General features: G+C 45.1%; 1 protein-coding gene and 1 long non-coding RNA gene across 7 annotated transcripts; one reads left to right on the top strand and one right to left on the bottom strand.

Annotated features, from left to right (window-relative positions):
• Positions 1 to 112,243: 112,243 nt before the first annotated feature.
• RASSF4 (Ras association domain family member 4) lies at positions 112,244 to 508,009 on the bottom strand. Of its 5 annotated transcripts, none has more exons than XM_068255316.1 (13): positions 507,803 to 508,009; positions 440,557 to 440,643; positions 393,061 to 393,143; positions 330,507 to 330,583; positions 272,131 to 272,206; positions 232,627 to 232,772; positions 226,124 to 226,191; positions 222,953 to 223,107; positions 209,363 to 209,464; positions 167,042 to 167,093; positions 163,540 to 163,661; positions 130,253 to 130,350; positions 112,244 to 112,401 (listed from the first exon to the last, which is right to left on the bottom strand). In XM_068255316.1, exons 3-13 carry the CDS (start codon positions 393,070 to 393,072, stop codon positions 112,332 to 112,334), a joined length of 978 nt encoding a protein of 325 aa, XP_068111417.1. In that variant the 5' UTR covers positions 393,073 to 393,143; positions 440,557 to 440,643; positions 507,803 to 508,009; the 3' UTR covers positions 112,244 to 112,331. The 5 variants fall into 5 exon arrangements, with proteins under 5 accessions (XP_068111417.1, XP_068111419.1, XP_068111418.1 ...); XM_068255318.1 differs by having other exon boundaries at positions 222,953 to 223,104; XM_068255317.1 differs by lacking the exon at positions 507,803 to 508,009 and adding an exon at positions 480,584 to 480,644.
• On the top strand, positions 362,713 to 408,950 carry LOC137533990 (uncharacterized). Of its 2 annotated transcripts, none has more exons than XR_011024267.1 (4): positions 362,713 to 362,796; positions 385,993 to 386,101; positions 398,416 to 398,493; positions 408,312 to 408,950. It is a non-coding gene; the product is annotated as an uncharacterized lncRNA (long non-coding RNA). The 2 variants fall into 2 exon arrangements; XR_011024266.1 differs by having other exon boundaries at positions 362,715 to 362,796; positions 385,990 to 386,101.
• Positions 508,010 to 527,415: the final 19,406 nt, after the last annotated feature.

Raw genomic sequence — 527,415 nt, 5'->3', positions numbered from 1 at the left:
TTTTCTTATTTTCTGTGACAGTTTGTCAAGTAAAAGCAAGAAGTTTTAAATCAGGATGATATACCAATATAAAAAGTTGTTGTCCTTATTCAAACCGTTCTGCACAGCTTTGAACCAATTTATAAATTTTGTTTCTGCTATTAATCGATCATTTGACGTTTTGAAGCCACCGTTCAGGGCAGTGACACGAAGATCATCCATGCTGTGTCCGTTGGACCGAAAGTGTGTAGCATCTGGGAGTCCAGATTTGGTATCATTAATAGTGTGCCTGTGTCCATTCATACGTTTGCGCACAGTTTGTCCAGTAAGTCTGTGTTCTCTACGACTGCTGTACAGCTGATGTTTCCCCCAAAGGCTCTGTTCCCACTAGAGTGGAGAACGGACTTTGTTGTTGTCCATTCTCTGCTCATTGCTAAGCAGAGATTGAACAGCTACTATGTTATACTTAGGAGCCATTATTATTTAGTAGTTATATAGCGCTGACATCTTCTGCAGCGCTGTACAGAGTATATTATATTTTCACTCAACGGTCCCTCAGAGGGGCTCACTATCTAATTCCTACCATAGTCATATGTCTATGTATGTATTGTGTTGTGTATGTATCATAGTCTAGGGCCAATTTTTAGGGGGAAGCCAATTAACTTATCTGTATGGGGAGAACATACAAACTCCTTGCAGATGTTGACCTGGCTGGGATTCGATCCGGGGACCCAACTCTGCAAGGTGAAAGCGCTAAACACTACACCACCATGCTGCTCACTGTGCAGCCATTCACACTCCGTGGGATCCATTGCAGTAAGTGGACCACACTTCTGTGCAGTCTGCGATAATCTAGCCTATCGGGGAGTGCATTTGCCCCAGTCTCCAGACACATCACTGTGGATCATCGAAACGGACGTTAAACTTTCCACTCCCTCTATTGTCCGTTGCAATCGTCCGCATCATTCCCTCGTGCATAGTACCCTGGGGCAGAGTGCACCGATAGGGTTATGTGCGTAGTACCACCCCCCACTCAGTGACGTACTCCCTGCTGAACAGGAAGTACGTCACTGAAGTTTTGGCACCCTGCACCTGCGTGCTGCTACCGCGATCAGGTATTCACACTTACCACGTCGCCATAGACTTGCATTGCTACATAATCCATGCTGTAGGCTTGGATAACGCAGCAATGCACTGCATAGTTTGCAGTGGCCTTGAGTCGATTTCACTACTTCCATCACACGTTAGCAGAGATGGCCCGAACGCTTCCCGGCAAACTTCCAGTGGTTCGCGTTCGCCATCTAAGGCAAACTTTTCTGGAAGTTCGGTTTGCCCCCATAGTGCACCATTAGGCTCAACTTTTTCCCTCTACATCACAGTCAGCAGGCACATTGTAGCCAATCAGGCTACACTCTCTCCTGGAGCCACTCCCCCCTTATAAAAGGCAGGCCCCGCCGGCCATTACACTCACTCGTGTGCCTGCATTAACTAGAGAAGGGACAGCTGCCTCAGACTCTCTCATAGGGAAAGATTAGTTAGGCTCTTGTAGGCTTGTTAGCTTGCTCCTTGCTGATTCTTATTGATAAAATAGCACCACACAACAGCTCTTTTGAGAGCTAATCTTGTTCTTGTGATCTATTTTTTTTTCTGTGTGTCCCACTGACACTTGTGTTGCTGTTGCATAGACAGCCTTGCTAATTCATACTGTGTGTGTGCCACTGCCAGCCAGGCCCAGCACATTCAGTGACTACCTGTGTGTGTGACAGGTGAACATTGTAATACTCAGTACTGCATATACCTACCTGTTGTGTTCAGTGAACCCACCTCACCACTGCATATACCTACCTGTTGTGTTCAGTGAACCCACCTCATCACTGCATATACCTACCTTTTGTGTTGAGTGCACCCACCTCATCACTGCATATACCTACCTGTTGTGTTCAGTGCACCCACCTACCTACGTGAGTGCACGCAGTGTGATATACCACTCCGTGCATACCTGTTAACTGCACCTGTGTGACTGCACATTGTATTAGTCAAGTCAGTGCATACCTTTCACTTCATCTCCCCCAATATGGACAAAACAAAAGGCAGATGCAGACCACCTGGCAGGTCTGTTCGAGGTCGCGCTGTCGTGATTTCGTGTGGCCCTCGACCAAAGTACAGTGTTCAGAAGAAGGCACATGCCATCAACATCCAATATTGTCAGGACGTAGTTGACTATTTAACACAGAACACCTCATCTTTCTCAGCTTCCACACGGAAGCGTGACATATGTTCCTCCTCCTGCTCTGATTCTGGCACCCCACTTAACACTGAGTCGGCCGCCACCACCAAAGTGCCATCACCCCACAGCTCAGCAGTGTGGAATTTCTTTAGTGTGTCTGCCTCAGATGAGAGCAATGCCATCTGTACTCTCTGCCACCGAAAATTGAGCCGCGGAAAGACCAAGACCCGCGTAGAGACAACTACCTTACGAACGCACATGATTAGAAAGCACAAACTGCAATGGGATGACCACCTGAGGAAAAGCAGCACACAAAAGCAAAGCCACACACCACAGTGGAAGATACCAGACACAATTTTTTCTCAAAAAAGGCGATACCTAAACTGCACCGTGATGTTGAAAGGCGAGTGGTGACATCTCTGTCACACAGCGTTGGGTCAAGGGTCCATCTGACCACGGATGCCTGGTCTGCAAAGCACGCTCAGGCCTGCCCGAAGACTAAGTCAGTCCCCACACACAGCATCTCTGCCTGCACGCCGTGTGACTGCCTGCCCCAAAACTAAGTGGCTCCTCACTCAGCATATCTGCCCGCAGGCCGCTTGACTGCCTTCTCCGCCACCACCAACAGGGTCCAGGATTTCAGGCGGATTCCTGAATTTTTAAGGCCGCTGCTAGCAGCGGCCACTATACTAATTTTTCTGGTGCGTGTACATGCCTGGCTAATTTTTCTGGCTGCACTGCAGCTGCAACAACAAAACAAAAGGCATGTACATGTGCCCATTCCCCTTCGTAAGCATTACCTTGCCGCAGTGAAGGGGCTTGCGTATCACAATGAAGCAATGACCGCTGGCTATATGAGTGTCTCAGGGGGTGGCACACCAAAGATAATAAGGTTGTTGCTTCATTGTGGACAGACCAAATTTGATCAGCTGGACAGTCACTGTTGTTCCATCATTGAGCTACCACAGCCCGGCGGCCATATGGGCTTGAAAACCGCCACGGCCTGCACTCTCGCCATGGTGCGCACCAGTCCAGCACGGCCGTCACTACACAAACAGCTATTTGCGGTGCGTTACACAGTGGGTTTGGTGTGTCAGTGTGAAGCAGTACTCTAATTACACTCCCTGATTGATGTATACACATGCAAGATGTTTTCACCACTTGAGGACCTAGGGCTTTACCCCCCTTAAGGACCGGCCACTTTTTATCCATTCAGACCACTGCAGATTTCACGGTTTATTGCTCGCTCATACAACCTACCACCTAAATGAATTTTGGCTCCTTTTCTTGAAACTAATAAAGCTTTCTTTTGGTGCTATTTGATTGCTCCTGCGATTTTTACTTTTTATTATATTCATCAAAAAAGACATGAATTTTGGCAAAAAAATTATTTTATTAACTTTCTGTGCTGACATTTTTCAAATAAAGTAAAATTTCTGCATACATGCAGCGCGAAAAATGTGGACAAACATGTTTTTGATTAAAAAAAAAAAACATTCAGTGTATATTTATTGGTTTGGGTAAAAGTTATAGTGTTTACAAACTATGGTGCAAAAAGTGAATTTTCCCATTTTCAAGCATCTATGACTTTTCTGACCACCTGACATGTTTCATGAGGGGCTAGAATTCCAGGATAGTATAAATACCCCCCAAATGACCCCATTTTGGAAAGAAGACATCCCAAAGTATTCACTGAGAGGCATAGTGAGTTCATAGAAGATATTAATTTTTGTCACAAGTAAGTGGAAAATGACACTTTGTGACAAAAAAAAAAAAAAAAAAAGTTTCCATTTCTTCTAACTTGCGACAAAAAAAAATGAAATCTGCTACGGACTCACCATGCCCCTCTCTGAATACCTTGAAGTGTCTACTTTCCAAAATGGGGTCATTTGTGGGGTGTGTTTACTGTCCTCGCATTTTGGGGGGTGCTAATTTGTAAGCACCCCTGTAAAGCCTAAAGGTGCTCATTGGACTTTGGGCCCCTTAGCGCAGTTAGGCTGCAAAAAAGTGCCACACATGTGGTATTGCCGTACTCAGGAGAAGTAGTATAATGTGTTTTGGGGTGTATTTTTACACATACCGATGCTTGGTGGGAGAAATATCTCTGTAAATGACAATTTTTTAATTTTTTTTACACACAATTGTCCATTTACAGAGATCTTTCTCCCACTCAGCATGGGTATGTGTACAAATACACCCCAAAACACATTATACTACTTCTCCTGAGTACGGCGATACCACATGTGGGGCACTTTTTTGCACCCTAACTGCGCTAAGGGGCCCAAAGTCCAATGAGTACCTTTAGGATTTCACAGATCATTTTGAGAAATTTCGTTTCAAGACTACTCCTCACGGTTTAGGGCCCCTAAAATGCCAGGACAGTATAGGAACCCCACAAATGACCCTATTTTAGAAAGAAGACACCCCAAGGTATTCAGTTAGTAGTACGGTGAGTTCATAGAAGATTTTTTTTTTGTCACAAGTTAGCGGAAAATGACACTTTGTGAAAAAAAACAATAAAAATCAATTTCCGCTAACTTGTGACAAAAAATAAAATCTTCTATGAACTCACCGTACTACTAACAGAATACCTTGGGGTGTCTTCTTTCTAAAATGGAGTCATTTGTGGGGTTCCTATACTGCCCTGGCATTTTAGGGGCCCTAAACCGTGAGGAGTAGTCTTGAAACAAAATTTCTCAAAATGACCTGTGAAATCCTAAAGGTACTCATTGGACTTTGGGCCCCTTAGCGCAGTTAGGGTGCAAAAAAGTGCCACACATGTGGTATCGCCGTACTCGGGAGAAGTAGTACAATGTGTTTTGGGGTGCATTTTTACACATACCCATGCTAAGTGGGAGAAATATCTCTGTAAATGACAATTGTTTGATTTTTTTTACACACAATTGTCCATTTACATAGAAATTTCTCCCACCCAGCATGGGTATGTGTAAAAATACACCCCAAAACACATTATACTACTTTTCCTGAGTACGGCGGTACCACATGTGTGACACTTTTTTGCAGCCTAGGTGCGCTAAGGGGCCCAACGTCCTATTCACAGGTCATTTTGAGTCATTTGTTTTCTAGACTACTCCTCGCGGTTTTAGGGCCCCTAAAATGCCAGGGCAGTATAGGAACCCCACAAGTGACCCCATTTTAGATAGAAGACACCCCAAGGTATTCCGTTAGGTGTATGGCGAGTTCATAGAAGATTTTATTTTTTGTCACAAGTTAGTGAAAAATGACACTTTGTGAAAAAAAAACCAATAAAAATCAATTTCCGCTAACTTTTGACAAAAAATAAAATCTTCTATGAACTCGTCATACACCTAACAGAATACCTTGGGGTGTCTTTTTTTCTAAAATGGGGTCACTTGTGGGGTTCCTATACCGCCCTGGCATTTTACGGGCCCAAAACCGTGAGTAGTCTGGAAACCAAATGTCTCAAAATGACTGTTCAGGGGTATAAGCATCTGCAAATTTTGATGACAGGTGGTCTATGAGGGGGCGAATTTTGTGGAACCGGTCATAAGCAGGGTGGCCTTTTAGATGACAGGTTGTATTGGGCCTGATCTGATGGATAGGAGTGCTAGGGGGGGTGACAGGAGGTGATTGATGGGTGTCTCAGGGGGTGGTTAGAGGGGAAAATAGATGCAATCAATGCACCGGGGAGGTGATCGGAAGGGGGTCTGAGGGGGATCTGAGGGTTTGGCCGAGTGATCAGGAGCCCACACGGGGGAAATTAGGGCCTGATCTGATGGGTAGGTGTGCTAGGGGGTGACAGGAGGTGATTGATGGGTGTCTCAAGGTGTGATTAGAGGGGGGAATAGATGCAAGCAATGCACTGGCGAGGTGATCAGGGCTGGGGTCTAAGGGCATTCTGAGGGTGTGGGCGGGTGATTGAGTGCCCTAGGGGCAGATAGGGGTCTAATCTAATAGGTAGCAGTGACAGGGGGTGATTGATGGGTAATTAGTGGGTGTTTAGGGTAGAGAACAGATGTAAACACTGCACTTGGGAGGTGATCGGACGTCGGATCTGCGGGTGATCTATTGGTGTGGGTGGGTGATCAGATTGCCCGCAAGGGGCAGGTTAGGGGCTGATTGATGGGTGGCAGTGACAGCGGGTGATTGATGGGTGGCAGTGACAGGGGGTGATTGATGGGAGGCAGTGACAGGGGGTGATTGATGGGTGATTGATAGGTGATTGACAGGTGATTTACAGGTAATCAGTGGGTTATTACAGGGGAGAACAGATGTAAATATTGCACTGGCGAATTGATAAGGGGGGGTCTGAGGGCAATCTGAGCGTGTAGGCGGGTGATTGGGTGCCCACAAGGGGCAGATTAGGGTCTGATCTGATGGGTAACAGTGACAGGTGGTGATAGGGGGTGATTGATGGGTAATTAGTGGGTGTTTAGGGTAGAGAATAGATGTAAACACTGCGCTTGGGAGGTGATCTGATTTTGGATCTGCGGGCGATCTATTGGTGTGGGTGGGTGATCAGTTTGCCCGCAAGGGGCAGGTTAGGGGCTGATTGATGGGTGGCAGTGACAGGGGGTGATTGATGGGTGGCAGTGACAGGGGGTGATTGATGGGTGATTGACAGGTGATTGACAGGTGATCAGTGGGTTATTACAGGGAAGGACAGATGTAAATAATGCCCTGGCGAATTGATAAGGGGGGTCTGAGGGCAATCTGAGCGTGTAGGCGGGTGATTGGGTGCCCGCAAGGGCAGATTAGGGTCTGATCTGATGGGTAACAGTGACAGGTGGTGATAGGGGGTGATTGATGGGTGATTGATGGATAATTAGTGGGTGTTTAGAGGAGAGAATAGATGTAAACACTGCGCTTGGGTGGTGATCTGATGTCGGATCTGCGGGCGATCTATTGGTGTGGGTGGGTGATCAGTTTGCCCGCAAGGGGCAGGTTAGGGGTTGATTGATGGGTGGCAGTGACAGGGGGTGATTGATGGGTGGCAGTGACAGGGGGTGATTGATGGGTGATTGACAGGTGATCAGTGGGTTATTACAGGGAAGGACAGATGTAAATAATGCCCTGGCGAATTGATAAGGGGGGGTCTGAGGGCAATCTGAGCGTGTAGGCGGGTGATTGGGTGCCCGCAAGGGGCAGATTAGGGTCTGATCTGATGGGTAACAGTGACAGGTGGTGATAGGGGGTGATTGATGGGTGATTGATGGGTAATTAGTGGGTGTTTAGAGGAGAGAATAGATGTAAACACTGTGCTTGGGTGGTGATCTGATGTCGGATCTGCGGGCAATCTATTGGTGTGGGTGGGTGATCAGATTGCCCGCAAGGGGCAGGTTAGGGGCTGATTGATGGGTGGCAGTGACAGGGGGTGATTGATGGGTGATTGATGGGTGATTGACAGGTGATTGACAGGTGATCAGGGGGGATAGATGCATACAGTACATGGGGGGGGGGGGGTCTGGGGAGAATCTGAGGGGTGGGGGGTGATCAGGAGGGAGCAGGGGGTGGGGGGGGATAAAAAAAAATAGCGTTGACAGATAGTGACAGGGAGTGATTGATGGGTGATTAGGGGGGTTATTGGGTGCAAACAGGGGTCTGGGGGGTGGGCAGGGGGGGTCTGATGGGTGCTGTGGGCGATCTGGGGCAGGGGGGGGGGGAATCAGTGTGCTTGGTGCAAACTAGGGTGGCTGCAGCCTGCCCTGGTGGTCCCTCGGACACTGGGACCACCAGAGCAGGAGGCAGCCTGTATAATACACTTTGTAAACATTACAAAGTGTATTATACACTTTTTATGCGGCGATCGTCGGGTTAACACCCCGCCGACGCTTCCGTATGGCCGGCGGGATGTTGCGGCGGGTGAGCGGCGCCAGGCGGAGGCGGAGGATCGCGTCACTGATGACGCGATCGCTCCGCCCATGCCCCTACAAGGACCGCCGCCATTTGTCAATACGGCGGTCCTTGCGGGGTCCACTTCCCGGCCGCCATTTGTCAATACGGCGGTCGGGAAGTGGTTAAAGCACTTTAGGCCTGCAATTTAGCATTCAATGTGATTTCTCCGCCATGCCCCCTCCAGGTGTTAGGCCCCTCGAAACATCTTTTCCATCACTTTTGTGGCGAGCATAATTTTTTCTAGTTTTCAAAGTTCGCCTCCCCATTGAAGTCTATTGCGGTTCACAAAAGTTCACACGAACCGAACTTTCGCGGAGGTTCACGAACCGAAAATTGGAGGTTTGGGCCATCTCTTCACGTTAGTGTGCAAGTCTCCATAGACTTACTTTGCCCTCACGACGAGCTGGGGCGGGTAGAGTACGACAGCACTACGAAATAAATTAAGTGTGAAAATAGCCTTAACCTATTAGCAGCCCTGCATCCATTATCTCAAGATAGATAATGCATGCCAGGGTGTCTTCAAATGGCATATGCTGTTTATCCACCTAATGCAGCTATGTAGAATGGCACAGGGAGCATCTTTATATTTAACTGTTCCGGGAGACTGGATCGGCTTCTCTTCTTCATCCACCGGTGGCATCGTTCTCTGGGCATCCTCTTAGGAGTTACGATCACATGATATGACATGTGATGATAACCTAGGGGATGGTGTTAGCATTGCAGTGCCACCCGGTGGTGGAGGAGGGGTGATGGAAGACCACCAGGCAGCCCTGCACCGCTGACACCATCCCGTGTTACAATCACATGTCATATCATGCGTAAAACCTTGCCGCATATGGCGGTGGAACGCCGAGACTCACGCTGAGGCGCAAGCCTCTGGCTCTCGGCGAAGCTCTGATGTCAGTGGAGCGCATGGCGCTCCTTCCCTATTGGCCAAGCGGTGGACGCGTCCTCAGTACGTAGCAGGATGCATGCCGGCGTGTCAGCTAACTTACTGACGCCGCAGAATGATTGGTTGTTTTGGATTCCGTTTCTTTTGATTGGTTAGTCCTAGTATAAGAGAAAGGTGAGCACCCTCAGTCTTCACCCGTGATAGCCTACGCTGGGCTATCACGGGCGAAGCGGAGATTGCGCTCACACCAAGTGCCTTGTCTTTCTGCAGATTTCTGTCTGTGACTTGAAGCCACTGGGCCCCCTGCGAAATTTTGAAAGGGGCCCCCCACATCCAAACCTCCCCCTCCGAACTCTTCCCCAAATCACTCCCCCCCCCCCCAAAAAAAAAATCAGGCTGGAACCCTACCTTTACTAGAAAAATAGAAATTTTGCAGGCACCCCCACTCACAAAACAGAAATCAAGCACCAACCACACCCTCACTCAAAAAATACATCAGGCAGCATAATAATAATAATAATAAATATACACATATATATACACACACACACTGAGGCTCAGGGTAACGTCCCCTGCCCAGACACACCCCCCCCCCCCCCCCCCGCGACCTCTCCTGTCCCCTGAGTGTCTCGAATCCTCAGGTACACACACACACAGCACCCAGACATATACTCACCCACAGAGCTCCCTGACATATACTCACACACACAGAGCACCCTGACACAGCATACACAGAGCAACCTGAAACAGGAGACACACAGCACTCTGATGCAGCATACACAGTGCACTCTGACACAGCATACACACAGCACTCTGACGCAGCATACACAGTGCACTCTGACGCAGCATACACAGTGCACTCTGACGCAGCATACACAGTGCACTCTGACACAGCATACACAGAGCACCTATAGCAAGTAGCCAGACAAGCCAGACAGTATCCAGAGCCAGAATATCCCCTATCTAGGAGATTATACTCCATCATGGAGGACTTGCAACAAAAAATACTGCTTCTAACAGCGGCTGTTAATGCCCTCACTGAACAAGTAACAGCTTAACAGGCTCAACTGACTCATTTGGCCATTCCACGTACTGAGGCATCTGATCAAATTCCTCCATCTGCTCCAGTAGATCTTCTATGGATCCAAAAATGCCTATACCGGAAACATTTTCTGGAACCAAACTTCAATTGAGCAATTTCATGAACAGCTGTTTAACCACTTGAGGACCTAGCCTTTACCCCCCCCCCCCCCCCTTAAGGACCAGCGCTGTTTTTTCAGATCTGTGCTGGGTGCGCTCTACAGCCCTCAGCACAGATCAAGTGACAGGCAGAGCGACCAGATCGCCCCCCTTTTTTCCCCACTAGGGGGATGATGTGCTGGGGGGGTCTGATCGCTCCTGCATGCTGTGGGTGGCGGGGGCACCTCAAAGCCCCCTCCACCGCAAGATTCCCCCTCTCCCTCTCCTCCCTCCCTGCCCGAGAGATCAGAGGCTGCACAGGAACAGATCTGTCCTGTGCAGCCTCTAACAGGCTCCCCGCTGTCATGTGATAGCGATCCCCGGCCGCTGATTGGCCGGGGATCGCTGATCTACTACAACGCTGCTACTGTAGCAGCGTTGTAAAAATGTAAACAAAGCAGATTATTTCCGCTTGTGTTTACATTTAGCCTGCGAGCCGCGATCGGCGGCCCGCAGGCTATTCACGGAGCCTCCCGCCGTGAATTGACAGGAAACAGCCGCTCGCGCGAGCGGCTGTTTCCTGATTAATTAGCTTGCAGCCGGCGACGCAGATGTGCGTTGCTGGTCCTGCAGCTGCCACTTTGCCGACGCGCGTTATGATTGCGTGGTCGGCAAGTGGTTAACTCTCCTGGCGGTCTATTAAAAACCACCAGGGGGCAGCGCAGCAGTTTTTTTTTTTTTTTTTTACTTGATAGCCGTTGTGCAGCGGCATCCCCCTACCCGCTCTGATCGCCTCAGGCGATCTGCAATCAGGAAATCCCATTCAAAGATGACGTCATCGACGTCATGATGTCATTGGGAGTCCCGATCCACCCTTCAGGGGTTACCGCCAGGAGGGTTAATATATTTCTAAGTCTGTCTCCAATCCTCTTGTAACGATTGGTGTTAGCAAGAACAAATTTCTGATTATCAGGCGATCTGCAGTATCACCTATAATACAGATATATACCTGATTATATGATGATCTGCAGAATCACCAATAATACAGATATATAGATGCTGGTGTATTAGCTAGCAATGCTAATATGTCACTAAGAAGTGACATAATCCAATTACACTTTAATGCACTAAGTGTGGTGATTGGTGTAACAGTAGTACTGGCAGTATTTGCACTACCTCACCAGAGGAGCTGGTGGGCACTACCCGTACTGAACCTCTCACCAGAGACAGGGGTCCCTGGTGAGAGTAGAATGGTCAGACAGATCAGATCGGCAACAGACAGACTGGTCAGGTACAGAATCGATAGACAGAGACAGAACGAGTATCAGGCAAGGTTGGCAACAGGATCAGATGGGCAGAGGTACAGAATCAGGAGACAGAGACAGAACGATAATCAGGCTAGGTTTGGCAACAGGATCAGATAGGCAAAGATACAGAATCACTGAGAGTAAGATTGGTCAGAACTAGCCAGAGTCATACACAGAATAATCAAGCAATAATAACAGTAGTAATAATAATTCCTAGTCGTGTGTGAAATCCCTGGATTCCTCCCAGATCAAAGCACACCGGAACTATCTAAGGTCTGAGCGCTAACACGAAGTATTCACAACAGCAGACAATTTGCAAGTGAAGCCGAGAGGCTTAAGAAGTGGAGGAGACCCCCAAGGCACGCCCACCAGCATCGGCCAATCAGGAGCGGCGAGCGTGCCCTCTGACGTCAGCCGACCAGCCGGTCAGCTGACGCGCCTCCTCCTGGTATAAAGATCCTGACGTGAGCTAATGTACCCCTGAGCACAGCGGAGACACGCGTCCTTGGCGTACTAGACGCCTGGGACGCGGAAAAATCAGCAGGCAGGGACCCAGCAATGACCGCGGTGGACCCACCGTCCACCGCAGCCGACATGCGATTACTCCCCACTCCCGTCCTCGGCGTGCTAGATGCCCGCGGCGTAGGGAGACTGGCAGGCAGAGAACCACAAGCAGCTGCGGTGGTACTGCTATCCACCGCAGCTGACATGTCACTATTCATTACACCTCTGGTTCAGATTTCCAAAAAGTGTCATTTGTCATATCTCTATTGCAAGGAGATCCGAAATCCTGGGCCTACGGTCTACCTGCTGAGCATGAAGCCTTATCTTCAGTGGAAAATTTGTTTAAAGCAATGTCTGTCTTGTACTCTGATCCTGATGTTACCTCTACTGCAGTTCAAAAGTTAAGGAACTTGCGACAAGGTCGCCGGACAGTAGAGGTGTATGTCACAGAATTTATCTACTAATTGGAATGATTCTGCTCTCATGGATCACTTTCTGTTTGGACTCTCAGATACAGTTAATGATATCCTTGTCAGTCATCCAGTACCTTTTTCTCTTGAAGATGCTATTACTTTGGCCATCCGTTTTGATAGACGTGTCAGACAACGCCGCCAGGGGCGGTCTCATATCTTTTGTTGCAGCTGCTCCTTCCAGTAACGTTATTACTACCACTGAAGAACCAATGCAATTAGGTTTTTCAAAACTTTTACTGGCAGATAGACCGAAGAAGGTGTGAGAAATTGTGCTTCTATTGTGGAGAGTCTGGGCATGTTGTCCAATCCTGTCTTAAAGTCAGGAACCTGGAAAACGCCAGTGCTTAGCTGGAGTGGAGAGAATCCAGCTAAGCAATCAGAACTTCTCTCCAGATAAAGATCTCATTATGTTACCAGTTTCTATAATCAAAGATGAAATTGTATACGATTGTCAGGCCTTAATTGACTGTAGGACTGTAGGCAACTTTATGGAGAATTCCCTAGCAGAAACATTATCCATTCAGACAACTGCCGTGTCTGAATCGATATGCCTCACTGCAGTTAATGATGCCATGTTAGAACAGAATCAAGGGTTAAGAATAACTAATGAAGTTAATTTACAGGTAGGAGCTTTACATTTTGAAATCATTAAGTTCTATTTTTTGTGATTGCCTTCGTATCCAATTATTCCTGAGTTACCGTGGTTAAGAAAACATAACCCAGTGTTTGATTGGTATTCTGGTCAACTGATTAGCTGGTCTATCCAGTGTAAAGATGAATGTTTGCAAAAAGTGGTGTTAAATTGTACTAAAATCATTGAACATAAATTGCCTAAAGCTTACTGAGTTTGCAGATGTGTTTTCTCCAAAAGCAGCTGATGTGTTACCTCCTCATAGGCCTTATGATTGTGCTATTGATTTACTCTCTGCTAGTATGCCTCCCCGAGGTCGGTTGTACAACCTGACCAGACCTGAGGAGCAGGCCATGAGAGAATACATCCAAGAAAATAGTAAAAATGGGTTCATTAGAACCTCTTCCTCACCAGCTGGTGCAGGGTTTTTTTTGCGGAGAAAAAAGATGGTGGATTAAGACCTTGTATTGATTATAGGGGTCTGAATAAGGTCGCTGTAAAAAATCGTTACCCTTTGCCTTTGATTGATGATTTGCTCTCACAGGTGGTTGGAGCCAAGATATATTCTAAGTTAGATCTAAGAGGGGCTTATAATCTTATCCGTATCAGAGAAAATGATGAATAGAAGACTGCATTTAATACCAAAGAAGGTCACTATGAGTATCTGGTTATGTCTTTTGGTTTATGTAATGCTCCAGGAGTCTTTAAGCACTTTGTTAATGATGTATTCCATGAGTTCCTGGGTAAATTTATGGTGGTATATCTTGATGATATTTTGATTTTTTCTTCCTCTTTGTCTGAGCATCATGACCATGTTAAGAGAGTATTAACAAAATTACGAGAAAACCGACTATATGCCAAGTTGGAAAAATGTTTATTTGAGGTGAATCAAGTCACATTCCTGGGTTATGTAATCTCTGATACAGGTTTGACCATGGACCAAGAAAAGGTCAAAGCTGTATTAGATTGGCCTCAGCCAAACAGCCTTAGAGCATTGCAACAATTCCTGCGTTTTGCCAATTTCTATAGGAAACTTTTCAATAATTTCTCGAGTAAAGTGGCTCCACTTACAGATCTCACTAAAAAAGGGGCTAACCCGGCAAATTGGAATACTAAGGCTGTTACAGCTTTTAACCACTTAAGCCTAACTGGTCAAACATTCTCGTCCAGTTGGGCTGTGCGCGCTCCCGCCGCCGGCTGTTAGCCCAGCGATCAATGAATGGGATTATAGATCCCATTCACTGATCGAAGCCCCCACAGAAAAACCGACAGCCTCTTAACAGAGGATGCTGTTTTTCTGATTATCAAAAAGTTTCCCGTCGTCTTAATTAGTGTTGGGCTAACAGTGTTCGCCACTGTTCGGGTTCTGCAGAACATCACCCTGTTCGGGTGATGTTCGAGTTCGGCCGAACACCTGATGGTGTTCGGCCTTTTAGTTCAGGTTCGCCCGAACTGCTCAATGCCCGGCCGAACAGGGCCCCTGTTCGGCCGAAAAGGGCCCTGTTTGGCCGAATACGGCCCCCTTATGGGGTCGCAGGCATAAGGGGGGAGCATGCCCCGATCGCGGGGGGGGTTGGAAATTCCCCCCACCCCCTCCGCTAGCGCTCCCCCCTCTGCCCGCTTCCCCATAAAAAAGTTTGCGTAAAGTTAAATAGTACCGGTGGTGGCTGCTGCAGTGGCTGGCTGGCAGTGGTGTGAGTGAGGAGGAGGAGTCCGAGTAGGATGCGTTGAGGCCGGGAAGCGGACGGTTCAGCGGTAGTACCCTTGTGTTACTTCCGCCCTTTCTCTGACCTCACGTCCTCTACGTGATGACGCGTACCCTCGTATGCGTCATCACGTAGAGGACGTGAGGTCAGAGAAAGGGCGGAAGTACCACAAGGGTACTACCGCTGAACCGCCCGCTGCCCGGCCTCAACGCGTCCTACTCGGACTCCTCCTCCTCACTCACACCACTGACAGGCCAGCCAGCCACTGCAGCAGCCACCACCGGTACTATTTAACTTTACGCAAACTTTTTTATGGGGAAGCGGGCAGAGGGGGGAGCGCTAGCGGAGGGGGTGGGGGGAATTTCCGACCCCCCCCCCCCCCGCGATCGGGGCATGCTCCCCCCTTATGCCTGCGACCCCATAAGGGGGCCGTATTGCGGCATGTTCGGGTCCCCATTGACTTGCATTGAGTTCGGGGTTCGGGCCGAACATCTGGTCCATGTTCGGCCTGTTCGGCCCGAACCCAAACATATAATCTGTCTGATAATAATCTGAACATTTGTATAGCGCTTTTCTCCTGTCGGACTCAAAGCGCTCAATAGCTGCAGCCACTGGGACGCGCTCAAGAGGCCACCCTGCAATGTTAGGGAGTCTTGCCTTGAACTCCTTACTGAATAGGTACTTGACCTAGCCAGGATTCGAACCCTGGTCTCTCATGTCAAAGACAGAGCCCTTAACCAGTACTCTATCCAGCATCCAGGTGTTCGCCCAACACTAGTCTTAATGCGCCCTGGAAGCCTGATCGTACGCTTCCAGGACTTTTTGACTGTGGCCATCCTAGTAAAACTACACTCACATCTAATTTTTTATTAAACAAATGTATTATTTTACATTTAAAATTAGCTGTTTACCTCTGACACCACAAATTACCGAAATACAATTTTTAATAAAAAAAAAAATTACAATTAAAAAAACAAACAACATAAATAGTTACCTAAGGGTCTGAACTTTTTAAATAAGCATGTCAAAAGAGTACATTAATATAATTTTTTTAAATTATGAGCTTGTAAATAGTGATGGACGCAAATTGAAAAAATGCACCTTTATTATAAAATATCGGCGCCATACATTGTTACATAGTTATTTGGGTTGAAAAAAGACATACGTCCATCGAGTTCAACCAGAGAACAAAGTACAACACCAGCCTGCTCCCTCACATATCCCTGTTGATCCAGAGGAAGGCGAAAAAACCCTTACAAGGCATGGTCCAATTAGCCCCAAAAAGGAAAAAAATTCCTTCCCGACTCCAGATGGCAATCAGATAAAATCCCTGGATCAACATCATTTGGCATTACCTAGTAATGAAAGCATCTAAGCCCCCTTTAAATGCAGGTATAGCGTTTGCCATAACGACTTCCTATGGCAATGCATTCCACATCTTAATCACTCTTACTGTAAAGAACCCTTTCCTAAATAAATGGCTAAAACGTTTTTCCTCCATGCGCAGATCATGTCCTCTAGTGCTTTGAGAAGGCCTAGGGACAAAAAGCTCATCCGCCAAGCTATTATATTGCCCTCGGATGTATTTATACATGTTAATTAGATCCCCTCTAAGGCGTCTTTTCTCTAGACTAAATAATCCCAGTTTATCTAACCTTTCTTGGTAAGTGAGACCTTCCATCCCACGTATCAATTTTGTTGCTCGTCTCTGCACTAGAGATGTCGCGAACCTACGATTTTCAGTTCGCGAACTTCCGCGGAAGGTTCGGTTCGCGGAAAAGTTCGCGAACCGCAATAGACTTCAATGGGGAGGCGAACTTTGAAAAATAGAAAAAATTTGCTGGCCACAAAAGTGATGGAAAAGATGTTTCAAGGGGTCTAACACCTGGAGGGGTGCATGGCGGAGTGGGATACATGCCAAAAGTCCCGGGGAAAAATCTGGATGTGACGCAAAGCAGCGTTTTAAGGGCAGAAATCACATTGAATGCTAAATTGCAGGCCTAACGTGCTTTAAAACATCTTGCATGTGTATACATCAATCAGGGAGTGTAATTAGAGTACTGCTTCACACTGACACACCAAACTCACTGTGTGACACACCGCAAACAGCTGTTTGTGTAGTCACAGCCATGCTGGACTACTGCGCAACATGGCGAGATTGCTCTTCCTCACTCAGTGATGTCAGGTAATGTGTGACTTCCTTCTCAACTTTCCATGGCATTGTTAAAAAGCTTACGTTTTGTTTTTAAATTATGTCCCTATAGACGTTTTTTAAATTAATAAAGAGGTTTTGTAATTTTTCATGCACCCAAGAGCCAACTCTCTTTTCTTTGTCAGTACATTTATATCATTGGCAGGTTGCATGAAATTTGAGATTATAAATTTATAGATAAGTTTATAGAATCATCTTTTCCCCATGGGAACCAACCTTTTCCACATCTGAGCTATTTGATATTTGTTTTTAAATTACATTTTCTACTTGCTGTGTACTTGTTCAGTACCGCTACAATGAGAATCCTGTGGAGGCGGGCAAGTCTGCCATTGTGACCCCGGGTAATGGCCGGGAATGAGGGGTTTGATTCCGGTGTGGAGCCTGAGCAACGACTACCACTACACATCCAAGGAGGGCAGCGGGCAGGCATGCACGCCCGCGTACGTTAAAAAGGGGCGCTGGGAAAAAAGGGCGCGGGGTTTTAAACGATAAACATGGATAACGTTTAAAAATATAATGTACTATATTTCGTTTAAAAATAATGTTTTATAAAGTTATAAATCATTAAATAATGTGCATGAAATTGGCAATTGTGAAAACGTTAATCTTCCGTTTAAAAAGTGAAACGTATAATAACGTTTAAAAAAAAATAGTAAGTAACCCTCCCTGTACCTACCCCTAACCCCTAGACCCCCGTATTGGTGCCTAAACCTAAGACCCCCCTGTTGGTGCCTAAACCTAAGACCCCCCTGGTGGTGCCTAAACCTAAGACCCCCCTGGGGGTGTCTAAACCTAAGACCCCCCTGTTGGTGCCTAAACCTAAGACCCCCCTGTTGGTGCCTAAACCTAAGACCCCCCTGGTGGTGCCTAAACCTAAGACCCCCCTGTGATAAGCATTAATAACGTGTGAAAAAAATATTGTGCTGTTTTTCGTTTAAAAATAATGTTTTAAAAAAGATTGTACTGTTTTTCGTTTAAAAATAATGTTTAAAAAATTATAAATCATAAAATAATGTGTAATCATGAGAAGCAGTTATAAAACAGTAAAAGTCTCCGGGCGCCGCTTATAAAACGTTATTTTTCTCCGGCGCCCTTTTTTCCTGTCGGGCGCCCATTAAACGATATTTATTATGGGAGTGAATGGCGGCGCCCGATTTGTCCACTTGCCTCAGGCGCCCGAATTTACTGTTACCTGCACGCCCACCCGCACCGAGGTAGCGACCAAAAATAACAATATAGGAGGAGGACTTTCGAGGCCCTGCTGTGTATTTGAAATGAATGTACTTTAAATCCTTAAACGAGAACCAGTTATGGCAGGCAAAGATGACGCCACATTCCTTTCACGAGAATCATATGGAGGCGGGCAAGTCTGCCATTTGTGACCCCGGGTAATGGCCGGGGAATGAGGGATGGAATCCGGTGTGGAGCCTGAGAAACGGCTACCACTACACATCCAAGGAGCAGGCATGCACGCCCGCCCCGAGGTAGTGACCATAAATAACAATACAGGAGGCGGACTTTCGAGGCCCTGCTGTGTATTTGAAATGAATTCACTTTAAATCCTTTAACGGGAATCCGTTATGGAGGGCAAGTCTGCCATTGTCACCGCAGGGAATGAAGGTTGGATTCCGGCCCGAAATGGGAGCCTGCTGAGACCCATGCTGTAGATGCCCTGACCGTGCTTTGCAGACCAGGCATCTGTGGTCAGATGGACCCTTGAGCCAGCGGAAGACCAACCAAGTCGAAAGCATTTGCCAAGAATGTTTTACGGAGGGCAAGTTTTTTTGCCCTTTTTTTAAAATTTTTGGAAAATGATAAATGGTTGTATTTTTAAATTGTTTAAAAGTTTAGATGGTTGTATTTTTAAATTGTTTGAAAGTTTAGATGGTTGTATTTTTAAATTGTTTAAAAGTGTATCCATTCTTCCTCCCCCCAGCCACGAACAATACCATGGGAACGTGGAGCAGCAGAAGCCCCCTGTGACGGCTGCTGCGGTTGTTCTCCGCGGCTTGTCTTTTGAGGGGTGCTGCTTTTCCTCAGGTGTTCTTGCCATAGCTGTTTGTGCCTTCTCTCCAGGTGCTTTCGTAAAGCACTTGTCCCTACGTGACAGTTGGCCTTTCCACGGCTCAATTTTTGCTGGCAGAGACAACAGATGGCTTTGCTCCGATCTGAGACACACACGTTAAAAAATGTCCAAACCGCTGAGCCCCCCCTGGGCTGATGGCGCTACGGTGGCATCAGCAGCTGATGTTGAAGGGCATGTTGGCTGTCTGGCCATAGCTGGCGATACATGGCGCCGGACACTGCCCCCAGCTATTTCTGAGGATGAGCTCCCTCTGCTTCTATCATGGAGTCGTCTCCTCCTAGTCCTCTCTGAATCCTCCTCTGAACTGTCCCCCTGGTCATCTCCTCTACCGGGAACATATGTGGTATCCGTATAATCGTCATCATAATCCTCCTGGCCAGCTGCGCTTTCCTCAGAAACCTCCTCAACTGCACCAACTTCAGGTGGTCCATCATCCACATCCACACACGTTACGTCCATACTATCGCCACCTAACTCAGACGTAGGAGGTGGTGTACCTGCGCCTTCTTCTTGTTGTTGCAGTAGTGGCTGTGAATCGGTGATTTCACCACCACCACCACCAAATAACTCCTGCGAAGTGTCAAATGCAGCAGATGTGGTGCTTGTTGTAGCGCTGGTGGCTGCGGGAGATGAGGTGTTCTGTGTTAAATACTCAATCACCTCCTCACGATTTTGGGAAGTGATGGCACGTGCCTTCTTCTGAGCACGCACGAAATCACAGCAACACCACCTCGCACAGACCTGCCGGTGCCTGGTGGCCTTCCTCTGGGTCTGCATCTACCTCTTCCTCTACCTGGTTTGTCCATTTTGTCCATCTCGGGGGGATGCTAGGTATATGCAGTGAGCTGAGTTTACTCAACACTACAGGTAGTAGGTATATGCAGTGAGCTGGGTTCACTCAACACAACAGGTAGTAGGTATATGCAGTGAGCTGGGTTCACTCAACACAACAGGTAGAAGGTATATGCAGTGAGCTGGGTTCACTCAACACAACAGGTAGTAGGTATATGCAGTGAGCTGGGTTCACTCAACACTACAGGTAGTAGGTATATGCAGTGAGCTGGGTTCACTCAACACAACAGGTAGTAGGTATATGCAGTGAGCTGGGTTCACTCAACACTACAGGTAGTTATGTGCAGTGATGAGGTGGGTTAAGTAAACACAACAGGTAGTAGTAGGATGCAGTGAGCTGGGTTCACTCAACACAAAGCTATATATGCAGTGATGAGGTGGGTTAAGTAAACACAACAGGTAGTAGGTATATGCAGTGAGCTAGGTTCACTCAACACAACAGGTAGTAGGTATATGCAGTGAGCTGGGTTCACTCAACACAACAGGTAGTTATGTGCAGTGATGAGGTGGGTTAAGTAAACACAACAGGTAGTAGGTATATGCAGTGAGCTGGGTTCACTCAACACAACAGGTAGTAGGTATATGCAGTGAGCTGGGTTCACTCAACACTACAGGTAGTTATGTGCAGTGATGAGGTGGGTTAAGTAAACACAACAGGTAGTAGGTATATGCAGTGAGCTGGGGTCACTCAACGCAACAGGTAGTAGGTATATGCAGTGAGCTGGGTTCACTCAACACAACAGGTAGTTATGTGCAGTGATGAGGTGGGTTAAGTAAACACAACAGGTAGTAGGTATATGCAGTGAGCTGGGTTCACTCAACACAACAGGTAGTAGGTATATGCAGTATATGCAGTGAGCTGGGTTCACTCAACACTACAGGTAGTAGGTATATGCAGTGAGCTGGGTTCACTCAACACAACAGGTAGTAGGTATATGCAGTGAGCTGGGTTCACTCAACACTACAGGTAGTTATGTGCAGTGATGAGGTGGGTTAAGTAAACACAACAGGTAGTAGTAGGATGCAGTGAGCTGGGTTCACTCAACACAAAGCTAGGTATATGCAGTGATGAGGTGGGTTAAGTAAACACAACAGGTAGTAGGTATATGCAGTGAGCTGGGTTCACTCAACACTACAGGTAGTAGGTATATGCAGTGAGCTGGGTTCACTCAACACAACAGGTAGTAGGTATATGCAGTGAGCTGGGTTCACTCAACACAACAGGTAGTAGGTATATGCAATGAGCAGGGTTCACTCAACACAACAGGTAGTAGGTATATGCAGTGAGCCGGGTTCACTCAACACTACAGGTAGTAGGTATATGCAGTGAGCTGGGTTCACTCAACACAACAGGTAGTAGGTATATGCAGTGAGCTGGGTTCACTCAACACTACAGGTAGTAGGTATATGCAGTGAGCTGGGTTCACTCAACACAACAGGTAGTAGGTATATGCAGTGAGCTGGGTTCACTCAACACAACAGGTAGTAGGTATATGCAATGAGCAGGGTTCACTCAACACAACAGGTAGTAGGTATATGCAGTGAGCCGGGTTCACTCAACACTACAGGTAGTAGGTATATGCAGTGAGCTGGGTTCACTCAACACAACAGGTAGTAGGTATATGCAGTGAGCTGGGTTCACTCAACACTACAGGTAGTAGGTATATGCAGTGAGCTGGGTTCACTCAACACAACAGGTAGTAGGTATATGCAGTGAGCTGGGTTCACTCAACACAACAGGTAGTAGGTATATGCAGTGAGCTGGGTTCACTCAACACTACAGGTAGTAGGTATATGCAGTGAGCTGGGTTCACTCAACACAACAGGTAGTAAGTATATGCAGTGAGCTGGGTTCACTCAACACAACAGGTAGTAGGTATATTCAGTGAGCTGGGTTCACTCAACACTACAGGTAGTAGGTATATGCAGTGAGCTGGGTTCACTCAACACAACAGGTAGTAGGTATATGCAGTGAGCTGGGTTCACTCAACACAACAGGTAGTAGGTATATGCAGTGAGCTGGGTTCACTCAACACAACAGGTAGTAGGTATATGCAGTGAGCTGGGTTCACTCAACACTACAGGTAGTTATGTGCAGTGATGAGGTGGGTTAAGTAAACACAACAGGTAGTAGTAGGATGCAGTGAGCTGGGTTCACTCAACACAAAGCTAGGTATATGCAGTGATGAGGTGGGTTAAGTAAACACAACAGGTAGTAGGTATATGCAGTGAGCTGGGTTCACTCAACACAACAGGTAGTAGGTATATGCAGTGAGCTGGGTTTACTTAACACTACAGGTAGTAGGTATATGCAGTTAGCTGGGTTCACTCAACACAACAGGTAGTAGGTATATGCAGTGAGCTGGGTTCACTCAACACAACAGGTAGTTATGTGCAGTGATGAGGTGGGTTAAGTAAACACAACAGGTAGTAGGTATATGCAGTGAGCTGGGTTCACTCAACACAACAGGTAGTAGGTATATGCAGTGAGCTGGGTACACTCAACACTACAGGTAGTAGGTATATGCAGTGAGCTGGGTTCACTCAACACAACAGGTAGTAGGTATATGCAGTGAGCTGGGTTCACTCAACACAACAGGTAGTAGGTATATGCAGTGAGCTGGGTTCACTCAACACAACAGGTAGTAGGTATATGCAGTGAGCTGGGTTCACTCAACACTACAGGTAGTAGCTATATGCAGTGAGCTGGGTTCACTCAACACAACAGGTAGTAGGTATATGCAGTGAGCTGGGTTCACTCAACACAACAGGTAGTAGGTATATGCAGTGAGCTGGGTTCACTCAACACAACAGGTAGTAATTATATGCAGTGAGCTGGGTTCACTCAACACTACAGGTAGTAGGTATATGCAGTGAGCTGGGTTCACTCAACACAACAGGTAGTAGGTATATGCAGTGAGCTGGGTTCACTCAACACAACAGGTAGTAGGTATATGCAGTGAGCTTGGTACACTCAACACTACAGGTAGTAGGTATATGCAGTGAGCTGGGTTCACTCAACACAACAGGTAGTAGGTATATGCAGTGAGCTGGGTTCACTCAACACTACAGGTAGTTATGTGCAGTGATGAGGTGGGTTAAGTAAACACAACAGGTAGTAGGTATATGCAGTGAGCTGGGTTCACTTAACACTACAGGTAGTAGGTATATGCAGTGAGCTGGGTTCACTCAACACAACAGGTAGTTGGTATATGCAGTGATCTGGGTTCACTCAACACTACAGGTAGTAGGTATATGCAGTGAGCTGGGTTCACTCAACACTACAGGTAGTAGGTATATGCAGTGAGCTGGGTTCACTCAACACTACAGGTAGTAGGTATATGCAGTGAGCTGGGTTCACTCAACACAACAGGTAGTAGGTATATGCAGTGAGCTGGGTTCACTCAACACAACAGGTAGTAGGTATATGCAGTGAGCTGGGTTCACTCAACACTACAGGTAGTAGGTATATGCAGTGAGCTGGGTTCACTCAACACAACAGGTAGTAGGTATATGCAGTGAGCTGGGTTCACTCAACACAACAGGTAGTAGGTATATGCAGTGAGCTGGGTTCACTCAACACAACAGGTAGTTATGTGCAGTGATGAGGTGGGTTAAGTAAAGACAACAGGTAGTAGGTATATGCAGTGAGCTGGGTTCACTCAACACAAAGCTAGGTATATGCAGTGATGAGGTGGGTTAAGTAAACACAACAGGTACTGGGTATATGCAGTACTGGGTAGTACAATTTGCAGCTCCCTGTCACACACACAGGCAGTCAGTCTCTGAATGTGCTGGGCTGCTGGCAGTGGCACACACACACTATCAATTAGCAAGGCTGTGCATGCAACAAAAGTGTCAGTTTGACACACAGTAAAAAAAAAAAAGTACAGGATGAGCTCTGACAAGATCTAGGGTGCTATAAAAGCAATTACAATCAGCCAGGAGCAAACTAAGCAGCCAAGAACCTAACTAATCTGTCCTTAGAAGAACAAGTCTGCAGTAGCTGTCCCTTTCCTCTCACTAGCAGGCACACGAGTGAGTGTAATGGCCGCCGGACCCTGCTTTATATAAGGGGGGGTGGGGCTCCAGGGCTTACTGTAGCCTGAATGGCTACAATGTGCCTGCTGACTGTGATGCAAAGGGTCAAAGATGACCCTCATAGTGCATTATGGGGTGAATCGAACTTCCGGAAAAATTTGCCTGGCGCAGGCGAACGCGAACCCCCAATGTTCGCCTGGAACCGTTCGTCGGCGAACCGTTCGCTACATCTCTACTCTGCACCTGCTCTAAAACTGCAATATCTTTCCTGTAATGTGGTGCCCAGAACTGAATTCCATATTCCAGATGTGGCCTTACTAGAGAATTAAACAGGGGCAATATTATGCTAGCATCTCGAGTTTTTATTTCCCTTTTAATGCATCCCAAAATTTTGTTAGCTTTAGCAAACCATATTGGAAGCTAAAGTTCCTCCTAGTTTAATAAATGTTAGTACTTGTCTAGGATGCAGGGCATGCATTTTTCAGTCTGACAGAGGCGGTGTATGCCTGTGCGATTATCCATTCAATTGCAACGTGTTTAGGGATGCGCAGCTTCCCCCCCCCCCCCCCACACCTTTTTTTAAATCTTATGGTATTTACATCTAAATCAGGTGAACGCTGTAGGAATTACAACAGTTAGCATATGTGCCTCCCACTTGTCAAGGGAGCAAAAGTAATGGGATAGAATAATACTCATAAATCAAACGTTCATTTTTTAATACTTGGTTGCAAATCCTTTGCAGTCAATTACAGCCTGAAGTCTGGAATGCATAGACATCACCAGATGCTGGGTTTCATCCCTGGTTATGCTCTGCCAGGCCTCTACTGCAACTGTCTTCAGTTCCTGCTTGTTCTTGGGGCATTCTCCCTTTAGTTTTGTCTTCACTTATTTCCCTTAAAAAAACTCTTTGGTTGCTTTTGCAGTATGCTTTGGGTTATTGTCCATCTGCACTGTGAAGCATTGTCCAATGAGTTCTGAAGTATTTGGCTGAATATAAGCAGATAATATTGCCCAAAACACTTCTGAATTCATCCTGCTGCTTTTGTCAGCAGTCACATTATCAATAAATACAAGAGAACCAGTTCCACTGGCATGCCCATGCCATGACACTGCCACCACCATGTTTAACTGATGAGGTGGTATGCTTAGGATCACGAGCAGTTCCTTTCCTTCTCCATACTCTTCGGTTCCCATCACTCTGGTACAAGTTGATCTTGGTCTCATCTGTCCATAGGATGTTTTTCCAGTAATGTGAAGGCTTTTTTAGACGCTGTTTGGCAAACGCTAATCTGGCCTTCCTGTTTTTTGAGGCTTACCAATTGTTTACATCTTGTGGTGAACCCTCTGTATTCACTCTGGTGAAGTCTTCTCTTGATTGTTGACTTAGATGCACATACACCTACCTCTTGGAGAGTGTTCTTGATCTGACCAACTGTTGTGAAGGTGTTTTCTTCACCAGAGAAAAACTTCTTTGGTCATCCATTACAGCTGTTTTCCGTGGTCTTCCGGGTCTTTTGGTGTTGCTGAGCTCAGTGCATTCCTTCTTTTTAAGAATGTTCCAAATAGTTGTTTTGGCCACGCCTAATGTTTTTGCTATCTCTCTGATGGGTCTGTTTTGTTTTTTCAGCCTAATGATGGCTTGCTTCACTGATAATGACAGCTCTTTAGATCTCATCTTGAAAGTTGACAGCAACATATTCCAAATGCAAATAGCACACTTGAAATGAACTGTGGACCTTTTATCTGCTCATTGTAATTGTTATGAGGGAATAACACACCTGGCCATGGGGCAGCTGAGAAGCCAACTGTCCCATTACTTTTGCTCTTTTAACAAGTGGGAGGCACATATGCAAACTGTTGTAATTCCTACATCGTTCACCTGATTTAGATGTAATACCCTTAAATTAAAGCTGACAGTCTGCAGTTAAAGCACATCATGTTTGTTTCATTTCAAATCCATAGTGGTTGTGTATAAAGCCAAAAATGTTAGAATTCTTTTGATTCCCCAATATTTATGGACCTGACTGTACATCTATATCTCTGGGTACATTTAACACATTTTTTTCATGATAGTGGCCCTTTCCTTTATTAGTTGTGTGTAAACTTTTTTTGAAGGTATTGTAAGGGATAATGGCCCATATGCAATTCACTTTTTCTCCATAGTTTTCTCCCAGGTGATATTTTTAGACTTGTCAATAAAATGCCTTTTAAGCCACCAGAAAGCAAGAAAAGGCTCAAAATAATTTTAATAGTATTTATTCACCTACTTTTTGGTACTTTCTTTGTTGAAAAGTGCTGGAAAGTTATTTAAAATTGAAGATGAAAAAGGATCTCCTAGGAGAAAACTCAGGTGAAAAAGAGAATTGCATATGGCCCAATATATCCACATAACCATGAAATCTAGTCCACCTTGTCTTTGGTGGGTGAAAAGGAATCTCCTATATAAAATCAATGGTGTATATAACGCCTATATAAATATGAGGGGCATTATGGATTAGTGATTGTAGCTGCAGATTAGGTAGTGAGTATAAATGGTGCTGGTCTTAAAGAGACACTGAAGTCTCCTAAAAATCAGCTTTTTATTGTAAAAGCCTCTGTAACATTATTGCCCTAACTAAAACGCTGCATCCCCGCTGCTGAAATCTAACTAAATCCCCCCTAACTCCCCCCACCTCTCCCCCACAAAATCCACGACTTTCTTGGGCGTGGATTTTGCTGCTGGAGGAGGCAGAGCTTTCAGCCACAGCTCTGCCTCCTTACGCATCAATCAGCGCGTATCTCTGCCTCTCCCCCGCCCCTCTCAGTCATGAAAGACTGAAGGAGGCGGGCGGAAGAGGCGATCTGCTCTGGTAGAAGCGTGGAGAGGGAGAGCTGCAGCTGAAAGCTCTGCCTCTCACGGAAGCGCTCCCCGCAGTGTGCCTGGGGGGGTTGGGGGGATTTAGTTAGATTTCAGCCGCGGGGATGCAGCGTTTTAGTTAGGGCAATAATGTTACAGAGGTTTTTGAAATAAAAAGATGATTTTTATGAGACTGCAGAGTCTCTTTAAATACCACTGTTTATTGGACTGGAAGATCGGTATAGACAATGAGAAGGAGGGATAGATAAAAAAAAGAAAGAGCACACACAGCAACAATGATGTGAGACCTAGCAAGCCTGCCAGGGAATGATCTCACCGCTCAAATTAACCACAACTAGTGTTGGGCGAACACCTGGATGTTCGGGTTCGGGAAAGTTCGGCGAACATGGCCGCGATGTTCGGCATGTTCGGGCCGAACCCCGAACTCCCCGAACATCCCGCTTTTGGGGGCCCTATGGGGTCGCAGGCATAAGGGGGGAGCATGCCCCGATTGCGGGGGGGTCGGAAATTCCCCCCACCCCCTCCGCTAGTACTACTACTACTACTACTACTACTGCTGAACCGCCCGCTGCCCGGCCTCCCTTAACGCGTCACTCTCCGGACTCCTCCTCCTCAGTCACTCACTTCACAGTGCCGCCCACTGCCAGCCACCCACTAGTACCACCGGTACTGTTTTACTTCCTGAAACTTTTGTATGGGGAAACGGGCAGAGGGGGGAGCGCTAGCGGAGGGGGTGGGGGGAATTTCCGAACCCCCCCCGCGATCGGGGCATGCTCCCCCCTTATGCCTGCGACCCCATAGGGGGGCAGTATTCGGCCGAACAGGGCCCTGTTCGGCCGAACAGGGGCCCTGTTCGGCCCTGTTTGGCTAGTCATTCCGCAGTTCGGGCGAACCCCGAACAGTTTGGCCGAACACCACCAGGTGTTCGGCCGAACTCGAACATCACCCGAACAGGGTGATGTTCTGCAGAACCCGAACAGTGGCGAACACTGTTCGCCCAACACTAACCACAACCACAACATTTGAGAGTTGCAACGCGTTTCAGGAGAAGCTTCCTCCTTTCATCAGGTAAAACCTTGTTGGCATCTACCTTTGAGCAATACGGCACACTCCTTGCAGGTATCCTCCAGCGCTGCTCCAGATACTGCCCCCTCAGGCCACCCCCTGTGATATCACCGCTAATCTGGCAGATGTCACAAAGCACAGTGGGTGGGACCATCTACCCGATACCACACAGGGACTGAACACCGCAGAGGAGCCTGATGGGGGCAGGTCAGCAATCTGATACGGGCAAGTCAGCAAATTTCAAAGGGGAGATCATTCCCTGGCAGGCTCGCCAGGTCTCACATGATTGTTTCTGTGTGCGCTCTCTTTACTCCACCCCCCCCCCCCCCACCCCCCCATTGTCTATACAGATTGCCTTTGGTGGGTGGGCTTACAATCTTGTTGGCCAGAATGTTTTATTTTTCTCCAGTTGAATTAACTAAAGGTCAAAGACTTTTATCGAATAAAAATTGAGTGGAATAACAACTAAACAAATACAAAGGATATACTGGGTTTTAAAACATATAAATAAAAGGCTAATTTTCGATTCTTTCTTCTGCAGTTTGTAAGGATGTAGAATTGAAGGTGGTATTTTTGAAGCATTACTACAGCCAATAGGATTACATTTCATCAGTATTACTGCTTTTATGCATCCAGATTTAACGCCTAGGGAACAGACATCAAAATCCCCCCCCCCTCCCCCCGTGAGCTTGGCTTTATTGGGTAGATTTCTAGTTTTCTAGTCCCTTGAGAATGCAATTGAGCAAGCATAGAAATAACATTAGGATGTAGAAATCCCAATATTGACACAGGTAACTTTTACTCTCTTGCTGGGAGGCATGTTGGGGAGAGTCCATTCCTCTGTAGATACTGATCTGAAAATATTGCTGCTTTGAAGATAAAGCAGATAGAAACACATATGCAATACACTGGCACCTAATGGCCTCATTGGCCTGTTCTTAACTCTGCTCCAGTGGAGTAAACAGTGTTATCCACATTCAGGCCTTGTTCACATTGCGTTCCGCTGGTGTGTACGTCTGCGGTGGGCTTATTTTGAGGCGTTTTTTGTTTCTGATTCTCGACGCTTGGTGGGCGATTCCTTTTTGTGGTTAGCGGTTTTGGTAATTCACTCCCTGACGAAAGTCAGGAAGTGAACTCTTTGATCTGGAAAATAATAAATACAATGTATTTATTCTTAAAAACGCGAACGCAATCTCTCCACAAAGCGGTTTTGTGATCGTTCTGTGTTTTTCCTATACCTTCCATTGAGGCAGAATCGCCTCAAAAATGGCTCATGCACCACTTATCCAGGGGCATAACAATAGACCCTGCAAGGGATGCCTCCGCAGGGGGGGGGGGGGCAGAAGCCACAGGGGACCTGTGGGGGGAAAAGTTTGAGAGACTAAGGGCATGGAGAGAAAAAACGTATTCTGCTCTCGTACAATTGTTATGTTGACTGCATGTGTCCACCACACAGATAAGGAGTCATACACACTTTGGAATTTGTACACTGTCCCTGCTCCCTAGGGTTCGTAAAAACATCTGTCTCTCACTGCTGCAAAGTTCTGATGACTTCATATACAACCTTACAAAAAAAGGAGTCACATTTTGAAAAAAAAAGTTGTAGACTGTTCCTTATCCAGCATTCCTAGATTCTTATCACACACACACACACACGGCAGGCATATGGTGTCTGATTACTTTTACAACACAATGGAGTGGGTAAGATAAGATTGATGTCTGACTGTCGCTGCCTCATTGAGAGCTTGTTGTCTCATACTGATTCCAAGATCCTGTAATTAACAGTATCAATCAGTGACATTCTGAATGTTTTGCCAAAGTTACAGTGAATACCATATCTTACGTTCAGCACGTCATTGTTGTTCCTCCATATAGCATGTGCGCTCATGTAGTAAAATAATATGGCTGTGTGTGTATGTATATACTGGGAGCAGAGCTGCATTGAGGGACTTGTCGGCTACAAGGGGCTGGAGGAAGCCCCGGGTAAGTAGATCTAGGGGTAGCATAGATTGCCTGATGTTTCCTTTAAGTCTAAAGTGTTTTTATCTGCATGGGGAAAACACATTGGTCCTCAGTTTTTCTGTGCAGAAAGCGACTAAGCGAGGGAGGTGGGGACCCATCCAAAGTTTCGCAGGGGGGCCCAGTGATGTCTAGTTACGCCCCTGCACTTATCTAAACGGATCGGAAACGAACCGCTTAGAAATGAACTATCTCATAGAGAATAATGGTGTAAGCACTTTCAGGGTGATTTTGAAAAATCGCCCGCGCTTAAAAAAATAAAGAAGATCAAATCTATAATATATTTTGCAAAGGTTAATAGTCAACCTTATTTTACCTTGATTATATTATTTTTATGAACATTAAAAAATACAGCCATTGATAGGATCAGATAGGTGTATAAAGATTGCTTCCAGCCAATCGATTAGTGCAGTGATGGCTAACCTTGGCATTCCAGCTGTGACACAACTACAAATCCCATCATGCCTCTGACTCCCTGAGTTATGCTTAGAGCTGTCAGAGTATTGCAATGCCTCATGGGACTTGTAGTTCCACCACAGCTGGAGTGCCAAGGTTAGCCATCACTGGATTAGTGCAAGTGTTGAAAATGAGAATCTCTTCCAGCTCTGTGCAAGCATTTGCTCCTGCAGTAAGGTGGAAACCTCTATCTCTTCTGAACAATCTGTACTCCAAACAGGATACAGTTTCCATAGTTATGAAATAGTGCCTCATATAATTACTGGAAGTCTTTAACATTCTTACCTGGCTGCAAACCTATCCCATCCCCTTCACTTACTAAAAGCTATACGCTGCATTTCTTTCGGCTACTTAAGTATGTACAGTATATTAGCACAGGGGATCAGCAGCACCATTGGCATTCTTTCGATGGCTGCATCTGGGAGGCTCCCACACCCTCAATGCAAACAAGAAACATTCCAGAATATTGCAGGAAACAACCGCTCTTTGTTTTAGCAAACAGTTTCAGGCTTCCCCACCCTTTCTAAAGTCTTGAGAAAGTGCGTGAATGCCTCCAACTGTTTGCTCAATGAGGTAGAGCAATTGTGTGCTGCAATATTCTGGGAGTTGCGTGCGGGAAGGTTTGCCAGTGGAGCTGCTGACTCCATATATATATATATATATATATATATACTAGCTGGTCGCCCGGCGTTGCCCGGGTATGTAATTGGCTAGTGTTAGCTCTGTCCACTTTTTCTAATCCTAACACACAATTACCTAGTTTGTGAGCTTTGCGGTCTTTGGCATAAATAATTGGCTGTGGCTCCACTACTTTGAAAATCAATAGGTGAATTTTGATTAGCTTTTGTAGGCTCCACCTACTTTTTTGAATATTAATCCCAGTCACCCACTGTGCAAAGTTTAACAACCCTGCCATTGACAGACAGTGTAAGAATGGCTGCAGTTTACATTCTGGCAGTTAAATTTTTATTTTTCTCCACCCACTGATGTCCTGATGTTTCCCGGGTATGTATTTGGCTGCTGTTGGCTGTGGCCACTTTTTCTAACCCTAACACACAATTGTCAATAGTCAATGACCAAGTTTGTGAGATTTGTGGTCTTTGGCATGAATAATTTTCATTGAAATGAAACACATCTGATTCGCTGTTTGTAGCCCCACCCCTTTTCTAAATATTTAACCCCAGTCACCCAATGATCAACTGTACCAGGTTTGAGGCTTGTGCCATTAACAGTGCAAAAATGGCAGCAATTAAATATTTGCCTTGAAAATCAATAGGTGAATTGTGATTGGTTTTTGTAGGCTCCACCCACTTTTCTGAATATTAATCCCAGTCACCCAGTGACCAACTGTGCAAAGTTTTAGAACCCCACAATTAATAGTGTAAGAATGGCTGCAGTTTACATTTTCCCAGTAAAATTTGTGTTTGTCTCCGCCCACTGAAGACCCGGCATTGCCCAGGTATGTATTTGGCTGGTGCTAGCTCCGCCTACTTTTTCTAACCCAAACACAAAATGACTTAATGACCAAGTTTGTGAGCTTTGAGGTCTTTGGCATCAATAATTTGCATTGAAATAAAATAAACCTGATTTGCTGTGGCTCCACCCCTTTTCTGAATTTGAACCCCAATCACCCAATGGCCAACTGTACCAGGTACAGGTGATTAACAGTGCAAGAGGCTTGTGCCATTAACAGTGCAAGAATGGCATCAATTAAATATTCCCCTTAAAGATTAATAGGTGGATTTTGATTGGCTTTTGTAGGCTCCACCCACTTTTCTGAATATTAATCTCAGTCACCCAGTGACCAACTGTGCAAAGTTTAAGAACCCTACCATTAATAGTGTAAGAATTGCTTCAGTTTACATTTTCTCAGTGAAATTTGTATTTGTCTCCACCTACTGATGACCCAGCATTGCCCGATTATGTATTTGGCTGGTGTTGGCTGCGCCCACTTTTCCTAACCCTAACACACAATTACTCAATTACTCAATGACCAAGTTTGTGAGCTTTGCGGTCTTTGGCATCAATAACCTGCATTAAAATAAAACAAATCAGATTGGCTGTTTGGGGCTCCACCCCCTTATATAAATTTAAACCCCAGTCACGCAATGATCAACTGTACCAGGTTTGAGGCTTGTGCCATTAACAGTGCAAGAATGGCAGCAATGAAATATTCCCCTGAAAAATCAATAGGTAATTTTTGATTGTTTTTTGTAGGCTCCACCCACTTTTCTGAATATTAATCCCAGTCACCCAGTAACCAACTGTGCAAAGTTTGAGAACCCTACCATTAACAGTGTAAGAATGGCTGCTGTTTACATTTTCCCAGTAAAATTTGTATTTGTCTCCACCCACTTATGACCCGGCGTTGCCCGCTTATGTATTTGGCTGGTGTTGGCTGTGCCCACTTTCCTAACCCTAACACACAATTAATCAATTACTCAATTGCCAAGTTTGTGAGCTTTGCGGTGTTTGGCAACAATAATTTGCATTGGAATGAAACAAATCTGATTGGCTATTTGTGGCTCCACCCCCTTTCTGAAATTGAACCCCAGTCACCCAATGATCAACTATACCAGGTTTGAGGCTTGTGCCATTAACAGTGCAAGAATGGCAGAAATGTAAATATTCCCCTTGAAAATCATTAGGTGAATTTTGATTGGCTTTTATAGGCTCCAACCACTTTTCTGAATAATAACCCTAGTCACCCAACGACCAACTGTGCAAAGTTTGAGAACCCTACCATTAACAGTGTAAGAAAAACAAAAGTTTGCTTTCTTAAAACAGAAAGAATTTGCGATAATTCAGGTTGGAGTGAGCTTGAGATGTCTCCCAGTGCATCACTGCTGAAAATATGCTAATTAACCATTGTTACCCTTAGAAGCTAAACACACCTCCAGAACCGCTGGAATGCAATGATGTGTCAGCTTGTTAAATTGTACAGAGCCATAATAATCCAACATGCATACAGACTGTTTTGGATTGCTTGATCCTTATCAGTGCATGGCATAGATTAATTTGGCTCTATGCAGTAGGGCTTGTAACACCGAGAGGGACATGCTACCCAGCAAGGTCATGGTGACCCAGAACTCATTGGAGTGTGTAAGGGACTACAATGGTCCTAAAAGCCCCCTTACTAAGATGTTAAGAAAAACAAACGTTTGCTTTCTTAAAACAGAAAGAATTTGCGATAATTCAGGTTGGAGTGAGCTTGAGATGTCTCCCAGTGTATCACTGCTGGATATATGCAAATTAACCATTCTACCCTTAGAAGCTAAACACACCTCCAGTGTAACAGTGTATGGCTGCAGTTTACATTTTCCAGTGAAATTTGTATTTGTCTCTTTTTGGTTATGGGAATAAAAAGTATCCTATACTTTATTCCAGGTAATGTACTATGTGTGTGCCAAATTTCATTCAAATCCGTTCAGCCGTTTTTGCGTGATCGAGTAACAAACATCCAAACATCCAAACATCCAAACATCCAAACATCCGAACTTTCCCATTTATTATATTAGTAGGATATATATATATATATATATATATATACACATATATATATATATATATATATATATACATATATACATACATACACACAGTATGTGGGTAAGGGGGCTTTAAGGGCCTGAGCGTAACGTGGGAAGGGGTTGGAGTGAAATTATGACATGCTATTACTGATTTGGGACACCAAATAGGGAGGCACACAGTGGAACTAAAACTTAATTCATAATGATGGTGTGTCTGGGACATGAATACAGATGTCCAGGACGTGTACATCAAAAAAGGGCGTCGGGAAAAAAGGGCGCGTGGTGTAAACGATAAGCAGTATTATCGTTTATAAAAATATTGTGTAGAATTTCGTTTACAAATAGTGTTTTATGGATTTATAAATCATTAAATAATGTGTATGAGACGGCAATTCTTAAAATGTTAATCTTCCCTGTTTCTAAACTGAAACTTATATTTACGTTTGTTAAAAACCCTCCCTGTACCTATCCCTAACCCCTAGACCCCCTGGTGGTGCCTAAACCTAAGACCCCCCTGTTGGTGCCTAAACCTAAGACCCCCCTGTTGGTGCCTAAACCTAAGACCCCCCTGTTGGTGCCTAAACCTAAGACCCCCCTGTTGGTGCCTAAACCTAAGACCCCCCTGGTGGTGCCTAAACCTAAGACCCCCCTGTTGGTGCCTAAACCTAAGACCCCCCTGTTGGTGCCTAAACCTAAGACCCCCCCTGTTGGTGCCTAAACCTAAGACCCCCCTGTTGGTGCCTAAACCTAAGACCCCCTATGGATAATAATGTTTTACAAACATTAACCACTTCACCACTGAGGGGTTTTACCTCCTGACCACCAGAGCAATTTTCACCTTTCAGCGCTCCTTCCATTCATTCGTCTATAACTTTATTATTACTTATCCCAATGAAATGAACTATATCTTGTTTTTTTCGCCACCAATTAGGATTTCTTTAGGTAGGACATTATGCCAAGAATTATTTTATTCTAAATGTGTTTTAATGGGGAAATAGGAAAAAATGTGGGAAAAAATTATTATTTTTCAGTTTTCGTCCATTATAGTTTTTAAATAAAGCATGCTACTGTAGTTAAAACCCATGAAATGTATTAACCCATTTGTCCTGGTTATAAAACCATTTAAATTATGTCCCTATCACAATGTTTGGCGACAATATTTTATTTGGAAATAAAGGTGCATTTTTTTTCAGTTTTGCATCCATCCCTAATTACAAGCCCGCAGTTTATAAAGTAACAGTGTTATACCCTCTTGACATAAATATTTAAAAAGTTCAGTCCCTAAGCTAACTATTTATGTTTTTTTTTATTGTATTTTTTTTTTTTAATTACAAAAAAAAAAAAAAAATTGGGGAGTGTGGGAGGTAATGAGTTAATTTATTGTGTAAATGTAATGTTTGAATATGTAAAATGCTTTTAGGGTGTAGTTTACTATTTGGCCACAAGATGGCCACAGAGTGTTTGTTTACATGCGACCTGTAAGCGTCCGGAAGGACGCTTACAGGAAGCAGTAGGAGGCTGGGAGACTCACAATGATCTCGCTGTTTCTGAAAGAAGCAGCAGATCATTGCGGGGGCTGGATCAACGAACGGGAATGGATTTTCCCGTTCATTGATCTCTGGGCGAGCGGGCGGCGGCGTGCACGAGCGGCGGGTGCGCGCGCACGAGCGGCGGGAGTGCGGACAGCGGCGGTAGCGCGGAAGGTACGGATTTCTCCGTCTCTGGTTTTTTAGGGGGGAAAAAGGGGCGGAGAAATTCGTACCGCTGGGGGTAAAGTGGTTAATAAATAAAAAATGTAAATAAAAAAATTTAAATAATTTTTTTGGGTGGATAATAATGTTTTAGAAATGTTTTAGAAATAGTGATTTAGTATCTTTATAAACGTTATTCGTCACGGGCTCATTTTGTAAAGTTAAATCATCACAAGCACAGTTCTAAAACCTTAAAAATCTCTGGGCGCCGTTTGTAAAACGTTAATAATCTCCGACGCCTTTTTTTCCCATTAAACGATATCCCGGCGCCCATTAAACGATATTTATAATGGAAGTGAATGGGGCTTCCTTTTTGTCCACTTGTCTCATGCGCCCAAATCTCCTGCTTCCGTCCAGGACATAGGCAGACACATAATGAGGAAGGCATGACAAACTAACACAGCGCTCCTACAATTAATGATTAGGCATTGACACATTTGTTGTATCTTTGGCACCATGTTTTAATTTTGTGCCACTCCTGTGGCGCCAAGTTACGCTTCTACATACTGTATATCATCTGTCCCAGATGCAGCCCAGTCCTTCTACGTCCTCCTATTTCTTCACCCCATGGCATCAACTCTAATCCCATGGTGAATGTTAACAACAAAAAAAGCATGGGTAAATATTAGGTCATTCTTATGACCTAATTATGCCTCCGTCATGTTTTACCTTTCTATCAGCCTCTCCCTTGATGCCATGTTGTTTAACTACCACACCTCCCTTATTACATGTACATGAATGGCTTGACTCTCTGTGGCAGAGGCATGGGTGAGCGGACTGCAAGACCTGTACATGAGAAATACTGCTTCATCCCCCACCAACATCTTAGTATTGGATCACCCCTCCTTCTCAAGATGCACCATCCAGTGGTGTAGCTAAGGAGCTTCGGGCCCCAGTGCAAATTTTACATTGGGCCCCCTTAAGCACTCTATACATAACAATTGATATGCTGCACCAAAACCTGCCAATGACAGCCACAGTATTAGACATGCAAGCAGGAGATGAGGGGCAGTTTAATATAGTTATATAGTTATATATAGTTATATAGTTATTTTGGTTGAAAAAAGACATACGTCCATCGAGTTCAACCAGTATAAAGTACAACACCAGCCTGCTCCCTCACATATCCCTGTTGATCCAGAGGAAGGCGAAAAAACCCTTACAAGGCATGGTCCAATTAGCCCCTAAAGGGAAAAATTCCTTCCCGACTCCAGATGGCAATCAGATAAAATCCCTGGATCAACATCATTAGGCATTACCTAGTAATTGTAGCCATGGATGTCTTTCAACGCAAGGAAAGCATCTAAGCCCCCTTTAAATGCAGGTATAGAGTTTGCCATAACGACTTCCTGTGGCAATGCATTCCACATCTTAATCACTCTTACTGTAAAGAACCCTTTCCTAAATAAATGGTTAAAACGTTTTTCCTCCATGCGCAGATCATGTCCTCTAGTCCTTTGAGAAGGCCTAGGGACAAAAAGCTCATCCGCCAAGGTATTATATTGCCCTCTGATGTATTTATACATGTTAATTAGATCCCCTCTAAGGCGTCTTTTCTCTAGACTAAATAAACCCAGTTTATCTAACCTTTCTCGATAAGTGAGACCTTCCATCCCACGCATCAATTTTGTTGCTCGTCTCTGCACCTGCTCTAAAACTGCAATATCTTTTTTGTAATGTGGTGCCCAGAACTGAATTCCATATTCCAGATGTGGCCTTACTAGAGAGTTAAACAGGGGCAATATTATGCTAGCATCTCGAGTTTTTATTTCCCTTTTAATGCATCCCAAAATTTTGTTAGCTTTAGCTGCAGCTGCTTGGCATTGAGTACGATTATTTAACTTGTTGTCAATGAGTACTCCTAAGTCCTTCTCCAAGTTTGATGTCCCCAACTGTATCCCATTTATTTTGTATGGTGCTAGACCATTAGTACGTCCAAAATGCATGACCTTACATTTGTCAACATTGAATTTCATCTGCCATGTATGTGCCCATATAGCCATCCTATCCAGATCCTGTTGCAATATGACACTATCTTCCTGAGAGTTGATGATTCTGCACAATTTTGTATCATCTGCAAAAATAGCAACATTGCTCACTACTGCATCTACTAGGTCATTAATAAATAAATTGAAGAGCACTGGACCCAGAACAGACCCCTGTGGGACCCCACTGCTAACAGTCTCCCATTTTGAGTACGATCCATTGACCACAACTCTTTGTTTTCTGTCCATTAGCCAGTTCCCTATCCATGAACACAGACTCTTCCCCAGTCCTTGCATCCTCAACTTTTGCACCAGACTTTTGTGGGGAACAGTGTCGAAGGCCTTTGCAAAGTCCAAGTATATCACATCTACAGCATTCCCAATATCCATATTAGCATTCACTACCTCATAAAAGCTGAGCATGTTAGTCAAACAGGACCTGTCTTTAGTAAACCCATGTTGATGCTGAGAAATAAGATTATTTTCTACTATGAAGTCATGTATAGTATCTCTTAGTAACCCCTCAAACAGTTTGCATACAACTGATGTTAAACTTACAGGTCTATAATTTCCTGGATCAGATTTTTTGCCCTTCTTAAATAATGGGAAAACGTGGGCTGTACGCCAATCCACTGGGACTCTGCCAGTTGCAAGAGAGTCACAAAAGATAAGATAAAGGGGTTTATCTATAACTGAACTTAATTCCCTTAGGACCCGAGGATGCATGCCATCCGGGCCAGGTGCCTTGTCTATTTTTAATTTATTTAGTCTTGCCTTCACTTCTTCCTGCGTTAAGTATTTAATATTACAGTTAGAAGATTGAGACTCTTCTGCCTCTGTAGTTTGCAACAGTGCTGTTTCTTTTGTGAAGACAGAAGCAAAGAAAGCATTTAATAACTCTGCCTTACCTTGGTCATCCACCATTGAGTTCCCATCCTCATCCTTTAGGAGTCCTATACAGTCAACCTTTCTTTTTTTAGAGTTAATGTACTTGTAAAACTTTTTTGGGTTAGATTTGATATCCTTAGCGATTTGTTTTTCAGCTTCAATCTTTGCCTGCCTAATTTCTTTTTTACAATTTTTATTGCACTCCTTATAATTGCTTAGTGCAGCCTTGGTCCCCTCCTGTTTTAAGACCTTATAGGCATTCTTTTTCCTCTTCATTTTATCTTTAACCTTTCTATTCATCCATAGAGGCCTTTTTTTATTCCTAGACATTTTGTTTCCATATGGGATATACATACTACAGTATTGATTGAGTATAAGTTTAAAAGCTTGCCATTTCCCTTCAGTGTCTTCCCCTTGTAGTACATTATCCCAGTTCACCAAACTTAGTGCCTGCCTAATTTGAGTGAACTTTGCTTTTCTAAAATTCATAGTTTTAGTGGTCCCGCTGCCCCGTGGCCTATCAGTCACCAGATCAAACGTTATCATGTTGTGATCACTATTTCCCAAATGTTCTTGAACCTGCACATTTGATACATTATCTGGTCTATTAGAAATGATCAGATCCAGTAACGCATGCCCCCTAGTTGGTTCAGTTACCATTTGAGTCAAGTAATTGTCCTGTAGTGCTGCCAGAAATCTGCTGCTTTTACCAGAATGGGTAGCCTCAATACTCCAGTCAATGTCTGGAAAGTTGAAGTCGCCCATAATTATGATTACCACTATTCAAAGCATCTATAGAATTGATAATTACCTGCACATGGCCAGTAAAGAGCTAATATTGCCATTGAGGGAGTGGTCCTTGGGGCCCCTCTGGCCCAAGGGCCCTGGTGTGGTTGCAACCTCTGTATCGCCTATTGCTACGTCGCTGGTACCATAATTACATACTGTTTCTTTGCTCGTTCCATCTCTCGATGCTAGCCCCCCAAAATAAATGTGGCTCACAAGTAATATAGACTTCCATGCCTTCTCCAAACATCACTCATCATTACAGCTCCATTGCCTGCACATTTGCTTAGTGTGTAAGCCGTGCCTTGCCCAACGGACCCATATTAGGTAGTGGATTTGGGGCCTCCTTGGGGTCTTTTTGGTAAGCTGAAGTGGAGAGAGGTCAGAGAAGGTGGCTGGTGGGTCTCTTGACACTCGCTATACCCACTAGGTTGCCTGGTGGATGATCCTGCTCTGCATCTGGGAGCATCAGACTTGTGCAGGGACTTTTGGGTGGCAAGAATTTAAACAACTAATTTAATGCCAAGTAGCAACAGCTAATGCAAATAAAAATCTGAGATGTATAAAACGATATATAAAAATCATGAGATGCTAGTATACTACTCCCTCTGTGTAAATAATTTCTCAGGCCACATCTGGAGTGTGGGAGGATACAGTTTGGGGCGCCACAATATAAGAAGAACATCAACGTTTTAGAGCAGCTGGAAAAGTAGACGGCTATCATGGGCTCTGCAGACAAATTGCTGAAATCCTGCAAAAACAAACCGATAACCTGAGGACCAGACACTGGGTAAAGTAAAATAATAATTATTTATTTAAGGTTAGTGCACTATTTACTGCACAAGTGAAAACACTACAAGTATAAACAGAAGCACAAATCCCTACAAGCCCTACACCACAACACCAGCAAAAACAATTCTAACTGATTAACTAATAAACAAGAAAACAGCAAACATAAATATGTACAGGTACAACATATTCAGGGATGTGCGGTACAGAATCAGCACATTATAACAGTCATAAGGCAAAGCAGAGTAAAAAACCAAGTAAATCAGACAAACGGTTCAGGACAGAAAACAGGAGCAGGTACAGGATGTTTCCAGATATAAGCAACACAAGCAATCAGTGTAATCTGTGCACTGGCCTGAAGCACAAAGAGGCCTTGAATAGGCAGCCCAATCTGTCATATGACATGATCTGCTTATTAAAGCAGACCTGAACTCAGAACTTCCTCTTTGCTCTAAAAGATTTGCAACAGCATAATAACCTTAGCCTTAATAATCTTTTGTTACAGCTGATACAAATCCTACAATAAATCTGCACTGTTTCTACTTCCTGCTTTCATGGAAGCAGTCATATTGTTAACATCCTGTGCTTTCAAATGAGTTTATCTGCCTTATCTGCCATGGCAGATAAGTGACACAGGGAAGAGATCAAATTACATAGTTACATAGTAATTTGGGTTGAAAAAAAGACATCCCTCCATCGAGTTCAACAAGAAAATAAAGTACAACACCAGCCTGCACCCTCACATATTCCTGTTGATCCAGATGGCAATCAGATAAAATCCCTGGATCAACACCACTGGGTATTACCGAGTAATTATAGCCATGGATGTCTTTCAACGCAAGAAAAGCATCTAAGTCTCCTTTAAATGCAGATATAGAATTTGCCATAACTACTTCCTGTGGCAATGCATTCCACATCTTAATCACTCTTACTGTAAAGAACCCTTTCCTAAATAAATGGCTAAAACGTTTTTCATCCATGCGCAGATCATGTCCTCTAGTCCTATGTGAAAGCCTAGGGACAAAAAGCTCATCTGCCAAGCTTCTATATTGCCCTCTGATGTATTTACACATGTTATTTCGATCCCCTCCAAGGCGTCTTTTCTCTAGGCTAAATAAACCCAGTTTATCTAACCTTTCTTGGTAAGTCAGACCTTCCATCCCACGTATCAATTTTGTTGCTAGTCGAGGGGGAATTAGACCGGCTTAACTCTCTAAATGCATACAGGATGCATTTCTCTCTGTTTTCCTTCTATCCTGTGCAAGAGTTCTGGTCCACTTTAATTGAGACTCTTGGTTCCACTTGAAAGTGGCCTGATTAACTGCAGCAACAATTTACACAGTTTAAGATACCACCTGCACATGGACCAAATAACTGGGCCATCTGCTGATGTGCAGTGGAATTCCACAAGTGAGGATATTTTCCTGACAGCAGCTAAATTAATCACAAGGATGGAAAGCTTCACTAAGTTTCACTAACCAGGTATAGTTTATAGAAGCTGGACTTGGAAAAAGAGACAGTTTAGAGGATACCAAATTAACATGTATAAATACATTCATAAATACTGTACATGAAAGGAATCAAAATACAAATTATAGAAAAAAAACTACTGCAAGAAACCAGATAACGATTTTTCCCAGAAATGTTCTTAAGGATCTAATAAAAATTCTACCAAGCGACCTACAATCAAAACTGAGGCAAACTGAAGTTCAATCATTGCCATTTGGTAGAATGGGTAAAATTGAGTGCAGGCATGGTGATGATGATGAGTACATTACCAGAGAATCTAGAAATCAGCAACTTTTTCAGCCTACTATAATATACAAGCAACACCAAAGGCATACTCATCTTAACAGATATGAATACTGTCACAGGACATACAGTACAATAGATCAGAACACAGAAGTAAATATTGAATTGTAGCTACTGGTGAAATTCAATGCTTTGTTCCTATAGAGTAAACGTCTTACAGTGCACCTTGCTCCAGAAAAAAGTTGTCAAACAAGACAAAATACAGAATATACAAAAAGTACATATAAACAGTACTAAGGTTTGTGTGCAGCAGTAAACAACTACTGTATATACCAGAGTATAAGCCAACCAGACAGTATAAGCAGACCCCCCTACTTTTACCTAAAAAAAAGGAGGAAAAAGTGATTGACCCGAGTATAAGCCGAGGGTAGGAAATGCAGCAGGGACCTGATAGAGTTCCGGGGGATATAAGAAGCCCCATTTAAGTAAATCTCAAGTTTTTTGGTGGTGTGGGCGGAATATAACAGAGACGGTTGTGTGCTTTTCTTGCAGCTATATAGCCATACAACACTTTTTTGTGATAAAAGTTGCTTTAATGTGGTGATGTTTCTTTTTTATCCAATAAGCAGGCTGGAGGAGGAAACATCAGAAGTAGCACATCTGTAGTACAGTATACTCTGTGCACTGTGGCAGCAGTGTGTAACTAATGAGAGACAGAAAAGAATCAATATTTAGGTACATAAAACAGCTACCGTATATTCCAGCGTATAAGACGACCGGGCGTATAAGACGACCCCCCCCCCCCCAACTTTTCCAGTTAAAATATAGAGTTTGGGATATACTCGCCATATAAGACTACTCCTCTTCCAGCGCACAGCAAATAAAAATTCCAAAAAAAAAACTTCATATACTGGTGCTATGTATGAACAGATACTGGTGCTGTACTGTATGTCGTACCCAGTATATAACAGTATGTAGACGATTGACTGGTTGGATTTGTCATCTCTCCCTAAATGGATTGGTCAGCTTTCCCTGTTTATTAGAGAGGTATGTAAGAAAAGATTGTGCTGTGCCCATAAAACACGCCTCTTTCACCCTTCTGGCCCACCCTTGTATCGTATTTACCTTCTTCTCTGCCTCTCAGATCTCGCACATCTGCGCCTGTGCCGCTTAACTACAGCCCTCAGAAGCAAGATCTGAGAGTCGGTAACAGGATAGGGTGTATCACCCGACATCAATGACACTCGGCGTATAAGACGACCCCTGACTTTTCAGAAGATTTTCAAGGGTTAAAAAGTAGTCTTATACGCAGGTATATACAGTATATGTTTTAGTAGCACATTAGCTGTCAGACTTAAATTCTGCAAACCGTTGGTTTCTTGTTATACACATGAATGCGTAATATATAACACTGTGCTTTCCTCTCCTGCCCATTCCACGTGAAGTTTGCTATTCTGGTCTCTGTTCTGTTTTCTAGGCCTGATTAATCTTGGTGTCTAGAGCAGACTGCTGCTTGATGATTCACACATCATGATAAGCTATGCTCCTGAATTTGAATGGCTGCAACCCCATAAAGAGTTCCCAGCATGAGCAGTGCACAGTGTAGCAGGCCTTTTCTACTCACTGGTCAGCGACACACACCTCGATTACTCATCCACCTCTGTCTCATGGCTATGATGCCGTGCAGTGGCGCTATGTGCGGCCATCACCTCAGCAAACCAGCAAGTGTGGGGGCCTGTCACACATGGTACTGCAGTCCACCTGCAACACTCTACTTACGCCGGAGAGAGCCACCTGCTCTGTGCACGCCGGCAAGGCACTTGGACCCAAAAAGTAGGCTAATAAGTATATATGGTAAGTTGGATTTATAGTCATCTAATATTTATATTAAGAGGCCTATTTATAAAGAAGTGGTAATCTAATTACAGATTCCCTGTGAAAGCAGGAATTATTTAAGCATGTTACAAACATGGAGAACTAAAAAATTAAATGAAAGATGTCTGAGTAGCTCTACTGTACTAGTAAACAGTAAAACGATATAAAACATTTAATTTATTCCAAATAGAGAGAGTACATACAAATGTATGCAATAAAAAAGTATAGTTGTCAGGATCCTGCTAAAAGCCCACACAGTCACCTCATACATACAGTACATTTTGCTGCAGCAAGAGAAAAATATGTTTTGCCTTTTAGCCAATAAAAATGATGTATAAAAAAAGAGAACTGAAAAATGACAAACAGCACAGATGTCATCATGAATGAGCATACTTGTACTTTACTTTGTGCACAATTGGTTCCTTTGGTTTGTAAATTCCTGACTGCTCAGGTCAGGTTTACTTTAAAGTGTACCCAACACAATGAAAGCAAAAGGAATAATACTTACCTGGGGCATCCTCCAGCGCCCTGTAATCCGTCACTTCCCTCACCGTTTTCCCATACCCCTCCTTTGTGCCACTGAGCCACTCTGGAACTACTGCACATCTGCAGTCCCAGCTAAACGCACCCCCTCCCCCAATCAAGCTCCTTTGGCCAGCAAGGACAGTTACAGTCTAAATGAACTGCGCATGTGCAAAATGATCCCAGTCACAGGGACACGATTTGGGCTCGTGCAGTCGGGACTGCAAATGCGCAGTAACCCACATGGCGTCTGGATTGGGGACTCCACAGCACCAGAATGGAGGGGACTGGAAGGAAACAGAGAAAGCTGATGGATTACAGGGGGCCGGGGGAATCCCCAGATGAGTATAAACCCTTGTGCTACCATTGTCTCAGGTTTACTTTAACTGTAAAGCAATATACAATATTTCCTGGGCGAAAGCAACAGGAATCAGTCAAAGCCAGCCTTATCAGCCTGCCAAAAGATTGTACACACGAGGACACTGTCGTCAGAATGGCCGCTCCCACGAGCGGGTCTATCGACCCATCGTTTGAAGGAATCAGGCGTGTGTACGCACCTTAATAGAGTATAGTGACCAGCACTATGATGCTAATTAGTGAATTGATTGCACTTGGGGGATACTTGGGGTATACACTGAAGGAGTTAACAGCAATACATCTCACCATTTAGGTTCTGCATGCTCAGGGTATCATTAACCAATTGTCATATCATTGCAGAAAGAAGAAAAATATGAACCCGACACTGCAGTGCAATTGTGTATTTGTTGGATCTGTGAATACGTTGTCAGGATTCCAAACTGCAATTGCATAATCACACATTAAATGCAGGACACAACAACAGCAAATTTCTGGGGCAGTGTGTTTAACAGATGCTGAACGCTTTTCTGCAACCGAGCAGTAAAGCATTTGCATTGGTTCCCTTTGTACTGTTGTGGCATTGCGTTTTGAACCTGATGTGGGTCTCAGAACCGCTTAATGCAACTGCTGCGGGATGCTACATGCAGCAGCGGAGACATTTAAATTGAATGCAACGTTCACACATGTGCCAGCAAACGATGGAAAAGACAATGAAAAGATTTCTCCCAATCTCAATACGGGCGTTGGTCGATCCCAGCGGTAAACAATGTTCCCAACTGCCGGCACTCACCCGTGTGAACCAAGCTGTTGTGTGAAATAGGAGTGATTAACAATGATTGTTTCACACAACAAATAATTGACAGTCTGTGTATAATTTTAGGGTCTTCCCTTACAAAACGATATAGGGTGTGGCATAATTTAACATGTTCAAAAACAAAATTATTGGGGCTGATTTATTAACCTTGAACAACGTTAAAATTATCCTGGAGGTCATATTTACAACTTATTTTGATCCAGTTTTCATATTTCAACAATACTGTACATTATGGCACAGACAGGATGAGATTTGGAATGTTATACTGTATGTGCATTGTGGATAAATTGCATCTTGCACTCCTGTAGCCATGCAACTGAATGTGACCGTTTATGTGTATTCTAAGCAGTTTGATAAAGTTGTTCATTACATATTTCTTAGCAAATACATTTTTGGGTCCATATGCACACTCTAGTCCTCCCTGTAGCCTCTAGGATCCGGATATTGTGGAAGCCATTCTGGTACAGCTTCTCAGCTACTCCAGTATCAACACCGATAATGAGGATTGCTGGCTCATTGAATCCCCACCCTTTCTTCCTGCACTGCACTCTGCACAACTGAGCCAAATGCCAGTTGGCCTAATAACAGAGTAATAAGGAGGGGAAAGAGCTTTTGTTCTGGCAATTGGAATGTTATACCACCTCTATACGTGACAGTCACCAAGTGTAGTAGGCTAGGCACACCTTGCTGATTGTATAATGCAGAGCTAGCAAAGGTGCTGGGTGGGTGCCAAGCAAGAAACTTGTGGATATAGAACTTTACTGTACTGTACTTTCAACTTATCTGACCTCAGGCCACCTGCATAAACTCTAGCCTGTTGTTTTCCAAAGCTTCAAGCCCAGCTCCAGGAAACATGAAAAAATGTGTTACTTCAGGATCAAGTGGAAAGGGGCAAGAACCTTTTCTTTTTCTTTCTTTTTCTTTCTAATCATTCTCTATTTCCCCATCTAGGAGAACATCTCTCACTTCATTCTTGTTATAAAGTGAGTAAATATTCAAGAAGGGAGCGAGCATGCGCGCGGCCATGGCCGAGCAGCCGCAGTCCTGTTCGTCTAGTTAGATGAATAATTACACTGGTGCTGGTGGCGGGGAATGGAGGAGGACGGCACGGGACATTCCAGCTGCAGGGGGCCGATAGAAGCCCCAGGTAAGTGGCAGTTTTTTTTTTTTTTAAAGGTGCAAGAGAACCCCTTTAAGGCTGTATAATCTGCATGGCATGTGCATGCAAATCAGTTAATTATTAACATCTTACTGATCATCTCTACAGATAGCCAACAGCTAATTCCTGAAATGTGATTACGTAAGTGCAGAAAATTAAGGGAGAAGGTCATGAACTTTGGATTTGACATTTAATCAAAATATAGTAACTGGAGAGCAATAGGCTTGAAGCCACTGCCAATCTCTATATTGATTACAGGAGCTGTCACCACCATTCATGGAAATTCAATATTCTATATGACCAATAAGGCCTTGTTCACATTTTAAATTGCAAGTGCTGAGAGCTTTTGTGAGCGGTTTTGTCAAGTGATTCCCTGCGTTTTCTGAGCGTTTTATGATTTTGTGTTAGCGTTTTGTTAAACACTTTTTTGCAATCTTGGTGGGAGACTGAAGGCTCGGCTCCGCCTACCAAGAAGGAGATGTGCGCAATCTCCTGCAAACAGAAGCCCCTGGACGTTACGCCGATCGGCGTTAGGCTAGTAGTGTACCACCCAGGATATATAAGGGGAGTAGTCCCTGCAATGCTTTGTGGGTTTGTAGAGAGAAGATAACAATGGTTCCTGAGTTGGTGGTTATGTTTGTTGAGTGTGCTTTCATGAGGAGAAGGTCCAGGCCTCGTCGGTACTGGGTGCATCCCCTGAATCAGAGCAGGATTGAAAGGGCCAATTCCAGTCTATCTATCAAGACTTGCGGGCTCATCCTGAGAATGAGAAACATAAGAGACACCAGAATGTCTATACCCAGGTAAGTCTAACTTAATGCAAGCAATTGTGTGTACAATACCTTGTTGAAGTTATCACTTTCCCCATTTAAGTGTAAATATATACAGAGGTTTTGTATAGTCCAATTTGAACATATCTTACACCAATGACCTTTGCAACAGCAATAGGAAATACATTTGCGCCCTCTGTACCCAAAGAAAATAATCTAGGCAACTATAATTTTTTACATTTTTCAAGAATGCAACCACATAAATGGTTAATGATTACTGTAAAAAGGTCAACAGACTTTTTGGAGAACATTTTTTAAATTTTTGTTGCCCTTTTTCTTATGGCAGTAAATGACTCCATAATAAATTTGTTTACAAAGTACTAAGAAGATTTTAAAAATAAATGTAAACTTTTAACACAAAATATGTCTATTACAAACATGTGTGTCATAAAACGTTTACAATTGAACATAAATTGTTTGTCCACACAGCTTTGACAATTTCCTGGCAAGGTTATGGCCAACACTTATAAGGAGAGATACTTCTTTTCGCCTGGCAATATGCCCTACTCAACAGCTTTTAATAACCGTAAGGTAATGTCTTCTATATATTAAACACACTAAAGCCTCAATCCACTAAAGGACAACTGAAGTGAGATGGATATGTAGGCTGTCATGTTTATCTCCACTAAAACAATACCAGTTGTCTGGCAGCCCTGCTGGTCTGTTTGGCTGTAATGGTGTCCGAGTCACACCAGAAACAACCATGCAGCTAATCTTGTGATATCTGACAATTTTACAAATAGAGATGGCCCAAACGGTCCGCTCGGTGGGTAGTTCGCGCAGATATCAGCTACCCGTGCCTGCGGTGGGTAGTGAATACATAGCGCATTCGCATACCTTCCCACTGCATTAGTGTGACAGCACACTATTATACCAGTGCATAGCTTTCCACTGTATCTGTGATTGAACGTACTATACCATAGCTCTCTTTGTGGGTGACACTACATACAGCTCACATAGAGACAGGGATAGTTAGATAGGCTGTTCTTTATTGCTGAAACCACCCCAAAACAACAGCCCTTTTGAGGCCTCATATACTATTCTTTGTTTTTGTGTGTCTGTGTGTGTGAGGCACTGCATACAGGCCAGGGCACAGTCATTGCTGGGCCTTGCAGTTCTACTATCCTATTCTATATATTACAAGCCAGCATACTGTCTATCATCATAAGCTGTGCTTAGCTTCCAACTGTGTCGGTTATTGATATCTGTGTGGGTTACACACTGCATACAGGCCACATTCAGTTGCTGACCCTTGTAGTTCTACTATACTCTTCTAACTATTGCAAGTAGTGTTGGGCGAACAGTGTTCGCCACTGTTCGGGTTCTGCAGAACATCACCCTGTTCGGGTGATGTTCGAGTTCGGCCGAACACCTGACGGTGCTCGGCCAAACCGTTCGGCCATATGGCCGAACTAAGAGCGCATGGCCGAACGTTCCCCGAACGTTCGGCTAGCGCTGTGATTGGCCGAACGGGTCACGTGGTTCGGACCCGAACGCGCTCTGATTGGCCGAACTGTCACGTGGTTCGGGTAAATAAATACCCGAACCACGTCATATCTCCGCCATTTGTCTGTGGGTTTAGCTTTGGGTAGGCAGGCAGGGTAGTTCGCGCTCCAGCCACGCTAGCCAGGGTCCCCCCCAGTCATTGTGTGTCACTGCTGGGAACAGTAGTACACCGCTCGTTCAGCCACACTATATAGCATTCTGTGTACTGTTCTGTGTCTGCTGGGAACAGTGGTACACCGCTCGTTCAGCCACACTATATAGCATTCTGTGTACTGTTCTGTGTCTGCTGGGAACAGTGGTACACCGCTCGTTCAGCCACACTATATAGCATTCTGTGTACTGTTCTGTGTCTGCTGGGAACAGTAGTACACCGCTCGTTCAGCCACACTATATAGCATTCTGTGTACTGTTCTGTGTCTGCTGGGAACAGTAGTACACCGCTCGTTCAGCCACACTATATAGCATTCTGTGTACTGTTCTGTGTCTGCTGGGAACAGTAGTACACCGCTCGTTCAGCCACACTATATAGCATTCTGTGTACTGTTCTGTGTCTGCTGGGAATAGTGGTACCACAAAAAAGACTTGCAGAGAGTGTTGGTCGGCGTTCCGGTCAGCTGTCCGTGACGGCCGTGTCACGTGACTAGTTTCGCTTGGCCGACCAGCGGCGTGTACTGACACACTGTGGAGTGGCGGCAGGGGAGCGCTCCGGCTCGGAGGATTATAGCACAGTGGAGCTTGGATCCGTGAACAGCCAGCTGGGCAACGAGGCAGACGGAGACAGTCCTAAGAGCGGTGGTGAGAGCCCGCAGGGCGTTGACACGTATCTGCTTACATATGTCCGCTTTGCATGGCATGCTTATTGTGGCTTTGGACGTTATTGGTGAATACAAGCTGTGAAAAATGACATCATTTAAACAAGTTGTGCATATGCTTGGCTTCTAAAAACTGTGTTCTGCCAGTGGACATCTTTGCAGTCAGTGGAGAGTGGTACAATTCAAGTTACAAGGTTATATGAATTTGAATACCAAGTACCTTCTAACCGGATGGCTGGTTCAATGACAGTTACCATTACTATACATAGTTGAGATGAATCCAACTGATTACCAACTTCATAAAGCTACTGTTTCAACAAGCTCCCTGTGTGATACATGATATATTACAGCTGAAGACCTTTCACAATTAGTGACAGGAATTTGCTCCTCAGTTGCCACCTATTAGCACCTGAATTGGCACTTTGTGATTGAAGATTCGGTATAGTGATACCACCTCGGTCTGTGCAATACTATGAGTGGTGTGGATGTGAGTGTGTGAAGTCAGCTGACCAATTGAAACACGGCCGTGTTTTTAAGGGGGGATAAGGGGTGGTTGTGGGGGGTGTTCAAGATATCCTTCAATAAAATTTTGATACTGTTTTGAAGACACTCTCTGCAAGTCTTTTTTGTGGTGCATCTAGTGTGATAGAGAGTGGCTCCCCTTAGGGGTCAGTAATTCATAACACTCGAGCGCATCCCAATTCCATTTTTGTCTAGGGAATAGTGGTACACCGCTCGTTCAGCCACACTATATAGCATTCTGTGTACTGTTCTGTGTCTGCTGGGAACAGTAGTACACCGCTCGTTCAGCCACACTATATAGCATTCTGTGTACTGTTCTGTGTCTGCTGGGAACAGTAGTACACCGCTCGTTCAGCCACACTATATAGCATTCTGTGTACTGTTCTGTGTCTGCTGGGAACAGTAGTACACCGCTCGTTCAGCCACACTATATAGCATTCTGTGTACTGTTCTGTGTCTGCTGGGAACAGTAGTACACCGCTCGTTCAGCCACACTATATAGCATTCTGTGTACTGTTCTGTGTCTGCTGGGAATAGTGGTACACCGCTCGTTCAGCCACACTATATAGCATTCTGTGTACTGTTCTGTGTCTGCTGGGAACAGTAGTACACCGCTCGTTCAGCCACACTATATAGCATTCTGTGTACTGTTCTGTGTCTGCTGGGAACAGTAGTACACCGCTCGTTCAGCCACACTATATAGCATTCTGTGTACTGTTCTGTGTCTGCTGGGAATAGTGGTACACCGCTCGTTCAGCCACACTATATAGCATTCTGTGTACTGTTCTGTGTCTGCTGGGAACAGTGGTACACCGCTCGTTCAGCCACACTATATAGCATTCTGTGTACTGTTCTGTGTCTGCTGGGAACAGTGGTACACCGCTCGTTCAGCCACACTATATAGCATTCTGTGTACTGTTCTGTGTCTGCTGGGAACAGTAGTACACCGCTCGTTCAGCCACACTATATAGCATTCTGTGTACTGTTCTGTGTCTGCTGGGAACAGTAGTACACCGCTCGTTCAGCCACACTATATAGCATTCTGTGTACTGTTCTGTGTCTGCTGGGAACAGTAGTACACCGCTCGTTCAGCCACACTATATAGCATTCTGTGTACTGTTCTGTGTCTGCTGGGAATAGTGGTACACCGCTCGTTCAGCCACACTATATAGCATTCTGTGTACTGTTCTGTCTGCTGGGAATAGTGGTACACCGCTCGTTCGCCACTGTATAGCATTGTGCTCTGTGTCGCTGCTGGGAATAGTGGTACACCGCTCACCCGTCACTGTATAGCATTGTGCTCTGTGTCGCTGCTGGGAATAGTGGTACACCGCTCACCCGTCACTGTATAGCATTGTGCTCTGTGTCGCTGCTGGGAATAGTGGTACTGTATAGCATTTCTGTACTGCCACTGTACTGCTGCCAGTCAGCGTGTACTGTAAGGATAAGTGAAATGAGGAAGAAATCCGGTGAAAGAGGGAGGGGCAAGGGAAGAGGTGTTTCCCCTGACGGTTCACGTACAGGCCACAGGGGAGCACCCAAGAAAACCCACTCAATACCGCCCATGTTGTCCAGGACAACAACCCTCACAAATCCAAAAGAACAGGACCAGATAATTACTTGGATGACCTCTCAAGCGTCCAGCAGTGGGTTAAGCAGCACCAGCACATCACGCACGAGGTCCGAGTCCTCAGCCAGTTACAAGGAGCCAGTGGGCACAAAGCTGACACAACCGGCAGCGACACCACGCACACAACTGCCAGATAACCAGTCCGATGAATTACCTCAGGACACAATGGGGTATTCGCAGGAGCTATTCCCAGCCCAACAAACTTCCACCTTTCAAAGGTCAATGGAGGAACAGCCAGAAATGTTGTGCCTGGATTCACAACCGTTAACTGTGGGAAATGCACCGCGCACTGAAATACAAGGCGAGTCCGAAGAGGACTCGGAAACCCAAATCCCAGAGCAATTTGGGCAGGAGGGGTTGCAATTGCAGGAGGTCGGCCGACAAGATCTGGAAGACGACGTTGGAGTGTGCTGCGCAGAGGTTGTTGTGGGGAGCTCTACTCCACGGCGGTGGCCCACAATGACATATGACGAGTTTGAGGAGATGGAAGAGGAGGGTATGGACAATGTGGACAGAGACCCAGATTTTGTTTGTGAACGAGAACATCGCCGTCGTAGCAGCAGCACAGATGAGTCTGTTGAAGAACACACTGCTGCACGAGTTCGCCTTGTGCCACAAGGTAGGCGGCGCGCAATTTCAGGCACCACAAGCGTGGAAGTTCAAGTGAGAGGCAAAAGAGGAGCAAACAGAAATCGCCAGCAAGGAGGCAGGTGCTCCAAAGTCTGGGCTTTCTTTGAAGACTGCACTGAGGATGTTACCATGGCGATTTGCAAGGTGTGCAAGACCCGCCTGAGCAGGGGGAAAAATATTAACAACCTCTCCACCACCAGCATGAGCCGTCACATGCTATCCAAACATCCCACTCTTTGGGCAAACGCGTCAGGACAGGGTACCAGAAACAACACTGCCTCCCTTGGGTTCACCAGACTCACCACCAGACCCGCCTCAGCAGCAGCAGTAGCCCAGCCATTGCGTGGTTCACAACATTCACAAACATCAGACGACGCTGACACTGTCACTTTCCGGAGTAGTGCTCTTGAGGTCTCCCAGTGTTCATCAAACACAACAACCAACAGCCCTTCCGTGTGCAGCGCTACGGTTCAGTTGTCTGTGTCGGAGATGTTTGAGCGCAAGAGGAAATTGCCAGCAAATGACCCCCGGGCCGTGGCAGTAACAGCCAGCATAGCCAAGCTTCTGGCCTGCGAAATGCTGCCATATCGATTGGTGGAGACAAACAGCTTCAAGGGCATGATGTCAGTGGCCATCCCACGTTACGTGGTTCCCAGCCGCTACCACTTTGCACGCTCTGCAGTGCCTGAGTTGCATGAGCACGTGGTCAGCAAAATAACCCGAAGCTTGAAGAATGCCGTTGCCTGCAAGGTTCACCTCACCACTGACACCTGGACGAGTGCGTTCGGCCAGGGTCGATACATCTCCCTTACCGCGCACTGGGTGAACCTTGTGGAGCCTGGCAGCGATTCCTCACCTGCTACGGCACGGGTGTTGCCCACGCCACAAACAGCTGCACCGCCGTCCCTCCCACTGGATAACAGCAGCACCTACCTCTCTGACTCCTTCTCCTCCAACGCATCTCAAAGCTGTACCTCATCCGGAAACGCTAACCCAGCAGCAGTAGGATCGTGGAAGCAGTGCAGCACAGCTGTTGGCATGCGTCAGCAAGCGTTGCTGAAGCTAATCTGCCTTGGGGATAAGCAGCACACAGGGGAGGAAATTTGGAGGGGAATAAAGGAACAGACGGATTTGTGGCTGGCACCGCTGGACCTGAAACCGGGCATGGTTGTGTGTGATAATGGGAGTAATCTCATTCGCGCTTTAAGGTTGGCTAAGCTGACACACATCCCTTGCCTGGCGCACGTGATGAACCTAGTAGTTCAGCGGTTCCTGAGGACATACCCAGGCGTGCCCGATCTGCTGTTGAAGGTGCGTCGAGTGTCCAAACATTGTAGAAATTCCAGTACTGCTTCGGGGGCACTCGCCAAGATGCAGGAGCGCTTCAATCTCCCCCACCATCGCTTGCTGTGTGATGTCCCTACGCGCTGGAATTCTACGCTGCACATGCTAGCCCGCTTTTGCGAGCAGAAGAGTGCAGTGGTCCAGTACATGACGGCGCAGTACCGAGGCGCATCCGGCCAGCTGCCAAGCTTCTGTGGATCCGATTGGGCCAACATGTTGGACCTCTGCCAAGTCCTCCAAAATTTTGAGCAATCCACGTTGCTTGTGAGCAGTGACAACTCTTCAGTCAGCATTACCATACCACTGCTGTGTTTACTGAAGAGGTCGATGTTAAAAATCAAGGAAACAGCTGTCATGATGCAACTGGGGGAATCTGAAGGAGAAAACGATCAGCGTGATGGTACCAACATCAGGCCATCCGCCTCAGGGAACGCTGGCCCCAGCAGCTATGACGAAGAAGAGGAGGAGGAACAGCTGGAGTTGGAGCAGGAATTTCATGCCACCACTGACGAGGGCCAGAGCGGTGCACGTTGGACTTCCACAATTCAACGCGAATGGTCAGCAGAAGCAGACCAGGAGGAAGGTGACGACTATGATGCATCACAACAACTATCACAACGCTCACAAGAGGATGATGAGGATTCTGGTAGGACTCTGGCACACATGGCTCAATTCATGCTAGACTGCATTGAACGTGACCCACGCATTGTGCGCATTCTGGACAACACCAATTACTGGGTTTATACCCTTCTGGATCCACGGTACAAACACAATGTTCCAAAACTGCTTGAAGAAAGAGTCAGACAGGTCAAAATGGAAGAATACCAGCAGGCCCTTGTGGAGACTTTAGAGAGGAGATTGACATCCTCCCCCTCCTCTAGCCAGTTGTACGCAGACAGACTGACTTCCGCAAACCCAGGACGACCAGGAGGGCAGCAAACAACGCAAGCCGCAGCTAGTACCCAAAAGGGAATGGTATCGGCAGTGTCCTTGGAGTGGGAAAATTTTCTGACACCCATGCAGCCGCAGCCCACTGAACAGCAAGCGTGCAGATCCACCTCCAACACCGATCGCCTGGAGAAGATGGTCAAGGACTACATGTCAGATGGCGTAGCTGTGTCGAACCATCCATCTGCACCCTTCAACTATTGGGTATCGAAGCTAGACACCTGGCACGAACTGGCAATGTACGCAATAGAGGTGCTGGCTTGCCCGGCAGCCAGCGTTATGTCGGAACGCTGTTTCAGTGCTGCCGGAGGCATCGTCACAGATCGGCGTATCCGCCTCTCTACAGAAAATGCAGACCGTCTGACTCAAATTAAAATGAATCAATCCTGGATTGGAAATGACTACGCAACACTCCAGGACCCCAACCAAGTAACATGACCAATGAACATCTGGGATGGTGTTGCGTTTCCGGGCCCTGTTTATTGAACCTCTCATCTGTATTACATTTATGACTGCATGGCGGCAAAAAGCATTGCTGCTATATCCGCACGCTTTTTGTCCACATGCAAGGCCTGGGTTGTTGTGTCTCACAAAGCGTGGCCTTCTCCTCCTGCGCCTGCTCCTGTTCCATCACGTCTGCTGCTGCTGGGTTAGCGTTGCCGCGTGGTCCCTGTTTATTGAACCACTTATCTTTATTACATTTATGACTGCATGGCGGTACAAAGCATGCTATCCGCACGCTTCTTGCCCTCATGCAAGGCCTGGGTTGTTGTGTCTCACAAAGCGTGGCCTTCTCCTCCTGCGCCTGCTCCTGTTCCATCACGTCTGCTGCTGCTGGGTTAGCGTTGCCGCGTGGTCCCTGTTTATTGAACCACTTATCTTTATTACATTTATGACTGCATGGCGGTACAAAGCATGCTATCCGCACGCTTCTTGCCCTCATGCAAGGCCTGGGTTGTTGTGTCTCACAAAGCGTGGCCTTCTCCTCCTGCGCCTCCTCCTGTTCCATCACGTCTGCTGCTGCTGGGTTAGCGTTGCCGCGTGGTCCCTGTTTATTGAACCACTTATCTTTATTACATTTATGACTGCATGGCGGTACAAAGCATGCTATCCGCACGCTTCTTGCCCTCATGCAAGGCCTGGGTTGTTGTGTCTCACAAAGCGTGGCCTTCTCCTCCTGCGCCTGCTCCTGTTCCATCACGTCTGCTGCTGCTGGGTTAGCGTTGCCGCGTGGTCCCTGTTTATTGAACCACTTATCTTTATTACATTTATGACTGCATGGCGGTACAAAGCATGCTATCCGCACGCTTCTTGCCCTCATGCAAGGCCGGGGTTGTTGTGTCTCACAAAGCGTGGCCTTCTCCTCCTGCGCCTCCTCCTGTTCCATCACGTCTGCTGCTGCTGGGTTAGCGTTGCCGCGTGGTCCCTGTTTATTGAACCACTTATCTTTATTACATTTATGACTGCATGGCGGTACAAAGCATGCTATCCGCACGCTTCTTGCCCTCATGCAAGGCCGGGGTTGTTGTGTCTCACAAAGCGTGGCCTTCTTCTCCTCCTGTGCCACCCTCCTCCTGTTCCATCACGTGTGCTGCTGCTGGGTTAGCGTTACCGGTCCCTTTTCCTGGAACCTCTTATATGTATTACATTTATGACTGCATGCCGACAAAAAACATGTTACCTGTGCAAAGAAAACAGACATTTCCCGCATTTAAAAGACAGTTTTCCCTTTGAAACTTTAAAATCGATTTTCTCAAAAACTATAAGCTCTTTTTGCTATTTTTTTTTTCCTCTTGTACCCACTCCCAAGGTGCACATACCCTGTAAATTTGGGGTATGTAGCATGCAAGGAGGCTTTACAAACCACAAAAGTTCGGGTCCCCATTGACTTCCATTATGTTCGGAGTTCGGGTCGAACACCCGAACATCGCGGCCATGTTCGGCCTGTTCGGCCCGAACCCGAACATCTAGATGTTCGCCCAACACTAATTGCAAGCAAGCCAGCACACTGTCTATCATAAGCAGTGCTTAGCTTGCAACTGTATTGGTGATTGAAAGTACTATATAGAATATCTGTGTGTGTGTGTTAAAGTATGCAAACACACACACACAGCTGCTGTGTATTTGACACTGAGTGTGCCTCTTTGTGATTACACACATTGTCTACTACTAGTATTCAATATTGTTAGTACTACTGTGCATACCCCCAATATGGACAAAATAACAGGCAGAGGCAGGCCACCCCGCAGGTCTTTTCAAGGTCATGCTGTCGTGATTTTGTGCGGCTCTTGATCAAAGTACAGTGTTCTGAAGGCACAGACCATCAACCCCCAAAATTGTCAGGACGTAGTTGACTTTTTAACACAGAACCCATCATCTTCCTCAGCTTCCGCATGAACCATGACTTATCAACCTCCTCCTGCTCTGATCTGGGCACACCACAAGTACTTAACACTCAGCCGGCAGTCACCACTGCTACTACTAGCACCTCATCCGCTCCATTTGAGAGCTTGCAAGAGTTATTTTGTGGGGAATTAACTGATTCACAGCCATTATTGTTACAAGATAAAGGTGCTAAGGATGTTACACCACATCGTATGTCTGAGTTAGGCGTCGCTATGGACGTAAGGTGTGAGGATGATGATGAAGTACCTGTTGTTGGTGCAGTTTTGGAGGTGTCTTATACTGTACAAGCGAAGCTCCGGATGATGATGATGATGATCATGGCATGGATGTCACGTGGCGTGGGTTCCCAGGAGAGATAATGAACAGGGGGATAGTTCAGAGGGGGAGTCAGAGAGGGGGAGGAGGAGACGAGTTGCTGTAAAAAGCAGGGGGAGCCACCTATTGCAACAGGATCTGGATAAGATGGCTATATGGGCACATAAATGGCAGATGAAATTCAATGTTGAAAAATGTAAAGTCATGCTGTGATAGAACGCAGAAAAGCCGCCGCGTGTACTGGCGGCAAGGCGGCTGATTCTGCGTCCAGCGCGGCGGTTTGTCCGCAGCAGCGTGCGCCTGGTGTGGCTGGGTCTGTTAGTTCACACTGGTTGAGGAATACGTGGCTGAGAGGCAGAACCTTTATGACAAACGAGGGATCAGCTGACCAGGTTGGTCAGCTGACCTCAAAGCAAGTGGCTATTGGTTGATCGCTGATGGGTAGCGCCAGAGAGCGCTGCTCTATCTATAGTCACTGCTGGTCACTCTCAGGTTGTCTGCCGTTGTGAACACTTACGTGGAAGCACTCAGACCTTAGTCAGATCCTACAGTGTGTTAGAACCAGGAGGACCTGGGAATTCACACTGAGCCAGATTATCTCTGTGTATTATTGTGTTATACTTCAGACTAGTTCCAGGGTGTTGAGACCACGGACCTCACATCCAAGATTAGGAACTCTGTGTTATCATTCTGTTATACTCCAGACTAGTTCCAGGGTGTCGAGACCACGGACCTCACACCCAAGTCTAGGAATACTCTGTACCATCGTATTATACTCCAGACTAGTTCACGGGTGTAGAGACCACGGACCTCACACCTAAGACTAGGCATTGTTGATATCTGTTATGACCTATTGTATTCCTGACTATCCCTCTGCTTTCTGATTCGGTACCTACGTATATCTGATTACCTGTTGCCAAACCCTGCCTGCCTTGGATACCAAATCAGTCTTCTGCCTTTGTACCTTATCTGTCTGTGTGTTGCCGACCTGGCTTGCCGGACTGGGACTCCACCCCTTTGGAGGCCTCAGGCTGCTGGAAGGTTTTTGTATTTCCCAAAAGGCGGTATCGCCCGTACTGCCAAAGACCACCTGCTCCTCGGGTGGTCTAACTCAAAGTCATTACTGTTGCACCAAACACTCACACTATAAAGGTGTGCAGAGGTTAGTTATGCTTGGATTATCAGTGATTCTGCAGATCATCAATAATCAGGTATAATCTGTATTCTTGGTGATACTGCAGATCACCAATAATCAGATTCTCTCTGTGTGCTGACACCGATCGTTACAGAACGGCAGACCAAAACCAAATGGACGCACTTAACAGCCGTCTTGATGCACTCGCCACTGCGTTGGAGAACTACACTCGGGTGCTGGACAGTCATTAGACCCAGATCAACGCTTTGTCTGGGTCTGTACAAGTCTTTCAGACGGCTGTAAACACAGTGCGATCTCCTCCAAGTACAGACTTACATATGCCTGTACCCGAAAGGTTTTCTGGTCACAGATCTGACTTTCCGAATTTTAGAAATCGAGTGTTATCGTACTTTGAGTTGAGACCTAATTCGTCGGGAACCGTGGCACAGAGAATTACGTTCATTAAGACTCTGCTGTCAGGGGATTCCCAGACCTGGGCATATGGTCTTCAGACAGGGAATAAGGCCCTAACATCGGTTGAGGAATTTTTTAAAGTGATGGCTATAATTTATGATGATCCGGACATTGCTTCTACCGCTGAGCGGAAGCTCAAGACTTTGCGGCAGGGCAGGGATCCGGTTGAAGTTTACGCAGCTGAGTTCAGAAAATGGGCAGTTTCAGCTAGATGGGGGTCATTTGCACTTTTGGACTGTTTCTTGTCCGGGTTATTAGACGCAGTATCTGATCTAATGCTGGGTCATCCTGAGCCGAAGTCTATTGATGAGGCCATTTCATTAGCAGTCAGAGTTGATCGTCGTCTACATTACCAGAAACAGACTCGGGGTAGGAACAATGTGAGATATGTTTCCTACGCCTCTCCTCCACCCGTTTCACTCCCACCGGAACCAATGCAGATTGGTCGGTCGAAATTGTCTTGAGTGGAGCAGAATCGCAGAAAAGCAGAACAGCTCTGTTTATACTGTGCAGAGGAGGGTCACAGAGTGCAGAATTGTCCCAAGAAGTCGGGAAACGCTGCTGCCTAGGTGTAGTCGGAGGTAATACCCTAGGCGCGCAGTCTTTACCTCTAGACGACAAACGTTTGCTCCTCCCTTGTACTATATCTTGGGGAGATCAAACAGTGGCCACTGAGGCCTTCTTAGATTCTGGCTCAGCAGCCAATTTTATGGATTATGAATTTGCTAAGAAATTAGGGATTCCTATTTCTCCTTTGGATCAACAGATTCTGGTCACTGCAGTGGACGACTCTCCTCTGCAGAGTGACTATCCTCTGTCTCAGACCCCAGAGTTAAGGGTTACAGTGGGGGTGTTACACAAAGAGAGTCTACAGTTTCTGGTTTTGCGAATGACAACTTCCACAATCATTCTTGGCATGCCATGGTTACAACTTCACTCTCCTCAGATCAATTGGGCTTCAGGGCAGCTAACGAGCTGGTCTACCCATTGTCATCATCATTGTTTAGCGAAAGTAACCTTGGGTAACACCAAGATTCAAGTGGAGGGTTTGCCAAGCCAGTATTCCGAATTTGCGGACGTGTTTAGTCCCAAATCAGCAGATAAACTTCCTCCTCACCGTCCTTTTGATTGTCCCATCAATCTCAGGTCTGGTTGTATGCCCCCTAGAGGTCATCTCTATAATCTGTCTGGGCCAGAGAAATTGGCCATGCAAGAATACATCTGAGAAAATTTAGCTAAAGGTTTCATCCGTCCCTCCCGGTCACCAGCAGGGGCAGGATTCTTTTTCGTGAAAAAGAAGGATGGAGGCCTCCGTCCATGCATCGATTATCGGGGCTTAAATAAGATTACAGTAAAAAATCGTTATCCTTTGCCTTTAATTGACGATTTGTTTACCCAGGTCACCAGTGCTAAGATCTTCTCGAAGCTGGATTTGAGGGGTGCATACAACCTTGTGCGTATCAGGGACGGTGATGAATGGAAGACGGCCTTTAACACACCCGACGGGCATTACGAGTACCTGGTGATGCCCTTCAGGTTGTGTAACGCTCTGGCCGTCTTCCAGGAGCTGATTAACGAGGTATTCAGAGAGGTCTTGGGCAAATTCGTCTTGGTATACTTAGACGATATACTGATTTTTTCTTCCAACCTCTCAGAACACAGGAAACATGTTGGGTTTGTGCTACGGAAGTTGAGACAGAATATGCTGTATGCTAAACTGGAAAAATGCATTTTCGAAATGACTTCTGTCGCCTTTCTGGGGTACATAATCTGGACCTCTGGCCTCTCTATGGACCCTGGAAAGGTTTCTGCTGTCTTGGAGTGGCCTCAGCCTGTGGGACTGAAGGCACTCCAAAGATTCCTGGGGTTCGCCAACTACTACAGGAGATTCATAAAGGGGTACTCTACGGTGATCTTGCCTCTCAGCAGTCTCACCAAGAAAGGGGCAGACACTCACCACTGGTCCCCAGAGGCCCATACTGCTTTCTCCACTCTGAAGAAATTGTTCTGTTCTGCACCCATATTGAGACATGTAGACGTCACCTTTCCCTTTATCGTGGAGGTTGATGCCTCAGAGGTAGGGGTAGGGGCTGTGCTGTCTCAGCGTTCTGGTTTGCAGGGGAAACTTCACCCCTGTGCCTATTTTTCCCGTAGATTTTCACCCGCAGAGAAAAACTACGATATAGGCAACCGGGAACTTCTAGCCATCAAGTTGGCCTTTGAAGAATGGCGTCATTGGCTAGAAGGGGCAGAACACACCATTGCAGTTTACACTGACCACAAAAATTTGGAGTACATTGAGGGCGCTAAGAGACTTAGCCCCCGACAGGCCCGGTGGTCATTATTCTTTTCGAGATTCAGATTTGTAATCACGTATAGCCCTGGTAGTAAGAACATCAAGGCTGATGCCTTATCCAGGTGTTTCGAGCCCGAGACAGTACAGCCCTCAGCCCCTGAGACCATTATACAGCAAAAAAAGGTCCTGGCAGCCACTGAAACCTGGAAAGACTGGACTGTCACTCTGAGTCCATGTCAACAGGAAGTTCCAGAGGGGAAGCCTGAGGGGGTCTTGTTTGTACCATTGCCTTTTCGCCTACAACTGTTGCAGCTGTTTCATTCCCACAAGAATGCTGGGCATCCTGGGGCCACCAGAACTCAGGATCTTCTTGCTAGATGTGCTTGGTGGCCGTCATTGGCAACAGACTGTAAGGAGTTTGTGAGAGAGTGTGCAGTGTGTGCTAGAAGCAAACCTTCCAGTCAGGCACCTGTTGGAACATTGCAGCCTTTACCAGTTCCAAGTGAACCTTGGACCCATTTGTGCATGGATTTTGTGGGCGAACTCCCCAGGTCTGAGGGCATGACGGTCATTTGGGTGGTAGTCGATCGATAAGATGGCTCATTTTGTCCTTGTGAAAGGACTCCCCTCGGCCCAGGAATTGGCTGATCTCTTCATCCAGCACATTTTCCGGCTGCATGGCATTCCGGAAAATGTAGTGTCAGATCGGGGAGTCCAATTTGTATCTAAATTTTGGAGGGCATTTTGCCATCAGCTAGACATGGATCTTTCATTTTCATCAGGCTACCACCCACAGACCAATGACCAGACCGAAAGAGTCAATCAATCCCTGGAACAGTTTCTGGGATGTTATGTTGCAGATGCACAAACTGACTGTTTTAAATTTTTGCCGTTTGCAGAATTTGCACACAACAATCTGAAAAGCTCCTCTTCAGGATTTTCCCCATTTCAGGTGGTGACGGGAAGGTCACCTAAGTTTGCCCCATTGCCAGTGGCTTCTACTCCAATTCCAGCCCTGGAGAATTGGCGGAGGTCCTTGAAGCAAATTTGGGGAATAGTTAAGACAAATTTGGGGAGGGCTTTTCAGAATCAGAAGAAGCAGGCTGACAAGAGACGTTCCATAGAGTGGGAATTCTCTCCGGGGACTTGGTCTGGGTGTCCACACGACATTTGGCTCTAAAGCAACTGTCACCCAAACTAGGCCCTAGATTTGTTGGTCCTTTTCCATTGACCAGAAAGATCAATAATGTCACTTATGCCATTGATCTCCCTACCAGCATGCGTGGTGTGAGATCATTCCATGTGTCCTTACTCAAGCCGGCGGTGCACGTGGATTCCGCTCCCCCCCCCCTCTGTGTTGATTGATGATCAACCTGAGTATGAGATTGAAAAGATTCTGGACTCACGGCTTGTGCAGAACTCCGTGCAGTATCTGGTTCACTGGAAGGGATATGGCATAGAGGAGAGAACTTGGGTGCCAGACTGTCGTATGCACGCAGAGGAATTAAAGAAGGAATTCCATGACCTGCACCCAGGAAAGCCTGGTGGGAAGTGTCCGGAGTGCACTCCTCAGGGGGGAGGGTACTGTGATAGAACGTGGAAAAGCCACCGCGTGTACTGGCGGAAAGGCGGCTGATTCCGCGTCCAGCGCGGCGGTTTGTCCGCAGCAGCATGCGCCTGGTGTGGCTGGGTCTGTTAGTTCACACAGGTTGAGGAATACGTGCGCGCGCACTGAGAGGCAGAACCTTTATGACAAACGAGGAGGGTTCAGCTGACCAGGTTGGCCAGCTGACCTCAAAGCAAGTGGCTATTGGTTGATCGCTGATGGGTGGCGCCGGAGAGCGCTGCTCTATATATAGTCACTGCTGGTCACTCTCAGGTTGTCTGCCATTGCGAACACTTACGTGCAAGCACTCAGACCTTAGTCAGATCCTACAGAGTGTTAGAACCAGGAGGACCTAGGAATTCACACTGAGCCAGATTATCTCTGTGTATCATTCTGTTATACTTCAGACTAGTTCCAGGGTGTCGAGACCACGGACCTCACACCCAAGATTAGGGACTCTGTGTTATCATTCTGTTATACTCCAGACTAGTTCCAGGGTGTCGAGACCACGGACCTCACACCCAAGTCTAGGAATTAATCTGTACCATCATATTATACTCCAGACTAGTTCACGGGTGTAGAGACCACGGACCTCACACCTAAGACTAGGCATTGTTGATATCTGTTATGACCTATTGTATTCCTGACTATCCCTCTGCTTTCTGATTCGGTACCTACGTATATCTGATTACCTGTTGCCAAACCCTGCCTGCCTTGGATACCGAATCAGTCTTCTGCCTTTGTACCTTATCTGTCTGTGTGTTGCCGACCTGGCTTGCCCGACCTAGAGAGCTATCTCCCTCCTTAAGAGATAGTTTCCAGACCTGCTAGTGACATCCACCTTTCAGGTGTCACTCGCTCACAGGTCCTTCCTACCTTCACCCTGGGACTCCACCCCTTTGGAGGCCTCAGGCTGCTGGAAGGTTTTTGTATTTCCCAAAAGGCGGTATCGCCCGTACTGCCAAAGACCACCTGCTCCTCGGGTGGTCTAACTCAAAGTCATTACTGTTGCACCAAACACTCACACTATAAAGGTGTCCAGAGGTAAGTTATACTTGGATTATCGGTGACTCTGCAGATCATCAATAATCAGGTATAATCTGTATTCTTGGTGATACTGCAGATCACCAATAATCAGATTCTCTCTGTGTGCTGACACCGATCGTTACACATGCATTTTGGTCGTACCAATGGTCTAGCACCATACAAAATAAATGGGATATAGTTGGGAACATCAAACTTGGAAAAGGACTTAGGCGTACTCATCGACAACAAGTTAAATAATCGTACTCAATGCCAAGCTGCTGCAGCTAAAGCTAACACAATTTTGGGATGCATTAAAAGGAAAATAATAACTCGAGATGCTAGCATAATATTGCCCCTGTTTAACTCTCTAGTAAGGCCACATCTGGAATATGGAATTCAGTTCTGGGAATCACATTACAGGAAAGATATTGCAGTTTTAGAGCAGGTGCAGAGACGAGCAACAAAATTGATATGTGGGATGGAAGGTCTCACTTACCAAGAAAGGTTAGATAAACTGGGTTTATTTAGTCTAGAGAAAAGACGTCTTAGAGGGGATCTGATTAACATGTATAAATACATCAGAGGGCAATATAAAAGCTTGGCGGGTGAGCTTTTTGTCCCTAGGCTTTCTCAAAGGACTAGAGGACATGATCTGCGCATGGAGGAAAAATGTTTTAGCCATTTATTTAGGAAAGGGTTCTTTTACAGTAAGAGTGATTAAGATGTGGAATGTATTGCCACAGGAAGTAGTTATGGAACATTCTACACCTGCATTTAAAGGGGGCTTAGATGCTTTCCTTGCGTTGAAAGATATCCATGGCTACAATTACTAGGTAATGCCCAATGATGTTGATCCAGGGATTTTATCTGATTGCCATCTGGAGTCGGGAAGGAATTTTTTCCCTTTTGGGGCTAATTGGACCATGCCTTGTAAGGGTTTTTTGCCTTCCTCTGCATCAACAGGGATATGTGAGGGAGCAGGCTGGTGTTGTACTTTGTTCCCTGGTTGAACTCGATGGACGTATGTCTTTTTTTCAACCCAAATAACTATGTAACTATGTAACCTAGGGACAGCCAGCCAACACGCCCTTCAACGTCAGCTGCTGCTGCCACCACCCAAATGCCGTCATCCCAGAGCTCACCAGTGTGGACATTTTTTTGTGTGTCTGCCTCAGATTACAGCAAAGCTATCTGTAATCTCTGCCAACAAAAATTGAGTCGTGGGAAAAGCAACCCCCACCTAGGGACATCAGCCTTACGAAGGCACTTCATACTAATGGGATGAGCACATAAGAAAAAGCAGCACGCAAACGCAAAGCCACCCTCCGCCTCCTCTTCCTCCTCCAGCTGCAGCATCTTCAGCTGCTGCTTCTGCTGCTGCCCTTACATCTTCACAGCCACCCTGTTCCACACCGCCTCTCACCAGCAGTTCCTGCTCCTCTGCCCACAGCAGTCAGGTGTCTATTAAGGAAATGTCTGCCAGTCACCCCCTTGCCCAGCGTCTGATAGCTGGCTTGGCGAAACAGTTAGCCCGCCAGCTGTTACCATACAAGCTGGCGGACTCTGAGGCCTTCTGAAAATTTGTGGCGATTGGGACACCACAGTGGAAGATACCAGGCCGCAATTATTTTCAAAATAGATGATCCCGAAACTGTACACTACTTACTCTACCTGATCCATGTATACACATGCAATATGTTTTCAAGCACTTTATGCCTCCAATTTAGGAATGCAATGTGATTTCTGCCCTTTAGGACTTAGAACCCTATTCTGCATCAAATACATCATTTTCCCAGGGACTTTTGGCATGTATCCCACTCTGGCATGCCCCCCTCCAGGTGTTAGACCCCTTGAAACAACTTTTCCATCACTTTTGTGGCCAGAAAGAGTCCCTGTAGGTTTTAAAGCTCATTTGCCCATTGAAGTCTATGACGGTTCGCCCGGGTCCGCCTGTCCATATACTTTTATGGAAGTTCATGTCCGCGGTCCCAAAATCGGAGGTTCAAGCCATCTCTATTTACAAACACCTGATATGCTGCATGCTTGTTCAGGGTCTACAGGTAAAAGTATCAGACACAGAGTCAGCAGGATAGCCAGGCAACGGGTATTGCTTAAAAGGAAAAAGTATGGCAGCCTCAATATTTCTCTTGCTTCAGTTGTCATTAAAGAGATGAGTCTTACTACTGTTTTTTTTTTTTACTGACCCGGGGCTTCCTCCAGCCCCATAAGCATGGCTGTGTCCCTCGCCATCTTCCTACGATGTCCCGTTCAGCCATGGTGAGCCCCGGTAAGCGGCTCAATGATGTCAGCGGTGGACATTCTGCGCATGCGCGGACCTTCTGCACAAGCGCAGAAGGCCCCGGCTGAGGTCACTCAGTCAGACTGAGTCGAACTGAGCCGCTTACAGGGGGTTGACTGTGGGAGAACGGTGGCGCTGAGGAGGACGTCGAGGGACACATCCATGCATATGGGGCTGGAGGAAGCCCCGTGTAGGTAAAAAACTGCAGTGAGATTCATCTCTGAGTCTCTTTCAGCTTTATCTCCTGTCTTTAATAACGATTATAAACTGTTTCTAGTGTTATCACCATGGTAATAAGCCATGTCGCAAACACTAAACAATTGTCCTCAGACAAACAAAAAATGAAGTCTTCTGACTTTAAGGTAAGGAGAGATCTTTAAAGTTAACGTTTCAATCAGTGGTGTAACAATAGGGGGTGCAGCGGTAGCGGCCGCATTGGGGCCCTTGGGCCAGAGGGGCCCTCCCTCAACCACAGAATTAGCTCTCTATTGGTCCTATGCTGGTAATAATCACTTCTATAGGTGCTTTTATTAGTAGTAATCATTAACATAGGTCCCCTCCTTGCACTTCTGACACTGTGGTTGTCCCTGGCAGGTTTTGGTGCGCCATATCAATTGTTATGTATATAGTGCTTGGGGGGGGGGGCCCAATGTAAACCTTGCACTGGGGCCCATAGCTCCTTAGCTACGCCACTGGTTTCAATCATTAAAATAAGTACAGAATAATAAAGTTAAAGACAGCTTGTTAATTAACTGCATATGTACGAAGAACTACAGAGGAGGTAACTGAAGTGATAAGATAACTCTCTCACTGTGAAAAGTTTTCTTTACACCTTAATAAGGCAAGCTTCTGCAGTGAAGTAACACTTAAAAAACTGATTGATGTGTGGTGGTAAGTTTTCTCTTGACTTATCACCAGAATAATATTAGTGAATTGAGGCCTATGTATGATATAATTTGTCAATTTTTGACTTACAAATTAAATGTCATGTAAAAACAATAACTTTGACATGCTTGTTGCTTCACTGACAGGTGGATTTTTCTCTGGTCTGGTGTGTATACTTTGTTGTCCACCTAATGGTGGCCATACATGGTACAATTTTTTCATACAATCTTACCATTTCTATGTAGTATAGCATAACTTAAGTGAATATACTGAAAGGATAATTTAGGCAGTTCCCTTATACTACATAGAATTGGTAAGATTTGATGAAAAATTGTACCATGTATGGCCACCATAAGTCTGTAAAGACTGGAGTCTCAGGAGAGTTGTCGTGTGGACTGGAAGGTCTTTTGTTCATAGGTGGTAGCATATGAGAATAGTATAGGTTAGCAGGCCTCTGAGTAGATGTAGCCCTTCCGCGATTATTGTGACCTGTTGTATTTTTATTTTAATTGTGTTTTGAAGAAAATTGCAATTTCTACAAGTGCAGTCCAAATCTATTTTATAGTAACACAAAGTAGTAACTTTAGATGACACAGGTGTTGGTGTAACACTCACACAGTTACCAGAAAAGGGGCATTGTCACAAATATCCATGAGGACTATTGGGGGATCCCCAGCTGGTGCACTACACGTAGTAGTGCACCTAGAAAGCAGCTCCACAGCACTATATTACAATACACAGCCTATCTATCACTGTCCATCTATCTGCAGCAGCAGCTCCTCTCCCAACACTGGCTACAGCACAATTAAAAATGGCAACCAGGATCATATCTTTAAAAGGGGCAAGAGAGGCCCATGTGGGGAAAATGTCTAACTGACCATCCTGTCCCACCAGGCTTCAGGGTGAAGGGCCAAAAAATGGCTCCTTAATAAAGAATAGGGAAGTAGCAAACGGCCCATATATTTGACGTTACTCGTGAACGGGAGTGCAGCGATCCATTTGCCGGGAAGCGTTCACCAGCAAATGTGTTCAAACATCCCTATTGCTGTGCCTCACTTCCTTACATCAATGCAAATCAGACTGCACCATTTATGTTAAAGGAACACTATCAATTAACACAGGCTTTCTCAACCAGGGTTCCCTGGAACCCCAGGGTTCCTTGAGTACTCTGTAAGGGTTCCTTGACATTTTCCTCTATCGTGTGGGTTGGGAGTATAATAGGGAACATTATAATAGGGGATACTGTAAAAAGATGCACTAAATTGGGGGTCAAAATAGTAATGAACAAGCACTAGGATAAGGAGACAGTATAATGAGTGGCAGTGTAATACGGGGTAGTAAAATAAACAGCATCACCTACTTTTAAAGACCATGCCACCTGCTAAATAAATGCAGGGGTTCCTCGAGATCAAAAATTTGTTTACAGGAGTTCCTTGACGGGTGCAGTGAAAAATGGTGTGGGATAAATAAGGGCGCACGGAGACGCCGATAAAGTTATTGAAAACGCTATTTACCGTTTTAATCAAAGTGCGCTGCAGCTTACCCCTGCTTCTATTGAAGCCCCGTCATAGAAGCGGCAGACTTTTGTGGATGATTGGCTCAGGCAAGTGCCTGCAGCCGCGATGATTGCAGAGGCAGGACTATGCGCTGATAGCCCCACAGTTCCGGAGCTGTTACCACTCCTCTGCCTGACCAGCTTGCACTGTGCTCCATGATTTTTGGTCAGGCAGAGGAGCGGTAACAGCTCCGGAACTGTGGGGCTATCAGCGCACAGTCCTGCCTTTGCAATCATCGCGGCTGCAGGCACTTGCTTGAGCCGATCATCCACAAAAGTCTGCTGGTGCTATGACGGGGCTTCAATAGAAGCAGGAGGGGTAAGCTGCAGCACACGTTGATTAAACCAGTAAATAGCGTTTTAACCACTTGAGGACCTAGGGCTTTACCCCCCTTAAGGACCGGCCACTTTTTTTCCATTCAGACCACTGCAGCTTTCACGGTTTATTGCTCGCTCATACAACCTACCACCTAAATGAATTTTGGCTCCTTTTCTTGGCACTAATAAAGCTTTCTTTTGGTGCTATTTGATTGCTCCTGCGATTTTTACTTTTTATTATATTTATCAAAAAAGACATGAATTTTGGCAAAAAATGATTTTTTTAACTTTCTGTGCTGACATCTTACAAATAAAGTAAAATTTCTGTATACATGCAACGCGAAAAATGTGGACAAACATGTTTTTGACCAAAAAAAACCCATTCAGTGTATATTTATTGGTTTGGGTAAAAGTTATAGCATTTACAAACTATGGTGCAAAAAGTGAATTTTCCCATTTTCAAGCATCTATGACTTTTCTGACCACCTGACATGTTTCATGAGGGGCTAGAATTCCAGGATAGTATAAATACCCCCCAAATGACCCCATTTTGGAAAGAAGACATCCCAAAGTATTCACTGAGAGGCATACTGAGTTCATAGAAGCTATTAATTTTTGTCACAAGTAAGCGGAAAATGACACTTTGTGACAAAAAAAAAAAAAGTTTCCATTTCTTCTAACTTGCGACAAAAAAAAAAATGAAATCTGCCACGGACTCACCATGCCCCTCTCTGAATACCTTGAAGTGTCTACTTTCCAAAATGGGGTCATTTGTGGGGTGTGTTTACTGTCCTCGCATTTTGGGGGGTGCTAATTTGTAAGCACCCCTGTAAAGCCTAAAGGTGCTCATTGTACATTGGGCCCCTTAGCGCAGTTAGGCTGCAAAAAAGTGCCACACATGTGGTATTGCCGTACTCAGGAGAAGTAGTATGCTGTGTTTTGGGGTGTATTTTTACACATACCCATGCTGGGTGGGAGAAATACCTCTGTAAATGACAATCTTTTGATTTTTTTTACACACAATTGTCCATTTACAGAGTTATTTCTCCCACCCAGCATGGGTATGTGTAAAAATACACCCCAAAACACATTGTACTACTTCTCCCGAGTACGGCGATACCACATGTGACACTTTTTTGCAGCCTAGGTGCGCTAAGGGGCCCAACGTCCTAATCACAGGTCATTTTGAGGCATTTGTTTTCTAGACTACTCCTCACGGTTTAGGGCCCCTAAAATGCCAGGGCAGTATAGGAACCCCACAAGTGACCCCATTTTAGAAAGAAGACACCCCAAGGTATTCCGTTAGGTGTATGGCGAGTTCATAGAAGATTTTATTTTTTGTCACAAGTTAGTGAAAAATGACACTTTGTGAAAAAAAACCAAAAATCAATTTCCGCTAACTGTTGACAAAAAATAAAATCTTCTATGAACTCGTCATACACCTAACAGAATACATTGGGGTGTCTTTTTTTCTAAAATGGGGTCAGTTTGTGGGGTTCCTATACCGCCCTGGCATTTTACGGGCCCAAAACCGTGAGTAGTCTGGAAACCAAATGTCTCAAAATGACTGTTCAGGGGTATAAGCATCTGCAAATTTTGATGACAGGTGGTCTATGAGGGGGCGAATTTTGTGGAACCGGACATAAGCAGGGTGGCCTTTTAGATGACAGGTTGTATTGGGCCTGATCTGATGGATAGGAGTGCTAGGGGGTGACAGGAGGTGATTGATGGGTGTCTCAGGGGGTGGTTAGAGGGGAAAATAGATGCAATCAATGCACTGGGGAGGTGATCGGAAGGGGGTCTGAGGGGGATCTGAGGGTTTGGCCGAGTGATCAGGAGCCCACACGGGGCAAATTAGGGCCTGATCTGATGGGTAGGTGTGCTAGGGGGTGACAGGAGGTGATTGATGGGTGTCTCAAGGTGTGATTAGAGGGGGGAATAGATGCAAGCAATGCACTGGCGACGTGATCAGGGCTGGGGCATGAGGGCATTCTGAGGGTGTGGTCGGGTGATTGAGTGCCCTAGGGGCAGATAGGGGTCTAATCTGATAGGTAGCAGTGACAGGGGGTGATTGATGGGTAATTAGTGGGCGTTTAGGGTAGAGAACAGATATAAACACTGCACTTGGGAGGTGATCTGACGTCGGATCTGCGGGCGAACTATTGGTGTGGGTGGGTGATCAGATTGCCCACAAGGGGCATGTTAGGGGCTGATTGATGAGTGGCAGTGACAGGGGGTGATTGATGGGTGGCAGTGACAGGGGGTGATTGATGGGTGATCAGTGGTTTATTACAGGGAAGGACAGATGTAAATCATGCCCTGGCGAATTGATAAGGGGGGGTCTGAGGGCAATCTGAGCGTGTAGGCGGGTGATTGGGTGCCGGCAAGGGGCAGATTAGGGTCTGATCTGATGGGTAACAGTGACAGGTGGTGATAGGGGGTGATTGATGGGTAATTAGTGGGTGTTTAGAGGAGACAATAGATGTAAACGCTGCGCTTGGGTGGTGATCTGATGTCGGATCTGCGGGCGATCTATTGGTGTGGGTGGGTGATCAGATTGCCCGCAAGGGGCAGGTTAGCGGCTGATTGATGGGTGGCAGTAACAGGGGGTGATTGATGGGTGGCAGTGACAGGGGGTGATTGATGGGTGATTGACAGGTGATTGACAGGTGATCAGTGGGTTATTACAGGTAAGCACAGCTGTAAATATTGCACTGGCGAATTGATAAGGGGGGGGTCTGAGGGCAATCTGAGCGTGTAGGCGGGTGATTGGGTGCCCGCAAGGGGCAGATTAGGGTCTGATCTGATGGGTAACAGTGACAGGTGGTGATTGATGGGTGATTGATGGGTAATTAGTGGGTGTTTAGAGGAGAGAACACTGCGCTTGGGTGGTGATCTGATGTCGGATCTGCGGGCGATCTATTGGTGTGGGTGGGTGATCAGATTGCCCGCAAGGGGCAGGTTAGGGGCTGATTGATGGGTGGCAGTGACAGGGGGTGATTGATGGGTGACAGTGACAGGGGGTGATTGATGGGTGATTGACAGGTGATTGACAGGTGATCAGTGGGTTATTACAGGGAAGGACAGATGTAAATAATGCCCTGGCGAATTGATAAGGGGGGGTCTGAGGGCAATCTGAGCGTGTAGGCGGGTGATTGGGTGCCCGCAAGGGGCAGATTAGGGTCTGATCTGATGGGTAACAGTGACAGGTGGTGATAGGGGGTGATTGATGGGTGATTGATGGGTAATTAGTGGGTGTTTAGAGGAGAGAACACTGCGCTTGGGTGGTGATCTGATGTCGGATCTGCGGGCGATCTATTGGTGTGGGTGGGTGATCAGATTGCCCGCAAGGGGCAGGTTAGGGGCTGATTGATGGGTGGCAGTGACAGGGGGTGATTGATGGGTGGCAGTGACAGGGGGTGATTGATGGGTGATTGACAGGTGATTGACAGGTGATCAGTGGGTTATTACAGGGAAGGACAGATGTAAATAATGCCCTGGCGAATTGATAAGGGGGGGTCTGAGGGCAATCTGAGCGTGTAGGCGGGTGATTGGGTGCCCGCAAGGGGCAGATTAGGGTCTGATCTGATGGGTAACAGTGACAGGTGGTGATAGGGGGTGATTGATGGGTAATTAGTGGGTGTTTAGAGGAGAGAATAGATGTAAACGCTGCGCTTGGGTGGTGATCTGATGTCGGATCTGCGGGCGATCTATCGGTGTGGGTGGGTGATCAGATTGCCCGCAAGGGGCAGGTTAGAGGCTGATTGATGGGTGGCAGTGACAGGGGGTGATTGATGGGTGATTGACAGGTGATTGACAGGTGATTGACAGGTGATCAGGGGGGATAGATGCATACAGTACACAGGGGGTGGGGGGTCTGGGGAGAATCTGAGGGGTGGGGGGGTGATCAGGTGGGGGCAGGGGGGGGATAAAAAAAAATAGCGTTGACAGATAGTGACAGGGAGTGATTGATGGGTGATTAGGGGGGTGATTGGGTGCAAACAGGGGTCTGGGGGGTGGGCAGGGGGGGGTCTGAGGGGTGCTGTGGGCGATCTGGGGCAGGGGGGGAGAAATCAGTGTGCTTGGGTGCAGACTAGGGTGGCTACAGCCTGCCCTGGTGGTCCCTCGGACACTGGGACCACCAGGGCAGGAGGCAGCCTGTATAATACACTTTGTAAACATTACAAAGTGTATTATACACTTTGTATGCGGCGATCGCGGGGTTAACATCCCGCCGGCGCTTCCGTATGGCCGGCGGGATGTTGCGGCGGGCGAGCGGTGACAGGCGCCGGCGGAGGATCGCGTCACGGATGACGCGATCGCTCCGCCCATGCCCCTACAAGGACCGCCGCCTTTGGGCATGAGCTGGTCCTTGCGGGGTCCACTTCCCGGCCGCCTCTGTGCGTTAGGCGGTCGGGAAGTGGTTAAATTACCTGCACCAATTTTTAACCGTTAAAACGCTAAATAGCGTTTTATAATGTAACTGAATGTGGCACAATTATTGTACCGGCTGTGCGCCGTTATTATCTGCTCCATTCTTGAGCTCCAAAAGTTATTTGAAGGGTTTCCCAGGGTAAAAGGATTGAAAAAGGCTGAATTAACCTGTTTTTTTTTTTTTACTGGGATGAGAATAGTTTGTCTAAGTACTGCTGTATATCTTTAGTTGCTTATCTCTTCCTTTAATGCTTTTAAATTCCTTTCACAATTCACTAACTAGGGTGATGGGCCAGGGTGAATCATGGGAAGGGGGGTTAACATCTGTTAACCCTATGTGTACTTTATATCTTTAGCAGATGACAGGTCTCACTAGCTTAAAGTGTACCAGAGCTGAGCAAATAAAAAAGGTTTTATACATACCTGGGGCCTCCTCTGTCCTCACTCTTCTCCCTCTTCGGTACTGGGTCCCGTAACTTCAGCCAGTCACGGTCAGTCTGCCCAAAAGTAGTGCGCCCTCTATGTATCTCTCCGGCGGCTGCATGGGGCTGGAGGAAGCCCCAGGTATGTATAAAAAATGTTATATTTGCTCAGCTCTGGTTTCCTTTAAACTGCAGCTACTTGTCTCTTTGAATTAGCTGTCTGAGGAGAGTAGTGCACTGAGAGCAGAGGAAATGTATCTTGTTATGTGCAGCATAAGCATTTGTAATTGTGTGCGAAACATGATGCCTAGGCAGGATTTTTGTACTAAAGGTTTAGGCCTCTTTCACATAAGGACGTTGCGTTTGATGTGATGTTAAGGTTGCACAACGTGCCCCTAACGCAACGCATTGTGCACTATAACTTGGACGTTATAGTGCATTCTTTAGCCCTGCATTTGGTGCGCCGTTTTTGTCGCACAGTGATAGAACGAAAACTGCGCATGCATTACATAAAAAAAAAACAGCCCTTAGACCAGCACTGACTGTCACATACATTTCTCACAAAGCACAGACTCCTCATTCGCTAATGATTTGTTCCAATGCAGCTACAACCTACACACAATGAATTACAGCTTTTGCCTTTTTATATACATAATGAAAAGTAGAACAAGGTTTACACAGCTACTTAGACATTATTGTCATTTTACAATTCTTGGTTATTAATAGTGTTACTTTACACTACAGTTTTTGGTTGTCATTTAGACTCTGTTGGTGAGTAATGGGGAACCTGTGTGATCTGACACACCTTGCTGGGATTTCTCTTGGTGACTTCACACTTATCCCTGCACATTTTAGTACTTTTTTTTATAATGCAATTCTGCTCAATTTTTCACATCTGATTCTCCTTTTTTGCGTTTGTACTTCTAATGCAAATTTTTGCATTCCGATTTTCTTCATGCACATCAGTAAAGTAAATTTACATGAATTTGTATTCAATTAACTTTACTTCCCTATGCAGATTTTGCATTTCCATAGACTTGCATGGTGACTCCCATGTCCGTTCAAAAAAAAAGAAAAAAAAAAGAAAAAGCATGTAGGCCACTTTTTTTTTTCTGCAGAACATTTGGATGCGAAAATTTGCATTAAAACACACAAGTGAAATGCCATTGACTTGCATTAGATGTGAAGCAAATGCAAAGTCAGGAAAATGCAATTCAAATGTGAAATTTTAAAGCTCCAAATGGTGTTGCCCCCCTCCCCCACCCGTTCCCCCTAGAGCTGTAGTCCTTTTATGTGAGTACATCTTCCAGCCAGGAACAAACCCCACCACAAAATAGTGATGTCACGAACATAAAATTTTCAGTTTGCATACACAAATCTGAAGCAAACGTTCGTGAATGGGCGAACTGACATAGACTTCAATGGCCCGGGAAATTCTAAAACCTTTAGGGGCTGTTTCTGGACACAAAACAGATGGAAATGTTGTTTAAAAGGCCCTAAGGGCCCTTTTACACTTAATCAGTTATAACTGAAAGAAAACGTATTTTCAAAGTAATGCCCATGGTTTCCTATGGCTCAGTTTCCACTATACGCGTTTTTACTGAAATCTTTTTCACAATGGACTGCTATGAAAAAAAGGGTACCAACACGCACTAACGCATACTAACGCACACTTACGCGTACCAACTGATTACGTGTAAATGGGCCCTTACACTTGGATAGTGGCATGCCAGAAGGGGATCCATGGCAAAAGTTCCACGAAAAATTAAGTAGTTTACACAGTCGTGTTTTAACCTCTAAAGGGCAGAAATCACATAGCATTCCTAAATTTGTGGAATAAAGTTCTTTAAAACGTCCGGTGTGTGTACACGTCAATCAGGTAGTGTAAGGTTTAGAGTAAAAATTATTGGTTATAAGGTGCGCTCCTTCAATAAGCAAACAACAGTAGTCTCTGATATTATTTTGCATCGCTTAGACCTGAGGTTAGGTGTCCCACCCTTCAGAATATTGTTAGTAAGTGGTCTAGCGCTCAACAAGTCATATAATTATCATATGTTTTCATTCTGAATGTAAGCAGCTCAATGATATTCAGTTCAAATCATGTAGTTCCTCTGTGTATAATATTCTCATATTACGCTCACCAGAGTCCAATGCCAATCGATAACAGATCAGCCAATGCACTTTTGGCCCAGCCAGTATACTCTTCTTGGCCTTGATCTCCTTGGTGGCTTATAATAAAGAGAAAAACACACTCATGGTGCAGTATGTCAGTTAACTGTCCTTCCCAATACCCATACACAGAGTTGCGCTCACCAGATATTTATGCCAATCGACTACAGATCAGCCAATGCACCTTTGGCCTAGCCAGTACTTTCTTGCTCACCAGGGGGTTATCTTCATTCCCTCGTAGATATATAGGGGGAATAAGGAACAATTATAGTGTAGTATGTTCATCCACCACCACCATATGGACACACACATGCAATGCGCTCACCAAACGATATTGCCAATCAATTACAGATCAGCTAGAAGGTTTTGTGGTCCAGCCAGTATACAGTGATCTCTTGCCATATCTTCAACAGTTCAAAAAACGAACACAGAACACATCTATGGTGTAGTATGTCTAATCTGATCACCCCACATGCACATCCAACCACATGCAGTACCCTCACCAGATGTCGTGGCCAATCTAAACGATTAGCAACAACGTTTATGGCCAAGCCAGCAAACACCTCCTCGATAGCAAGCACCCTCACGTTCTTATCCCGTGTAAAAAGATGTACAGTGCTTTGGTATAGTGTTGAACTAAACACCAGCCTTGTGAACCCACTCCAGATAAAACTAGAGTTTCTCACCGAGTCCCATTGCTGATCCCAATCCGGCCAGCCCAGCTCACTCTTGTATTCAGTTTCACAATATTCTCCAGACAGACTCAGCCTTAAACTCAAGAGAAAGCTCCCATAGCATAATACCGTTTATTAAACAATTTGATTAAAAGTAGTGCACTTACAATTCTAAGAAGATATGCACATTTAAAAGTCAGTTGAAGCAACGTGTGTAGCGTCTCCCGCCCTGCCAAACTCCACCCAACTAGCTTCGCACTGTAGCGTGGATCGGAGGGGTTGGCCGTAGAGCTGCGCAGCCGCACTCGCGGCCAGGCGGACTGCGCAGCCGCGGCCAATGGAAGCGGCCATATTGAGAGCGGCACGAGAGCCCGACCCGGCCTGGGGGGTCGGGGTCGGCGCGGGGGGCGATCTCAGGAAGGGGACCCGGCGGAACTGCACGGAGGGCGCGGACGGCGTCCTCCGTGCATTTAAACAGCTTACAGGTACTTTGCTTTTTTAGACATTTTGGCCTCGTAAGTCCTTTAACCGAGAGGTCTCCGTGCTTCCTGCACTGCAAATAGCTTTAGTTTATTTGCTGAAGTCACTGCAGCAGAAGCCAGAATGTTTTTATGTAGTTTCGGAAAAAAAATTGTTGCAGCCATTGTAGCAGAGGTCAGAATGATTTTGGCATGGCGTATACATTACATACAAAAATTTAGTTTATTTAAAAAAAAAGTTTTGTTGCAGCAGCTATACAACAGATGACAAGGCTCCTTCTGGTGGTGATTGCGACCACAACCCTTCCTGCTCCTGGTCATGGTGATTTACGCCCTGATCAAGCACTCCTATTTTTGAAAAAGTTAATGTCAGCATGGGCCAATATTCCTCCAACATTATCAGCATCTTGTTGAGTCCATGCAAAAAAGAATTCTGCCCATGATCAGAGCTAAAGGTGAACAAACTTATATATATATATATATATATATATATATATATATATATATATATATATATATATATATATATATATACACACACAGTGCTGCACCGTTGTTATTCATACCCCTGGCAAATTTTAACTTAAAGTTACTTTTATTCAACCAGCAAGTAATTTTTTTTTTACCGGGAAATGACATAGATATCTCCCAAAAGATGATAATACAATGTATTTGTACAAGAGGCATTATTGTGAAAAAAAAACCCCAACATTTCTCAGCTTTAATTTTCATTTGAGCAAAAAGTGTCCTGTCCAAAATTATTCATACCATTCTCAATAATCAATAGAAAAAACATTATTGGCTATTACAGCAATCAAACGCTTCTTATAATAGCAAACCAGCTTTTTGCATGTCTCCACAGGTATTTTTACCCATTCATCTTTAGCAATGAGCTCCAAATCTTTTAGGTTGGAGGGTCTTCTTGCCATCATCCTGATATTTAGCTCCCTCCATAGATTCTCAACTGGATTCAAGTCAGGACTCTGGCTGGTTAAAGTCAATTTCCTCCCAGGGATGGCATGTGTGGGTACACACTAATTAGGTTCTAATCACCTGGTGTACCTTTTACTGTCTGGTATGATGATCTGTCACGCTTTTCCTTGTGACTTTTCAAGTTTAGACCAATACAATTTGCACCAGTATAATAATAATTATATATATATATATATATATATATATATATATATATATATATATATATATATATATATATATATATTAGGGTACCCCTCCTCCTAATTTGGTAATGTAAATATTTTAGGTAGGTCTGTGGGAATTTTCTGTTGATATCAAAGTATCCCCAGAAAACCATCCACATAGAGTCTTTTATACTCCATCATTCACAACTTTATTGATATTCTCCTTATTTGAAAGTTAGAGGATCTTTATTGAATCTTTCTCAGGATATTCAAGTACCAAATTTTGGGGCAAACTTTTCCTCTCCACAGGTCTATTGTAAGACTGAGTTGCGTTGTCAGTAGACCCACTAGGTACCTTCACATATTTATATTGGTTGTTAATGGTGTAATAAGGGACTACACCCACATTAACACAACTAATTGTGACACTTGAAGGATACCCCATATTGATTGGGGACCTTTGAGGGGTTTATATGTTCTTTACTCAAGAGCCGAATACCTCATCAAATAGTGAGGCTTTCGCCATTGTGATATTTGATATAAGGATCATGTACCGATTTCCTGGTTCCATTTTATGGTATCATGTGTGTAAATGTTTTTCAGTCTTTTAACTTGTCAAAATAAAAATTGAAGGTTTTAATATATTTATAATGGCATGTGCCCTTTCTTTTTACACATTATAAATTTTGACATCCCCAGAAAACTCCCACAGACCTGCTTAAAATATTCTCTTTTCCTTGTGACAGGCATCCAAGATGGTGTGAAACAGGAAGTTCATTACTTGTGCTTCAGTTAAAACATAAACAAAAAACCACTCCCCTGCATTACCGCTGGATTTTGTTATATCTGATTAATAGAACCACTGTTAAAATGCTGCAACAGTATGTTTTCCACAACAGAAAGGAACATTTGAACTGGCCCACAGAAAATCACTGTAGTCTAGGATCTGTTTTGAGTCTGGTGTCCATGCTGTCAAAATGCAGGTCAGTGGGCATAGTGTAAACAGGGCTGAATACCACCTTTGTGGCCAGGGGTGCCTCTAGTCATTTTGTCACTCCAGGCGAGAAAACCTGTGGCGCCCCCCCCCCCCTCCCAAGCCCCTCCCCCCAGGAAAATAATCATAATGCAGCATCGTTTCACAAGAAAATAATCATAATGCGGCAGTGTTTCATCAGAAAATAATAGGAATTATCGTAACTCAGAATCGTAATTCACCAGAAAATAATCGTAATGTGGCAGTGTTTCACCAGAAAATACACTTATTGCAGCAGCAGTTCACCAGAAAATATTCGTAAGGTGGCAGCGTTTCACCAGAAAATACACTTATTGCAGCAGCATTTCACCAGAAATTAATCATAGGGCAGCAGTGTTTCACCAGAAAATAATAGTAATGGGGCAGCGTTGTCAGAAAATAATCGTAATGTGGAAGCGTTTCACCAGAAAATACACGTAATCCGAGCAGAGAGGGAAAGAGTAGAGAGAGAGAGGCAGCATAAGATGTAAGAGGGGGGTAGAGGAACAGAGAGGGGGAGAGATAGACAGCATAAGATGGAAGAGGGTGCAGAGAAACAGAGGGGAGAGGGAGAGACAGCATAAGATGGAAGAGGGGGCAGAGGAACAGAGAGGGGAGAGGGAGAGACAGCACAGCACTAAAGCACAGGTTTACAGCTTTACCAGCCTACAGCCTAACCAGCTTTCAAAGAAAACTCTAGTATCAAAAGAGCAGGGCACATTCTAGCAGTTATAACAGTACTGGGAGTCTGCACACAGGACAGGAAGTGTTCTTAGCAGCCTGCCTGCATACCTTCTCTTCTGCCTGTGCATGCAGCTTATCATCTCTGGAGCAGAAACTTCCCTTCTCCCGGGCTGTGTTGCTGTCTTGTGCGGGGGCGGGGCTCCAACACGGACACATCACATTCTACTCTGTGAGACTGCATCTGTCCCCTGGCTGTCTCGCTCCAGTGTCTGTGTGCAGCCAGTGACACAGGTGGGGGGTCAGACTGTCGGGGGCATAAGCTGGCTGGCCGCTGGCTCCTGGTTTGACTGGCGTGGGGCGGAGTTAAAGGCTGGGCCACACGAGGTAAACACTTTACCTGTGTGGCTACTAAGAAGAAGGGGCACGGCTTTAAAGAAGGAGCCTGGCAGAGAAGAGCAGTATTGATTGCTCTATTGGCTGGGGAGAAGTGGAGGTGGAGGCACTGTGGAGCACATGGTAGCGTGCCGAGCACCGGGGACTGAGTCGGGAGGTAATATAATATTAAAAAAAAACAAAAAACATGGTCACGGTAGCAGCGGCGGGGGAATGCGCCTCACCACCTCATGGCGCCTCACCACCTCATGGCGCCCCAGGCAACCGCCTATACTTGCCTGGTGGGTGAGACGCCCCTGTTTGTGGCGTTCACAATGTAATGTCCTTACCACAATCTAAGGTCAGTTTTAGAAGAAACAATTCCTGTCTTACTAACTACGCCCAGAAAAAAGCATTGGCATCGAACAAGGAAGTCTTGATGAGGTTGTATCTTCATTCATTCATAGCATCATAATAATCATGACAAATAATGATGAATGATGGAAAAGGTCTGACCAAGTGAGGTTATACAGTACAGACATATGAGGATTTGCGGTGATAACAGAAATCAGAAATAGCAACTAATTACTTTACAACTTTATCCTTTTATGTTAGCATTACCTTCTGTTTTAAGAAAGCAAATTATCATCAGCATTGCTTTTTTAGTAAAAGGACTTTCCAGTCTCTTTTTTTCACCTTATACTTTCCTAGTGGCTCTGGGTCGTCATGAACTCTCTGGGTATTTTGTAGTACTGGTCTAATCCCTATCCCATAGAGCCACATCAATCCCTGCCATGTACTGATGAGGACTAGAACGTTTGAAACAGGCTGAATACATGCTGGGTTCTGTTAAAGTTATAAGCTTTAGGTTCACTATACACCAGCAGTTCTGGATGTGAGCCTGGCTTCAGGGGCATAAAGAGATGATTTGCATATTCAGGAGTGATGCACCAGAAACTACAGTTGCTCACTTACAGCTGCATTATTGTAAATACCTTTTGTTTTAAGAAAGCATATTATACTCAGCATTGTATAAAGTATATGTGCATGCAAACAATTTCATATCTCTTCAGTTCCAGACCCAGCACTTAAAGTGGCCCAATTCGTCATTAGTGAAAGGGTGAAGAAAATCAGATACCTGTTGACCTTGCATGCAAATTAGGCCATATATTGGACAGAAGGATAATAAAATGCATATGACAAGAGCATTGACAGCTCTTATATCTATTGAAAGTACTGATCTCATGTATGCTCATTTGTACATATTTATAGAGAGCATATAACAAGTTAATGTACTAGTAATAACTTAATCATAAATTATTCATTCATAAATTGGTCATAAACTGCTAGACCACACAGAGTTTCTAAGTATGTATATAAAAGAAAATAAGGGTGTGGCAACTGACTAACAGCTTCTTAAGGCTTGGTTCAGCAACAATCCCGTTGCAAAAGCATTAGTCTGCTTTTGGTGGTGCTTCCACACTACCATGGAAGTATGGTGGTAAACGATCGTGGAAGCAACCTGTTGCCTACAGGATTGATTAAACACTGGGCAGATGACCGTAAAAGTCGGTAAACGTCAGTAAGGCATCATACCAATGGCTGTCCACTCATTTAAATGGACAGTGTTTAAAGAGACTAACAACATTTTCAGCCTTATTTCTTCTATCCTATAAGTTCCTATACCTGTTCTAATGTGGTCTGGATTACTGCAGCCTTTTCTAGTTGCACTGCCTCTATAATATATCTAATCTTCTTTTCTTTGTCAAGCTTTGTCGACCCAGAGAGGAATGCACTGCCTCTGCTGTGATAGGGAGAAGTTTTGCATGCCCCCCCCCCCCCCCCCCCCCCCATGCTCTCCTGTGTGCTGTGTGTATGAGTCACAGGCAAGGTCTTTGACATTTCAAACAGCTGTTGTTAAGCTTGGAGGTGTATTCTCCACAGTCAGCATGCAACACATAAGCTGACGTGAAGGAGGTACACACACCAGCACAAGGAATCAGGATATCCCCAGTTTAGTGGAGGAGAGGACTGACTCCAATAGGAGATTGTGGTGCACAGAGCCGGTGCAGATCCGAACAGCCACAAACAACACTTTCGTGATAACGTCTCAGCGCAAAGTAGCGCTGAGCGCATAAACCAGGACTGAAGAGATCAGGACAGGTAGACAGAATGAACGCTTGCTTAACTAGCCACTACTTAGTGACAGCAAGCGTCCACAACAAGACAGACTGGAATGAGGCAGCCAATGCGTAGCAGCGATGGCGTGCCTCACAAAGACAGGACAGGATAGTCAGGAAATAGGAGGATCAAGATAGATGAACGTAACACAGACAAATATACAATAAGTATGTTTTCCTAGTGTATTACAATTACAGCTACCAATGAAACTATTTGTAACGTCTGACTAACATATGTATATATCGGCAATGAACCGATATATGACATAAGCAGGAACACTGACTAGCATATATCAGCGACACTGATGTATCAACGTAACACGAATACAAGGAAAATAACAAAATGTGCAAGTATGCGTATATATTGGCGATGAACCAATATATGACACAAGACAAGCAGAGTAACAACTTCTAGAACAAGAGCAGAACTAGGAGGACTCACTGACCCCTTCGCAGGAGTCAGCGCAGTCCACACGGACTAGGAACGAGGTGGGGCACGAGCAGAGTAACAGACAGAATCTGAGACTATGGTAGCCCATGATGCATTGCAGGAAGCAGTTCTTTATACTGAGGTCATCCAATGGGAGCAGACCTGCAGATTCCCACACAAGTGAATGGTAATTAATCACAGGCTGACAGCAGGAAAAGGCAGACAATGATATGCAGCCTGCAGGAAAGGGATTGCCACTCCATTGCAGCAGATAATGTTTGTTTACACAAAAGCATATTAAACTGTCATTAACTTCAGAGCGACTGCAGATGGAATCAGCAACTAGTTTAAGTGCAAACCAAACTATGCAAGCAAATGCATGTAATGACATCAGAACTGCTTGGGTTGCAATACCACTGCAGCCAGCAGTAAACGCTGCAGAAGCAATCGTTACAGTACCCCCCCCTTAAACGCGGCCTCTGGACGCCTATAAAAACTGACATATTTCTCCTGAACCACCCAAACCAAAAAATCAGAAGTGGAAAATCCGGCAAACTGATCTGACTGATAATTCATGAAGGTCGGAACAGCCCGACAAAACCAAATTCCTGAATCAGTCTCACCAAAACTAGACCAATTGGAACCAGAACCTACCGAACCATGCCCGTCAGCACTACAAGCCTCAGTGTGATACCCATCAGAACCACGACTTCCCGAAAAAAGCCCCCAGAAACTCTCGATACCCACCGCCTTCCAGGGACTGTCCAAAAATGCCAAAGCCTTTGCAATGCCCACCGGAACTGTCCTTACCAACACAAAACCCACTGTTGAACCAGTCCAAGGTACCAGGACAAGTTTCCTCAGAGATCTCCCAGAACACTTGGAAGCTCCAAAGAGATCCCCACAGGTCAGAACGCCCCTTAGGCTCACATGGAGAACTATCAAGAACCCCTATGGAACCCAGGGCAACTCCAGAGTCAGGGTCACAAGGACAAACATCAAGATCAGGGCTTTTAGGGACCAGAACCATCTCCGGGCATGCAGGCCAACCGGCAACATCAGAACATGTCTCCACTAGGGAAGCATGTGAGCACGCTAACACAGGCACACTTGGGCACTCTGGCATACGAAGCACATCTGGGCACACCGGCACAAGAGAGACTTCTGGGCATGTCAAGGAACTGCGAACCTCAAAGTCAGTCAAGATAGGACCGAAACCAGGACTGGGCAACAAAAAAATCATCATGACTAGACTTCACAGTTACTGGATTCTCACTAAAAAATGCAGGATCAGACTTAGATGTCTCTGATTCCAGCAAGGTTATTAACAAATCATGTTCAGGGGCATTTACAAGACAGGACAAATCTTCTGATGTATGCACCGAACTAGACAGGGTTCCCATAACTTCTTCTGGACTAGACAGAGACTCATCAAATACACTGGATTGGAGCTCATGAAGGGCTGCAAAACAAGTCAGCATTGCAGCAATCCCCACTGAACTAGGCAAAACTGAGGAACTCACTGGACAGGAAGGGGACTCTGGAACTTCTGCCACACCGGCCAGAGAACCAGAATTTTCCAGGATACAGGGCTGGGTTTCAGAAACACTCATTAACCCGGACTGAAATTCTGAGATTTCTATTATTTTTTCCAGCGAGTCAGAATTATCCATGTTACAGGGCAATACTTCTGAAACATTCAGAGGACAGGGATGAAGTTCCCTGACTACTGTGATATCAGAGAGGGACTCAACATCTTTAGCTAAATCAGACTGTGTACAGGGCAAGGTATCAAAAACGCTTGCTGACAAAGACAATGTTTCAATAGCTTCTGCTTCACTGGGCAGAGATTCATCAAGTTTTATTAGAGCAGACTGTAATTTCAAAACAGCTGCTAAACAAGTGAATGCTACTGCAACACCCACTGAAGTAAGCAGTGTCTCAGACTCCTCTACTAGAGGATGTGAAGTATCCAAAGTACTGGGTGAAGCATAAGACTCTGCGACCACAGCTTCACTGGACAGGATCACTGAACAGGCCATATCGCAGGGCAAAACCATGGAAGCACCTGCTGGACAGCATAATGATTCTGTGACCTGAGCTTCATTGGGAAGATCTACTGCACAATTCATGGTACAGGGCAAATTTACTGGAACATTTTCTGAACAAGGTAATAATTCTACGATTTAAGGTTCACATAGCAGATGCTCTGAGCTATTCACGAAACTAGAGCGAGGTGTAGAGACAGGAAGATCAAGACACAATGTTTGTGCATCTGAATCACTATTCAATTGTAAAATTGGGAAATTCAGATGCTGGGGTTCTGAGGTTTCTAGACAGAATTGCTGGGACTCAGAAACTAATGTAGTGCATCTATTGGCATCTGCTGGATCAGACAGGAGTTGAACTTTATTAACACAGGTAAATTCTACAGAAGTGTTTGCAGAGGCAGGCAAAGATTTTCTAATGTCTGTTTCACTGAACAAAGACTCATGAGTACTGGCTAGGCTGGACTCAGAAGTCAGCAGGACCTCTGGGTCCTCCTCTGCTGAGAAATTTGTGCAGGGCAAGGAAGTATTAGTAATTTCTGTCTTACTGGGAAGTAACACTGAGTTATCTATGGTACAGGGTGGAATTACAGGAACTTCAATTTCACACAAAAGGAGCTCTGAATCACTCGCTGAATCAGCCAAAGGTGCTGAAGCAGGCGAGTCCTCAGGAACTGAGGAAGTGGAACAATCTCCAATTGACAGTGTGTCTTCCCTGGTATCAACTGATTGAATCACATAAAAATCATCCAAAATCATTCTCCACACATCGATCAATGGAGCCACAAAGTCATACCCACACACACCAGTCTTTATTAGGTTATAAGCCGACTTAATGCATGCATTCAATACTAATTCACTTTTTGCACTGTAAAACTGACAAAATGAACTTGCATCTTTCTTCCATTCATAGACCAGGGCTTCCATCTCTCCTTTCTCAAATGGAGGATCCCATGCATATTTAACAGCTGAGCATTCAGACTGATCACAGTTTGCAAATGTGTTTGTGGCAGAAACATACATTGGGTTATTTAGCAGGCGATTGGCCGATTTCTTATTCCTAAGGATCTCCAATACCTGTAGCAAGTGTTGAACTGTAGTGTATGCAAATTTCCCTTGCTGCACGAATAAATTGATCTGTTCATTACTCTGTAATAGATCTTCATAATCATATTCAGATAATTCATTTAAACAAGAACTCTTATTTTCCCTGGCTAGCAATGAAAGTTCATTAGTAGTTTCACAGGTCCATTTGACTTCCCTGAATGGTGACTGAATTTCATTATCTGCTAATGGCGGAGTCTCATTACAGATCTGATGCGCAGTCGCTAAGGGCAACGACTCCGCTGATGGTAACGCTTTTCTTTTGGAGCGTTTACGTTTGGCTTTAGACCCTGCTGCCCTAGGTGATTTATTAAAAGCAGAAGAAAAGTTATCAGAACAATTATCTGCTTGCTGATTATTCTTGCAAGCAGTAGAAGGAGCAGCTGATTGACAAGCTACCAGGAGCTCATTAAAAGGGTAAGGCAAGTTAGTTTTGCGCAGCCAGTTATGGATCACAAACGCTAGAAATTCCAGCGGTCTCTCTTTCAAATTCGTATGATCCAAGACATCGTACGCCCACTGGAACAAATTTCCCTTAAACAAAACATAAATTAGCTGGGGGGCCCACGTTGAAACAGGAGTAGCCTGGAGCTCAGGATTGGCCAGGAACCTTGTACATTCAGAAAAAAAACTCATTTTCTGTTTCAGAATTAAGTTTCTCAAATTTCTTAAAGGAACAGCAACCATAACAAACAGTGTCATTTTTGCTGGAACCCCCCCCCCCCCCCCCCCCACAATGGGGATTGGTAATGGGGCTACCATAATGTTAAGCTTGGAGGTGTATTCTCCACAGTCAGCATGCAACACATAAGCTGACGTGAAGGAGGTACACACACCAGCACAAGGAATCAGGATATCCCCAGTTTAGTGGAGGAGAGGACTGACTCCAATAGGAGATTGTGGTGCACAGAGCCGGTGCAGATCCGAACAGCCACAAACAACACTTTCGTGATAACGTCTCAGCGCAAAGTAGCGCTGAGCGCATAAACCAGGACTGAAGAGATCAGGACAGGTAGACAGAATGAACGCTTGCTTAACTAGCCACTACTTAGTGACAGCAAGCGTCCACAACAAGACAGACTGGAATGAGGCAGCCAATGCGTAGCAGCGATGGCGTGCCTCACAAAGACAGGACAGGATAGTCAGGAAATAGGAGGATCAAGATAGATGAACGTAACACAGACAAATATACAATAAGTATGTTTTCCTAGCGTATTACAATTACAGCTATCAATGAAACGATTTGTAACGTCTGACTAACATATGTATATATCGGCAATGAACCAATATATGACATAAGCAGGAACACTGACTAGCACTGGAGCAATACAGGGAACAGGACTCCGAAGGATTCGCTATCTCTTCGCAGAGATGAACGCAATCCACAAACAGAACCAGGAGCAGGATACTAACTCAGCACGGGTGATCACGATACGCGCAACCTACCAAAACGTGCTGGAAGGCTGACTAACTGAACACAGGAAATAAACAGTTCGTGTACGTATATATCAGCGACACTGATGTATCAACGTAACATGAATACAAGGAAAATAACAAAATGTGCAAGTATGCGTATATATATTGGCGATGAACCAATATATGACACAAGACAAGCAGAGTAACAACTTCTAGAACAAGAGCAGAACTAGGAGGACTCACTGACCCCTTCGCAGGAGTCAGCACAGTCCACACGGACTAGGAACGAGGTGGGGCACGAGCAGAGTAACACACAGAATCTGAGACTATGGTAGCCCATGAAGCATTGCAGGAAGCAGTTCTTTATACTGAGGTCATCCAATGGGAGCAGACCTGCAGATTCCCACACAAGTGAATGGTAATTAATCACAAGCTGACCGCAGGAAAAGGCAGACAATGATATGCAGCCTGCAGGAAAGGGATTGCCACTCCATTGCAGCAGACAATGTTTGTTTACACAAAAGCATATTAAACTGTCATTAAATTCAGAGTGACTGCAGATGGAATCAGCAATTAGTTTAAGTGCAAACCAAACTATGCAAGCAAATGCATGTAATGACATCAGAACTGCTTGGGTTGCAATACCACTGCAGCCAGCAGTAAACGCTGCAGAAGCGATCGTAACAGCTGTGAGTGCATAAAGATCAGTTCAAAGCCCAGACAAGCAGCTAATCAATGCAACAAGTGGAGTAACATTCCAGAAGTCAAGTCAGGCTTGAGAAGAGCCACTGCAAACGGGCACCTGCTCTGATGACATATATCCTGTTTGACAGCCATCTTTAGTGTTTACAAAAACAATGAATAAAACATTGATTTTATCACCAAGAAAGCAGCGGGGAGCGGCAAAAATGTCACGGAAGGGGGCTAGGAGAAGACAACAAACATGTTGGTACATTTATTTATGTAAGATTTTCACAGTACAGATTCTCTTTAAACCGAGTGCCACGGCCATTGTTTACCATCGCAGAACTGTCCATGTGAACCAGCCCTAGAGTAGAGACATGATTTCAAGTCTCCTATACAAACAGTAAACAGATTCATGTATCTATATTGTAAGAATATAGGCTTAAGGGCCGGTTCACACGGACGGCAGGCGGCGTTGGGGTGGCCAGGAAGTCGCGTCGTCCTGTGACGTCCCGTTCGGTGGCGGCGGTACAGAGATCGTCGCGATCGGCGTTTCTCGTCCCCGCAGGGGGACATATAGCCGCGCCGGCTAGCCGTCCCTGGACGTTGCATGCGGCTTCTAGGGACGGCCGAAACGATGCGTTAAATCGGGATCAGAACGCCGCGTTTATGCAATCGACGGTAATCGACGGTAACCGCGCAATGCTAAACGCTCCTATTCACTTGAATGGGAGAGTTTAGCCGATGGGTCCCGAACGCTTGACGGTAGACGCCGCCAAGCGTCCGTGTGAACCGGCCCTTACTATAATTCTTACAGGTAGAAGCCGTAGCATCCAAAGGATGTCCAGGCTAACAGAGGAAATAAGGAAAGGTACAAACATCAAAAACTCAATCCCACTTGTATTAAAGCACACCTGAACTGAACTTGTGGGTATGCATTTAAGCACAGCCACATATTATTGGGCACCCAGCCATCTGTTTCCTCCTGGTCCTCTCGGTTCCACCATGCTCAATAATGTTGCAGCAATAACTGGCTGTCAGGAAAAAAAGCAGGAAGCATTTTGTGCATTCAATGCCTCCCTTTTCCTCACCTCTTATCTCCTATTCGGCTGTGCTCCTGATCTGTGTGCATGCATGCATGCATGCACACAGCACTGCACTTCACTGGGCATGCACAGAAGGACCATTTGTGTGATCCTTTGCTCATGCACTTCATTTGCAAACCCTGCACAAGCGCTAGAGGTCTTGGGAACTTTGTGGCAAACTGCAACCTTTTTTATTTAAGATTTCAAATTCAGTTCATGTGTGCAAAAAGAAGAAAAAAAAAAAAAAAAAAGAAACAACCAAACTGTGCGCATGCACTGTTCCTATATCTGAATGTATGCAGAGATTTTTTTTTAAAGAGAACCTGTTGTGGAAAAAAGAAAAGGCTGATATGTACCTCAGTAGATGGAAGCCTCTGGATGATTCAGAGGTTTCTCTGATCCTCCTATAATCCGCCACTGTTTACCTGAACCTTCTTTTTTCCATACACCCTCCTGTCCATGTACAAGTGCTGCTGCAGTGCAGGTGCAAGTACGGCCTATGCCTGCGTAGTAGCACACAGAGGAAAAAGGCATGCATAAGCGGCTCAGTGTCTCCAACCCCGCAAGGAGAGACTGGTATCCACTTATCCACTGTGCTAATAAGGTAAAAAAAATAGGCAAAAACGACTACAAATACATTATATAACTCAAATGAACTCGTTTTCAGGCTTTATTTATAATGCTGGTTTACTTGCTCTTCAGTGATACAAAGTTATTAAAATGTTAGGTACTTTATATGAAAGTGATACTTACAATTTACAATTGTGAAACTTACAGTTATAACTTATAATAAAGCAAACATTTCCATATTTATACAACCCCTGAGCAGTTTAAAATGCAATTATATATTCTTTACACTTATTTATAACCATCTGATCCCTGTTATGCACCATTGAAAATAAACAAAAACAATTATAATAGGTCTGTAGAGTGAACACTTAAATAAAATATTAGGGAAAATACAATGCAGTCTTACCAGTTCACCTGCCACATTAGGTATGAAAAGTGTGTACAGCCATCGTTTGGTGGAAAACAATCTGTCCCAATGACTGCCAAAGTCCACAACTAAAGAAACAAGTCTAAAGAAAAGCGGATCAGGCATGCTGGGAATTTTTGGATGACATTTGTGACCCGTTGCATACATGAAATGGTAACTACATTACATCTGTGTGATAACAAGACATGGTATAAAACTAAATTTCATCAATCTAATGGTAGACCTCTAAGACTAAGGAAACTATGGACCTCGGGGCTTAAAGGACCACTATTGCGAAAATCGTAAAGTTTAACATACATGTAAATACATACAACAAAAAAGAAGTACGTTTCTTCCAGAGTAAAATGAGCCATAAATTACTTTTCTCCTATGTTGCTGTCACTTACAGTAGGTATTAGAAAATGGCAGTTGCTCAGTATAACTGCCAGAATAGTGTGCAGAGAGCAGGGAAGCTAGCCAGCATCATTGTATAAATTATTTTCATTCATAAATGCAATGTCCTTATAAAGAATAAGAGCCTTGCTGAGAATCCCCAATAATGTATGGCTCATTTTACTCTGGAAAAAAAAATACTTTTAATTTATTTATTTCTTTATTTAAAGAGAACCCGAGGTGGGTTTGAAGAATATTATCTGCATACAGCGGCTGGATCTGCCTATACAGCCCAGCCTCTGTTGCTATCCCAAACCCCCCTAAGGTCCCCCTGCACTCTGCAATCCCTCATAAATCACAGCCACGCTGCTGACAAACAGCTTGTCAGAGCTGGCTGTGTTTATCTCTATAGTGTCAGTCTGCTGCTCTCCCCGCCTCCTGCAGAACTCCGGTCCCCGCCTGCATCTCTTCCTTCTCTGCTGATTGGCGGGAAGGGACGGGGGCAGGGACCGGAGCTATGCAGGAGGCGGGGGAGCAGCTGAGACTGACACTACAGATGTAAATACAGCCTCACAGCAGGGCTGTGATTTATGAGGGATTGCAGAGTGCAGGGGGACCTTAGTGGGGTTTGGGATAGCAACAGAGGCTGGGCTGTATAGGCAGATCCAGCCTCTGTATGCAGATAACATTCTTTAAACACACCTCGGGTTCTCTTTAAGTATATATATAGCGCCGACATATTACGCAGCGCTATACAGAGTATATTGTCTTGTCACTAACTGTCCCTCAGAGGGGCTCACAATCTAGTCCCTACCATAGTCATATGTCTATGCATGTATCGTGTAGTGTATGTATCATAGTCTAGAGCCAATTTTAGGGGGAAGCCAATTAACTTATCTGTATGTTTTTGGAATGTGGGAGGAAACCGGAGTGCCCGGAGGAAACCCACGCAGACACGAGGAGAACATACAAACTCCTTGCAGATGTTGACCTTGCTGGGATTCAAACCGTGAACCCAGCGTTGCAAGGCAAGAGCGCTAACCACTATGCCACCGTGCTGCCCCAATTTGTATATGTTTACACACACTTTACATTTTTCAAGATAGTGGTCCTTTAACATCAGTAGTGTGTAACTGCTTGAAGGTTTCCTAAGGGGTCCCACACAAAATTATATTGCACAGAATAATCTTATTTCAGTTTAACAGCATAGGTTTACCAAAGACAGGCCCTGCCTCACCGACATGTTCAGCTTTTATGAAGTGGTGTTCAACAGGATTTTGACAACATGGCCATAAGGACAGGGAGATGGCAGATTACGTTTAATGTTGATGTTATCCACCTGGGAACAACAGACTTGGAGAAGGACTTTGGAATACTTGTTGTTAAGTTAATCACCCATATAACTTTGCCAGCCAAGCAGCAGGAAATAAACAAATACAACTCTGGGGAGGATTGAAAGGGGAAAAAAATAACAAGATGCTATGATACTACTACCTCTGTATAAATAACTTTCAGAGGCCATATCTGGAGTAGAACAAGTACAAAGATGGGCAGCTAAATTAATCATGGGGATAGAAGGTCTCACTCACAAAGAAAGGTTGGACAAACTGTGCTTAATTAGCTAGAAAAAAAATGATTGAGAGGTGACCTGATTACATGTATAAATATATCAGAGGGCAATACTAAAGCATGGCAGGGGAGATTTTTGTCTCTAGGCTTGTACAAAGGACAGAGGGGCCTGATCCGAATATGGAGGACATTTTTTTCTGCCACCTATTTAAAAAGGGGTTCTTTACAGTAAGAGTGTAACGATTTGTGTCAGCAAATAACAGAATTCTAATTATTAGGTGATTTGCAGTATCACCTATAATGCAGATATATACCTGATTATATGGTGATCTGCAGAATCACCTATAATACTGGTATATAAGAGGCTGATGTGAACAAATAGCAATGAGTGATTGGTGCAACAGTAGTACTGATAGGTTTGGCCATACCTCACCAGAGGAGCTGTTGGGTACTAACAGTACAGTGCCTCTCACCAGAGTCAAGGGCCCTCTGGTGAGAGTAGAGTGGTCAGACAGATCGGGTTCGGCAACAGACAGACAGATGCAGTACAAAATCGGGAGACAGAGAGAGGAAGGTATAAACAAGCAGAGTCGGCAGCAAGATCAGATGGGCAGTGGTACAGAGTCACTGAGCAGAAGAGTAGTCAGAACGAGCCAGAGTCATGCACAAATAATAACACAGTAATGTAAAATTTTTAAGGCTATCAAACAATTCCTATCTTGTGTGAAATCCCCGGTTTCCTCCCGGATCAAAGCATACCGGAACTATGTAAGGGTCTGAGCTCTAACACAGAGTATTCGCAACAGCAGACAAGTTGCGAGTGATACAGCAAGGCTTATGAAGCAGAGAAGACCCCTCTGGCACGCCCCCTCCTATCAGCCAATGAGGAGCGGCGAGCGTCTCCTCTGACGTCAGCCGACCTGCCAGTCAGCTGATGCGCCTCCTCCCCGCATAAGGGTCCTGTCTGTGCGCACACGCACGCGACAAAGCAACCCTATGTGCAACTGACAGACCCGTCCTCGGCGTGCTAGACGCCTGAGGCATAGATACATTGCTAAACAGGGAGCTGGAGGCAGCTGCAGTGGTAGCGCTATTCACCGTGGCTGCCTCTCCAACGTTTGTTACAAAGAGAGGTTAAAATATGTAATATCTTAATCTTACCACAGAAAGTCATCCACCGACACTTCCAGTTCAAACTGTCACTGGCTACAAGTTCCTGTAAGCAAAATGTAGCTACAGCTACACAGACATGCATTGGCTATCATTCATAAAGCATTACCGCATGTGGTAATGCAGAAAACAGCTGACATTACCTAGCACTTAGCAAAATGTCAATTCATAAAAGCAATTACCGCATGAAAAGCTGAAATTCCCAAGCAGTGGGGTAAATTACCGACTTGTGCGGTACAGTAATGACCTCAACACATGTCAGTAAATGTCAATTCATAAAGATTAGAGAAGGCGGTAATGGCAAAGAACATACCACCTGCTTTGAAGAGGTGATAAGAGAGTGATAAGAGCAAAGTTAACGAAGACTCACAAGCAGAAGGAGTGGGATCTCCCAGGCAGCAGCAGTGAGAGCAGAACAAACAAGGCTTCCCCTAAATCCCTTAGGCTGTGTGTTTAACCTCTTGGGTTCCTGCTTTTAGGGTGTGTATTTCACATCAGAAAGCCTGCCACGTGTAAAGTTTCTTGAAGTTCTTCTACGCTGTGGCAATTAAATAGATTGTTAAGAAAGACTAATGTACAGATACAAAGCAAATTCAGGGCAAGCAGAGGTAATATAACATAACATGCACATCTAAAGGGAAGTTGGGGATGCCTCTTTTGTTGTACTGCTGTATTACTGCTGTCTCTGCACGGAGAACAGGAATGTAACAATGTAACAAACACTCTTCTCAACAGTCGGGCTTCGGTAAAACACAGCACTTCTATTGCAGCTGTGAAAATGTTTATAAATTAGCACACACAAGTCTAAAATACCGAATGCGGTATTTTCCTGACCAGATTTTTTTTTACCCCAAAGCCTTTTATGAATGATAGCCATTGTAGCTTGTCTCAGCATTATTTCTGTGACTACTGCAAATTATTAGAAATAAAAAAATGTAACGTTTACATTAGTTACAAAGCACATGTTTATGTTTAAATGTGGTAGTTGTTTACATGCTCAGTACACTTATTGATGTCTGAGTCTTAAGAACATATTTAATATTTGAGGGAAGATAAAGTCCAATTTCCGACCCAGTTTATGTTTCAAAGGCACATTAGTTATTTAATTGAATGATTCATTAAAAGATTTTTTAAAAATGAAATTTTTGCATAATGGATAAGAAAACCTGCAACACTGAATTATAGACGCTCATCTCAACAACATCTAACTGCCTTCTCACCAAACCTACCATCAATCAGAAGATAGATGAGGCAGCTAGAAATAGCAGAGGAAGACCTGTGGATTTACTGTATGTAGGTTATTTTTATTTTGCAATATGTGCAATGATTTTCAATTTTTTTGTTATGCACAATTTAAATCAATTTTGTGTTAAAGAGATATAAAAACCTGCCTGAACTGAGGCTTTAACTGATCTTTCAGTAGGGATCATAAGAACAGGGCAAGCACAAGGGTAGGAAGCTAAGTGGTAAAAAAAAGTGTAGTGATTATAGCCCAAGCCCATCATGATGTAATCCACAAATGGAGCCTCCCCAATAATGTGTCCATTTATATCTATAAGTGCACTATATACACAAAGAAATGAGTTCACAATACTGTGCTGGGTGTTCCTTAAATAAACCTTCAAATGTCTGTATTCAGAGTGGGATATACAGAGTGGGATATATAGGTACACATACAAGAACATACAAATTTGGGGGTTTTAGAACAAAAATGTACAGTAGAACATAACTTTTAACTGGCACTATTAACCTCTTGAGGACCACAGTGTTAAACCCCCGTAAGGACCAGGCCACGTTTTGCTAAATTGGCCACTGCAGCTTTAAGGCCTCGCTGCAGGGCCACACAACTCAGCACACAAGTGATCCCCCACCCGTTTTCTCCCCACCAACAGAGCTTTCTGTTGGTGGGGACTGATCGCTCCCCCAGTGTTTATTTTTTTTAAATAAATATTTATGTTGTTTCGCTGTCTAACAGTTTCCTAGCGGCGATCCCCGCTGGGAGACTGAAGGCGGGGCGATGCTCCGCCATCCAAGCAGGGATGACACATATCGGCATGCGCATTCTCCTGCAAACCACGCCCCAAGGACCTTCCGTCGACCAGCATTAGGTGCTACTGGGGCTGCTGCCGCATCTACGCCCGTCGGCGTGATGCGGTCAGCAAGTTGTTAACACATGGGAGCCAATATGCAATTCACTTTTTCTCCTAAGTTTTCTCTTAGGTGATAGTTGTATATCTCATAAATAAAATGCCTTTTAAGTCACCAGTAAGCTAGAAAATGGCCAGAATACATTTGGAAGTCGTATTTTTTTCCTACTTTTTGGTACTTTTTCAATTACTGATTCATCTTGGACCCTCCCAATAGACCAATTATATTGAAAAACATATGAGCAAACCTTGTTAATCCTCATGATTTTCCTGTATAAATCGTTGGTTGTTACGATAAAAAATATCAGTTAAATATACCATATAGGAGACACACACAGTGATATTTGAGAAGTGAAATGAAGTTTATTGGATTTACAGAAAGTGTATAATTGTTTAAATTAAATTAGGCAGGTGCATATATGTGGGCACTGTTGTCATTTTATTGATTCCAAAACCTTTAGAACGAATTATTGGAATGCAAATTGGCTTGGTAAGCTCAGTGACCCCTGACCTACATACACAGGTGAATCTAATTATGAGAAAAAGTATTTAAGGGGTAATTTGAAAGTTTCCCTTCTCTTTTAATTTCCTCTGAAGAGTAGCAACTTGGGTGTCTCAAAACAACTCTCAAATGACCTGAAGGTAAAGATTGCTCACCATCACGGTTTAGGGGAAGGATACAGAAAGCTGTCTCAGAGATTTCAGCTGTCTGTTTCCACAGTTAGGAACATATTGAGGAAATGGAAGACCACAGGCTCAGTTCAAGTTAAGGCTCGGAGTGGCGGACCAAGAAAAATCTTGGATAGACAAAAGCGACGAATGGTGAGAATAGTCAGAGTCAACCCACAGACCAGCACCAAAGACCTACAACATCATCTTGCTGCAGATGGAGTCACTGTGCATCATTCAACACTTTACACAAGGAGATGCTGTATGCCAGAGTGATGCAGAGGAAGCCTTTTCTCCACCCACAGCACAAACAGAGCCTCTTGAGGTATGCTAAAGCACATTTGGACAAGCCAGCTTCATTTTGGAATAAGGTGCTGTGGACTGATTAAACTAAAATTGAGTTATTTGGGCATAACAAGGGGCATTATTCATGGAGGAAAAACTACACAGTATTCCAAGAAAAACACCTGCTACCTACAGTAAAATATGGTGGCGGTTCCCTCATGCTATGGGGCTGTGTGGCCAGCGCAGGGACTGGGAATCTTGTCAAAGTTGAGGGACGCATGGATTCCACTCAGTATCAGCAGATTCTGGAGACCAAAGTCCAGGGATCAGTGACAAAGCTGAAGCTGCACCAGGACTGGATCTTTCAACAAGACAACGACCCTAAAAACTGCACAAAATCCACTAAGGCATTCATGCAGAGGAACAAGTACAACATTCTGCAATGGCCATCTCAGTCCCCAGACCTGAATATAATTGAAAATCTGTGGTGGGAGTTAAAGAGAGCTGTCAAACCTGAATGAACTAGAGATGTTTTGTAAAGAGGAATGGTCCAAAATACCTTCAACCAGAATCCAGACTCTCATTGGAACCTACAGGAAGTGTTTAGAGGCTGTAATTTCTGCAAAAGGAGGATCTACTAAATATTGATTTCATTTCTTTTTTTGTGGTGCCCGAATTTATGCACCTGCCTAATTCTATTTAAACAATTATTGCACACTTTCTGTAAATCCAATAAACTTAATTTCACGTCTCAAATATCACGGTGTATATCCCCTATATGATATATTTAACTGACATTTTTTATCATAACAATCAACGATTTATACAGGAAAATCATGACAATTAACAAGGTTGCCCAAACTTTCGCATCCCACTGTATCATATATTCAGGACACTGCACACCTTTTAAACGTTTTTGAAGATTCATGTCCAATGGCACACTATTGGTATCTCTGAATGCAGAATCTCACTACACTAGTATACCACATTAACGAGATGTGGTAGGCGAGTCGCCTATTTTTTAAGATAAGGTTGGACACTTCTGAAAAGTGATTTTGTGGTTAAGCTCTTACACTTTTTACTAATGCATTATGTATTTTGTTTGGATCCCTCTAACTCCAGAAGCAGGGGGCAGTTATGTTAAACTGGGTGGCCCAAATCTTTAAATATCTTAGGGCCCGTTCACACTACACGCGTTTCCAGCCGCGTTTTGGAAACGCGTGCGGGTGGCCCGACACGCACGACATCAGACAGTGCATAGAGTGCACTGTCTGATGTTCACACTGCATGCGTTCCGGACCTGTGCGGTCCGGGAACGCATGCTGCACGCAGATTTAGCAAAAACGCGCGGCTGTCCCATTCACTTTTCAGTGATGGAATCAGCCCCGCAACGCATACAAACGCGGATGGCGTGCGTTCGTACGCGTTGCGTTCCACATGCGTGGCCATCTGCGTTTGTAATGTGAACCGTAGTCAAACCCCAGAGCAACATTTAAAATATAAAATTTGTGCTTTGGACTGGGTTCACAATTGTACAATTGGAGGGGGTGATATTAAAAGAAAAATACTATAATATGAAACCTAGTGGGTACAAAGATTTGCCACAAACACAACCCCACATCTAAATTACCATATTAGCTATGATCCATTAAATGATAATACCGTAATGATTATGCTTTGTTAATATAAACTTGGTTTCTTCAACAGTCTCTTCCTCCACAAACTTCCCTCCCACTTCCTATCCCCCCTTTATGTCGCACCTCCTTCATCTTCCCCCTTCTGACACCAATCCGCTCCTTTGCCACACACCTTCCCAACCCCCTCTCCTTGGGTAAAACCTGTAGTAAAAGAACCAACGGAATCACTGGAACTCAGCAAAAGGTAAACATTTCCAGCCATGACACATACAGAGTCATGGACAGGATGTGACGCGTGGCAAGCTAACCCGCAGGGATTCACACAGTGCCCTCCAATGGTCCTTTCACATTTAGTCTAAGCATGCCAAATTGTCTTTTGTCCCACTGCTTTTTTGGCTCGTTGTTTAGCTAAGGCTAAAGCTCACTGGAAAGGCAAGGCCATATTCAATACAAAGCAATTTATAGATTTAAGAAGTGTTTTTGGTGCTGAAATCAGGAAAATTACCATAAAAGTAGTCTGAATAATTTACAGCATTCTACTAATTTACTGCATTCTATTATACAGTATGTCATTACAGTGCCTATTTAAGATAGTGTACTTTTATGTTTTGTTCTTGCATGTACAAGGGCCATCCAGAAAATTACATCCATTTGTTTTTACTGCCATGCAAGGTATTCTTTTTGTGTAATTTAATTTGCATCTGTTAGGTAAATCTCTTCTCTCCCTGCACTGCTTGTCATGTGACTGCAGAATGCCAGTAACTGTGCCAGCATTAACATGAAGCCCCCCATCCCCAGTCACCTGATAGGTGAGGAGTACAATGCCACTATAAGAAAGATGCCACTAATAAAAAACCTTGTAAAAATATATGATAAATTGTTAAAAAAAAGGAGGTAATTATGTGGAAAAAAAGTAATATACAGGCCCAAATGCAATGAACTTTACTCCTGAGTTCTCTCCCAGAAGGTATAGTTTATCTTCTCTACAAAGCAACTTTTCAGCACTCTGCAATTGTAAAAGTGTCAAAAACGACATAAAAAATAAATGTCAAATTTATTTTAAATGTGGCTAACAGCATTTATGTGTATCACCATTACCTCCTGTTGTACAAAAATGTAAGTCTACTTGTGGCTAGCAGCATTCATGTGTATCACCATTACCTCCCATTGTACTACAATGTAAGTCTACTTGTGGCTAGCAGCATTCATGTGTATCACCATTACCTCCCATTGTACTACAATGTAAGTCTACTTGTGGCTAGCAGCATTCATGTGTATCACCATTACCTCCTGTTGTACAAAAATGGAAGTCTACTTGTGGGTTGCGGCATTCATGTGTATCACCATTACCTCCCATTGTACAAAAATGGAAGTCTACTTGTGGGTTGTGGCTAGCAGCATTCATGTGTATCCATTTGCTGCATTTGTTTTGAGTGCAAGTTATGTAATCTGTACGCGTTTTGGGCTCTGCACATCTATGCAGCTAATCAATTTGGGTCGAGCCTGCATTTGGAAGCACTGCCATTACCTCCTGTTGTACATCAAATTTATTTTGAGTGTTTTCTTGCTTTCTGACGGCTTAAAATGTTTTTTTTATTGACAAGGTGTGAAAATATCTCTTGGGACAAAAGGCAAGAGAAAAATTAATTGAATAGGGGTCACAGTCTGTCTAAAATCAAATACATGTAATGCTTTCTTCATTGATTAAATTAAAATAGCTTTTATTTTTTGGGGAAGAACTATAATGTATAAACATTCATCTGTATTAGGTTTGATAAAGAGATAAAATGGAAAAGATAATAAAGCACAATGTAATGCAGTTATGTTTATACTGGCGGGATAAACCGAGTGATGGGGTTAAAACAGTGGTACCACCAAGACACACCAGGCAGTTGTATTGGCAATACTGGGTAATATCAGGAAGTAATGCGGGGTGCACTTGTTGAGGAAACAGCACAGATCAAGGCAGGAGTATTAGACAAGAGCGGACGGTTGCTGAGAGTGACTGCAGCTCTGAGCTTCTGATAGCTGCTACAATAAGACAGGGACAAACAGGAAGGAAGATTGCTCAGAGTGACCTTAGTGGTGAACTTATAACCGCCATAACAAGGACAGAAAGGAGGGAACTTTACCAATCCAATCGGTACTGTAGCGATGGTAAACGTTCTGAGAAATACAAACAAGACAGAACAGGTATGAGTGCTACCAATAGCAACTGCAGTTTTAGTAATGTCCACACAGAAGGACTAGAAGGAGCTTCTGCAGCGAAAGCTTGTCTAGGCAAATAGATAGGAAGGTGTATCACCAATAGCAACTGAGCAGCTATGGTAATAATGTCGACACAGCAGGATAGAGGGAGCTTCTGCCAATCGCAACTGCAGCAATGGCCACACGACAAGGCTAGAGTAAACGCTGCTATTCACCACCGCAAGAATAGCACATGTTTACAAAGGTACAATGAAAGGTAACAAACATTTATTACACAAAACCCAGCAATGCAGATGCTATCACAGGCAAAGTGTTCAAGCAAGAAGAGGCTTTTATGTGGATAACCACCAATGAGCGCAAACATACAAATTCAAACACAGCTGAATGGTAATTAATCAATCCTGTGCTACTCTGATGAGCTGCAGTGCAGACTGATAGTAGATGGATAAGACACTCATTGCAAATGCATGCAATGTTCTGCAGCTGCACGTGTGCAGGGAAGTCAGAACTGCCTGGCTGCAGCTCAGCTGTAAAAAAACAGGAGATGCCACAGGTAAGATTGTGACAACATGAAGGCATTTATCTTGTATATTCTGACAGGGTTGTACAACCAACTTACTTTTTTTTAACGCTATATTCAGTTTCAATACTGTTACCTGTATAACTTTACCTGTATTGCTTACCCTATTTATAGACCAATTACAGAATCTTTTGTAATTTCATTGCATGCTAAGGTGTTTCAATTGATTCTATATTGTATATGTTTTGTGTTTATTAAAACTAGTTATTTTTTTTCCCATTACAGTACTACAAATATTTTTATCAAAATTATATTGAATTTGTGTTACCCTAGATATCATGAGCCAATATATTGTAACAATAAATTTGGAATATCTGAAGCATCTGGTAAAATGAGTTTACCTCACGGCAGTGTTGCTCGGATACCTCATTATCCTATTCGAGTTTGGTCGAATTCGGATAGTAAACTATCCGAATTCACTCGAAGTCGGATATACGATGTAATCGAATATCCGATTCGACCTCGGATATCCGACGTCACTATCCGAGTCTGTATTCGAGTAAAATATTCGAGCTGGCCTTAAATAGCTTGTAAAACTTGTATAGGAGGTCAATGATGCATGAAACCACCTTTTTTATGAAGAAAAACATCAAGTGATTATGTGGTGATGTAGTAGTTATAAAAAAGGTCTCAAAAAAAGTAAATTAACTTCATGAAAAGTGTTTGCATGAGAAGGTGTCTCCAAAATGGTTGTTGGAAGTCTTCATTTACGTCGTCTTCATCTTCTTCTTCTATATCTTCTTCTTCTTCTTCTTCTATATCTTCTTCTTCTTCTTCTATATCTTCTTCTTCTTCTTCTTCTATATCTTCTTCTTCTTCTTCTTCTATATCTTCTTCTTCTTCTTCTTCTATATCTTCTTCTTCTTCTTCTTCTATATCTTCTTCTTCTATATCTTCTTCTTCTTCTTCTTCTTCTTCTTCTTCTTCTTCTTCTTCTTCTTCTTCTTCTTCTATATCTTCTTCTTCTTCTTCTTCTTCTTCTTCTTCTTCTTCTTCTATATCTTCTTCTTCTTCTTCTTCTTCTATATCTTCTTCTTCTTCTTCTTCTTCTTCTATATCTTCTTCTTCTTCTTCTTCTTCTATATCTTCTTCTTCTTCTTCTTCTTCTATATCTTCTTCTATAACTTCTTCTTCTTCTTCTTCTATATCTTCTTCTTCTTCTTCTATATCTTCTTCTTCTTCTTCTATATCTTCTTCTTCTTCTATATCTTCTTCTTCTTCTATATCTTCTATATCTTCTTCTTCTTCTTCTTCTTCTTCTTCTTCTTCTTCTTCTTCTATATCTTCTTCTTCTTCTATATCTTCTTCTTCTTCTTCTTCTTCTATATCTTCTATATCTTCTTCTTCTTCTTCTTCTTCTATATCTTCTTCTTCTTCTTCTTCTTCTTCTTCTATATCTTCTTCTTCTTCTATATCTTCTTCTTCTATATCTTCTTCTTCTTCTTCTTCTATATCTTCTTCATCTTCTTCTATATCTTCTTCTTCTATATCTTCTTCTTCTTCATCTTCTTCTTCTTCTTCCTCTTCTTCTCTATCATTATATTATGTGTCTTGGATTTCCTTTCTTTTGTAATATTTTTTTTTACTTCATTTTTGGAAATATTTTATTGTAATAACACCATAGTTATATTTGTGTTGATGGCATAATAGGTAGGTAGTGGCACATTGCAAGCCACAGCGCCTTTTTCTGTGTACCCTGGCGGTGGTAAAACACAGACATCAGCAGGAGGAGGAAGTAGTAGTTGCAGGCTTGCAGCTATTTGTAGTGTGTGGTAATAGTCGGTCGGTACTCGGTGGGAGAGTGGGTGGGCAGGTGGCAGTAGAAAATAGTTCTTCTTCTGTTCTCCCTGGCAGTGGTAGCAGCACACAGACAGCAGAAGCTCAATGCAGCTACAGGAGGAGGAGTAATGTGTGTCAGGCAGTGTGATGTGACTGACATAATAGGCCCTGGTACCTAGCGGTGGTACCAGGGCCATAAATGAACATCATGAGGTTCCAGACAGCGGTCGTGAAGCCCACATTGTGTCCAATACACAATTGGGACAGCACAGTTTTCAACCCGGACACCTCTAAAATAATTACAATTTTTTTTTTAATTCAAAATAATGCAGCTATTGTTGAGCGTAATAGCTGGTGGCGCTTGGGCAGCAGCACCTTGTAATGTGTTCCCTGGCAGTGGAGAGGAGACACAGACAGCAGGAGGAAATATAACAGCAGGCAGCGTGAGGAGGATAAGTGTGTGTGGCAGACTGGCATTTGGCAGCAGGCAGGAGGGCAGGCAGTGAGACATAGTAGGCCCTGGGTCCTAGCGGTGGTCCCAGGGCCATAAATGAACAGCATGAGGTTCCAGACAACGGTCGTGAAACCCACATTGTGTCCAATACACAATTGGGACAGCACAGTTTTCAACCCGGACACCTCTAAAATAATTACATTTTTTTTTCAAACTAATGCAGCTATTTTTGAGCGTAATAGCTGGTGGCGCTTGGGCAGCAGCACCTTGTAATGTGTTCCCTGGCAGAGGAGAGGAGACACAGACAGCAGGAGGAAATATAACAGCAGGCAGCGTGAGGAGGATAAGTGTGTGTGGCAGACTGGCATTTGGCAGCAGGCAGGAGGGCAGGCAGTGAGACAAATTATGCCCTGGGTCCTAGCAGTGGTCCCAGGGCCGTAAATGAACAGCATGAGGTTCCAGACAGCGGTCGTGAAGCCCACATTGTGTCCAATACACAATTTGGACAGCACAGTTTTCAACCCGGACACCTCTAAAATAATTACAATTTTTTTTTTCAAATTAATGCAGCTATTTTTGAGCGTAATAGCTGGTGGCGCTTGGGCAGCAGCACCTTGTAATGTGTTCCCTGGCAGAGGAGAGGAGACACAGACAGCAGGAGGAAATATAACAGCAGGCAGCGTGAGGAGGGTAAGTGTGTGTGGCAGACTGGCATTTGGCAGCAGGCAGGAGGGCAGGCAGCGAGACAAAGTAGGCCCTGGGTCCTAGCGGTGGTCCCAGGGCCGTAAATGAACAACATGAGGTTCCAGACAGCGGTCGTGAAGCCCACATTGTGTCCAATACACAATTGGGACAGCACAGTTTTCAACCCGGACACCTCTAAAATAATTACAATTTTTTTTTCAAATTAATGCAGCTATTTTTGAGCGTAATAGCTGGTGGCGCTTGGGCAGCAGCACCTTGTAATGTGTTCCCCGGCAGAGGAGAGGAGACACAGACAGCAGGAGGAAATATAACAGCAGGCTGCGTGAGGAGGATAAGTGTGTGTGGCAGACTGGCATTTGGCAGCAGGCAGGAGGGCAGGCAGCGAGACAAAGTAGGCCCTGGGTCCTAGCGGTGGTCCCAGGGCCATAAATGAACAGCATGAGGTTCCAGACAGCGGTCGTGAAGCCCACATTGTGTCCAATACACAATTGGGACAGCATAGTTTTCAACCCGGACACCTCTAAAACAATTACAATTTTTTTTTTCAAATTAATGCAGCTATTTTTGAGCGTAATAGCTGGTGGCGCTTGGGCAGCAGCACCTTGTAATGTGTTCCCTGGCAGAGGAGAGGAGACACAGACAGCAGGAGGAAATATAACAGCAGGCAGTGTGAGGAGGGTAAGTGTGTGTGGCAGACTGGCATTTGGCAGCAGGCAGGAGGGCAGGCAGTTAGACAAAGTAGGCCCTGGGTCCTAGCGGTGGTCCCAGGGCCGTAAATGAACAGCATGAGGTTCCAGACAGCGGTCGTGAAGCCCACATTGTGTCCAATACACAATTGGGACAGCACAGTTTTCAACCCGGACACCTCTAAAATAATTACAATTTTTTTTTTCTTCAAATTAATGCAGCTATTTTTGAGCGTAATAGCTGGTGGCGCTTGGGCAGCAATGTGTTCCCTGGCAGTGGAAACACACAGACAGCAGGAGGAAATATAACAGCAGGCAGCGTGAGGAGGATAAGTGTGTGTGGCAGACTGGCATTTGGCAGCAGGCAGGAGGGCAGGCAGCGAGACATAGTAGGCCCTGGGTCCTAGCGGTGGTCCCAGGGCCGTAAATGAACAGCATGAGGTTCCAGACAGCGGTCGTGAAGCCCACATTGTGTCCAATACACAATTGGGACAGCACAGTTTTCAACCTGGACACCTCTAAAATAATTACAATTTTTTTTTTCAAATTAATGCAGCTATTTTTGAGCGTAATAGCTGGTGGCGCTTGGGCAGCAGCACCTTGTAATGTGTTCCCTGGCAGTGGAAACACACAGACAGCAGGATGAAATATAACAGCAGCTGCAGCAGGTGTATGTGTGTGTCGCAGTCGTCACTTCATGTACCCCTCTCGCCGACAACAGGGGCCATGAATTCACCTTCCACCCAAGCCTGGTTCATTTTGAGAAACGTCAGTCTGTCCACAGACTTGTGAGACAGACGAGATCGCTTCTCAGTGACGACTCCACCGGCTGCACTGAAGCAACGCTCTGACAGTACGCTGGAAGGGGGCAGGAGAGCACTTCCAGGGCGTACTGCGCAAGCTCGCTCCAGATCGGCAGGTGCTTGACCCAATACTCCATGGGATCAACAGGGGCCACGCTGTCAAGCCCGCTGAAGGACCCCATGTAGTCAGCCACCATGCGGGTGAAGCGCTGCCTGTGACTGGAGAAGGATGCTGCTGCAGGCACCTCCTCTCTAGTCCTTGGCAGCTCTACACTCATGTAGAGCTCTTGGGTCAGAGACAGCAGGTCTGTGGTGCGCGAGCGCTTGCTGCTGGTGGATGCAGCCACCTGCTGCTGCCTCTGTGCTGGCTGGACAGTGGGGGTGGATGGCTCAGGGAAGGCTTCCTGCAAGCGCTCAACAAGGGACAGCTGCAAATCCCTCATTTGTTGCGCACGGTCTCCTCCTGCAGGCAGGAACTGGCTGAGCTTCCCCTTCAGACGTGGGTCCAGCATCATGCAGATCCAGATGTCCAGGAGGGCAGGCAGTGAGACATAGTAGGCCCTGGGTCCTAGCGGTGGTCCCAGGGCCGTAAATGAACAGCATGAGGTTCCAGACAACGGTCGTGAAACCCACATTGTGTCCAATACACAATTGGGACAGCACAGTTTTCAACCCGGACACCTCTAAAATAATTACATTTTTTTTTTCAAACTAATGCAGCTATTTTTGAGCGTAATAGCTGGTGGCGCTTGGGCAGCAGCACCTTGTAATGTGTTCCCTGGCAGAGGAGAGGAGACACAGACAGCAGGAGGAAATATAACAGCAGGCAGCGTGAGGAGGATAAGTGTGTGTGGCAGACTGGCATTTGGCAGCAGGCAGGAGGGCAGGCAGCGAGACAAATTATGCCCTGGGTCCTAGCAGTGGTCCCAGGGCCGTAAATGAACATCATGAGGTTCCAGACAGCGGTCGTGAAGCCCACATTGTGTCCAATACACAATTGGGACAGCACAGTTTTCAACCCGGACACCTCTAAAATAATTACAATTTTTTTTTTCAAATTAATGCAGCTATTTTTGAGCGTAATAGCTGGTGGCGCTTGGGCAGCAGCACCTTGTAATGTGTTCCCTGGCAGAGGAGAGGAGACACAGACAGCAGGAGGAAATATAACAGCAGGTAGCGTGAGGAGGGTAAGTGTGTGTGGCAGACTGGCATTTGGCAGCAGGCAGGAGGGCAGGCAGCGAGACAAAGTAGGCCCTGGGTCCTAGCGGTGGTCCCAGGGCCGTAAATGAACAACAGATGTCCTCCCTCTGCTTCATCTGGATCACCCTTGGGTCCTTGCGCAGGCACCTCAGCATGTGCCCTGCCATTGGGAACAGTCTGGCCACGTCTGTTGGCACATCATCGGCAGCCCCAGAGCCGACATTGCTGTCCTCCTCTGCCTCTTCCACCTCATCCTCTCTCCACCCCCGCACCAGTCCAGCTGCGCTCTGCTGCTCCCCCTCATCAGCAGCAAGGTCAGGGACCTCCACCAACTCCGAGCCCTCCTCCTCAGAGGTGGCCTGTGAAGCTGCCTGCAGCTCCTGCTGGTCCAAGGCTGCTGCTCTCTCTTCCACCAGTGCATACAGGGCCCTGTCCAGCACACACACCAAGGGGACCCACTCGCACACCATTGCATGGTCCCTGCTCACCATGTTGGTGGCCTGCAGGAAGGGTGCCAGGACTGAGCACACCTGCTGCATGAGCCCCCAGTCCTCCGTGGAGATGATGGACGGGAGGTTGGTGGCGGCACGCCCAGTTGCAGTGAGGGAGGCAACTGTTGCTCGTGCAACGTACTGGCTGACAGCCTGCCTCTGTTCAACCAGACACTCCAACATCGCCAGGGCGGAGTTCCAGCGAGTTGGAACATCGAGCATGAGCCGGTGCTGCGGCAAGTGACGCACAATCTTCCTTGCCGCCTCAAGGAGTCGGTCCATCCCCTGGTAGGTCCGCAGGAACTTTTGGACTACCAGGTTCAGGATGTGCGCCAGGCAGGGGATGTGGGTCAGGTCTCCCCTGCTGATGGAAGCGACCAGGTTTGCCCCATTGTCGGACACCACCTCTCCGACTCTGAGGCCTCTGGGGGTCAGCCAATTCCTCTCCTGCTCTCGGAGTTTGGCCAGGACGTGGTTCACCGTCAGTTTGGTCTTCCCCAGGCTGACCAATTCCAGCAGCGCTTGGCAGTGGCGGGGCTTCATGCTGCTGCTGAGGCGGGGGGTTTGGGCTGGTGTGGCGGAGGATGGAAGCGGATCAGAGGAACCTGCTGCTGTTCCGCTGACCCTGCATGGTGGCACCACCCACTGCATTGTTGGTGCTGCTGCTGCTCTGGCAGTGCCGGCCGATGCTGCTCCCCCCTCCTCACCCCATTCCACCAAGCTGACCCAATGCGCGGTGAAGGACAGATAGAAGCCTGTCCCAAACCAGCTGCTCCACGAGTCCATGGTGACGTGGACCCCTTGACCCACCGCGTGCTCCAGCCCTCTCCCGACATTGGCCATCACAGAGCGGTGAAGTGCAGGGATGGCCGTGCGTGCGAAAAAATGTCGGCTGGGGATTGGCCAATCGGGGGCTGCACACATCAGGAGCGCACGCATGTCGCTCCCCTCCTGCACAAGGGAATAAGGCAGGAGTTGGGAGCACATGGCCCGTGCCAGCAAGCCGTTCAGCTGACGCACGCGACGGCTGCTGGGAGGCAGAACCCTGACCACCCCCTGGAAGGTGTCGCTGAGCAGGGTCTAGCGAGGTCTTTTGCTGGCACGGGAAGCAGTGGAGGGAGCAGAGGAGGCCACTGAGGACTGGCTGCCAGAACAGGCCTCAGTGTTGGCGGCAGGAGTTGCAGAGGGAGGAGGAGCAGTGCATTGCTGACGCACTCCTGCTGCCGACGGCTTCGCAGTGGTGGCGGGTCTGCCGCTGCCAGGTTCCTTCAACTTCACGAACTCCTCATGCTCGTGAAAGTGTTTCCCTGCAAGGTGGTTGACCAGAGAGGTGGTGCCAAACGCAGAGGGCTCCTTCCCTCTGCTGAGCTGCTTGCGGCACTGGTTGCAGGTGGCATACTTGCACTCCAAATATGGAAGGGTGAAAAAATTCCATATTGGGGAGGTGAAGTTGCCCCTTCGGCTGGAAGGTGCTGCTGCCGCTGGTCTCCCTGTGGTGGTTGGGGGGGGGGTGGGGGTTCTTAGTGCGGCTGGTGGTGGCACTGGCAGAACTCGTCTCCTGATCAGCACGCTGTGTGGCCTGCATACCACGCCCACTTGTGATCCATGCCTGCGATGCTGATCCTTCTAGCAAGGCCCGCAGACGCATCCTCCTCCTCCTCCTCAGAGCTGATGACATCTCCACTCCTAGGACCTGGTGGCAACCAGTCTTTGTCCTTCACAATGTCATCATCATCCTCCCCCTCCACAAACATGTCCTGCTGGGATCCCCCAAACTCCCCTTCTGCATGCATGGACGGATGGACAGTCACCACTGTCTGACTGTCCAAAGCATCATCCCCCAAAGTGCCCATCAGCATTCCTTCCTCTGCCAATTCTTCCGCAACAGCACTCCATACCTTCTCTGTGCCTGGGGTCCATAAGAAGGTGCTGAGTGACAGGGTGCTGGTGTCGCCCGCTGGGGCTGGAGAACTGCACTCCTCCTCCTGCTCCCCAGGCAGTGCTGGGCGGCTGCTGCTGCTCTTGCGAACAGGAGTGGTGGCGGGGGTGGAGGACTCTGTTCCAGAGCTAATGGTGGCCTGCTCATCCACCATCAGTTCCACCACAGCGTCTGCGTCCTTCTCCTCAATAGGACGGCTACGACCTGGCGGTGGGAGGAACATCTGGGCCACACGCTGCTGCTGCTGTGTCTCTGCAGCATGACTCCCAGCTGTTGGGCGGCCAAGGCGTCCACGGCCAGTGGCTAATGGCGGAATAGCCACTGGTGCAGACGCAGAACTGCGCATGGTGGTGGTGGTGCGGTTGCCACGCCCACGACCTCCTCTCTTGGCGATGCACTTGCTTGCTTCCTTCTAGCAAGGCCCGCAGACGCCTTGCTGCCCCTGCCCAGACCGCGGCTGCCAGTGCCAGACATTGTATATTTTTAATATTATACAAATGAAAAAAAAAAAACTTATGTATGTAAAGGCGGGTGGGACAAGTGGGGTACTTTAATAGGGTGGGACTGGTAGTGGTGGGTGTGTGAGGTGACGGACAGGTGTACTCTACAGCAGAGATCGGTGTAGCGCTATAGAGAGTGTGCGCACTGAGCACACAAAGACCCTAGCTGACGCTGACTGACGGTGTCAGACTACAGTACAATTCAGCTAAAACACAATAGAAGTAGTTTATATATATAAACAATAGGAGGACGGGTGTAGCACTAACTGGAGGGTGCGTGCGCACGCACACTAAGACCCTAGCTGACGCTAACTGACGGTCCCTAAACACAGACAAGAGTACAGTGAGTGAGTACACACAGTACTACTAGTACGAATTAAACAATAGAAGAATCGAGATAAATAGTACAACAGGTGTGACTAGATTACTGAGAGGCAGATACAGCCGGACAGGTATAGCAGTAAAGCTGGGCCTTGCTAACTACAAAATAGTACAATATTCTATCTAACACAGAAGTAGTAGTACAGGAGTAGAGTAGGACAGGTGAGAGCACAGGTAAGGTAGAGACTAGAGCACAGAGCAGGGCAGGCACAGGGCCTAGCTGCTGGCTGCAGGCCTGCAGCAGCAGCACCAGTGACAGTCTCCCTCCCTAGTCCCTAATCACACTAACTAAACTGCCTAAAATACAATCTATCTACAATACAAAGCAATACAGTTGAAGATCAAGTGTTGGAGTGTAAAAACGCTAGGTTTAGAGCAATGGAAATGCACTTGCACACAGACAAAAAGCACTGGAGCAGTTCTCTCAGTACTATCAGTCAGTAAGTCGCAAGCAGGACGAGTGAGGCAACATGGCGCCCGCTATTTATAGAGGGGGGCTTGGCCAGGCTCCCCCTCTGTGATTGGCTGCAGTCAGAGGGCTAGGAGCCCTCTGATTCGCTTGTGAGGACTCGAGGTGACGTCTGTCGTGACGCTATCCGAGCTCGTGACGCTATCCGAGCTCGGATAGCTAGGATATCTCCGGATAGCTGCTTGCTATCCGAGTGCGCTCGGATAGCACAGCCCGGATAGCTAATACTATTCGAGTTCGGTATTCGAGCTCGAATAGTGAAAAAGAGCTAGGATTATCCGAGTACCTCGGATATCCTAGCTCTGATGAGCACCACTGCCTCATGGTACACATATTTACATTTCTGAAAAAAGATACAAGTGTAAATACTGGAAATGGGTTGTGGGGAGGTGCCCAAGATTAAAAACGGTTATACTGTTGACAACGCATTTTTATGGGACCAAGCCAGCTTCCTCAGGTCAATAGAAAACCTTTAGTTGAGCCGTGTGACAATGTAACTGTTTTTAATAAAGACTCCCTGTTATCCATCCTAGTGAGTCTCCAATAGAGGTAAGAAACATAGTTTTTTATGTTTTAAATTCAGCTAGTACCTACATCTTGGGCGCCTCCCCACAACCCCTGTACAGTACTCTAACACCTCCTAGAAAAGGGCCGACCTCTACTACATTGGCACTCGTTCCACTGATAAGAGGATCACAGGAGGAGAGCGACCGGGAGACCGAGAGGGAACGGTCCAATTTTCCCACACACGCATACAGTGGTTGCAGGATTGCAACCCATCCTTGTGAGTATTCAAATGTCTCTAAATTGAACCTCCAGGACTTTAACTATACTGCACTAATGGGCTCCTGGTCTTCCTTCTCTCAACAGGAAAACAGGGAACTCAGTTCTAAGGAAAGGAGAACCCCGGACCTGTTACACTACAAGTGTAAATAGATTGAGCAATGATGATAAATATGTAAATAGTAATTCACATCTATTATGAGGCTCAGTATGCCTAGGTAGTCAAAGAAAAAGGCACAAGATTTTGGATGTGGTTAAATGTCAATAATAAATAGGGGTTAGGGGAGGTTATTGTTTTTCATTGGGGCCAGGTAAGTGTAGAATTAATGTTCATAATAAGTTAGTAAAATCCACATGTCAGGGTATAGGTTAATAAAAGTGACAGTTCAAAGGGTTAAAGGGAACCCAAGGTTAGAGGGATATGGAGGCTGTCATATTTATTTCCTTTTAAACAATACTAGTTGCCAGGAGGTCCTCTCAATCCTCTGCCTCTAATACTTTTAGCCAGCATGAACAAGCATGCAGCATATCAGGTACTCTGACTCAGCTGACTAAGGTTTTACTGCATTAGCTTATGCCAGAAGAGCAACGGGGCTACAAGGCAACTGGCATTGTTTACAAGGAAATAAATATGGAACCCTAGCCTATCCCTCTTACCTTAGGTTCCCTTTAAGGCCACATAAGGCTCAGGTAGAAGCCTGGGGACAGCATAAGGGTTTTGAAAGGGAAAGGAAAATGTTAAATAGCCATATATTCAATGTACAGGTCTGAGCTATTGGAGAATAACTCAGGGGTGGTGGTATTCACATGGTTACTAAGGGGTTAAAGTTAGTATTAGGGGAGAGAATCAGGGGAAGGGTAGGTTGGGAGATCAGGTCAGGTGGGGGAAGGGGACTATTTTTAGGATCTCTCATTTTTAGGTTGAACCCTGTCGGGCTGAGCCAAAAAGACCCACCAACAAATAACTGCTACAAAAGAGTTACACATCAGTTTTTAAATGAACATTCTATGGCAAGACAGAAGTAGGTGCCAACTCCCATTCAACGTCCGAGGTGCTTGAAGCTTCTTCATGCATAGCTCTCATAGTTTGTCAGCTCTTCCAGTTTTTGCAGCAGCATCAAGCGCAATCTATTGTACCTACAAAAGAAATGAGACATAAGAGAGTAATGAAAAAATCCACAATCTGTTGTACTGCTTCCACTAGACTTGTACACAGTCTGTAGGAAATATTTTTAGGTGAAGCCAATACACTTTCCATTACAATTGTTTTTTGGTAGGTGAGAAAAGAATGAAAAACCAGCCAACACAAATATGAGAATAACATAAAAACTTTACACTGATAATGTCCTTTTGTAAATTTAACACCAAAGGGCAGTAACACCGCAGTCCTAATCACATGTCCACTTACTTATGTTAACCACTTGAGGACCGCAGTGTTAAACTCCCCTAAAGACCAGGCCATTTTCCCCTAAACTGGCCACTGCAGCTTGAAGGCCTCACTGCAGGGCCGCACAACTCAGCACACAAGTGATCCTCCCCCCCTTTCTCCCCACCACCAGAGCTCTCTGTTGGTGGGGTCTGATTGCTTTTTTTTAATAAATATTTATGTTAATATTTTTAAATAAATGTACCTATTTATTTATTTATTTTCCTTGAACTCCCTCCCTCCTCCCAGCCAGCCAATGACGGCGATCGCCTGTCATAGGCTTCAGCCTATGAGAGCTGATTGCTTTCCTGTGTCCCAGGGGGACAGCCGTGGCCCTTAGTCCTCCTCCTCCTCCTCCTGCTGCCACTGATGATTTATTTAACTGCTTAAGTCTGTTTTCCCAACGCCAGGGTCCATGGATACTTACAATTTTTGGGCACAATTATCGTGCTGTGGTGCCACTAGTAAGGTGCCATGCCCTTCTGTGCTGCTGCTGAGTCCTTAGTCCTCCTCTTGCTGCTACTAATGTTGTATTTAAAGAGACTCTGAAGTCTCCCTAAAATGAGGTTTTTATTTTAAAAACCTCATTAACATTATTGTCAGACCTAAACCGCCGCAGAACCGCGGCTGAAAACCCCCTCGATCACCCCAAACTCAAGGGGGTACACGGCAGGCAAAATCCACGACTTTCTTGGTGGTGGATTTTGCTGCCGCCTCTATGCACGTCAATCAGCGCGTATCTCCGCCTCTCCCCGCCCCTTTCAGTGAAGGAAGACTGAGAGGGGTGGGGGAGAGGCGGCGATCCGCGCTGATTGATGCGCATAGATGCAGAGCTGCGCTGCCTCTACGCGGAAGTTGCCTGCCTTGTACCCCCATGAGTTTGGGGTGATCGAGGGGGTTTTCAGCCGTGGTTCTGCAGCGTTTTAGGTCAGACAATGTTAATGAGGTTTTTAAAATAAAAATCTAATTTTAGGGAGACTTCAAAGTCTCTTTAACCCATTCGCGTTCCGTCGTTTTCACTTGAGAAATGGTCACCTCTCATTCTTTAGCCTATAACTTTATCACTATTTATCTCAATGAACTGATCTATATCTTGTTTTTTCCACCACCAATTAGGCTTTTTTTGGGGGGTACTGTAAGATTCTTAGAGGGTCTTGCAAGGTATGGCCCTTATTATAGCCAAAGTGAACCTGTGTTTCAGTCAAAGATTATGTGCAGAGTTCTCTTGCTATACAGATTCTAGAAGGCCAGGCAGAGAGTGGAATAGAAGAGAGAACATTACAGGGAATAGTAAAAGGTCAGAACGCAGCATTATCTATGGGATGTGCAGACTAGCTGTCTGAGCCTGGGATGCCCAGGGCCATACAATGCCAAACAATGCCTGGTGTTTCTAAACACCAGTTTCTGAGTATTTAGGGTACAGGGCATCGGCTTCGCGCTTGCGCACTAGACGGATGTCAATCACAGAGTTCTGGATGTCAATCACAGAGTTCTATAGGCCAATAGCAAGCGTTTAATAGGGGTGACATCTGGAACTCGCCCATATCCCACCTTCGGGGGCGTGTGGTTAGTTAACACTTGTGGGTCTGGAGGTTTTTCCATTTATAAGGTATATCCGTCCAGGTCTGGAGCTAGCGCGCTCATATTAATCAGCTTTGCTCAATATCCGTATTATTACTTGCTGATGTTTGCTTTGCTTCATATGTTTTTCAATATAAGTTTGTAACCAAGATTATACCGAGTATCCCGGTTGGATACAATAAAGATTTCTCTTAACTGCTCTGGCGACCAATTCTGTGAAAGTCTGCTAACGGCTGTATATTTTCCGAAGGTGATAAGGACCAGCACTAAGGCTGTCAGGTAGTCACACACAGAGACTAAATATTTGATTATTACAGTGGTGCCGATTTAACCCGTGTTCTACAGTGAACTGAGAGACCGGTGACTAGCCTGGAAAAGCAGAATTGTCTCTTATCAAAAAGAGATAAGTGCGCAACCCTGCACCGCAGAGGGAAAGTGCGAACAGCGGCAGAAGTTGGATCGTGTCTGAGACTGTTCTGTACACACAGTCTTTGCTAAAGGATCTCGAAGAGCACTCCTTGCACTGGACCGGCAGATTCCAGAGAGGAGGAATCCATTAAGAGAGTCGAGGCAGCTCGTGGGAGCATCGTTGGGTCGCAGACCGAGATGTACTGAGATGCCTGGTGACCGTATCTACACCTAGGAGGTGTGAGTATGACAATTGCATTATAAACGTATAAGTTTGTTACTATTGCAGTGTTAACGTGTAAATTCTAGTTGAAGAGACTAGGGTTAAACTGCAGTGAAGAAACGCTGTGCAACAGCAGCGTAGTGACAGTTTATATTGTAGAATTGTGTTTTTTTTTTTCTTTTCTCTCTCCGGGGTTATCTGCTTGTTTAGTACGAGGTGTTTACAAAACATGGAGGCCTTGCATTTCTTAGGCAATAAGAGTTCTGTGGTGTTTTCGCTACGACAGAATGAAAACATTGCGAGAACGTGGGACCGGCAGAAGTTGGATCGTGTCTGAGACTGTTCTGTACACACAGTCTTTGCTAAAGGATCTCGAAGAGCACTCCTTGCACTGGACCGGCAGATTCCAGAGAGGAGGAATCCATTAAGAGAGTCGAGGCAGCTCGTGGGAGCATCGTTGGGTCGCAGACCGAGATGTACTGAGATGCCTGGTGACCGTATCTACACCTAGGAGGTGTGAGTATGACAATTGCATTATAAACGTATAAGTTTGTTACTATTGCAGTGTTAACGTGTAAATTCTAGTTGAAGAGACTAGGGTTAAACTGCAGTGAAGAAACGCTGTGCAACAGCAGCGTAGTGACAGTTTATATTGTAGAATTGTGTTTTTTTTTTCTCTTCTCTCTCCGGGGTTATCTGCTTGTTTAGTACGAGGTGTTTACAAAACATGGAGGCCTTGCATTTCTTAGGCAATAAGAGTTCTGTGGTGTTTTCGCTACGACAGAATGAAAACATTGCGAGAACGTGGGACCGGCAGAAGTTGGATCGTGTCTGAGACTGTTCTGTACACACAGTCTTTGCTAAAGGATCTCGAAGAGCACTCCTTGCACTGGACCGGCAGATTCCAGAGAGGAGGAATCCGTTAAGAGAGTCGAGGCAGCTCGTGGGAGCATCGTTGGGTCGCAGACCGAGATGTACTGAGATGCCTGGTGACCGTATCTACACCTAGGAGGTGTGAGTATGACAATTGCATTATAAACGTATAAGTTTGTTACTATTGCAGTGTTAACGTGTAAATTCTAGTTGAAGAGACTAGGGTTAAACTGCAGTGAAGAAACGCTGTGCAACAGCAGCGTAGTGACAGTTTATATTGTAGAATTGTGGTTTTTTTTTCTCTTCTCTCTCCGGGGTTATCTGCTTGTTTAGTACGAGGTGTTTACAAAACATGGAGGCCTTGCATTTCTTAGGCAATAAGAGTTCTGTGGTGTTTTCGCTACGACAGAATGAAAACATTGCGAGAACGTGGGACCGCCTTTGTTCACAGCTGTCGGAAGAATGGGAGACTTTAGAGGGCAGAGAAAGCTGTACCACGCTCGGGGCTCGATATGTGGAAAAAGTTAGATTGCTGGCTAACGCAGTCCAAACTTTTGATGCATTTGTGAGAGAAGCTGTGTACAACTGCAGGGAAATTCCGGACATAAGGGGAGCAGAGGGGTGTGATAGATGTCTGGATTTCAAAAGGCAGATTCAGCAGTTTAGAAATGCACTGGGAGGTACAGTGACAGGAGGGGTCCCCATTAAGGAAGAAGAGGAGGGGTCCCTTATGGGAATACAGGAAGAGCAGGAGGAACAGCTCTGGGGGGCAGACGGAGGGGAGGAAGACGAGTTCTCATACAGTGAGGAGGCAGAAATGGGCCCGCAGCCAAACAGTCCCACCGCGATCCCAAGAGATAGCAGAGGGGGGAGACAGCAAGGTACGGGAGCAGAGGAGGAAGATGCAGGAATGCCTGCCCCAAGGGAGGGGGGAATCCCACTCCCGGACCTCACTCCACAAAGTTTAACAGGATACTTTGGTGGTGATGAGTCTGCAATTAATTTCCAAACACCCGGGGTCCCTATAACACCTGATAGACCTCGGTCTGCCCAAAGTTTACCGCCACCTGGGCAGCCATCCGGGATCCCTAGAGCTCCTAATAAGCCTCCAAAACCGAGAGCTCCTCCAGTGCGGAATCCAGAGTTTCCAGTAAGACCTCCAGCACCCTGGGGGCATCCAATGGCGCCCCTGTATTCCCCCATCAATGCAGAACGTTTGGGGAAGATGGTTAAAACCATAACACCATATAACCCCAATTTGAGTGAATTTCAAAATTCTCAGATTTTTGAAGTGTGGGCTAAACGCTACAAATGGGGGGATGAGCAGGCATGCCTGGCAATGTCTCTCTGGGTTCCATACAATGTAGGGACTCAGCTGGAATACAGTGGTCTGAACAGAGCACGGTATCCAAGTGGTTTGTATCCCAATGAAAGTGAGCGAACAAAGCTGCTTGTGGAAGCAGTCACAGGGGCTCCACTTGTAGGTCCAAGTGCTCTGGAATCCTTCAGGTTCTCAAAGGATGACAGCCTGGAGGAGGCCTCAGCAGTTTTTGAAAAAGCCTGGCGGATGGTTACCCGCCAGGAGAACAAGCAGATGTCTCCAGGAGAGGAAGAGTTAATGGTTAAAGAATTTTTGCGATGTTTGAAACATTTGGATCGTACTTTGGTGAGCTTAGCCGCACAATCTGGTACAATGGCAGGGGCAGTGAAAGTTCTCAGAACAGCCCAATTGTACGATGGAGGCCCAAGCATGGAAAAGAAGAAGATCCATGCAATGGCCACCAGGGGGGGCCCAGCTACCAATGACAAACAGAAAGTGAAAGCTCAGCAACCTTCCTCCACTCGGAGAGGAGGAGGGGGGCTGAGGGGGATCTGTCTTCATTCCAGGCACGCAGGGCTGGTATACAATGCTACAGGTGCCATAATAAAGGACACCTAGCTAGGGAGTGCCCGAGCAAAGCAGAGAAAGGAGACGCAGATGATCCGGCTGCGGCAAAGGAAAATGGGTTTGTACAGCAGATTAAACCAAAACGTAACTTTGTCAAAGGACAGAAAGTGGAGAATTCTCCTGAATCCTCTAGCTCTTATCAGACAAGAGAGCAAGGAAAAGAGCCTCTGGTTTTAGAGGTAGGACAGAGAAGGAAGTCTCCATACACTGAGGCCATGAAGCTGATAGCTGCAATGTACCTTAACGAGCAAAGCAGTGAGGATGCAGACACAGCCTCCGATTGACGGTGTACGCCCCCCACTGCTTTGTCCTTCGTTGCACCCATTGTAATAGGGCGGGATGGACGGCCTTATCTTAAAGGGGCAGTGGAGGGGTTTGAGGAAAAAATTTTGTTAGACACAGGTGCATCAGTATCAACCACCGGTCTGCCACTAAAAGAGAAGGGTTCCACAGAAACTACTAATCTGATTAGTTTCAATGGATACCAAAGCAAAGCCAGATTGATTCCGCAAGCACGGGTAAAACTGGGCGGATTCACTATAGTTGTTCCACTGTGGAAAACGGACATCAAGGGGACACTTCTGGGGTCGGATGAAATCCGAAAACAGGGGTGGCTGATTGATATGCCAAATCAGGTCGTGTGGAGTACTGGGGTACCTGATCAGAGCATCAAATGTGTCAATCAAGAGGGTTGGCAAGATGTTTTCAAGGTGTCAAGAGAGGATCTGGAGGAAGGCTGGTCTGAACAATTTGATCCAAACCTTCGCCCGTATCTGGAAAAATATCCAAAGTTATGGGCAAAGAGCAAAACAGACATTGGGAGGATGAATGTGGTGGTCAGGATTTCTGGTCCAGACCCCCCATCCATTCGGCAGTACCGCCTTCCCCCAGAATCTGAGGAACCAGTGAGTAAAATCATTCAAGAGTTCCTAGACAAGCAGATTATCAGGCCATGTAATTCGGTATCCAATAGCCCGATTTGGCCAATCTTGAAACGAGAAACAAATCAATGGAGACTATGTGTGGATTTGAGGGCGGTGAACAAGGTAACGCCGCCTGTGACCACAATTGTGGCTTCAATGCCAGACATTTTAGCCAGAGTTGATGCAAAATGCTGTGTGTTCAGTTGCTTGGATATATGTCAAGGTTTTTTCAGCATACCATTGCATAAAGATTCCCAGTACAGGTTTGCCTTCTCCTTCCGGGGTCAGCAATTTACCTTCATGGTCTTGCCTATGGGATTGCACAGCAGTCCCTCTCTTTTTCATCAGGCGCTGGCACATGTTTTAGAACCCCTGAACCTGGGAGATGCATTGCTTTTTTATGTTGATGATCTTTTTGTCCAAAGTGTTACTGTAGATCAGCATAAAGAGATACTGGACATGGTGTTTCAAGCTCTCCAGGATTCAGGCCTAAAGCTGAATCCAGGGAAAGCACAGATCCTGAAGGATGAGGTAACGTATCTGGGAGTTCAAATCTCTGGGACGGGCAAGAAACCGATACAAAAAAGGGTAGCAGCAGTTCTGGCACTCCCAAGACCCACAACAGTGACAGGGCTCAGGAAATTCCTGGGATTGGTCAATTTCAGCAGAGAATTCATAGAAGGGTTTGCAGAAAAAGCAAAAACCTTATATGAACTGCTGAGAGATCAGGAAGAAGCATCCAAAAGCCTCCCATGGACTGACGAGTGTCAGACAGCATGGGAAGGGCTGAAACAAGGTTTGGCACAAGCGCCAGCTCTGTGCACAGTGCACCGAGACTTGCCATTTGCCATACAGGTGTTTGCTTCAGAACAGGCCATCTCGGCCGTGCTGTTGCAAAAACATCCAGATGGGCCTAGAATCCTAGGTTATTTCTCCAGAGTCTTGTCACCTGTGGAAAAGGGGATGCCAGAATGTGTAAAACAAGTGGTAGCTCTACATTGGGCAATAATTGCTACAGAGCACATTGTAGGCTTTTCTCCAATCGAGGTGCAGACACCACATACACCCCTGAGAATGAATTTGCAAGGGCAGGTCAGGGGGGTATCAGCACAGAGGTTGACACAGTGGATTGTCCCTCTTAGTGAGAAGAACATTACCATAGTACACAGTGCAAAATATGTACTTCCTCAACTGATGCAGTATGAGGGAACAGAACATGATTGTGTCCAGGAGGTGGAAAAGGAATTGACCAGTCCATACGGCCGTCTTCACGTTGAAGGAGCGGTAAAAAATTTTGTGGATGGGGCCAGGTATTGGCAAGAAGGTCAATACTGGACAGGTTTTGCAGTTTTTATCCCACAGACTGATCAAACATACCTTTTCCAGCTCCCACCAGGTTTTTCGGCACAGAGAGCCGAATTGGAAGCCGTCCAATGGGTAATCCAAAACACAGAGGTGAGAATTACCATTTACAGTGACAGTGCATATGTGGTACGTTCCCTGTGTGACTACCTTCCCATTTGGGCTAAAAGAGGAATGGTGGATGCGACAGGCAAACCCATTCAGCATTCAGAGATCCTCATGCAACTCTTTCAGACTGGCATGCGGAGCCCTGAACGGGTGTCTTTAGTTAAAGTGAAAGCACACCTTCCTCCAGGGAATGATGACATTCTCTTGGCAAATGCGAAGGTAGACACACTGGCAAAAAAGGCAGCGGTGGAGGGAGATTTTCTCTATTCAGAGGAAATGCCTTCGATCAGCAAACTTTCCAAGGTGAAGCAGCAGGTTCCGGAACCGGCACCCTGTTTCCTCCAAGAACAAAGGAAAGATCAAAACATTGTTCAGATTGTGGAACAGACCAAACTTCCGGCAGAGCTGGTTGTGATCAATGGTGTTCTGTGTAAACAAAGGCCAGAAGGGATAGTGCCATATATGCCACAACATTTAGAGAAGGAATTAGTGAGATTCAAAGACGATCTTTTGGGACACATAGGGATAGCACGGCTAGTAGAAGTGATGAAAAACAAATACTACAGCCCTACCCTTAAACAGACATGTGAGGAGTGTGTACAAGGATGTCTCATATGTGCCCAGATCAATCCCAAGCCAAAAGGGGAAAAACCGGCTTTACAGAGGGTTCCTGTGGCGGGAGGTCCCTGGGAGACCCTACAGATTGATTTCATAGGCACACTCCCTGTAGCCAGAGGGGGATTGCGATTTGCGTTGGTAATAGTCGACATTTTCACAAAATACGTGGAGGTCATACCTCTCAAGTCTGCCACAGCCCTGTGTACAGCTAAAGCCTTATGGGAACATGTTTTCAGTAGGTGGGGGTTGCCCAAATGTATTGAGTCAGATCAAGGCCCAAGTTTCGTTGGTCAGGTGATGAAAACACTTTGTGCCCTTTTGGGGATAGACCAAAAGTTCCACATACCATACAGACCCCAGTCCTCTGGGATAGTGGAACGTATGAACCGTACTCTTAAGACAGGCTTAAAAAGGATGATCCTGACCTATGGCAAAGACTGGGTTACCCACCTTCCAGCTGTAATGATGGCGTATCGAGCCACACCTGCAGCGGCCACAAAAGTGTCACCACATGAACTGATGACAGGGAGGAAAATGCATCTTGTCTTCCCAAACGAACCTTTTCTTTCAGAGATGCAAAAACAGGCCCATTAGTCATGAAAAATGGTTAAGAGCTTTGCAAGCACAACTGCAAAGGACTTTGCAGTTTGCAGCCACAAACATGTGTCACCCAGAGCCTGTACATACTGCAGATAGCGCATCTGAAAAGTATGTCCAAGGGGGGTGGGTGATGGTGAAAACTTTCAGAAAGACAGGTCCGTGGGAAGCAAATTTTGAAGGTCCTTACAAAATCATAAAGAAAGTAAGTGACACCACTTTGGTAGTGGAGAGGGATTTGTCATTCAATCCACCAAAAAGCAAGAAAAAGTTCAAACGAACTCCACAGAAACCAATCATTGTGCATATTGATCAATGTAAAGTGTATAAAGGGAAAGGCCCGACTCCAGAAGGGTCAGGCACAACCAATAATAAGGAATGATATGTTCCTATGTCGATTTCAGGTGATCGGACAAGTATGCAAGGAAGATGAATAGATGGCAACTGAGATGGCTAGCGAGATTTCATCCGTACAAACGAAAGTTTCCAGATGTCAATCCGGACATGGAAAGGAGCAGGATTTCCGAGACCGAGAAAAAGACTGAAAGACTGATGGGGCAAAACGTAACCCAAAGTGCTAATGCTTTCTCTTTTCCAGGATGTACCATCTGGGACTATTATCATTCCTATTCTGATTATTATTACTCCTATTCTGACTATGATCATTACTATGAGGACTATTATCCTTACTATGATGACTATTATCGTTACTATTATGATTATTATTATTACTACTATTCTCATTACTATTACTGGTATTATGATACAAGAAGAGTGACAACTGTTACCGGAGGGCAGACCAAGATTCCTGGGGGCCGCACGAAAAAGTTTATTTTTGCTTTTTAACATGAAGTCTACAGATACATTTATGGATATAAGTGGTCAGACCAAGTGAATCTCACAAGGGGGGAACTTACTGTGTGAGCAAAAATCCCAGATGGATCTAGTGTTGAGGTTTAACTATGTTATTCCTCAAAGTGTTAAGAGCAAAGCTCCACAGGGGGTGCCCATCTTGAGAGATAATACTCCATGGGAGTCCAGGTCATAAAATCAGCCCACATTTTTGTTTTAATTTGTTAAGATAAGTACCCACTGATCCTTAGGAGGGGTATTATAATTATGCTTGATTACACAAGTGATTTTGTGTTTGAGATTAGGCAATATGGGTAAGTTAGTGTTAGACATATCTTATAAGTCAATATTTTAGAGATAAGTTATAGTATGTTATAATATGAAAAGTTTTAGGCTCAGACATGCCATATGAGAAGTCCATTAGAAGGTATCTGTTTCCAGCATTCCCTTTAACGGCGAGTTTCACTTTTCCATGACCATGCAAGTATGGAAGTGATACGTTTGTCACATGGATGCGTCTGAGTGGAGGTGCTACATATTAGGGCCTCCCCAGTAGAGCTCAGAGGCGTAGCTCTCTCCCAGGGTGTGGCCACCTAGACAAGGGACTGTGTGTGATCATGGAGAGGTGGAACCTAAAAAGGGAAAAGTCGTGGAGACCAATATGGATTGGCTGAGCGAGGGATTAAAACAGAGGATGATGTAGGAAATCTGATAGGAGAATTCTGCATATAAGTCTTTAGCTGGGACTGTAAGATTCTTAGAGGGTCTTGCAAGGTATGGCCCTTATTATAGCCAAAGTGAACCTGTGTTTCAGTCAAAGATTATGTGCAGAGTTCTCTTGCTATACAGATTCTAGAAGGCCAGGCAGAGAGTGGAATAGAAGAGAGAACATTACAGGGAATAGTAAAAGGTCAGAACGCAGCATTATCTATGGGATGTGCAGACTAGCTGTCTGAGCCTGGGATGCCCAGGGCCATACAATGCCAAACAATGCCTGGTGTTTCTAAACACCAGTTTCTGAGTATTTAGGGTACAGGGCATCGGCTTCGCGCTTGCGCACTAGACGGATGTCAATCACAGAGTTCTGGATGTCAATCACAGAGTTCTATAGGCCAATAGCAAGCGTTTAATAGGGGTGACATCTGGAACTCGCCCATATCCCACCTTCGGGGGCGTGTGGTTAGTTAACACTTGTGGGTCTGGAGGTTTTTCCATTTATAAGGTATATCCGTCCAGGTCTGGAGCTAGCGCGCTCATATTAATCAGCTTTGCTCAATATCCGTATTATTACTTGCTGATGTTTGCTTTGCTTCATATGTTTTTCAATATAAGTTTGTAACCAAGATTATACCGAGTATCGGTACCGGTTGGATACAATAAAGATTTCTCTTAACTGCTCTGGCGACCAATTCTGTGAAAGTCTGCTAACGGCTGTATATTTTCCGAAGGTGATAAGGACCAGCACTAAGGCTGTCAGGTAGTCACACACAGAGACTAAATATTTGATTATTACAGGTACATTTTGCTAAGAGCCACTTTACTGTAAATGCATTTTAACAGGAAGAATAAGAAAAAAACTGAAAAAATTCATTATTTCTCAGTTTTCAGCCATTATAGTTTTAAAATAATACATGCCTCCATAATTAAAACTCACGTATTGTATTTGCCCATATGTCCCGGTTATTACACCATTAAAATTATGTCCCTATCGCAATGTATGGCGACAGTATTTTATTTGGAAATAAAGGTGCATTTTTTTCCATTTTGCATCTATCACTATTTACAAGTTTAAAATAAAAAAAATTATAGAAATATTTCATCTTTACATTGATATTTAAAAAGTTTAGACCCTTAGGTAAATATTTACATGTTTTTTTTTTTTATTGTAATGTTTTTTTTTTTTTATATTAAACATTTTATTTGGGTAGTTTTGGGAGGGTGGGATGTAAACAATAGGTTTATAATGTAAATGTGTGTTGATTTTTATTTTTTTTTTACTTTTACTTGTAGTATTGCTTTTTGGCCACAAGATGGCGGCCATGAGTTTGTTTACATGACGTCACTCTAAGCGTAACATACGCTTAGAGAGACGCATGGGGGAGGTAACAGCCAGAAAAGGCGCAGCTTCCAAGAGAAGCTGTCGCTTTTTCAGCGGGGGAGAGGACTCAGCGATCGGGCACCATAGCCCGATTCACTGATTGCCTGGCTAACGAACCGCGAGCCGGGAGCGCGCATGCACACGTGCGATTGGCCGCGGTAGCGCGCATGGTTCCTGGACGTAGTTTCTTCGTCCAGGAACCAAAATAGGTTAACTACTAATGTCTGTGTTCCCACCGCCAGGGTCCACGGATGCTACAATTTTTGGGCTGATTTATCGTGCTGTGGTGCCACCAGTGAGGTGCCATACTCTTCTGTGCTCCCGCAGAATGCTGCTTAGTCGTCCTGCTGCTGCCTCTGATGTCGTATTTAGCGGCAGCAGTCTGTGTACCCACCGACAGGGTCCACGGACAACTCTACTGCCATGTAATTCATTACTATTGCTGCAAAAAAAAAAAAAACCAACCAAGCAAACAAGAAAAAAGACCTCTCTGGGTGTTTTTGTGGTGTCGTTCACTCATCCTCCTCCAGTGGGACCACCCGCCGCCAAGTGCCATTAAGACTCTTCACCTGCCTGCATGGTTGTAGTTTGCTAGGGCCTCTGTGATTGCTTAAAGTGTATTTCCAAGTTTAAAACTATTTAGATTACCAATTAATAGCCACATTAAATTTAACTTTAAAATTAATTTTCTCAAAAACTAAAAGTTATTTTTGAATTATTTTTTTTTGCTTTAAGTTGTAGCCACTTCTCACCCTTATAATCCATGCAATTTTGGGGATTGTAGCATGTATGGGGGCTTTGCTATTAACACGAAAGGCAAATGCGGATCACGACCTCTGATCACGGATTCAAATGGTAATCACGGCTAAAATCCGACTTGAATTCGGAAGTCTGTTTCAAATCCGGGTCACAATCACAGCTTATCCGGATTTTGGGACTGCCGTGGCCGGATTTATTTGAATCCGTGATCAGGGGTATCGGAGCAACACTAGAAAGGAGTCTCAATATGAAGAGGTTTCCAAGTGCATCAAGACTTGGTAAACACAGATGCATCAGATGGCTGAATGTACTTCGGTGCTGCTTACGTAACTGTGCCATTATCGCAGCCAAGAGAGTGGCCGATGGGAGATGCAACTTTGGAACAGGCGAGATGAGTAACTTCTGTGAATTCCAATTCGGCATGGCTCCTGGTCAGTGCCAAGACATGTCAACTGAATCTTGATTGTGGTGGGAGCATGTGGATGCAGCCCAGGGGAATCTACACTCTGGCAGAGATAGGAAGACACAGACAGGGTGTAGATTTCAATGCTTCCAGAAGAAGTTACATTTTATTAACTTTTCTGTTTGTTTATATTTATCCCATTGGACAAAGCTAAGGTCCTTTGATTTCACTAACTAGTAAATACATTCTAAATGATTTTTACAGAGCAGGCTGTGAACTTTTGACCTGTCCTGAACTGTTCTCTGCAGAAGAAAAAGCCTGACAGCTAAGATAATAAACTTCAGATAACAGAGCTCTCTGTGACTTTGAAAGTAGTGGAGCTGAATTGCTTGTTTTGCATAGATAACAACTAGAGTGTCTTAACTCTTCCTGCACTGAAAACCATATTAGACTTATGTCTCTGCTCCCAATGTTTTATTTCTTAGCTGTACTACACATACAAATCATATCATAAATTTTTTTCCGCTTCAGTGTCTCTTTAAATAGACAAGTCACATCTAAATGACCAGTGAAAGCATATTTTTATATATTTGTAGTGACTAATGTATTTGTAGTTTTGTAATTTGTTATACCATTTTCATTTCACGCGTGCGCTTAGACTCCTATTTAATGTTCAGAATGTGATTGTGAGTGTGTGTGAAGTTGTCTTCATATGTAGTGTTTTACAATCACCAGTAAAGGGAGACAACACTCTACAAATGCAGATTTGACATGTAGCGAATATACATATTCACACTTCACACCAATAAATAGACCACAATGCACGGTTTGTAATTCTCTTTTTAGTGTGCTGAAGTATGTTAAGCACTTGTGCTGAGAATTAAACGACGGTTAGTTTACCTGACGAGGGTTCCCCTAAGCTGGATTTCTAGTTGCAGAAGAAGTCAGTCAGCGTTTAGTGCCTGGGCTGATACTACAGGGCATAGTGATATGTGAATATTTAAAGGTATATGCAAGAAAATGAAAATAATTACACACTGAAGCTTCTGTATCAGTGATGTAACTACTATGGGGGTGATTAATAACGAAGTGTTTTGTAGTAGTGGTCCTTCAAGTTTACACTGAACTGCCCTCAGCCAATCAGTGAGGAGCATGAAAGTGGGAGGGGCGATGACAAGCTTCCCTCTTTCACTGTCTTTGGTTATGGCGAGAATAGAGCCAGGCTGAGTTAAGATTTAATACAGCAGAAATATTTCTGAATAGATTAGAGAGCTTTCACTGCAGGGTGAGGTTCCAGGCTGCACAATGAACACAGAGCAGTGAGAAAATAGAATTTGATTTTGTGGCTGACAATCCCTCTTTAATGTTTGACATGTCATACACAGCTCACTGAGAGTGAAGAGACAAGAAGAAGCCCCAGTGGTGGAGAGACGACACGGGCGAGATGCAACAGGCAGCTGACAAGTGAGAATAGCTCTGCTGCTGCTTCAGCCAGCCGGAAATTGGAACTGAAATTGCCAACATGTAATGTGACATACTGAAACAGATCATGATCCACTCTCTTTGGAAACTAGGCCACAGGACAGTATTCCAACATGATAGTGACAGAAAACACATCTCCATGGCGACCACTGCCTTGCTGAAGAAACAGAGGGTCAAGGTGCTGGACTGGCGAAGCATGTCTCTAGACTTAAACCCTGTTGGGCATCTGTGGGACATCCTCAAATGGAAGGTGGAGGAGTGCAAGGTCTCTAACATTCACCAGCTTTGTGAGGTCATCACGGAGAAGTGGAAAAAGATTCCAGTGCTAACCTGTGGAGTTCTAGTGAGGATGCCCAAGAGCGTTAAGGCAGTGCTGGAAAATAATGGTGAGCACACAAAATATTGACACTTAAGACACAATTTTGACATCCTTTCCTTAGTGGTCTACTCACTTTTGTCGCAAGCAATTTAGACATTACTGGCTGAGTGTTGAGTTATTTTGATATAGCAGAAAATTTACACTGTTATACCAGCTGTACACTGACTACTTCACATTGTATCAAAGTCTAATACCTTCAGTGTTGTCAAATGAAAATACAGAATAAAATATTAACATAAATGTGAGAGGTGTACTCACTTTTGTGAAATACTGTATATACATTACCTTGAATAATCACCCCACCTCCCCTCCCACCCTTATGCTGTTTTTCATATTCTATTATGTTGAAGCCCAACGTTAAGATGGGTTCAATTGGATCAGCATCATTTGATAACTTACCCACAAATTAACAAAGGACAATTAAAAACGAAACATTTGTTGTTTGCATAGGAATTCATCCTTTTTCCAAGTCAGTGTCTGTTAAAATGTTCTTTGGCTGCAAACTCAGCTAAAAGTTGTTTAAGACAAATCCCTCCCAGGTCTTCATATTTATCATTTACTGTATTCTGAATGTTTTGCCTAGCATATTATTCAGTAACCACCTCTGCATAAACTGCCATGCCTATATACCAAAGTACACAATTCAAGTACGGTAAGACCTCTGATGTTGAAAGGTCTCCATAAAACAGCCTCATAAATTCAGCTACTTAACCTCTTGCCGACTGCTCCACGCCAATTGGCGTGAGCAGTGCGGCAGACCCAGGACCGCTTCACGCCCATTGGCGTGAACGGTCTTCTATGGGGCTAGCAGGAGATTGCGCGCGCTTCTCCTGCTCGGGGGGCGGAGCTCCACCCCACCTTCAGTCTCCGTGCGGCGATTGCCACTCGGGAGACTATTACAGGGCGGTTTCGCAGTCTAACTACTTTGTACAGCGCTGCGATCTGCAGCAGCGCTGTACCGGGGACAGCCGTGTGACACGGCTGTCCCCCTGGGGGACAAGAGAGCAATCGGCTCTCATAGGCAGAAGCCTATGACAGCCGATCCCGTGATTGGCCGGCAGGGGAGAGGGAGAGAGGGTAAAGTAAAAAAAAAAATATTGTAAAATGTATTTAAAAATAAAAGACAATTATTTATTTAAAAAAAAATAAACAATGTGGGGGCGATCAGACCCCACCAACAGAGAGCTCTGTTGGTGGGGAGAAAAGGAGGGGGGAAATGACTTGTGAGCTGAGTTGTGCGGCCCTGCAGCTTTGCCTTAAAGCTGCAGTGGCCCAATTAAGTAAAAATGGCCTGGTCACTAGGGGGGGTTAACACCGCAGTCCTCAAGTTGTTAATGGATACGACTGCCCAACACATCCAATATCCAATAGTGTATACCAAAAAGTCAATATACAAGTTGAAAATGTCCAGGTAGACACTGCACCCCACCAGCCACAGAATACACTGTAGGTGGGAAGCAACAGCAGTAGATAAAGGAAGTTGGAATTCAAGCTCTCAGATGCTGCAGAAGACTTAGGTATTTGGTATTTGGGAAAGACAGAGGGATGGAAGTGTTCTTTGCTAGGAAAGCTACATTTTAGAGGTGTTTAATAAAATCGTTTTTATACAATATATTTGCTATGTTTTGATTACCCCTTCATGTGCACCAAACAGCCACTGGGAATTTTTTGTACATTTTAAAATACTGCTTAATTGTAAGCAAATGTGCTATTATTCTGAAACAAAGGAAGGTTGAGAGTCACATCAAGGCACGCAGGAAGAAAGACAGTGTCATTTGAGAGATTGTTGGCTTAGTCCAATCCATGAAAAGTTTTGAGTAACTCTTACGGTGCCCATACACAGTACAATAAAAACGTTAAATTTTCCCATTTATTTGACCAAATTGATCGAATCAAATGAAAGTTTAAAAGAATCTTTTTTTTTCGATCAAAAAAAAAAAAAAAAGAATCAATTATCCTGTTTTTTTCAATAAAAATCCAATCAGACATGTTGGAAAAATCTTTATATTTGATCTAACGGAATAATTGAACAAAATTATATAATCATGAAAAAAATGCAAAAATTGTACCATGTATGGGCACCATTAGATATTCATAACATGAATGCTGATAGGTAACCTTGAATAACTTTTATGAAAACAGAGACAGATTAGGAGCAGACAGGTACTGATATCTTCCCCGTGGTGGTGTCCCCCGGCATTCCCGTGCGCGTGTCCTTATGCATGCGCATGAAGAATACACCGAGTCTTATGGTCCCGTCTGGTTCATTATGCCGTGCGGCATTATGATGTACGCACACTACTATCTATGTGCGCATGCGCAAACCTTTATGTGCGCAAAGTATTATGCACGCTCATGCGTAATGTGTTACGCATCTTACTGCGCATGCGTAATTCATTAATTCTGGTGCCAAATCCAGGGTCTCACCAGTATATAAGCAGCACTGCCCTCAACTGCAGTGCTGCTCGATCTGACAGCTTGGCTAACCGTTGTTAGTGTACCTTGGCGATTATTTCCTGTTTGTTTCCTGTTGTGACCCCGACCTGTGACCTCGACTATCCACTGCTCTCCGTCTGCCCTGACCCTTGGCTTGTGACCTCGACCTTCAATGTCTGCCGCCTGCCCTGATCCTTGGCTTGTTTACCTGACTGCGGCTTGCTGTACAAGTACTGGACTACTCCATTTAGCAGCGTCTCCTGTTCTCCAACCCCACTGTTAGGGTGACCTGTGGGTGCAACCTGGTGGGCACTAGACAGCTACAAGTCCAACGGCCCTTGCGGGACGCTCTGGTGAATACCTGTGGTCACTTAGATTCTGCACCCCAGGGATCCCTTACCTCAGTGGGAAGGTCAACAGAACACTTGAAGACATAACAGGTACGTATGGGTGTGGTTTACACACACACATTTCCATGCCATTCTCTTCATGCATAACTAAACATATCTTACTTTTCAGCCAGTTTCTTGATTTCCTTCTCTTCTTCTTCCTTCAGTTTCTCAACAAAGCTGTCTAGCTCTGGCATATTAAACTTGATGTACTGAGCGACCTGAGAGCAAAACAGGTGGAATTATGTGATGCAGGCATTTTACAACTGCTTAATTTTTTTCATCACAAATATATATAAGCCCTTATTCAATACACTTTTCTCCTAAATTTTTTCAGTACAGATTTTTTCACCCTATCCTCAAAATTCCCTTTTAGCACCTTTTAAAGAAAAAAGGAAGGAAAAAATTATATACTGTGCTTAAAGCCCATTCAGCTTCCCATTGAAAAAAAAAAACACATTACTGTGGAAAAAAAAAATATTACTTTGGATTTCTATAGCGACATCATCTTCCGTGGCGCTTTACAAGAGACTAAACATATTAGTAAATATGATAGTAAATGTGCAATAACTAGCAATGGGTATAGTGTTGTAGATTGCACATGTAGTTTTTTGCAATTGCTTCTGGCAGGCTGCGTCCAGGAGCTCTATATTGCCATGGGAGTGAGAGTTTTCTCAGAACGGAGCAGATTACCTGACCCAGTCCACTTTTTGTCACTGCTGAAAAAGATGAACTACAGTTCAGTAGTTCCTCCTTGATCAGTGTGTAATAAAGCATTTAACCCCCCCCCCCCCCCCCCACACACACTGAGGGCCGGTGCACACCAAAACCCGCTAGCAGATCCGCAAAATGCTAGCAGATTTTTAAACGCTTTTTTTTATTTTTATGAGGCGTTTTGCTAGCGTTTTGCGGATTGCTGCTGCGGTTTTCAGTATAGTAGATTTCATATATTGTTACAGTAAAGCTGTTACTGGACAGCTTCTGTAACAAAAACGCCTGCAAAACCGCTCTGAAGTGCCGTTTTTCAGAGCGGTTTGCGTTTTTCCTATACTTAACATTGAGGCAGAAACGCATCCGCAATCCAAAAAATGCCTCACCCAGGCATTTTTCGTTTCTGCAAAACGCCCCCCGCTCTGGTGTGCACCACCCCATTGAGATACATTGACCAAGCAGATCCGCAGCCGCAAGCGGATCTGAAAACGCCCAAAAAGCCGCTCGGTGTGCACCAGCCCTAAAGAAGGATTTCGGCACTGATACTGACACTTTACTGAATTGTAGTGCTTGCCACAATACGAATGTGTTTAAGGGTAGGTGATCTGTCCTGTGCTTACAGTGAAATACTGGATGGTGCCCCTTCCCATCATCTCCCAACCATCTCATGTGACAGGAGGAGGAATTTGGACATCTTACAGGCTGCTATTCATTCAAACCAAACAGCATCTTATGCATCACACACATGCTGAACCAAGATCGTCCTAAACAATCATTGATCACTCAATCAGGGTGGCATTTCAGAGAATGATTTCTGTACAGAGGGGGAGCACAGTTCAAAAGGGTAAAAAGGTAATAATGGGGGTACAGTGACATCTACTAACTACAATAAATATATTGTTTAACCACGCCCACTTTTAAGACAACACTCACTTTTAAGACCATGCCCTCTACATAATAACATTTTTAATTAACCTTTATTAACCCTTTTCCTAAATTTTTTCACATTCAAAATAAACAAAAAAAAGAAAAAGAACATTTTACCATGGATAAATTCATGTATACAATCAAAATAAACAGTAATGCCCAAAGCTAGAAGAACAGTAAAATAGTATACATGGTATAATAAAAAGGAGCAATAAAACATCATATCCATAAGCATTGTACTTGTCACGGAAGAGCCCTGAGAAACGAGAACGCAATCGTAATCGGTTTATTGCACCGATTGCCAGTGACGTGCTATACCTGCAGTCTTTTCTCCGCAGAGAGCTAGCATCAGCTTAACTGCAGGATGGCTCTTTTGATATGCTAATGAACAGGAACAAACCCTTGTGTTCAGGTGGCTAGTGTTTACTTTTCATTACCTCAGATAGATGTCAATAGGCTCACCAAATGGTCAGCCTATTCACAGCACTGCTTCCCCCCAGACTGGCCGGAGCCATATAGACAGAATAAGAAAGCATGGAGTTTAGGATTTTGAGCATATTTAAGCAATACCGTTCAGGTGAGAAATGTGAAAGTTATATCATTCTGCTGGTCCGGATCTTGTGAGTATTTTGATATTAAATTGGGGCCACTGGCATAACCAGAACTCGGGGGATTCCACTGTTTTTTAACCGGGCATGCAAACATGCCCAAGTTTGGTATCATATGAACTGGCCTAGTCTGAGAAATATGAATATGTGATGGTCATGTGTGTGCAGAAAGCGTAAGCCGAGATATGACAAATGTCATATTTGGTGGGCATAGAGCACCCATCCAGGGAGCTCCTAGCCACTGTCCAGGCCCTGGGCTGTACTTGAGGCTCCACCCAAAGATGGGCATTGTTCAAAAGTGTTTGCGAGGGACTCCTCCCTCATTCCTCCATTTTCCATCTTCATGAACGCACGTCCACCGTGAAGAACAAGTGGTGGCCATTTTGCTTGGACTTTACCAAGGACTTTATGATTCTTCCCACAAAAGGACATCTTTCAATGAAACTAAGTATTTTTTCTCCCTTTTTTTTATTTTTCATACTGGCTATTAATGTTTCAATAATTGTTGACTTTAATGATTGTCTGTATATATTAATTATTTATATTGCCCGTGAATAAAGACTTTATCAAAGTCATTCACTGTTCCGCTACCCTGCTATTCAGCCGCACAAACTGAACCCTGACTTTTGAAGACACGCTAATATTGTATTGTAGCTAGCTAGACAGAATACAGTGTGTTTAACCATTTTTACTTGTAGATCTAGGCTCAGCCAGTTAGTGGCAGTTATACCCTGAAATAGTGTGTAAAGTTGTAATTACCGTACCTCACAGGCTCTCTTCTGGTCGGGCTGCTGCCCAAATTTTCATCGGTTTCTGCGCAAAGATCAAGCCCACAGCTTGCATGGTCTGTGTGCTGAAACCGATTAGAAGGCAATTTGCGGTCTGACCACTAGGGCTCCTAATAGGCACTGTTAAAAATATAACTAAATTAAGATGAGGCCTTGAAGGTTCCAAAAACTCCTGTTGAATAACAGATAACCTACACTAGACAAGACACAGAAAATGTATATCGTGCTTTTCTCCCCCAGTACATTATTCAACCACTAAGTTCCATGCCTCAATTCAGGGAGAAATAAGGAAGACAAGAAAGGGAAATAGCTAAAATAAAAAAAAGATCAAAGGAGAAATAAAGAACAAGGAAAAGGGACGCCAGATTCATAAACAGTGGGACAATCACTGGGACACCAAAGTTTTGTAGTCATCAGAGTCTTTGAAGATAACACAACAGGCCCATGTCCTAACATATTGGTCAATGAAGTCTTGGGAAGTGAGAGCAATCTCTTCCATCTGGGAAACCACTGTGAAACAGTCGGATGGTCAAGATGTTTCCATAGAGCAGCAAAAGTTGCTCTGGCTGCATTCACCAGATGGACCAAGATGGTTTTCTTGTAAACATTCAGGTAGAGTGAGCTGCATTGAAGGAGGAAAAACTCAGGCATCATGGGAACCTGTATAGATGATATCACAAGGACCTATTTGTGAATTGCTTTCCAGAAATTGTATAGAGCTGTGCAGCTCCAAAAATTATATATTAGGTCAGCACCAGAGGTACCACAGCACCAATAGGTATCAGCTATTCCTACCCGAAATTTATTAAGCACTGCCGGAGTTTTGTACCAAGAAGTTAAAGGGGCGCTATGGCGAAAAAAATTGTAAAATTTAACATATGTGCAAACATAAACAAATAAGTTAATTTTTTTCCCGAGTAAAATGAGGCATAAATTACTTTTCTCTTATGTTGCTGTCACTTACAGTAGGTAGTAGAAATCTGACAGAAGTGACAGGTTTTGGACTAGTCCATCTCTTCATTAGGGGATTCTCAGGGAATTATTTATTTTCAAAAGCACTTAGTGAATGGCAGTTGCTCTGTCCGACTGCCAGAAAACTGTGTAGCGAGCAGGGAAGCTGACCAGCATAATTATTTAAATCCTTTTTAGGGAATATCTTTATAAAGAATAAAAGTATTGCTGAGAATCCCCTATGAAGAAGAGATGGACTAGTCCAAAATCTGTCGCTTCTGTCAGATTTCTACTACCTACTGTAAGTGACAGCAACATAGGAGAAAAGTAATTTATGGCTCATTTTACTCTGGATGAACCGTAGTTCTTACTTGTCGATGTTTGCAAATATTTTAAATTTTACAATTTTTCGCTATAGTGCCCCTTTAAGTTCTTAAACCCCTGTTCTTGTGTAGTGATGTCGCGAACCTCCGATTTTAGGTTCGTGAACCCTGTTCGCGCACCTCCGCGGAAAGTTCGGTTCGTGAAAAAGTTTGCGAACCGCAATAGACTTCAATGGGGATGCGAACTTCAAAATTTACAAAAATTTCTACTGGCTAAAAAAATTATAGAAAACATGTTTCATGGGTTCTAATACCTGGACCTCCCTCCACCTTCCTCCCTCCACCTTCCTCCCTCCACCTTCCTCCCTCCACCTTCCTCCCTCCACCCTCCACCCTCCACCCTCCACCCTCCACCCTTCACCCTTCACCCTCCACCCTTCACCCTCCACCCTTCACCCTCCACCCTTCACCCTCCACCCTTCACCCTCCACCCTCCACCCTCCACCCTCCACCCTCCACCCTCCACCCTCCACCCTCCACCCTTCACCCTCCACCCTTCACCCTCCACCCTTCACCCTCCACCATATTGAGTCTGCCAGGAGAAAAGCGTGATATAAATGTTATTTGTCTTGTCTAATTTTTCTCTTGACAACTGTTGAACACGAAAGGCAAGGCCATGCCTGCCTACATATCCTTAAGCAGTGGCTGGATGGTGTAATGGTTAAGGGCTCTGCCTCTGACACAGGAGACCATGGTTCGAATCTCGGCTCTGTCTGCTCAGTAAGCCAGCACCTATTCAGTAGGAGACCTTAGGCAAGTCTTCCCAACACTGCTACTCCCTATAGAGTGTGCCCTAGTGGCTGCAGCTCTGGTGCTTTGAGTCCGCCAGGAGAAAAGCATGATATAAATGTTATTTTTCTTTTGGATTGAGCATAAATTGTACATGCTAGGCTAGCTTCAGCTAGCTTCAGCTAGAAGTGTTGGTGGTATAATGGATATGTTAGTTACCTACCATACACGGAGACCTGGGTTCAATCCCCAGCCACGGTATGCAAGCTGGCTTTCGAAATACTGGAATTTCCTGGCAGATGAGACCCTTCTCCCTCCGGTAGGAGGGAATAGGTAGAAGGGTTGGAGGGTGGAGGGAGGAGGGAAGCAGCTGTCCCTCAACTAATTAGTGTAGGCAGACGAGTCAAATGGTATAAGGACCTTGCTTGGAGGAGGGAGGGGGGCCGGGCCTCCAGCAGTGAGAGCAGTGTGCTTGGCAATAATGTGCCTGCTGACTGTGATGTAGAGGGTCAAAGTTTTGCTCAATAGAGCATTATGGGGCGAATCGAACTTCCACAAAAGTTCGCTTGCTGCAGGCGAACGCGAACTACCAAAGTTCGCCTGGAACCGTTCGCCGGCGAACAGTTCGCTACATCTCTATTCTTGTGTTGACACGTTCAAAGATCCCTTGTGTGTGAGCCACCAGATGGCCTGCCACTGGTTCTATGAGAAGGTCCTAGCCATTCTGCCTCCCACTTAGTTTTTCTCCCTAATTTTTACCATTCAAAATACAAAAACCCATCTTAATATCAGACTCAAATTTTATCACCATAATTTGTGACAGGAACATAATTTAAAGGATACCAGAGCTCAAACGTTTTGGAGAAATGGGGGTAGCAGGTATATACTATCACCTGTCCTGATGCCCACCGCTCCCCCCCCCATTCTCCTCTCTGCCCCATTTATCTTACTAACAGCCCCCCAGGATCTTCTTCCAGTCGCCAGGGTTCAGGCTGTACTGCACAGGCACTGGCCGGGCTGTGCGCATCCTACAGTGAGTGCCCGTGGCCGCATGCGTATGCTGTCACTAAAACGTCATGTTTATCCAAAATGTTTGCGCTCTTGTATCCTTTAAGTTTTGAGCTAAATGGGAAAAAGAGCCAAATAAAATTTGTGGTTTTTATCTACAGTAGTACTTTTTTATTTTTAAACTGGAATTGGCAGAAAATGAAAAATAATTTTGCATAGAAAACAAAATGATTCTTAGGAAAAAATGCAGTCCAATTAAAGTCTGGGTCCCCTTCTTCTCCCCAGGAGAAATTAGTATAGGGGTACATAGTACCCCTAACCCATTTCCAAAAAGAGTTAAACAAAATAAAAACACAATCACGAAAAAAATCCTTTAATATTCTTAAATAATCAAAAATACCTGTACCTTTAAAAAAAAAGTTCCCATGCCAATATCTTTGCAAATGATCCCACGCCAATATGTTGCAACCTTGATTGACGAGCTCCGCTGGCCAACGCCACTCGCCGCTACACACCGCTGCAGCTCTCAGCTATACTAAGTATAGCTGAGAGCGCAATCCTGCCGACTCTCCACCGCCGGCTCCCGCTGTCCTCCCTGCTTCCCACACCTATCAACCCTACTCATGCTCACACCTAGTGCACCCACGGGTGAAAATGTAGTATTTCTAGTACATAAGGGGGCTTTGCTATTAACCGCTATTGTTGGAGGTCTTTGAAACATTTCCCACATGCAGAACAAGAACATTAAAATCAATTTTCTCAAACAGTATAAGGTCTTTTTGAAAAAAAAATCATCTTGTACCCACTGTCCTCCTCCCCTATGACCTATTAGATGCAGTAGTGAGCAATGTTGCTATTTTTGCAGATGATACAAAATTGTGCAGAATCATCAACTCTCAGGAAGATAGTGTCATATTGCAACAGGATCTGGATAGGATGGCTATATGGGCACATACATGGCAGATGAAATTCAATGTTGACAAATGTAAAGTCATGCATTTTGGTCGTACCAATGGTCTAGCACCATACAAAATAAATGGGATACAGTTGGGAACATCAAACTTGGAGAAGGACTTAGGAGTACTCATCGACAACAAGTTAAATAATCGTACTCAATGCCAAGCCGCTGCAGCTAAAGCGAACAAAATTTTGGGATGCATTAAAAGAGAAATAAAAACTCGAGATGCTAGCATAATATTGCCCCTGTTTAACTCTCTAGTAAGGCCACATCTGGAATATGGAATTCAGTTCTGGGCACCACATTACAAAAAAAAATATTGCAGTTTTAGAGCAGGTGCAGAGACGAGCTACAAAATTGATACGTGGGATGGAAGGTCTCGCTTACCAAGAAAGGTTAGATAAACTGGGTTTATTTAGTCTAGAGAAAAGACGCCTTAGAGGAGATCTAATTAACATGTATAAATACATCAGAGGGCAATATAATAGCTTGGCGGATGAGCTTTTTGTCCCTAGGCCTTCTCAAAGGACTAGAGGACATGATCTGCGCATGGAGGAAAAACGTTTTAGCCATTTATTTAGGAAAGGGTTCTTTACAGTAAGAGTGATTAAGATGTGGAATGCATTGCCGCAGGAAGTCGTTATGGCAAACTCTATACCTGCATTTAAAGGGGGCTTAGATGCTTTCCTTGCGTTGAAAGACATCCATGGCTACAATTACTAGGTTATGCCTAATAATGTTGATCCAGGGATTTTATCTGATTGCCATCTGGAGTCAGGAAGGAATTTTTCCCTTTTGGGGCTAATTGGACCATGCCTTGTGGGGTTTTTTTGCCTTCCTCTGGATCAACAGGGGTATGTGGGGGGCGGGCTGGAGTTGTACTTTGTACTGGTTGAACTCGATGGACGTATGTCTTTTTTCAACCAAAATAACTATGTAACTATGTAACTATGCTCTGCAAATTTGGTGTCTCTAGCATGCAAGGGGGCTTAGCTATTAACTCGCAAAGTCGGCGGCCGTTCACCTGCCAATTAAGTCTATGGAGCCCGCTGCGAACAGCCGGTTTGCAAACATTTACAGTAAATTTGCGTTCAAATTTTATATACGCTACATCACTATTTATGATGAAAAGGGGAGGAGGGAAGGCAGGTGACGTATGAGCGAGCAGTATTTTGCAGTTCAAGGATAAATAAAGATAGCTGCACACATGCTAGATTTTTGACCAAGGCAGCACAGTATAATTAATGGTTCTTGTACAATATACAAAACATTGTCCATTGCAAATTATGGTGTATTAAACATAAAATGCATTAAAACATGAATCTGTTTTAACCTGGGACAACTTGTTTTGAGCCCTTTTTGACTTGCAGTGGGCTAAAAAGGTTCTTTATTGATAAGGTGTGAAAAAAGCTCAGGAAAAAAAGTTGATTGAATCAGGGCCATTATATCCTACTAGTAAAAAAGCCTGCCCATTAAATAATGGGCGCTAGGCTACGGGCATCCCCCCCCCCCCCAGCAATGTGAGCACAGATGCGTCTCACTCGCACACCCTCCACTGCTATCTGTAGTATACAGGGAGATGTTGCTTGCGTGGCAGTTGGAAACAGCTGTTATTTCCCACAATGCAATAAGGCTGGAAGCAAGGACACACACACACACACACACACACACACACACAGCACACACAGAGGGACAGGATGCAGAGACACAGGGGTCTTAATATATAGGATTAGTAGAACCAAGCCCATTTAAAAATCAGCTCTAGGTCTATCTCAACGCCATCAGCACGCACCCCCATCCACCGTGTGCGCACATGTGCAACCTCAGCAAGCGCACCTGTCCGCCGGGCGCGCATGGGCTCACCTAACCGCCAGGCATGCACCCGTCCCCCCCTGGCCACGTCAATCCCCTGTTCCAACAGCTACACATGCGCAGTAGCCAACACACGGGACACAGGGACAGGAGGATGACGCAGGGACAGGTAGAGTTTTATTATATAGGATAGCTGCCTTGATTAATCAAACTATTTATTAACAATTTAGTAGACAGAATACAGAGTAATGTAGCCATCTCCGCAGATGATACAAAATTATGCAGAATTATCAACACTAAGCAGGATAGTGACATATTACAACAGGTCCTTCACAACATGACCATATGGGCAGGCATATGGCAGATTACATTTAATGTAAATAAATGTAAGGTCATGCACCTTTGATGTACCAGTGGTAAAACACCATATAAGATAAATGGGATACAGCTGGGAACACTTGGAAATACTGGCTGATAACAAGTTAAGTAACCATATGCGTAATGCCAAACAGTAGCTAAAGCAAATACAATTCTGGGATGTATAAAACATAAAATAATTTTCTGAGATGCTAGTAAACTACTTCATTTGTAGTTTTGTGCACCATGCTATAGAAATGACTTTAATGTTCTAGAACAGCTACAAAGGGGTGAAACTGAATTAATCAGAGGGATGGAAGGTGTCAATAACCAAGAAAGGTTGGACAAACTGGGCTTATGTAGATTTAAAAAAAAAAAGACGACTGAGAGGTGGCCTGATTAACATGTATCAATACTTCAGAGGGCAATACAAAAGATTGGCAGGCTTGTATAAAGGACCAAGGGACATAATCTGCATATGGAAGAAACATTTTTTGCCATGCATTTAGCAAGGGGTTCTTTACAGTAAGAGTAGATAAAATGTGGAATATCGTACCACAGGAAGTAGTTATGGCAAATTCCATATCTGCATTTAATGAGGGCTTTCCTTCCATTGAAGGACCTCCAAAGCTATAATTACTAGGTCATTCCTGGCCAAGTTTGATCCAGGTATTTATCGGATTTCCATCTAGAGTGGGAAAGGAATTTTTCCCCTTTTAAAATGTACATGAGATGGGCAAATAAAAATATTTTATGCTTCCTCCAGCCCCATGAGCATAGTCCCTCACCATCCTCCTGAGTTCCTTTGTTCGCCTGGTACCGTTCCCGGTAATCTGACTCATTCATGCCAGCTTCTACAGATCGGATCAAGCAGCACAGGAGATTACTTTAACATGGAATCAATACCACAGGAGAGTCTTAGATCACCTGGACTTTTGTTAACCACTGCTATCCTCGGAAATAGACGGGGCAGAAAGTGAAGCAAGAGGAAACAAAAGAGAGGTAAGCGATCAGGACTGCTAACTAGACTGAGAGCTGCTCCACATAAAACCCCTCTTCCTAGCGCACGTCTTGCAAATGTGAGATCCCTCGCAAATAAAATGGATGAGCTCCGACTGGATATCTCCACGTATAAAACTATGAGAGACTGTTGCCTTTTGATTTTTTCAGAGACATGGCTGGACCCCTCCATACCAGACGCTGCAGTTGAGCTTGCAGGTCACACGCTTCACCATGCTGATCGAACGCATGATTCTGGCAAGAAAACAGGTGGAGGTCTATGTGTTTATATCAATAATGCTTGGTGCACTAACGTAACCATAATCAACAAGTCTTGTTCACCTGATGTGGAATATCTAATGCTGAGATGTCGACCTTTTTACCTACCCAGGGAACATACAGTTATTATAATTATGGCAGTGTACATTCCACCTCATGCCAATACTAAGTCAGCAAATGAACAACTGTTTGATGTCATTAGTAAGCAACAGAACTCACACCCTGATGCAATTTTCATCATTGCTGGAGATTTTAACCAAGCAAATCTTAAGAAGGTATTTCCCAGATTTTATCAGCATGTGGACTGTAAAACCAGAGGAGAAAACACCTTGGATCATGTCTATACAACCATAAAAGGTGCCTATAAAATCACCCCACGCCCCCCACTGGGACAGTCTGACCATCTATCTTTGTTTCTTATTCCCACATACAAAGCCATTATCAACACTGCTAAACCAATTAGCAAGTCTGTTAAAGTCTGGCCTGAGACTGCGGTCTCTCAGCTCCAAGATTGCTTTGAAAATACAGATTGGGATATTTTCTTTCATGAAACAAACCTGGAGACGAGTACTTCCTCTGTATTGTCATATGTTAATTTCTGTGTGGACACCATCACTGTCAACAAAAGAATTAGGGTTTACCCAAATCATAAACCATGGATAACAAAAAAACTCAAGGAACTTCTAAAGAATAGAAACAAAGCTTTTAAAATACAGGACAAAGAAGCATATTCTTCAGCCAGAGCAAGTCTGAAAAAAGGCATACGAAATGCAAAACTTAAATACAAACAAAGGATTGAGGAAAACTTTGAAAATGACTCAAACCCAAAGAGGATGTGGCAAAGCATTCAACTATTCACAGATTACAAAAAGAAGAATAGCACTCAATATACACTGGACAATAACATCCCCAGCCTAGCAGAGAAACTTAACAACTTCTTTGCTAGATTTGAAAAAGACAACAATCGGCCTCCAGTCAACTTTGGGCCCACTACAGACTCACAGCCTTTAATCCTTCACATACATGAAGTGCAGAAAGCACTTACAAATATCAACACCAGGAAAGCTGCAGGTCCTGATGGTGTGCAAGGACGTGTGCTCCAGGCCTGTGCTGGTCAACCAGCTAAAGTTTTTACACAAATATTCAACCTCTCTCTGTTCTTGGGTGTAGTCCCATCATGCCTTAAAGCTACAACCATTGTGCCAGTCCCAAAAAATCCTAGGATAACCTGTCTTAATGATTATCGACCAGTTGCTCTAACCCCTGTCATCGCCAAGTGCTTTGAACGACTGGTAGCCACACACATCAAGGCCTCCATCCCAGCAAATGTAGATCAACACCAGTTTGCTTACCGAACAAATAGATCGACTGAGGATGCCATCTGTGTAGCTCTCCATGCTGCCCTCTCACACCTGGAAAAGCCCAACTCCTATGTTAGGATGCTCTTTGTTGACTACAGCTCAGCATTTAACACCATTGTACCTAGCCATCTGACCAACAAACTTCATGCACTAGGTCTTGCTACCTCCATATGTACTTGGTTATTGGACTTCCTTATTGGACTTCCTTACTAATCGCCCTCAAACTGTCAGACTAGGAAAACAGACATCCTCCACCCTTACCCTGAGCACTGGCGTGCCACAGAGCTGTGTATTAAGCCCTCTCCTCTATGCACTTTCCACCCATGACTGCCAGCCTATCCATACCTCAAACATAATTGTTAAGTTTACAGATGATACGACTGTCATTGGGCTTATATCAGACAATGAGGAAGCTGAATACAGAGAAGAAGTTAGGAACCTGACTGCATGGTGCGACATTAACAACCTGTTATTAAATACAAAGAAGACCAAACAAATTATTCTGCACTTTAGGACCACCAAAAAGACCACTCACCTACCGCTAATGATCAATGCAGAGGCTGTGGAGAGAGTTTCCAGCTTCACATTTTTGGGAGTCACCATCGCGGAGAACCTGTCCTGAGCTGACAATGCTTTAGCTCTAACTGGCAAAGCACAACAACGCCTCTACTTTCTGAGAAAACTAAGCAGCGCTAACCTCCCACAGAAGCTGCTGGTTAATTTCTACAGATGCACTATAGAAAGCGTTCTGACCAATTGCATGACGGCCTGGTACAACAGCTGCAGCCATTATTGGCACTGAACTACCATCACTGGAACTTTTGTATAATACTCGCAGCGTGAGAAGGGCCAAAAACATTATCAAGGACAACACTCACCCTGGAAATGCCGTTTGAGCTCCTTCCATCAGGTAAACGTTTTAGATCAATCCGCACACGCACAAACAGACTGAAAGACAGCTTTTTCCCATCCGCCATAAACTTGATGAACTCTGAATCCTCTCTGAAATAATTAACACTGTGTACAAATTGTTTAAACATCTGTAATACCTGGCATACTTGTATATTTCTTCTCTTCCTTGTTACTATCACTATGTTCCCTATATGCACCTTGGGGTTGTCATGAAAAGTAATTTTGTTGTGTTACACAATGACAATAAAGTGAATTGAATTGAATTCAATTGAACTCTTCTGTGCATGCTCGGCCCTGCGTTCAGTGCTTATGGGGCTGGAGGAAGCCCCGTGTAAGTATCAAATCTTTTTATTTACACATCTCAGGTTTACGTTAAGGCCAATTGGGCGAAACCTTGTGAGGGTTTTTTGCCTTACTCTGGGTCAACAGGGATCTGTGCAGATTCAGGACAGTGATTTTTTTTTCTGCTTGAACTTGATGGATGGATGTCTTTTTCAACCAACTATGTATGTAAGCCATCCAAACCATAAAAGAAGGGGGCATTCTCTACTGGGCCGTGATAAATATTTTAGGCTCTGTGGTTTGCACAAAAGCCCTTTAATATTTAAGGGAGTTCTGTGGAGGCTATTAAAAACTAAAAACTGACACTTACCTGGGGCTATCGGCCCCCTGCAGCTGTCATGCCCCGCACCGTCCCCTCACGATCCTCCGTTCCCCACCACCGGTCCCGGGCTAATTATGCTTCAAACTAAACTGTGGCTGCGCGGCCATGGCGGCGCGCATGCTTGCTACTGTGCACGTCATCGGGAGCTTACTGCACAGGTGCAGTTCAAGAAAACTTTGTACTGCGCCTGCGCAGTAAGCTCCTGATGACGAGCGCGGGAGCGAGCAGTATTCATCTAGACCGGACTGGCGGTGGGGAACAGAGAATCGTAGGACGACGGCGCGGGACATGACACCTGCAGGGGGCGATAGAAGCCCCAGGTAAGTGTTAGTTTTTTGTTTTTATTAGCCTCCACACAACCCCTTTAAACATACACTTGTCAGAAAACACACCATAATTATTTTAAAGCACGGCTGTCTTTAACAGCCATACTATGTAGTTTTAGTATCATGACCATGGCTAGGTGCCTAATGCATCTTACACGTAATATGTCTGGTTGCACTCAGCTCAGATACAGTCACTGTGCTTACAGTTTACTATATACAAGCTAAATGTAATAAGTTCACAGAGGAACCTCCAGAACAAGGAACATAGGATAACCAAAAGCCCATGAAGTGCAGTATGTTGTTCCCTGTAAGGGCCAATGAGGAGACTGAACCTGCCCTCACTTGGGTGTGCAGATCTCTCTTGAGTTTCAGGTTGCAGCTACAAAAAGTTAAACTATATACCATGAAATATGAGGACGCTATATAAATGAATAATAATAATAATAATAATTATTATTATCTCCCAGCAGAGGTAATAATATGAAAACTTTTGAAAAAAACACAGTAGTGATTAGTGTCAGTGTTGGCTTATCTCCAAACAGATTCCATGCTCTACTAGTCACTTTTAAGGCTTTTTTATGATCTTTAAAAAATAGGTGTAATGCTCTGTTTACACTTGCTTTAAAAAGTATCCGTGAGATAAGTTTTTAAAGCTCCTCAAAAACGCAGGATCCGCAGTGGATCCTATGTTAAAAATAGGACCTGCTTCAACTTGTTAAAAACACGGATCTGTGTACGATCTGTGTGCCGTGGAACGCTAGACGGAATGTAGAGTCTGGACTTTGCACTTTTTCCCGGAATGGACAGGAAAGCGTGCCCAATGAAAGCCTATGAGAACAGACTCTGTCCGTTCTCACTAGGCTAGTTGCCACATCTGCGTTGCCCGTTTTCCTCAAATCCACGCCACCGCTGTGACATAATACCCCGCCCCGCCGTCCATTGACACTGCTCAGTCCCTTCTCCATTGAGCTGCAGCAGACCAATGGGAATCCTCAACAGGGAGAATTCTCATTGGTTCATGTTGGACTACTGAGAATTCTCCCTGTTGCTAGGGGAGACTTGGCCTGTTGCAGCCGATGGATAGCCATGCTTCTGCTGGCCTCCAGGATGCTGAAGGGACTGAGTGCGGGACGAGTGGCGGCAAGACAGGTGAGCGGCGATGCATACAAGCCAACGTAGCAACGCTGCAGACACGGAACGGATGTGGAACGTTTGGGTATTTTGCGCAAGGCAGGTGCAGACAGGGCTGGTTTAAGGGCCCTCGGGGCCCTGAGGCAAGTTTAAGCAGGGGGACCCACTAACACCCCCCCTCCCTGCCAATAAACACAACCCCGCCACCTCCTGAGGCCCCTGCAAATTACAGTAGTTACTTATAACTTACTTGTGTCTGTAGGCAGCGGCTGCACTGTCTGTGCACTCTTTAGCCACGTTGTCTGCCTCTCTATCTGGTGCATACTATGAGTAAACACGCACCGGGTAGTGTAATAGGAGACAGGCAGCGTGACTGGAGAGCGCACAGACAGTGCAGCCGCTGCCTACCAAGTAAGTTATAAGCAGCTAATGTGCAGGGGTCTAGCAGCGGGGGAAAGAATGGTTGCTAGGGACAGGGTCTGGCGGCACAGGGGCCCCTGCAGAGGTCAGGGGTCCTGGGGCAATTGCCTCCTTTGCCTCTATGGCAGCCCCAGCCCTGGGTTCAGAATGGACAGAAAGCATCCGCCTCGCAGATGCAAGTTCCATTTTTGTTCTGCATCCGCACCAATGTGAACTGTGCCTAAAACACAAAATGCAGTGTCACAGTATATATTAATAAAATAAATTGGCTATTAGCTTGTTATGACATCTGTTTAGTGGTAAGCCAATACACACTCCTTTTTATTGCATTTTAAATATATTAATATGCTTGGTAGCCTCCTTTACTTATTATTTTTTATGTTTTATAGTATAGTTTTACTTATAGTTTTCATAATAGTCAAGAAGAGTTTGGGGGCAGAGGTGTCAATGCAGATTATAACTCAATAACCCAACAATACTCCGTTCTATAACGGAAAAAATATCCAGGAACTCTGCAGTCAGTAGCACAGTTGAAAAGGGGGCTCTTTTAACGATGCGCTTCTCACAATAAAAGAGTAAAAAAAGGGAGGGAAAGAAAGCCCCTAGAAACAAGCACCACTTAAAGATGCAAAAATAGTTTATTTAATATTCCACATAAATAAAGGACACAATGAGAAACAGCATACAACTAAAATCAAGTAAAAAACGGCAAGAAACCACCCACTGCTGCAAGTGAACAATGATATCAATTATAAATAATGATGATATGGATCTTCAAAAAAAATCACATAATGTTGTATAAACAATAAAATACACCTGATGGCTGGATATACACTATCCTCAACATATATTAGGATATGCAACAATAACAGCAGAGTGAGCATCTATTTAGAGCTCACTAATGCTTGAACCCGAGTTCAGTATAAATAAGTGTGCAGAATAGCAAATGCATACATATAGGAAAAAACACAACAACAGACCATAATCTTAAATGTGCTAAGTGATAATAGTAGTAATACACAGAACTGCAATATGTAAACCGGAGCAGCCTATAAATAAAGTGCATAAGAGTGAATGGAGTGCAAAAAAAGAAGATACTTATCCCCAGGGAACATGCATCAGGTCAGGTGTAGGCAGCAGGGTGAGGTCGGTTCCCCTCAGGACAATCCCGCTAGCTCCGCGGGCGTCACCCCGCTTTGAAAGGAGAGAGGACACCGCCTGTGCATTTTTCTTACATGCCCTGAGTGTTGAAGAACCTAGAAGGAGAGCTGCAGGGATGTGTGGATTGACACTGGCAGAGCCAGAAAACGCATTTGCCGATCGTATTAGGCTGGCCAACTGTTTCGGTGAGCGTGTATAGTTTCTCATGAGGATGCTGTGAAGAGTTTATTGGAACTGTATGGAGATTTGAGAAGATTTAGATTTAGAGACTCTCTAATGCTAATCTCAGTGGCCATTCCAGCTTTATATATAGCTTTTTTTTTACAAAACTGTGAATATTTTTTTGGGTGTAAACCAGGCTATGTAGTAGTGTGATACACTTTTTATAATACTCTATTTAGCATGAGTTGTTTAGCGCATTGCCCTTTTTTATGGTTATTAAAGTAGCACAGTTGACCAACACCTTTAAGGATATGTTCATACTTTCTTGCTGTCTGTTAAAATACTTTCCTGTTTAATAAACTTGTGATCAGGAGACAGACCACCCAGCCAATCTCAGATCGTCAAGCAGGACACTGGGCTTTCGTGAGTTGTTACACCTGTTTGCTAGGCACCTTACTTATATGGGATGAGGTCATTGGTTACTTTACCAGGGTGTGTATCTTGGCCCAATTAGTTGCATATTTGCATATTAGGGGAGTAAGTTCTCCATCAGGTCCGCCGGATGCTGCTGATCTGGGATTGGCTGGGTGGTCTGTCACCTGATTGGCAGTTTGTTGAACAGGGAAGTACTTAAACAGACAAAGTGGTCTAGTTACAGATTGATGTTTAACTGGCACTGCACGGCTTGATAAAGCACATATATCGCGAAACAATGGAGCGGTTGAAGAATATAGGCAACATCATGCTTTTTTCAATTGAATAAAGAGCTATTTATACATAATATGGTGCTGACTCAATTTGGGACTACATACTTTCTTGCTATGCATACTGAAAAAAAGAAAGTCACCATCTGAGCTCTCCTTAACTACAACAGATGTGAGAAAATAATATATTTAGCTACTAAGCAGTAATACAGATCATGACATCAATATAAAAAGCAGTCAATGTTAACACTGGGGGGAAGCAGAGGTCAAAAGTACTTCAGTCTGCCCACACAGCTGAACTTGGGAGAGGCTGGATAGCCCTTTCCACATGGGACTTATAAAAATTGGTTCTCAGCTTAGAAGGCTTGAGTCACTGAGATATGATCTGATTGGGTGTTATCCAACTTCCTGTCCAAGTGCACTGCAGAGGATATGCCATGCTTACTACACGGTTAATTATAGAGTGTTTTGTGATTTTTAACTTATTAACTTAACTTATTAGCACTATTTCCACCCTTGTCTTAATTGATATTCATAGCATTTTTTACTTTCATTTGTATTTTACATCTATTGTACATTTCTCCTTAATTATTATATTAAAAATAATGTAATATTACTTTCAGAGTCCAGCATTTCTGAAGAAAGTGGGGTGGGCTGAATATAAAAAAACAATTTTAAAGCTCATGTTTTTGCTATCCTGTGCAGTAATTATACTCAAATGTGTTTCAGATTGCAAGTGTTAAAGGGACACTTAAGTCATCCCAAAAAAATGAGTTTTACTCACCTGGGGCTTTCAATAGCCCCCTGCAGCTGTCCGGTGCCCACGCCGTCTCCCTCCGATCCTCCTGGCCCCACCAGCAGCCACTTCTGGTTTTGGCAACAGGAGCCGACAGGCTGGGAACGCGAGTGATTCTTCGCGTTCCCAGCCGCAATAGCGCCCTCTATGCTGCTATATGCTATACGATATATGCTATAGCAGCATAGAGGGCGCTATTGTGGCCGGGAACGCGAAGAATCACTTGCGTTCCCAGCCTGCCGGCTCCTGTCGCCGAAACCGGAAGTGGCTGCCGGCGGGGACAGGAGGATCGGAGGGAGACGGCGTGGGCACCGGACAGCTGCAGGGGGCTATTAGAAGCCCCAGGTGAGTAAAACTCATTTTTTTGGGATGACTTAAGTGTCCCTTTAAGCATTCTCGAAGGAACAAAAGGGGGTGTGAAAAGAAATCAAGAGTCAATATGGTGTAGCAAATGTATGACAAAGGGATTAAGACAATGTAAATAATTATACTCGCATTTGAGTGCCACAGCCGTGGCATAGCTGTAGGTTGGTGCGGAGAACAAACCTGACCCCACTCGGGTTAAAAAGTTGCTTGCTGCAGTTATGAACAAGACAACAAAGGGATATACCCTCCATAAAAGACACTATGTGTACTTGTTTCAGAGGCACGAAAGTGAAATAAAATTATATAAAGCTGTTCAAAAATATCCTCCTTGGGAAAAAATCTCAATGGTGAAGTAAAGAACTGTCATTTTATTGGTCTAAATAAACAAAACTCTCATAGATTGCAACACGTTTCTCAATCTCCAATGAGCTGTAGTAGAGCCTAGTGCCTCATGCCTTTACTGAGGAGCTAGGCTCTACTACGGATTATTGGAGATTTTTCTCTCTTTATTTGCCTGAAGTCGAGAAACGTGTTGCAATCTATGAGAGTTTTGTTCATTTGGACAAATAAAATGACAGTTCTTAAATTAAGGTAAGTTTGCCTTTATGTCCTTAACTGCTTATAATAATTTTATTTCACTTTGGCACCTATGAACTATGTATAAGAGGAACTTTAACTTCACCCCAATCATTAGCCGATACCGTCTTCCCACAAGAAATCTTTACCTTTTCTCATATCAAACATCAGGGCCATCTGTGTGGCTGATACTGTGGTAAAAACCTCCTCCATGGTGCGATGTCAGGGCCCTAGCCCTAAGGCCAGTTTCACACTGCAAACTGCAACAATAGGCTTTTGGGGGAATACCACGTTACTATGCGTTGTTCCCAATCTGGCATTTGGCCAAGCAGGAAGTGACGGGCACTTGCGGTCACAGAAGCGTATTGTAAAAATATGCTTCCGTGCATGCGTGCCGCAACGTTGCGACGGAAATCCCTGCATCGCCATAGACTAGCATGACTTCTGGGCCGACATAGATCACATTGCCACAGAAGACACGCGGTAACAAAGTTTTGGAGCCACGTCCGATCGAGCACCGCGACACAGGTAATGTGTTTTCCCCCATAGGTTCGCATTGGAGTGCGGTAATAGTGCGTCAATTTGATGCACCGCCCAATGTGAAAGGGCCCTGACAGTTCCTGGTTTGTAAAGCTCATTGCGCCGTGGGAAATAATGGTTATTTCAAACTGCTCAGTATTCTCTCTATACACACACATACATACATACTTACATATATCCTCTAGATTGTAAGCCATTGGGCAGGGTGCTCCTCCTTTTGTGTCCTACCTGATCATGCACCACCATTACTGTGCACCCATGCTATGCATCTGAGTGAACCTAACTTGCCTAATCTTCATGCTCCATCCAGTGACTGACTAAGCATTACCTGGTACTCATACTGTGCTGTGTGATCTGGTTTTCTTGTATTCCTGTATCGTCATATTGCTGTATGTCTCCCCTGAATATTGTCTGTAACCTAAATTAATGTTCAGCGCTACGTAATATGTTGGCGCTTTATAAATACAATAAATAATAACAATAATATATATATACACACACTGTACATACTGTACATACTGTATGTATGTATATATATATATATATATATATATATATATATATATATATATATATATGTCCTACTCAAAAAATTAGCATATTGTGATAAAGTTCATTATTTTCTGTAATGTACTGATAAACATTAGACTTTCATATATTTTAGATTCATTACACACAACTGAAGTAGTTCAAGCCTTTTATTGTTTTCAATCCAGTGTAAATCTCTGCCATCCAAAGTAATCCAATTGTTCTGGTTGGTTGTAGTTGAAGCCTTAGTCGTGATGGGTGGAAATTCTCTGTATTTTGGGTCCAGTTTCAGCACAAATAGGTTTAAAGGTGTGGAAATCTGAGACAGGGTCTGGAGCAGCTTAAAGGGATACTTAAGTCAAAAATAAAAAATGATTTTTACTCACCTGGGGCATCCCTCAGCCCCCTGAAGCTGTATGGTGCCCTCGCAGCCTCGCTCCGATCCTCCTGTCCCCGCCGGCGGCTACTTCCGGGTTCGGCGACAGCCGCTGACAGGCTGGGAACGCGAGTGATTCTCCGCGTTCCCAGCCGCTATATCACCCTCTATGTTGCTATAGCGTATTACATATACGCTTTTGCTGCATAGAGGGTGATATAGCGGCTGGGAACGCGGAGAATCACTCGCGTTCCCAGCCTGTCAGCGGCTGTTGCCGAACCCGGAAGTAGCCGCCGGCGGGGACAGGAGGATCGGAGCGAGGTTGCGAGGGCACCATACAGCTTCAGGGGGCTGAGGGATGCCCCAGGTAAGTAAAAATCATTTTTTATTTTTGACTTAAGTATCCCTTTAAGAGAGCTGCAGCCCGGCTGGGCGCGCTCAGTTTTAATATTGATGATTTTGGCATACAGCTCATGAAAACCCAAAATTCCTATCTCAAAAAATTTGCATATCATGAAAAGGTTCTCTAAACAAGCTATTAACCTAATCATCTGAATCAACTAATTAACTCTAAACACCTGCAAAAGATTCCTGAGGCTTTTAAAAACTCCCAGCCTGGTTCATTACTCAAAACCACAATCATGGGTAAGACTGCCGACCTGACTGCTGTCCAGAAGGCCATCATTAACTCCCTCAAGCAAGAGGGTAAGACACAGAAAGAAATTTCTGAACGAATAGGCTGTTCCCAGAGTGCTGTATCAAGGCACCTCAGTGGGAAGTCTGTGGGAAGAATAAAGTGTGTCAGAAAACGCTGCACAACGAGAAGAGGTGACCGGACCCTGAGGAAGATTGTGGAGAAGGACCGATTCCAGACCTTGGGGGACCTGCGGAAGCAGTGGACTGAGTCTGGAGTAGAAACATCCAGAGCCACCGTGTACAGGCGTGTGCAGGAAATGGGCTACAGGTGCCGCATTCCCCAGGTCAAGCCACTTTTGAACCAGAAACTGCGGCAGAAGCAGGTGACCTGGGCTACAGAGAAGCAGCACTGGACTGTTGCTCAGTGGTCCAAAGTACTTTTTATCGGATGAAAGCAACTTTTGCATGTCATTCGGAAATCAAGGTGCCAGAGTCTGGAGGAAGACTGGGGAGAAGGAAATGCCAAAATTCCTGAAGTCCAGTGTCAAGTATCCACAGTCAGTGATGGTCTGGGGTGCCATGTCAGCTGCTGGTGTTGGTCCACTGTGTTTTATCAAGGGCAGGGTCAATGCAGCTAGCTATCAGGAGATTTTGGAGCACTTCATGCTTCCATCTGCTGAAAAACTTTATGGAGATGAAGATATAATTTTTCAGCACGACCTGGCACCTGCTCACAGTGCCAAAACCACTGGTAAATGGTTTACTGACCATGGTATTACTGTGCTCAATTGGCCTGCCAACTCTCCTGACCTGAACATCATAGAGAATCTGTGGGATATTGTGAAGAGAAAGTTGAGAGACGCAAGACCCAACACTCTGGATGAACTTAATGCCGCTATCGAAGCACCCTGGGCCTCCATAACACCTGAGCAGTGCCACAGGCTGATTGCCTCCATGCCACGCCGCATTGAAGCAGTCATTTCTGCAAAAGGATTCCCGACCAAGTACTGAGTGCATAACTGAACATAATTATTTGAAGGTTGACTTTTTTTGTTTTAAAAACACTTTACTTTTATTGGTCGGATGAAATATGCTAATCTTTTGAGATAGGAATTTTGGGTTTTCATGAGCTGTATGCCAAAATCATCAATATTAAAACAATAAAAGGCTTGAACTACTTCAGTTGTGTGTAATGAATCTAAAATATATGAAAGTCTAATGTTTATCAGTAGAGTTGGGCAGAACGGTTCGCCTGCGAACGGTTCCATGCGAACTTCAGTGGTTCGCGTTCGCGTCCCGCAGGCGAAGTTTTGCGGAAGTTCGGTTCACCCCATAATGCACCATGAGGGTCAACTTTGACCCTCTACATCACAGTCAGCAGGCCCAGTGTAGCCAATTAGGCTACACTAGCCCCTGGAGCCACTCCCCCCCTAATAAAAGGCAGGCAGCGGCGGCCATTAAGCTCACTCGTGTGCCTGCGTTAGTGAGAGTAGGGCGAGCTGCTGCAGACTGTCTCTCATAGGGAAAGATTAGTTAGGCTTAGCTTGTTCCTGGCTGCATACCTGTTCTGTGAACCCACTACTGCATACCTGTTCAGTGAACCCACCACTGCATACCTGTTCTGTGAACCCACCACTGCATACCTGTTCTGTGAACCCACCACTGCATACCTGTACTGTGAACCCACCACTGCATACCTGTACTGTGAACCCACCACTGCATACCTGTTCAGTGAACCCACCACTGCATACCTGTTCTGTGAACCCACCACTGCATACCTGTACTGTGAACCCACCACTGCATACCTGTTCAGTGAACCCACCACTGCATACCTGTTCAGTGAACCTGCCACTGCATACCTGTTCTGTGAACCTGCCACTGCATACCTGTTCTGTGAACCCACCACTGCATACCTGTTCAGTGAACCCACCACTGCATACCTGTTCAGTGAACCCACCACTGCATACCTGTTCAGTGAACCTGCCACTGCATACCTGTACTGTTCAGTGAACCCGCCACTGCATACCTGTTCTGTTCAGTAAACCCGCCACTGTATACCTGTTCTGTTCAGTAAACCTGCCACTGTATACCTGTTCTGTTCAGTGAACCCGCCACTGTATACCTGTTCAGTGAACCTGCCACTGCATACCTGTTCTGTTCAGTGAACCCGCCACTGTATACCTGTTCAGTGAACCTGCCACTGCATACCTGTTCAGTGAACCCACCACTACATACCTGTTCAGTGAACCTGCCACTGCATACCTGTTATGTTCAGTGAACCCGCCACTGTATACCTGTTCTGTGAACCTGCCACTGCATACCTGTTCTGTGAACCCACCACTACATACCTGTTCTGTTCAGTGAACCCGCCACTGCATACCTGTACTGTTCAGTGAACCTGCCACTGTATACCTGTTCTGTTCAGTGAACCCGCCACTGTATACCTGTTCAGTTAACCCGCCACTGCATACCTGTTGTGTTCAGTGAACCCCCCACTGCATACCTGTTCTGTTCAGTGAACCTGCCACTGTATACCTGTTCTGTTCAGTGAACCCGCCACTGCATACCTGTTCTGTTCAGTGAACCTGCCACTGTATACCTGTTCTGTTCAGTGAACCCGCCACTGTATACCTGTTCAGTTAACTTGCCACTGCATACCTGTTGTGTTCAGTGAACCCACCACTGTATACCTGTTCTGTTCAGTGAACCTGCCACTGTATACCTGTTCTGTTCAGTGAACCCGCCACTGCATACCTGTTCTGTTCAGTGAACCCGCCACTGCATACCTGTTCTGTTCAGTCTGTTCTGTCTCTCATAGGGAAAGATTAGTTAGGCTTAGCTTGTTCCTGGCTGCATACCTGTTCTGTGAACCCACCACTGCATACCTGTTCAGTGAACCCACTACTGCATACCTGTTCTGTGAGCCCACCACTGCATACCTGTACTGTGAACCCACCACTGCATACCTGTTCAGTGAACCCACCACTGCATACCTGTTCAGTGAACCTGCCACTGCATACCTGTTCTGTGAACCTGCCACTGCATACCTGTTCTGTGAACCCACCACTGCATACCTGTTCAGTGAACCCACCACTGCATACCTGTTCAGTGAACCCACCACTGCATACCTGTTCAGTGAACCCACCACTGCATACCTGTTCAGTGAACCTGCCACTGCATACCTGTACTGTTCAGTGAACCCGCCACTGCATACCTGTTCTGTTCAGTAAACCCGCCACTGTATACCTGTTCTGTTCAGTGAACCTGCCACTGTATACCTGTTCTGTTCAGTGAACCCGCCACTGTATACCTGTTCAGTGAACCTGCCACTGCATACCTGTTCTGTTCAGTGAACCCGCCACTGTATACCTGTTCAGTGAACCTGCCACTGCATACCTGTTCAGTGAACCCACCACTGCATACCTGTTCAGTGAACCTGCCACTGCATACCTGTTCTGTTCTGTGAACCTGCCACTGTATACCTGTTCTGTTCAGTGAACCCGCCACTGTATACCTGTTCTGTGAACCTGCCACTGCATACCTGTTCTGTGAACCTGCCACTGCATACCTGTTCTGTGAACCCACCACTACATACCTGTTCTGTGAACCCACCACTACATACCTGTTCTGTTCAGTGAACCCGCCACTGCATACCTGTTCTGTTCAGTGAACCTGCCACTGTATACCTGTTCTGTTCAGTGAACCCGCCACTGTATACCTGTTCAGTTAACCCGCCACTGCATACCTGTTGTGTTCAGTGAACCCGCCACTGTATACCTGTTCTGTTCAGTGAACCTGCCACTGTATACCTGTTCTGTTCAGTGAACCCCCCACTGCATACCTGTTCTGTTCAGTGAACCTGCCACTGTATACCTGTTCTGTTCAGTGAACCCGCCACTGTATACCTGTTCAGTTAACCCGCCACTGCATACCTGTTGTGTTCAGTGAACCCGCCACTGTATACCTGTTCTGTTCAGTGAACCTGCCACTGTATACCTGTTCTGTTCAGTGAACCCGCCACTGCATACCTGTTCTGTTCAGTGAACCCGCCACTGCATACCTGTTCTGTTCAGTGAACCCGCCACTGCATACCTGTTCTATTCAGTGAACCAGCCACTGTATACCTGTTCAGTTAACCCGCCACTGCATACCTGTTGTGTTCAGTGAACCCGCCACTGCATACCTGTACAGTTCAGTGAACCTGCCACTGCATACCTGTTCTGTGAACCCGCCACTGCATACCTGTTGTGTTCAGTAAACCCGCCACTGTATACCTGTTCAGTGAACCTGCCACTGCATACCTGTTCTGTGAACCCGCCACTGCATACCTGTTGTGTTCAGTGAACCCGCCACTGTATACCTGTTCAGTGAACCTGCCACTGCATACCTGTTCTGTGAACCCGCCACTGCATACCTGTTGTGTTCAGTGAACCCGCCACTGCATACCTGTTCTGTTCAGTGAACCCGCCACTGCATACCTGTTCTGTTTAGTGAACCCACCGCATCAGTGCGCATACCTGTGCAGTTAAGTGAACCCACCTACCTATGTGAGTGCACGCAGTGTGATATACCACTCCGTGCATACCCGATATGGACAAAACAGGTAGAGGAAGAGGTAGTGCCAGAGCCAGAGGAAGGCCACTCGGCAGGTCTGTGCGAGGTCGTGTAAATGTAATTTCGTGTGGACCTGGCCCACAGTACAGTGCTCGGAAGAAGGCACGTCCCATCACCTTCCAAGATTGTCAGGACGCGGTTGAGTATTTAGCGACACAGAACACCTCATCTTGCTCAGCCACCAGCGCTACTACTAGCACCACTTCCACTGCATTTGACACTTCGCAAGAATTATTTAGTGGTGAAATCACTGATGCACAGCCATTGTTACAGCCAGATGAATTTTCACCAGCTCATATGTCTGAGTTACGCAGCAACACTATGGATGTAACGTGTAAGGAGGATGAAGGACCTACTGATGGTGCATGTTTGGATTTTTCTGAGGCAAGCGAAGCTGGGCAGGATGATTACGATGATGACGATGATACGGATCCTCTGTATGTTCCCAATAGAGGAGATAAGGAGGGGGACAGTTCAGAGGGGGAGTCAGAGAGTAGTAGGAGGAGAGAAGTTGCTGAAAGAAGCTGGGGCAGCTCTTCGTCAGAAACAGCTGGTGGCAGTGTCCGGCACCATGTATCGCCACCTATGTACAGCCAGCCAACTTGCCCTTCAGCATCAGCTGCTGAGGCCCCCATAGTGCCCACATCCCAGGGTGGCTCAGCGGTGTGGAAATTTTTTAATGTGTGTGCCTCAGATCGGAGCAAAGCCATCTGTTCCCTCTGCCAACAAAAATTGAGCCGTGGAAAGGCCAACACTCACGTAGGGACAAGTGCCTTACGAAGGCACCTGGAGAAAAGGCACAAACAGCAATGGGATGGCCACCTGAGCAAAAGCAGCAGCAGCACACAAAAGAAAAGTCACCCTCCTTCTCCTCTTCCTCCTTCAGGTGCATCATCTGCTTTTGCCGCTTTTTCCCTTGCACCTTCACAGGCACCCTCCTCCACTGCCCTTGAGCGCTTCCTGCTCCTCTGCCCACAGCAGCAGTCAGGTGTCCGTGAAGGAAATGTTTAAGCGGAAGAAGCCAATTTCGGCCAGTCATCCCCTTGCCCGGCGTCTGACAGCTGGCGTGGGGAACTGTTAGCTCGCCAGCTGTTACCATACCGGCTGGTGGACTCTGAGGCCTTCCGTAAATTTGTGGCCATCGGGACACCGCAGTGGAAGATGCCAGGCCGCACTTATTTTTCTAGAAAGGCCATACCCCAACTGCACCGTGAAGTTGAGAGGCAAGTGGTGTCATCTCTTGCGAAGAGTGTTGGGTCAAGGGTACACCTGACCACGGATGCCTGGTCTGCCAAGGACAGGCAGGGCCGCTACATTACGTACACAGCCCATTGGGTCAACCTGGTGAACGATGGCAAGCAGGGCGCAGCGGACCAAATTGTGACACCTCCACGGCTTGCAGGCAGGCCTCCTGCCACCTCCTCTCCTCCTGCTACATGCTCTTCGCTGTCCTCCTCCTCCTTGGCTGAGTGGCAGTTCTCCTCTCCAGCTACACAGCCCCAGCTCCGCAGGGCCTATGCTGCATGCCAGGTACGACGGTGTCACGCCATCTTAGACATGTCTTGCCTCAAAGCGGAGAGTCACACTGGAGCAGCTCTCCTGGCTGCTCTTAAGAAACAGGTGGATGAGTGGATGACCCCGCACCACCTGGAGATAGGCAACGTGGTGTGCGACAACGGCAGCAATCTGCTTGCCGCTTTGCATATGGGGAAGCTGACACACATACCCTGCATGGCACATGGCATGAATCTAGTTGTTCAAGATTTGTGTCAAAGTACCCTGGCTTAGCGGATGTCCTGAAGCAGGCCAGGAAGTTCTGTGGGCATTTGAGGCGGTCTTACACAGCCATGGCACGCTTTGCGGAAATTCAGCGGAAAAACAACTTGCGGGTGAGACGCCTGATTTGCGGTAGCCCGACTCGCTGGAATTCGACCCTGCTCATGTTCTCCCGCCTGCTAGAACAGAAGAAAGCCGTCACCCAGTACCTCTACAACTACAGTAGAATGAAACAGTCTGGGAAGATGGGGATGTTCTGGCCCGACAACTGGACACTGATGAGAAATGCATGCAGGCTCATGCGGCCATTTGAGGAGGTGACCAACCTGGTGAGCCGCAGTGAAGGCACCATCAGCGACTTGATTCCCTATGCTTACTTCTTGGAGCGTGCTGTGCGTAGAGTGGCGGATGAAGCTGCGAATGAGCGTGACCAGGAACAGTTACGGCAGGAACAGGCATGGGACCAATTTTCATCAGACCCAGCTGTTTCCTCAACACCTGCGGCAGCACAGAGGGGGGAGGAGGAGAAAGAAGAGAAGTCGTGTGCAGAAGACGAGTCAGACTCAGATGATGATGAGCAAGGTGTTTCTTTGGGGGAGGAGGAGGAGGGGACGGCGGCAGGAGAACAACCGCAGCAGGCGTCGCAGGGGGCTTGTGCTGCTCAACCTTCCCGTGGTATTGTTCGCGGGTGGGGGGAGGAGGTTAACTTACGTCACGTCACTGAGGAAGAGCAAGAGGAGATGCATGGTACATCTGGATCCGACTTTGTGCAGATGTCGTCTTTTATGCTGTCCTGCCTGTTGAGGGACCCCCGTATAAAAAACCTCAAGGGGAATGAGCTGTACTGGGTGGCCACACTACTAGACCCTCGGTACAGGCACAAAGTGGCGGACCTGTTACCAACTCACCTGAAGGTGGAAAGGATGCAGCACATGCAGAACAAGCTGTCAACTATGCTTTACAATGCCTTTAAGGGTGATGTGAGTGACAGCACAACGCCAGCAAGGTACCACTGCCACTAATCCTCCTCCCGTGTCCACGCAGTCAAAGACAGGACGCTCCAGCGATCTCATGGTGATGTCGGACATGCGGACGTTCTTTAGTCCAACGCCTCGCTGTAGCCCTTCCGGATCCACCCTCCACCAACGCCTGGAACGGCAGGTAGCCGACTACCTGGCCTTAAGTGTGGATGTAGACACTGCTGTGAACAGCGATGAGGAATCCTTGAACTACTGGGTGCGCAGGCTTGACCTGTGGCCAGAGCTGTCCCAATTTGCCATCCAACTTCTCTCCTGCCCTGCCACAAGCGTCCTGTCAGAAAGGACCTTCAGCGCAGCTGGAGGCATTGTCACTGAGAAGAGAAGTCGCCTAAGTCACAAAACTGTTAAGTACCTCACCTTTATCAAAATGAATGAGGCATGGATCCCGGAGGGCTGCTGCCCGCCCCAAGACTAAGTCAGTCCCCGCACACACAGCATCTCTGCCTGTACACCGTGTGACTGGCTGCCTGGCCTGCCTCAAGAAGACTAAGTCGCTCCCAGTCCCTCCACACAGCATGTCTGCCTGCAGGCCGCTTGACTACCTTCTCCGCCACCACCAACAGGGTCCGGGACTCCAGGCGGATTGCTGAATTTTTTAGGCTGCTGCTAGCAGCGGCCGCTGTAATAATTTTTCTGGTGCGTGTACATGACTGCCTAATTTTTCTGGCTGCACTGCGGGCAGCTGCAACAACAAAAGAAAAGGCATGTACATGCGCCCATTCCCCTTCGTGATCATTACCTTGCCGTGGTGAAGGGGCTTGCGTATCACAATGAAGCAATGACCGGTGCCTAGATGAGTGTCTCGGGGGGCACACCCACGATAATAAGGTTGTTGCCTCATTGTGGTCAGACCAAATTTGATCAGCTGGACAGTCACTGTTCTGTCATTCACCTACATCAGCCAGGCAACCATATGGGCTGTAAAGCCACCAAAACCTGCACTCTCGCCATGGTGCGCACCAGTCCAGCACGGCCGTCACTATACAAACAGCTGTTTGCGGTGCGTTACACGGTGAGTTTGGTGTGTCAGTGTGAAGCAGTACCTTAATTACACTACCTGATTGATGTATACACATGCAAGATGTTTTAAAGCACTTTAGGCCTGTCATTTAGCATTCAATGTGATTTCTGCCCTTAAAACGCTGCTTTGCGTCAAATCCAGATTTTTCCCGGGGACTTTTGGCATGTATCCCACTCCTCCACCTGGGGGGTCCAGGTGTTAGACCCCTTGAAACATCTTTTCCATCACTTTTGTGGCCAGCATAATTTTTTTTTTCAAAGTTTCGCATCCCCATTGAAGTCTATTGCGGTTCGCGAACTTTTACGCGAACCGAACCTTCCGCGGAAGTTCGCGAACCCGGTTCGCGAACCGAAAATCGGAGGTTTGGCCCCACTCTATTTATCAGTACTAGCAGGCATTTTTCAGAAAGCTGCGACTCAAGGAACACTACCATGATAAGGAAGCTTGTGATTCAATGGATAAAGGACCAAAACGCACCAGATCTAAAAAGAAGAAAAAAAGATGGACCCCCAAAGAAGGAAAAAACCCGGCCCTGGATAAATACATCAACAAATTCAGACGCAGAATCTCTGACAGGATCCTGAGTAAAAGAAATACACAGGCCCAGAATGTAACACCACAGAAGCGACAGGCCATCAGATCCCTTAAGGAGAATAAGGACATTATTATTAAACCAGCGGATAAAGATGGTGCCATAGTCATAATGAACACCTGTGACTACATCCAGGAGGCACAAAGACAATTATCCAACACCGCTCACTATGCCAAATTACAGGGGGACCCCACAAAAGGCTACAGGATGGCACTCAATAGGATGGTTAACAGATTGCCTGCAAACATCAGACAACATGTAAGGACCCTTATCCATGAAGAGCCTAGAACAGCCTGCTTTTACATGCTTCCCAAGATCCACAGAGAGGGAAACCCAGGCAGGCCCATAATCTCAGGGAGCGGAACTTTTACAGAGAACATCTCAGGGTGGCTGGAAAACATCTTGAAACCTCTTGTCTGTAAAAGACCCAGCTACATACAGGATACCACCCACCTCCTGAACAAACTGACAGCCATCGGCCCAGGCCAGTACCTGAGGGAACCATACTGGCCACGATGGACGTGGAGTCCCTGTACACGAACATTCCCCATGACGATGGTATTGCGGCCTGCCATAAATATCTTCAGGGTCAGGGCATACCTGTAAAGCCTATTGCTGGACTGATCAAATTCATTCTCACTCATAATTATTTCACTTTTGGACAGGACCTCTATTTACAGCAGATGGGCGTGGCAATGGGTTCGCGATTCGCACCACAGTATGCAAATCTCTTCATGGCCAAAATCGAAGAGGAATACCTAAATGCATGTGGCATAAAACCCATGGCCTACTTACGCTTTATTGATGATATTTTAATCATCTGGTCCGCAAGTGAGGATGATCTTCTCCAGTTCCACAGGAACTTCAATGCCTTCCATCCTACAATCAAATTGAAACTTACCTACTCTCACACAGAGATTAACTGTCTGGACACCACCATATACATCAGGGGTAACAACATACAAACCTGTGTGTTCGCAAACCTACAGACCGTCCTACATACCTAAGATATGACAGTTTTCATCCGAAGCACATTAAGAACTCTATAATTTACAGCCAACCTGTATGGTACAACCGGATTTGTTCTGACAGGATGGACAGAGACAAGCACCTGGATCACCTTAAGAACACTTTCATTAAACAAGGTTACAGTCCTCCCATGGCTGAGGCCCAAATCAGGAAAGCCAGCAACATCCCCAGGACTGAACTCCTGAAATATAAGCAAAACCAGAAAGAGGAACGTGTCCCTTTGGCTGTCACCTACAACCCACACCTGGAAATCTTAAGGAGGATTGCTAAGGAACTTCATCCCATTTTACACAAGGATCACAGACTGAGAACGATATTCCCTAAACCTCCACTCTTGTCATATGGGCAACCACACAATCTAAAACAGATGATTGTCAGGAGTTCTTTGAATAGGCCTCAACAAAACGGAATATCACCCTGCCGACAAAAAAATATGTGGGAACTGCAGACACATTTAATCCCCTGACAGGGTAACGATACCAGGTTCACAACTTGGAGTACAGAGTACAAGGTAAATTTTCCTGTGGTTCCACCAATCTGGTATATCTGATCATGTGTGCTAAATGCTCCAATGTTATGTACGTGGGAAAAACTGGACAAACTCTGCGCAAACGTATGAATGGACACAGGCACACTATTAATGATACCAAATCTGGACTCCTAGTTGCTACACACTTTCGGTCCAACGGACACAGCATGGATGATCTTCGTGTCACTGCCCTGAAGGGTGGCTTCAAAACGTCAAATGATCGATTAATAGAAGAAACAACATTTATAAATTGGTTCAAAGCTGTGCAGAACGGTTTGATTAAGGACAACAACTTCTTATATTGGGAGGAGGCTGATGACATTTAAACTTTCTCAGCCATTCTAGCTGAACTTGTGAACTAAGAATTTACGATACCTCTGGGTCAATCCTTATCCCAGGTCTGTGAGCACCGAGTAAACAAGGATCCTTATCTTACCTAACAACCTCTAACCCCATTGAGATGGTCTGTTTGAATTAAGGCATCATAATGACATGTATTTATGCTTGAAAAAAATATCTGTTTTCCCTTTTGATTTTGCATGTATAAAGCTGTCTGTACCACCAGCTTGAAAACTAACAGGATATAAGCCTGACAAAGGCTGCAAGGCCGAAAGCGTGCTTATTTTTATTCATTTTTAGTTAGCCAATAAATGGTAGCATCCCGATTTAAAACTTCTTGTGTTTATCAGTACATTACAGAAAATAATGAACTTTATCACAATATGCTAATTTTTTTTAGAAGGACCTGTATATGTGTGTGTATATATATATATATATATATATATATATATATATATATATATATATATATATATATATATATATATATATATATATATATATATACACCGTACACATGGGTATTAGATAGTGACAGTTGGTGCCACCTTTTTTTCTTTCCTTGTCTGCCAGTAGTAAAAATTATGTCCCACAGGCTCATTGTGGTTCAAACATGAACAAATTAGGTGGCGAGTATCATTCATTTAGGGGGAGTGGTGCACCTAATGATGTGCATACAGCTGGGCTATAAAGGAGGAGAGCAAAGAGACGAGCAGTGACCAGGAGAAGGAGCAGATGGACACAGGGCAAGGGCTATGGAGGTGAGTTATACCTACATATAGAGGCAAATGTTGTACAGGTCAAAGATAGGTGAACTATAATTTACTCATATTATATGTACTGTATGTTATGAGTGCATTTAATTTATGAACCCAAGCTGTAACTTCAAAACTTAACAAATATTGATAAAAAAGCCAGATACTTACCTAAGGAGAGGGAAGGCTCTGGGTCCAAATGAGCCTTCCCTCTCCTCTCCCGCTGCCCTCGGGAGCAGTATTTGACTAATTTGGTCAAATACTGCTCATTCCGCTGGCGAAGGTGGCTTTGGAAAGTGTTCGGGAGGCCGAGTACTCTCTCTCTCGGGCACTCGCACGTTTGCAGTATGGAGCCACCTGTCTTCAGGAGGACTTGGAGCCAGCGCCACACCGAGGGCACCGGGAGAGGAGAGTTCCCTCACCTTATGTAAGTATCTTATTTCTTTTTTTTTAAAAACAAGTCCTATTAGCTTTAAAAGTAAAAACTAAATTTAAGGCTAAGTGATCTACCGTATCTTAAATAATTGAGGATATCTCAAAACTTACATCATGTGAGACCTCTACTCCCAGATCAGTCTCCATTATGAATAATTTTGCAATTCGCTCACAAGGTCCATGCAGTATTCTGCAAATAAGTGGAAAATCTGTATCTCCTAATTTAGTTCTTTCTGTGAATAACAAAAAAAAAATCATGTAAAAAGGGTTAATTACGACAGCTGTCTAATCTTTTATTCCAGACTACAAATATGAAATTTCGTAAAAAGTTAAATGTTCTGCCTAAACAACCAATCAACATTTCTATACTACGATACACATCGCAAACTTGTGCAAGTAAAACACATGGAAATAAAAAAAGAATAATTGGAGGGTAAAATTGTTTTTTTTTGGCACAAAGATGGGGATCTACATATTAGACAGTGTGGTCCTTATGACCATATCATTATTCAGGTCTTGTTCTTCTTGTAGGATGGAAGCATTTTTCCTAAGTGATTTTCAGTGTACTTGCAGAATCCCCACTCAAATTTAACTGAATGAGGCAGAAACGCAATTGTACCAAAAATCATGCATGCAGTGTGTTTGCATTCTGTCGAGAACTGCATTGCACTAGTGGGATTAGCAACTTGCGCTGTCTATAAAAAAAAAGTGCATATCATTGTATTTCCCTAACCCTAACTTCCTGCAATCATTGCAGGAAGTTAGGAACAAGGCCCAAGTCATCATATCTATATCTAACTATATACAGTACATAAAATCGGACGTGTGCGTGTATATGTATGTATGTGCCGCCATCACTCGAAAATACCTTGACCAATTTAAATGAAACTTGGTATACAGATCACTTTCTACCTGGGAAGATATGTTATGGGGGTCCCAGGTCCTTCGCCCTTGCATGCCTAAGTGGAACCACAAATAGCCAATCAGATTTCACCTATTGACGTCAATGGGAAAATTAAAAAGGCTTCCATTCTCACAGTAATAAAGCCCAAAAGCTCAGAGTCCCCAAACTTGGCACAATTGGTCACTTGGTGAACGGAGTTAAAAATTCAGGGAAAGTGGGCGGAGCATAAAGCTGCCAATGAAATTTCAGCCATTTATTTCAAATGGGAAAATGCAAACTACAGCCATTCTAATGGTGGCCATGCATGGTACAATTTTTTCATACAATCTTACCATTTCTATGTAGTATTGTAACGATTGCGGAATCGTCTCCGTGGTCAGCGCACCAGACGTGTGCTGACGCGGCGGATTTCCTCCACAAGCGTATAATTGAGGACACCCAGGCTAGGTGCTATGCACCTGCAGAGGGAAATTCCTGTCGGCAGGTGGAGCTGTGGAGTGCAGAGGAACAGCTCCTCTGCCCTACCACACACGCCAGACAGGAATTGTACGAAGGGAAGAAACGCAATCGCAAGAGAAGCGATTGAGAGTGAGCACAGAGACAGATTGTGTGTGTGTGCATAAAACTAGTCGCCAACCCGCGACTGTGCGCACACCACAGCAGATATGAAGTAGGAACGCGATCGCGAGAGGTGCGATCGCCAGACGTGACACAAGGTTACAGCAAGGCGGAGCACGAGAGTAGCAAAGGCACAGCAAATAATACAATGAGGAGATACGGAAAACAACAAACGCTAGCTAACCGCGAACACCGCACTCATTCGCAACAGTGCACGCGGTTATGCGCGGTCTCCACGTGATAAGCACAATAGAGACAAGCACGCCTAACTAACCATCGACAGACAAACATGAAACAGAGGACGCGAACGCTTGCTAAACGGTTACCTCACCGAGCCTCCAGCAAGCGGTCGTAGCAGACAAGACAGACACACGAAAACAGGGACAAGCGAGAGATAGGATCCACAGCACTAGCGAGAAGTGAGTGCGATCCAGGTACAGAGTAGCAGAACAGAAGGATCCACAGCACTAGCGAAAAGTGGCTAGCGCGATCCCAGGAGACAGAACAGAAGGATCCACAGCGCTAGCGAAAAGTGGCTAGCGCGATCCAGAGAGGCAGAACAGAAGGATCCACAGCGCTAGCGAAAAGTGGCTAGCGCGATCCAGAGAGGCAGAACAGAAGAGATAGCTGGTAGCAACCGCTGCACCAGCTATGCTCCAAGAACAGAGATCAGAACGACTTCCTATCGACCACCGCTGGGACAGGACAATCGCAACAGACAAACAAAACAGATAAACAATCCTAACTGCACTAGGGAAATCTGCCTAGCACAGTTTCCAGTAATTACTCTAAGATAACTTCAACAAGAAGTAGCATGGCTGACACTCTCTAGGAGTGTGTACTACAAACCCTGAAGGAATGACCAGCAAAAGACTGTGGGTAATCCCAACCTTTATACTGCCAGTCATCACAGGAGGCAGGTAGGGGATTTGCATAACGAATGTATGCAAATTCCTCAGCAGCAAGCTGCAGAACTGACAGAAGGTCTCTCTTAAAGAGACCTGCAGAATGCAGACGTGAACTGTGGTCAAAACGCTGCCTGTCTGCACAGGCAGCTGAGCAGATTCTCACAAGTATAAGGGTAAATTAAGTGAATATACTGAAAGGATAATTTAGGGAGTTCCCTTATACTCCATAGAATTGGTAAGATTGGATGAAAAAATTGTACCATGTATGGCCACCATTAGACTGTTCAATCGCAAGGTTTTCAAACTTGGGACAGTTGGCTTTGGGTGACTGGGATTAATATTCAGGAAAGTGGGTGGAGCCTACAACAGCCAATCAAAATTCACTTATTGATTTTCACGGGGAATGTTTAAATTGCTGCCATTCTTACACGTTTAATGGCAGAGGACTCAAGAATGCTAACCAGGGTTCAAATTCAGAAAAGGGTGCAGAGCCACAAACAGCCAATCGGATTTGTTTGTTTGATTTCAATGGGAAAATTTAAACGCATTCTATTCTCACATCATTGAGGTCAAGGACCCCAAAGCTCATAAACTTGGTTATTGAGTGACTGTGTGTCAAGGTTAGAAAAAGTGGACGGACCCAACAACAACATACCCACAACAACGCTGGGTCTTCAGCTATTAGACTATACAAACTCTAAAAAATATAAATTGCACATGTAGCAAATTTAATGAAAAATATATTCCCAGTAAGGTCACCATAACAGAAATGAGAAGAAATTCATGGTTATTACTAGGTACCGTAATTCCCAGTGGTGTTGATCCAGGGATTTTATCTGATTGGAGTCGGGAAGGAATTTTGTCTCTTTTGGAGCTAATTGGACCATGCCTTGTAAGAGTTTTTCACCTTCCTCTGGATCAAAAGGGATATGTGAGGGTGCAGGTGTAATAAGGTGTACCTTATTTTGTGGTTATACTTATACTATGTAACTATTCTCAGGTGTAATAGTAGTGTGATAAAAAAAATACTAAAATTAAGTATTCTGATGCAAAAGTAAGTTTAATGTGAGCGGTCCAATCAGTTCCATGGCCAATCACGGTGGGGTTGGAGGGGGCGTTTCCCAGGCAGATGGATACACATGCATACAGCAAATGGCTTGGAACTTATTATTATAGATCTTACCGCCTGTCTCATGAACAAAATATAGTCCAAATTCCGAAGGGCTGTTTTCTACCTATATAGAAGAAAACATAAGCACAATTGACCTATAATTTGAAACATGTAACATAAGCAGATATTTAATGACTTGTCAGCAAAATTTGAACTGAACGTTTTGACAACTGACAAGCTCTTTATCACGATCTACAAGCAAACTGAAAGGGAAGGGAAATGGAAGAAGCAGAGTTAAATCAATATGCGTTTTGTTTAGAGGGACACTTAAGCCAGGAATAAAAAAAATCAGTTTTACTTGCCTGGGGCTTCTACCAACCCCCTGCAGCCATCCCGTGCCCTCGCAGTCACTCACAGAGCCTCCGGTCCCCCGCCCCAAGCTAGTTTCGTTTTCCCTGACAGACCTTGACGAGGAGTAGGTGGGCTTTCTGCGCCTGCGCAGGCCTGGCCACGCGTATCCTTCTTCATGTTCCCGTCCTCAAAAGCGTCCTGCACCGGCCTAGGACCCTATTGTGGCCAGTCCTGTCAGCGAAATCAAAACTAGCTGGCGGCAGGGGGCAGGAGGATCCATGACTGCGAGGGCACGGGATGGCTGGAGGGGGCTGGTAGAAGCCCAAGGAAAGTAAAGCTGATTTTTTTATTCCTGGCTTAAAGTGAACCTCCGGACTAAAAATCTACTCAGCAGAACTGAAAAGGCTTGGTGTTTCTTTAACAGTTTCACAGCAACAGAACTTTGTTTTTCTTACCAAAGCATCATTTTTAGCTGCATTTTTATCTAAGCTCCACCCATCAAAGAAAAAAAGCCCAGGCTTTTTTTCCCTGATGCTGTGCAGAGCATGATGGGATTTCCTATGTTGTTATTCACGTTGCCTAGCAACTGGGAGAGGTGATCAGGACACAGGACAGTTGGAACTGTGTCATATGCTCCCTGTCACCTCCTTTCAACCAAAAATATGGCTGCCATCATGAAATCAAACATTTGCCTGTTCTTTTAAAACAGTTTGGGTAAGAGATTATATTACCTATCTATTTTAATTAACATAACTAATGTAACTTAATGACAGTATGTTTGTTTAGGATGAGTTCCTCTAAGTGTCCCTTTAAGCATATAAGATATGCTTAACATAAGATTCATAAGATTCTTACCTTGTTTTATGTGCATACCTAATTATCTCTTGTAAAGTTTTGTAGACAGAAAATGCTAAATGGGAGTACTAGCTTGTAATAAAATACATAAAAAAAAAGAAAAAACACAAAACTTTGTGACTTACGCAGCTCGCTGTCGCTGCTAATGGTTAGGCATGCTAAGCTATCATAGGGTTAGAAGTGTTTTGTTGGGCTCCACTGTTCGGCTGGGTATTGAGTGTTGTTCTGGAAACCAGTCAACCTAGTCTGGCTGCTACTTTTTCAGCTACTGTTTGGGCTGCAGTTTCATGAACTCCTGTCTGATGTTTTTTTTTTTTATGTGTGCCCCGATTTCTTCAGGTATGGAAGCTCAGTGAGTGGCTCTTGTGAGCTCCTTACTGCAAGGTGACACCCAATCCTGGGCCTCCAGCCTACCCAAGGTAACCAGGCAATTTACTCAGTAGAAGAGTTCTTTAAAGCCATGGGGTTACTATCAGTGGTGCTCAAATACCCCTTTTTAACCACTTCCCGACCGCCCACTACACAGGGGCGGCGGGGAAGTGGAGCCCTGCAGGACGGCCTCACCCACAGAGGCGGCAGTCCATTTAAGGGCATGGGCGGAGCGATCGCGTCATCCGTGACGCGATCCTCCGCCCGGGATCGAAGCACGGGCATTTTGTCTCCGCTCGCCGGCCACTTAGCAGAGCCGGCGAGCGGAGGAATCCGCAGGATCAGCCAATCCCTGAGTATAAGGCACTTTGTTAGGTAAACAAAGTGCCTTATACGTGCTTCCTCCTCGCCTCGTGGTCTCATTGTTCCAGAGACCACCAGCGAGGAGGAAGCACTTGTAAGTCTCACTGCACGCAGCTTGATTTTGCCCACAGCCTCCCTGATCACCCACCCCAGGCCTCATACCCCCCCTGATCACCCCAGCAGACCCCTGCCCAGCACCCTTGCACCCCTGCAAAACCCCCACCCCCCCCACCTGCCACTAACTAGCGACGCTGCCCCTTAGTTTAGGTCCCTAACTGCCTCCTAGTCACCCCTGATCCCCCCTCCCTACCTTTAGATCACCCCCACACCCCATCCCAGACTACCCCCCTGTATACTGTATACATTTGTATACAGCTACATTACCCTCTGATCCCCCTCTGATCCCCCTCTGATCACCTGTCTATCACCTGTCCATCAGCCCTCAGCACCCCCACCCATCAGAGCAGACCCTAACTGCCCCGCGGGGGTAACCGATCACCTGCCCAGGCCCTCGATTGCCCTCGTACCCCCCTTCTGATTACATCCCCTGCTGTTTGTTTACATCTGTCCTCCCCAGCAATCACTAACTGATCTTTGATCAGTAACCCCCTGTGTCTGCCTCTCATCAGATCAGGACTCAGTCTGCCCCGTGCAGGCTCCTGATCAACCCCCCATCCCCTCAAATCGCCCTCAGACCCCCCCCCTAATCACCGTCCAAGTGCATTGTATTTGACTGTGCTGCGCTTGTATTCGATTGTGCTGCGCTTGTATTCAATTGTGGTGTAATTGTATTTGATTGTCCCGTGATCGGCTTCGATTGCCCCGTGATTGTTTGATTGCCTGAGACCCCACTTCCCGCCACACCCAACCCCACCCTCCCCCCACCACACCCAACCCCACCCCACCCCCCCCCCCCCCCCCCCCCACCACCACCTCCAACCACCACCTTCCGAGTGCATCAGATTTGCTTGTGCTGTGATTGGAGTCGATTGTGCTGTAATTGTATTTGATTGTCCCGTGATCGACTTCGATTGCCCCGTGATTGTTTGATTGCCTGAGACCCCACTTCCCACCACACCCAATCCCACCCTCCCCCATCACCTTCCGAGTGCATCAGATTTGATTGGGCTGTGATTGGAGTCGATTGTGCTGTAATTGTATTTGATTGTCCCGTGATCGACTTCGATTGCCCCGTGATTGTTTGATTGCCTGAGACCCCACTTCCCGCCACACCCAATCCCACCCTCCCCCATCACCTTCCGAGTGCATCAGATTTGATTGGGCTGTGATTGGAGTCGATTGTGCTGTAATTGTATTTGATTGTCCCGTGATCGGCTTCGATTGCCCCGTGATTGTTTGATTGCCTGAGACCCCACTTCCCGCCACACCCAACCCCACCCTCCCCCCCACCACACCCAACCCCACCCCCCCACCCCCCACCACCTCCAACCACCACCTTCCGAGTGCATCAGATTTGCTTGTGCTGTGATTGGAGTCGATTGTGCTGTAATTGTATTTGATTGTCCCGTGATCGGCTTCGATTGCCCCGTGATTGTTTGATTGCCTGAGACCCCACTTCCCGCCACACCCAATCCCACCCTCCCCCCATCACCTTCCGAGTGCATCAGATCTGCTTGTGCTGTGATTGGAGTCGATTGTGCTGTAATTGGATTTGATTGTCCCGTGATTGTTTGATTGCCTCTGAGACCCCACTTCCCACCAACCCCAATACCTCTCAAATACTCCCTTTTTGCTAGGTAGGTGCTCTTTTTTTCTGGGTAGTCTCGGAGGAAAACCCCATAAATTTAGCAATCCAAAATGGCAAGAAGGGGGCTTTCCGATGACGAGGTATACAGGTACATGGACCAGTCGGATGAGTTCTTTTGGGAAGAATCATCCGTCGAATCTTCCGGGTCCGATTTTGAACCTGTAGAAAGCAGTGGTTCCCTGACCGATAGTGATGACGAGGCTATGGTCCCGGCTAGAGCCAGGCGTACCAGACCCCAAGTCGTTAGACCGCAGGTGGCGCAGGATCCGCCTCAAGGGCAGCAGGGTGGTGCTAGCGCTGTTGATAGTTTTCTTGGTGAGGCAGGCACCAGCAGCGCAGCATCTCCTGGACTTAGTGCCAGTGCTTCCGTAGACCCTGACGAAGTGGTGAGCGTCAGCATGGAAGTTGAAACTGGTACGGTGGCAAGTGCAGTAGTACCCCCGTCGCAGCCACCAACAAGAAGACGGGCCCGTAGTACCCATAGACTCCCAGAGGTGCTGGCACAACCAGATTGGCAATCCCCTGATTCCGCCGCACCCGTAGTGCCCCCTTTCACCGCCCAGTCTGGAGTCCAGGTGGCGACAGCTCATCTAGGAACGGCCCTAGACTTTTTGCAGCTGTTCATCACCCAGGTTCTCTTGGACTTAATTGTGGTTGAGACCAACCGTAAAGCCACACAATTCATCACCGAGCACCCGGAGAGCATGTATGCCCAGCCTTTCGGGTGGAAACCAGTCCAAGTTTCCGACATTAAAATCTTTTTGGCCCTTATCCTTCACTTGGGACTAATGAAACAGAATGTACTGCGGTCGTATTGGTCTACGAACCCAGTAAATCATGTTCCCTTGTACCCTGCTGCCATGTCCAGGACACGATTTGAGTCCATCCTGCGCTTCCTGCACTTCAACGACGACAAAACCTGTCATGAAAAGGGCCACCCTGCTTATGACCGGCTCCACAAAATTCGGCCCCTCATAGACCACCTGTCATCAACATTTGCAGATGCTTATATCCCTGAACAGAACATCTGCGTAGACGAGTCCCTCTTACGCTTTACCGGGCGCCTTGGCATCAAACAGTACATCCCAAGCAAGCGCGCCCGGTATGGGGTGAAACTGTATAAGCTCTGTGAAAGGGCCACAGGCTATACATGTCGTTTTAGGGTCTATGAGGGAAAAGACTCAAAATTGGAGCCGGTCGGATGCCCTGACTACCTGGGGAGCAGTGGAAAGGTTGTGTGGGACTTGGTGTCACCCTTGTTCCAGAAGGGGTACCATCTTTTTGTGGACAATTATTACACAAGTGTGGCCCTCTTTCAGCACTTAAAGTTAGAAGGAATCCGATGCTGTGGCACTGCGCGGCCTAGTCGCCAGGGCTTCCCCCAACGGCTCGTTACCACCAGACTTTTACGGGGGCAGAGGGTCGCCTTGCGTACTGAAGACCTGCTCGCGGTGAAATGGAGGGACAAGAGGGACGTTTACTTTCTGTCCACCATTCACACAGACACGACAGTCCAAATTCAACGGGCAACTGCGGTCATTGAAAAGCCCCTTGTCGTCCACGAATATAATGTCAACATGGGAGGGGTGGACTTCAATGACCAGAGGTTAGCGCCCTATTTAGTTACCCGGAAAACAAGACGCTGGTATAAGAAAGTGTCTTTTTATCTGATTCAATTGGCAGTTTACAACAGCTTTGTTCTCTACAGTAAGGCTGGGAGAACTGGATCTTTCCTCCAATTTCAGGAAGAGATCATTATGGACATCCTGTATCCAGGAGGTGCCAGGCCCCCCCCCCCAGATGCAACTAGCCGACTGCATGGAAGGCATTACGCCTATCAGCTTCCGTGTGCCCCAGGTCAACGCATCCGAAGAAAACGTTGCCGTGTCTGCAGCAGGGCTGGAACAAGGAGTGACACCGTTTATTATTGTCCCCGCTGTCCTGACCAGCCTGGTCTATGCGTAGGGCCGTGTTTTGAGAGGTACCACGAGCAGGTACACTATTAGAACCTAGGGAACTCCAGACACAGGAGTAGGCACACACTCAGTGGTCTTTCGCACATTGTCGCAGGGAGAGGAGAGGTAAGCTTGAAGACCAAACGGGTAAGCATAAAAATGGGAAGAAGGATCGGTTTCCATGCTTGATATTGCTGATCTGTCCTGGGTTGGCGATATAAGACGGCATGTTTGAATTTCCCTTGAGTGTGGACACCCCCGGTTTATATGTGATTTGGGCCTATGATGATGCTTTAATGCCACACAGAGTCATCTCTATTGGCAGGCATATTGCTGTATCCTACAGGCATAATGCTGTATACTAAAGTTCTGAGGCCCAGTCACATAAGTTGGTGGCTCACCCTGAGTGCAGGGTGGCACGGGGTGTCTCTCTCCTGAGGTTATCACTGCCATTGATGTGGAGGAAGATCTGCCATTGATGTGGAGCAAGGTATGTTTGCCGTTCATTTTTCCTTTCAGCCCAGAGTGCATTACCCGTATACCCAATATAAGGAGTATAGCAGAAACTCCTAATACTGGCCATACATGTAATGATTGCAGAGACCCTAAAATGCCAGGACAGACTCCACAAATGACCCCATTTTGGAAAGAGGACACCCTAAAGTATTATGTGAGGTGCACGGTGAGTTCATAAAAGATTTTAGTTTTTGTCACAAGTTAGCAGAATTTTTTTTTTTTTTTTTTTTTAACAAAGTGTCATTTTCCGTTAACTTGTGACAAAAAATAAAATTTTCAATGACCTCACCATTCCCCTCATGGAATACCTTGTTGTGTATTCTTTCCAAAATGGAGTCATTTGTGGGGTTTGTTAACTGTCCTGGCAAGTGGGCGGGGTGCTAAATTTTGAGCACCCCTGTAAAGCCTAAAGGTACTCATTGGACTCTGGACCCCTTAGCGCAGTTAGGGTGCAAAAAGGTGCCACACATGTGGTATCGCCGTACTCGGGAGAAGTAGTACAATGTGTTTTGGGGTGTATTTTTACACATACCCATGCTGGGTGGGAGAAATACCTCTGCAAATGACAATCTTTTGATTTTTTTACACACAATTGTCCATTTACAGAGTTATTTCTCCCACCCAGCATGGGTATGTGTAAAAATACACCCCAAAACACATTGTACTACTTCTCCCGAGTACGGCGATACCACATGTGTGGCACTTTTTTGCACCCTAACTGCGCTAAAGGGCCCAAAGTCCAATGAGTACCTTTAGGATTTCACAGGTCATTTTGCGGAATTTGATTTCCAGACTCCTCCTCACGGTTTAGGGCCCCTAAAATGCCAGGGCAGTATAGGAACCCCACAAATGACCCCATTTTAGAAAGAAGACACCCCAAGGTATTCCGTTAGGAGTATGGTGAGTTCATAGAAGATTTTATTTTTTGTCACAAGTTAGCGGAAAATGACACTTTGTGAAAAAAACAATACAAATCAATTTTCCGCTAACTTTTGACAAAAAATAAAATCTTCTATGAACTCACCATACTCCTAACGGAATACCTTGGGGTGTCTTCTTTCTAAAATGGGGTCATTTGTGGGGTTCCTATACTGCCCTGGCATTTTAGGGGCCCTAAACCGTGAGGAGTAGTCTGGAAATCAAATTCCGCAAAATGACCTGTGAAAGCCTAAAGGTGCTCATTGGACTTTGGGCCCTTTAGCGCAGTTAGGGTGCAAAAAAGTGCCACACATGTGGTATTGCCGTACTCGGGAGAAGTAGTACAATGTGTTTTGGGGTGTATTTTTACACATACCCATGCTGGGTGGGAGAAATACCTCTGCAAATGACAATCTTTTGATTTTTTTACACACAATTGTCCATTTACAGAGATATTTCTCCCACCCAGCATGGGTATGTGTAAAAATACACCCCAAAACACATTGTACTACTTCTCCCGAGTACGGCGATACCACATGTGTGGCACTTTTTTGCACCCTAACTGCGCTAAAGGGCCCAAAGTCCAATGAGTACCTTTAGGATTTCACAGGTCATTTTGCGGAATTTGATTTCCAGACTCCTCCTCACGGTTTAGGGCCCCTAAAATGCCAGGGCAGTATAGGAACCCCACAAATGACCCCATTTTAGAAAGAAGACACCCCAAGGTATTCCGTTAGGAGTATGGTGAGTTCATAGAAGATTTTATTTTTTGTCAAAAGTTAGCGGAAAATTGATTTGTATTGTTTTTTTCACAAAGTGTCATTTTCCGCTAACTTGTGACAAAAAAAAAAATCTTCTATGAACTCACCATACTCCTAACGGAATACCTTGGGGTGTCTTCTTTCTAAAATGGGGTCATTTGTGGGGTTCCTATACTGCCCTGGCATTTTAGGGGCCCTAAACCGTGAGGAGTAGTCTGGAAATCAAATTCCGCAAAATGACCTGTGAAAGCCTAAAGGTGCTCATTGGACTTTGGGCCCTTTAGCGCAGTTAGGGTGCAAAAAAGTGCCACACATGTGGTATTGCCGTACTCGGGAGAAGTAGTACAATGTGTTTTGGGGTGTATTTTTACACATACCCATGCTGGGTGGGAGAAATACCTCTGCAAATGACAATCTTTTGATTTTTTTACACACAATTGTCCATTTACAGAGATATTTCTCCCACCCAGCATGGGTATGTGTAAAAATACACCCCAAAACACATTGTACTACTTCTCCCGAGTACGGCGATACCACATGTGTGGCACTTTTTTGCACCCTAACTGCGCTAAAGGGCCCAAAGTCCAATGAGCACCTTTAGGCTTTCACAGGTCATTTTGCGGAATTTGATTTCCAGACTACTCCTCACGGTTTAGGGCCCCTAAAATGCCAGGGCAGTATAGGAACCCCACAAATGACCCCATTTTAGAAAGAAGACACCCCAAGGTATTCCGTTAGGAGTATGGTGAGTTCATAGAAGATTTTATTTTTTGTCACAAGTTAGCGGAAAATGACACTTTGTGAAAAAAACAATACAAATCAATTTTCCGCTAACTTTTGACAAAAAATAAAATCTTCTATGAACTCACCATACTCCTAACGGAATACCTTGGGGTGTCTTCTTTCTAAAATGGGGTCATTTGTGGGGTTCCTATACTGCCCTGGCATTTTAGGGGCCCTAAACCGTGAGGAGTAGTCTGGAAATCAAATTCCGCAAAATGACCTGTGAAATCCTAAAGGTACTCATTGGACTTTGGGCCCTTTAGCGCAGTTAGGGTGCAAAAAAGTGCCACACATGTGGTATCGCCGTACTCAGGAGAAGTAGTACAATGTGTTTTGGGGTGTATTTTTACACATACCCATGCTGGGTGGGAGAAATAACTCTGTAAACGGACAATTGTGTGTAAAAAAAATTAACAAATTGTCATTTACAGAGATATTTCTCCCACCCAGCATGGGTATGTGTAAAAATACACCCCAAAACACATTATACTACTTCTCCTGAGTACGGCAATACCACATATGTGGCACTTTTTTGCAGCCTAACTGCGCTAAGGGGTCCAAAGTCCAATGAGCACCTTTAGGCTTTACAGGGGTGCTTACAATTTAGCACCCCCCAAAATGTCAGGACAGTAAACACACCCCACAAATGACCCCATTTTGGAAAGTAGACCCTTCAAGGTATTCAGAGAGGGGCATGGTGAGTCCGTGGCAGATTTCATTTTTTTTTGGTGCAAGTTAGAAGAAATGGAAACTTTTTTTTTTTTTTTTTTCGTGTCACAAAGTGTCATTTTCCGCTTACTTGTGACAAAAATTAATATCTTCTATGAACTCACTATGCCTCTCAGTGAATACTTTGGGATGTCTTCTTTCCAAAATGGGGTAATTTGGGGGGTATTTATACTATCCTGGAATTCTAGCCCCTCATGAAACATGACAGGGGGTCAGAAAAGTCAGAGATGCTTGAAAATGGGAAAATTCACTTTTTGCACCATAGTTTGTAAACGCTATAACTTTTACCCAAACCAATAAATATACGCTGAATGGGTTTTTTTTAATCAAAAACATGTTTGTCCACATTTTTCGCGCTGCATGTATACAGAAATTTTACTTTATTTGAAAACTGTCAGCACAGAAAGTTAAAAAAATCATTTTTTTGCCAAAATTCATGTCTTTTTTGCTGAATATAATAAAAAGTAAAAATCGCAGGAGCAATTAAATAGCACCAAAAGAAAGCTTTATTAGTGACAAGAAAAGGAGCCAAAATTCATTTAGGTGGTAGGTTGTATGAGCGAGCAATAAACCGTGAAAGCTGCAGTGGTCTGAATGGAAAAAAAGTGGCCGGTCCTTAAGGGGTAGAAAGCCCTAGGTCCTCAAGTGGTTAAAATTCGAGTTTGGTCGAATTCGAATAGTAAATTATTCGAGGTCAGTCGAATATTCGAGTCGAAAAAATTTTAGTATTCGATTCGACCTCGGACTTCGAGCTCACTATTCGAGTCGGTATTCGAGCTCATTATTCGAGCTGACTATTCGAATAGGCCTTAAATAGCTTCCCAACACTTGTTTTGAGGGTGAATGATGCAAGAAACATCTTTTTTTCCAAGTAACAACAGCAAGTGATTATGTGGGGATGTTCCTTTAAAAAAAAAAGGTGAAAAGAGAAGTTGTGTCCAGAATTTTGTTCAGTACTGTATATACTTCTTCTTCTTCTTCTTCTTCTTCTTCTTTATCTTCAATATCTTCTTCTTCTTCTTCTTCTATATCTTCTTCTATATCTTCTTCTTCTTCTTCATCTTCTTCTTCTTCATCTTCTTCATCTTCATCTTCTTCATCTTCTTCATCTTCATCTTCTTCTTCATCTTCTTCATCTTCATCTTCTTCATCTTCATCTTCTTCATCTTCTTCATCTTCTTCTTCATCTTCATCTTCATCTTCATCTTCATCTTCTTCATCTTCTTCATCTTCATCTTCTTCATCTTCTTCTTCATCTTCTTCTTCATCTTCATCTTCATCTTCTTCATCTTCTTCATCTTCTTCATCTTCTTCATCTTCTTCTTCATCTTCATCTTCATCTTCTTCATCTTCTTCATCTTCTTCATCTTCTTCTTCATCTTCTTCATCTTCATCTTCTTCTTCATCTTCATCTTCTTCATCTTCTTCTTCATCTTCTTCTTCTTCATCTTCATCTTCTTCATCTTCTTCATCTTCTTCTTCATCTTCATCTTCATCTTCTTCATCTTCTTCATCTTCATCTTCTTCATCTTCTTCTTCATCTTCATCTTCATCATCTTCTTCTATATCGTCTTCTTCTTCACTTATCTCTCTTTTCATTTTTTTTTTTTTTTAAGAAATGCAGCTATTTTTGAGCGTAACAACAAATAGCTGGTGGCGCACGCATGTTGGAAGCGCCATTGTATGTGCTCCCTGGCAGTGGAAACACACAGACAGCAGGAGGTAAGTTCAGCAGCAGGAGGAGGAGGATGAGTGTGTGGCAGCATGCAGTCAATGAGGCAGGCAGCGTGACATAATAGCCCTGGTACCTAGCGGTGATACCAGGGCTGTAAATAAACACAACAGGAGGTCCCAGACAGCGGTCGTGCAGCCCACATTGTGTCCAATACACAACTGGGACAACACAGTTTTCAACCCGGGCACCTCAGAAAAATTAAACCTTTTTTTGTAATGGTTTTGTAGTTTTGGTTTTACAACCAATTACACAGATATATAGCTATTTTTTGACGTAATAGCTGGTGGCAGAGTGGCAGCAGAAGGTAAATCTGTGTACCCTGGCGGTGGGAAACACAGACAGACAGCAGCAGCAGCAGGAGGAGGAATGGAGGAGTAATTATGTGAGCAGCTATTGTTTGACGTAATAGCTGGTGGCAGTGTGGCAGCAGAAGGTAATTCTGTGTACCCTGGCAGTGGGAAACACAGACAGACAGCAGCAGCAGGAGGAATGGAGGAGTAGTGTGAGTGTGGCAGCAGGTAGGCAGCGTGACATAATAGCCCTGGTACCTAGCGGTGATACCAGGCCGTAAATAAACACAACAGGAGGTCCCAGACAGCGGTCGTGCAGCCCACATTGTGTCCAATACACAACTGGGACAACACAGTTTTCAACCCGGGCACCTCAGAAAAATTAAACCTTTTTTTGTAATGGTTTTGTAGTTTTGGTTTTACAACCAATTACACAGATATATAGCTATTTTTTGACGTAATAGCTGGTGGCAGAGTGGCAGCAGAAGGTAAATCTGTGTACCCTGGCGGTGGGAAACACAGACAGACAGCAGCAGCAGCAGGAGGAGGAATGGAGGAGTAATTATGTGAGCAGCTATTGTTTGACGTAATAGCTGGTGGCAGTGTGGCAGCAGAAGGTAATTCTGTGTACCCTGGCAGTGGGAAACACAGACAGACAGCAGCAGCAGGAGGAATGGAGGAGTAGTGTGAGTGTGGCAGCAGGTAGGCAGCGTGACATAATAGCCCTGGAACCTAGCGGTGATACCAGGCCGTAAATAAACACAACAGGAGGTCCCAGACAGCGGTCGTGCAGCCCACATTGTGTCCAATACACAACTGGGACAACACAGTTTTCAACCCGGGCACCTCAGAAAAATTAAACCTTTTTTTTTAATGGTTTTTTGGTTTTGGTTTAACAACCAATTACACAGATATATAGCTATTGTTTGACGTAATAATAGCTGGTGGCAGAGTGGCAGCAGAAGGTAAATCTGTGTACCCTGGCGGTGGGAAACACAGACAGACAGCAGCAGCAGCAGGAGGAGGAATGGAGGAGTAATTATGTGAGCAGCTATTGTTTGACGTAATAGCTGGTGGCAGTGTGGCAGCAGAAGGTAATTCTGTGTACCCTGGCAGTGGGAAACACAGACAGACAGCAGCAGCAGGAGGAATGGAGGAGTAGTGTGAGTGTGGCAGCAGGTAGGCAGCGTGACATAATAGCCCTGGTACCTAGCGGTGATACCAGGCCGTAAATAAACACAACAGGAGGTCCCAGACAGCGGTCGTGCAGCCCACATTGTGTCCAATACACAACTGGGACAACACAGTTTTCAACCCGGGCACCTCAGAAAAATTAAACCTTTTTTTTTTAATGGTTTTTTGGTTTTGGTTTAACAACCAATTACACAGATATATAGCTATTGTTTGACGTAATAATAGCTGGTGGCAGAGTGGCAGCAGAAGGTAAATCTGTGTACCCTGGCGGTGGGAAACACAGACAGACAGCAGCAGCAGCAGGAGGAATGGAGGAGTATTGTTGTGAGCAGCTATTGTTTGACGTAATAGCTGGTGGCAGTGTGGCAGCAGAAGGTAATTCTGTGTACCCTAGCAGTGGGAAACACAGACAGAAAGCAGCAGCAGGAGGAATGGAGGAGTAGTGTGAGTGTGGCAGCAGGTAGGCAGCGTGACATAATAGCCCTGGTACCTAGCGGTGATACCAGGCCGTAAATAAACACAACAGGAGGTCCCAGACAGCGGTCGTGCAGCCCACATTGTGTCCAATACACAACTGGGACAACACAGTTTTCAACCCGGGCACCTCAGAAAAATTAAACCTTTTTTTTTTTAATGGTTTTTTGGTTTTGGTTTAACAACCAATTACACAGATATATAGCTATTGTTTGACGTAATAATAGCTGGTGGCAGAGTGGCAGCAGAAGGTAAATCTGTGTGCCCTGGCGGTGGGAAACACAGACAGACAGCAGCAGCAGCAGGAGGAGGAATGGAGGAGTAATGTTGTGAGCAGCTATTGTTTGACGTAATAGCTGGTGGCAGTGTGGCAGCAGAAGGTAATTCTGTGTACCCTGGCAGTGGGAAACACAGACAGACAGCAGCAGCAGCCCACAGCAGCCCACTGTAGGTGTAAAATGTGTGGCTGCAGGCGACGTAATAGTCAAAGAGTGAACCAGGCTGGCTTAGTGAGCAGGAGCCAGGAGGTGGTAAAGGGTGGTAAGGCACATTAACGATGGTTCTTAGCCAGTTCATGTCCCCCTCTCGCCGACAACAGGGGCCAGGAACTCGCCTTCCACCCACGCCTGGTTCATCTTGAGAAACGTCAGTCTGTCCACAGACTTGTGAGACAGACGTGAGCGTTTCTCGGTGACCACGCCACCAGCTGCACTGAAGCAGCGCTCGGACAGCACGCTGGAAGGGGGGCAGGACAGCACTTCCAGGGCGTACTGCGCCAGCTCGCTCCAGATCTCCATGCGCTTGACCCAATACTCCATGGGATCAACAGGGGCATCGCTGTCAAGCCCGCTGTAGGACCCCATGTAGTCAGCCACCATGCGGGTCAGGCGCTGGCTGTGACCGGAGGAGGATGCTGCTGCATGCACCTCCTCTCTAGTCACTGCTGCCGGAGCCTCTACAGTCCTGTAGAGCTCGTGGCTGAGAGACAGCAGGTCTGTGGGGCGCTTGCTGCTGCTGGATGCAGGCACCTGCTGCTGCCTCTGTGCTGGCTGCTGGACAGTGGGGGTGGAAGGCTGGGGGAAGGCTTCCTCCAAGCGCTCAACAAGGGCCTGCTGCAAGCTCCTTATTTGTTGCGCTGGGTCTCCTCCTGCAGGCGGCAGGAACTGGCTCAACTTCCCCTTGAGGCGTGGGTCCAACATCATGCTGATCCAGATGTCCTCCCTCTGCTTCATCTGGATCACCCTGGGGTCCCTGCGCAGGCACGTCAGCATGTGCGCTGCCATTGGGAAGAGGCGGGCCACGTCTGCTGGCACATCGACGGCAGTGCTGCTGTCCTCATCCTCCTCCTCTGCCTCGTCAGCCTCATCCTCTCTCCACCCCCGCACCAACTCAGCTGCACTGTGCTGCTCCCCCTCATCAGCAGCAAGGTCAGGGACCTCCACCAAGTCCTCCTCCTCCTCCCCCTCAGAGGTGGACTGTGCAGCTGCTTGCCGCTCCTGCTGGTCCAAGGCTGCCGCTCCCTGTTCCAGCAAAGCATCGAGGGCCCTGTTCAGCAGACAAACCAGGGGCACCCACTCGCAGACCATAGCATGGTCCCTGCTCACCATGTTGGTGGCCTGCAGAAAGGGAGCCAGCACTAAGCACACCTGCTGCATGTGCCTCCAGTCATCATCGGGGACGATGGACGGGATGTTGCTGGTCTTGTCCCTTCTCTGAGCGGCGGAAACAGTGGCCAGGGCAAGGTACTGGTTGACAGCGTGCTTCTGTTCAACCAGACGCTCCAACATCGCCAGGGTGGAGTTCCAGCGAGTCGGAACGTCAATGATCAGCCGATGGCGTGGCAGATCCAGCTCCTTTTGCACGTCTTCCAGGCTCGCACAGGCTGCAGCCGAGCGCTGGAAGTGACGCACAACGTTCCTTGCCGTTTCCAGCAGTTCGCCCATCCCCTGGTAGGTGCGCAGGAACTTCTGCACCACCAGGTTCAGCACGTGGGCAAGACAGGGGATGTGGGTCAGGCTTCCCCTGTCTATTGCGGCAACCAGATTGGCCCCATTGTCGGCCACCACCTCTCCGACTCTGAGGCCTCTGGGGGTCAGCCAAATCCTCTCCTGCTCCTGGAGTTTGGCCAACACATGGGTTGCCGTCAGCTTGGTCTTCCCAAGGCTGACCAAGTGCAGCAGCGCTTGGCAGTGGCGGGCCTTCACGCTGCTGCTGAGGCGGGGGGTTTGGCCAGGTGTGCCGGAGGATGGCAGAGGATCGGAGGAACCTGCTGCAGTTCCCCTGACCCTGCGGGGTGGCACCACCCACTGTGTTGCTGCTGCTGCTGTGCCCGCTGCTGCTCTCCCATCCTCACCCCCTTCCACCAAGCTGACCCAGTGGACAGTGAAGGACAGGTAGCGGCCTGTCCCGAAGCGGCTGCTCCAGGAGTCCATGGTGACGTGGACCCTTTCACCAACCGCGTGCTCCAGCCCTCGCTCCACATTGGCCATCACAAAGCGGTGCAGTGCAGGAATGGCCTTGCGGGCGAAGAAGTGTCTGCTGAGGAGCTGCCAGTCTGGGGCTGCGCAAGCAAGCAGCGCACGAATGTCGCTCCCCTCCTGCACGAGCGTGTACGGCAGGAGTTGGGAGCACATGGCCCGTGCCAGCAAGCCGTTCAGCTGCCGCACGCGACGGCTGCTGGGAGGCAGAGCCCTAACCACCCCCTGGAAGGACTCGCTCAAAAGGCTCTGGCGTGGCCTTTTGCTGGCACGGGAATCAGCAGACACAGCGGAGGAGGCCACTGAGGACTGGCTGCCAGAACAGGCCTCAGTGTCGGCGGCTGGAGTTGCAGAGGGGGGAGGAGCAGTGCGTTTCCGCACTCCTGCTGGTGCTGCTGGAGGAGCAGGAGGGCGGGTGGCTGCTGTTGCTGCTGCTGCTGCTGCTGAAGGCTGTGCAGTGATGGGTGTGGTGCCACTGCCAGCACCAGATGCCTTCAGCCTCTGGAACTCCTCATGCTGGTGGAAATGTTTCGCAGCAAGGTGGTTTATGAGCGAGCTGGTGCTGAACTTTAAGGGGTCTGCACCTCTGCTCAACTTCCGCTGGCAGTGGTTGCAAGTGGCGTACTTGCTGTACACAGTGGGCATCGTGAAAAATCGCCAGATTGGTGACAAAAACATCCCCCTACGGCATGGAAGCGCTGCTGCCTGTCTCCCTGTGGTGGTTGGGGGGGGGCTTGGGTGCGGCTGGTGGTGGTACTGGCAGATGCTGCTGCTGCTGCTGCTGAGCCTGAGACACCAGCAGGCTGTGGGACCTGCCTACTGCTGCCAATGCTTGCAATTATGCGCCTCCTTGCAAGGCCCACAAGCGCATCCTCCTCCTCCTCCGAGCTGCTGAGGACGACATCCCCTGGAGGTGGTGGCACCCAGTCTCTGTCTGTCACCGGGTCATCACCATCATCCTCCCCCTCCTGAAACATGTCCTGCTGGGATGATGACCCCCCAAACTCCTCTCCTGATGCATGGATGGGCTGCTTGACTGTCGCCACAGTCTTGCTGTCCAATCCCTCATCCCCCAAAGTGCCCATCAGCATCTCCTCCTCCAAATCGCCAACAACAGCAGACAATTGACTCATCATGCCTGGGGTCAAAAGAGTGCTGAATGACAGGTCGGCGACTGACGGTGAACTGGCCTCCTCTCCAGGCCCTGCTGGGCGGCTGCTGCGAACAGGGGTGGTGGTGGTGGTGGTGAGGGTGGAGGCCTCGGATGCAGAGCTGATGGCGGGCTGCTCATCCTCCGTCATGAGTTGCACCACAGTGTCTGCATCCTTTTCCTCAATGGGACGTTTCCGACCCGGCTGGAGGAAAATCGGAGCAGGTGCTACACGCTGCTGCTGCTGCTGTGTCTCTGCAGCGTGAGTTGCAGATGCTCCTGCTGGGCGGCGCCCAAGGCGTCCACGGCCAGTGGCTATGGGAGGAATGTTAGCCACTGACGCTGCTGCTGCTGCTGCGGAACTGTGCATGGTGGCGCGGCCGCGGCCTGCCACAATGCTGCTCCCTCTCCTCCTGATTCCCTTGCTGCCCTTCCCCTTGCCCAAACCGCGCTGGCTGCCACTTCCAGACATCGTTTTTTAAAAGGGCGGGTGAAAAGTGGGGTACTTTAATGGAGTGGGTTGGTGGGTGAGGTGACTGAGTGAGTGTCCCTAGTACAGTAAGTAAGTAGTAACAGTCAGGAAGTACAACTAGCAGTTACAATAATCAATCAGTAATCAGAAGGAAATAGAGTGTGTGTTGTGTGTACACAGACAGTGAGTGCACACACGCAGGAGCTAGTAGCCTATGAACAGTGACTGAGTGTCCTAGAGACTCCTAGTACAGTAAGAGTAAGTAGTAACACAGACAGTGAGTGCACACACGCAGGAGCTAGTAGCCGATGAACAGTGACTGAGTGTCCTAGACTCCTAGTACAGTAAGAGTAACAAGTAGTAACAGTAAGTAACTAACTAATTACAATAATCAATCAGTAATCAGAAGGAAATAGAGTGTGTGTAGTGTGTACTCAGACAGTGAGTGCACACACGCAGGAGCTAGTAGCCGATGAACAGTGACTGAGTGTCCTAGACTCCTAGTACAGTAAGAGTAACAAGTAGTAACAGTAAGTACAACTAACTAATTACAATAATCAATCACTAATCAGAAGGAAATAGAGTGTGTGTAGTGTGTACTCAGACAGTGAGTGCACACACGCAGGAGCTAGTAGCCGATGAACAGTGACTGAGTGTCCTAGACTCCTAGTACAGTAAGAGTAACAAGTAGTAACAGTAAGTAACTAACTAATTACAATAATCAATCACTAATCAGAAGGAAATAGAGTGTGTGTAGTGTGTACTCAGACAGTGAGTGCACACACGCAGGAGCTAGTAGCCGATGAACAGTGACTGAGTGTCCTAGACTCCTAGTACAGTAAGAGTAACAAGTAGTAACAGTAAGTAACTAACTAATTACAATAATCAATCAGTAATCAGAAGGAAATAGAGTGTGTGTAGTGTGTACTCAGACAGTGAGTGCACACACGCAGGAGCTAGTAGCCGATGAACAGTTACTGAGTGTCCTAGACTCCTAGTACAGTAAGAGTAACAAGTAGTAACAGTAAGTAACTAACTAATTACAATAATCAATCAGTAATCAGAAGGAAATAGAGTGTGTGTAGTGTGTACTCAGACAGTGAGTGCACACACGCAGGAGCTAGTAGCCGATGAACAGTGACTGAGTGTCCTAGACTCCTAGTACAGTAAGAGTAACAAGTAGTAACAGTAAGTAACTAACTAATTACAATAATCAATCAGTAATCAGAAGGAAATAGAGTGTGTGTAGTGTGTACTCAGACAGTGAGTGCACACACGCAGGAGCTAGTAGCCGATGAACAGTGACTGAGTGTCCTAGACTCCTAGTACAGTAAGAGTAACAAGTAGTAACAGTAAGTAACTAACTAATTACAATAATCAATCAGTAATCAGAAGGAAATAGAGTGTGTGTAGTGTGTACTCAGACAGTGAGTGCACACACGCAGGAGCTAGTAGCCGATGAACAGTGACTGAGTGTCCTAGACTCCTAGTACAGTAAGAGTAACAAGTAGTAACAGTAAGTAACTAACTAATTACAATAATCAATCAGTAATCAGAAGGAAATAGAGTGTGTGTAGTGTGTACTCAGACAGTGAGTGCACACACGCAGGAGCTAGTAGTAGCCGATGAACAGTGACTGAGTGTCCTAGACTCCTAGTACAGTAAGAGTATAACAAGTAGTAACAGTAAGTAACTAACTAATTACAATAATCAATCACTAATCAGAAGGAAATAGAGTGTGTGTAGTGTGTACTCAGACAGTGAGTGCACACACGCAGGAGCTAGCTAGTAGCCTTAGCCTTAGCCTATGAACACAGTGACAGTGAGTGTCCTAGCCTAACTACAATACTAAATACAGAATCAATCAGTAGTAAAGGACAGCAGCAGAAATACTGGTATAGATGAGAGAAATAAACTAACAGAGGACAGGAGAGAGAACAGCTGCCCACACAGGCAGGCCCTGAGGCCTAAAGCTGTGTAAGCCTGCAGCAGCTGTGTCTCTGTCTATGTAACACAAAAGCTACTAACTAAAATACAATGTCTATCTAACTAACAACAATATAGGTGTATATAGGAGGTGTATGTGTGCAAAAACGCTAGGTAAATGAACACAATAGAGCTCTTGCTAAGCCAAAGCACAAAGGAGCAACTCTCTCTCTGTACAAGTCTCAGCCAGGCAAGCACGGAGAAACCTAACATGGCGGCCGCTATTTATAGGGTAGGGGCTGGCCAGGGTCCCCCTCTGTGATTGGCTGCCGTCAGAGGGCCTGGGAGCCCTCTGATTGGCTCTAAGGACATCAATCTGGGCTATGACGCTATTCGAGCTCGGTACCGAGCTCGAATAGCGCCGTTTTGCTCGAATAGCTCGAATAGTGAATGGGCTATTCGAGTGTACTCGAATACCCCATTCGAATAGCTCTAGCTATTCGGAGCTCGAATACCGAGCTCGAATAGCTGAGAAAGAGCTCGAATATTCGAGCTACTCGAATATTCGAGCTCTGCTGAGCACCACTGGTTACTATATTCTGACCAAGATCTTGCTACCTTTGCTGTTCAAAAATTGTGGAATAAATGTCAGCATCAAAGACCAGCAGAAGAAGATCTGGCAGAATCAATCAGGAATCTCTTAAATTACTGGCTGAGATCTAAAACAATTTATGAAGCATTGGAGGGAGGTAGAGTCAACATGTTACAACCCAAAATGCCTACATCTTACTCTCATGCACAAGGTATGGCATAAAGTTAGGTTCCTGCAACAGGTTACTGGTTTTACAATATATACTCCGGTCTGGCAAAACTATGAGCTAACAGAACTGGCAAGGTTAGATTTTGGGCAAATTTGGGAAAAAGCGGGGGTGGATAAATTATCAATGATATGGAATGGGGAGGGTCTTGTGTCTTTCAACTCAATTGTACATAGGTGCCATCCTGTTTCCAAGGGGGCTTTTGAATTTCAATACCTAAGACTCAAGCACGCAATTAAGAAGCAGGCAGAGACGTACAGGTTTAGATCTCAATCATCCCATGTTTTAAATATGGTGGCCCAAGTAACGACCAAACAAGGCCTTATTTCCCAATGTTATCTTATGTTACTTGAGGATTTTCATCGGAAATTCCCACTGAATTGTAAAGATATGTGGACTAAGGATATTCCGACTATATCAGATCAAGATTGGCTGGAGGCCCTTCAAGCTATACCCCTGTTATCAGTAAATGCTACCCAGAAGTTTACGAAGCTTCAGATGATTCATAGGTCTCACTACACACCTAAACGATTATTTAAATTTGGCTTACTTCCCTCGCCAGCCTGTCCTAGATGCGCTAGAGATCACGGAGAGCTGTTACACATGCTATGGTATTGTCCCAAGTTAAGAAGATACTGGAATAATATTTTGATGGCTATAGAAATTTTTTTTAATATAAAGATTCCAAGTACTGAGGTGGTCTGTGTGTTTGGGGCTTTTGGGGATGGTACTATGTCTGATCATACTAGAATTGCGATATTAAGAGTATTATTTGTGGCTAGAAAATTGATTCTTCAGATGTGGAAAAATCCCAATCCCCCACTATAAATATGTGGATAGTGCAGGTAAATGCTTCTCTAAAACTGGAAAAAAACTATTTACAAACATAGGGGGGCTGTGGGTAAGTTTGAAAAAATATGGTGCAACTGGTTGGTCGCACAGGATTATGTAGATCCAGATCTTATTAGAGACCAGATCTTGGCAAATATTGGTTTATCAAGAAATTTGAATGTTAATATTAGATAAGATAGGCTCGAACTTGTTGTATCTCTATGTACTTTACTCTTGTTGTACGAAAGTTCCTACCCGTTACTGTCGTGTATGACTTGTAAGACCTCAATAAACTTTTGTTTTGTTTGTTGATAAAAAAAAAAGACCAGCAGAAGCGTCTACAGCCCTGTATTGATTATACGGGGCAAAATAAGATCATAGTCATCATAGATCCACTGCCACTTACTGATGACTTGCTATCTCAGGTAGTGGGTGCACTATTTACTAAGCTGGATTTAAGGAAAGCTTACAATTTAATGCACATCAAATGGGAGATAAGTGGAAAAGAGGCTTTAAAGGGAACCTAAACTGAGAAGGATATGGATTTTTCCTTTTAACATAATACCAGTTGCCTGACTCTCCTGCTGATCCTGTGTTGCCAATACTTTCAGCCACAGTCCCTGAACAAGCATGCAGATCAGGTGCTCTGACTGAAGTCAGACTGGATTAGCTGCATGCTTGTTTCAGGTGTGTGATTCAGCCCTACTTCAGCCAAAGGGATCAGGACTGCCAGGCAACTGGTATTGATTAAAAGGAAACATCCATATCCCTCTCAGTTTAGGTTCCCTTTAACACCAAAGAGGGACATTATGGGCTTGATTCACTATGCGGTGCTAACCTACTTAGCACGTCTAAAGTCTTTAGGCGCGCTAACCAGGGTGCTAAGTAGGTTAGCACCGGTTTTCTCAATCAGATCGCGAGCTAAGTACCGCGCGCAAAGTTTTGTGCGCGCAAAGTCCTATGCGCACGCTAAGTCCCATAGGCTTTAATGGGCACTTCGCGCATAAAGTTTTGCGCGCGTAATGTTTTGCGCACGAAAAGCTCGTTTAGACGTGCTAAGGGGTTTTTCACAGACGTGCTAACAGTTAGCACCGCTTTGTGAATCAAGCCCAATGAGTATGTAACCATTTTACACCTTCCCTGCGGGAGAAATGCCTATATGCCAAGCTGGAAAAATGTATTACTGAGTCCTCTCAGGTTTCTTTCTTGGAGTACATTATCTCTAAATCAAGCCTGGCTGTGGACCAAGCCAAGCTCTCTACAGTTTTGGAGTGGCCTCAGCCAAGTGATCTGAAATCTTTACAATCTTTCCTGGAGTTCGCTAACTTTATAGGATAGTTATCAAAAACTTAACTGACTTCTCTAAGAAGGATGCTAACCACACTGATTGGCCTCCACAGGACTTACTTTCTGGGAATTGAAGGCGGCTTTTTGTTCTGCCTCTGTTCTAGTGCATCCAGAAATGCCCCTTTATAGTTGAAGTAAATGCTTCTGACCTTGGCATGCAGAAGGAGGTCAGAGTAAGAGTCCACACTCTGCACCTTTGGGAACTCTCCTCCCTTGTTGCTCTGCCTAAATATAGAGCTTTTACAGTTGTATGGGTAGTGGCCAGGCTCGGACTGAGCCACCGAACCACCGATGGTCCCATCGGTAGGCCCTGGCTGCCCCGCCTCCTGGGGGCCCCAGAGCTGAGAGGGAGGGGGGCACAGCTTGGAAGGGGGGGAAATTGGGCACTGAGCGGCGCGGAGGGGGGGAAGCCTCCCCCCCCTCCCTCACCTAGGGCCCCCCCTTCCGCGCACCCCCCTCCTTCAGAAGTGCAGCAAGCAGCGAGCAGAAAATAGCTACAGAGCTTCAGATGATGCTAGCTCCGCATGCCGCTGCTGTCTGCTGGTCTCGGTCTCCTACAGTGACACTGTCCAATCACGCTCTCGCAGTACTTCCTGCGAGAGCGTGATTGGACAGTGTCACTACAGGAGACGAAGACCAGCAGGCGGCAGCGGCATGCGGAGCTAGCATTATCTGAAGCTCGGTAAGCTATTTTCCGCTCGCTGCTGGCTGCACTTCTGGAGGAGGGGGGTGCGCGGAAGGGGGGGCCCCTAGGTGAGGGAGGGGGGGAGGCTTCCCCGCTGATCTGTGCCCACTGCCCCCCCTTCCCAGCTGGGGGGGACTTGCATTTTGTGAGGGTATCTGCCACCAACCTGATTGCATTTTGTGGGGGTATCTGCAACCAACTTTTGTGGGGGTATCTGCCACCAACCTGATTGCATTTTGTGGAGGTATCTGCCACCAACCTGACTGCATTTTGTGGGGGTATCTGCCATCAACCTGACTGCATTTTGTGGGGGTATCTGCCGTCAACCTGACTGCATTTTGTGGGGGTATCTGCCACCAACCTGATTGCATTTTGTGGGGGTATCTGCCACCAACCTGATTGCATTTTGTGGGGGTATCTGCCACCAACCTAATTGCATTTTGTGGGGGTATCTGCAGCCAACCTGATTGCATTTTGTGGGGATATCTGCCACCAACCTGATTGCATTTTGTGGGGGTATCTGCCACCAACCTGATTGCATTTCGTGGGGGTATCTACTACCAACCTGATTGCATTTTGTGGGGGTATCTGCAGCCAACCTGATTGCATTTTGTGGGGGCATCTGCCGTCAACCTGATCGCATTTTGTGGGGGTATCTGCTGGCATTTGACTACTTGATGAATTATCATGAGGCATGTAACTACTTGAATATTTTATCTAAAATGTATCTGGTCAGACCTAATCTCTGTGAATAACACCGCTACTTATTTTGTGTTTCTTTTTTTTTTTTTTTTTAAGTCTGCCCATGACTCATCATGACCACGCCGATGTTCCAGTGCGTGGTGACACCCATTTAGCTTTGCTGCAGCGCGCTGCGCGCGCCGCATGCAGACATATCCCTTTTGGAGACTGTCCTCAGAAGTGCTCACAATCTATTCCCTACAATAAAGTCATGCAAAATTTCTAGAGTACATGTGTATGTGAGCCCAAAATTGGGGCGGAGAAGGAGGAGAGGGGGGTGGGCCCCAGGCTGAAACTTCCTTGGTGGGCCCTTAGTGTCTCAGTCCGACCCTGGTAGTGGCGGATAGATTCATTAAGATGGCACATTTTATTCCATTACCGAAGGTACCTTTAGCCCAAAGGGTGACAGAATTGTTTGTGGACATGTGGAACATGTCATTAGTTTACATGGTATTCCAGAAAATGCATTCTCTGGCAGAATAGTTCAGATTGTTCGAGAGTTTCATTCTAGTCATCCTAACACACCACAGATGGATTGTCCTGAGGCCCCTCCACATGAAGAGGCCCCAACAGCCAGCTTACTTCTAGAGTCAGTGCGACACCACCAGTGACCATGTACATGTGAACAAACTGATGTCTCCCTAGACAAGCTTGCATGGCCAAGTGCCTGTCTTATTCTCTCCAGCAGTGCTGTTTGCACCTGGAGGGGAACAGTCATTCACAGCAATTAGGTGAGTCACCAATTGACAACCCCATTTCTTGGGCAGCAGAAGGCCTGCTGGGATTTGTAGTCCAACCTGAACACCCCTGCCCTAGTAAAGTTCTGTCAGTGCCTTGTGCTCATTGGCTGTGGTAGCATTTAGCTACCGTTGTGCTACTCTGCTAGGTGTGATTATCAGAGTTTATCAGATTGCCTTGTGTATGACTTTAACATGATCCTTGGCATTGTATTAATTGCTGCCTGGACTGATGCCTGCTTGTGGACCATGACCTGTCCTTCTCTAGCCCTTGTTTACCATGAACCTCTGACCTCCCTGACCCTGGCCTGTTTTGGACTGCCTCCTGCTTTACGTTTGGTACTGTAGTTCAAGAGATTACCACTGCTGACATGGACTGCCTGACTAACCTATTTTCTGTGCCCTGCCTAGTAGGGTTCTGGTGGTACTTCTGCCTTCCAATGTTCAGTCCATATATCTTGCTTATTTAAGGTCAGAGAGTAGCTGAGTTATGGGACAACACGCTAGTCATCCCTTGGCTAAACGGGAACATGCCAGATAGGAGGAAGACTGCAGAGGAGATTGGGACATCTGAGACTGGGCATCTACTAGATGTATCAGGTGCACCAGTAATATTCATCAAATTAGCTAAATTAAACAGTACATGAAGTGACGTGACATGGGGCCAGATGCAATAACTTGTGGTAATACTGCCATGCACAGATAGCACACGGCAATGTTACACTTACTTCCACAGCAAGTATAGCGAGTTGGGCTATTAGCGTCAGTGGCGTAGCAATCAGTATAGCAACTAGGGATGGGACGAATCCACAATTTCTTCGAATCCGAATCCGAATCTAAAAAGGTTCTCGAATATCTCGAACCTTTCGAATCCCGAATCTAACGAATCCTGCACATAAAAATTGTGCGATCCGTGGTATAGTTGCCCGCAGTATAGGTACCCAGGCATAGGTAGCGAGGTAAAGGTGCCTTTAGTATAGCTAGCTAGGTATGGGTGCCTTCAATATTGGTAGCTTTTAGTATAGGTAGCAAGGTATAGGGGCCTGCAGTATAGGTAGCAAGGTATATGGGCCTTCAGTATAGGTAGCAGGGTTTATGGGCCTTCAGTATAGGTAGCAGGGTATATGGGCCTTCAGTATAGGTAGCAGGGTATATGGGCCTTCAGTATAGGTAGCAGGGTATATGGGCCTTCAGTATAGGTAGCAGGGTATATGGGCCTTCAGTATAGGTAGCAGGGTATATGGGCCTTCAGTATAGGTAGCAGAGTATATGGGCCTTCAGTATAGGTAGCAGGGTATATGGGCCTTCAGTATAGGTAGCAGGATATATGGGCCTTCAGTATAGGTAGCAGTGTATATGTGCCTTCAGTATAGGTAGGTAGCAGGGTATAGAGGCCTTCAGTATCGGTAGCAAGGTACATGTGCCTTCAGTATCGGTAGCAAGGTATAGGGGCCTTCAGTATAGGTAGCACAGTACATGTGCTTTCAGTATTGGTAGGTAACTAGGTATAGGGGCCTTCAGTATAGGTAGCAGGGTATATGTGCCTTCAGTATAGGTAGCAGGGTATATGTGCCTTCAGTATAGGTAGGTAGCTAGGTATAGGGGCCTTCAGTATAGGTAGTAAGGTACATGTGCCTTCAGTGTAGGTAGGTAGGTAAGTAAAGGGACCTTCAGTATAGGTAGCAGGGTATAGGGCCTTAAGTATAGGTAGGTATGTAGGTAGGTAGGTATAGGGGCCTTTAGGTAGGTAGGTAGGTAAAGGGACCTTCAGTATAGGTAGCAGGGTATAGGGCCTTAAGTATAGGTAGGTATGTAGGTAGGCAGGTATAGGTGCCTTTAGGTAGGTGGGTACATATAGGGGGCCTGTAGGTAGGTAGGTAGGTATTGAGGCCTGTAGGTAGGTATAGTGGCCTGTAGGTAGGTAGGTATAGGGGCCTTTAGGTAGGTAGGTAGGTATAGGGGCCTTTAGGTAGGTAGGTAGGTACGTATAGGGGGCCTTTAGGTAGGTATAGGGGGCCTTTAGGTATGTGGGTATAGCGGCCTGTAGGTAGGTAGGTAGGTAGGTAGGTATAGCGGCCTGTAGGTAGGTAGGTAAGGATAGTGGCCAGTAGGTAGGTAGGTATAGTGGCCTGTAGGTAGGTATAGTTGCCTGTAGGTAGGTAGGTATAGTGTCCGGTAGGTAGGTAGGTAGGTATAGGTGCCTTTAGGTAGGTAGGTATGTATAGGGGGCCTGTAGGTAGGTGGGTAGGTAGGTAGGTATTGAGGCCTGTAGGTAGGTATAGTGGCCTGTAGGTAGGTAGGTAGGTATAGGGGCCTTTAGGTAGGTAGGTAGGTAGGTATAGGGGCCTTTAGGTAGGTAGGTAGGTATAGGGGCCTTTAGGTAGGTAGGTTTAGGGGCCTTTAGGTAGGTAGGTAGGTATAGGGGCCTTTAGGTAGGTATAGGGGCCTTTAGATAGGTATAGGGGCCTGTAGGTAGGTATAGGGGCCTGTAGGTAAGTTGGTATAGCGGCCTGTAGGTAGGTAGGGATAGCGGCCTGTAGGTAGGTAGGGATAGCGGCCTGTAGGTAGGTAGGGATAGCGGCCTGTAGGTAGGTAGGGATAGTGTTAGGTAGGTAGGTAGATAGATAGATAAAACCCCCCTCCCCCACCAACGGCCCCCTCCGTCCCCCGTGCCTCCTCCGCTCACCCCTGCATAATAATCTACTCACCTTTCCCGTGGAGCGCAGAGCGGCAGACCTCTTCGTTACTTCCTTGTTCCCTCTAGTGGCCGGACCAGCTCTTACTGATGACGTCATTGTAAGAGCCGGTCACTAGGGGGAACCCGGAAGTCGGCGAGAGGTCTGCCGCTCTGCGCTCCGCTATGGATAGGTGAGTGGATTGTAACTATGCGGGCAGGGGGGGCGAGCGGAGGAGGCACGGGGGGGTTGAAGGAGGACGAGTGCGAGCGGCGGATGCACGGAGATGCGGCGTCGGGATTTGGCGGATTCGTATAGTGGAAATTGGCGTCGGGATTCGAATCCACGAATCTTGAATATTTCCTAATATTCGAGGGATTTGTGGATTCGCAGGATTCGTCGTCCCACCCCTAATAGCAACCATAGCGTTGCTATGGGGCCCGCGGCAGCCCTACATCACAGGGGGCCAGTAGCTGAGAGAGAGGACTTTTTAAAAAAATATAATAATTATAAATAATGCCGGCCAGGGCGCCCCCCCCTGATAATTATACCCCCCTGATAATTATAACAGAGCCACTCCCCCTGATCGTCGCTAACTGGTGGCTGGTGTGAGGAGGGGGACTACTCCCAGCAGTGCGCATTGATACTCCCTGGCGGGCGGCCCGACTATTACTCTATAGTTCCGGCCAGCCAGGGAGGAAGGAGGAGGAGGAGCGAGTGACGTCAGGACGGCCTCGTGTGGCTCACGGAGAAGGAGCACACCACGGACTGACTGACGGTGGCTGCCGAGAGACTGGAGCCGGAGGAGCGTGCCCGGGAGCCGGAGGAGCGTGCCCTGGAGCCAGAGGCCTGGACTGGAGTGTCACCCGAGGAGCGACCCGACCCCATGCCGTTGCCGCAGAGAGACAGCAGGAGGCGGGAGTGAGGCAAGCTGCAGGAGTGTAAGTATGGCTGGCTGGCTGCTGTGGACTAACCGGGGATAAGGACCCGAGGGGGGTGATGGGGACCCGAGGGGGTTGGGGGGAGAGTTGCTGACGAACCACCACCACCCATACCACCATGCTAACCTATAAAGGGGCAGTGGCCAGGGCACCATATTACTAACCTACATGGGGGGGCTGCAGTGGCACTCATATTGCTAACCTACATGGGGGGGACGCAGTGGCACCTCTATGGCTAACCTATATGGGGGGGGCGCGGTGGCACCCATATCGCTAACCTGATTGCATTTTGTGGGGAAATCTGATGACAATCTGGTTGAATTTGTGTTGAAATCTGCTGACAATCTGGTTGCATTTTGTGGGGAAATCTGCCGACAATCTGGTTGCAATTTGTGGGGGAAATCTGCCGACAATCTGGTGCAATTTGTGGGGGAAATCTGCTGACAATCTGGTTGCAATTTGTGGGGAAATCTGCCGACAATATGGCTGCATTTTGTGGGGAAATCTGCTGACAATGTGGTTGCATTTTGTGGGGAAATCTGCAGACAATCTGGTTGCATTTTGTGGCGAAATCTGCCGACAATCTGGTTGCATTTTGTGGGGAAATCTGCCGACAATCTGGTTGCATTTTGTGGGGAAATCTGCCGACAATCTGGTTGCAATTTGTGGGGAAATCTGCCGACAATCTGGTTGCATTTTGTGGGGAAATCTGCCGACAATCTGGTTGCATTTTGTGGGGAAATCTGCTGACAATCTGGTTGCATTTTGTGGGAAAATCTGCCGACAATCTAGCTGCATTTTGTGGGGAAATCTGCCGAAAATCTGGTTGCATTTTGTGGGGAAATCTGCCGACAATGTGTCGCTGTTACTCACTACCTAACCTGGGGGGCGCCTGTCACCCACTACCTAACCTGGGGGGCGCCTGTCACTCACTACCTAACCTGGGGGGCGCCTGTCACTCACTACCTAACCTGGGGGTCCCTGTCACTCACTACCTAACCTGGAGGTCCCTGCCACTCACTACCTAACCTGGAGGTCCCTGTCACTCACTTCCTAACTGGGGGTCCCTGTCACTACCTAACCTGGGGGGCACCTGTCACTCACTACCTAACCTGGGGGTCCCTGTCACTGACTACCTAACCTGGGGGCGCCTGTCACTCACTACCTAACTTGGGGGTCCCTGTCACTCACTACCTAACCTGGGGGTCCCTGTCTCTCACTACCTAACCTGGGGGTCCCTGTCACTCACTACCTAACCTGGGGGTCCCTGTCACTATCTACCTAACCTGGGGGTCCCTGTCACTCACTACCTAACCTGGGGGGCACCTGTCACTCACTACCTAACCTGGGGGTCCCTGTCACTCACTACCTAACCTGGGGGGCGCCTGTCACTCATTACCTAACTTGGGGGTCCCTGTCACTCACTACCTAACCTGGGGGTCCCTGTCACTACCTAAACTGGGGGGCGCCTGTCACTACCTAACCTGGGGGGCGCCTGTCACTACCTAACCTGGGGGGCGCCTGTCACTCACTACCTAACCTGGGGGTCCCTGTCACTCACTTCCTAACTGAGGGTCCCTGTCACTACCTAACCTGGGGGGCACCTGTCACTCACTACCTAACCTGGGGGTCCCTGTCACTGACTACCTAACCTGGGGGCTCCTGTCACTCACTAACCTGGGGGGTGCCTGTTACTCACTACATAACCTGGGGGTCCCTGTCACTCACTACCTAACCTGGGGGTCCCTGTCACTCACTTCCTAACTGGGGGTCCCTGTCACTACCTAACCTGGGGGGCACCTGTCACTCACTACCTAACCTGGGGGTCCCTGTCACTGACTACCTAACCTGGGGGCGCCTGTCACTCATTACCTAACCTGGGGGGTGCCTGTCACTCACTACCTAACCTGGGGGTCCCTGTCACTCACTACCTAACCTGGGGAGTGCCTGTCACTCACTACCTAACTGGGGATCCCTGTCACTCACTACATAACCTGGGGGGTGCCTGTCACTCACTACCTAACCTGGGGGGTCCCTGTCACTCACTAACCTGGGGGTCCCTGTTGCTCACTACCTAACCTGGGGGTCCCTCTCACTCACTACCTAACCTGGGGGTCCCTGTCACTCACTACCTAACCTGGGGGGCGCCTGTCACTACCTAAACTGGGGGCTCCTGTCACTACCTAAATTGGGGGACTCCTGGCGCTACATTAACTAGGGGGCACCTGTCACTACCTGAACTATCCAGGCCAGCCAGCCCGGCATCACCACCAGCCAACCAGCCCAGAATCACTGTCAAAAAGGCCACAGCATCACCACCAGTCAGGCCAGCATTTACTTCAACCAGCCAAGCACAGCCCAGCATTACCGGGAGCCAGGTCACAGCATCACCGCCACCCAACCCAGCCACAGCATCACCGCCAGCCAACCCGGCCACAGCATCACTGCCAGGCCTTTCAGCCCACACACCATCCCCAATCCAGCCAAAAACAGTATTGCCAGGCACAGCAGTCGGTAGAGAAGAATTCAGAAGCCAGATGAGAGGTGTCCACCATTAGTGTTGGGCGAACAGTGTTCGCCACTGTTCGGGTTCTGCAGAACATCACCCTGTTCGGGTGATGTTCGAGTTCAGCCGAACACCTGATGGTGCTCGGCCAAACCGTTCGGCCACATGGCCGAACTAAGAGCGCATGGCCGAACGTTCCCAGAACGTTCGGCTAGCGCTGTGATTGGCCGAACGAGTCACGTGGTTCGGACCCGAACGCGCTCTGATTGGCCGAACGGTCACGTGGTTCGGGTAAATAAATACCCGAACCACGTCATATCTCCGCCATTTCTCTGTGGGTTTAGCTTTGGGTAGGCAGGCAGGGTAGTTCGCTCTCCAGCCACGCTAGCCAGGGTCCCCCCCAGTCATTGTGTGTCGCTGCTGGGAACAGTAGTACACCGCTCGCTCAGCCACACTATATATAGCATTATTTACTGCCACTGTGTACCTCGCTCAGCCACACTATATATAGCATTGTTTACTGCCACTCTGTGTACACGGCTCAGCCAGACTATATAGCATTGTGTGTACTGCCACTGTGTACCTCGCTCAGCCAGACTATATAGCATTGTTTACTGCCACTCTGTGTACACCGCTCAGCCAGACTATATAGCATTGTGTGTACTGCCACTGTGTACCTCGCTCAGCCAGACTATATAGCATTGTTTACTGCCACTCTGTGTACACCGCTCAGCCAGACTATATAGCATTGTGTGTACTGCCACTCTGTGTACACCGCTCAGCCAGACTATATAGCATTGTGTGTACTGCCACTCTGTGTACACGGCTCAGCCAGACTATATAGCATTGTGTGTACTGCCACTCTGTGTACACCGCTCAGCCAGACTATATAGCATTGTTTACTGCCACTCTGTGTACACGGCTCAGCCAGACTATATAGCATTGTGTGTACTGCCACTCTGTGTACACCGCTCAGCCAGACTATATAGCATTGTTTACTGCCACTCTGTGTTCACCGCTCAGCCAGACTATATAGCATTGTTTACTGCCACTCTGTGTACACCGCTCAGCCAGACTATATAGCATTGTGTGTACTGCCACTCTGTGTACACCGCTCAGCCAGACTATATAGCATTGTGTGTACTGCCACTCTGTGTACACCGCTCAGCCAGACTATATAGCATTGTGTGTACTGCCACTCTGTGTACACCGCTCAGCCAGACTATATAGCATTGTGTGTACTGCCACTCTGTGTACACCGCTCAGCCAGACTATATAGCATTGTGTGTACTGCCACTCTGTGTACACCGCTCAGCCAGACTATATAGCATTGTGTGTACTGCCACTCTGTGTACACCGCTCAGCCAGACTATATAGCATTGTGTGTACTGCCACTCTGTGTACACGGCTCAGCCAGACTATATAGCATTGTTTACTGCCACTCTGTGTACACCGCTCAGCCAGACTATATAGCATTGTGTGTACTGCCACTCTGTGTACACGGCTCAGCCAGACTATATAGCATTGTGTGTACTGCCACTCTGTGTACACCGCTCAGCCAGACTATATAGCATTGTTTACTGCCACTCTGTGTACACCGCTCAGCCAGACTATATAGCATTGTTTACTGCCACTCTGTGTACACGGCTCAGCCAGACTATATAGCATTGTGTGTACTGCCACTCTGTGTACACCGCTCAGCCAGACTATATAGCATTGTTTACTGCCACTCTGTGTACACCGCTCAGCCAGACTATATAGCATTGTTTACTGCCACTCTGTGTACACCGCTCAGCCACACCATATAGCATTGTGTGTACTGCCACTCTATGTACACCGCTCAGCCAGACTATATAGCATTGTGTGTACTGCCACTCTGTGTACACCGCTCAGCCAGACTATATAGCATTGTGTGTACTGCCACTCTGTGTACACCGCTCAGCCAGACTATATAGCATTGTGTGTACTGCCACTCTGTGTACACCGCTCAGCCAGACTATATAGCATTGTGTGTTCTGCCACTCTGTGTACACGGCTCAGCCACACTATATAGCATTGTTTACTGCCACTCTGTGTACACCGCTCAGCCAGACTATATAGCATTGTGTGTACTGCCACTCTGTGTACACCGCTCAGCCAGACTATATAGCATTGTGTGTACTGCCACTCTGTGTACACCGCTCAGCCAGACTATATAGCATTGTTTACTGCCACTCTGTGTACACCGCTCAGCCAGACTATATAGCATTGTGTGTACTGCCACTCTGTGTACACCGCTCAGCCAGACTATATAGCATTGTGTCTACTGCCACTCTGTGTACACCGCTCAGCCAGACTATATAGCATTGTTTACTGCCACTCTGTGTACACCGCTCAGCCAGACTATATAGCATTGTGTGTACTGCCACTCTGTGTACACCGCTCAGCCAGACTATATAGCATTGTGTGTACTGCCACTCTGTGTACACCGCTCAGCCAGACTATATAGCATTGTTTACTGCCACTCTATGTACACGGCTCAGCCAGACTATATAGCATTGTTTACTGCCACTCTGTGTACACCGCTCAGCCAGACTATATAGCATTGTGTGTACTGCCACTCTGTGTACACGGCTCAGCCACACTATATAGCATTGTGTGTACTGCCACTCTGTGTACACGGCTCAGCCACACTATATAGCATTGTGTGTACTGCCACTCTGTGTACACCGCTCAGCCAGACTAAATAGCATTGTGTGTACTGCCACTCTGTGTACACCGCTCAGCCAGACTATATAGCATTGTTTACTGCCACTCTGTGTCTGCTGGGAACAGTAGTACACCGCTCACCTGCCACTGTATAGCATTGTGCTCTGTGTCGCTGCTGGCAATAGTGGTACACCGCTCACCCACCACTGTATAGCATTTCTGTACTGCCACTGTACTGCTGCCAGTCAGCGTGTACTTTAAGGATAAGTGAAATGAGGAAGAAATCCGGTGAAAGAGGGAGGGGCAAGGGAAGAGGTGTTTCCCCTGACGGTTCATGTACAGGCCACAGGGGAGCACCCAAGAAAACCCACTCAATACCGCCCATGTTGTCCAGGACAACAACCCTCACAGATCCAAAAGAACAGGACCAGATAATTACTTGGATGACCTCTCAAGCGTCCAGCAGTGGGTTAAGCAGCACCAGCACATCACGCACGAGGTCCGGGTCCTCAGCCAGTTACAAGGAGCCAGTGGGCACAAAGCTGACACAACCGGCAGCGGCACCACGCACACAACTGCCAGATAACCAGTCCGATTAATTACCTCAGGACACAATGGGGTATTCGCAGGAGCTATTCCCAGGCCAACAAACTTCCACCTTTGAAAGGTCAATGGAGGAACAGCCAAAAATGTTGTGCCCGGATTCACAACCATTAACTGTGGGAAATGCACCGGGCACTGAAATACAAGGCGAGTCCGAGGACTTTGAAACCCAAATCCCAGAGCAAGTTGGGCAGGAGGGGTTGCAATTGCAGGAGGTCGGCCGAGAAGCTCTGGAAGACGACGTTGGAGTGAGCTGCGCAGAGGTTGTTCTGGGGAGCTCTACTCCACGGCGGCGGCCCCCCACAATGACATATGACGAGTTTGAGGAGATGGAAGAGGAGGGTATGGACAATGTGGACAGAGACCCAGATTTTGTTTGTGAACGAGAACATCGCCGTCGTAGCAGCAGCACAGATGAGTCTGTTGAAGAATTCACTGCTGCACGAGTTCGCCTTGTGCCACAAGGTAGGCGGCGCGCAATTTCAGACACCACAAGCGTGGAAGTTCAAGTGAGAGGCAAAAGAGGAGCAAACAGAAATCGCCAGCAAGGCAGGTGCTCCAAAGTCTGGGCTTTCTTTGAAGACTGCACTGAGGATGTTACCATGGCGATTTGCAAGGTGTGCAAGACCCGCCTGAGCAGGGGGAAAAGTATTAACAACCTCTCCACCACCAGCATGAGCCGCCACATGCTATCCAAACATCCCACTCTTTGGGCAAACGCGGCAGGACAGGGTACCAGCAACACTGCCTCCCTTGGGTTCACCAGACTCACCACCAGACCCGCCTCAGCAGCAGTAGCCCAGCCATTGCGTGGTTCACAACATTCACAAACATCAGACGACGCTGACACTGTCACTTTCCGGAGTAGTGCTCTTGAGGTCTCCCAGTCTTCATCAAACACAACAACCAACAGCCCTTCCGTGTGCAGCGCTACGGTTCAGTTGTCTGTCTCGGAGATGTTTGAGCGCAAGAGGAAATTGCCAGCAAATGACCCCCGGGCCGTGGCAGTAACAGCCAGCATAGCCAAGCTTCTGGCCTGAGAAATGCTGCCATATCGAGTGGTGGAGACAAACAGCTTCAAGGGCATGATGTCAGTGGCCATCCCACGTTACGTGGTTCCCAGCCGCTACCACTTTGCGCGCTCTGCAGTGCCTGAGTTGCATGAGCACGTGGTCAGCAAAATAACCCGAAGCTTGAAGAATGCCGTTGCCTGCAAGGTTCACCTCACCACTGACACCTGGACGAGTGCGTTCGGCCAGGGTCGATACATCTCCCTTACCGCGCACTGGGTGAACCTTGTGGAGCCTGGCAGCGATTCCTCACCTGCTACGGCGCGGATGTTGCTCACGCCGCAAACAGCTGCACTGCCGTCCCTCCCACTGGATAACAACAGCAGCACCTACCTCTCTGACTCCTTCTCCTCCAACGCATCTCAAAGCTGTACCTCATCCGGAAACGCTAACCCAGCACCAGAAGCAGTAGGATCGTGGAAGAAGTGCAGCACAGCTGTTGGCATGCGTCAGCAAGCGTTGCTGAAGCTGATCTGCCTTGGGGATAAGCAGCACACAGGGGAGGAAATTTGGAGGGGAATAAAGGAACAGACGGATTTGTGGCTGGCACCGCTGGACCTGAAACCAGGCATGGTTGTGTGTGATAATGGGAGTAATCTCATTCGCGCTTTAAGGTTGGCTAAGCTGACACACATCCCTTGCCTGGCGCACGTGATGAACCTAGTAGTTCAGCGGTTCCTGAGGACATACCCAGGCGTGGCCGATCTTCTGTTGAAGGTGCGTCGAGTGGCCAAACATTGTAGAAATTCCAGTACTGCTTCGGGGGCACTCACCAAGATGCAGGAGCGCTTCAATCTCCCCCACCATCGCTTGCTGTGTGATGTCCCTACGCGCTGGAATTCTACGCTGCACATGCTAGCCCGCTTTTGTGAGCAGAAGAGTGCAGTGGTCCAGTACATGACGGCGCAGTACCGAGGCGCATCCGGACAGCTGCCAAGCTTCTGTGGATCCGATTGGGCCAACATGTTGGACCTCTGCCAAGTCCTCCAAAATTTTGAGCAATCCACGTTGCTTGTGAGCAGTGACAACTCTTCAGTCAGCATTACCATACCACTGCTGTGTTTACTGAAGAGGTCAATGTTGAAAATCAAGGAAACAGCTGTAATGATGCAACTGGGGGAATCTGAAGGAGAAAACGATCAGCGTGATGGTACCAACATCAGGCCATCCGCCTCAGGAAACGCTGGCCCCAGCAGCTATGACGAAGAAGAGGAGGAGGAACAGCTGGAGTTGGAGCAGGAATTTCATGCCACCACTGACGAGGGCCAGAGCGGTGCACGTTGGACTTCCACAATTCAGCGCGAATGGTCAGCAGAAGCAGACCAGGAGGAAGGTGACGACTATGATGCATCACAACAACTATCACAACGCTCACAAGAGGATGATGAGGATTCTGGTAGGACTCTGGCACACATGGCTCAATTCATGCTAGACTGCATTGAACGTGACCCACGCATTGTGCGCATTCTGGACAACACCAATTACTGGGTTTATACCCTTCTGGATCCATGGTACAAACACAATGTTCCAAAACTGCTTGAAGAAAGAGTCAGACAGGTCAAAATGGAAGAATACCAGCAGGCCCTTGTGGAGACTTTAGAGAGGAGATTGACATCCTCCCCCTCCTCTAGCTAGTTGTACACCGACAGACTGACTTCCGCAAACCCAGGACGACCAGGAGGGCAGCAAACAACGCAAGCCACAGCTAGTGCCCAAAAGGGAATGGTATCGGCAGTGTCCTTGGAGTGGGAAAATTTTCTGACACCCATGCAGCAGCAGCCCACTGAACAGCAAACGTGCAGATGCACCTCCAACACCGATCGCCTGGAGAAGATGGTCAAGGACTACATGTCAGATGACGTAGCTGTGTCTAACAATCCATCTGCACCCTTCAACTATTGGGTATCGAAGCTAGACACCTGGCACGAACTGGCAATGTACGCAATAGAGGTGCTGGCTTGCCCGGCAGCCAGCGTTATGTCGGAACGCTGTTTCAGTGCTGCCGGAGGCATCATCACAGATCGGCGTATCAGCCTCTCCACAGAAAATGCAGACCGTCTGACTCAAATTAAAATGAATCAATCCTGGATTGGAAACGACTACGCAACACTCCAGGACCCCAACCAAGTAACATGACCAATGAACATCTGGGATGGTTTAGCGTTTCCGATCCCTGTTTATTGAACCTCTCATCTATATTACATTTAAGACTGCATGGCGGCAAAAAGCATTGCTGCTATATCCGCACACTTTTTGTCCTCATGCAAGGCCTGGGTTGTTGTGTCTCAAACAGCATGGCCTTCTCCTCCTGCGCCTGCTCCTGTTCCATCACGTGTGCTGCTGCTGCTGCTGCTGGGTTAGCGTTGCCGGTCCCTGTTTATGGAACCTCTTATCTTTATTACATTTATGACTGCATGGCGGTACAAAGCATGCTATCCGCACGCTTTTTGTCCTCATGCAAGGCCTGGGTTGTTGTGTCTCAAAAAGCATGGCCTTCTCCTCCTGCGCCTGCTCCTGTTCCATCACGTCTGCTGCTGCTGGGTTAGCGTTGCCGCGTGGTCCCTGTTTATTGAAACACTTATCTTTATTACATTTATGACTGCATGGCGGTACAAAGCATGCTATCCGCGCGCTTCTTGTCCTCATGCAAGGCCTGGGTTGTTGTGTCTCAAAGCGTGGCCTTCTCCTCCTGCGCCTCCTCCTGTTCCATCACGTGTGCTGCTGCTGCTGCTGGGTTACCGTTGCCGGTCCCTGTTTATAGAACCTCTTATCTTTATTACATTTATGACTGCATGGCGGTACAAAGCATGCTATCCGCACGCTTCTTGTCCTCATGCAAGGCCTGGGTTGTTGTGTCTCACAAAGCGTGGCCTTCTCCTCCTGCGCCTCCTCCTGTTCCATCACGTCTGCTGCTGCTGGGTTAGCGTTGCCGCGTGGTCCCTGTTTATTGAACCACTTATCTTTATTACATTTATGACTGCATGGCGGTACAAAGCATGCTATCCGCACGCTTCTTGTCCTCATGCAAGGCCTGGGTTGTTGTGTCTCAAAGCGTGGCCTTCTCCTCCTGCGCCTCCTCCTGTTCCATCACGTGTGCTGCTGCTGGTGCTGGGTTAGTGTTACCGGTCCCTTTTCCTGGAACCTCTTCTCTGTATTACATTTATGACTGCATGGCGAAAAAAAGCATGTTACCTGTGCAAAGAAACATGACATTTTCCACATTTAAAAGACAGTTTTTCCTTTGAAACGTTACAATCAATTTTCTCAAAAACTATAAGCTCTTTTTCAAATATTTTTTTTCCTCTTGTACCCACTCCCAAGGTGCACATACCCTGCTAATTTGGGGTATGTAGCATGTAAGGAAGGATTACAAAGCACGAAAGTTCGGGTCCCCATTGACTTCCAATATGTTCGGAGTTCGGCGCGAACACCTGAACATCGCGGCGATGTTCGGCGAACGTTTGCGAACCCGAACATCTAGGTGTTCGCCCAACACTATCTACCATATTAAGGGGGCATTCTGCCTATTTATGCGAAATGCTGTCTATTTATGTGCCTCATGACTGCTGAATTTGTCTTGTTGGGGGCCTCATGATTGCTAAATTTGTCTTGATAGGGGCCTCATGATTGCTGACTTTGTCTTGTTGGGGGTCACATGATTGCTAACTGCAAGACTATAGGAAAAGCTGAATCATTATCATATGAGACAATAGCACTAAACTTATTTTTTTAGCTTTTTAAAACAGAAAATAGAACTGGGAGGTTCTAAAAAAAAAATAATTACATTTTTCATGAGTAGGATGGATGAAATTGTTTATCTTCACAGTTTATTTTCAACTTGGATTTTCCATAATGTTCATGTATGAGTTAAAACGTTTGTACAGTATTTAGTTTAAATTGCAGTTGCCACTTTGCGATAGATAGGGTTGCTCGGATACCCCTTTTTAAAATGCGAATTGATCCGGATCCCGATACCCAGATATCCGGATCGGATATCCGAATCCGAACGTTCAGATATCCGCGTTCATGCGGATATCCGAACGCATTATCCGGCTTATCTGGGCGGATTCAGATATCCGGATAGAAAAACCGGAAGTGCCCTTTAAATTGCTTTAAAAACGTTTTTTAGGGTAAATGAGGCATGTAGCATCACTATTTTTTAAAGGGGAACACTAATTGATGATTTGGGGACTTAACCCCCCCCCCCAAAAAAAAGGCTGTCAATTAACATTAGGCCTAGGTTCCAGACAGCGGTCGTGCAGCCCACATTGTGTTCAAAGTCCAACCGCACAACTGGGACATGACAGTTTTCAGCCAAGACACCTCCAAAAAATTACGGAGCAATTGTGTTTTGGGTTAAATACAGGTGGTATCAGTGGCACTTGGCACCCTGGCCTGGCGGTGGGAGCTGCACAGGCAGCAGGAGCAGGGCTACGCAGTAGCAGCAGGTGTAATGTGTGGCAGGAGCATACCGGACGTGGCACTTGACACTTGCCACGTGTCACGTGTGGCACTTGCCACGTTTCACGTGGCACTTGCCAAGTGCCACGTGCCAAGTGACTCGTGCCAAGTGACAAGTGCCAAGCGCCGAGTGACAGTCAGACACCAGAGGAGAAGACACTAGTGCACATGGCGGATGAGCTTTTTGTCCCTAGGCCTTCTCAAAGGACTAGAGGACATGATCTGCGCATGGAGGAAAAACGTTTTAGCCATTTATTTAGGAAAGGGTTCTTTACAGTAAGAGTGATTAAGATGTGGAATGCATTGCCACAGGAAGTAGTTATGGCATTTAAAGCTTAGATGCGTTCCTTGCGTTGAAAGACATTCATGGCTACAATTACTAGGTAATGCCTAATGATGTTGATCCAGGGATTTTATCGGATTGCCACCTGGAGTCGGGAAGGATTTTTTTCCCTTTTGGGGCTAATTGGACCATGCCTTGTAAGGGTTTTTTGTCTTCCTCTGGATCAACAGGGATATGTGAGGGAGCAGGCTGGTGTTGTACTTTGTTCTCTGGTTGAACTCGATGGACGTATGTCTTTTTTCAACCCAAATAACTAATCAACTATGTCACACTGGCACTGCTCACAGCACAGCAGTTCTGTAGAAAGCTAACACAGTAGTACTACTACTCTAACAACTACTAGCACACTGACTACAGTACTACAGTACTAACTACACAATAACACAGTAATCCTATCACCTAATCCCTAACCTATACCTAAGGCTAATAGCTGGCCAGCAGGCAGCACCTGGCCTGGTCTGTGCACAGCACACACACAGACACATAGCAGCTGCCTGCAGCACACACTCTGACTGTCATACAATGATATCAATCAAGCTAATTAACGATTTAACAATAGTGTAGTGATAGTGAAAGGGTTAATCACTGAACAGCTTATCACTGTGTACAGCCCTTGCTACTAGGCCCAGCAGCACTGGAGCACACTCTCTGACTGTTACACTATGACATCAATCAAGCTAATTAACGATTTAACAATATGTTGATGCTTTTTTAAATCAATAATAATAATAATTTAACAATAGTGTAGTGATAGTAGTGAAGGGGTTAATCACTAAACAGCTTTAGGTTTATAACTGTGTACAGCCCCCTTGCTAGGCCACCAGCACTGGAGCATGTCTCTCAGTGAGCATTCAGGAAGCTAAGACGATATGTCTCATCATGGCAGCCCTCCTTATTATACAGGGGGGCTGGCCAGTGTTCCTTTCTGTGATTGGGTGCCAGGGTTTAGGCTGGGAGCCCTCTGATTGGCTCAATGAGGTCAGGTGGGGCTGACCAGGGTTCCCCTCTGTGATTGGTTGCTAGGGCTTCTGCTGGAAGCCCTCTGATTGGCTCCAGGACGTCATCTCCTTAGTTACAGTATTTCGGAACCGGATATCCGCAATATCCGCAGATATCCAGGTTATGCGGCCAAATATCCGCAGATACTCTGGATTTGCAACCTTGCTTTCAGGGGCGTAAAGACATGATCTGCATATTCAGGAGTGATGCATCATGGAAAACCACAGTTGCTCACTTACAGCTGAATCCTCACAAATACATTCTGTTTTCAGGAGGCAAAAATACATTTCACAAGTAATTAGAAATCGTAAAAATGTGGCTGAGAAAAACACATCTCTGTGCAAGGAACAGGTAAGTATAAAACTTGTCTGTATAGAAAGAGAACAAAAAACAAACAAAAAAACTGCATCCATTTACCCGAGACAGACACAACTTTAAAAGGGTTTTTTTTATTGTTCAGAGACAAAACTATCAGATTCCAGGAAAGTAGGATTTCCACTTCAGGATTACTTTGACTACCATTCAGTTTGTCTGTGTGGCATTATATTTTGACACTCATTTATGCTAGGTTTACAGTGATCCTCCAAACATTATTTCGCGCTTTTCACATTGTGCATATATTTGCATACAACTCAGCAGATATGCTAAGGGATGCTGGTATCTTTATTATGGGTTAGAAGAATTCCTCTATTGTGTGATACATACTTATTGTGGTAACAATCTGTGTTAGGTCCGGTTCACATTAGCTTTTTTTGCGGATTGGAACCGGGACATATACTGTACAAACGGAACGGATGTGAATGGATCCAATGTTAACCTATGGATCCTTTCACATGCGTTCGTTGGTACGGATATGGTCCGGCCTGCGGATTGAAAAATTGCAGCAGGCCCTAATTTTCCAGACCGTTATGCTTAGCGGAACGGATCTGGACAAAAATGCAGCAGCATTGGGGGCAATGGGAGACAGAACGTTTCTTCACACTAGTGAAGAAATGGACCGTTCCACGGGGGATGGGGGCATGGGCCAACGCGAAGGGTGCAGCACCCGGGCGGGTGGGCTAGGGAGACTTTATACATACCTTATCTTCATAGGCAGCCGGCGGTAGAGGCTTCTGTCTTCTTCTGCGTCATGTGATTACATGACGCGTCATGTGACTAGTCACATGACACGCTGTGTAGTCACAGAGGAAGCCTCTACCGCCGGCTGCCTATGAAGATAAGGTATGTATTGCCGAGAGAAAACTGATCCCATAAATCATTGATCAGATCCGTTTTCACTAATGTGAACAGGGCCACGGACGAGCCATTCGGATCCGGTGAAGCGGAGACCGGATCCGCTCACCAGATCCTTTAGGCTCAGAAACGCAATGTGAAACGAGCCTTACTCATTTGATTTTTATTTGGGTTCCTTTGCATGAATTATTTTGTGACCTTTACATAACTTGCACAGTCTTAAAGTAAGCCTGCCTCAAAGTGTACCTGAATTGACATCATGAGATAAACATGTGTATGTTCAGTGCCAAACCATAGAAATAACTAGGCTGTATTTCTTTTTTTTCATGTGTTTACTAGGAGAGGCGATGCAACACAATGATAAGCATATTTCTTTCCCATATTTTTTGATACAGGTTGCTGGTATCAGATTCAAAATATGGTTATTTTTTAAAACATTTTCAGTTTCAACATTTGCTTTACTGTCTTTGTGCCATTCTCACTTAAAAATAGGATATACCGCACATGATTTACAAAGGGATGTATTCTGTTTTTGTTTAGGATTTTCACACGGTCAGACCTGTTTTTTTTTTTATAAAGGAGGTTATGATTTCTAAACAATCTGCTTAATAATCTTTTGCCATGCTTACCCGAAACTTTTTAAGAAGCAGACTTAAAACTTGGACTGTATCCATCATGCTGGTGATACGCACATTTGTCACAGAACCATATGCTGGAGTAAACACAGAAGTCTGAAAGGAAATAAATTAATGCAATGTGAGAGCAACACAGGGAAGTCTGTGATTTGACCTCTTCCCACTATAGTAATTGTTTATTATATACAGGATGTTAATAATTATATGTATGCATTTGTAACTTGTGTTGATGCATTTGCCAAAGTGCTTTACAGAGAACATTAAACAGGTGACATTAACACCAAGTGCTTTTTAGTGGGGCTAATAATATAATATCCCTACAATAGTCTCGGGCTTTTGGAGAATGGAGAGATAATTCCCTTACTCTAATGTTTTTAGGAAGAGGAAATAAACCAAACCGGCAACTGAGAATCAAGGCCATGCAAAGAAAACACAAAATTCATACATATAGTTACTAGCTGCATTCACACATGGAACACCAGCACTGCAAGGCAAAAGGGATGACCATCCAAGTTGTCCCTGTTGTATTGGTTCACATATTTTTTTCCAGTTTTATATTTTTCCTTATCTTCTATAACATCCTGTACTAATAATTACAAATATAACGCTACTTTATGAAACCAGTTCTCATAAGTATTTTAACACATGCGAGTAAAGAAAGCCTCAGATGCGCTGAAGAAACAATGCTCCAAAATACCCCTGGGAGGCTGTCCCTCTCAGAAATAAAGCTGCAGAGAGGCAGATGATTATGTGAAATGCTACACTTGCAGATAGTGCAACAATTTTAAAATTACTTTTTGTATACTGCAAATAATTTAGGCTAGTTCATTCATCCACAGGATATACTTCTGGACAAGGGCAAGATTAGAAGAACAGAACATTTGGCAGGTCATTTACAATATCCCAGCAAATGGAAAACATTGTTTAGGAGTAAGGGGGATACTAATGGAACTGTAGAAAATTGCTGGGGACAAACAAATTATATTCACACACCATGCCTACAGCTAAGTACCCACATGAAGATGGATCAGAATAAGCGATGGTGAACAAACGTCAGATGTAGCTAGTTGAAACCTACGCCCACTTTGTGGCCATTTTGGCGTGACAGGGGCCTAGATTATTGAGCTCCTTGCACGCTGTTTCCGATGCTCTCGCCGATCCGGCGGCAATGCTGCAGCCCACTCACAGTGACAGCAGAGCTTTGTATTCCAGTCAGGGACCAATGAGCTAATCACAGTAATCACACGTTTAAACAGTGAAAAGATAGCTCTGGTCCTAAAGGGGCCAGAAACGTCAGGTCCCTGAGAGTAGTGATGATCGTAATATGCCTATATGCAATTACGATTTTTAAATTCAAGTGATTTCGTATACACCTTCATAATTTTGCATACATTTTTGCGTAATTTTGTGCCGACTTTAGCAGTGAATAGCAAAGCCCCCATACATGCTATTGACACAACATGCAAGGAAAATGGTTTTTAACCACTTAAGCCCAACTGGACGAAAATTCTCGTTTAGTTGGGCTGCGCGCTCCTGCCGCCGGCCGTTAGCCCAGAGATCAATGAAAGGGATTATAGATCCCTTTCATTGATCGAAGCCCCCCGCAGAAAAGCCGACAGCGTCTCATCAGACGCTGCGTTTTTTCATTGTTTCAAAAAGTTCCCCCATCTTAATTCTTCTTCCTGGAAGCGTACGATCACGCTTCTAGGACTTTTTCACTGTGGCCATCTTGTGGCCAAATAGTAAAACTACACACACACATCCATTTTTTTTAATAAATACATTTTTTTTTTTACATTTATAATTAGCTGTTTACCTCCCACACCAAAAATTACTCACATACAATTTTTAACACAAAAAATAAAAAAAATTACAATAAATAAAAAACAAAACATAAATAGTTACCTAAGGGTCTGAACTTTTTAAATATGCATGTCAAAGGAGTATATTAATTTAATTTTTTTAAAATTATGGGCTTGTAAACAGTGATGGACGCAAATTGAAAAAATGCACCTTTATTTCCAAATAAAATATTGGTGCCATACATTGTGATAGGGACATAATTCAAATGGTGTAATAAGTGGGACAAATGGGCAAACACAATACATGGATTTAAATTACGGTAGCATGTATACATTTCAAACTATAATGGCCAAAAACTGAGAAACAATGATTTTTTTCCATTTCTTTCTTAATATTCCTGTTAAAATAGCTATAGAATAAAATAATTCGTAGCAAAATGTATCACCCAAAGAAAGCTTAATTGGTGGCAGAAAAAAACAAGATATAGACCAATTAATTGTGATGAGTAGTGATAAAGTTATTGGAAAATGAATGGGAGGTGAAAGCTCAGATGCAAAAAATAAATAACCCTTCGGGCTTAACCACTTAACGATCCTTGCGGTCCTTGTACGGCACGCGATCCTCCGCCGGGGATCGATGGCCGGGGATTTAGCCTCCAGTCTGCCGGCCACTTAGCAGCGCCGGCGGGCGGAGGAATACAAATCTCAATCAATGCGTATAAGGCACTTTGTTAGGTAAACAAAGTGCCTTATACATGCTTCCTCCTCGCCTCGTGGTCTCATTGTTCCAGAGACCACCAGCGAGGAGGAAGCAGAAGTGAGTATACACCACACATTGTTTTTTTTTTAAACAGCCTCCCTGATCTCCCACCCCAGCCTTTAGACCCCCCCCCCGATCACCCCAGCAGACCCCTGCCAGCACCCTTGCACCCCTCTAAAACCTGCACACCCCCCACCTGTCACTAACTATCGACGCTATCCACTACATTAGGTCCCTAACTGCCTCCTAATCACCCCTGATCCCCCCACCTTTAGATCACCCCCAGACCCCATCCCAGACTACCCCCCTGTATACTGTATACATCTGTATACAGCTAGCTTACCCCCTGATCCCCCTCTGATCACCTGTCTATCACCTGTCCATCCCCCCTCAGCACCCCCACCCATCAGAGCAGACCCTAACTGCCCCGCGGGGGCAACCGATCACCTGCCAAGACCCTCGATTGCCCTCAGACCCACCTCCTGATTACATCCCCTGCGCATTGTTTACATCTGTCCTCCCCAGCAATCACTAACTGATCTTCGATCAGTAACCCCCTGTGTCTGCCTCTCATCAGATCAGGACTCAGTCTGCCCCGTGCGGGCTCCTGATCAACCCCCCACCCCCTCAAATCGCCCTCAGACCCCCCCCCCCCTCCTAATCACCGTCCGAGTGCATTGTATTTTACTGTGCTGTGATTGTATTCGATTGTGCTGTGATTGTATTCGATTGTGCTGCAATTGTATTTGATTGTGCTGCAATTGTATTCGATTGACCCGTCATCTGCTTCGATTGTCCCGTGATTGTTTAATTGCCTCTGAGACCCCACTTCCCACCAACCCCCCCCCCCCCCCCCATCACCTTCCGAATGCATCAGATTTGATTGTGCGGTGATTGGATTCGATTGTGCTGTAATTGTATTTGATTGTCCCGTGATCTGCTTCGATTGTCCCGCGATTGTTTGATTGCCTCTGAGACCCCACTTCCTGCCGCCCCCAACCCCACCCTCCCCCCCACCACCTCCAACAACCACCTTCCGAGTGAATCAGATTTGCTTGTGCTGTGATTAGATTCAATTGTGCTGTAATTGTATTTGAGTCTCCCGTGATCGGCTTTGATTGTCCCGTGATTGTTTGATTGCCTCTGAGACCCCACTCGCCACCACCCCCATACCCCCCCCCCCACCCCAACCCCCCCAGCCCAGATCACCCCCCTGTTACTATCCTAGTGATCTAAAAACAGTGATCAGTGAAAACTGACACTTTTTTAGTATCACTAGTGTTAGCAGTTAGGCCAGTTAGCTAGGCCCCTTTGTTAGGGTCAGTTAGTGCCCAGCCCACTGCACCGTATTCACAGATTAGTCGCCGATTAGCGCCATCACTGTCGCTAATCAGCATTGGTACTATATAGTATCTAGTGATCATTCCTGATCGGACAGATCTATAGCAGTACATTAGGGTCACCTTAGTGTAGGCTCCACTAAAAACGCAGTGTTTACCCGATCAGGCCTGATCGTTTGCCTGCACTTGTGTTCAGCCACCCCACTGTAGTGACAGATTTTTTTTTTCACTGCAAAAACACTGTACACTAGCTGTGGCGCTGTAAAGATCAGTTTTGATTTTTTTTTAATCAAAACTCAGTGACCACAGTTTTCTACCTCTCAAATACTCCCTTTTGCTAGGTAGGTGCTCTTTTTTTCTGGGAAGTCTCGGAGGAAAACCCCATAAATTTAGCAGTCCACAATGGCAAGAAGGGGGCTTTCCGATGAGGAGGTATACAGGTACATGGACCAGTCGGATGAGAGCGTTTGGGAAGACTCAGCCGACGAATCATTCGGGTCCGAATTTGAACCTGTGGAAAGCAGTGGTTCTCTGACCAAAAGTGATGACGAGGTTTTGGTCCCGGCTAGAGCCAGGCGTACCAGACCCCATGTCGTTAGACCGCAGGTGGCGCAGGATCCGCCTCAAGGGCAACAGGGTGGTGCTAGCGCTGATGAGAGTTTTCTTGTTGAGGCAGGCACCAGCAGCGCAGCATCTCCTGTACTTAGTACCAGTACTTCCGTAGACCCTGGTGAAGTGGTGAGTGCCAGCATGGAAGTTGAAACTGGTACGGTGGCACGTGCAGTAGTACCCCCGTCGCAGCCACCAAGAAGAAGACGGGCCCGTAGTACCCATAGACTCCCAGAGGTGCTGGCACATCCAGATTGGCAATCCCCTGATTCCGCCGCACCCGTAGTGCCCCCTTTCACCGCCCAGTCTGGAGTCCAGGTGGCGACAGCTCATCTAGGAACGGCCCTAGACTTTTTGCAGCTGTTCATCACCCAGATTCTCTTGGACTTAATTGTGGTCGAGACCAACCGTAAAGCCACACAATTCATCACCACGCACCCGGAGAGCAGCTATGCCCAGCCTTTCCGGTGGAAACCAGTCCAAGTTTCCGAACTTAAAATCTTTTTGGCCCTTATCCTTCACTTGGGACTAATGAAACAGAATGTATTGCGGTCGAATTGGTCTACGAACCCAGTACATCATGTTCCCTTGTACCCTGCTGCCATGTCCAGGACACGATTGGAGTCCATCCTGCGCTTCCTGCACTCCAATGACGACAAAACCTGTCATAAAAAGGACCACCCTGCTTATGACCGGCTCCACAAAATTCGGCCCCTCATAGACCACCTGTCATCAGCATTTGCAGATGCTTATACCCATGAACAGAACATCTGCGTAGACGAGTCCCTCTTATGCGTTACCGGGCGCCTTGGCATCAAACAGTACATCCTAAGCAAGCGCGCCCGGTATGGGGTGAAACTGTATAAGCTCTGTGAAAGGGCCACAGGCTATACATGTCGTTTTAGGGTCTATGAGGGAAAAGACTCAAAATTGAAGCCGGTCGGATGCCCTGACTACCTGGGAAGCAGTGGAAAGGTTGTGTGGGACTTGGTGTCACCCTTGTTCCAGAAGGGGTACCATCTTTATTTGGACAACTATTACACAAGTGTGGCCCTCTATCAGCACTTAAAGTTAGAAGGAATCCGATGCTGTGGCACTGCACGGCCTAGTCGCCAGGGCTTCCCCCAGTGGCTCGTTACCACCAGACTTGAACGGGGGCAGAGGGCCGCCTTGCGTACTGACGACCTGCTCGCGGTGAAATGGAGGGACAAGTGGGACGTTTACTTTCTGTCCACCATTCACACAGACACGACAGTCCAAATTCAACGGGCAACTGAGGTCATTGAAAAGCCCCTTGTCGTCCACGAATATAATGTCAACATGGGAGGGGTGGACTTCAATGACCAGAGGTTAGCGCCCTATTTAATTTCCCGGAAAACAAGACGCTGGTATAAGAAAGCGTCTTTTTATCTGATTCAATTGGCAGTTTACAACAGCTTTGTTCTCTACAGTAAGGCTGGGAGAACTGGATCTTTCATTCAATTTCAGGACCTCCTGTATCCAGGAGGTGCCAGCCCCCCTTCCCCCCCCATGCAACTAGCCGACTGCATGAAAGGCATGACGCCTATCAGCTTCCGAGTACCCCAGGTCAATGCATCCAAAGAAAATGTTGTCGTGTCTGCAGCAGTGCTAGAAGAAGGACTGACACCAGTTTTTATTGTCCCAAATGTCCTGACCAGCCTGGCCTATGCCTAGGGGAGTGTTTTGAGAGGTACCACGAGCAGGTACACTATTAGAACCTAGGGAACTCCAGACACAGGAGTAGGCACACACTCAGTGGTATTTCGCACATTGTCACAGGGGGAGGAGAGGTAAGCTTGAAAACCAAACAAACAGGTAAGCATAAAAGTCGGAAGAAGGATCGGTTTCCATGCTTGATATTGCTGATCTGTTAATCACAACAGAGAAAGAACATGTGTGCATCAACCAAGTGAACCTGACAAATCTGGCTTTGCAAATTTGGCCTATTGGCTAATCACGAGACATTGCTCATGCAAATAAGCATTTGCTTTCGCATGCCTAAATATGCAGGGTCAAAAACCAAAAACCGCAAAACAATCGCCCTGCGGGAATTAGTTCATGCTATACAGCACTATCCAGGGGCGCCACGAGGAGGCTTCCCATTGCCCCCATACAACCGGGGGGCCGCGGGGGTCCCAGGCACTCTCACCGCCTGGAACCCACACAGCGGCAATGGGAAGCCTCCTCGTGGCGCCCCTGGATAGTGCTGTATAGCATGAACTAATTCCCGCAGGGCGATTGTTTTGCGGTTTTTGGTTTTGACCCTGCATATTTAGGCATGCGAAAGCAAATGCTTATTTGCATGAGCAATGTCTCGTGATTAGCCAATAGGCCAAATTTGCAAAGCCAGATTTGTCAGGTTCACTTGGTTGATGCACACATGTTCTTTCTCTGATTGTAGTTAATATTGCTGATCTGTGCTGGGTTGGGGATATAAGACGGCATGTTTGAATTTCCCTTGAGTGTGGACACCCCCGGTTTATATGTGATTTACTTTGGGACTATGATGATACTTTAATGCCACACAGAGTCATCTATATTGGCAGGCATATTGCTGTATACCACAGGCATAATGCTGTATACTAAAGTTCTGAGGCCCAGTCACATAAGTTGGTGGCTCACCCTGAGTGCAGGGTGGCACGGGGTGTCTCTCTCCTGAGGTTATCACTGCCATTGATGTGGAGGAAGATCTGCCATTGATGTGGAGCAAGGTATGTTTGCCGTTCATTTTTCCTTTCAGCCCAGAGTGCATTACCCGTATACCCAATATAAGGAGTATAGCAGAAACTCCTAATACTGGCCATACATGTAATGATTGCAGAGACCCTAAAATGCCAGGACAGACTCCACAAATGACCCCATTTTGGAAAGAGGACACCCTAAAGTATTATGTGAGGTGCATGGTGAGTTCATAAAAGATTTTAGTTTTTGTCACAAGTTAGCAGATTTTTTTTTTTTTTTTTTACAAAGTGTCATTTTCCGTTAACTTGTGACAAAAAATAAAATTTTCAATGACCTCACCATTCCCCTCATGGAATACCTTGTTGTGTATTCTTTCCAAAATGGGATCATTTGTGGGGTTTGTTAACTGTCCTGGCAAGTGGGTGGGGTGCTAAATTTTGAGCACCCCTGTAAAGCCTAAAGGTACTCATTGGACTCTGGGCCCCTTAGCGCAGTTAGGGTGCAAAAAAGTGCCACACATGTGGTATCGCCGTACTCGGGAGAAGTAGTACAATGTGTTTTGGGGTGTATTTTTACATATACCCATGCTGGGTGGGAGAAATACCTCTGTAAATGACAATCTTTTGATTTTTTTTACACACAATTGTCCATTTACAGTGATATTTCTCCCACCCAGCATGGGTATGTGTAAAAATACACCCCAAAACACATTGTACTACTTCTCCCGAGTACGGCGATACCACATGTGTGGCACTTTTTTGCACCCTAACTGCGCTAAAGGGCCCAAAGTTCAATGAGTCCCTTTAGGATTTCACAGGTCATTTTGCGGCATTTGGTTTCCAGACTACTCCTCACGGTTTAGGGACCCTAAAATGCCAGGGCAGTATAGGAACCCCACAAATGACCCCATTTTAGAAAGAAGACATACCAAGGTACTCTGTTAGGAGTATGGTGAGTTCATAGAAGATTTTATTTTTTGCCACAACTTAGCGGAAATTGATTTGTATTGTTTTTTTTTCACAAAGTGTCACTTTCCGCTAACTTGTGACAAAAAATAAAACCTTCTATGAACTCACCATAATCTTAACAGAATACCTTGGGGTGTCTTCTTTCTAAAATGGGGTCATTTGTGGGATTCCTATACTGCCCTGGCATTTTAGGGGCCCTAAACCGTGAGGAGTAGCCTGGAAACCAAATGCTGCAAAATGACCCTTGAAATCCTAAAGGTACTCATTGGACTTTGGGCCCCTTAGCCCAGTTAGGGTGCAAAAAAGTGCCACACATGTGGTATCGCCGTACTCGGGAGAAGTAGTACAATGTGTTTTGGGGTGTATTTTTACACATACCCATGCTGGGTGGGAGAAATATCTCTGTAAATGGACAATTGTCCATTGTAAAAAAATCAAAAGATTGTCATTTACACAGGTATTTCTCCCACCCAGCATGGGTATGTGTAAAAATACACCCCAAAACACATTATAATACTTCTCCCGAGTATGGCGATACCACATGTGTGGCACTTTTTTGCACCCTAACTGTGCTAAGGGGCCCAAAGTCCAATAAGTCCCTTTAGGATTTCACAGGTCATTTTGCGGCATTTGGTTTCCAGACTACTCCTCACGGTTTAGGGACCCTAAAATGCCAGGGCAGTATAGGAACCCCACAAATGACCCCATTTTAGAAAGAAGACATACCAAGGTACTCTGTTAGGAGTATGGTGAGTTCATAGAAGATTTTATTTTTTGCCACAACTTAGCGGAAATTGATTTGTATTGTTTTTTTTTCACAAAGTGTCACTTTCCGCTAACTTGTGACAAAAAATAAAACCTTCTATGAACTCACCATAATCTTAACAGAATACCTTGGGGTGTCTTCTTTCTAAAATGGGGTCATTTGTGGGATTCCTATACTGCCCTGGCATTTTAGGGGCCCTAAACCGTGAGGAGTAGCCTGGAAACCAAATGCTGCAAAATGACCCTTGAAATCCTAAAGGTACTCATTGGACTTTGGGCCCCTTAGCCCAGTTAGGGTGCAAAAAAGTGCCACACATGTGGTATCGCCGTACTCGGGAGAAGTAGTACAATGTGTTTTGGGGTGTATTTTTACACATACCCATGCTGGGTGGGAGAAATATCTCTGTAAATGGACAATTGTCCATTGTAAAAAAATCAAAAGATTGTCATTTACACAGGTATTTCTCCCACCCAGCATGGGTATGTGTAAAAATACACCCCAAAACACATTATAATACTTCTCCCGAGTATGGCGATACCACATGTGTGGCACTTTTTTGCACCCTAACTGTGCTAAGGGGCCCAAAGTCCAATAAGTACCTTTAGGATTTCACAGGTCATTTTGCGTCATTTGGTTTCCAGACTACTCCTCACGGTTTAGGGCCCCTAAAATGCCAGGGCAGTATAGGAACCCCACAAATGACCCCATTTTAGAAAGAAGACACCCCAAGGTATTCTGTTAGGACTATGGTGAGTTCATAGAAGATTTTATTTTTGTCACAAGTTAGCGGTAAGTGACACTTTGTGAAAAAAAACAATAAAAATCTATTTCCGCTAACTTGCGACAAAAAATAAAATCTTCTGTGATCTCACCATACTCCTAACAGAATACCTTGGGATGTCTTCTTTTTAAAATGGGGTCATTTGTGGGGTGTTCCTATACTGACCTGGCATTTTAGGGGCCCTAAACCGTGAGGAGTAGTCTTGAAACAAAAATGACCTGTGAAATCCTAAAAGTACTCATTGGACTTTGGGCCCCTTAGCGCAGTTAGGCTGCAAAAAAGTGCCACACATGTGGTATCGCCGTACTCAGGAGAAGTAGTATAATGTGTTTTGGGGTGTATTTTTACACATACCCATGCTGAGTGGGAGAAAGATCTCTGTAAATGGACAATTGTGTGTAAAAACAAATCAAAAAATTGTCATTTACAGAGATATTTCTCCCACCCAGCATCGGTATGTGTAAAAATACACCCCAAAACACATTATACTACTTCTCCTGAGTACGGCAATACCACATGTGTGGCACGTTTTTGCAGCCTAACTGCGCTAAGGGGTCCAAAGTCCAATGAGCACCTTTAGGCTTTACAGGGGTGCTTACAATTAGGCACCCCCAAAATGCCAGGACAGTAAACACACCCCACAAATGACCCCATTTTGGAAAGTAGACACTTTAAGGTATTCAGAGAGGGGCATGGTGAGTCCGTGGCAGATTTCATTTTTTTTTGTCGCAAGTTAGAAGAAATGGAAACTTTTTTTTTTTTGTCAAAAAGTGTCATTTTCCGCTTACTTGTGACAAAAAATAATATCTTCTATGAACTCACTATGCCTCTCAGTGAATACTTTGGGATGTCTTCTTTCCAAAATGGGGTCATTTGGGGGATATTTATACGATCCTGGAATTTTAGCCCCTCATGAAACATGTCAGGTGGTCAAAAAAGTCAGAGATGCTTCAAAATAGGAAAATTCACTTTTTGCACCATAGTTTGTAAACGCTATAACTTTTACCCAAACCAATAAATATAGGCTGAATGGGTTTTTTTTTAATCAAAAACATGTTTGTCCACATTTCTCGTGCTGCATGTATACAGAAATTTTACTTTATTTGAAAAATGTCAGCACAGAAAGTTAAAAAAATCATTTTTTAAAAAAAATTCATGTATTTTTTGATGAATATAATAAAAAGTAAAAATCGCAGCTGCAATCAAATAGCACCAAAAGAAAGCATTATTAGTGACAAGAAAAGGAGCCAAAATTCATTTAGGTGGTAGGTTGTATGAGTGAGCAATAAACCGTGAAAGCTGCAGTGGTCTGAATGGAAAAAAAGGGTCTGGTCCTTAAGGGGGGTAAAGCCTACGGTCCTCAAGTGGTTAAAGAGAATCTGTACTCTAAAATTCATACAATAAAAAGCATACCATTCTGGGCCCCTCTGTGCTGTTTCTGCCACTCCATGCTGCAATCCTGGCTTGTAATTGCCAGTTTACAAACAAAAGACATGGCTTCTAACCAGAGTGTAATATGCTGAGAGGAGCTCACTCTGTAACTCACACAGAGCCTGCAGGGGGCGTGGAGAGGGTGTGTATAGCTTCTATCCTATCACAAGCAGAACAGCACATTCCTGCTGAGTGCCTGAGCCCGACAAAGCCGTCAGAGGAAAGAAGATTAGATTATATAACAGAGATAATACAGCCACTGTGCAACTAGGAAAGGCTGCAGTAAGACAGACCACATTATAACAGGTATAGGAACTTATAGGATAGAAGAAATAAGGCTGAAAATGTTGTTACAGAGTCTCTTTAAGTGGTTAAACTCAGAAAATTAACAGTTTAAAAATCATGTTTTCTTTTCATTTTTAAAATCAATGTTCTAAAAAAAACTACAAGGTATTTTTGAAAAGTATTTTTTTGACTTGTTCCCAGTATTCCCCTTAACATATGTCACAATATTGGTGATGATAGCATGTATGAGGGCTTTGCAATGAACCGCCAAAATCACCACAAAATTATGTGAAATGTTGCGAAATTATGCAAAATTATGACTGGATTAAATTTACATGTGAAATGTATTACGAATTTTCCCAAAAATGTTGAATTAAAATTTTGCATCGTGCAAAATTACAACTTAACAAAATGTGTGCTCATCACTACCTGAGAGGATAAACTGTATGGTTATTCATTGTTTATAGATAAGTTTATATGTGTGGCATCGATAACCATTGTGAAATATTGTAAAATTGTAAAGTTTTAAATACATAGATATAACACTTTATAGAAAAAGAATGATCCAATTCACTGCATTACCTGATGTATAATTACAAAAATGTTTATTCAAAACTCAATACTAATAAAACCATTTAAAAATACAGATAATAGACTCTCCACAATTGGCAATACAACACAAAAATACTGGATATCATAGATCATTTGCGTGGTTCATTCAGAACCACTTCCATGTAGAACCAGGATCCAAAATTAATTAAAGAATAAATGACATACCAAGACTCCATGTGGAGATGGACTAGTCTAGAGTTATAGCTTATTATCTGTCACATATACAATGCTTGTATTCTATGCATCATCTGAGAAAAGGGTATTTTTGTTGCTTTTGTTATACCTTTAAAATTTACTCTGGTGCCAGTTAAAGAAAGGCTCGTTTGGATAGTTGTGGGACTACATTAAATTAAATCTAAAGTCAACCTAAAAAAATGATTTCAACCTAAAAAAAATGATCCCCTCTAAGCTGGCCAGGCTACTTGCTTCCTTATCATGCTCTCGCGGCTGGGAGCTTTCTGTGCATGCACAGTATGCAAAAATCGCTATCAGGGTGTTCAGTAGCTACTGATTGGTGGCCAATAAAATGAGGCTTAATTGTCTCAGGACTGTGCACGGAAGACAGGGGGTTACTTACCCAGAAGTCCGTTGGCTTCTATGCGTGTCAATTCACTCACACGCGATCTATGGGATGCGTTGCAAGACTCACTACTGCACTTCCTCCTTCCGGCTTGAAGCCCATCACTGTTGGCGGCAACTGGTCAGCTTTGCGGGAGCACCGCTGCTGGCCAGGGGGACATAGACTGGCGTTGTGGGCACAGGAAGACTCTAGGAAGCTGCAAGAAGTCCCAGGTAAGTTAAAATCATTTTTTTAGGTTGACTTAAGTCTCCCTTTAAAGTGACTCTGCTTCCATATCTGGCAGTAAGGCTGTACAGTATACAGTATATAGTGCATATCCTGCAAGTGGCAGTATGGGAACGGAGCATGTGACATGTATGTACAGTGCTCATTTCCTGAAGTGCTGCCCACAAGATATGTACTTTTGCCTGTTGCAGGTATGTTCTGTTTACAGCCTCTTAACTCTACCAAGTTGTAGATTTTAACAGCCTTACTGCATGCGCTCTCTGGGATGGTGCTTCCATTGCTGCTAAACTCAATTTTCTACTGACAACTGAGTTCCGTGCACCAGTCAATTTCATTGCCTCCTAAAACTGCAGGTCCCAGAGTGGTTAAAGCTGTATAATATACAGCCCTACTGCCAGATAAGGAAGTACACTCTTATGCTAAGTACACACCATACAATTTTCTGGCAGATTTACCGGCCAGATTGATTATTTCCAACATGTCTGATCTGAATTTCGATCAACTTTTTAATCGTTTTTTCGATAATTGTCTGTTGGGCAGGATAAGGAGGAGAACAATGCACTTGCCCAAGATGACCTGAAACTGCAAATACTTTGCTACTGTTTTTGGGCAGCTGTATACATGGCGGATTTTGGGACTGCACCAATTACAATATCCTGTCACAAATTACTAAAATATGCATCTGCGTTATATAGATTTATCAGTAAAAACTGGGAGCTTACCTTATGGTTATAGAAATGACCATTAATGGAAAATCTGTGACTTCTTAGTCTTTGTGCCTCTCCTGGACTGTGGAGCTTAGAGCGTCTCTGAACAAAGCTGGCATCGCTTCTTGTTCGCTTCAACTGAGGTGTTATTTCTTCTTCACTAGGATCTGCTGGAATATAAATCATTGTGTTTGCCCATTATAAAATCTTTCCTCTCCCTGATTTACATTCTGAAATGTATCACTGGTGACATCGTTACTGCTGGCGGGTGATGTCTGTGGACGGAGACGCTGCATTTTTGGCAGTTGGAAACAGCTGCTATTTCCCACAATGCAACAAGGCTCCCACAGTGTGATGTCAGCACCCTAGTGCTGACATCACACTGTTGGAGGGGTTTCACCACAATATCAGCCGTACAGAGCCCCCTGATGAAAAGGTAAAGATTTCTCATAGGAAAGGGAGCATCAGTTACTGATTGGGATAAAGTTCAATCCTTGGCTACAGTTCCTTTTTAAGGCCCGGATGACATCTGCATTTTTTGTTCTGCAGCCAGCTGTAAGGTTTGGATCCAGGAAACAGTCCGTTTTTACAGCCAGTGTGCTGTAAAACATCAGTTTTTCCATAGGATCCTATTGTGCTGCAAAACCTTCAGTTTCCGTTCCACGAAACGGTCCAGAAAATTGGGTCCTGCTGCATTTTTTTGTCCATTCAGCAGAACGGATCACGGAACCGTACGGCCGATTCCGTTGGCAAATGCTAATGTGAACCGAGCTGAATGCTAAATGGCCTAAGCCTGTAAACGTTTTTTACGTTCTTCTTGTATCAACTAGGATATTGTGTAGACGGAACAGAGGCGCCAAAAGAATAAAATGAGATAAAAATGTTTAAAAATCGGGGGGGGGGGGGGGGGGGGGGTGATGGGTGGATCCACCTCTCCCGTAGACAAACAAGCGTAGATGTTGATTTTTCAACATATATAGGATTTTTATTCATACACTCCAGATAATATTGCAACGCGTTTCGCGGGTTCAACCCACCTCATCAGGCCATGAGAACGGAGTATAACACTTGTGTGTAGGGTCTGTCAGCTTAGCGCCTCTAATAGAGGTGCTAAGCTGACAGACCCTACACACAAGTGTTATACTCCGTTCTCATGGCCTGATGAGGTGGGTTGAACCCGCGAAACGCGTTGCAATATTATCTGGAGTGTATGAATAAAAATCCTATATATGTTGAAAAATCAACATCTACGCTTGTTTGTCTACGGGAGAGGTGGATCCACCCATCACCCCCCTCCCCCCCCCCCCCCCCCGATTTTTAAACATTTTTATCTCATTTTATTCTTTTGGCGCCTCTGTTCCGTCTACACAAAATTTGTCCACCCTTGGTGGAGGGGTTTGGCCCCCTTCTTTCCTTACTACAGAGAGCGACTTCTTAATCCTGAGTGGGGACAGGTCTAATCTCCTCACCTGCTTATATAGTGGTTGCCCGGAAGGCAACCTATGTTTGTGGTTATAAACTTGTTATACTATCACATTTTCATTTTTACGAAACATACTGCACCATATTGGGCTCTCGGTGTTCCCCTCCCTTAATTAATCAACTAGGATATGTGTGAGTTAAAGCGGATCCGAGATGAAAAATTAACTATAACAAGTAACTTGTCTATATATCTTATCTAAAGTTTAGATAGTTTACACAACAAATCTAGCTGCAAACAGCTTTAATTTGAATATGATTCTTTCTTCCTGTGATACAATGACAGCAGCCATGTTGTTTGTAAACATTACACAGAGGCAGGCTCATCTGCATCTTGAGCAAAAAAGCCTAATCCCCCTCCTCCTTCCTCCTCCCCTCTGCCTCTGAAATCTCTGGCTAGTAATACCTCCCCCTCCTCCTGCCCAGACGGAGCTCCCATGAGCCCTTGCTACTATCTGAAAGTGCCTTGGCTCTCTGAAAACCTGTGGGCGTGGCTTGTTTAGTTTATAGGGAATTACAGTATTAAAAAAAACAAAAAAGTATTTGGCTTGAGGAATGCCCTATAAACAATAGGAAAGGAACCCAATTATGCAATGTGTAAAAGTTAATCTCGAATCCAATAAAATAATAAATACAATATTTTGGGGTACTAAACCCCTAAGCCCTAAAGATTGTAATCATTCATTTATAAGTCATTCCTCTACTGCAGTGTTGCTTGCAAATTTTCGCCAAAGGCATTTTCACATTGAAAATGGCATTTACGGTTTCCAAATGTTTGTGAAAATACATTGTATTTTTGCAATACTGCAAAAACATGAAAAAATTGTTATTTTTACTGCAAACAATTGAAATTTTACCGGAAAAAATGTGTATTTTATCTCACAAATTCATGAATTTTGGGAAAATCACAAACTTATTACAAAATGATTTACAATGACATTTTCGCTTGAAAGTCAAATTTAATTATTTTCTCGAAAATTAATGCGAAAAAGAATAATCTGCATTTTCGCTTATCACTGCTCTCCCGATCCCAGCATGTCCTCTGCACTCTGATGACTGCAGGTCTGCTAGGGCTTGCAGTCCCACGCCGAGTCTGGATGCCAGTCCTGTGAAAAAGCTGACGTATGCCAACCCACATGACACGCTTGCCGGACTCGGAGTGTAAATGGCACAAGTGCATTTGCTGACCCTGTAATATTACAATAACAACAGGGGTGAAGGTGCCCAGTACATACAACAAACTAGCTAATTGCCTAAACAGGAGGTGCAATTTCTTTCCTCTCTAGAAGAATTCAAATTCATTTTACTGGAAATAGTTTTTATTCAAGCACAAAGCAAGACAATGTGTTTTGCAGGTACAGTGACTTTTGATATGGATCATTATGAGCGTGAGCACCTCTATATGCTGACTAGTGACCTTAGCCCATTTAAAAATGGGCTAGGTCTGTCACTAATATGCCGTGCATGTGCACGCGCCCGTCCCTTCTGCCCCGTCCACCTCCGACTCTCGGCAGTGTTTCTGCGTCTAGTCCCTGCACATGCGCAGTGCAAAAAAGCACTGACACAGTGACAGACGCAGGGACACTTGCAAATTATATATAGAGATTACATTCTGCTCCAGGGGAATTTACACAGTGCCAACATTCTAATGATAGGTGAGAATCTCAAGCCACACTGTTATTTTCATTACAAAGGATTTTTACTTACTGATATCAGAAGAATTGTTATTTTCCTCTTCTTCAATGCTCTGTTGTTCTGCAATGGGCAATGCTACGCTATGGGAAAATAACACAGTGTTACTTTTTATAATGCAGATAATAATGAGGACTTCTTATAATGGAAAATAAGACATGCTGAAAAGTGCTTCGCTTGACATAATTTCTGTAAAGTGCATAGTTTCCAACAAGTTTCACTACCTAGTTGTAATGATGGTTATTACCTGCATGTAGTAGTAGTTAGCTCTTTGGGCTAGTGTCAGGAGAAAAAGACTTGTTGATTATGGTCACATTAGTGCACCAAGCATTATTGATATAGACACATAGTCCTCCACTTTGGTTTCTTGACAGAATCAGGTGTTCGATTAGTATGATAGAGAGTGCAACCTGCAAGCTCAACTGCAGCGTCTGGCACAGAGGGAACCAGCCATGTCTTCGAAAAAAATCAAAAGGCAACAGTCTTTCATAGTTTTATAAGCAAGAAGTTTTGAATCAGGATGATATACCACTTATTGGCTAACTTAGAGATAAATAAAAAGAAAGCTTTCAGCTAATAAGCCTTCATCGGACTTAGTTCCTGCATATACTGACAAGATGCTAAAACAACACAGCTTATATAAACTGGACATTCAGAGGAGAAACATTCTTTTGCAAACATAAATAAATGTAATTAAATGTCTTAAAGAGACACTGAAGCGAAAAAAAAAATATGATATTATGATTTGTATGTGTAGTACAGCTAAGAAATAAAACATTAAGATCAGATACATCAGTCTAATTGTTTCCAGTACAGGAAGAGTTAAGAAACTCCAGTTGTTATCTCTATGCAAACAAGCCATTAACTCTCTGACTAAGTCTTAGTCGTGGAGAGGGCTGTTATCTGACTTTTATTATCTCAACTGTAAGTGAATTGTTTACTTTTTCTCTGCTAGAGGAGAGGTCATTACTTCACAGACTGCTCTGAAAGACTCATTTTGAATGCTGAGTGTTGTGTAATCTGCACATAATATAGAATGATGCAATGTTAGAAAAAACACTATATACCTGAAAATAAAAGTATGAGAATATTTTCTTTGCTGCTAATCTTCTAGTAATTATTCATAGTACACAACCAATTCACTATATCATATTTTTTTTTTTTCGCTTCAGTGTCTCTTTAAAGAGAATCTGTATTCTAAAATTCTTACAACAAAAAGCATACCGTTCTATTCATTATGTTCTCATGGGCCCCTCTGTGCTGTTTCTGTCACTCTCTGCTGTAAACCTGGCTTGTAATTGCCAGTTTTAGGCAGTGTTTACAAACAAACTATCCAGCTTGTGATAGGCTCACATAAGCAGAGTGTGTGAGTCATACAGAGCCTGCAGGGGGCCTGGAGAGGGTGTGTATATTTCTATCCAATCACAAGCAGCCCTGCACATTCCAGGCTGAGTGCCTCAGCCCGACAGTGCCGACAGAGAAGAGAAGATTAGATCATATAACAGAGATAATACAGTCACTGTGCAAGTAGGAAAGGCTGCAGTAAGCCAGACCACATTAGAACAGGCATAGGAACTTATAGGAAAGAAGAAATAAGGATGAAAACTTTGTTACAGAGTCTCTTTAAGGCTAGTACACATGCACAGCAAAGCTGCCTGATTGTCGTCTGACTTTAGTCTGTTTAAGGGCCCGTTCTCACCTGAGCGGGAATCTCGCGATTCCTGCTCATGGCAAACCGCTACACAATGTAGCGAGTGGCAGTGTTCTCACTGCCGCGGTTGCGGTTTGCGATAACCGCAACCGTGCTGCATGCAGCGGTTTGCCGGCGACGAGCGTTCCGCGATTAGCGATCGTGATTAGCGTGCAAAGCATGCTAATCGCGATCGCTCCAAAACCGCAGCAGTGTCCAGTGATTTTTCCACGTTAGTCGCGGGAAAATCACTCCCGCAAAACGCCGGCGCTGATCGCCGGTGTTTTGCGATTATAAGTGTTAATGGGGCCTTAAGGTGCCCATAAATGGTACAATTTTTTTACCAAATGCAATTTTTATGATCGAATTGTATAGAAAATTTGCCTTTTATGAAGGTAATCGATCGTGAATGAATCTTTGGTCGATTGCTAAATAGGATAAAATATATCTTAAAGTTGAATTTTATGATCGCGGTAATTGCCTTGCGATTAGTTACAAGCCTTCAAATTGAATCGAAAGATTGCAGTTAGTGAAAAATTGTACCATTAATGGGCACCTTTAGACTGTTGGACAACAATCAGGCATGTGTACGCAAGCAAAAGACTTGACGAGTGACTGATAAAAGGCGTTTCAAACAATCCAACTGCTGGATTTATTCTCACGACCGTTGGTCTGATATCGTGCAGTTGATGTGTGTGTACAAGACGTTTGAACGACTTGTAAACGACTTGTACTTGTTTTCAATGTGTAGTCCGTTGTAGTCCGTTGTTCCGCTTGTGTGCGCATTATGTAAATGAGTTGGTCGTTTATCCGTCAAGACATGTGGACATACAGGTCGTGCAATACGTCAGGTTGTGCGGTTCGTCAGATCATTCAGGTGGTCATGTGCACGTTGTGCAATTGTTGGACGTGTGTATGTAGCTTTAATTGATGCTTCAGGAGGGTCTCACAGGCATGCTAGCTAAATAGATAAGATCACTAGTTCCCTAAAACATCACATATCAAAGAATCCGGGTGATGAGGAGACATTGTAAATCCAGAGTTCAAATGTGACTGGGCAGACTACATACAGTACACCATTAGTTATAAGCAATAGTTACGATAGTTTAATACATTGAGGTATCCAGTCAGAGCTCATCCAAAATATCTCCTTGGAGAAAACTCAGCAGAAAAGTTAATAGGATATGGACCAATGTGTCAAATTCCGAGTTCTGCATACACATTTTATGCATTTTAAAGCAAACCTGTAACCCAGCGCCGGGACCCTCTGAAAGTTTGCATGGATCTGCACAGGCAGACAGCTTTTTGACCATTTTGTAGCTCTAAGCGTTGCAGGTCTCTGGAAAGGAGAGCGGTCTTCACTCTGCAACTTGCTGAGCTGCTGTTCTGGTGAGGAATTTGCATCCACTTGGCATGCAAATTGCTTAGCTGCTTGCTTTGATGGCTTGCAGTATAAATACCATTTTATCCCAGGAATCCTTTGCTGGTCATGATGGTTTGTTCCTGCTAACTCACCTGGAGCCTTTGCTATTGTTTGCTAAGATTATCTTAGAGTAATTCCTTGGGACTTCACTAGGCATCCCTTCTAGCGCAGTCAGGTTGTATTATCTATTTTGCCTTGTACTGTCTATCTGTTGCGATTGTCTTGTCACCAGCGGCGGTCGACAGGAAATCATTCTGTCTGTACTCCGTCTTAGGGGTGCAAGCCAGAGCAGCAATTGCTACTGGTTGATTCATCTGTTTGTCTGTCTGGATCGCATCCGCTCTAGCGGAAGTGGCAGTGGTTCCTTCTGTGCTCTGTCTGGGAGTGTAGGCCAGAGCTGCAGTTGCTGCTGGCTACTCCTTCTCTCTGTCTGGTCTGGTACGAACGCTTGCTGTAGGCTCGGTGAGATAACCGTTTAGCAAGCGTTCGTGTTCTCTATTTCGTGTTTGTGTTACACTGGTTAGTTAGGGTGGCACACTTATCACTGGGCGCCTAATGCGCGGTGATTGTGTCTTTAAGTCATTCGCTGTTGCGAATGAGTGCGGAGTTCGCGTTTAGCTAGCGTTTGTTATTTTCTTTGACATTCTGATCATTGTTATTTGCTATGTCTTTCTTGCTACACTTGTGCTCTGTCTAACTCGGTCTTGTGTCACTATTGGCAATCGCCACTCTTGCGATTGCGTTCCCACTTCGTTTCCGCTGCTGTGTGTTCACCGTCGCTGGGTGGCGACTAGATTGGTGGACACACATACATTCTGTCTATGTGCTCTCTCTCTCAAAGGGCTATCTTGCCTTGCATTGCTTAAACTTGTACAATTCCCATCTAGCATCTGTAGCAGGGCAGAGGCTGTGTTCCTCTGCACTCCACAGCTCCATCTGCCGATAGGAATTTCCCTCTACAGGTGCATAGCACTTAGCTGGGTTCTGTTTAATTACACGCTTGTGGAGGATTTCCGCAGTGTCAGCGCGCATCTTGTGCGCTGACCACGGAAATAGTTCCACAATCGTTACAATAGATCCCTCTCTGATCAAGATTTGATCAGAGAGGGATCTATTAATGCTAAACACTGCAAATACTCACAAGATGTTAGACCAAGCACTCCGATGGAGATGGAGCATGCTATAGCTGAGAAGACCCTGATGCCCTCCAAGGTCACCAATCTAAAAAATGCCAAGGTCAGCTTGTGAAAAAGATAGCTCTTTATTGAAACATGCTCATTATGAGCTTGCAGCTTGACAAAGAAGTACTGCACTACTTCGAAACAGCAGGTTTCAATAAATCTTTTTCACGAGCTGTGCTGCTGACCTTGACTTTTTTTTTTTTAAACACTGCCAATACATTTTTAATATATTTCTCCCTCAAGCTATGATGCTCCTCTGGGACCCCTGCAGAGTAACAGTAGCGCAGCACACTCACGTGTCCAGTTGGCATGCTCCCTGCTATGTGTTTCCATATTTGATACCCCATCGGTGTTACGCTAGTGTGTACATGCTACCGGGTCAGAGATGATAAAAGCACACAGAAGGGAGCTCCAGCCGGACAGGTGAGTGCACTCTGTTGCTACTACTCTGCAGGGGACCCAGGGAAACATTTTTAGCTGAGGGGAAACCTGGGGGGGCCCATCATTGGCTCTAGGCCCCAGCACAGATTCTGTCACACTCACGTTCTGCTACCTTTTGACCACAAAATTACCATCTTGTTCAGTCAATTGTTTTAAATAGCAGGCTTAAAGTGTAACTGACACCGGAAATTTATATATATATATATATATATATATATATATATATATATATATATATATATATATATATATATATATATATATATATATATATATAGGTTGTTGGGGGGTTCAGGACCTGGAGTTTTTTACCGCCTTGCGCTGCCTGGGTCCGTTGTCTGTGCAGGTATAGGCCGTGTGGAGTCCACCGCTGTTACCCAGGAGGACGGGGCACCACTGAGGTTGTAAGACACCACGCCAATCGGGACACCTTTGGCCTCACTGGATACCAGCTCCATCCATCCATCACCTGCTGCTGCTCCACCGTAACAGGGACACCTTTGGTTCAGCCCTTCCATGATGCCAGCCACTAATCCCCTCAATGATGAGGAGCCGCGGCGATTGGCTCCTGTCCTGATCATGAGATCACTATGAATGGCGCAGATCGTAGTGATCACTGAAGTGCAGCGGCTGAAAAGGAAAAAGAGCATACACTCACCTTCCTGACGCTCCCCCCGCAATTGTCGCTCCCCCTCTGCTCTGCCCGGCATCCTTCCTCGCTCTGACACTAAGTTCATGGTCCCGGCTTGATGATGTCATCAAGCCAGTACCCAGAAGTTAGCAGCAGTGCAAGGCTGCATGTCGGGGAGAGAGGAGGCAGGAAGAGCTTCTCATACCAGGATCCAGGGAGGCGAGTAATGACCGTTGCCCGCACTGGGGACACCTATCAATGCGGAGGACACTGATGCCTAGCTATCTACACTGGTAATACTGGCTATCTAAACTAGAAGGACCTGAGCCAGGCAAACTGCTCTGGTCCCCGAGGGGGATTAAGTGGCTGGTCCCCAAGTGGTTAAGAGCAGCTTTAAAGTGAATTAACACTGATACATGATGAAATCTGCCATCTCTGACATTTTTCTAAAGAAAAAATTTATTTGGCTGTCATTCTAATCACCGGTCTTTAGAGTCACTGACACAAACAGTAATTAGCTAAGGAGTTAAGTTGTGAATGTGTAGCAGAACTTATAGAGCATACAAAGCGTTTGATTAGGAGGAAAAATTGCAAGTATCTGATTTGCTGTTATCACCTCCAGTGTGTTAGCCTACACAGAAATCAGAAATAACACATGATTGTGACTAGCAAATCAGAGGCTTACAAGTCTTTAACATGATCAAAGTGATCATGTGGTTCTCCTCCATGAATTCTACTACACATGAGCAACACTAATCACATGTTCTAACAACAAGCATTTTTGTTAAATAATTCAGTAATGACAGCATTCACCATCTTTCAGTAGGTTTGCGAGTGAGAAAAGAAACTTCCTGTGTATCTGCATTAAGGCGAGAAATGTGTTTACTATTTTAATGGGAATAAGCAAGCTATGAATCTGAGATGCATGGTTCTATTATTATTATTATTTTTTATTTATATAGCACCAACATATTCCGCAGCGCTTTACAAAGCACAATAAGACGACAAGGGAAACATAGGTACAACCATAAAATGTACAGCAGAGTTTCAAGCAGCACATATATTGTGATAAAAACAGTAAACATTAGGAGGACGACTAGGATTACTTTACTATGATTACTTCTATGATTACTTTACCATAGTTAGGTTTACCTGTGTTGTCCTTGTGACTCCCACCTCCAGGAATCTGAAGAGCTGAAGCATATCCGCTCATTGATATCTTGTACCTGTAGCCTTATTGGTCGCCGTAGACCCCAAAATATGTTCAGAAGACCCTCCACCACCAATTCTCCACACTCCTGACAGCAGCAAATATGTAAAAAAACAGAAAATACACATCATGTCAACATGAACCGAGCACAAATATTCTATCAATCTACATTCTTACTCTCACAGTGTCTTCGTATGTTTACTCTCTTGCCTAACATACATATATAATTTTTCTTTTCTTTTTGTATGTAGTGACCTCTATCTGTACAGTTTATTTAATATAATCGACTTTTGTTTTGAAAGCTAATTTGAACCCTAAAACAAAACTTCTTGCCAGGGTATACACATTGCAAAGTCATCCTAGCGCTCATGACCCTAGTAGAGAACCATTTAAGGCTTAACTTAATCCCAATTGACTATGACTAGCATTAGTTTGCGAATGCAATCAAGCCTCAACTTCTACTAATAAAGCGATACTGATGGTAAGACTGCATAGAAGTTTGTTTTATACTCTTAGCACTGCAAACTGCAAGACCCTCGTGGGTAGGGCTGGCATGAATCTAGCTCTAGAGCTTGGGGGTATTTTCATGATTGTTGGGACCCAACACATGATCATGTTCAGAAAAGCTACATTGTTAATATGGAACAGAAGTTAGAACGGAACTGAGCTCTACAACTTTGGACAGGAACGACATTTCCAAAGCTGCTCCTCACAAAGCTCCTCCAAGCAAATATAGCTTTAAATAAAGGTGTAGCTGAAGTAAAGGAGGATATTTTATTGATCTATCTGGGTTTAACAAAAACAGTTTTTAAAGAGAAAATAAATGTAAGTGCATTTTTTATTTTTTAACAGATAATAAAATGATTTACATAATTAGAGCTCTCTCACATCAAATTGAGAATTGTGCATGAGAAGGCGGAGGAGTGGGGCAACTAGTAAAAAGATTGGCAGAAGGACTGCTTGGGCGGTGACCAAATGATATATATGTCTGGTTTGCTGTCCTGTAATTAAAGCAGCAAAGGAGAGAACATCGCTAAATCCACTCAAAAGCTGTTGTCTGTGTAAAGTGATGTTGGTGTCATTGGAGAGAACATGGACTAGAGGGGTTGTGCTGTTTTACCCTTTTTTTTTAAATTTTCTCTCATCAAGAAAGATTGGACAAACTAGGCTTATTTTTAGCTTACAAAAAGATGACTGAGAAGTGACCTGATTAACATGTACAATTGCAAATAAAAGTTTGGCAAATGCTTTACACCTCTCTGATGCTGCAGCTGTCCTGTTTTAAGGCTTCATATCAATAGAAATCATGGGGCTCCATGTAAAACTCATACTGGGGCCCAAACCATTTTAGTTATGCCACTGCTTGTAAGGTTTTTTTTTTCTTGCCTTCCTCTGGATCAACTTGGATATACATAGTAACATAGTTAGTTACATAGTTAGTTTAGTTGAAAAAAGACATTGGTCCATCGAGTCCAACGGAATAAAAAATAAAATAAATAAATTATTGAGTATATTTTATGTACCTTTCTCTCCTGCACCTTCACATCTCCCAGTTGATTCAGTGGAAAGTAAAAAAAAAACCCTTACAAGGCTTAGGTCAATTAACCCTTAAAGGGAAAAAGATGTGGCCTCACAAGTGATTTATACAGAAGGAGTAGTATACTAGCATCTCTTGATTTTATTTCCCATTTTATGCATCTAAGATTTTTATTTGCTTTATCTGCTGCTGTGTGGCATTGAATACGGGTGTTTAACTTGTTATCAATCAGCATTCCCAACAGCAAGGTGGATGGGGATCCAGAATGTGCTGTTACAACAGCCTCTCTGGATGTTATATAACATGGTTTATATTTTATTGCAATAGGATATTACAGTTCCCCTGAAAAATGTAGCTAGTTAGCATGCCCCAATGTCCCTCCTGGCACAGCAGCCATTTTGTAAATTATTCAGTTACTAGGCATTAAGACCACCCATTTAAAATGGGCTCTAGGGCTCAGCCGCAACCCCCCTCACCACCACTTTGCTTGGCATGCAAGCTGTGCTCTCTGCTGTGTGCCCACACTCCCGGGTGCACTCCCCCTGCACCCATCCTCCTGCTCTCCATCATCAGCCCGCATGCCACACATGCACAATAGTGCAAACACACGGACAGGTGACTACGCATGGACAGAGGGAGTTTATTATATAGCATAGATTTGAGTCAGTTGGTGAGGTAATCCTGTTATACCTTATAGACAAATGGTCTTTTTCCTATGGAATAGCTCTAAAAACATCCTTGTATGCTTTTTATTCAAGTAAAGTCTTCTTTCATCGAGTAAACCTGCCTGTGGAGATTTCTGAGCAGACATATTGCTATACAGACTGAGTCTTCTGACATAAACATCACACATAAAGCAGGAATAAAGACAGGACAGAGAGGCTTCTCTCTACTGTCATAATTACCCATTCAGGGCACTTTTTTCCCTACAGCAACACTTAAAGTGTCTCGTGGTGACACCTATGAAATATACAGGGATGTCTACCTTTTTCTCAGAAAGCTGATGCCAAAGTTAACATGTGGATTGTCAGGGTCCCTCCTGTAGCGTGTTCTGTCCGTTGCAGTGGAGCTGCAAACGGACAGTTCTGGCTTATCTGCTTGCATTCGGTTGTGCATTTGCAATAAGTCTCATTGTCATTTGAAATCACTCTGCAGTTCTGGGCAGCTCAGGATGCTGTCATCATTCCACCAATTGCTTGCTACAGCTGAGCTGCGGCCAGATAGCCTTGGATTTCCTTCATGCGTATTGTTACATAATACTGCATGTATTTCTTATGGGAGTCCTTTGCAATCACAGCCATTCAGCTGTGTGGAAATTTGCATGCTTGCATCCATTGGTTGATGCCGGCATAAAAGTCTGCCTCCCATTTTAGACTTTGCCTGACATAGCGGTCAGTATGCTGGTCTGCTGGGCATTTTGTCACTCTGTAAAAGATCTGTTATTGTAGTTCAATGCGACCTTATTACTTGTGCCTTTGCTAGTTTCTTGATAAATATATATGCAGACTTGCTAATATATATTTATCCGTTAGTTAAGCCGTTTGTTATTTTTCTGTATTATTGTGTATTGCCTTGTTTCCATGCCTGATGGACATTCGCTGCATCCGTGGTGGGTCAGTGAAGTCCACCATCCTGATAGCTTGGATTCTGCCATTACCACGTTGGTGACTGGTAGTATTCCTGCTACTCTAGTTCTGAGAACGTAACTATAGGCTGCAGTTGCTTTTAGTTACATTCTTTCCTGTAGTCTTGCCTGTGTGGATGCTTGCTGGTGACTGTTGTTAGCCTGCTTGCTCTGCTTCTGTGGACATGACTGTGAGCTGCGGTTGCTACTAGTTACGCTCCAATCTATAGTCCTGTCATGTACCTGTCTGAATGCTTGCTATCGCTAAGGTAGCGCAACATCGCACTGCGCTGCCGTTGTGTCTTATTTGTAGCGATATCGGATGCCCAGAGCTGCAGTTGTTCTGGGCAACCTGTGTAGGCTCTTCCATTATTCAGCTACCAGCCTTGTTGCTCTGGGTGGTCAAAGTATAGGCCCCAGGCATTACATGGATATTGGGATATGCAGGAAGTTAAGGTTGTTGCCTATATTAGCCTAACCTCTAAGAAGAGGAGCTTGTCTCTGGGAGGATCAGCTGATGGCTGAGGGAGGATCAGCTGATGGCTGAGTGAGAGGACGGAAGATACTGTTCCTCCACGCTGGATCCTGGTCTGCTATTCAAGGGCTGCAATCTTAGCCTGCAATCTTAACCTGATACTATGACAGTATGACAGCACCAGCACTGCAACATAGCACAGCGTGATGGTCTCAGTAGCTCTATTCACTCTATTGTAATAGGAGACGTGTAATAGGAGACGGCTTGGAGAGGAAGTGGAAAGTGGAAAGTCCTGTGAAGTCCTGTGGAGGGGAAGTGGCTGCTGAGGGAGATGTGTATGAGCTGCAGCTGGTGAAGGGGATCCCGTGAGAGGTGAGAGGACACTGTGAAACGGTTCCCCTGTGTTGGATCTTGGACCTGCCACCCTGCTTCTCCCGTCCAGCAGTACCAGCTGCCGCAACTGCTCAGCAAACTTAGCACACTCCTGGTGCAGTGCAGTATAGCGTGGTGTAGCGCTCGATATAGCCCCTGGCTTGAATTCAGCTGGAGAGGTATGCCCCCTAAAATCCCAAAGGCTCGTCAGACACAGATACAACACACAAGTGCACAGATACAACACACAAGTGCAGGCTCTGTCACTCAGCCTGACTCTCGGCCAGAGACCCGGCTGTTTACAGCGCAGCAGTCTCAGTCTCAAGTTTCAGGAGCAGTATAAAGTACTTCAGGTTGCCCAAATAAATCAAACAATGGCTGCACAAGTTGATCAAACAATGGCTACACAGCATACTGCGCAAGTTACCACTGAGGGCACTGTCTCTGATAAAAATACTGTTGTTGATAACATTGTTAAAAATAAAGAGACAGTTGCTGAGACAGTGAAGGACACTGGAAATGAGACATCTGGGTATGAGGCATTGCTACTGGCCTTTCAGAGCTGCAGAGATCATCTTACTGTTAAAATCGACCATATTCAAGCTGGTGTCGGTCTGATCAGGCAGGACTTGGATAAAATCCGTGAGAGGCTGAGTACAGGTGAACAGCGGATATCGGTGGTGGAGGATGCTTCTTTAAAAAATACTAAAAATGTACAAGATCTGCAGCGGCGGGTAGCTAAATTGGAGTTCAGAGCAGAGGATGCTGAAAACCGGAACCGCCGCTGTAACATCTGCATCATTGGATTACCAGAGGGTGAGGAGGGACGGGCGCCAGCAGAGTTTACAGAAGGTTTTATTAAAAAAGTTCTGCCGCATGCTACTCTATCAGCTTTCTTTGCTATAGAGAGAGCTCATCGTATCCCTGGTCGTCCCCTACCGGCAGGATCTCCACCACGAACACTCATCTTGAAGGTTCTGAACTTTCGCGACCGGGATGCAATATTGGCGGAGGCAAGAAAGGTCGGCCCTATTCCCTATAGCAACTCAAAGATTTCGTTCTATCCAGATTATACTGTTGAGACGCAACGCCTCAGGAAGTCTTTTGATGAGGTTAGAGCCCGCCTTCGAGGAAAAAATATCAAATATTCTACCATTTTCCCCGCAAAGTTACGAGTACAGGATGGTGAGACTGTCCGCTTTTTCACCAAACCAGATGATGTATCAGACTGGCTGGACTCCATACATTGAGATCTGTTGGAACCTATTATCTGGAGGCGGTAACGTATGAACTTATTAATTCGTTACTGTGATAATGTGACTGCTGTTGCTTTATTGAACTTTCGTTCAATACTGCTTCGATGCTTGCACTACTGCTTTTCCAGAACTATATGACGCTAGGAACTGTGATACACATATTTACATGTTAATGAATTACTTCTACATGCTTGCCTTAATCGCCAGCTCTATATGTTGGCTATGAGAGGCTAAGATGCGCTGGCTATGATGCTGGACTTGCTTGCTTGTACTATTGTTGCTCTGAATTTTGCAGCATATAGACCCTCCAAGCCCTTTTGCTCGCCTTGTTTGTTACTATTTGCTGTGCTGTGCGTGCTGCTGTACTAGGCATGTTCATTTGTATATTATGTCTGATGCAAGATATAACTTGTTAACTTGTTAGGATATGAGCTGTCGGGATAATTTTTGTTTATTATATGTACACTATGCAGCCTACTTAATGCACCCTGCAGTCCTATTACAGGATGTTTATAATTTTTTATACTCTAGGATATTTAGGTATTGGGGAATAAAGTTTATGTTTGGGGTTACTGTATCAGATGCAGCATTTGTTAGATGTTTTCAAGTGGAGGAAGTACTGGTAAGGGGTACTATTGCGTTTAGTTAATGGGTTGTGGGAAGGAATGTAGGTTGCTTCATGCTGGGGAAGTAACAGGGGGGGGGTTAGGGAGGGGATGGGATTTGGGTTCAGTGCACTACAGAGCTTAGCCATGTCTTCCGCAAGGGTCCATGGGTGGATGATCTGGGAGAGGACTAGAATTTTGATTTCTTCATTAAAGTATGTCACATAGGGGACAATCAATATTAATAGTATCGTGGAATGTTAGAGGCCTTAATGATAAAATCAAGCATTCCCTGATTCTTAACTATCTTAAGCAGCGTCGACCACATGTGTGCCTCCTTCAGGAGACACACTTACAAGGTGGACGAACAGTAGCAGTTAAAAAGCCCTGGGTATCTTCACATTACCATTCAACCTATTCATCCTATTCTCGGGGGGTCTGTGTTTAGATAAACAAACCTTTAAATTTTGAACTAATGGCTCTCAAATCGGACCCTTGCGGGAGATATATTATAATGCATGCCAAAATACAGCAATTGGAATATGTTATCGTGACCGTATACCTTCCACCTCCAGGGGATTTAAAGGGACTCCGAGCAGTGCAGAAAGGGCGACGATTTAGGTGTCGCCAGAAAGAGGAGAAAGAGAGCTTTAAAATGATATCCATCTTTCCATAGTTGCTTGTATTACACAGGACGACACTTTCCCCAGCAGCTCCATTCAGCAGAAAAAGTCGCCTTGTGTAATACAATGTAACTATGGAAAGATGGATATCATTTTAAAGCTCTCTTTCTCCTCTTTCTGGCGACACCTAAATCGTCGCCCTACGCCTTTTAGTTTTCTCTATTTTCGTGATTGAAATCGCGGTCGTGGCAATTTCAATCGCGAAAATAGCGAAAACTAAAAGGAGTAGGGCGGCGGTTTATATATCATTGGAAAGAGAAGAAAGAGAGCTTTAAAATGATATGCATCTTTCCATAGTTTCTGCACTGCTCGGAGTCCCTTTAACTTTATTACAGGAGATTGTTGGTATAGTGGGGCAATTTCCTGCTACTAGAGTGATATTAGCAGGGGATCTGAATTCAACCATGTATGCGGAAGATAGAATCCCCAATGTGGGAAGATATACTGGTGAACTTAAGAGGTGGGCGGAACCTCTTGACATGACGGATGTGTGGCGTTGGAAAAACATGGAGATGCCGGGATTTACGTGCCAATCCTCCACGCATCGTACCATATCAAGAATCGACTACTTTTTCTGCTCCAGGGAAGATCTTTCTAGTATTTCATCCATTGATCGCCTTCCATGGGCAGTCTCTGACCATGCTCCTTTGCAGCTTACTTTGAACATTGCTGGTAGGTCCGGGACTGCCATATGGAGGCCATCAGGGGCATGGGTTCAGGACAATGATGTCCAAAAGGAAATTGCTGTGGATCTATCCACTTATTGGAATACGAACCCTGGGTCTGCCACTAAATGGGATGCTTTTAAGGCCTTTGCAAGAGGCTCGTATAATTCAGCTATTAACCTCCTTGGCGGTCTGATTCTTTCCAGATTATAGGGTCTAAAAGCGGTGCAATTTTTTTTTCACTCTTTCAGACCCTAAAACCTGAGAAAAATCATTCTGGCAGGGAGATCTGCAGCAAAATAAAAAAAAAAATTACCTTCCTGGGCTCCTGGGCTGCAGTTTTCTCTTTGCCCACAAGATGGCGCTAATATACATATAAACGAACTTCTCTATATTTCTCTTATATAGAGAAGTTCGTTTTCAATGTTAGCCCCGCCCCCGATGACGTCACGCTGCCACCACCGCTCTGCTGCCACCACCACGGCTGCGCTGCTCCAACTGGCTGCCGGGTCCCCGGAAGAATAGCGGGGACATGGGGGATCCCGGCGGCCAGGGAAAGACCCCACACTGCCGGGGAGAGAGGCTGGAGTCCCGCTGCGCAGCGAGATCGCGCGCGGGACTCCACAACTAAAGGTAAAGCTCTGCAATGCCTACCCCGACCTGAGCTCGGGATCACCGATAGCAGCTGCTTTTTTCAACCCCGAGCTCAGGTCGGGAAAACCGGCAAGGAGGTTAATAGGGTTAGAAAACAAAGGAAGTCTCGGCTAGTGCTAGCAGTGAATGAGGCAGGGGAGAGAGAACTGGAATTTTGTAAAGATCACTCAAATAGCTCATTTAATAGATGGAGAGTATCACAAGTCAAGGTAAATTTAATTGAAACTGAACTAACTAAAAAATACCTTCTTGAGGAAAGACATAAGACTTTTGATCAGGGGGAACATTGTGGGAGTCTTCTGGCACGACTGGCTAGAGAACAACAACCCAAAACAAACATTTCACGCATTGAAAATCGAGGAGGGGTTGAGACTGGGGAGCCTATTGAAATTAAGCAAGCCTTTAAAGAATAATATAAGTTACTATATTCGACTAGAGCAAAATATGATCTTTCGGAATTACGACTATATATGGATGGGGTTAGAGTTGAGCTGAAATTTTCGTAATTTCGCATTACTATAATTACGCATGCGAAATTTGCGATTACGATGCGAAATTAGCGTAGCGAAATTGCCATTAAAATCGTAATTGAAAATACCGTAAGCGTAATTTTCAACGCGAAATTTCGCGTTTCGTTCATGCCGTAATTTCGCATTAAACGCTACCGTAATTTCGCGTTAAACCGTAACGCTCCGTATAATATAAAAAAGCCGCCGACTTTAAGGGTTAATAGCAAAGCCCCCTTAAATGCTAAGAGCCTCAAATTTGGAGAATATATTAAGGAGATCAGGAGGAATAAGAGGAAAAATTTTTTTTTCAAAAAGACCTTATAGTTTTTGAGAAAATCGATGTTAAAGTTTCAAAGGAAAAATGTAAACATTTAAAAACCCGCCGACTTTAACGGTTAATAGCAAAGCCTGCTTAAAGTTTAGGAACACCAAATTCCCAGGGTATATTAAGGGGATCAGTGGGAATAAGAGGAAAATTTTTTTTTTTCAAAAAGACCTTATAGTTTTTGAGAAAATCGATTTTTAAGTTTCAAGGGCGAAAATGTCTTTTAAATGCGGAAAATGTCAGTTTTTTTTGCACAGGTAACAATAGTGTATTATTTTCATAGATTCCCCCAAGTGGGAAGAGTTTTACTTACTTCGTTCTGAGTGTGGGAAATATAAAAAAAAAACGACGTGGGGTCCCCCCTCCCAGACCTCTTTAACCCCTTGTCCCCCATGCAGGCTGGGATAGCCAGAATGCGGAGCACCGGCCGCGTGGGGCTCCGCACCCTGACTATACCAGCCTGCATGGTCCATGGATTGGGGGGTCTCGGAAGGGGAGGGGCAGCCAAGCTTTCCCCTCCCCCTCCGAGCCCTTGTCCAATCCAAGGACAAGGGGCTCTTCTCCACCTCCGATGGGCGGTGGAGGTGGAGGCCGCGATTTCCTGGGTGGGGGGTTCATGGTGGAATCTGGGAGTCCCCTTTAAAAAGGGGTCCCCCAGATGCCCACCCCCCTCCCAGGAGAAATGAGTATAGAGGTACTTGTAGTACCCCTTACCCATTTCCTTTAAGAGTTAAAAGTAAATAAACACACAAACACATAGAAAAAGTATTTTAATTGAACAAAAAACATAACCACGAAAAAAGTCCTTTGATATTCTTAATTAACCATTAATACTTACCTGTCCCTTTAAATAAATGATCCCACGCAATATCCTCGGAAATGTTCTATCAGTTACAATGTAACAAAGTTATTATGTAACAACTTTGTTACATTGTAACTACGCCGCACCCGGGTCATTACGCTCATCTCTAGATGGGGTCCCTCTTCCACGACTGACAGCGGCACAGACAGAATCACTTAATTTAGATATCACGCCTGATGAAGTTGAAATTGCTATTGCAACCCTACAGAATGGCAAAACACCGGAATTAGATGGTATTCCGGCAGAATACTACAAGGTTTATAAGGAAGACGTTAGCAAGACGTTAGCCGAATTGTACAATTATATGCGTATTCACCAGACAATCCCTGATTCCATGAGACAGGCTCTCATTGTTATACCTAAAAAGGATCGGGACTCTATACAGTGTATACTGCCCTATTTCCCTCTTAAACACAGACATAAAAATCCTTGCCAAAGTACTGTCCCGGAGACTATCTCAGGTGATAGAGACCCTTGTTCATCAAGATCAGACGGGGTTTATGCCGGCTAGGGGAACAGACGTCAATTTAAGAAGACTCTATACCAATCTCCAAATTAAACATGGCAATGCAGGGACTAGAATAATTGCGACACTTGACGTCGAAAAGGCGTTCGATTCTATTGAATGGCCATATCTATGGGAGGTCTTGGGAAGGTTTGGAATTGGGGAGAAATTTACAACCTGGATCAAACTTTTATATCAGTCACCAGTAGCACGGGTCCACACGAACGATTAAATTTCAGAACCATTCTTACTTACACGGGGAACTCGGCAGGGGTGCCCGTTGTCCCCTCTCTTGTTTGCACTGGCGATAGAGCCAGTGGCTGTTATGATCAGGAAGGATGAGGAGATCCGGGGACTTCTGAGGGGAGGACTGGAGGAAAAAGTTGCACTTTATGCAGATGATATGCTATTGTTCCTTCAGGATCCGGGCTCCTCCCTTCAGAGGTCCCTTAGGGTCCTGGAGGAATTTGGTAGATTCTCTGGAGTAACTATTAATTGGGATAAATCCCTTTTGTATGCAATTGATACATCTGCATTGTCCTCTGCAATCCCCGTGGGTATGAAATGGACAACAAACTTTAAATATCTTGGGATTCAAATTGACAAAAATCTACATAATTTTATTCCCCTTAATTTACAGCCTATTATTGATCACTACTCTCGGCGGTGTCAGGTGGGGAGAAAGCTGCCGCTGTCAGTCGTGGGACGGGTGAACCTGTTCAAAATGATTTTTCTTCCTAGATTCAACTACATATTTAGGCAATCCTCTGTCTGGATCCCTAAGCCCATTTTTTTAAAAATTGACTCTATAACATCCGACTTTTTATGGTCGGGAGGGCCCGTTAGGATGTCCCTTTCTATACTGCAGCTTCCAGTGGACGCTGGGGGTTTAGCGCTACCCAATCTGTTTAACTATTTCCTATCAATCTTAGTTACTATTAGATGGTGGTTCGCCCAGGATCAGCGAAATACAGCGACTACACTGGAGGCTGCAGTGGTTGGTTCATATGAATCTCTGACAAATTTGCCATTCAGGGGGGTTATTAGATATTCAGAGATTACTATATCAATGTGTACCACCATTAAAGCATGGGATACAGTAAGGGCTAAATTACATAAACCTGGTACAATGTCACCATATACACCACTCTGGGGTAATCCGAGATTGAAAGGATAGAAAAACAATGTAATCCGAGATTGAGTCATTTTACGGTTATCCCAGACCCTCAACTCTGGGCAGGATTCGGAATTAGGCAGGTAGAGCACTTGGCTCCTCAGGGAGTGTTGCAGTCCTTTAATGTACTTAAGTCCCTGTTTAAGTTACCAAACCATATGTATTTTCGGTATATACAAATACGGCATGCCTGGAGTGTCCAGTTCCCGGGTGTTTGGGTATGGGAGTCAGACACTCTAGAACGCCTTCTGATTCGGCAGAGGGTGGAAAGGCCTCTTTCAGAGATATATTCTATTCTGATGCCTGTATCTTGTACAAGATTGGATGGTGCACGTGAAAAATGGTCCCTGGATGTCGGCCCACTCTCAGATGTGGAGTGGATGGATGTATTAAGGGCAATGCATGGTATTTTGATTTCTGCGGTGGATAGATTTGTACATTTAAAACTTATCTATCGGGCATATTATACCCCCCAACAGCTACATGGTTATTATCCAGAAAGGTCAGATAGGTGCCCTAAGTGTAAGGTGGCAGAGGGAAACTTCTTTCATATGATTTGGAACTGCCCGGTTATTACAAACTATTGGTCCGATCTGGCCCATATTATGACAGGGGTAATGGGAGAGAGGGTGGTGGTTGACCCTAGATCTCTTTTGTTGGGTTTATATATAGACTCTAATATTTCTCCCCAAGGCATTGCCATGGTACAGTTGATGAGCTTCTATGGAAGACGGGAGGTTTTTTATAGATGGGGCAGTGATACTCCTCCTTCTGTCTCTTCATGGGTTAAGAGAATAAATGGGGCCATGGTGTTGTACAAACTTACATTTCTCAAGCGTAAATGCCCTGAAAAATTTGAGAAGATGTGGCAATGTTGGATTGAATATATCAACAACAACGTTTTAGACAACCCTACTTAATTGAAGGCTCTGGGTGTATGTTGCAATAAGTTACTATTCTAATATACAGAGTTGTTGTTACGAGTTCTTCGTTGCTCTAAGTTGCACTGAACCCAGGGAGGGTGGGATGGGAAGGGATTGATTGATGTTAATATATAATACTGTAATGTTTATTGCTGGTCTTTTTTTTTTTTTCTTCCTCTCAAAATTTCAATAAATTTCAACTTTAAAAAAAAAAAAAGAAGAGGAGCTTGATTGCTTTGGAGGCACATAGAGCTAAAATATTGCATTTCACATTGATACATTTCAGGACCTTAGTGAGGGACTCAAAAAAGGGTACTCCATATGTCATTTAACTGGTTCTCAGTTCAGTTATAAATCTCCTTATATTCCATCACTATCTGGGTCATTTCAAGCTATGGAATTATTTTTACAAGAGCATGACCTATAAGCCCACAGGGCATAATGAGTTAGTTTGCTGAGCAATGGATTTTGTTTTGAACAATAACTGTTTTGGGGAGATCCATGGGGACACTGTGTGCTCCTGCTTATTAATCTTGGCATCTTGTTCTCTGGGAAAGACAATTGTCTATCTGGACCCAGAATTCTGGATCCGCGTCACCATCTGGATTTATTACATACAGCTGAAGTGCTAATGATGTGTCGCAGAAATTATATTGAAATGAACAATTTCATTGAACACTTACATTAAAACTATCACAGCATAAAAATGAATGTTCACATACAGTGAAGAAGCCATTGTGTCTCTGGATCTATATTTAGGGACTGAAGGTAATGACATAATTACGTCATCTAACTGTAAATCCAGGGCATATAATGGTCACCTCTATGCTTCCATCTAAAAGGAGGATACCTGCAAAAAAAACTGCATGGCGAAACAAAAGTTCTAGAGATAAAGTATATTGTAGGTTGCTATAGAAATATACAAATTGAAAATTTACTTGCATCTTTGCTTCACTCCTTTCCATGTCTCAAGCATCTCTACTTGCCCTTAATTTGATAAATGGCTTTATTGGTCAATAAAGTAGCTCTGATGCTCAACTCACTTTAATTATGAGATTCCAGCAGCTTAAATCTGTGGAATTATTCAGTTCTAGAAATAAACCTGTCCATTAAAAAGCGGGCGCTAGTGTTCTGCCGTGACCTCCCTCACCCCCTTCTCCCACCTTACCCAAGCAAAACTGACGCAACCGCTGGGCTCCTGCTCGTGCATTGATTCACTCCCCGACACGTGCGCATTTCTGTGCTCCCCAACACGTGAGCATGGCTGCGCTCCCTGAAGCGCACACACAGCTGCGCTTCACCAACGCATGCACTTCTGCCTGCACCCGTCCGCCAGCGGTCCCAAGTCCGCACATGCGCAGTGGCACAAATGCATGGATACAGGGACATGAAAAATGTAGAGTCACAGGGGTTTTATTATATAGGATTTACATATAGTTTTAACATAATTTTTAAAGACGTTATCCCCTTGACATGAATTTTTAAACATATATTTATTTTCAACTGACTAGGTTTGTAGCAGGATTACTTTTACAAGTATTGTTATATTTTTGATCCTGCAAAAAAATCTTTAGTACACACTTTGTACATTGTATTATTATTATTTATTGGATTTATATAATGCCAACATATTCTGCAGCGCTGTACAATACATAGGGTTACAGACAATGATAACAGGGGTGACCGACCGCACAATACAGGTAATAGACAATAGCTACAACAATACAGGTAATAAGCAATAAGATACACAATACAGTGCCAGATCAGACACTAGAGTGTTAGTGCTAATAATACAAGTTTACATATTCTGGGCATGATACACAAGGGGAGAGGTCCCTGCCAAAGGTTTACAATCTAGAGAGAGGGGTTGTAGTGGCTGTTGTGTAGCCAGAATTAGAAAGCCAATTATGTGAAAGAAATGTCAAACACCATATAGAACAAAATTTCCTGTAACGTGTGACATTCAAGGTTATCAGTAATGTCTAGTCCAGAGTCCTGGGATATGTGTGAAAGTGATTTTTTTCACAATTTAGTGACATTGAAAGCAAAACTAACCAGTGTTCAGAACAATACACATCCTTCCCTTGATCAATATGAATAGGAAAATTACCAGAGCGTGCTGGACAAAAGCCACATCTCACTTGTCTGCAATGAATAATTCTCCTTGCGGAAAATATCTGATTGTTTAGCTATCAGTGACAATGCATTTTGTTTCAGAAGAATTCTGAGAAAACCCTTTGCAAGGCTGATTCAATTGATTAATTGTACAAAAGTACAAACTGTAATAAATTGGTAGTTCTGCACCACAAATACAAACAAACGAGAAACGGGGCTTTCTTAGAATCAATATTTTCTTATTATTATTTATTCTTAATTTGTAATGTCTTCAAACTGCGGTGGATACAAAACCAGACCTTCACTTCATATAAAAAGACTGCCTGACACGTGTTTCATGGCCAAAAGCCGCTTCCTCAGAGGAAAACTGTATACAAACAGCTGTTAAAAAACATATAAATCAAAATGCATACCATTAGAGACCTATGTGCATATCGGGATAAGAGACCAATCCACAAAAATCAAATGTGTAATATCTATCTTACCCGTGGGCCTACGATCAATGGTACCACAATCTAGAAAATGTACTTTTCAATGTGCTTTTCAATGACTATATGCTACACTGTATGCAAAGCAACAAGTGGGTACCATGAGGTGCCGCTCTTCCCATCTGTTGCGTTATTGTAACAGGCCAATGTGAACATAGTCTAAACCTTACCTCACCCCCTATTCTGTGCCTAGCCTCACCTTGTTGACATTTTTGTTGTTAACAGAACCATTAACCCCTTTATTACCACTATACATTTGATAACCTTAACTTAGACCTAAGGCTAAATTCACACTACGCTGGATGAACAAAGGTGCATTCAGTGTATCCTGGTCAGATATGCTATGCCCAGTCTGTGTCCCAGTGCTCGGAGACTACTTCACATTATGCACCATTGTAGATTCTGTCCACTACTGCCATTTGAGTCTACTGCTGCTGCCACCATTCTGGTCCACCACCACTCAGCTCCACTGCTCTACATAAGCAGTGGTATAGAGATAGGAGACTCAGCAGAAGAATCAGACTTCCACTGGATTGCAATAGACCAATAGGAATCCTCTCTTACCAGGGAGGATTCTCATTGGTCCACCACTCACGGAACTTATGAGAATCCTCCATAGGAATAAGCATTCTGATTCAGAACAAAACAACAATTTCAAGCTCAGTAGATGACGGCAGGGGGTTAACTCAGTGATCTGCAAACTTGGCTCCCCAGCTGTCAAGGAACTACAAGACCCACAATGCATTTGCCTTTATGAATCATGACTGTGGCTGTCAGACTCCTGCAATGCATTGTGGGACTTGCAGTTGCTTAACAGCTGGAGAGCCAAGTATGCAGATCACTGGGTTAACTTATCCTTGATGTCACCCTCCGCAGTGCATTCCAGCTATCCAGCTACTTCCCCTGTATGGGAGAAGTTAGTATACAAATCAGAGCCCTGGCAGAAGCATTAGGCTCCCATTGGATTGCAGCAGACCAATGGGAATCCCTCCCCAGTGTGGACTAAGCATGAGCGTTCCGTATCAGAGCACTGTTCTAAATGTTTCAGAATAGAACAAGAATTTCAATTCTAGTGGATCACTGCAGGGGGGGGGGGGGGGGGTTAACTCATTCTTGATGCCACCTCTGTGCGCTACCATCCAAGGTGCATTCCAGCTCTCCAGCTACTTCCTCCTTCCAGCTGGAGGGGTGGAGTGACAGGAGGGGCAGTGGAACTGAAGGCAGAATATGATGAAAGACAAGGTGACGTAAGACAGGTAAATAATGAAACTTCAGGAATGTTTGCAGAAAACAGCCTAGTGAGAATGGACACTGTCCATTCCATAGGCTTTCATTGATTCAGCTGGCATCTGCAACATCTGCGGTGTACAGAAAAATCTTGCAGGTCAGGACTTTGCACTCTGATTCTCTAGTGTGAACGGATCCTATACTTAACATAGAATCTGTGAACAGGTCCACCGCCTGTCAGCTATTCTCCTGCACTGGCCAGGCACTTGCTAGCACTCAGGACCAGCAATGGACATGTGCCCCCCATGGAGACAAATCTGAGTGCGGCCGCAGTTCTCTGTCACCGGGTAATGCCACCGCATGTCAGTGCTCGAAACTCATGATGTTACAAGCACTGAATGAGGCTTAAACACAAATTGCAATGGCAAGCGACAGACGGAAAGCTGATCTGCTCAGCAAGTGTGCAGCTCAATCTCCCATCTGAAAGAGGCCTAATGGACCCAGTATCGATATATATGACACATAGGTAATGAAAGATGTTGTTCATTGAACTGACACTTGTTCAATTTATTTTTTTACTTATTTTTTTTACAAGAGCAATATATCCTAAAATCTAAGTTTGTGTTGCACTCTCCTGAAAACCTACCTACCGTACTTCATCTCTTGTTCTTCCACTTAAGGTGCCCATCAACGCAGTGGCGAAAAGATCACCATGGCAGCCATAGCATCTGCTATGGGGCCCATAGCCAAGGGGGACCCAGAGGCAATGATCAGCTGTGATTTTTACTCGGGGACTACCTAATACTGGGGGTACCTCTGGCTACCAATACTGGGGGGTTGTCTAGTTCTAAGGGGCACCACAGGCTACCAGAAATTGGTATGTGTGGGAGGGCGGAAAAAGGTACCGTGTGTATGTATGTGTGTGTGTGTGTGTGTGTGTGTGTGTGTGTGTGTGTGTGTGTGTGTGTGTGTGTGTGTGTGTGTGTGTGTGTGTGTGTGTGTGTGTGTGTGTGTGTGTGTGTGTGTGTTGCTATGGGGCCCCATGGTTTCTACTCTAGCTACACCCCAGCATCAACGGTAAGGTTTTTAGTGAACAATCATATTATTGAATGAAAACAGAGAAGCTGGTGGGTCCAATAGATCCTGAAAGATTGTATTTCAAATGATTTTATCAAAAAACTGGTCAATCTGCATGGCTAAAAATTTCACAGATATGAATTGCAACTGATTTTGGTAGATGGATTCTGCATGCAGCCTCTGATGTGTGCTCAGAGGTACTTTTGCAGCTGCTCAGTGTGTTTCCACAGAAAGGTTGGCAAGTGGTTATCATACCACTTTCCGAACAGGTGTTTGAACTGGCCATTAGACATTCGTTTTTCAGTACTTTTTAAACAGCTTGGCTGCGTTCAGTGCATATTTGTAGGTTACTGCAGTAGAAAAGAGAGGTTCCAGGTTAATCAAGCTCTTGCTATGTGCAAATAGTGCAAAAAAGAGAAGAACTAGGCAGTTTGCCCATTTTGTAATAGTTTCCCCACTTCTCCTCCACTGTTTCTATTAGTTTATGTCAAACAAAATGAATAGGAGTTATGAGTGTTAAAGAGACTCTGTAACAAAATGTTGAGCCTTATTTCTTCTATCCTATATGTTCCTATAGCTGTTCTAATGTGCTCTGTCTTACTGCAGCCTTTCCTATTTGCACAGTGGCTGTATTATCTCTGTTATATGATCTAATCTTCTCCAGGCCCCCTGCACACTCTGTATGGCACACACTAAGCTACTCTCAGTGTATCACTTGCTATGTCTTTTGTTTGTAAACACTGCATAAAAATGGCAATTACAAGCCAGGATCGCAGCAGGGAGAGGCAGAAACAGCACAGATGGGCCCAGGAGAACATAATTAATAGAATGGTATGCTTTTTATTGTAAGAATTTTACAGTACAGATTCTCTTTAAGAAGGATAGAGAACAAAACATGCTAAAAGCAGTTTATGAAATATAGCAGCCAGGGCCGGGCCGAGGCAGAGGCTGGAGAGGCTCCAGCCTCAGGGTGCAGTGTGGGAGGGGGCGCACAATTCATTCAGCTGTCATTCCCAATTGTGTTTGAAGCAGAAATAAATAAGAAAAGAGGATACATGACAGTGACTGCAAGCCAGATAACTAGAGATTAAGGTGTTGGGGAGGTTGGGGGCCTTGGGGCACCTATTAGTCTAATAGCAATCAGTGTGTGACGGCTGGGGTGGGAGGGGTGGGGGGGCGCACTTTGGTGTCTCAGCCTTGGGTGCTGAAGGACCTTGTCCCGCCTCTGATAGCAGCCGAAGAATTAAAGTATAATTTGAATAACCTTTCTTTTCTGCAACAATAGCCCCATAACAGCGAGTACCAGTGAGTGGCTTGTCACCGGTTCCTAGAACCAATTTTACAGTAGGAGGATATGGAAAAGGCAAAATATCTGAATTCTGCATATAACTGCAGTCAGCCCTACTGTTTTTAGATGCGCAGGTCAGAAGCCTTTGCCACCTAAGAGGAGGAGCAACTCATTTATAACAATCCAGTGCTGTTTTGTTGGATCACTAATGTTGTCCAGTATTATCCAGTGTTGTCTATTGGTTAATTCTTTGAACACCGGTAATATTACCGTGCATGCAGAGCAAAGTTACCATTACTTCTGTGCATAAGTGCCATGAGATACGCTAGTTGCATGCCTGCTAGTACCATAACATGCACATTACTACGGTACTCGGGAGAAGTTTGGTCATAGTAATCACTATAGGGACTCGGGAGAAGTTTGGTCATAGTAATCACCAGGGGGTCTTAGGGTCAGGCACCACCAGGGCGGTCTTAAGCCTCATCTACACGCGTAGATGAGGCTCTGATCCGGCGGCTCGGTTAGCCGCCGTATCGCCTCTTCTGCGTCCCCGCGCGTACCCACCGCATCCCCGCTCGCCGCGCATGCACCGGATTCGATTCCCCGCTCATCTTCTGCTCAATTCCCTGCCATTGTCCCCTCGCGGGGTACGAGCAGGAAATCGGCGGTTCGGAGATCCGTCCTGTTGGATCTTATCAATCGAGCCGCATCAGCATCTCGATTGATAAGCCACATCGCCGCCTCATCTACCCGTGTAGATGAGGATTAAGGTTTTGACAACACCAGGGAGGAGAGGTTAGGGTTAGGCACCACCAAGGGGGTCTTAGGGTCAGGCACCACCAGGGAGGGGTTAGGCACCACCAGGGGGGGTTATGGTTAGGCACCACCAGGAGAGAGTTCTGTGTGAGAGTAGGGAGAAGTTAGTTCACAGTAATCACCAGGGGGGGGGGGGGGGGTCTTAGGGTTAGGCACCACCAGGAAGAGACCACTGGGGGGGGGGTAGGCACCATCAGGGGAGGGTTCTGTGTGAGAGTAGGGAGAAGTTATGTCATAGTAATCACTTTTCTCGGCTATATCAAGGGCCCTATTATAGCCCAACAAATAGCCCTTAACTAGGGTGCGTCCTGTCGCCGTTCCTGTTCTCTCTGCATATGAATGCCTGCAGATCCACAGCGGACTCCGTCAAAGTGATCAAATTCGCTGACGACACCACCATTGTCGGCCTCATCACAAAAAATGACGAGGAAGCATACCGCCACCAGGTTGAGAGCATCTGCCACAGGTGCAGGGAGAACGGGCTGGTCCTAAACACGGCAAAAACCGTTGAGGTGATTGCTGCTTTTAGAAAGCACGGCAACACCCCTCCTCCAATCCGTAATGATGACAAAGAAGTTGAAAGAGTTCCCTGTGTCCGACTTCTGGGCACAACCATCTCCAACGACCTGAAGTGGAAGGTCAACACCTCCTCCGTCCAGAGGAAAGCACAGCAGAGGTTATTCTTTCTCCGCCAACTGAAGAAGTTCGGCATGTCCCCAAAACTTCTGACCAACTTCTACTCCGCTACAATTGAATCTGTCCTCTGATCTTCCATCCTAGTCTGGTATGCCAGCTCCTCCGCCAGTGACAGATACAAACTGCAGAGAGTCATCAGATCAGCGGAGAGAATTATCGGAAAACCGCTACCCGCTCTGGACCTCCTCTACCACTCAAGGCTGTGCTCCAGAGCTTTGAGGATTGCAAATGACCCCTCACACCCAGGCAACTGGTTTTTCAGCCAGTTTCCTTTGGGCCGGAGGTATTGGTCCATCTACACCAGGACCACTAGACACAGGAACAGCTTCTTCCCCTCAGCTGTCAACTCACTGAACTCTCTCCACGCACTCCCCACCACAAAGTGACCATGCTGTTGCCGTTGCCGTTGCACATACACATAGCAGCACAAAGCCCAGTGATAATTTTTGAGTGTTTTGTAATGATGCAAGAATTGAGTGTTTTTTGTATGCTTTCTCTGTATGTTATGTGTGATATAGTGTTGATCCTTCTGATGTATTCTGTAGGCCCTATCCTATCTGTATCCTGTACGTGCCAAGACCAATTCCGGGCATGACCCAGTCATGCTTTGCGAAAATAAAGATTCTGATTCTGAGCTTTTCGGCTACACCAGAGACCCTTTGTCGTGGAATTTGGCATATGGGCTACACCAGATGCCCTTTTAGCTGAATTTGGCATATGGGCTACACCGGGCACCCTTTGTAGCCGAATTTGGAATATGGGCTACACCGGGCACCCTTTGTAGCCGAATTTGGAATATGGGCTACACCGGGCACCCTTTGTAGCCAAATTTGACATTTTGCCTACATCACGTGCCCATTGTAGCTAAATTTGGCATATGGGCTACACCAGGTGCCCTTTGTAGCCGAATTTGGCATATGGGCTACACCAGGTGCCCTTTTTCCCAGCCACCCTTTTCAAATGTACGTGGTATAGGTGCCCCCAGTATAGGTAGCCTGGTATAGATTCCCCCAGTATAGGTTGCCAGGTGCCCCAGTATAGGTATCCTGGTCTAGGTGCCTCCAGTATAGGTAGCCTGGTGTAGGTGCCCCCAGTATAGGTAGCCTGGTATTGGTGCACCCCAGTATAGCTAGCAAGGTATATGTGCCTCCAGTATAGCTAGCAAGGCATAGGTATGCCCAGCACAGGTAGCCGGGTATAGGGGCCCCCTATATACTTAGCCAGGTATAGGTGCCCCCAGTATAGGTAGCCTGGTATAGGTGCCCCCCAGTATAGGTAGCCTGGTATAGGTGTCCCCCAGTATAGCTAGCAAGGTATAGCTGTCTCTAGTATGGGTAGCCTGGTATAGGTGCCTCCAGTATAGGTAGCCTGTTAGACCGGTATAGGTACCCCAGTACCTATAGGTAGCCTGGTATAGGTATACGTCTCATAGTAACAGCTCCCCTGTTACAATAAGATGGAATGCAAGAGACCAAAAAGTACATGTGCGCATATAGATCCCGGCAACATAAGTACCGTACCAAGCTCTTGCCCTGCGTGTGCCTGCCTCGTCCATCCTGATATTAGCACCCTAAAAGCACCAGCTGGTACTGAGGGAGGGGTGCCTGTGGTATTAGGATGCTAATGAACATTGTGGGGTTGCTACAGCCCTGGTTAGCTCCCCCCTGGTGCCGATATTTTTGATGTTTAATGAATCAACCCCAATGAGTCAAGAACAGGAAAAGTGGAGACAACTGCATAAATTAGTTTGCAGGTTCTTGCTCACTTACATATAGAATGACAAAAAAATACTCTTTACGCTTTATTTTCCACACCAATGAGCTTAGAAAGGGAAAGATAGATATTCTCTTGGTCAACACTGCCAAAGCCATTTAATCCTTAAACGGTTAAAATCACTGCCAACCCTCTTTATCCAACCTATGATGTGTTACTATAGTTACCTGTGCAATGGATGCAGTATAACTGGCATTTAAGAAGCTATTTATAGTTCATCAATGTCTGCAGCCAGAAAAAGTCTACAAATTACAATTCATGATTTTAACAGGATTAGACAAATTAAAAATATGATCTGAAGGTAGATTTTTATTAGTGTAATGTCACATGATATTTTGGGAGAATTAAAAGTCCTAGTTTATAGCTTTCATCAATAAAGAAAAATGGTTTCTGTCAGACAATCATCTGTTACAAGGAAGGCAGGGTACGTGTGTGCACCGAGGTGTCTGTGAACGACACACGTTGTCACCCCCGCTGCTGTAAGGTACAGTGGCTCAGGCCGGGCAGGAAAGGAAAGGGAAAACAAATCTGTTCTGTGGCCATTAGAAGGTGTAGGCCTCCTCCTCCCACCCCCCACTTCCTGAGGGACATCACCTTCCTCCCATCCTCGCTCATGGTCAAAGCTGATGCTATATTGAGAAGTGCAGCTTTGTGGCTGGAAGCTGCTGAAAGCTATAAAAAGAAGCTAACATGTTTTTATCAATCAGAGTAAGACTGACCACAGAGCACCTCACCAGAAAACGGCACCTATTACAGCTCATCTAACCAATAGGTAAGCATATAGTACTCATGAACTGAAAATTAATACAGAAAAAAGATAAATCTTAACTCTGAAATCTGATATTATGTATAATATATGCACAAATGTTATAATTAAAGCCATACAGATTAATGGTATACTTTATTCTGAATTCATAATATACTAATGTGTGTTTTAGTTTATTTTTGAATACAAAATAATTTCAAATGTAATTTATCTTTTTAATACATATGCACTGTGAAACATTTAGTAATATCCTAGTGAGAGAAATATGCTCGCTTTTATTGTATCATGTGACAATTGTTCCACTGTAAAAGAGATACCTAGAACATTAGTATTTCTTTTAAAGTACACCTAAAGTGAGAGGAATGTGAAGGCTAACATATTTATTTCCTTTTAAACAATGCACATTACCTGGCTGTCCTGCTGATCCTCTGCCTACAATGCTTTTAGCCATAGAACCTGAACAAGCATGCAGGTCAGGTGCTCTTAAATCCTAAACAAGCATGAAGATCAGGTGCTCTTTCTGACTGGTCTGACTAGATTAGCCACATGTTTGCTTCAGGTGAATGATTCATACTGCAGCCAGAGAAATCAGCATGACTGCAAGGCAACAGATATTGTTTAAAAGGAAATGTATATGGCAGCCTCCACATGCCTCTCACTTCAGGTTCCCTTTATATTCTGTTACTGACTGTATTTGATCTTAAACTATGTTTTTTTTTTTTAGTGATGAGGTCCCAGCTTCTGATCTCAGTTGAGCACCTGCCAACCATCAGTGAGATTACAGAGGGGGCAAATCATCATGAGAATGCATTGACAGATTTTTACATGGACAGCACACTGGATGATTATGTTAAGTCCATTCAGACACTTGCACAGCCGAGTTCTCTAACAGCCCAAATGCAGTGTGGACAGTGCAGAAGTCAGAGGAGGACTCACTTTAGACCCAGATCGTCAATAACTATTTATGATACTAGAGTCTTTGCTGTGACACCGGAATCAAGCTGCCAGCAGAATACAGGCTCTATACAAACTTGTACGGACCCACTGGCATGGCTTTACAGACAAAACAGAAAGGAGAATCAAGAATGTGTTCAACTCTGTAAAACAACCAACTGTTTGAATGTGCCTCAGAATATGACACTAATCCTACATAAATCTGCTGACACAAACGGAAGGCTACAATGCAGCAGTATTGAAAGCAATGAACTTCACAGTACACAGGAGGGGTGCAGCAGACCTCCACACCTCCAGAAGAAATGCTGTTCCCCCGGTTATAAAAGTCATCGATCTGTAACTAAATTCCACAAACCACAATTACCTGTTATATATGAGTTATGACTTTTCTGCAAATTAAAAGACTGAAGAGCTAATATATTTTTACAGACTTTAAATAGAATCATTATTTGACGCTCGTGCACTAATAAATTGTATTTATTTTAGCACGGTTTTTGTACTTTTTTATGAGATCATTTTAATATTCGCTTTCACTGTAACATTTATTTTACTTCATCACTGCAGTAATTGCATTATGGGTAAATCTTAAATCTTCAGGCTGAGAATTGATAATGACATCATGTATACACAAAGCATGATGTAAACGCACTACCAGTGCAATGAATGAATTGCGTGTGTACTGTGCTTGTGCTTCTAGAGCAATTACTGGCTATTTTGGTGCCCTAGGCAAGGCACATTTTGCCTTTAACAATTTTGAGAATAGTCTACATAATCTATAAATACTACTACTACTACTATACTACTACTAATAATAATAATTGATTAGCTTTAAAAGCTCCCATAATTTTGTAAAGGATGCACAAATTATTATCAGGTAGATAAAGCTCAACGGACCAAAATCACTGCACCCATGTAACAAACCCTTCCTATAATTATGAAGGGTGTGTGTGTGTGTGTGTGTGTGTGTGTGTGTGTTTGTCTGTGTGTCTGTATGTGTGTCTGTGTGTGTGTCTGTGTGTGTGTCTGTGTGTGTGTGTGTGTGTGTGTGTGTCTGTGTCTGTGTGTGTGTGTGTGTGTGTGTGTGTGTGGTGTGTGTGTGTGTGTGGTGTGTGTGTGTGTCTGTGTGTGTGTGTGTGTGTCTGTGTGTGTGTGTGTCTGTGTGTGTGTGTCTGTGTGTGTGTGTGTCTGTGTGTGTGTCTGTGTGTGTGTGTGTGTCTGTGTCTGTGTGTGTGTGTGTCTGTGTCTGTGTGTGTGTGTGTCTGTGTGTGTCTGTGTGAGTGTGTGTGTGTGTGTGTGTGTGTGTGTGTGTGTGTGTGTGTGTGTGTGTGTGTGTGTGTGTTTCTAGTTCTAGAATTCCAGAAGGGTTGCAACATCCAATGAAGACTAAATCTGAACAATTAATGTTTATTAGCACACATAGCATACCTCCCAACTTTTTGATATAAGAAAGAGGGACACTTAAGCCTTGCCCTAACAACGCCTCTAAGCACGCCCCTGGCAGACCCATAGTCATGCATGCCATAAACATTCATAAGAAAACTGTGTTGTTTTATAATTCAAACTACACTGGTCTTTTCTATCCTGGTTGGCCTTCATACTAACACAATGAAAAGAATAAATATATCAATTTAAAGGATGGGAATATGGTTTAGAGTCAATTAAACCAATTTTTTAGTGAAAAAAAATTACATGTTCCCAAAGAGGGACTGTCCCTTCAAAAGAGGGACAGTTGGGAGCTATGCCTACGGTACCATTGTTATGCTATTCAGGCCTATGCTAATTAACAGTTCCCATTTTAATGTTAAAGTAACCATCATCATCTTTCTTAATGGAGCTAAAGTTGTGTATAAGAATTACATAAAGCACGGAGTGCTAAGAGTAGCTCTGTGATGCTCACTCCCTTCATTTAACCTTCCTGGCGGTATGATCATTCCTGGATTTTACGTTTTTTCCCAAACCTTTCAGACCCTAAAAGCAGGGAAAAAATCATGCCACCAGAAAGCCAGCAGCAGCCCCAGCACTTACTCACCTCCCTGGAATCCAGTGCTGCAATTTCCCCCCCGTCCTCCGGGTGGCGCTGTAACTCTGTAGTGAGATCGCCGACGGCAATCTCACCAGAGTGATTTAGCACCTCCATGGAGAGGAAAAACAATGGTGGAAATTAGCTGCCAGCATCTGGACCCCCTGGGACGTGAGTAGAAAATACCCACTGCGCACCATTTCTCTGCATTGGCTGATACAATCGGAAAGTAGTATTCTTTCAGTATGGTCCTGGGAAGCCAATATCAAGGATATTGTTTATCAAGAAAAATAACAGATGTGAATGAAGTAAACCTGACAAAGAGTTTGTGTAAAAAAAGACAGCACGACAGTTTCTCACAGCTGTATGTGCTGATACTTATCAGTTATTACACTCTTCCGTAAACAGGACAAAAATAAATCTGCTGTTCTTTCAGCTATTTATATGGTAAAGTGGTTATTTCCAGCTTCCAGTGTCTTTCCTCTCAATCCTCATAACATCCAGCATTGCAATTAGCCAGTGTAACGAATGTGGAATTCTCTCCGTGATCAGCGCACAAGACGTGTGCGTTGACACTGCGGAAATCCTCCACAAACGTATAATTTGCGGAAACCCAGCAGAAGGTGCAATGCACCTGTAGAGGGAAATTCCTGTCGACAGGGGGAGCTGTGGAGTGCAGAGGAACAGCTCCTCTGCCCTACCACACACGCCAGACAGGAATTGCACGAAGGGACGGAACGCAATCGCAAGAGAGGCGATTGAGAATGAGCACAGAGACAGATTGTATGTGTGTGTACCAAACTAGTCGCCAACCCGCGACAGTGCACACACCACAGCAGATATGAAGTAGGAACGCGATCGCGAGAGGTGCGATCGCCAGACGTGACACAAGGTTACAGCAAGGCAGAGCACGAGAGTAGCAAAGGCACAGCAAATCATACAATGAGGAGATACGGAAAATAACAAACGCTAGCTAAACGCGAACACCGCACGCGTTTATGCGCGGTCTCCACGTGATAAGCACAATAGAGACAAACACGCCTAACTAACCACCGACAGACAAACATGAAACAGAGGACGCGAACGCTTGCTTAACGGTTACCTCACCAAGCCTCCAGCAAGCGTTCGTAGCAGACAAGACAGACAAACGAAAACATGAATAAGCGAACGATAGGATCCACAGCACTAGCGCAGGTGGCTAGCGCGATCCAGGAAGACAGAACAGAAGGATCCACAGCACTAGCGCAGGATGCTAGTGCGATCCAGGTACAGAGTAGCAGAACAGAAGGATCCACAGCACTAGCGCAGGATGCTAGTGCGATCCAGGTACAGAGTAGCAGAACAGAAGGATCCACAGCACTAGCGCAGGATGCTAGTGCGATCCAGGTACAGAGTAGCAGAATAGAAGGATCCACAGCACTAGCGCAGGATGCTAGTGCGATCCAGGTACAGAGTAGCAGAACAGAAGGATCCACAGCACTAGCGCAGGATGCTAGTGCGATCCAGGTACAGAGTAGCAGAACAGAAGGATCCACAGCACTAGCGCAAGATGCTAGTGTGATCCAGGTACAGATCAGAAGGGGCTACCAGTAACAACCGCTGTTCTGGTTAGCAGCCAGACACACAGAACGATTTCCTGTCGACCACCGCTGGGACAGGACAATCGCAACAGACAAACAAAACAGATAAGCAATCCTAACTGAACTAGGGAAACCTGCCCAGTGCAGTTTCCAGCGATTACTCTAGGCTAATCTTCAACAAAAAGCAAAGCTGACACTCCCAGCGAGTCTTACACAGGATCTAACTCTTATGACCAGCAACTTACTGTGAGAAACATAGCTCTTTATAGACGAAGCCCACAAGGGATGTGGCTAGGCAATCTGCATGACAAACATATGCAAATTCCTCAGCAGCAAGCTGCAATACTGACAAAAGGTCTCTCTTCCAGAGACCTGCAGAATGCAGACCTGAACAGTGGTCAAAGGGCTGCCTGCCTGCACAGGCAGCTGAGCAGATCATTACAGTACCCCCCCCCTCCAGGGTCGAATTCCAGATGACCCTCTAACCTGATATTTGCAAAAAACTCTAACTGAAGACTCATGAAGGTCAGAACAGCCCGACAAGGCCCAATTCCAGAGTCAGGCCAGCCGAAACCGACCTCATCGGAAGCAAACGCCACCGAAACATGTCCATCAGTACTACTAGTCTCAGTATAACACCCATCAGGACTGTGAACGCCAGAGAAGAAGCCATCGACACCCTCCAGACAATACCCACCATCTTCCAAGGAGCGTCCGAAAATACCAAACCTGCCACAATACCTGTTCGAAGTATCCCTTACAACACAAAAGCCACCATTGATCTTATCCAGGGCACCAAGCAAAATATCTCCCGGAATCTCCCAGAACCCTCAAAGCTCCACAGAGATCCCAAGAGGGCAGAACAACCACCAGGCTCACACGGAGAACCACCAAGCCCTCCCATGGAACCAATGACTATTCTGGACTCAGAATTACGAGGACACCCATCAAGATCAAGACTTTCAGTGACAACTTCTGGGCATACAAGCAGGCAGGCCATATCAGAGCATGTCTCCACCGAGGAAGCATCTGAGCATGCTGGTAACCAAGGCACACTTGGGCTTTCTGGGTCACAGAGCACATTGGGGTACACCAGCACAGGAGAACCCTCAGAACATGTCGGGGAACTGCCAACCTCAGAGTCCGGCACGACAGGACCAAAACCAGTACTGGGAAGAGAATCATCATGAGCAGGGGTCTCAAGCACTGGACTCTCAAAAAAAACCTCGTACTCAGGCTTAGAAGTCTCAGTGACTGTAATGGTATCTGACAAAAACTCCTCATTGACTACACACGACAAGCTCCACCAGAGCTGAAAAAGTAGCCAGCAAGGCAGCAATGCCTACGGAAGTGGGCAACACCTCAGAAGGACCTGGGGGGCAGGAGACATCTCCTACAAGTTCTGCACCCTTTTGGAGGAACTCAGAGGTCTCCAGGACATCAGGCAAGACCTCAGGAACATCATTTTTCAAGTTTTCTGAGAAGGATTCTGAACTATCCATGTTACAGGGCAAAACTGGAACTTTATTTTGTGAACAGGGCAGATGTCCCAGGGCAGGTTCCACCATAAACTGAGACTGAATTTCATCATCATGAGCGGAACGTACAGGAATATTTACTGGAACACACACTGACTCCCTAACTTTAATCTCGCTGCACCCAGAATTCTGCGTAGCAGTCAAACTAGCTTGCAACTCCAAAACTGCAGAAAAACAGGTGAGTATAGTGGCAATACCTAGACGAGCCTCTAGGGACACTGCAGGAGACTCTAAACAAGGCCATCTTAACTTATCCAGAGTACAGGGTGCAGAATCAGCATTTTCCTCAGAACAAGAAAGGGACTCACAAATGTCAGTGTGATTGGACATCATATTGTTATTCATGGTACAGGGCAGGCTCAGAGAAACTTTCTCTGGACCCAGCAAAAATGTTTCAGAGTCAGATTCGCAAAACCGAAGCGCTGTCTCACTCTTAGAGTCGGCTAACAATGTCAAATCCGAGGAGCCAGAACGCAAAACCTGCGAATCAAACATCGCTTTAGGTTGTGAAACTGACGCTTCCATAGCGCAAACCTCCGCGATCTGCGGGGCAGACTGTAAGGTGTTCAGGACAGAAACACTGGAGCAACTGTCACCAGGCAACGGGCCCTTACAGATGTGAACAGGGTGAGACAAAGACGCATCTGCAGTAGAAATAGCGACAACATCAGGAAAAACTTTATTAGACATATTAATTTTACTTTTGATGCTGCAAAATTTAGGAATTTTCCCCATGGCAGGATCACAGATGGAAGATCTTAAAGATCTGTCTCTAAATGACAAGGGGTCCCACATATCCTTGAGAAAACTGTCACATTCATGCTGATCACAATCTGCAGGAACATCAGAGAAACAGGCATCAGATCGCACAGATTTAAACTGCACGCAGTCAGGAGAGAATCCTCCAGGATTCGCACAGGAATCAACCACAGTGGCGCACCCACTCACTTCAGATCGCACAATGTCACGAATCACATGCTTTACCCCAGAAAGGCAGGAACAATCATCCGACAACGATGTCTCTTTATTGGAATCAATTGGTTGGTGTGTGTGCAACTCATCCAAAATCGTCTGCCATACATAAATCATCAGATCCACATCACCCTCGTCACATTCATCGGAATCAATCAAAAGGTACATAGAATCGAGACAATCATTCAAGACATCTTCGCTTTTTGCGATGTAAAAATCGCAAAAGGCTTTCCAATCAAAATCAAATTCCTCCATCAAGGCCTCAATGTCCCATGAGGCAAATGGAGGTTCAAACAGGCCAGTATCCAGATAATCTCCATATGGGTGGAGTTCAGGAACAAGAACAGATTTTTTAACTGCTTTAATATAGTGTGCGATCCTACCTATAGTAGGATCCACATAAGCTTTGGATTGAGGCAAGAAACCAGGAGACAGATCAACATCATGGTAAACATCATTATCATACTGAATGGTTTTGCATGGAAGGGAAAGATCAGCTGACTTAGCAGCAGCTACACATTCAATCAGAGCAGGTGGTAAGCCAGGCAGTCCAAACCAGTGAGAGAATATCACTGCAAGAAACTGATACAGATTATCATTCCAAGAATTGTTTTTTAGCACATCATACGCCCAGGTGAACAAATCGTCTTTTAAGAGCACATAGGCAAACTGAAGAGCCGACGTAGACGGATCAGCAATCTGAAAGGTGGGATCCAGGCAAAACCTCACACATTCAGAGAGAAATTCCGCTTTGGTCTCGCTCTGGCTCGCATATGTGGTCTGGCTCTTCTACTGACCACATATGCTATTGCTCCGTTGTTATTGCCTGATGAAGTGGGATCAAACCTGCAAAACGCGTTGCATATTTGGAGTTCATAAATAAATAAAATATATTGACTGTGTTTACTACAGTCGTTGTGTGTCTACTTGGAGGAGGCAAGTCCACCACTACCTCCTCTATTTACCAAGAATTTGTGAACCAGCAGGGTTGGGAGGCTACAATTTGGCACAGAGGTAGTTCAGGGGTCCCCTACCTTGGTATACTGGAAGGTCTTGTCTGGCTATCTATACGAGGGGCAGGTGGGCATGAGGCTCCTTATACTGGTGCAATGGATGTTCTCTGCAGCCTTACCATCCCTATAGCCATGTGTCCACATGTGACATGCTGTGCAATAGTACAAGAAGGTAGATAATAGGAGGCCCAAGTGAAGGACATGGCACTAGATATGGTTAGAATCGTGCATATCTGCTGCACTTGTCTTTGCCTAGTATTGTGTGAGCAAAGTAAAAGCAGGGAGGATACAAGTCAGTCTCACCTCCCTGCAACAGAGATAATGTTTAAAGGGGGCGGGGAGAAGATGGGGATGTAGACAATAGCAAGATTTTTTTATTTATTCACTTCTTTATTTAATTTTTTTTTGGGGGGAGGGGGGGTTAGTGGCTGTGCACTCACATTGTATGCGAAAGTAGGGAATAACACTTCTATATTAGGGGGGGGGCACATGAAGCAGAGGTTATCTAGTACTGCTCTCTCCAGTTGGGGGGGGGGGGGAGCATGAAGCAAAGGCTTGTTGCAAATCTCTCACCAACTCTGCCCAAAACACATGTACAGAGAAATAAGGGAGACCAATTTAGGAAATAACGCACTAGTATCAGTAAAGGTTACAGAAATTGTATTAATTTCCCCAACATCCCAATTGAATTTAATAAAACACGTTTTAAAAGACTTAAAAGAGGATAGTCAGTAGATATAGATTCAATCATAGGTCATTCATTTATTAAAAATATAAAAACATTTTCTCAATTTTTTATAAAAGAACACATGTACAATAGAGATGGCCCGAACAGGTCTCCAGCGAGCAATATTCTGCAAACATCGACTGTTCACATTCGCAGCAGTGAACATTTGGCATTTGGCATTTTCGATTTTCCCCCTAGAAATCATCATTGAGCTAAACTTTGACCCCTTAACTCACAGTCAGCAGACACATGGCAGCCAATCAGCTAGCACCCCTTCCTGGACCCCCCCCCCCCCCCCAATCCCTCTATCAAAAAGCAGTTGTGGTGGCCATATTGGATTCATTCTCTGCTGGATGCTGACTGTGACTGTTCGTGAGAGCAGGGTCAGACTTGCTGCAGATAGGTAGGGAAAGCATTAGCTAGGCCTGTGTCCTTGTTCCTCACTAGCTGTGAAAGCAAACAGCCCTTTTGAGGGCTAGCACATCGGTCTTTTTGTGTGTGTGACACTCCACAGCCCACTGACTCGAGCTGTGTGCACACTACTGCTGTTGCCTCATTAAGTTGCAGGCACAGAACCACTCAAGTGCATTATTATTTTACTGTATTCTAATAGTACTATTGCATTTCCCTGTGTGAGACACTTCACAGCCCACTGACACCCAGAGCTGTGCATAATGTGATTTCTGCTCTTTAGGGATTAAAACCTGACTCTGCGTCAACTCCATAATTTTTGGTGGGACTTTTGGCATGGACCCCCCTCCGGCATGCCCCTTGTCCAGGTGTTAGACCCTTTAAAACTAGTTTTCAATCACTTTTGTGCCCAGGTCTTCGTAGGTTTTAAATTTAGCCTGTCCATTGAAGTTTATGGCAGTTCGCCACATTCGCCGTTCTATGTTCGTGACATCTCTAATGTACAAACACGTAATAAAATTAGCATGGATATGCCACAATAATTTTTACATGACATCTTTGCATATACCATTCAAACAACGAATATAAAGGGCCAAGCACTTGAGCTAAGTGGTCGACCATTTATATTTGTTATGGCCGGAACCTGAAGTTGGCCACTTTGGGATCTATCTGGCAACCACGCAAAATGCTGCCAATTCAAGAGGAACTTACTCCTTTCAAACTTTGGCTGTCAAGAACACGACCTGACAAGAGCCGACTAGTCAAGTCCGAAAACAAGGGCTTTTGTGGAGCGCGGTGGTGGCGTTAACAACACAAGTTCAGTGGCGGCATTGCCATTCCATGGTACCTCCCCCTGCCCCTGTGTCATTTCACTTCTGTCTCCAGAAAGGAAATATACAAGGCAGTCTGTCCCAGTGTGTGTGTGTGTGTTCATTCTCTGGCTCTTATTGCAGTCTCTGTCACTGATATTAGCTGCCTAATGGGTAATGCTTTCACATGGCAGCAAATACCAATGCAGGCTGCAATAAAAGTTGGAGGCACCCCACGTACACATACAGCAGGGAGTCCAAAAATGTAAGTTGAACATTGTTTATTTGAATATTGACTGCAGTAGCCAACCACTTTGCATATTGGCTGGCAAGATCCCCAAGTAGCCAGACTGAGTTCTTGCCATAACATATTCACTGTTCAGAGTACATAGGGAGATATACACTCACCTAAAGGATTATTAGGAACACCTGTTCAATTTCTCATTAATGCAGTTATCTAATCAAACACATGGCAGTTGCTTCAATGCATTCAGTGGTGTGGTCCTGGTCAAGACAATCTCCTGAATTTCAAACTGAATGTCAGAATGGAAAAGAAAGGTGATTTAAGCAAAACTTTCCCATTCTGACATTCAGTTTGAAATTTAGGAGATTGTGGCAAGGTTGTTGGTGCCAGACGAGCCGATCTGAGTATTTCACAATCTGCTCAGTTACTGGGATTTTCATGCACAACCATTTCTAGGGTTTACAAAGAATGGTGTGAAAAGGAAAAAAAACATCCAGTATGCGGCAATCCTGTGGGCTAAAATGCCTTGTTGATGCTAGAGGTCAGAGGAGAATGGGCTGACTGATTCAAGCTGATAGAAGAGCAACGTTGACTGAAATAACCACTAGTTACAACCGAGATATGCAGCAAAGCATTTGTGAAGCCACAACACTCACAACCTTGAGGCGGATGGGCTAAAGCAGAAGACCCCACCGGGTACCACTCATCTCCACTACAAATAGGAAAAGGAGGCTACAATTTACACGAGCTCAACAAAATTGGACAGTTGAAGACTGGAAAAATGTTGCCAGGTCTGAGGAGTCTCAATAGAGTCAGAATTTGGTATAAACAGAATGAGAACATGGATCCATCACGCCTTGTTACCACTGTGCAGGCTGGTGGTGGTGGTGTAATGGTGTGGGGATGTTTTCTTGGCACACTTTAGGCCCCTTAGTACTTATCGAGCATCATTTAAATTCCACGGGCTACCTGAGCATTGTTTCTGACCATGTCCATCCCTTCATGACCAGCATGTACCCATCCTTTGATGGCTACTTCCAGCAGGATAATGCACCATGTCACAAAGCTCAAATAATTTCAAATTGGTTTCTTGAATATGACAATGAGTTCACTGTACTAAAATGGCCCCCACAGTCACCAGATCTCAACCCAATAGAGCAACTTTGGGATGTGATGGAACGGAAGCTTCGTGCCCTGGATGTGCATCCCACAAATCTCCATCAACTGGGCCAACTTTTCTAAAGAATGCTTTCAGCACCTTGTTGAATCAATGCCACGTAGAATTAAGGCAGTTCTGAAGGCGAAAGGTGGTCAAACACCGTATTAGTATGGTGTTCCTTATAATCCTTTAGGTGACTGTATATTTCTCCTCCCTATACAATTAGTAATTACTAAGAATGGAACAAACGTTGTATACAAAGATGCTATTTAACAACCATTGTGGCATATCTATGCTAATGTTATTGCATGTTTTTACAGGTGTTCTTTTATACAATGTTGAAATAAAATGTTTATAGTTTTAATAAACAAATGACCTTTGATTGAACCTATATCTCCTGACTATCCACTTTAAAAGTCCCAGAGACCTAAAAACCTGTGCACAACAAAACACATATGCAATTTTGCACTGCCTTAATATATTGTAAAAGTTGAAGTTGGATGCCTGTATCTTGATTAACAGCAATTACTAAGATCCCAAGGGAGATGATCATAACTTTAACTACAGTATAAAAGCATAAAAATGTACTTAGAGAAATTATAATGTTTTCAGTTGCACATTTGTGTTACATTATAACAGAGCCATGAAACAAAGCATTTGTTATGCAAAGGACAACTGAAGCCAGGGGGATATGGAGGCTGACATATGTATTTTCTTTTGAGCAATACCAGTTGTCTGGCTATCCTGCTGATTTTCTGCCTCAAATACTTTTAGCAATAGACCCTGAACAAGCATGCAGCAGATCAGATGTTTCTGACATAATTGCATAGTTACATAGTTATTTGGGTTGAAAAAGACATGCGTCCATCGAGTTCAACCAATAAACAAAGTACAACACCAGTCTGTTCCCTCACATATCCCTGTTGATACAGAGGAAGGTGAAAAACTCTTACAAGGCATGGTCCAATTAGCCCCAACAGGGAAAAAATTACTTCCCGATTCCAGATGGCAATCAGATAAAATCCTGGATCAACACCACTGGGCGTTAGTAATTATAGCCATGGATGTCTTTCATCTCAAAGAAAGCATCTAAGCCTCCTTTAAAGAGTAACTGTCAGGCTGCAGAAGCTAATTTAAACCTCTATTCTCCTGTGTTAAACAGTTTAGACGGAAGCCAAAAAGGCAATAGTGAAGATAAAAATCTCTCTTTCATTTGATGTGTGCTTATCAGCAAAGCTGTTAGACCCAAGCTCTTAAGAAGACGCAAGCCGCAAACCATACTGCAAAGCATTCTGGGGCCCTCCCCTCGGCTGCTAATGAGAAGTTACAGGGTCAAGTAACAATAGCATGTAACTCAGTCCAGCGCACAGCACTGATAAATCTCCCATCAGAGTACACTGCAGGAGTCCGCTATTGTTCCTAGCCACATGGCTCATTAATATTCACTGCAAACTAGTGTTATTCAGTACGAGCTTTTCTGTGATCAGGAAGCAGGGAGGACATGACGACACATTTGGCTTCATAGGAGACAGACAAACATGGAGCCTGCCATGAGCTGTCAGGAGCATCATTCTCTGCATATACTATATAAAAATTCTGTGAAATCCAAACGTGGACAGTGAAATGCATATGTAATGTAAGTACAGCCTATATTTAGCTACTGATATATGTGTTTATTTTCTCTGTGACCTTATACCTAACAGCTCCTCTTTAAATGCAGATATAGAATTTGCCATAATTACTTTCTGTGGCAACGCATTCCACATCTTAATCATTCCAACTGTAAAGAACCCTTTCCTAAATATATGGCTAAAACATTTTTCCTCCATGTGCAGATCATGTCCTCTAGTCCTCTGTGAAGGCCTAGGAACGAAAAGCTAATCCGACAAGCTTTTATATTGCCCTCTAATACATGTTAATTAGATCCCCTCTAAGGCGTCTTTTCTCTAGACTAAATAAACCCAGTTTTTTTGCCCATCTCTGCACCTGCTCTAAAACTGCAATATCTTTGCCGTAATGTGGTGTCCAGTACTGAATTCCATATTCCAGATGTGACCTTACTAGAGAGTTAAACATGGGCAATATTATGCTAGCATCTCGAGTTTCTATGTCGCATTTAATGCATCCCAAAATTTGATTAGCTTTAGCTGCAGCGGCTTGGCATTGAATACGATTATTTAACTTTTTGTCGATGAGTACTCCTAAGTCCTTCTCCAAGTTTGATGTCCCCATCTGTATCCAGTTTATTGTGTATGGTACTAGACCATTGGTACGACCAAAATGCATGACTTTACATTGTTCAACATTGAATTTCATCTGCCATTTATGTGCCCATATAGCCATCCTACCCAGATCCTGTCACTATCTTCCTGAGAGTTGATGATTCTGCACAATTTTGTATCATCTGCAAAAATAGCAACATTGCTTTCTACTGCATCTACTAGATCATTGATAAATAAATGGAAGAGCACTGGATCCAGTACTGACCCCTGTGAAACCCAACTGCTAACAGTCACCCATTTTGAGTACGATCCATTGACCACAACTCTTTGTTTTCTGTCCATTAGCCAGTTCCCTATCCATGCACACAGACTCTTCCCCAGTCCTTGCATCCTTAACTTTTGGACCAGACCTTTGTGGGGAACAGTGTCGAAGGTCTTTGCAAAGTCCAAGTTTATCACATCTACAGCATTCCCAATATCCACATTAGCGTTCTCATAAAAGCTGAGCATGTTAGTCAAACAGGACCTGTTTTTAGTAAACCCATGCTAATGCTGAGAAATAAGATTATTTTCTATTATGAAGTCTTGTATAGTATCTTTTAGTAACCCCTCAAATAGTTTGCATACAACTAATGTTAAGCTTACAGGTCTATAATTTCCTGGATCTGATTTTTTGCCCTTCTTAAATAATGGCAAAACGTGGGCTGTATGCCAATCTACTGGAACTCTGCCAGTTTAAAGAGAGTCACAAAAGATAAGATAAAGGGGTTTATCGATAACTGAACTGAATTCTCTTAGGATCCGAGGATGCATGCCTTCACTTGCCTCCACTTCTACCTGCGTTATTTAACCTCTTGACGACCAGCTAACGCCGATTGGCGTAAACTGGTCATCTGCGGGTTACCATGGAAGCGGCCTTTTCATGTCAGTTCACGGAGGGTGTCTCCGTGAACAGCCGGAGAGCCGCCGATCGCAGCTCTCCGGCAAAATGTAAACAGGCGGGGAAGAAATCCCCGCTGTTTACATCATACGGCGCTGCTGCGCAGCAGCGCCGTAGGGCAGATCGGCGATCCCCGGCCTCTGATTGGCCGGGGATCGCCGGCATATGATAGGCTGAAGCCTATCCTTCAATGCGCAGGACGGAACTCCGTCCTGCGCATTACGGAGAGAGGGAGGGAGGGAGGTAAGGAGGAAGAGGGCGGAAATGGCTGCGGAGGGGGGCTTTGAGGAGCGCAGATGGCCGGCGGCGATCAGACCCCCCCAGCAGGACATCCCCCTAGTGGGGAAAAAAGGGGGGTAGTCTGATCGCCCTGCTGCACTCCTGATCGGTGCTGCGGGCTGTAGAGCCCCCGCAGCACCGATCAGTGAAAAATCCATTGGTCGGCAAGTGGTTAATATTACAGTTGGAAGACTGAGACTCTTCTGCATCTGTAATCTTCCCTTGTGAAGAAGCAAAAAAAGCATTTAATAACTCCGCCTTACCTTGGTCATCCACCATTGAGTTCCCACCCTCATCCTTTAGGAGTCCAATACAGACAAACTTTCTTTTTTTTAGCGTTGATGTACTTGTAAAACTTCTTTGGGTTAGATTTGAGATCCCTACCCTAATTTCTTTTTTACAACTTTTATTGCACTCCTTATAATTGCTTAATGCAGCCTCGGTCCCATCCTTTTTTAGGACCTTATAGGCATTCTTTTTCCACTTAATTTTATCTCTAACTTTTCCATTCATCTATAACCTTTTTTCATTCTTAGATGTTTTGTTTCCAGATGGGATATATTTACTACAATATTGATTGAGAATAATTTTAAAAGCTTGCCATTTCCCTTCAGTGTCCTTCCCCTGTAGCACATTATCCAAGTTCACCAAACTTAGTGCCTTCCTGAGTTAGTAGAACATTGCTTTTCTAAAATTTATAGTTTTAGTTGTCCCACTGCGCTGCAGCTTACGAGTCACCAGATCAAACGTTATCATGTTGTGATCACTATTTCCCAAATGTTCTTGAACTTGCCCATTTGATACATTATCTGGTCTATTTGAAATGAGCAAATCCAGTATCGCATTCCCCTAGTTGGTTCAGTTATCATTTGAGTCAGGTAACTGTCCTGTAGTGTTGCCAGAAATCTGCCACTTTTACCAGAATGGGTAGCCTCTTGTCAGATCTGACAAGATAAGCTACATGCTTGATTATGGTGTTATTCAGCCTGAGACACGTACGCTTCCTGATACACTTCCTGATACACTTGCCAGACTGAGGGTTTACCGGACGAGACGTGGAGAGACCTGCCAGTCGCCGGTTATTTATTGTATTTATAAAGCGCTGTGAGATATGCTGGTTTTAATACACTATTTGGTACGCAGAACTATTTTAGCAGGGCTTGTGAGCCATATTAAATGAAACTTTTTACGCTATGAGAAGTGGTGTTTATGTTTATCCCTAGTGTTTGGATCAAAGTGATTTTGTGATACACTCAGTTGCAAGAAACCGTTTGGTGAGCAGGGACTGAAGGGGGAGTGTGTGTGCCCCCCCTTCCTGCAAGTGGTGGAGTTAACCCCGACACAGTGTGTTTATAGAGGACAGGGTGTACTGCTGTTGGAAGTTACCCGTTATGTACTGTATTTTGCTATCTTAGTTATATCTAAGGAGCAAAAAGCTCATTTCTGCCAGAAGCGCGGCTGTGACGAGTGACTATTTGCAAAAGGAAGGAGTTATCTAACCTTTTTGACAGCAAGCTGGACAATAACTTTCTTTCTCTAAGGTGGTGAGCGCTGTATCGTTTGGTATATATAGGTATTCAGACACTACTGCAGCCAAATAGATCAGCAGGGCTGCCAGGCAACTTGTATTATTTAAAAGGAAATAAATATGTCAGCCTCCATGTTCTTTTCACTTCAGTTGTCCTTTAAGTTAGTGTTCCCAAACCCTGTCCACAGGGCCCACCAACAGTGAATGTTTTGTAGAAATCCACAGAGATAGTTAATTAGCTCTGGTGAGACACTACCGTAATTACCTCACTTGTGAATTTTTATGATTTCCTGCAAAACATGTACTGTGTTGGTGGGCCTTGAGGACAGGGTTTGGGAACTCTGTCGTTTAAGTGGATCTTACAGGGATGAAAACACCTAGACAGGGGTTCAAAGATTGTCGATATCTGCTTATCATATGCAGGAGGCAGGACAGGAAAGCAGACTCTGAAAACCTTTTGCGAAGCCATTCAGAAGTTGTCCTGCTACATAGTATGCCAGAGGCTAAGTTCATTACTTTTATAATCATTTGACAGGTAAAACATTTCTACATGCGGTATGTCCTGCAGATATGTTAATTTTATATCTGGAATGCATGAGTAACTGGTTCTAAAAAAATGTGCTTGTAATTCTTACCTCACGGTGTCGCAGCTGGAAGTTTTTCCCTTCATGATAACAATTATAGGTTCTCAGAAGTGACAACAGCTCAGACCTAAGTGAAACAAATATGATGCATCAGTCACTAATTAGTTAGCAGTGAATGTTACCAATTATTTAGACTTGCATCCTAGGGTTGTCATCTGTTTAGTTTTCGACTAGGTCGGTCTAGTAGGTTGGTATCTTATCCAGGTGAAAGGTGCTCTCCCATTATGGTCTGGTTCTGCAAGGTTCAATAGGGAGCCTGACATCAGCATATTCACTTCTGTCATCCAGTTTCCCACAGACACTGAAGGTAGCAAAATAATTCCCACGCTCCTGTTCATAGGGCATATGTTTTGTTGATTTTGTTCAAGTGTAATAGTGCATTGATGTCATTCATCCTATTTGCCTGGTAACTCTGTTATTTTAAAAATTATTTTAGGAGTGTGGGCCAAATACTTATAACAATTACAGAAGGGGACAGACAACTCTGTCCATACATCCATTCTCCTCTAAATATAGGTTAGTTTTTTTTTTATCCAGCATTTTGAAGGAAGCTACATTGAATCTTTTTGCAACGTAGTTCTGTAAAAAAGTCTTGAAAAACAAAATATCATAGGGTCAATGCACAATTTAACTAAGGGCCCAATTTCACTAGAATGCTTTTAGGGGCGACTCTTTTTGTGTGTTAGTTTACGTCTTCCACAGCTGCACATGTGGTACATAGGTCTAATACACACCAGTGTTCAGAAAAACAACGTGCTGACAGTTTTTTTCCATGAACAAAAATAAAGGGCCCATTGTTTTCATAGCCTGACACATCTAATGCATTTTTCACGTGCTGAACAAAAGCAGCCTGTCACATGTAAAGGAAACGGAGGCTAAGAAAAAAATTACTTAGCATTTAAATGAGAGCAGACATCCCTATTATCATACTGCTAAAGTGCATTTGAACTTTTGGTACTTGGTACTGCATAAATATTACCTAAAATGTAATGTTATTGATGCAAGTCCTAAAATGGATTATGGAAGGCTTTCATACCGACTAAAAAGTAGGGATGGGACAAATCCACAATTTCTTCGAATCCGAATCTAAAAAGTTTCTCGAATCACGAATCTAACCAATCCTGCACATAAGAATTGTGTGATCCGTAGTATAATTGCCCGCAGTATAGGCACCCACAGTATAGGTAGCTAGGTAACGGTGCCTTCAGTATAGCTAGCTAGGAATATGTGCCTTCAATATAGGTAGCTTTCAGTATAGGTAGCAGGGTATATGGGCCTTCAGTATAGGTAGCATGGTATAGAGGCCTTCAGTATAGGTAGGTAGGTATAGGGGTCTTCAGTATAGGTAGCAGGGTATAGGGGCCTTCAGTATACGTAGTAAGGTATAGAGACCTTCAGTATAGGTAGCAAGGTATATGTGCCTTCAGTATAGGTAGCAGGGTATAGGGGCCTTCAGTATAGGTAGCAAGGTATAGAGGCCTTCAGTATAGGTAGCAAGGTACGTGTGCCTTCAGTATAGGTAGCAAGGTATAGGGGCCTTCAGTATAGGTAGTAAGGTATAGAGACCTTCAGTATAGGTAGCAAGGTATATGTGCCTTCAGTATAGGTAGCAGGGTATAGGGACCTTCAGCATAGGTAGCAGGGTATATGTGCCTTCAGTATAGGTAGCAGGGTATAGGGGCCTTCAGTATAGGTAGCAGGGTATAGGGACCTTCAGTATAGGTAGCAAGGTACATGTGCCTTCAGTATAGGTAGGTAGGTATAGGGGTCTTCAGTATAGGTAGCAGGGTATATGGGCCTTTAGTATAGGTAGCAGGGTATATGGGCCTTTAGTATAGGTATTTAGGTAGGTATATTGGCCTTCACGTAGGTAGGTAGGAGGGTAGGTAGGTATATGGGGCCTTCACATAGGTAGGAAGGTAGGTATAGAGGCCTTCACGTAGGTAGGTAGGTATAGGGGCCTTCACATAGGTAGGTAGGTATAGGGACCTTCACATATTCTTTCATCGTGCCTATCTTGTGCCTGATAAATTACATAAGACTGGTGGTAGCAGTTGTAGGTATTGCTTTAGATAATGTTGTCAGGATGGAACATGCTCTCACATGTAGTGGTTCTGTCCTGAAGTATTGGTCAGAAATTGTGGCCCTCATTACTGTTCTTGAGAACACTGTCACCCTGATCAATAAATGCTTCTATTAGGTGATAAGCCATGGGGGTGGAAGTATCTGCACCACCAGCTAGCCTAACATATAGCCAAGGCTGCTAGACTACATATAGCTAGACAGTGGCAATTCCTGGTATGATCGGTTGAACTGACAAAAACCACAATCACTGACATCCTCATTTCTGAGAGATTGATCGCCATAGTTAAAGAGGAACTTCACCCTAAACAAACATACTGTCATTAAGTTACATTAGTTATGTTAATTAAAATAGACAGACACAGTTCCAACTGTCCTGTTTGCTGATCACCCCTCCCAGTTGCTAGGCAACATGAAAAACAACATAGGAAAGCCCATCATGCTTTGCACAGCATCAGGGAAAAAAGCCTGGGCAGTTTTCTTTGATGGGTGGAGCTTAGCTAAAAATGCAGCTAAAAATGATGCATTGGTAAGAAAAACAAAGTTCTGATGCTGTGAAACTGTTAAAGAAACACCAAGCCTTTTCAGTTCTGCTGAGTAGATTTTTAGTCCGGAGGTTCACTTTAATGATACCATGGAAATATTAAGAGAAACCTGGCAGGCTTGGTTTACATATTCCGATAACCCAGATTTTTGACCTTTAATCCTTACTCCGTAAGTGCCTTTACGCTTTTTTTTTTTATGTTGTTCCTCATCTACACAGACTCATTCCGTGGCATCAATGTGACCAATATTTGTGAATTTACTGTTTCCATGATTCCTGCTTTTTTAGAAGATCATTGCTTTTATATTGTGTGGTATTCATGCAATATTTATGTTTTCTCCACAGGGGTAATTATATGTTTACAATGTTTGTAAAATTTGACTTTTCTGTCAGTAAAACCTTTTTGAAACTAAAAACATTGGTTTCAATTCACAAGTGTTTGCCTGCGGTTAATAAGTAATACAAATTCTTATCTGAAAGCGGTCAGTAGTTTTTAAAATGTTAATTTATGAAAGAAAATTGGTTAAGGTTTTACAGTGAACATGTCCTCCTTAATCAACTGTTTATTTTATGTTATCTTAAAAGGGAACTACAGTATAGTGGAAATATAAAAAAATGCAAAAATTATTAAATAGCAAATACTGTACTTAAAGGGACTCCGAGCAGTACAGAAACTTTGGGAAGATGCATATCATTTTAAAGCTCTCTTTCTCCTCTTTCCAATGATATGTAAAGCACCGCCCTACGCCATTTAGTTTTCGCTATTTTCGCGATCGAAATTGCCGTGGCTTTGATCGCGAAAATAGAGAAAACTAAAAGGCGTAGGGCGACGATGTAGGTGTCGCCAGAAAGAGGAGAAAGAGAGCTTTAAAATGATATCCATCTTTGCATCGTTATATTGTATTACACAGGGCGACTTTTTTCAAAGTCTGCAGCTCCATTCAGCAGAAAAAGTCGCCCTGTGTAATACAATGTAACTATGGAAAGATGTATATCATTTTAAAGCGCTCTTTCTCCTCTTTGTGGCGACACCTAAATCGTCGCCCTACGCCTTTTAGTTTTCTCTATTTTCGTGATCGAAGTCGCGGCCGCGGCAATTTCGATCGCGAAAATAGCGAAAACTAAAAGGCGTAGGGTGGTGGTTTATATATCATTGGAAAGAGGAGAAAGAGAGCTTTAAAATGATATGAATCTTTCCATAGTTTCTACACTGCTCTGAGTCCCTTTAAAAAGATAAGATGATGATATATCTTTTTTTAAATGCCACAAACAACTTATTAGTGAACATTTCATGAATTGTCAACACTATGTTGGTGAAGAGACATTATTAAATATATACACACAGAAACACCCGAGTTAAATCAAATGGAATACATTTTCCCTTTTAATTGCATGAATTGCAGCAGAAAACACAGGCAAGCCTGGTGTGACATCTCATGCTCCTTCCATTTCATGAAATGTTTGATAAAGGACAGGAGCCAGAAACATTACGCCAGGCAGTGCTATGTATTCAGTTACAATTCCTGCAATAACAAGTAAAATTGTATCCCCTTTGGTTAAATTCCCGTGTCTTTGTGTGTATGTGGAACTGGATCTAAGGACTGGGCTGATAGACCTGTTTGCATCTGGTTGTTCCCACTATAAACAATCCTATTTATTGTCAGCCTGTGGACATTATCTGCCTCATCTGAGATTATTAAATGCTCACATATGCAACTTGTGTGCCGTGGCATAGTTAAGGAGCTGTGGGCCCTGATGCAAGTTTTTGCCGGGTCCCCCAAGCATTCTGTACATAACAATTGATATGGCGCACCAAAACCTGCCAATGGCAACTACAGTGTCAGAGGTGCAAGAAGGGGATGGGGAACAGTTTGTTAACGCTTACCACTATTCAAAGTATTTATAGAATGATTATTATTAGCACCTAACCAATAAAGAGCTAATACTCTGGTTGAGGGAGGGCCCCTCAGGGCCCCTCTGGCCCTAGGCCCCTGATACGGTTGCAACCTCTGGCAATCTTAGCTTCTCTCTTTCTGTACTTGCTAGGGTAAAGGTCCTGCAGGGAAGGGAAGCTATAATCACCAAATTTGTTAGGTATGCTAGGAAGAATAGTGGGAACAAGTAAATACTTAAAAAATGCAGTCATTGAGAAAATAAATTTCAAAATTACAAAAGAAAAAATCTTTTTTACACGCAGTTAAATGACAGAATGCCGCAGTATGCTTAATACCAATGTGTTTTTATAATTGTTTTGAAAATCGAAGAAAGCGGACAGCATGGGGTTTTCCCTCCCAAGCCTCTTTCATCTCTCGTCATCCATGCAGGCTGATATAGCCAGAATTCGTAACCTGGACCATGTGTGATTTTGTGCACTGGCCTATAACAACCTGCATGGTCTATAATATGGGGGCTCTGGAAGAGACATGCAGCAAAGCCTACCCCTCTCCTCCAAAGCTACTATCCATACCACAGCCAAAGAGCTCCACACTGGATGCGATACAATATGCCGGAAGTGGCATCTACCACAAGAGCAGCCACATGGCGACATGCGGCTGACCGGAAGTCATCTAAGTTTATGGTGATGCAGGTTTTTTAAAATGGTTTTCATGTCGGTGTTGTGGCACGCATGTGCGAAAGTGTATTTTTTAAATACACTTCCGTGCACTTTGCATTTCCGCCACAGACCTCTGCAGGCTAGTCAATGCCCTCTTGCATTTCATTAGGTAACGGGATGAAATCTTTGGACCCATTGTCAGAACCTATGGTGGTGCAGAGGCTTTTGGTACAAGACAATACCCAGTCTCACGTGGGGAGACTATGCAGAGGATAAAGAAAATGGTACCATTTACTGGTCCCTGTGCTCACCTGTCCTACATTGTAGGTAGTGTTGGGCGAACAGTGTTCGCCACTGTTCGGGTTCTGCAGAACATCACCCTGTTCGAACACCTGATGGTGTTCGGCCAAACTGTTCGGCCATATGGCCAAACTAAGAGCGCATGGCCGAACAATACCCGAACGTTCGGCTAGCGCTGTGATTGGCCGAATGGGTCACGTGGTTCGAACCCGAACGCGCTCTGATTGGCCGAACGGGTCACGTGGTTCGGGTAAATAAATACCCGATCCACGTCATTTCTCCGTGCGTTTAGCTTTGGGTAGGCAGGCAGGGTAGTTCTCTCTCCAGCCAGGCTAGCCAGGGTCCCCCGGTCATTGTGTCGCTGCTGGGAATAGTAGTACACCGCTCACCCACACTATATAGCATTGTTTACTGCCACTCTGTGTCTCTCTGCTGGGAACAGTAGTACACCGCTCACCCTGTATAGCATTGTGCTCTGTGTCGCTGCTGGGAACAGTAGTACACCGCTCACCCACACTATATAGCATTGTGTTTACTGCCACTCTGTGTCTCTGCTGGGAACAGTAGTACACCGCTCACCCACCACTGTATAGCATTGTGCTCTGTGTCGCTGCTGGGAACAGTAGTACACCGCTCAGCCACACTATATAGCATTGTGTTTACTGCCACTCTGTGTCTCTGCTGGGAACAGTAGTACACCGCTCACCCACAACTGTATAGCATTGTGCTCTGTATCGCTGCTGGGAACAGTAGTACACCACTCACCCACCACTGTATACCATTGTGCTCTGTGTCGCTGCTGGGAACAGTAGTACACCGCTCACCCACACTATATAGCATTGTGTTTACTGCCACTGTGTCTCTGCTGGGAACAGTAGTACACCGCTCACCCACCACTGTATAGCATTGTGCTCTGTATCGCTGCTGGGAACAGTAGTACACCACTCACCCACCACTGTATAGCATTGTGCTCTGTATCGCTGCTGGGAACAGTAGTACACCACTCACCCACCACTGTATACCATTGTGCTCTGTGTCGCTGCTGGGAACAGTAGTACACCGCTCAGCCACCACTGTATAGCATTGTGTTTACTGCCACTCTGTGTCTCTGCTGGGAACAGTAGTACACCGCTCACCCACCACTGTATAGCATTGTGCTCTGTGTCGCTGCTGGGAACAGTAGTACACCGTTCAGCAACCACTGTATAGCATTGTGTTTACTGCCACTCTGTGTCTCTGCTGGGAACAGTAGTACACCACTCACCCACCCACCACTGTATAGCATTGTGCTCTGTGTCGCTGCTGGGAACAGTAGTACACCGCTCACCCGCCACTGTATAGCATTTCTGTACTGCCACTGTACTGCTGCCAGTCAGCGTGTACTTTAAGGATAAGTGAAATGAAGAAGAAATCCTGTGAAAGAGGGAGGGGCAAGGGAAGAGGTGTTTCCCCTGACGGTTCACGTACAGGCCACAGTGGAGCACCGAAGAAAACCCACTCAATACCGCCCATGTTGTCCAGGAAATCAACCCTCACAAATCCAAAAGAACAGCACCAGATAATTAATTGGATGACCTCTCAAGCGTCCAGCAGTGGGTTAAGCAGCACCAGCACATCACGCACGAGGTCCGAGTCCTCAGCCAGTTACAAGGAGCCAGTGGGCACAAAGCTGACAAAACCGGCAGCGACACCACGCACACAACTGCCAAATAACCAGTCCGAAGAATTTCCTCAGGACACAATGGGGTATTCGCAGGAGCTATTCCCAGCCCAAAAAACTTCCACCTTTCAAAGGTCAATGGAACAGCCAGAAATTTTGTGCCCGGATTCACAACCATTTACTGTGGGAAATGCACCGCGCACTAAAATGCAAGGCGAGTCTGAGGACTTTGAAACCCAAATCCCAGAGCAAGTTGGGCAGGAGGGGTTTCAATTGCAGGAGGTCAGCCGAGAAGATCTGGAAGACGATGGAGTGAGCTGCGCAGAGGTTGTTCTGGGGAGCTCTACTCCACGGCGGCGGCCCACAATCACATATGACGAGTTTGAGGAGATGGAAGAGGAGGAGGGTATGGACAATGTTGACAGAGATCCAGATTTTATATGTGAAGGAGAACATCGCCGTCGTAGCAGCAGCACAGATGAGTCTGTTGAAGAACCCACTGCTGCACGAGTTCGCCTTGTGCCACAAGGTAGGCGGTGCAAAATTTCAGGCACCACAAGCGTGGAAGTTCAAGTGAGACGCAAAAGAGGCGCAAACAGAAATCGCCAGCAAGGCAGGTGCTCCAAAGTCTGGCCTTTCTTTGAAGACTGCAGTGAGGATGGTACCATGGTGATTTGCAAGGTGTGCAAGACCCACCTGAGCAGGGGGAAAAATATTAACAACCTCTCCACCTCCAGCATGACCCGCCACATGGTATCCAAACATCCCACTCTGTGGGCGCCAGGACAGGGTACCAGCAACACTGCCTCCCTTGGGGTCACCAGACTCACCACCAGACCCTCCTCAGCAGCAGCAGTAGCCCAGCCATTGCGTGGTTCACAACAACATTCACAAACATCAGACGACGCTGACACTGTCACTTTCCGGAATAGTGCTCTTGAGGTCTCTCAGTCTTCATCAAACACAACAACCAACAGCCCTTCAGTGTGCAGCCCTACGGTTCAGTTGTCTGTCTCTGAGATGTTTGAGCGCAAGAGGAAATTGCCAGCATATGACCCCCGGGCCGTGGCACTAACAGCCAACATAGCCAAGCTTCTGGCCTGCGAAATGCTGCCATAACGAGTGGTGGAGACAAACAGCTTCTAGGGCATGATGTCAGTGGCCATCCCACGTTACGTGGTTCCCAGCCGCTACCACTTTGCGTGCTCTGCAGTGCCTGAGTTGCATGAGCACGTGGTCAGCAAAATAACCCGAAGCTTGAAGAATGCCGTTGCCTGCAAGGTTCACCTCACCACTGACACCTGGACGAGTGTGTTCGGCCAGGGTCGATACATCTCCCTTACCGCGCACTGGGTGAACCTTGTGGAGCCTGGCAGCGATTCCTCACCTGCTACGGCGCGGGTGTTGCCCACGCCGCAAACAGCTGCACCGCCGTCCCTCCCACTGGATAACAACAGCAGCACCTACCTTTAGCAAGACAGAAGAACAATCCCTGCGCTATCTTCAACTGTTAGGTTTGCATACAGGGTGCTGCTCCAAATGCTGAGTGGTGCCAGCGTATCTGTGCAAAAGTGAAAAAGAAAACAGGAGCGCACCGCTGGTGCAATAAACCTTTTTACTTCAATAACACGCAATAAAAGTTACACTCACAGTGTATCGTAGTACAAATGCGCCTGTACAGCCTGCCGGCAATCGCTTCCTGTCACCCGTGCTTGGCCAGAGCAGCAGGGAGCGTGGTTGTTAGCGGAGGAGTCGAGAGCGGTGGGCGGAGCATTTGTACTACGATACACTGTGAGTGTAACTTTTTATTGCGTGTTATTGAAGTAAAAAGGTTTATTGCACCAGCGGTGCGCTCCTGTTTTCTTTTTCACTACAGCAGCACCTACCTCTCTGACTCCTCCTCCTCCAACGCATCTCAAAGCTGTACCTCATCCGGAAACGCTAACCCAGCAGCAGTAGGATCGTGGAAGCAGTGCAGCACAGCTGTTGGCATGCGTCAGCAAGCGTTGCTGAAGCTGATCTGCCTTGGGGATAAGCAGCACAAAGGGGAGGAAATTTGGAGGGGAATAAAGGAACAGACGGATTTGTGGCTGGCACCGCTGGACCTGAAACCGGGCATGGTTGTGTGTGATAATGGGAGTATCTCATTCGCGCTTTAAGGTTGGCTAAGCTGACACACATCCCTTGCCTGGCGCACGTGATGAACCTAGTAGTTCAGCGGTTCCTGAGGACATACCCAGGCGTGGCCGATCTTCTGTTGAAGGTGCGACGAGTGGCCAAACATTGTAGAAATTCCAGTACTGCTTCGGGGGCACTCGCCAAGATGCAGGAGCGCTTCAATCTCCCCCACCATCGCTTGCTGTGTGATGTCCCTACGCGCTGGAATTCTATGCTGCACATGCTAGCCCGCTTTTGCGAGCAGAAGAGTGCAGTGGTCCAGTACATGACGGCGCAGTACCGAGGCGCATCCGGACAGCTGCCAAGCTTCTGTGGATCCGATTGGGCCAACATGTTGGACCTCTGCCAAGTCCTCCAAAATTTTGAGCAATCCACGTTGCTTGTGAGCAGTGACAACTCTTCAGTCAGCATTACCATACCACTGCTGTGTTTACTGAAGAAGTCAATGTTGAAAATCAAGGAAACAGCTGTCATGATGCAACTGGGGGGAATCTGAAGGAGAAAACGATCAGCGTGATGGTACCAACATCAGGCCATCCGCCTCAGGAAACGCTGGCCCCAGCAGCTATGACGAAGAAGAGGAGGAGGAACAGCTGGAGTTGGAGCAGGAATTTCATGCCACCACTGACGAGGGCCAGAGCGGTGCATGTTGGACTTCCACAATTCAGCGCGAATGGTCAGCAGAAGCAGACAAGGAAGAAGGTGACGACTATGATGCATCACAACAGCTATCACAACGCTCACAAGAAGATGATGAGGATTCTGGCAGGACTCTGGCACACATGGCTCAATTCATGCTAGACTGCATTGAACGCGACCCACGCATTGTGCGCATTCTGGACAACACCAATTACTGGGTTTATACCCTTCTGGATCCACGGTACAAACACAATGTTCCAAAACTGCTTGAAGAAAGAGTCAGACAGGTCAAAATGGAAGAATACCAGCAGGCCCTTGTGGAGACTTTAGAGAGGAGATTGACATCCTCCCCCTCCTCTAGCCAGTTGTACGCCGACAGACTGACTTCCGCAAACCCAGGACGACCAGGACGGCAACAAACAACACAAGCCGCAGCTAGTGCCCAAAAGGGAATGGTATCGGCAGTGTGCTTGGAGTGGGAAAATTTTCTGACACCCATGCAGCAGCCCACAGAACAGCAAGCGTGCAGATCCACCTCCAACACCGATCGCCTGGAAAAGATGGTCAAGGACTACATGTCAGATGGCGTAGCTGTGTTGAACAATCCATCTGCACCCTTCAACTATTGGGTATCGAAGCTAGACACCTGGCACGAACTGGCAATGTACGCAATAGAGGTGCTGGCTTGCCCGGCAGCCAGCGTTATGTCGGAACGCTGTTTCAGTGCTGCTGGAGGCATCGTCAAAGATCGGCGTATCCGCCTCTCCACAGAAAATGCAGACCGTCTGACTCAAATTAAAATGAATCAATCCTGGATTGGAAACGACTATGCAACACTCCTGGACCCCAACCAAGTAACATGAACAATGACCATCTGTGATGGGTTAGCGTTTCCGGTCCCTGTTTATTGAACCTCTTATCTGTATTACATTTATGACTGCATGGCGGTAAAAAGCATGCTATCCACACGCTTCTTGTCCTCATGCAAGGCCTGGGTTGTTGTGTCTGAAAGCGTGGCCTTCTCCTCCTGCGCCTCCTCCTGTTCCATCACGTGTGCTGCTGCTGGGTTAGCGTTGCCGGTCCCTGTTTATGGAACCTCTTATCTTTATTACATTTATGACTGCATGGCGGCAAAATGCATGCTATCCGCACGCTTCTTGTCCTCATGCAAGGCCTGGGTTGTCGTGTCTGAAAGCGTGGCCTTCTCCTCCTGCGCCTCCTCCTGTTCCATCACGTGTGCTGCTGCTGGGTTAGCGTTGCCGGTCCCTGTTTAAGGAACCTCTTATCTTTATTACATTTATGACTGCATGGCGGCAAAATGCATGCTATCTGCACGCTTCTTGTCCTCATGCAAGGCCTGGGTTGTTGTGTCTGAAAGCGTGGCCTTCTCCTCCTGCGCCTCCTCCTGTTCCATCACGTGTGCTGCTGCTGGGTTAGCGTTGCCGGTCCCTGTTTATGGAACCTCTTATCTTTATTACATTTATGACTGCATGGCGGCAAAATGCATGCTACCTGTGCAAAGAAAACAGACATTTCCCGCATTTAAAAGACAGTTTTCCCTTTGAAACTTTAAAATCGATTTTCTCAAAAACTATGAGCTCTTTTTGCTAAATTTTTTTCCCTCTTGTACCCACTCCCAAGGTGCGCATACCCTGTAAATTTGGGGTATGTAGCATGTAAGGAGGCTTTACAAAGTACGAAAGTTCGGGTCCCCATTGACTTCCATTATGTTTGGAGTTCGGCGCGAACACCCGAACATCGCGGCCATGTTCGGCGAACGTTCGCGAACCCGAACATCCAGGTGTTCGCCCAACACTAACTGTAGGTAATGTGGGTAATGTATTTCAATCATTGGGATCATAATCATGCGTGAACGTGGGAGGTCTTGGTTTATTTAAAGTGAGCCTCCAGACTAAAAATCTACTCACTAAAAAAAGGCTTGGTGTTTCTTTAACAGTTTCACAGCATCAGAGCTTTGTTTTTCTTACCCAAGCCTCATTTTTAGCTGCACAGAAGCTTAGCTCCACCTCATCAAATAAATCTGCCCAGGCATTTTTCCCCTGATGCTGTGCAAAGCATTATGGGATTTCTGATGTTTTTGTTCTCGTGTGCTGTCTTGGCGTAAATCTTTTTATTTTTTTAATTTATTTTTTTATTTGAGATTTGAAGCCTAGCACCCGCAGCTGGGAGGGGTGATCAGGACGCAGGACAGTTGGAACTGTGTCTCATGCTCCCTGTCACCTCCTTTCAACCAAAAAGATGGCTGCCCCCATGAAATCACAAATATTTGCCTGTTCTTTTAAAACAGGGTGGGTAAAAGTTTATATTGCCTATCTATTTTAATTAACATAACTAACATAACTTAATGAGAGTATGCTTGTTTAGGCTGAAGTTCCCCTTTAAAGAACAGAGATCTCAGCAATGATCATGTGTAACATAACAGTAACAAGTTTTGTTCAGTGCAGTACAATACCACTTCAGTCTCACTTTTGTACTGCTTTACTTCCAATCTACCTGCACTGCTGACCATGTTGATCTCACAAACAATAGCCTGTCTCAATCAATGTTCAGCTGAGAAAAAGATTTAACATCAAACAAGGTGACTTTCTTAATGCTAGATACACATGATGCAGTTTTCGGACAGATTTGCTGTCAGATTGACTATTTCCAACATGTCCGATCTGATTTCCAATCAATTTTCCGATTTATTTTCTATAGAAATAAACGGAAAATTGATTGGAAAATTGATCGGAAAGCAGATTGGGCATGTTGGAAATTGCTGAAAATTGCATTGCAAGTGTATACCAAGCATTACGCAAAAACAATTCACTCATCTGCCAAGCTTTTATATTGCCCCCTGATGTATTTATACATGTTAGATACCTCTAAAGAGCCATACACACATACAACTTAATGCACAACCAACTGCACAACATGACCAACCACACAGCAAGTTGTTTACCTGAAAAGACAAACTGCACCCCATTCAAAAACAACAAAATTGTTCATTGACTTGTACACACATTCCAACCTGCATGATAGTTGGACAGATTGATCCACCGGTTGGATCTGGCAAACAACTTGTTATCAGTTGGACATCTGGTTGTTTGCCAGCCAAACACACGCCCAGCTTATCTTCCAACAGACACGTTTGGAAGATAGTTGGGCACATTGTTGGCACCTGTGTATGAGGCTTAAGACATTGTTCCTCCAGACCAAATAAGCCCAGTTTATCTAACTGTTCTTGGTAAGTGAGACCTTCCATACCTCTAATAGAGATGGCCCGAACCTCCGATTTTAGGTTCGCGAACCTACCGCGAAAGTTTGGTTTGCGGGAATTTTCGCGAACCGCAATAGACTTCAATGGAGAGGCGAACTTAGATTATTAGAAAAAATTATGCTGGCCACAAAGGTGATGGAAAAGAGGTTTCAAGGGGTCTAATACCTGGAGGGAGACATGGTTGAGTGGAATAGACATCAAAAGTCCCAGAAAAAAAATCTGGATTTGACACAAAGCAGTGTTTTAAGGTCAGAAATCTCATTGAATGTTCGATTGCAGGCCTACACTGCTTTACATCAGGAAGTGTAATCCTCCCTTCCTCCCTCCTCCCGGAGGGAGAATGAGGGGCTTGTCTTCCAGGGAATTGTAGGATGTCAAAAGCCTACTCACATACATTGGCCAGGAATCGAACCCAAGCCTACCACGTGGAAGGTTGCTATCCTAACCATTATACCACCAACACAACACACTACAATGCTACATGCTGAAGCCAGCCTAGCATGTACCATTATAATATATCAAAGAGAAAAATTAGCTTGCTTAGGGATTTGCAGGATGTCAAAAGCCAACTCACATACATTGGCCAGGAATCGAACCCAGGCCTACCGCTTGGTAGGCTGCTATCCACATCATTATACCACCAACACTACATGCTGAAACTTCTTGGAGCAGACTTACTTCCTCCCTCCAAAAGACACACATACATCCCCATAAAATCACTCAACAGCAACTGCGTGCACAGTGTTTGTGGTACACAGTCTCTGTGGCACAATTGGTTAGCGCGTTTGGCTGTTAACTGAAAGGTCGGTGGTTCAAGCCCACCCAGGCATGGCCTTGCCTTTTGTGTTCAACAGTTGTCCGAAGAGAACCACAGATAGCCATGTAGATTCATCTCTCTCTCTCTCTAGTAGGGATGGTCACCGCTTTCCGCAGAATTGTATTGTCCGCAATTTTGGGCGGAAATTGGTCATTCCATTCCGTTTGGTCGGAACAGAATTGCTTTTTCAATCCGGCGGAATTCCGAAATTGCCTGTGAAATTCTGCCGGTATCCGTTGATGGTTTTAAGCTGAAAATTCAGTTCAATGGCATCAAGTCCTAGAGAGAGAGAGAGAGCTAATTTTTCTCTTGGATATATCATAATGGTACATCCTAGGCTGGCTTCAGCATGTAGCATTGTAGTGTGTTGTGTTGGTGGTATAATGGTTAGGATAGCAGCCTACCATGCGGTAGGCCTGGGTTCGATTCCTGGCCAATGTATGTGAGTAGGCTTTTGACATCCTACAAATCCCTAAGCAAGCTCATTTTTCTCTTGGATATATCATAATGGTACATGCTAGGCTGGCTTCAGCATGTAGTGTTTGTGGTGGTATAGTGGTGAGGAGAGCTGCCTACCAAGCACTAGACCTGGGTTCGATTCCCGGCCAATGTATGTAAGCTGGCTTTTGAAATCCTACAATTCCCTGGAAGACAAGACCCTCCTCCGGAGGAGGGAGGGAGGGAGGAGGGAGCTGTGGTGGGGTGCAATATAAGGAATAACAATCAGCCAGGAGCAAGCTAACAAGCCTACAAGAGCCTAACTAAGCTTTCCCTAGCAGAGTCTGTCAGCAGCTGTCCCTTAACTAATTACTGTAGGCAGATGAGTGAGTAAAACGGCAGGAGAACCTTGCCTTTTATAAGGGGGGGCTCTAGGAGTGAATGTAGTCTGATTGGCGACAATGTGCCTGCTGACTGTGATGTAGAGGGTCAAAGTTGACCTTAATGGAGCATTATGGGGGCGAATCGAACTTCCGCAAAAGTTCACCTTCGGTGGCGAACGCGAACCACCCAAAGTTCGCCTGGAACCATTCGCGGGCAAACTGTTTGGGCCATCTCTAACCTCTAATCAATGTTGAGGCTCATCGCAGCACCTGCTCTAAAACTGCTATGTCCCTCCTATAGTGCGGTTCCCAGAACTGAATTCCATTTTCCAAATGAGGCCTTAGTAGAGACAGATAAATAAGGTCAGATTTTATTCCCCTTTTAAAAAAACAAAAACATGATTTTCTTGTGGAAATTACTGCATTGTTTCAGGAATGCTTTGGAAAACAAATGTTGGTGAACACAGTTCATTGTTGCATCCGTAAATTAAAGTTAAAATTCTACCATGCAAAGAAGGCATTACCTTTTTCATTTAAACTGACTGAGGTGAAATGGAAAACTGTCCTGTAGTCTGAAATAAAATTTGAAATTCTTTTGTGCCCTCTGAGCTAAGGAGAACAAGGGGGATCTGGCTTGGTATCACAGATTAAAACACTTATCTGCCAAGCTTTTATATTGCCCTCTGATGTATTTATACATGTTAATTAGATCTCATCTAGGGAATCTTTTCTCTAGACCAAATAAACCCAGTTTATCTAACTGTTTCTGGTATGTGAGACCTTCCATACCTCTAATCAATATTGTGGCTCATCTCAGCACCTGCTTTAAAACTGCAATGTCCCTCCCATAGTTTTCTTTTAAGGTACCCATACACTAGTTCAACTTCCGGTGATCAAATCTGTCATGCCGTTGATCGATTCCCATCGGACATCAGCAGATTCAGTTTATCGGTCCAGATGAAACATTTTGCTGGAACGCTGGCAGGTTGGGAGTACGTCGTTAGCGGCGTTCAAGTCGGCGACGACCAATGCAGCATCGCGGCAGCAATATTATCACCTGTCCACCATTGCAAATCCCAGGGATCCGTGCTGTCACTTCTTCCCGCGGTCCTTCTCCATGTCCTCTTCACTTCCTGTCCTGAGCTGTGACAAGCCGAAGTTCAATCAGTAGAGTGCCCTCTAATGTTTGAACTTCGGCTAGTCACAGGACATAACAGGAAGTGACGAGGACACAGAAGAAGATGCCGGAAGAAGTGAAAGCACGGATCCCGGGGATTCGCGCTGGCGGACACGTGATAACATTGCTGCTGGCAGTAGGAGCTCAATTGGGGGGAGGCCTGGGGGCGGCTAGGCAGGCGGCAGGTTTTGAATCTGTTTATGCTGAAATTGATTCATAATTTGTGAGCAGTGGATGGGCAGCCAATAAATTTATCAGAGAGGGATCTATCTGTTGGTCGATCTGGTGGCTATCAACCAGTTTATGGCTACCTTTAGTTTTTATTTCCATTTTAAAAAAACAGACATGATTTTGTTGTAGAAATCACTGCATGGTTTCAGGAACACTTTGGAAAACAAATATTAGTAAAAAAAAAAACATTTCATTGTTGCATCTGTAATTCATGCAAAAAATCATCTTCTTTGGGCCCGAGTTTATTTAAATTGACTGAGGTGAAATGGAAAACTGTCTGATGAATACAATGTTAAAATTCCTTGTGCCCTCTGAGTTAGGAGAATAAGGGGCATCTAGCTTGGTATCAGTGCACAGATCAAAAGCCAGAAACTGTGATGGTATGATAGATGAATTATCTCACAAATGTAGATTGCACATGTCGGAAGGAATCATTCAAGTTAAATGATACAAAGCAGTTAAATAAACTTGTGATGCCATCCAGATTACTTCTTTTCCAATCAAGGCCTTGATTTTTTTGTATGTAGCAACATAAACAAATGTGGCATGCCCAGTATCACCACAACCAGCCAAGTATCTCACTAATATTATAAATGTGAAAATTTGGATGTTTGTTACTCAATCACACAACAATGCCTGAACGGATTTGAATGAAATTTTGCACACACATAGTACATTACCTGGAATAACGTATAGGATACTTTTTATTCCCATAACCAAAAAGTGGGTGGAGACAAATACAAATTTCACTGGGAAAATGTAAACTGCAGCCATTCTTACACTGTTAATGGTAGGGTTCTCAAACTTTGCACAGCTGGTCACTGGGTGACTGGGATTATAATATTGAAAAAAGCAAATCATAATTCACCTATTGATTTTCAAGGGGAATATTTAATTGCAGTCATTGTTGCACTGTAAATGGCACAAGCCTCGAACCTGGCACAGTTGGTCATTGGGTGACTGGGGTTCAAATTCCGAAAAGGTGGTGGAGCCACAAACAGCCAATCAGATTTATTTAATTTCAATGCAAATTATTGATGCCAAAGACCGCAAAGCTCACAAACGAGGTCAGTGAATAATTGAGTAATTGCGTATTAGAGTTAGAAAAAGTGGTCGGTGGAAACACCAGTCAAATACATACCCGGGCAACGCCGGGCCATCAGCTAATAGTAAATAAAGTAAAAAAGTGAGTCACAAACTACATTAATAAATAATAAACATCAATTTAAAAAAACAATATAGTCTGTGCACCACCTGGTGACAGTGTTAGCCAACCATGTAAACACTCTGTAACATATGCAAATAAGCAGTCCTTGTTTGCATCTAAATACCTCTAGTGTATATACACCTGCAGAAAGTTACAATGCATCCAAATTGGTGTTGCACCAAGGAAAATATGTGGAAGTTATAGGGCAGTGTCTTACGCAGGGCAGTGGGGTAGAGGTTAGCTCTTTCGCCTTGCAGCGCTGGGTCCCTGGTTAGAATCCCAGCCAGGTCAGCATCTGCAAGGAGTTTGTATGTTCTCCCTGTGTCTGTGTGGGTTTCCTCCGGGCACTATCGTTTCCTCCCACATCCCAAAAACATACAGATAAGTTAATTGGCTTCCCCCTAAACAGAAATTGGCAGTAGACTACAATACACATACTACACGATACATACATAGACATATGACTAGGGTAGGGACTAGATTGTAAGCCCCTCCAAAGGACAGTTAGTGACAAGACAATATACTCTGTATAGCACTGCATAAGATGTTGGTGCTATATAAATACTAAAATAATAATAATAATAATAATAATAAACCCTGTTAATGCCGCACGTGGTGCCAATCTTCTCCGACTCACTTGTTTTCTTTGTTCACTAGACTTGGCTGGTGACATGATGTCACTGGGCATGGACTGAGAGCATGTAATTTTAGTACTGAGCTGGTAGATTTAAGAATAAGGGGTGTCAATATATACTGTATACATACAAATGTTTATTAATTATTTACACCTAGGTGTAGGTTTACCCCTAAGCATTAACTTTTTGATATGGTACATACAGTATTTTGAAAATCCCTGATTGATGTTTTGTGTATCGCCATGTTTATTTGTGGTAAGACCTTTGCACATTTCAGACCTGACTGATATATTTTCTGTATGTTTACATTGCTTTTTTATAGAACTTGGTGGATTGGTGCTTGTTGTACGATTGATAGCCCTCTGAAGAAGTGGCCCGAGCTATACAAAACTCAGCCTTTGGTTTTATTGAGAGAATCCTGCACCCAAGACTGTATTCATTTTTTATACTTTACATGGGACTTTATTCATTACATTTTGGACTTTTTACAAACCCCAAATAAAAGTTACAGTTTATCTTTAAATCCTCTATAATAAAACCCCTTTGTTTCTGCATCCCATCCCTGCACTTCCTTTGTGTGTGTGCGTGTCCCGTGTTTTGCACTACTGTGCATGTGCAGGGATGGACGCAGAGACTGAGCAGTGCTGAGGGAGGATGGGGCCGTGTGTGCGCACGTGCGGTGGCGGGAGCGTCGCGTGCGTGCATGTGCGGTGACTTTGCGGCAGTAGCGGCGGTCACGGGGGAGGATGAGAGGGAAGGAAAGGAGGGAAGTGGAGGGAAGGGAAAGGGAGGGGGGTTTCAACACAGACTTAGAGCCCGTTTTTAAACGGGCTTAGGTCTACTAGTGAGTAGTGAGTACATATTTTTGATGTCCTCAAAATGTGCCAGGTGTGGTCCTTCTTACAACTTTTGCTGTATTTCCATTATATGCCACTACTACTGTCTACTTCCCAGCCAACAGTATAGAAACCAGTATAAGCTGAAGAAACTGCTAGTTGCCCTGAGGTCTATGGAGGAGGAAGTGCTATCCACAGTGCTGTCCAGGGTAAGGTCTGCTCAGGGCTATTCCTCACCCTCTTATACTTTGTTTAAGTGTCTGTTTTTCTCCTCCTGCTAGTCCCTTCTAACGCTGCTAGTAAGTGCTTTCGCCAACCTGAAAATTTAAGTAGGCCAAGGAGCAGGAGAGGGACAGATTCACATCTTTAAGAGGCTGTTTGGCATCATGCTGACAGCAAGGACAGAGTAGAATGATCATATGGCTTTGTACTTCTCCCTCTGCCTGACTTGCCCATGATTGAATAGGGGAGTTCCAAGGAATGTATAGTATGGGGAAAGGGAGAATAGGGGTTATATAGCAAGGTGGGGCCTGGTGGGGTTGGAGAAAGTAATTTGTGATAGCATAAGTAGGATGAGGAGATGGAAACTATGAGTGAAGTAGGAAACGTATAGTGCTAGTGGAGACTGGGTGACATCAGCTTAAAAGGTGCTGCAAAGTCAGTATTGTATAGAAGAGTAATGCATCTTTGAAAGAAACCGTGTCTTCTTTCAGGACTAGGCTAGATTGGATTAGATGATACTCATTGCAATTTTCATTTTTTTGCCCAATCTGATTGCTTTCTTTGTTGGAATTACGATCTGCAGTTAAAATTGAATAAAATTGAATAATGTGTTCTTGGCCTTAGAGCTTACATGGTTCTTAGATTTAGCTAGAATCATGATTTGTCAAATGGCAGATAATCTCCCCACACTTGCTACATGGGAGAATAAACTTGAATGTGTTTGAGACAGATCCAAAACCAGAATTACACCTTGAAAGTACTCTGCATTTAACATGTGACACATAACCTAAGTCAAATGCAATTTTTTTTCAGCCCTTGACAAATTGTACAGCCGGAGGGCTCTAGTTTTGTTTTTGCACACCTCTTCCTCTGGCAACATGACTCAGAATGGCATTGAATACTTGAACAGGGCTTAGGTCTATTATGACAAGATATATCCTGAGTATATTAGTCAATGTTTGCTTCAACAGACTTAAAGGATACCCGAAGTGACATGTGACATGATGAGATAGACATGGGTATGTACAGTGCCTAGCACACAAATAACCATGCTGTGTTCCTTTTTTTCTTTCTCTGCCTGAAAGAGTTAAATATCAGGTATGTAAGTGGCTGACTCAATCCTGACAAGAAGTGACTACAGTGTTACCCTCACTAATAAGAATTCCCTTTTTTTATCTATTTCTTGCTCTCAGAAGCCACTTTCTGCTAGGAAAGTGTTTTATAGTTGGAATTTCTTATCAGTGAGGGTCACACTGAGGTCACTTCCTGTCTGAGTCAGGACTGAGTCAGCCACTTACATACTTGATATTTAACTCTTTCAGACAGAGCAAGAAAAAAAGGAACACAGCATAGTTATTTGTGTGCTAGGCACTGTACATAGCCATGTCTATCTCATCATGTCACATGTCACTTCGGGTATCCTTTAAGGATTATTTTACACTATATGCTTTATAACTCATGCGTTTCAGCGCATTGTGAAAACGCTTTCAGTTAAAACGCATCTAGTGGGAACTGAGCCATAGCAAAACATGGATGTTACTTTGAAAATCAGTTGTCCTTTCAGTTATAACTGAGAGCAACTGATTAAGTGTAAAAGGGCCCTCAAAGGGAACCTGAACTGAATAAAATTATTTAAAAATAAACACGAGGTAACTTCAAATAAACATTGCAAAGTTACCTTGCCATCAGTTCCTCTCAGAAGCTCACCATTTTCTTCTGACAATGATCCCTTCCAGTTCTGACAACATTTTTTCAGAACTGAAATATATCAGTTGCTGTCAGTTATATATCAGTTGCTGTCAGTTATAGCTGAGAGGACAACTGATGTGCCAGGTAATTTCCATGTTTCCCTATGGCTCAAGTGGCCGATGTTGCAGTTTAACAGTGTGCTGACCAGAAAGCTGTTATGGGGTAATGGCCATTTTCAAAATGGAGGTCGAAGAATTCCCTTGATCACAGTGGACAAACAGGACTTGGGACAGGAAAAAGAGATTGAGGAGTAGACTACACGGGAGGTAAGTATGACATGTGTATGTTTATTTTGACTTTTAATTTTCAGTTCAGGTTTTCTTTATAGTGGCCATACAATTGAACATACAATTGAAAGATACCATTTTACACCAATTCAATAAATACAATCTGTTGTACTGAAAAATTAAATTTTTTTTTTCATTTATTCGAGAAATTTGATTGAATTTCTATTTTTTATTAGATAAAAGAAGATCGAGAGTGTTGGATTTTTTCTGATTAATTTACATGACAACTGAATAGTGTAGGGTAGACAATTTCTTGATGTAGAGGCCCAAGCAATTTTTTCTGAGTTTCCAATCATTTTTATCATAATTTAGAAAAAATGTAACATTTGTGTGTGGTACATTGGTCAGATTTTTTAATTGTTACAATCAGTCAGAAAAATTGTTTGCAATTTTTGAATTGAAATGATATGTAAAAAAAATTGTATGGTGTGTGGCCACCTTTAGGCTCCTCATAGTAAACGTGTCTATACACTATTGCATTTTATCTTTTTGACCAGACAAATCTGATCAATTTTTCCACTTGATTGAATATTTTGAAAAATTAAACCATTATATTACCGTCAGTACTCTGCTATAAAATGAGAAATTTAGGACTGACTCACAGTTTAAAAGTATAGGGGTCGCCTTATTTCAGATTCAGTACTAAATCTCTACTTATAGCCAAGATAGGGGGGCTGCCTCTCTCTCTCCCCCTCCCTGCAGCGCCAAAGCTGTTAGATTTTTTGACACCCCCCCCCCACAATATAAAGTGTGGCAGCCTTTCACAGCCCATCTTCCCCCCCCCCCCTCCTCCGTGATACAATGCAGAGAGAGTGCCCAACGGAATTCACCTCCCTCACCACTCTAGCGCCAGGTATAGTTTTGCCATTCACAACAGCACATATAAATGCTTTGCTTCTCTCCTCTACCAGCACATCCTGACCATTCTGGAATGTCTGAACCGCTCAACCTTACTCGGGGTCTGGCTGTCATCTTCTACGTCACCCCCATCTTTCTCATCTCATTGGTCCTGCTGGCCATCTCCTGCTACTTCCTCTAGAAATACTTCAGCGTGGCCTCCAGGTAACCCCCTTCACCCTCTCCCATCCTTCACTCACGCTGGTCTGTGTAGTGTATCTTCGGTTCCCAATATCATGTGACATCGGTAGGTATCATAATGCAGGCAGACCAACGTGAGTGGGAGAGGATGCAGTGCCTGGTGCTAGAGTGTTGAGGGATGTGAATTCCGCTAGGCACTCTGCATTGTATCACAGGGAGAAAAAGGGGAACAGATAGTGAGAGGCAGAACACAATGTCAGAATAAAAATGTCACATTAGGCTTGGGTGTGAATGGCCTGGAACTCTGATGAAGTGTTTAAGAAATAAGTAAATGAGATGTGACAATTTGTTAAAAACGGACTAAAAAAAGGCGAATTGACAGAGTATGCGGAGATAAAACTGCAAACTGCACCTATCCTGAATTCTAAAAACACAAAAAAGAGCACTCTTAGGGTATGCAAAAATTGGGAAAAACATCGCTATCCAGGACAGATCTCACCTCATGTAGTGTGGCAGCAGCTGTAAACACATCAGCGCCCACACGCTATGCCACTACAGAAGGGAGTGTAAGCACAAGGGAGGTGGATGTCGCTGTGTTGAAGAGCCATGTCACCGCTAATTAGCTGCGCAATTGACAGTCAAGCTGGCAAACAGTGCGGGCACGCAAAGAGGGTAAGGATAAACTTGACTCGTGTCTTCCTTATCCTGAATTCTGTCCATTGACCATTGTATCATTTTATTATTTCCTCAAAGAGAATAAACCGGAGTATTCAGATGCTAATAGACTGAAGCAGATAGATAGCATTTATGTTTTACATAACTCATGAGGAATAATAATGTGGTAGAATAACATTAGTGTACTGGGGTGGGAGAAGGAGAGTCAGTTAATTCTGCAACGGGCAGACTAAATTCAGCCATCCTACCCTTATGAGGCTGCAGACGCTCACATAGTTCCCTTGCAGGCTCCACTAGCTGTAGATACCTCTGTTTGGCTAGTTATGCTGCACTTAAAGCGGACCCAAACCAAACATTTTTTTAATTCAAAATATTTAGTTGCACCACTCTGACACATACAAATATAAATAAACACTCCTTCAAGCCTATGAGCATTTCAGTGCATGCTTTTCACCCTCCTCTTTGCATAACTAGGGTTATACAGGTGGCAGCCATTAGCAATTCCTCCTTTGCTGGACACCATCTACTCCACCAGTTAATATTGAAGGAAGGGAGGGGTTTCTCCAATACATGTACAATATTTTATATTTGTCATCATGCAGCTGAAAAAAGGCTGCTATTTATTATTATAATTTAGAAAATAGGTTTTATTTCGGAAATCTTGTATTTTTAGTTTGGGTCCACTTTAAAGAGGCTCTGAAGCGAATTTTTTTTGCTAAATTTACCTTTCCATTCGATTCCAGTCTCACCAGTGCTAAACCGCTGCATCCCAGTCAAAAAACGAGCTCTGTAGATCCCCTAAATGCCCGGGCAAACATCCACGACCAACTTGGTTGTGGATTGTGCTGCCCTGAGAGGCGGAGCTATGAGCTGTAGCTCTGCCTCTCCTGCTGTCAAACACCGCGCAGAACGCCGCCTCTCCCCGCCCCTCTCTGTGAAGAAAGAGTGAGAGGGGCGGGGAGAGGCGACGATGCGCGACGATTGATGGCAGGAAAGGCAGAGCTACAGCAGATAGCTCTGCCCCAGTGGCGGACATATACGGCCGTGCAGCTGCACGAGGGCCCCTGAAGTTCTGTTGCTTCAGGAGCCCATTAAGTATTGGCGTTTTTTTTTTTTTTTTTAGTTTTGTCTTTATTTTAGTTTTTTTTTTAACCTGGGGGGCCCCCCGACTCCTGTCCTCCCCCTCTCACCTCGGGGCCCCCTCTCATGCGGCGGGAGAGCGGCAAATACAGGAAGTCTCCGGGACTCCAGCAGGTGCTAGAGGCTCAGCCGCTTTGTCTCCCCTGTCTCCAACTCTGTATATCACTCGCTATTAAACCAGGAAGTAGCGAACAGTATACAGAGTTGGAGACATCGGAGACCAAGCGGCTGAGCCTCTAGCGCCTGCTGGAGCCCTGGAGACTTCCTGCATTTGCCGCTCTCCCGCCGCGCATACCGGGAGGGGGGCCCCCCGAGGTGAGGGAGGAAGGATAGGAGTCGGGCCCCGCACCCGGATAGCTACCCACCCGGCTACCTACCCACCCACCCGGCTACCTAACCCCTCACCCGGCTACCTACCCACCCACCAGGCTACCTACCTAAAGACCCACCAGGCTACCTACCTACCCACCCACCAGGCTACCTACCTACCCACCCGGCTACCTAACCACTCACCCATCTACCTACCCACCCACCAGGCTACCTACCTACCCACCCGGCTACCTACTAGTGTTGGGCGAACATCTGGATGTTCGGGTTCAGTGTGATTCGGCCGAACATGCCCCTTCGAGCCGAACCCCGAACCCAACCCGAACATGTCCCTTTGGGGCCCCTATAGGGTCCCAGCATAAAAGGAGAGCATGCCCCGAGCGCGGGGGGGGGGGGTCGAAAATGCCCCCACCCCTCCCCGCTAAGCTCTCCCTTCTGCCGGTACCCTATAATTAAATTTAAGTGCCCAAAAGTACCTGAGGAGGAGGAGGGCAGGAAGAGGGAAGCAGGAGTTCTTGGGCACTAGTACCATCTGGTGCTTCCGCCCTCTCTTGACGCACTTCCTGTTTACATTTGAAGTCGCATCAAGAGGGCGCAGAAGTACCGCGATGACGCGAACGAGGGTACGCGTCATCTACATGATGACACGTACCCTTGTACGCGTCATCGCGGTACTTCTGCGCCCTCTTGACGCGACTTCAAATGTAAACAGGAAGTGCGTCAAGAGAGGGCGGAAGTAGCAGATGGTACTAGCGCCCAAGAACTCCGGCTTCCCTCTTCCTGCCCTCCTCCTCCTCAGGTACTTTTGGGCACTTAAATTTAATTATAGGGTACCGGCAGAAGGGAGAGCTTAGCGGGGAGGGGTGGGGGGCATTTCTGACCCCCCCCCCCCCGCGCTCGGGGCATGCTCTCCCTTTATGCTGGGACCCTACAGGGGGCTATGTTCGGCCAGACACGGCTGTGTTCGGCCGAACAATGAAGGCCTGTTCGGGTTCGGGCAGCGTGCCCGAGCACCCTCCCGAACACCATGAGGTGTTCGGGGGTTGCCGAACCGAACCCGAACAGGCCAAAATCCGGGCGAACCCGAACAGTGGCGAACACTGTTCGCCCATCACTGCTACCTACCAACCCACCAGGCTACCTACCTAAAGACCCACCAGGCTACCTACCTACCACCCACCAGGCTACCTACCTACCCGCCCGGCTACCTACCCACCCACTCTGCTACCTACCCACCCACCCGGCTACCTACCTAACCACCCACCCGGCTTCCTACCTACCTACCGGGCTAGTTACCAACCCACCCACCAGGCTACCTACCCACCTGGCAACCTACCCACCCACCAGGCTACCTACCCACCCGGCTACCCAGCCACCCACCAGGCTACCTACCCAACCGGCTAAGGGCTACCTACCTACCCACCCACCAGGCTACCTACCTACCCACCCACCTACAAGGCTACCTACCTACCCACTCACCCACCAGGCTACCTGTCCACCCAACCACCCATGGGAGCTGCGCGCCGGATGGAGGCTGGGACAGGAGGTCTGCTGCTGCAGGTGAGTAAATGTTTTTTGTTTTTTATTTATATTAGCAGGTGTATGTTCTGGGCAGGTCTGCCACATGATTGCATGTATTTTCTGGGCAAATCTGCCGACATGATTGCACGTATTTTCTGGGCATATCTGACGACACGATTGCACGTATTTTCTGGGCATATCTGCCGACATGATTGCACGTATTTTCTGGGCATATCTGCCGACATGATTGCACGTATTTTCTGGGCATATCTGCCGACATCATTGCACGTATTTTCTGGGCATATCTGCCGACATGTTTGCACGTATTTTCTGGGCATATCTGCCGACATGATTGCACGTATTTTCTGGGCATATCTGCCGACATGATTGCACGTATTTTCTGGGCATATCTGCCGACATGATTGCACGTATTTTCTGGGCATATCTGCCGACATGATTGCACGTATTTTCTGGGCATATCTGCCGACATGATTGAATGTATTTTCTGGGCATATCTGCCGACATGATTGAATGTATTTTCTGGGCATATCTGCCGACATGATTGAATGTATTTTCTGGGCAAATCTGCTCACATTATGTGTATTTTCTTGAGAAAACCTGCACAATTATGTGAATTTTCTGGGGAAAGGGTCACCAAAACTTGGGCCCACTGTCTTTGCGTTGCACTTTTCAAGGGAACCTGAGGTGAGAATAATATTGAGGCTGCCATATTTCTCTCCTTTTTAACAATACCAGTTGCCTGGCTGCCGTGCTGGTCCTCTGCCTCTTATTCTTTCAACCATAGACCCTGAATAAGCATGCAGCAGGTCAGGGGTTTCTGACAATATTGTCAGAACTGAGAAGATTAGCTGCATGCTTGTTGCTGGTGTAATTCAGTTTATTACTGCAGCCAAATAGATCAGCAGGGCCGCCAGGCAACTAGTATTGTTTAAAAGGAAATAAACCCTCACCCCGGGTTCGCTTTAAATTACAGTTAGCTCCACCCTCATCCGGCCATTGCCACGCCCATTTTTTGCCACGGTGCGCCGCAGGTGGTAGGGGCCCGCAATTGCAATTTTGCACAGGAGCCCACTGCTGGCTTTGTCCGCCACTGCTCTGCCCCTTCCAGAAAGCGCCATCCTTAGTCCCCCCCCCCCGGGGATTTGGGGGGTCAGCAGCCCTCGTTTTTCGCCGGGGATGCGGCGGTTTAGTGCGGGAGAGAGTACTGAAGCAAATAGAAATGTAAATTTAGCAATATATTTTCGCTTCAGACTCTCTAACTCTTACAGGATGAACTTAGCCATTGGAAGCTTCAGAGCAAATTAAAGGATGATGTGAAAATCAGTAATTACACATAATAACACACATAAAGCATTAGAGAGTTGTTAGCTGCATGTGGGAAACTGGAGGAGTTAATAGCTTCAATACTTCATGCAGTGACACCATTAACTCCTTCGGATCCCCAAGTGCAGCTAACTTTGCTGTGTAGACTTATTTCAGTCATTAAAAAAAATCCAGCTTTAGATGGTCAAATTTTGGGGTTCGACTTACAATATGTCCACCTTACGCTGGATCAAAGTCAATAGACCTAATGTTGCGGGAGTAACTTTCTTTAGTACACTTCTCTGAGTTCACAAACTACACCTAGCGGTTTCTATGTTCCTGTGTGCTTTTCTTTCCTCTTTGAAGTACTTGGATTTCCCATTACAGTGATAATCAACTTCATGAATTTATTGCCGCTTTGAATACTAATCATCCTTTAGCCACTAACAATCACCGTGTGCATGTGCTACTTCAGCAGAGGAGAGGAGGGAGCACGGGGAGGTCACCAGGCAGGGAGGCACCTTTACCTGACTGAAAATTATTATTTTTGCTGATTCCAAGCACAGTACAGGTTTGTACTGCTCTCAGCATGCAAATTAAATATTTTTAAACATTGGAAATATATTGAGTAGGTATTTAAATGTTAGTTTGGGGAAGTCAATCGCACTTTAAGCTACATGGTTTTAAAAGTGAAATTACAATTTCCCTGTTTCCTCCATGTCGGCATACTGATGGGTTAGCTCCACCCCTCTAACCCCCATAGGACCAATTAAAAGATTATATATATATATGGTCCCTACCCCTTCCACCGCATTCTTTTTACTGTCCTCAGACACTATAGGACCTGTGTTATTTCTTTTTTATTGTTTAAAGGTGTTTGTGATTCTTTAGATTCCTTATTTCTTATTCTAACTTCTGTGTGTTTTCCTATCCCTTATCCAGTATGACAGGTTAAGCTTCCTGTTGTTGGGCAGCTAAATGCGCCCGTTCAGACCCTTGAGCACCTGGCTTTTCTCCAGTGGAGGGTTCCAGCTCGGCTACAGCTAAATGCTGTGGGAAACGTCCATTGTGCTAATGCGGTCATTCTTCCTCTTCTCCTGCTCGGTAGGTCTGTTATGGGGGTGGAGCGGTCTCGCTCGTGTTCCCGGCGGGAGGAAGTGACATCTGCACATGTGCAGCCTCCCGGGAAGTAGTCATTGGGAGGCTAGGGAGCGCGGCGGCCATGTTTGTTAAGGGCATGAGCCCAGTGATGCCAGCATGCAGCGAAGCGGCATGGGGCGGCCTATTTAAAGCGAGACAGAGAGCTCAGTCTAGGCTGACCTTCTTAAGCGGTGGTGCTGCTGGATGCTGGCTGCTGGTACTGGCTGAGATTTTCCTGTTTAAAGGAGACTGCTGATCAATATCTCCAACATTATGGATAATATTGAGGAGGGAGAGGCTTCTGATATGTGGTGCTGTGAGTAATAAGCTCTCTTGAGCTATGTAGATTTACTTATCTTCTGTCTTGGTACTGACTTAAGCTTTTTCTTTCCTAGTGGACGTTTCTGCTGAGGCTGGTGATCAGGATGGACCCTCTGGGTAAGGGTAGGAAGGGGAAGAAAAGAAAAAAAAAAAAAAAAGCTATGCCTATGATCACTGAGCTCATGGATATATAAATTATATTTTACAGCTCTTATGTGATCCTGCCTGGACAAGGAGGTGCTAATAGCCCTTGGTCACCATCAAGGCACAGAAGCAGGAAGACATCCCAAAGTCATCATTCATCCAGATCATACTATGGATCCTCATCTTCTCGCAATGTACAGTATTACAGATCATCACGTCATTCGAGATCCAGATCTCCACGAAGACGTTCAATGCCTGACAAAGGACAATGCTGGGCGTGCCCTAATAGGGCAATGCAAGGGAAAACTTTATGTTCCTCATCAGGGTCGGAGCTACCATAGGAAAAAATGGGCAATTGCCACAGGGCCCCAGAGCCTGTAGGGGCCCCAAGTTGTCCCTTCCCCATCTTAACTGTTTCTCCCCAGGGACTCTGCAGAGTCTGTTAAGTTGTGAGGTGATTGGGGGAGGATCAGCAGCCAGCTCAGGGGCCCAGGAGGGAAATTTGGCTGCAGCAAAGGGCCTCTAATGACGCTTTTTGGTCAGAGGGTGTCTAATGGGGGCCCCCAGGCTAATTTTGCCCTAGGGCCCAATTGTTACTTGAACCGGCCCTGTTCCTCATGTCTTGGTCATTTGGTGAAAGAGAACGAAACAAAGACTGATGATCTGGTAGAAGTAATACGGAGAGTGGTGAGAGAGGAAGTGGCTACTCTCGCTTCTTCAGCAAGTACTTCGCAAACCGGTGGCGGATAAACAGCCAGAACCAGAGGCATCAGATGAAGAACTCTCTTCAGGGCTCTTTAACTTTGCCCTCATTGCTCCCTTTGTATCAGTGGTTAAGGAAGCTCTAGATTGGAAAGATCCACCAGAAGAAAAATCCCAGAATAAAGAGTATTATGCTCACTTATCTTAGAAACCTTGTTCCTTTCCCTTAACCTCCTGAGCGGTATGGACGAGCTCAGCTCGTCCATCACCGCCGGAGGCTGCCGCTCAGGCCCTGCTGGGCCGATTTTCTTCAAATAAAAAGCAGCACACGCAGCCGGCACTTTGCCAGCCGCGTGTGCTGCCTGATCGCCACCGCTCTGCGGCGATCCGCCGCGAGCAGCGGCGAAAGAGGGTCCCCCCAGCCGCCCGAGCCCTGCGCAGCCGGACCAATCAGTTCTGGCCAGCGCTAAGGGCTGGATCGGAGGCGGCTGACGTCAGGACGTCGGCTGACGTCCATAACGTCACTCCGCTCGTCGCCATGGCGACGAGGAAAGCCAAACAAGGAAGGCTGCTCATTGCGGCCTTCCTTGTTTATTCTGGGCGCCGGAGGCGATCGGAAGAACGCCTCCGGAGCGCCCTCTAGTGGGCTTTCATGCAGCCAACTGAAAGCTGGCTGCATGAAATAGTTTTTTTTTTATTAAAAAATACCCCTCCCGCAGCCTCCCTGGCGATCTCAATAGAACGCCGGGGAGGTTAATGAAAGAGATAAAAAACATTGTTTTGGAAGAATGGGGAAAAATGGAAAATAAGACATCTCTGCATAATACGTTTTCAAAGCTTTATCCAGTAAAAGAGGAAGAAGCTCCTTTCCTGTCTTCCCCGCTGACAATAGATGCATCCCTATCTAGATTGATGAACAGTGATGCTCATCCGGATTCCGGATATCTGGGTAACCCGGATATCCGAACTTTTTTACGCTATCCGGATCGGATTCAAGAATCCGGATTTCTACAGAAATCCGGATAGCTATCTGCGGATATTTGGCCGCATTACCCGGATATCCGTGGAAATCCAGGATATCCGGATCTGAAATACTGTAACTAAGGTAATGACGTCCTAGAGCCAATCAGAGGGCTCCCAGCAGAAGCCCTAGCAACCAATCACAGAGGGGAACCCTGGCCAGCCCCACCTGACCTCATTGAGCCAACCAGAGGGCTCCCAGCCTAAACCCTGGCACCCAATCACAGAAAGGAACACTGGCCAGCCCCCCCGTATAATAAGGAGGGCTGCCATGATGAGACAGATCGACCTGGCTTGCTGAATGCTCACTGAGAGACATGCTCCAGTGCTGGTGGTGGCCTAGCAAGGGGGCTGTACACAGGTCTAAACTAGCAGTTCATTGATTAACCCCTTCACTACTCTATAGTTAAATCGTTAATTAGCTTGATTGATGTCTCAAAGTGTGACAGTTAGAGTGTGTGCTGCAGTGCTGCTGCTGGGCCAAGGGCTGTACACAGTGATAACTAAGCTGTTCAGTGATTAACCCCTTCACTTTCACTACACTAATCGTTCATTAGCTTGATTGATGTCTCATAGTGTGACAATTAGAGTGTGTGCTGCACAGCTGCAGTGCTGCTGGGCCAAGGGCTGTACACAGTGATAAGCTCAGTGATTAACCCCTTCACTATCACTACACTATAGTTAAATTGTTCATTAGCTTGATTGATGTCTCATAGTGTGACAGTTAGAGTGTGTGCTCCAGTGCTGCTGGGCCAAGGGCTGTACACAGTCAGTGATAAGCTGTTCAGTTATTAACCCCTTCCCTATCACTAAACTATTGTTAAATCATGAATGTGTTAGTGTGCACTAGTGCCTTCTCCTCTGCTGTCTGACTGTCACTCGGCACTTACCACGTGTCACTTGCCAACTGTCACGTGGCACTTGGCACTTGCCAAGTGTCACTTGCCAAGTATCACATGGCATTTGGCACGTGTCACTTGCCAAATGTCACGTGGCACGTGTCACTCCCACTGCCAGGCCAGGGTGCCACAGGCCACTGATACCACCTATATTGAACCCAAAACACAACTGCTGTATAATTTTTTGGAGGTGTCTTGGCTGAAAACGGTCATGTCCCAGTTGTGCGGTTGGACTTTGGACACAATGTGGGCTGCACGACCGCTGTCTGGAACCTAGGCCTAATGTTAATTGACAGCAATTTTTCTTTTTTTTTGGGGGGGGGGGGATTTGAAGTCCCCACATCATCAATAAGTGTTCGCCTTTGCAAACTAATGATGATACATGCCTCATTTAACCTAAAACCCCTTTTTAAAGCTATTTAAATGTCACTTCCGGTTTTTCTATGCAGATATCTGAATAGGTCGGATATCCGCGGATAATGCCTCCGATATCTAAAAGGTTGGATTCGGATATCCGAACCGGATATCTGTGTATCCGGATCCGGATCAATTCGGATTTTAATAAGTACTATCTGAGCACCCCTGTTGATGAAGCATGTCACCCTGCCTATGGAGAATACAGTGACATTTCAAGATCTATTGGAAAAGAGAATAGATAACGATTTGAATAAAATCTATCTAATGACAGGACAAATTTGCAAACCAGCCATTGCCTTGACTTTGGTTGGAAGAGCATTAAGCGTATGCATCTCCAATATAGAAGAAGCTATCATAAAGGGCGTGGTTGGTGCAGAGATAATATCAGCTCTAGATGATTTGAAGCTTTCAGTGGATTTTGTCAGCAAAGCTGCAATGGATACTCTAAGAGCAGCAGCCAGAGTGATGTTAAACTCGGTGACAGCTAAAAGGGCCTTATGGCTGAAGCACTGGAATGCTGACATGGGCTCAAAACAGAGTTGGGTGAAAATATCCTTTGACGGTCATCTCTATTTGGAAACGAGATGGCCAAAGCCATTACAAGGGTGACAGGAGGAAAGTCTTGGCTGTTACCACAGGACAGACCAGCAAGGAAGAACTATCCTAATACAAAGAGGCAACCAACAAAGAAGTTCTCTGAAGCTAAAAGGTTATAAGCCAGGAAGATCCTTCAGAAAAAAATTGGAGGAGCAGTCAGGCAAACCTAGCGAGGTCTTTGAAGTCATCAGTCAAGCCTGGGGGTCAGCAGAAGCAGCCTTTTTGAAGGGACGCCCCCGCACAGTCATTAACAGAGGGGTCAATACTAAGGACTTTGATCAATGTCTGAGTGGAGAAGGTTCAAGATCCGTGTGTTTACTCAGTAATAAAAAAAGGACACAGATGGAATTTTCGGAAAGTGCCAGAAGACAGATGGGTACCTACAAGGATTCCGACAGATCCAGTAAAGAAACAAGTACTACAGCAATACGTACAAGCAATACGTACAGTCAAGTCACCTGGTATGCCCACACGCCGATCTCGATCAAGAAATAGAAGAAAGGTTAGTTTCACACAAAATTATAGTCCACATAGAGAGATGGTAGATAGCTCCCAAGAAATTGATGCAACCCTCTCTACTTCTACGTTAACCACAGTCTCCACCCATACACATCAGAATCAACATGAACAACCTCCTCCTCCAAAATACGCCTAAAAAAACTCTCAGAACAGGCCTTTTTATCACAGGAGATACAAGAAAACTTCAAAGGGAGACCAAAGAGAAAGAAAACGAGACGGGCGGGAGTAAAACATAAAGGTAGAGGTAATCTTACTTCTCGATCATCCCATACCTTAGTTAATGTGGTTAATTTGTCTAGTTACACCCTCACAGAGTCAGAAACTTCCCTATTGTCTAAAGGGTTGACTTTTTCCCCCACACATCATTTTGATGTGTTTAGTACTCACCTTGATGTTAACAAGTTCATTAGATCTATACTTTTGAGGAAGCACTTCAGATCGAATGAGGTGGTGAACCAATTAGACAGTCGACCACGGGCAGAAATACCTGATATCGAGAATTTTCAAGACACTTGTGCTAAATGGACGCTCGATTTTCTGGCATCCGACAGTACTGGTCTTGTCTCGACAGATGATTTGCAGCCCGTGAGAATCAGGAACCCTGATTTTTATCCACTGACGGCTCTAACCACCCCCGTTGAAGTCTTCCAAGATTTGGTAGAGCAGGAACTTGTTAAATTATCTGGCACTTCCCCCACCCAACGCAAATCCAATCTTACTAGGGCTGAATTTGCGGCCATAAAGAAATTGTAGGAAAATAGGGATATAATAATACGTAATGCCGACAAAGGGGGAGCGGTGGTTGTCCTCGATAGGTCAAATTATAAAGCAGAGGCTTTGAGGCAGGTCGAAGACAAGTCCACCTATACCAGACTATTGGGCAATCCCACACACGAATTTCACAAACAATTGTTCAGCCTTATCAGTTATGGGGAGAGTTTGGTAGTGCTAGAACATAGACTTGCAGGTTATTTGAGTGTTACAAATCCGATTGTGCCCGTGTTCCATCATTTACCAAAAATCCACAAGCCGGGCGCTCCTCCAGAGGGCAGACCCATTGTTGCTGGTATTGGGTCTCTGGGGGAGCGCCTGAGCGATTGGGTAGATTCTTTGCTACAACCGTTGGTCCGACAGCTGCCTGGGTATCTCAAAGATACCAGGCATTTGCTGGCTAGCCTGGAGGGGATGAGTTGGGAGTCTGATTACAGTTGGCCTACAATAGATGTTAAAGCTTTGTATTCGTGTATACCCCACAATTTGGCGTTAACAGCCCTCCAGTATCATTTAGATATTCTGAGTATTCTGTGGACCTTCGGTTGTTCATCTGTGCAGCTGTAGAATATCTCCTGACCCGCAATTACTTTATGTTCGATGGCGTCTTCTACCTCCAGAGGTGTGGGGCATCAATGGGTGCCAAATTCTCGCCATCCCTGGCTAATCTTTATATGGGGTGGTGGGAGGAGTTCCACATCTTTGGGGGTGGGGGACGCCTGCAGGACAGTATTGCGTGGTATGGGAGATTTATTAACGACATTCTGATTGTCTGAAGGGGGGATTCATCTTTGGTTGAACCCTTTATGGTGTCCCTCAATGACAATCAATGTAATCTGCAGTTTACACACACTTGGCATAGATCTTCCATAGACTATCTGGATTTGACCCTGACAGGCTGTTTAGACTCCAACACTATACAGACGAAGACATATAGGAAACAGTGTGCTGGTAATTCAACATTTCGAGCCAACAGTTGTCATCCTGCACATACCATCCGAGCGGTTCCGGTTGGCGAATTCATTCGGGTGCGCCGGAATTGCTCAGATGATTCCGTTTTACTAGATGAGTTTGCTATAGTGGAGAGACGTCTTTATGAGAGAGGATATCCTAGATGGACAATTGAAAAGGGTAAGAGACGTGCTCTCTCGATCACAAGAGATCGATTGGTGCGGGAGTCTACCTCTGAAGCCAATTCCGTGGAGAGGCCTGTTTTCGTCACCACATATAGTTCAGAGTTTCGGGATGTAAAAGACATTATTATTAAATAGCTACCTGTTTTGGAAGGTGATGACGATTTGCAGCCCTTTCTACGAGGGGGCGTCAGGTTCGCCACTAGGCGAGCGCCGACCTTAGGTAGTACTCTATCTCCTAGTTTATTTGGCTCTGATGATTTACCCTTGACCTGGCTTACAACTAAAGGGTCATACAGGTGTGGTGCTTCCACTTGTCATTACTGTCGGGTGCACCACAGAACAGTGCAATCTTTCACAAATGGATATGGGTGTAGGTTGAAACACTTTATTAATTGTAACACTAGCAATGTCATCTATATGGTCTCCTGTAATCTATGTTTATTACAGTATGTGGGTTGCACCACAAGGCCCCTCAAAGCTAGGATTTCAGAACATTTTTTGGGGGCGTCCTGGTCCACCAATAATATTTCTAATGTCGCTAAACAATTCAGGAATATACATGGTGGTGACATGTCTGTTTTTTCCTTCCAAGGCATAGAACGGGTTTTCTTGCCCAAGAGAGGAGGGGACCGACTAGCTATTATCCGGAAAAGGGAAGCACTATGGATCTTCCGCCTAGTAACCACAGCCCCGAAGGGACTTAATGCAAGATGGGATTTAGCTCTGGTCACAGGATAGATTTTGTAATTGATCCAAGAGAATGACCTGTAGAATACATACAGGCAATGAACTATTAGAGGTTTAGTCACTGATTGAGGGATCTAATGGGTTAAAGGAAAGTGAACAGTGATGTACTTCATACTGTACTCCTCTATATACGATTTTGTTTGTTCTTTTGTTTTTCTTTGATTTTATACATTTATAATGATTTGTACTGTGATTGTGATTGAATGATTTGTTATATGATACAGTGTCATATATATATATTGGGGGTTGACCACGCCCTGCGACTGGCAGTGTCTATCTATTATGCTAGCTCCTCTTATGAGAGGGCTGGCACATGCCACACTTGGGCGTGTCACATATTCCCCGTTTTTAAATTCAGAGGATGGAGCTGTGTGTTGTGAGCTATGATTAAGGGGCGAACTGCCTGAAACATGTCAGCCTATGTACTTTTTGTATCTGCTTGAGGATATGTCCTAAATAAATTACGTTTGTTTGTGGAGAGACCTTGTTGCGGACCACATCCTTTTTCATATTTGTATCAATATCCGGGCCTGGCTGCCTTGGGTCCAGCACTGCTCTACACAGTGCAGTTGAGCGGTGGTTCCAATCCTTATTTTCAATACGTACAATCATTGAGGTTTCAGAGAGTGGTGTGGCCTGTGCCAGCTTTAGAAAGGTTCAAGGGAATCTACTCTCCGCTGTTCATGGTTCAGAAAAAATCAGGGAGATTCCGACCGGTGATAGATCTGAAGTATCTAAACAAATCAATAAGAGTGCCCAGATTCAAGATGGAATCACTGCAGTCAATAATATTGACAATATCCCAGGGCGATTGGTTGATGTCCATAGATCTTCAAGATGCTTACTATCATGTACCCATACATCAGCAATTCCAAAAATTCCTGAGGTTTTCTCTGAAAGACACCCATGTACAATTCTGTTCTCTGCCGTTCGGACTTTCCACCTCACCACAAACATTTACAAAAAAGTTTTGGTATCAGCAATAGCCGAATTAAGGACACAAGGAGTAAAGATCCATCACTATCTGGACGACATCTTAGTTCTGGCAAATTCCAGAGAGGACTTTATAAGAGACCCAGTGAAGGTGATGACTTTCCTTTCCAGCCTAGGGTGGGTCATCAACGTGAAAAAGAGTCAGTTCGTGCCAAGCAAAGTGTTGACCTATTTAGGAGCAGTCTTCAACACAGTGGAACATAATTTGGAAAATAAACTGGATGTATCAACAGCATTCAATATCAGCAAGAACATGTTTACATGTGCTGGGAATAATGTCATCAGCCATAGTAATGAAGCAGATGGCACATGAGGCCTCTTCAGGAACTGTTATTAAGTCAATGGAATCATCGCTCGATGACACAGACCATCAAGATTTCATGGCAAGTCAGAATGTCACTCTTGTGGTGGATGGATCGTCAGAACATATGTCATGCCAATCAGTTGTCCCCCTATGGATGGATCACTGTTACGTCAGATGCCAGAAGGATGGGCTGGGGAGCACAATTGGACTCAGGGTCTGTGGAACTATCCAACGTTCTAGACTTGAGGGCAGCATTCATGGCAATTCAAGCTTTTGCACATCTCTTGAGAGGGCAACCAGTGTGTCTGCAGATGGACAACAAAACAGCAGTGGCCTATGTGCAGAAGCAAGGGGGGGGGGATCAGGAGCAAATCCCTAATGAAGGCGGTGACTCCACTCATGTGTTGGGCAGAGGAGAATCTGTTGGCATTGAGAGCCATATACATTCCAGGAACTCAGAATTCTCTGGCAGATTTTCTGTCCAGGAATCTAGTGAGAAGCAACGAGTGGATGTTGAAGAGGGAGATCTTCAAGATGGGAAAAAAGGGACACAGAGAGCCCAATATAGTGTAGTAAGCTGAGAGGTGGATGAATGAAAAGTATATGTAATGGATATACTCACAAGTCAGGGTCACCGTACAGGCAACCACTGTGTAGGCAGGTGAGGAGATTAGTCCTGTCCTCCCTCAGGATTAAGATGTTGCTCTCTGTAGATAGGAGAAGAAGGGGATTTGACCCCTCCACCAGGGGTGGACAATGATATTGTAGAGAGAACAGAGGCGCCAAAAGAATAAAAGCAAATATCTAAACGTTATAAAATTCTTAAGGAGGCGGTGGTGGACGCACCCCCCCAAATTAGACAGGATACTGTAGATACGGTATATTCCCGCTTCTTCAGGCAATAATGAACAGGAGTACACACAGTGCAGTCTTAAAGGGACTCCGAGCTCACCCTGAAAAGCAAAATAGTACTCACGTCAGCGTCCTGACTTTAATCGCGCATGCGCAGTAATTTCGCGCCGGCCTCCGTAATGACGCAGGGCGGCCGGAGTCGTGACGTCAGCCGCGTCATACCAGGAAAAAGGAGCCCGACACTCGGCCGAGTGTTGCCGGGCTGCCGCCGGTCAGCCATTCCGGAGCGGGGCCTAGGAGAGGAGCCAGGACGCCGTCGTGGGACCTCCTGACCAGCACTGGGCTGGAAAAAGCCCCGGGTGAGTACTATTTTGCTTTTCAGTGTGAGCTCGGAATCCCTTTATGGTCACGATAAGCTCCTCTGTGACAAGATCTTCGGGATGTTAGTCCAACGCTGGGGGGTTCCTCAGGTGGACTTATTTGCATCAGATCTAAACTACCAGTTGCCCAGGTTCTTTTCCAGGTTCCCATCCAGAAAATCAGAAGTAGAGATGGCCCGAACGGTTTGCCGGCGAACAGTTCCCGTCAAACTTCGGTGGCTCCCGGCGAACTTTTCCGGAAGTTTGAGTCGCCCCCATAGTGCATCATGAGGGTCAACTTTGACCCTCTACATCACAGTCAGCAGGCACATTGTAGCCAATCAATCCCCCCCCCCCCCTTATAAAAGGCAGGCAGCATAAGACATTGGACTCACTCATGTGCCTGCATTAATTAGAGAAGGGAAAGCTGCTGCAAACTCTCATAGGGAAAGCGTAGTTAGGCTCTTGTAGGCTTCTTAGCTTGCTCCTTGCTGATTCTTATTGCTAAAAAGCACTCCTCAACAGCTCTTTTGAGAGCTAATCTTGTTCTTGTGATCTATTTTTTTTTTTTTTTTTTTAACGTGTGTCCCACTGACAATTGTGTTGCATAGACAGCCTTGGTAATTCCTACTGTGTGTGCCACTGCCAGGCCTAGCACATTCAGTGACTACCTGAGTGTGTGCCAGGTGCACATTGTAATACCCATCACTGCATATACCTACCTGTTGTTCACTGTGCACCCACCTACCTATGTGAGCGCACGCAGTGTCACTGTGCCTGTCCAGTACCTGTGTGTGTGTGTGTGTGTGACAGGTGCACATTGTAATACCCATTACTGCATATACCTACTACCTGTTGTTCACTTCAGTGCACCCACCTACCTACGTGAGCGCACGCAGTGTCACTGTGCCTGTCCAGTACCTGTGTGTGTGTGTGACAGGTGCACATTGTAATACCCATCACTGCATATACCTACTACCTGTTGTTCACTTCAGTGCACCCACCTACCTACGTGAGCACACGCAGTGTCACTGTGCCTTTCCAGTACCTGTGTGTGTGTGTGACAGGTGCACATTGTAATACCCATCACTGCATATACCTACTACCTGTTGTTCACTTCAGTGCACCCACCGACCTACGTGAGCGCATGCAGTGTCACTGTACCTGCTCGGTACCTGTGTGTGTGTGACAGGTGCACATTTGTAATACCCATCACTGCATATACCTACCTGTTGTGTTCAGTGCACCCACCTACCTTCGTGAGTGCACTTAGTGTGCTATACCACTCCGTGCATACCTATTAACTGCACCTGTGTGATTGCACATTGTATTACTTAAGTCAGTGCATACCTTTCACTTCATCCCCATGGAAAAAACGGGTAGAAGCAGAGGTAGAGGCAGACCCAGAGGCCACCTGGCAGGTCTGTGCGAGGTCATGGTGATGGGATTTCGTGCGGCCCTGGACCAAAGTACAGTGCTCAGAAGAAGGCACGTCCCATCAACTCCCAAGATTGTCAGGACGTGGTTGACTATTTAACACAGAACACCTCATCTTCCGCAGCCACCAGCGCTACTCCAAGTACCACATCCACTACATTTGACAGTTCGCAGGAATTATTTGGTAGGGAAATCACTGATGCACAGCCATTATTGTTACAACCAGCTGAAGGCGCTAAGCAAGTTATACCACCTCATATGTGTGAGTTAGGCGACATTATGGACGTAACGTGTGAGGAGGAGGATGATGAAGTACCTGCTGGTGGTGCAGTTTTGGAGGTGTCTGAGGCAAGCGAAGCTGAGCAGGATGATTATGATGATGATGTTGATACGGATGCCACGTATGTTCCCAATAGAGGAAATGAACTGGGGGAAAGTTCAGAGGGGGAATCAGAGAGGAGTAGGAGGAGACGAGTTCCTGAAAGAAGCAGGGGGATCTCGTCATCATTAACAGCTGGTGGCAGTGTCCGGCGCCATGTATGTACCTATGTACAGCCAGCCACAATGCCCTTCAACGTCAGCTGCTGATGCCACCATAGTGCCATCACCCCAGGGGGGCTCAGCATTTTGGAAAAAATTTTGTGTGTCTGCCTCAGATCGGAGCAATGCCATCTGTTCTCTCTGCCTCCAAAAATCGAGCCGTGGAAAGGCCAACACCCACGTAGGGACGAGTGCCTTAAGAAGGCACATGGAGCAAAGGCACAAACTGCAATGGGAAGAGCACCTGAGCAAAAGCAGCACACAAAAGAAAATCCACCCTCCTTCTACTCTTCCTCCTTCAGGTGCATCATCTTCAGCCTCTTTCTCCCTTGCACCTTCACAGCCACCCTCCTCCACTCTGACCTTGAGCGGTTCCAGCTCCTCTGCCCACAGCAGCCAGATGTATGTGAAGGAAATCTTTGGCAATGAACCAATATCTAACGCAAGTACTAGCAAAATCACAAACACTAACTAAACGCGGTCTCCGCACGTTAAGCGCAACAGAGACAAGCGCGTTGGACGTACGGTCACCGCACGTTAAGCGCAACAATGACAAAGCGTACCAACTGACGAACAGATGAACACGGAGAATACAAACAAACAGATAACAGGAACGCTTGCTAATCGGTTGCCTTACCTCAGGCAACAGCAAGCATTAGCTCCAGACAGACAGACAAACAGATAACAGGAACAGGTCAGATAGGATCCACTACTCTTCCGCAAGAGCTAGTGCGATCTGTACATAGGAACAGGACTTACAGGATCCACTGCTCTTCCGCAAGAGCGAGAGCGATCTGCACGGCAAGACAGGCAGAATGAACGCTTGTGTAGCAAGCGTTCGCAAACAAGACAGGCAGGAACGAAGTAGCCAATCACAACCGCAGCGATGGCTTCCTTCGCAAACAGGACTGGAAGGATCCACTGCTCTACCACAAGAGCTAGTGCGATCCACATGGTAACACGGAATCAGGGACAGGGGTCCAGTAGCAGCAGCCAGACAAGCTAAGACTGAAACTATGTCAGACAAGGAACACAGCAGGAAGCAACTTTTTATGCTGAGGTCATCCAGAGGGAGTGGACATGCAAATTCCCACACAGGTGAATGGTAATCAATCACAGGCTGACAGCAGAGAAAGGCAGACAAAACTAGGCCATTTGCATGAAAAGACATCAGGAATTGCTTGGCTGCAGTACCATTGCAGCCAGCAATACATGCTGCAGAGGAGATCCTAACACGTCCCACCCTAGTCCATCATGTCTGAGATCTAAATTATTAGAATGCGGTGGAAGGGGTAGGGACCATATATATACAATCTTTTAATTGGTCCTATAAGGGTTAGAGGGGCGGAGCTAACCCATCAGTATGCCGACTTGGAAATGTACCAGGAAAGGAAAATTACAAGGAGAGTATCAATTTTCCTGTATTGCAAGTGTTTTATACATTATTATTATTATTATTATTATTTATTGTATTTATAAAGCGCCAACATATTATGCAGCGCTGGACAATAAATATATACAATGATACATGGATGACATACATAGGGTTATACACATAGAACAAAGTTATACATGCAAATTGTACAACATACATAATCATGCAATATGGGCTGGTTAGGTAGGCCCAGTAATACAAGTACAGGCTGTCATAGGACAGGAGCACATGATCCTGTAGATTACGCTAGGGAGTGGAGGACCCTGCCAGAGGCTTACAATCTAAAGGGAGGGGTGGAAACACTAGGTGGGGCTGTTAAATATTCCTTAGAGAGTTACTGTGTGGTAGGAGGTGGGTAGGCCATCATAAAGAGTTGGGTTTTGAGGGCTTGCTTGAATATGTTGAAAGAGGGAGCAAGTCTGATGGGTGGTGGAAGGGCATTCCAGAGGGTGGGGGCAGCTCTTGAGAAATCCTGCAGACGGGCATGGGAGTGTGAAATGCGTGGGGTGGTGAGGTGAAGGTCGTTGGAGGAACCGAGGGGGCGACCTGGCGTATACTTGTGAACAAGCTCCGAGATGTAGGTAGGGCAGGTTTTGTGCACAGATTTAAATGCCAGGCATAGAATCTTGAAACGTATCCTGAAACGGATAGGCAGCCAGTGCAGGGATTCGCAAAGGGGAGATGTGGATGCAGAGCGGTGCGAAGAATGGATGAGTCTTGCAGCCGCGTTCATCACTGATTGAAGGGGGGAAGTGCGTTTCAGGGGGAGGCCAGAAAGGAGGGAGTTACAGTAATCAAGGCGGGAGATGATGAGGGCATGGATAAACAGTTTGGTCGTGTCCGGGGTTAAGAAGGGGCGGATCTTGGAGATATTACGGAGGTGGAAATTGCAGGCTCTGGTGATGTTTTGGATGTCCAAGGTGACACCCAGACAGCGGGCCTGGGAGGTAGGGAGAATGGTTGTGTTGTCGATTGTGAGGTGGAAATCTGGGAGGGGTGCAGCAGCATGGGGTGGAAAGATCAGGAGCTCAGTTTTCTCTAGGTTAAGCTTTAGGAACCTAGCTGACATCCAGGAGGAAATTGCTGAGAGACACGAGGAGACCTTGTTTATGGTGGTGGATGAGAGATCGGGGGTATGGAGGTAAATCTGAGTGTCATCTGCATAAAGGTGGTAATTGAAGCCCAGGGAGGAGATAAGCTTGCCAATTGAGGAAGTGTATATGGAGAAAAGAAGGGGGCCTAGAACAGAGCCCTGGGGGACCCCAACTGAGAGGGGGGCAGGGGTTGAGGAAGAGCCATTGAAGGAAGTGGTGAAGGAGCGATTGGATAGGTAGGAGGAGATCCAGGCCAAGGCAAGACCATGGATGCCCATGGACTGTAGTGATTGGAGGAGGAGGGAGTGGTCAACAGTGTCAAATGCTGCAGAGAGGTCAAGGAGGAGCAGGATGGAATAACAGCCTTTGGCCCTGGCAAGGGTAAGGTCGTTGACCACCTTGGCGAGGGCTGTTTCAGTTGAGTGTGCAGGTCGGAATCCAGACTGTAGGGGGTCAAGTAGGGTATTGGTGTTGATGTATTAGGTAATGCGTTGGTGGACTAGGCGTTCGAGGAGTTTAGAAGCATAGGGAAGGAGGGAGATTGGGCGGTAGTTTGAGGGTAGGGATGGGTCGAGTGAGGGTTTTTTCAGCAGGGGAAGTGCAGTGGCCTGTTTGAATGCTTTGGGGAAGATGCCTGTGGAAAGGGAGAGATTGAACAAGGAGTTGAGGACTGGGGCCAGGTCAGGGAAGTGGGGACGAAGTGTATTCGCGGGTACTGGATCACAGGGAGAGGATGTGGGCGGGGGAAGCCACTAGCAGCAGGCTGACTTCATCAATGGTGGCAGGAGCAAAAGAGGCGAGGGGTGGATGAGACAGGGGAGCAGCTGGGAGGGAAGGCAAGGGGACAACCTGAGAGGCGTTGGGAAGGGAGGGATGGAGGAGGGAAATTTCATTGCCCATTGTTGCAATTTTAGTGGTGAAGTGGTCGGCAAAGTCTTTGGCTGAGAGGGAGGAGCTGGGAGGGGGAGGAGTGGGGTTGAGGAGGGAATTGAAGGTAGCAAAAAGCTGTCGAGGGTTGGAAGCTTGGGTTCCAATCAGTGCTGCAAAGTACCTTTGTTTAGCCTCAGAGAGTGCAGTGTGGAAGAGTAACAGTTTGGCCTTGTAATCTAGGAAGTCAGAATTGAGATGTGATTTCCTCCATTTCCGTTCGGCTGCTCGAGTTTCTTTCCTGAGGTTACGTGTGTGGGTGTTGTGCCAGGGTTGGGGGGCTTGTTAGGGCGGAAGATTGAGGGGGCAGCTTGATCTAAAGCCGATGAGAGGGCAAGGGTATATTGTGCAGCCGCTTCATTGGGGCATGTTAGGGTAAGTAGGTGGGAGGAGAGGGAGAGAAGGGGACTTGCTAGGACATTTGGGCTGAGTGTAATGATCCGCTCAGCTGGATGCACTGGCAGACAGCTGTTTGACCATTCCTCTAGTCTGTGGGCTGCAGGTCTCTGGAAGAGAGACCTGTCTTTCCATTACAAGTTTCTGGTCTGTTCTGCTGCTGAGGAATTTGCATACACCCGTTATGCAAATCTCCTACCTGCCTCCTTTGATGACTGGCAGTATAAAGAGCTATGTTTCCCAGAGTCCTTGGCTGGTCATAAGGGTTAGTTCCTGTGTAACACTCGCCTGGAGTGTCAGCCTTGCTCTTTGTTTGAAGATTAGCCTAGAGTAATTCCTGGAACTGCACTAGGCAGATTCCCTAGTGCAGTTAGGATTGCATATCTGTTGTGTTTGTCTGTTGCGATTGTCCTGTCCCAGCGGTGGTCGACAGGAAGTCGTTCTGATCTTTGTTCTTGGAGCATAGCTGGAGCAGCGGTTGCTACCAGCTATCTCATCTGTTCTGTCTTACTTGGATCGCACTAGCTTCTTGCGCTAGTGCTGTGGATCCTTCTGTTCTGTCTTCCTGGATCGCACTAGCCTCTTGCGCTAGTGCTGTGGATCCTATCTCTCGCTTATTCCTGTTTTCGTGTATCTGTCTTGTCTGCTACGAACGCTTGCTGGAGGCTCGGTGAGGTAACCGTTAAGCAAGCGCTCGCGTCCTCTGTTTCATGTTTGTCTGTCGGTGGTTAGTTAGGCATGCTTGTCTCTGTTGTGCTTAACACGCGGAGACCGCCGTATGCTTGCTGACCTCGAAGAGAGTGTGATTACTTTTATGCTTCTTTTGGTAAACTGCTCCATCCTGTGTGTGTGTTCAAACAAGTTCTAAAACTGTTTGAGCAGAGTGTCAAGTTTTTTGTTCAGGTTACTTGGTAAGACAATTCTTTAAAAAAAACTTTCATGAAAATGTTGTTTTACTGCATAATAGACAGACAAAAACATATTGGGCTTGATTCACAAAGTGGTGCTAACTGTTAGCACGCCTGTGAAAACCCCCTTAGCACATCTAAACGAGCTTTTTGCGCGCACAAAACTTTACGTGCGCAAAACTTTATGCGCGTAAAACTTTACGCGCACACTGCACAGAGAGCAGGGCGCTCCGCACGAAGTGCCCATTGAAGCCTATGTGACTTAGTGCGCGCATAGGACTTTGCGCGCGTAAAACTTTACGCGCGGTACTTAGCGCGCGATGTGATTATGAAAACCGGTGCTAACCTACTTAGCACCCTGGTTAGCGCGCCTAAAGACTTTAGACGTGCTAAGTAGGTTAGCACCGCATAGTGAATCAAGCCCATTGTCATTGATATATTCTAGTACTGCAGCTTCCCACGAAAGCCACTTCTTATTATAACAACTGCTTAATTATACTCTCTTCCAGGCCAATATGCAATTCGATTTTTCTCCTAAGTTATCTCCGAGGTGAGAATTTTTCATCTTCTCTTTAAAATAATGTTTCAGCATTTTGCAATTGAAGAAGTACCAAAAGTAGTAGTAAAATACTGTCAAAATTATTTTGTGTATTTTCTTGCTTACTAATGGGTTAAAGGGCATTTTTTTAGAAGGTGTGAAAAGTTCAACTTGGAGAAAACTAAGGATAAAAAGTAAATTGCATATGGCCCCCAGACTCCATTGATCTTCTCTTGCACTGGTTCTCACCTTGTTCTTTTTTGACCCTTGAATATTCGCTCATGGAAAATAGGTGCATTAGTCAGTTTGTCAGGTTGAACACAGTCAGTAGAAATAAAACACATCCATAGCGAGCAGGGGCGTGTGCGCAGGCGCGCGCATCGGGGGATGTACAGTATACTAGTCCTACTGAGACGATAAACAACTGATGTAACAATTTAGATCTTGCTAATGTGAACAGCCAGAAGTAACCAAGGATGCATAATGCCTGGTACGCACAATGAGATTTTCAAGGAGATTTCGTACCAGATATATTATTTCTAACCTGTCCGCTCTCATTTCAGATCGATTTTCCATTCACTTCAAAGGAAAATCGATTGGAAATCAGATTGGACGTGTAGGAAATAATCAATCTGGCAGTAAATCTGCCAGAAAATCTCATTGTGTGAACCAGGCATGAGGGTTGAGTCCCCTTTATTTCTGTTTTACTGATATAGTAAGAATAGCAATACGTTTTTGCACGTTACAATCGGTATAAGTGATAGAAGACATATATGTAACAATCAGTGGAATGTTTATTCAATGCCTTGACATTTTGTTGTTGCATTGACTTCTGTTGAGAATAAATAGAATACTTTATGATAAAAAAACAAAACAAAAGAAGGCACATTTTTGCTTGTATTACCAGAGTGGAGATCACACGATATGGTATGCATGGCAATGCTTGTTAATCCTAAAGCAAACTGCAATATTATTTTCTATAGCATATACCAGCATTTTTTGTACAAGCATATACCAGCATTTTTTGTGCAGGATTTTAAACAATCTGAAATGCATGGGCCGATTTGCATAATTTTTTTTGTACACGCAGCTAGCACTTTGCTAGCTGCGTGTACGACCCGATCGCCGCCGCCCCCCCCCCCCCCCAGACCCCTTGCGCAGCTTGGCCTATTAGCGCCAGGCAGCGCTGAGGGGGGATTGGGACTCCCGATGGCCATGACGATCGTCGACATGGTGACGGGGGAAGCCAAACAGGAAATCCTTTTCTGAACGAGATTTCCAATGTTGTTACCTCACAACATTGTTTGACCAGGATATCCTGTAACTTATGTCTATTAACTGAAGCGCATTCTTTACCACAAGCTGATTTATGGGATTTAAAGTGCTGTATGCCAAGATACTGATCTGCTGAGCAGGGGAAAATGGGGGGGGGGGGGGGGGAGTGTGTCTCCTCCCTGTTCTATTCTGGTGACAGCCTACCCATCCCAGAGCCTTCTATGAGCACATGGGTGTTGGCGTTGCTTGCCATGAGGGTTCCCCTCTCTATATCTATTTGTATTTAAGGTAAATGGACTTGGAAGTTTGGACTCTGCTGGCGCTTCTATTTTGGCTGGATATCTGTGGGAGTTTCTTTCTCAATTTATAGCGTGCAGCCTGGAGGGTGAAAAAGGACACTGAGCGCAGTTTCAGCGATAAGTACTATTGTATTTAAGTTTGACACCCCTGCTCTAGGGTAACACAGCTGGTTCAAACAATCATTCACACTTGAAGTGGCACTTGTCACGAGTGTGGAATTATCTCCGTGGTCAGCGCACAAGATGTGCGCTGACACTGCGGAAATCCCCCACAAGCATCTGAATAACAGAACCCAGCTTTGGTGCAATGCACCTGTAGAGGGGAATTCCCACCGGCAGATGGAGCTGTGGAGTGCAGAGGAATAAACCCTCTGCACTGCCACAGATGCCAGACAGCAATTGTACGAGGGGAAGCAATGCAGGGCAAGATAACCCCCAGTGAGAGAGAGAGCACAGAGACAGAATGTATGTATGTCCACCAATCTAGTCGCCACCTGGCGACAGTCGAACACACACCAGCGAAGACCAAGTGGGAAGGCAATCGCCAGAATGGCGATTGCTAATAGTGACATGAGACTGAGTAAAGACAGAGCATAGGTGTAGTAAGAAAGACACAGCAAACCATTACAATCAGAACGCCAAGGAAAATAACAAACGCACTAGCTAAACGCGGTCGCCGCACGAGAAGCGCAACAGCGACAAAACATGTTAATGCCTCGGCCTCCGCACGATAAGCGTAACAGAGACAAAACCGCGCCAACGCTAGCTAACAAACGAAACACAGAAAAATGAAAGTAAACATAGAACGTGAACGCTTGCTAATCGGTTGCCTCACCCGGACAACAGCAAGCGTTCGTTCCAGACAAGACAGAAGGAGTAACCAGTAGCAACCGCAGCTCTGGCTTACACTCCAAGACAGAGTACAGAAGGATCCACCACCTCTACCGCTAGGGCGAATGCGATCAAAACAGACAGACAGAAGGAGTAACCAGCAGCAACCGCAGCTAAGGTTATACTCCAAGGTTCAGACAAGAAAGATCCACCGTCTCTAACGCTAGGGCATATGCGATCTATGTTCAGGACAGAATGATTCACTATTGCCAACCGCTGTACAATCGCAAGGACAAGACAGAATAGGCAGTACAATTATGACACAAACCTAACTGCACTAACTAGGAATGCAAGGAGCACTCCCAAAGGGTAACTACTCTAAGCTAGCATTATTAGCACACAATAAGCAGAGGGCTGAGACTACAGGCAAGTTAGCAGGAACAAACCTCTATGACCAGCAGGGAATTCTGGGAGCAAATGGTATTTATACTGCAAGCCATTAAAGGAAGCAGCTAAGCAACTTGCATGACAAGTGGATGCAAAATCCTCACCAGAACAGCAGCTCTTAAACTCGCAGAGTTAAGACAGGTCTCTTTTCCAGAGACCTGCAGCACTCAGACCTAAGAAATGGTCAAAAAGCTGTCTGCCTGTGCAGACAGCAGAGCAGATCATTACAGAGCTACAGTTTTGCGTGGTTGATTCTACCTCTGGTGAGGATTATGTACATGACTAACCACACATTTGTTTCTGAAGTACAAATTTCATGGATGGTCACCTCTCTTTACATCTGCACTGTATTCACTACAGTTATGTGACAACAGAGGAAAACAATAAGGGCAATGACAGCCATGAACCATCTAGCTAGGAAGAAAAAAAAAAGTTTTTAATAGCATCTTAAAAGCTCTGTGGTCTAACAACATCTAATTATGTATTCTTTGCTTGCGTGGCAAATGATTACACTTGCATTAAACCACTCATGGGAAGCTGCAACCTATGGTGAAACAAAGCTGATGCTATGAGAGGACAGTGCCACCTGCTGATGTTCTGATGCACACTACTCTGCTGAAAGAAAGAAGAAGAGGCCTGATTCAAGGATCGGTGGTATGGCTGACTTTAGCTGGGGGCACATCTCACTATCTAATTAGGGAGGGTCTACATAACACCGGGGGCACATCTAGTTATCTAAACTGGGAAAGGGGTTACATGACACTTAGACACACCTAGCTAATCTCGGGAGGTGGCTACATAACACTGGTGGCAGGCATATTTAGCAACCTAAATTGCTTGCTATATAACACTGGGGGCTCATTTAGCTGTCTAAACTGGTTAGGGGGCTATATAACACTGGGGGCACATTTAGCCATTCATACTGAGGGAACATCTGTGACTCAGCAAGGTTTTTTTTTGGGGGGGGGGGGTAGAGGGTAATGAGGGTGAGACCAGTGGCTTTCCATGCGACCGCACCATAACCCCCCACCCTGTCCAGTCCGCTAACCCAACCCCCCCCCCCCTTCCCATACAGTGTCGGACTGGGAGCTGGAAAAACTGAGGAAATCCACCAGCTGGCCAAGCAGCAGTAACCCTGTGTTATTACTCCCAATATAAACCTGCAGCAAGTCTTCACTGTGAGCAGCAACACCTGATTACTGCTGCTTGGCCAACAAGTGGATTTTCCCAGCTTTCCCACCTCCCAGTCCGATACTGCCCCCATACACCCTCCTCCCAACCCAGTCCACGAAAAATTGTTTGGACTGGAAAGTGGGCCTCTGGGCTGATGAAGGTTGGGGCTTTAAACGCTCCCGATTTTTGTTTCCTTTTTGGCTCCTCACTCTTCTCAACAGTGAAATCATTTGAAAATAATGAGATGACTAAAAAACTGAATAAATTCAGGAGAGACAAAAAGGATTATGCCCTTGGGCAGATGCATAATTGGTCCAACCAAGACACTGACAACAATAGACAGAATGACAGACCCACCAGTAATGATATAAGTCAGCCTGCTGCCTCTGTAGCAAATAAACACCACTCCCCTGCCAAGCAGGCTAATGAAACAGTTTATGCAAATGTGATAAGTATAAATTAGTGTTGATGAGCCAAGGCGTCACCTGATGAAGGCATAGTGACACTGAAATGCGTAGTCGTGTCATTGGCCCAAGTGTGACATGGCCTCACCCATCTTCTTCATTGGCTAACATTGGTTAGCATTCCCAAAGTCATGGCCAGAAATTAAGCAGGAATGTAGTGTGGCTTAGAGCCTTTTATGCTATTGATACATCAATATCTTATAAGTGCAATTTATCATGGTTTTATGGTAAATTAAAGTTACTGCACTGTTGGAGAGTTCCATTTAGTTTGTCTGTGTGGCTCATTCACCCCCTGATCAGCTACAGTAGAGACGCTAGTATTAGAAAGTTAATAGTAAATAGTGATTTTAATAGGACAAATGACCTGGTAGCTGGTTGAGTGAAAGATTGTTACAGGGGAATTATCCTTGTGAACACTGCAGTGCCTGTAAAATCATCAAAAGAGACAAGGTGGTGCAGCTAGGCAGTGGATGGTAGAGGATAAAGCAATGTATCAATTGCCATATTGATATTTGTGGTATATGGCATCTGATAGTCCTGCAACAGATATCACCTCAGTAAAATGACCCAGCCACTGAAGGACAGATGTTTGCAGCACAAAAGATCTTTAAGGGTGAAGGTGCAAGTCATATGATTGCACACATACATGAGATGGACCAAGTTGAAGCAGATTGTTTTATCCTTTTGTGGTAGATCAGAGTTGCAGGGGAGGATCATGAGACCAATATATATTAAGTAAAGAAGTTAAAATTATATCTAAAACTAATGCATTAGGCAACTAACTTTCTGCAGAGCAGCACCTGACGGGACCAAAGATGCTGCCACCTGTGATAAATTTCAAAATATAAATCAGGGTGACGAACGATTTTACAATGGCCAAACACAGACTTAAAAATGTATAAATGAATATTGAAAAAAAAAGAAAACATTTTTATTCATTATGTTATTTAACCACTTCAGCCTTCAGTCGTTTTCACTTTATGCATCCGAGCAATTATCACCTCCCATTCATTAGCCTATAACTTTATCACTACTTATCACAATGAACTGATCTATATCTTGTTTTTTTCCACCACCAATTAGGCTTTCTTTGGGTGGTGCATTTTGCTAAGAGCCACTTTACTGTAAATGCATTTTAACAGGAAGAATAAGAAAAAAACAGAAAAAAATCATTATTTCTCAGTTTTCGGCTATTTAGTTTTAAAATAATACATGCCTCCATAATTAAAACCCACGTTGCCTAAGAGTCCCGGGTATTGCACTGTTTAAATTATGTCCCTATCACAATGTATGGCGACAATATTTTATTTGGAAATAAAAGTGCATTTTTTCTGTTTTGCATCCATCACTATTTACAAGCTTATAATTAACCACTTGCCGACCGCACGCTTATACCGTGCGTCGGCAAAGTGGCAGCTGCAGGACCAGCGACGCAGTATTGCGTCGCCAGCTGCAGGCTGATTAATCAGGAAGCAGCCGCTCGCGCGAGCGGCTGCTTCCTGTTAATTCATGGCGGGGGGCTCCGTGAATAGCCTGCGGGCCGCCGATGGCGGCTCGCAGGCTAAATGTAAACACAAGCGGAAATAATCCGCTTTGTTTACATTGTACGGCGCTGCTGTGCAGCAGCGCCGTAAGGCAGATCGGCGATCCCCGGCCAATCAGCGGCCGGGGATCGCCGCCATGTGACAAGGGACAGCCTGTCACTGGCTGCACAGGACGGATAGCGTCCTGTGCAGCCCGGTTCACCAGGGGGGCCAGGTAGGAGAGGGAGGGGGGGATTTCGCCGCGGAGGGGGGCTTTGAGGTGCCCCCCCCCGCAACACCCGGCAGGCAGGAGCGATCAGACCCCCCCAGCACATCATCCCCCTAGTGGGGAAAAAAGGGGGGGGGCGATCTGGTCGCTCTGCCTGCACCCTGATCTGTGCTGGGGGCTGCAGAGCCCACCCAGCACAGATCAGCTAAAACAGCGCTGGTCCTTAAGGGGGGGTAAAGGGTGGGTCCTCAAGTGGTTAAAAAAAAAAAAAGTAATATTTAATCTTTACATTGATATTTTAAAAAAGTTTAGACCCTTTGGTAAATATTTATGTGTTTTGTTTTTTTTATTGTACATTTTTGTTTTTGTTTTTTTATTAAACATTTTATTTGGATATTTTTGGGAGGGTGGGATATAAATAGTAATTTTTTTATGTAAATATGTGATTATTTTTTATTTTTTTTACTTTTAGATGTAGTTTTACTTTTTGGCCACAAGACTACAACCTTGAGTTTGTTTACATAACATGACGTCACTGTAAGCGTAACATGTACGCTTAGAGGGACGTAGGGGGACGTAAGAGGCAGAAAAAGTGAGGCTTCCGAGAGAAGCAGTCGCTTTTTCTGCCGGTGAGAGAGATCCATCATCGGGCACCATGTCCCGATTAATTGATTCCTAGGCTAACGATCCGGGGCCGGGAGCACACGTGCACGATCGGCCACGGGAGCGCACATGACCTTCTGGAAGTAGCTTCTACGTCCAGAAGGCTTAAATGGTTAACTACAGTTCCTCTTTAATAAAAGAAATAAGCTTTACTGTATGTGTTCTGCAACTTAATCTAATCGTGTATATCCTAGTGAAAGAGGAACTTTAACCAAGGATTCCAATCAGTAGATCCTCAGGGGGGTCTGTGTGCCAGATATTGTGGTGAAACCCCTCTCACAGTGTGATGTCATGACCACTATACCACTGTGTCCAATTGAAAAATGTACTGTTTGATTGTAATTTTGATACATTTTTGCCACAGATTGATCGAAATTATGATCGATGTGGGTGGTTGATAATCACCAGATTTGATCATAGTGAAATAATCGTCAATAAAAATGAATGCATGTATTGACAGCTATAGGCTAGGGATACTAATAACAAGAGTGGGGTGATTAAATTGTGAGGGTAAGATGGGGGGGGGGGGGTGGTGGCAAAGTAGAGCGTGGATCTACTAAGACTCACTCAGTAGGCAGTAGCAGTGTTAGGGAGGAGTCTTGCCAAGGTCTCCTACTGAATAGGTGCTGGCTTACTGAGCAGGAAGAGCAGAGATTTGCTGAGATTTGAACCCAGGTCGCCTGTGCCAGAGGTAGAGCCCTTAACCATTACACTTTCCAGAGAAAGGGAAGGAAAAGCACTTTTATTTAGCTTTCCTGTATGACAGGAAGACAGCCAGCACTAGGGGAAAATAAGGTAATTTGAGGGAGAGAGACTGAGAATAGCCTGAAAGGGAGCAGAGAGCTTATCTGTATTGCAGTCATCACACAGAGGCGACTTGCCTGTAATAGGACTCTTGTCCCTGCCAATCTCTCACACAGGAATCTAGGGACAAAAACTTTTCAACCTGTGTAATACCTTATGTAGCTATCCACATGCAGTTTTTACAACAGTGATAGGGTCTATGGACCCTGCAAGAGGGAAGCCTTTGCTCTGCATCATGTTGAGTACATTTACCAGCCAGCTTGTAATTGATAATTGTACTTGTATTTCCCTTAGCCAGCCTAGTGGCTCACATTGCCTTATACAAAAACCTGAATTCACCAGGCTCTGTACCAGCTATAAATCATTAAATGTGAGGCAGCCTCCCCCCTCCCCCCTGGCCAGTCCATTTTGGCATGCCTTGTGGTTACCTGGCTGCCTCAACAGAAAGACACAATCCTCTTCCGGACTGTTTTCTTACTCTCTTCCAGCATCATAGTCATGGGAAGGGGGTGGGACAGGAGTGCAGAGACACACTGGAGATCCCGAGATAACACAGCCCCCTCCCCTTTTAGGGAAAGTCTACAAATCTTTTTACAACAACAAAACTTTGTATGATGCTTTCATTAGACCACCTGTGCAGAGAGCAGAACTTTTTCTCTCCATACCCTTAGTTTTCAGTCTCTAAGGACAGGAAAATCAAACTTTTTTTTCCCCCTGGAATCCGCTCGGTACATAAATCTCCGCTCCAGGCAATCGCCTTTTCTGCTGGTCCTTAGAGGCGCCTCTGGTTTGTGGTCTGTGAACACCTTATTGCATTGTGGGAAATAACTGCTTTTTTGAACTGCTAAGCAATCAGCATATTTCTCTCTGTGCATAGAACTCACAGAAACGAACATTCGTACAGATCAACCGGGTAGAACTAAAGATGTCACTCACCACCAGTGATAAATTTAAGAATGTAAATCTGGGAGAGGAAAGATTTCACAATGGGCAAACACTGACTAAGTAAGTTTATTTAGTAAATGGGAGGTAAAGGGGAAGCAGGAAATTTGAGCTCTCGCTACTGGCAGAAACCAGGCACCGCTGTAGGTAGGTATCTTACCAGCACCGCTGGCATTTCTTCTATAATTAACTTGTACCAGTACTTCATTAGGTAATCTGGTAATTGGTCCCAGCTGAGCAGACCTGGAGACCTCCCATTTTTCTTTTTGGTTCGGCTGGCCTGTGGCCACTGCCAACCAATCACAAGTGAGCTTTTTATTTTTCCCCACACGCGTGCTGGTGAAGACTCTTGGGAAGAAGGAGAAGCCAACTACTGAGAGAGAGTCTGTGCATGCACTCTCCTGGCCTGACTGCAGTCTGCAGCTCACAGACACAGCACTGGCTGATTGTCTGTGTGGAGATCTAGCACCAGCCAGTGGTAGAGGCAATGGAGAGTGGACATAGTGGAATATGGAAAATAGCAGAGCTGAGCCAGCCCAGCCCCCTAGGCAGCAGCCAGCAGTGTCGTAGTGAGGAGAGAGGCCCAGCCGAACATGTAACAGCTGAAGTGTTGTGTCGTGTCCAACCTCTATTTTGATAATCTCATCAAAATGAGAAGAAAATTGGTGCTGCAACTTGGCCTTCTGATCATTCTTTTCGATTTTCAGACAAAATCTGACAGATGTGCTGTAAAAATCTCAGTCGTAAATTCTCGATCAAGTGTGTGGCGGTATCCGCGTTTGATATAACAATGACTGACTAACCCCCGGCCGGTGTCCCCCCAATTGTAAAGTATTCCTCCGTGCCCATTTAAAGTGTTTTTAAGTCTCACCTCTCCATTGGCACAACTCTTGGTCATGTCCACCATCACTGTGAGTACCTATACCACATGGCACCAGGCTCATGTGACATCACTACACGCGTCTGGTGCCACATGGTACAGGCACTCACGGAGATGGCAAAAGGAGGTCAGGAGTCATACCAGTGAAGAGGCTTTTCTGGCCATGGTGTGGGACACTTTTACACTTGGGTGGCGGCCACCAGCCTAGCCACTTGGTTGCAGTCAGAGGTCAGCAAAAAACAGCCTAGAGGCCCAGCCAGGCAGCATCAACAGCCAGGAAATCCACCCCAGCCAATTAGTTCTCTAGCCAGGCTGGCAACAACTAGGCAGGAGAACCAACCACGCAGACCGGGCAGCAACAACAGTCAGGAGGTCAAGCCACTAGACAGACGCTTATAGAGGCTAGCAACAACCAGCCATTCAGGCCAGGCAGCAACGAAAGCCAGGAGGCCCAGGTCCAGCTACTTGACTAGACAAGCAACAGTCAGCAGGGAAGCCAAGCTGCCTGCCGGCCAATAGCAACATCCAATCAGGAGGCCAGACCAGCATAACAGTGCAGCTGTCTGCAGCCAGGAGTTTTTGCCATATAGCCAGGTCAGCAACAACCTCCAGGAGCCAGAAAAAGGGTCAGAAAGCAAACAGGCCATTCCTCAGCCAGAGAGATACAGCAGAGACACTTCCGGCAACTTGTGAAAACTGGTCACCCAGTAGGACAGACACACAGAGAGCTATGGACTCGACGACTTGGCTGTTCACTCAGCTCTGATGATGGTGAGTCACAGGCAGTTAGCAAACTGCCATATAAAGTTTTATGTACTGTTTGAGTAAGGCTAATCTTTCATCAAATCAATGTCTCATATTTTGGAGGATGTTTTCTAAATATAGCATAATGAATAAAATTGCTAACTTTACAGTAGAACTATAAATTTTAGTCAATGTTTGCCCATTATTAAAACTTTCCTCTCCCTGATTTACACTCTGAAATGTATCACAGTTGGCAGCATCTTTACTGCTGGCAGGTGCAGCACTGGGAATGTTTGTTTCTTGTGTGTTCGGGAGCCAGTGGAAATACCACCCGGACTTCCAGAATTTTTAGGTGGAGGGGGATTCCACATAGCTAAACTGTCTAGGCTATGCATAGCTGGGAGGGTGGGGCTACATAGCAGTATATGGATAAAGGAAGTGGTTCTAATGCTAAAACCAGGAAAATTATCATAAAAGTGGGTATCCTGAATAATTTACTGCATTGTACATTGGACTATTAGGAACACCATACTAATACGGTGTTTGACCCCCTTTCTCCTTCAGAACTAGGGCAAGGGCTTGGGGGGGAAGAGGAAGGCTTGGCTGCCCCCCTCCCCCGGAGCCCCCCCCCCATACCATGGACCATGCGGGCTGGTATAGCTCAGGGTGTGAAGCCCCAGTCGGCTGGGGCTCCACATTCTGGCTATCCCAGCCTGCATGGGTGACAAGGAGTTAAATATGCTGGGTAGGGGGGGACCCCACATCATTTTTTTTTATTTCCCACATCTGCACATAAAAAAAAAAAAATTAAAAATAGGAAAATAATATTTTTTTCCCACTATCTTTTTAACATATCCTGCAAATTTGGTGTTTCTACCATGTAAGGGGGTTTTTGCTATTAACCTCTAAAGTCAGCAAGTTTTGTTTCATTAACCAGCCAGGCGGTATGGACGAGCTCAGCTCGTCCATCACCGCCGGAGGCTGCCGCTCAGGCCCTGCTGGGCCGATATTCATCAAATAAAAAGCAGCACACGCAGCCGGCACTTTGCCAGCCGCGTCCCCCCAGCCGCCTGAGCCCTGCGCAGCCGGAACAAATAGTTCCGGCCAGCGCTAAGGGCTGGATCGGAGGCGGCTGACGACGTCACTCCGCTCGTCGCCATGGCGACGAAGTAAACAAAACACGGAAGGCCGCTCATTGCGGCCTTCCGTGTCACTTTTGGCCGCCGGAGGCGATCAGAAGAACGCCTCCGGAGCGCCCTCTAGTGGGCTTTCATGCAGCCAACTTTCAGTTGGCTGCATGAAATAGTTTTTTTTTTATTTAAAAAAAACCCTCCCGCAGCCACCCTGGCGATCTTAATAGAACGCCAGGGTGGTTAAGTAGTAGTTACAGAGGCGCCAGCAGTATAAAAATTAGTAGTCTATTAAAACCAAGTAAAAAGTGTGGGGACCGGGGTGGATCCGTCTCCCCAATATATATGACACAACCACCATATATGGTATCCAGAAAAATATATATTTAATCAGTACTCCACATAAAATGATGCAACGCGTTTCGCGGGTCCCAAGCCCGCTTCCTCAGGCAAATACAAGAGTAGGAGTAACTCCGAGGTTGTGCAGATAGGTGCAGCGCCTCTTTGTTTCTTAAGAACGGTCATTTACCGCATTTAAAAGTATACTTTTTTCCTTTGAAATTTTAAAATCGATTTTCTTAAAAAGTATAAGGACTTTTAAAAAAAAAAATTCCCCTTGCTCCCACTTTTCTTCTTAACCTCCTTGGCGGTAACCTCGTGTGTGACACGGGGTAAGCCGCCGGAGGGTGCCGCTCAGGCCCTGCTGGGCCGATTTACATAATTTTTTTTCAAACACGCAGCTAGCACTTTGCTAGCTGCGTGCTTGGTCTGATCGCCGCCGCCGCCCGCCGCCGATGCACCGCTACCCGCCGTGGAAACAGGCCCCCCCCCCCGCATACCCCTTGCGCAGCCTGGCCAATCGCCACCAGGCTGCGCTATGGGGTGGATCGGGACTCCCTGTGACGTCACGACGTCCATGACGTCACTCCGTTCGTCGCCATGGCGACGGGGGAAGCCCTCAAGGAAATCCCGTTCAGAACGAGATTTCCTTATGGGCAAGCGGCACCGGCGGCGATCGGAGGGGACGGGCGGACGCCGCGGGGAGGGGGGGGAAGCATGTAGCTAGCGCTAGGCTAGCTACATGCTAAAAAAAAAAAAAAAAATGAAAAAAACCCTCCCGCGGCTGCGCAGCCGCGGGAATTATACCGCCAGGGGGGTTAACATAACCTGCAAATTTGGGGTTTCTGGCATTTAAGGAGGCATTTCTATTAACAGCTAAAGTCGGCAGGCGTTTAATTTTACCACGGTCAGAAGAAGAACTATAAGGTCTTTATGAATTTATTTTTTCCTCTTGTAATCTACTGTAGCATTAATAAGCCATAGATGTGTAACCAGTTTTGGTAATTAGCAGAACAGGCTTTATATATAGATTTAATAAATAAATAAAAATAGAAGCAAATTTTTATCCAAATATTTTTGACAGTCATCTTTCTTCCAAGGATATTATCTACAACTTACTTTCTTCACCAAAATAAGTTAACCATTTGATCTGTTTTCAGACAAGTGAAAAATATGATTTCCTACCTTAAAATGCATTTCTTACTGTTGATCCTCACATATGGGTTTAATGTATCATCTCCCATTCTGAACTCCTGATATACCTGCAATAAACAAAGCATATTGTTGTAAGAAACTTCCTAATAAAAAGAAAACACAAAATAAATGTCTGCTAATATTCCACTACAGATTTTGGAAGTCTTTTGTGCATCTATTTCTTATGGTGCCCATACATGGTACAATAAAAATTCAACCAAAATGATGAAATCGAATGAAAGTCAAAAAGAATCTTTTTTCCGATCAAGAAAAAAAACAATTATCCCGCTTTTTTGATAAAAATCCAATCAGACATGTTGGAAAAATCTTTATATTCGATCTAATGGAATAATTGAATGAAATTATCTAACCACAAAATATGAAAAATTGTACCATCTATGGGCACCATTAGAGTAATCACAAACTGACACAATTATGTTGACATCAGGCCTCTGGAGCATAGCATTTGCTGAACAGTTCATTGTTCTTTTTTCCTTTGCAGATGGTTCATTATTAATTGGCTTGAATGTTCGGGGTCAATGCTATGCTGCAGGTTGGGAGAGATAAAAGGCTCCAAAATACCTTTAGCACCTCCTGTCAGGTATATCATTGCTGAATGGCTTCAGCAAAGGCGAATTTGTCTTTAGATTGTTTTGACAGATTTGACCTTGAAGCTCCATACCAACCTTATCTCACGCTGTTACTGAAATTAGATGCCATCTCTGAGCAAGGTAAAGGATACAATTACATAAGCATAATGCCACAAAGGATAGAACTGATCAGACAAGGAATTGTGTTGATAAATCATTGGTCAGCAAATGCAGTTACTGTGGCAAACATAACTAAGAATCTATGGACAGCTGTGTAGATATTCCCCATTTTTGGACAGAGACATTCAGCCAATAACAAGAATCCATGTTTATGAACAAAAGTGTCCCCCATTTATTATTACTAGTAGTAGTGAGAGTCACAGCCACTAAGGACACACTAAATAGGTTATCCTGCAGAGTTAGGGGATCTTGCCCAAGGACTCCTTACTGAATAGGTGCTGACTTACTGAACAGGAAGAGCCAAGACTTAAAACTGTAATCTCTATAATCATGATTATGCTATTCTGCCAGGACGCTGTACGTTCCAACTTGCGGCTCAGGATATTACATACCATGTCTAAGGGATTCCCTGTATCACGATCCGGTGCAAAGTCTGATCATGCTTCCTGGAAGTTACCTTCCACACTGCCTTTTACACATGCCTAGTGGGGACTTAAATATAATTCCCCTGAAATATTTCCACTTCCACACGTCCTACACTCCCCAAATGTTCAGGGTATGGAGGGGACCCCCTGAACTACCTCTGCTCCAAATTGCAGCCCCACTGGTTCCAGAGATAGATGACAGAAACCTATCTTGGGAACCAGTGGGGCTCAGAGGCTACAATTGGTTTTGGGGGTGGGGGTCCCCTCTGTACTCTGAAAATTTGGGGACAGTAGGACGTGTGGAAGCGGAGATATTTGGGGCAGCAGAATTAAATGGGAAATGTGGCAGCACAGGCTCCTTCTGCGCATGCGGAGCAGTGCAAATTTACAAGCAGCATGAGGAGACAACACGGCCCTTCTACTTCCGCATCCTGTATTATCTGAAATGCAAAACTGCGTTCCAATTGGACCCATCTAGACTTCCTGTTTACAGAGCTCCATCTTGTGTACAATTTTAGGCAATGTTTTCCACCAGTGACCAAAACTGCAACTTTCAAATAGGACATCAAATTTATGTTACAATTAAAAACACAGAATACATGAAATTATATGCCATAAAATATGAATATAATTGAAGCTATTATTCCTTTGGCATAGCTTTAGTTGACGGAACCTCATGTGATGATTTCGACACTTCCACATATTCCTGGGGCGTGGAGATCTATCCTAATCACATAGTCCTTGAAGGGATTGGGAGACAGCTGATTTTTACCATGTAATCTATCAATTTATTGGAAGAGGAATTTTACTCATTTAATTTTCATCCTGTGTCACCACTGTGTATCACATAATTATACCTTTTAATATGATGACTTAATACTAAACATTGTCCTAAGGTTCATTTTTATAATGATGAGAGTTCTTATTCATACATCTAGGGTTAGAACCTCACCATTGGGTCAAAGCATGTTGTCCACATACCCCCTACAACCTCTTTTTAGCTCCTTGGTCTCATCCTTAGATTATAGAGGGGAAGCCATATCCAAACTATCATTAAAGCCAAATTGGCCCTCAGTTATTTATTATCTACCTACTTTCCATATGAAAAAGACAAGCATGCTCATCTCCCTCTCTTGGTGACTAAGAGATTATACACTGCTCAAAATAAATAAATGGAACACTTAAACAACCTGATGTAACCCCAAATCAATCACTTCTGTGAAATCAAACTGTTCACTTAGGTAGCAACACTGATTAACAATCAGTTTCACATGTTGTTGTGTAGGTAAAAAAACAACAAAGCGGTGTAAAAGTAATACCTTTTAATGGCTAACTGCTAGAGTTAAATTATGCAAGCTTTCTGAGATCTAGTCCCCTTCTTCACGCATATTTCCAGATGATAGCCGAAGTAAAACACTGATGCAATGAAATAGTAAACACAAAGATGATAGCTGTGCTCTTGTACATTTTCGTGTTTACCATCTCCCTGCATCATTGTTTTACTTCAGCTAACATCCAGATAATCTAACGCTCTCATTTGGCCATTAAAAGGTATTACTTTTACTAAACTTAGTTCTTTCTACCTACATAATTTGTTTGGCTAACACGGTACAGAAACCTTTTTGCTACTATCAACATGATGTTGTGTAAATGGAATAGACAACAAGTGAAAATTGTAGGCACTTCTAAGTTCCTATGCTTTCTGGCTGATGTTTTGGTCACTTTTGAATGCTGCGGGTGCTTTCGCTCTAGTGGCAGCATGAGAAGGAGTCTACAATCCACACAGGAGGCTCAGGTACTGCAGTTCATCCAGGATGGCACATCAATGCGAGCTGCGGCAAGAAGGTTTGCTGTGTGTCAGCGTAGTGTCTCCAGAGCATGAAGACACTACCAGGAGACAGGCCAGTAGATCAGGAGACATGGAGGAGGCCGTAGGAGGGCAACAACTCAGCAGCAGGACTGCTAGCTCCGCTTTTGTGCAAAGAGGAACAGGAGGAGCACTGCCAGAGCCCTGCAAAATGACCTCCAGTGGACCAAAAATGTTCATGTGTCTGCTCAGAAGGTCAGAAACAGATTCCATGAGGGTAGTATGAAGGCTGGAAAACCACAGGCTGGGGTTGTGCTTACAACCAAACACCGTCTAGGACATTTGGCATTTGCCATAGAAAACCAAGATTGACAAGATTGCTCTTCACAGATGAAAGCAGGTTCACACTGAGCACATGTGACAGACGTGACAGAGTCTGGAGACTCCGTGGAGAATGTTCTGCTGCCTGCAACATCCTCCAGCATGACCGGTTTGGCAGTGGGTCAGTAATGGTGTGGGGTGGCATTTCTTTGAGGGGTGAGTAGGGAGAACAATGCTCTTAGTCAAATCGATCTGCCAGGCAATAGGTGGAAACAGGGGCCACCGTACTAGCACTAGATTTTTGGCAGAGGGGGTTTTTATCAGCCCCCTCGGCCGAGTTTCACTTAGTGTATGCACAAAGCTTAAGCCAGCAACATTATGTCTGCTGCATCATGTAGCCAAGTGCATAAATAGTAGAATCAGTGGAGCTTTAGTGAGAGAAGAGGATGGATGCAGGACATTGTATCTCCTCAATCAAGCCACCTCATTCTTAATCTCCTAAAGACCACAGGCTTTACCTCCCCTAGTGACCAGGCTATTTTTTTTTTTTTGCAAATTAGGGCCCTGCAGCTTTAATGGCTTGCAGCAGAGCCACAGATCCATGCACACAAATTAATCATCGCCCCCCTTTTCTGCCCACCAACAGAGATTTCTGTTGGTGGGCTCTGATCGCTGCTGCAGGCAATGTTTTTTTAGTTAATGTAATTATCTTTTTCTTTTTAAATAAAATTGACTATTTTTTATTTATTTTTTTCCCAGCCCTCCCTCCCCCTGCCAGCCAATGACAGCGATCGGCTTTCATAGGCATCTGCCCGTTCTTATTGTTGTTACCAGATTCATTCATGCTGTTGACTCAAATTGCATTAGTTTGATAATGTTCCTTTAAGGACAAGCTAGTAATGGGTGGCAACCTTGTTGAACCCTCATTACAAGCTGGCGGGATATACTACCACCATCACAGAGGGTTGTAACAATACAGCATTTCCAAAAAAGGCTGCAAGAGATGCTATATTATGCTTTCCGTGGTGGCACAGGAAGTGCAATTCCCAGCCAAATAGGTATCTGTAATCCTACCATGCCTGCAAGAAGTTTTGCTGGTGATGTGTTAATAATTTCAGATATGAGATCTTTCTTCCATCAAGTGCATCAACAGGACTGTTCTGGATCCATTCTCAGGAAACGCCTTGACCGACAGGTATCTGAATACCTTGTGATGTGCCACTTATGGCATGTACACACTCACGTACACCTCCAGGTCACCAGGAAGTGACAGAAGCACAGAAGAGGAAGTACACCAACTGGAGAGGTGAGTGTCAGAGCACTTACACTAGCTGCACTTATATACTAGTATACTAGTATTTGCGCTACCTCTAGGTCCCCCAACATTGATATCACTGCACCCCCCACTCCCTAGTCGACCAATAGAATAATGTCTTCCCTGATCAGTAATGTCGAGATCTGCAAGAAACTAATCAAAATTACCATCAAGCGGTATGTCCTCTAGAGATTTAGCGATGGAATCTGACGGGGAATGTCTCGCAGTGTATGGGCACCTTTACACAATGTTTGTATCCTAGCAGAAAAGTCATAAAATATGATATCTTCTAAGGAAAGATTGAAATGAAGTTAATATCTTCCTACTTGTTTATCACTGCATTCAAAACAGTTGGCTAGTGTGTCATGGCAATAAACCTGCAAGGTTTATAATGCACTCAAGTAGGGAAGTGAGACATAACAGTCAGCAACCTTTGTTCCCAACTTTATCAGAGTTTTCTTTGTAGTTTTGGGGAGTGTAGGGACAGGTATTGTTTCTGCCGCTTGTTTCTCTTGTGTGTTTGCTTTCATTTCCTTCTAATGTTTTGCAGCAGAGCAGGCTAATGTGAGCCTAGGTTTGTCACCTGGAAAGAGCAGAAAACCAATAAAAAATTGACAGACATCCTATCTACAACACATCTTCCCCAGCCTACAAAACGGTTTATTATATTACTATTAGTTAATATTATTGTTACTGCTATCCCTGTTAAAGAGACTGACTCAACAACAGGAAGTGTAGAGAGATCCCCCTCCCCCAACATAAGCGATAAGAGGTTTTACCACCCAAACAATCTGGCTCAGTTCACTCTGTGGTTCTGCAATACCTTATCTTTTTTGAATGAATCGGCGGCACTCATGTTTTCAATTGCAGAATCCACTGCTACTTCAGAGTTAATACATGCCATTCTTTACAATTGCAATGCAGTTTGTTGACTGAGAAAACCATACCGGTATGAACTGTTCAATGTGGAAACACAATGGACAAAAACACAATAAAACATATGTGTGAAACACCTCTTAACCTCCTGGGGGTTTCAATTATTTCGCCCAGGAGGTGGCGCAGCACTATTTTTTAAATTTTTTTATTTTTAAATCATGTAGCGAGCCCAGGGCTCGCTACATGATAGCCGCTGTGCAGCGGCATCCCCCCACCCCCTCCGATCGCCTCCGGCAATCAAAGCAAACAGGAAATCCCGCTCAGAACGGGATTTCCTGTTTGGCTTCCCCCGTCGCCATGGCAACGATCGGGATGACGTCATCGACGTCAACGACGTTGTGACGTCAGAGGGAGTCTCGATCCACCCCTCAGCGCTGCCTGGCACTGATTGGCCAGGCTGCGCACGGGGTCTTGGGGGGAGGGGGGGGAGCGGCGCGGCACGGCGGGTAGCGGCGAATCAGCGCGGAGCGGCGGCGATCGGTATATACACGCAGCTAGCAAAGTGCTAGCTGCGTGCAACAAAAAAAAAATTATGCAAATCGGCCCACCAGGGCCTGAGAAATCCTCTGTGGCGGCTTACCCCGAGCTCAGCTCGGGATTAGCCCCCAGAGGGTTAAAGAATCATTGAAGTCTTCGACTCATCTGTTTAGAGCCTGTCTTTTATGTAATCCTTTTCCTGGGAACTGGGTTTTCTTCATTACTGGTAGTTTCATCCCATCTACATAATGACTCATGGTTATGTGGAAACAAGTGTGTAATAAAGTAACCAAAATTAGCATTCTTTCAGTTTCTTTTTGTTACTCAACAATCATGGTGAGTGTCCCCTTATAGGATGTGGTGGAGGCTTTCTCGTTTAGTTAGTTTGGCAGTAAATTATGTTATGACGATTTATATGCACTTTTGATCAGTTGAAGTAGTGTTGGTGTATAGTGGAAAAAAAAATAAAAATCAGAGAACACCTTCAATTTGCTTTGATTCAGAATTTCTCCTCAGACACAACCAGCTTTTGTAAAGCTGCATAGGTCTGAAACACCACATTGCAAACTTGACTTGGTTGTCCTGCTGATCTCTTTGGTTGCAGCAGTGTCTAAATAACACACCTGAAACAAGCAATAGCTAATCCAGTCAGACAGGTGCAACTGCAGCCCACATGTTGGCAACACATACCAGCCATCCCAACCGCCCACGTGGAGGGACATGCGCTGCCTGCTAGCTGCAGCCCCCTCCTGCATTGCGATCTTGCTCTGCCCCAGGAAATGCAGAACAGGGACGCTCCAACGCCATTTGCCCGCTCAGCCAAGGGCCCAAATTGATTGGACGCGCTTCCCCTGCTCACTGACTCACTGCCTGCCGGTTAACCACCACCTCTGAGAAGACCAGCCGCCCCGGGAATCCAGTAAGGGAAGCCTTCATCCGCCTGTCAGACGGGACCCTCCTGCAGCCTTCTAAAAGCCTGCTCTCCACAAGTGGGTCGCAGGGGCCTCCCCTGTAGGGTCTGTTGTGCTATGTGTCTGCTGCGGCTCTCTCTCTTCCTGGATCCCCTGAGGTACTGATGGATATTTTGTTAATTTTTTAAATGTTTTACTTTTTTTCATGTTGTCTGCATCCTTGCCAGCCTTGCACTGCTCACTCTCCAGCTGCTGTCCCTGCCACACATGACCATATCTGGGTTCATGGGTTGTAGATGTAAAGTTGTGTGTGAGACCTACCCGCTCTTGGTGCCAAGCCCTGATTGCATTGTGTGTGAGCACCCTAGGTCTCTAGCGCACTGCCACTGGGTTATTACACAAGGGATCTGCCTCAAACGATCAGTCGAGAATGCTTCCCCTGTACCAAAATAGCAACTCATCCCATCATCTGTCATCCCAAGCCTCTCGCACTGTTCACACTAAGTCACAGCTCATTTACTGGGAATCAATGGGATCCTCCCACGCTGAGAACAGGCTACTTTACAATTCTGTCTGGAGTCACACCCATGAAATCACCAATTATGCCCCATCAGTCCGGCCAGGCCAGCGGCGAAGGAGCTGTTGCGCGGGTGCCCTTGTGAGGCTGATGGAAAAGGGCCTGCGCTCAGCCATCCCCTCAGTCCTCCTGGCAAATGTCCACTCCCTCCCAAACAAGGGAGCAGACCGTGAACCCTGCCTCTCGAGTAAAAAGAAAAATGGCAGTATCTGCTTTTGTGTCAGCACCGCATGGTGCCCAAGTGTGTCAGTACTATTAAAGATGTGCACCCCTGCTTTTGTTGTTAAACTTGCCCAGTGCAAGCTTAGCAACACCATCATGCAGTGAGAGATGTCTCTTCCTGACTCCCTGTTCGATATAATGGGCGACTTCAATAAAGCCAACCTCCGTAAAGAACTGCCACGCTACCACCAGCACGTGACCTGCAAACCTGTTTCTCTCGAACAGGTCCCAGGTTGTTAAGTTGGGTAACATCTCCTCCAGACGCAGGGTGACCAACAGGGTGAGCCCTCCACAGGGCTGTGTCTCATCACCATAGCTGTTCTATCTATACACAAATAACTGCACATCTATCGCAAACTCCATCAAGATGATCAAATTTGCAGATGATACCACAATTGTGGGCCCAGTTAGAAATAACAACGAGCGGGCTTACCACCAGGTGGTTGACAGAGTCTGTAAATGGTGCGGAGAGAAGTTTGGTCCTAAACACATCCAAAACCGTAGAGATGGTCATTGACTTCAGGAAGCACACCACTACCCCATCTCCTATTGACATCGATGGCACTGAGGTCGCAAAGGTACCCAGCATTCGCCTCCTGGGTGTTAACACCTCCGATGACCTGACCTGGCAGGCAAACACCACAACCCAGAGGAAGGTGCAGCAAAGGCACTTCTTCCTTCACCAACTCAAGAAGTTCAGCATGGCCCAGGAACTTCTGAGGTTCTTCTACTCTGCCATCATCTAGTGGCTGGTCTGGTCAATTCTGGTCTGGTATGCTGGCTCTTCAGCCAGGGATGGATACAAAATTCAGAGGGTCATCAGCTCAGCAAAGAAAATTATTGAAGAACCTCTTCCTGCTTTAGACCTCATCTACAACACCAGACTGCACTCTAGGGCATTGCTCTACGGCAAATTGTTGCTGATCACTCCCACCCAGACCACAGCTTCTTCAGGCGGCTCAAATCAGGCCAGAACTATTTTTCCCTGCAGCTTTTAGATTCTTGAATTCTGAACATCCCTCCCCTGCAGTGCAGTGCCCCTCCCCCAACCCCTCTTAGGTCATAGCTGTCTGTTAATTGCTATGTATGTAGGTATGCTGATACACTGTTAAATGTTACTGTCTTGAATACTCGTTGTGTACTGCTACTGTTATCTGTGGATACATGCTGGTGTCTCTCAAAACTGCATGAGCTGACTCTAATTACAATAACAACAATAACAATAATATTTCTATAGCGCTTTTCTCCCTGGGGACTCAAAGCGCTGTGACCCTGCATTATGCAGTCTCAAAGGCTAGGGAAAAGAGGTGAGTTTTTAGCCTTTTTTTAAAGCTGTCCAGAGAAGGAGCCTCTCGTACTGATTGTGGAAGTGAGTTCCATAGAGTAGGGGCTGCATAAGAAAAGGCCCGGGCACCAAATGTTAAGTGTATCCTGGGAATAACCAGCTTCATCTTGTTGGCAGAGCGGAGGGTGCGTGGAGGGGCATAAAGTTCCAATAGATCCGCTATGTATTTGGGTCCCATGTGGTTTAGAGCCTTGAATGTCAGCAGGCAGATCTTAAAATTGATTCTCCATTTTACTGGGAACCAGTGAAGAGTTTGCAGTACTGGGGTGATGTGTGAGCTGTGGGGGGCATTGGCTAGGAGTCTGGCTGCAGCATTCTGTACTAGCTGTAAGGGGCGCAGAACCTTATCTGTAGATCCGATGAACAGGGCATTGCAATAGTCTAGGCAGGAGGATACAAATGCATGAACCAGGGTAGGTAGGTCTTCAGCTGGGATAAGGTGTTTGATTTTTGCTATATTTCTTAAGCTCCATCTACACGGAGCGATCCGGCGGTTCGATTAACCACCAGATCGCCTCTTCCGCATCCCCGTGCGTCCCCGCCGCGTCCCCGCTTGCGTCACATTCGATCCGCCCTCGTCCCCACCGGCGACGCTTATCTTCCGCTTGATTCCCTGCCATTGTCCCCTCGTGGGGAACGAGCAGGGAATCGGCGGTGGGGAGATCCTGCTGTCTGAGTTTTAAATTTCCATCCAGGATAACCAAGGTTTCGCACAGATTGTCTTACTGTCAATTGTAGATTAATTGTCATGGTGCCCTGTTGTTGCCAAAGCCCATTTATGGGGCCCTAAAGCCTTTTTATCGAAAAGTGTGACCATCTCCAGCTAGCCTGGACCCCCGAGTGGAGTTGGGTATATTGAGCTCCACCTGTCGGCAGTGGTTGGTAGTCCCTTTTCAGCCTCCCTTTGTAACTACCCTCTGTTTATATTTTTTTGCTTCTTCTATTATTTATGACGTACTGCAACATTTGTGTTTTTTCGTTCCAGGGTGACTGTTCACACTCTACTTTGTCTACATGTGCTGGTGATTGTGGTTGTAAAGGTAGGACCAGTACATTTTTATTAGTTTGGGTTTTTGTTCATCATGCTTTGCGACTACCCAGTTTTGAGCACTGCAATATGTGCGGGGAACGGGTTTATTTGCATTTTTTCTTAACTTTTTTTTTTGGCAACATGTTTGTACAGCTGTTTTCCTGCCCTGCCCCTGGCAGCCGTGACTGACTGTAGCAGTGTATTTACAGGACAACACAGTTTACCCTGCTCCATGCATGCTGTTATAATTGTTGTATCTATGCAGTAGTTCACATTGAGGAGTTGGCATATGGGCTGATGAAAAACATTGGGATTACAATGTTGGTTCACATCCTTGACACACATTAAAAAGCACAGTGTCTTTGCCCTTCCTGTCCATACCTCCAAAAGCTGCAAGCAAGCATTTTTGTAAAGCAAAGCAGCTGTTTGGAGCTGTCACCCCTATCACTCAACTGCCTGGGCATCCTACAATGCAAATGTAACTTGCAACTTGTTGTAAGCACATTACTGTTACGAACTATATATCACAGGTTGGAGCTCTTTATCCATTCCCCTCCTTTCTTTTACTGCAGATAACGATATGTTGCCTTCTCATCCTGCTCTGTCCATATTCAGGCATTGTTCCTGGCATTTTAGAGGTGCACACTGGAGCCTCCCAGTTAAATCTTAAACAATTTGGCCCATATCTTAGATTGTGTTTTACATTCTGGTCCCTTATGTGATTAAGTTTGACACCCCTGGTCTAAAGCATTAAACACAGCATAAAGCTAAAAGGAAAAATAGATAAATGGCCTTGAAGCTACTGGAAGGGTTAATAGTCATTGTTCTACTTCACTCATAAGCTAATTGATAAGAGTGATGTTGCTGTAATGTAATTATCGGATTGGCTTGGGCCAATTAGGTTTGAGAAAAAAATTCCTTCCTAACTCCAGATGGCAATCAGATAAAAATCCCTGGATTAACTCCGACTGGAATTACCTAGTAACTATAGACATGGGTGTCCTTCAATGCAAGGAAGGCATCTAATCCCCTTTTAAAGCGGATCTGAGATGAAAAACTAACTATAACAAGTAACTTGTCTATATATTTTATCTAAAAATTTAGATAGTTTGCACAGCAAATCTAGCTGCAAACAGCTTCCACAGTATATGATTATCTCTTCCTGTGATACAATGACAGCAGCTATGTTCTGCTTGTCACATTACACGCACAAGCTGATAGCATCTCCAGCCCTCAGCCTGTGAAAAGTCCACTCCCATTTCCTCCTCCCTCCTCCCCTTTGCCTCTGAAATATCTGGCTAGTAACACCTCCTCCTCCTGCCCAGACTGAGCTCCCATAAGCCCTTGCTACATTGCTCTAATTGTGCCAAGGCACAGAAGGAGCTGTGGGTGAGGCTGGTTTAGTTTATAGGGAATTAAAGTATTAAAACAAAACAAAAAAGTATTTGGCTTTGCCCTTTGATGTATTTATACATGGTAATCAGGTCAAATCTCAACATCTTTTTTCAAAAAACACCTTTCTTAGACCTTTCAATACTCTAATTACTTTAGTTTCCAGTCTTTGTACCTGTAGTAAAATGTCAGTATCCTTCCTATAGTGTGAGCCAAAAATTGAATCACATACTCCAGATGTGGCCAAATGAGTTATACAGAGTGAGTAGTATACTAGTATCTGGTGATTTTATTTGCCGCTTCATCTATCCCAGAATTTTATTGGCTTTAGCTGCTGCTGCTGCTGCTTGGCATTGAATATGGTTGCTTAACTTGCTATTAATCAGTATTCCCAAGTCCTACTTGATGTCTGATGTTCCAGGCTGTATGCCATTCTTTTATATGGTATTCTACAGCTGTCTCGTCCATGGTGTATGACTTTACATTTGTCAACAGTCAATTTCATCTGCCATCTGTCTGCCTATATAGCCATGCTGTCAAGATCCTGATGTAAAATGTCATTATCCTGCCTAGTGTTTATAATTCTGCGTAATATTTTATCATCTGCAAAGATGGCAAAATGACTCTGTATTCCATCACTAGATCATTAATAAATAAATATATTGAAAAGGATTGGACCTATTACTAATTACAGGATCCCACTACTAACGATTTCCCATTTTTAATAGAATGTGTTTACCACCATCATTTGCTTTCTGACCTGTAACCAGTTCTCTATCCACACACACACAAATTTTCTTCCTCAATTTCTGCACCAGGCTTTTATTAAAAGCCTTTGCAAAATCCAAGTATACTACATCTGTTGCTTTACCAAGAGCCACATTTTCATTCACCACTTCACAAAACTAAGCACGTTTGTAAGACAAAACCTGTCTTCAGTGAAAACAAAGTCTTGTATAATAGATCTTAGGCCTGTTATCGTGAACATAGTGGTGTGTTGCCATGCAGTGTAGGGGCTGCTTTTTAATGCAGCTGACCGCACTGCAATGAACCACCTATGCAAAGTTCACAGTGCGGTGAAAGTGTTGCAGCATAGTAATGTACTACATGCAGTGTGTCCTTTTAAATGTGGACATTAACAATAATGGTGACGCATATCTTTCATTGACTGTATGCTTCACTGCTCCCAGGGCCACTGTCCTTATGCGTCTCATTCCTGCTGTCACAAGAAATGCAATGCAGTGCCCATAGTGATCCTAGCCTTAGAATACCTTCAAACAGTTTACACACAACTTAATTTTAAGATACAGATCTATAGTTTCCCGATTCATATTTTTCCCTTTCTTAAATAATCATAGTGAACTCACTAGCATTAAAACGATAATCTCAGAAAATAAGATAAAGTGGCCTACTGATAACTGAACTACAATCACTTAATACCTCGGGATGGATGCAGTCTGGGCCAGGTCAAATCGATTTGATTTTATTTAATCATGCCTTCACACCTTCCTGTGGTAGGCAATTCATACTGAATAAGGGGCCGTTCACATCACAAACGCGGACGGCCACGCATGCGGAATGCTATCTGCGTTTGTATGCGTTGCGTGGCTGATCCCATCACTGAAAAGTGAATGGGACAGCCGCACGTTTTTGCTAAATTTGCGTGCAGCATGCGTTCCCAGACCACACAGGTCCGGAACTCATGCAGTGTGAACATCAGACAGTGCACTCTATGCACTGTCTGATGTCATGCGTGTCGGCCTCCTGCACGCGTTTCCAAAACGCGGCTGGAAACGAGTGCAGTGTGAACGGGCCCTAAGGGTGGAGCGTAACAACACAGCTCTATTGAGGGTGCTGGGTGGGGGTGGATGGGGAGAGAGAGAGGCTTACTGCAGGTGATGGGGGGAGAGAGGAGCTTACTGAGAATGCTGGGGGTGGGTGGATGGGCAGAGAAAGAGTCTTAATAAGGGTACTGGGGAAGAGAGGGGATTGCTGAAGGTGCAGGCTGGGGGTTGATATATATAGAGAGAGGCTTACTGAGGGTTCTGGGGAAGAGAAAGAGGAGCTAGATGAGGGTTGGGGGGGGGAGGGGTAAAGGGGTTTAGTGAGGGGTAAAGGGGTTTAGTCCTGGGAAGAAAGGGACGGAGGTTGATTGGAGAGAGAAAGGGGCTTAGTGAGGGTGCTGAGGACTGGATGGGGGAGAAGAGGGCTTAATAAAGATGCTGGGGTGGGGGTGTGGGGGGAGAGGGGCTTACTGAGGGTGCTGCAGCGAAAGAAGGGCTTACTGAGGGTGATGGGGAATGGATGGGGAGAGGGGGGGCTTATTTAATGTGCGGAGAGGTGGATGAGGGGAGAGAGGGGCTTATTGAGGGTGACTGGGGAGAGAGGGGCTTAGGGAGGGTGCTGAGGAATGGAGGGGCTTACTGATGGTTATGGTGAAAGAGGCTTAGTGAACGTGCTGAGGGGAGGATTTGGGCAGGCTTAACGAGGGTGCTGATGCAGGGAGAGGACCGCGATGACAGAATAACCACTACTGGGGGTGTTGAAGAGCACAGAGTGGGCTGATTTAAGGGCAGTAAGGAGAGAGTAGTGTACCTCTCTTGTCCCTCTCTCCATCTGTCCAGCGCTTGATCTGGTGCAGCACACAGGAGACGGAGTTACATGTGAGCCGGGGCAGGGCTTAGCACCAGTCCAGGAGCAGCGCTTAGTAGTGGTTGGTTTATCTCTTTCAAGGGAAATATTGTAACACCCTGAGTGGCCGATCATGGCAAAGGCTGGCCCTGCATAAGGGTTGATGCACATACCTGCGATAATATTGCCATGCACGGACAGCGCATGGCAATCTTACCCTTACTTCCACCCGCAGTACCGCAAGTTACGCTGTTAGCGTGATTCGCGGTACTTGAGTAGCGTGACTGTTGTGATGGAAATGCGTGTTGCTAAAGTAATTAACTTATTATCTATGAGAACTTTTTTTTCATATAGTTTATTAACCTTCCTGGCGGTAACCCCGAACGTAGTTCGGGGTAAGCCGCGCAGGAGGTCTTCTCAGGCCCTGCTGGGCCGATCTGCGTAATTTTTTTTTTTGCTGAACGCAGCTAGCACTTTGCTAGCTGCGTCAGCACACCGATCGCCGGGATTTCCTGATCGTCTATCGCCGGAGGCGATCGGAGGGGCTGGGGGGATGCCGCTGAGCAGCGGCTATCATGTAGCGAGCCGTAGGCTCGCTACATGATTTAAAAAAAAAAATTCAAAAAAACGGCAGCGCTGCCCCCTGGCGGTTTTTAATAGACCGCCAGGAGGGTTAAGGAAAAATGAACATTCTAATCTTATATTCCCGACAACAGTATACATTTCACTAATACTTCTTTTTCAAATTATACAAAAACAAAACTACCCGATCCCCTCCTCCTCCCATAGCCACAGACAGAATGCTCACATATCAGTATCTCATTGTAACAGAAAATCCAAAAGTTCCATAATGTTCATACATCCCATAAATTTAATTCCCTCCTATAATTCCCACTTACATTTTTACCTACAAACCCAACTTTTCACTCCTCCACCATACGTCCAATCAAAGAGTCTAACCAGAACACATGCATCATAATACAACTTCAGATCAGGAAGCCCCAGTCCCCCTTTTTCTTTAGGACTAACCAAAATTCCATATGCTAATTTCAAAGATTTCCCCTGCCATACAAATCGTATAAAAATTGATTTCAAGGACCTGAAAAAAACTGCAGGCACACAGATCGGATTCATGGACATACAGAAAACCAGCCTAGGTAGTACATTCATCTTATTAATATCTATATACCCAAACCATGAAAACCTCTTCCCTCCCCACCCCTCCAAATCTTTTTTAATTGAATTGAGTAATGGGACATAATTAAGACAATACAGTTTTTTCAAATCACTGGGTAACATTATACCCAAGTATCTGATTGCACCCTTTCTAAATGGAAACGAAAAATTACTCTTTACTACCACTGTGGCCAATGACACATTAAGCACCTCAGATTTAGAGACATTCATCTTAAAATTTGAAAAAATCCCATACTTCTCAATTTCCTTAATCAAGTTAGGCAGTGACACCAGTGGCTCCGAAATATAAAATAAAATATCATCTGCAAAAGCTGGCATTTTCATGCATCTCTTCTCCAACTACTATCCCATGGATATCCCCTAGATTTCCTAACCATACACAAAAGTACCTCGAATGTCAAAATAAAAATAATGGGAGACATAGGGCAACCTTGTCTCATCCCATTGGACAAGGAAAAGGCATCCGACAGGGCACCATTCGCTCTCACCCTTGCAGTTAGATTGGAGTATAATGCACCAACCCATCTTAACATACTATCTCCAAACCCCACATATCTTCAAGTGGACACAATAAAATTCCAGTTTCCCTGTCGAATGCCTCCTCCGCATCCGTCGACAAAACCATCATCGGGACTCCCCTCACTAATGCCCACTCAAATAATGCCATCGCCCTTGCCACATTATCCCCCCCTTCTCTCCCAGGCACAAACCCCACCTGATCCCTTTTAATAACTGAACTTAACCATGGCTTCATTCTTTCCACTAATATTTTTGCAAAAACATTTCTGTCCAAATTCAACAATGAAATGGGCCCGTAACTTTGACATAAGGCCGGATCTTTTCCATTCTTATGGATAACAGTAATATGCGCCTCTAGCACATCCTTGGGTAGTACTTTACCATCTTTAAGAGAATTGAAAAATCTAAACATAGGAGGAACCAACTAGTGTTGGGCGAACACCTAGATGTTCGGGTTCGCGAACGTTCGCCGAACATCGCCGCGATGTTCGGGTGTTCGCGCCGAACTCCGAACATAATGAAAGTCAATGGGGACCCGACTTTCGTGCATTTTAAAGCTTCCTTACATGCTACATACCCCAAATTTGCAGGGTATGTGCACCTTGGGAGTGGGTACAAGAGGAAAAAAATATTTGAAAAAGAGCTTATAGTTTTTGAGAAAATTGATTGTAAAGTTTCAAAGGAAAAACTGTCTTTTAAATGTGGAAAATGTCATGTTTCTTTGCACAGGTAACATGCTTTTTGTCGCCATGCAGTCATAAATGTAATACAGAGAAGAGGTTTCAGGAAAAGGGACCGGAAACGCTAACCCAGCAGCAGCAGCAGCACACGTGAGGGAACAGGAGGAGCCGCATGAGGAGAAGGCCACGCTTTTTGAGACACAACATCCCAGGCCTTGCATGAGGACAAATAGCGTGCGGATATAGCAATGCTTTTTGCCTCCATTGACCTTTGAAAGGTGGAAGTTTGTTGGGCTGGGAATAGCTCCTGCGAATACCCCATTGTGTCCTGAGGTAATTCATTGGACTGGTTATCTGGCAGTTGTGTGCGTGGTGTCGCTGCCGGTTGTGTCAGCTTTGTGCCCACTGGCTCCTTGTAACTGGCTGAGGACTCGGACCTCGTGCGTGATGTGCTGGTGCTGCTTAACCCACTGCTGGACGCTTGAGAGGTCATCCAAGTAATTATCTGGTCCTGTTCTTTTGGATTTGTGAGGGTTGTTGTCCTGGACAACATGGGCGGTATTGAGTGGGAAACACCTCTTCCCTTGCCCCTCCCTCTTTCACCGGATTTCTTCCTCATTTCACTTATCCTTAAAGTACACGCTGACTGGCAGCTGTACAGTGGCAGTACAGAAATGCTATACAGTGGCGGGTGAGCGGTGTACCACTATTCCCAGCAGCGACACAGAGCACAATGCTATACAGTGGCGGGTGAGCGGTGTACCACTATTCCCAGCAGCGACACAGAGCACAATGCTATACAGTGGCGGGTGAGCGGTGTACTACTATTCCCAGCAGACACAGAGTGGCAGTAAACAGAATGCTATATAGTGTGGCTGAGCGAGGTACACAGAGTGGCAGTAAACAGAATGCTATATAGTGTGGCTGAGCGAGCGGTGTACTACTATTCCCAGCAGACACAGAACAGTAAACAGAATGCTATATAGTGTGGCTGAGCGAGGTACACAGAGTGGCAGTAAACAGAATGCTGAGCGAGCGGTGTACTATTATTCCCAGCAGCGACACAATGACTGGGGGGACCCTGGCTAGCGTGGCTGGAGCGCGAACTACCCTGCCTGCCTACCCAAAGCTAAACCCACAGACAAATGGCGGAAATATGACGTGGTTTGGGTATTTATTTACCCGAACCACGTGACAGTTCGGCCAATCAGAGCGCGTTCGGGTCCGATCCACGTGACCCGTTCGGCCAATCACAGCGCTAGCCGAACGTTCGGGGAACGTTCGGCCATGCGCTCTTAGTTCGGCCATGTGGCCGAACGGTTTGGCCGAACACCATCAGGTGTTCGGCCGAACTCGAACATCACCCGAACAGGGTGATGTTCTGCAGAACCCGAACAGTGGCGAACACTGTTCGCTCAACACTAGAACCAACACATCCCCAAAAGTAGAGAAGTATTGCTTAGAAAAACCATCTGGCCCAGGTGACTTCCCCAACTTCATGGCTTTAATCATTGCTGACACTTCATCTTCAGTTATTTCCCCTTCCATTATATCTCTAGTTTCCTGCATTATTTTGACCATACCCAATTCTTCTAAATATTCCCACATCCTTCTATTAAAATTATCTGATTCATTCCTAGGAAGATTATACAACAAAGAATAATACTCTTTAAAAAATATTCACAATTCTGTGTGCCTGCAATTCCAAACCACCTTCTGCAACTTTTATCTTAGGTATATACATGGAAATGCATTCCCCATTTACCTTCAACTTAACACTACTAGTAAATAATGCACACACAAACTTCAGTGGAGAAAAGGCCGCGGCCAATTTTATTATTGGGGTTATAATAATAACACAAATATTTTTCTTTATTAGTTCAATAAGTAATAAAACTTCAACACAACAACATCCTTGTTAGAAATCAATTCACCATATTGGTACACTAAATGATCACCCCTAACTGGGGCCATCATCCCACTAACACTTACAACCCCAAAATTAAGAATCGACCTGCGGCAGGGAGGGTGGGCGGGCAGCTTCCACAGGGCTCTGAATTTGGATGACGCCACCGCCTGCCTGCTCCCTATATAAGGCTTCAGCCCCACCGGCCTGATTGGCTGGTTTGAAACACCAGCCAGGCCCTGGGCCAATCAAGATCCAGCTGATGAACCTTCCCCAGGAGCTGGGGGAAAGCTGCACACCTGCGAAATTAAGCACACCTGACAGGTAATTAACATTACTTCAGGGTCAGCATTCCCATGCAGGCCTCTCTTTATTGTTCTGGCCTTTTCATGGAAATGCATTCCCCATTTACCTTCAACTTAACACTACTAGTAAATAATGCACACACAAACTTCAGTGGAGAAAAGGCCGCGGCCAATTTTATTATTGGGGTTATAATAATAACACAAATATTTTTCTTTATTAGTTCAATAAGTAATAAAACTTCAACACAACAACATCCTTGTTAGAAATCAATTCACCATATTGGTACACTAAATGATCACCCCTAACTGGGGCCATCATCCACCTGCCAGCCTAGGACACTCGGCTGGCCCCACCCCCCAGCACCGCGGCCTTCTCAATTGCTGAGTGTAGATTTGCATTAAAGATATCTAAACCAATATTAGACAGGTGAATCTCATCCCATCTAAATAAGCCTGGTTCCCCTCCTTCCAGTTCAATGTGGCGGTAAGATAGCCCACCCAAGCGAGGAAGTAATTTCGCCATTGCCCTGTTAATCCTTTTACGAATTTTATTAATAAATTTACGTTCTGGAGACAACCATTGAAGTCTTGGTATAATCTCCGAAAAGATCAGTTTTGTGTTAGGTAACTGACCCGCCAGTTCTGTAAAATCGGACCTCAATTTTTGCAATAAGTCCAATGTATTGAACTTAGCCACATCATTACCGCCCAAATGAATCAGCAAGACATCCGGAACCGGCCAAAAATGCAATTTCTCATAAATGACTGAGCTGAGCTTTTCCCATGCTAAACCTCGAATACCCAACCAAAATATTTGCATTTTATCCAAATCTAAAGACAAGTTCTCCGTATAAGGCCTGTTTCTGGCCCTCCTCTGGGCCCAGTACACGAAGGAGTGTCCAATAATCCAGGCGATGCTTTTTCCTGTAAGACATCAATGGATATAAAGGTGAGGTCTAACGTACAAACGGAATCTGCTTGACTCCCAACGCCCGATCCGTTTTACGACCTCTTCAGGGAGGCCATGCCTTGCTGCCTCAGTTGCTGCCCCTATCCGAAATGAATGCGATGAGAATTTATAGCCATCCAGCCCCAGTTGTACTAGGCATTTCCTGAATATCGCACGAAACTGAAATGCTGAAAGCGATAAACCATTCCTATGCACCAAAAAGGAGCGGGCCACTGGCCTTACCAACAGATATTCTCTGACGGCTCTGACTGGGCAGCATTTTATGTCAGTAACCGCCGATAATGACAGCCAGCAACCTTTCCCCGCCAGGTCTGTCTTAGAGCGTCGAACAAAAACTGCCAATTTATCATCCTCAATTCGAACGTCTTCTGACTCCAAAGGAGAAGGAACCATTCTGTTACGAGCCACTAATTCTGCTATCCTAAGGGCTCCAAAAAAGGCTAGCATAAAAGCTGCCCTGAATAATAACCTCTCATAAGGGTCCATACAAACCAATTCCAAAACACTAACCAAGTCCTTTAATATACCAAAAGAGACCGGCCTTCTTGTGTCCGCCTGCGTCCCTTTACCAAGGCCTTTAAGCAACTGTTTAACCAACGGGTAATCACTATGACCTGGTACTTGCGCCAACCGTCTAAAGAATGATACTCCCGCCAAGGACTTCAGCACACTTGCCGCCGAACGACCTCGCTGAATGAGCTGACAAATAAAAAGAAGAAATAGATCAACACTATCTGCCACTGGGGACAAGGCATACTCATCCGCGCATACCAACCACTCCGCCCAGGAACTCTCGTAACCTGTCCACGTCTTATGAGCCACTGAATTCCGCAGAAGTCTTGAGATCAGGACCAGATTATCCTCCATAGATGGTCTGGACACTCCACACCTTCCATCTCTGCATCCGCTGCTAGCGCCCGGAATGTTTCCCAATTCTGCCGAGACAAAGAATCTGCAATCAAGTTTTGCTTCCCTGGTAAATATTTTGCCTTAATCCAAATATTAAATTCTAAACATAATAGCACTAAGTGGCGTAACAACTTAACCACTAAACTTGACTTTGCTGATAAGCAATTAATGGCATACATCACGCCACGGTTATCAGTCTGCAGGATTATCCGCTTATTAGCAAAACTCTTACCCCAAATTGTCAATGAAACCACAACAGGAAAAAGTTCAAGCAAAAGGATATTCCTTGTAACATCAGCTACCTTCCATTCCTCTGGCCAAGACTCAGCAGACCACTTGCCCTGCCAATATGCTCCGTAACCGACAGCACCTGCCGCATCCGTAAAAAATTCCATACTGGTATCCAAAACAAACTCTGACTGCCATAATGACCTCCCATTATACTTCAGCAAAAAATTATGCCATACCAATAGATCCTCCTTCACCTCTCTATCCAGAGAGACATGGTGACAAGGAGACTTAAAGCCAGCAATAATTGCCGCCAATCTTCTAGAAAACACTCTGCCCATGGGCATGACCCTTGATGCAAAAGCTAAATGTCCCAAAAGCGACTGTACCTCTTTAACCGTAGCACGCCTTCTAGCTAGTAAGCCATTTAACAATGACTTCAACACATTAATTTTCTGCTTTGGGAGCCTAAATTCCATTTTTACAGTGTCTATCGTTATCCCCAAAAACTCCAAACACGTGCACGGACACACCGTTTTCTCGTGTGCCAAAGGCACGCCAAAATCATCCAGTGTCGCACAAAAAACCTGCAATAGTGCCTGACACAAATCAGAATCACCCGAACCCACAAACATAAAGTCGTCTAAATAATGAACTACACCACCTACCGGCATCTTCTGCATCACTACCCATTCCAAAAACTTAGCAAATGTCTCAAAATAAAAACAAGATAACGAGCAGCCCATAGGAAGGCATTTGTCGAAGAAAAATTGATTATCAAACATAAAACCCAACGAATTGAATGCATCCGGGCAGATAGGCAGTAAACGGAACGCGGATTGGATGTCCGCCTTTGCCAGGAGAGCATTGCTGCCAAACCTCCTTATAACCTCCAGTGTCTTGTCAAAAGACAAATAAGACACAGATGAAACTGACTTGTCAATACTGTCATTTAAAGACGAATTCTTAGGGAAAGACAAGTGGTGTATTAGTCTAAATTCGTTAGGAGCTTTTTTGGGAACTACACCCAGAGGCGAGATTCTAAAGTTAGCAAAAGGGGGGGTATCAAAAGGCCCTTCAACCCTACCAGCCTGAATTTCTTTCAAAATTTTTTGAAACGCCACTTGCGGGTATGACTCTACCGACTTGAGGTTTGACACTGCAATGCACCCCTGGTCACTAAAAGTAGGCAACTGAAAACCTTGATCAAAACCTTTACTGAGCAACTGACTGCTCTGTCTGTCTGGGAAGGCCTCTAGCCATGGAGCCATTCTTTGCATTTTCACTGGCGTCCACGCTTTTCTGAAAAAACTCTTTGGTGCTGTTTTGAGCTTGCAGACCGACTTTTTTAAAGCATCTTGACATCGGGTGAAACCCACCACAAAAGTTACACTCATGTTTAAATCTACAATTCTGTAAAAACTTGCAAGAGCCTTCATTAAAGGCAAAACATAGGCCTTTTTTGACAGACGGAGCAGCCTGTGCCGCTGTTGATGAATTCTGTTTCATTTGAGACCTTTGTGGTAACATTAAGCTGATCCATAATCCCAAATCCTTGGTACCCCAGGACAGCGAGGGGTGCACAGCCATTTTTTGACGAAATGATTCATCATAAAAGAACCATGCAAGGCCCCCAAACTGTCGGTAAGCCTCGCTGATTACATCCAAATGCTGAAAAAGCCCTGTGCAGAGCTCAGGCTTTCTTTCACCGATAATACTTGCAAAAATACAGAAGGCTTGCAGCCAATTACTGAATGAACGCATGACAGGACGGCGCCTGTCCTCTTCATCTTTCTTATCTTTCACATTAAACTCCTTATAAAAAGGCAATATTGAGAGCAAATCAATATACTCTCCTCTCCAAATCTTTTCTTTAATTGACAACGACAAATGATAACCTAAAGGAGATAATGAGCATGGTAATGCCTCTTTATATAACGTTTCTGCCACTCCAGCTCTAATTACTGGAGAGGAAACACTTTGAGTCACAGAAACATTACTTGCTTGTTTTGCAGCAACCCACGCAGCTGCAGCTGAATTTTCAACACATAACTTCTTAGCCTGCACACTAGCAGTTTCAACACTGTCAGCAGGACTGGCCACCCTCTGCTGCATATGCACAGATTCAGCCAGTGACTTAATCATATCAGACATTTCATTCAAACGCTGATTAATAGATACAATGCTGCAATTTGCAGCCAACTCACCTGCTTCCGCTGGTGCTCTAACGTCCTCAACAGCTCCACCAGGTCTGCCCCGGCTGGGGGCTGCCTGTGTCTCAATTTGCATAGCAGGCGCCTGCTGCGCCACCTGCCTTTCGTCCTTCCGACATTTTTTTCCCCCCGGGCGACAGCTAGCCGCCCTGGACTGCCTTGTGGGAGGGGGCGAACGCTTCCTGGCCTTGCCGCCTCTTTTTCCAGCTCCACCCCGGACTGGGGCGACCTCCCTCACCTCCTCCTCTACCAGATACTCCGGGACCTCCTCCGCCTCCATTCTCCTGGCTGCCTGGAAACTCCCCGCCACAGACTGAACCTCTTCTTCGTCACGCGGCTCCATTACTTCATGCGGAGTTGCGTGCGCGAGACCACTTGTCCCCGCCTCCCCTTGCCATGACGGACCAGCCTCTGCCGCCTCTTCATCCCCGTATGCACGGAGGAAAGACGCCAGCCAATCCGCCCCGTCCTCCGCATTGGCTCTCCTCAGTACTGCAGCTACAATGGCGTCCATTTCAGCCCACGATGCAGCTTCCACAGGGCTCTGAATTTGGATGACGCCACCGCCTGCCTGCTCCCTATATAAGGCTTCAGCCCCACCGGCCTGATTGGCTGGTTTGAAACACCAGCCAGGCCCTGGGCCAATCAAGATCCAGCTGATGAACCTTCCCCAGGAGCTGGGGGAAAGCTGCACACCTGCGAAATTAAGCACACCTGACAGGTAATTAACATTACTTCAGGGTCAGCATTCCCATGCAGGCCTCTCTTTATTGTTCTGGCCTTTTCATACTCTTCCTCTGTCCCTTTAAAACTCTAGCAAGACATTTTCCACTTTTATGTGCATGCTCAAACCATCTAGCAGAAAAAAATGTATTCCTGTCCCTTAATCTGTTTTCCAATAGCTTGATCAATTTATTCCTTACCCCATTTAATTTTCCTAGGGCCTCCTGATCTAATGAACCCTTATGTTCCAATTCCAACACTCTAATTTCTGATAATAAAGCTGCAATTTTCTCATTATACTCTCTCTTTTTCTTGGCTCCCAGAGAAATAACCCTCCCCCCCTTATCACAGCCTTATGAGCTTGCCATATTATGCCCCAGTCCATGCCCTCCACCTCATTAATATCAAAATATTCAACTAATGCATTTTTATTTTATTTTTCATTTCCACATCATCATGAAGATTGCAATTGAGTCTCCAATGCCAAATACTTCTATTTCTCACCATTAAATCCAAATCAAACCACACTGGAGCGTGATCCGAGATGGTAATATTTCCTATATAGGCCCCTTTGACTCTATCCAAAAAATATTGGTCCAAAAATAATATATCTATCCTAGTATACACCTTATGAATCCCTGAAAAAAAAAAAGAATAATCCTTCACAGAGGGGAAAAGTATTCTCCACACATCTATTAGATGCAAGCTTTCTAATGACCTTTTTATTGATTTATTAGCTACTGCTGAAAAAATCAGGAGAGAGCTTTTCTCCTATGATAGGAGTGTACATCGTGTGCTCACTATGGGCCTGATTCACAAAGCGGTGATAACTCAGTTATCACGCCTAAAAAACTTTAGGCGTGATAACCTTTGCACTAGCAAATTTATCACCGCTTTGTGCTCTAACTCGCGCGAAGCTCCCGTGCGCAAAGTTTTTGCGCAAAGTCCCATAGGGCTTAATGGGCACTTCGCGCGAAGCACGCTGCGCGCGCAAAACTTTGCGTGCGGGAGTTCGCGCGAATTCCTTTAGATCACGCCTAAACTAAGTTTAGGCATGATAAAGGGCTTTTCACAGGCGTGCAAAGTGTTTGCACCGCTTTGTGAATCAGGCCCTATCTCTTAAAGGTACAGCAACAGATATCCAGATGCGAGAATCCTTGCTGGACTAAGCTGGAGGATGACACACCAAATGGACTAGTGCAAGTATATTGATTTATGATCTCTGTTGGAAGAATGATGCTTGGGAAGTATTGCTTCGTTACAGCTTGTGAAGTCTGCTGAATTGCATTTGTGCTTAGCCGGCCAACGCTTTTTTGCTGCAGCTTTTGTCATCATACTAACAGGACTTATCCCCATTAGGGGGAAGCAGCTGCTGTGTGTATGGTGGTGTGCTGTTGTGTGACAGCTAGGTGGTCTGGGCTTGCGTGCATGGAGCAATAGAGTCCTTTTGACAGACTCCATGCACACAAGCCTAGTGATCGTTCCGGGGAGATGTGGGAAGGCTTCGTTGGTTTTAATATGCTGATTTTCTGCGCAGAAACCATTGTTAACACTATCTGTATATTGGTTCCTTAAAGGAGCATCTCTGTGATTTGATATTGTCCGTGCAATAAAGATATAATTGATTGGACCAAGATGAAATGGTGCTTGAGGCCAATTTGTGCTTTCCTTTCTTATATGTACTGCTTTCCTTTCTTATATGTACTGCTGAAAAAGCCCTGGTACCCGATGACACATCCATCTTAGGATCAGAGACCCAATTACAATCCCCACCAAAAACCAAACACCCCTCCCTAAAACTCTCCAATTGTTCAAAAATTGATCTAAAAAATGTAGCCTGTGTTCCATTAGGTGCATAGATATACAAACATTTATTTCTCAGTTTTCATCCATTATAGCTTTAAAATAATCCACGCTACCAAAATTAAAACCTATGTATTTTATTTGCCCATTTGTCTCCGCTATGACACCATTTAAATTTTGTCCCTATCACAATGTATGGTGCCAATATTTTATGTGGAAATAAAGGTGCATTGTTTCCATTTTGCGTCCATCACTATTTACAAGCTTACCGTATATACGCGGATACAAGTCGACTTCATGTATAAGTCGACCCCAAAATTTGACCCGCGTAAACTGGTATTTTTCAATGTTTCAAGTATAAGTCGGCCCACGAAAGTTGATAGCTGTAGGTGGGAACTAGGAGGGTTACTGGTTCTACACTTGGGGACCAGAAGTAATGTCTGCACTCGGAAACTAGGAGAGGTTAATAGCCAACTCCCCAGTTGCAGCCAGCACCTGCCCAACATTGAACCCCTGTGCCCTGTATGGCTGCAGCTGTGTCCTCCCTTCTGTGTGCCTTGTGATTCCTTAATTTGCCCACCTATAGACCCCTCTCTATCTCCCCCACCCCAAGTGCCCTGTATGCAGAGTGCACATTGCAGCACAGCAAGCATACATTCCTAGGGCTGAGTTTCCCCTCAAACCTCCCCTCACTTCCCAGCCGCTGTGGTGACTCCCTGTCTCTCTAGCTCTGAGTGGCCGCTGCCCTCTCCCTAAGGATGCCCACCTCTCTCTCCCTGTTACGTGAATGTAGTGTAAGTCGGGCTGACATACATTACCTAATCCCCCGCTGCACGCTGTGTCCTCTGATCTCCTCTTCGCTGATGCTGGTAAGCGTACTATAGCATCTCTCCCGCTTCCAGTACCATGTGACATCGGGAGTCACATGGTACCGGAAGCGGGAGAGACGCTATAGATGGATCGGTGATCACTGATCCCAGGGCTACCGGGGGACACCGCGGGGGCACACCCACGATCGTGGGAGCGCGCCGAAGCGCGGCAGAGCAGCCGGCCGGACGTGAGCTTCACGTCCAGGTGGCAGAAATAGTTAAATCCTCCTTTAGAAAAATATACCTACCCAACTCATCACATTTCTTATCTAAAAAGACAAAAGGGCAGTTCTTTCCCACCGCAATCGCAACCCCTTTTGCTTTTTAAATTGGAGAATTAGAAAAAAACATTTATTGAACATAGACAGGGGCATTCTCGGCATCTTATCTCCCCAAAAATGCGTCTCCTGCAAAAAAAGAATCTGAGGCTTAATTCTATGCAACTCCATCCACAATTTACCTTGCTTAACAGGAGACCCCAAATCTGTCTGCCTAAGGGAAATAAGAAGGAGAAGGAAAAAAAAACAAAAAATTAACCAAAATTAACTCAAAAATATATCAAACCCCCCCCCCCCCCCCAATTATCCCCTCAGGATACCCCCTTCCAGAGAATCCCATTCTCCTAGTCTCCCAACCCATAGAGACACTCCCACAAGAGATCCGAGAAGACTCAGCAGCCACCCTCCCATCACCTCCCCCCCCCCCACCCCACCAGTTTTATCTCTATCTAACTGATGCAATTATATTAATCAACTAATACTCATTTCTATGCTTCATTACTATCAAAAAAGAAAAGCTTATTTTTTCTTCTGCCACTTATCCTGTTGGGAAAAAGAAACATTGAAATCATCACATCTCCAATCTTCAAACTCCACTAAAGGAATCTTTAAAGTCTTGCAAAACTTTTTTAGATCATCCTTTGACCTCGAAGTCGCAGACTTCCCATTCAAATCTGCACTCAAACTAAACGGGAAACCCCACTTGTATTTAGCACCAGCTTTTTTTTTAACTCCTCCAATAAAGGTTTCACTGTCCTTCTAATCGACAAAGTCCTCCACGAGAGATCTGGATACAAATCAATTACACTTTCAGCCAAATTAATTGAGCCAATTTCTCTGGCTCTAAACATAATCTCTTCCCTATCAGAAAAGCGCAACAGCCAGCATATCACATCTCTTGGTTTCTTGCGATCATTTTTCTTGGGACCCAACGATCTGTGCACTCTATCAATCTCAATTGGTCTGTCATTTTTCAAAACAATATTAAAGATCTTCAGAGCAGTCCCCTTTAAATCAGCTGCAGAAACATTTTCAGAAAGCCCTTTTATTCTAATATTTTGTCTGCTACTCCGGTTTTCATAATCATCCAATTGGGACATTAACTCATCAAATTTCTTATTATGCAAATTAACTTTAGAAGGCAAATCAGTCACTGTCTACTCCACCTTCTCCACTTTATCCTCTGCTGCCCCTACCCTCTGACCAATGTTAATTACTTCATGTTTAATATTCATCATTTCTTTATGAAACGATTTTTCCGATCTCTCAATCAAGCTGTCCATATCAGACAGAGCTGGCAAAGATCTCACCCGTTCCTGCCAATCCTTCTCCTCCTCCATCTCTGCTCCTGCTAACGTTTTCCTTTTCCTTGCAGGACCTTTAGGCCTCTTTCACACCAAGACGTTGCGTTTTAGGTGACGTTAAGGTCGCATAACGTGCCCCTAACGCAGTGCATGGTGGTGTTGAAGTTGGACGTCCGATTGAGCCGCATTATGAGGCTCTTGGTGCTATCGTGGGAAGTCCGGATCTTTTCAATGATTCGGATGATTCGAATTGGATCATTGAAAAGATCTGGATCTTTGAACCAAATCTTTGAATCATTTTACTAGGGAAGCAGGAAGCAGGGGTGCATCAGAGTGAGAGGTGCAGGAGAATGAAGGCACATTGAGGGTGCTAATGGGGAAGGGAGAGATGCAGCAGGAAGATTGTGCTTGTGCACAGAAGCTGCAGTTCCTGTTTCTTCCAGACATCCACTGTGAACCGAATCCTTCAATGTGATGATCCGGATGATTCGACTCACAAAAAATCAAAGATCCGAATCGTTCATCATATGGACAACACTACAGTGCAGTGAATATTAATTAGCCATGTGGCTAGGAACAATAGCAGACTCTCCCCTTACTGAGCATGTGCAAACAGTCTAACGCAGCTAAAACCACACATAGCGCACAGCATGCTGCACTTTCTTTGAACGTCCAGCGTTACACTGTAACGCAACGTGGTCACTGTGAAAAGCCCATTGATTTTTCATTACTGTGATTTGGGCTGCGTTACAGGCTGCTTTAACGTGCGTCTGTAACGTCCCACTGTGAAAGCAGCCTAAACCGATAAACAAGAACGTCCCAAGAATGACCAACAGCACCAGGGATCTCCGTAGGTTATTCCTCCATCTTCTCCCCAGTCCCCACCTCCAGCAGATTCTTTGGATCTCACCTCCATAAAGCCATATATCACTCTTCCCTCTGTTTCTCCCATGAGTCATCTCCAAGTATAGCTTCTGGCCAATCGCTCCAGATAATGATCTCCAATTTCCTCTTCACCCCTCTCCTTCCACCACCCGAACAGACAAGGACCCACAGATACTTTGGCCAATCGCACCAAACCCTGTATTTATGATAGTCCTTCCGTCTCTAAGTTGCCGCTCTTCCTCCTCCTGCCTTCAGAACCACCGTCTGACCCCTTCAATGAGTCGGCTCCCACTCTCTCTTACTACGGCTCTCTGCTTGCAGGTGGGCTTTCGGCTCCTGATTCAAACATACCTCCGCTGCCGCATCACACGCGGCGGTACTCCAGTAACTTCCTGGTGAGGGAGCGCACCTCTCAGCACGTCAGCACGCCGCCTCTGCCCCGCTCATCTCCCCCCATCCTCGAGAACTCCTTAGTCCCTCTCCAAGTTTGATGTCTCCCATCTGTATCCGGTTTATTTTGTATGGTGCTAGACTATTGGTATGTCCAAAATGCATGACTTTACATTTTTCAACATTGACTTTTATCTGCCATTTAAGTGCACATTTAGCCAATCCTATCCAGTTCATTCTGCAATATGTCACTTTCTTCCTGAGAGTTGATAATTCTGTACAATTTTGTATCATCTGCAAAAATAGCAACATCTACTTTATTTACTAGGTCATTAATAATATGCATGATGTTGATTAAAAAAAAAAGCCACAGCATTTCGAGTCTCTGTACACCCTCATACTGAAAGCAGCAGTGCTGCAGAGAGCCATCCTCATGACCAATTTTGTCCCCCAGTGTACGTCCTCTGCCTCACCCCCCCCATGTTCAGCTGTATCCCCGGTGGTAGTCCTGGTCCCCCCATGTCCAATTTTGTCCCCCCTAATGTACCTCATCTGCCCCCGCCTGGAGTACTACACAGGCAGATCATATGAACAGCTGGTGGAGATATCTGCATGCTGGAGGATTTCTGAAGTGATCCACCAATCAGGCAGCCCCTGATGAGTCATTCTGATGAAACGTGCAGGGCGGAGCTTGGAGTCACGTGGGACGCAAACCAGGAAGTAGGTTGAGCAGAACGGTGACTGAAGTATGCAGCGGGATCCGACCGCGGCGGTGGCTGACACATTAAGATCAGCGCTTTGTTTTATATTTTCTGGTACGCAGATTGTATGTAGGTTTTAGCTATTAAATATCTTATGGTTTTACACTATGGAAGTTCCGCTTTGTATCTTTTAAAAGGATCTTGGTTTTAAGGTGCTACGCCCAGATGGTTGGAGGGCTGATGTTCTTATAGAACAAGAGGGAACATGGTGAGTGTAACCCACTAAGGGGGAGGGTACCCCATTTGAACATTTGAGTGTTCCTGGTGGAGGCACAACACATCTGTCCTGGAGTGGCCACAGGGTGTTTTTACTTTTATGCAGTATTGCGCTATGTAAACTATGTTTCTGCAGGGAAATCCTATTCCTCCTGTTTATGGCCATATACATATAGGATATACTAACTACAATATTCATTGAGAATAATTGTAAAAGTTTGCCATTTTCCTTTCAGTGTCCTTTCCTTGTAGTATACTATCCCTGCCCACCAAACTTAGTGCATCTCTGAATTGATTGAACTTTGCTTTTTCTAAAATTCAAAGTTTTAGCTGTTCCGCTGCTCCACAAACAAATAATCACCAAATCAAACGTTATGTTGTGATCACGATTCCTAAAATGTTCTTGAACCTGCACATTTGATACATTCTCTGGTCTATTTGAAATGACTAAATCCAATAGCACATTCCCCCAGTTGGTTCAGTTACCATTTGAGTGAAGTAACTGTCCTGTAGTGTTGCTGAAAATCTGCCACTTTTACCAGAATGAGAAGCTTCAATATCCCAGTCGCTGTCTGGATAGTCGACTACTGTCAAATTTCTATTTTCTGATTTCACAAGTTCCTAAGGGTTATATGTTAACTAAAGTAAATTTTAAAATTTACAACCTGTTATCTTCTAACATTGTATCATTATTTGTGATACTTATTCATTTGTGTTTTCAGGTAATCTGATCTCTCATCAGCCATATATATAGGTGTCCACCGTTTTCTGTCTCAACGGTTAGTAGTTTTATTAGATGTAGTCCAAAAGAATAGGTCAGATTTATCTCAATTTAAAAGTAAAATACATTAACATTTTAATATGCAGTTCTTTAAAGACATTTAGGTCGACTACACAAAATCTTGGTGGTCCTGGTTCCCCTTAACTTAAAGAGCAATTTTAACTCAGGATCGTCTGTTATCCCAATTAATAACCGATGCCCCTTTTCCCACAATAAATATTTACCTTGTGTGTAATAGGTCACCAGGGACATCTGTGAGCTGATATTGAGTTAAAACCCCTCACGCATTGTGATGTTTTAGCCATGGCCATGACAGTTTTCTTGCTGTTTTAGCCATGACTAGGACAGTTTTCTTGCTGTCAATCTGGTTGTATGGTGGTTGATAACGTGCTGTTGCCAAGCAAGACATACCTCGTCTCTGAGCATATACAGTGTAAATAATAATAATAACAACTTTTTGCCTATCACATTGTTAGTGGGCATGTTTATGGATAAGGGCAGTTTGTGCTGACCATTTTCTATGCCTTCCAGCACTAAAGCTTTTGACCTGCAGGCTCATGGAGTATCAATAAACATGAACAAATTACATGACCTTTAATTATTTGTTTATCTATCTTTCATTTTAAATTTCTCACTTTGCTATGTCAAGATCCTCCCCTCCCCTGCTACTGTCTTTCAGTAAATAAAGTAATTACTCTTTAAGTGGGTGCGCTACCTATCAGTTAACATGGTCTTCAGTAGAATAATGAGAATTTTGAATACTATATTAAGAGTGCAGGTTTGTAGTGATGAGCACAACATGCAAATCAATACACAATTAACACAGTTGCTGTTTGATTAGGTCAGCTGATAATAGGTGTAATTTACATATGCCGTCTAGGTGCAGCTAACCAACTAGCAAATTAGTTGTATTTTTCAATGTCAGTGCTTGTTTACTGTAGTTTAAAAGTGACTGTTTTAGTTAAAAATATTTCTATCACTGTTAGATCATTTTTAAAAGTACATCAATCTTACCCCTTCCCTTAGGCTGTCTATATGTAGGCGTTCAGGAAGTAAACTACATAATAAACTGCTCATGTTCACCTTACTTTCATTTGTTCTCGAGCCAGTGAAGGACTGACATGCAGCCGCTGACACTTGTGCTAATCTCTTTGCTGCCCCTGGTTTTAGGACTGAACATATCTGGTAAGACCGGTTTTTAAACCACTATCTTTGAAAAGTGCCAATCTTTTTCACACTACTTAATTTACAGGTTATAGCTGTGCTGATTTTAATCCTCATCCTAAAATAGTGGCTATGATTTACACTATTACAGACTGGCAGATGAAGGAACCAAAGACCTCAGCAAAATAATTATCAGACAGGTGGATGTGCAGGCTATAAAGCAGCTATCAGTATAGGGACACTCAGGACGCATTAGAGATTGTTGCACAGATATCGTGGTCGTGGTGTGTGTGTTTGTGGGGGTAGGTTAGTGTGAGAAAAAGGTTAGGTAAAGTGATATTCTACTATCGGTAAAATTACAGATAATTAATTCAGTATTACCCAGTGCCTGATAGCAGAATATTGGTAATATAGGGACACTCAGGACGCATTAGAGATTGTTGCACAGATATCGTGGTCGTGGTGTGTGTGTTTGTGGGGGTAGGTTAGTGTGAGAAAAAGGTTAGGTAAAGTGATATTCTACTATCGGTAAAATTACAGATAATTAATTCAGTATTACCCAGTGCCTGATAGCAGAATATTGGTAATTTTACTAATATTCTTCTAGTGGCTTCACCCAAGAAACCGATTTTTCAATGCACAAGAGAAAACACTACTGAGAGCGGGGAAAATATATAGTTCCCTGTTCAATAGTTTGTTTTGTTTCAACCTTAAAGAGAACCTGAGGCGACATTTTTAAATGTTAACAGGACACAGAGGCATGTTCTGTGCACAATCACATGCCTCTGTATCCTTGTGCTGCTGCTGTCAGCCCCCCGGGCTCTGCTGTCCCCCCAGCAAAATACCGCCATGCTAGCGACAATCTGCTTACCGCTAGCCTGCTATTTACCTGCGCTAGGCTAGAGACAAGCAGATTGTCGTTAGCCTGGCGGGATTTTGCTAGGGGGACAGCAGAGCCCGGGGGAGGGGGGCTGACATTGGCATCACAAGGACATAGAGGCATGTGATTGTGTACGTGCCTCTGTGTCATATTAAGAAGATTTAAAAATGCCACCTTGGGTTCACTTTAATAGAACAAACATTATAAAAATGGTTGTCATTAACCTGAGACAATCAAAAAATTTTACTCAGATTTTTAACCTTTAAAAACAAAATAAGACTATGGAATTCCAGGAAAGTCCTATTTAAGTTCATGACTATAGATACAATACTTTATGTCATCAGTTTATTTTTATTCAGGTTTTGTTTTAAAGGACCATTCCAGCGAAAAAAAGTAACCAATTAAAATCTGACAGAACCAACAGCTTTTGGACTTGTCAATCTTCTCATGGGGATTCTCAGGGTTTTCAAAGGAATTCCCTGAACGGCAGTTTAACTGCCAAAACAGAGATACCAGCCATCCTCTCCTCTCTACTCACTTGCACACCATCTTGGCAGTTAGACTTAGCAACTACTATTTAAGAAATGCTTTTGAAAACAAAGAAAACCATGAAAATCCCCCATGAGGAAACGGACTGGTCCAAAACCTGTCAGTTCTGCCAGATTTTGACTATTTGCTTTTTGGCTGGAGTGGTCCTTTGATAAATTATATAGGCAGGGCTTGTCCAACTCTAAATAACCATAAATGTTATTTTTTAGCAAATAACATATGGTAGAAGAAAATGTGTAGCACTTCCTCTTAATTTTCAAAAAATATATGACGTGCCAGGCCAAGATCCAGCAGCACTCCGGATCACACCGCATGAAGTAGAGAGACAGCCGGCACCATCCAGTTCAGTAATGCTCTTTTATTGAGATAAATTACATCTCAGCAGGTCACAGCGACGTTTCGAGGAAATCACCTCTTTATCAAGCTCATGCTGAAGACATGTCACAAATAGGCAATACAGGCTAACGGTTATATATCAAGCATGGTTAAGCAGCAGCCAATCACACACACTAGACAATACCCAATCATAATAGTCCGTGAGTTGCCGGACCTGATGGGGAACTTAGAGGCTGCTGCCTCATAGGTACATTCAAATGGGGTCCCTCCCATCCCCCGACACCCACCTTGGTAAACCGCCGCGGCCCCTTCCGCCCGTCAATCACCACCATCTCCTCCCATCCATCCGCCCATGGCGGACCTGACAGGGGACTAAGTGGGATAGACGCCTGTGCATTCGCGCTCATGCGCGGACACTCTGCGTCTAGACGGGCAGGTGGTGACGTAGGCGGCTTGAGATGCCGCCATACGTCACGCGCTGTAGAGCGGGGCAGCGGTGGCGACCAATGGGAGCGCTCAAGGTTCAATGCATAATAAGATACGTGTGCATGGCGTACACAACGCATTAGCATATGTAAACAATCACATTATAAAAAGCGATGCATAGTATATATGTGCCAAGGAAGCATACATGGATACTGTAACCAGGGTCCATGTACACAGAGGAATACCATAAATTTACATACTCTCCCAACTATATGAATGTCATGGGAGAAGAGACAGTAACATTGTGTGGGCCCAATGAGAAAGTAGGTATAGACAAAGGGGAAGGACGAAACCGGCTACTAGGAGGTCGGTCCCTATTAGCCAATTCCAGAGGATATGCCATATAGTTGAGGATGAGGGGGTGCGGGGGAGGAGGATGGAGGAGATGCAACAGAAATTTCTTTTGAGGGGTTACCCCACAGACACACTAGAGAGGGCCAGGACAAGGGTGGGTGGACATGGTAGGAATCGGAGATCTATACAATCTATGCAGAATCGCATTCCTTTTGTCACAAGATATAACACACAGAGTGACAATATAGCCAGGATAATTAGACGCCATTGGCATCTATTGTCCGAGAGTTTTCCTGAGGTGGAGCATTATAGAAATCCCCCCCTGGTCTCATACAGAAGACCACCCACTTTACGAGACCGTTTGGTACATGCGGATACTAGGCAAGACAATGTTGCATCACAGTTAACAAAGAGGCAAGGGACATACCCATGTCTCAATTGTGTGCATTGTAGCTCAGTTATCAAGGGAGCCGAATTGGTGCATCCACATCGTGGCACCAAATTTAAGGTTAGAAGATGGCATACATGTGATTCGGATTATGTAGTGTATGCCTTGAAATGCCCCTGTGGCCTACTATATGTTGGGCAGACTACACAGAAACTCAAGAAAAGGCTATCATCACATAAACACGCAATTAGAGAACGTTTGGTGGACCAGGCGGTCCCATATCACTTTGTGCAGGCTAAACATCATGTAAGCCAATTAAGATTCATGGTCATAGAGCGGGTGGCCCCTTTGAGGAGAGGGGGTGATCGAGTCAAAAGACTTCTTTGGAGGGAGGCATTTTGGATTAAAAGGCTGGATACAATGGAGCCCCGGGGACTTAATAGAGAACTTGATTTATTACCTTTTATTTGAGTTTTGTTCTCATGGGGCTCCATTGTGTCCTGCTTAATGCCAGCACCTCATTATAATTTAATTGTCGCGTTAATATTATTCTTCTTTTGTCCCAAACCCCTCACTTCCCCCCCCCCCCCCCCTTGTGCCCCTTTCCCGGTTTCGTCCTTCCCCTTTGTCTATACCTACTTTCTCATTGGGCCCACACAATGTTACTGTCTCTTCTCCCATGACATTCATATAGTTGGGAGAGTATGTAAATTTATGGTATTCCTCTGTGTACATGGACCCTGGTTACAGTATCCATGTATGCTTCCTTGCCACATATATACTATGCATCGTTTTTTATAATGTGATTGTTTACATATGCTAATGCGTTGTGTACGCCATTGCACACGTATCTTATTACGCATTGAACCTTGAGCGCTCCCATTGGTCGCCACCGCTGCCCTGCTCTACAGCGCGTAACGTATGGCGGCATCTCAAGCCGCCTACATCACCTCCTGCCCGTCTAGACGCAGAATGTCCGCGCATGAGCGCGGACGCACAGGCGTCTATCCCACTTAGTCCCCTGTCAGGTCCGCCATGGGCGGATGGATGGGAGGAGATGGTGGTGATTGACGGGCGGAAGGGGCCGCGGCGGTTTACCAAGGTGGGTGTCGGGGGATGGGAGGGACCCCATTTGAATGTACCTATGAGGCAGCAGCCTCTAAGTTCCCCATCAGGTCCGGCAACTCACGGACTATTATGATTGGGTATTGTGTCTAGTGTGTGTGATTGGCTGCTGCTTAACCATGCTTGATATATAAACGTTAGCCTGTATTGCCTATTTGTGACATGTCTTCAGCATGAGCTTGATAAAGAGGTGATTTCCTCGAAACGTCGCTGTGACCTGCTGAGATGTAATTTATCTCAATAAAAGAGCATTACTGAACTGGATGGTGCCGGCTGTCTCTACTTTTAGCAAATAACATATAAACAAAACTAAACATTGTAGTTATTTCAAGCCATATGTGAGTGAGAGCATTAAAGAGACTCTGAAGTCTAATTTTTTACCAGCTTTTTCCTTATAATACTGTGCAGCACGATTGCCCCATTAAATTCGCGGCATCCCCGCGGCAGATGAATGATTTATAGCTGACATACAGCCCTGCAAAGCTCCCGGGCTTCTCTTCGTGGAGGGGCAGAGCTTTCAGCTGTAGCTCTGCCCCCTCCGCAGTCAATCTCCTCTGATCGCCGCCTCTCCCAGCCCCTCTCAGTCTTCCTTTCACTGAGAGGGGCGGAGAGAAGACGGAGACCCGCAGAGATTGATTGTGGAGAGGCTGAGCTACAGCTCAAAGCTCAGCCTCTCCAGGAAGAGAAGCCCTACGTGTCAGGGCAGCACAATCTGCGACCAGCAAAATCATAGAACTTTGCTGGTCTATTACTAGGCAAAATATCACTCATCTGCTGCGGGTATGCTGCAAATTTAGTGGAGCAATCATGCTGATAAGGATTATAAGGAGAAAGCTGGTAACTTCAGTGTCTCTTTAAGGATGTACAGCTAATACATATATTTGAGTTAGGAGATAATTAACAAATCTAAAGAAAACAACCCTTAAAGTTAATAAATGCTCATCTAATACGGGGTGCCATAAGGTTTTGTTAGGAAAATAAATGTATTAGGCTGTCACATATGAATCATTGTGCACTAAAGTGTTTCAAGATCTTCAGATATGACATGCAAAAATATGCATTTCATATGCATTTCATTTACTATGCCTAATAATCTAAAATTGGCTTAGTCCACTGCCGCAGGTAGCATCTCAAGTTGGGCAACCATTGTGTTCTGCATCTGCATGGGTACCAATGAAGTGTAGAGAATCACGGTCTCTTGGGGCTCTCTGCATTTATTAAGCAATGATCAGCTTGACAGAAATCAAAAGAGAAACCCCTCACATCACACTGCTTTAGCGGTAGACAGTCCATGTGATGTTTTTAATCAAATGACTGACACGTGGTTAAACAATGCAGTTCCTATGAGTACTTTTAGCAAAACACTGTGCAAATGCACATACATCCTGAATGTGAAAAGTGGAGCTTTAGGCCCCTTGTACAAGCTGTGCTGAGTCACGGTACCCTACCCTGTCACTCCCCTGCCGCAGCTCGTCTCTACGACGGTACCTTCAGCCAAAGCAGAAGCTGCAGCATGATGGCAATCAGTGTGCGCAGTTCCGAGCAGTGCATGACTCTATAAGTGCCAATGACACTGCAAACATTATGTACAGATTTAACCACTGCTCTGCGACATGTTTTTTCCCCTTCAAAAGCGCTTTCCATTCATTCGGTAATGACTTTATCGCTAATTACCACACTGAAATGATCTATATATTATTTTTTACGGGACAAACAAGGCTTTCTTTGGGCAGTAGTTTATGCTAAGAATTATTTTATATGCATTGTATTGGGAAGAAGAAGAAAAAAATGAAGAAAAAAAAATCACCATTTCTCAGCTTTCAGCCATCGTAGTTTAAAAATAAAATGTGCTATTGTAGATAAAACAGGCTCATTTTATTTGCCCATTTGTCCCAGTTATTACAGTGTTTAAATTGTGTCCCTAGTACAATGTATGGCGATATTTTATTTTGGATTAGGGGTGAAGGAGTTAAAAAAATTATGAAAAAGCATTTAATTTTTCTATGGTAAGTGTATAATGGTGTATTTGGAAGTAGTTTTACTTTTTGGCCACAAGATGGTGCTATACTAACTGTTTTCTAAAAATAGAAAACAGAACCAAGTGTTTACATGTGTTTGCAGGTATTTATAAACAAGGACATGGCAGAAGTTGCTAAGTGGTTAAAATTAAAATTAAAAAAAGCAGTGCGCTCCTACCACCACTAATACTGCAATTAATATTAACCAAATATAGTAAAAAAAAAGTCATTGGATCGCCAACCAACAGGATGAGTATGTCCCTTTACAACCTATTAAATCAGAAAGGTATTGCACTCAACAATCAAATCAGTGAATTGATATAATATAGCAATAAAAGTCCATTATGGATCATATATTAATTAACTATCAGTCCCAAATAAAGTTCGTCACAGTTGCCTCTTCAGATAAATGTCCTCATAACCATTAAAACAAAATACGCTCACCAGAACTCGTGGCTGACCTAGATTGATCAGCAACTACATTTTGGCCCAGCCAGCAATATGCACTCACTTCAGCGACATGCAGTTCTTCAATACTCATGAAAATAAAATTGAAAAAAATAGTGTGATACTGTATGGTACACTGCAATAATCCTCCACAGCACCAGTGCTCCCAGCAATCTCTGTTCAACCAATGTGTAGTCACACAGTATAATGAAGCCTCTCACCAGACTATGTGACTGACTAGACACAGACCAGCAATATTCGCTTTCTTTACTCCTTAATGTAGCACAGCAGCGAGTTCAGAGCCCCAAAAAACTAAAAAAAAAATACAGTTTTTACCGTTTTTAGTCCATAAATTTTAAAAAGTAGTGCACTAACAATTTTAAAGATAAAATGTGCATATCACAAACAGTTTCCACGAGTTGATTTGCATCTCCTCCGCTGTTAGGCTCCGCCCTTTTTCTAGTTACAACATAGAGGACTCATCAGAGGCATGGCCTCCAACAGCGAGGAGACGCTATTTGTTCCAGTACTTTAAAAACGTCATTAATCCCCAATTTTTGCCCGCACCCTCATCATAAGGCAGCATCTTCATAAAATACCTGGCAGCACACCCATCTATTCACGCAGCAACATTTACTGCATAAGAACCCTACGTTTGCCCATATCCCGAGACTACATGTTCCATAAGCCCCTACCGCTAGCCTCAGTCCCTGTACTACACTACCCATAATGCTGATTCTCGTGCTCACACGCAGAATAGGTATATCATTAAACTGAAGCGCTTCTCCATGAGGATGTAAAGGGGAGACACCGAGAGCCCAGTATATAGTGCAGTATGTACTGGAAATGTGGGTGTTTTAAGGGAAGTATAAATTAATACTCACAAACAAGGGTTACCATCCAGGTAACCACTGAAAGGGCAGGTGGGGAGAATTAGACCTGTCCCCACTCAGGATTAAGAAGTTGCTCTCTGTTGATCGGAAGACAGGGGCCAAATCCCCTCCACCAACGGTGGACTCAGTAGCTATGTGGTAGTACAGAGGCGCCAGAAGAATACAAATTGTTTAAAAGGTTTAAAATGAAGAGGGTTGTGGTGGACTTACCCCTTCTGTGCAGAGGCGCCTCTTATGTGCTTCATAGGCAAATCAGATAAATGACGTGTACTGCAACAGTGAATTACTTCCCAAATGTTATAATTTTTTCCGGTTTGTGATGAAGTGAATGCTTGTACAATCATACTGTAGCGCTCTTACCTGCTAACGGTAAGGGCGTAAGGGCTCAGGCAGCACTGGGCTGCTGCAGTAAGCTTCCTCTTCCGATTTCTGCAGCGGCATCCTCAGCACCCCTGTGACTGACTCAGCATGTAAGTTCCCCAAGCCTCCCTAAGGGGACTTGCCCGTCCCAGAGCAGTTCTTATAGGTTGAGGAGGCGGGTCTAGTGGGTGTCAGCTGAAACACTGGTCAGCTGACACTTTTCTGCTGGAACCTTTGCTGATTGGCCAGTTCCTTTTCTGGGCTGGTCCTTGATCTTTTCCACCTGTATATAAGCTCTGTTCATTCAGTTACTCACTGCCCGTGATAGGAGTCAGAACGCTGGTTTTGCTGGGCACTTTATCACTCCATGATAATCATATCGTATTTCAATGTGACTTTTATTATTGTATTTCAATGTGACTGCCAGACTGACTTAGATACGACCTTGGCTTTACTGACCACTCTTTTGCCTAGTCCTTTGTACTGCAGCCATTATTAGGGATGATCGGAACAGACGATTTCCGATATCGCGGTAATTCCGCCTTCCACTATAACGAAATTCTGCTACCGTTACATTCCGGCGGATACCCACAGTATTCCGCGGAATTCCGCATTCCGGCGGAACAATTTCCACAATGTTAAAGGGAACCTAATGGATGTTTCCTTTTAAACAAATATCAATTCGCTGGCAGTCCTGCTGATAACTTTGGCTTTAGTGGTGGCTGAATCACAATTCTGATTACAATTTTTTTTTTGGAGCAGCAGGAGTTGTCGTAGGCCATGGGACCTAGAGGTGGTTCCACGGCAGTCATTACAAATTTTTTTTGGAGCAGCAGGAGAAGTTGTAGGCCATGAAGTGGTTTCACACAGTCATATTTTTGTTGGGAGCTGCAGGAGTGGTCATAGGCCATGGGACCTAGAGGTGGTTTTACAGCAGTCATAACATTTTTTTGGAGCAGCAGCAGAAGTTGTAGGCCAAAAGCATAGGGTTAGGATAGAATATAACGTCGGACAGCTGCAAGAGCTGCATTTTTATGATCTTAAAAAGCAAAAAATATGCGAGGATATTGATAGGCAGCAGAGTTTGAGAGGGAGACCATTTGAGGCTTGAAAAACAGCAATATTTTAATTTAGTCTTTCTAATCTTCATCATGAATCAGTGAGAGGGGCCTTGTAATTATCACTGATCCATGACTCGTTCATTTTAATGAATGTTAGAACGTTAATATGTCCACATTGTCTGTGGACAGACGGGTCCTTTGTCCTGACCACCCCATCTGCAGCACTAAATACTCACTCAGAAAGAACACTGGCGGACGGGGCATGCAAGAACCTCCAGTGCATACTGAGCGAGTTCAGGCCAGGTATCCAGTTGTTTTGTCCAATACTCCATGGGGTCATCATTACTCTCCATATTGTCTGGAGCACTGGCCGACCCCAAGTAATCAATTCACCATACGGGCCAGCCGCTGGCGGTGACTACTTTGCCCGCTGGTGGTGCTGCTGCTACAAGGAGTATCTGGCATTGGCTGATAAAGTTCTTTCAGCTTACTCAGCAGGTTCACAGATTGGCTAATGGTGCTGCTGCTGGGAGTGGGACCACCGGACCTTTGTCAAGTATGATGAGGCTTGGTAGCTTGGGCCCGGGATACAGGTTCAGGAAACTCATCTTCTACCCAACGAAGAAGGGCATCCCGGATGTGGCTCATCCTGGCGTCTGCTTGGGAGGGGGGCATGTACTGCCGCATTTTCCCCTTGCACCGGGGATCTAAGATGGTGGCCACCCACATGTCGAGCCTTGATTTTAGAGTTTTAATCCGGGGGTCCTTACGGAGGCACTGGAGCATATGCACAGCCATAGGGAAGAGATGTCTGCCATTAATCACCTCTTCCTGGTTCTCAGAACTGTCGTCATGCTCCAGCTCCACATCAGAATCTTCTTCCCACCCCCATACAATGGGTTCTTCCGCTTCCTCAAGCTCTGCCTCCTCATCCAGGACTTGAGCATGCTCATTCACTCCCCCACTTGACTGACCACTGTTCAGTAGGGCTTCCTCCCCCTGTCCGAGCACTTTGTCAAGAGCCTTGTCCAGCATGAAGACAATAGGGAGCACTTATGATATGCTGCAGTGCTCCTCACAGACCAATTTTTGTTGCCTGCTCAAACAGCTCCAAGACTTTACACACCTGTCCAATCAGCTGCCACTGGTCCCCAGTAATTTAGTCCAGTGACCCTGTTCTGGAGGAAGATGTCCGAGACAGGTATAGCCTGACCGCCATTCGCTGCTCCCACAACCTCTCCAGCATGTGGAGGGTGGAGTTCCACCGCGTCGGACAATCAGAAGTAAGCCTGTGCTGTGGCAGGCTATGGCGGCGCTGCAGCAGTTTCAAGGCCGTGGTGGCGGTTGCGAAGTGACGGTTGTGCGCTGACTCTTTTCGTGCTGAGGCCACAGCGTCCTTCAACCCATCAAAAGTTTATAAAAATTTCTGGACTACAAGGTTGAAGACGTGGGCCAAGCAAGGTAAGTAAGTGTAGCCACCTTCAGAAATGGCGGCCAGCATCCCCTTCAACCCACGTGGCGGCACCACCAGCTGAGATGCCCCAGATCTTGCACCATCCTCAGCAGCACCATGGAGGGTGACCCAATGGGCGGGAAAAGTTAGATATTTTCCCTGCCCGTGCCTGCTGCGCCAGCCATCCATAGTGAAGGGAGAAAAGAGGCGCCCAATTAAGTATAAAAAAGTTAAAAACACTAAAAACTAAAAGGTTGAGGTGGCTTACCTCATAGACAACAACTCACTTTGAGCAGAAATATTTATTAATAAGCACAGGCAACACGTTTTGTGGGATCTAGCCCACTTCCTCAGGCCAAACAAAGTGCCACTGCAGTCTGATAGCCGCATTTGGGGCGCCCCACGTTCCAGTGAGGGGAGTCCCATGCACCATACTTGAGGTGGAATCCACACCACATCACAGTTTTAGAGTGCATGAGGTTCTTTACCAAGAGAGCGACTGCCTCCAAGATCACTGGCTTACCTGAGTGGAGTCAGGTATAAGACACTCCACCTGCTTGAACTGGTCAGTTGCCCCATGTGCAACCCACCTTTGTGAGTATTCCCTTTTCAAACACGTTACTTACCCATCTACCTGTTATATACTGCACAATTTGGGCTCCCTTTGTCTTTGTGTTTTTTCCCAGTACCCTATACATCCATAGTGAAGTGCACCTTACCACCGACAGCGTGATCCATAGACCGGCCGACACACTCCACAATGTGTTGGTGAAGGGCAGGCATAGCATTCCTGGCAAAATAATGGCGGCTGGGGATCTGCCATTGTGGAGCAACACTGTTCATCAGTCTGCGGAAGCAGACAGCCTTGGCAGGAGCGCATTATTTTTCACAACAAAAGGATCACTTGCAGGGAGCATCCGCTTCCTCTGCAACATTTCTGCCACAGAGGCCTGATGCTGGAACACTGTTGATTCAGAGGAAACCAACAAGGGTGATGATGAGGTGCTTGCCGAGGTCTGGAGCCCTCTTCCAGCCTGGCATGCAGAGGGATTTGAAGTAGAATGGGACTGAGCAGGTTGGATAGGGACATGACAACTAGAAAAAGAAGAGGAGGGGCCTGTTGCTGCTGCTTTTCCTCCACCCATCTTATTGTAATTCTTTACATATTCAAACTCCTGTCTGTGGTGGTTGCGCAGATGGCTTTTCAGCCCTGAAGTGCCGAACCCACTGTTCGATTTGCCTCTGCTCACCGATTTACGGCACACAAAACAGACTGCCCTGGATTCATCCTCTTCCAGAACAGTAAAATAATTCCATGCAGGGGACGTGCGTGCACATGGAGCAGTGGTGCAACCTGTTCTAGCACGTCGATGCTCAGCATTGGACTGGTGGGTACTGACAGATGGGAAAGCACTTGCAGGCTGCTGGCCAACCGTCTGCTCTGTTTCTCCATGCTGCTCACGCCTGCTAGTGCCTAACCCACCAGGTAGTGACCACGTTGGATCAGCTGCCTCATCATCCAAAACATCATCCAGTTCAACCAAAGCACTGGAACCCATAAGTGACTTTTCTGGTCCCTCCACCTGGCCACGAAACGCCTCTGTAGTTGACTGGTGGTGATGTAGATTGGTGGTGACACAAGCTCCCAGTTGTGATGGATTACTGGATAAAGAAAACTCAGGGGCCATTTCTGTCACCACAGAACCCACCACTTCTTGGAACCTTGGCCCCACGGTCTCCTCCAATGCCTCATCCCAATCTTTCTGCACATCTCTCTCATCAACATAGGTGTGCTTTAATTCAAGAGGAGAGTACTGGGAGGAAGCAACCTCGTCAAGAGAAGCAGCTGCGGTCGGGTTCTGGTCATGAGGACGTGATCCCCCAACACCACCATCACTCCATTTTCTTTTAGGAGTGGCAGGAAATTGCTGCTGCTCTCGCTCCATTGTTTTGGGGCCAAAAAGTTTATTGGGGAAGGGGTATGAGGGACAGAACCAAAGTAAAATAAATCTACCTAACTTGAACTAAAAAAAAAACAGATAAGAAAATAAGGGGGTGAAATAAATAAAATAAATAAAAAACAAAATAAAGAAAACAAAAAACAAAAAATTAACTTAGTTGATTGATTAGTTGAGTGTAGTGCAAGTTTTTTTGTTTTCTAACTCTCGCACTCTGTCAAACACTAAGCCTGTGGCCTGGCTGGCTCTCTCTAACCCTCTCCACACAGCAACTACTAGTACACTACACTACAATCTATCACTCAAACTAACAATCTACTGTCATGCTCTCACAAATTCACCTAGCTACTACTACTAATAGCACACACTTTTGTTTTATATACAGTCTTTAAAAAGACTATTGTTTTATGTTGAAACAACTAATATGGGTCTGTCTCTCCTCTCTCCTCTCTCCAAAACACCAGCCTGAAACCTACAAGCTTCCTGACTGTCACACCTCTCTTATATACAAAATGGGTGGGATAGCTGATGATAGGTAGCTAGGAGCTGGTTGCTAACGTAGGATTGGTTGGTTTTTGTTAAGACTCTAATTGGTGCAGAAATTCAGTTTTTAATACAGAAATCAGCATGTTTTAAGCTTCTGTGATGGGTCTATCCCTTCCGATTGGCTTAAAAATTCTGCCTAACAATAAATGCAGCTTTTACACGCTTCTGATTAAATTTCGCCGGAATTCCACATAGAAATTCCGCTATTTACCGATTACCGCTATAGATGTTTCAATTAACGACCGGAATTGCAGAACTCTCCATTCCACGGAATCCGACGAGCAACCCTAGCCATCAGATATAACGTGTATGACCTTAGCATGTTAATGACTCAGATTCTGCCTAGCCCTTTGTACTGCAGCCATCTGATCTAGCGTGTATGACCCTAGCCTTTTACTGACTCCGATTCTGCCTAGCTCGCCGTACTGCAGCCAGCTGATATTGTGTATTGGTCCACATAGCACCTAGCGTGATACATACCTTGTGCCCTTTCACAGGCATTACATCCTCCACATGAGAAAAAACCCACCTGCCTCCACACATCAGTTCTATGAGTGATTTTGGAACCCTCCACATATGTTTTAACTAATCTCTGTTGTAAATAATTAGTTCGTCGATAAATTAATTTGGGGCGTATGGGTAATGTTTTCCCCAAAACAGGGTCATTTCTTAATAGGTCCAGTGTCTCCTAAAAATATTTTCCACCTATCTGTAGTGTGAATTAATGTCAAGTAAAACCGCATACTCAAAGGCATTGGCATTGATGTCATTACTCTGTTCTCTAAAAACCAACCCCTATCTTTTTCCATAACCTCCTCTGTTATCCGTTCAAGATGAGAACACTCATAGCCCTTCTCTGCAAACCTTTCTATAAGGGTAGTCCCCAACATCCCCTGCCTATTCATGACAACAACATCCAGAAAGTCTATCTCCTCCCTATTACATTTCACTGTCAGCTTAATTCCTAAATGATTGTCATTAAGCCATTTCACATAGTTATATAATTCCTCTTCACTACCTTCCAGTTCCCAGAGCCAGAAAAGGTCATCTATAAAACGCTTCCAATTTTTCACCTTTTACTATTTACTGATCTGAGAATCCCTCTGGGGGCACATTTGGCCCCAATCGCACAGCCTAAAGTTTGCAAATAAAAGTCACCTCCATTATATCAGAAGTAATTATGTGAGAGGGAAAAATCGAAAAGCTGTAATATAAACATAATTTGCACTTCCTTTACCTCTCCCTGCACTTCTAGTGCCCTTCTTTTAGCTGCCATCACTTCTTCATGCGGAATTATAGTGTAAAGTGCTTTTACATCAGCCGTGACAAGTAAACAATTTTCATCCACGCGTGAACCATCATGTAAAAATGTTTGGTGTCCCTCAGTAAATGTGGTAAGGTCCCAACCACCGGTTGCAAATACTTGTCTATGTATTCCCCTATCCTCTGATTCAAAGAGCCAATCCTGCTAATGATGGGTCTGCCCGACACGTTTTGTAGGCTCTTATGAATCTTAGGATTTTGATAGATTACTGGAATACGGGGTGCATCAATCATAAGATAACAAAACTCAGCATCATTAAGGATTTCCTTTTCTAGGCCCCCCCTCCAAATGTTCCTTAATTTCTTCTTTATACTCACCAGTGGGGTCACCTTTCAATTTCCTGTATGTTGTTCTGTCACAAAGAATATTCTCCATTTCTTGCTTATATTGGTCTGTGTGTAACATATAAAAATAGTGCCTGGTAAAAAGTTAGTGAATATATAGCAAACGTTGGGACTTTTTCAGTACAGGGAGATTTACAAGCACCCAACGTACAGACGGACTGCTGATATAAACAGCTCGCTGACCCATTGCACTAATGTCAACCTGTCATACGCAGCCAGAGACTCCCTGTCCTGTGGTCCCTCAGCCCCGTTCACCTTGCAGGCTATGAGCAACGGAAGCAGCAGAGCTTTTCTCACCTGCTTGCGGTGCCTCCAGTGATGAGCGACCTCCTCTCACCCTCCCTGCTCCCATAGTTTTGGCTTTGTCTGCATGTTGCATTTTTTTACGCAATCAGGAGAAGCCAGCACTAGAGGGAGCAATGAGGCTGAGAGGAGGTTGTTACTCACTGGAGTAGCAACCAGGTGAGAGAAGTGCGGCTGCTTCCTCTACACATACTCTGAACTGCACTATGCTGGGGGAGTGCAGGAAGAAGAGCGGGGATTAAACACTCACAAGGGGGACCGAATCTGGCACTAAGTGTGACAAAAGGAGGCACAGGGGGACAGAACAAGGCATGGGAGACAGAAAGGGACACAGGGGGACAGAAAGATACAATGGGGGGAGGAGGGGGATAGTGATCAAGAGGGACACAGTGCTGGTACAAAGCAACAGAGAGGGGGATACTGATGGAACAGGTAATGGAAAGTGGCACAGGGGGACAGAGGTGACAAAGTGGCAGGGGGAGGGACAGAGGTGGCACAGAGGGAAACATTAAAGGCACGGGAGAACAGAGGTGACACAGAGGGGGACACTGGAGGCACAGAAATGGCACAGTGTTTTTACTTGTTGGTAATCTGATCGGGCCACACTCCTCTTCAAGCATGAGCAGCTCTGTGCTACCGTGCAGGTGTGGCCATGCTCGCATTGCCACTGTCATGCGAGAAGAGGAGTGCAGCCCTGATCAGCTGGAGGGTCCAGGACAGCAGCAACAGACAGCGTAGGACATCTCTAGGCCATCCAGAGGCTTCCCTCTCCTTAGGTAAGTATGTGCGTCTGAATCTAAGCTTTGGCTCGGGTTCCCTATAATAGTAACAAGTGTTGTTCTGCTATAACGCATCGACACATCTGTACAGGACTAGCCCCACAAAACTGTCACCTGAGAGATCGAGCCCTGACAACCTTTGAAAGTGTGTACACTCCTTAAGTGCATACCCATTTCTATTGATCTTGGAAGAGAGTCATTGTGAGAATCCAAATGGAGAGGTAAATTAATGAAGTCTATTACTCAAAATATGGCCGCGCTCATAGATCAAATAGCAAAGCAGAAAAAGTCACTTATCCACAGTTCAAGATATTCCCGGTCACTCCAAGTCACAGGATGAAATGGGGTAATGACCCACGGTCAGGACCAATCTCTTTATCCAGATCCACACATCATATATGCAAGAGAAGAAAAAAAGCACATAGCGTAATCAAAACTAAAAAAGCTGTTCCCGTCACCTCACCAGTGTGAAACCAACACCTTCCATGATCACCTCCACACGTGGGTTCCCCCGTTTGACCCACACTCACCCTCACTGGCCTCCACAACTCCGGAGGTAGGGATTCAAAACATGCGGGGGGCGATCAAACACTGTGTATGGGAACACTTGCGGTGATCAGTATGCAGCTCCACAGTCACGCAGACACTATGGACTTAGAAGCTCCAAATAGTGTAAAACCATTTAATCTATGTAAAAATCATTAAAATCTGCACTCACAAGAGAAGTAATGCGCATTGTACAGGTAATGGTAGTTGTCCCAAGTGCCGCTCGCTAGCATGTCACTTCAGATCCCATTTCCTCCTGCGCGCTGAAGACTGCTGGCCGATCAAGTGACGAGTCTATTAGCAGTCAAATTGTGAGCGGTGGGGTTGATCAGGTGATTTTTAGGGCTCTCATTTTCAGGTCAAGATTAAGAACTAATTTACTCTAGTGTTTATGGGTATTTTAAATTGCCTAAGATGGACAAGCCTTTGCACGGAGAGATCAATGTTGGTAAAATAGCTATGTAAATATGGGAGTGAGAATTACAGAACTCAATCTAAAGGTCCGTACACACGCCGGACTTTTGGCAACGACGGGTCTGTCGTTGCCTCCCGCTGGGTGGGCGTGCCAGCGACAGTCCGGCGTGTGTACGCTCTGTCGTCAGACTGATACGGCTGTTTCTGAGCGATCCGCCGGGCGGATCGCTCAGGAACAGCCGTATCAGTCTGACGACAGAGCGTACACACGCCGGACTGTCGCTGGCACGCCCACCCAGCGGGAGGCAACGACGGACCCGTCGTTGCCTAAAGTCCGGCGTGTGTACGGACCTTTAGGCTATTGGAAAGGCATAAAAGTTTCTTCACCTGTACATGCTCTCCAACACATGTATGGACAATATCTGTAGTATCTATAAAACAGTATACTTTTAAAAGGTAAGACTATATTATGGGATTTTTACTAAACGCTACTTTTTTTTTCTCCTTGAAGGTAGTTCTGCACTTATTATTTCTTTGTTTCTTTTTCTCTACGAAGCCATGGTAAGAATATACTCTAATGCAAAAGCAACCAGTAAATTCACAATGCTGGACAAAGTGCATACTGTAGATTAGATCTTGCCCCCCAGATATTCATTAACTACCTGAAGACCGCTCCATGGCCATGGGCGTGGCCGCGGCAGCAGCCCCAGGTACCGCCCAACGCCAATTGGCGTCAAGTCCTGGGGCTGCATTTTGCAGGAGATAGTGCGCAGGTCTTCTGCTCGGGGGGCAGAGCTCCGCCCCACCTTCAGTCTCCGAGCGGTGACTGTTAGACGGTGAAACCCCCGTCTTTACAGTTAGTACAGCGCTGCAATCAACAGCAGCGCTGTACTGGGGACAGCCGTGTGACACGGCTGTCCCCCTGGCGGACAACAGAGCAATCGGCTCTCATAGGCACAGAAGCCTATGACAGCCAATCGCCAGGATTGGCTGGCTGGGGGGGAGGTTAGGGGATTGAAAAATAAATAAATAAAAAAATAGGCAAAAATAGTAAAAAAAAACCCAAAAATATTTATAAAAAATAAAAAATAATCAACTTGGGGGCGTTCAGACCCCACCAACAGGGAGCTCTGTTGGTAGGGGGAATCACTTGTGTGCTGTGTTGTGTGGCCCTGCAGCTCGACCTTAAAGCTGCAGTGGCTATTTTAGTAAAAATGTACCTGGTCTTTAGGGGGTTTACCACTGTGGTCCTCAAGTGGTTAATTATCTGGAACTCTAGTAGTAATTTTGAATAGCCTTAGAAGTGTCACTGTATAAAAAAGTATTTAGAAGATGTAAACACAGTAGCTAAAGAAATGGTTATGGTTCTGATAAAACAATTCTACTCCCATTTAGCAAGTTTCAACATATCTAGATTTACAAGAGACATTACAGCGGTTTAAAATGTTGGTGCAGAAGCTTCCCATTCTTTTTTCAGTTCCTGCTGTATTTTTCCATGAACACAATGATCTTTGAATTCAATAATGTTTGGCTGTTTCCCCAATGGAAAACAATCATTTGAAAGTCCCAAAATGTTGCACTTCATGGACGAATTACCGTATTTTTCGGACTATAAGACGCACTTTTTCTCCCCTAAAAGTGGGGAGAAAAAGTGACTGCGTCTTATAGTCCGAATGCTTGTTTGCTTGTGGTCCGCAGTGGGGTGGAAGCAGCAGCGTGAGCGACATTGTTTGTAAGCGGCATAGGAGAAGCCGCTGTAATTATACACAGTGCTCTCTGATCTATAATCCCCCCGAGCGTGCCCCACAGCAGCGATACACCCGGCATTGTTATTATCCGCAGGGCGCTTGCTTTGATCTATAATCCCCCCCCCCCCAGCGTGCCCCGCAGCGGCGCCATACACAATGACACTAGGCGGCATAGAAAAGCCGCTGTGATCATTAACAATGTTCTTTCAACTTGCCCGTTAGCCCGCAGCTCGATTCCAGCTGACAAATGATGAGACACTTCAGCCGCTATAGCGGCAGCCCCGTTAGCCCGCAGCTCGATCCCAGCTGACAAATTACGATACACTTCAGCCGCTATAGCGGCAGTCCTCAGAGGCTTCCGTACTTGCATTGTCATCACATGACCCGACGGGTCATGTGATGACGCAAGTAAACAATGCAAGTACGGAAGCCTCTGAGGTGAAGTGTATCGTAATTTGTCAGCTGGGATCGAGCTGCGGGCTAACGGGGCTGCCGCTATAGCGGCTGAAGTGTCATCATTTGTCAGCTGGAATCGAGCTGCGGGCTAACGGGCAAGTTGAAAGAACATTGTTAATGATCACAGTGGCTTTTCTATGCCGCCTAGAGTCATTGTGTATGGCGCCGCTGCGGGGCACGCTGGGGGGGGGGGGGGGGATTATAGATCAAAGCAAGTGCCCTGCGGATAATAACAATGCCGGGTGTATCGCTGCTGTGGGGCATGCTCGGGGGGATTATAGATCCAAGGAACAGCATTGTATATAATTACAGAAGCTGCTGGTTAAGAACACTGTGGATCTCATGGGTGCTGCTGATGTCGTCCTACTGTGCACCTCCTTAAGACTGCATGGACACCCTGACCAGACACAGCTACTGCCACCCAGGCGAGATCACGTTTGCTGTAATTGTATTGGTTAGTGTAGCTGGGAAGGGGAGGGGGGGGTGGGAGTTGTGTAGCTGGGGGAGGGGGCATGCAGGGGTTAGTGAAGTGTAGTTTAGTGTAGCTTGTAATGGCAGCAGGGGTTAATGTAGCTTGGCAATGTGACAGACATCTTAGGGGGAGGAAAGGTCCATAGGACGCTCCTGGACCATGCATGCACCCAGGTTTAGTGTATTTTTTTTTCCCCCCAGTTTTTGCCCTTTAAACCTAGGTGCGTCTTATAGTCCGGAGCGTCTTATAGTCCGAAAAATACGGTACTTTTTTCAACCAGACTAACTATGTAACTATATACAATTTTACTTAGCTATGAATTAACTCATAAAAGCATAATTGCAAGTAGCTAAGCAAGATATAATTTTCTTCTTTCTACTCTAATAATTCAATGATTCTATGTAAGCGTTAATAAGAAAGGAACATTCCTTTAAATATTTTTTGCTCAGTGTACATGTAAATATTTTCTGTTTAGTGTACATCTTGGTACTGCGTGAAAAATACCTAAACTATTTTTCTCCCAGAAATTAAGCATATCTCTAACTTTTAAAGGACAACTGTAACGAGAGGGATATGGAGGCTGCCATATTTATTTCCTTTCAACAATACCAGTTGCCTGGCTGTCCTGCTGACCCTCTGCCTCTAATACTTTTAGCCATAGCCTCTAAACAAGCATGCAGCAGATCAGGTGTTTCTGACATTATTGTTAGATCTGACAAGATTAGCTGCATGCTTGTTTCTGGTGTTATTCAGACACTACTGAATCCAAATAGATCAGCAGGGCTGCCAGGCAACTGGTCTTGTTTAAAAGGAAATAAATATGGCAGTCTCCATATTCTTCTCACTTCAGTTGTCCTTTAAGAAGCTAATGCGGCCTGACGTTATCCTAATTTGGCAGACAAGCCAAACAAGACAAACAAGTCTTTTCCCGCATCCCCACATTCTTCTCCTCCCTTTAGCCTAAGGTTACATGAGTGTGACTGATATCAAGAAATGTAATTCCCTGTCCACATCAGAGTTTTGCAAATTAAGAAATGCTACAAGGAACAAAATCTTTAAAAGGTACCCATGCACACATTATTTCCTTCAAATGCGGCAAAATGATTGAGTCCTCTCCAATTGGAAGACGGACCTATTCCATCCACACACAGTACTTCGATTCTCAATGGATTTCATCGGTGCCATTCTTCTTGTCTTATAAATAAATGTTATCAGGCATTAACTCACTTGCAACCAGCCTGAAAAGAACAGATGACTATGGGTTTCACACTGACATATGATGCATGCGCCACCCACTGTTTACTATATCCAGAGTTAGCGACATGTATAGGCCAAAAAACATGTTCACTATAACAGAAGTTTTATTATATCAGAGATTACTATACCAGACGTTGCTCCCATAGACTTACTGTATAATGGAGATGCTGAAAGGTAATTTACTATACCCGAATGTTTACTATACCTGAGTTTATTATAATGAGATGATACTGTTATACAGTTTTACTAATGCACACTGCCATCTATCCTAGATAGACAGAGCAGCAGAATGTGTTGTCTCTGTGTCCTGGGGGCTGCCATCTTGCGCTCTGTAGATTCTGACAATAATATTAATGTTGTGTCTGACATTTTTTTTTTACTCTAAATATTTTGATTCTACACCTAATTAAGCATTTCTGGAAAAAAAACTGTTTACCTAGGCAGAAGGGAGGGAATGCATGTAGTATCTGTAGTAGGTAAGAGTAAGATATCAAAGGAGGGTCTACACATATTATGGAAAGGCAACCGGTGTTTACAATTGTGCTCTGAGAGTCAGTGGTTGTTGCTACCTATTTTTATATGGTAAATCAAAAGAGAGTTGGTACTCCTCTTTAAAGTGTGATAAGTTTATTGGTGCAGCTTAATTTCTATGTTTTGAGACCACCAGGGATCTCTTTATTAATGCATCAAATATTCAGAATTAATCTAAATACAATATGCATCATAGTCATGAAATGTAAACAGAAAAAATAAAAAGGTAGTGTCCACAACACCAAGGAAAAATAATGCCCATAGGGCTATAAAATTCAACTGCCATAAGTGTGAGACCATACAACCCTAGAGTCTGCAATCAATGCAGAAATCCCAAAAATGCTCAGGAAAAATCACTGCAACAGACAGCATTCATAAAGATTGTTCAGGACAGTCTTCCATCTGGGTACACATAAGATAAAGTTAAACAAGGTAGTTAGTGTCACAAAGACGAAAAAAAAATTATAATGACCTGGTGGCCAGGTTAAAAAGACTTAAATTGCACATGTCCCAAAAGTCAAATACATGAATAGAATCGCAAAAAGTGTAGGCATCTCTTAAATGTTCATGCCAATTGATAAGTACAATTAGAGAATGACAACCACAGAAAGTTAAATAAAAATAAATACATGGCAAGGAGAGTAGGGATAGTACTCAAGCAGAGTAGGGATAGTACTCAAGGAGAGGTACACCTGCCCAAGCTCATGTGTATTGTTCCATACTCCAGCAGCTGCAGCAGAATGTGTGCCAGCAGAACATCTGTGGTAAAGAGTGGACCACAGAAATACAGTAGCTCCCACTCACAAGGATGACTGTTGATGAGCAAAAAGTCACATGCTTCTGTAACCTGGAAGTGTTTGTCTGGGACATCGGCAGGAGAAATGGGTGAGGTGAGCGAGTCTCATTAATTATAGGAGGGGCAGTGGTAACAGAAAGGCACACTAGGGGGAATGATGGGGGGGGGGGGAGGGAAGAGGTAGGGTGGAAGACAGGAGGAAAACAAAGGATGGGAAACTACACAATAGATATACAGTACATTGTGATATGGATGAAGAATTTGTTTTAATTAATTTTTAAGACTACAGACAAGGGGCTTGATTCACTAAAGCACGCCAGTGAAAAGGCCCTTAGCACGTGCAAAGTGCCTTTGCACGTGCTAATATGCACGCAAAGTGCGAAACGTCGCACCGTCCGCGTGCAAAATAGGCTAAGCGTACTTTGCACGTGGACGGTGCAACATTTCGCGTGCACCAAATAGTGTGCGATCAGTAACAGCTTTGCCCGTGCAAACCACTTAGCATCCTAGTTTGCACGTGCAAAGCTTTTAGGCTAGTGAATCAAGCCCAAGGAATGCTGAATGTTATCGGATAATTTTAAACCACATTCACCTACAGAGCTACCAATTCTAGTTTACCATATTGTGATCAACCATCAACTGTCAGAGCACCCTCATATACTTCTTTGGCACGAAGCAGGTAATTTGGGCCCTGGCAGCCAACTGGTAAAATGCACACCACATAGAATGCAATTCTAGTTGTAGCTCTACCAGCACCTAGGTATTTTTGGCACCGGAGTTGCCAAACCAGGAAAATGTGGCTATTGTTAGCAAATATAAAGTAAATTTAAAAAATTTGGATGCTGGACATCGGGGGCGGAAGTGGTTATTGGGTGCCAGAGAGAAGTAAATTGCTGGCATTGTTGGTCGCCTGGGTATAGTAGGTGCCAAAGTAATTTGGACATTGGTGGAAGTAGTGTCAGCGGCGAAGGCAGATATCTGCACATTTGGGGGCAGAAATGGGGTGTGTCGTTTAGGGTTATGCATTGGTAGAGGGAGGGCTCAGGGGTGAACAGAATTAGGCTTAGTGTTAATGTCAGATGTTCAGGGGAGGGGGGGGGGGGGTTAGGGTTATGTATTGGTAGAGGGAAGCTTGTGCTAAAATAGAGTTTCATTTAGTGATAGTAAAAGTTGGACATAATTTGACACCTTCTGTTTTATTCTAATGTAGTTGCCATTGTATATATAAGTAAATGTCAGTCTGTCAAATTGCCATTTTTCTGTAAGTATTATACAGGAACCTTATTATACAGGTTGCGTTACTGCATAGTGTGTCAAGATGTGTGTTAAGATGCATTTAGAAACCATTTTTCAATAGCAAAAAAAAATCATGTACCATTAAAAAAAAAATCACTTAAAAATATTTAAATGTACTTTAAGTATATTCACTGGAAATCACTGTGTTTTTAAGCAGATGGACCCACAAGATGTCGGTGTATAAGTTATGGAAAATTACAACTTAAAAAACTTAAAAAAATTGAAGTGATACCACAAAGATCATCCTGTCACAAGACAGAAATTATGTAAGTAAAGTGGACATGTACTTTATAATCTGCGTAGCAGTATCAATAGTCAGATTGATAGCTGAAGTAAGCATATTACACAAAATTCTAAAATACATAGGAATCTCATTAATTGATTGAGGAACCCTAAAGAAACATCTTATAGAACCAAAACAAGATGTCCAGTTGAAACGATTTATCTTTGAGTATACTGTCTCATGACATGAATACAGAAGACAATTAATAGAGCTAAGGGCTCTTTCACATTAGGCAATGCTTGCACGATCCCGATGACCTATGGCGTGACATTGGGAAATCAGCTAAGTTAGTTCTAATTCACCCGACGGGAAACCGATTTTGGCGGACGGTTAAAAGCTCCCAGAAGCGTTACAAGTAATGCGCTGGATTGCTTTGTCTACTGTGAAAGTCAATGGACTTTCAGGTTACCCCGCTTACCGCATCCTAGCAGCGATCCATGAAAACACATGGATCAGCTCCTAGTGTGAAGGAGCCCTAATGTAGGTTTTTCAACAACTGCAATCTTAGACCCTGAAGGATACTGCACAAAACAAAACAAAAAATCAACCTATTTACACTGATTAGATTATTTTATCTGGCCATTCATGTCAGTGGGGCATGATCAGTTACTAAGTCCAAATGTCAACCAAGTAAATAATAACATAAGTCTTCCAGAGCCCACTGTGTGCTAATGTGGAGGGTGATCAAAGAGCACCCTAAAGTAAAACAAAAACACAGAGACAACAGAAGCCCCGATGGTGCAGTATGTCAGAACAGTGGGTGATAAATAGTGCTGTAGAGCTGGAATACTCGCAATGGAGGGTTGCAGCCGGAAAACCAACTGTGGAGATATTGGGGTGCTGATGCTGTTAAGGATAATACAGTAATATATTTTCATTTTCCCATTTTTATATCTGCTGTGGTATGTCAAAGGTGTAGATATGCAGGCTAGATTCCTGGACTGTTCATGTATTTGTGTGGGTGGGTCACTAGACCTACATTTGCATCTAAAGATGTCTTCAGTGAATACGACCAGTCACCTTCAATAGGCAAGGAAGCAGCTCATTAAGCTCATTAGGTCACTAGCAGTCACTTTTGATCTACTGTCCCAGGTGTGATTGTCTGCGTCTGTCTACAGGATTACAGGCAAACTGCTACCTGTAACCAAAATTCAATCTTTTCATGGATGTGCTAAAATACACTTTAACCAAGGAAATAATGTGGAGGAAGCTTTTTGATGTCTGCAGTGTCCTGCCAAACTTCAAGAAGCTAAAACAGGAACCCCCTTTGAAGTGCATATCACAAGAAGGATTATGACAAGCGTTCGGGGATGTCACAAACGGGGAAACTGCATTAGTTCCTGGGGGCTGGACATTAAATGCCCCAGGGGACACTTCAGACTATTTAAGGTGGCCCAGGACAGCCACCGGTGTCTTCTCTCGGAGGTAGCGAATAGCTAGGGAGGATCGCGACTCCTGGTCGAAACGGCGTCCTCCCGTCAAACAACGTTCTAACCTAAGCTGGTAACGTTCTTTTTTCCCCCGTTTATTTTTACGCAAATATCCGTGTGTGTTATCTTTGTAACCTCTTATTTTTGTAACTTTTATCTTGTAACATTTTTACTTTGTTTTTTGTAATCTTTTTGTATATATTAAGTTCTGCATTGTTCTATGTTTTTCTAGAATATTAAATTATTATTTAATAAGTTTGACTTCTGCCGTACTAAACTAACACTCATAGCCTAGAAGAGACTGAAGTGTAACTGTGTATAAGTTCATGCCTAATTGTACGCTTGAGCAACACTACCGTATGAAATTGTAATTGCATTGTGTGTGGGGGCGTTTGTCATACGTTGGCCTAAGCGCGCAGCTGACCCAACGTACGAACAACGCCAGTGCGAGTAGCGACAGCAGAGGGGCTAACAGTATCGTTCGGAACGACTGTTAGTGGGTCTTTGCTTCACGACAGTGTAAGATTGCAACTGTGTGTGTGTGTGTGGGTGCGTGGCGTTCCCGTATTTGGCCTAAGCGCAAAGCTGACCCAAATACGAAAACGCAGATTACGTATTGAGCACTCGATAGCTGAGTGAACGTGTCTAGCAACGCTAGTGGTGGCAGTGGGAAGTGTTTGAGGGGTTCCAGCCTTGTTTGTAGCTTAAATAAGGCTGTTCCCTGCTTAACCTGGTCAAACCCGCAGTCGGGAACCGTATACGCAGGCGTGCCGCGGGCCGGTTCCTGACATAATTGGTGGCAGTGATGGGATCGTTTAGTACATTAGTACGCAGTTTAGCTCGCTATTCTGAGTACTAAAGGCTGGAAGCTTGCTAGAAGCAACTAGCCTACAGAAGTCTACTCAGTGCAGAATCTATATACGTTTTTTTTTTGTTCAAAGATACACACTTGGTGTTTGCTTTCCCTCCCCCCCTTTTTTTTTCTTTTTATTTTGTGCAACACGATGGCTCAGAAAGCATCCAGCTATGCAAGGCAAAACAAAGAGATACTACTCAACCTGTGTGAGCACAAAGGCATCGAGACGGCGAGCGGCCAGACTAAGGAGCAGTTAGTTTGTGCGCTCGAGGAGTATGATGAGGCAGAGCGAGCCCGTGCTTCAACGTCAGCGGATGCAGCTCACGACACGCCAGAGGAGGAATCGCTCCCGCCACAGAATGCGAGGGGAGATGATGTCCTAGATGATCCACCGAACACGGAGATGACATCTCTGGAAGCCGACCTACAGCTACTAGGTTCGGCTGAGCCCGAACTGCGCCTAAAGCTGATTCTGGAACATCGGCAAGCAGAGAGGGAAATACGACAAGCCCAGAGGGAACAAGTTGCACAGAGACACCAGCTGGAGCTGGCTAAACTTCAGCAGCAGAACCGGTCTGCTGGACCCGCAGAACGCGAAGGTGAGCGAGTCCACAGAATCCCCCTGGATAAGTTCCCCGCTATGGACAAGGACTCTGACATAGACACTTTCCTACAGGGGTTTGAAAGGACTTGTCGGCAGTATGGGGTGCCCCGTGAGCAGTGGGCAAGATACCTCACACCAGGGCTGAGAGGCAAGGCCCTGGAGGCGTTTGTGAGTCTCCCCCAGGAGGAAGAAACAGACTTTGAGGCAATTAAGAAAGCCATCATTGCACGATACCACCTCACGCCAGAGGTGTATCGAAAACGTTTCAGGACAGTGCAGCGAGGTCCTAATGACAGTTACCTGGATCACGCGTGCAACCTGCGCACTGCCTTCCAGCAGTGGTTAAAAGGACTGTCAGTCAAAACCTTGGATGCCCTGCAGGAGCTGATAATAAAAGACCAGTTCCTACACACCTGTCCTGTTGAGGTCCGGCTGTTTGTGCTGGATCGAGAACCAAAGACAGTGGATGAGGCTGCGGAAATGGCCGATGCCTACACCGCCCATAGAGCACCTGAGTTCCGGAGGACTACTACGCCCAGCTGGAGAGGAGAACAGATGGCTAAACCTGTTTCACCCAGCACCCAGAGGAGGCAAGCACCGCTGTCTCCTGGATTCAAGCAACCTGACACTCGGAAATGCTTTGTATGTGACAGGGTGGGTCATATCAGCACGACGTGCCCAGAGAGGAAGAGGGAGGCCCCAAAATCCAGTGAGGCCTCAAACCCCAGAGAAGTCCCAACGGCTTTGTGTGCTACCAGGAATGCCACTGGCTATGCAGAGAATCTGCAACCTGTCACGGTTGGGGATACAGTTACCACCGGTCTAAGAGACACTGGAGCAGAGGTGACTCTAGTGCACCCCCAGCTTGTGAACCCTGAGGAGTACATTCCTGGCAAGACTATGGCTGTCAAAGGAGTTGGGGGTGTCACCCCCGCCATACCCACCGCCTTGGTCCACCTGGATTGGGGGGCCGGCAGCGGATTAAAAGAAGTTGGGGTAACTGACAAAATCCCCACCAATGTTTTGCTGGGTACTGACCTGGGACGGTTAGTAGCCCGGTATGAGCCTAATCCAACCCCCGTGGAGCCTGCATCCCCAGCAGAAGTTCAGGACTCTTGCAAGGTACTGTTTGATAATGCTGTGCAAGTGGGGAGTGCTAGTGGGGCCCCAGGGACTAGGGACTGTGTGTTAGGAGCCAGCCCTAGTGATTCTCCAGTGCCTAGGCCTGGAGTGGGACATGTTGATACAAAGAATGCAGAAATTGATAATGTCATTTGTGACGCACGGACTATCGAAGCGATCGATGCAGGAACTGTTGATGCTACTTGTGAAGTGCTGAGTAGCAATGTGTGTAATGCAGCAGATAATGTTGATGTGGAATGTAATGTTCTAAATGTCAATATGTGTAAGATGGATAATGCTGATGTCATATGTGTTGTGCTACATAATGCTGTGTGTCAGGTGGACACTCCGTCGGCTGCAGGAGTAACCAGCCGGGCTCGCTGGGCTGCAGCAGATGGATTGCCCACTGAAGGGGCAGACGGCACCAGGCCAGATCTTTCCCCTTCAGATGTTTTTAAGACCAAATGTGATGTGATTCATGATGTGTATAATGTGGACACTCCCTCAGCTGCAGTGGTAACCCGCAGCGCTAGCGGGTCTACAGCAGAGGGACTGTCCACCGAAGTGGCAAATGTTGCTGGGTCAGCCACACCCAATTCGGAACCTGGCCCGAAGGGCCCAGGAGCCTCTCCGTCTGCAGCCTTCCTGGAATGCGTGACAGGCAGCACTGAGCTCTCTGGGGCTGTTCGATTTGACAGCAGCCTGGAAGAGCTCAGGGGGCTAGCCAGCAGGTCACCAGCTGGGAGGGGCGGGCTGAGAGGGTCCTGGGAAGTTATTCCCTCTGAGCTGTCCGAAGTGGAGGAGGCAGACCGGCAGATAATCGTTCCCCAAAGGGACCGAGAGATAGGTCCCGCCACTATAGAGAGAGTGCGTGTAGCGACGGTGGGGACCCTTCCCCAGCTGCAGCACTGTCTTTATGGTCACGAATTCACGGTCGTCACTGACCCGCATTCCCCTGGTTGGTTACGTCAGGTTGCCAAGGGCAACGACACATTGCAGCAACCTGACCTAGCTTTCCAGTCGTGTAGCTTGGAGCTAACTGAGAGGTGGGGAACCCTCCTGAGGATGCTAAAGGGTTACCCCACCCGGCCAGGCCGTCAATGTAGGCTTTGGCAGGATGATTCTTTAGAATCACCTGCCAGCGCTATCCGGAAGGGGAGCAATCATGGGAATGCTGATGGACTGTCCCGTCAAGCAGAACCAACAATGTAGGTGCTGGCAGGATAATCTGGGAAGATCATCTGCCTTGCACCAAGTTAACGGCGGAGGTGTGGAGATATTGGGGTGCTGATGCTGTTAAGGATAATACAGTAATATATTTTCATTTTCCCATTTTTATATCTGCTGTGGTATGTCAAAGGTGTAGATATGCAGGCTAGATTCCTGGACTGTTCATGTATTTGTGTGGGTGGGTCACTAGACCTACATTTGCATCTAAAGAGGTCTTCAGTGAATACGACCAGTCACCTTCAATAGGCAAGGAAGCAGCTCATTAAGCTCATTAGGTCACTAGCAGTCACTTTTGATCTACTGTCCCAGGTGTGATTGTCTGCGTCTGTCTACAGGATTACAGGCAAACTGCTACCTGTAACCAAAATTCAATCTTTTCATGGATGTGCTAAAATACACTTTAACCAAGGAAATAATGTGGAGGAAGCTTTTTGATGTCTGCAGAGTTCAATGGGTGAGATTGTGTCCTGCCAAACTTCAAGAAGCTAAAACAGGAACCCCCTTTGAAGTGCATATCACAAGAAGGATTATGACAAGCGTTCGGGGATGTCACAAACGGGGAAACTGCATTAGTTCCTGGGGGCTGGACATTAAATGCCCCAGGGGACACTTCAGACTATTTAAGGTGGCCCAGGACAGCCACCGGTGTCTTCTCTCGGAGGTAGCGAATAGCTAGGGAGGATCGCGACTCCTGGTCGAAACGGCGTCCTCCCGTCAAACAACGTTCTAACCTAAGCTGGTAACGTTCTTTTTTCCCCCGTTTATTTTTACGCAAATATCCGTGTGTGTTATCTTTGTAACCTCTTATTTTTGTAACTTTTATCTTGTAACATTTTTACTTTGTTTTTTGTAATCTTTTTGTATATATTAAGTTCTGCATTGTTCTATGTTTTTCTAGAATATTAAATTATTATTTAATAAGTTTGACTTCTGCCGTACTAAACTAACACTCATAGCCTAGAAGAGACTGAAGTGTAACCGTGTATAAGTTCATGCCTAATTGTACGCTTGAGCAACACTACCGTATGAAATTGTAATTGCATTGTGTGTGGGGGCGTTTGTCATACGTTGGCCTAAGCGCACAGCTGACCCAACGTACGAACAACGCCAGTGCGAGTAGCGACAGCAGAGGGGCTAACAGTATCGTTCGGAACGACTGTTAGTGGGTCTTTGCTTCACGACAGTGTAAGATTGCAACTGTGTGTGTGTGGGTGCGTGGCGTTCCCGTATTTGGCCTAAGCGCAAAGCTGACCCAAATACGAAAACGCAGATTGCGTATTGAGCACTCGATAGCTGAGTGAACGTGTCTAGCAACGCTAGTGGTGGCAGTGGGAAGTGTTTGAGGGGTTCCAGCCTTGTTTGTAGCTTAAATAAGGCTGTTCCCCGCTTAACCTGGTCAAACCCGCAGTCGGGAACCGTATACGCAGGCGTGCCGCGGGCCGGTTCCTGACACCAACCACTGAAGGCAAGTGGAGATGCATTTAGACGACTCCACTCGGGTATCCAGACTAGCTGGATGCGGTGATGCTCTTGATGAAAAAGGATTAAATGGTCATAACGTGGTCAAACCATGAATGACCAACTAGCACACCCCTCCAAAGGAGAGTGAGTATCATAAAAGGGGGAAAGAGGCACCCAAGATGTAATAAAACTGTGTTAAAAACAAAAAATTAGATGGCTTACCTCAATAAAGGGCTTACCTCAATTTGCATAATGAGCAACCAATTTTAATGGCAATGCGTTTCATGAGTCTATGACAATTTTCTCAGGCCGAATAAAGTGCCTAAAACCATTAAATACAAGGCGCTTAGTGCTCAACCCCTACATCAATATGTCAAGGTATATAGCATATATAAAAAGGAATACACATGAGATAAAATACAGACATACTAAACAAATCACAAAAAGAAAAAAAAAAAAAGGATGATGATAGTGTATGTGGAATTTTGGGGTACACACACACACACACACACACACACACACACGTGTTGCATGTATATACCCCAAAATTCTGGAATTGCTGAAGGCATGCCACATAGAGCACTTCTACAAGTAATGATGTTCTATTTTCTGCACACTTTTGGCCTGCAGTTTTTGATACATATACATTTCAATGATTACTGCTTTTGTATGCCAATGTAGTGACAATTAGGCGGCAACTTTAAATACTAGGAGTGTGGTTATTTGTACAGCACTGCTTACATGCCTGCTAGTGCCCTTTGCTCTTTGTTACCATTATGTATTGTTACCTTGACAATGGGGACTACTTGGGGCCCCAAAACATTTGTAGGTTATGTGAATGGATCATTGTCATGGTTGCTGAATAAACAAGGTTTTGTTCTATACTGGAGTGTGCGGACCCCCTGGATTGTATTATCAGGAAATTTGGGTGCAGGGTGAAGCCAAATGATGATGCTATCTGAACTAACTGTTCTCCTGCCTATTTGTTATATATTGCCCTACTGTAACCCTATTCTCAAATTTACCGCCTTTCTTTCTTTCCATAATTTGAGTACTGGCTATTGCTGATGCCCAAAATACACGGTTTTAAATCATAATTTGGGCTCTGGCCATTGCTGGCACCCAGATTACACAGTAAGTGCCACTATAACCGAAATTCACATTATGACCTATGGCAGCGCCAAAATCCTCCATGGTGCCTACATTTTCTTTTTTGAGGTGACTCTGGCAACCTATAATGGGCTTGAGGGGCTTCAGGCTACCTATACTCAGTGGGAATTTGGCTACCCATACAGGGGTCCCAGGCTGGCTACCTATACTGGAGAAGTATCTGGCTACTTATAATGGGTGGAATCTGGCTACCTATACCGGGGGGGAGGGGGTGGGGGAGCTTTGTACAGAGTTGGGTTCTTCAACTGTTCTGTACCAAAGCTTTCCCCAGATGAGGGAGAAACATTTTTTTAGGATCTCCATTCTAAATGAACCATATCAGCCCGTGGGTTGTTTTCACCTTATGCATGAGAGGAATTTTCACATTTCAGTGCTTCACCCATTCATTCCCCAATAACTTGATCACTACTTATCCTACCTAAATGATCTAGATCTTGTTTTTTTCAGGACAAATTAGGCTTTTGGGGGTTTATTTATTCTCTATGCATTGTAAAGGGAAAAAATGAGGAGATTAAAAAAATAAATACACTATTTCTCCATTTCCATCCAAAATAGTTTTAAAATAAACAATGCTACCATACATAAAAGCGTACATAAAACACACATATTTTATTTGCCCATTTACCCTAGTTATCCAAACAATTAACCACTTCAGGACCACAGGCTTTACCCCCCCCCCTCCAAAAGACCAGGCCATATTTCACAAAATGGCCACTGCAGCTTTAAGGGCTTGCTGCAGGGCTGCACAACTCAGCACACAAGCGATTCCCACCCCCACCCCTTTTCTCCCCACCAACAAAGTTCTCTGTTGGTGGGGTCTTATCGTCCCCAGGTGTTTGTTTGTTTTTTAATAAATATTTTTTTCTTTATTTTCCTAATATTTTTAACTATTTTTTATTATTTTCTCTTCCCCCTCCCTCTCTTCACCCGTCAGCGGGATCGGCTGCGATAGGCTTCATCCTATCACAGTGGATCGCTTTTGTCCCTCTGGAGGGGACAGCCGAATGACACGGCTGTCCCTTGTACAGCTCTGACTTAGATCACAGAGCTGTACTGAATAAATAGACTGCGGTTTCGCCGTCTAACAGTCTCCGAGCGACGATCACCGGTGGGAGACTGAAGGTAGAGCAAAGCTCCGCCTACCAAGCAGAGATGAGCGTGCAGCGTGCACGCGATCTCCTGCAAAGGCGAGCCCCAGGACTTTACGCCAATCAGTGTAAGGTGGTCCTGGGGCTGCCGCCGCGGCCATGCCCGTCAGCGTGACATGGTCGGCTAGCAGTTAAACTATGTCCCTAGTACAATGTATGTGGATAATATATTATTTGGAAGGAAAGGTGTATTTTTTTCTGTTTGGTTTCTTGTTTTCACATTGTACCCTAGCAATAAGTACAAGCCCTCATTTGCAAAAATAACAGTAATATACCCTCATGGCATATTAACCACTTCAGCCTTCAGTCGTTTTTCACTTTATGCATCCGAGCAATTTTCACCTCCCATTCATTCACCAATAACTTTATCACTACTTATCACAATGAATTGATCTATATCTTGTTTTTTCCACCACCAATTAGGCTTTCTTTGGGTAGTACATTTTGCTAAGAATTATTTTTTTCTAAATGCATTTTAACAGGAATATTAAGAAAAAAATAAAAAATAAATAATTATTTCTCAGTTTTCAGCCATCATAGCTTTAAAATAATACATGCTACCATAATTACCCACGTATTTTATTTGCCCATTTGTCCCGGTTATCACACCATTTAAATTATGTCCCTATCACAATGTATGGCACCAATATTTTATTTGGAAATAATAGGTGCATTTTTTTAGTTTTGCAACCATCACTATTTACAAGCTTATAATTTAAAAAAATATTAGTTGTATACTTCACATGCATATTAAAAAAGTTCAGACCCTTTGGTAACTATGTTTTTTTTTTTTTATTGTGATTTTTTTTTTTTTAGTTAAAAAATGTATTTGGGTATTTGTTCGGTGTGGGAGGTAAACAGTTAATTTTAAATGTATTTTATTAAGTCTTTTTGTAATAAAAAAGTATGTGCATGTAGTTTTACTATTTGGCCACAGTGAAATTTTTTGTTTTTTCTATCCTGCTAACAGGAACTTACGATCGTGCGCGGGAGCGTGCGAATGCGCACAGCAGCCTTTTGTATGTGAAAAAAAAGGCGAAAATGGTTAAAAAAGCTACCTAATGCTGGGCATACACTGTGAGATAATGCGCTGGGATCGATGCCGGCGCGTCACCGCTCGTCCGCGCGGATCGATTCCCGCTAGACCCTGCGGGCACTTCCTTATCAGCGCTTCATTTTTACCCAGCGTCCGCCTGCGGGGATTGAGCCGGGAATCGATCCATGTGGTGATCGGGCACGCCAGAAATTATCAATCGAGCCATCCGCGGCTCGATTGATAAGAAAATAAACCGCCGTGTATGCCCAGCATAAGGTGACAATTTAAGTATTCTGTTTTAAATTCTGTCACTTTGTTTTATTTTTACAAGCTTTTTAATTGTGGTACTGAATATTTGAAAATAAAAAAGTTATTGCTTTTGATTCAATTTGGCGCTAAAAGTAATTCACAGGAATTCACAAGGTCTCTCAACCAACCCCCCCCCCCCCCCCAAATCAATTCTACAACTTGTCACAGTTAAAAGGATACCCCATATATGTCATCTGATATTTATCTGTACAGTAGAGAGTAGATTCCGCACTAGGTCGGTAGAAACAAACTTTGCTTTATTCAATCACGTACATGACAGGTTAAAATCCATCACCACATGCTGACATGTTTCGGACGTTACACGTCCTTAATCATAGCATAGGTGCAAGTGAACAGGGATGACCCTTAAATAGAAAGGCGCCACACCCAAAGTCACATGTTCACAGACCCCACCCACAAAGAGGTGTATACATTAAAAAACTGAGACCTCAATTATATAATCAAATAGATAAAAAAATAGATATTTATCTGGGCATCTAGCGTGCCATTAACGACAAAATGTCCATGTGGCTTTGGACAGGCCAGTTTTTTCCACAAAGTATTTTAGCGACATACTTTGTTTGCATAGCCCCAGAAGAGTCTGGACAGCAGAAAAATGTCACAAATGTCACCATTATGGAAAGTTAACATCTAGGCCTATTTAAAAGTGGGTGTTTTGTAAACTACCAATTTGTGTCATTTTGCTGAAACTTTCCCAAGTTTGATCATATCTTTAAAAATTATTTTTAATGGATTGAGTTTATCTCTGTCTATTTTTTATGTGACAGGGGTTCAAGCTATAAGACACATCAAAATGTATTCTACAACTCATTAGTATTAAGGCAGGGAACACACTTGACTTTCAGTTTTACCCGCGCGTTTTTCTGCATACTTTTTCTGCACACCAAGTGTGTTTCCATGCAGCAAAACGTGCACGTTTTTTCATAGCAGCTGATGTAAATGATAGAGGAAACTGCCAAAATGTGCAGAGTCATCATGCAGAATGTCAGTTTTTTTTCTGCGTGCGAACAACACAGTAAGTGTGCACATTCATTAACAAGAGTTCTCAGTTTTTCTGTGCAGAAAACGCGCATGAAAACAGTCAAGTGTGTTCCCTGCCTGATATTAGGTTACATATAGGTCATTTGATAACAAAACTGGATGCACACCAATCCATTATTCTCAAGGTAGGCCTTTGGTCTTTTTTCGAGCCATTTTTTTTTTTTTTTTGCAGTAATTGTTATAAGGCCATTCTTTGCATTGCCCTTGAAAAGTCAGGACATCAGAAAAAGGCCACAAATGTCACCATTGTGGAAATCCAACAATCAGGGCTATTCAAAAGTGGGTATTACTTAAGCTACCAACTCGTGTTTTGCAGAAACTTTCCCAAGTTTGATCATCATTTTTTTCATGATGGATTGAGTTTGTCCCAACCTATTTTTTTTATGTGACAGTGGCAGCCTTAACAATACAATTTGCTGAACGATCATTTACGATCGATTCTTCGCAAAACGATCGGAAATGATAGTTTAGGACCACTAATATGCAAAAATCTCATAACCAATCTAATCAGATTGTCAGGATCAAACCGAAAACCATATTGATTTCATTTATCGGATTGGTTAGGAGATTTTTGTCTGTTAGTGGTCCTAAACGATCATTTCCGATCGTTCATGCAAAGAATCATTGGTAAAAGATCGTTCGGAAAATTGTATCCTTAGTGGCCACCTTTGACAACCTTTCCCTGTATCAAGGGAGCTACTATTTTAGGAAGTGCAGCCAAACTAAACACAAATCTGACTTTATTATTAAAAACATTTCACATGTATTGATACAATATGCATGACTGGTGTTTCCATTTTTTTTTCTTTTCTTAAAGATGTGTTTTGTTATTTTTTTTAATTAATATGGACTTTTGAAAATGTTATCAGAGTACAACTGAAATCCAAACCGACTTGCATAAACGCTGAAACACCAGAAGGAAAGGGCATCATTCAGTGCTGGGAAAGGTGGGTATAGTATAATAATATACAAACATATGATTAAAGTATTAAAATAATTTGTATAAGGATACTTGGTGAATCATAGAGGTTACAAAAATGAAAAATCATAATAACATATACATACAGTATATTGTTACACACACCAACATCATGTTTGTGAAGTGTCAGTTTACCCACATTTATACATAAGTTCTCAATAGCAAGTGCTAAGCGCACTTTTCCTGTATATTTGTACAATGTTGTAGACCTCCCTCTAGTGATCCAGCAGAAGGGATACCTCTCCCCAAACACTTTAATTTTGTGGGAATATCCTTTAAAGTTCTTGCATTGGTCTTCTGGCTTATCTTGTCCCATCTACTCAGCAGAACAGAACACACTGCTCATCTAGAATTAGAGCAACAGGTCTGTACTGCACATATTACTAAACTACCTTTCAGAATGATCCAGAATAGTTATTAGTATGTACCTATTTTTACAGTACACTTTTTGCATTAATTAAACAATGCAAACAAAGTAGAAAGACATCCATGGCTGTATTTACTGGGTAATTCCTGTCAGTGCTGATCCAGGGATTTTATCTGACGGCCATCAGGATTCAGGAAGGATATTGTTCCCTTTTAGGGCTAATTGATTCAAGCCTTAAAGTGTACAAAAGCTAAGGGATGCTAAAGATTTATGCTCACCCGGAGCTTCCTCCAGCTCCATAAGCATGTGCGAGTCCCTCGCCATCCTCCTGCGGTCTGCCTTTCAGCCGCGATCAGCCCGGTAATGGGCTCAGTCGGGATCAGTGTTATAAACGGTTCTAATCACCTTGCTTCGACACCATCGTCTCACAGACTGTGAGATCACTTGACTCTCCACACCGCAAACAGGATATAGACTTTCTCAGGCTTCTTCAATGTTTACGTTATTTATTCAGGAAACAGGAATACAGATAGATACATTCATCATATCCTAGCCATGCCAATCTTCATGTTGCGTTACAAGCTCGTGATTAGACTCCCTGCTGGAGTCTATCAGGTACCTTCTTCCTAACTACGTTACACTAAACTACCTATGTACAGCATACATTATATCAGATTACAGAAAGGAAGAACATGCTTAGAAGTCGTCCCAGTCAGCCTTGCTAGCTAGTGCAGAAGGAAGAAGCAGAAGCAGAAGTGAGCTCTCGTAGCTCCCTCAGCCTTTAATACTGACTAGGAAAGAGTTAAATATGACATCATCTTCGCCACCCCCTAGACCAGATTATTGGTGGACCCACTCGTGGTGTCATCATACACACCTACTTGATTAATAATCAATGAGGCATTTGGCCTATATGCAGGACCGTGAATGTTTAGTAAATATGGCCAATGTTTTCTGTTCCTGTGGTTGAGGTCAGAGTAGTCCGATGGCCTTCTTTTAGGAACATGTTCTCAGTATCTGCGTGTATCCTCTGCTACACGCAGACCCTGAGATGCCTCTGCCTGCATCACAAAACCTCTATTTATTTTAAAGGCATACACTGCGGACAAGCCTTTTACATAAAACTCAGGCCAAGTAACTGAGACCTACTTAAATTATAACAATCAGTAGCCCAGACTTAACATATCCTGCAAATTTGGCGTTTCTAACATGTTTGGGGGCTTTGCTAGTAGCCTCCCTGGCGGTATGGACGAGCTGAGTTTGTCCAGCAAAAACTTGTAAAAAACGTTAATGACGAGCTGAGCTCGTCCATGCCGACAGGGAGATTTCCTGTTTCTCTGCCCCGCCGGCTGCATTTTTTTCTCATCAGAGGGATTCCCCAGGATGGCTGGATGCCTGACTGCACGCTGTGGGTAGCGATCTGTGCAACCCACAGTGTGCAGAACAAGCATCCAGCCACCCTAGGGAATCCCTGGGCAGCCAGCGGGGCAGAGAATGTGCGGGGATTCCCCCTTGTATGTGGAGGCTGTGCTGGCGGGGGATCCCCCTCTGTGCGGGTGGGGGGATCCCCCTTCTATCGTGGCTGTTGCGGGCAGGGGATCCCCCTCTGTGTGGGTGGGGGGATCCCCCTTCTATTGTGGCTGGGTGGGGATCCCCCTCTGTGTGGGTGGGGGGATCCCCCTTCTATTGTGGCTGTGCGGGAGGCCTATCTCCCTCCTCCCCCCTCCCAATCTCCCCCCCCCCTAAGCCCGTTGAGTAAATAGATGTACTCACCCGAGGGCTTTCTCCAGCGATGGTAGCAGCACTTCCTCCTCCATCTCCGAAGTCCCGGTCTCTGTACAGTTACATTATGAGGCTTGGTGACGTCACCAAGCCTCGTAATGTAACTGTACAGAGACCGGGACTTTGGAGATGGAGGAGGAAGTGCTGCTGCCGTCGCTGGAGAAAGCCCTCGGGTGAGTACATCTGTTTACTCAACGGGCTTAGGGGGGGGGGGGGGAGATCGGGAGGGAGGGGGGAGATAGGAAACCCTCACAGCCACAATAGAAGGGGGATCCCCCCACCCGCACAGAAGGGGATCCCCGCCCAGCCACAATAGAAGGGGGATCCCCCCACCCACACAGAGGTGGATACCCTGCCCGCAACAGCCACGATAGAAGGGGGATCCCCCCACCCGCACAGAGGGGGATCCCCCGCCAGCAGAGCCTCCACATACAAGGGGGAACCCCGCACATTCTCTGCCCAGCTGGCTGCCTAGGGATTCCCTAGGGTGTGCTTGTTCTGCACGCCGTGGGTAGCACAGATAGCTACCCACAGCGTGCTAGAAGGGGGGGGGGATCGGGAGGGGGACATCTGGCTACCTATAAATCTGGCTAAATACCTGGCTCACTATATACCTGGCTAAACACCTGGCTCACTATATACCTAGCTAAACACCTGGCTCACTATATACCTAGCTAAACACCTGGCTCACTATATACCTGGCTAAACATCTGGCTCACTATATACCTTGCTACACACCTGGCTCACTATATACCTGGCTACACACCTGGCTCACTATATACCTGGCTGCACATCTGGCTAACTATACATCTGGCTAAATACACCTGGCTAACTATACCTGGCTAACTACTGTATACCTGGCTAACTATACCTGGCTGCACATCTTCTACCTATACATCTGGGTCTTATACTCACCATTGGCATGCTGATCCCTCGTCGCGTACCTCTGATAGCTTCCCCAGTGTCTTCTTCCATGTCCCTTGGCGGATTTTGCTTCTCCCTCGGCGATCACATGTCCCCTGTTGATCGGCGTTGATGACACCAGGGTCACACAGCGTCATGAACATCTCGCAGCAAACGCTTTTTTTTTTTTAAATTTAATTCAATACAATAACCTGTATTGAATTTAATATATAAAAAAAAATGGTTGCAAATTATTGGAAATTAATTGAAACACTTTTTGCAGGGAAATCCTGGGGAAACTGAACGTCAGGGTGGTTAACCGCTAAAGTTGGAGGCCAGAAAAAGTTTTGCGTTAAATGCAAATGAAAAACAGCCCATGTTAGCCAGGAACTGTCCGCCACCAAACTGTTCTGGAACTGTCTGCCGCCAAACTGTTCTGGCCATCTCTAGTGGTTGTACCTTATTTTCTGGTTGAACTCAATGGACGTATTTCTTTTTTCAATGTAATTCTGGTGTCATACACACAGGTGCTAGAAATATGAAAGTAAGATAGGAACACACTATAAATGTAATGAAGTTAATCTTTATGGATTAATCAATTTATTATTATATTAAAGACAGTAGCCACATGTAGTGGGTGGGGCTTTAATGTGAGTGCATCAATCAATATTGTATTAAAGACAGACAGTACCCACATGTAGTTGGTGTATTAAAGTGGGGTGAAACTCCATATTAACTGAAAAAATCTAAATAAATCATCCAATAAGAAATGCTTTACTTAGCTTACCTATTCTGTTGTATTTAGTGCGTGAAAGACAAAATAAATCGAGAGTCTCAATAGTGCAATATGTCGATGCAATTTTCATAAGAGAAATTAATGTGATAGTAATATTCACTCATATTCATGAAGCTGCAGAACTGCAATTACTACAGAAGATTGAAAAAGCTGCAAGTAAAAATGAGGTCATAGTTATGGGTGACTTCAACTTTCCAGACATTGACTGAAGTTACCTGACTCAAATGGTAACAACGAACTAGGGGCAATTCCTTACTGGATTTCATCATTTCAAATAGACCTGATAAAGTATCAAATATGCAGGTTCAAGAACATTTGGGAAATGGTGATCACAACATGATAACATTTGATCTGGTGACTGATAGGCCGTGGGGCAGCGGAACAACTAAAACTATGAATTTTAGAAAAGCAAGGTTCAATCAACTCAGGCAGGCACTAAGTTTGGTGAACTGGGATATCGTGCCACAAGGGAAGGACACTAGGGAAATGACAAGCTTTTAAAATGATTCTCAATCAATATTGTAGTAAATCTATCCCATATGGCAACAAAGCGTCTAGGAATAAAAAAAGGCCTCTATGGATGAATGGAAAAAGTTAGAGATAAAATGAAGTGGAAAAAGAATGCCTATAAGGTCCTAAAACAGGAGGGGACCGAGGCTGCATTCAGCAATTATAAGGAGTACAATAAAAGTTGTAAAAAAGAAATTAGCCTGACAAAGATTGAAGCTGAAAATCAAATTGCTAGGGATATCAAACCTAACCCAAAAAAGTTTTACAAGTACATCAACTCTAAAAAAAGAAAGGTTGACTGTATTGGACTCCTAAAGGATGAGGGTGGGAACTCAATGGTGGATGACCAAGGTAAGGCGGAGTTATTAAATGCTTTCTTTGCTTCTGTCGTCACAAGTGAAACATCACTGTTGCAAATTACAGATGCAGAAGAATCTCAATCTTTCAATTGTAATATTAAATACTCAAGGAAGGCAGTGAAGGCAAGACTAAATAAATTAAAAGTAGAAAAAGGCACCTGGCCCAGGGCGGCTCCAGGATTTTTTTGGGGAGTGTGCCTTTGGGAGGCTGCCATATTCATTTCCTTTTAAATAATACTAGTTGCCTGGCAGCCCTGCTGATCTATTTGGCTGCAGTAGTGAACTGAATTAAACCAGAAACAAGCATGCAGCTGATCTTGTCAGTTCTGACAATATTGTCAGAAACCCCTGACCTGCTGCATGCTTGTTCAGGGTTTAAGGTTGAAAGAATTAGAGGCAGAGGACCAGCACAGCAGCCAGGCAACTGGTATTGCTTAAAAGGAGATAAATATGGCAGCCTCAATATTATTCTCACCTCGGGTTCCCTTTAAAAGTGCAACGTAAAGACAGTGGGCCCAAGTTTTGGTGACCCTTTCCCCAGAAAATTCACATAATTGTGTAGGTTTTCTCAAGAAAATACATGCAATCATGTAGCAGATTTGACCAGAAAATATGTGCAATCATGTCGGCAGATTTGACCAGAAAATACATGTAATCATGTCGTAGAGCTGGTCATAAAACTCAAGACTCAAGTCTCCAGAGCAGGGCTTTGGATGCCATTTTGCCGTAGCCCTGCTCTGCCGCTGTCGGAGCTGCTGGCTGCGGGGAACTGACACGGCGTCTATTAGACGCCGAAAGTCAGTTCACGATGGGGGGTGTTTTGGGGGTGCTTGGAGAATTTTAGGGGGTGCTTCAGCACCCAAAGCACCCCACCCCGGCGCCGCCACTGGTGGCATGCATCCTTGGGTCCTAAGGGAATTAAGTTCAGTTTTCAATAAACCTCTTTATCTTATCTTTTGTGACTCTCTTTCAACTGGCAGAGTTCCAGTAGATTGGCGTACATCCCATGTTTTCCCATTATTTAAAGCCAGTGGTTACCAATTTAAAAATAAAAAAAAGTCAGATACTCACCTAAGGAGAGGGAAGGCTCGGTCCTAATGAGCCTTCCCTCTCCTCTCCCGATGCCCTTGGTGCTGCGCTGGCTCCCCCGTTCACGTCCGCCGCCGCAGCGACTTTGGAGGTCTTCGGGAGCACTCAGGCTTTCGAAGATGGGCCACTCCATACTACGCACGCGCGAGTGCGTCATAGAGGGCTCTCGCGCATGCGTAGTATGAAGCGGCCCGTCTTCGGGAGCCCGAGTGCTCCCGAAGGCTTCCGAAAGCTCCCTTCAGCTGCGGAAGTGGCAGTATTTGACCGAACTGGTCGAATACTGCTACGGGGGATCCTGCGCGGGACCGGGCACCGGGAGAGGAGAGGGAAGGCTCATTAGGACCGAGCCTTTCCTCTCCTTAGGTGACTATCTGACTTTTTTATTTTTAAATTGGTAAACATTCACTTTAAGAAGGGCAAAAAAATCAGATCTAGAAGATTATAGACCTGTAAGCTTAACACCAGTTGTATGCAAACTATTTGAAGGGTTACTAAGAGATACTATACAAGACTTCACAGTAGAAAATAATCTTATTTCTCAGCATCAGCATGAGTTTACTAAAGACAGGTCCTGTTTGACTAACATGCTCAGCTTTTATGAGATAGTGAATGCTAATGTGGATGTTGGGAATGCTGTTGCTGTAGATGTGATATACTTGGACTTTGCAAAGGCCTTCAACACTGTTCCCAACAAAAGTCTGGTGCAAAAGTTGAGGATGCAAGGACTGGGGAAGAGTCTGTGTGCATGAATAGGGAACTGGCTAATGGACAGAAAACAAAGAGTTGTGGTCAATGGATCATATTCAAAATGGGCGACTGTCAGCAGTGAGGTCCCACAGGGGTCAGTACTGGGTCCAGTGCTCTTCAATTTATTTATTAATGATCTAGTAGATGCAGTAGAAAGCAATGTTGCTATTTTTGCAGATGATACAAAATTGTGCAGAATCATCAGCTATCAGGAAGTAAAATGTAAAGTCATGCATTTTGGTCGTACCAATGGTCTAGCACCATACAAAATAAATGGGAAACAGATGGGGACATTGAACTTGGAGAAGGACTTAGGAGTACTCATCGACAACAAATTAAATAATCGTATTCAATGCCAAGCTGCTGCAGCTAAAGCTAATACAATTTTGGGATGCATTAACAAGGAAATAAAAACTTGAGATGTTAGCATATTGCCCCTGTTTAACTCTCTAGTAAGGACACATCTGGAATATGGAATTAAGTTCTGGGCACCACATTACAGGAAACATATTGCAGTTTTAGAGCAGGTGCAGAGACGAGCAACAAAATTGATATAGAAGGTCTCACTTAAAGAGACTCTGTAACATTAAAAAGATCCCCTGGGGGGTACTCACCTCGGGTGGGGGAAGCCTCTGGATCCTAATGAGGCTTCCCACGCCGTCCTCTGTCCCACGGGGGTCTCGCCGCAGCCCTCCAAACAGCCGGCGACTGTGCCGACTGTCAGTTCAATATTTACCTTTGCTGGCTCCAGCGGGGGCGCTGTGGCGACTTTCTGCACGGAAATAGACGGAAATACCCGATCTCCGGCGGGTCCGCTCTACTGCGCAGGCGCCGGAAACTTGCGCCTGCGCAGTAGAGCAGACCCGACGGTGATCGGGTATTTCCGCCTACTTCGGCGCCGAGAGGCATCAGAGCGCCTGCGCAGGAGCCAGGAAGGTAAATATTGCGTCACGGCTGTACGGAGGGCTACAGCGAGACCCCCGAGGGACGCAGGACGGCGTGGGAAGCCTCATTAGGATCCTGAGGCTTCCCCCACCCGAGGTGAGTACCCCCCAGGGGCCGTTTTGTCGTTACAGTTCCTCTTTAACAAGAAAGGTTAGATAGACTGGGTTTATTTAGTCTAGAGAAAAGATGCCTTAGAGGGGATCTAATTAACATGTTTAAATACATCAGAGTGCAATATAAAAGCTTAGCGGATGAGCTTTTTGTCCCTAGGCCTTCACGAACGACTAAAGTACTTGATCTGCGCATGGAGGAAAAACGTTTTAGCCATTTATTTAGGAAAGGGTTCTTTACAGTAAGAGTGATTAAGATGTGGAATGCGATGCCACAGGAAGTAGCTATGGTAAATTCTAGATCTGCATTTAAAGGAGGCTTAGATGCTTTCCTTGCGATGAAAGACATCCATGGCTATAATTACTAGGTAATGCCCAGTGATGTTGATCCAGGGATTTTATCTGATTGCCATCTGGAGTCGGGAAGGGATTTTTTTTTCTATTGGGGCTAATTGGACCATGCCTCGTGAGGGTTTTTTCGCAATCCTTTTGTTCAACAGGGATATGTGAGGGAGCAGGCTGGTGCTTTGTTTTCCGGTTGAACTCGATGGAAGTATGTCTTTTTTCAACCCAAAATAAACAATTGGTAAAACAAAAAACACCAGATAACAATAAAATCGTTAAAAAATTTTTAAAAGGTCCTTATCTGGTGCCTCTGTTTTACCAATTTTTATATGAAATATAAAACAATATTTATGCTGGTTTCCATCTTTAAAGTTTCTCTGTGATGCCAAAAGTGGCATCACTTCTGCCTTCTTCTGCCTTGTTTTTTTTTTTTTTTTTTTAAACACAGCTCAGTGTTAATGTAATGCTTATTTTACAGATTACTATCCCTCAATCAGCAAATATCATCTAGATACCAGGTTACATCACTGTGTAAACTCTTTAAGGGGAAAAAAGGAGGGTAGAGTTGTTATTATTATTATTAATTTATAAATCGCCAACATATTCCATGGCACTGTACATAGTAGGAAAAAAACAAGGGATATATTGTATAATGATACAGACAATGATACACATTAAAATGTGGACACTGGTACAAAATGAAGAACTGGTGGTTACAATGACAGTTGTAATATGATGAGTAAAATGTATAGCAGAGTGCAAGCTGCCATACGGCTGTATTTTAATTGCCCCGAATGGTGCTCGTGGGTGGCAGAAGGGACTCTGAATTCCCCAACAATCATGCAGTTCAGCCTCCTGACTGAAAGAGGCCTAACAGACAAATCTCTTGTTCTAATATTCACAATATTCACATTAACAAGCACTCCTTATGTGCAGATCTGGCAGTGCTGACAGAGCTTACCTTTCTCCTGACTGCCAAGCACTGAGCCTCTGAACTGATGTGCTCTGCTTCCTTACCCCACCATCACTTGATGCTGAAAAGCAGGACTGATGCAAAGTGCTAGCTGTCTGCTGCGATATCTGGGAAGAGAGGGTGACTCTATATGGGGAACACCAGAAATACTTTAAAGAACTATGAGCACTGCTCTGCAGTGAGAGACACCAATGGCTTGTGCCATGTATGCACCCCTATAGATATGCCTCTGCCTAACTATTTTTGCTTCCAAAAAGTTCTGATTTCCAAGTCTATATGCTAACTGTAAGCGAAAAAAAGTATTAGTTCTGAAAAAAATTTATTGGTTAACTTTTGACATTCTGCTTAAAGAGAACCTCCAGACTAAAAATCTACTCAGCAGCACTGAAAAGGCTTGGCGTTTCTTTAACAGTTTCACAGCATCAGAACTTTGTTTTATCTTACCCAAGCTTCCTTTTTAGCTTCACAGAAGCTAAGCTCTGCCCCATCAAAGACATCTGCCTGGGCATCCCCTGATGCTGTGCAAAGCATGATGGGATTTCTGATGTGGTTGTTCTCGTCGCCTAGCGTGCGCAGCTGGGAGGGTTGTTCAGGACACAGGACAGTTGGAACTGTGTCTCATGCTTCCTGTCACCTCCTTTCAACCAAAAAGATGGCTGCCCCCATGAAATCACAAACATTTGCCTGTTCTTTTAGAAAAGGCTGGGTAAGAGATTATATTACCTATTTATTTTAATTAATATAACTAATGTAACTAAATGGCAGTATGTTTGTTTAGGCTGAAGTTCCTCTTTAAGTTAACTTAAGTTTATATGCATTCTATTAGAGACAACAATAATACTGAACTGCTTTTGTTTCAGACATGCAAGCAATACCAAAAGGATGAAAAAATGCATGAAAGGAAAACTGAACCGAACCAGGAATAGTAGAACATCTGATAAAAAAATAAAAAAGAAAAGCCACAAAAGAAGCAAGTTATGAATGCACTTTAAACATTGTGTTTAATCGTTGTTAAACAGTGATCGGTAGAAACTTTATACAAGTGATTACTGTTGAGGCTTATTTGTTTTGAAGGTGAGAAATATGACTCCTTGCTACAGATAATAATTCATACAAATTAACTTTACAAACCTCATGACCACCAGCTTTGGTAAGCAAAATAAATCAAAATGTGACATGCGCTAACTGTAAGAAAGTAGGGATGGAGGCCCAATCAGTCTTTTACCGGTAAACCAGGATTATGGAAGAAAAAAATGTACCCACCCTGAAATGAGAAAATAAACTTTTTCTAGTAAACTAAATACAAAAAGAGGCTGGGAAATGTATACCGTATATTGTTTTTATAAATGTTTTATATGAAAAAAGCATTTTACAGCAGCTCTATATTTGTTATGTGTATATATTATGCATTTTTTTGTAGTTTCCATTTTGTCAGTTTGCCCATTTTTTTTTATTCGTTTTGAGTTTCTATCCATTAAAGTTCTACTTTTGGTATAAAATGGTGTTATAACATGCATGCCATTGAAGTGAATACTCCTGGGATATACATAAACGAAATAGATTACTAGCTCAATGCCCAACTAGAAAAGAAAAATAGTACCTATTTGGGAGAATTCATTACTTCTCTCTTTATAGGAAGCAAGGGAAATTATCCTACAAGGAAACTAGACAGCAATATTAACCCCCAAAATTATTTTCTGTAATATTTAAAACTAAAATAGGTTTCTGTTACAGCTGTCCCTGTTTGAGATATTTACTCACTTGGATGGTGACAGAAATTAATTCAAAACCCCAAAAAGCTAAAATCCCTTTATACACCATCAAAACTACAAAAAAAAAAATATTACTTACATTTATATGGGACCTTTACCCCACTTTGTAATCTGGTGGTACTACCTCTTTAGGATAAATGTATTTACAGTATAATATACAGTTGAGTCATATACATATACATATTTGGACAGAGACAACTTTTGTTTTCTAATTTGGGTTCTGTACATTACCAAAATGAATTTTTAATGAAAAAAGTTGTCTCAAATTTTTACGCAGTCATTTTGTTTACCCAACTGAATTAAAACTGAAAGTCTGCAATTCAACTGCATCTGAGTTATTTCATTTAAAATGAATTGTGGTAATGTACAGAACCAAAACTAGAAAAAAAAGTTGTCTCTGTCCAAATATTTAAGACCCAACTGTATGTACACCCATATAAAACATTAACATATCAATAAAAGCTTAAGAAGATTGAAGATTCTCTTTTTAGTACAATTTATTCCCCACAAAAAAATCTTTCAACTCAAACAACAGGCTAAAGTGAAGATTTACAGTACAATTCCAGATGAACATAAATACAGGTCGTGTGAAGGTGTAATTTCCTAATTATGCTAGTTTTTATTTTTGGCCACAATGAACAGAGGCGCCAAAAGTATAAAATTAGATTAAATGAGCTTAAAAAACAACTCAAATGGCAAAAATGAAGGAGGAAGTGGTGGTCTTACCTCCCTCAAGCAGACACGACAACGACTGTGATTCAGACAAACACATTTATTAGAAAGCCACAAAAAATGTTTGCAACGCATTTCGCAGGCTCAATCCCGCTACATCAGGCAATACAGGGAGGAGTATCAAGCGATCTGCACAAGGATTCAAGTTATGCACCTCTGTTTAACTTGAATCTTTGTGCAGATCGCTTGATACTCCTCCCTGTATTGCCTGATGAAGCGGGATTGAGCCTGCGAAACGCGTTGCAAATTTTTTGGGGAGTTTCTAATAAATGTGTTTGACTGTCTGAATCGCAGTCGTTGTCGTGTCTGCTTGAGGGAGGTAAGACCACCACTTCCTCCATTTTTGCCATTTGAGTTGGTTTTTAAGCTCATTTAATCTAATTTTATACTTTTGGCGCCTCTGTTCATTGTATACAATTTCGAGTCCACCCTTGGTGGAGGGTTGCTACCCTTTTTTCCTGTCTACAGAGAGCGACTTCTTAATCCTGAGTAGGGTCAGGATAATCTCCCCACCTGCCTTTACATTGGTTGCCTGCTGGTGACCCTGACTTGTGAGTATCTAGCAATACAAATTTATTGCCACCTTATCCAGTACGTATTACACTATTGGGGCTCTTGGTGTTCCCTGTTTTTATTTTTGGCCAGTTCATATTAAAAACAAATCCATCAGGATGTAAAGCTTTTTTTGTACTTATAAATAAATTGAAGTCCATTTTGCGCTAATGTAAAAGTTAAACACTACTTCTGGCAGGAAATAAGTCTTTGGTCCTACCACTGCCTAATTTTTAAAATTTTGTTTTACATTTTTTTGCATCATATGGTGAGAATCTAAGACTCTGGCTGCAGAGAAAATTGCTATGAGGAACCAGGGTAGGGTAAGATGTCACAGCACCTGAAAAGCCCATATGGTGCAGTATGCCACTGAAAAAGGGAGGAGTGAAAAGGCTCATAAACATGCACAGGACTGCATGCACTACCTGACGAGCCGCATGACCAGATGACCTCCCCGACCTTTATGTCCACATGTCTAGACGGACAACATACGGACAAATGATCAACTCATTTACATCATGTCCACGATGGACTACACATTCAAAACTAGTACAGGTCGTTACAATATCAGATAACCGTAGGCCAACATAGATCCGACAGTTGGATCGGGTGCAACGCCTGTTTTCAGTTGCTCGTCAATTAATTTGCACACCTAAATACGCCTGATTATCGGCCAACACGCTAAAGTCAGACTATAATCAGGCAGTTTAGTAGGATGTGTGTATGCAGCTTAAGAAGGGAACCGAGTAGGCAAGTGGAGAATTATACACTTTTCTGTACTTGGGCATTTCCAGTGGTTCCTGTTGTGGTCACTATTTTAAAAAGGCAAGGTACTAGCTGAAGCTGTGTAACTGGGGACCTAGATCCCTCCGAAAAAAAGAGGGTCGGATACTGAAGGGGTAAGAGGCACCCAAAATAGGAAAAACACTATGTTAGGCCCGGTTCACACTTGCGGTGGCCCTCCGGAATCCCCATGCCGGAGCCGCACTGCCTGCAGAACGGACGGAATGGACGCACGGCATAGCAATTAAAGCCTATGCGTCCGTTCACATGGGTCCGTTCTGCAGAACCGGAGCCGGACCGGATCCGGGCCGGATCCGGACTCCGGCCTCCGTTCCAACATGCGCTATTTTTTCATCCGGCCCCTCCGGCAGCCGTATCCGGGGCGGAGCCGGACTGCACCATCCGGCCAATACAAACAAATGGGAACCGGAGGCCGCACAACACACTGGCTGAGAAATCCGGATGTTCTACCCCACTTCCTATGCGGATTTTTGCGGCGATATTGGCTGGGGACACATGGGCAAGCATTTTGGAGTGGAGCAGCACGAGCTGGAGGTGTTGGCAGGATGTTGGCAGCATGTCGGAGGTGGAGGTGAGTGCTAAACAGCAGAGGGCCTGATTCCACAGGTCCCCCTTCTGCTGACCTCCCAGACCCCAACATTTTTTTTTTTTTTTACGTTAACTTTGCCAAACGGATCCGGATCGCATCCTGATTACCACCTGATGCAACCTGACCGGATCCGGATCAGAACCGTACGGTTCCGATCCGGATCCGGTCCGGATCCGGTCAGGTCATCCGGTCCGTTTGGCAAACAACCGCTAATGTGAACCGGGCCTTAAGAACAACTAAAAATATGTAGAAAAAAAGGAGGCTTACCTCAAGGACAACACTAAAATAAGTACAAAACATTATTTATTTAGAACTGGCTAAGCTTGCCAGTGCTAAAGAAACTATTTTTTTGTACTCATTCAAGTGCCATACTTAAGGTAAGACACTTTTTTTCTACAAATTTTTAGTTGTTTTTAATGCAATTCCATCCTATTTCAGGTGCCTCTACATATTTTTAGTTGTTTTTAACACAGTGTTATCTTATTTCGGACACCTCTTACCACCTTGTGTTGCTATAAGGAAGACGGTTTTGTTTGTGATATTCCAGATGGAGCAGGTATTAATCAGAAGAAAATGAATACCCAACAGGAACAGGTGGACAAGTGAAAACTCCTGTTTTGGGCAGAGACATCCAAATTGCTTATGTTGTACTAAAATATTCAACTGATGTGTAGATATTGTTAAAATGTATCCAAGGCGGGAGGGGGGGATGCCAAGCATGCTTGATGAAATGCCTCTGTCACCGCTGCCCCCCCCCCCCCCCCGCTCCAGGCTGCGAGACCCAAAATCTACCAACGTCTGACTTGTTGGTAGACTAACAGGGGAAGGGATGTCCCTTGTTGGAGAGGCACTCCTGCAAAATCCCCCCTCTGACATTAGGAATGCTACTTCCCCAGCTCCTAATGGCCCAGCATGACCTCTCCACTGACCCATTCCCGTCCTCTCCCCTCCTCTCTGCGCTCTGTGCGGAGGAGCACCGAGCCAGAGCTGCAGCATTGTGACCCCGTGCCGTGGCCATTTTTTTCCCCCAAAACAAAACTCATAACGTGAAGCAGAAGCAGTGACTAGCCCCAGGATAAAGGTAGCATGTTTGTTTTTACAAAAATGTTCCAGCTCGGTTTCTCTTCAAGTCATTAACTTTTAAAGTATTATAATGGAAACACAGATGTAGATAATCTTACAGGTAATCTAAGATGTCCGGCAAATGTGAACCATGTAATCTTTGGAAGTGAAGACTTGGGCGTTTTTCTCAAACTCAAGCACAGTGCCCTGTGCCAGTGGACCCCTTTCTTATTTTGAAATCAGTTTGCACCACATTATCCTAATGCTAATAACCTACTTCTTATCCTAATGCTAATAACCTACTTTCAGTCTCCATGCCATGAACTGCAACTTCTATGGATTCTGATAAGAGATCTGATCTTGGGTGAGAGGACTGTCTGATATGCTGAGAGAATAGGTGTTGAGATGGAGATGGAGAGGAAACCATACCTGCCCAAATTGGTATGATGGCTATGGTTGCCACATTTTCCATTCAGAGTGTTTTCAGAAATTTGAATATGAAGACAGAACTGAGAGAAGATGTAGACCCGAGTTGTCTGCCATGGCTGTAAAAAAACATTTGTTACCATGACTTGATTGCAATCGAAGCTGGATAATTTTTTTTACACTTTCTGGATGACCAGAGATGCAAATAAGCCTATTGGGGTGGCTTCCCACATGCTTTTACTTCATGCTGGTAGTTCCACCTTCCTTATATTTTTACATTGGAAACTATCAGTTTGTTGTTGGATTGACTAACACGAAGGTGTTCATTAGAACTGATGATAAGTAACGGAGAGCTAACCTGATCTAGGAAGTTAGAGAATAATTGTGACCAAAGAGGAGGACATAGTTTATGCATTTCTGGATTTTAACCCCCACAGAAGGCTGCTTCACAGTCCTTGGAGGATATATAATCATGAGATGTATATATTGTGCAATAACAGTATATTTTAAAACAAAGAATCGTGCAGGCGTACATACAATCAGTGTCATGTAGTAAGACCATTCTAATTTAAAAGGTAACAATATTCATTGTAATACTTCTGTAAGGTCTAATGGAAGATGAGGGAAACATAAGTATCACCAAACAAAGTAATTAACTCTTTCCAGTGCTACGCTGCACTATGTCTGACATTGGCTTTTTCCAGTATAGGCCCAATGTCGGACAATGTCTGATATAGGAAAAATTACTACTGCTAGGTGGTGCTGTTTCCAGATAAAATCTGGCACAGTGTCAGCCTCTGCAAATCAAATGAGTTGAACTAAGTCTGACTGCTGATGTATTTGGTCCGGCTTGGCATCACTGTATGTGGATCAAAGTGTCCGACACTTTTATCCCCTCCAGCACCACGCGAGCTGATGCCAGCCCCACCCCTCTCCCTGATGCCAGGCCACCTCCTAGATCTAGAGCAAAGAAGTACAGACCCTACGGATCCCCGCCGCTGCAGCATTTGTATGCTCACCCACACCCCCACACATCTGAAAAAAATCAAGTGCTGGGGAAGATGTGGGTTACATACAGTAGTTACATAGTCAGTTTGGTTGAAAAAAAGACATCCATTTAACCAGGGGAAAAAAGAAAAAAACATCCTGAACCTGCACATTTCACAGTTGATCCAGGGGAAGGTGAAAAACCTTACAAGGCCTGGGCCAATAAGCCTTAAAAGAGAAAAATTCCTTCCCAACTCTAGATGGCGGTCAGATAAATCCCTGTATCAACTTTCCTGGGAATTACATAATAATTATAACTGTGGATGCCCTTCAATGCAAGGAAAGCATCCAAGCCCTCTTTAAATGCAGTTATAGAGTTTGGCATAGCTAGATGTGGCTGGATAGTGTAATGCAGGGGCAAATCCAGGATTTTCAAGGGGGGATTCCTGATAGGTCTCTTTTGGCAAGCCACACACTGCCGCGCATGCGTTTGCCCACAAAATCCACATGATGCACAGCATTTCTCCACAAAATACACACAATGCGCAGTGTTTCCCTACAAAATACACATGATGCAGTAGTGTTTTGCCAAAATATATATATAATGTGGCAGTGATTAAGTAGCCAGATAACCCCCCTTTATTATGGATAACGAAATTACCTCACCCCTCCTTAGTATAGGTGACCAGATGCCCCCCCCATTTATCACACAGGTAGCCAGATGAGGCCCCCCCCCCAGTTAGGATAGGTAACCACATGATCCCGATTTATAGTATATAGCCAGATGACTCCCCGTTCAGTACATTCCCCCTTGTATTTCGCCAGATCCCCCTTGTATATATAGCCAGTGTATATAGTCAGATCCCTTGTATATATAGCCAGAGATTCCCCCCCTGTATATAGCCATATACCCACTGTATGTAGCCAGATGCCTGCCCCTGCATATAGCCAGTGTATATAGCCAGTTCCCCCTGCATACAGCCAGTGTATATAGCCAGATCCCCCTGCATATAGCCAGTGTATATAGCCAGATCCCCCTGCATACAGCCAGTGTGTATAGCCAGATCCCCCTGCATATAGCCAGTGTATATAGCCAGTTCCCCCTGCATACAGCCAGTGTGTATAGCCAGATCCCCCTGCATATAGCCAGTGTATATAGCCAGATCCCCCTGCATACAGCCAGTGTGTATAGCCAGATCCCCCTGCATATAGCCAGTGTATATAGCCAGATCCCCCTGCATATAGCCAGTGTATATAGCCAGATCCCCCTGCATATAGCCAGTGTATATAGTCAGATCCCCCTGCATATAGCCAGTGCATATAGTCAGATCCCCCTGTATATTTAGCCAGATGAACCCCCCCCTCTCACATATGGTGGATCATGGAATGGCTGGCTGGCTTCCAAACATCCCCCCGCCCTGCCTCTCAGTTAGCCCTGGCTGCACTTGCCTTATTAAGACTCCAGCTCATCCAGCAGCAGTACTTCTCTCTCCATGGACACATACTCTGATGTCAAATGGCCTTCAGGGGGAGGAGCGCGGCCGCTGCGGCTGGATGGCGTGGTGACGTCACGTTAGAGCCAGGATGAAAGGTAGCCAACTAGCTATGGAGACCTGAGACACCATCACCGCCGCCAAGAAAGGTAATGTATCTCTTATCTGCCCCCCTAGTACCCCCGCTCTCATACCACCAGTCAGAGAGACCCTCCCCCAGGGGCGTAACTAGAAATCACTGGGTCCCCCTGCGAAAATGAGGATGGGGCCCTCCCCATAGGCACCAAATAATCGTAATGGGGCAGCGTTTCACTATAAAATAATCCTAATGCAGCAATGTTTCACTATAAAATAATCCTAATGCAGCAATGTTTCACTAGAAAAGAATCCTAATGCAGCAATGTTTCACCAGAAATGAATCGTAAAATGGGCAGCATTTCACCATAAAATGATCGTAAAGTGGGCAGCATTTCACCATAAAATAATTGTAAAGTGGGCAGCATTTCACCAGAAATTAATCGTAAATTGGGCAGCATTTCACCAGAAATTAATTGTAAATTGGGCAGCATTTACCTATAAAATAATCGTAAAGTGGGCAGCATTTCACCATAAAAGAATTGTAAAATGGGCAGCATTTCACCATAAAATAATCGTAAAGTGGGCAGCAGTCACCAGAAAATAATCGTAATGTGGGCAGCAGTCATCAGAAAATACAGATAAGGTCAGGCCCTGCTTCTCATTCGTAGAAAAAAAAAAAAACTTTATTCAAAAATGTAAACAACACTGTATAGGCACTAAGTGTCACTTTAAAATCATAAAACACTCACTAAGGATGTTCCAAGCACAGCCGGCTGGGCACACAGCAAACCGCACATCTATCACACCAGTCACACCTGGGATCCCAACATGCATCTACTTAAAAGATAAAGGCCGCTTGTTAGTAAGGTATGCTCCAAAAGTGCAGAGTCCTCCTTTGCAAGGATAATGTCCCACTTACAGAGTTATGGAACCACAAAGGAGTGCATGAAAGTTACTGCAGGAAAGCGTTAGGCAAAGATTCACAAAGCTTGAGACATATGCACATGCAGTTAATCGCCTGGAATCTGCCTCACTAAGGCTCTCACCACTCTTCAGTGCAGTTCATGGTCATCATCCTTCCAGTAGTTGAAACACATAACGCTCCTTCAAAGATATCCTTTTCCATTTGCAACAGTCCACTTGCTCAGTCGATCTGGCTGGGTCCCTTAAGTGTCAAGTGTAAAGGTGGTGGAAACGTGTGCACACGTGTGTTGCCAGCCCAAGATGTATCCAGCGTGATCACCCTTTTTGGATAAGGCCTTCCGTTTGGTCAGCCGGCGCCAGGCTACGTCGTAGGCTTCAGGCAGGGGATAACGCTGGGCTGCGCATACTTAGTCAGTGAGGACTCCCTGACTAAGTATGCGCAGCCCAGCGTTATCCCCTGCCTGAAGCCTACGGCGGAGCCTGGCGCCGGCTGACCGAACGGAAGGTGTGCACACATTTCCACCAGCTTTACACTTGACACTTAAGGGACCCAGCCAGATCGACTGAGCAAGTGGACTGTTGCAAATGGTAAAGGATATCTTTGAAGGAGCGTTATGTGTTTCAACTACTGGAAGGATGATGACCATGAACTGCACTGAAGAGTGGTGAGAGCCTCAGTGAGGCAGATTCCAGGCGATTAACTGCATGTGCATATGTCTCAAGCTTTGTGAATCTTTGCCTAACGCTTTCCTGCAGTAACTTGCATGCACTCCTTTGTGGTTCCATAACTCTGTAAGTGGGACATTATCCTTGCAAAGGAGGACTCTTGGAGCACTTTTGGAGCATACCTTACTAACAAACGGCACTTCTCTCTTAACCACCTTAGCGGTATGGACGAGCTCAGCTCGTCCATTACCGCCAGAGGGTGCCGCTCAGGCCCTGCTGGCCCTGCTGGGCCGATTTTGATGAAATAAAGTGCAGCACACGCAGCCGGCACTTTGCCAGCCGTGTGTGCTGCCTGATCGCCGCCGCTCTGCGGCGATCCGCCGCGAGCAGCGGCGAAAGAGGGTCCCCCCAGCCGCCTGAGCCCTGCGCAGCCGGAACAAATAGTTCCGGCCAGCGCTAAGGGCTGGATCGGAGGCGGCTGACGTCAGGACGTCGGCTGACGTCACTCCGCTCGTCGCCATGGCGACAAAGTAAACAAAACACGGAAGGCCGCTCATTGCGGCCTTCCGTGTCACTTTTGGCCGCCGGAGGCGATCAGAAGAACGCCTCCGGAGCGCCCTCTAGTGGGCTTTCATGCAGCCAACTTTCAGTTGGCTGCATGAAATAGTTTTTTTTTTTATTTAAAAAAAACCCTCCCGCAGCCACCCTGGCGATCTTAATAGAACGCCAGGGTGGTTAAGTAGATGCATGTTAGGATCCCAGGTGTGACTGGTGTGATAGATGTGCGGTTTCCTGTGTGCCCAGCCGGCTGTGCTTGGAACATCCTTAGTGAGTGTTTTATGATTTTAAAGTGACACTTAGTGCCTATACAGTGTTGTTTACATTTTTGAATAAAGTTTTTTCTACGAATGAGAAGCAGGGCCTGACCTCATCTGTGTTCTCTTGGATTTTGTCCCTTGTCAGCCCTGTGCTCCCACATCTTTTTGTGGTATTCATTATTATAATACCTGTGAGTTCCAGGATATTTTTTGTACGAGTCATCAGAAAATAATCGTAATGTGGGCAGCAGCCATCAGAAAATAATCGTAATGTGGGCAGCAGCCAGCAATCATCAGAAAATAATCGTAATGTGGGCAGGAGTCACCAGAAAATAATCGTGAAGTGGGCAGCAGTCACCAAAAAATTGCAACGTGGGCAGCAGGCACCAGAAAATCGCAATGTGGGCAGCAGACACCAGAAAAATCGTAATGTGGGCAGCAGACACCAGAAAATCGTAATGTGGGCAGCAGACACCAGAAAATCGCAATGTGAGCAGCAGACACCAGAAAATCGCAATGTGGGCAGCAGTGACCAGAAAATTTGGAATGTGGGCAGCAGACACCAGAAAATCGGAATGTGGGCAGCAGACACCAGAAAATCACAATGTGGGCAGCAAACACAAGAACATCATAATGTGGGCAGCAGACACCAGGAAATCATAACGTGGGCAGCAGTCACCAGAAAAAAAAATGCACCTATGAAAAAAAACAAATCACTCACCTGATAGAAGTCTCCTCTCCCGGCATCTGGCACCAGCTCCCCGACGATCCTCCAGCAGCACATCTCCCGCGCTGACAGGCAGAGTGCAGGGCTACGGCAAGATGGCTCCCGAAGCCCTGTACTGGAGACAAATAGTCTCCAGTGCAGGGCTTCGGCAGCCATCTTGCCGTAGCCCTGCCCTCTGCCTGCCAGGAGAGTGCAGGCTGCGGGGAAGAAGTTGTACAACTGGCTGAGGGGTCCCGCAATCGGGAGGGCGTCAGCGCTCCCCCACACACACGGCTGGCGGGCCCCGGGCCCCCCTGCGGCCGATGGGTTTGCATCCCCGGCGCGCACACATGAGCAGGCAGCAGCTGCGCTTTAACATCCGTGGCTGCCGCTGCTCAGATTTAACAACAATAACAATAACAATAATATTTATATAGCGCTTTTCTCCCTGGGGACTCAAAGCGCTGTGACCCTGCATTATGCAGTCTCAAAGGCTAGGTAAAAGAGGTGAGTTTTTAGCTTTTTTTTTTAAAGCTGTCCAGAGAGGGAGCCTCTCGTACTGATTGTGGAAGTGAGTTCCATAGAGTAGGGGCTGCGTAGGAAAAGGCCCGAGCACCAAATGTTAAGTGTACCCTGGGAATAACCAGCTTCATCTTGTTGGCAGAGCGGAGGGTGCGTGGAGGGGCATAAAGTTCCAATAGATCTGCTATGTATTTAGGAGGCACTTCCGGTCTCGGTGCGAGGGGGTGGTTCCAGACACCCAGAACACCCCCTCCGCTAGGAGAAAAGCGTTCTGTGTGCGTTGTTGTTTGTTTGTTACTTCCTTCCTGAGGTAAGATATTTCAGATTTTAACCACTCTCACTGTGAAGGACAACTTTCTAAATAGATGGCAAAAACTTTTTTCCTCCATATGCAGATCATGTCTCTTTTGTCCGTTGTAAAACCCTAGGGACTAAAAGCTCATCTGCCAAGCTTTTGTATTACCCTCTGATGTATTTATACATGTTAATCAGGTCACCTCTCAGTCGCCTTTTTTCCAAGCTAAATAAGCCCAGTTTGTCCAACCTTTCTTGATAAGTGAGCTCTTCCATCCCTCTAATTAATTTAGTTGCCCATCTTTTTACCTATTCTAGAAGGTCAATGTCCTTTCTACAGCGTGGTGCCCAAAACTGTATCCAGATGTGGCCTCACAATTTATACATAAGACGTAGTATACTAGCATTTAGATATATTATTTTCCACTTCATGCACCCGAGAGTTTTATTTGCTTTAGCTACCATTGCTTGGCATTGTATACGATTACCTAACTTGTTATCAACTAGTATTCCTACTCCAAGTCTGATGTTCCCAACTGTATGCCATTTATTTTATATGGTGATCAACCATTGGTCTGTCCAAGGTACATGACTTACATTTATCAACATTAAAATTACCCACCAGTGTATGGAGATTGGTGCATGTTTCTTACTGGTCTGCACTGCCTTGGGTTCCCTCTTCCTGTCTGACGTAGTCTTATCTCTATGGCCCCTGCCGTGGCGCATTTGATGAGCGGCTCCACTAGAGGGCATCATAGTAATGAGACTTTAACAGGCAGGAAGAGCGATCCTAAGGCAGGGCAGACCAGTAAAAACCCTGCATTGCTCTCCATGTGCCGTCTATGGGCAGGCTATACCTGCTGCTCCGCTTTGGGAGGGAAGGGGGTGGCGGCACTCTTACATATGATATATAACTTAAGTCTTCCCGCACATATCTGCACATGGGGGGTAGACACAGCCGTCACTGCTCAACTGCGATAGCCATATAACGATAGATGGTGCACTCTGCAAGGGGGAGGGGCACTCAACCTACATATGGTATATAACTAAAAATATTTACGCACATCTCTGCACATGGAGGGGGGGGGGGGAGACAACACAGCCATCATTCACTGGAACACACAGGGACAAGGCAGAAAAGCAAGCTCCGATCCTCCACCACTTACAGAGAGCCCCAGCACTATGCAGGTGATTGAGCAGCCACACTGCATTCATCACAGCAGACATTGCACATCTGAGCACCATCACATCCAATATCACAGCTGGAAAGCTTTTATTATCCATTCCAACAGATGCTGCAAAGCAACATTTTTATTTTTTTGTTTTTTTTATACATATACACTGTATTTTCCTATCCTCGGCTTATACTCGAGTCAATCATTTTTCCTGGTTTTTAGCGTAAGCGTTGGGGGTCAGCTTAAACCCTGGTCTGCTTATACATGAGTATATATGGTATACTGTCCAAAATTCCTTTAAGGAAAGCAGAGCTCACGAACATAAACAGATTTATATATACCTGGGGCTTCCTCCAGCCCCATCCACATGGATCGCTCTCATGCCGTCCTCTGCTTCCTGCAGCTCTGGTTTCGGGATCCCCGCACTTCCGTCAGTCAGAGACAGTCTGACGTAAGAGACGTGCACCCTCTACGTATCTCTCCAGCAGCTGCTGGAGAGATACGCAAAGAGCACACTTATCCTGCGTAGACTGGCTCCGACTGACGGCAGTGATGGGACCCAGTACTGAAGCTTCGGGCAGCTGAGGATGGCGGCGTGGGAGTGATCTGAGCGGATGGTGCTGGAGGAAGCCCCAGGTATGTATAAATCTTTTTATGTTTGTGAGTTCTGGTACACTTTAAGTGGTAAAAGCAAGTTATACATATTGGGCTCTGTTCACAAAACATTTCATAAATGACTTATGTATAACCTAATTGATAAAAATAGACTTTCAGCACATTTACAAGCAATATAATTACTCAAAGTAAGTTGTTCCTATTAACCTCATTTAAATGTTACTTTTGTTACCTTAATTATATTATATTTTTTGCTCTTTGGGAGCTTAAAAATGTAACCTAGATAAGGTGAAAAAAGGTGAAAAAGCATTGTGAACCATGGCCATTGTGTTTTAACTGTATGTTTTGTTGTCTGCTTGGAATTCTACTTTAAATGCAAAAAGATGTAAAAGAAATATGGAAGTGAGCATCAATATGATTTGGATGGTCATAGTACGTTATAAGCTTGCTAATGTGACATTGAAATAAAAAACAGCTGTTATTACAATGAGAAGCTTTATGAAGGAAGAAGGATTTCCTTCCTTATTCAGAGGATTCAGCTTTGACTAGGAAACACACCCCAGCAGATGCTAGCTCTCTTCTTACTGTCCTTAATGTAAACATTGCCGGTACTGTGTGAACCAGATGGCTGACAATTTTTTTCTTACATTATGTGCTCATTATACAGTATTCAAACTATTGAAAACTGATCCTGATAGCTTGGATTCTGCCATCACCAGAGAGGTGAGGCGCTCAGTGTTGATGATACTGGCAGATGCGGTTTACTCCTATCTGTTAATGCCTGATGAAGTGGGTTTGTATCCCGTGAAACGCGTTGCACTTTATTTGGAGTATCCAATAAAATTGTTTTTGACTGAAAATCCACAGTCGTGTGTTCTGCTTGGAGGGGGTGAGTCCACCACTGCCTCCTCTATTACCAAGATGGGTTTTTAAGTTCTTTTAGTGTTTTTTATCCTATTGGCGCCTCTGTTATCCTATTATCTACATCAAGTCCACCCTTGGTGGAGGGTTGTACCCTTCCTTCTTCAACTACAGAGAGCGACTTTTTAATCCTGAGTGGGGTCAGGACAATCTCCCCCACAAGCTTTGACAGTGGTTGCCTATTTGGTAACCCTGGTTTGTGAGTATTAAATTAATATTATTACTCTATCAATTATACCTTACCAGTACATACTACACTATATTGGGCTCTTGGTGTTCTCTCTTTTTCTCTGCCATCACCAGGTTGGTGACTGGTAGTATTCCTGCTAGTCTGTTCCTGAGGACGTAACTATCGCAACAGTTGCCATTAGTTACGTTCCTACCTGTTTGTCTTGTCTATGTCAGTGTGAATGTTTGCACTCGCTGGGGCAGTAACTAGATTGGCAAAGCATTCCATCTGTCTGTCTGTTGTTTGTCTTGTTACACAGCCTGAGGCTTAGTGTGGCATCGCACTAAGCAGCCATTGTATATTAATGCGACTTTCACTACTCAATTAATTTATTTCCGTGCAACTGACAGACTGACTTGGATACGACCTTAAGGTACCGACTCTGATTCTGTCTAGTCCACTGTACCACTGCCATCTGATCTAACGTGTATGACCCTAGCCTGTTACCGACTACATCTGTTGTGTATTGTATCACATAGCATCTAGTGTGATAGGCGGTATCGGAAGCCCAGAGCTGCAGTTGCTCTGGGCAATCTTGCTCCCTTGTTCATTACTCCAGTGGCCACCTGAGTAGCCTCTTTCATTACCCAACTACATAGTCTTGAGCACACACGCTGACTCAGAAAGTATACCCCCCAAGCATTACATTGTGGTTTCTAAATTGCAACTGTGAAAGTCTGATGCAATGTTATAAATAAAGCTATATAACTGAAAATAAAAATATGAGACTCTTTTCTATGCTAATAATATACTATTTATTGTCCGTACCATACATACATTCATTATCTTATTAGTTAATTTTCGCTACAGGATTGCTTTAAAGAAAATCTGTAAAGAAAAAGTGCCCCTATAGGTTACTTACCTCCGGAGTAGGAAGCCTCTGGATGCTAAGGAGTCTTTCCCTGCCCTTCTTTGTAGCCCCAATCCAGTGCTGCCCTCTCCCCCCCCCCCCCCCCATAATTTGCCAACAAGCTTGTTGGCAGATGCACACAGGAGCAGTAGCGACTGAAGCACACAGTGATATTTACCTTTGGGTTCCAGCACGGGCACAGTACCATCTTCCCCTTTGGGCTTCGGCGGAAATAGGCGAGCCAGATCTGCCTGCTGATTTTGCTGGTTCTTACAATAGGGTCTGATTCTTAGTTGAAGTAGTTCATATTCGCAGCAGCAAAGAAACACCCACTCTCCTTGCAGCTGCATGTTTTTAATTTACTTTTCTAATGGCTTTTTTGCTGGAATGGCTGCTTCAAATACAAAAATGTTCCCTATTCAGCTGTACTAAAAATGGAAATTTGTGTACTGTAGGCGGACCACCAAATTTACCCTTTACCCATCCTTCAAGTGCCACTTGGTTGTGTTTGTGTTCTCACCCCAAGCCAAATGGCACTAGTCACGTAACTACAGGCACACATTTTGCGAGTTCTCAAACAAAATTTGTTTTTACCCATGTCTAATCTGCTTGATAGCATGATTTGAAATACGCATATTCTTGCATATAAGATGACTGGGTGTATAAGACGACCCCCAACTTTTCCAGTTAAAATATACAATATACCTGTGAGCTCTGCTGAGACACTAATTACCTCACCTGTGAATGTTTGTGGTTTTCTGCAAAACATGTACTATTGGTGTGCCCTGAGGACAGGTTTGGGGAACTCTGCTTTACAGAGCACATAGTCATGTCACCAACTGTCCCTCATAAAAACTTACAATCTAATCCCTACCACTGTCCTAGTTAGGGACTGTCACAGTCGAACGACAATTTCTGGGGATGTGCTAATTAACCTAAATAGCATGTATTTGGGAGGTGAGAGGAAGTCAGAGTGCCCAGACGAAACGCATGTAAACAGGGTGATAACATACAAAATGCATGCAGATCATATTTTTTTTCTAGCCCAGATTTGAACCTGGGTCTCTAGTGCTGCAAGTTAGTGCCATCCACTGTGTCACCCACTACTGCAATAAAATATGTTCTCGGTTCGCCTACACAGATGATGTAGGCTTAACCCCATGTTAGATTGTTGGTTAATTACTCACATAAGGTAGCAGCATCACAGATGCAGTATACTACAGTATACAGATAGAAAATAACATTTCAGGTGGATAGCCCTTTCTCAAGTGCTCTTATGAAAAAGGGACTTATACTAAATTAATTGTGCTCTATCTACTACATTTATGGTGCAGCTATATACAGTACAAGGCTGGTTTTATACTTTCTCCTCCCTTAGGTGTACTTACTTCTTGTTCCCCCTCAATGTAGAGAAACCAAATAAAAACAAGGAACACCAAGAGCCCCAATAGTGTAATATGTACTGGTAAATGGTTACTAGATAGAGTAAATATTAATACTCACAAACCAGGGTTACCATTAGGCAACCACTGTAAAGGCAGATGGGGAGATTTTCCTGACCCCACTCAGGAATAAGAAGTCGCTCTCTGTAGAGGGGGTTCAACCCTCCACCCAGGGTGGACTCAATATTATGCAGGAGAACAGAGGTGCCAAAAGGATAAAAGGAAGCTAAATGAGCTTGAAAACCAAATTCTTGGTAAATAGAGGAGGTAGTGGTGGTCAGTAGAAGAGCCAGGCACCTCTGTGCCTGGCTCTTCTACTGACCACATATGCTATTGCTCCGTTGTTATTGCCTGATGAAGCGGGATCAAACCTGCGAAACGCGTTGCATATTTGGAGTTCATAAATAAAATATATTGACTGTGTTTACTACAGTCGTTGTGTGTCTACTTGGAGGAGGTAAGTCCACCACTACCTCCTCTATTTACCAATAATTTGGTTTTCAAGCTCATTTAGCTTCCTTTTATCCTTTTGGCGCCTCTGTTCTCCTGCATAATGTAGAGAAACTACCCCTTCCACATGTAGCAGCGCCCCTTCATGCCAAATCAAGTCTCCTTTGCAGGGCCGACGCTGCCATAGAGGCAAAGGGGGAAACTGCCCCAGGGCCCCCGCAATTTCCCCAGACCACTGCAGGGGCCCCTGTACTGCCAGACCCTGGTAACTGTTCTCCCTGAAACAGATTAGCTGTCCTGTGCTCTGTTCATCCCTTTCCATGCTGCGCTTTCCGCTCCTGTACTCTCTCTCCCAACCTCTCATGCAGGATTCAGACGTCAGCATTTAATCACCCTCTACCCCGTTGACAGCGGCTGTGTTCAACATAACAGTGATGGCATTCTCCTGTATCCTGTACAGTATTGCGTCGACCGAACTGGGTTATCAGGATGCAGCAGACAAGCTTGTTTATAAGTTTACAGCAAAAGAATACTATCAAGGTATGCTGATGAAAGTTAAAGATGAGGTGGGCAGTGTAGCAAGGGAAATGTTGCTGGTGGACACACCAAGGAAACTAACACGTTATACCTGTCATGCTGCTTGCTGTTTGAATTCCTTCTGGTGTCACACTATGGACTTTACATGAACTTCCGCTGTTTACCAGCAGAGGTCTCACCTCATCTCTGGAACTCTGTGAACAGTCACCTGACCATTGTGCAGTATTTAAGGCTGCCTCTAGCAGAAGAACATCGCTAGATCATTTTGTGCTGTAGGCCTTGTGCTCTGGTCACCCATCCTTGTTCCTAGCTCCTTGCCTCCTGTATCTTGTATTGATCTCCCAGTATCGACCTCTTGCCTTGTCTGACTACTCTCTTGCCCACTGTCTGTATACTTCTGATATTCTGATCATTGATCCTGGCCTGTACAACTATTCTCCTGTGTGCTGATTCTGCTGATACGTGTCTGTATATATTGTATTATTATTGCTATTGTATATATTGTGTGATCCAGGTTCCTGTGTGCGGCTATTGTGTATATATAGTGTGATCCAGGTTCCTGTATGTGGATATTGTGTGATCCAGGTTCCTGTGTGTGGCTATTGTGTGATCCAGGTTCCTGTGTGTGGCTATTGTAGATATTGTGTAATCCGTGTTCCTGATTGCTGCTATTGTACATATTGTGTGACCCGTGTCTATGCATATTCATTGTAAATATTAGTTAGTTAGTCGGGGTGATACCGGGGCACTGTGGTCATATTGTACGATTGCATGCATATTGTTTGTATGTGTATACATGTTAATTTGCATTTCTGTAAATAAACATGTTCATTCATCTTTAAATCCAATCTGTGCAGACCTTAGTATTTCTTTAAAAGTGATCTCTTATTCCTGTTTTGCCTTGATAAGCATCTGCACGCGCAGATCTTTACAATACCGTACCATATTGTTTTTTCCCTCCCTTCTAGGTCCTGATGACAATTCATCGGTTGGTGGTTGCAGAAACGGAACTCTTCGTTTCAACAGCGAGTTACTGCTTTACAATGGTTTATGCTGATTGTATTTTGAACTAAAAGTATATTACTTCGCGTATGATGATGCTTATGTTTTTATTCTTATGTGTTTATGTGGGTAGACATCCTTTGTATGAAGTGCCCAGCAAGAATCTATGTTTGGATTTTCCCAAGGGGTTGAAATTGAATCGGACTTCACAATGGTCACCTGACTGGGGGGGGGGGGGTCCAATCAAGGGTGTGGTGCACTAATGTATATAGATTTTCTGTGTGTCAGTGTTGCTTGTATACCGGAGGATGGGGGAGACCTCGAAACGTGTTCTGCAACCATCTATATAAATGCAAGTTTATAAAAACGCCTTTGGAGTGCCTCGTTCATTTCAATTTGATCTATTGCCTGTTGTGGAGAGGTGACCCACAGAAGGACTGTGCACAGGTGGACCAAGACAGGCAGGCCTGGGGAGAGTGACCACTCCAGTTTAGCTATCTTTTATTGAATGACTGCTGCTATAGCAGCAATCATTAACTCTTAAGGGGATCTTTAGTGTGAGCTAAAAAAAAAAAAAAAAAATCAGATATTTATCTCAGTAAGGGGAAGACTGTGGATGGTCCAAAGGCTTCAACTGGTATTTGCATACCCATTTGTTCCTCTGCTTAAACCAACTAAACAATATTCAACATTAATGTCGTACATGGATGGGAGTGCAGCCACGAAGAGGAACAGGGTTCCGGACAGCATCAGAGGGGTCATGGAAATTATGGAAAGCCTCTAGATGCTACAGAGGCTTCCCTCTACAGTGGTAAGTAGCGAACCTTTCTTTTTACACAATACAGATTTGTTTTAAGCTGGTGCGTTTATGGGCTTTAGTGACATGGGTGCACGTGTACAGGAGCGCGTAGTGTTGGCTTTCATTCTTAGATATAAAATTAACGTCCAGGAACCTAAAGTGGTTTATAGTGGACATCATGAGAGGGAAATTTTAGATAATTGGGATCTGTTATCTCTGAATGAAATGAAGAGTGTAAAAGCTTGGTTAATAAAAGCTACAGTATATTAAGCCACTGCTGGTGGTTATCAGCAACATCTGGTTTCACATAAAGAAAGATGAAGAGGCCCTTCCCTGGTGAGAATATAAAGGGTTGAAAATAAGTTATTAGAAAAGACATTGGTGTATGCAAGCTGGAATTACTAACATCTCATTGACCATCTCTACTGTCAACACAGACAATTCTTTCACACATTCATACAGTATAAGGTCCTCTGTAATTGAAACGGTGGGAAATACAGGATTATTTGTAACTTTTTACAATCATCTATTATTGTCTTTAGGAATATTTATTTTTAGCCATTCCTCTGAATACAATGACAAACCTCTAATATGAAGAGTTTCTTTTGAAAACATACCCTTGCGAGGAGCAGAAGAAACAAGCTATTTCTTTCAACAGTCCTATCAGTCCAGCACCTGCACATATGCTGGGGTCAGGGTGACAATGTGCCATTACAGCGGATACTGTCCATAAGTCATGATTTACACAGCTGGGATTTACGCATTGTTCTGCATTTTTTGCAGGATACAGAGTTTTAAATAGCCAAGAGTGTATTATAGTGATAACCTATAGTGAGGAGTTTGATATTATGCTTTCAAAAACAAATGTGTACTTTAAACTTAGAAAAGTTGAAAACTGTGGGGTTTTTTTTAAAGCTGAATGTACAAATCAATTTCTGTTTTGGCAGCTATCCATTCAGGTGCAGCTGAACTTTGTAAATGACAGAAAATGTTTGGGGACTTTTGTGAACTTCTGTATCCAGTCGAGTGTGGTGCAAAGTACAAACCAAACAGCCATGAATGAGTAAAGGAAAGGAAATTCCCAGGGAAATAAATCTAGGATCATATATGTGGATATAAAGTATAAGGACACATAACCAAGGATATTCCTAAAGAAGGGAGGGTGTAAAGAGAAACTTTACTGATTATTATGGAATCGGATGAAAATTGGTGCCATCAAGTGCGTGCCCGATCGACGTTGCAACCAATCTTGGCCCGAGCATGTTGGTCAGACATGCTGCAAGATGTCAGGCCGCGCGTGGCGGTAATGGCGAGCAATATCAGGACAAGCGGCGAAACCCCCTGACGCTGCCCCCCTAACATTCAATGTGCCCCCAGTGCATTAAACATTACCTGTCTGTTTCCGCCTCTGGCCCTGGGTTGGGTTCTACGTCCATGATTGATGGGAAATTGCATGGTGTGCACCAGACGTAAGGGCCTGTTTCTACTGGAGTGCTGCATCTTTTCTGGATTGGACATGGCACCTGTGCTCTTGCCAAATGCAGCCGAATCGCTATAGCCGTGCCATGCAATAGTAGTCCTCTGACAAAAATACTGAAAGCTGTGATCGCTAAGGAGGAAATCACTAAGGCGTTAAAGGAAATTTGAAGTGAAAATAAACTCATGATATAATAAATTGTATGTGTAGTACAGCTAAGAAATAGAACATTAGTATCCATTATTAGTATTATTATCATTATGAGTATTAGTATTGTTTCCAGTAAAGGAAGAGTTAAGAAACTTCACTTGTTATCTATGCAAAAGAGCTTCTCTGAGCTCTCCGACTAATTTAGTCAGAGAGCAATGCCATTTTCTGAAGCACGTATACATTAAAGAAACCATGAAAGACAACTTCAGATAAGATTTTACTGCAGAGAATTTCAAATGGTCATTAGCTCTTCTCTTTTTTATAGTTTAAATGCAGAGTGTAGTGTGTAAACTACAAATATTAGAGAATGATACAATGTTATTAAAAAAAAAAAGCTATATAGCTGAAAATTAACGTAGGAGAATCTTTTATTTGCTATTAATGTTCAATTATTTATACTACATTTTCAATTTATCATACTTTTCTTTCCGCTTCAGTGTCAAATTGCACTACCTCTGAACTGGGTTGTGAAAAATGTACTTTTTATACCATTTTATTCCTGGTTCTGTGACATGCCACAGCACAATCCTCCCCCTCCAGTGTCCCGTGTCCCCCATTCTGCTCAGCTGTAATATTCGACTGAGCAGAACATCGATTATTGGCGGGGAGGAAGAGTCAGTTCTTCCTCAGCTCTGCTCGTCCTTAGCTCCGCCTCCTTTACTCGCCGCTTATAGCTCCTGATCGAAGACTGCACACAGCACGCAGGAGAGTGGCTTGTGGTAACTGAGGTCCGAATGATAATGTACTAAGCACCAGCATCATTTTAAATTCTGCTGAAAACTGCTTGAATATTACAAATATTTTTTTTTAAAATAGTTTATGTTTTCACATTACTACAAGGGTCTTAATACACTTTGGTAATGTTTCCAGTTATAAGGTCTGCTGTAATCAGTTATTAGCAGTCCTGCCTTTACCAATTTCCCAGCTGCACATTAATCAGTAAAAATCAGCTTTTTGACAGATCAAGTGGGAAATCCAAGGTATACAAACCAGCCCCACACCACAACTACAAGATCTAATAACAAGCAGAGATCAATCGCGGTAAGGTCATAGAGTGGGAGAGCTTTAGAGGATGCCCTACCTTCAGTGGCTCCACAGTTGGGCCTGGTTCACATTGGCCTAAAAAACGGATGGGTTAGCGGACTATCACAGAAGAGAATGGATGCGAACGGATCCATTCACATTGATCTGTTCGAATGGATCAATTCGGTCCATTTCACCGCACGGACCGCAAGTTTGGGTCTGCAGCGACGGATGTGTCGCATTGACCGTGCGCTAACAGAATGGAGGGTCATGGATGAAAAACTGATGCCTTTAACCACTTCACCCCAAAGGCGTTTTTACCCTAACGGACAAGAGCAATTTTCACCTTTCAGTGCTCATCCCTTTAAAGGGATACTGTAGGGGGGTCGGGGGAAAATGAGTTGAACTTACCCGGGGCTTCTCATGGTCCCCCGCAGACATTCTGTGCCTGCGCAGTCACTCACCGATGCTTCGGCCCCGCCTCCGGTTCACTTCTGGAATTTCAGACTTTAAAGTCTGAAAACCTCTGCGCCTGCGTTGCCATGTCCTCGATCCCGCTGATGTCACCAGGAGCATACTGCGCACACACAGACCTTACTGGGCTTGTGTTATACGCTCCTGGTGACATCAGCGGGATCGAGGACATGGCAACACAGGCGCAGTGGTTTTCAGACTTTAAAGTCTGAAATTCTAGAAGTGAACCGGAGGCGGGGCCCGAGCATCGGTGAGTGGCTGCGCGGGCACAGGATGTCTGCGGGGGATCATTAGAAGCCCCGGGTAAGTTCAACTCATTTTCCCCCGACCCCCCTACAGTATCCCTTTAATTTGCCAATAGCTTAATCACTACTAATCACAGTGAAATTATATATATCTTGTTTTTTTCACCACCAATTGGGCTTTTTGGGGTTGATATTTGTTTTCAGTAATTACTTTATTTTCTATGCATTTTAAAAGGAAAAACAAGGAAAAATGAAAAAGTACACTATTTCTCCAATTTCTTCCCTTATAGTTTTAATATAAAACACTGCTACTGTGCATAAAACCCACACATTTTATCTGCCCATTTGTCCTGGCTACCACAAGATTTTAAATTATGTCCCTAGTACAAAGTATGGTGACAATATAGTATTTAGAAATAAAGGTATTTTTTCTTTGGTAGTTTTTTTTTCACTATTTTCACGTGCACAGGGGGCGTGCACGCGCACATCGGCAGCAGCACTGTCTGACTTATAAAAACGTCCTGGAGCCATTAAGAGGCTCTAGCAGGACGTTTTTATAAGTCAGCTTGTCATTAAAGAGACACTGAAGCGAAAAAAAAAATGATGATATTATGATTTGTACGTGTAGCACAGCTAAGAAATAAAACATTAAGATCAGATACATCAGTGTAATTGTTTTCAGTACAGGAAGAGTTGAGAAACTCCAGTTGTTATCTCTATGCAAACAAGCCATTAAGCTCTCCGACTAAGTTAGTCGTGGAGAGGGCTGTTATCTGACTTTTATTATCTCAACTGTTCCTGGACTATTTACTTTTCCTCTGCTAGAGGAGAGGTCATTACTTCACAGACTGCTCTGAAAGACTCATTTTGAATGCTGAGTGTTGTGTAATCTGCACATATTATAGAATGATGCATTGTTAGAAAAAACACTATATACCTGAAAATAAAAGTATGAGAATATTTTCTTTGCTGCTAATCTTCTAGTAATTATTCATAGTACACAACCAATTCACTATATCATATTTTTTTTCGCTTCAGTGTCTCTTTAAGTGGTTAAAAACCGATCCGTTCCATGGCTTAGTTTTTACACGGATCAGATTTTCATCTGTGACAGTGTAAACAGGGCCTTAAACTTGAAGCCTGCAAATACAGAGAGGAGTCAGACTGCAATCAAGCAGTAAATGAAGATGGAGTCCTAGAGATGAACACCAAAGCCTTCTAGCACCTCTCATATGATAAAATAGTATAACTCCCTGTGTTTTCATTGTCTCTGCGGTACTTACAGAAATTGTGTAAGGGGCTCAGGAAGCCTTGTGTACACATTAGCTGTGGCAGGGATAACTCTTGTTGTATGGTGATAAAAAACAGTGCCATAGATCTCTTGCAATCTATTAAAGGGCATGCCACTAGGTCAGAGAATGCCCAAAGAGCTACCTGCCCAACACCAGCAGGCATGGATGCAAGGATGGTTAAGGCTATGCCGTTTCTTCTGGCAAGTCACCCTACCCACTAATGATGATCAAAGGAGTTTGTAACTAAAGCTGGAATAACTACACAACATCAGAGTTAAACTTATTCAGCTCCTTGGAAAGTTCTCGCTGCAGCAGCTGAGCCAGAAGGCTCAAACAGCCATAAGAGATAACAAGCACAGCTTCTCAGCTACTGTAGATCTCGATTGTTTGAGCCACTAGTATTACATGTACTACATGAATGTGCAGTAGCTATATACCATCTAAAATTAATGAGTAAAGTGGAAAAGCTAGCATGTGCTCGGGCTTGGGATCTTTAACGGACTAGTCTGGGAAACCCTGCGCCATGTGCTCAGTAGCCAGAAGTGATGCCGACATATTCTGCTGCCAATCTCTGCATGTGTGAGTGTGTGAGTGTGTGTGTGTGTGTGTGTGTGTGGGGGGGGGGGTGGTAGGGTGAGACGGCCACTAGACCACCAGTGAAAACTATATAAGGAAGAAAGGGGAAGACCAAAACCACAAGACAAATATTGATGGGGGTGGGGGGAACCACGGGAAGACCATGTAAAATATACAAGGAAGAGAAACCACCACCACACCTGGGAATTTGCATAAATGAGAGGGGCGGGGGGCCACTAGACCACCAGGAAAAAACATACAGGGCGGAAGAGGCCCAAAATACCATTATGAGATTTATATAAGGAGGAAAACGAGGTTTTCCTCCTCCTATCAGTTTAGTTAGGGATGATAGGAGTAGCCTAAGGACTATCCGGGGACTTACATCTTCTATAGTAAGTAATTAACTTTTGATCAAATTTTCACTTTAGGTTTACTTTAATAGTACAAATGTTTAATCAGTACTGTTTATGAACAATAGCCCATTTTCCCATTGTACCTCTCCTTCACAGACTTCTCATTCTACTAGATTAATCTCTGGTATGTTGTTACTTTATTGATCTAATTCAACTTTTAACCATTTTAACTTTTGGGGGACTTTATTATGCAGTTTACTTTTTTCTATGATAACTAATGGTGCCAACAGCTGCAATACCACATGCAGTAAAAACCCCTGACTACAAAAATAAATGAGAAAAACTTGTGCTGAATTATGCGAAAAGTATTTTTAGCACAATCCAGTACCTGTTTTTCTTACCTATAAAGGAGTCCGGGTACATAGCAAGTGGAAAATGATTCTAAAAAGAAATTAAGAAAGGCAATAGCAAACTTCAGTAAGTTCGGGACAACCTATTTATACCTCTAGATATGAAGACATCTGGTGCTCAATTCACTAGGACCTACTACCGGTAAGTAAAAAATATTAGGTTGGTAAAATACTGCAATCTGTATTTTAGACTTAAAAAAAAAAAAAAATTCACTAAGATTTTCACACATGCAGTAGCAGTTAGTGAATTGAAGCCATGTTTTTCGATAAATTACCTAAGAACTGTTCGGGAAACAATAGAAGTCTAACCAGCTATGTAGTGGAGATGTCGCGAACGGTTCCCGAACTGTTTGCCGGCGAACATCTCAGCATCTCTGGGCCCTGTACTACTTCTGGGTCGCTATGACCCAGAGTAGTACGCCTGCGCTGGCCCGGCAGTGCGCGTCCTAGATCGCGATCCTGTTGCCGGGCACTTTCTTTGCATGTGCGTGACGTCATGAGTGATGTCACGCTCATGCGCAGAGAGTGCCCGGCAACAGGAGCGCGATATAGGACGCGCACTGCCGGGCCAGCGCAGGCGTACTACTCCGGGACATAGCGACCCGAAAGTAGTACAGGGCCCAGAGAGATTCGCCCGGTGAACGGTTCGGGCCATCTCTACTATGTAGTTGGTCTCAGCAGCAAGCTGTGTTCTCCTGGTGATGTCCTCCCATGTCTGTGCTGTGACAGCATTTCAATAGTAAGAGGCATCCCTGGCATCCCTTTAGATCTGCATATCCCCTTTTAGTCCCTCTGAATCTGTGTGCAGGGTCTGCGGATGGGGTCAACCGATCAGCGTCAGAAATCCTCTCACACGGTCATGTTGTTCATCACGAAGGGCAACCCAACTTCGCAATTTGATGAACCGACTCGCGGAGGGAGCGTTCGGATGCCAATGGATTCATCTCACACATACAATTCAAAGATCTGCCACCAAGCGAGTTACACAGCCCGCTACTGTAATTATACTAGGACTTCGAGAACGCTCTGTTAACCCTTTGCGGTATGCAGGAATCTGGGTCAGATCGAACTATCCGAGCCGGATTCACGCATACGGGTTATAAATATATACTTCTATTAAACACAGGGTATCTGTGAATCTGTGTATCAATCTTTAACATTTATTTAAAAAATAACCTGAGTTTAGATAAACTGTCAATAAACATAAGACACACCATACTTAGGAGATCTCAGCAGGAGCTCCTCAGCATCTGAGAGCAAGAGTCAAAAGGGTTTCTCGTCTACAGAGCTGCTGGGAAAACCACATCCTGTGCCAGCTCTCTACTCTGCTGTCTGGGGGAGAAAAACTTTTTCCGCCCGACAGTAAATCAGCAATGGGGGGAGTAGTAGGACAGGGTGGCTCTTCCTATTGGCTGCCTTCTTTGCCTGTAACACTTTGAGGCGGCCTTACAAGGGGGAGTGCCATATGCTAGGCCTAGAGCCATAAGTATAGGCCATATACCGTACCACCACACTCACAGGCTTGTCCACCTCTAATGTAGTATGCGTTATTGTTTAAAAACTTGTTAAAGGCCACTAAGCCAACCAATATAAGAACAATTACGATACGTAATGTAATCAAACGGCCAATGGTACCATTTGATTACATTACGTATTGTAATTATTCTTATATTGGTTTTGTGGCCTTTAACCAACTGATGGGTTCTAGGCTGGCCTGGGATGGGTGTTAGGCTTAATGGGGAGTCCAAAGTTTGTATTTCTATTCAGGCACGTTCCCTAGCCAGCCTAGCACCCATCTCCAGCTCCTCAACCAGCCTTGTACCTCTCCCAAGCTCCTCAGCCAGCTTAGAACCCATTCCTTGCTTCCCAATCAGCCTAGCACCCATCCCCAGCTCCTCAGCCAGCCAAGTACCTATCCCCAGCTCCTCAGCCAGCCAAGTACCTATCCCCAGCTCCCCAGCCAGCCTAGCACCCACCCCCAGCCAGCAGAGTACCAATCCCCAGCTCTTCAGCCAGCTTAAAACCCATCCCTTGCTCCCCAGCTGGCCTAGCACCCATCCACAGTTCCACATCCAACCTAACACCCATCCTTAGCCAGTCTGGTACACACCTCAAGCTCCCCAGCCAGCATGTACCTATCCCTTGCTCCCCAACCAGCCTCCACCTATCTCTAGCTCCACCTCAAACCTAGCACCGATCCCCAGCCAGTCTGGGAGCTCCAGCCTGAGCCCCCTCCAGCTCCTGTCCATGCTTGACTGACCTAAATGTCCCTGGGGCTCTCAGGCTGAGGCTCTTGCACGTTACCTTAATCTGACATTTGGCAAGCTTCAGGTCAGTGCAGAAATTCATTACAAAAAGTTCATTACAAAACGGCATAGTACAGTAAAGTATGCTGAAGACTAAAACCTAAGGCAGGGAACACACTTGGCTGTTTTCGTGCGCGTTTTCTGCACAGAAAAACTGAGAACTCATGATAATCAATGTGCTAGTACACACTTACTGAGTTGTTCGTGTGCAGAAAAAAACCTGACATTCTGCATGATGACTCAGCACATTTTGGCAGTTTTCTCTATCAATTACATCAGCTGCTGTGAAAAAACGCGTGCGTTTTCCTGCATGGAAACACACTTAGTGTGCAGAAAAAGTATGCAGAAAAACGCGCGCGGAAAACTGAAAGTCAAGTGTGTTCCCTGCCTAAGCAATAAAAGGGAGGTTGGTGCAAAATATAAGGTGCATAAAACAAAATAAGAAGATCTGGGTATTTGTAAATGACACATTCAGAACACAAACAGCTAGACTTCTGTAGACCTTTCCTTCACCACCACCAAAATGAGCATGGTATGGGGGGCATGACATGCGGGCCCTCTTCAGGTGCGGGGCCTGGGGCGAGTGCCCCACTTGCCCCCCCCCCCAAAGGCCACCCACAGCCCCCTCCCCCCCCCCCAAAGGCCTGCTTTACTGAATGCGGACACCTTTAGAGATAAATACAGAACATCTCACTTGGTTTTACCGCATTTACATTTAGCAAACTGTTCGGGTCAATCAGCAGTTTTCTGCCATTTTCTACATTACCGAATCAGGTCACGCTTAGTGAATCAAGCCCCTTGTCAGTAATCATCATATGATGTGCCTAATCAGACTCATCTTCCCTCACCTGAGCAAAGTATGTATAATAAGAGTGCCTAAGCTCCCCATGCTCTCACTCTGCGCTCTGGGATTGACAAGCACTTAAACCCAAGGAAGACTGTCAGGTGAATAGGATCATACTTCCATCTTATTAATTATAGTATACATTAACATAACTATATTTATATATTGACGTATAGCTTGGCTCTTTCTTAGTTCTGTATTTTAGATAGACTTTGTTTATGAATGTTGGGGTATCTTGAAATGATTAAGCATTCAAAGATAATGTCTCATAATCATAAGCACACAAATTAAATCTACCTGGTGACTTAGAGGAACTCCAGTGAAAACAATGTAATAAAAAAAGTGCTTCATTTTTACCATAATTATGTATAAATGATTTAGTCAGTGTTTGCTCATTGTAAAATCTTTCCTCTCCCAGATTCACATTCTGACATGTATTACATGGTGACATTGTTACTGTGAGCAGGTTATGTAGCTGTTTCTAGCTGTTCTGGCTGTTACAGACAGCTGGACCATTTCCTGTCTGTGAACATTGTTACATTGTGGCAGTTTGCCCAAAGTACCGCGGTACTCAGAGCTTCTTGTGGGAGGGGTTTCACCACAATATCAGTCATACAGCGCCCCCTGATGGTCCGTTTGTGAAATGCAATAGATTTGTCATGTAAAAGGGGGTATCAGCTACTGATTGGGATAAGGTTAAATTCTTGGTCGGAGTTTCTCTTTAAGTACTTTGGAAGTATAGCTAAGAAATTCTATTGGATTAAACGAGTCAGCTGATATATGCCTGAATTTACGTTTTTTATGAAACTATGGTCATGCTGGATGAGATATGACATACATATGGATCAATAGCGCTTAGTTGAAAATCTTACAGCTTAATCAAGATACTTAGACCGGATGTACCAGACAAAGGGAAGGGAAATAGAGAGACTATGAGAAGGGAACAGACCAACCAAATAGACACAGATAGCGTTCTACTGTTTAGTTAGATAACTGTTCAGTTGACAGTTTCACTAGATCTTTACTGAAAGATAAAACAAAAACATTACCTTTAAAAAAGCAAATAACAGTAATATTGCATTTTGACAACGCAGATTTGCTTTCAGCTCTCTATAGTTGTCCAACATTGGTTATTCAATACCAATGACTAACAATTAATTGGATTTACGGTAATTGTTCCAATCAGCAATATTAATAATAATAATAAACAGACCTGAATGCAGATAAAAATGAAAGACAATTGGCCTTGAGCTGGTTAAATATTAATAACATACCCTATTAATGTTCAACCAGCACCGGAAATTCTTACTGTGTAAAGATTACTACTACAGACTAGCTAGCAGGTGTGGTCTGCAAATAATATCTAACTTATCTTCATAGTTAAAGGGGGATTAAACTCTGGCATACCATTCAATAAAAACATGTTTTTACTTTTTATTATCCATACAGTTATCATATTTGATTTTGTGCGCAAAGTATTATAGTCCTTTTACAAATTACAAGTTACCAAGGTACAGTTTATCTGCTCTGAAAGCTGCCATTGCAATTTATAGCATAGCGGCTGTATTTCTTTATTAAAATGTATGCACTGATAATTTGTCTCCTGTTTCACACTTTCTGCTTGTGTTCAAGTGAAGCACTGTGAGGAATGTTTACAAATAGTTGGGCATAAGAAAAAAGATAACGGTAAATAAGATAATGTAATCACTTCCTCAACTTTGATTCGAGAGAGATTTGTTGGCCAACATAAACCACAGTCTCATTCCCAATTGGGGATCAGTGAATAATGGCGCACAGCGCCTATGCATAAAAATGGCACTGCATTAAAAAGATACGCTTATCGCTATTTATCGTTAATACTGCATAATAATGGCGCACAGGGAAAAAAAGAAGAAAAACGGCACACACTAACGTTGTTTATCAATAGTGGCACACACTAACGTTATTTATCAATAGTGGCACACAGTCACGTTATTTATCAATAGCGCCCTACATAAGCCAAACTGCAGACGTTATTTAACTGCAAAACGGTTAATGGATTTAATGTAACACTGTCAAGGTTAGGGCTAGGTACCACTGGGGGGGGGGGGGGGGTCTTAGGGTTAGGCACCACTAGGGGGGTCTTAGGGTTAGGCACCACCAAGGGGGTGGTTAGGGTTAGGTACAGGGAGGGTTCTGTGTGAGAGTAGGGTTACGTATAGTTACAGTACAATATACACCCCCAGGGGGGTGGTTAGGGTTAGGCATCACCAGGGGGGTGGTTAGGGTTAGGCACCACCGGGGGGGGGCGGGGGTTAGGGGTTAGGGATAGGTACAGAGAGGGTTCTGTGTGTTAACGCTAAATAACGATAAGGCTTTAACGCTAAATAACAATAAGGCTTTAACGTTAAATAGCGATAAGCGGCAAACGGATTAGCGGCAACACCATGCGCCATTATTCACAGGCGCCATTTTCAGATGGATGCTTCCAATTGATTTCAGCATGAAATGTTATGGGAACTGGCCTTGTGATGCCACCACCCGGTCGCTGTCCCCCTAATGTTTTATGTCCCCTCCAGTATCCCGTGCAGTTATACTTTACCTACCGTCATCCTCGTACTTCTGCATTTGCACCCCCACGTGGTTGCTATAGACATCACACAGCGGCAAGCACTAGCGGGCAGCGTGACAGGTGAAGCATAGCTGCACAGGGCAAATAAAACATTGAGGGGGGACAGCCACCGTGGGTTTCCGTTGCATTCATCTTTTGTGATTATCGCATGCAGTTACCACTGGGCACTCAATCGAGCGTGTCGGCCCAAGATTTTCCAGCATGTCCAATGGATATATGCGACCAATTTCGGGCATGCTCTTGGCATGAAATTGGCAGTGGTGCTCACTTTTCATCCCAATACTATTATAATTATCAAATTTAATGGTCGATCGGCTGCCAAGTCTCCAAGTATGGGTAACTTTAGAAGAACAACTGAAGAGGTATATGGAGGCTGCCTATTTATTGCCTTTTAAGCAACACCAGTTGCTGGGCAGTCCTGCTGATCATCTGCCTCTAATACTTCTAGCCATAGACCTTTAACAAGCAAGCATCAGGTATTTCTGACATTATCATCAGATCTGACAAGATTAGATGCATGTTTGTTTCTGATGTAATTCAGACACTACTGCAGCCTAATAGATCACCATGGTAGTCAGGCAACTGTTATTGCTTAAAAGGAAATAAATATAGCAGCCTCCATATACCTCTCACTACAGTTGTCCTTTAAGCTTCCCACTAAAGAAGAAAGTGTTGTGTTTAACTGTTCGAGTGCTGTTCTGCTACTATTTTTTCTGTTAGTAGGTTTTATGTTGTAAAGAATCTTATAGAGGAGAAATGCTAAGTTTCATACCACTTTAAGAGATACAATTATATAATGTGCACCACACAATCAGGAATATATAGAAATATGTACTCACCTCTCCCAGCAGTAATGCACCACTAGTTTGTAATTCCTTGCAGTCAATCAGGATAATATAAGAGCCGCCTCCAAACAATAGGAAATTCTAGAAACAAAAGCAATTGAGCATAACTCTGTGTACCAAACTACTCACATCAAGCCAGAGGCTAGGCGTTATAATACCATTTTGTTGAGTTGACAGATAGAATATAATTCATACACAGAGACAAATTACTGTAAATGTTCGCAAACAATGTGTGTTACAGAGGACATGTTTCAGGGATGATTGCAAAGCGATGAATGCACAAAATATAGAAGAGCTGAGTAGAGTTGTATGATGAACTGTAAAGCTGTCTAAGTAAACAGTGAGCCTCTTCAGAAAGACAATTTATCGAATGTACAATGGAAAGACATTACTGCCATGTGTTAATCTATGACATAATCATGTATGAGGCTATTTAGCCGAGTTCTTCAATGACACAATTTTTGTGCTAACAAAAGACACAGTCTGTTGTCAGATAAGGTCACTTCATTCACTGTATCAGTTTAGCACTTTGTCCTGTTCAATTCCTCTGGTTATTAGTAAGTGGTAACAGTACAAGCCTCCTTTCTATACAGTGTAATTGTAACGAAGATATCAAATTTAAAATACTTATATTTGTCCATGCTGCCAGTGATTCCAGAAATTTTGGAGAGGTCTGTACTAAATACTTGCTTTCGATTTTCCTTGGCGAAAATGATAATTCGATAATGACTTAACACTTTCGCAAATGCATTTTCATGAAATACACTTTCTGTGAAAACGCTTAAGCCTTCTGCAAAGAAGGCAGCATACTGTCATTTAAAAAAAAAAAAAAAGCAAACATGGAAAACAACATATATAAGTAGTGGACTGAAGTGCTTAAAAAAACATCCAAGCGGGTTGCACAGGGCCCAATGTGTTTTGCTCAATGAACCTACAAGTGTACTGGCTAGCCCAACTGTCACTTCCCCCTTAGTTCATTTGCCTGTCATAGGTAGCTACAGGAGCCCCTTAGTAAAAGGTAGCCAGAGCCATCCTCAGTAGCTAAAGGTGCCCCCAAGCATAAGGTAGCTAGTGGTGCCCCGGACTGAAGGGAGATCTGGTCAGTGGAATGCTGAGACTGGGTGAGTAATTTCTCATTTACATTCCACTAGGGACTCTGCATAGGAAAGGCGGGAGGGAGACACTTCGGAGGAGGAATGAGCCGCCTTCACATCATCAGGCGCCTCTAGGCACATGCCTACAGTGCCTTATGGTAAATCTGGCCCTGGCCGTTGTATACTGTATATCTGCTAAGTTGACGTTAGTTAGAGTGGTTATTCTGGGATCTGTGGTGTACCATATGTTCCTGATTCTATGGTTGCATGCATATTGATGTGTGTGTATTCATATCTTTGCTCTTATGTAAATTAACAAATGTATTCACTTTCAAATTCACAGTGCAGACCTCTATTTCCTTTAAAGGACTTTTGAGGACATCAAACGCTATTTTTTTACTCACCTGGGACTTCCTCCAGCCCCAGCAGCAGTCTCAGTCCCTCGCCGCAATGATGACGACCCGCCGGCGGGGTTGGCTCTTCTGCGTCCACATCATCTGGTGCGTACTGCGCTTGTTCGGTAGTTTTGTGCAGGCGCAGTATGTGCCAGATGATGTGGACATGTGGGCATGAGGGCCCGTGCAGGTGCAGAAGAGCTGACCCCGCTGTGGTTAGACAGCAGGACATCAAAGAGGACAGAGGCTGTGGCGAGGACTTATGCTTCATACACACTTGAGATAAAAGTCTTTGGAAAATGCAAGATCAAAGACCAATTTTACCCCCTTCCATGTAGTATGAGAGCCATACCTACACAGTCTATTCTATGGAGCTGCACTCCCATTCAGATAAAATCTTTGCAAGATGCTGCACACAGATGCCCGTACACATTCAAAAGATCATTATCTGCAAAAGATCTGTTCCTGCAAAAAATCCATTCCTACAAAATGCATTCATAGTCTGAGATCTGCAGATCCTCATACACACCTGGTTTAACAGACGTCATCTGCATATCTGGCAATCATCTGCAGATCTGAAAATCCATCCTGGTGGATCTGATCTGCAGATGATCTGCAGATGATTGTCTGTTAAACCAGGTGTGTATGAGGATCTGCAGATCTCAGACTATGAATGCATTTTGCAGGAATGGATTTTTTGCAGAAACAGATCTTTTGCAGATAATGGATCTTTTGAATGTGTACGGGCATCTTTGTGTGCAGCATCTTGCAAAGATTTTATCTGATGGGGAATGCAGCTCCATAGAATAGACTGTGTAGGTATGGCTCTCATACTACATGGAAGGGGGTAAAATTGGTCTGTGATCTTGCATTTTTCAAAGACTTTTATCTCAAGTGTGTATGAAGCATAAGACTGCTACTCGGGGCTGGAAGAAGCCCCAGGTTAGTAAAAAATAGTGACCTTTAAGTGATCTTCTGGTTGTTTTTCAGCTATAATAGCGATCTGCAAGCACAGATCATTACAGAGGGTGGTTTTACAACTACTGTCCAAGTCATGGACAAGATCTTATTCCAACTTCTATGCATTGGAGCGACTCTTTAATTAAAATTATAGAAGAAAGAAGACCGAAGAAAGCAAAGAAAGAGAAGAAAGACGTTAACAGATGAACAAAAAGGAGAAAACTTAAAACATAAGATAAACTTTTTATTTATATAAACCATTTTTTTTTTATATTATTCTTAATTATATAAGTTACTATTCTATTATTAACACTAAGGAAAGGGGGAGACTACTTTTTCATTTAATGTTTAAAAAAACCCTTTACCCTGACCCCGATGCTGTTGTAGCCAGAATGGCTGAGCCGGATAGTATACAGCGCCGCCATTTTGAACAATACCAACAATTATCTGGGTGACCAAAGTGGCAGTGTTTGTAGTGATGGTTTTTATAAGAGTCAACAATTACTTCTCAGGTAAAAATCTAGGGCTTTGTTTACACTCTATACACTATATTTGAAGCTTTATAATATAATATATAGAATACCATAAAAATGTCATCATCATGGGCTGAAACACACAGCTCACGCTGGGTGAAAGGCTTTTGCCTCATAAAATCTATCATAAGCTGCAGGTTTCAGCCCTCTATGGGGAGTACGAAAAGGGGAAAGAAGCAGGAGAAGTCCAATAAAAACATATCAGCATATCTCAAATCTGGTAGTTCCTTCGGCCTCTGACCCGTGCAGCTGCCACACCCGTGCAGCTGGCATCGGGACTAAGCAGCAAGGAAAAGGTGAAGTGAAAGGCCGTGGTCAAAACTGCTCCAAGCAAATTCCTGGAGCCTGTAAACTAGGTCAGTCTTCCCCTGTCCGATCAGAAAGCGCAGACTCTTTTATATCTATATAGATCTCCAAGACTGCATCCACTCACTACCTCCAAAAGATGATCAGGAAAGATATGTGAGCGAAGTTAGGATAACTGCCATAGGTTCAATAATGTCCTGGTCAGGGGATACCAGATGTTACAAAAGCTGCAGACCTTGTATTGCCACTTAGGGGTATCTTTAATATACTGCTGGGAAACTCCACGGGCACCCCCATTGAAATTGATAGAGCCCACCACATCCTGGCCCCCATCAGCATGGATACAGAACAGCCAAAAGATGCAGTCTACAGACTACACTACTAGGCAATGGAAGAAGCTATTATGCTGGTCATTTTGACAGATTGATCTTGCCTCACACACTAGGGACCATATGCAATTCACTTTTTCTCCTGACTTTTCACCTAGGTTATATTTTTAAACTTGTCAACAAAATGCCTTTTAAGTCATCAGAAATCAAGAAAATACTCAAAATAATTTTGATAGTACTTTCTCACCTACTTTTTGATACCTTTTTTAGCTGAAAAGAGCTGGAAAATTATTTTAAATTAAAGATGAAAAATTACCTCCTAGGAGAAAACTCAGGTGAAAAAGTGAATTACATATGTCCCTAGATGAGAAGATCCCTGTGGCTGTCAGTGACAAGTCTCAGAGAAGAGAAAATCTGTAACGCTAGGGGTATCCTTTCCAACTGCAGGTGTGACTTAGGGGCAAATCAGCCAGGTGCATCTTATTTCGGCGCCGCTCAGTTCGGCGCGGTGAGAGCCAAATGACGGCTCTCACCGCTGCCGCTAAACTCCGAGGAGGCGTTAAATACTATTCCCCCCCCCCCCCCCCCCCGAGTTGTCGCAACTCGGAGGAAGATGTAATTCGGGGTCTGGCCGCTGCCAGAGTCCCGAAATACCGCTACGCGCCCCCCGCGCAGCATAGCATTGCTGCTATGGGGCGCTCAGTTTCGGCGCTCGGCACTCAGAGCTGTGTGCCGAAATCAACTGATCCGCAAATCAGCCATCCTGCATTCCCCATCTGACCTTCCTAAGTTTTGAGAGATCTTGGATCTACAGTTAAATTTGTCGAGTGGCCACTTAAGTCCCCCGGACCCCCGCAAGGTCTCTACCAATGCCCGAGATGGAGAACCGCTGGCAACCAAAGCAGGAGATGCGGGAGGCCACGCAGGAGTCTGCCATCTCACCCTGAAATAAGATGCCTACACTTTTTCTAATGAACTTTCCTGCTATTTTCAAATACTATCCCTAAATTCATCTGGACCACTCCTTTCTACATGGTTGTTGTTGTTGCTTGCTTGTCCTACATACAGTGCAGGATCTGCTTGCTGACCTACTTAACAGGATCCTTTTTCTTAACACTGGATGTGCTTACCAATGCACGGCCAACAGCAGGCTATAACCTAAATGATGTCTTGATTTTTATTTATCCCTCACTCTTCGCAACCTCGAGCACATGGGCTGAATGGAGTTTGGACCCCGGTCAAACGTTATAAGTATGGCGTTATACACCAGGTCACTCCTTGCTTTCTACAGATTGATACTTTATACATCCATGCTAATCCATACGAGGCTGCAGCTGATACATGGGCATGGCCTGTATGAGACAAAATACAGGTGCATGCCATAACCTGCTTTGGGTCACCTGTGGAAATCATTGGCCTTTGCAGCATGGTCCACATGAACACACACCCTCACTGCACTCAACACTTGTTCCCCTGTTGCAGTTAAAGGCTGCTCATAGACTCCCCACACCTGTAAATGTGCCTTATTGTTCTGAAATGTGTCTTTGCCTTACTAAATAGACAGCAAAACCTTTTTTTCCTCCTTATGCAGATAATGTCCCCTTGTCCTTTTTACAAGCCTAGGGACAAAAAGTTAAATCTGCCAAGCTTTTGTATTGCCCTCTGATGTATTTATGCATGTTAATCAGGTCACCCCTTGGCAGTGTTTTTCCAAACGAAATAACCCAGTTTGTCCAATCTTTCTTGGTAAAATGAGACCTTTCATTCCTCCGATTCATTTAGTTGACATGTTCCTGTATGTCCGTATCCTTCCTATAGTGTGGTGCCCCCCAAAAAACTGTATTTCATACTTCAGATGTGGCCTTACAAGTGATTTATATAAAGAGTAGTATACTGGCATCTCGTGATTTTATTACCCATTTTATGCATCCCAGAATTGTATTTGCTTTAGCTGCTGCTGCTTGGAATTGAATAAAGGAGTTTAATTTGTTATCAACCAGTAGATCCTTCTCGAAGTCTGATGTTCCTAGCTGTAAGCCATTTATCTTATACCATTGGCACGTCTTAAGTGCATGAGCTTACATTTATCTACATTCAATTTCATCTGCAATCTATCTGCCCATATAGCCATGATGTTGAGAGCCTGTTGTAAGATGTCACTACCCTGCTCAGTTTTTATAATTTTGCATAATTTTATATAATCCGCAAAGGTGGCAACATTACTCCAAATTCCATATGCTAGATCATTAAAGGAAATCTAAACTGAGAGGGATGTGGATGTTTCCTTTTAAACAATACCAGTTGCTTGTCAGTCCTGCTGATCTCTTTGGTTGCAGTAGTGGCTGGATCACACACCTGAAACAAGCATGCAGCTAATCCTGTCTGATGTCAGTCAGAGCACTTGGTCTGCATGCTTGTTCAGGGGCTGTGGCTAAAAGTATTAGAGACACAGGATCGTCAGGTAACTGGTATTATTTTAGAAGGAAAAATCTAGATCCTTCTCAGTTTAGGTACCCTTTAATAAATACATTGGACCTAGTGCTGACCTTTGCATGCCCTCACTGCTAACCGTTTTCCATTTTGAATACCACCCATTTACCACCGCTCTTTGCCTTCTGTCTCTGCTATCAGTTGAACAGAGCATTCGAATATAGCCAAGATTTTTTTCCGACAATAAAAGGTTGACGTATATAGCCAAGATTTTTTTTTTTTTTTTTTATAAAAGGACGCTGGATATAGATGAGATTTTTTTGGGTTATATAAAGGCTCTGGATATAGCCGAGATTTTTTTAGGCTATAAAAGGATGACGGATATTACCAAGATTTTTGGGGGCTATAAAAGGGCCCCGGATATATCCAAGATTTTTTTATGGTTATATAAATGAGGCCACAAGGAAGACGTCTAAAGATTGATTATATCAGCAGGTGCCCAAATTCAACCACCAGGGGGGATTAGGCAGAGGTTCTTAGGGTTAGGCACCACCGGGGGGGGGGGGGGGGGGAAATCTTATGGTTAGGGACCACCAAGGGGGTCTTAGTGTAATCACCACCAGGGGGAGGGGGGTCTTAGGGTTAGGCACCACCAGGAGGGTCTTAGGGTTAGGCATAACCAAAGGGTGGGTCATAGTAATCACTTTTCTTGGCTATATCACTTTTCTTGGATATATCCAGTGCTGTTTTATAACCTAAAAAAAAAAAAAAATCTCGGCTATACCCGGTGCCCATTTATAGCCGAAAAAAAAATCTTGGATAGATCAAGTGCCCTTTTACAGGCAGAAAAAAATCTCGGCTACATCAGGCAAATGCCTGTCTTGTAACCAGTTCTCTATCCACAAACATACATTTTCTCCTAGTTCCTATATCCTCAGCTTCTACACCAGACTATTATGGGGAACAGAATCAAAAGCTTTGGCAAAGTCTAAGTACACTACATCTATAGCTTTTTCAATATCTAAATGTGCATTCACCACTTCATAAAAGCTAAGCATGTTGGTGAGACAAGCTCTGCCTCAGATCTCACCAGTAAACCCATGACAATGAGCCAAAATGAGATTATTCTGTGCAATAAAATCTTGAATAGCATCTCTTAAGCCCCATACACACACTCAAAATTGTTTTTTTATGCTGGGTATACACGGCACTTTCTTTCCTTATCAATCGAGCCGCTGATGGGCTCGATTGATAATATCCGACAGGTCCGATGACCTGCCGGATAGATTCCCCACTCGATCCCCGCCGGTGGACAATAGCGGGGAATCGAGCGGCTGATAAGGAGTGCCGGCAGGGACGAGCGGCAATCGATCCACACGGACGAGCGGGGATGCGCCGGCATCGAGCCAGCCAGCATAATTGCATCCAGAAATGTGCTGTGTATGCCCGGCATAAGGCTCTCACAACTTTTCTTGTGAAACACCTAAAAAAAAAAAAAAAAATATCTTGCTATTGTCCAAGCAGCTGATAAGACTGATAAGAAGTCAATTCAAATGTTGCATTGACTTATCAGTCTTATCAGCTGCTTGGACAATAGCAAGAGATTTTTTTTTAGGTGTCTCACAAGAAAAGTTGTGAGAGCCTAAAGGTGCGTACACACACACTACCAGCAGCAACGCCACCGGACCCTCCCACTGGGCAGTCTTTAGCCGACAGTAGCGTATATGTACGCGCTGTTGGCGGACCGATAAGGCTGTTTCTGAACGATCCGTTGGTTGCCGCTGGTAGTGCGTGTGTACGCGCCATAAAAGACCGCTGTTGAGTGTGTGTATGGGGCTTTAGAAAACCTTCAAACAGTTTACACACAACTTACCTTAATGGGGCACTAGGGTTAAAAAACTGCTTATAATATCATTTAATATAAAATATGTGCAATTGTAGCAATGTTTAACACGAGTCATGAGTCGCGTCCGCACAGGAATTTATCTGACGCCAAATCAGCACATACCATTGTGCAGTAGGAGGCAGCGTATCAGCTGTTTGAGCTGCTGTTTAAATCCCCTATTTGATGTTTCAAGAGGTAGCAGTAGGGTATTTCCTCCAACTACTAACTGCTCACTCGAGCAGTTTTACTACTCATCTAAGCCGCTGTACATCTCAGGACATTGACGTACAGCTCAGATGAAAAGAATGCAGGACACAGCTATATCACTTGTGCCTGCTAAAACTAGATGCCAGAATCCTGTGCAAAAGCAGAGAGCTGGTCTCCACAGCAACAGATAACAATGTGTGTCCAAAATTAAAGAGAAATCGAGAGCCCAATATGGTGTAGTATGTCAAAATTGATTGGATAAATAAAACAGTGAGATGGTAATACTCACAAACACGGGTTACCACCTAGGTAACCACTCATTAGGCAGGTGAGGAGATTAGACCTGTCCTCACTCAGGATTAAGAAGTCGCTCTCTGTAGATAGGAAGAAAGGGGGTAGATCACCCCTCCACCCGGGGTGGACTCAAATATATTGGTAGGTGAACAGAGGCGCCAGAAGGATAAAAGTACATAAAATGTAAAAAAAAATTGCTGGGAGGAAGTGGTGGACTCGCCTCCGTTAAAGCAGACACCAAGGACTGTAAATATATAGATATACACATTTATTGAAAATACCCCAAAGATGCAACGCGTTTCGCGGGCACAGCCCACTTCTTCAGGCAATAAGCAGGGGATAAACAACAGCAATTCAGTTATAGCAAGCAGAGCACCTCTGGACAGCTATAACTGAATTGCTGTTGTTTATCCCCTGCTTATTGCCGGAAGAAGTGGGCTGTGCCCGCAAAACACGTTGCATCTTTGGGGTATTTTCAATAAATGTGTATATCTATATATTTACAGTCCTTGGTGTCTGCTTTAACGGAGGCGAGTCCACCACTTCCTCCCAGCAATTTTTTAAAAATCTTATGTACTTTTATCCTTCTGGCGCCTCTGTTCACCTACCAACAATGTGTGTCCGTTCCTGAGCCAGCTGTGATTCCTCAGCGGGGAGCATTTTTTCATCAGAGACGTACGTCAATGTCCTGAGACGTACGGTGGCTCAGATGAACTGCTTGAGTGAGCAGTTAGTAGTTGGAGGAATCCTCTCACGAAATATCAAAGGGGAGATTAAAACAGCAGCTCAAACAGCTCATATGCTGCCTCCTACTGCACATTGGTATGTGCCGATTTGGCGTCAGATAATTTCCCCTGCCGACGCGACTCATCTCTAACTGGGTAATGTAATATTGAAACAGACTTTTATCATATATATATATATATATATATATATATATATATATATATATATATATATATATATATATATATATATATATATATATATATACACACACACAGGATAAAAGTCTGTTTCAATATTACATTACCCAGTTAGAGATGAGTCGCGTCGGCAGAGGAAATTATCTGACGCCAAATCGGCACATACCAATGTGCAGTAGGAGGCAGCATATGAGCTGTTTGAGCTGCTGTTTTAATCTCCCCTTTGATATTTCGTGAGAGGATTCCTCCAACTACTAACTGCTCACTCAAGCAGTTCATCTGAGCCACCGTACGTCTCAGGACATTGACGTACGTCTCTGATCCTCTGTATATATATATATATATATATATATATATATATATATATATATATATATATATATATATATATATATATATATATATATATATATATATATATATATACATATACATATATATATATATATATATATATATATATATATATACATATACATACATACATACACATACATATACACACTAAACATTGCTACAATTGCACAGATTTTATATTAAATGATATTATAAGCAGTTATTTAACCATAGTGCCCCTTTAAGCTTACAGGTCTGTAATTTTCCAGTTGTTAACTTTTTCCTTCTTAAAGGGGCAGTTTAGTGAAGATTATTATTTTCCAATAACCCCATATCAGTTATTTAATATGAATAGCATACATTTCTCCATAGACCTTGTGTTAAAAAAAAGTAGATAACACTAATTCTGCTTTTTAAGACAGCTGAGCTGTGTCATTAGCATGCTAAGCGACGGACTTCCCTGATAGTAGCAGACTGATTACTAACTACAGAGATTAGCTGATTACTAACTACAGAGAGCCATGCTGTTCTCACATGTAACTAGCTAAGTAAATAGATAAAACAGGCTGCTAATTAGTTATTGTTTGTTTATTTACTTAGCTAGTTACATGTGAGAACAGCACGGCTCTCTGTAGTTAGTGAGACAGCCGTTCTAAATCAGCTGGAGTGTCTGCTACGATCAGTGAAGTCCGTTGCTTAGCATGCTAATGACACAGCTCATCTACTTTTTTTAACACAAGGTCAATGGAGAAACGTATGCTCTCCTTATTAGATAACTGATAAGTGATTAATGGAAAATAATCATTTTCCTTAAACTGCCCCTTTAAATAATGGAAAGGCATCAGCTTTACATATAGGGAACCAACCCGCTTGAAGGAGAATCGTAGAAAATAAGGTAAAATGGCCTATGAATAACTGGACTCAGCTCCCTTAATACTTGGGTGGATGTCATCTGGGCTAGATGCCTTATTTATCTTGATTTTATCTGTTCAACAAACTCCGATTTAGCTATAGGCCAAATTGTCATAGGTGCTGTTCTCAATTTATGTTTAAACCCAGACAAGCCACTCTAATATTTCCTACATGTGCGAGTTAAAATTAACAAAAGTTAATACAAACATGGGTACATAATGCAGGCAAAAGTAAATATAAGTAAATACAGAGTTGGCAGACAACGTAAAAGTTTCAATTTCTAATACAATGAAAGTAACAAACACAGTGATTACAAGACTCAAAAAGGAAGCTAACTCTGCCCTTGAGAGGCTACAATGTAAAGAAATAGGTAGAAAGCAAGATATGGCAATGCATAGGTTCAATATCTACAGGTGGTAGTTTTTTCAATCGTATTGTGCAAGAAGCACTTTAGGCTACTCTCACACTTACAGCTACTCTCACACTTACAGCCAATAATACAGATGCTATACCTGATTATGTAGTGATCTGCAGAATCACCAATAATGCGAGTATAGCGATACACAGGATAACCAGATGTAAAGATAGGTGTTTGGTGCAACAGTAATACAGATAGAGATACCAACTTCCCAGAGGAGCTAGAAGAGGGAGATATCTCTATAGAAACAAAGGGATCAGCATTCCAGCAAGTCGGAGATGCAGATGAACTAGTAATCAGATCACCCATGGAGCGGGTGATTCAGACTGTACTGCAGCTACTGGTCACCTGAGGAGCAGGTGATTAAGACTGCACTGCAGCTACTGGTCACCTGAGGATCAGGTGATTCAGACTGTACTGTAGCTACTGGTCACCTGAGGAACAGGTGATTCAGACTGTACTGCAGCTACTGGTCACCTGAGGAGCATGTGATTAAGCTGTACAGAGAATCCCTCACCAGGGACTAGGCTCACTGGTAAAGGGCAGGAGAGTGAAACAAGCAGATTCGGCAACAAACGGACAGATACGGTACAAAGACAGAAGGCTAAATCAGAGTAGTGTTCAGGCTGAGTCGGCAACAGGATCAGATAGGCAGAAGCACAGAATCAGTAGGCAGAAGAGTAGTCAAGGCTAGCAGAAAGTCATAACAAATAATACAATTCAATTAGTACTTTAGCTATCAACAGAATCTGACTAAGTGTGGATCCCCAGCTCCTGCTGGTTCTAGCACACTTTGGGATCTGACTAAGGTCTGAGTGCTTACACGTAGCATTTGCAACAGCAGACGAGGAGCCACTGACAGGCAGGTCCTATATATACTGAGAACGCCCCACAGCACCGCCCCAGTCACTCAGCCAATCAGGAGCACTGCTGGAGTCAGCTGACCGGCCAATCAGCTGACTCCCCTTCTATTCACATAAAGGTCCTGTCGCCTGGCGTGCGCGCGCGTAGCCCTCAGTCTATGTGCAACTGAAGGACCAGGCAAAACTCCACCATGTAATTGCGCGGCGGAGGCCGCTGACTGAGACGCGGAGACAGCCGCCATGCTGCTCACCGCTGCGGCGGCACCTTCGCTATCTATTACACAGCGTCTGCAAAGCGTTACACTGCCCAAAAAATATTATTAAAAGGAATCTGAAGCAAGAGGTATTTGGAGCCTGACATATTTATTTCCTTTTAAACAATACCAGTTGCCTGCAGTCCTGCTGAACATTCTGGCATCAGTAACGTCTGAATCACACAAACTAAACAAGCATGCAGCTAATCTTGTCTGATTTTTTTATAAACACCTGATCTTCATGCTTGTCAAGGGTCTATTGCAAAAAGTATTAGAGACAGAGGATCAAAACGACTGCTGGGCAACTAATATTGTTTATCATCGAATAAAGGTCAGCCTCCCTTTAAGTAATTGTTTATGAAACACTGAATGTTTCAATTGAGTATACGGTTTACCATAAAATAAATAGTAGACATGCTATTACAATAATGACTTGCTACATGTGCATATGGTCCTCCACCTGTCAAATACTTCACAGTACTTGGAAGTCTTGCACTGGACCACCAGGATACCAGTATTTACCTAGTGGATTCAAGAAGTTGAAGAATGCCTTTTTTATTTTGCTATAGAGTTGGGAACCCATGTAGAGACAAGTATTGAGTATGCTGGAAGTATCATACGTAGCAATTTGTGGTGACACCAAGTAGTGGCACTGACTGCAGGGATAGCAATGGTGGAGTTTGGCTACTGTCTAGCCAAAATCCAGGTAGTAGCAGTGATAACTGTTAGTGGCGCTGGATAGCGGTGTAGTTAGGTAGGGGTTGATGAATGTTAGGAGTGGGCAAAGGGTAGGTTAGTGTTAGGAGTAGATGGGAAAAGGTTAGTATGAAGAGTGGATAAGATAAGCTGATTAGAGATGGCCCGAACTTATTCGCGCGAACGTCGGTGGTTCGCATTCGCAGTGAACCGCGAACTATATGCGAGTTCGATACGCCCCCTATACTACATCATTAGGGTCAACTTTGACCCTTTACATCACAGTCAGCAGGCACAGGGTAGCCAATCAGTCAATGCTTTAGATCGTGTCTATACCTGGAAACACGACAGACGCCAGCAAAGAGCCCGGTTTCCGCATCCAACTGAATCCGAGGAGGAGCCGGGGAGCCTGACCCATGTCACATCCGGTACAGACTGGCGACCCGGAAATGGAAGGGGCGAGTATCCACGCAGGCGCCGCTTCTCACAGCGGCGTGGTAGAGGAGAAGCGCCCGGCAGAGGACGCTGAGGAGGCCGTGGACGCCGCGGGCATAGGGGCCGTGGCGGTGGAAGTGCAAATCATATGGCATCATCCGATTCTATGACGGAGGACTCAGGGAACGAATATGAGAGATCATCCCAAATGGGTCAAGCAAACCGGGACAGCAGCAGCACTGACTGTACCGTTGCATTGCCACCACGAGAGGGCTACAATACGAGAAATCGGCCTAAGGTGAGCAATGTGATAAATATATCGAACTATATGCTTTCTGCAGCTGAAATATCAGTCCTTGAGAAAGGGTTAGGCTTTATTCCTGTGTACAGTGATCAATTATTTGATTGGGAGGTGGCTTTTTATAAATTCATCCGTACATTGAAGTTGAAAGTACATTTTAAAGATCATGTTCGGCAGTTGAATGATGACAATACTAATATCACTAGATACCTAAATAAATCGGATTGGACTCCTGATATCTGTTGCCCGGCAGTTGATGCTTTCGAGGAAGCTGTAAAGAAGGAGGTTAAATCTAAGTGGGATAACAGGAGAGTGAACAGTAATCTTACAGTAAATGAGAGACAGGCACTTCAAGCTCTCCGTGACAATGATAGTATCATCATTCTGAAGGCCGATAAGGGAGGTGCAACTGTTGTGCAGGATAAAGAGAGTTACCTACAGGAGGGACTGAGACAAGTTGGGAATGTGGATCACTATAAATTGAGTGAACTGGATCCCACAATGGAAGTAAAGGCAAAGGTTGACTTTTTCTTTACCTGTGCAGTAGAAGATGGGACAATTTCGCAACAACTGGCAAGGGGACTGACTACTGATTATCCACGTGTCCCATTGCTATATCTCCTTCCAAAAATCCATAAGGGGTTACAGGACCCCCCAGGACACCCCATTGTTTCTAGCAGTGGGAGCGTGTTGTATCCATCAGCAGGTTATTTAGATAGCCACCTACAGGAGATAGTGAAGACCTTCACACATTGTCTTAAGGACACTACAGATTTGTTGCGCAGGATTGAGTCATTGAATGATATACCTGAGCAATTGATCTTTTGCAGCTTGGACATACAAAGCCTTTTTACGGCAATTCCGCAAAGTGAGGCTATCGAGTGTATTGAGGGCAAATTGTTGGATACTAACCTTTCTAATACAATGGTGTACTTTCTTCTTGATGTTTTGGAATTAATCTTGAGGTGTAATTACTTTAAGTTCCATGGTCAATTTTATTTTCAACGACAGGGGGCTAGCATGGGCTCACCGGCTGCACCATCTGTTGCAAATATATTTGTGGAATCTCTTGAGAAGGTATTCTTTCTCGACAATCCCAAATACAGTGAGCACATTTTTCAATATTACAGATTTGTGGATGATGTGTTAATTCTGTGGCAGGGTTCCATTGAAACCCTTGAGGAGATGGTGGCTGAGGCGAATAATGGCCACAGTACCATCAAGTTTACCATGGAAATGTCCAGTGAGTTTGCTAATTTCCTGGACGTTACCATTTCCAAACAGGGTAAGGGACTATGCACTAAACTTTTTAAGAAGCCCACTGATAGGAATAATTTACTGAGGAAAGACAGTTACCATCATCCCCACACTACTCGAGCTATCCCTAAGAGCCAATTTATAAGAGCAAAGAGGATCTGTTCTCTGCCTGATGACTATACCCATGTGGGACGAGAATTGGTGGACAAATTTGTCGCCAAGGGGTACCCGCGTGAGCAGTTAGTTAGAATTCAAGAGGAGGTCAATTCAATAGAGAGAGCAGATTTATTAAGAGGTAGCAGAAAAACAACGGCTAGCAATAAGAGAATACCGTTTGTAATGCAATTTGGGAGGAACACCTCCCTGGTTAAGAAAACGGTTAGGAAGTTTTGGCCTGTACTTAGTACCGATCAGGGGGTGGGTAGTCTTTTTCAGGAGCAGCCTGTGTTTGCTCTTAAAAGGGGTAAAACCATCCTGAATACTGTCAGGAAAGTTGATACGGCTATCAGTTCCACTAATGTTAATGTACAGAGGAATGGTACGGTTGCTTGTTGCAGCTGTAATGTATGCTCAGCAATTGTGAGGGGCAATTCTATTTCTCATCCCCACACTGGAAAGAGAGTGCCAATTAAAGGGAGGTTTTCATGTGCGAGCCCGTATGTCGTATATGGCCTAAAATGCCCGTGTGGCATGATGTATGTGGGCATGACCACACGTGCAGTACGTGTCCGCATACAGGAACACAAACGTTCAATAAGTAGATTTCTAGATGGAAATGATACTTATGAGACATCAGTGTCTAGGCATTTTCGTGATGCTAGACACAGACCATCTCAACTCAGATGGCTGGTACTTGATGCTTTGAATTTGCAACTATGTGTAGGTGATAAAGAAAAATTGCTGCTTCAGAAAGAGGCACGTTGGATCAGTTATTTAGATGTGGTTTATCCAAGAGGGATGAATGAACAAGTGCAATGGAAATGTTTTTTATAAATATACCAGTTTTAATGCTGTATAGTTGAAATGAGTAGATCTTCCAGTGGTAAGTGATTATTGTTACAGAATTCACTTTTCTTTTTTTAGGTCGGTGTTTACGGGTAGCCCCAGTGGAGTGCCCTAGGAGTACGGTTAGTGGGTATATGTATCTGTGGAAGATAGCCCATATGGGAATTTCTCCTTAAAAACATTTTAATACAGATTTTTGTATTGTCTTTATGAGGTTTTACATTTGATAATGAATTATATATTAAAACATCTTAACTGCTTGCTGGTTGGTAGTAAGGAGTGGCTTATGTCTAGTTAGTGATTCCCACGCCCCCTAATTAAGGGGTGTGGTCGTCATGCTAGTATAAATGTATGAGTTGGGGTTGGTCTCATTATACACCTGATGAAGAACCGTGATGGTTCATAACATGTAGTGTTGCTCCACTATCAATACATGCTTTAAATAGCAAGCCTTTTGTGTGCCGCCTCTTCACTATTTTAGCCAATCAGGCTACACTGCCTCCTGGAGCCCTCCCGCCCCCCCCCCTTATAAAAATCAGGTAGCGTCAGCCATTTCACTCGTGTGGCTGCAGTAATTAGAGTTGTTCTTGTGATCTATTATTTTTTGTGCGTGTCCCACAGACACTTGTGTTGCATATACAGCCCTGTCAGTCGGTCACAGTTGCTGGTGGGACCTTGGCCCCTTGGTAATTCCTACTGTGCCACTGCCAGGCCCAACACATTCAGTGACTACCTGTGTGTGTGACAGCTGCACATTTGTAATACCCATCACTGCATATACCTACCTGTTGTTCATTGCACCCACCTACCTACGTGAGCGCACACAGTCACTGCACCTGTTCACGGTGCGTGTGCGTGTGTGTGTGTGTGTGAGAGACAGCTGCACATTTGTAATACCCATCACTGCATATACCTACCTGTTGTTCATTGCACCCACCTACCTACATGGGCACAGGCAGTGTGATATTTCATACCACCAGTCACTGTACCTGTTCATGGTACCTGTGTGTGTGTGTGTGTGTGTGTGTGTGTGTGTGAGAGAGAGACAGCTGCACATTTGTAATACCCATCACTGCATATACCAACCTGTTGTTCAGTGCACCCACCTACCTACGTGAGCGCACGCAGTGTCACTGCACCTGTTCATGGTACGTGTGTGTGTGTGTGTGTGTGTGTGTGTGTGTGTGTGTGTGTGTGTGTGTGTGTGTGTGTGTGTGTGTGTGTGTGTGTGTGTGTGAGAGAGACAGCTGCACATTTGTAATACCCATCACTGCATATACCAACCTGTTGTTCAGTGCACCCACCTACCTACGTGAGCGCACGCAGTGTCACTGCACCTGTTCACGGTACCTGTGTGTGTGTGTGTGTGTGTGACAGCTGTAAATTTGTAATACCAGTCGCACGCTGTGTAATATACCACTCCGTGCATACCTGTTAACTGCACCTGTGTGACAGCTGCACATTGTATTGTAATATCAGTCACTGCATACCTTTCACTGCACCTGTGTGACTGCACATTGTATTAGTCAAGTCAGTGCATACCTTTCACTTTATCCCCCCGATATGGACAAAACAGGTAGAGGCAGGGGCAGACCCAGAGGCAGGCCACCCGGCAGGTATGTTCGAGGTCATGCTGGCGTGATTTCATGCAGCCCTGGCCCAAAGTACAGTGCTCAGAAGAAGGCACGTCCCATCAACTCCCAAGATTGTCAGGACGTGGTTAACTATTTAACGCAGAACACCTCATCTTCCGCAGCCACCAGCGCTACTACAAGCACCACATCCGCTGCATTTGACACTTCGCAGGAGTTATTTTGTGGTGAATTAACTGATTCACAGACATTATTGTTACAACAAGATGAAGGGGCTAAGCAAATTACACCACCTCATATGCCCGAGTTAGGCGACACTATGGGCGTAGCTTGTGAGGAGGAGGAGGATAAAGTACCTGCTGTTTTGTGCAGTTTATGAGGTGTCTGAGGCAAGTGAAGCTGGGGAGAATGATTATGAGGATTATGATGATACGGATGCCACGTGGGTTCCTAAGAGACAAGATGACCTAGGGGACAGATCAGAGGGGGAGTCAGAAAGGAGTAGGAGGAGACGAGTTGCTGAAAGAAGCAGGGGGAACTCGTCTTCAGAAACAGCTGGTGGAAGTGTTCGGCGCCATGTATCGCCACCTATGGACAGCCAGCCAACATGCCCTTCAACGTCAGCTGCTGATGCCACCATAGTGCCCACACCCCAGGGGGGCTCAGCGGTGTGGAATTTTTTTTGTGTGTCTACCTTAGATCAAAGCAATGCCATCTGTTCTCTCTGCCGCCAAAAATTGAGCCGTGGCAAGGCCAAAAGACCCGTAGGGACAACTGCCTTACGAAGGCACATGGAGAAAAGGCACAAACTGCAATGGGAAGAGCACCAGAGGAAAAGCAGCACGCAAATGAAAAGCCACCCTCCTTCTCCTCTTACTCCTTCAGGGAAATCTTTAAGCGGAAGAAGCCAATGTCTGCCAGTCACCCCCTTGCCCGGTGTCTGACAGCTGGCTTGGCGGCACTGATAGCTCGCCAGCTGTTACCATACCAGCTGGTGGACTCTGAGGCCTTCCGAAAATGTGTGGCCATTGGGACACCGCAGTGGAAGATACCAGGCCGCAATTATTTATCCAAAAAGGTGATACCCAAACTGTACCATGAAGTTGAGAGGTAAGTGGTGTCCTCTCTGGCACACAGCATTGGGTCAAGGGTCCATCTGACCATGGATGCCCGGTCTGCCAAGCACGGTCAGGGCAGGTACATTACTTACACAGCCCATTGGGTCAACCAGGTGACCGCAACACCGCCCCCGCTGGAGCCAGGAAAGTTAAATAAATCAGCGCTTGTCATGCTTTTCGAGAGAGGATTCCGGGACACTTCGGGGGAGCTAGCTCTGGACTGCCTGCAGCTACAGGGATGGGGGAAGCCTCATTGGGACCCTGAGGCTTCCCCCTCCTGAGGTGAGTACCCCCCAGGGGAACTTTTTATTGTTACAGGTTCTCTTTAAATAATAGAGAAAGTAAATTGCCAGTACCCGTCTCATTGCTTTTAATGTTACATTGCTGAGTTCTTTAAAAAAAAAAAAAGAAAGAAAAGAAAGAAAACCCCTATATGACAGCACCACTCAAAATATCAAGGATATATATAATAAATTATCTTTATTCCAAAAATATATAACACATAATGACACTTGGGAGAATTCAAAAATTATAAACAATTAAAACAGGCCACATAATCCTGAAGTACCCTGCTGCAAACAATCCTGCCTGTACAAAATATTGCATACAAATTGTATTTGCAGATATAGGGGTTTTCTTTCTTTTCTTTTTTGTACTGTGAATTTGACCCCAGCACGCTCACATTGTGGACACCCACTTTTGCATTGAGTTTATTATTATCTATCTAAATGCAGTTCTCATTATGTAGTGATTGTTAGAGGGAGAGTGATAATGCAACTGAAAATCATAGGTGGGTACAAGAAAAACCTACTTTGGTGATCAAATGCTTTCAAATTGCATTTATGAACAAATGCCTCCCTCTAGTGGTGAATACTGTTAACAAGTTATTTCGATTAGGTTGAATTTTGCTAAAGAGGGACACTATTTCTACAAATGCAAATATTGAAATTCTAAACAATTTTATTAAAGGTTGAGATTGTATTTTCTTCAAAAAATAAATACCGGAAATATCTTGCATGCATGGAGGGATTATCTGGGGTCTTCCAAGTTTTTAAATATATTTTTTCAGCATTAAGCATAAAAATACAACATCAGGTATGTGAAAACAATAATTCAGTGAGTGAACTTGATGGACAGATGTCTTTTTTTCAATTTAACTACTGTATTTTGACAAATTCCAGGGAAAATATATATATATATATATATATATATATACTTAACCTGGTGTGTCCATAATGCAGGGGCATCTTATAGAGCTTCTTCCCCCAAGTTGTCTCTATCTATGCTACACTGCCCAGCTACATGAACCTCTGCTGCCCCCACCAGCTACACTAACTATCCTACACTAACTTCTACTGCCCCACCAGATACACTAAGCTCTATGCCTCCACCATATACACTAATACAGTGGCTGGATAGTGTAATGGTTAAGGGCTCTGCCTCTGACACAGGCGACCTGGGTTCGAATCTCGGCTCTGCCTGTTCAGTAAGCCAGCACCTATTCAGTAGGAGACCTTGGGCAAGACTCCCTAACACTGCTACTGCCTATAGAGTGCGTCCTAGTGGCTGCAGCTCTGGCGCTTTGAGTCCGCCAGGAGAAAAGCGCAATATAAATGTTCTGTGTTTGTTGTTTTGTTGTTAATACCTGTAGCTACACTAACCTCACCAGCTACACTAAATACAAGCGTGGAAGCCCTTGCTTATCCATTCAGAACGCTCTTCCTGCTTGTATCCCCGCTGTTGCTCTTTCACTGGGTGATATTCCGGGGTCATATAGGGCAGCGTAAAAACAGAGGAGGTACACACGTAAAGGAGAATATTTACAAAATACTTTTCCGATGGTATAGAACTCCTGACATACTATCTAAAATCTATCCTGAAGTCACCGATAGATGCTGGAGGGGATGCAACCAAATAGGTACTCTAGAACATATTTTTTGGTATTGCCCTAAAGTACAACCCCTATGGGCTAACATCCAAACGATGATTTTGAACATAACAGGAACATCAGTTCCCATGGACCCCATATATATGTTACTGGGCAAACCTATCCCCAAAACTAAAAAAACGTCTATGAGACTAATCACGCATATACTGACAGCCACTAGACTCTCCCTAGCTTCTTGTTGGCGCAATCCATCTGCCCCCAGGATATCTGAAATTTATGCTAAAATTAATTGGACTGAACTGATGGAATCCTTAACGGCTGTTCTCAGAGATACAGAACCCAGACACAGTAAAATATGGGATCCATGGGAAACCTATTTCCTGAACTATGACCCCCCTTAAACAAATAGAATATCCTGTCAGCTATAGGCTTACTACCTGCGTTTCAGGAAGGCGACAACATTTCTGATACAATCCTAGCCATTCAGAAGAACCTGAGCTATACTTTACCTCTTGAGACCTGTTGCTGTTGCTCTTGCTTACTACAGCACACTGGGCTATTCGAGGACAGACCTGGTTTATTATTGTTTTTCTCTCTCTCTGTTTCATACCTTCTTCTTTTCCTTTATCCAACAACTCTTCTTATCCCACAGTCCCTCTTATTATTCTTTTCTAGTTTTCTCACCTTCACCGTTATAATATAAGTGGTTAATTGAACAGTTTGCCAATAACCTGAAAACAAGATGTTAACCATCCCATATGTTATGCTGTGTAACCTATTATCGTATCTGACAAGATTAGTATATAAGTATACACAAATTGTTCAAATATGGATGTTTTTTCAGATGCTATTGGTATGCAACTTTATTTTCAAAAAAATCAATAAAAAAATTTGTGTTGAAAAAAAAAAAAAAAAAAAACAGAGGAGGGGGGAGCTCACAGGTGCCAACAGTAAAAGGGTCCCGCACATAGGGGTCAGTCCAGCTGATAAGCAAGGGGTTCCAGTTCAGGTGTGTTCAGTACAGAGCATGCAGACTACACTGGTGCAGGGATGCAGTGCATGGAGCCCTGGTGTAGGGAAGGCCACAGCACTGAAGCATCAGGTGCAGCTGTATGCCCCTGTGCTCACCAGTAAGAGTGGTGGTAGGCCTCCAGCCTGTCAGATGGGGGAAAGCACCCAGGACGCTGTGGTTAGGGGGAGCCAAGTGGCCACTTCACTCATGGGGACAGCATTGATCCCACATCTGTGGCAATGGAGTGGAAGGCAGTGGCGGCATCCAGAGAGAGGTACCGGGTTGGGAGTTGGAGCTCCATATGGGTGGTGGTGTGCGGCAGAGTCCTGTCACTCATGGTTTAAGAAGGGAGCTGGGCTAAAACTTGAGCTCCACTTGGACAACAGGGCACAGCAGAGTGGCACAGGCAAAGTCACAGTAATGGTGGAGAAGTGCCAGGGCCTGAGCTCTGCTCTCCTGGATTGCTAATGCAGAGCTAGAGTATTGCTGGGCTGTGAGGCTGACTGGATGGGACATCAGCAAGGCTGAACCTGAGACAATGTGAGTCCCGATGCAAGATGAGCCGAAGACGGGTTCCAGATGGGTGGTGGACTCAGGAGTGTCAATTGGCCATGCAGGAATGGGAAATATGGAGTCCATCGGGAGAAAGATGGGGGTGGAGGCAGGTGTTAGGGAGAAAAAGGACTGCAATTTTTATTTATTTATTGTATTTATAAAGCGCCAACATGTTACACAGCGCTGTCACCTAGGGTGCTCTGCAGTTGCTTGGCTGGGCACCTGGCCCATATATTATTTACTTTTTGTTTACAAAAAGGATGCATGTTAAATTAATTACATTTATTAATCTTAATTGTTCCTAATACTTTAGAATACTCAAGCAGCTCGGGGTGACCCAGAACCCCTAGGAAAGTATAGGGAACTAGAAGAGACCGAAAACCTTGAGCGGTCCCAATACTTTGTAAGCTTATCCAATTCTTACAGCAATAATTAGATTTCCAGCAAACTGGATTTAACCCCGTCCCCTCAACCGAACCGGCTCTTACCAGAGTCAACAACCTCACCCTAGCCAAAATTAAAGGCAATTACTCAGTCTTCCTCCTCCTCCACCTGGACCTCTCCTCTGCATTTGACACAGTGTACAATACTCGCTGTCTCCAATCCCTACAGTCCCTTGGCATCTATGACCTCACCCTTGCCAGGATGGAATGGGCACAGGACAGATGTAGAGGACTGGTAGAAGCCCCAGGTAAGTGAAACTTTTTTTTTTAAACTTTGCTTTAGTTTTCCATAAAGGAAAGACAATCTGGTTTAAGCACTATAGGCTGCTATTTTATGTAATGGCGACTCTAGGGATGAGTGGCCTGTACTTAACGGGAACCTGAAGTAAAAGGTATATAGAGGCTGCCATATTTATTTCCTTTTAAACAATACCAGCTGGCAGTCCTACTGACCATTCTGACAATTTTCTTCTTCATTCTTCTAGTGTCTGAATCACACACCTGAAACAAGCATGCAGCAAATCTTGTCAGACTTTTCACAATGCGAAAACACACACGATTTTTGGCAAGTGTGACCCCTGCCTAAATTGCAGCAGGGATTAATCAAGGAGACTGATTAGCTAGAACAGACGATATTCAGTCATCTGCAGGACTCTGAACAGTTCTAAGCTTGATCATTCTCCGATTTGCTCGATAACTGACTGAAGACGAGCAGCATAGGTGTTCCAAACAGGAGTTAGAGCAGAGGCAAAAAAGGAGGAAGAAAACAAAAAAGCTTTGCAGTGATATTGGGAGTATTTTGCACTGGTTATGATGTGCAAGTCCCTTTGTGGTGTATCCTTTATATTTTTTTTGTTCCCTCCTTTCTAGGGATGATCGGAACCAGCAAATTCCGTCGCTCTGAAAATTCCGCGGAATTCCAGATTCCGTCGGAAATTTAAAAAAAAAAAATCATACCATGGCTGGGAATTGAACCCAGGGCCACATGCAGTGTGGTTGGTGGTCTAGGGGGTAAGTCAGATACCTACTATACACTGAGACCTGGGTTCAATTCCCAGTCATGGTATGTAAGCTGGCTTTTGAAAAACTGCAATGGATGAAGAGAGAGAAAGAGAGAGAGAGAGAGAGAGAGAGAGAGAGAGAGAGAGAGAGAGAGAGAAAGAGAGAGAGAGAGAGAGAGAGAGAGAGAAAGAAAGAGAGAGAGAGAAAGAAAGAGAGAGAGAGAGAGAGAGAGAGAGAAAGAGAGAGAAAGAGAAAGAGAAAGAGAAAGAGAAAGAGAAAGAGAAAGAGAGAGAGAGAGAGAGAGAGAGAGAGAGAGAGAGAGAGAGAGAGAGAGAGAGAGAGAGAGAGAGATGTTTTCTGGAAAGTTCCGCGGAAATAAAAAAAAATGAGAGGTGTAGCAATTCCGTTCCGACTGTCGGAATTGACCTAATTCCGTCCGGAATCATGGAATTAACAATTCCGCGGAATCCAGCGAACATCCCTACTCCTTTCTTCAGTCATTCTTCCTTCATCCACACTTCACTGTATCTCTTCCCCTTTCCTTCCATCCTCTCTGGCCTTTACTCTCCATCTTATCCACATTTCGTATCTTCATTCATCTTACATCTTTACGCTATATAGCATTTTGTCATCACAGTTCACGTTTAAGTTTAAATAATCCCCACATCATGGCTATGCTGCTGGACAATGTAGCAGTGTGTATCCTACCTAATTTATGCATGTCTTGATCAGCATATTGAGGCTTTCTACAGCATCCCTGAGTGTGTGCGTGTTGCTGTAGAAGCAGAGGTCAGAGAGTTAAATAAGCGGCTTGCAACACTAAACAGCATAGGCAACATGGAAAAGAGCTTGAATGTCACAATTTAGGCACTGATTGGAACTAGTGAGGATGTGAAGGGTGGAGTACAATTGAAGCAAGAAGGAAAGGTTGCTGCTAGTTGGGTCACAGAAGGGGTAGGGACAAAAGTGCAAGGAAGGCTAGTACTAATTTGGCTTTTTTGTTTTTTATTGAATTTATAAAGCGCCAACATATTATGCAGCACTGCACAATAGGTAAATGGGTAAACATACTAGGTAGGACATACAAGGAGTTCACAATAAAAATAAATCAAGCAAATGATTTGATAACAGTAGTTCAGAGTCTTTGGTCAAAATAGAGACTGTTCAAATAGATACAAAATAAAGACTTTTCCTAATTAATATACTTGTTTGAGATGGAAGGGCCTCAAAAATAATTTTAAGGTATTTAGGAGACAAACCTGAAGCTTGAACCTCCAAAATGGTGCTCTCTGACTGCAAGTGCCCCGTGCTACACCTGAGAGACAGAGGGGGCTTAGGGAGGAGTTAAAGAGAAACTCCAACCTAGAATTGAACTTTATCCCAATCAGTAGCTGATACCCCCTTTTACATGATAAATATAATGCTTTTCACAAACAGACCATCAGGGGGCGCTGTATGACTGATTTTGTGCTGAAATCCCTCCCACAAGAAGCTCTGAGTACCGTGGTACTCTGGGCAAACTGCCACAATGTAACAATGTTCACAGACAGGAATTAGCTGTTTACAGTTGTCTCTAACAGCCAAAACAGCTAGGAGCAGCTACATCACCTGCCCACAGTAAAAATGTCACCATGTAATAAATGTCAGAATGTAAATCAGGGAGAGGAAAGATTTTACAATGAGCAAACACTGACTAAATCATTTATACATAATTATGCTAAAAAATGAAGCACTTTTTTTACTACATTATTTTCACTGGAGTTCCTCTTTAAAAGAGTGATTGAAAAACTGGTGCAGGAATGAGTGTTTTGAGTGTTTTAGGGGATTCTCAGGGATTTATTTATTTTCAAAAGCACTTAGTGAATGGCAGTTGCTCTGTCCAACTGCCAAAAAACTGTGTAGCGAGCAGGAAAGTTGGCCAGCATCATTGTTTAAATTATTTTTAGGTAATATCTTTATAAAGAATGAAAGCCTTGCTGAGTATCCCCTATGAAGAGATGGACTAGTCCAAAACCTGTCGCTTCTGTCAGATTTCTACTACCTACTGTAAGTGACAACAACATAGGAGAAAAGTAATTTATGGCTCACTTTACTCTGGAAAAAACGTATTTTAATTTTTTTAGGTTTGCACATATTGTAGATTTTACATTTTTTCACCATAGTGCCCGTTTAACCTATTGAGGACCATGGTGTTAAACCCCCCTAGTGAACAGGCTATTTTCTACTTAATTGGCCACTGCAGCTTTAAGGCCAAGCTGCAGGGCCGCACAACTCAGCACACAAGTGATTCCTCCCCCCCCCCCTTTTCCCCCCACCAACAGAGTTCTCTCTGTGCTTATTTTTTTTTTTGTTAATAAATATTTGGGTTTTTTTTTTTAGATTTCTTACTATTTTTTTTTATTTTCTTTTTCCATTTCCAACCGCTCCCTCCCCCCAGCCGGCCAATCACGGCGAGCGGCTGTCATAGGTTTCTGCCTATGAGAGCCGATCGCTCTCTTGTCCCCCAGGGGGACAGCCATGTCACATGGCTGTCCCCAGTACAGCGTTGCTGCTGATCGCAGCGCTGTACATGTAAATACACGGTGGTTTCACTGTGTATCAGTCTTCAGAGCAGCGATCGCTTCGCTCCGCTCCGCCCACAAAGCAAAAGATGCACGCGCAGCTTGCGCGCGATCTCCTGCAAACTGCTTTGCGGTCGGCAAGCAGTTAAGGGATAAAAGGCAAAGAATAGTGGTAAATGGAACATACTCAAAAAACGGAAACTGTTAGCAATGGGGTACCGCTGGGGTCAGTACTTGGTCCTATGCTTTTCAATTTATTTATTAACTAGCTGATGGCCCGGCATTGCCCAGGTATGTATTTGGCTGGTGTTGGCTCCGCCCATGTTTTCTAACAACAATACACAATTACTCAATTACCTAGTTTGTGAGCTTTGCGGTCTTTGGCATCAATCATTTACATTGAAACAAAACAAATGTGATTGGATGTGGTTCCACCTGCTTTTCTGAATTTGAACCCTAGTCACCCAATGACCAACTGTACCAGGTTTGAGACTTTTAGAGCATACTTTTGAGAGCAATTAAATATTCCCTTGAAAATCAATAGGTGAATTTTGATTGACTTTTGTAGGCTGCACTTACTTTTCTGAATATTAATCCCAGTCACCCAGTGATCAACTGTGCAAAGTTTGAGTACCCTACCAATAACAGTGTAAGAATGGCTGCAGTTTACATTTTCCCAGTGAAATCTGTATTAGTCTCCGCCCACTTTTTGGCTATGGGGATAAAAAGTATCATATACAGTGGGATTCGAAAGTTTGGGCAACCATGTTAATAGTCATGATTTTCCTGTATAAATCGTTGGTTGTGACGATAAAAAAATGTCAGTTAAATATATCATATAGGACACACAAAGATATTAGAGAAGTGAAATGAAGTTTATTGGATTTACAGAAAGTGTGCAATAACTGTTTAAATAAAATTAGGCGCGTGCATAAATTTGGGCGCTGTTGTCATTTTATTGATTCCAAAACCTTTAAAACGAATTATTGAGACTCAAATTGGTTTGGCAAGCTCAGTGACCCCTAACCTACATATGCAGGTAAATCCAATTATGAAAAAGAGTATTTAAGGGGGTCAGTTGTAAGTTTCCCTCCTCTTTTAACTTTTTCTGAAGAGTAGCAACATGAGGGTCTAAAAACAACTCTTAAATGACCTAAAGACAAAGATTGTTCACCATCATGGTTTAATGTAAGGATACAGAAAGCTGTCTCAGAAATATTAGCTGTCTGTTTCCACAGTTAGGAACATATTGAGGAAATGGAAGACCACAGGCTCAGTTCAAGTTAAGGCTTGAAGTGGCAGACCAAGAAAAATCTCGGATAGACAGAAGCGACGAATGGTGAGAAAAGTCAGAGTCAACCCACAGACCAACACCAAAGACCTGCAACATAATTTTGCTGCAGATGGAGTCACTGTGCATCGTTCAACCATTCCGCGCACTTTACACAAGGAGATGCTGTATGCGAAACTGATGCAGAGGAAGCCTTTTCTCCGCCCACAGTACAAACAGAGCCACTTGAGGTATGCTAAAGCACATTTGGACAAGCCAGCTTCATTTTGGGATAAAGGTGCTGTGGACTGATGAAACCAAAATGGAGTTATTTGGGCATAATAAGGGACGTTATGCATGGAGGAAAAACAACACAGCATTCCAAGAAAAACACCTACAGTAAAATATGGTGGTGGTGCCATTATGCTGTGGGGCTGTGTGGCCAGTGCAGAGACTGGGAATCTTGTCAAAGTTGAAGGACGCATGGATTCCACTCAGTATCAGCAGATTCTGGAGACCAATGTCCAGGAATCGGAGACAAAGCTAAAGCTGCGCCGGGGCTGGATCTTTCAACGAGACAACGACCCTAAACACTGCTCAAAATTCACTAAGGCATTCATGCAGAAGAACAAGTACAACGTTTTGGAATGGCCATCCCAGTCCCCAGACCTAAATTTAATTGAAAATCTGTGGTGTGAGTTAAAGAAAGCTGTCCCTGCTCGGAAACCATCAAACCTGAATGAACTGGAGATGTTTTGTAAAAAGGAACGGTCCAAAATACCTTCAACCAGAATCCAGACTCTCATTGGAACCTACAGGAAGTGTTTAGAGGCTGTAATTTCTGCAAAAGGAGGATCTACTAAATATTGATTTAATTTTTTTTTTGTGGTGTCCAAATGTATGCACCTGCCAAATTTTGTTTAAACAATTATTGCACACTTTCTGTAAATCCAATAAACTTCATTTCACTTCTCAAATATCACTGTGTGTGTCTCCTATATGAAATATTTAACTGACATTTTTTATCGTAACAACCAACGATTTATACAGGAAAATCATGATGATTAACAAGGTTGCCCAAACTTTTGCATACCAATGTATGTTATTCCAGGTAATGTACTATTTGTGCCAAATTTCATTCAAATTCGTTAAGCCATTGTTGCATGATTGAGTAACAAACATCCAAACTTTCATATTTAGATTAGTGGGATGATCTAGTAGAATGAGTAATGTAACCATCATTGCACATGATATTAAATTATGCAGAATTATCAACACTAAGACTGATAGTGACATATTACAACAGGACCTTGACAACATGGCCATATGGGCAGGCACGTGGCAGAATAAATTTAATGTTGATAAAATGTAATGTCATGCACCTTGGACGTACCAATGGTAAATCATCATATAAAACAAATGGCATACAGCTTGGAACATCAGACTTGGAGAAGGACTTAGAAATACTGATTGATAACAAGTTAGGTAATCGTATACGATGCCAAGAAGCAGTAGCTAAAGCAAATAAAATTCTGAGATGCATAAAAAAGGGAAATATCTTCAGATGCTAGTATATACTACCTCTGTAGAAATCACTTGTGAGGCCACATCTGGAATATAGAATACAGTTTTGGGCGCCACTGACAATAGAAAGGACATTGACCTTCTGGAACGGGTACAAAGACTGATGAAATTAATCAAAGGTTGGAAGATCTCACTTACCAAGATAGGTTGGACAAACTGGGCTTATTTCGCTTGGAAAAAAAGGAGACTGAGAGGTGACCTGATTAACATGTATAAATAGATCAGAGGGCAATACAGAAGCTTGGCAGATGGCCTTTTTGTCCCTAAGGTTGTACATCAGACAAGGGGACATGATTTGCGTGTGGAGGAAAAAAGTTTTTGCCATCTATTTAGAAAGGGGTTCTTCACAGTGAGAGTGGTTAAAATCTTGAACATCTTACCTCAGGCAGTAGTTATGGCAATTTCTATATCTGCATATAAAGAGCGCTTGGGTGCTTTCCTTGCATTGAAGGGCATACACAGCTATAAGTTTTAGGCAATTCCCGGAAGAGTTGATCCAGGGATTTATCTGCCTGCCATCTGGAGTAGGGAAGAATTTTTCTCTTTTAAAGAACAAGCGACACCCATGCTAACCTAGAAATAAAAACCACATATATAAGTAGATAAATACTACCTCTACTTATATAACAGATGTATTGTGCTATCCACGTAATGATTCCTGTGAATTTTACAAAGGAAAAAGCAGAAAATCCTTTTCTAGGCAGTGGCCATCTTGCCAAGCTAATGCTGACATCATATCCTTCCTGACTCTTGTTTTCCCCCCTCCCTTCTCTTGCTCATTGTGTATTCATTAGCTGCCCCCCTCCCAGAGTCTTTTTTTATTTACATATCCAATAGCTGAGTCGCCTCCGCCTTGCTTGTAAACACAAGTGATCAGCTAGGCAGGGAAATAAATGGAAGATGAGGAATATATTATAGATAAAAAGAATTCCCAGTATTCAAAAGAACTCCCAGCATTCAACTTTTTGGCACTGTTTGGCACTAGGGCCAGTGCTCCTATAGTATGTAATAACTCCAAACCATAACAGCAGAAAAAAGTTTTGAATGCAGGATTAGCATCTTTATCACTTAATACACCCAGACCAGTTGCTGTTGAAATTTGATTTTTATGGTGACAATACCGTTTTAAGCTAATTGGCCTTGGCCTTGTAAGGTTTTTACCTTCCCCTGGATCAACTGGGATATGTGCAGGTTCATGATGTGGTTTTATTTATTTATTTTCTGGTTGGACTTGATGGACAAATGTCTTTTTTCATCCAAACTAAGTAACTATGTAATTGTATTCAATGCCAAGCAACTGCAGCTAAAGCAAATCACATTTTTTGTGATGCATTAAAAGGGAAATGAAAATTCAGGATGCTAGCATATCGCCCGTTTAGTTCTCTTGAATGGCCGAATCTGGAATTCAGTTCTGGGCAGTTCATTACAGGAGGGACATTGGAGTTTTGGAGGTGATGCAGAGACGAGCCACAAAATCAGAGGGATGGAAGGTATCACTTATCAGGAAATGTTAGATAAAGTGGGCTAAGGGGAGATCTAATAAACATCAAGGTAGAGTAAGATGATGATGTACCTTAAAAAAAACTGACAACTGTAGCCCAAAATGGTGCAGTAGGTCACAGAAAGGGAGAGGCGATAAGAAAATTTCACTCACAAGTGAGGGTAGCAACCAGGGCAACCACCCGGGAAAGCAGGTGTAGATTAACACCCCATCCCCAGAACAATCGGGTGTTCTTTCATGTTTCTAGATGTGGTCGCTTTCTTAGTAACATCTGGGGTCAGGTGCATGCCACCAAGCGTAGAAACACAATGGGGTAAGAGGTGCCCAATGATCAATAAAATTAGTTAAATACACATAAAAGTAAAAAGGGAAGAGGTGGCTTATCTCAAATGATGACACAAAGTGTTAGGCTGCTTTCACAGTGGGATGTTACAGGCGTAGAGCAGCCCAACTCACAGCACTGAAAAATCAATGGGATGTTCACAGTGCCCACGTTGCTTTAGAGCAGGGGTCCCCAAACGTATTGGGTTGAGGGCCGGGTCAACATACATCAGACAGCTGGGGGGCCGGAGTATACATAAAATAATGTAGAAGTTTTTGTGCACCAGACAGTGAAGCATACCCAGGTGAAAACGTGCAGTCCAATTGGACAGCAGTGTCACCTGATGTGGAATTTGATTGGAAACCAGCGAATTACTGCTTTCTGGCTTCATTCTATATGCAGATCACCAATATTTAAAGATGTAGCTGACCGCATCTGTAATACATTTTGTGTGCGAGGGGCTGGTAAAAAAGCCTCAGGGGGCCACATTCAGCCTGTTGGCCTTAGTTTGAGGACCACTGCTTTACAGTATAAAGCTGCACGGTAAATGAAAGCGCAGCGTGCTGTGCGTTACTCGTATGTGGCTGCGTTCGGATGTTTGCACATGCTCAGTACTTTTTATTTTTTTTTTATTTGCCACATGCGCCGTTTTCGTCCGATAGTATGCGTCAAAAAGTACGCATCACAGACGAATCAAGAAACGCATAACACGGCTCTATATAACGTCCAACTTCAAAGCTCACATGCGTTGCGTTAGGGGCACGTTATGCAACCTTAACGTTGCATCTAACGCAACGTCTTAGTGGGAAAGAGCCCTTAATGCAAAAGTTCATCAATAAACACTGGCAACACGTTTTGTGGGTCTTTGCCCACTTCTTTAGGCCAATAAGTGCTGGCCAACCAATCAAGCCAAGCTCAGAGGCATTTCAGCTTGATTCAGTCTGTTACTTATTAGTCTGAGAAAGTGGGCACCCAGGAAATGTGTCACCAATGTTTATAAAAAAAACCTCATCGCCACTTTGTGTGCCACCCCTTTTCATTTTATGCGTTTTTAGCTAAATTTATTGATCATTGGGCGCCTCTTATCCCCTTGATCTACCACCTTGATGTATAAATACATCAGAGGGCAATATAAAAGCTTGGCAAGCTTTGTCCCTAGGCTTGTGCAAAGGACTAGGGGACATGATCTCCCTATGGCAGAAAACATTTTTTCTAGCTATTTAGGCAGGGGTTCTTGACAGTAAGAGTGGTTAAAGGGTACAATATGTTACTGCAGAAAGTAGTTAGGGAAAATTCTATATCTGTGTTTAAAGGGGGCTTGGATGCTTTCCCTGCATTGAAGGACATCCATAGATGTAATTACTAGGCAATTCCCATCAGTAATTTGAATAGGATATTAAAAAAGGAAACAAAGAGGGGGACATCGAGAGCCCAATATAGTGTAGTAATTTACTATAGGTAGCAAAGTTGTTCGGGTCAGCACAAAGGCAACCACTGTTCAGACAGGTGGGAGAATTAGAACTCAACCCCACTAGGGTTAGAAAGTTGCTCTCTGTAGACAGGAAACAAGGGGGTAACACCCTTCCATCAAGGGTGGACTTGACAATGAGACAAGGATTGGAGCAGAGGCACCAATGTAGGATACAGTGGGATGCGAAAGTATGGGCAACATTGATAATCGTCATGGTTTTCCAGTATAAATTGTTGGTTGTTACGATAAAAAATGTCAGTTAAATATATCATATAGGAGACACACACAGTGATATTTAAGACGTGAAATGAAGTTTATTAGATTTACAGAAAGTGTGCAATAATTGTTTAAACAAAATTTGGCAGGTGCATACATTTGGGCACCACAAAAAAGAAATCAAATCAATATTTTGTAGATTATTATTATTATTATTATTATTTATTGTATTTATAAAGCGCCAACATATTACGCAGCGCTGGACAATAAATATATACAATGTTACGAGGATGACATACATAGGGTTATACACATAGAACAAAGTTATACATACAAATTGTACAAAATACATGATCATGCAATATGGGCTGGTTAGGTAGGCCCAGTAATACAAGTACAGGCTGTCATAGGACAGGAGCACATGATCCTGTAGATTACACTAGGGAGTGGAGGACCCTGCCAGAGGCTTACAATCTAAAGGGAGGGGTGGAAACACTAGGGAGGGCTGTTAAATATTCCTTAGAGAGTTACTGTGTGGTAGGAGGTGGGTAGGCCATCATAAAGAGGTGGGTTTTGAGGGCTTGCTTGAATGTGTTGAAAGAGGGAGCAAGTCTGATGGGTGGTGGAAGGGCATTCCAGAGGGTGGGGGCAGCTCTTGAGAAATCCTGCAGGCGGGCATGGGAGTGTGAAATGCGTGGGGTGGTGAGGCGAAGGTCGTTGGAGGAACGGAGGGGGCGACCTGGTGTATACTTGTGAACAAGCTCTGAGATGTAGGTAGGGCAGGTTTTGTGCACAGATTTATACGCCAGGCATAGAATCTTGAAACTTATCCTGAAACAGATAGGGAGCCAGTGCAGGGACTCACAAAGGGGAGATGTGGATGCAGAGCGGTGCGAAGAATGGATGAGTCTTGCAGCCGCGTTCATCACTGATTGAAGGGGGGCAGTGCGTTTCAGGGGGAGGCCAGAAAGGAGGGAGTTACAGTAATCAAGGCGGGAGATGATGAGGGCATGGATGAGCAGTTTGGTCGTGTCCGGGGTTAAGAAGGGGCGGATCTTGGAGATATTACGGAGGTGGAAATTGCCGGCTCTGGTGATGTTTTGGATGTGTGGGATGAAGGAGAGATCAGAGTCCCAGGTGACACCCAGGCAGCGGGCCTGGGAGGTAGGGAGAATGGTTGTGTTGTCGATTGTGAGGTGGAAATCTGGGATGGGTGCAGCAGCATGGGGTGGAACGATCAGGAGCTCAGTTTTGTCTAGGTTAAGCTTTAGGAACCTAGCTGACATCCAGGAGGAAATTGCTGAGAGACACGAGGAGACCTTGTTTATGGTGGTGGATGAGAGATCGGGGGAATGGAGGCAAATCTGAGTGTCATCTGCATAAAGTTGGTAATTGAAGCCCAGGGAGGGGATAAGCTTGCCAATTGAGGAAGTGTATGTGGAGAAAAGAAGGGGGCCTAGAACAGAGCCCTGGGGGACCCCAACTGAGAGGGGGGCAGGGGTTGAGGAGGAGCCATTGAAGGAAGTGGTGAAGGAGCGATTGGATAGGTAGGCGGAGATCCAGGCCAAGGCAAGACCATGGATGCCCATGGACTGTAGTGATTGGAGGAGGAGGGAGTGGTCAACAGTGTCAAATGCTGCAGAGAGGTCAAGGAGGAGCAGGATGGAATAACTGCCTTTGGCCCTGGCAAGGGTAAGGTCGTTGACCACCCTGGCGAGGGCTGTTTCAGTTGAGTGTGCAGGTCGGAATCCAGACTGTAGGGGGTCAAGTAGGGTATTGGTGTTGATGTATTGGGTAATGCGCTGGTGGACTAGGCGTTCGAGGAGTTTAGAAGCATAGGGAAAGAGGGATATTGGGCAGTAGTTTGAGGGTAGGGATGGGTCGAGTGAGGGTTTTTTCAGCAGGGGAAGTACAGTGGCCTGTTTGAATGCTTTGGGGAAGATGCCTGTGGAAAGGGAGAGATTGAACAAGGAGGTGAGGACTGGGGCCAGGTTAGGGAAGTGTGGACGAAGAGTATTCGCGGGTACCGGATCACAAGGAGAGGATGTGGGGGGGGGGGGGGGGGAAGCCACTAGCAGCAGGCTGACTTCATCAATGGTGGCAGGAGCAAAAGAGGCGAGGGGTGGATGAGACAGGGGAGCAGCTGGGAGGGAAGGCAAGGGGACAACCTGAGAGGCATTGGGAAGGGAGGGATGGAGGAGGGAAATTTCATTGTGTATTGTTGCAATTTTAGTGGTGAAGTGGTTGGCAAAATCATTGGCAGAGAGGGAGGAGCTGGGAGGGGGAGGAGTGGGGTTGAGGAGGGAATTGAAGGTAGCAAAAAGCTGTCGAGGGTTGGAAGCTTGGGTTCCAATCAGTGCAGCAAAGTACCTTTGTTTAGCCTCAGAGAGGGCAGTGTGGAAGAGTAACAGTTTGGCCTTGTAATCTAGGAAGTTAGAATTGAGATGTGATTTCCTCCATTTTCGTTCGGCTGCTCGAGTTTCTTTCCTGAGGTTACGTGTGTGGGTGTTGTGCCAGGGTTGGGGGGCTTGATAGGGCGGAAGATTGAGGGGGCAGCTTGATCTAAAGCAGATGAGAGGGCAAGGTTATAATGTGCAGCCGCTTCATTGGGGCATGTTAGGGTAAGTAGGTGGGAGGAGAGGGAGAGAAGGGGACTTGCTAGGACATTTGGGCTGAGATTACGTAGGTCTCTCTGCCATCGACCAGGCTGAGGGGTGGGGAGAGAAGTTGTTGGTGGGGAGATGATGAAGGTGAGGAGGTGATGGTCAGAGATAGGGAAAGGTGCGATGTCCAGGTTGCTGAGGGAGGTGGACTTTGAGAATATGAGGTCAAGAGTATGACCAGCGCGGTGGGTGGTGGAATTTGTGTGCTGAGAGAGACCAAAGGATTTGGTGAGGGAGAGTAGCTGCTTGGCAGCAGTGGAGATAGGCTCATCGATAGGTAAGTTGAAATCCCCGAGTATGATGGTGGGGAGGTCAGATGACAGGATGTGGGGTAGCCAGGAGGCCAGGAAAAGTGAAGTTGGAGCAGATGGGGGGTGATATAGGACCGCAATGATGGCTGGGAGAGGTTGCTACAGGCGAATTACATGGGCCTCAAAGGATGAGAAGTGCAGGGAAGGGGGCGGTGATAGGACCCGGAAGGTGCAGGGTGCGGAGAGAAGCAGACCCACTCCTCCTCCAGACCTGTTGTCAGGTCTGGGGGTGTGACTGAGATGTAGTCCCCCATAGGAGAGAACAGCGGCTGCGGTAGATCCTCCTTTTGCAGAAATTACAGACTCTAAACGCTTTCTGTAGGTTCCAATGAGGGTCTAGATTCTGGTTAAAGGTATTTTGGACCATTCCTCTATACAAAACATCTCTAGTTCATTCAGGTTTGATGGCTCCAGAGCATGGACAGCTCTCTTTAACTCACACCACAGATTTTCAATTATATTCAGGTCTGGGGACTGAGATATAGAGATGGCCCGAATGGTTCGCATGTGAACTTATTTGCGCGAACTTCGGTGGTTCGCGATCGAACGCGAACTTTATGGCGGTTCGACCTGCCCCCTGTATTACATCATTAGGGTCAACTTTGACCCTCTACATCACAGTCAGCAGGCACAGGGTAGCCAATCAGGCTACACTCCCTCCTGGAGCCCCACCCCCCCTTATAAAATGCAAGCAGCGTCAGGCTTTTCACTCACTCATGTGCCTACAGTAATTAGTGAAGGGATCGTTGCTGCAGACTCTCATAGAGAAAGCTTAGTTAGGCTCTTGTAGGCTTGTTAGGTTGCTCCTTGCTGATACTTATAGCTAAAAAAAAGCACCCCACAACAGCTCTTTTGAGAGCTAATCTTGTTCTTGTGATCTATTTTTTTTTCTGTGTGTCCCACTGACACTTGTGTTGCATAGACAGCCTTGCTAATTCCTACTGTGTGTGCCACTGCCAGGCCAAGCACATTCAGTGTCTACTACCTGTGTGTGTGAGACAGGTGCACATTGTAATACCCACTGCATACACCTACTACTACCTGTTGTTCACTTCAGTGCACCCACCCACCTACATGAGTGCACGCAGTGTGATATACCACTCAGTGCATACCTGTTAACTGCACCTGTGTGACTGTACATTGTATTACTTAAGTCAGTGCATACCTTTAACTTCACCCCCCCCCCCCCCCCCGCAATATGGACAAAAACGGAAAAAACAGGTAGAGGAAGAGGTAGAGGTAGACCCAGAGGAAGGCCACCCGGCAGGTCTGTGCAAGGTCGTGGTGATGTGATTTCGTGCGGCCCTGGCCCAAAGTACAGTGCTCAGAAGAAGGCATGTCCTATTAACTCCCAAGATTGTCAGGACGTGGTTGATTATTTAACACAGAACACCTCATCTTCCACAGCCACCAGTGCTACTCCAAGTACCACATCCACTACATTTGACAGTTTGCAGGAGTTATTTGGTGGGGAAATCACTGATGCACAGCCATTATTGTTATAACCAGATGAAGGCGCTAAGCAAGTTACACCACCTCATATGTCTGAGTTAGGCGACACTATAGACGTAACGTGTGCAGAGGGGGATGATGAATTACCTGCTGTTGGTGCAGTTTTGGAGGTGTCTGAAGCAAGCAAATCTAGGCAGGATGATTAGGATGATGACGATGATACGGATCCCATGTATGTTCCCAATAAAGGAGATGAACAGGGGGACAGTTCAGAGGGGGAGTCAGAGAGGAGTAGGAGGAGACGAGTTGCTTAAAGAAGCAGGGGGAGCTCGTCATCAGAAACAGCTGGTGGCAGTGTCCGGTGCCATGTATCGCCACCTATGTACAGCCAGCCAACATGCCCTTTAATGTCAGCTGCTGATGCCACCATAGTGCCATCACCCCAGGGGGCTCAGCGGTTTGGAAATTTTTTAATGCGTCTGCCTCAGATTAGAGCAATGCCATCTGTTCTCTCTGCCTCCAAAAATTGAGCCGTGGAAAAGCCAACACCCACGTAGGGACAAGTGCCTTATGAAGGCACATGGAGAAAAAAGGCACAAACTGCATGTAACATCCGCAGTGATGGCAGGGTGTTTCCGCAGCCGCCTTCCCTTCCTGTTCAGGGACTTCGCCTGTGCCTCTGGCGTCTAGTACGCCGAGGACGGGTTTGTCTTTTGCACATAGAGTTGCCGTATCGTGCGGGTGCGCACGGAGACAGGACCTTTATGCAGGGAGGAGGCGCATCAGCTGACCAGCCGGTCGGCTGACGTCAGAGGAGACTCACGGCGCTCCGGATTAGTCGATTGTTGTGGGCGCAGCTCTGGAGTCTCCTCTCCTTCATAAGCCTTCACTGTTCACTCGCAACTTGTCTGCTGTTGTGAATACTTATGTGCTAGCGCTCAGACCTTAGATAGTATCCGTTGTGCTTTGATCTGGGAGGAAACCAGGGATTTCACACAAGACTAGGATTATTGTAATAGTGTTGATTGATATTCTGTGTATGACTCTTGCTACCCTTTGACTCTGCTCTTGCTTATCGTTCCTGTACTTCTGCCCATCTGATTCTGTTACTGAATCCTGCCTGATATCTTACTACCCTCTTGCCTGCCGATTCTGTACTGTACCTGCCTGCTCGTTACTGATCCTAGCCTGTCTGACCCTTCTACTCACCAGTGAGCCCTTGTCACTGGTGAGGTGCTTCTCTGATAGTACCCACCAGCTCTTCTGGTGAGGTTAAGCCAAACTATCAGTTACTGTGTTCTAATAGTACCCACCAGCTCCTCTGGTGAGGTCTAGCTAAACTAATCTGTTACTGTTGCACCAAACACTACATACTTGTATTCTTCCAGCTATACTTGTATTATTGGTGATACTGCAGATCACCACATTATCAGGTATAACGTGTACATTATTGGTGATTCTGCAGATCACACATAATCAGACATCTGTGTTGCTACACCAATCGTTACACTGCAATGGGAAGAGCACCTGAGCTAAAACAGCACACAAAAGAAAAGCCACCCTCCTTCTACTCTTCCTCCTTCAGGTGCATCATCTTCAGCAGCTTTCTCCCTTGCACCTTCACAGCCACCCTCCTCCACTCCACCTCTGACCTTGAGCGGTTCCTGCTCCTCTGCCCACAGCAGCCAGGTGTCTGTGAAGGAAATCTTTCAGCGGAAGAAGCCAATGTCTGCCAGTCACCCCCTTTCCCGGTGTCTGACAGCTGGCTTGGCGGAACTGTTAGCTCGCCAGCTGTTACCATACCAGCTGGTAGACTGAGGCCTTCCGAAAATCTGTGGCCATTGGGACACCGCAGTAGAAGATGCCAGGCCGCAATTATTTCTCCAAAAAGGCGATACCCAAACTGTACCGTGAAGTTGAGAGGCAAGTGGTGTCATCTCTGGCACACAGCATTGGGTCAAGGGTATACCTGGTCTGCCAAGCACGGTCAGGGCAGGTACATTGCTTACACAGCCCATTGGGTCAACCTGGTGACCGCTGGCAAGCAGGGAGTACGTAGCTGTGCAGCAGACCAACTTGTGACAACTCCACGGCTTGCAGGCAGGCCTCCTGCCACCTCCTCTCCTCCTGCTACATCCTCTTCGCTGTCGTCATCCTCCTCCTCCTTGGCTGAGTGGCAGTTCAACTCTACTGGTGCTGCAATCTCCTCTCTAGCTACACAGCCCCAGCTCCCCAGGGCCTATGCTGCATGCCAGGTACAACTGTGTCACGCCATCTTAGACATGTCTTGCCTCAAAGCAGAGAGTCACACTGGACCAGCTCTCCAGGCTGCTCTTAACAAACAGGTGGATCAGTGGCTGACCCCGCACCAGCTGGAGATCGGCAACGTGGTGTGTGACAACTGCAGCGATCTCATTTCCGCTTTGAATTTGGGAAAGCTGACACATGTACCCTGCATGGCACATGTGCTAAATCTAGTCATTCAAAGATTTGTGTCAAAGTACCTAGGCTTAGAGGACGTCCTGAAGCAGGCCAGGAAGATGTGTGGGCATTTCAGGCGGTCTTACACGGTCATGGCATACTTTGCCCAGATTCAGTGGAGAAACAAGTTGCCGGTGAGACGCCTCATTTGCGATAGCTTGACTCACTGGAATTCGACCCTCCTTATGTTCTCTCGCCTTCTAGAACAAGAGAAAGCCGTCACCCAGTACCTCTCCAATTACAGTAGAAGGACACAATCTGGGGAGATGGGGATGTTCTGGCCCAACAACTGGACACTCATGCGAAATGCATGCAGGCTCATGCGGCCGTTTGAGGAGGTGAACAACCTGGTGAGTCTCAGTGAAGACACCATCAGCGACTTGATCCCGTACGCTTACTTTGTGGAGCGTGCCATGCGTAGAGTGGTGGATCAAGCTGTGGAGGAGTGTGAAGAGGAAAAGTTACTGGAGGAACAGTTGTGGGAGCAATTTTCATCAGAACCAGATGTTTCCTCAACACCTGCGGCAGCACAGACGGGGGAGGAGGAGGAGGAAGAGTCGTGTGGGGAAGAGGAGTCAGACTCGGATGATGAGGAAGGTGTTTCTTTGGAGGAGGAAGAGGAGGTGGCGGCAGAAGAACAACCACAGCAGGCGTAGCAGGGGGCTTGTGCTGCTCAACATTCCCGTGGTATTGTTCGTGGTTGGGGGGGGGGGGTGGGGAGGAGGAGTAGGAGGAGGACTTACCTGACATCACTGAGGAAGAGCAAGAGGAGATGGATAGTACGTCTGCATCAAACTTTGTGCAGATGGCGAGGAGAGGGCCAGCGCATACCACAAAGGCTGCATCTGAAATGACCAACAGCTCACATTTGCAACACCTATAATAAGCTATCTGCACACTTCACATTCAATTCAGATGCAAATCATATGCACAACTAACTACTATTACTTACCATGCAAACGGGAAACTCAGGAATACAGGCTGGGAACAGCTAAACTAGTAGTTACATACTAGCAAAATTATGAAAAGGGGGGGGGGGGGGGGGAGGTTGTGCATCCCTAAAAACATGCTGCAGTTGACTGGTTAATCGCTCAGGCAACAAAATAAAAGGCATGTACATGTGCCGATTCTCCTTCATGATCATTACCTTGCCGCGGTGAAGGGGCTTGCGCATCACAATGAAGCAATGCCCAACTGCTATATTAGTGCCTGGGGGGGGGGGGGATTGGGGGGACGGGAGATAATAAGGTTGTTGCTTCATTGTGGACAGACCGAATTTGATCAGCTGGACAGTCACTGTTCTGTCATTCAGCTACCTCAGCCCGGTGACCATATGGGCTTGAAAATCACCACGGCCTGCACTCTGGCCATGGTGCGCACCAGTCCAGCATGGCTGTCACTACACAAACAGCTGTTTGCGGTGCATTACACAGCGAGTTTGGTGTGTAAGTGTGAAGTAGTACTATAATTACACTCCCTGATTGAGGTTTACACATGCAAGATGTTTTAAAGCACTTTAGGCCTGCAATTTAGCATTCAATGTGATTTCGGCCCATAAAAAAAAAAAAAAAAAAAAAAAAAGCTGCTTTGCGTCAAATCCAGATTTTTCCCCAGGACTTTAGGCGTCTATCCCACTCCCCCATGCCCCCCTCCAGGTGTTACATAGTTACATAGTTATTTTGGTTGAAAAAAGACATACGTCCATCGAGTTCAACCAGTGTTACACCTCTTGAAAAATCTTTTCCATCACTTTTGTGGCCAGCATAAGTGTTTCTAGGTTTTCAAAGTTTGCCTCCCCATTGAAGTCTATTGCGGTTCGCGAATGTTCGCGCGAAACAAACTTTTGTGTAAGTTCGCGAACCGAAAATCGGAGGTTCAGGCCATCTCTACTCCTGGAGCCAACCCCCCTCATAAAAGGCAGGCAGCGTCAGCCATTTCCCTAACTCGTGTGGCTGCAGTAATTAGAGAAGGGAGAGAACCTTGCTGCTGCTGACAGGGAAAGCTTAGTTAGGTTCTTGTATTAGGCTTGTTAAGTTGCTCCTTCTTGCTGACCTTATTGCTAAAAAGCACTCCTCATTCCCAACAGCTCGTTTGAGAGCTAATGTTCTTGTGATCTATTTTTTTTTGTGTGTGTCACAGACACATTTGTTGCATATACAGCCTTGGTAATTCCTACTGTGCCACTGCCAGGCCCAGCACATTCAGTGACTACCTGTGTGTGTGACAGGCAGCTGCACATTTGTAATAACAATCACTGCATAACCACCTGTTCAGTGCACCTACCTACCTGAGCGCACACAGTGTTATATACCACCAGTCACTGCACCTGTTCACAGTATCTGTGTGTGTGACAGCTGCAAATTTGTAATACCAGTCATTGCATAATTGTTCACAGTACCTGTGTGACCGCACGCTGTGTAATATACCAGTCCGTGCATACCTGTTCACTGCACCTGTGTGACAGCTGCACATTGGCCTCAATTCACTAAGATCATGCTGGAGATAATAAGGCAAGAGAAAACTTGTCACTACACAGTGAGAGAGTTATCTTATCTCTGCATTTCTTAAATTACCTCCTCTGTAGTTAATTTACCTCCTCTGTAGTTATTTTCACACGCAGTTAATAAACAGCCTGTCTTTAACTCTGGAGTTATTTTAGTTATTGAAGAGTTAACTTAAAGACAGAAGAGTTAACTTTAGGTTTGCCTGAAGTAAAATGTTTCCTGAATACGACATGCCTTATCACCATGGTGATGACTCTAGAAACGTTATTAAAGACAGGAGATAAGCTTAGTGAATTGAGGACATTGTATTAGTCAAGTCAGTGCATACCTTTCACTTCACCCCCCCAATATGGACAAAACAGGTAGAGGTAGACCACCCGGCAGGTCTGTTCGAGGTCGTGCTGACGTGATTTCATGCGGCCTTGAACCACTGACACTTCGCAGGAGTTATTTGGTGGGGAATTAACTGATTCACAGATATTACTGTTACAAGATGAAGGCGCTAAGCAAGTTACACCACCTCATAGGTTTGAGTTAGGTGACACTATGGATGTAACGTGTGAGGAGGAGGATTATGAAGTACCTGCTGTTGGTGCAGTTTATGAGGTGTCTGAGGCAAGCGAAGCTAGGGAGGATGATTATGATGATACAGATGCCACGTGGGATCCTAAGAGACATGATGACCAGGGGGACAGTTCAGAGGGGGGAGTCAGAGAGGAGTAGGAGGAGACTAGTTGCTGAAAGAAGCAGGGGGAGCTCGTCGTCAGAAACAGCTGGTGGCAGTGTCCGGTGCCATGTATTGCCACCTATGGACAGCCAGCCAACATGCCCTTCAATATCAGCTGCTGATGCCACCATAGTGCCATCACCCCAGGAGGGCTCAGTGGTTTGGAAATTTTTTAAGGTGTCTGCCTCAGATCAGAGCAATGCCATCTGTTCTCTCTGCCTCCAAAAATTGAGCCGTGGAAAGGCCAACAGCCGCGTAGGGACAACTGCCTTACGAAGGCACATGGAGAAAAGGCACAAATTGCAATGGGAAGAGCACCAGAGGAAAAGCAGCACACAAAAGCAAAGCCACCCTCCTTCTCCTCTTACTCCTTCAGGTGCATCAGCTTCAGCCGCTTTCTCCCTTGCACCTTCACAATCACAACCACCCTCCTTCACTTCCCCTCTCACCTTAAGCGGTTCCTGCTCCTCTGCCCACAGCAGCAGCCAGGTGTCCGTGAGGGAAATCTTTGAGCGGAAGAAGCCAATGTCTGCCAGTCACCCCCTTGCCTGGCTTCTAACAGCTGGCTTGGCGGAACTGTTAGCTCACAAGCTGTTACCATACCAGCTGGTGGACTCTGTGGCCTTCCGAAAATTTGTGGCCCATGGGACACCGCAGTGGAAGATACCGGGCCGCAATTATTTCTTTCCAAAAAGGCGATACCCAAACTGTACCATGAAGTTGAAAGGCAAGTGGTGTCATCTCTGGCACACAGCTTTGGGTCAAAGGTCCATCTGACCATGGATGCCTGGTCTGCCAAGCACGGTCAGGGCAGGTACATTACTTACACAGCCCATTGGGTCAACCTGGTGACCGCTGGCAAGCAGGGAGTACGTGGCTATGCAGTGGACCTAGTGACACCTCCACGGCTTGGAGGCAGGCCTGCTGCCACCGCCTCTCCTCCTGCTACATCCTCTTCACTGTCGTCCTCCTCCTTGGCTGAGTGGCAGTTCAACTCTACTGGTGCTGCGATCTCCTCTCCAGCTACACAGCCCCAGCTCCCCAGGGCCTATGCTGCATGCCAGGTATGACAGTGTCACGCCATCTTAGACACGTCTTGCCTCAAAGCGGAGAGTTACACTGGAGCAGCTCTCCTGGCTGCTCTTAACCTTCCTGGCGGTAACCCCGCTATACGTTGCGGCGCGCGCCCCCCCCCCCCCCCAGACCCCGTGCGCTGCCTGGCCAATCAGTGCCAGGCAGCGCCGAGGGGTGGATCGGGACTCCCAATGACGTCACTAACGTCGGTGACGTCATCCCGCCCTCCTGGGAAGCCCTCCAGGGAAGCCCTCCAGGAAATCCCGTTCTTTGAACGGGATTTCCTGATCGGAGATTGCCGAAGGCGATCAAAGCGGGCGGGGGGATGCCGCTGAGCAGCGGCTATCATGTAGCGAGCCCTGGGCTCGCTACATGATTTAAAAAAAAAAAAAAAAAAAAAAAAACTGCCGCGCTGCCTCCTGGCGGAATTTTTCATACCGCCAGGAGGGTTAACAAAGAGGTGGATCAGTGGCTGACCCCACACCAACTGGAGATCGGCAACGTGGTGTGTGACAACAGCAGCAATCTTATTTTGGCTTTGAATTTGGGAAAGTTAACACAGGTACCCTGCATGGAATCTCATAATTCAGAAATCTGTTTCTAAGTACCCAGGCTTACAGGACGTCCTAAAGCAGTCCAGAAAGGTGTGGCTTACACGGCCATGGCACGCTTTGCCGAAATTCAGCGGAGAACTAAATTGCCATTGAGACGCTTGGTTTGCGATAGCCCGACTCACTGGAATTCAACCCGCCTGATGTTCGACTGCCTGCTACAACAGGAGAAAGCCGTCAGACAGTATCTCTACAACTACAGTCAAAGAACACAGTCTGGGGAGATATGGATGTTCTGGCCGAAGTACTGGACAAGGATGCGAAAATGCCTGCAGGCTCATGCGGCCGTTTGAGGAGGTGACAAACCTAGTGAGTCGGATTGAAGGCGCCATCAGTGACTTGATCCCATGTGCTTTCTTCCTGGAGCATGCCGTGCGTAGAGTGGTGGATCAAGCTGTGGAGGACACTGTGAGCAGCGATGAACCCTTGGACTACTGGGTGCGCAGACTTGACCTGTGGCCAGAGCTGTCACAATTTGCCATCCAACTTCTGTCTTGCCCTGACTCAAGCGTCCTGTCAGAAAGGACCTTCAGCACAGCTGGAGGCATTGTCACTGAGAAGAGAAGTTGCCTAAGACTAAGTCACAAAAGTGTTCAGTACCTCACCTTTATCAAAATGAATGAGGCATGGATCCCAGAGGGCTACTGCCCACCCGAAGACTAAGTCAGTCACCACACACAGCATCTCTGCCTGTACGCCGTGTGACTGTCTGCCTACCCTAAGACTAAGTTGGTCCCCACACAGCATCTCTACCTGCAGGCCGCTTGACTGCCTTCTCCGCCACCACTAACAGGGTCCAGGACTCCAGGCGGATTCTTGAATTTTTAAGGCTGCTAGCAGTGGCCGCTATAATAATTTTCTGGTTTGTGTACATGCTTGCCTAATTTTTCTGGCTGCACTGCAGCTGCAACAACAAAACAAAAGGCATGTACATGTGTCAATTCCCCTTCGTGATCGTTACCTTTCCGCGGTGAAGGGGCTTGCGTATCACAATGAAGCAATGACCGACGGCTATTTGAGTGTCTCGGGGGGGCACACTGGATGAACAGTTGTGGGAGCAATTTTCATCAGAACCAGATGTTTCTTCAACACCTGCGGCAGCACAGACGGGGAAGGAGGAGGAAGAGTCGTGTGGGGAAGAGGAGTCAGACTCGGATGATGAGGAAGGTGTTTCTTTGAAGGAGGAAGAGGAGGTGGCGGCAGAAGAACAACCGCAGCAAGTGTCGCAGGGGGCTTGTGCTGCTCAACATTCCCGTGGTATTGTTCGTGGCTGGGGGGGGGAGGAGGAGGAGGAGGACTTCGCTGATGACACTGACGAAGAGCAAGAGGAGATGGATAGTACGTCTGCATCCAACTTTGTGCAGATGGCGAGGAGAGGGCCAGCGCATACCACAAAGGCTGCATCTGAAATGACCAACAGCTCACATTTGCAACACCTATAATAAGCTATCTGCACACTTCGCTTTAAATTCAGATGCAAATCATATGCATAACTACTATTACTTACCATGCAAACGGGAAATCAGGAATACAGGCTGGGAACAGCTACTAAACTACTAAACAGCTAAACTAGTAGTTACATACTAGCAAAATTATGAAAAGGTGGGAGGTTGTGCATCCCTAAAAACATGCTGCAATTGACTGGTTAATCGCTCAGGCAACAAAATAAAAGGCATGTACATGTGCCAATTCTCCTTCATGATCATTACCTTGCGGCGGTGAAGGGGCTTGCGCATCACAATGAAGCAATGCCCAACTGCTATGTGAGTGTCTGGGGGGGGGGGGCACACCCAAGTTATTAAGGTTGCTGCTTCATTGTGAACAGACCAAATTTGATCAGCTGGACAGTCACTGTTCTGTCATTGAGCTACCTCAGCCTGGCGACCATATGACCATATGAAAACCGCCATGGCCTGCACCAGTCCAGCACGGCCGTCACTACACAAACAGCTGTGTGTTACACCGTGAGTTTGGTGTGTCAGTGTGAAGCAGTACTCTAATTACACTCCCTGATTGATGTATACACATGCAAGATGTTTTAAAGCACTTTAGGCCTCCAATTTAGCATGCAATGTGATTTCTGCCCTTAAAACGCTGCTTTGCGTCAAATCCAGATTTTTCCTCAGGACTTTTGGCATCTATCCCACTCCCCCATGCAAAAACTCAGATGTTAGACCCCTTGAAACATCTTTTCCATCACTTTTGTGGACAGCATAAATGTTAGTTTTCAAAGTTTGCATCCCCATTGAAGTCTATTGCGGTTCGTGAGGGTTTGCAAACTGGAAATCGGAGGTTCGAGCCATCTCTACTGAGATAGCCATTCTAGAATGTTGTACTTGTTCCTCTGCATGAATGCCTTAGTGGATTTTGAGCAGTGTTTAGGGTCGTTGTCTTGTTGAAAGAGCCAGCCTTGGTGCAGCTTCAGCTTTTTCACTCATTCATGGACATTGGTCTCCAAAATCTGCTGATACTGAGTGAAATCCATGCATCCTTCAAGTTTGAAAAGATTCCCAGTCCCTGCACTGGCTACATAGCCCCACAGAATGATGGGACCACCACCATATTTTACTGTAGGTAGCTGGTGTTTTTCTTGGAATGCTGTGTTATTTTTCCTCCATGCATAACGCCCCTTGTTATGCCAAAATAACTCATCAGTCCACAGCACCTTATTCCAAAATGAAGCTGGCTTGACCAAATGTGTTTTAGCATACCTCAAGCGGCTCTATTTGTGCTGTGGGCTTCCTCTGCATCCCTCTCGCATACAGCATCTCCTTGTGTAAAGTGCCCTGAATGGTTGAATGATGCACAGTAACTCCATCTGCAACAAAATTATGTTGTAGGTCTTTGGTGCTGGTCTGTGAGTTGACTTTGACTGTTCTCACCATTCGTCGCTTCTGTCTATCCAAGATTTTTCTTGGTCTGCCACTTTGAGCCTTAACTTGAACTTAGTCAACAACATTTATTCAAGTACTTCACAAAGAAAAGCAACACATTTTACAGGTTTAAACCCGATTCATCAGGCAGTAAACGGAGTAAAAAAAAACTAGTGTAGGTCAGTAAGAAGCCTCTGTGACAGAGGTGCTTCACTCTTTACTGACCTACACTAGTTTTTTTCCTCTGTTTACAGCCTGATGAAGCAGGTTTGAACCTGTGAAATGTGTTGCTTTGTGGAATACTTGAATAAATATTATAAACTGTTGACTTAAATCAACAGTTTCTGGTCTACTTATCAAGAAGATAAGTCCACCACGACCTCCTCTTTTTAAATTTTTTTTGTATATGCTTTTATCCTACTTTGGTGCCTCTGTTCCAATCTTTGCCTCAGACATTAAAAAAGGAGCATCTCACACCCATAGAGTCTCAGATTTTCAGCAGTAGAGATTAAGAAAAGGTACATTCTGTGAAATACTGTGCAGGGAAATAGTGCAACAATGTTTGGGTAATACTCCTCAAGTTAAAATTGCCAAGAACTTAATTAAAAAGTTTAATGAATCTGAGGAAAATAGTGTATGTGAGGGACATGGCTGAAAGTTAATATTGGATGGCCATGACTTTTGGGACCTAAGGCACCACTGCATTAAAAACAGACAATTTTGTAGTGGAAATCAATACACGGTCCATACGCAATTAACTTTTTTCTGAGTTTTCTCCTAGGTGATATTTTCAAACTTGTTAATAAAATGCCTTTTAAACTACCAGCAAGTAAGAAAATACTCAAAATAGTTTTAATAGGACCTTTTCACCTACTTTCTGATACTTTTTCAGTTGCAAAGTGATGAAAAATAATTTTAAACAGAAGATGAAAAATTATCTCCAAGGAGAAAACTTGCATATGGGCCATGAACTCAAGAAAACGTCCAAAACCTAATGTTTTTGAATACTATTCTTTCAGACATTTACAAATGCAAGTTAAAAAGCTATGATGTAAAAAAGAAAACACATAAACATAACACAAAAACACAGTATCTGGGACCAAGCTCATTAAACATGGGCTTCAACAAAGTAGAGAACTTTCCTTTGGCGTGGCAAATTAAAACCTGAAAATCCTTTGGGGAATCATGGATAATGTATGCTCTGGACTAAAGGAGGAGAAGGACCACATTTACTGTCTTAGGAAGTAGGTCACTAAGAACAGGAAGTGAGATGAGATCCCTGCTGGGGATCAATACAATTAAAACAATTCCTTTAAAGAGCAACTATAACCAAGAATTGAACTTCATCCCAATTAGTTGCTGATACCCCTTTTTCCATGAGAAACATTTGTTTTCTTGAATAAATCATCGGGGGAGGGGGGAGTTGTATGGCTGATATTGTGGTGCAACTCCTCCCACAACGTGATGTCAGGACCTAGGGCCTGAAAGTTTCCTGTCTAGGAGCCTTGTTGCATTGTGGGAAATAACAGCTGTTTCCAACTGCCAGGCAACCAGTCTCTCCCTCTGTGCATATGTAAATCTATTTAAAAAAGAAAAAAAAAAAAAAACCTTTTAGCCTATCGCATTGTTAGGGGGTGTGGTTATAGATAATGGCAGTTGGTGCTGTCTGTTTTTTTTTTCATGTCTGCCAGTAGTAAAGATGATTACCTGCAGGCTGATTGTGGATCAAATAATGTGAACAAATTACATGGTGAATATCAATTTCTTGATCTCTCTTCTATTTTTTTAATTCTCACTTTAGCAAAAAAGTTAAATAAATAATACATTGCAAAGTTCCTCTTTAAAGGGGTTCTTCCGCAAATGAGGGAAAAAAATAAAAAGTGGTTTATGCATAAACTATTAAACATCCTTCTAAAATAGTGTAAAAAGTTTTTTGTTTTTTTTTAATGAATGGTTTCATTAATACAGGCTTTCTCAACTAGGGTTCCCTGGAACCCCAGGGCTCCTTGAGTACTCTGCAGGGGTTCCTTGGCATTTTCCCCCATCGTAGGGATGTATAATGAAGCTCACTATGATAGGTGGTACTGTAACAAGAAGCACTAAATTAGGGTCTCAGGAGACAGTATAGTGAGTGGCAATGTAATAGGGGGTAGTGAAATAAACAGCCACACATACTTTTAAAGACCATCTCCTGCAAAATAAATGTAAGGGTTCCTCGAGATGAAAAAATAGTTTGCAGGGGTTCCTTGAGATCCAAAAGTTATTTGCAGGGTTCCTCCAGGGTAGAAAGGTTGAGAAAGGCTGCATTAATACAACATGTATTGTAAATAGTGACGGATGACGGCTGGGAGTCTAATCCATTTGTTAGGAGTGGTTTTTTTTTTACTTTCTTTTCACAAACATAACTCCTGCCTAAGTAGTTTTCAGTGGTATAACCCACTTCTAGCAGGAATCGGCGTTATAGCCCTAACAGGCTGAGCTCTGCTGAGCTGCTGAATGTGTTTACATTGTTGCTAGGCAACCAGGCCCCGGGTGCAGAGACTCGTTTGTGAAGAGTCATAAGCTGCTGGGAGAATCAGTCCCATCTGCACCATATGATTCTTTTTCAGATTCGATTCAATTTGATTCGATTCATTGATTTGATTTGATCTGACACGTCCGATTCATGATTCAATTCAATTTGAATCGAATTGAATCATGAATTGGACATGTCAGATTGAATCAAATCAAATTGAATTGAATCTGACAAAGAATCATATGGTGTAGATGGGACCGATTCATTCTCCCAGCAGCTTATGACTTCACCAACGAGTATCTGCACGGGATCTGGTTGCCTAGCAACAATATAAACACATATTCAGCAGCTCAGCAGAGCGGTTAGGGCTATAACGGTGATTCCTGCTAGAAGTGGGTTATACCACTGAAAACTACTTAGGCAGGAGTTATGGTTGTGAAAAGAAAGTAAAAAAAAAAAAAGCCACCCCTAACAAATGGATTAGCCTCCCATTCCTTCATACGTCACTGTTTACATTACATGTTGTATTGATGAAACCATTAATTTAGAAAAAAAAAATGTTTACCCTATTTTAGAAGGATGTTGTAACGATTGGTGTCAGCAATAACAAGGTTCTGATTATTTGGTGATCTGCAGTATCACCAATAATGCAGACACTATATCTGATTATATGGTGATCTGCAGAATCACCAATAATACAAATATAGCAACACAGAGAATATCGAGACCTTAGTCACACTTTATTGTAATGAGTTTAGTGATTGGTGCCAACGGTAAATACTGACAGATATGACTATACCTCACCAGAGGGGCTGGTGGGCACTGTCGGTACAGCGAACACCTCACCAGTGACAAGGGCTCATTGGTGAGTAGAGAGGTCAGACTAATCGAGTCGGTAACAGACAGGCAGATACAGTACAAAATCGGAAGGCAGAGAAGTAACGGTTAACAGGCAGGAGTCGGCAGCCATATCAGATGGGCTAAAGTACAGAATCACTGAGCAGAGAGAGGTAACGATAATCAGGCAGAGTCTGCAATAAGATCAGATGGGCAAAGGTACAGAATCACTTGAGAGTAAGAATAGTCAGAAACGAGCCAGAGTCACAAACAGATAAACAGTATAATGCACAATCCTATCACTGTGTGAAAACCCCGGTTTCCTCCCGGATCAAAGCACACCGGATCTATCTAAGGTCTGAGGGCTAACACGATGTATTCACAACAACAGACAGCGAGCTACTGACAGCTCGCTGTCTTAATGCTGGCAGGGGACTCCCAGGCACGCCCCCGCCAGCCCGGCCAATCAGGGGCCAGGAGCGCTCCCTGTGACATCAGCTGACCCGCAGGTCAGCTGACGCATCTCCGAGACACGTAAAGGTCTCGCCACTGGCCGCGCGCATAGCTCTGATGCTGTGCGCGGGCGAGAGCGCCATGCGCGGCGTGCGAGACTGAGCGGCGGCCATACTGCTCTCCTTGACCGCCGTATCCCTGCCGCTCGTTACAGATGTTTAATAGTTTATGCATAAACCACTTTTTATTTTTTTCCTCATTCGCGGAAGAACCCCTTTAAGTAACATGGACAAATGTTACAACGTGTGTGAGGTTTGTTATTGCTGTATCTTTTCCTGTTGGGAAAATTCTGCTAACTTGCTGTTCCAGTGAAAGGCTCTCTGAGAAGATCAAATGAGGGAATCTTCCAGGGGACACAGAGAGCAATAAAATATCTAAACTAGGTTTTACATCCTTCTCATTCTAGCCAACACTAAAAGAAAAGTTTTGACTGGAGTCAAAGTAGCCATACACCTAGCAATGATGGGCAGATTTGACCAAGAGACAAATCTCTCTCTGATCAAATCTGATTAGAGAGAGATGAGTTGGCTGCCCATACACCACAGGCCAATTCCTGATCAATTACAGCAAGAAATCTCTCAGGAATTGGCTGAGCCCACCGTGTCCGGCACTCCCCTAATGTATGAATGTTCATGTACTGTATATAGATATATGTGTACTTAAACATTACCTGTCCTGTGTCACAGTGACTGTCTGTATTCTTTATCCACTGCTCTTCCCTATACACGTCATCCAGGGCAGTTTCTAGGCTAAATTTTACCCAGGGCGAGGGTGTAAAAATCGCCCCCCCCCCCCTTCCATGGTGCCAGGCATAGGTGCCCGCAGTATAGGTTAGCTACGTAGATGCCTTTAGTATAGGGTAGCCTGTATAGTTTCCACCAGTATGGGTTAGACAGGTAGGTTCCCGCAGTATAGGTTAGACAGGTAGGTTCCCCCAGTATAGGTTAGACAGGTAGGTTCCCCCAGTATAAGTTAGACAGGTAGGTTCCCCCAGTATAGGTTAGATAGGTAGGTTCCCCTAGTATACGTTAGATAGGTAGGTTCCCCCAGTATACGTTAGATAGGTAGGTTCCCCCAGTATACGTTAGATAGGTAGGTTCCCCCAGTATAGGTTAGATAGGTAGGTTCCCGCAGTATAGGTTAGATAGATATGTGCAGGGGAAGAGCGGAAATGGCAGTTATAACTCACCTTCCACCGCCGATCCCGCACAGCTTCAATGTCCTTCCTTTCTGCCTCATTATTACCAGCGCTCCCTGTGATGACATGCGGTATGACATCACAGGGGGGAGCTGTTACCATGCGACGGACGCCGGGAGAGGAAGGACAGTGAAGCTGCGGGGATCGACTGAAGAAGGTGAGTTATAACTATTATATCCGCTCCCCATGCTGCTGTGCCCCCTCCTGCCGCACAATCCAGCTCCCCGGGCGATTGCACATATCGCACGCCCATACAAATGGGGCTAACGCCGTCTGGCGCATGTGTAACGTCTCAAGCGCCCGGCGTACTATCGCCGGCATCGTGTATGGCATGTGTAACGGACAGTGGTGGAATTGGAAGATGGACAGGCACCGCAACACAGGACAGGTAATGTATAAGTGCACATACACATTTATACATTAGGATAATAGCGTCGGGAGTTTCGTCGCTCCTCCCGATATCGCTCGCTGTTGCCGCGACACACCTAACCAACCACGATGGCCCCAAATCTTGCAGCATGTCTGGCCGATTAATGTGACTAATTTTGGGCCGAAAATGGGTGAATCGTCAATCGGGCATGCACTTGGCTATACCGATTTTTATTCAATTATACTAATAATCGGAATCGGATGGTCGATCGGCCTCCAAGTCGCCTGATGTATGGCCACCTTTACGTTTCAAAGTAAATCCCTCCAACACACATATGTGGGGATATCAAACAGTACAATGTTCAATTAACCTTGTTCTAAGGTTATGTTATCTTCCAGGGAGTGAAGATGTACGGTTATACACAGTTATTTGTCATAGCTGACGTAATGTATTCTGGATGGTTACAGTTTTATGAGCAGGAACACTGTCTGCCTTCCTGACTTTATGATTTATAAGTTCCATTTAAGAGAGATTAAACTCCTGCAGTCATAAAGAAAAATATGCTTTTGTGCAGTGCTGCATGTTCCACAGTTCCCAACTCAAAAGAAACCTTATCTAAAAGGAAATATAGCTGAAGCTATTGTGTAATGGTTAGGTGTGACACAATAACACTATATTGGCAATATATCAAGTGACTTGATAATGGAGATAAGGGTGTCATTTATTTAAGCTTGTTCCGCAGCTTATAAAGAAAAGAGGAACTATGGAACTGCTGATGTTGCTGAATAAATTAATTGCAGAAGTGAACATTTCAATCCCAGTAGACACATTTATTGCCTGAGATGTACACTTCCATATTCATATTACAGGTTACGTAGCTAAAGCGATTAAAGAAAATTATATTTGTAATGTTTTCAACAATATCTCCCATGCTATTATTCTTCAATAAATTTTGACCAGTACTGGTTTGGCCAGACTATCAAACATCTGGAAAGTCACATCTGGTTTGGCTGCTCTTCAGGAATCTAACTTTAGCAGCTCTAAATCATAAGAGTTCATGTATAACAGGTGACGATATACACATTTATCTAATTTTTCACTAGGGCATTACGGTTGTTAAAATTCTCTGTATATGTTTTAGTTAAAGTTGTTGATTTAGTACATTTATTTTAGAGCGGTGGATAGCCCCACAGTAGATACTTTAAAAAACAAAAAACAAAAAAAAAAAACACCGTGACCTCTGCAATTATGTTGTAGGTGTATAACCCTCACCTGGGATTACAGTGTGCAAATGATTCCAAAAGGTTTGTGAAATAGAAATGAAGCTACAGTCACATGAATGCAATTTCACTCACCTTTTTGAAATATTTCCCATGATTTGATATAACACGAGTGAGGGTTGAAAATGTTTATTGCCAAATACTAAAAAAAAAAAAAAAAAAAAAAAAAAAAAAAAAGGAGGGGCCATAGAGAAAAGCAGGAAGCTGCCCTGGGCCCACACTTTCCAGTGGTCTCATTATGTCCCTATGTTACTGTCAATCAGTTGGCCTAGCTGTTTCCCTGCCCATCAGCGGCCTGCATTCTACCTCGTTCTAAAGTCTCGAAAACACGCTTGCTTATGTTGGCTGAGGCGGCCGAGAACGACCATTTCGGCCGAAAATCAGGCGTGCAGCACCCGACGCCCCCCAAAGCCAAACCCGAGAGTGATCAGCCGGATGGATCTACATAACGTCAGCGATGCCGTTCCCCCCGCCGGACCCATTGTTCACGCCACTCCCCCACCCACCGCGTGACGGCTTGCATGTCCCCCTCGTCGTATCTCTGCCCCTCTGCATAGCAAAACAGCGTGTCATCAGTTACACAGCCGACACGTGTGTGCAGCCCAGCGATGTCACCCAAGGAGATCAGCTCCTGGTCCCTGACGGGCAAAATCAGTTGGGCATGTGTACGCACCCTAAAGGTGACCACTAATGATCCAATCTTGATTGTACCATCTTAACAAATCTATGTAGTAGAATGATCAACAGCGTGAATATATTTTGAATGGAATTTTTAGTAGTCCATCATATTACATAGAAGTGGTAAGATTATACAAAAAAGATTGCATCATTAAGTAATTCAGCCAAGAAAGTGGAGCTGGTACAGTTATTGTTACCAGTCCTGAGTCAGTTTGCAAAGGCATCTTCAGCTGTCATGTCCAGACTTCGTACTAGTCACCCATCTGTCACTGATCATTTCGTGTCTTGCACAATGGCCAGGGGACTGATAAGAAGGCACAACATCAAATAAACTCGCACCACCAAAGCAATATAGGTATTTCGAATTGTGCCAGCTCTGTGCCCATGGCTGTGTAATTCTGCAGTACAGGAAGGAAAATTTGCACTTTTCAGAAGACATAATTTATGTTTTGGGGACATAATTTGGAGCGAATGTGATGGGGACACAAAGGGGGCTCTTCTGTTGGATATATAATAGTAGTACTTGTTGGTGACATAGGGGTATATAACAAAAACAAAATATACTAAAAACAATTTCAAAATAGGGGTAGTGGTGAACTTACCTCCCGCAAGATAGACTCAAAGTCAAGATTCAGCATAAATCAAACTTAAATGTAAAAAAAAAATAAAAATAAAAAAAAAAGGCTCCACACAGGCAGCACATTCTGGAGGCTTTCACCCGCTTATTCAGTCAATAAAAGGCGCAACTTAACTGAGCTCAGAGCCAGAAATAGCGCTTCAGGAGCGACATGTTAACCCGGAGTCGGGTCTAATCTCCCCATCTGCCTACACAGTGGTTGCCTTTGTAGTAACCCTTCTTTGGGAGTATGATTTCACTACTTGCAACATTGGAGATTTTATGACTAAACCTACTACCAGGGTTTCTCAAACCTGTCCTTGTGATTTCCCAATAGTGCACATTTTGTAGGCAACCTCACCGCGTACATGCAAAAAGGGCATCTGGAAAAAAGGGCGCACAGTAACAGCCATAGTAAAATATTGTTCTTAAAGTGTACCCGAGGCGCCATGTGACATGATGAGATAAACATGGGTATGTACAGTACTAAACATATTACTAACCGGGGTGTTTTACTTGTTTTATTTTGCTGCCTGGAAGAGTTAATTTTTAAGGCTGGAAATGACGGTTTCTGTCTTGTCAGTACCTTGTCAGGAATATAGTAAACATCCCTGATAAGCAAATCAAAGCCATACAAGTCTTCCTGGCAGAATACATTTTTCTACATATTTCTGAGAGCAGAGGGAGAGAGAGAAAGGGTCAACATAGCTCCTGTATTTTCATTTAGGGACACTTAATAGACTGCAACTGAGCAGAGACAACAACACATTCAATCAACTTTCTAAATGTTTAAATATAAAATAATATCCTGGTATGACTAAAAAAGGTCATTTTTAGGAGTAGGAGGATAAATATAATTGTTTATCTCATCAGTTTATTTTCACCTCGGGTTCACTTTAAATACCGATGTTTTACTATAAAATGTAAAATATCAATATTAAAGCGGAATATAACCCTGCATTTCAACTTTGCTCTAAAACATTATTTACAGCATATTATATGCAAAAAGCATTTTTTTTTTTACTAGACCAGCATTGGAAGGGTTAAACAGAGGTTTTAAGTTCCGTGGAGAGATATGCAGACGTTCAGATAGTTACATTCTATTTAGTTATATGTATATATTTAGAAATGTTACCCACTCTTTGGCTGTCCTCCAACTCCTTCTCAGTGAGCGAGATGAGTCACATTCAACACTTAGATACATTTATGTAAACAAAATGTATCTCTCTCAAGTTCGGTTGCGTCTGCAAAAATCTCCAGGAACTTTAAAGCCCTGTGTAACCCTTCCAATGCTGGTCTAGTAAAAAATAAAATGCTGGTTGCATATAATATTCTGTAAATAATGTTTTAGAGCAAAGTTGAAATGCAGGGTTATATTCCGCTTTAAATATCCGTATGTGTGTACACTGGGGGCACAAAGGTGTCACAGGTGTTATGGGGCCCCATGACCTGTCTGCAGATAATTTCTGTCCGGAGGATTTTAGTCACTCTTGGCTCCAGGGAACTGTCTAACAGAAGAGATGCAGGGATGTTTCTCCTGCAGTCACATCTGTTCTAAGTGCAACACTACAGCACGGGAGTTGAGGCAGCTGTGGAAACCGAAGTACCAAGCTGAGGTTTGCCGGGAGGACAGTAATTGTAGAGCACTGGCTGCAGTGTAATAGAAAGATGGTGTAAAACCATCAAATACTGGAATCCGTCCCTGAAACTGATGGTGAATGTGTGCGGCCATACACTGAGTGTACCGACTGCCTGCACTGCACTACAGTAGCTACTGTACTGTTGCAGCTGGGATGTAATGGAGGGGACCCCTGCCCGGAGCAAGAAAGAAGTGGACTAAATGGGCACCACTATAAGTGCCGCTGAATAGCTGCATTTGAGCTCCCCGATATATAGTGGGAGCTTTATCATATCAAATTTCCGCTCTGGCGCCCAAAGACCGCTATTTTGTATCGGTGCCTATGGCACCATTTTTTCCTCCCCTGACCTCACCTATGCTCAGGTGAGGTAATTAGTGTATCATCTAGGTGGATTCCATGTAGCTGAGACACTAATGACCCCACATGTGCATAGGTGAGGTTTCCTGCAAAATAAGTACCACTTATGGGGGGGGGGGGGGGCTCAATCTTTTTGCTTTACACAACATACAGTACTGTGGACTGGGACACAACACTGTCCTTTCTTCTTGTCATAGTACAAAATAGGAGTCTGAGCATAAAGGCTGTACTTAATATTCACAGAGAAAAAAAAATTACATGATGGAGTCACTTATGCCATGCCCACGAAGAAGGTGGTTTCGGCGGATGGCGCTCAGCACCTGGCACGAAAACCAGGTGCTCCTTAGCAGCAATCTTATGATGCGCAGGGCGTGTAAGAGTAATTTAGAGCTCCGCGATCGCTGGACTGGAAATTCACCTACCTCAGAGTTGCTACATCTCGGAGGGGGAACTGCATTTAATACCGCCGGGGAGTTTAGCGGCAGCAAGGAGAGCCATTTGTTCAGACCCCTGGCACCCAACTTACCCATGGTGAACTAATATGTATGCCGACACCACCCAGGTCTTGCCCCAGGTCCACTAATGTCTTAAAGCAGAGTTCCCCAACCCTGTCCTCAAGGCCCACCAACAGTACATGTTTTGCAGCAAACCACAAATATGCACAGGTGAGGTAATTAGTGTCTCACCAGAGCTGATTAACTACCTCTATGGATTTCCACAAAACATGCATTGTTGGTGGGCCTTGAGGACGGGGTTGGGGAACACTTAAAGGACCAGCATTGAGGGGGAAAAAAAAATTAAAATATTTTTTTTTTTTTAAAATAAGAATAAATGTAAATGCATACAAATAAGACGTATATTTGTTCTAGAATAAAATGAGCTGTTAAATACTTTTCTCCTATGTTAGTGTCACTTTCAGTAGGTAGTAAAAATCTGTCAGGTTTTGGACTAGCTCATCTTCTCATGGGGGATTCTCAGGGTTTGATTTATTTAGCAAAAGCATTTACTGATTGGCAGTCCAACTGCCAAAATAGTGTTCACTCTAGTAGGGAGGCCGACCTGCATCCTTGTATAGATCCTTTCCAGGGAGTGCTTTTGTAAATAATCAAAATACTGAAAATACCAGGGCTATGGAGTCGGAGTTGAAGTCAGACACGCAACTAGAGTCGAGGAGTCAGAGCAATTTTTTGGGTACCTGGAGTTGGAGTCGGTGGTTTCATAAACTGAGGAGTCAGGTTTGAAGTTGGAGGCGGATGATTTTTGAACTCAATCCATAGTAATGCAAGGGCTGTGTAGTAGGAGTCGGAGCAATTTTGGGTACCTGCAGTTGGAGTCAGAGACGGTGGTTTCATAAACTGAGGAGCTGAAATCGGAGTTGAAGTTAGATGGTTTTTGTACCGACTCCAGAGCCCTGGAAAATACCCCACTGAGAGATTGACCCATTCCAAAAGTTGTGCTAGGTTTTTTGTTTTTTTTTGGGGTGGGGGTGATATTTTAGTGTATGGGGAGGTGTGTAGTCTCTTACTGCACCTCCCTTGTGGCTGCGTCCCCCTCCCTTCACCTGTAACGGCTCTGGTATCCTATTTAAGATGTTCTCTGATTCTGCCCATGCCCGAACTCCTGTAGTCTTCCAGATGGGACCACAGCTCATCATTGGGGCCAATCACAGCACTGCTGTGGTCCCACAAGGAAGACCGTCAGCTCCAATGAGCGTACAGAGTAGCAGGCTTTCTATTCAGCCTGCATGAGGGGACAGTGCAGGCATGGTTCTTCTTCATGTCGGCAGTATGTGCAGACATTGGTGGGAAAAGAGGACATGCTGGGACCCTCTGTCTGTAGGGATGGGGGACAAGAGTGCCGGCATTGGGAGGGGCAAAGGATAATATGCTAGGACAGAGGGCAGGGAGGAGGAACATGAGTGCGGGCATTGGGAAGACAGAGGGAACAGATAGGAACTAGAGATGGCCCGAACTTCCGATTTTTGGTTTGCGAAAGTTCGGTTCGCGCGAACTGCAATAGACTTCAATGGGGAGGTGAACTTTGAAAACTAGAAAAAAAGTTATGCTGGCCAAAAAAAGTGATGGAAAAGATGTTTCAAGGGGTCTAACACCTGGAGGGGGGCATGGTGGAGTGGGATAGACGTCAAAAGTCCCGGGGAAAAAAAAAAAATCTGGATTTGACGCAAAGCAGCGTTTTAAAGGGCAGAAATCACATTGAATGCTAAATTACAGGCCTAAAGTGCTTTAAAACATCTTGCATGTGTATACATCAGGGAGTGTAATTAGAGTACTGCTTCACACTGACACACCAAACTCACTGTGTAACGCACCGCAAACAGCTGTTTGTGTAGTGACGGCCGTGCTGGACTAGTGTGCACCATGGCCAGAGTACAGGCCATGGCGGTTTTCAATATGATCGCCGGGCTGACGTAGCTGAATGACAGAACAGTGACTGTCCAGCTGATCAAATTTGGTCTGTCCACAATGAAGCAACGACCTTATTATCTTGGGTGTACCCCCCCCCCTCCCCAAGACACTCATATAGCCGGCGGTTCTAGTGGTCATTGCTTCATTGTGAAAAGCAAGCCCCTTCACCGTGGCAAGGTAATGATCACGAAGGGGAATTTGCACATGTACATGCCTTTTCTTTTGCTGTTGCAGCTGCAGTGCAGCCAGAAAAATTAGGCAGGCATGAACACGCACCACAAAAATTATTCTAGTAGCGGCCTTAAAAATTCAGGAATCCGCCTGGTGTCCTGGACCCTTTTGGTGGTGGCGGAGAAGGCAGTCAAGCGGCCTGCAGGCAGAGATGCTGTGTGTGGGGACTGACTTAGTCTTCAGGCGGACAGTAGCCCTCCGGGATCCATGCGCATTAATTTTGATGAAGGTGAGGTACTGAACACTTTTGTGACTTTGGAGATGTCTCTTCTCAGTGACAATGCCTTCCAGCTGCGCTGAAGGTCCTTTCTGACAGGACGCTTGATGCAGGGCAAGACAGAAGTTGAATGGCAAATTGGGACAGCTCTGGCCACAGGTCAAGTCTGCACACCCAGTAGTCCAAGGGTTCATCGCTGCTCACAGTGTCTACATCCACAGTTAAGGCCAGGTAGTCGGCTACCTGCCGGTCCAGGCGTTGGTGGAGGGTGGATCCGGAAGGGCTAAGGCGAGGCGTTGGACTAAAGAACGTCCGCATGTCCAACATCACGATGAGATCGCTGGAGCGTCCTGTCCTTGCCTGCTTGGACATGGGAGAAGGATTACTGGCAGTGGTACCTTTATTCTGTTGTTCTGGGACATCACCCTTAAAAACGCACTGTAAAGCATACTTGTCAGCTTGTTTTGCATGTGCTGCAACCTTTCTGCCTTCTGGTGAGATGGGAACATGTCTGCCACTTTGTGCCTGTTGAGGGTCTAGTAGCGTGGCCACCCAAGTACAGGTCATTCCCCTTGAGTTTTTTTAATACAGGGGTCCTTCAACAGGCTGGACAGCATGAAAGACGCCATCTGCACAAAGTTGGATCCAGACGTACTATCCATTTCCTCTTGCTCTTCCTCAGTGACGTCAGGCAAGTCCTCCTCTTTCCCCCAGCCACGAACAATACCACGGGAACGTCGAGCAGCACAAGCCCCCTGCGACACCTGCTGCGGTTGTTCTGTTGCCGCCTCCTCCTCCAAAGAAACACATTCCTCATCATCCGAGTCTGACCCCCTCTGTGCTGCCGCAGGTGTTGAGGAAACACCTGGGTTCGGTGTGAATTAATCCCACAACGCTTCCGCCCGTAACTGTTCTCTTCACGCTCCTCCACAGCTTGATCCACCACTCTACGCATGGCACGCTCCAGGAAGTAAGCGTGCGGGATCAAGTTGCTGATGGTGCCTTCACTGCGACTCACCAGGTTGGTCACCTTCTCAAACGGCCGCATGAGCCTGCATGCATTTCGCATCAGATTCCAGTTGTTGGGCCAGAACCACCCCAGATTGTGTTCTTTTACTGTAATTGTACAGGTACTGGGTGACGGCTTTCTCCTGTTCTAGCAGGTGAGAGAACATGACCAGGGTCGAATTCCAGCGAGTCGGGCTATCACATGTCAAGCGTCTCATCAGCAAGTGGTTTCTTCGCTGAATGTCCGCAAAGCGTGCCATGGCCGTGTAAGACCGCCTGAAATGCCCACACAACTTCCTGGACTGCTTCAGCACGTCCTCTAAGCCTGGGTACTTGGACACAAATGTTTGAATGACTAGATTCAGCACATGTGCCATGCAGGGTACATGTGTCAGCTTTCCCAAATTCAAAGCGGATAGGAGATTGCTGCCATTGTCACACACCACATTGCCGATCTCCAGCTGGTGCGGGGTCAGCCACTGATCCACCTGTTTGTTAAGAGCAGCCAGGAGAGCTGCTCCAGTGTGACTCTCCGCTTTGAGGCAACACATGTGTAATATGGCGTGACACCGTCGTACATGGCATGCAGCATAGGCCCTGGGGAGATGGGGCTGTGTAGCTGGAGAGGAGATTGCGGCACCAGCCAAGGAGGAGGATGACAACAGCGAAGAGGATGTAGCAGGGGGAGAGAAGGTGGCAGGACGCCTGCCTGCAAGCCGTGGAGGTGTCACAACAAGTTGGTCCGCTGCACAGCCACGTACTCCCTGCTTGCCATCGGTCACCAGGTTGACCCAATGGGCTGTGTACGTAATGTACCTGCCCTGACCGTGCTTGGCAGACCAGGCATCCGTGGTCAGATGGACTCTTGACCCAACGCTGTGTGCCAGAGATGACACCACTTGCCTCTCAACTTCATGGTACAGTTTGGGTATCGCTTTTTCAGAGAAATAATTGCGGCCTGGCATCTTCCACTGCGGTGTCCCAATGGCCAAAAATTTACAGAAGGCCTCAGAGTCCACCAGCTGGTATGGTAACAGCTGGCGAGCTAACAGTTCCGCCACGCCAGCTGTCAGACGCCGGGCAAGGGGGTGAGTGGCAGAAATTGGCTTCTTCCGCTCAAAGATTTCCTTCACGGACACCTGGCTGCTGTGGGCAGAGGAGCAGGAACCGCTCAAGGGCAGAGGTGGAGTGGAAGAGGGTGGCTGTGAAGGTGCAAGGGAGAAAGGGGCTGAAGATGACAGGGCTGTGGAGTCGGAGTCGTGGAGTCGGGCAATTTTGGGTGCCTGGAGTCGAAGTCGGGAAAAAATGCACCGACTCCGACTCCTAATGAATTTGTAACTGTAATTAAAATAGAAAATATGATAAAATGTTCTATTTCTCAGATAATAGTCATTAAAAATAATGTATATATACAGTATATATACAGTAATAGCTGTGCTTAGTCCACAAAAATGAAATAAACCAATCAAAATTAGTTACTTGTGCTGCTTCAATAAAGCAGTCCCCGTATTTTTAAGGTCAGATATACACATCTGATTGTGACTGTATATATGATGTGTACACAGGAATCTCTTATATATACTAAATAACATCTATGCTGTAAGAATAAAGCCTGATGTGTAGCTGTGTCACTAATAGAGATGGTCAACGAGATGGAAATAATTCTGCATTGATGCTGATTTATGCAAAGGTATGCACTCCCTTTGCTGATGAAATCAAATAATTTGATATGTTGTTAAAATTTGGTTTGGTGACTACAAATTAAAGGGTAACTGAGACGGATGAAAAGTAAAGTTTTATACATACCTGGGGCTTCCTCCAGCCCCCTTCAGGCTAATCAGTCCCTCGCTGTCCTCCACCACCTGGATCTTCTGCTATGAGTCCTGGTACTTCAGCCAGTCAGCGCTGTCCGGCCGCATGCCGCTCCCACAGCCAGGAACATTCTGCACCTGCGCAATAGTGCTGCACAGGTGTAGTATGCTCCTGGCGGCGGAGTGTGTGCATGCGCACTAGGCCCAACTGGCTCAAGTACCTGGACTCATAGTAGAAGATCCAGGTGGTGGAGGAGGACAATGAGGGACTGATTATCCTGAAGGCGGCTGGAGGAAGCCCCAGGTATGTATAAAACTTTAATTTCATCTGTCTCAGGTTTACTTTGTTACACAGTAGTACTATACTCTACATATGCACTCCCCACAGAGCTGCAGGGAATCCACTGAGAATGCTGTGCACATTGAACACAGAGGTGTTGTCTGTTTACAATCTCCTCATTCCCCTGCAGAGTACCTGCACATCACTCTTACATGTACCCACACTTACATTGCCTAGGACCAGATAGATGTTCTTTGTTCCGGTTTGTACCTTTTACAAGTACTCTTACCAAGGACTAGTTTTAGTCTAAAGGGAATAAATATAGTAGTTTACATATCCTTCTCACTTCAGTTGCCTTGTAAAATTCCTAAGCGTTGGCAGTTAAGAGACAAATTTCATGTTACATACTTTTAATCAACAAAATTGTAATATGCAAATTAGAGGAGTCGGAGTCGAGGAGTCGGAGTCGGTGGAATCCTAAACTGAGGAGTCGGAGTCGGTGGATTTTTGGACCGACTCCACAGCCCTGGAAGATGATGCACCTGAAGGAGGAAGAGGAGAAGGAAGATGGCTATTCTTTTGTGTGCTGCTTTTGCTTAGGTGCTCTTCCCATTGCAGTTTGTGCCTTTTCTCCATGTGCCTTCGTAAGGCACTTGTCCCTACATGGGTGTTGTCCTTTCCACGGTTCAATTTTTGGAGGCAGAGAGTACAGATGGCATTGCTCCGATCTGAGGCAGACACATTTAAAAATTTCCAAACCGCTGAGCCCCCCTGGGGTGATGGCACTATGGTGGAATCAGCAGCTGACGTTGAAGGGCATGTTGGCTGGCTGTACATAGGTGGCGATACATGGCGCCGGACACTGCCACCAGCTGTTTCTGATGACGAGCTCCCCCTGCTTCTTTCAGGAACTCGTCACCTCCTACTCCTCTCTGACTCCCCCTTGTCTATTAGGAAGGAACCCACGTGGTATCCGTATCATCATAATAACCCTGCCCAGCTTCAGACACCTCCAAAACTGCTCCAACGGCAGGTACTTCCTCCTCCTCCTCCTCACACATTACGTCCATAGTGTCGCCGCCTAACTCAGACATATGAGGTGGTGTAACTTGCTTAGCGCCTTCATCTTGTTGTAGTAGTAGTGGCTGTGAATCAGTGATTTCACCACCAAATAACTCCTGAGAAGTCTCGAATACAGCGGATGTGGTGCTTGTAGTAGCGCAGGTGGCTGCGGAAGATGAGGTGTTCTGTGTTAAATAGTCAACCACGTCCTGACAATCTTGGGAGTGGATGGCACATGCCTTCTTCTGAGCACTGTACTTTGGGCCAGGGCCGCACGAAATCACATCAACATGACCTTGCACAGACCTGCCGGGTGGCCTTCCTCTGGCTCTGCTTCTACCTGTTTTGTCCATATCGGGGGAGGATGAAGTGAAAGGTATGCACTGACTTGACTAATACAATGTGCAGTCACACAGGTGCAGTTAACAGGTATGTATATGCAGTGATGAGGTGGGTGCACTGAACACAACAGGTAGGTATATGCAGGTAGGTATATGCAGTGATGAGTATTACAATGTGCACCTGTCACACACAGACAGATACCAGACAGGCACAGTGACTCTGCGTGCACTCACGTAAGTAGGTGGGTGCACTGTGAACAACAGGTAGGTAGGTACATGCAGTAATGGGTATTACAATGTGCACCTGTCACACACACACACAGGTAGTCACTGAATGTGCTGGGCCTGGCAGTGGCACACACACAGTATGAATTATCAAGGCTGTCAATGCAAGTGTCAGTGGGACACAAAAAAAATTGATTACAAGAACAAGATTAGCTCTCAAAAGAGCTGTTGAGGGGTGCTTTTTTAGCAATAAGAATCAGCAAGGAGCAAGCTAAGAAGCCTACAAGAGCCTAACTAATCTTTCCCTATGAGAGAGTCTGCAGCAGCTTTCCCTTCTCTTACTATTGCAGGCACACGAGTGAGTAAAATGGCCGGCGCTGCCTGTCTTTTATAAGGGGGGGGGGGGGGAGTGGCTGCAGGAGGGAGTGTAGCCTGATTGGCTACAATGTGCCTGGTGACTGTGATGTAGAGGGTCAAAGTTGATGCACTATGGCCCTCATAGTTCGCCCCAAACCGCACTTCCGGAAAAGTTCACGGTTCACCGCGATCCCCGGAGGTTTGCTGGGAACCGTTTGGGCCATCTCTAATGGGGACACATGAGTTTGGGCTCATATTTCAAACATGCTTGAAATATAAGCTAGGGCTTATTTTCGGGGAGGTCTTATTTAAGGGGAAACAGCATTTCCACTGCCAACATTTTCGCAGCGCCAATTTTGCATGTACACAGCCCGACACTGTAAGTGACCTCAACTACAGGAGGTTGGGGGGGTGGAGGTGAATTTGGGCATATCTTGCCGCTGTCACTTCTATTATGCGAGCTGCAGGCAGTTTAAGCATAACGGGTATTAGCTGCCTGCACTGCAGTTTCAGTCAAGGCTCCTTTCACACTATGCACATTGCACACCATGCATTGCAATGCAATGAGGCGAAAAGTCGCGCTGCATGTACCATGAGCCAGCCATACAATAAAAGTGAAAGAATGCCTCACTGCCACTGAATACACACATGTTGCCCTGTAAACACACTGCATGCTGTGCAAGAAGTATTGAATCAGGATGATACAATTTATTAGCTAATGGCTGATGGCTAACACTGTACAATATTCTACTGCATGCTGTGCATTATTCTGACAGAGTGCGCCACACTCACTAGCGTTATATTGCTTTGTGATGCAATGATTTTGTCCATTGTGACGCATCCCATTGATTCTCCCTAATCCTAAATTTAAAAGATACATGAGGCAAATGTAAAAAAACAAAAAAAACAAATGTACTTACCTGGGGGCCCCTAAAAGCGTATGTGTCCCACGCCACAGCCCCACTCTCAAGTAGTCTTCCGGGGTCCACACCGTAGTGGCCACTGACCCGGCCCGGCCAGCAGTTTCTGCGCATGTGCACGACAGAAGCACTCGCAGTCACGCACCTATGTCTGGGAGCATTCTGCGCAGGCGCAGTACTTCTGCACCTGCACAGAGTGCTCCCGACAATGGGAGCGTGACTGTAAGAAGGTGGCCGATACGGAGGGGACCCTGCCTGAGAGCACAGAGTGGTGAGGGACACATGCTTCTAGGGGCTGTAGGAAGCCCCACGTAAGTAAATCTGATTTATTTTTTTTTACATTTGCCTCATGCATCCTTTATGAACTGGGCACTAGTCCAAGCAGGAAACCACATAGGGAAATTCTGCGAGCGTAATTGGATGGACAGCAACGTCTCCAACTGCTAGGTTTCAGATAGGTAGTAGTAAACTATGTCCACATTATTGAGCCTATCAAAATGCTTCGTGCTGTAGAGGGTGCAGTGATTCAAGAACTGTTACTTATGAGGTTTTCTGCTGGTTGCCCTAAACTAGACTAGTGCCAAGGACTGCATGAGGTAAATAGTTTGATAAATACTACATCTACATGCTTTATAATCAAGGTGATAACACAAAAGAAAATTAATAAAAAGTTACATAAAGACAGGAGAAAAGTTGAGTGAAATAATGCCAATGTCTTGCAAAAGAACAAACAAAACATACAATAGAGGCAGCAATGTACTGTACTTCACAAAGGAATGTTGCATACAAGGAGAGGTGGAATGTGCTGCAGGGATGGTTAGCAAGAATATGCTGCTGTAATTAAGAGTACTACATAATGCATGTGAAGAAAGAAAGAAAGAAAGAAAGAAAGAAAGAAAGAAAGAAAGAAAGAAAGAAAGAAAGAAAGAAAGAAAGAAAGAAAGAAAGAAAGAAAGAAAGAAAGAAAGAAAGAAAGAAAGAAAGAAACTGCATTAGTGGAGAAAAGGAACCTATTAAATTGATAGATTAAATGTGCTGCAGAGATGGAGAGCATAAATGTTCTACAACATCAAACCACTTTCTTGCTGCTGCACTTTTGCTTCCAACCATGACATGTGCAATGCTGAATGGACAGAAATGCTAGTTCACCACAACAAACCAAAATAGTGTCGTCTTTAAACATAGTATTTACACTTCCTGCTCCATACACAGCAGTCTTGTGTTTCCTGTGTTATCGCGGCCAATATGTATTGGGAAAAATGTAAAATGATGGCACTCGCAAACAGCGTACCTTATACACCCTCTGATGCTACTGAAAGTCCTCAGGTTCGTGTCTCTCTGTCAGCTGTCAGATGATGCCGGGGAAATGAATACTTGGTGTCCTCTGAATTGTGATTGTTAACACATTTTGCACAGCCCAGCCAATCAACAATAGCCGCCTGGGAGACAGGACCAATGGGAGAACGTGCAGCTCGGAGGCTGACGATTCCCTGCACAGGGAGGTTTCTACGCTCACCGCCGTGACTATGGCAACGGATGGGGATTGCTTTGCATATCAATGGGCTACACATGGCTACATGAGGATATAATATTGATCTTTACTTGCTTGGAATGCATGCAAGGCTTTGTCACCCCAGCTCTGTAGGGTTTGTGCACAGGCCTTGTATTATGGGAAAAAATGCTTTACAGCAGCTGCTACTGCAAGGTGTTTCACTTTCCTGGTCTTAAAGAGGAACTGTAATAAAAATAACATAATGAATAAAATGTCTAATTGTTTACAATATTCATTTAGTTAGTGTTTGCCCATTGTAAAATCTTTCCTCTCCCTGATTAAATCAGGGACACAATTGTCTTTCGGTTTTCTGCGTGCATTTTTCTGCAAAAGTTTTCTGCACACCATGTGTGTTTGTATGCAGAAAATTGCACACATTTCTTCAAAGCAGTCAACGCAATTGATAGAGAAAACTGATGAAATGTGCAGATTTATCCTGCAGGATGGCCTAGTGCACACCAGAGCGGTTCGGTTGCGTTTTTAGGAACGCTTGCGGCTGAGGAAACACTTGGGTAATGTATTTCAATGGACTGGTGCACACCAGAGCGGGTCGGTTTTAGCTGAAATGCAAACTCCCGGGCTGCAGCATTTTTTGGATTTCTGAGGCGTTTCTGCCTCCAATGTTAAGTATAGGAAAAACGCAAAACGCTTGATAAAACGCCAGATCAGAGTGGTTTTCCAGGCATTTTTGTTATAGCAGCTGTTCAGTAACAGCTTTACTGTAACAATATCTGTAATCTGCTACACAAATACGCTACCAAAAACGCTTCACTTTAAGTAAAAAAGCTATACAAAACCGCAAAACGTTAGCAAAACGCTTCATGATAATAAGAAAAAACACTTCAAAAACCGCTAGCGTTTTGCGGATCTGCTAGCGGTTTTTGGTGTGCACTAGGCCGATATCAGTTTTTTTCTGTGTGCAAAAAACATGTGAACTAGCCCATTGGTTAACATACATTCTCAGTTGAAATCATTTTTTTTTGTTTGTGTGCAAACAAACCCCCCACAAAAGCAGTCAAATGTGTCCCCTGCCTTACATTCTGAAAGTTAACATTTTTAGTTCTGCCAGGCGATCTGTACAGAATGTTTGTTAATTGAGAGTTCTGTGCAAAAAGAAAGATACTGCTTGCTTGGCAGCCATTATTTCATACAGTACAATGAGGTTCACAGACAGCAAACTGTCAGGACCATGGCCCTGACATCACACTGTGGGAGGGTTTTCACCACAATCTTAGGCATACAGATGTTTTTTATGTTTTGTTCAGTCTCGGACAGACTTTGTGGGCACAGGATGACACCAGGGGAGGCGTGAGTTAAAGAAAACCTGTAACTAAAAAAAGTTCCTCTGGGGGGTACTCACCTCGGGTGGGGGGAGCCTCCAGATCCGATCGAGGCTTCCCCTGTCCTCCTGTGTCCCACGGCGGCCTCGCTGTGCGCCCCCCCCCCCCTTCCCCCCGAATAGCGGGGATATAAATATGTACCTTCCTGGCTCCAGAGCAGACACAGTATCGGTTCTCCCCTCATAGATAGGCGGAAATAGCTGATCGCTGTCGGTCCGCTCTAGTGCGCAGGCGCTAGTCTACTGCGCCTGCATAGTAGAGCGGACCCGACGGAGATCAGCTATTTCCGCCTATCTCTGTGCTGAGAACTGCAACAGCTCCCCCGGTGGAGCCAGAGAGAGTAAATAAATCTGCGCTTATCATCGCTTGTTGGGGAGCATTCTGGGATGCTACGGGGGAGCTAGCGCTGGATTGCCTGCAGCTACAGGGATGGGGGAAGCCTCATTGGGACCCTAGCTTGCCGCTCCGAGGTGAGTACCCCCCAGGGGATGTTTTTTTGTTGTTGTTGTTGTTGTTTGTTTTTATTTACTTTTTTTAAATTTAGATTTCCTTTAATTACCTTACCGTAGGATGAATGCCATCCAGGCTTGATGCCTTATCAGTCTGTTGTACTAAATTTGCTGCGGTTACCACCACAGAGTAATCAGTAGTAGAGTGCAAGGCAGTACTAAATGAATGTTCTCTGTACTGATCTAACTCTTCGTATTAATATAAAAAATTATGGATCCTCTGACTCAGTTAAAACAATAATGAAGAAAGCAAATTCCAAGGGCCCATTCTCACCTAACAGGTGATTCCCGCTAATCACCGAAGAGCTACCGCTTTTAAAGTGCTAGCACAATACAAACCTTATGGCAGTGATCTCACTGCCGCGATTGCCGCCGATCGTGGGTGATTAATGATTAGCGGCTATTGCCAAATGTTGCAGAATGTTACTGTGATTCTAGAGCGATTGCGATATACAGTGATTAAAAAAGTGCTGATCGCGATTTCACGGGAATCGAAGAGTGTATAGTGATTCTAATGGTGGTAAAATCACCCGTGCAAAACAGCACTAGCCTTTTGTGATTGCCAGTGTGAATGGGCCCTAATAATTAGCAAAGCTAATAGTAATTAGTGTTAAAAGTGAATGTAAACAAATAACTGTACATAATTTCCTTCCATAGGTCAAACTGGAACTGCAGTACTTCCTTTCTCTCCCCTCTGGCTGCAGCTGTTCAGTGGGTGACTCAAGCATGAGACACACAAATGTGGAAAAACAATACATTATATACCATCATTACAGTTTACTGTTTTACTTCCTACATTTATATATAACCTGAACATATTCAGCAGTGCTTAACAAAGCACATAGCATCATTCCCATTGCTTATTGTCTGTCAGTGGCTGTGACCTTTCAGATCCAAAGGTTGAAAGGCTGACTTTTAATTTTTAGTAATATTGAATTATATGTACTGTATATACATTGCCTGTATGTGATATTCTGATTGCTCTGGCTTGAACCACAGGATGACTTATTTTAGCTTTTGCACCCATATTTCAGTTATTTATTCCTACCCCTCATTCTCAAGCAATCATGCACCTAATCTCACCTCATATCAGATAAACTGAAAATGGGGTAAGCTATCACTTTCCAATTCTTCTTTCTTAGGGCTTGTACGCACTCACAACTGATGTTGCATGACGATGATCAGCATCTGATCCCCTAGGGCGGCATCGCTGGCCAGGGCTGCACATACAGTATGCGTTTCAACTGTGTAGCTGACAACATGCTGTGTTTCTATGTGGGGGGACGATGGGGGGCGACAAGCAGCACATGCGTGACATCACGCAGTGGGCAGGGGAGCGGTGCGAACAATAGTATCCACGGGGTATCAGCGTCGCTGGGGTTGAGCAGATCCGCAATGAGGTGGAACGCTCGCGGGTTGGGGATTCCCGGCTGCCGTACACATGCCTGATTGTCAGCTAAGGCAGTCGTTATTGGCTACCTTATCTGACTTAACCTCCCCAGTGGTAAGGACAAGTGTAACTCATCCTGCAAAAAAAATACTAAAAGCTACGCTCGTCCTTGCAGCCAGCAAGATTTCTAGTGGAGTAGAGAAGATACAGATCGGCATTCCTCCCCCCTGCGTAATCAGTGACCCTCCTTTTTCTCCCCATCCATCTGTAATATAGAGCCCTCCCTTCTGAGTGTAGTGATCCCCTTCCCCCTTTCCCTCTCGGGACACAGTGACGGCTTGATGATGTCATCAAGACGTCACTGTGTCCTGAGCAGAGAAGAGTGGCGCTGCAGAGATGAGGTGCAATCGTGGGACAGAGGCTCAAGTGGCTCAGTAAGTATTTACATTGCAAGGCCAGAGATTGCTACACAGAGGGGAGGGGGGGAGCGGGGGACAGAGGCCAGGGATCGCTAAAATCAGAGAGAGCTCTCTACATTACATACAGGTGGGGACTGGGGAGAAGATGGGCGGTCACTGAGTACACAGGGAAGGGGGGGGGGGGGGGAGGGTTGAGGGGAAGGAAGGTGGAATGCAGTCCATCACATAAGGGTTTCCCCCAGGGCTGGTTCAAGTAAAAGTCTCCGGCACCCCTGGATCCCCCCGTTTATACATTATCCAGCCTGGATCCAGCGATCGGCGCAGCCTCCCGGGACAGCTCCGGTCTTCACTATGGGGAGGATCGCAGATGACGTCATGACGTCGCAGACGTCATGCGCAAACCCGATCCTCCCCATAGAGAGACCGGAGCTGTGCCGGGAGGCTGCGCAATCGCTGGATCCAGGGGGGTAACGTATAAACGGGGGATCGCGAGGGATCGGCAGGGATCCAGGGGTGCCAGAGACTCTTACTAGCTAGCCTAGTGCTAGCTAAAGGATTTGCAGGCATTAGGAACAGTTATGGGGGACTCCTGGGGATAGCCGGCGGTATGCCCGACACAGTGTCGGGCATACCGCTAAGGAGGTTAAGGGTTAATAATGTCAGGTAGGATAAATTGACCATTGAAGCTGTACATGCACAGTTCCAGTTTTTATAAACTGCACAAGCTCAGTTCACTCCTAGCTACAGGAGCACGAGCAAGGGGCACATGGCCTGAAACCAATCACGCAGCTGTCTGAAGTCCACTGCATGATTGGTTTCAGGTGGAGATAGGGACTGTGTCCATTCTTAACCTGAATACATTCTCTTTTGTCCACCACTGTGTCACCTCATCAACCCCATATCATCTTTGTTCTCCCTGTGCTTCTTTTGTTCCCCCTCTGTTCTCCCATGACTCTTTTGTCCTCCTCTGCCTCTTTTGTCCCGAGTCACCTCTTGCCCCAGCCAGGTATAGGTGGCCTCCGTAGAGGTATCCAGGTATAGGTTCCAAGGCATAGGTGCCCCCAGTATAGGTAACCGTTAGAGAGATAAAGGTGCCCCCAGTAGGTAGCAAACCTGCTGCAGTGTAGGTTGTGAGCTATATGTGCTCGAGTATAGACAGCCAGGTGGTGCCCCAGTGTAGTCCTAAATAGCCCCGTTCCCGCATGGATTCCTCTCACCAGGCTCTCTTCCTCTTTCAGTGCTCTAGTCTTCTCACTGCCTTGCATCTTCCACCCACTATGGTTACTTTCGGGGTCAGCTCTGATGTTTCTGGTGTGATTCAGACACTACTGCAGCACATTGATCTGCAGGACAGCCGAGCAACTGGTATTACTTAAATGGAAATAAATATGGCAGCCTCCCTATACCTCTCACTACAGTTCTCCTTTAAAAAAGACTTGTTTTAGAATACAACTACAATTCAGCCTACTGTAGCTTGTATTTGTGGAGATTTTCAAACCACAAACACACAGTAGACTGCAAATAGATGAGCAGTAGCTAGCCATGGCGTAGCTAAGAACCTGTGGGCCCCAGTGCAAGTTTTGCATTAGGGCCCCCCAAGCTCTCTATACATAACAATTGATACGCCACACCAAAACCAATCAAGGACAACCACAGTGTCAGAAAGGGATGGGAAACAGTGTATTAATGATCACTGCTATTCTAATCATCTATAGAAGTGAATATTATCAGCATAGTTACATAGTTATTTGGGTTGAAAAAAGACAATACGTTTATCGAGTTCAACCAGAGAACAAAGTACAACACCAACACCAGCCTACTCCCTCACATATCCCTGTTGATCCAGAGGAAGGCGAAAAACCCTTACAAGGCATGGTCCTATTAGCCCCAAAAGCGAAAAAAAATTCCTTCCCGACTCCAGATGGCAATCAGATAAAATCCCTGGATCAACATCATTAGGCATTACCTAATAATTGTAGCCATGGATGTCTTTCAACGCAAGGAAAGCATCTAAGCCCCCTTTAAATGCAAGTATAGAGTTTGCCATAACTACTTCCTGTGGCAATGCATTCCTCATCTTAATCACTCTTACTGTAAAGAACCCTTTCCTAAATAAATGGCTAAAACGTTTTTCCTCCATGCGCAGATAATTTCCTCTAGTCCTTTGAGAAGGCCTAGGAACAAAAAGCTCATCCGCCAAGCTATGTTAATTAGATCCCCTCTAAGGCGTCTTTTCTCTAGACTAAATAAACCCAGTCTATCTAACCTTTCTTGGTAAGTGAGACCTTCCATCCCATGTATCAATTTTGTTGCTCATCTCTGCATCTGCTCTAAGACTGCAATATCTTTCCTGTAATGTGGTGCCCAGAACTGAATTCCATATTCCAGATATGGCCTTACTAGAGAGTTAAACAGGGATAATATTATGCTAGCAATAAAGACCAATAAAGAGCTAATACTGTGTTTGAGAGTGGGCCCCTCGGGGCCCCTCTAGCCCAAAGGGCCCCAATGCGGTGGCTACCTCTTCACCCCCTATTGCTATGCCCCTGGTAGCTAGTTAAGCTCTCTCTACTCCTATCACATCCACTAACTCTTCCCAACAGAGGCTGGTGTGCCAGAGAGCTAATCTTCTCAGGGGGCTGTCTGTTGTCTGATTGGTTGTAGTTATATGGTTCCTGAGTCAATTCTACAGCTAAGAATCACAGGCAACCTAATATGGGGAGAGAAGACATTACTTCCTATCAATTTTCGAATTTTCATGCTAAGCACATGTTGAATATAGCAGTTATTTTCGAAATTTAGTATTTGGGCGAAAATATGGCACTTTCCCTTTAAATTTTGCTATTGGGCGAAAATTTAAGCTAATTTTCGGTGAAAGCGAAAATGGGATTTTCGATGCGAAAATGACTTTGGCGAAAATTTGCAAGCAACACTGATGTCAACATGTCATCGCTGAGGGAGAAGCAAAATCCGCCAAGGGGGATGGCAGAAGGCACTGAAGAAGCTATCAGAGGTACGTGACGAGGGATCAGCATGCCAATGGTGAGTATAAGACCCCACCAAATCTCCCCCATGTGCGTGATGCAGGGTGTGCATTGGAAGCAACCCCCCCCATTATAGGTAGCCAGGTATAGATGCTGCAGCATTTGTAGCCGGGTTTATAGGGTAGCCAGGTGCCCCTCACCCCCCCCCTCCTTGATCCCCAGTTCCTGTAAAATACTGTAGATTTACTAACCCCGGCCTTTCTTCAGCGGCAGCCGCACACCCTCCTCCATTGCTCACAGTCCCGGTCTGTGTACAGTTATGGGACGCGGCTTGGTGACGTCATCAAGCTGCGTCCCGTAACTGTTCACAGACCGGGACTGTCGGTGATGGAGGTGGGTGTGCGGCTGCCGCTGGAGAGAGGCCAGGGTGAGTAGATCTTTTTTACAAGGGCCAGGGATTGGAGAAGGGGGGGAGGAGATCGGGAGGGAGGAGGGAAAAGAGGAGGGAGGGAGTTGCTCTACCACGCCCGCTCCGCTCCCTGGGATTCCCAGGAGGGCTGGATGATTGATCTTTACATTGTGGGTAGCACAGATCGCTACCCACAGTGTGCCGACAGGCATCCAGCCGTCCTGGGGAATTCCTCTAATGAGGGAATAGTGGAGGCGGCTGGGCAGAGCAACAAGAAATCACTCTGGTGGCATTGACAAGCCTGGCTCGTCATTACCGCTTTTAGCAAGTTTTTGCTGGACAAGCCAGGCTCGTCCATACCACTAGGCAGGTTAAGGGATCAAAGCAATCCAAACGGATACTTACCTCAGAGTGAAGCATCTCGATATTCCAGAGCTTTCCTGTCCCCATCACCTCCACCGATCCAGTGCTGTGACCCTGGAACCTCATTGACAAATTTTTTGTCGAGTGCATCTGCACATTGCAGGATGCCTTGGGTCTGCGCTGTAACAGATCTTATTGTGCTCGGCTTTTTCTGCTGAGCCTGAACAAGATTGTGCTACTACAAAAATGCGGACCATCTTGTGCAGTGCAACCACATGACAGGAGTAAGGCCGCAAATTTGTAGAGGGTCCAGCGATTGATCCGTGGTCCCGAGAACATGAAACGCCTTTGTTAAGCCACGTACCCACCTGAAGATTTTTCCGTCAAAGAGCTACCTATACTGGAGAGAGGGGGGTCATATAGCTACCTATACTGGGGTGGGGGGCAGCAGGCAGCTGCTGACAGTGGCCTTGGGCGGTAAAAAAAAATAAAAAAATAAAAGAGTACAAAACCGGCCCTGGTTCCTAATGAGCCTTCCCTCTCCTCTCCCAGTGCACGTTCCAGCGCAGGATCCCTCGTAGCAGCATTTGACCAATTTAGTTAAAAGTTGCTGTCTCGACCACTGAAGCGAGGCTTTGGAAGTCTTTGGGAGTCCCAGCGCTCCCGTAGATGGGCTGTTCCAGGCTGTGCACACGCAAGTACCCTCTCACACACACTCCACGTGCATAGTATGGAGAAGCCCATCTTTGGGAGGAACTCCTTACAGTAATTCAGTAAGGAGTTCATTGGGCAAGACTCCCTAACACTGCTACTGCCTACTGAGTGCGCTCTAGTGGCTGCCTCGCAAGCGCTTTGAGTCCGACAGGAGAAAGGCGCTATACAAATACTGCCATTATTATTATACTTCCGGAGTTCGCCGCGGCAGGGGATTCTAGCGGGGCAGCTAGCACTTTACCGAGGGCACCGAGAGAGGAGAGGAAAGGCTCATTTGGACCCAGAGCCTTCTCTCTACTTAGGTAAGTATTTGGCTTTTTTATTTTTTTAATGACTATTCTCAATGACTTTAACCCCTTGTCCCCCATGCAGGCTGGAATAGCTAGAATATAGAGACCCGGCCGAGTGGGGCTTCGCACCCTGAGCTATACAAGCCCGCATGGCCCATGGTATTGGGGAGGGGGGGGGCTGGGGGTGAGGGGTGGCCAAGTCCCCTCTCTTTCCCAGAGCCCTTGTCCAATCTATTCACAAGAGGCTCTTCCCCACCTCTGGTGGGGAAATGAGTACCCATTTCCACAAAGAGTTAAAAAATAAATAAAAACACAACTACAAAAGAAGTCATTTAATGTTCTTAATTAACCATGAATACTTACCTTTAATTAATGATCACAAACCAATATCCTCTGATATCTTCATTGAAGATCTCCGCAGGTTGCCACAAACAACGCTCCCCTGTGCATTTATGTGGGTTTTGCTATTACCCACTAAAGTTGAAGGCCATTAAAATTTCTTAAAAATAACCATAAAAAGCAAGGTTTTTTTTTGCCATTGATTCCCCTCCACCATGCCACTGCCCAGGTTCTGATTCTGCAGAGAAGGCACATCTAGCTATCATACTGGGGTAAGGGTGTACATCTACCTACCATACTGGGGTAGGGGTGAGGGAAGGGGGCACATTTTCTACCATACTGGAGGGAGGGGTTCACTGCTAGCTACCATACTGGGGAGGGCATATATAGCCATCATACTGGGGTGAGGGAAGAGGCACATATAGCAGTCTTACTGGGGCGGGAGGGAGGGCGCATGTAGCCTTCGTACTGGGGCGGGAGTGAGGGCGCATGTAGCTGTCGTACTGGGGCGGGAGGGAGGGCGCATGTAGCCGTCGTACTGGGGCGGGAGGGAGGGCGCATGTAGCCGTCGTACTGGGGCGGGAGGGAGGGCGCATGTAGCCGTCGTACTGGGGCGGGAGGGAGGGCGCATGTAGCCGTCGTACTGGGGCGGGAGGGAGGGCGCATGTAGCCGTCGTACTGGGGCGGGAGGGAGGGCGCATGTAGCCGTCGTACTGGGGCGGGAGGGAGGGCGCATGTAGCCGTCGTACTGGGGCGGGAGGGAAGGCGCATGTAGCCGTCGTACTGGGGCGGGAGGGAGGGCGCATGTAGCCGTCGTACTGGGGCGGGAGGGAGGGCGCATGTAGCCGTCGTACTGGGGCGGGAGGGAGGGCGCATGTAGCCGTCGTACTGGGGCGGGAGGGAGGGCGCATGTAGCCGTCGTACTGGGGCGGGAGGGAGGGCGCATGTAGCCGTCATACTGGGGCGGGAGGGAGGGCGCATGTAACCGTCGTACTGGGGAGGGAGGGAGAGCGCATGTAGCCGTCGTACTGGGGAGGGCGCATGTAGCCATCATACTGGGGCGGGAGGGAGGGCGCATGTAGCCGTCGTACTGGGGCAAGAGGGAGGGCGCATGTAGCCGTCGTACTGGGGCAAGAGGGAGGGCGCATGTAGCCGTCGTACTGGGATGGGTGGGAACATATGGCTGTCGTACTGGAGAGGGTGAGGGGGCACATGTAACTGTCGTACTGGGGTGGGAGGGCACATATAGGTGTCATACTGAGATGGGGGCGCACATATAGCTGTCGTACTGCGGGCACATATAGCTGTCGTACTGGGGTGGGTGGGAGCCACATATGGCTGTCGTATTGAGATTGGGGCGCACATATAGCTGTCATACTGGGGTGGGTGGGAGCCACATATGGCTGTCGTATTGAGATTGGGGCGCACATATAGCTGTCGTACTGGAGTGGGTGCGCGGTGCACATATGGCTGTCGTTCTGGGGTGGGTGGTTGGGTTACATATAGCTGTCATACTGGGGGGGCACATGCATATAGCTGTCGTACTGGGGTGGGGGCACATATAGCTTGTCATGCTGGAGTTGGTGGAATGGGCACATATAGGTGTCCTACTGGGGTTGGTGGAATGGGCACATATACAGGCGCGTAGCTTGGGGGGTCGGGGTAGGACAAGTCCCCAAGGGCGGCCAGCTGTGGTTGGTGTGAGTGTCCTTTTTTTTCTTTAAATGGGAATCTCACCGCCAGCGGCGCCAGGCCGGGTCTCCCCACGCACTCAGCGACGTCACACGTCATCGCCGTGCAGCGTCCATAGCAGTGGAACGCTGCGCAGAGCGGCAGAGAGACAGAGGCGTCGCCAGCCCCATCCTTTCTAGACAGGCAGCGTGGAGTGGAGCCGGACGCCGGGACCGGATCAGCCCAGGGCTGCCAGGCAGGCGGAGGAGAGGTGGAGGACGGTGACCAGAGGCACAGCACAGCACTGTCTGAGACTGTATTGACGGTAAGTGAAGCCTGGCAGAGGGAGACTCTGCTTGGGCACTATTACTACCTATACTGGGCACTACTAGCTATACTGGGCTGGGTACTACTACCTACCTATACTGTAACTGGGCACTATACTGGGGCTACACATACTGGGCACTATACTAGCTATACTGAATCACTACCTACCCATACTGGGCACTATACTAGCTATACTGGGACACTACCTACCCATACTGGGGACTATACTAGCTATACTGGGCACTACTACCTACCTATGCTGTAACTGGGCACTATACTAGCTATACTGGGGCACTACCTACCCATACTGGGGCACTACCTGCCTATACTGGGCACTATACTAGCTATACTGGGGTACTGCCTACCTATACTAGGCACTATACTAGGGCACTACCTACCTATACTGGGGCACTACCTTCCCATACTGGGGCACAACCTAACCATACTGGACACTATACTAGCTATACTGGGCACTATACTAGCTATACTGGGGCACTACCTGCCTATACTGGGCACTATACTAGCTATACTGGGGCACTACCTACCTATACTGGGCACTATACTAACTATACTGGGGCACTACCTACCCATACTGGGCACTATACTAGCTATACTGGGGCACTACCTACCCATACTGGGCACTATACTAGCTATACTGGGGCACTACCTACCTATACTGGGCACTACTGCTAACTTCCTGTACATTTGGCTCCACCAATAACCACGCCAACATTTATTACGTGGACACGTAGGGGGCACATTAATAGTCTTTGTCCCCGGGCGCTGAAAGCCCTAGCTACGCCTCTGGTTAGGGGTATATGTGCCCAATATATGTAGGCAGGGGTATATGTGCCCAGAGTAGGTAGCCAGGGGTATATGTGCCCAGAGTAGGTCGCCAGGGGTATATGTGCCCAGAGTAGGTAGCCAGTAGCCAGGGGTATATGTGCCCAGAGTAGGTAGCCAGGGTTATATGTGGCCAGAGTAGGTAGCCAGGGGTATATGCCCAGTATATGTAGTTAGGGGTATATGTGCCCAATATATGTAGGCAGGGGTATATGTGCCCAGAGTAGGTAGCCAGGGGTATATGTGCCCAGAGTAGGTCGCCAGGGGTATATGTGCCCAGAGTAGGTAGCCAGTAGCCAGGGGTATATGTGCCCAGAGTAGGTAGCCAGAGGTATAGGTGCCCAGAGTAGGTAGCCAGGTGTCCCCCTCCCCAGCAGGAGGGGAGCAGCGCAGAGAAGAGCTGCTCTCTCTCCCTCGCTGTCCCCTCCAATGTCTGTCCGGTGGCTGGCAGCGGCGGGCGGAACTTACCTCCGTCTCGTCGCAGCGCCGGATGGATCTGCCGCTACTCTGGTCTGCTCCAGACCAGAGCAGCGGCTGCGCACCCGAACTTCCGGCCGGTGTTCCGACGCGGCGCTGGAGCGTGACGGAGGTGAGTTCCGCCCGCCGCTGCCAGCCACCGGACAGACATTGGAGGGGACAGCGAGGGAGAGAGAGAGCACCTAAGGTGAGGGAAGGAGGGGGGAGATGGCCCCCCTTCCCCACCGTCCGCACAGCTCTCTCTCTTCTCTGCGCTGCTCCCCTCAGCCCCGCAAAAAAAACAAAACCCGAAGCTCAGCTGGGCGCCCTTGGGGACCCGGCGCCCCGGGGCACTTGTCCTACCCCGACCCCCCCTAGCTCCGCGCCTGCCCCTAACTACATATATTGGGCATATACCCCTGGCTACCTACTCTGGCCACATATAACCCTGGCTACCTACTCTGGGCACATATACCCCTGCCTACATATAATGGGCACATATACCCCTAACTACATATACTGGGCATATACCCCTGGCTACCTACTCTGGGCACATATACCCCTGGCTACCTACTCTGGGCACATATACCCCTGCCTACATATATTGGGCACATATACCCCTAACTACATATACTGGGCATATACCCCTGGCTACCTACCCTGGGCACCTATACCCCTGGCTACCTACTCTGGGCACCTATACCCCTGGCTACCTACTCTGGGCACCTATACCCCTGGCTACCTACTCTGGGCACATATACCCCTGGCTACCTACTCTGGGCACATATACCCCTGGCTACCTACTCTGGGCACATATACCCTGGCTACCTACTCTGGGCACATATACCCCTGCCTACATATACTGGGCATATATACCCCTGGCTACATATACTGGGCATATATACCCCCTGGCTACATATACTGGGCATATATACCCCCTGGCTACGTGGACTGGGCATATATACCCCCTGGCTACATATACTGGGCATATATACCCCTGGCTACATATACTGGGCATATATACCCCCTGGCTACGTGGACTGGGCATATATACCCCCTGGCTACTTATACTGGGCATATATACCCCTGGCTACATATACTGGGCATATATACCCCTGGCTACATATACTGGGCATATATACCCCCTGGCTACGTGGACTGGGCATATATACCCCCTGGCTACATATACTGGGCATATATACCCCTGGCTACATATACTGGGCATATATACCCCCTGGCTACTTATACTGGGCATATACACCCCTGGCTACATATACTGGGCATATATACCCCTGGCTACATATACTGGGCATATATACCCCCTGGCTACGTGGACTGGGCATAAATACCCCCTGGCTACATATACTGGGCATATATACCCCTGGCTACATATACTGGGCATATATACCCCTGGCTACGTATACTGGGCATATATACCCCCTGGCTACATATACTTGGCATATATACCCCTGGCTACATATACTGGGCATATATACCCCTGCCTATATATACTGGGCATATATACCCCCTGCCTACATATATTGGGCATATATACCCCTGGCTACATATACTGGGCATATATACCCCCTGGCTACGTGGACTGGGCATATATACCCCCTGGCTACATATACTGGGCATATATACCCCTGGCTACATATACTGGGCATATATACCCCTGGCTACATATACTGGGCACATATACGCCTGACTATATATACTGGGCACATATTATTCTCCTGGCTACATATACTGGGCATATATACCACTGGCTACATATACTGGGCACATATACCTCTGGCTACATATACTGGGCACACATACCTCTGCCTACATATACTGGGCACATATACCCCTGGCTAACTGTTCTGTGGACATCTCTACCCCTGGCTACCTGTTCTGGGGACATCTATACCGCTGGCCACCTATTCTGGGGACATCTATACTGCTGGCCACCTATTCTGGGGACAACTATAGACCTGGGGCTACCTATTTTTGGGGAACCACGTCAGATTGAGTGTATTTTGGAGAACTGCTGCCAGGTGAGAGGTGTCTACCATATTAAGGGGGCATTCTACCTATTTATGTGAAATGCTGTCTATTTATGTGACTCATGACTGCTGAATTTGTCTTTTTGGGGGCCTCATGGTTACTGAATTTGTCTTGTTGGGGGCCTCATGATTTGTTGGGGGCCTCAAGATCGCTGAATTTGTCTTGTTGGGGGCCTCATGATTGCTAAATTTGTCTTGTTGGGGGCCTCATGATTGCTGAGTTGGTTATGTTGGGGGCCTCATGATTGCTGAATTTGTCTTGATGGGGGGGGGGGCTCATGATTGCTGAATTTTTCTTGGAACATGCTGGAAGGTACATACTGAGGGAGGGTGGGTGAGCGTGAGCCTGCTAACCTCCATATACATTTGGCTCTACCCATAACCACGCCCACATTTATTATGTGACCACGCCCCTTCTTGGCGCGGCGCGCTGTGCGCGCTGCAACCTTGACTTTGGGGGGGCGCATTAATAGTCTTTGTCCCCGGGCGCTGAAAATCCTAGCTACGCCTCTGTTTACAATGCACTATACCCCAATTGTGCACAACTAGCTCTTATACATTTTTTTAAATGATTTATTGCCTCTTAACCTGGATATAATGTACAAACCTGTGTTAGCATTTTGTTTATCATTATTGCAGTATTGCAATATTGACCATTGCAATTAATTTTACATCTTGCTTAACACTCCTAATATATATATATGTATGTATGTATGTATGTGTGTATATATATATATATATATATATATATATATATATATATATATATATATATATATATATATATATATATATACATATACATACACCGTATATTTCGGTGTATAAGACGACTGGGTGTATAAGATGACCCCTCAACTTCCCCAGTTAAAATATAGAGTTTGGGATATACTCGCCGTAAAAGATTACCCATCTTCCTTCCAACGCACGCCAAATAAGAATTAAAAAAAACATCATATACTGGTGCTATGTATGAACATATACTGGTGCTGTGCTGTATATAGTACCCAGTATCTAACAGTATATAGGCGATTGACTGGTTGGATTGCTCAACTCTCCCTCTCCCTAAGTGGATTGGTCATCTCTCCTTGTCTACCTGTTTATTAGAGCGGTATGGAAGAATACATTGCGCTGTGCCCATAAAACACGCCTCTTTCACCCTTCTGGCCCACCCTTGTATCCTATTTACCTCCTTCTCTGCCTCTCAGATCTGGCACATGTGCGCTTGCGCCGCTTCTCTACAGTCCTCAACAGCGAGATCTGAGAGTCTGTAACAGGATAGGGCATATCACCTGGCATTAATGACACTCGGCGTATAAGACGACCCCTGACTTTTCAGAAGATTTTCAAGGGTTAAAAAGTCTTATACGCCAGAATATACAGTATATATATATATATATATATATATATATATACTACTTAAAACTTGTTTAATATTATCAGTGTTTACTACACTTGTGCGTGCACTTAGCCTACTCTTTTATGCCTCCCAGCCTGCTTGATGAAGCGGGACACACGTGAAACGCATTGTACTGTGGAGTATTGAATTTAAAAAAATTTAGTCATCTTTGGGGATGCAAGTCCTCCACTACCTTTCTTTTCAAACTAATTTGAGTGTATATTATTCTGTTATTGTTGCCCCTGTTCTGAATATTTTCTGCAAGTCCTTTGTCGAGGGATGTAGCCCCCATTTCCCTATCTACAAGCAACTTCTTAACCTGGATCTTGTAGAGAAACAAAAATACAAAACAAGACCAGGAGCCCAATCTGGTGGATTACCGCTGTTTTTTGAGTGAAATGTTTAGAACGATAAAGTTATACTCACAAGGCTGGGTCGTTAAAAGAGGCAACCACTCTACAACAGCGTCAGCATGTGGAGAAGTGCCATCCCCACTCGGCCTTGTGTGTGTTGGGTAAAGGTAGTAGCTCCTTAAAGAGACCACATGGAGTGGTTGGCTCCCCTAGCAAGGAGTAGTGGGTAGATAGCGTAGTAGTAGGAGGCGCCCAAATAGTTTCAGTACGTAACATCAATAGCACCAACTCTTTAATATAAAGTAATATAACTTGGTCCTAACTTATAAATTCAGTAGGCCTTGGTAAAATAAAAGGATGTTTATTGGGCACTTTAAAAAAGACAACGTACAGGCGCACTGAACTGGAGGTGGTGCAATTTTAGGCACTATATTCGACCTGGGGAAGTGGCTCATGCCATGAATTGTGTTGTCTTTTTTAAAGTGCCCAATAAATATTCTTTTATTTTACCAAGGCCTACTGAATTTATAAGGTAGGACCAAGTTATATTGCTTTATACTATAGAGTTATTGCTAATGATGTTACATACTGAATCTATCTGGGTGCCTCCTACTTCTATGACTTCTTAACCTGAGTGGGGTTGGGTCTAAGCTCCCCATCTGCCTTATTAGTGGTTGCCTTAGCAGTAACCTATACTTGTGAGTATTAATATATACGATTTTCGATTTTTGTCTTTCTACCATGATATGGGATGCCTAGAGCCAGGAAGGAGGAAAGACATGTGGCATGTGGATCCCAGGATCCTACTGCACATTATGCATGCACTCTACCCCGCTGCTGCATGCCCCGCCACTGCACCCCGGGCAATGCCCCACTCCCCCTGCCCCTAGAAATAGGCCATGAATTGATTCCATGTAAACCAGTCCCAAGTATCATGTTATTCAGTGAGCGCAATAAAGCACTGCAAAAAAGTATACTACAAATTTTATAAAAATTTTATTTGACAGCACAGTGCCAGGACACCATATGCATGAGGACAATCCCAATGTTTGCATTAGTTTCCTCTGGTTCTGTCTCACATTCTATAAAAAAAAAAACCCAGGGCCCACCGAGCCAACTGACGGGCCTTCCCCAGATGTCCTTGCCCACATTTATTGTGCTCTCCAGGGCCTCTGCAAAGTTTTTGGCAGCATAGCAACTCATTTGTCCCTGCAAGCGCGCTGCTCCATTAGTCCATGTGCTCTCATCTTCATCCTCTCAGGGATGTGTCTTCTCAGTGACCCAGACCAGTGCATGTTATTACATAATGAAAAGCCCCCCAAGTGTCCCAAATCCTGCGGGACTGTCACGATTTGGGGGGTGCTCCCGCTATCCCGCGCCACCCTCCTTGTGTCCCGTCCGGCTGGACAGAGAGGGGGAAAAAATTATTGAGGCACCAGCTGCGCCAATGCGGATGGTCGGCATCACATTCCTCCCTCCCTTCCTCCAAATGTGCCCCCCATTCATCCACGTGTACCGGCAGCCGGCTTCACTCTGCTTCCTGTGACGTCAGGAAACAGGAAGCAGAGAAGAGCCGGCTGCCGGTACACGTGGATGAATGTTAAGATAACAGCCCGCTCCACTGCCCACACTTACTCTGCAAGGAAGGGGGACACGGGGGCACATTCTGAGGAAGGGAGGGAGGAATGTGATGCCGGCCCCACATACCGCATTGGCACGGCTGGCGCCTCAATCATTTTTTTCACCTCCTTTCCAGTGGCACCCTCCTCCCCACCCACGGACACTTTCCTCCCCACGCACATACGTTTTAGTATAAAATCTTTATGGTATACGTGACTAGGGGTGTGTCAGGGGTGTGGCCTAAGTGTCCCGCTTTCTGACTTCAAAATGCTGCATAGCACAAGTCGGGGTGAGACCTGGGGGGCCCAGCAGCACTCAGGGCAATTTCCAGGATTGCCCCTATGGTAGCACTGACCCTGCCTCTCAAAATTGGCCTAAGACAGAGCAGGAATATAGGACTAAGCTAGCGATTAAATATGCAATAATAATAATCTATACTGTATGCTAAAAAACTGAAGTAGGAATCAGTACTGCACGTTCCTACCTTCAGCACAAATCATGCAAAAAGAATATTACAAAATTGTAATTTTTGAAATAGCCTGTGTTCTCTATATATACTGTTATTGTAGTTATCACACTAAAATAAGAACATGACATTTTTGACAGGGCAGCAGACTTTGTATTTAGTCTTCTTTCCGACTTCTGCTATTCAAGTCGTCTGGGAGATAACCCTTTGACCCTTGTTGTTCAGATGTGGAATAGAAGAAAATGTGGGTTATTAATTACTTTAGTGGCAAAACCTTGCACTGAAAGGTTGCTGATTTATTTCTTTTACAACCTTCAGAATAAGAGCATTGTGCTAACTGGTTAGCATTTTTCTTGATCAACATGAAATACTCAGCCAAAAGTTAATCAGTTCAAGAATCTATGCAAAGCAATGCTGCTCGCATGTGCTTTATTTTACAAACTGCATAAAAAAAATACAAACAATAGTCTTATGAGTCGCATTTATGGCTTGCTGGCTTTCAGTGATCCCTGAGAGAGCCAGACTTATAATGAGGTAAATATTTTTACTAATTGGTTGCATACATTTCTATAGCCTTTGTCAGCTTTCGTTTTTTTTAGACAGATTTCTGCAGCATGTTTTATAGAGCAACAGATGATGTGAAGGAATACATCCCTCATCCTTGGTGGTCAATCTAAATGATCTGGAATTTAGTGTTAATAAGCTCTTAGAAACTACATAAATATATACATGTAGATTTATTCTCCAAAGCAGGCAGTAAAATAAATCCCCACAGCCACATTTGCTGGGTATGTACAGATCCTTACATCTTTCTCACATTTGATTCTTTGAAATAACAGTATTTGCAGCTTCTTCACACTATGAAAAGTTTTGCTAACGTATTCATATATTTTTGCAGGTGTTGGTTGATGTGTAAATGCTGTCCATTGCAATATACAGTAAGTGTAATGACAATTCTTTCATACCCGTTTTACAGTACTAAGGAAACTAGACACTAAACTCATTGTTAGCATGAATATCATTTGGCAAAATATACTGTACTGAGGACACTAAGCAGCTGTTTTACTGTGTACAAAGTATAAATGTAAGCTGCCTGAAGCTATAACGTTTTCATGACTAAAATAGTTCTTTCAGAGCTATGGTGTCAGTCCTCAGTACCGCCAAAGCAACAGTATGTTACTTTGCTTACTAAAAGCTAAGAGGAAATGTCTGATAGGAGCACAGTTAGTGCTCATTTATTTATTTTATTTATTTATTGTATTTATAAAACGCCAACATATTATGCAGCGCTGATTCAGGCCCAGTGCACATCAAAAACCTCTAGCAGATCTGCAAAACGCTAGAGGTTTTTGAAGCAGATTTCAGAGCGATTCTAGGCATGTTTTCTAGCTTTTTTTTTGGAGTGTTTTTGT

The sequence above is a fragment of the Hyperolius riggenbachi genome, chromosome 10 (genome assembly GCF_040937935.1).
Source record: "Hyperolius riggenbachi isolate aHypRig1 chromosome 10, aHypRig1.pri, whole genome shotgun sequence".
NCBI lineage: Eukaryota > Metazoa > Chordata > Amphibia > Anura > Hyperoliidae > Hyperolius > Hyperolius riggenbachi.
Note: the sequence above shows the minus strand (reverse complement) of the source record. Positions and strands in the feature narration are given on the sequence as shown.

What these genes read in the sequence shown, in the direction of transcription:
- RASSF4 (XM_068255316.1), bottom strand. An exon ending in AGTAAGAAATGCATTTTAAG is followed by an intron (nt 272,207 to 330,506) that starts GTAGGAAATCAT and finishes TGTTTCACTTAG; the next exon opens with GTCTGAGCTGTTGTCACTTC. An exon ending in GAGTCACAAGGACAACACAG is followed by an intron (nt 226,192 to 232,626) that starts GTAAACCTAACT and finishes ATTTTCCCATAG; the next exon opens with CGTAGCATTGCCCATTGCAG.